This window comes from Pezoporus flaviventris, unplaced genomic scaffold (assembly GCF_033815535.1).
Source record: "Pezoporus flaviventris isolate CSIRO_AGI_PZ_B2104156 unplaced genomic scaffold, CSIRO_AGI_Pfla_v1 ptg000043l, whole genome shotgun sequence".
NCBI classification, from domain to species: Eukaryota; Metazoa; Chordata; class Aves; order Psittaciformes; family Psittacidae; genus Pezoporus; species Pezoporus flaviventris.
The window spans coordinates 1,125,252-1,654,200 of NW_026892591.1; the positions used below are offsets into that span (position 1 = coordinate 1,125,252).

The 528,949-nt window shown below is 51.6% G+C and overlaps 13 protein-coding genes and 2 long non-coding RNA genes across 33 annotated transcripts; 9 read left to right on the forward strand and 6 right to left on the reverse strand.

Annotated features, from left to right (window-relative positions):
- The first annotated feature begins 419 nt into the window (after positions 1-419).
- Positions 420-58,331, forward strand: MUC16 (mucin 16, cell surface associated). The gene is made up of 100 exons (XM_061466633.1): positions 420-778; positions 949-1,140; positions 1,837-1,979; positions 3,787-4,026; positions 7,336-7,432; positions 8,044-8,241; positions 10,619-10,721; positions 11,558-11,781; positions 12,472-12,614; positions 13,537-13,639; positions 15,574-15,791; positions 16,087-16,275; positions 16,981-17,179; positions 20,011-20,208; positions 20,755-21,047; positions 21,352-21,494; positions 23,933-23,988; positions 24,088-24,278; positions 26,832-26,971; positions 27,080-27,147; positions 27,569-27,741; positions 27,834-27,860; positions 28,102-28,244; positions 28,353-28,420; positions 28,846-29,018; positions 29,114-29,140; positions 29,385-29,527; positions 29,636-29,703; positions 30,130-30,302; positions 30,398-30,424; positions 30,669-30,811; positions 30,919-30,986; positions 31,400-31,608; positions 31,667-31,693; positions 31,938-32,080; positions 32,188-32,255; positions 32,680-32,974; positions 33,088-33,363; positions 33,472-33,539; positions 33,963-34,135; positions 34,231-34,257; positions 34,501-34,643; positions 34,745-34,812; positions 35,231-35,403; positions 35,499-35,525; positions 35,771-35,913; positions 36,022-36,089; positions 36,516-36,688; positions 36,784-36,810; positions 37,055-37,197; positions 37,306-37,373; positions 37,795-37,967; positions 38,063-38,131; positions 38,337-38,479; positions 38,588-38,655; positions 39,075-39,247; positions 39,343-39,369; positions 39,614-39,756; positions 39,865-39,932; positions 40,361-40,533; positions 40,629-40,655; positions 40,902-41,044; positions 41,153-41,220; positions 41,637-41,809; positions 41,904-41,930; positions 42,177-42,319; positions 42,428-42,495; positions 42,922-43,094; positions 43,189-43,215; positions 43,463-43,605; positions 43,715-43,782; positions 44,202-44,374; positions 45,066-45,196; positions 45,285-45,352; positions 45,693-45,865; positions 46,365-46,391; positions 47,117-47,256; positions 47,348-47,415; positions 48,104-48,276; positions 48,870-48,896; positions 49,166-49,311; positions 49,415-49,482; positions 49,662-49,834; positions 50,088-50,118; positions 50,293-50,482; positions 50,565-50,632; positions 50,976-51,148; positions 51,651-51,677; positions 51,836-51,999; positions 52,120-52,187; positions 52,281-52,453; positions 52,733-52,896; positions 53,642-53,709; positions 54,331-54,485; positions 54,973-55,136; positions 55,228-55,292; positions 55,893-56,068; positions 56,169-56,210; positions 57,258-57,337; positions 58,187-58,331. The coding sequence occupies exons 1-100, from the start codon at positions 420-422 to the stop codon at positions 58,283-58,285; spliced, it is 12,420 nt and encodes a 4,139-aa protein (XP_061322617.1). The 3' UTR covers positions 58,286-58,331.
- A 7,667-nt stretch (positions 58,332-65,998) lies between these two features.
- On the reverse strand, positions 65,999-67,354 carry NFILZ (NFIL3 like basic leucine zipper). Its single transcript, XM_061466650.1, has one exon. The coding sequence runs from the start codon at positions 67,167-67,169 to the stop codon at positions 66,273-66,275; it is 897 nt and encodes a 298-aa protein (XP_061322634.1). The 5' UTR covers positions 67,170-67,354; the 3' UTR covers positions 65,999-66,272.
- A 24,585-nt stretch (positions 67,355-91,939) lies between these two features.
- On the reverse strand, positions 91,940-116,732 carry LOC133276193 (tyrosine-protein kinase ZAP-70). The gene is made up of 13 exons (XM_061466793.1): positions 116,181-116,732; positions 101,243-101,699; positions 99,804-99,964; positions 99,071-99,209; positions 97,239-97,317; positions 96,543-96,583; positions 95,538-95,586; positions 94,783-94,963; positions 93,954-94,160; positions 93,489-93,681; positions 93,139-93,279; positions 92,511-92,623; positions 91,940-92,148 (listed from the first exon to the last, which is right to left on the reverse strand). The coding sequence occupies exons 2-13, from the start codon at positions 101,642-101,644 to the stop codon at positions 92,025-92,027; spliced, it is 1,830 nt and encodes a 609-aa protein (XP_061322777.1). The 5' UTR covers positions 101,645-101,699; positions 116,181-116,732; the 3' UTR covers positions 91,940-92,024.
- On the forward strand, positions 106,458-170,979 carry ADAMTS10 (ADAM metallopeptidase with thrombospondin type 1 motif 10). Of its 5 annotated transcripts, none has more exons than XM_061466790.1 (26): positions 106,458-106,497; positions 120,946-121,220; positions 133,277-133,599; positions 138,972-139,336; positions 142,849-143,008; positions 145,027-145,244; positions 146,408-146,491; positions 146,949-147,094; positions 150,229-150,272; positions 151,512-151,617; positions 151,772-151,918; positions 153,499-153,640; positions 156,311-156,418; positions 157,557-157,702; positions 158,022-158,085; positions 158,928-159,030; positions 163,366-163,499; positions 164,357-164,480; positions 164,981-165,061; positions 166,428-166,591; positions 166,967-167,093; positions 167,250-167,379; positions 168,023-168,227; positions 168,940-169,116; positions 169,735-169,891; positions 170,252-170,979. In XM_061466790.1, the coding sequence occupies exons 3-26, from the start codon at positions 133,512-133,514 to the stop codon at positions 170,359-170,361; spliced, it is 3,330 nt and encodes a 1,109-aa protein (XP_061322774.1). In that variant the 5' UTR covers positions 106,458-106,497; positions 120,946-121,220; positions 133,277-133,511; the 3' UTR covers positions 170,362-170,979. The 5 variants fall into 5 exon arrangements, with proteins under 5 accessions (XP_061322774.1, XP_061322773.1, XP_061322776.1 ...); XM_061466789.1 differs by lacking the exon at positions 106,458-106,497 and adding an exon at positions 116,852-116,942; XM_061466792.1 differs by lacking the exon at positions 106,458-106,497 and adding an exon at positions 132,729-132,851 and having other exon boundaries at positions 120,894-121,220.
- Positions 170,980-173,488: 2,509 nt separating this feature from the next.
- On the forward strand, positions 173,489-187,924 carry MYO1F (myosin IF). The gene is made up of 28 exons (XM_061466794.1): positions 173,489-173,597; positions 176,948-177,085; positions 178,728-178,817; positions 178,999-179,093; positions 179,628-179,715; positions 179,824-179,913; positions 180,041-180,172; positions 180,248-180,382; positions 180,458-180,590; positions 180,954-181,150; positions 181,251-181,331; positions 181,542-181,628; positions 181,751-181,837; positions 182,112-182,279; positions 182,356-182,441; positions 182,879-182,960; positions 183,065-183,171; positions 183,503-183,601; positions 183,683-183,827; positions 183,967-184,081; positions 184,518-184,687; positions 184,820-184,965; positions 185,428-185,574; positions 185,654-185,802; positions 186,038-186,121; positions 186,250-186,451; positions 186,758-186,924; positions 187,544-187,924. Exons 1-28 carry the CDS (start codon positions 173,595-173,597, stop codon positions 187,618-187,620), a joined length of 3,300 nt encoding a protein of 1,099 aa, XP_061322778.1. The 5' UTR covers positions 173,489-173,594; the 3' UTR covers positions 187,621-187,924.
- Positions 187,925-193,898: 5,974 nt separating this feature from the next.
- Positions 193,899-198,962, forward strand: ZNF414 (zinc finger protein 414). Of its 2 annotated transcripts, XM_061466814.1 has the most exons (8): positions 193,909-194,115; positions 194,972-195,046; positions 195,127-195,234; positions 195,437-195,542; positions 196,402-196,922; positions 197,283-197,333; positions 198,002-198,160; positions 198,544-198,962. In XM_061466814.1, exons 1-8 carry the CDS (start codon positions 194,046-194,048, stop codon positions 198,618-198,620), a joined length of 1,167 nt encoding a protein of 388 aa, XP_061322798.1. In that variant the 5' UTR covers positions 193,909-194,045; the 3' UTR covers positions 198,621-198,962. The 2 variants fall into 2 exon arrangements, with proteins under 2 accessions (XP_061322799.1, XP_061322798.1); XM_061466815.1 differs by lacking the exon at positions 197,283-197,333 and having other exon boundaries at positions 193,899-194,115.
- Positions 198,963-200,237: 1,275 nt separating this feature from the next.
- Positions 200,238-301,921, reverse strand: LOC133276202 (acidic leucine-rich nuclear phosphoprotein 32 family member B). 4 transcript variants are annotated; one of them, XM_061466809.1, is made up of 8 exons: positions 301,917-301,921; positions 207,884-207,966; positions 205,744-205,893; positions 204,945-205,067; positions 203,859-204,057; positions 203,437-203,564; positions 202,981-203,035; positions 202,177-202,553 (listed from the first exon to the last, which is right to left on the reverse strand). In XM_061466809.1, exons 2-8 carry the CDS (start codon positions 207,935-207,937, stop codon positions 202,408-202,410), a joined length of 855 nt encoding a protein of 284 aa, XP_061322793.1. In that variant the 5' UTR covers positions 207,938-207,966; positions 301,917-301,921; the 3' UTR covers positions 202,177-202,407. The 4 variants fall into 4 exon arrangements, with proteins under 4 accessions (XP_061322796.1, XP_061322795.1, XP_061322794.1 ...); XM_061466812.1 differs by lacking the exons at positions 202,177-202,553; positions 301,917-301,921 and adding an exon at positions 200,238-202,146 and having other exon boundaries at positions 203,437-203,561; positions 207,884-208,029; XM_061466811.1 differs by lacking the exons at positions 202,177-202,553; positions 301,917-301,921 and adding an exon at positions 200,238-202,146 and having other exon boundaries at positions 207,884-208,029.
- On the forward strand, positions 219,346-233,071 carry ACER1 (alkaline ceramidase 1). The gene is made up of 7 exons (XM_061466795.1): positions 219,346-221,749; positions 223,639-223,742; positions 229,351-229,465; positions 229,825-229,963; positions 231,014-231,151; positions 231,733-231,870; positions 232,644-233,071. Exons 2-7 carry the CDS (start codon positions 223,650-223,652, stop codon positions 232,810-232,812), a joined length of 792 nt encoding a protein of 263 aa, XP_061322779.1. The 5' UTR covers positions 219,346-221,749; positions 223,639-223,649; the 3' UTR covers positions 232,813-233,071.
- LOC133276197 (uncharacterized) lies at positions 228,807-242,781 on the reverse strand. 3 transcript variants are annotated; one of them, XR_009745800.1, is made up of 5 exons: positions 241,880-242,781; positions 239,757-239,918; positions 236,301-236,399; positions 233,476-233,628; positions 228,809-228,874 (listed from the first exon to the last, which is right to left on the reverse strand). It is a non-coding gene; the product is annotated as an uncharacterized LOC133276197 (long non-coding RNA). The 3 variants fall into 3 exon arrangements; XR_009745801.1 differs by lacking the exon at positions 233,476-233,628 and having other exon boundaries at positions 228,807-228,874; positions 236,305-236,399; XR_009745799.1 differs by lacking the exon at positions 228,809-228,874 and having other exon boundaries at positions 233,195-233,628.
- LOC133276198 (uncharacterized) lies at positions 241,371-242,068 on the forward strand. The gene is made up of 2 exons (XR_009745802.1): positions 241,371-241,544; positions 241,825-242,068. It is a non-coding gene; the product is annotated as an uncharacterized LOC133276198 (long non-coding RNA).
- MLLT1 (MLLT1 super elongation complex subunit) lies at positions 244,422-273,504 on the forward strand. Of its 2 annotated transcripts, XM_061466797.1 has the most exons (12): positions 244,423-244,581; positions 247,614-247,794; positions 251,281-251,363; positions 259,662-259,805; positions 261,610-261,735; positions 263,459-264,004; positions 267,508-267,595; positions 268,386-268,497; positions 269,580-269,679; positions 269,883-269,954; positions 271,933-272,004; positions 272,488-273,504. In XM_061466797.1, exons 1-12 carry the CDS (start codon positions 244,570-244,572, stop codon positions 272,614-272,616), a joined length of 1,665 nt encoding a protein of 554 aa, XP_061322781.1. In that variant the 5' UTR covers positions 244,423-244,569; the 3' UTR covers positions 272,617-273,504. The 2 variants fall into 2 exon arrangements, with proteins under 2 accessions (XP_061322782.1, XP_061322781.1); XM_061466798.1 differs by lacking the exon at positions 271,933-272,004 and having other exon boundaries at positions 244,422-244,581.
- Positions 277,836-293,500, reverse strand: ACSBG2 (acyl-CoA synthetase bubblegum family member 2). 3 transcript variants are annotated; one of them, XM_061466800.1, is made up of 15 exons: positions 293,447-293,500; positions 289,277-289,406; positions 286,892-286,962; positions 286,115-286,353; positions 285,053-285,141; positions 284,368-284,488; positions 283,855-283,935; positions 283,221-283,370; positions 282,863-283,039; positions 282,075-282,256; positions 281,506-281,739; positions 280,655-280,872; positions 279,570-279,709; positions 279,037-279,283; positions 277,836-278,258 (listed from the first exon to the last, which is right to left on the reverse strand). In XM_061466800.1, the coding sequence occupies exons 2-15, from the start codon at positions 289,399-289,401 to the stop codon at positions 278,143-278,145; spliced, it is 2,190 nt and encodes a 729-aa protein (XP_061322784.1). In that variant the 5' UTR covers positions 289,402-289,406; positions 293,447-293,500; the 3' UTR covers positions 277,836-278,142. The 3 variants fall into 3 exon arrangements, with proteins under 3 accessions (XP_061322784.1, XP_061322783.1, XP_061322785.1); XM_061466799.1 differs by lacking the exon at positions 293,447-293,500 and adding an exon at positions 289,746-289,894; XM_061466801.1 differs by lacking the exons at positions 282,863-283,039; positions 293,447-293,500 and adding an exon at positions 289,746-289,894.
- A 63-nt stretch (positions 301,922-301,984) lies between the features above and the next one.
- Positions 301,985-354,323, forward strand: RFX2 (regulatory factor X2). Of its 6 annotated transcripts, none has more exons than XM_061466803.1 (18): positions 301,985-302,276; positions 328,322-328,434; positions 330,705-330,794; positions 331,742-331,821; positions 332,439-332,706; positions 336,574-336,648; positions 342,534-342,715; positions 345,340-345,459; positions 346,271-346,386; positions 347,008-347,126; positions 347,446-347,558; positions 349,661-349,809; positions 350,567-350,664; positions 351,395-351,544; positions 351,928-352,136; positions 352,462-352,615; positions 353,930-353,972; positions 354,126-354,323. In XM_061466803.1, the coding sequence occupies exons 2-18, from the start codon at positions 328,330-328,332 to the stop codon at positions 354,233-354,235; spliced, it is 2,181 nt and encodes a 726-aa protein (XP_061322787.1). In that variant the 5' UTR covers positions 301,985-302,276; positions 328,322-328,329; the 3' UTR covers positions 354,236-354,323. The 6 variants fall into 6 exon arrangements, with proteins under 6 accessions (XP_061322787.1, XP_061322788.1, XP_061322789.1 ...); XM_061466804.1 differs by having other exon boundaries at positions 328,325-328,434; XM_061466806.1 differs by having other exon boundaries at positions 301,987-302,276; positions 332,439-332,529.
- Positions 354,324-356,798: 2,475 nt separating this feature from the next.
- Positions 356,799-359,764, forward strand: LOC133276128 (la-related protein 6-like). The gene is made up of 4 exons (XM_061466651.1): positions 356,799-357,592; positions 357,692-357,868; positions 358,119-358,329; positions 358,763-359,764. The coding sequence occupies exons 2-4, from the start codon at positions 357,699-357,701 to the stop codon at positions 359,720-359,722; spliced, it is 1,341 nt and encodes a 446-aa protein (XP_061322635.1). The 5' UTR covers positions 356,799-357,592; positions 357,692-357,698; the 3' UTR covers positions 359,723-359,764.
- A 48,509-nt stretch (positions 359,765-408,273) lies between these two features.
- LOC133276204 (fibrillin-2-like) lies at positions 408,274-503,808 on the reverse strand. The gene is made up of 66 exons (XM_061466816.1): positions 503,647-503,808; positions 502,202-502,378; positions 498,215-498,517; positions 484,756-484,838; positions 482,690-482,788; positions 478,213-478,308; positions 476,140-476,235; positions 462,179-462,376; positions 460,705-460,830; positions 451,428-451,553; positions 444,720-444,872; positions 443,882-444,079; positions 443,126-443,269; positions 441,808-441,927; positions 441,054-441,179; positions 440,460-440,582; positions 439,514-439,789; positions 439,098-439,151; positions 437,389-437,514; positions 436,876-437,001; positions 436,214-436,333; positions 435,352-435,489; positions 435,221-435,271; positions 433,991-434,116; positions 433,199-433,426; positions 432,954-433,079; positions 432,489-432,617; positions 428,511-428,636; positions 428,104-428,229; positions 427,635-427,757; positions 427,262-427,387; positions 427,016-427,141; positions 426,442-426,564; positions 425,990-426,112; positions 425,516-425,641; positions 425,203-425,325; positions 424,672-424,794; positions 424,004-424,165; positions 423,431-423,499; positions 423,018-423,143; positions 422,617-422,742; positions 422,310-422,459; positions 421,488-421,559; positions 421,175-421,300; positions 420,610-420,735; positions 419,748-419,873; positions 419,406-419,522; positions 419,063-419,191; positions 418,290-418,409; positions 417,360-417,485; positions 417,139-417,291; positions 416,653-416,718; positions 416,283-416,408; positions 415,991-416,110; positions 415,484-415,606; positions 415,089-415,220; positions 414,385-414,510; positions 413,955-414,161; positions 413,196-413,321; positions 412,160-412,282; positions 411,516-411,632; positions 411,184-411,312; positions 410,447-410,566; positions 409,885-410,116; positions 409,443-409,611; positions 408,274-408,828 (listed from the first exon to the last, which is right to left on the reverse strand). The coding sequence occupies exons 3-66, from the start codon at positions 498,382-498,384 to the stop codon at positions 408,454-408,456; spliced, it is 8,622 nt and encodes a 2,873-aa protein (XP_061322800.1). The 5' UTR covers positions 498,385-498,517; positions 502,202-502,378; positions 503,647-503,808; the 3' UTR covers positions 408,274-408,453.
- Between the last annotated feature and the right edge of the window lie 25,141 nt (positions 503,809-528,949).

Here is a 528,949-nt window from a genome sequence, read left to right on the forward strand (position 1 = left end):
CAACCACTGCAGCCACTCCTAGTACAGGTGGAATATCTTCTACTTCCAATGTAGCCTCCACAACTACCCAGATAAAAGAATCCCCCACAACCGCAGTCCTTGTAACATCATCCTCCATTGCTCCAGGCACAAGCCCAACTACAGCCAGCACATCCCCTCTGCTGAACACATCCGAGGAGATCATTTCCACAACTTTGGCAACTTCTACACCCATTTCCTCTTTTCCAGAGACAACCAGTGCTACCAACACTGGTGCATCCACTCTGGAGGAAAGCACTGTGATCGCCCCAACCACCATGCTGGAAACCTCCACCAGTGTTTCCCAGAAAACGTCTCCGCCTGACACTACAGCTTTACTCTCTTCGACTCAAGCACAAACCTCTGCTTTAGAAACAACCTCCTCCCTGCTCTCCAGCAGCATGGGAACAACGAGCCCAGTACCACAAACAACCACTGCAGCCACTCCTAGTACAGGTGGAACATCTTCTACTTCCAATGTAGCCTCCACAACTACCCAGATAACAGAATCCCCCACAACCTCAGTCCTTGTAACATCATCCTCCACTGCTCCAGGCACAAGCCCAACTACAGCCAGCACATCCCCTCTTCTGAGCACATCTGAGGAGATCATTTCCACAACTTTGGCAACTTCTACACCCATTTCCTCTTTTCCAGAGACAAGCAGTGCTACCAACACTGGTGCATCCACTCTGGGGGAAAGCACTGTGATCGCCACAACCACCATGCTGGAAACCTCCACCAGTGTTTCACAGGAAACGTCTCCGCCTGACACTACAGCTTTACTATCTTCGACTCAAGCACAAACCTCTGCTTTAGAAACAGCCTCCTCCCTGCTCTCCAGCAGCATGGCAACAACGAGCCCAGTACCACAAACAACCACTGCAGTCTCTCCTAGTACAGGTGGAACATATTCTACTTCCAATGTAGCCTCCACAACGACCCAGATAAAAGAATCCCCCACAACCGCAGTCCTTGTAACCTCATCCTCCACTGCTCCAGGCACAAGCCCAACTACAGCCACCACATCCCCTCTTCTGAGCACATCCGAGGAGATCATTTCCACAACTTTGGCAACTTCTACACCCATTTCCTCTTTTCCAGCAACCTCCAGTGCTACTGGTGCATCCACTCTGGAGGAAAGCACTGTGATCGCCACAACCACCATGCTGGAAACCTCCACCAGCGTTTCCCAGGAAACGTCTCCGCCTGACGCTACAGCTTTTCTCTCTTCGACTCAAGCACAAACCTCTGCTTTAGAGACAACCTCCTCCCTGCTCTCCAGCAGCATGGGAACAACAAGCCCAGCAGCTCAACCAACCACTGCAGTCACTCCTAGCACAGGTAGAACATCTTCTGCTCCCGCTGTCACCTCGACAGCTACACAGGTAACAGAATCTCCCACAACCGGAGTCCTTGTAACGTCATCCTCCACTGCTCCAGGCACAAGCCCAACTACAACCACCAAATCCCCTTTTCTGAGCACATCCGAGGAGATCATTTCCACAACTTTGGCAACTTCTACACCCATTTCCTCTTTTCCAGAGACAACCAGTGCTACCAACACTGGTGCATCCACTCTGGAGGAAAGCACTGTGATCGCCACAACCACCATGCTGGAAAACTCCACCAGTGTTTCCCAGGAAACGTCTCCACCTGACACTGCAGCTTTACTCTCTTCGACACAAGGACAAATCTCTGCTATAGAGAAAACGACCACCATGCTCTCAAGCAGCATGGGAACAACGAGCCCTGTACCAAAAACAACCACTGCAGCCTCTCCTAGTACAGGTGGAACATCTTCTACTTCCAATGTAGCCTCCACAACTACCCAGATAAAAGAATCCCCCACAACCGCAGTCCTTGTAACATCATCCTCCACTGCTCCAGGCACAAGCCCAACTACAGCCACCGCATCTCCTCTTCTGAGCACATCCGAGGAGATCATTTCCACAACTTTGGCAACTTCTACACCCATTTCCTCTTTTCCAGCAACCTCCAGTGCTACTGGTGCATCCACTCTACAGGAAAGCACTGTGATCGCCACAACCACCATGCTGGAAACATCCACCAGCGTTTCCCAGGAAACGTCTCCGCCTGACGCTACAGCTTTTCTCTCTTCGACTCAAGCACAAACCTCTGCTTTAGAGACAACCTCCTCCCTGCTCTCCAGCAGCATGGGAGCAACGAGCCCAGTACCACAAACAACCACTGCAGCCGCTCCTAGTACAGGTGGAACATCTTCTACTTCCAATGTAGCGTCCACAACTACCCAGATAAAAGAATCCCCCACAACCGCAGTCCTTGTAACATCATCCTCCACTGCTCCAGGCACAAGCCCAACTACAGCCACCACATCCCCTCTTCTGAGCACATCCGAGGAGATCATTTTCACAACTTTGGCAAATTCTACACCCATTTCCTCTTTTCCAGAGACAACCAGTGCTACCAACACTGGTGCATCCACTCTGGAGGAAAGCGCTGTGATCGCCACAACCACCATGCTGGAAACATCCACCAGCGTTTCCCAGGAAACGTCTCCGCCTGACGCTACAGCTTTTCTCTCTTCGACTCAAGCACAAACCTCTGCTTTAGAGACAACCTCCTCCCTGCTCTCCAGCAGCATGGGAACAACAAGCCCAGCAGCTCAACCAACCACTGCAGTCACTCCTAGCACAGGTAGAACATCTTCTGCTCCCGCTGTCACCTCGACAGCTACACAGGTAACAGAATCTCCCACAACTGGAGTCCTTGTAACGTCATCCTCCACTGCTCCAGGCACAAGCCCAACTACAACCACCAAATCCCCTTTTCTGAGCACATCCGAGGAGATCATTTCCACAACTTTGGCAACTTCTACACCCATTTCCTCTTTTCCAGAGACAAGCAGTGCTACCAACACTGGTGCATCCACTCTGGAGGAAAGCACTGTGATCGCCACAACCACCATGCTGGAAACCTCCACCAGCGTTTCCCAGGAAACGTCTCCGCCTGACACTACAGCTTTACTCTCTTCGACTCAAGCACAAACCTCTGCTTTAGAAACAACTTCCTCCCTGCTCTCCAGCAGCATGGGAACAACGAGCCCAGTACCACAAACAACCACTGCAGTCTCTCCTAGTACAGGTGGAACATATTCTACTTCCAATGTAGCCTCCAAAACTACCCAGATAAAAGAATCCCCCACAACCGCAGTCCTTGTAACATCATCCTCCACTGCTCCAGGCACAAGCCCAACTACAGCCACCACATCCCCTCTTCTGAGCACATCCAGGGAGATCATTTCCACAACTTTGGCAACTTCTACACCCATTTCCTCTTTTCCAGCAACCTCCAGTGCTACTGGTGCATCCACTCTGGAGGAAAGCACTGTGATCGCCACAACCACCATGCTGGAAACCTCCACCAGCGTTTCCCAGGAAACGTCTCCGCCTGACGCTACAGCTTTTCTCTCTTCGACTCAAGCACAAACCTCTGCTTTAGAGACAACCTCCTCCCTGCTCTCCAGCAGCATGGGAACAACGAGCGCAGCACCTGAAACAACCACTGCAGTCACTCCTAGTACAGGTGGAATATCTTCTACTTCCAATGTAGCCTCCACAACTACCCAGATAACAGAATCCCCCACAACCGCAGTCCTTGTAACATCATCCTCCACTGCTCCAGCAACAAGCCCAACTACAGCCAGCACATCCCCTCTTCTGAACACATCCGAGGAGATCATTTCCACAACTTTGGCAACTTCTACACCCATTTCCTCTTTTCCAGAGACAACCACTGCTACCAACACTGGTGCATCCACTCTGGAGGAAAGCACTGTGATCGCCACAACCACCATGCTGGAAATCTCCACCAGTGTTTCCCAGGAAACGTCTAAGCCTGACACTGCAGCTTTACTCTCTTCGACACAAGCACAAACCACTGCTATAGAGAAAACGTCCACCCTGCTCTCCAGCAGCATGGGAACAACGAGCCCTGTACCAAAAACAACCACTGCAGCCACTCCTAGTACAGGTGGAACATATTCTACTTCCAATGTAGCCTCCACAACGACCCAGATAAAAGAATCCCCCACAACCGCAGTACTTGTAACATCATCCTCCACTGCTCCAGGCACAACCCCAACTACAGCCACCACATCCCCCCTTCTGAGCACATCCGAGGAGATCATTTCCACAGCTTTGGCAACTTCTACACCCATTTCCTCTTTTCCAGCAACCTCCAGTGCTACTGGTGCATCCACTCTAGAGGAAAGCACTGTGATCGCCACAACCACCATGCTGGAAACCTCCACAAGCGTTTCCCAGGAAACGTCTCCGCCTGACGCTACAGCTTTTCTCTCTTCGACTCAAGCACAAACCTCTGCTTTAGAGACAACCTCCTCCCTGCTCTCCAGCAGCATGGGAACAACAAGCCCAGCAGCTCAACCAACCACTGCAGTCACTCCTAGCACAGGTAGAACATCTTCTGCTCCCGCTGTCACCTCGACAGCTACACAGATAACAGAATCTCCCACAACTGAAGTCCTTGTAACGTCATCCTCCACTGCTCCAGGCACAAGCCCAACTACAACCACCAAATCCCCTCTTCTGAGCACATCCGAGGAGATCATTTCCACAACTTTGGCAACTTCTACACCCATTTCCTCTTTTCCAGCAACCTCCAGTGCTACTGGTGCATCCACTCTGGAGGAAAGCACTGTGATCGCCACAACCACCATGCTGGAAACCTCCACCAGCGTTTCCCAGGAAACGTCTCCGCCTGACGCTACAGCTTTTCTCTCTTCGACTCAAGCACAAACCTCTGCTTTAGAGACAACCTCCTCCCTGCTCTCCAGCAGCATGGGAGCAACGAGCCCAGTACCACAAACAACCACTGCAGCCACTCCTAGTACAGGTGGAATATCTTCTACTTCCAATGTAGCCTCCACAACTACCCAGAGAAAAGAATCCCCCACAACCGCAGTCCTTGTAACATCATCCTCCACTGCTCCAGGCACAAGCCCAGCTACAGCCAGCACATCCCCTCTGCTGAACACATCCGAGGAGATCATTTCCACAACTTTGGCAACTTCTACACCCATTTCCTCTTTTCCAGAGACAACCAGTGCTACCAACACTGGTGCATCCACTCTGGAGGAAAGCACTGTGATCGCCCCAACCACCATGCTGGAAACCTCCACCAGTGTTTCCCAGAAAACGTCTCCGCCTGACACTACAGCTTTACTCTCTTCGACTCAAGCACAAACCTCTGCTTTAGAAACAACCTCCTCCCTGCTCTCAAGCAGCATGGGAGCAACGAGCCCAGTACCACAAACAACCACTGCAGCCACTCCTAGTACAGGTGGAACATCTTCTACTTCCAATGTAGCCTCCACAACTACCCAGATAACAGAATCCCCCACAACCTCAGTCCTTGTAACATCATCCTCCACTGCTCCAGGCACAAGCCCAACTACAGCCAGCACATCCCCTCTTCTGAGCACATCTGAGGAGATCATTTCCACAACTTTGGCAACTTCTACACCCATTTCCTCTTTTCCAGAGACAAGCAGTGCTACCAACACTGGTGCATCCACTCTGGGGGAAAGCACTGTGATCGCCACAACCACCATGCTGGAAACCTCCACCAGTGTTTCCCAGGAAACGTCTCCTCCTGACACTACAGCTTTACTCTCTTCGACTCAAGCACAAACCTCTGCTTTAGAAACAGCCTCCTCCCTGCTCTCCAGCAGCATGGGAACAACGAGCCCAGTACCACAAACAACCACTGCAGTCTCTCCTAGTACAGGTGGAACATATTCTACTTCCAATGTAGCCTCCACAACGACCCAGATAAAAGAATCCCCCACAACCGCAGTCCTTGTAACCTCATCCTCCACTGCTCCAGGCACAAGCCCAACTACAGCCACCACATCCCCTCTTCTGAGCACATCCGAGGAGATCATTTCCACAACTTTGGCAACTTCTACACCCATTTCCTCTTTTCCAGCAACCTCCAGTGCTACTGGTGCATCCACTCTGGAGGAAAGCACTGTGATCGCCACAACCACCATGCTGGAAAACTCCACCAGCGTTTCTCAGGAAACGTCTCCGCCTGACGCTACAGCTTTTCTCTCTTCGACTCAAGCACAAACCTCTGCTTTAGAGACAACCTCCTCCCTGCTCTCCAGCAGCATGGGAACAACAAGCCCAGCAGCTCAACCAACCACTGCAGTCACTCCTAGCACAGGTAGAACATCTTCTGCTCCCGCTGTCACCTCGACAGCTACACAGGTAACAGAATCTCCCACAACTGGAGTCCTTGTAACGTCATCCTCCACTGCTCCAGGCACAAGCCCAACTACAACCACCAAATCCCCTTTTCTGAGCACATCCGAGGAGATCATTTCCACAACTTTGGCAACTTCTACACCCATTTCCTCTTTTCCAGAGACAAGCAGTGCTACCAACACTGGTGCATCCACTCTGGAGGAAAGCACTGTGATCGCCACAACCACCATGCTGGAAACCTCCACCAGTGTTTCCCAGGAAACGTCTCCTTCTGACACTACAGCTTTACTCTTTTCGACTCAAGCACAATCCTCTGCTTTAGAAACAACCTCCTCCCTGCTCTCCAGCAGCATGGGAACAACGAGCCCAGTACCACAAACAACCACTGCAGCCACTCCTAGTACAGGTGGAACATCTACTTCCAATGAAGCCTCCACAACTACCCAGATAACAGAATCCCCCACAACCGCAGTCCTTGTAACATCATCCTCCACTGCTCCAGGCACAAGCCAAACTACAGCCACCACATCCCCTTTTCTGAACACATCCGAGGAGATCATTTCCACAACTTTGGCAACTTCTACACCCATTTCCTCTTTTCCAGAGACAACCAGTGCTACTGGTGCATCCACTCTGGAGGAAAGCACTGTGATCGCCACAACCACCATGCTGGAAACCTCCACCAGTGTTTCCCAGGAAACGTCTCCGCCTGACACTACAGCTTTTCTCTCTTCGACTCAAGCACAAACCTCTGCTTTAGAAACAACCTCCTCCCTGCTCTCAAGCAGCATGGGTACAACGAGCCCAGTACCACAAACAACCACTGCAGTCTCTCCTAGTACAGGTGGAACATATTCTACTTCCAATGTAGCCTCCACAACTACCCAGATAAAAGAATCCCCCACAACCGCAGTCCTTGTAACATCATCCTCCACTGCTCCAGGCACAAGCCCAACTACAGCCACCACATCCCCTCTTCTGAGCACATCCGAGGAGATCATTTCCACAACTTTGGCAACTTCTACACCCATTTCCTCTTTTCCAGCAACCTCCAGTGCTACTGGTGCATCCACTCTGGAGGAAAGCACTGTGATCGCCACAACCACCATGCTGGAAACCTCCACCAGCGTTTCCCAGGAAACGTCTCCGCCTGACGCTACAGCTTTTCTCTCTTCGACTCAAGCACAAACCTCTGCTTTAGAGACAACCTCCTCCCTGCTCTCCAGCAGCATGGGAACAACGAGCGCAGCACCTGAAACAACCACTGCAGCCACTCCTAGCACAGGTAGAACATCTTCTGCTCCCGCTGTCACCTCGACAGCTACACAGATAACAGAATCTCCCACAACTGAAGTCCTTGTAACGTCATCCTCCACTGCTCCAGGCACAAGCCCAACTACAACCACCAAATCCCCTCTTCTGAGCACATCCGAGGAGATCATTTCCACAACTTTGGCAACTTCTACACCCATTTCCTCTTTTCCAGCAACCTCCAGTGCTACTGGTGCATCCACTCTGGAGGAAAGCACTGTGATCGCCACAACCACCATGCTGGAAACCTCCACCAGTGTTTCCCAGAAAACGTCTCCGCCTGACGCTACAGCTTTTCTCTCTTCGACTCAAGCACAAACCTCTGCTTTAGAGACAACCTCCTCCCTGCTCTCCAGCAGCATGGGAGCAACGAGCCCAGTACCACAAACAACCACTGCAGCCACTCCTAGTACAGGTGGAATATCTTCTACTTCCAATGTAGCCTCCACAACTACCCAGATAAAAGAATCCCCCACAACCGCAGTCCTTGTAACATCATCCTTTACCGCTCCAGGCACAAGCCCAACTACAGCCAGCACATCCCCTCTGCTGAACACATCCGAGGAGATCATTTCCACAACTTTGGCAACTTCTACACCCATTTCCTCTTTTCCAGAGACAACCAGTGCTACCAACACTGGTGCATCCACTCTGGAGGAAAGCACTGTGATCGCCCCAACCACCATGCTGGAAACCTCCACCAGTGTTTCCCAGAAAACGTCTCCGCCTGACACTACAGCTTTACTCTCTTCGACTCAAGCACAAACCTCTGCTTTAGAAACAACCTCCTCCCTGCTCTCAAGCAGCATGGGAGCAACGAGCCCAGTACCACAAACAACCACTGCAGCCACTCCTAGTACAGGTGGAACATCTTCTACTTCCAATGTAGCCTCCACAACTACCCAGATAACAGAATCCCCCACAACCTCAGTCCTTGTAACATCATCCTCCACTGCTCCAGGCACAAGCCCAACTACAGCCAGCACATCCCCTCTTCTGAGCACATCTGAGGAGATCATTTCCACAACTTTGGCAACTTCTACACCCATTTCCTCTTTTCCAGAGACAAGCAGTGCTACCAACACTGGTGCATCCACTCTGGGGGAAAGCACTGTGATCGCCACAACCACCATGCTGGAAACCTCCACCAGTGTTTCCCAGGAAACGTCTCCTCCTGACACTACAGCTTTACTCTCTTCGACTCAAGCACAAACCTCTGCTTTAGAAACAGCCTCCTCCCTGCTCTCCAGCAGCATGGGAACAACGAGCCCAGTACCACAAACAACCACTGCAGCCACTCCTAGTACAGGTGGAACATCTACTTCCAATGAAGCCTCCACAACTACCCAGATAACAGAATCCCCCACAACCGCAGTCCTTGTAACATCATCCTCCACTGCTCCAGGCACAAGCCAAACTACAGCCACCACATCCCCTTTTCTGAACACATCCGAGGAGATCATTTCCACAACTTTGGCAACTTCTACACCCATTTCCTCTTTTCCAGAGACAACCAGTGCTACTGGTGCATCCACTCTGGAGGAAAGCACTGTGATCGCCACAACCACCATGCTGGAAACCTCCACCAGTGTTTCCCAGGAAACGTCTCCGCCTGACACTACAGCTTTTCTCTCTTCGACTCAAGCACAAACCTCTGCTTTAGAAACAACCTCCTCCCTGCTCTCAAGCAGCATGGGTACAACGAGCCCAGTACCACAAACAACCACTGCAGTCTCTCCTAGTACAGGTGGAACATCTTCTACTTCCAATGTAGCCTCCACAACTACCCAGATAAAAGAATCCCCCACAACCGCAGTCCTTGTAACATCATCCTCCACTGCTCCAGGCACAAGCCCAACTACAGCCACCACATCCCCTCTTCTGAGCACATCCGAGGAGATCATTTCCAAAACTTTGGCAACTTCTACACCCATTTCCTCTTTTCCAGCAACCTCCAGTGCTACTGGTGCATCCACTCTGGAGGAAAGCACTGTGATCGCCACAACCACCATGCTGGAAACCTCCACCAGCGTTTCCCAGGAAACGTCTCCGCCTGACGCTACAGCTTTTCTCTCTTCGACTCAAGCACAAACCTCTGCTTTAGAGACAACCTCCTCCCTGCTCTCCAGCAGCATGGGAACAACGAGCGCAGCACCTGAAACAACCACTGCAGCCACTCCTAGTACACGTGGAACATCTTCTGCTCCCGCTGTCACCTCGACAGCTACACAGATAACAGAATCCCCCACAACCGCAGTCCTTGTAACATCATCCTCCATTGCTCCAGCAACAAGCCCAACTACAGCCAGCACATCCCCTCTTCTGGACACATCCGAGGAGATCATTTCCACAACTTTGGCAACTTCTACACCCATTTCCTCTTTTCCAGAGACAACCAGTGCTACCAACACTGGTGCATCAACTCTGGAGGAAAGCACTGTGATCGCCACAACCACCATGCTGGAAACCTCCACCAGTGTTTCCCAGGAAACGTCTCCGCCTGACACTACAGCATTTCTCTCTTCGACTCAAGCACAAACCTCTGCTTTAGAAACAACCTCCTCCCTGCTCTCAAGCAGCATGGGAACAACGAGCCCAGTACCACAAACAACCACTGCAGTCTCTCCTAGTACAGGTGGAACATATTCTACTTCCAATGTAGCCTCCACAACGACCCAGATAAAAGAATCCCCCACAACCGCAGTCCTTGTAACCTCATCCTCCACTGCTCCAGGCACAAGCCCAGCCACAGCCACCACATCCCCCCTTCTGAGCACATCCGAGGAGATCATTTCCACAACTTTGGCAACTTCTACACCCATTTCCTCTTTTCCAGCAACCTCCAGTGCTACTGGTGCATCCACTCTAGAGGAAAGCACTGTGATCGCCACAACCACCATGCTGGAAACCTCCACAAGCGTTTCCCAGGAAACGTCTCCGCCTGACGCTACAGCTTTTCTCTCTTCGACTCAAGCACAAACCTCTGCTTTAGAGACAACCTCCTCCCTGCTCTCCAGCAGCATGGGAACAACAAGCCCAGCAGCTCAACCAACCACTGCAGTCACTCCTAGCACAAGTAGAACATCTTCTGCTCCCGCTGTCACCTCGACAGCTACACAGGTAACAGAATCTCCCACAACTGAAGTCCTTGTAACGTCATCCTCCACTGCTCCAGGCACAAGCCCAACTACAACCACCAAATCCCCTTTTCTGAGCACATCCGAGGAGATCATTTCCACAACTTTGGCAACTTCTACACCCATTTCCTCTTTTCCAGAGACAAGCAGTGCTACCAACACTGGTGCATCCACTCTGGAGGAAAGCACTGTGATCGCCACAACCACCATGCTGGAAACCTCCACCAGTGTTTCCCAGGAAACGTCTCCTTCTGACACTACAGCTTTACTCTTTTCGACTCAAGCACAATCCTCTGCTTTAGAAACAACCTCCTCCCTGCTCTCCAGCAGCATGGGAACAACGAGCCCAGTACCACAAACAACCACTGCAGCCACTCCTAGTACAGGTGGAACATCTACTTCCAATGTAGCCTCCACAACTACCCAGATAACAGAATCCCCCACAACCGCAGTCCTTGTAACATCATCCTCCACTGCTCCAGGCACAAGCCAAACTACAGCCACCACATCCCCTTTTCTGAACACATCCGAGGAGATCATTTCCACAACTTTGGCAACTTCTACACCCATTTCCTCTTTTCCAGAGACAACCAGTGCTACTGGTGCATCCACTCTGGAGGAAAGCACTGTGATCGCCACAACCACCATGCTGGAAACCTCCACCAGTGTTTCCCAGGAAACGTCTCCGCCTGACACTACAGCTTTTCTCTCTTCGACTCAAGCACAAACCTCTGCTTTAGAAACAACCTCCTCCCTGCTCTCAAGCAGCATGGGTACAACGAGCCCAGTACCACAAACAACCACTGCAGTCTCTCCTAGTACAGGTGGAACATCTTCTACTTCCAATGTAGCCTCCACAACTACCCAGATAAAAGAATCCCCCACAACCGCAGTCCTTGTAACATCATCCTCCACTGCTCCAGGCACAAGCCCAACTACAGCCACCACATCCCCTCTTCTGAGCACATCCGAGGAGATCATTTCCACAACTTTGGCAACTTCTACACCCATTTCCTCTTTTCCAGCAACCTCCAGTGCTACTGGTGCATCCACTCTGGAGGAAAGCACTGTGATCGCCACAACCACCATGCTGGAAACCTCCACCAGCGTTTCCCAGGAAACGTCTCCGCCTGACGCTACAGCTTTTCTCTCTTCGACTCAAGCACAAACCTCTGCTTTAGAGACAACCTCCTCCCTGCTCTCCAGCAGCATGGGAACAACGAGCGCAGCACCTGAAACAACCACTGCAGCCACTCCTAGCACAGGTAGAACATCTTCTGCTCCCGCTGTCACCTCGACAGCTACACAGATAACAGAATCTCCCACAACTGAAGTCCTTGTAACGTCATCCTCCACTGCTCCAGGCACAAGCCCAACTACAACCACCAAATCCCCTCTTCTGAGCACATCCGAGGAGATCATTTCCACAACTTTGGCAACTTCTACACCCATTTCCTCTTTTCCAGCAACCTCCAGTGCTACTGGTGCATCCACTCTGGAGGAAAGCACTGTGATCGCCACAACCACCATGCTGGAAACCTCCACCAGTGTTTCCCAGGAAACGTCTCCGCCTGACGCTACAGCTTTTCTCTCTTCGACTCAAGCACAAACCTCTGCTTTAGAGACAACCTCCTCCCTGCTCTCCAGCAGCATGGGAGCAACGAGCCCAGTACCACAAACAACCACTGCAGCCACTCCTAGTACAGGTGGAATATCTTCTACTTCCAATGTAGCCTCCACAACTACCCAGATAAAAGAATCCCCCACAACCGCAGTCCTTGTAACATCATCCTTTACCGCTCCAGGCACAAGCCCAGCTACAGCCAGCACATCCCCTCTGCTGAACACATCCGAGGAGATCATTTCCACAACTTTGGCAACTTCTACACCCATTTCCTCTTTTCCAGAGACAACCAGTGCTACCAACACTGGTGCATCCACTCTGGAGGAAAGCACTGTGATCGCCCCAACCACCATGCTGGAAACCTCCACCAGTGTTTCCCAGAAAACGTCTCCGCCTGACACTACAGCTTTACTCTCTTCGACTCAAGCACAAACCTCTGCTTTAGAAACAACCTCCTCCCTGCTCTCAAGCAGCATGGGAGCAACGAGCCCAGTACCACAAACAACCACTGCAGCCACTCCTAGTACAGGTGGAACATCTTCTACTTCCAATGTAGCCTCCACAACTACCCAGATAACAGAATCCCCCACAACCTCAGTCCTTGTAACATCATCCTCCACTGCTCCAGGCACAAGCCCAACTACAGCCAGCACATCCCCTCTTCTGAGCACATCTGAGGAGATCATTTCCACAACTTTGGCAACTTCTACACCCATTTCCTCTTTTCCAGAGACAAGCAGTGCTACCAACACTGGTGCATCCACTCTGGGGGAAAGCACTGTGATCGCCACAACCACCATGCTGGAAACCTCCACCAGTGTTTCCCAGGAAACGTCTCCTCCTGACACTACAGCTTTACTCTCTTCGACTCAAGCACAAACCTCTGCTTTAGAAACAGCCTCCTCCGTGCTCTCCAGCAGCATGGGAACAACGAGCCCAGTACCACAAACAACCACTGCAGCCACTCCTAGTACAGGTGGAACATCTACTTCCAATGAAGCCTCCACAACTACCCAGATAACAGAATCCCCCACAACCGCAGTCCTTGTAACATCATCCTCCACTGCTCCAGGCACAAGCCAAACTACAGCCACCACATCCCCTTTTCTGAACACATCCGAGGAGATCATTTCCACAACTTTGGCAACTTCTACACCCATTTCCTCTTTTCCAGAGACAACCAGTGCTACTGGTGCATCCACTCTGGAGGAAAGCACTGTGATCGCCACAACCACCATGCTGGAAACCTCCACCAGTGTTTCCCAGGAAACGTCTCCGCCTGACACTACAGCTTTTCTCTCTTCGACTCAAGCACAAACCTCTGCTTTAGAAACAACCTCCTCCCTGCTCTCAAGCAGCATGGGTACAACGAGCCCAGTACCACAAACAACCACTGCAGTCTCTCCTAGTACAGGTGGAACATATTCTACTTCCAATGTAGCCTCCACAACTACCCAGATAAAAGAATCCCCCACAACCGCAGTCCTTGTAACATCATCCTCCACTGCTCCAGGCACAAGCCCAACTACAGCCACCACATCCCCTCTTCTGAGCACATCCGAGGAGATCATTTCCAAAACTTTGGCAACTTCTACACCCATTTCCTCTTTTCCAGCAACCTCCAGTGCTACTGGTGCATCCACTCTGGAGGAAAGCACTGTGATCGCCACAACCACCATGCTGGAAACCTCCACCAGCGTTTCCCAGGAAACGTCTCCGCCTGACGCTACAGCTTTTCTCTCTTCGACTCAAGCACAAACCTCTGCTTTAGAGACAACCTCCTCCCTGCTCTCCAGCAGCATGGGAACAACGAGCGCAGCACCTGAAACAACCACTGCAGCCACTCCTAGTACACGTGGAACATCTTCTGCTCCCGCTGTCACCTCGACAGCTACACAGATAACAGAATCCCCCACAACCGCAGTCCTTGTAACATCATCCTCCATTGCTCCAGCAACAAGCCCAACTACAGCCAGCACATCCCCTCTTCTGGACACATCCGAGGAGATCATTTCCACAACTTTGGCAACTTCTACACCCATTTCCTCTTTTCCAGAGACAACCAGTGCTACCAACACTGGTGCATCAACTCTGGAGGAAAGCACTGTGATCGCCACAACCACCATGCTGGAAACCTCCACCAGTGTTTCCCAGGAAACGTCTCCGCCTGACACTACAGCATTTCTCTCTTCGACTCAAGCACAAACCTCTGCTTTAGAAACAACCTCCTCCCTGCTCTCAAGCAGCATGGGAACAACGAGCCCAGTACCACAAACAACCACTGCAGTCTCTCCTAGTACAGGTGGAACATATTCTACTTCCAATGTAGCCTCCACAACGACCCAGATAAAAGAATCCCCCACAACCGCAGTCCTTGTAACCTCATCCTCCACTGCTCCAGGCACAAGCCCAGCTACAGCCACCACATCCCCCCTTCTGAGCACATCCGAGGAGATCATTTCCACAACTTTGGCAACTTCTACACCCATTTCCTCTTTTCCAGCAACCTCCAGTGCTACTGGTGCATCCACTCTAGAGGAAAGCACTGTGATCGCCACAACCACCATGCTGGAAACCTCCACCAGCGTTTCCCAGGAAACGTCTCCGCCTGACGCTACAGCTTTTCTCTCTTCGACTCAAGCACAAACCTCTGCTTTAGAGACAACCTCCTCCCTGCTCTCCAGCAGCATGGGAACAACAAGCCCAGCAGCTCAACCAACCACTGCAGTCACTCCTAGCACAAGTAGAACATCTTCTGCTCCCGCTGTCACCTCGACAGCTACACAGATAACAGAATCTCCCACAACTGAAGTCCTTGTAACGTCATCCTCCACTGCTCCAGGCACAAGCCCAACTACAACCACCAAATCCCCTCTTCTGAGCACATCTGAGGAGATCATTTCCACAACTTTGGCAACTTCTACACCCATTTCCTCTTTTCCAGCAACCTCCAGTGCTACTGGTGCATCCACTCTGGAGGAAAGCACTGTGATCGCCACAACCACCATGCTGGAAACCTCCACCAGTGTTTCCCAGGAAACGTCTCCGCCTGACACTACAGCTTTACTCTCTTCGACTCAAGCACAAACCTCTGCTTTAGAAACAACCTCCTCCCTGCTCTCCAGCAGCATGGGAACAACGAGCCCAGTACCACAAACAACCACTGCAGCCACTCCTAGTACAGGTGGAACATCTTCTACTTCCAATGTAGCCTCCACAACTACCCAGATAAAAGAATCCCCCTCAACCGCAGTCCTTGTAACATCATCCTCCACTGCTCCAGGCACAAGCCCAACTACAGCCACCACATCCCCTCTTCTGAGCACATCCGAGGAGATCATTTCCAAAACTTTGGCAACTTCTACACCCATTTCCTCTTTTCCAGCAACCTCCAGTGCTACTGGTGCATCCACTCTGGAGGAAAGCACTGTGATCGCCACAACCACCATGCTGGAAACCTCCACCAGCGTTTCCCAGGAAACGTCTCCGCCTGACGCTACAGCTTTTCTCTCTTCGACTCAAGCACAAACCTCTGCTTTAGAGACAACCTCCTCCCTGCTCTCCAGCAGCATGGGAGCAAAGAGCCCAGTACCACAAACAACCACTGCAGCCACTCCTAGTACAGGTGGAATATCTTCTACTTCCAATGTAGCCTCCACAACTACCCAGATAAAAGAATCCCCCACAACCGCAGTCCTTGTAACATCATCCTTTACCGCTCCAGGCACAAGCCCAGCTACAGCCAGCACATCCCCTCTGCTGAACACATCCGAGGAGATCATTTCCACAACTTTGGCAACTTCTACACCCATTTCCTCTTTTCCAGAGACAACCAGTGCTACCAACACTGGTGCATCCACTCTGGAGGAAAGCACTGTGATCGCCCCAACCACCATGCTGGAAACCTCCACCAGTGTTTCCCAGAAAACGTCTCCGCCTGACACTACAGCTTTACTCTCTTCGACTCAAGCACAAACCTCTGCTTTAGAAACAACCTCCTCCCTGCTCTCAAGCAGCATGGGAGCAACGAGCCCAGTACCACAAACAACCACTGCAGCCACTCCTAGTACAGGTGGAACATCTTCTACTTCCAATGTAGCCTCCACAACTACCCAGATAACAGAATCCCCCACAACCTCAGTCCTTGTAACATCATCCTCCACTGCTCCAGGCACAAGCCCAACTACAGCCAGCACATCCCCTCTTCTGAGCACATCTGAGGAGATCATTTCCACAACTTTGGCAACTTCTACACCCATTTCCTCTTTTCCAGAGACAAGCAGTGCTACCAACACTGGTGCATCCACTCTGGGGGAAAGCACTGTGATCGCCACAACCACCATGCTGGAAACCTCCACCAGTGTTTCCCAGGAAACGTCTCCTCCTGACACTACAGCTTTACTCTCTTCGACTCAAGCACAAACCTCTGCTTTAGAAACAGCCTCCTCCCTGCTCTCCAGCAGCATGGGAACAACGAGCCCAGTACCACAAACAACCACTGCAGTCTCTCCTAGTACAGGTGGAACATATTCTACTTCCAATGTAGCCTCCACAACGACCCAGATAAAAGAATCCCCCACAACCGCAGTCCTTGTAACATCATCCTCCACTGCTCCAGGCACAAGCCCAACTACAGCCACCACATCCCCTCTTCTGAGCACATCCGAGGAGATCATTTCCACAACTTTGGCAACTTCTACACCCATTTCCTCTTTTCCAGCAACCTCCAGTGCTACTGGTGCATCCACTCTGGAGGAAAGCACTGTGATCGCCACAACCACCATGCTGGAAAACTCCACCAGCGTTTCTCAGGAAACGTCTCCGCCTGACGCTACAGCTTTTCTCTCTTCGACTCAAGCACAAACCTCTGCTTTAGAGACAACCTCCTCCCTGCTCTCCAGCAGCATGGGAACAACAAGCCCAGCAGCTCAACCAACCACTGCAGTCACTCCTAGCACAGGTAGAACATCTTCTGCTCCCGCTGTCACCTCGACAGCTACACAGGTAACAGAATCTCCCACAACTGGAGTCCTTGTAACATCATCCTCCACTGCTCCAGGCACAAGCCCAACTACAACCACCAAATCCCCTTTTCTGAGCACATCCGAGGAGATCATTTCCACAACTTTGGCAACTTCTACACCCATTTCCTCTTTTCCAGAGACAAGCAGTGCTACCAACACTGGTGCATCCACTCTGGAGGAAAGCACTGTGATCGCCACAACCACCATGCTGGAAACCTCCACCAGTGTTTCCCAGGAAACGTCTCCTTCTGACACTACAGCTTTACTCTTTTCGACTCAAGCACAATCCTCTGCTTTAGAAACAACCTCCTCCCTGCTCTCCAGCAGCATGGGAACAACGAGCCCAGTACCACAAACAACCACTGCAGCCACTCCTAGTACAGGTGGAACATCTACTTCCAATGAAGCCTCCACAACTACCCAGATAACAGAATCCCCCACAACCGCAGTCCTTGTAACATCATCCTCCACTGCTCCAGGCACAAGCCAAACTACAGCCACCACATCCCCTTTTCTGAACACATCCGAGGAGATCATTTCCACAACTTTGGCAACTTCTACACCCATTTCCTCTTTTCCAGAGACAACCAGTGCTACTGGTGCATCCACTCTGGAGGAAAGCACTGTGATCGCCACAACCACCATGCTGGAAACCTCCACCAGTGTTTCCCAGGAAACGTCTCCGCCTGACACTACAGCTTTTCTCTCTTCGACTCAAGCACAAACCTCTGCTTTAGAAACAACCTCCTCCCTGCTCTCAAGCAGCATGGGTACAACGAGCCCAGTACCACAAACAACCACTGCAGTCTCTCCTAGTACAGGTGGAATATATTCTACTTCCAATGTAGCCTCCACAACTACCCAGATAAAAGAATCCCCCACAACCGCAGTCCTTGTAACCTCATCCTCCACTGCTCCAGGCACAAGCCCAACTACAGCCACCACATCCCCTCTTCTGAGCACATCCGAGGAGATCATTTCCACAACTTTGGCAACTTCTACACCCATTTCCTCTTTTCCAGAGACAACCAGTGCTACCAACACTGGTGCATCCACTCTAGAGGAAAGCACTGTGATCGCCACAACCACCATGCTGGAAATCTCCACCAGTGTTTCCCAGGAAACGTCTCCGCCTGACACTGCAGCTTTACTCTCTTCGACACAAGCACAAACCTCTGCTATAGAGAAAACCTCCTCCATGCTCTCCAGCAGCATGGGAACAACGAGCCCTGTACCAAAAACAACCACTGCAGCCACTCCTAGTACAGGTGGAACATATTCTACTTCCAATGTAGCCTCCACAACTACCCAGATAAAAGAATCCCCCACAACCGCAGTACTTGTAACATCATCCTCCACTGCTCCAGGCACAAGCCCAGCTACAGCCACCACATCCCCCCTTCTGAGCACATCCGAGGAGATCATTTCCACAACTTTGGCAACTTCTACACCCATTTCCTCTTTTCCAGCAACCTCCAGTGCTACTGGTGCATCCACTCTAGAGGAAAGCACTGTGATCGCCACAACCACCATGCTGGAAACCTCCACAAGCGTTTCCCAGGAAACGTCTCCGCCTGACGCTACAGCTTTTCTCTCTTCGACTCAAGCACAAACCTCTGCTTTAGAGACAACCTCCTCCCTGCTCTCCAGCAGCATGGGAACAACAAGCCCAGCAGCTCAACCAACCACTGCAGTCACTCCTAGCACAAGTAGAACATCTTCTGCTCCCGCTGTCACCTCGACAGCTACACAGATAACAGAATCTCCCACAACTGAAGTCCTTGTAACGTCATCCTCCACTGCTCCAGGCACAAGCCCAACTACAACCACCAAATCCCCTCTTCTGAACACATCCGAGGAGATCATTTCCACAACTTTGGCAACTTCTACACCCATTTCCTCTTTTCCAGCAACCTCCAGTGCTACTGGTACATCCACTCTGGAGGAAAGCACTGTGATCGCCACCACCACCATGCTGGAAAACTCCACCAGTGTTTCCCAGGAACCGTCTCCTCCTGACACTACAGCTTTACTCTTTTCGACTCAAGCACAATCCTCTGCTTTAGAAACAACCTCCTCCCTGCTCTCCAGCAGCATGGGAACAACGAGCCCAGTACCACAAACAACAACTGCAGCCATTCCTAGTACAGGTGGAACATCTTCTACTTCCAATGAAGCCTCCACAACTACCCAGATAAAAGAATCCCCCACAACCGCAGTCCTTGTAACATCATCCTCCACTGCTCCAGGCACAAGCCCAACTACAGCCACCACATCCCCCCTTCTGAACACATCCGAGGAGATCATTTCCACAACTTTGGCAACTTCTACACCCATTTCCTCTTTTCCAGAGACAACCAGTGCTACCAACACTGGTGCATCCACTCTGGAGGAAAACACTGTGATCGCCACAACCACCATGCTGGAAACCTCCACCAGTGTTTCCCAGGAAACGTCTCCGCCTGACACTACAGCTTTACTCTCTTCGACTCAAGCACAAACCTCTGCTTTAGAAACAACCTCCTCCCTGCTCTCCAGCAGCATGGGAACAACGAGCCCAGTACCACAAACAACCACTGCAGCCACTCCTAGTACAGGTGGAACATCTTCTACTTCCAATGTAGCCTCCACAACTACCCAGATAAAAGAATCCCCCTCAACCGCAGTCCTTGTAACATCATCCTCCATTGCTCCAGGCACAAGCCCAACTACAACCACCACATCCCCTCTTCTGAACACATCCGAGGAGATCATTTCCACAACTTTGGCAACTTCTACACCCATTTCCTCTTTTCCAGCAACCTCCAGTGCTACCAACACTGGTGCATCCACTCTGGAGGAAAGCGCTGTGATCGCCACAACCACCATGCTGGAAACCTCCACCAGCGTTTCCCAGGAAACCTCTCTGCCTGACGCTACAGCTTTTCTCTCTTCGACTCAAGCACAAACCTCTGCTTTAGAGACAACCTCCTCCCTGCTCTCCAGCAGCATTGGAACAACGAGCGCAGCAGCTGAAACAACCACTGCAGCCACTCCTAGTACAGGTGGAACATCTTCTGCTCCCGCTGTCACCTCGACAGCTACACAGATAACAGAATCCCCCACAGCTGCAGTCCTTGTAACATCATCCTCCATTGCTCCAGCAACAAGCCGAACTACAGCCAGCACATCCCCTCTTCTGAACACATCCGAGGAGATCATTTCCACAACTTTGGCAACTTCTACACCCATTTCCTCTTTTCCAGAGACAACCAGTGCTACCAACACTGGTGCATCCACTCTGGAGGAAAGCACTGTGATCGCCCCAACCACCATGCTGGAAACCTCCACCAGTGTTTCACAGGAAACGTCTCCTGCTGACACTACAGCTTTACTCTCTTCGACACAAGGACAAACCTCTGCTTTAGAAACAACCTCCTCCCTGCTCTCAAGCAGCATGGGAACAACGAGCCCTGTACCAAGAACAACCACTGCATCCACTCCAAGTACAAGTGGAACATCTTCTACTTCCAATGTAGCCTCCACAACTACCCAGATAACAGAATCCCCCACATCCGCAGTCCTTGTAACATCATCCTCCACCGCTCCAGGCGCAAGCCCAACTACAACCACCAAATCCCCTTTTCTGAGCACATCCGAGGAGATCATTTCCACAACTTTGGCAACTTCTACACCCATTTCCTCTTTTCCTGATACAAGCAGTGCTACCAACACTGGTGCATCCACTCTGGAGGAAAGCACTGTGATCGCCACAACCACCATGCTGGAAACCTCCACCAGTGTTTCCCAGGAAACGTCTCCTTCTGACACTACAGCTTTGCTCTCTTCGACTCAAGCACAAACCTCTGCTTTAGAGACAACCTCCTCCCTGCTCTCAAGCAGCATGGGAACAACGAGCCCAGTACCACAAACAACCACTGCAGTCTCTCCTAGTACAGGTGGAACATCTTCTACTTCCAATGTAGCCTCCACAACTACCCAGATAAAAGAATCCCCCACAACCGCAGTCCTTGTAACATCATCCTCCACTGCTCCAGGCACAAGCCCAACTACAGCCACCACATCCCCTCTTCTGAGCACATCCGAGGAGATCATTTCCACAACTTTGGCAACTTCTACACCCATTTCCTCTTTTCCAGCAACCTCCAGTGCTACTGGTGCATCCACTCTGGGGGAAAGCACTGTGATCGCCACAGCCACCATGCTGGAAACCTCCACCAGTGTTTCCCAGGAAACGTCTCCGCCTGACGCTACAGCTTTTCTCTCTTCGACTCAAGCACAAACCTCTGCTTTAGAGACAACCTCCTCCCTGCTCTCCAGCAGCATGGGAACAACAAGCCCAGCAGCTCAACCAACCACTGCAGTCACTCCTAGCACAGGTAGAACATCTTCTTCTCCCGCTGTCACCTCGACAGCTACACAGATAACAGAATCCCCCACAACCGCAGTCCTTGTAACATCATCCTCCACCGCTCCAGGCACAAGCCCAACTACAACTACCACATCCCCTTTTCTGAGCACATCCGAGGAGATCATTTCCACAACTTTGGCAACTTCTACACCCATTTCCTCTTTTCCAGAGACAACCAGTGCTACCAACACTGGTGCATCCACTCTGGAGGAAAGCACTGTGATCGCCACAACCACCATGCTGGAAACCTCCACCAGTGTTTCCCAGGAAACGTCTCCTCCTGACACTACAGCTTTTCTCTCTTCGACTCAAGCACAAACCTCTGCTTTAGAGAGAACATCATCCCTGCTCTCTGGCATCATGGGAACAACGAGCGCAGCACCTGAAACAACCACTGCAGCCACTCCTAGTTCAGGTGGAACATCTTCTGCTCCCGCTGTAACCTCGACAGCTACACAGATAACAGAATCTCCCACAACCGAAGTCCTTGTAACATCATCCTTTATTGCTCCAGGCACAAGCCCAACTACAGCCAGGACATCCCCTCTTCTGAACACATCCAAGGAGACCATTTCCACAACTTTGGCAACTTCTACACCCATTTCCTCCTTTCCAGAGACAAGCAGTGCTACCAACACTGGTGCATCCACTCTGGAGGAAAGCACTGTGATTGCCAAAACCACCATGCTGGAAACCTCCACCAGTGTTTCCCAGGAAACGTCTCCACCTGACACTACAGCTTTACTCTCTTCGACACAAGCACAAGCCTCTGCTATAGAGAAAACCTCCTCCATGCTCTCAAGCAGCATGGGTACAACGAGCCCTGTACCAAAAACAACCACTGCAGCCACTCGTAGTACAGGTGGAACATCTTCTACTTCCAATGTAGCCTCCACAACTACCCAGATAACTGAATCCCCCACAACTGCAGTCCTTGTAACGTCTTCCTCCACTGCTCCAGGCACAAGCCCAACTACAGCCACCACATCCCCTCTTCTGAACACATCCGAGGAGATCATTTCCACAACTTTGGCAACTTCTACACCCATTTCCTCTTTTCCAGCAACCTCCAGTGCTACTGGTGCATCCACTCTGGGGGAAAGCGCTGTGATCGCCACAACCACCATGCTGGAAACCTCCACCAGCGTTTCCCAGGAAACATCTCCGCCTGACGCTACAGCTTTTCTCTCTTCGACTCAAGCACAAACCTCTGCTTTAGAGACAACCTCCTCCCTGCTCTCCAGCAGCATGGGAACAACAAGCCCAGCAGCTCAACCAACCACTGCAATCACTCCTAGCACAGGTAGAACATCTTCTGCTCCCGCTGTCACCTCGAGAGCTACACAGATAACAGAATCCCCCACAACCGCAGTCCTTGTAACGTCATCCTCCACTGCTCCAGGCACAAGCCCAACTACAGCCACCACATCCCCTCTTCTGAGCACATCCGAGGAGATCATTTCCACAACCTTGGCAACTTCTACACCCATTTCCTCTCTGTCAAAAACCACCAGTGCTACCAACACTGGTGCATCCACTCTGGAGGAAAGCACTGTGATCGCCACAACCACCATGCTGGAAACCTCCACCAGTGTTTCCCTGGAAACGTCTCCTCCTGACACTAGAGCTTTACTCTCTTCGACTCAAGCACAAACCTCTGCTTTAGAAACAACCTCCTCCCTGCTCTCCAGCAGCATGGGAACAACAAGCCCAGTACCACAAACAACCACTGCAGCCACTCCTAGTACAGGTGGAATATCTTCTACTTCCAATGTAGCCTCCACAACTACCCAGATAAAAGAATCCCCCACAACCGCAGTTCTTGTAACATCATCCTCCACCGCTCCAGGCACAAGCCCAACTACAGCCACCACATCCCCTCTTCTGAGCACATCTGAGGAGATCATTTCCACAACTTTGGCAACTTCTACACCCATTTCCTCTTTTCCAGAGGCAACCAGTGCTACTGGTGCATCCACTCTGGAGGAAAGCACTGTGATCGCCACAACCACCATGCTGGAAACCTCCACCAGTGTTTCACAGGAAAATTCTCCTTCTGACACTACAGCTTTTCTCTCTTCGACTCAAGCACAAACCTCTGCTTTAGAGACAACCTCCTCCCTGCTCTCCAGCAGCATGGGAACAACGAGCCCAGCAGCTCAAACAACCACTGGAGTCAGTCCTACCACAGGTAGGACATCTTCCACTCCCGCTGTCACCTCGACAGCTGCACCGATAAGAGAATCCCTGACCACCACAGTCCTTGTAACATCATCCTCCACTGCTCCAGGCACAAGCCCAACTACAGCCACCACATCCCCTCTTCTGAGCACATCCGAGGAGATCATTTCCACAACTTTGGCAACTTCTACACCCAGTTCCTCTCTGTCAGCAACCACCACTGCTACCAACACTGGTGCATCCACTCTGGAGGAAAGCACTGTAATCGCCACTACCACGATGCTGGAAACCTCTACCAGTGTTTCCCAGGAAACGTCTCCTCCTGACACTACAGCTTTACTCTCTTCGACTCAAGCACAAACCTCTGCTTTAGAGACAACCTCCTCCCTGCTCTCCAGCAGCATGGGAACAACGAGCGCAGCACCTGAAACAACCACTGCAGTCTCTCCTATTACAGGTAGAACATCTTCTGCTGCTGCTGTCACCTCGACAGCTACACAGATAACAGAATCCCCCACAACCGCAGTCCTTGTAACATCATCCTCCACTGCTCCAGGCACAAGCCCAACTACAGCCACCACATCCCCTCTTCTGAGCACATCCGAGGAGATCATTTCCACAACTTTGGCAACTTCTACACCCCGTTCCACCCTGTCAACAACCTCCACTGCTGCCAACACTGGTGCATCTATCCTGGGGCAAAGCACTGTGATCTCCACAACCTCCATGCAGGAACCCTCCACCAGTGTTTCGCAGGAAACGTCTCCTCCTGATACTACAGCTTTACTCTACTTGACTCAAGCACAAACCTCTGCTTTAGAGACAACCTCCTCCCTGCTCTCCAGCAGCTTGGGAACAATGAGCCCAGCACCTCAGAAAACCAATTCAGTCACTCCTAGCGCAGGTGGAGCATCTGCTTTCGCTGTCAGCTCCAGAACTACCCAGATAACAGAATCCCCCACAACCGCAGTCTTTGTAACATCATCCTCCACTGCTCCAGGCCCAAGTGCAACTACAGGCACCATATCCCCTCTTCTGAGCACATCCGAGGAGATCATTTCCACAACTTTGGCGACTTCTACACCCATTTCCTCCTTTCCAACAACCTCCAGTACTACCAGCACTGGTGCATCCACCCTGGAGGAAATCACTGCGATCCTCACGGCCACCATGCTGGAAACCTCCACCATCGTTTCCCAGGAAACGTCTCCTCCTGACACTAGAGCTTTACTCTCTTCAACTCAAGCACAAACCTCTGCTTTAGAGACAACCTCCTCCCTGCTCTCCAGCAGCATGGGAACAACGAGCCCAGTACCACAATCGACCACTGCAGCCACTCCTAGTACAGGTGGAACATCTTCTACTTCCAATGTAGCCTCCACAACTACACAGATAACAGAATCCCCCACAACTGCAGTCCTTGTAACATCATCCTCCACTGCTCCAGGCACAAGTCCAACTACAGCCACCACATCCCCTCTTCTGAGTACATCCAAGGAGATCATTTCTACCTCTTTGGCATTGTCTGCATCTATTTCTTCTTTTCCAACTATCTCCACGCATACCAGCACCGGCACATCCACCCTGGAGGAAAGCACTTTGATTGCCACAACCACCATGCAGGAAACCTCCACTACGGTTTCCCAGGAAACGTCTCCTCCTGACACTACAGCTTTACTCTCTTCCACTCAAGCACAAACCTCTGCTTTAGAGACAACCTCCTCCCTGCCCTCCAGCAGCATGGGAAGAACAGCTGTTAACCTGAGTACGTCTGTGGATAACTTTTCATCATCTTTGTCCACAGCTACACTCACCTCCACCATGGCTACAACCTCCAATTCTATAAGCACGGGGAAGTCAACCCTTCAGAGCTCCAGTGTGGGCACCACTGCGGGCACCACTGCTATGAAGGAAATCTCCACCTTTGCTATCACATCTACATCTCGTTCTGAAATGGTGGTTTCACACTCTTCCACTCAACCATATACATCTGTTCCTGATTCCACCTCCGCACTGCTCTCCTCCACACAAACAGTCATCACAGCTGCTGAAACGTCTGCTGCTCTCACTTCCATCCTCTCTGGACCATCCACTGCTGCGCTTGTGACCGACACAGGTACAACACAGAAGTCTTTCATTACTTTTTCTGATCTTACAAGTACTGTGTTTTCTGAAACACTGGCCAGAGTCACTGTTAGTAGTACTCCAAGAACAAGTAAGTCAAGTCACAGTAATAACTTCTTATAATTGTAAACATATCACACTGAAGCATTCTTAAGTTTCACCATTATCAATCTACCACTAATCCTATATTTCCAACATGTCAGTATGTAATATATTTATAGTTATTTTTCTTTTAGAAGTACTCTGCTCCCTTAAGAAAGGATGTTAATTACAGACCCTTATTGTATTTGTATTATTTGGAAAGTACCTCTCATTTCATAGCATGATTTTGACTTCCTGCATTCTATTGGGAAATACTTAATGAATACTGAACATCAAACCAAATTTCTAAGTTGAAAGGAAAGGAAAGACTAAGCAGATAATGTGTCCTCATCGTGAATCTCAAAATTAACCATACACATTCATATAATGGAGACATTTAAAAAAACACACAGAGCAATGCTGTATAAAGACAAAACCACAATATAAAATATATAATTAAAATAGAAAATATCATATCAAACTCTGAACAAAGACCAAATGAAAAGAAATTATTTGGACAGTTTCTATAAAAACAGAAAGAACAGGGTTAAACTTTAGGTGTAATTATGAGAAACCTCTGTGTTTGCCATGAAGGCCTTGACATCCTTGCTCTTGCACCATGTTACTCCCCATCTGTGCTTCTTTCAGCTCTCGGCCAAGCATGGACACCTGCACCCCTCAAGCATTTCACCATCAACTTCACCATCACCAATCTCCCCTACAATTCTGACCTAGCCACTCTGGGATCAGCAAAGTTCAACACTACACGGAGAGTCATGACCACCTTGGTAAGCAGTGCATGCACAGCAATGGCCGTGCCCCTGGTGGCCCAATAAACTTCAATGTACTGTAAAGAAATTGCATTGTCTCAACTGTGAAACCTCTCTCTTTGGCAGCTCGACCGGCTCCTGCAGGGAAGCAGCATTGGCCCCGCTTTCCTGGGATGTGAAACGACAACTTTCAGGTTTGGAGTGTGGCCGAGTGTGCCTTTGCATGTCCCTAAATCTCATGATGGGGCCCATCAATATCTTTCCTCTTCCTGCCTCTATTTAGGAACCCAGATCTGCTCCCTGATACTCTCCTGCTTTAGAGCAAATTCCCTGATGCTCTTCTGGTTTAGGTCGTATCCTGGCATTTGGTCCTCCCACTTCGGGGAGCGACAGTATTGTCCCAAGAAGTGTAAAGCCCTTCTTTGCTGTTTCCATCCTTAACAGCCCCAAAGAGTTAGCACAGACAGAGTGCAGTGCCTGGCTGCCATGCACACACACAGGTTATGAAGGCAGAGATCTGATTCCCTAGCAAGGATGGATGCGGAAGCCCCAAGGCCTGACCTTGCAGTGAGACAGTGGAGAGGACGGTGCTCACGTCAGTGCTCTGTTTTCCAGGCCCATGACGCAAGGGGATGGCACAAGAGTGGACGCCATCTGCAGCTATAGGAAAGAGCCCTTGGACCCAACCTTGGACAGGGTGGGCCTCTACCACCAAGTGAGCAACAAGACCAGAGGCATCACTCAGCTGGGTCCCTACAGCCTGGACAAGGACAGCCTCTACGTCAATGGTGACCTATGCTCCTCTCTGCAGCCATCCCCAGCCTGTCCCATAACAAGGATTCAGTCACTGACCCCCTCTCATTCTCTCTCTTTTCCTCAGGTTACAATGAACAGCCCGTCCTGCCTGGTGAGTAACTTGCAGGAGGGTGCTGGCCTCAGAATCCAGGAAGTCCTTCAAAAGTCTCTTCTCCTATGCAGACGCCAACGTAGGGCAGGTCTTGTGATGACTGGGAGAAGCAGGGAGCCAGAAAGATCACCATCAAGACCAGGAAGGAGGGGTGGTGCGCCGGTGACCTCTGCATTTCCCATGCAGAGCTTTGACATCCTTGCTCTTGCATGTTGTCACTTCCTGTCTGTGCTTCTTGCAGCTCCCAGCCAAGCACCAACGACGCCTGCAGCCCTCGAGCATTTCACCATCAACTTCACCATCACCAATCTCCCCTACAATTCTGACCTAGCCACTCTGGGATCAGCAAAGTTCAACACTACACGGAGAGTCATGACCACCTTGGTGAGTGATGCATGCACAGCAATGGCCATGTCCCTGGAAGCCCCATAAACTTGAAGGGATTGTAAGGAGATGGCGTTGTCTTAACTGTGAAACCTCTCTTTTTGGCAGCTCAACCGGCTCCTGCAGGGAACCAGCATTGGCCCCACTTTCCTTGGATGTGAAACAAAAGCTTTCAGGTTTGGAACACGACTTGGTGTCCTTTTGCCTGTCCCACAATCAGTGGATGGGTCCCATCAAGGTCCTGCTCTGTTTCTGCCTGGAACAACTGGGGAGATTCTTCTCCCAGACACCCTCATGCTTTAGGTCCCACTCTCTGATTCTATCATTTTTTATGTTATACCTGTGCATCTTCCCTTCTTGCCTCAAGGCACTGACAGTAAAGGAACAAGATGAACTAAAGCCCTACCTGTCATTGTGATTCCTCAACAGCTTCAGGACTTTAGCACAGGCAGGGAGCAGTGAATGGCCTCCATGCACACATAGGTTATGAAGGCAGAGATAGAATTTCTAAGCAAAGGCGGCTATGCAAGTCCCAAGTTCTGGCAGATATTGGGTGAGAAGGTGTAGAGGAGGGTATTCACATCAGTGCTGTGTTTTCCAGGCCCGTGACACAAGCTGATGACACAGGAGTAGACGCCGTCTGCATGTACAGGAAGGAGCCCTCAGACTTGACCCTGGACAGGGAGGGCCTCTACCACCAAGTGAGCAACAAGACCAAAGGCATCACTCAGCTGGGTCCCTACAGCCTGGACAAGGACAGCCTCTACATCAATGGTGACCTATGTTCCTCTCTGCAGCCAACCCCAGCCAGTACCATAACCAGGCTGTAGCCACTGACCCTCTCCCAATCTTTCTCTCTTTTTTCCCAGGTTACAATGAACAGCCAGTCCTGCCTGGTGAGTGCCTTGCAGGAGAGGGGTGGAATCAGAAGGCAGCAAGTGCTTCAAAGGGCTCTTATAGGGAAAGGCCAATATAGGGCAGGGGTTGTGATGACTGGGAGAAGCAGGGAGCCAGACAGATCCCCATCGAGACCATTGCTGGGCAGGAGGGGTGGTGCGCAGGTGACATCTGTGTTTCCCTTGCAGAGCTTCGACATGCTTGCTCTTGCACCTTGTCACTCCCTGCCTGTGCTTCTTTCAGCTCCTAGCCGACCACCAACGACACCTGCAGCCCTCGAGCATTTCACCATCAACTTCACCATCACTAATCTCCCCTACAATTCTGACCTAGCCACTCCGGGATCAGCAAAGTTCAACACTACACGGAGAGTCATGACCACCTTGGTAAGCAGTGCATGCACAGCAATGGCCATGCCCCTGGTGGCCCAATAAACTTCAATGTACTGTAAAGAAATTGCATTGTCTCAACTGTGAAACCTCTCTCTTTGGCAGCTCGACAGGCTCCTGCAGGGAAGCAGCATTGGCCCCGATTTCCTGGGGTGTGAAAAGACAGCTTTCAGGTTTGGAGTGTGGCTGAGTGTGCCTTTGAATGTCCCAAGATCTGATGATGGGGCCCATCAATATCTTTCCTCTTCCTGCCTCTATTTAGGAACCCAGGTCTGCTCCCTGATGCTCTCCTGCTTTAGAGTGCATTCATTCCCTGATGCTCTTCTGATTTAGGTCATATCCTGGCATTAGGTCCTCCCACTTCGGGGAGCTACAGTGTTGTCCCAAGAAGTGTAAAGCCCTTCTTTGCTGTCTCCATCCTTAACAGCCCCAAGGAGTTAGCACAGACAGAGAGCAGTACCTGGTCACCATGCACACATAGGTTATGAAGGCAGAAAAGTGTTTCCCGAGCAAGTATGGCTGTGGAAGCTCCAAGACCTGGCATCAATTGCGTGACTTGGTGCAAAGGAGCTTGCTCACGTTGGTGCTGTGTTTTCCAGGCCCGTGGCACAAGCTGATGGTACAAGTGTGGACGCCGTCTGCAGCTATAGGAAAGAGCCCTCGGACCCGATCTTGGACAGGGTGGGCCTCTACCACCAAGTGAGCAACAAGACCAGAGGCATCACTCAGCTGGGTCCCTACAGCCTGGACAAGGACAGCCTCTACGTCAATGGTGACCTATATTTCTCTCTGCAGCCATCCTCTTCGCGTCCCATAACTAGGCTCCAGGCACTGACCCCCTCTCAATCTCTCTCTCTCTTTTCCCAGGTTACAATGAACAGCCAGTCCTGCCTGGTGAGTGCCTTGAAGTAGAGGGGTGGGATCAGAAGGCAGCAAGTGCTTCAAAGGGCTCTTATAGGGAAAGGCCAATATAGGGCAGGGGTTGTGATGACTGGGAGAAGCAGGGAGCCAGACAGATCCCCATCGAGACCATGACTGGGATGAATGTGTGGTGGGCAGGAGACCTCTGTGTTTGCCATGCAGAGCTTTGACATGCTTGCTCTTGCACCTTGTCACTCCTTGCCTGTGCTTCTTGCAGCTCCCAGCCATGCACCAACGACACCTGCAGCCCTCGAGCATTTCACCATCAACTTCACCATCACCAATCTCCCCTACAATTCTGACCTAGCCACTCCGGGATCAGCAAATTTCAACAGTACGCAAAGAGTTATGACCACCTTGGTGAGTGGTGAACGCACAGCAATGGCTGTGCCCCTGAAAGCCCCCTAAACTTGAAGGGACTGTAAGGAGATGGCATTGTCTTAACTGTGAAACCTCTCTTTTTGCAGCTCAACCGGCTCCTGCAGGGAAGCACCATTGGCCCCTCTTTCCTTGGATGTGAAAAGTCAACTTTCAGGTTTGGAGTGTGGCTGAGTGTGCCTTTGCATGTCCCAAGATCTGATGATGGGGCCCATCAATATCTTTACCTCTTCCTGCCTCTATTTAGGAACCCAGGTCTGCTCCCTGATGCTCTCCAGCTTTAGAGTGCATTTACCGATGCTCTTCTGGTTTAGGTCATCTCCTGGCATTTGGTCCTCTCACCTAAGAGATGTGACGGTCTTATCCCAAGAAGTGTAAAGCCCTTCTGGGGTGTCTCCATTCTTAACAGCCACAAGGAGATAGCACAGACAGAGAGCAGTGCCATGCACACACAGGTTATGAAGGCAGAGATCTGATTCCCTAGCAAGGATGGATGCGGAAGCCCCAAGGCCTGGCCTTGCAGTGAGACAGTAGAGAGGATGGGGCTCACGTCAGTGCTGTGTTTTCCAGGACCATGACGCAAGGGGATGGCACAAGAGTGGATGCTGTCTGCAGCTATAGGAAAGAGCCCTCGGACCTGATCTTGGACAGGGTGGGCCTCTACCACCAAGTGAGCAACAAGACCAGAGGCATCACTCAGCTGGGTCCCTACAGCCTGGACAAGGACAGCCTCTACGTCAATGGTGACCTATGCTCCTCTCTGCAGCCACCCCAAGCCCGTACCATAACGAGGCTCCAGCCACTGACCCCCTCTCAATCTCTCTCTCTTTTCCTCAGGTTACAATGAACAGCCAGTCCTGCCTGGTGAGTAACTTGCAGGAGGGTGCTGGGTTCAGAAGGCACCTAGTGCACCACGAGGTCCTTCAAGAGGCAGAGGCCAATATAGGACATGGCTTGTGATGACTGGGAGAAGCAGGGAGCCCAACAGATCCCCAACGAGACCATGACTGGGATGAAGGGGTGGTGGGCAGGAGAGTTCTGCATTTACCATGCCGAGCTTTGACATGCTGGCTCGTGCAACGTGTCAAAACATCTGTGCTTCTTGCAGCTCCCAGCCGTGCACCAACGACACCTGCAGCCCTCGAGCATTTCACAATCAACTTCACCATCACCAATCTCCCCTACAATTCTGACCTAGCCACTCTGGGATCAGCAAAGTTCAACACTACACGGAGAGTCATGACCACCTTGGTGAGTGATGCATGCACAGCAATGGCCGTGCCCCTCGTAGTCCCATAAATTTGAAGGGGTGCAAGGCGATGACATTCTCTTAACTGTGAAACCTTACTTTTGCACAGCTCAACCGGCTCCTGCAGGGAAGCAGCATTGGCCCCGCTTTCCTGGAATGTGAAAAGACAGCTTTCAGGTTTGAAGTGTGGCTGAGTGTGCCTTTGCATGTCCCAAGATCTGATGATGGGGCCCATCAATATCTTTCCCTCTTCCTGCCTATATTTCGAATTTCAGGTCTGCTCCCTGATGCTCTCCTTCTTTAGAGCACATTCATTCGATGATGTTCTTTTGGTTTAGGTCATATCCTGGCATTTTGACCTCCCACCTCTGTGAGTGACAGTGTTGTCCCATGATATTTAACGCCCTTCTGAGGTGTCTCCATTTTTAACAGCCCCAAGGAGTTAGCACAGACAGAGAGCATTGCCTGGCTGCCATGCACACATAGGTTATGAAGGCAGAGATCTGATTCCCTAGCAAGGATCGTTGCGGAAGCCCCAAGTCCTGGCCTTGCAGCGAGACAGTAGAGAGGACGGTGCTCACGTCAGTGCTGTGTTTTCCAGGCCCATGACGCAAGGGGATGGCACAAGAGTGGACGCTGTCTGCAGCTATAGGAAAGAGCCCTCGGACCCAATTTTGGATAGGGTGGGCCTCTACCACCAAGTGAGCAACAAGACCAGAGGCATCACTCAGCTGGGTCCCTACAGCCTCGACAAGGACAGCCTCTACGTCAATGGTGACCTATGCTCCTCTCTGCAGCCATCCCCAGCCTGTACCATAACCAGGCTCCAGCCACTGACCCCCTCTCATTCTCTCTCTCTTTTTTCCCAGGTTACAATGAACAGCCAGTCCTGCCTGGTGAGTAACTTGCAGGAGGGTGCTGGGCTCAGAATCCAGGAAGTCCTTCAAAGGTCTCTTCTCCTATGCAGAGGCCAATGTAGGGCAGGTCTTGTGATGATTGGGAGAATCAGGGAGCCCGACAGATTGCCATCAAGACCAGGGCCGTGATGAATGGGTGGTGCCAGGAGACCTCTGTGTTTGCCATGCAGAGCTTTGACATGATGGCTCTGGCACCTTGTCACTCCATGTATGGGCTTCTTGCAGATCCCAGCCAAGCACCAACGACACCTGCAGCCCTCGAGCATTTCACCATCAACTTCACCATCACCAATCTCCCCTACAATTCTGACCTAGCCACTCTGGGATCAGCAAAGTTCAACACTACGCGGAGAGTCATGACCACCTTGGTGAGTGGTTCATGCACAGGAATGGTTATGCCCCTGCTAGCCTCATAAACTTGAAGGGATTTTAAGGAGATGACGTTGTCTTAATTGTGAAACCTCTCTTCTCGGCAGCTTGACCAGCTTCTGCAGGGAACCAGCATTGGCCCCACTTTCCTTGGATGTGAAACAAAAGCTTTCAGGTTTGGAACGTGACTTGGTATCCTTTTGCCTGTCCCACAATCAGTTGATGGGGCCCATCAAGCTCCTGCTCTGTTTCTGCCTGGACTGCCTGGGAAGATTCTTCTCTCAACCACCCTCCTGCTTTAGGCAGCATTCAGTTTCCGCCCTGTCCTAACACTTTCCTATGGACCTTGCCTTCTTGCCTCAGGGCACTGAAAGTAAAGCAGCAAAACCAGCTAAAGCCCTGCCTGACCTTGTAGTACTTCAACAGCTTCAGGTCATTAGTACATGCAGGGAGCAATGAATGGCCTCCATGCACATATAGGTTATGAAGGCAGAGATAGAATTCCCAAGCAAAGAGGGCTGTGCAAGTCCCAAGTTCTGGCAGATATTGGGTGAGAAGGTGTAGAGGAGGGTATTCACGTCAGTGCTGTGTTTTCCAGGCCCGTGACACAGGGGAATGACACAGTAGTGGACGCCGTCTGCACGTACAGGAAGGAGCCCTCAGACTCGACCCTGGACAGGGAGGGCCTCTACCACCAAGTGAGCAACAAGACCAGAGGCATCACTCAGCTGGGTCCCTACAGCCTCGACAAGGACAGCCTCTATGTCAATGGTGAACTATATTTCCCTCTGCAGCCATCCTCTCCCCGTCCCATAACCAGGATCCAGCCACTGACCCCCTCCTAATCTCTCTCTCTTTTTTCCCAGGTTACAATGAACAGCCAGTCCTGCCTGGTGAGTAACTTGCAGGAGGGTGCTGGACTCAGAAGGCACCAAGTGCACCATGAGGACTTCTAAGGCTAGAGGCCAATGTAGGGCAGAGGTTGTGATGACTGGGAGAAGCAGGAGCCAGACAGACCCCCATTGAGGCCGTTGCTGGGCAGGAGGGGTGGTGGGCTGGTGACCTCTGCATTTCCATGCAGAGCTTTGACATGCTTGCTCTCGCACCTTGTCACTCCCTGCTTGTGCTTCTTGCAGCTCCCAGCCATGCACCAACGACACCTGCAGCCCTCGAGCATTTCACCATCAACTTCACCATCACCAATCTCCCCTACAATTCTGACCTAGCCACTCCGGGATCAGCAAAGTTCAACACTACACGGAGAGTCATGACCACCTTGGTAAGCCCTGCATGCACAGCAATGGCCGTGCTCCTGGTAGCCCCTTTAAAGTTGAATGTTGTGTAACATTGTCTTAACTGTGAAACCTCTCTTTTGCACAGCTCAACCGGCTCCTGCAGGGAAGCAGCATTGGCCCCCATTTCCTGGGATGCGAAACGACAGCTTTCAGGTTTGGAGTGTGGCTGTTTGCCTTTGCATGTCCCTAGGTCTGATGATGGGCCCATCAATATCTTTCCCTCTTCCTGCCTATATTTAGGAACCCAGGTCTGCTCCCTGATGCTCTCCTGCTTTAGAGTGCATTCCCTGATACTCTTCTGGTTTAGTTCATATCCTGGCATTTGGTCCTCTCACCTCAGAGGTGTGACAGTCTTGTCCCAAGAAGTGTAAAGCCCTTCTTTGCTGTTTCCATCCTTAACAGCCCCGAGCAGTTAGCCCAGACAGAGAGCATTGCCTGGCTGCCGTGCACACATAGGTTATGAAGGCAGAGATCTGATTCCCAAGCAGTGATGGTTGGAGAAGCCCCAAGGCCTGGACTTGCAGGGAGACAGTAGAGAGGACAGTACTCACGTCAGTGCTCTGTTTTCCAGGCCCATGAAACAAGCTGATGGAACAAGAGTGGACGCTGTCTGCAGCTATAGGAAAGAGCCCTCGGACCCGATCTTGGACAGGGTGGGCCTCTACCACCAAGTGAGCAATAAGACCAGAGGCATCACTCAGCTGGGTCCCTACAGCCTTGACAAGGACAGCCTCTATATCAATGGTGACCTATGTTCCTCTCTGCAGCCACCCCAAGCCCATACCATAACGAGGCTCCAGCCACTGACCCCCTCCCAATCTCTCTCTCTTTTTTCCCAGGTTACAATGAACAGCCAGTCCTGCCTGGTGAGTAACTTGCAGGATGGTGCTGGGCTCAGAATCTAGGAAGTCCTTCAAAGGTCTCTTCTCCTATGCAGAGACCAATGTAGGGCAGGGTTGTCATGACTGGGAGAAGCAGGAGCCCAACAGATCCCCATCGAGACCATTGCTGGGCAGGAGGGGTGGTGGGCAGGAGAGTTCGGCTTTCACCATGCAGAGCATTGATATGCTTGCTCTTGCACCTTGTCACTCCCTGCCTGTGCTTCTTGCAGCTCCTAGCCGACCACCAACGACACCTGCAGCCCTCGAGCATTTCACCATCAACTTCACCATCACCAATCTCCCCTACAATTCTGACCTAGCCACTCTGGGATCAGCAAAGTTCAACACTACACGGAGAGTAATGACCACCTTGGTAAGCCCTGCATGCACAGCAATGGCCGTGGCCCTGGAAGCCCCATAAACTTGAATGTACTGTAAGGAGATTACATTGTCTCAACTGTGAAACCTCTCTCTTTGGCAGCTCGACAGGCTCCTGCAGGGAAGCAGCATTGGCCCCGACTTCCTGGGGTGTGAAAAGACAGCTTTCAGGTTTGGAGTGTGGCTGAGTGTGCCTTTGAATGTCCCAAGATCTGATGATGGGGCCCATCAATATCTTTCCTCTTCCTGCCTCTATTTAGGAACCCAGGTCTGCTCCCTGATGCTCTCCTGCTTTAGTGTGCATTCATTCCCTGATGCTCTTCCGGTGTAGGTCATACCCTGGCATTAGGTCCTCCCACTTCGGGGAGCGACAGTGTTGTCCCAAGAAGTGTAAAGCCCTTCTTTGCTGTCTCCATCCTTAACAGCCCCAAAGAGTTAGCACAGACAGAGAGCAGTGCCTGGGCACCATGCACACATAGGTTATGAAGGCAGAAAAGTGTTTCCCGAGCAAGGACGGCTGTGGAAGCTCCAAGACCTGGCATCAATTGCGTGACTTGGTGCAAAGGAGCTTGCTCATGTTGGTGCTGTGTTTTCCAGGCCCGTGGCACAAGCTGATGGTACAAGTGTGGACGCCGTCTGCAGCTATAGGAAAGAGCCCTTGGGCTCGACCTTGGATAGGGTGGGCCTCTACCACCAAGTGAGCAACAAGACCAGAGGCATCACTCAGCTGGGTCCCTACAGCCTGGACAAGGACAGCCTCTACGTCAATGGTGAACTATGCTCCTCTCTGCAGCCATCCCCAGCCCATATTATAACCAGGATCCAGCCATTGACTCCCTCCCAATCTCTCTCTCTTTTTTCCCAGGTTACAATGAACAGCCAGTCCTGCCTGGTGAGTGCCTTGAAGTAGAGGGGTGGGATCAGAAGGCAGCAAGTTCTTCAAAGGGCTCTTATAGGGAAAGGCCAATATAGTGCAGGGGTTGTGATGACTGGGAGAAGCAGGGAGCCAGACAGATACCCATTGAGACCAGGGCTGGGATGAATGCGTGGTGGGCAGGAGACCTCTGTGTTTGCCATGCAGAGCTTTGACATGCTTGCTCTTGCACCTTGTCACTCCTTGCCTGTGCTTCTTGCAGCTCCCAGCCATGCACCAACGACACCTGCAGCCCTCGAGCATTTCACCATCAACTTCACCATCACCAATCTCCCCTACAATTCTGACCTAGCCACTCTGGGATCAGCAAAGTTCAACACTACGCGGAGAGTCATGACCACCTTGGTGAGTGGTGAACGCACAGCAATGACCGTGCTTCCTGTAGGGCCCTAAATTTGAAGCGATTGTTAGGAGATGGCATTGTCTTAACTGTGAAACCTTACTTTTGCACAGCTCAACCGGCTCCTGCAGGGAAGCAGCATTGGCCCCGATTTCCTTAGATGTGAAAAGACAACTTTCAGGTTTGGAGTGTGGCTGAGTGTGCCTTTGCTTGTCCCAAGATCTGATGATGGGGCCCATCAATATCTTTCCTCTTCCTGCCTCTATTTAGGAACCCAGGTCTGCTCCCTGATGCTCTCCTGCGTTAGAGCAAATTCCCTGTTGCTCTTCTGGTTAGGTCATATCCGGGCATTTGGTCCTCCCACTTCGGGGAGTGACAGTGTTGTCCCAAGAAGTGTAAAGCCCTTCTTTGCTGTCTCCATCCTTAACAGCCCCAGAGAGTTAGCACAGACAGAGAGCAGTACCTGGTCACCATGCACACATAGGTTATGAAGGCAGAAATGTGTTTCCCGAGCAAGTATGGCTGTGGAAGCTCCAAGACCTGGCATCAATTGGGTGACTTGGTGCAAAGGAGCTTGTTCATGTCCGTACTGTGATTTCCAGGCCCGTGGCACAAGCTGATGGCACAAGAGTGGACGCTGTCTGCAGCTATAGGAAAGAGCCCTCAGACCCGACCTTGGACAGGGTGGGCCTCTACCACCAAGTGAGCAACAAGACCAGAGGCATCACTCAGCTGGGTCCCTACAGCCTGGACAAGGACAGCCTCTTTGTCAATGGTGACCTATGTTTCTCTCTGAAGCCATCCCCAGCCCGTACCATAAGCAGGCTCCAGTCACTGACCCTCTCCCAATCTCTCTCTCATTTTTCTCAGGTTACAATGAGCAGCCAGTCCTGCCTGGTGAGTGCCTTCCACGAGGGTTCTGGGCTCAGAAGGCGCCAAGTACTTTAAAGGGTTGTTTTCATAGGCAGAGGCCAATATAGTGTATGCCTTGTGATGTTTGCGATAAACAACGAGCCCAACAGATCCCCATCAAGACTAGGGCTGGGAAGGAGATATGGTGGCCAGGAGACCTCTGTGTTTGCCATGCAGAGCTTTAACATCTTTGCTCTTGCATGTTCTCACTCCCTGTCTGTGCTTCTTGCAGCTCCCAGCCATGCACCAACGACACCTGCAGCCCTCGAGCATTTCACCATCAACTTCACCATCACCAATCTCCCCTACAATTCTGACCTAGCCACTCCGGGATCAGCAAAGTTCAACACTACACGGAGAGTCATGACCACCTTGGTGAGTGGTGAACGCACAGCAATGACCGTGCTTCCTGTCGGGCCGTAAACTTGAAGGGCTTGTAAGGAGATGGCATTGTCTTAACTGTGAAACCTCTCTTTTTGGCAGCTCAACCGGCTCCTGCAGGGAAGCAGCATTGGCCCCGCTTTCCTTGGATGTACAAAGACAGCTTTCAGGTTTGGAGTGTGTCTGAGTTTGCCTTTGCTTGTCCCAAGATCTGATGATGGGGCCCATCAATATCTTTCCCTCTTCCTGCCTCTATTTAGGAACCCAGGTCTGCTCCCTGATGCTGTCCTACTTTAGAGCACATTGCCTGATGCTCTTCTGGTTTAGTACATAGCCAGGAATTTGGTCCTTCCACCTCAGAGGTGTGACAGTCTTGTCCCAGGAAGTGTAAAGGCCTTCTTTGCTGTCTCCATACTTCACAGCCCCAAGGAGTTAGCACAGACAGAGAGCAGTGCCTGGCTGCCATGTACACAGGTTATGAAGGCAGAGATGTGATTCCCTAGCAAGGATGGATTTGGAAGCCACAAAGCCTGGACTGGATTCAAGAGGATAAACTGGAGGGTGCTCACATCAGTGCTGTGTTTTCCAGGCCCATGACGCAAGTTGATGGCACAGGTGTGGACGCTGTCTGCACGTACAAGAAGGATCCCTCAGACCGGACCTTGGATAGGGTGGGCCTCTACCACCAAGTGAGCAACAAGACCAGAGGCATCACACAGCTGGGTCCCTACAGCCTTGACAAAGACAGCCTCTACGTCAACGGTGACCTTTGTTTCTCTCTGCAGCCATCCTCTGCCCGTCCCCTAACCAGGATCCAGCCACTGACCCCCTCTCAATCTCTCTCTCTTTTTTCCCAGGTTACAATGAACAGCCAGTCCTGCCTGGTGAGTAATTTGCAGGAGGGTGCTGAGCTCAAAAGGCACCAAGTGCACCACGAGGAGCTTCAAAGGGTAGAGGCCAATGCAGGGCAGGGGTTGTGGTGACTGGGAGAAGCAGGGAGCCAGACAGATCCCCATCGAGACCATGACTGGGATGAATGGGTGGTGGGCGGGAGAGTTCTGCGTTTGCCATGCAGAGCTTTGACATGCTAGCTCGTGCAACATGTCAAACCATCTGTGCTTCTTTCAGCTCCCAGCCATGCACCAACGACACCTGCTGCACTCGAGCATTTCACCATCAACTTCACCATCACCAATCTCCCCTACAATTCTGACCTAGCCACTCCGGGATCAGCAAAGTTCAACACTACACGGAGAGTCATGACCACCTTGGTAAGCAGTGCATGCACAGCAATGGCCGTGCCCCTGGTGGCCCAATAAACTTCAATGTACTGTAAGGAAATTGCATTGTCTCAACTGTGAAACCTCTCTTTTTGGCAGCTCGACCGGCTCCTGCAGGGAAGCAGCATTGGCCCCGCTTACCTGGGATGTGAAAAGACAGCTTTCAGGTTTGGAGTGTGGCTGAGTGTGCCTTTGCATGTCCCAAGATCTGATGATGGGGCCCATCAATATCTTTCCTCTTCCTGCCTCTATTTAGGAACCCAGGTCTGCTCCCTGATGCTCTCCTACTTTAGAGTGTATTCATTCCCTGATGCTCTTCTGGTGTAGGTCATATCCTGGCATTTGGTCCTCCTACTCTGGGGACTGACAGTGTTTTCCCAAGAAGTGTAAAGCCCTTCTTTGCTGTCTCCATCCTTAACAGCCCCAAAGAGTTAGCACAGACAGAGAGTAATACCTCGTCACCATGCACACATAAGTTATGAAGGCAGAAATGTGTTTCCCGAGCAAGTATGGCTGTGGAAGCTCCAAGGCCTGGCATCGATTGGGTGAGTCAGTGTGCAAAGGAGCTTGCTCACGTTGGTGCTGTGTTTTCCAGGCCCATGGCACAAGCTGATGGTACAAGTGTGGACGCCGTCTGCAGCTATAGGAGAGAGGCCTCGGACCCGATCTTGGACAGGGTGGGCCTCTACCACCAAGTGAGCAACAAGACCAGAGGCATCACTCAGCTGGGTCCCTACAGCCTGGACAAGGACAGCCTCTACGTCAATGGTGACCTATGTTCCTCTCTGCAGCCATCCCCAGCCCATATTATAACCAGGCTCCAGCCACTGACCCCCTCCTAATCTCTCTCTCTTTTTTCCCAGGTTACAATGAACAGCCAGTCCTGCCTGGTGAGTACCTGCAGGAGCGGGCTGGGATCAAAAGGCACCAAGTGCTTTAAAGCATTTTTTTCTAAAGCAGAGGCCAATATGGGGCAGGGGTTGTAATGACTGGGAGAAGCAGGGAGCCCGACATATCCCCATCAAGACTAGAAACAGGAAGGAGAAGTGGTGGGCAGGAGAGCTCTGTGTTTGCTATGCAGAACTTTGACATCCTTGCTCTTGCACCTTGTCACTCCCAGCTTGTGCTTCTTGCAGCTCCCAGCCGTCTGCCAACGACACCTGCAGCCCTCGAGCATTTCACCATCAACTTCACCATCACCAATCTCCCCTACAATTCTGACCTAGCCACTCTGGGATCAGCAAAATTCAACACTACGCGGAGAGTCATGACCACCTTGGTGAGTGATGCATGCACAGCAATGGCCGTACTCGTTTCAGCCCCATAAATTTGAACGGGTTTCAAGGCGATGACGTTCTCTAAACACTGAAACCTCTCTTTTGCACAGCTCAACCGGCTCCTGCAGGGAAGCAGCATTGGCCCCGCTTTCCTTGGATGTGAAAAGACAACTTTCAGGTTTGGAGTGTGGCTGTTTGCCTTTGCTTGTCCCTAGATCTGATGATGGGGCCCATCAATACCTTTCCCTCTTCCTGCCTCTATTTAGGAGCCCAGGTCTGCTCTCTGATGCGCTCTAGAGCGCATTCATTCCCTGATGCTCTTCTGGTTTAGGTGGTATCCTGGAATTTGGTCCTCTCAGCTGAGAGGTGTGACAGTGTTGCCCCAAGAAGTGTAAAGCCCTTCTTTGCTGTCTCCATACTTAACAGCCCCAAGGAGTTAGCACAGACAGAGAGTAGTACCTTGCCACCATCCACACACAGGTTATGAAGGCAGAAATGTGATTCCCAAGCAAGCACGGCTATGGAAGCTCCAAGACCTGTCATCAATTAGGTGATTCGGTGCAAAGGAGCTAACGTCGGTGCTGTGTTTTCCAGGCCCATGGCACAAGCTGATGGTACAAGTGTGGACTCCATCTGCAGCTATAGGAAAGAGCCCTCGGACCCGACCTTGGACACAGTGAACCTCTACCACCAAGTCAGCAACAAGACCAGAGGCATCACTCAGCTGGGTCCCTACAGCCTCGACAAGGACAGCCTCTACGTCAATGGTGAACTATGCTCCTCTCTGCAGCTATCCCCGACCCATATTATAACCAGGATCCAGCCATTGACTCCCTCCCAATCTCTCTCTCTTTTTCCCAGGTTACAATGAACAACCAGACCTGCCTGGTGAGTGCCTTGCAGGAGAGGGGTGGAATCAGAAGGCACCAAGTGCTTCAAAGGGTTCTTTTCGTAGGTAGAGAACAATATAGGGTAGGGCTTGTGACCTCTGGGACAAGTAGAGAGCCCAACAGAACCTCATCAAGATAAGGTCTGGGAGGGAGAAGTGGTGGGCAGGAGACCTCTGTGTTTGCCATGCAGAGCTTTGATATCCTTGCTCTTGCACCTTTCACTCCCTGTCTGTGCTTCTCGCAGCTCCTAGCCATGCACCAACGACACCTGCAGCCCTCGAGCATTTCACCATCAACTTCACCATCACCAATCTCCCCTACAATTCTGACCTAGCCACTCTGGGCTCAGCAAAGTTCAACACTACGCGGAGAGTCATGACCACCTTGGTGAGTGGTGAATGCACAGCAATGACCGTGCTTCCTGTCGGGCCCTATACTTGAAGGGCTTGTAAGGAGATGGCATTGTCTTAACTGTGAAACCTCTCTTTTGCACAGCTCAACCGGCTCCTGCAGGGAAGCAGCATTGGCCCCCATTTCCTGGGATGTGCAAAGACAGCTTTCAGGTTTGGAGTGTGTCTGAGTTTGCCTTTGCTTGTCCCAAGATCTGATGATGGGGCCCATCAATATCTTTCCTCTTCCTGCCTCTATTTAGGAACCCAGGTCTGCTCCCTGATGCTCTCCTGCTTTAGAGTGCATTCATTCCCTGGTGCTCTTCTGGTTTAGGTCATATCCGGGCATTTTGCCCTCCCACTTCGGGGAGTGACAGTGTTGTCCCAAGAAGTGCAAAGCCCTTCTTTGCTGTCTCCATCCTTAACAGCCCCAAGGAGTTAGCACAGACAGAGAGCAGTACCTGGTCACCATGCACACATAGGTTATGAAGGCAGAAATGTGATTCCCAAGCAAGCACGGCTGTGGAAGCTCCAAGGCCTGGCATCAATTGGGTGACTTGGTGCAAAGGAGCTTGTTCATGTCCGTGCTGTTTTTTCCAGGCCCGTGGCACAAGCTGATGGTACAATTGTGGACGCCGTCTGCAGCTATAGGAAAGAGCCCTCGGACTCGGCACTGGACAGGGTGGGCCTCTACCACCAAGTGAGGAACAAGACCAGAGGCATCACTCAACTGGGTCCCTACAGCCTGGACAAGGACAGCCTCTTTGTCAATGGTGAACTATGTTTCTCTCTGCAGCCTTCCTCTGCCCGTCCCATAACCAGGATCCAGGCACTGACCCCCTCTCAATCTCTCTCTCTTTTTCCCAGGTTACAATGAACAGCCAGTCCTGCCTGGTGAGTGCCTTGCAGGAGGGGGGTGGAATCAGAAGGCACCAAGTGCTTCAAAGGTCTATTTTCGTAGGCAGAGGCCAATATAGGGCAGGGCTAGTGATCTCTGGGACATGCAGGGAGCCCAACAGATCCTCATCAAGACTAGGGCCGGGAACGAGAGGTGGTAGGCAAGAGAGTTCTGCATTTCCCTTGCAGAGCTTTGACATCTTTGCTCTTGCACCTTGTCACTCCTTGCCTGTGCTTCTTGCAGCTCCCAGCCATGCACCAACGACACCTGCAGCCCTCGAGCATTTCACCATCAACTTCACCATCACCAATCTCCCCTACAATTCTGACCTAGCCACTCCGGGATCAACAAAGTTCAACACTACACGGAGAGTCATGACCACCTTGGTGAGTGATGCATGCACAGCAGTGACCGTGGTCCTGGTAGCCCCCTAAACTTGAAGATATTGTAAGGAAATTGCATTGTCTCAACTGTGAAACCTCTCTTTTTTTGCAGCTCAACCGGCTCCTGCAGGGAAGCAGCATTGGCCCCGCTTTCCTTGGATGTGAAAAGACAGCTTTCAGGTTTGAAGTGTGGCTGAGTGTGCCTTTGCATGTCCCTAGGTCTGATGATGGGGCCCATCAATATCTTTCCCTCTTCCTGCCTCTATTTAGGAACCCAGGTCTGCTCCCTGATGCTCTCCTGCTTTAGAGCAAATTCCCTGATGCTCTTCTGGTTTAGTTCATACCCTGGAATTTGGTCCTCCCACCTCAGAGGTGTGACAGTCTTGTCCCAAGAAGTGTAAAGCCCTTCTTTGCTGTCTCCATCCTTCACAGCCCCAAGGAGTTAGCACAGACAGAGAGCAGTGCCTGGCTGCCATGTACACATGTTATGAAGGCAGAGATGTGATTCCCAAGCAGGAATGCCTGTGAAATCCCCAAGGCCTGGTCTTGCAGCGAGGAGTTACAGAGGAGGGTGCTCAGTTCGGTGCTGTGTTTTCCAGGCCCATGACACAAGCAGATGGCACAGCGGTGGATGCCGTCTGCACCTACAGAAAGGAGCCCTCAGACCCGACCTTGGACAGGGTGGGCCTCTACCACCAAGTGAGCAACAAGACCAGAGGCATCACTCAGCTGGGTCCCTACAGCCTCGACAAGGACAGCCTCTATATCAATGGTGAACCTAGTTTGTCTTTTCTGTATTTTTCTTTTATGGTTTTGTTGGGTTTGTTTTTGGTTTTTTTTTTGCTTGGGTCAGGGGGTTTGTTTGTTTGCTTAATGTTGGTTTTTTTTGCATTTTCAGGTAATTTCTTGATATATTCAGGTATTAAGGAACTTTCCTTTTTTAAGATTTTGTGCTTTGTGTCCACAGGTCTTGAATTCTTTTTCTCACAGCTTTTTTTAGGTTATGCCTCATACTGGCACATTATTCCTTATTCTTTTTTATGGTTTTGTATTAAAATAAGAATATTAATGTTGTTGGATTATACTTTATTTTTTTACACTTATTTTAAATTTTAACTTTTTCTCCATTTTTTTGTTGTGATTTTTGGGGGTTTATTTTTTCCTCTCTTATTTTTTGTATCTTTGATCTTTGCTTTTCAGAATACAATGAAGGACTTGTTTTGCCAGGTAAATCTATTAAATTCTTTATAATGTTTATAGAAACTAGTAGTATCACATGTAATTATCAGTGTCTGCCATACCTTGTCTAATGGTAATAGTGGGTTGTTTGTTCTTTTTTCCCCAAAAGTAATATATTACATCTATGTTAAGTCTCCGGATTGTTTTACCCCTTGACTGTAGAATAAAGATAACATGAAGAAATTCCATTCTGTTATGCACTTTTCCCTGGATTTTGCTTCCAGCCACAGCTGCATCTCCAAGAACTGGGAAGTTCACAGTGAATTTCACCATAACTAATCTCCAGTACTCCAGTGGTCTCAGCAATCCATATTCTGCCAAGTTTAATGCTACAGCAAGAGTCTTGATTGCTCTGGTTAGTGTGATACATTTCTATGTATTTTTTTCTTTGTGATGTTGTGCTCAACTAAATATGATTAACTTCTGACCTCATTCTTTTTCAGTTCAATCAGCTGTTCCAGAAGTGTAGTATTCATTCTGTGTATACAGGCTGCAAAATGATGGCTTTCAGGTAAGCATAATTCAGATTAAGAAAATAGATTTTTCCTTTTCATGGTCTAGTATAATACACAAATGGATCCTAATCCCTTATTTCACTTCTACACCTTTTATCACTTGATTCAAGGAATCCAAGAAATCATTACACTTTTTTTCAACTATGTCTTCATAAATTTACTTGAATGCATATCTTCAGCATCTGAAAGATCAAGTATGCTTTCACAAGGAAAAAAACAATACATTTTCTCTTCTTCTTGGCAATATGGTTGAATTAAATAATAATTAAGAAAACCCAGTATGTATCATGACTATTGAATTCTGGAACAGAACACTATCCATCCTTATTTCCCTAGACCTGCACCAAAAACTGAAGGCACCGGAGTAGATGCTATGTGTACCTACAAAACAGATTCTGCTGCTTCCCAGTTTGATCGAGTGACTGTTTACCGTGAAGTGAGCAACAAGACAAATGGCATCACCAACTTAGGAATCTACAGCCTTGACCAGGAAAGCCTGTATATTAATGGTAAAGAGCTGATTTCCATCTGAATGTGGGGATATTCTTTGCCTAATAGTCCATAACTGTCTTGTAGTTAAAGCACAGTAATGACTAGTGTGCAAATGGAATAGCATTTGCAACACGTATTCTTGGACTCAACCTATGTGCTATGTAGTTCACAATGTGCCATCATTTGCACCTTCTCACACTAAGCACATTTACCTTCAGGGGTGTTGCTTTGTCAGTTGCAGGTTTGTTTTGGTTTTTTTTAGTATCTGATAAATTACCAAAACATGCAAAGCAGCATATAAACCTTAAAAGAAGTAAAGGCAACTAATTTCAATATAAATTTGGAGGCTTCCTCCACCATTTACGACAGAGGTTTCTTCAAAATGACACCTCGCTGCACTACCATAAATAGTTGTAGTGACTGCTCAGAAACAGCAAATCTGTTGTCCTTCTGTGGCATCATTCCCTTATACAGATATCCAATTCAATTCACTACTTTTGTCCTTTCTCCTTTCAGATTACCATGAAGCCCATCTCTTGCCTTGTAAGTACTTTGAGTAATTAAAAAGCCACAATGCCCTATGTGTCAATATATAAAATAGAGATGAAAACATGGTACTTAGTTGCCAGCTGGGGTTAAATCATGATATCCAGATATTTTCTCTTTTTGACCTTTGAATGGAACTAGAAGTAAAAATAAGGCACAAACATCTAACAAGAGAGGAATTAACTACTAAGCACCATTGCTATTCATGTCTCATGAAGCATTTGAATTAGACCACAATTAATAGGGGGAAACTGTGTGAGGGCACCTGTTTGCAGAAACACAGAATTGCACTCTTGGAAGGCTGGAGCGTAATTGATGGTGACACGCAGTTCAGTCTTTTCCAATAGCACCACTGCAAGTGAAAAGAATCTGAGGTTGAAAAAGCTAGACGTTTTCCAGTGTGATTAAAGGACATCAGGGTTTGCACACACCAGGATAAAAGGGGAGAAGGAGATTACCTCAGCTCCTCATCTGTAGCAGTCAGGTACCTGTTTACAGCCTGCTCATCTAAGACTGGTCTTCTGTAGGAATGTGGGTGAGCTGCATAGCCCTCATCTGCTCTTCAGCTATATGTTCTATGCTTTTGCTGGCATCATTCCATAGTGAGCTCTTCAGTATGGTACCCATTCATGCCACCTGATAGGAGCTTCTTTATCCCTGGCTTTAGCAGGTTCATGAGTATTTCTTTACTTGTTGCAAAAAATTTTGTACTTTTCTTGCAGCAGCATCTCCAGCTCCTCCTCCTGCAAGAGAAGGACATTTCACAGTGAACTTCACTGCGACCAATCTCCTCTACACATCAGCATTAGGAAATCCAAATTCCAAAAAATTCATTGCTGCCAAAAAGACTCTGACATACTTGGTGAGTGTCAGCCAGGTTCTTCTTGTGGCTACGTTCTTGCTTTTATTATTTATTCCCTGTGACTTATCAACTGGCTTTTCTTTTTTGGCAGCTTGATCGTGTGCTCAAGAACAGCAGCCTTAGCCCTGTCTATACTGGTTGTACAGTGGTGGTACTAAGGTAGGCACATCCTGGAACTCTTATAGAAGACAAGGGCAAATCAAATTTTAGCTGACAATAGGTTTATGCACAAATCTTTCCTTTACTTATAATTTCTTCCTGATTTTGTTTCCTTCTAGACCAGTAGAGACTGTTAAGTTCTAATGAGTGCCAAGTAGAATTACACTTCATTTGTGATCCCTTGTATTGGGTAGTTATTACATAATTTCCTCTAATTATGCTTGCATTGATTTCACATCAATTTCGTACTATATGAAGAGGGTAATCTGACTAATTCTAAATACATTTCAGTTAGAATTACAATTATGTAAAACAGCAAAATACTAAATTTCCAGAATTTCATAGAATCATAGAATGGTTTGGGTTGGAAAGGACCTTAAGATCATCAAGTTCCAACCCCCCTGCCATGGGCAGGGACAACACACACTAAACTGTGTCACCCAAGATTCCGTTCAGCCTGGCCTTGAACATTGCCAGGGATGGAGCATTTACCACTTCTTTGGGCAACCTATTCCAGTGCCTCACCAGCCTCACAGTAAAGAACTCCTTCCTTATATTTGAGATCATTCATTTAACAACACTGTTTTACAGTATTTTAAAGTGTATTCCAAAACCACAGTAGTGTGCAAGCAAACTCAAGCAAACGCACAGAAGTATCCTTCAGGCCCATAAACGTGTCATTTTTCAGGTCTGTGAATAACACAGAGGGCACTGCCATGGATGCAGTCTGCACATACAGAGCCAACGCTACCACTACTGAATTTGACCGAATCAAGGTTTATCATGAGCTCAGCAAGATGACAGCCAGCTGCACTGAGCTAGGACCATATAGGCTGGATGCAGCAAGCTTTTATGTTAGTGGTAAGTGTGCGAGCTGATGTCAGGAGGGAATCATCTTCTGACTGCTGATTTAATATTAAGAGGAATAGAGATGCTACATAACTACAGAAGCAATAAAACCTGGAGAAAGAGCAAGTAGAAGGGTTAACCAAAGCAGAGGACCCACTGTCCCTCAAAGCCTTTGCACTTTGTTATTCCTTTCAACTTAGCCAAATACAATATACCATAGTACACCACAGGTCACTCTCAAGAAAATTTAAGGATTGACCTCCCAGGGTACACTATGAAATGTGCTCCTCTGCACAACAGCACTAGAACTGGACACAAGTACACCAAAGTCATACTTACATTGTCGATGTAAAAGTTAAATTGGATTTGGGGAGCAGGTAAATTCCTTCTCAACATCTCTAGGGAAGGGAAAATTCTTTGCGCTGCTAAGAAAAGCAACAGCATGAATGTCCATTTACACCGAGAAAGTCATCAATTTTCCCCAGTAAATGTTTGCACACCATCCTTCAGACAAAAACAATTGAAGTTCTCTATTCTGCTGTGTGCCAGACCTTGCAAGCTGTAAGCCAGTTTCTCAAACTCTGCGTCTTTTCTTTCCCCCACAGGTTATAATGAACTTCAGCCTGGACTGTGTAAGTACCTTTAAATAGCAATTGAAAGGGGAAGAAGATTTTGCTAGTTAGCAATAGCTGGAAAAGAAGGTTGGACTAATGAAGAGCACTACTTATAAAAGCATTAAGAGAATTTTAGAGCCTGTTAGGGAGCTGCAGCTGCTATGACCTAGTCAACTAGACTATATCTAGTCAACTAGAATATCTGAGAGTTTTATTTACAGTGTTTCCTCTAGCAATGATGATGATAAATTGTGTTCTCAAGCAATAATTTGCCTTGCTTGTTACAGCTGTTGATTCAAGTACACCACCTCTGTCACCAGCAATAAGGAATTTCACATTGAATTTCACTATAACCAACCTCCAGTTCACTGCAGATCTGGCAATGCCAAACTCTAAAAAATTCAAGTCAACAGAAAAAGTCATGTATTATTATGTAAGTCTGGCAAAATGATGGCCTGTTTGGGCACAGTTCTCTTAATAACTCTAATCTCTTACTTCTTCATGACATTTTACTTAAATATTATTCATTTTTCTAGGTTGACCCTTTACTCCAAAAAAGCAGCATTGGCCCTGCTTATATTGGCTGCAAAATAATGGCATTCAGGTAAGAGCCACGTCTGGGAAAAGTCTGCATTTCCTGCTTCTTAAAAAGGTGCTTTCAATTTTTCAGCATTCAATACATCTGAGGGGTTTTTTAATAGACGTGTTTGATCATATACTAAAAGTTAAGATGGACTTCTGAATAATAGCTAAAATATCCTAAACCAGTGCCTCATTTCCTAGGCCAAAGAAGAGCAAGTATGACACAGGAGTAGATGCCACCTGCAGCTACAGAGATGAGCCTTCAGATCCCGAGTTCAACAGAGTGATGGTTTACCATGAGCTGAGCAATATGACAAATGGCATCACCAAGATGGGACACTACAGCCTTAACAGCCGGAGCCTCTACATTGATGGTAATGAGATCACCTCAAGGCATTATTCCATATGTTGACACAGAGTATTTTGAAATGAGAATGAAGGTTAAATGCACCCCTCAAAACCGATAAAGTAGAGGGGAAAAAAAAAAGACCCTGCCCGAATCACTAAGTTAAAACAGTCATGAATTTAGCAACAATTCCTGATCTTCTGTGATAAAACCCCATTTGTTTAGTCCTTCTGAGATATTCTTTGAACATATACCTAATAATTGTCCGTTTGTTTTTTCAGATTACAATGAGCTGCATAGTTTGCCATGTAAGTATATTTAAAAACAGATACATGCTAAAGCTACTCAGAGGCATAAGGTGATTTTGTTTCCCTCAGTTTGGCAATGCTTATAAGATTGCAGAGTGTCTGAAGTTTGCTATCATGTTCATATGTTTTTCTGCTCTAAATTTGATGAAAGATAATGAGTATACTATGTCTTACAAAGATCCTGCTCTTATTTTATCTGTGTAATTTTTGTTCTTACAGTGGCAAAGTCAACAACCACACAAAGCCCAGGACCAATAATAGAGCAATTCACACTGAACTTCACAATAACCAACCTCAGGTTCACAACAGACCTAAGGACACCAAGTTCTGCTAAATTCAGATCTACTGAGAAAATAATGCAACATTATGTAAGCCCAAGTCACATTGTTTTTCCCTGAAATCACCCAGTATTTTGGGTTTCCCACTCTCACAAAGACCTTTCCTTGTCAGATTGATCCCCTGCTTCAGAAGAGCAGCATTGGTCCCTATTTCACTGGCTGCAAAGTAACAGGATTCAGGTAAGCAATATATCTGAAAGATTAACTTGCGACTTGAGAAAATTGATTTCCTTATGTTTGGCTAACACTTTAATAACAGTTCTTTTCCTTTGTCAAGAGCTTGGTATTCTTTGTAATACTGTATCTCAGTGATTTCTGCAGCTCGTCTGAGAATCATGGACAGATTAAGAGTTTTGGGATGTTTTGTTTGGTTTTGGTTTGGTTTTGTTCTTCTGATGAAAATCAAACCATCAACAAAAAAAAAGACAAAAAACCTAAAACAAAAAAAAAAGAACCAAACCAAAACACAAATCCCAGATTTTTTAAATGACTAACACAAGCCTCATGATATTCAATTCCTCAGGTCAATGAGGAATAGGGATAACACAGGAGTAGACACCATCTGCAGCTATGGAAATGGTTCCCAAGTGCCCAAGTTCAACCAAACTAAGGTTTACCAAGAACTAAAGAACATGACAAATGGCATCACCAAATTAGGAATCTATAACCTGGACAACAAGAGCCTCTATATCAATGGTAAGTGCTTGATTTTCTCATTCCTCCAGGCAACAGAGGAGTTTGAGACCACCTCAGGTCTTAGGGATCACTTCAAGGTAAAAAAAGTGACCTTAAGGAATAGGTAGTCTCACTGCATTCTACTGCGTAGCTTAGTTATGTACATAAGGTGAAGTGTATACTTCCAAGAGCATTTTCACATAGGTATTTTTAAAAAATTCAATATTTATATGACATTGAAGAGTTACTTTATTTTAGTCTTGACCTCAGTCATTCACCTGCATATCAACTTATCACCCAGTTTCTCTCCCTCCAGTATTTAAACAGTGGCACATACATTTTCTCTTTGTAGCCATCACTTTTATAAAAGCACCTTGTTCTGCTTAAGCAGTGGGTTGTTTAATAGATTCACACCCTCAGGGACTGGTTCTGATGATTCATTCCCAAGTCATCCCCTCTTCTCTTGCATCCCCTTAAGTGTATAGTTCTCTTACATAGTGCTTCTTGTTCGTTTCCTTTCCAGGTTACACTGAGCCACTTGAGAGATCATGTAAGTGTTTTGCCAAACTTATTCCAGGGAAAAGCGTCTAAGGAGTGGTACACTCAGAAAATAGGAGGGGAAGGGATTCTTCAGAGTGTCTTGAACTGGGCTAGGATTTGGAATGTCTTTGAAAGTGAAGCTAACTTTTTTTATACCATGATCATAATCCTTCTCCCCTTTGATTATAGCTCTGAGCATAACCACTGCACTGAGACCAACATCCAGGCTATTCACACTGAATTTCACCTTGACCAACCTGCAGTACACGGCAGATCTGGATGCACCAAGCTCCCCCAAATTCACTTCCACAGCAAAAGTTATCAACTATTATGTGAGTCTGGCTCTGGTTTTGCCATTTTGTGTTATGGTGATGAACTTAATCCGAATGCATTAAACTTGGGACATGCTTTCAAATTCTTAGTTGCACCTTTTGCGTTTGTTTTATTTACAGATTGACCGTCTTTTCAAAAGCAGCAGCATAAGCTCTGTCTACACAGGATGTAAAGTGATGAGATTTAGGTAAGATTCTAGTTGTTTCTAGTCATACAAATTGCACAGGGTGTTCTGTAAACATCAGCAGTGTCCTAAAGAGCATGTCTGACTTTTACTTAGGTCTGGGAGACACAGGGATGACACAGGCATAGACGCTGTCTGCAGCTACAACAACAATGCCAGTCTTGCCACGTTTGACAGAGAAAAGGTTTATCATGAGCTCAGCACCATGACAAATGGCATCACCAGGCTGGGGCACTACAGCCTGGAGAAGAACAGCCTGTACATCAACGGTGAGAATCCATGAACAGTATCAAGCTACGGTTTTGGGATTACATGGAGGTCACTCTTCCACTCCACTGGGGCTTGATGTACTTCCCCTATAGTTTGCTGCTGTTCTGTAGGTTTTGACACTGACAAAACCAATACAGCATTATACTGCCATTCTAGAAGCATTTCTGTGCCTTAAATCATACAATTCCTGGAGAATTTAATTGTCATATACCTATATTACTTTTGTGATATGGATGGATCTGATGTAAAAATAAATGCACTCTACCTTTTCTATTTAGATTTCTCCCTCACAGACACAGCTATGGCCAGAAAGCCCATCTTGATTGAAGCTCCAGCCCAATCAGGCTACAGTTTGACCTTTAAAATAGTCAATGAAAACCTAACTAACCCAGACTCTCAGTCTCCAGAATACAAAGCAGCAATGGAAAGCATCAGTAACAAGGTAAGGAGCTGCAGCTCAAATACTATGATGTCTGTACTGGTCAATTTTTACAGAAGCTGTCATAGGTTTATGCCTTAATTAGAAAAATGCATCAATCAACACTTGGGAACAAAAGTTTCTAGACTCTAAAACATGAGATTGGCCTTAGAATTACTTTTGATTTGTTAGGTTACATGTGGTCTTAAAATATTTCTCCAGCCAAATATATGCGCTGCAAAATGCAAGAGGTTTAGGAGATCTGTTACATGCACTCAGCATTTCAATCCCATCTCCTGAAGTGTATACAAATCCCTGCAAGCTCAGAGGACAGCACATATATATAATTTATTGCTCAGAATCCAGCACGCTCTCTTCAGCACCGATTGGCCACCATATGAACCTGACAAAGCCCTAATGGAGTAGGTTTTGCTTTTTTAGATGAAGCTGTAACATCCCATACTTCGAGTTCTGAGTCTGTGCTGTCTGTGAAATGTCGATCAAAATGACAGCTGTCAGTCAGCAGATTGTGCTGTTTAACACTGGCAGCTTGCTTAGATAAGGCAAAAAGGCTTGCCAAGCTGGAAGTCAGACTCCATCACCAGAAGGCATAAACTGAAGTGAAAACCAACTCTCATGAAATCCAACTAGCAAAAAAATTGTGCAAAAATCTGGTGTTTCTCCAAAGTTAGAGGCCCTCCTGCTGTCCTAAAGCATTTACCATAAGGCCCAGAACTCTTTAATCTTTAACATGACATTCTTATTTTAGGTGAATCAGCTGTACCGTCAGAGCAACCTGCAAGACCAGTTCCTGAACTGCAGTATCACAAGGCTGAGGTCTGCAATACAATCTGATCTTGTTTGAAAGGTTGCCACACCCTGGCACCATTCCCCAGTAGTCAAGTGTCATTATCCCCTGCAGAATTCCTCCCTTCCATTCTCATGTTGGAAATGGTTTAGTTTATGCCTTAAGAAGTCATTTCCAGGCTTCCCAGAATGTGTCAGTTTGACTTTTTCCTGACTTGGTATGGGCTGTCATTTTTCTCAGTCTCAGTCAGGATTGCTGTAACTACTGATTGGCATCCTCTTCATGAGGACCCTGCAGCCCCTGTATTCTTCCTTTCAACTTGGATTCTGCTAGCTTTTAAATGTGAGCTTCAGGTACAGCTGTATTGTCCTACTCTACCTACTCAGGTAAAGGCTTTAAAAAGTGCCGATCTTACTGTATGCTTGCAGTATAACCCAAGTTTGCAGAGGGAAGAGGTAGTGGTATTTCATTTGCTGTTCCTGTCAAAGGGAAAAACCTCCAAATAATATGTTTCACATCTCCCAGTAGCACCACATTAGCTTAAAACACTTACAATAGCAGGAACCCTCCAGGAAACCCTTTCCCACATGAAGAAGTTTCATAATCACCAGGATATTTACCTCAGAAACTGTTTTTTTTTCTGTCTACAGGGCTGGATCCATAGTGGTCGACTGCAAGTGCTTCTTCCAGTCAGCACCCAACATCAACAGAGCTGTTGTTGAAAGGGTTTTTCAGGACAGCACTTCGAATGCAACCGGACTATGGCTGGGAAGCAGTTACCAGCTGCAAGGGTTCTCAGTAGACAGTACGTACATCTCAAATCACAGCTGCCCAATTTCCACCTAGATCACCCCCTTTTGGCATAGCATATTCACAATTCCTCAACTTCTGGTCAATCAGAAGCATGTGTGTGGGAATAAATCTGTTACCAAGTTGAGTCACTGGACTCAGGTCAGAGCCCTTTGCCTTAGGCAAGTCCTTCAGTCTGATTCAGTGTAGCCCTTTGGTCCTCAGTGGCTTAAGGTGTTACTCAAATAAGAAAAGGAAGTGGTAACTACTCACCATAACTCAGGCATTTACAGATAAAGACTTTCAGCTCTTTTCAAATGTACAACAGAAATAAATGGCCTACTACATTGATGAAGAACTGATTCAAAGGGTAGACTGGGAATTAGCTGAGATTCCTGTGCAAGTTTTCCTAGCTAGAAGCCCACAGGTCAAATGCTGCATGATACAAAAGCCTCTGTTTCTTTCTGCTAGATTTTACACTAACTTCTCCTCTTAATTTCCAGGCTTGGAACTAGCAATTGAGCCAGCAACTTATGAAACACCCCTCAAGACCAAGGAAGAAAAGTTCAGATTAAGTTTCAGAATCTCCAACCTTCCCTACTCCCCGGAACTGCAGGACTCCAGGTCACAGATGTACCAAGTGAACAAAGAGAAAATTGAGAAAGAGGTAAAACTAACAGCAATTCCTTGGTTTCCATGTCCAAATTGAGTATTAAATTTACTCAATTTTCCCCCATTGTTTTGTTTCTTCCCATCAGCTTGATGTACTCAGAACTAGCAGCCTGCAGGACTACTTTGCTGGCTGTACCCTTGAGAGCTTTGGGTAAGTCCTATTTGAGTCCCGAAAGAGCAGTTAGCGGAAGAGCCATTAGGAGCCACAGCATGGTCTTTATGCCTGGTTACTAACCTGTGTGCTCTGGATGACACAGGGGAAGCATCTTTAGTCCCTCTGTCAGTTCTTTCTTTACCACAAAAGGTTCCTGTCAAAAGAGAGGTGGTTTAGTTTCCATGTTAGCAGATCCATTGTCATGCATAAATGATTCCAAAGTAAAACAAATACATTCATTCTCGTTTAATTTATTTGAATAAACACATTAGCAAAACAATCAGCAGAACTGACCAGCCTGAAAACGAGCTCTACTTCTGTGTGTCTTCTCCAACACCTCTTTAGAGGAAGAAAAAAAAGCAGAGCTGATTCACCCTCTTCAAAATGCCTTACCTGGGATTAAATCAGTGGTTGATTTCACAAGGCTGCAGGAGTCCCTGTCTCATCCAGCATAAACTGCAGAAACTAATCCCATGCTAATAAAGCACTGCTTAGACATCTGCAAACCTGAGCCTGATTCTGAATCCTTCTCCCTGCCTCTACCCTGCTCTATTTTTCTCTTCTCTCACATTGATGACTCTGGCTGTCATCCCCCAGGCCTGTCAGTGGGAAGACTTACACAAGTGTTGCCTCCATCTGCACGCTCACACCCGACCCTTTCTCGAGAGGTTTGCAAAAGCAAGAGGTGTATGAGGAGCTGAAACACCTGACACATGGATTCACCAAGCTGGGCCCCAGCTATGAGCTTGAAGAGCAGAGTTTGGTTGTTGAGGGTGAGAGCTCCTGCAGTTACTCTGTGGGAATGCTTATTAGTTTTGTTTCAAACACCTCTAGAGTGTTCTGTTTCTCACCTGTCCTACCCTTAATTTCCAGGTTACTCTCCAGTCAAGACAGATGAACAGCCTGAAAGATCTGGTAAGTGGTTTTTGGGAATAGGGAATACTTAAACTACAGGAAATCAGCATCACATACCTTGAAATGGAGACTAGACCCATGCAAGAGCCCAGAAGCTTACTCCTGGTTAGGCTGGCAGCAAACAGCAAGCTACCATCAGAGCCAGCCAGCCTGAGGACAGGCAAAAGCAATACAATTTGGGAAGCTGTTTTGAAGGTCTGGCACAAAAGTTTGTTTAGAATTGCAGTATTTACAAGAGATCCAGGTGCAGTGTCACAAGCATAGCCACAGCCCCAGAGCTAACAGTAAACAGGAGAAGGAAACACAAGCTCTCAGTTGGTTTCCCATGCACCACAAACACGCTGACTAAAGTAATTTCAGCTTTTGCTGACAACCTTAGCCCTGTCCCCTTCCCAAAAAGGGTCTATCCAGCAGCTAAGAGAGAATTTTGTCTCTCTGAAACCATCTGAGGGCTCTGACACACACCGAGGTGACATTTAAAGTTGTAGATCCTTTAGGGGGCCTTATAAGGATGCTGGGGAGAGACACTTCATTAGGGACTGTAGCGGTAGGACAAGGGGTAATGGGTTAAAACTTAAACAGGGGAAGTTTAGATTGGATATAAGAAGGAAGTTCTTTAATGTGAGTGTGGTGAGTCACTAGAATGGGTTGCCCAAGAAAGCTGTGAATGCTCCATCCCTGGTGGTGTTCAAGGCCAGGTTGGACAAAGCCTTGCTGGCATGGTTTAGTGTGAGGTGTCCCTGACATGGCAGGGGGGTTGGAACTGGATGATCTTAAGGTCCCTTCCAACCATAACTATTGTATGATTCTATGATTCTATCCTTAGACCCTCACTCCATTTAATCAAAGTTTCTTTATGTCCCACCCAACCTGTCATTGCTGGGGCACATTTCCCTGCAGCCAGGGGAGACCAAACACTCTTTCAGCACTATTGCCTCACCTGTGCACTGTAGAGTACTTCTGAACTTGGCTGGGGCAAGATCTCCCTCTGTGTCCTATGTACAGTTGTGCAAAAAAACCTGATGTGCTCTTATTTTGCCTTTGCAGGGCTACAGTTCTGGGCAATTATCCTCATCTGCATTTCCATCCTGTTTGGCTTCGTTCTCCTCCTCTTGTTATGCTTCCTGGTAAGTGGTTCCTCTGCTGCCCTACCTCTAACGGCTCTGGCAGTGCCCAGCCACCTGGGGAGTTGCAGGAGGGACGTTCAGACACATCCACAGGAAGCCCAATTGGAAGCAGTACCTGACGTGCTCAGCAAATGGCATGCCAAATCCTCCTTCCGTTCCTGCCAGCTCTTTCAAGGACTTGTGCACAGGAGGATGGGGAAGGGTATTTATAGTCAGCTAAGTAGATTTCTAGAAGGGAAGTGGATCCCTATGACGAGAGAAAAATATATACTCAAAGTTAAGGCCAACAGCAAGATGACAAGCAGGTTGAATTAGGGGATCTCCTGCATTTCTTAAACCTCTTCCCTATTCAACTGTCTGAAGAATGATCTGGTTAGAGGTGAGGGAGCGTAGACAATGGTTTTAGTAACCTGCAGGGATCACAGCCTGAATTTTGTATTCAGTGCTCTTAACATACAGACTGTAGCAGCCTCGTGGGGCCGTGCTCCAGCTGCAGGGCAGATCCTCTTCTGATCTCTAGTGTTGATTTGGTGGGGAGCAGCATCTTAATAGCACCATTTCAACAGTAGCTTTGTTTGCTTTGCAACAGCTAGGAGAGAACAGCTAACCCTACACAGGACATGGATTACTGCCCTTAGAGGTTCAGGATTAAAAATGACAGCAAGATTTAGGAGAGGAAAAAACTCGGATTCAAAACTGAGGGTTGTGCTAGTGTTTGCCTAGGCAGCTTCAGACAAGTGTCTTAGTCATAGAGTCCCTCCATCACCACCTGGCAACGTGGTCTGGGGGCATCTCATGAAGGGCAAGCTTCAGACTCGCGTTTTACCATTAACGTTCTTTTCCCACCAGATTGTCTTTTGCCTAAGAAGAAAGTCACATCTCTACCAGGTTCAACAAGGCATGTACGGCGTGTACTTCCCACATCTGAGCACAAGAAAAGTGCATTGACATGACAGTCGGTCTGTCCTCACAGACCTGCTTGTCCATTGATGAAGGAAAAATATTTATAAGTACTAGAAAAATGTTTCTTTAATAAATTATGTTTAGCATTTTCTCTTGAGGCAATTCTTGCACTATAACCACAACTATTTTCTTACTATGGGAAACTGCCAACAATGCAGAAGTTGAGGAAAACATTTCTTTAAAGCATTGCAGTACTTCATACAAATATTACACAACCAACAGAAAATAAATACTACCAGGAACTGCAGTTTGCAGGGCCCTTCACTGATGTCAGCCTTCTAAAAAAGGCTTAAAAATCAGACTACTTCATAGATTTGGGGGGGGGATTTATTTTGTAAACTTAAAGGCTTCACCTAGATTTCAGCTTTTCTCCAATTTATCTTTTTAAATGTAAATGTTGTAAACCAAGGCCAGGTTGGATGGGGCTTGGAGCAACCTCCTCTAGTGGAAGGTGTCTCTACCCATGGCAGGGAGTTGGAACTGGATGAGTTTTAAGGTCCCTTCCAACCCAAACCATTCCATGATTCTATGATTTCATACATTTAAAATTATGTCAAGAGATTACGTAAAGACATGTTGTTAAATCTGAGTGATACAGTCACCTCTGTCTTTTGAGACTGATACTGATTCCAAGTGAATAAATGCCACTCATTGCCGTGAAGCTGTAGCTGCTTGTATTTCCCCTGTGGCAACGCTTTTCATCCCAAATCAAAAACTATGTTTACTGAAATCTATGAACTTCTGGTCCTCGGTTGTTAACCCATAGTGCAGTGTCTGATGTTAGTGATGAGGACCTTCTACTGCCCCTCCAGACTACCTGAGCCAGACAGACTTGCCTGAGAATGCCTGTTGCATCCCTCAGTCTCAGAGCACTGGAGATGGTGCTGATCTCTAGGTAATTGTTTCATACTATCATTAGATGAAACTTCTGCTGAAAGTGAAAGCACTAGAGTTAGAATTAATGAAAAAAACATGATTAGTCATTAATCCTTCCACTGCAGGCAATGTTTCCACTCAATCAAACCGGCATTTTGCTTTCAAAGTAAAGCTCCTCAGTGACAGGTTGGACCAGATTGTCCCCCAGGTCAGGTTCCTTAGTGCAGAGTGGAGTTACCTACACAGAGGATTAGAAATCTGGTTGCTCAATCAAACAAGGTTTTTTTCAAGCACCTATTATTATGTCAGCAGCACCAGATGAAAAGCTTTCAGACCTACTTGTGAAAGCCAAGTTTCCATGCCACCCAGTGTGCCGTGGCTGCAACAGCCATTGTATGACCAAAAGAACAGTATGGGGATGGCTGGTGCTCATGAGCCTCCTTGTGGGGCTGTTTTCCAAGAGGAAGGAGCTCTGACATGCCACAGTGCCTCTCAGCATCCTGTATGCGATGTCGCAATGCGTTGTGTGTTATGGTTGGACACCTGCCCACGTTTGCTATGGAGCTGCTGCTTCCAAAGGGGCCCTGGCAAAGCTGCTGGGACCCAGCCAGCTCAGCAGTGACGCAGGCAGCTCAGACTCTGGCCCGAGGCAGAGACTGGGGCTGGGCAACAGCAGAGCAAGAAGACAAAGAGGCTCAGCTTGACCTCAGGGATCTGCCCAGGGCCCAGTTTCATCAACGCCTGCCTTCAGCATCCCAATCTGCGGTTGCTTCCTCCCAGCACCACCTTTGGCTTCCCATTGCCCCTCCTCTCCCCTTGCACTGCAGATGCACGCGGGCTGCTCCTCAGCATTTCTGTCCTTGTACTCGTCTTCATGCTGGAACTTGATGATCTTAAAGTCCTTTCCAACCCTAACTGCTCTATGTAGCTCAGCCCAGAGTCCCCACTGCTACCAGTGAGGGATCCTGACATCTGGCAGCTCCCAACCATCTCTCTTCCCAGCATGTGACTAGGTGGACTTACCCAGAACTGCCTTGGCAATTGCTGCTTAGTAAGAGACGGTTTTTCAGTCTCCTTTTCAGCTCTTTAAACATTTTGTGCTGGAAACAAGCCTGAGCTGCAGTGAGAAAAGGTTCAGCTGCTTCTCATCATTCACCTCATCAATTCCTGATCTATTTGGCTTTTAATAGAGAGAAAAGTGCTCCATCTGCTTTGGAAACAGTCATCAAAAAACCCTCTGTGCAGCATGGGCACCATTCAACAAGGGCACACATTCAGATAGCTCTTTAACCTCCTGTTCTCAGCATCAGCAGCAGAACTCAACCATTTCCACACCCCCAGCAGAGCACTACCTCCACAGTGGAGTCACAGCCCCACCACCAACCTGGGGCACGGGCTCGGAGGTGATGCTGAAACCCTGCAATAAACCACCTGGTCCTCAGTGCTATCTGTGCTCTGCTGCCTCCCTGCCACCCTCATGGCCCCAGGTGCATGTGGTCACTTCTCCATCCCCACAACCTCTTGAAGTTCCCACAGGATGAGGTGGAAGGAATGTGGGAAGAATATGGGATGCTGCAGGGATGCGGGAGGGATGCCACAGGAATGCTGCAGGCAATCTGCAGGGATGGTGCAGAAACATGGGAGGGCTGCAGGAGGGATGCCACAGGGGTGCTGCAGGGATGCAGGAGGCATCTTGCAGGGCACTTTCCCACAGGTCTCTGACAAGCAAAGGGTGTTTGGCTCTCAAATTGACTCAAAGTGGCCACTTCATTTCCCCTGAAACTTTCCAGAGAAAAGTTCATATCTCACCAGAAACCCAGGCTACGGATGCTGGGCTGCCTGGGAGGAGCAAGCCAACAGCAGCATCGCTGGCCTGGGTCAGCTGCTGGCTGCTGCTTCCCCAAGGATGCACTCAAGTATGGGGCTGTGCCATGTGCCCAGTGCAGCTGCAACCATGGTCCAGTGTCCTGCAGAGCAAAGAGCTGCACCTTTGTTTCCTGTGACCTGAAAGGGGAAACACAAGGGGGTGAGGCACAACCCAGGGCTGCTATTCTGCATCCCTCGTATCAGCTGAAAAATCAAACACCTTGCTTTCAGCCTTTACCTTTTACTCTTAAAGGCTTAACAGAGGGGCAGGACTCTGGTTAACTTTGTGGTGAGCACAGCCCTCTTGAGCAGGTATCGTTGCAGCCCACAAAACAGCTGTCACATCTGCAGTGGTTTTAGCCCAGCAAATCCCCCCATCTCCCCTTTGTGCTCAGCAAAAGGCCAGAGGAGCAGCATCTTTCTCTCCCTGCTCACCACCAGCGCAGATCAGGGTGATGGAGCTTTTCTGCCTGCTCCATGGTATCTCCTGCAGATAGCTGGGCTCGGCCATCACTGCCACCACCTTGGTCCTGCCAGCACAGAGCGCAGCCACCGAGCAGGGAGGAAGTTGCTTGGTGGTTAATAAGACACCTTCTGGTCACCCTTTTACCTTCCCAGAGGTACTTCCTGACACCCATCAACTTTTCCCATGGAGGAGGATGGGTCCTTTCATCGCCTTGTGTGTTGGGAAAGAGACTCCATGGCAGCAGTGATTGCACAGGGACTTTTGGTGAGGATGTGAGTTAAACAACTGTCAGAGCCATCCCGGACCATGGCCACTTTTCACCCCTGCTCCTGTGTTAAAATCTGCCTTCTGCCTCCCAGTGCTGTGTGGTGGCACAGCCTGTGCGTGTCAATGGCTGATGTTTTGCAGATGTGTAAAGTTACCTGTGACTTTGGGGGGTGCCTGGGAGATTGGCACAGTCCACTAGATGTGAAGGACTGGTGCTGAGCTCCAGGGTATCCGCTGGTTGCGACTGGGGGACAACCTCATCAGGCAGTGATGGACATGGCTTCTTTGTGCCCAAGGGATGGGTGCAGCTCAGGCTGAGCCCTTTTTGGTGATATAAAGCAAATATGACATGAACAAGTCAGCCTCTGGCACATCATGGGCTCAGGGCCTGAAAGGGACAGGTCAACCCTACCTGCTCGGTGCTGGAGCCCTGCGCTCCTCAGTCGCAGCAATGTGCCAGGACTCCGTGTGTGTGATTTAGTAGGACAAGAAATCCCCTCATCTGTCTTTTCAGGAAAGTAAGGGACCAGGAAGAACGGGACAGTTTGATTCTGAGGTTAGGCAAAACACTGTGGTTATTTAGTGGAAAGTCTTTTTCTGCTGCAATCTCATTCTCATGTCATGCTGGTTTTTCTTGCTGTATTAAAGAAATGAAGTGAGCGTAGGAGGTGAGAACTAATGCTACCGCACCAGGAAGGTGATGATGGTCTGACATCTCATAATGATGTTCATCAGACTCTCTGCTCAACAGGGGTGTGAACAAGTACAGTGGAAAAAAAGGGACATAATTGGTCTTTTAAGAAAAAAAACAAACCAAATAGCTGTGAGACAACCTCATCAGCAAATGCTATTTAAGAGCACAGACATTTGCCTCTTCACTCCTGGGGCAAGTGTTAACCTTTAAATGTAACCTTTCCACTCCCTTCCCTTTCACTCATATTTTCTCCTCCATCTGTTCCCCACTTGCCAAAATCACTTGCATCTCCCCACCAAGAGCCCAGAGCTGTCGTGTGCTGCTGCACCGAGAGCTGCCCTGTCCTCACTCACCACCACCCTATACCTGCGCTGCCAGGGGCTTTGAGGCAGGAGTGGTGTCATTTGGCAAACAGCAAAACTTCCCTGTGATTTGTACACACACTTGGCTTGGATGTAAGTCTCACGTCTTGTCATTCCTGGGCCAGGGAGATGGCTAGAGCTGAACCTCCTCATGCAAGCAGAGAGCTGGCCACGAGCATCGACCTGGGTTACACGCAGATGGCTGTCCCGTTGTTATGGGCTCCTGCACACACAGAAGCTGCTTCCCTGCTTGGAAAGGTTTTTCTCAGCTGCAGCAGAGACCCATTGGCAAGGCAGTGCTGGTGCTGAGCCCGGTGGGAGGTTTCTTGAGGGAGAGCAACTCCTGTCCACACCATCACTTTCCATCCTGGCTGCAAAAGCAAGAACAAGAAGAGCAGGAGGAGGGATGTAGGGCCTTGAACAAGAGACACTGGGGGAATGCAGCTTGCTGCTTTCCAGAGAGCATCTCATGAGTGGACTTCGCACCTTTTCATGCACCCTTCCGCTCCCTCTGCAGGGTCAGGCAGCTTACACCGGCTCCAGGTTTGGCCTTTGGTCTGTGCCACAGCAGATGAACAACAAACAGGAAGCGTTGCTCATTTCCTATTCATCTTCAGACGAACTATGCCCACAGAAAGTCACCTGCAGATTTAAACCCATCAGGGTCATCTCACAGTAGGTCCTGGGGGCTACGCCCCTCACTCTGAGCACCAAACCCATCACTGAACCCATCCTACATAGCGTGGTGAGCTGATCTACCCCCAGCTCTGCTGCCACAGCCAGGCTGCTGCCTGCACCCCGCATCTCTTGCTGCATCCAGAAATGGCTGCAGGCACATGCACAGTGGTGAGAAAAGCTGGTCCAGCAGTGACAGGGAAGGGCAGGAGCAGGGGGGAGGCAATTTCTTCTAGAGAAATAATTTGTAAGCAGCCTTCTTCTATGGGCTGTCCCTTCCAGTTCTGAGGGGAAGAGAGGACAGAGGGAACAGGACAGGAAATCGAACCACTTGTGGTTTCTTTTCATCTGAAAGCATCACTGCATTAAGTTTCACACCTGAAGAGTGGTTGCAGCACTCTGGTTTCCCTTCATGCCAGTGAGTACAGTAGAGCTGCCCACCTCATGCTGCAGCCCAGGGAGTCTGGCCTCAGCAGCTGCCAACATGAAGATCTGCACACTTCTCTTCACTGATCGCAGTAGCAAAGTACAAGAGATGGACAGTCAGGAGGGTTTATCCCTAAGGGTTATCAGTATAAAAGGTGCTGAGCTGGAGAAAAGCACATTTATGGACAGAGGAATTGGAAAGATCCATTCCCCACAGCCTGCTGAACCTGTGCCCTTCATCGCAGCTCACTGTGCTCCTGCTGAACAGCACTTGTCTCCACGGGATGCGTTTATCACTCTGGCTGTCCCTGAGGAGGAAAGTTAGGTGCAGAATCAGTCCCAACAGACAGACAACACATTTTGCAGCTTCTAGAAACAGTTTTATTAGGCACAACATGTGGATACATCTCCACAGTTTAGATGACCCATTGTACAACTCACATTCAGGGCCCTCTTTTCCAAACCAGTTTGACAGATTATTACATCCCATGTCAGGTACTATGGTTTGTCATTTTACACAGTTTTATTACTGATGCAGTTCTTTATTAGCCATAAAATAGTTTCTAGAAAACAACTCTTGACAATTCTCTTACTGTCCAGGACATGAAATTCTAGTGGGAATAGTGCAACACAAAAAGGATCGGGGTAGTTCTGTGAGCAGCAGAACAGCAAAGAGGAGACTCCGAGGGATCTGAGCTTGAGCTCCCAGTGTTATCTCTGGTTTCCAGCAGGGCTGAGCAGGCAAATGCAGCTTTCTACAAGTCTATGCATGAAAATGTATTGGGGTAGAGGAGAGCAATTTGTAGCTGCTTATTTTCTTTGAGATTAGGCTGGTTTTGTCCAACATGCCAAAAAAAATGTTTAGAGCTACCAGACAGAAACATCAGAACCACATTAGCCTCCTTTCTTTAGGAAAAAGGACAAAACACGAAAGGATCACTGAGGACAAGAAGTTACAGCTATACCTGGAATACCTCTCTGAAAACTCTCTTTGGCTTGTAAAATGAGGTGACTGAGGAACAGCATGAAATAGGCTTTACTGGGGCTACTGCTCACTGAGGCTCGACTGGCTTTCAGCTCAATGAATGAAGCTACAGCTCAAGATGCCTCCTGCCTTACATAGCCCTGAGCTATGTGGTTGGCTGGGTTGATGTTCTCCAGCTGTATCACACCTCCTACACACTTACCATGGCTGCAGTGCAGGCTTTGTCAAAGGCTAAGCAGTCAAAAGGCAGGATGGACAGGGCAAGTATCCCAGCAGATACTTTGTGGTAGGGGCTTGGAACTAAATCATCCTCAAAGTCCCTTCCAACCCAAACCATTCTATGATTCTATGAGTACATACACTATGTGCAGCATGTGCTTAGGTAAAAGGGTGTAAAATGCTTTAAAAGGAGGAAGGAGATGAACCCAAATACATTAGATAAAATCAAAGTCTGGAGATCTGGAAAAGAGCAGCCTCCTTAGACAGATGGAAACCCTTGTCACCACAAATAGCTAAAACCAATGTGAAGATTATGCTAGAAATGTCTTAGCATGGACATTTCTTGAATGCTTGGGGATGGAGCAGAAGCACCATGGGTGAACCAAGTAAGAGCTTGCCCAGCCTGAAAGCAAGTTCCCACTTTGCTGAAGCTTCCCAACACATCTCAGTGTGCAAATTTGGTAGGAGGGATCATTTCCCACAGCCCAGCTGACATGAGTAAAGCCTCGGGAGGGAACCCAGCTGGTAGATTTATAACCATAAAAACATATACATATACCCCTTATATCTGTAAAGGGACACACCTGTAGAACATGTTAGACATCTCCCTTCCTGTCCTGGTCATTGCACACTCCTGTATCTCCTCCTTCTTTCACAGAAGTGAAACCATGCCCCCATGTCCCTCATGGACAGATGGAGATTAATGGTTTCCATCAATAGTTTCTCCTATCAAGCAATTAAGACTTCAAGCACATTTGTGAAGATGAAGGCGACAATGAAGCATACGTAATTAAAATGGCTGCTACCCCAAGCGGTTGTTGTGTTACATGGGTACCACTTCTGCTGTCTTAGCCTCTTTAGTTTGGCTTGTAAGCAGAGCAGCTGTGTGAAAGTCATACTTACACAACAACTGCAGGGTCTGGCAGGTCTCACCCAGCAAGATGGACATCTTGGCCAGCTCCAGCTGTGCTGTAGTGATGCAGCCCAGACCTATAAACTCCCCTACCATTTATGCAAAGCAAAGAAAATTACTTCCCTCTTTTGAAGCATAAGGTATTTTCCTCCCACACCCTCCTTCCAAACCCTTCATGTCTTTGGAAGGTCTTGGCCCCACAGTGGGCCATTCCTCTGCTACCTCAGTGGGAGTCCAGGCCACTCTCCTCCAAGCTGCTGAGGGCTTTGCTCTTAATACGGAGCTTGTGAGGTAGGGCAGTGTAGCTTCGGCCCTTCAGGTGATCTTCTGAAGGGCATGGCTGTAGAGGAAAGGTTTTGGGCACTTGTTGCTCATCATCTTCATCTGAGACAGCGGTGCTGCTTCCTTTGCTCACCTCGGCTAGACTGGGGGACGGGCACAAGAAGCAGGCGCTGCCTGAAAGAGGCAACTGGAAGGCATATTTGTCTGGGCAGTGGTAACTGGGGAATGGAGAGCAGACTGTGGATGTGAAGGATGCATCAAGCCTCATAGGCTCCTGAAGGCCAGGTGTGTCCATGGGAGCTGGCTTGGAGTCACAACCAAGGATGTTACCGGATGGGCCAAAGGTTTTGCAGGAAAGGTCTGCTGGCTCCAGCACCTTTGGCACAAAGCTCTTCGTTGTGAAGAAGCAGGGCTCGCCAGCAAAGGGCTCTGCCTCGAGGTGCGGGGAGGCTGCTCTGTGCCCTCTGAAATAAACTCCCAGGAAATCCTGGAGGGAGTGACTCTGGTAGGTGCTGGTGTCTGGGCTGATGAGCCCAAAACGCAGCTTCAGGGACAGCAGCTCTGTCCTGAGGATGGAGTTCTCCTCGCTGAGAGCAACGAGCTGGCTCTCCATGGCAAAGTCATTGAGGCGCCTCTTCTGCCGGGAGCGCTTGGCAGCCTCGTTGTTCTTGCGCCTCTTCTCCCAGTACATGGTGTCCTTCTTGTCATCCGGCATGAACTCCCGCTTGCGCCGGGAGGGACCGCTCACGCAGCCATGGAGGAGCTTGGCCTTGCTCCGCTGAAGCGCAAGCTCGCCGATGGTGCTCAGCGGGGCCAGGTTTTCCATGGTTGTGAACATAGCCGGGTTCTGCCAGAATCAGAACACAAAACCGTGACCTCTAAAGGTGCTATTAATTAATACCAATGAAAAGTTAATATAGCCATGCGATTGTTTTCTCTCTGTTGCAGTCATACCAGGAACACGGAGCACAGCACCATGCACGCACATAGCCCGAGGACAGGTTCCCTCGACTATTGCTGTCTTTTTGGAGGCACGCTTTCAAAATGCTGTCAGCACATTGATGCATTCACACCTCACCAGCGTCTGCAAAGTCCATCACAGGGTACCCAAAAGATGTGTATGACCAAGTTAAAAGGACGTATTTTGTTGTTGAATGATCACAAGCACTTTGGCTAACTAACTTCAATCAGGGTAATGAAAATTGCTCTGACATAGAACTTGCCACCCACTAATCTCATTGCCCCTGTTATACAGATAGGGAAGAGGCAGGGAGAGCAACTGATTTACCTCAGTCATATATCTTATTAGCAACTGAAGCACAATTACGAAAAGCTGGGCCAGAGGGACCAGCCAGCACTGGGTCTGATAAACCACCACCTCTACAGGATTACCCTAAAATAGTAAAGGTGGTGTCCTGGTTTTGGCTGGGATTGGGTTAATTTTCCTCCTAGTAGCTGGTACAGTGCTGTGTTTTGGCTTTAGTCTGAGAGCAATACTGGTAACACACCGATGGTTTCGCTGGTGCTCAGTAGCACTTACCCTGATCAAGGACTTCTCAATCTCATGCTCTGCCAGTGAGGAGAGGCACGAGAAGCCAGGAAGAAGCAGAGACAGGACACCTGAACTAGCCAAAGGGGTATTCCATACCACAGCACATCATGACCAGTATAGAAACTGGGGGAGTTACCTGAAAGGGGCAGATCACTGCTCGGGTTGGGGTGGGTATCAGTCGGTGGGTGGTGAGCAACTGAGCTGTGCTTCAAATTTTTCTTGGGTTTTATTCTCTCTTTTTTTATTCCTTATTATTATTAGTGATATATTGTTGTTGTTATTAATATTATAATTATATTTTACTTTATTTCAATTACTAAACTGTTCTTATGTCAACCAATAGGATTTTACCCTTTCTTTTTCAGATTCTCATCCTTATCCCACTGTGCAGCAGTGAGGAGGGATGAATGAACAAGTGGCTGCGTGTTACTTATTTGCTTGCTGAGCTTAAACAATGATAGAAGGGCTAATTATTTCACTTTGATTAGCAGCTCATGCACTGAAGCTTCAGTATTTGCCATGTCTCAAGCCCCACAGACCTTGCTTCATGACCATGTGACTGTGGGACCCACAAAGACCAGCACACAAGTAATGGTCAAGATGCCACTTTACCAGGACTGCAATGAAATCATGCCTCACCATGTAGCTAGAATAATAATAGTACCTGTTTATATAACTGGAAAATGCTTTTCTGAGTCACGGGGACATCACCAAGGTTCCTGGCAGGGCTGGTCAGAGGGCTGGGGGAGCAGGTCTGGCTGACATTTTCAGCTGAAAATGTTGTTGTCCTCCCTCACCCAAATGAAAAATTGCCCAAACTCAGAGGCGATAAAATCAACATAACGTCCCAAACCCAAGCATTATTCAGTTTTTAGCCAGAAACGTGAACACTGAGCCTAAAAATGCTAATCTTCTGTAGAAATTAATGGATTAAATAATCTGCTGCTTGCAGATAAAACATCAACTATTTATCTTTATAGATTTAGCATTGGCAGGTTGTCATCATCTGTGATCTCTGCACAATGCAGATCTGCAAAACAGACAAATTTACATCTATTCACTATCCAGGTTTGCTCAGCATGACCAGAGTTTTGTTCTGCTTTAAATCACAAGATCCATGCAAGTATTCCCTGTCCAAATGAGTGTGATTTTTTTTAATTGGAATTTGGAATGCATTTATTTTAATTTAGCCAGAAGCCTTTGAGCTCTCAAACAGAAAGTAAAGATTTTGAGGGCAACTAATGACCAAAACAAAGAACGCCCTTTAGCATAAGTTTGGGGTAATTCCTCTAGCTTTTGATCAAAATTACTTCTGACCTCAAAGCATCAAAGGGAGAATTTGAATGAGCGTACTTGTGGTTTCTGACAGTGTCAAGAGGCAGAAATACGCTATTGTCTCAGGGTTTAATCACTTACCAGGAATTTGTCAGGTTAGAATTTGACATGACTTTGTCGTTGAATGAGTCAAAGACCAACAGGTGGCTTTTCCAGTGCACAAACTCATCACCCGCACTGGGCAAAGTAGTTTTTCCTCCCTGTCCTCCTCTTGCTCCAGGTGCCTGATCCTATAAGAAGTTTTGAGATTACTGTAACTAGCATTCACTGCCCAATACAGCTGGGAAGCATGGGAAATAAAAGGAACCCAAAATAACCATTTGTGAGACAGAACAAAAAAGTAACGAAGAGCCTGAGCTCTTCCTTCCAGAAAATTCATTTCAGGACATTTGTTTAACCTTTCTCACACTTGCTGGATCGCTCACACTCTAATCCATTGTGCCAAGGTGGGAATTTCCTTCAGATCCCAGCTTAAGGCTGCGTGAACTGAAGCAGATGAAGGTAAAATAGAAATGAGGGTTGGGTCCAGGACAAAAGGCAGGAGCCAAACTAGAGGGAGGGTACAGTTACACTTACTTGGAGGTGGGAAGATTAGGAAGGAGGTTGGGTGTGAAGTGGAAGGTAGGATCTAGCCTTTTAAGGGCAAGGAATGAAGATTTAGCTGGGCCAGTGTGTGAAAGCATCAAGGTTTAGGCCACAGAGTCTAACCTTTATCTGTTATTTGTATCTGCAGCCCACAAGGTCACACGTATACCCACATGACGTTTGTCTTGGGACACTTCATGAGGGCAGACTCTGGCACAAGATGACACACAACTTATCCCCAGAAGGGCGAGTGGAACCATTAATATTAGTAACAATAGTAGAACTGTTTTGGGCAAGCGCGTTATGCAACTAATATTTCTGAAGGTGCATTGGTGTCTCTTATTGCTGTGGTTATAAATGTAGATGACAATTACTAATGTCTTGCCAGAACATCAGCCACTTTCTGTGTTATCTGCAACCTGAACAGAAAAGAAAGCCCCAAACATGTTGTAAAATGGTGTTCCTTCATTTTTCGCCTCAGATTTGCACTGTATCTTCTAGTTCTGTTCAGACAGAGCATCTTTAGGAAGTCCTGCTTCCCTAGAGAGAGCAGTCTTAGAACTTTTCCAACTTCTTACATTTCTGAGTATGCAGAAAAACAGTTAAATACATGAAGATATGCAATAAAACTACCCTTATCACTTCTACAATGCATCCGATTAACTGTGAAGGGATACATGTCCTTGTTCAACGCTGATACTTAACCATTTGCACCTCTGTGAAAATGAGGGCACATCTTGAGGTTTTTGAACATGCACTCTATCTAACTGGTTGAAAGATCCTTATTTCTGGTAAAACTGCTTTCCTTCCCCTAACAGAAAACCATATTAGGGCTCAGGTTTCAGAGACAGGGTTCAGACCTATCTCCCCTTCTTTGTCTTATCTCCACTCTGAGCAGCAGATCGGAGCAGACTTTTGTACTTTCCAGCAGTTCATACAAAGCCCTCCAGGAAAAATGTATATCTAACAGGAACTGATTCATTGCAGATCTGTTAGATGATACACACTTTTCTTTAATCAGAACACATTGCATCATCAAACAGCTGATGAATCTCACTTTTCTGTGATCGTAAGTCAAGCCCTCAACTTTCACATTACTCTTTTTGCCAAGGATATAGTAAAATTAGGGTTGATGGTGCAAAGGGCAACCAGAACAGCCACAGATTTAGAACTGTTTCTGTAAACAGAAATGCTAACTCATTATTTCTCAAGAATAAAGAACATACACTGGAATTATCAGGCCATGGATTTCAAAGAAACAAAAGGAAACACATCTTTATACAACATAAAATTGAAAGTTAGTTTGTTGTCTCAGGCTAATGTAGTCATTCAAAATATAAGGCCAAAGATCAGGCCAGGAGGACCTTTAAGCCAATTCAGTCTGATAATTCTTATGTCCTAAAATATTGTGTGAATTTGACTGCTGAATACATTTCCAACCAAAACATATTTGGTTTGCATGGCATGGTTTTAGTAGTGGGGCCTCCAAGGCTGAGGAGGAGAATTCTTAACCAAAACACAAGAATGAAAAGCTGAGCATACATCTACGGATGTTTTAATTAAATAAGAGATATCAATGTAATTAGATGTGCATAGAGGGACTTGGCTTATCTTCCCTGTGTTAGAGATTTCTTTTCTTTACTCTGAAGTGAAAATGGTTGATTTGCTGCGGTATTCCCATAACACAGAATATCTCAGGGGGGAAGTGACTTCTGAGGATCATTAAGTCAAACTCCCTTCTCATTGCACGACTACCTAAAACTAAACCATATGACATGCACAGATTTCAGCACATACTACATACTCGATTTTCAATGTAATTTTAAACAAACAAAGGGAGGAAAGCTTCCAATTATTCTTCTTAAAGCACATAATTCCATTATGAAATTAACTCCCCTACAAATGATTTTCAGATCGAACTTTTACTGCCAGCTGCCTCATCACACACAATTCATCACCCATACAGGTCAGAGCCAATCCATGGAAATATCACTGCAGTTTACCTGCCTTAATTACAGAATTTAGGATTTAAATAGTTTAAATCAGCACAAATTTGAGCAAAGCTACCCTTGCTTTATGCTAATGATAGTGGAGCTTGATAACTACCCATTTTTTCACTATTACGCTGTATCATCCTAAAGTAATACCAGAGCTCAGCTGTTAATCTCAAGTCGTTCTAGTACATCAGTATCTAACCCACAGGAGTTATTCAGAATGTACACTGATAAAATGAGATAATAAAGAGGCCCCATGGCATGTTTTTACAACAGAAACCTCTGAAAACTTTTACCAGGAACACTGCACTGCAAGAATCTTAGTAAGTAAGTTCTGATCCTTGCTGCTGCTTCTTGACCTTAGTAATAAGAAAGAAGTTCTATCTGTGTTTTGGTAGTATCTTACTATTTAAGATGACAGGATATTGTTGTAATTACTCATAGTCCTGAGTATTTTACATTCATGCTAAAGCAGTGGTTAAAAGGTCCTACTGAGGGATACGCATTACTCACTTTTTGTACCTCAATGGGAAATCCTAAGGTCTATTGATTAAAGCATGCAAAAAAAGGACTAAGCACAGCAAATGCCCTGGAGTTCAGGCATACAGGTCAAGTACTTCTGTGGCTGCTGCTGAAGGAAAAATCACTCTTGCTGGCGAAGCTTTAAACTCAAATTCAAAGGAAGGCTGACTCAGAAACAACAGTGATGTGCCAAAGGCACAATTTTGCCTGGTGTCTATTTTGAAAACACACAAATCATCGTTGGCTCAGAGTGCCAAACATTCCTGCAAGTCTGTCAATGTCTTGCAGTGCCTTTACAGACAGATTTTCAAACTCAAGCATTTCCACCATCAGGCCGGGTTTTCTAAAGTCTGGTTTCCACTGAAGCTTTGCGCTCATTTGGGCACTTGTTCAAAAATCAGGTTCCAAGACCCACTCTAGGGATCCTCTGGAATGGATCACTATCGAAACCTGGCCACAACCACAGATGCTGAATTCCTGAAAATCAAGTTTTTCTCTCAATTTCAGAGTCTAAGGAATATATTGAACTTTCTGGTGTACTAAAATTCTAGGCTCAAAGATACTAAATCACTGTCTCTGCAGCCTAATTACAACAGGTTATTTGTTAAGAGGTTAGCAGAACTAGTTCTGTCTTTCAGTCTTGAGGTATGAGACTTCAAACTGTGTAAACCTACCCAAAATTACCAAACCACCTGCAGTAGAACTGCTGGGTCTTACACCTTGTAAGCTGTATAAGCTTTCCTTGATTCCTTAGTCCCCATGGTCGAAGCCCACATGGCTAAGGCTGCACTGTTCATGGTAACTACCCTCAAAACCAGCTCAGCTATTTCTATCTGGAACAAACTGACCTCTAAATTTAACTGTGGGTCTACAACAGACCATAAGACTGGAAATGGACTACAAAACCCTTAAAACCCCAAAGCTGTTAATGGTTATTTGCAAGTAACAAAGTTTCTGGTCTGCAAATGCCTCAGTGAACGCCGCTGCTGAACAATGAAGTCTTCACCGTGTTGGCTCATTTGGCTTGCCTCTGCACCCACAAAATACTGTGGCTCAGTCTAAGATACTTCATAAAAGTTGGGTTTTTTTCCTCTGGTAAAGAACTTTAAAGAAATCCTTTTTCATCCTCTGCTTTATTTCATAGTTACTGACATTTCAGCAGATTGCACTCAGCAGCGATAGTTTAGTTGAATTCTGAAATACTGTAATTGGAAATTTAAGTGTTTCAGCTGAAAATACAAATCCATGAAGATCTCAGTCTTTTCAGATAATTTTTGTTGATTTTTCATTCTGGGTGCTACAAGATTTTTAGTAGTCTTGTTCCTTCAGTTTCAGCACTTACTTGGTGGACGCTGCTCTAGAAACATATAAAGCATGAGCAACTGAACTGTTCTTTTTCCCCTTGTTGTTGCTTCTCAATGCAGGGTGGCACAGAGATAACTGAGCTATTTCATTCAGATGCAACGATGCTGAGACACATGGGAATTCTCCCAAGCTAACTAACACCAACGAGCTCAACTTGGCAATGCTAACCATGACCAGACTACATTTACTACTGAAGCTGGCTTACTGAGAGCACAGTCATAGTGCACAGATTTGCAGGACCAGACCATATTATACCAAACCTGTGACACATGTTTTAGAGAAAGGCAATAAATTAGCAGTAAAATAGAAGCCCACATAAAACCATTGTGATACACAGCAGCCTAGATGGCAGGTATGAACCCATTATTTCTTGCACACAGATGTTTTAAGTGTCCGCTCTGGGTCTGCTGTGTGAACAGGAACCAGCAAGATGTGGCTGCATTTACCTTGATGTAACTCAGCAGTAAGTCTTTTCCAGTCACTAGATCTTCACTCACACAACTGATGGCAGAAGAGGAGAACTAGCCCAGGTACTCACACGTCTGGCTCCAGTTGAATGAGCAGATGGATGCTCCTGCACAACGTGCCACTGGCAGTACGTGCAGCCCTGCATCCGCTCTCCACCTCCTTCTGCCCACCCAGAAGGATGGAAAATTCCACTTGGTTCATACTGAATGTGACAAAACCTGCTGTCACAACAGGGTTTTTTTAAGTGAAGATTGATTCAAAAAGATAAGGCTCAGAATTACCTGAAGGTTGCCCCAGATTGTTATAGTGATGCCTCACAGAATCATAGACTGGTTTGGGTTGGACCTTAACATCATCCAGTTCCAACCCCTGCCATGGGCAGGGACACCTCCCACTAGACCATGTTGCCCATCATGAGGAAGAAGCAATGTGGTCTAGACCCAAAGGTAAGTCCCTTCCTCTTTGTACCACAAGAATATCATTGGAGTCTATGAAATCAATGATACCAAAGTATGTGTTTAAAATTAAGCAGAGACTGTTTTTTCTGAGGCAAGGCCAGAAATACCCTTAAGCAGTGCTGCCATTGATGTTAGCAAGTCAGTGGCTTTCTGTCTTGGAAATTAGAAGTCAAGAACCACCAGGAAAGAACTGAACACATTTCTAACCTTTCCTAGATGCAATCAGGAGCAGTTAGTAAGTCTTGAGGGCACACAAAATCCCTGTTTTAAAACCAGAGTGGAATCATTTACAAGTTACAAAATCCGTTGCTCTGTAGAAGCTGCAACCACTGTCACGAAGCAGTACAAATCCTGATAAAAACGAGGCCAGCTCCTCGTTTTTCAAAATCCACTCGCCAGCAAACACCAGGCATCAGGAAACACAGCCTTCTGCTGTATCTGATATTCCCAATTCCTTTCTTCATCTTTCCCCACATGTGTTTCAAAATGCCCAACCCAATATATTTTGTTCTGACAGTAAAACTTACAGGACCTGCTTCATTCTTACTCTCCTGCTCATCGTGCAGTCACTTATATCAGGAGCTGCAAATTATTTCTTATTTAGAAAGCTGAGCTAAGCCCTTGCTTGTTGCTAAGCCATCCACACATCTGCAATAGACAAACCAAAGCCAAGCTCTCTCACTTTCTCCCAGTGTTTGCCTGCTCCTAGCTCCAGCACAAGCCCTTCCAGAATGCAGGACTGATCGTAGCATCCCATTTACAAGCATTTTTGCAGAACCTAAATAAAATTCATCGCTTACCCTCTCATTTCTGAATGAGAAACTAATGATCACAAAATAGACATCATTCACACTAAGGGGTGTTAAAATATATAGCAGATCAGGAGTGGAGCATATCAAGGACCACAGATTTCTGTGCATGACACCTTTCTCATCATTTTCTGGCAGGAAGACTCCCATCCTTGTGTTCTTTTGCATAAGTCCTGTCAAAGGATCCGATGCTCTCTAAGAGCTTTCCTTTTTCTTTTTAAAGGAAGTAAGCCATTGCTACTGCCTTGTTTAGGAGACTGTCAGGCCTCCTCCACTCATACGTGTGTGCAAAGGGTAGTCACTACAGAGCATGACCACATCTCTCACTTATTAATTAATATCAGGATCTTTTATCAGAGGTTTCCCTTTCACTCTACTATCACAGGAAATCAATGAAGCTTTTGAAGATTTTTGCAAGGCAGAATCATGCATTGATTGCTTCTGAGTTTCTATAACACACAGAACTGGTGACAACCCACTTGTACTAAAGATGAAACTCCCAATTTCAGTTCCAGATCATAGAGTTCCTCTGTGCTCAAAGCAACAGGGTGCTTATAAGTGCTTTATCAGATTCAAAATACTTCTGGGTAACTAAAGTGAAATGTTAATATAAATTCACATGGTCCAGTCCTAGATTTCTCCAGATTCAAATTGATTACTGCAGTTTCCTTTTTGAATCATCAGAAAAGAAGATAAGGCTTGAAATTAGGATTTGGGTTTTGCCTGAAACTACATTAGAGTCAAATATGGACTGCCTCCACTAATGCCATACAACTCATTCCAGGTTTCTGCTAAAGCAGCAGAAATCACCAGCTTGATTGCAGCTCTTTAGAGCAGTGAAGACAATGAACTATTCCTTCCATCCCTTAGGTTATTTCTTGCAATATGAGCACTCACAGTATACTTTTACTAGACGGAGGCAGTGGGAATTGCTGCCTAAACTGCTTGACATCCCCCCCCCCAAAATGGACACTCTTCTGAAAACACAAATTCTGCTCTTAACTGCATCTCAGCTGACGTACTTCATAGGCTTGGAAAAGGAGGGAACTGTGACCTCTGCACAGATTTCAGTTAGACACATGTCAGATTGCTCATCAAACGGTTTTCACCTGGCAGAACTCTTAGGTCAGATAGATCTCCAGGAGCACGAGACCAGTCCTGGACTCCCTGAAGACCAAAGCTGCTTCATGGTAGCATAGTAAGGGAACACATCAAACCAACACTACACAATAACCTAGCCAGGAAGCAGAGAACAACACTGCAGCCGGGGGAAACTGTGAGACCAGTTACCAGGAATGAGACTGGCTGAACAGCAAAAACTCCCTTGTGCTCTAGAGGTTTGTGTTTCAGTGATAAAGTCAGGGCAGGACTCACAGGGATGAGGTCCTTGGGTCACCTCTTGCAAGTGGACAGATGTTTCAGGGTCACCAAGGCATAAAGGCCTGAAGCTTAATAAGCTCTGCTAGATGAAGTTACCTCATTAGGCAGGTGCCTCAGCTTTTGCTTAGAGAAAAGTGCGTTCTGCTCTTGTGGCTGCAAAGGATTATCAAAACCAAGACAAACAGAAAGCTTCCTTTCAACAACAACAGCAAACCAGCGCCGCAAACCAGACAAAACACGCTTCACATTTTGATTTTACCACTCAGCATCACTTGAATGTAACTTGTAAAAACTTGCTGCAAAGAAGACATCTTTTAAAGGCGGAACTGGAAAAAGGAATGATTTTGAGTCTTATTAAAGGACATCTTAAAGGATCCCTGAATTTTAAAAGTGGTCTTTTTAAATGAAGCCCGTTACAGTTGGCAATCAGAAATATCAGACCCTGGAGCCATTAGTCTTTTCTGAAATACTGCCTGATGTCTGCAGATCATTGCACTGATGCTGGCATGGAAGTCAGCCTATAGTTATTGCAATAATTATTTCTGATAAGCAGAGATGCTACATATGAGATAATTGGCATGTAGTACAATGATGAACTGCATTTTCCTCCTCCCAACTTATCTTTGAATGCTCCCAAGAAATTTAATGTGTCATAAGCCCCAGCACAGCAAAGTTCAAATTTAGAGCAGTAAAAAGTATGCCATACCTAGAGACTTGAAAAATATAAAGTCTTGTATTCTGTAAGATGCAGTAAGTGCATTTGTTGCTTGTAGAAACAGGAGGTTCCAACCTTTTGTGTGGTCTCTAAGTGCTTGCTTCTTGGTCTGGGATGCCCCAAGAAACATCCTCACAAGTTTTTTTAATCAAAATAGTTACTTACTGTAACACTGTCTTTAAATCAAAAGCAAACTGGCTACTAATTGTTTTCAATATTATACATGGAAGGGATTTGAAAACAATGATCTTGTTTAAGATGTCCATACCTCATATATAAGTAGTTCTGAGGAGCAGCTACTTGAGTGTTTCAGCTACACCGATATGACAAGACCAGCATCCTTTGTTCAACGCTTCATCCTCTCACACCCAACTAGAAGGAATGCAACAAACTGGAATTTCACATTTCACACTGCTCAGGCCTCTCTACTCGTTATGTACTAGATTTTGCATGTGAGGTGCAAAATCTGCTCTCAGGCATCATTAATTTTCAATTGGAGAAGCAAATCTACTGCCTATGTCCAAATTCTGTTACATGGGAATTAGTTATACAGAGCAAAGAAACAGTCTTTTTTTCTGGAAATGTAAAAAATGCACAAAATTTTGTTGCTCTCTTTTGGGCTCATTATACTGTCTGCATGACTCCTGTTCCAATATGTGTACCTGAATTCCCTCTTCAGGTGCAAAGTGCAGCTTGTGCTGGCATGCCCTACTCTTACTATGTGTCTGCTAGTAATAAGATTCTGCAGCTGGAAATGCTTTTTAATGTTGCTTATATAAATAACCAAGTGATGCTGAAGAGCAGATTGAGGTTTGGCAGATTTGCACCATCGAGATAGATACACATCTCTGTCATATGAGGCTCACTAGCTTTTTCAACAAATGTACACTCTTTCATTAATGCAATTTATATCTACAATCTTGACACTTACGCAGAAGGGGAAATTTGGTTCATTCCACAGAATTCAGGGTTGCAGTTTCATTTTCTTTCATGTATCAGCTTTACTCTCTCTACTTTCCTGCATATTACTTGCAATGACTATAAAGAATATGGTGTTTAACATTAGACAAAGCACACAGAAAGGGTCATTGCTCCTCCAGAGATCTGAAAGAGTTAGAATGTACCACGATTTTTGTGTGGTAAGGGGTGCACAGTGTGCCCAGGGGAAATTCAATCACTGAAAGGCAGCAGGACCTCTTTTCAGTAGTTCTCTAGGCCTACTGACAGCACATTCCCAACTTTCCTGCATCTTAATTAAAGGCTAATGAGAAACTCTGAGGATACCACGTCTGGCCAGAGGGGAGGAAATGCTTTGTTTTGGAGGTCACTGACAGCAAGTAGGAAAAGTGGCTTCAAGGTACAGCCTCTGGTTTTATCCTTCCAGACCACGCAGTAGTGTTCAGCCCTGGCTGCAGTTTTCCCTACCATTTTAAAGTGCTTCTAACACCAAAGACTGCCTTGGAAGTGGAAGTTAATGAATGCTCTAAGTTCATGACTGTGACGTTCAGCACCCTCTTCAATTTATATAATTAAGCTATTTAACATGTTATTTTCTTCACTTTAAATTTAATTGTTTTGCTGAAACAAAATAAGGATGGCAGAAAAAGGGGGGTTAAATACACCTTTTCCTCATACAAAAATTTCATGGCAGCTGTCAGCACTACAGCTTGAACTACAGTTCAAAACAAGACCTATTTCACCCCCACAAATAACACACAACAAACTGACACCTTCATCTAAGGACAATAATGTCTCACCTGCCTTTTTATACAAATCCTGCATACCTTTAGAATAGTTTTGTCTGTCCTTATCAAACTTGCTACAGAAGAGAAAGTCAGAGAGGGGGAGTGGGAGATGACAACGAGCCCTCTCCATCTTTGAAATGAGATGCAGAGAACTTTGTGAACTGAAGAAACCACGTTACAAGCCCAGCAATGCTAGAAACAATCAGTCCCATGGTGTTAATAACTTCTTGCTCTTGGCCTAGGCAGCCATTCACTCCATAATAACAACCGGTATCACTAAGGCCGATTGCCTTTCCTGTTCTCTGCACAAAGCTTTGCTTGGGGAGGTGATGAGACATGCAAAGGGCTGCATCCTTGAGAGTTGGGTCCTTCTGCAAGTGTGGTAGCTGCTGGGGGAAAGTCCTCCCCCAAGGGTGCCACCTTTCTACTGTGGCTTCTCCACAGAGATGGTGCTGATCCCTCCCTTCAGGGCTGCGAACCCAGCACCTGACGTTCACTGTGTTATTATCAAGCTCTAGTGCTGTGCTGGCTGCCATAGAGACACTAGGTGATGCTCTACAAAGAACAGAAGTTGGCTCAATAGAGGAAAGAAATTCTTCCTTGGTCTCACAGCTAGGCATGTACAAGTGAACAAATGCTGGTGTTTCTGATATGAAGAGGAGATTGAACCAAAATAAGCTCATAGGAAAGAACAGGAGACAAAATTGTCCAACTTTGACAACTAGGCCAATACAATAGGAACATACAATAGAAACTACAAACATAACCACCTCCACCGCTCCCTCTGAGGATGGGAAGAGAAACTAGAGGGGAAGATACCAGGCACTGCAATATGGTTAGCGTGTGTGCATCCCTGTGTGTGTGTGTGTGCGTGCACACAGGGGTTGGTGTGTTGGCAGGTGTGGCAGGGAGGAGTGCTGAATGTCAGAAGTTTAGAGAAAGATGAATTCAGTGACAGATGGGAAAGCATAGAGATAACATAGGAAAGAGAGAGAAGGAGGAGGAAAAAGAAAAAAGGAAAAGAGAAAAGAGGAGAACAAAGTAAAAATATGAAACAAAGGGGAAATTATCAAAAAAGGAGAAAGATTAAAAAAGAAGAAAATAGATTTTCAAAGATTAAAAACTAAAAAAATAAAAAATAGAAAAAAGATAAGAAAGAAGAAAGAGAGAGAGAAGAGAGAGAAAAGAGAAGAGAAAATATTTTTTAAAGTATTAAAAAAACATAGAAAAAACCAACAACAACAAAAAGGAAAAAAAAGATAAAAAAATATGAACAAGAGACAAAAGCAAGTAATTTCCATACCTCAAGCCATCCACTTTTCAGGAACAGTAGCAGCGGTCTAGGGACAAGCACAGAAGTGTTTTTCTGGTAGGGTATTGCTGCCTTCTTTGCCCCACAACCCCCAATACTTAAACTCCCTCCCACCACCCTGGCCAGGACTTACCTTCTGGTTGGGACGCAACACCCAGAGTCATCCAGCACCAGCTCCTCACCCAAGAGCCACCCAGTCAGTGCGGGAAGGCAATGATGAGCTCTTCTTCTACTAACTGCTGCCTTACCTCACTGGCTTGCGGCAGCCCTGCACTGGGATGTGTCAGAGGGGGCCAGCCAGGACTCTTTTTTTTTTTTGTCCTTTTTGGTGGTTTTTTTTGTTGCTTTTTTGCATACCCGTGTCCCAGGGTCATGCAGTGATCACACAAGAAGCGGTGACACACGGTGGCAGAGCAGGCAGCATCACCGGGGTTCAGGTGGCTCCTGCCACCAACACGGCTGCTTCTGACCTTACCGTTAGCATTTACATCAATGAAAGAGCCTCAGCCACAGCAGTGGCAGCGAGGGGGATGATCTCCCTCCCCAACTGGAAGCTTAAAAAGCTGTTGTAGGTGTGGAGTCACTCAGGAAGCCAGGCGAGGAGTGAGGGTGGCACAGGGGGGCCCCAGGGGGCAATAGGGGCAGGGAGAGGAGGAGGATGGCTCTATGGGTGCAGCCAGATAAATCTCACTTTAATAAGCAGCAGGGCAAGTCGCTAAGGTACAGATAAATAGCGAGATGAGAGAATAGCTTGGGTTGGAAAGGATGTTAAGATCATCTAATGCAGGGCTGCACCCCCACTGCCTCAAAGCAGAGCCCTTCTCCCTGCCAGGTCCCCAAACCCAGGAGCTACCCACTCCCACCATCTCCCCGATTCCTCCATCCTCTCCCATCTCCAAGGTCTGCCCACCCAGCTCACGGTGACATCGAGCTCTGAAGAAGGCACCCTCCTCAGCTCCAGCCCTACCTTACTTTGCCTTGCCTGCCACCTTAAGCCTCTACAGAGACCTCAGCAAGGTGCCTTCCCTCAGAGCATGGTGGAGCAACAACCATGAACAAGGCAGCCCCAACACCTGGCCCCTTCTTACTGCTTCCTGGCAGGAGGCAAGGGCGGGATTTGCCCTTAAATCCCCATGGGCTGATAAAATTAGCTGTGCTGGGACCTACCCCCCTGTGGTCTGCACTCATCTGCTGCCAGTTCTGTTAGGTGGCCCAGGGGAAGAGAGGCTCCCTTGCTGAGGTGGCTGCATCTCAAGGTATGTGAAAGGTTTCAATACGCCTTGTATAGAACATGTTGGAGCATGAGAACATTGGGGCTGTTCAGCCTGGAGAAGAGAAGCTGCGTGGAGACCTCGGAGCAGCTTCCAGTGTCTGAAGGGGGCTGCAAGGATGCTGGAGAGGGGCTCTGCATCAGGGACTGCAGCGATAGGACAAGGGGTGATGGGTTCAGACTGGAACAGGGGAAGTTCAGGTTGGAGATAAGGAAGAAGCTCTTCCCTGTGAAGGTGGTGAGGTTCTGTCACAGAGAAGCTGTGGCTGCCCCATCCCTGGCAGTGTTCAAGGCCAGGCTGGAGGAGGATGATCATCGCTTAGAAGACTTCATGGTGTGCATAAGGTACACGCAGCACCTGCCTCGGCAGCCCCAGAATCTCATTTGTGCTCTTGCGTTTCCTTGTAAAACGCACCCATGAAACTGCTTGTACAGGTGTAAAACCTCCCGTGCTCACCCTGAGGGCAGCCGGGGCAAGGAACGTGTTGGGGCAGCTCCGCAATGACCCCCCCTCGCCGCCTGCTGCCCTGCGTGCGCCTGGCAGGAGCGTGCGCCACCTGGTGGACAGCAAGGGGAAAACACCGAGCTGCGCCGGGGGGAAACAGGCGTGCGCTGAAAGCGCTCATGCTGCTCGGGGTCCCAGTCCCACCCAGCCTGCTCTGATCCCTTGAGAATGAGCATAGGAGGAGTGAGTACGTGACAATGAGTATAGGGGCTGACATTCAATGAGTATAGGAGCATTCAGTGATTCAATAAGAGCTGATATTCCCAGCTTGGAGGGGCACGAATGGGTTGGAGACATGATGGTATGAGCTTTTGAAAGTAGCAGCATGGAGGAGGTGGCCCTGTATGCTGTCAGGGGGAGCTGTTTGTAGCAGCAATTTAATGTGTCTCTTCCCAGGCAAACGTGCCTGGCTGTACACACAGGTCCGTGATGCTCACTCGGACATGTTTGTGTGTGCAGTGCCTTAGCTACAGAAGTCCTCCAAGTCCAGGAGGGGACAGGAATCTTACCAGAACTCCTGTATTTTATGATTGGGTTGGAACCATCATTTCCTTGAGCTTTCAGCAGTCAAATTCCAGCCTCAGTGAGGCAGGCAGTTTATGTCCAGATATCCAAAACGACTGCAACAAGTTTGGTTGGTTTTTTTCACTGTTTCTGGCAGGATTAATGTGAGCAAGGGAGAAAGCAAATCCTTCGCAGGACAGCGGGCCTGGGAAGAGGTTGAGCTGTAGGGGTCACTCTTTTCCTTATTGCTCCTGAAAGTGGGAGTCTGATTAGTAGTGGTTGCATTTAACTGGAGGTATCTGCAAAAGCAGGGTTTCTACATGTGGCCCTGTCCTCTAAGGTTCCCCTTACAGTAAATGGAGAGGAACAGATGTTTTTAGTGTGTGAGTGATCTGATCTGGTTTAGATTATTATCTTGAGAAGAAAAACAATTACACCGTAGCATCTTCCTCTGCATTGGGCGTAAAGGCAGTGTACAGTGAGCAGTCTGGAGGAGAGTTACAGTGCTGCCAGTCACAGTGTCCCTGCTGTGCCAGTCACAGACCACATCAAGCCTTTAGCGAGCAGGCTGTTGGGGAGATGAAGCCCCTCAGCCTGCCCCAGAACAGGAAAAGAAACCCAGGACTCTCAGTGATTGTGAAGAAGTAAATTGTAGGGGCTGAAGATGCAGAAGATGCGTTATTGTTCTCAAAACTCCTTTAGCTCAGACCCTCTAAATCCTGGGGAACCTTCAACACCAGAATAGCGTGCTTTGAGAGTATGCGTTCTTGTGAGGAGACCATGAATCTGATCAAAGATCAGTGATCACCTCCAGTTATCTTTATGTGCTGATGCAATACCATACCAGCATTGCCTCACCTCATTGGTTGTATGCATCAGCCACAAGCGTTCTACTCGAGTGTGAACCAGTTCGGGTGCTGAATGCTCCACTGGGCACTGCTGAGTATGTAAGATGCATCGTGTCACCTCTTTTGAACGCAGAATCCCAGATTATGGAAGGGACCTTAAAGCTCATCCAGCTCCAACCGCTGCCACAGGCAGAGACCCCTTCCACTGGAGCAGCTTGCTCCAAGCCCCTGTGTCCAACCTGGCCTTGAGCACTGCCAGGGATGGGGCAGCCACAGCTTCTCTGGGCACCCTGTGCCAGCGCCTCAGCACCCTCATAGAGAAGAACTTATTCTCAATATAAATCAGAACTAAAACAACTATTGCATATTAATCTTACTGTGCTGTTCCCAAAGCTAGATCCCATTCACAAGTGGGTTTTCCTGAAAAAGCCTCTGGCATGGGAAACTTGTGCCCTCGCATCCCTGCTCCCCTCTGTGGGCTGGGATCCCCAGCAGGCTTTGCTCTGTGCTGTGCAATGTGATGTGGTGTGGTGGTTCAGCCAGAACACACCACAGGGACAGGAATGCCAGCCCCTGGGGGCTGTGCCAAAAGGGGGACAAGGGCACAAGGCATCAGCATCCGGACTTAATAATGGTCACTGCATGTGGATGCAGTTCAAGGCAGACGAGAACTGCAAATTAATACTTGAGTTGGGCTTGACAGGCCAAACAATAGTAAGTTTAAGCATGCTGAGAATAATGTGTTTTGCTAAATTTATTTTTTTTTCCACTAGGAAATAATGCTGTAAAGTTTGGAGGTTTTTTGTCTGGCAAGATGGACATTTTCCCTCAAAATATTTAATTTTTACAAGAGCTGGGTTTTTTTCTGTAAAGAAATAAGATTCTGATATCAAGTTCCCTACTGCCTCTTGAATTTAGAGTCAAAACACTGCATGTCAAAATGGACTGTTAGTTATGGAAAGAGAGGAATCAAAAGCCTTTATAAGGACGAGCGTAGTGAACAGGGATTAGCCCATTACACCAGGCTGTAAAAGCAAGCAGCGTTTCTCTAGCTGGTTGCCTGCATTTCAGACTTTCAGAGCTTGGGTGATCGCATCCCCTGTTGGGCACTGAGAGCTTTTCCACAGAAATGTGTGTTTCCATCAAGAAGTTTTCCCACAGCAGATATCAATTTTCCAATTAAAATCGAATTTTCAGAGTAGAAATTTTAAAGCATCTCTCATTGCTTCTCCCTCTCCCCAGTGCTTTTCAGCTTGGACGAGCAAAAGCTCGCAGCCAGATTACTTTTCAGCCATGGAGTTTTAAGAACCCCTTCCAAAGGCTGCAAAGCCAAACTTCTCCAAAAGCCAAACCCTTTTTCTGTTTTCTGTTGTCAAAATCATTGCCAGGAGCAGGAAAACTTAGAAACGGCTCTAACTGCATAGCCATGGGACCGCTTGCTTTTTGCTGCAAGGACAACATCTGCCCAGCTTCCCCCGGGGGCTCTTTTGTGCCTCCCAGGCATGTGGTCCCTCTCTGTTTCTCTTTCTAACTCAAGGTAGAGCTGAGCACACTTAGTGCTGTTACCAGAAGAGCAGGAAACCTGCAAACGTCACGTTAAGTCTCACCTTTCCTGGTGAGATGCTGTATCTGAACCTCATCTTCAAAACCTCACCTCACCCATGTACCCACACAAGCAACCACAGGGTGTTTCTCCTTTGCATTCAAAGGCTTACATCCCTTTTGGCTTCTTCGCGCTGTTCTCCTGAGCCCCAGTGAACAAATCACTGCTCACTTTCATTCCAGCTGAGCTGGGCTTTACCTGCAAGGACATTTTACTTGACTTCAAGAGGAATTGCTTGCACACTGGTAGCAGAGAGGGAGAGGGAATAGAAAGCGCCACAACAGCATCTTTAGGGGATAGCTGCCTTCAGTGGTCATTTACCCCAGCTACCAAGAAGAATAGACCCTGTCTACAGCTCCTCATGCCATTCTGCCAATCGCTGCAGGGAATTAATAACAAGACACTGCACATTTTAGCCTAATTGAAGTAAAAACCTTCACAGAACAGTAAGCTCTGCAACTTGCTGCCACCGAGAATCCCAGACTGGTTCGGGTTGGAAGGGACCATAAGGCTCATCCAGTTCCACCCCTCTGCCACAGGCAGGGACACCTTCCACTAAACCAGGTTGCCCAAAGTCCCATCCAGCCTGGCTGGAGATAAGAAAACTCAGACAGAACTAGAGAAGGATGGATGGTGATTCAGGTTTGGACTGCAAGGATGGTTAACACTTAACTGGATTCTCACTGCTCTGGTCTTGGAGGCTTTCGGAATTGGGTTGACTTTTGTTTCTATCACTGCAGTCCTGCGCATTCAGGCAAACATTTTGGCAGGATTTATCCCAGGGAAGCAGTTGGCCTGAGGGGCTGGAAAGCTCCTTGGTCCCTTCTGTCACGCCTGAGCATTGTTTAAGAGTTGGCAGCAGCTCCTGGTATTAGAACACTGACATCCCTAGTGTCAGCACTGCCACTCTGGGGCCAGGGTGTGCCAGCACTTCACCGTTCCATTGCTAGGCTAAAGGATGCTATTCAAGCAACTTGAGATGAAATGGGGTCAGCACAAGAGGCCTGTAGTTTTCTGACTCCTCAGGCAGCAGCTGAGGCAGGGCAGAGGGAGGGTTTTTCACTGGATCCTTCATTCCTCCACGAGTCCCCTTTGCTGCTTCCCAGCAGAGAGGTTTTTGTGGACTCGGTGAGACAAGGATGAAGGTGCTGCAGGAAGCTTGGGAATTACAGGGAGAGGGACTGAAGCTGCTTCACATGGGGGCTGTGTGTCAAACCCAGGCATAGTCAGAACGATTGTGCTCTTCTTCCTCTCTTGGGGCGCTCTTCTTCCATCCCCTCTGTACCTGTCCTCCCCTTCTTGGTTTTTACAGATGCAGACCACACTTCCTGATGAGCAGAAATGTACTTGTTGTAATCTATACTCCAGTAATGACCTGAGGCTGAATGGAGAATCTACTCCTTTCATGTGCAGGTCTTTACTAAATGGGAATGACATTCTCAGAAACCTACTTACGAGATGTTTAAAGGAACAGATCCTTTAAGAACCTCTTAATGTGGAAGCTGAGGCCTGAAGTTTCATTTACGATTCTACAATTCCCCCCTTGAAGTCAAAGCACAAAATTCTAGCATCCCATCTAAATAAGTTAGCATTTCTGGGCCATTACTGAAGTTTGTATGTGTACATAGGCACACACACTAAACCTCGCCTACGCATGCCAGGGCATAAACATGCCTGACAATTTCTGCACAGAGATGTTGTTCTGCAGTATAAATGGGGCAAAAACAGGATGCAGAAAGGAAAAGTGAAGGTTACTTTTTCTGACTGTAAGTCATATTGTCCTCTGGAAAGTGTTCAAAAGGAACATTTACATCCTCCTTCCATTGACTAGGTGGGAAGAATGACCTCCACAAATCCCCATCACTTAATTCCCTCTTCATCTGAACTCTTCTGATTAGATCTATTTTCCTTTGCGTTGGTCCTCTACAGTCTGTGACTTGCAAAGGTATTGTGATCCCAGAGACAGATAAAGAACTATGGAAGCTGTGTCCTTTTCTCCATCAGTTTGAGCTCCTGTTTCCAGCTTGTCAAGCTGGCTTTATCTATCCTCTTCTGGGCTCTGACCCCTGCACAAAGGAGAGCAAAACCGGTTGGGTATGGGAAGCAAATGAGGCTCCTTTCAGGAGTGTGCCCTTTGCCTTGCTCTACTGCCAGTATACAGAGAAGCAAGGTTGAAAGCATAGTGAAAAGAGCAGGAGTTCTTGGTTAGGGGAAGCTACAATCAAGCAGGGTCATTGATTTAGAAAAGCTACTTAGAAATGAACAAAAATCTCTCCTCTAGGTTTTCTTACAGTCACATTAATGGAGACAAACCAGACGATTTCACACGAAATAGAGGACTAAACATGACAAAGTGGATTTAATATTACCTTTAAAATAAGTTTTCTTTAGTTGACACTTGCCTCAGAATATAATCTGAAGTCTTCACTGTGCCAATGTCTTCACTGCCATCTGCTAAATTCCAGGCCCTCTCTGAGAGTAGATTGTTCTGAGTGGTTTATATCCCAAAAATACTTCTTTATCTTCCCCCTTTCTGTGTCTAAGCCCACATGGCTATTTCTGCTCCTACTTAGTAACTTCTCTGGCCCTCCTCCACCTTTGCTTTATCTTTGCAGCTCCTCCCAGTGTAAGTTTATCTGTGATTTTTCTGAATACGCCAAAGCAGCACCAGGGGTGTTGAACAGGCTGCCCTAAATAGCAAGTCTTAGGCTTCCACACAGCTTCTTTCCCATTGCTGCTTTACATTTGGGAAAATGAATGCTGTGCTAGGTGAACTTCTAGCATGATTCAGGATCTGTCATCCTGTGTGTGGTTTTTAACCCATTTATGGTCCATAAAACTTTTCCCATCCTTGTTTCTCTTCATAGCAGTTAAAGCACAAGCGCACAATACATACTGCATTCCCTTTTCCCACTGATTATATGGTATTAGGGACTGTAGTGGTAGGACGAGGGGCAATGGGTTAAAACTTAAACAGGGGAAGTTTAGATTGGATCTAAGGAGGAAGTTCTTTACAGTGAGGGTGCTGAGGCACTGGAATGGGTTGCCCAGGGAGGTTGTGAATGCTCCATCCCTGGCAGTGTTCAAGGCCAGGTTGGACAAGGCCTTGGGTGAGATGGTTTAGTGTGGGGTGTCCCTGCCCATGGCAGGGGGTTAGAACTGGATGATCTGAAGGTCCTTTCCAACCCTAACTATTCTATGATTCTATGATATGTTTTATCTTTTATTAATCACAGGTGTATTTTTTTTCTGTATCAGTACTTTTATTCTGCTTTATTAAAGTCTTCTACTAGTTATTCTACTAGAATTTTGTATTAAAATAGTTGGAGCAAGAAAGTATGTTTTGTGATTCTCTTCTTTTTATTGCCACAAAGGTCTTGAATTCTTTTTTGAAGTTACGGCTTGTTTAGCTGTAAAAAATGATGATGGGAAAGAGCTAGAATCTCCCACATAGGTTCCTGCTGTGCTTCTTAACTGCAATTAAAACCATTAAAATCTTAGAGAAACGTAAGATTTGCTACAGTAGAACATATTGTGTTACACCTGCAAACGAGTGGGACATTGCCATGGAACAACAAAGAGAACTTACAAAGGTGAACAGTGTATGTCTGGAGACAAAAATGGCAGGGAGATAGCTCAGAGCAAAGATGGAAATCCACATCTCCATGCCTCAACAGGATTTCCTATTCACTTGAAGTCCAGGGCTCTTTGTCATTTCAACCCATTTCCCAAAATTCACTCATGGGTGGGCAAAACCCGTTTCTTAAGTTTGGCCAGGAAGACATGGTACCCTGATGCTGTAGGTCTGGGGAGGAAGCTGGTTCTCCATCGCCTGTTACACCACATCCCTGGTTACATCACGCCAAAGGATGTGGCAACTGCTACATCTGACATGACTGTGACACCCACGTTATACTCATTTCCCCCGGGAGTTAATGACTTGAGTTGGATGGAAATTTTCCTACAGAAGAGTTTTCCACCTGAAAATGCTGATCAGACTGAATTGAAGTGCTCTGTGGAAAGGTTTCGATTCCGTCAAAGCTTTCGGTGGAAACAAAGCAAGCCTCGGCCAGGATGTCCCATGGGCAGCCTGCCTTGAACCTGCCAGCTCAGCCTTCTGCCTACACTGCCTTGGACTTTCTGGCCTTGTGGCTACAAGATTTCCCAGCTGACTGGCTCATGGAGGCCGAGACACCAGTTAGGTACCAGCTTTCCCAGCTTTCTCCCTGCGTGACCGTCATTCTCTGACTCCCACAGTTGGATGTTCGGTTTTTACAACCTCTTTTGATTCCTTTGTCATGAGTTTTCATCCCACTGAAATTGTCCACGTTTTATTTTTGCTGTTTACAATGCAGAGTTGCTGTTGTTGTAGTGCATGGTTTATGCAGCAGAAGGTGGTATCTGCAGTTGCTGTGTTGGTAACACGATTTCCAGCTCCAGGAGCAAGCTCTGAAAGCAAAGCAGGAGGAGGTGGGTTTTCCCCCCCATTAGTCATGTAGCTGCTGTGCTGCTGAACAAAACTTAAGTGCCTGAATAGCTGAAGAAGTAAAGAGGCCACTATGTCCTGTGATATGTGCAGGTGATAAATAGGCGAGTACTGGTGATAAGATAGGTTGGAGTGAGATAAATCAGCGTTGGCAATAGGATGGAGTCTTACATAGTGTTGATCAGATATGACTACCAATACTTTATCACATCTGGCATTATTCCTGTTGTGCTTAGTTAGCAGATGATGTTCCAGCCCTCGCAATGGGGAGAGGGCAAGAATCAGAAGAGCTTTAACGATTCAGGTAAACCAGTGTCTCACCCCCTGTTTGTGTCACCCCCTTTTCCCCTCCACAGCAGCTCCTGACATCTTGTGATAGCTTTGGAACAGCCAGAGCAACATCCACAGCCCAGATGGCTTTCCAAGGGGAGACACCTTACCCTTACTCTTCTGGCATAATCCCAAGGGATTTTGTCCTGCCTATTGGGCTGTGGGTTGAAATTGTCTCCAACTAAACCAGAAGCTCCTCTGGGAATATGACTTCTCTGGTGCTTTACTTCCCCATTTGAAAAAAATACCAGCAGCCAGGTAACTGGGAATTGAATGGGATAAATCCATTCAAACAAAAAAAAAAAGGGGATTTGTTTGGAAAAGTCCAAACAAAATATTTTGGCAGTGGTTTCAAGTAGAAAGCACACTGAGCCTTCTCTTTTCCAGCAAAACAGATGGTTTCTCTTGGAGGAAAACATGACATAGGGGACCATTTTTTTCCTGTCTGCCTCTGAGTGACTGAATAAACAGGAAGAAGCCACTTTCTCCTCTGATGCCTCTGTTTTCCCCTCTACTGGAAGGGATAATATGCCCATAGTTCTCAAGCATCCAGGACAAGCTAATGGGATTGAGAGAGAAAATGTTTTGGCACATAAATACTCGGAGGCTGTAGCCTAAGCAAGGAGGGGGAACACCCGTGGGTTTAATCAGACCTAAGCTCTCTGGCTGCTTAAACAGGCTATACCCAGAGGTTAACTTAGGCCTCATACCTGAATGCTCCTCTGCTGTCTTCAGATCAAATCCACCTCCCGTTAAGGTTTTAGATAAGGGCTGTGCCCTGGCCTGGACTGTAGCTGTTAATTTTACCTCTGGGACAAGATACTCAGTGTGGCTTTCAGGTACCAGAAGATGGTGGGAGATAAGCCTTTCTAGCCACTGCCTCTCAGGGCTCTAATCTTCAGTTTCCCCTGCTTCCCCAGCCTTCACAACCACTCTGCTCTCTGCAGCAGAGCAGACCACAGTGCCCTCAACATGGGTAATCCACTGCATCCGGAGCGGAGGTAGACCTCTACAAGCCTTCATAGGTGGGTTTCCATGAAGAAGCTGAATATCTACTGTTGGCTGCAAGAAAGCTCCAGCTCTGCACTTTAGCCAGCCCAAGGGTGACCATGTAGTGACTCTGCAGGGTTATGGAGAGCATCAAGAAGGGAAACCCTGGCTTAGTGGAGGGAAATTAGAAGTTGTTTTTTTTTTTTATCAGCTTGAAGCCATTGCAAACATTTATGACAGTTCAATAGTCTGAGCTGTAGGTATGTTAAAAATATAGAGTTTATTTACAAAATGACTAATTTTCAGGCTTGAAAAGCAAGATGCTTATTTCATCAGCACAGAGGGGCCAGATGGGATCCAGGAGGTGAGTAATGGGCCTAGGGAGGACAAAGCAGTAGCACCATGCAGCTCTGTTCCCCTGCTCCTCCCCATCATTCCTGGGAGCGAACCTACTTCTTGCCCTAAGCCAAGGGGAAAGGGACTTGATGGCTCCCTTGTGTCATACCCCAGGCAAACCTCACCAGAAATTTAGGTGGTTTCCCTGCAAAGAATTGTTTAAGGGATTTGGAAAAATCCAGGTCTGCTGGAGCCAACACAGTTCATCCTTAGTGAGCCTGGTAGGCATTAAGCTCTGAGGTCCTGGGATAGTTTTGGAAGTGAGTGAGAAGGAGCTATAATACTGTCTGTTCTGTCCTGTGCTGGGTCAGGCTGAATGTGTACATCACAGCTGGCTCTTTGGAGACACAAGGCACAACTGAGTGCCCCTGTCTGCTGTGACTGCATCATCTCCCAGGTTCCTAGTTCAGCAACTACTGGAGAAACAAAACCAGCATTTGAGAGATTAAAGCAAAAATTCACAAAGAGCCTTTCCAGGTCCCATGCGGGAAGGGAGCGTGTTGAGGAGCAGGGAAGGAAACTCAAGGAAGAGTTTCTTTTGACTTGTCCTCTGTCTCTGAGCCATTTTCTGTCTTGTTCGCAATACTGTAGTAGTAGGAGCGGATTATGTTTTCCACAGTAATAAATCCTGGACGTTCTTCCCATCTGCAAAGGCAGAAAGGAACAAACAGAGTCAACAGAAAGGACTAAAGTGGACTGAAGCAATGAGAAGATGCCAAGCATAAAAGAACCTGGGGGAGAACAGCAGCCCAGTTGTACAATGGCTTAGGAGGATGAATGGGACTTTTCTGGGTTAGAGAGGGTCAAAGGCACAGGCATTCTGACATCTTCCAGGATTGGTACAGGCAAATGGAGGGGTATGAGAATAAAGAAATAGGTGCATCATTCATCATGGACCAGGGAATGAGATCAAGGCAGGAGACATCATTTGCTTTGTGGTGTTGCCATCTAGACATTGTGTGCTGTCATTATGCCCAGCAAACAGCTGCACTAAGTGAAAGCCTTACCTGTAGGTCCAGCATTGCTGCATGAGGGTGTACATCTCTGCTGGGCAGTCCGTGGGGCATTCCATGCGCTTCCCTTGCTCTATGAAGCTGATAACCTCTGGACCTTTCATTTTCTAGGATAAGATCGAGTAGGAAATGCTTAATGATTTTGGAGCTGGCAACAGGATTAGAGGGGACAGATTAGAGCAGGGTCCAGGGCAATGCTTTGGGCCCATGCACCACACACCCATACAGTCACTGTTTTCAGCCCAGCACCCAGCAGCAGCGTCTGGTGTTGTGCCCAGCCTGCAGGACCCATCCCAAGCATGGGAAGAGCAGTGGCTGAGCAACTGATTTTTCATCTCTGCAAGTGAGCAGAAGGATCAAAGGGAAGCTCTGCTTTGTTTCAAACCCAAATCATTTTGTTTTCTGTTTCTTCTCCCTTAAATGAACACAAAGTTGCAAGATCCAAACAATCTAATTTGTGCTTTCTGTAAAGTGGAAGTAAGCCTGCCTCCTTTCCATTCTGACAGTGGGAAGAGAACCCACACAAGGAAACAGAAATGATAGTTTTAATGCATGTCAGCTTGATATAGAGCGGGAGACTAAACTGTGGCATTCCTCTGCGATGGACCTGGCTCTGACTCACCTTGTATGGTTTCTGCCCATAGGTGAAGGCCTCCCACATGGTAACACCATAGCTCCACACATCACTCTTGCTGGAGAACTTGTGGTAGAGGACACACTCTGGGGCATACCATTTCAAAGGCCACTTTCCTGCTGTCCTGGCCTGTAGCAAAGCAAAGGGGAATATTTCCACCCTGAGACACAGACTGCTATGAACTGAACCTGAACTCTGCTTTGCTAAATGTTTGTCTCAACCCTGATGAAAATATCCCCTTGCCCTAGGCTGGGAGCTCAAGATCCCAAGCCCTGAATCCCAAACGGAACCCAAGCCCTGCTGTCTTGCTGGCCCTGCTCACCTTTGCTGTTACTTACCTTGTAGTAGCTGTCATCGGCACCAAGAGCCTTGGAGAGTCCAAAGTCACTGATCTTGGCATAGTGCTGGTTAACCAGCAGGACATTTCTGGCTGCCAGGTCCCTGTGGACAAAGTTTTTTTCCTCCAAGTACTTCATCCCCATGGATACTTGGTGCATCAGCTCCACAATATTGCTGACTGTAATCTCGTCTCTGGGGAAGATGAAAGGATGACACAGTAATAAGGGACCTGCCATTGCTCTGTACACCATGGTCCCCTCCAAGATTTCTAGCTTTCTTCTTGCCTATCAGGGCAGGATGAACATGGACATCTCTGCTCCGGAAGCATCAGTCCCAGTTACCTCACATGAAAAGACATCTCTTTGTTCTGTTATCAGCTTCCTACAAAGCTAGGCTCCCCTGGCAGCAAAGAGTTTGATGAGAAGTGCAGACAATCAGCCAGCCACATCTTATCCAGTACTCACTTCTTGGAAGCCAAGAACTTGTTGAGCGGCCCTCCAGAAGCCATCTCCATCACGAGCATCAGGGACTCTGCCTCGCAGACCCCAATCATGCGGACAATGTAGGGGTTGTCCAGCTGATGCATGATCTGGGCTTCCTTCATCATTTCATCTTTCACTGTTTTCTCATTGTTGCTCTTCAGCACCTTTACGGCCACATCGATCTGCTTCCTTCATAGAGCGCAAGAGGAACACACATGGGATGAACTAAACAGCAGCTGGACTCAGGTATCACAGCCAGGAATGTAACCTGCTTCTCACATGATACTGTTTGATCTCTCAACAGCAATCACAGTGGCTTTTTTTGACAGATCCCTACACAATACTGGAAGGCTAAAGAGAAAAGGACCACCTCGCCCTTGTAATAGTAGCCCAGTATTTGCCATCTGGAGGTGCATCATCTCACACACAGAGATCTGCACTGCCACTGTCATTTTTCAAGGGGGAAACTCAGGCACACAGTGGGCAAAGGCCATCTTTGTGGACTCATAGACAACACAGATGGCATATCTCCTCAGTCTCACCTCTTTGCCCTGACGTGGACCAAGATGACCTCAGAAGCATGGACTTGCTCCTCTGAGCCCAGAAAATGCCTTCAGAAGTGGTAGTCTTATGCCTGGGAGTGTGCAATCACACTCTTGGGCAATGAGGCTGCCACTGAAAGTCAGTGGAAAGTCATCACTGACATTCCAGGGTATCTCATACCTCCACCCCATTATCACCTAGGTCCATCTACCCAGAAACAGGCTAACCCTCCTCCAGCTTCCTCAGCATCCTTCAGGGCAGCACTCACTTTCTCATTTTGTAAACTCCTTTCTTGACGCAGCCAAAGTTTCCTGCCCCCAGTTCCACTTCATCGATCATCAGATGGTCCCTCTTCAGGAAGAGTTTCTTATCCTTCAGTTCCTCGGGGTCACTGTACGGGCTCTCGTAGACACTGGTGTCCATGGGTAGCAGGCGCGACTTTCCTGCACCTTTCCAAGGGATACAGTTGTTTGTAACAGCAAATGATGCACCCTTCCCATGCCTCCTTCCCTCACTGACTGGGACGGTTTTCTCTAGTCTCTTGACCAATTCTTCCCCAAGCTCCAGCACTCAAACCTCCCTCCTGGGCACATCCCTTCCTTTCACACCCCATGGCCTCTCACAGTTACAGCCGCTGAAGGAGCTAGGATGGGGAGAGGTCTCTGACCCACATATCAGACCCTGCAAGACCTGGGTATGTGCATGACTTCACCCCATTGAAACAGAACTGAATACACTTGAGTATTTAGCAGGCAGGATGGAAGATGGGGAATAAGACTGGAATTGTTTCCCTGGGTATGATGGGGAATGGGATAGGGCTTGGTTCACTGGTGCAGTTTGGCAATATTCTTCTCTCAGGACCCTGAAATGACTGGGTACTCCTGGGTGCCTTTATAAGAAAGGCGCTTTGTAACAGCTCTTTGCCCAGAAAGTGGTGTAGATGTGTCAGGTAACCCTGTGGCTCCTGTGACATCCCCAGGTCCTCTCTCCTGTTAAGACAAGAGGGCTTTCAAAGATGCTCACCTACAGGCTCTGGCGTGTATCCGTCTGCATTTAGAGGCCCCAGGTGTCTCTGGAAAATAAATGGGGATAAAGTGCATAAAGAAGCCAGAAACTGCTTCAGTTTGTAATGGGAGAGGAGAGGGACGGGGGCTCTGCGACCCAGCAGTGCCCAGCTGGTGGTTCCATCTAAAAACCCTGGGGTGGGTACAAGAGATTGCAGCGGTATCCGGCTGACTTTTCTCTTCCAATCCTGGCTGGAAGTACCCCAAAGGGACAAGTCTCCTGCAGTAGGATGGCTCATCCAAGTCTCTGCTGCTTGCTTTGTGACAGGAAGCCTGAAGGCAGCCCAGCACACCTACCTGCCCAGAGAGCGGTCCCTGTGAGCAGGGACACCACGTGCCACCATCCCAAAAGCAGACAGTGACAAAGCAGCATGGGACACCTTTGTCCAGCACAGCTTTGAATGCCAGCGCTGCTTGCAGCAGGGTCGCCGTGACATGGGATCCCACCGCAGACTGCGAAAGCTCTCTGGGAATGATGGGTGAATGCTCAGGCCTTTATTTAGCCTCTGCTGGGCCCTGGGATGGGCTCAGGGAGCCCGAAGTGGCTGGTTTCAACATTGAGAGCGGTGGCTGAGTTCAGCCATACCCCGAGGCCAGGACACAGAGGGAGCAGCGGCCAGCAGCAAGGCTGAGTGTTCCCAGCATCCCACCACGTCTTCCTTGCTCCTGCCTGGCAAGGAGGGCAGTGGGGAGAGGGCTCCCCAGGGACAGCCCCACATGTTGCAAGGAGCCCAGTATGAATGGAAACCATTTTCAGCTCTAACGGTAGCTGCGTCCAGCTATTCCTCATCCCCATCCAAGCTGGAAAGGGGACAACGTTGTGGCTGGGCTTAATATATTCCATTTGAGTTACTGAGTTTTAGAGCAGAGTTTGAAGAGCAAGCAGAGGTTGAGCAGCAAGCTTGAAGTGCAATAACGTTAAACCACTGAGGGACCAATAGAACAGACCCTCCCCAAAACTTACGCTCACAGAGGGATGGGTTGGTGGAACTGGTGCTGCAGATGCTGCGAATCAGGAAAGAGAAGTCGTTATTAAGAGTCTGCCTATGTCCTAAGCAGGATCACAGCATCAGTCCTTGAAGGACTGTGTGGCTGCCTCTGTCTCATCCCCCTTTTCCCCTTTTAGCCAACAAAGGTCTAGAAATATGCCTGGATGTGGGTGTTATTCCTAGACCAGCCCTCAGGGGTTGCAGGCCCACTGGAGAACCCTACAGTCTCCAAAGCAGGCTGAGCTGTTCCCCAGAGCCCCCCATCCAAGAGACTGAAGGTCCCACGGTGACATTTGTGACACTTGGAGCAGGACAGTGACCCATGGTTTTGAGTCTTCAGCTGAAGAGACTCACGAGGAGCCAGACTGGCAGGACATGTTTCCTGCTGCCTAAAGAGCACGTCATTCTTTAGAAGCTGCCTTTGTGGCTCCAGAAGTCTCTAACCTATTTGGAGCACTGATTTCCTGACTTTGGGCCACCCTAGGCCGGGCCACTCTTAGCAAACACGACATGAGACTTGCCCAGTTTGCCAGAGGACCTCATCATTCCCTCACTAGCAGAGTGTGAGCAAGGTTGGACATGGTAAAGGACACTTGGGTTGGTGCTGCTCAAACTGGTTCCTCTTGGTGGTAAGCCAAGGCGAGGGATGGCACTGGGAGATGTCAGCTCACCTGGCATGTTGGGGTTGGGGCAGGTTTCCCTCAGGTAGAAAATCAGCCCGTCCGGTTTGAGTTTCAGGTACTCCACCAACTGGGAAAGGAATTGGAGGGAGAAGAGATGGTTGTGAGGAGAAAATCAACTCTTTCTCTGCAGCAACTCATGTGGGAATGATTTCTCTCTGATTTATGGCAGAAGGAATACTTTATTCCTTTCTCTCCTCTACCTATGCACTCCGGTATCTCCTAGTGTTGCATACCTGAATACCTGCCAGAGCTGGGAAGAACTTGGGAAGTTAGATAAGGGCTGAAGAAAGACAAGAGGAAAATCTCCAGGAGGAGAGCTGGGTAGGGCATTCTCACTGTAATGCTGTTGTTGTCCCAGCCAGAAAGGTTTTTCAGTTGTCTTGTGCTTGATAAAGCCTGAAAGAAATCCTCTGCTTTCCACAGGACCCCCAGGGTGAGCTCTCTGCATCCTGGCTAGGTTTTCACTGCAGATTTTTAACCTCCTGTTTAAAACTGGGTAGTTTCTTTACCATCAGTTCAAGCACAGTGAGGACTTGACTGGCTGGAGACAGCCAGCCCAGCCCCTGGCCACCGGACCACAGAGGAGACGAATCTGTCTCTTCCCCTCCTGCCCGGTTCAGATTTCATCTGCAACTGGGAGCTTGGCATGGTTCCGTTGCCATAAAAATGCCCCAAAGCCTTTGTTTTCCATCAAATTCAGAGTGAAAACAGTCCTGGGAATTTGGAAAACCCAGCGAAACAAAGTCACTGTCCCACAGACAGCCCTGCCCAGGAGGAAACATTGGATATCCCTTCCCCGGAGCAGGGGCTGGGCTCCAGGGGTGCGTGTGACTCCCCAGCAGTGCCAAGAGGTGCTGGACCATGTGTTACATTCCCTAAACCCCTGCTCCATCCTCATGAGGACTGCTGGGGCACTACAGCCATCACCACTTCCCAAAGCCCCCGACTCTCAGGGGTGATAGGATGTTAGGATATTAGGATGATTGGATATTAGGAAAACATCCTTCCTCAGAGGGTGCTCAGGCATTGGAACAGGCTGCCCAGGACAGGGCTGCAGTCACCGTCCCTGCAAGTGTTCACACCCCGTGGAGATGAAGACCTTAGTGACATGGGTCAGTGGCCTTGGCACTGCTGGGAACGGTTGGACTGGATGATCTTAAAGGTCTTTTCCAAGCACGTTGGTTCTATGATTCCATGTGTCCCTGGCACTTGGATCTTCAGTCCTGTAAAGACTGTGGCAGCTGGCTCAGGGCTTCTGCCCCCCCCCCTGCTTTTTGCCCTTGGAACATAAAGTGCCAATCAGCACACATCAGTTTTGCTGGTCCAGGAGCAGTGAGGGACGAGTGGGAGGGACAGCCTGGGATGAGCAATCTCATCAGGGCTTGCTGCACGCAGAGATCCAGGGTGCACACTGTGGCTGAATGTGTGATGGTTGCTGATGGGGTGCAAGTATAATGAATACAGCCATCCCAGGTACCCTGGCTTGATGCTAGACATGAAAAGCACTGATCCTCTTGTTTGTTTGGAGAGGCACTGGGCTGGCATAAGGTGTGAAGGCAGTGGTAAAGCCAGCACTGTTTCAGAGCTGCTGTGAGATCCTAGACTTGGATCCACTCGGCTAGGAGTGCATAGAAATGAGGTGATCTGATAGACACCCAGCCCCAGGGAATGTGAGTGTTTTCTGGAAGGGACTACAACCACCCATCTGTGGTCTTAAAGCCTTTAGAGCTCCACATGGCCTGGCCTGGCCCTCGAGACTAACAGGGGAAAAGTGCCTTCCCTTTATTAGGACCAATGGTCAGCATCCCACAGTGCAGTACCTGCCAGAGCGTGTCGAACTTGGTCCCCTCGGGGATGGAGTACTTGCCGGACTTGTCGTGGTCTATCCGATAGTGATACACGGTTTTGCCATAGACAAGGGAGAGGGCATAGGTGCCGTTTTCCTTCCTTTCTCTCAGCCTGGTAGGGAAGAGAACTGTTAAAAACAACCCTAGGTTTTGCCCTACAAATTATCATGGCTGCAGCGGTGGTGGGCACATGATAAGGTGTTCCTGCATCCTGCTGTTGGAATTGCCACATTCCTGACACCCTCTGCAGAGGCTGAGAAGGGACCCTTCACCTTCTGTCTCTTGCCCTTCTCCTCCACCCTGTCCAGTTAATTCTTTCTTTCCCTAACTCATTCAGGAGATAATTTAACTAAGGTCTGTCTCACCTTGGCAGAGATACAGAGCCAATGCTTTCTCCTGTATTTTATTGGCCATGCATTGTCAGTGTTAAACGTCTTCATCCCTGAACTCCGCATCTCGTATCATCTGGTGCATTAACACACATAATTCATAGAGCTACCTAAACACGAGAGACAAATGATGCTCCAGATTGGCTCTTCATGGAGATCAAGCACTGTCTTGAGAGATCTGTAACCACAGTCTGACAGTATTCAGCTAAATCTCTTCTCAGGAACCATCATGTGAAACAAGTAACTTGAGGGTAGTGGAGAGGGGGAAATGGTAAAGAGGACAGTTCACAACATCTGCCAGGGTTTTCCATACTCACAAGAACTTCCCATCAGGTTGTGCCCCTGAGTAGAGCCTCCGTTCAGCTTCGTCCCGGGTGATGCTGCCATGGTACCAGGGCATCCTCTCATGGGCTGTGGTGGCAATGAGCTTCTCTACCTGTGGAGCCTGACTTATGATGGCCTGTTCGAGTGCATCCCCCTGGAAAAGAGTGAGAAATGAGGCTTTCTGCCACTCTGCTGCCTTCTTGCGTGGCTTCAGCACAGTTTATTTTGCACCCTTTTGGGTACATGACCCAGGAAACGAGACCTTCCATCTCGTAATGGCCTTAATCATGACTATCATAATAGTGGGTTGAATTCTGTTCTGCTGCAGAGCAGAATTCCTTGCTTATCTAAATTGGTCCCATCCCTTGAATCCACCAAGTCCATTGACTTGCTGCTGAGGGAACAGAGAAGTTATCGCATTTGTACAGAGCATCTTGAGGTCAGGATCTTGGGTGTCTTTCAACCTCACATTCCTGGAAGACCAGGACCTCTTTCTGGTGCTTCAGCCTGGCTGCTCACTGCCCCCAGCCACAACTTGTTAAAGGAGTGGAAATCGTGGGGGACCCTAAATTGAGTTTATTGGCCCCCCATGCTTTACGAACAACTGTAGTTTTTCGTTTGCCAGTAGGTGGCAATGTCCTTTGAGTTATCTGCCAGCATCCACCCTGCAGGCTCCTGGAGAAGCCCTATAGAACACCTCCTTCTGCCAAACACCTTTGGTCTAAACCAGACCAGATTTCGAGATCTATCCAAGAAACGCTCCATAGGGAGAATGCACAAGCTGTCTTTCTGGGAGAACAGTCTGAGTAGCCACTGTCAAGGTGACAGCAAGGAGAAGGAGATAATTTTGTGGCTGCCAGTATGACCATTCACAGTTTTGCCTTATACATGCATTGTGTATTCCAGTCTATAATAAAATCCATGAACTTGCCTGTATTTACATCACAGAGAGACATGATGCAGTGCCCAGTACCTCAGTCTCACAGGCAAAACTTCCCCTGACTTTAAAGAGCAAGGAAAGCCTGAGCAAGGATTTAAACCTGGTTTTCTTACATCTTCAGCACAATGTTACGGAGGCACAGACAGCTCATGCGGAGAACATTGGCCTGACTGAAGTGAGCATCCCGTGTGCCCCAGAGGAGCAAATGGCACGTGGGGAAATGCTTGCAAGGTGGGCAGTGAGCTCCAATGTGGCACCACACAGAGGAAGAGTGAAGGTGTGGGAAGATGTCGAGACCTGTCTCTGAGGAAGAAACTGGAAGAGAGAGATTTAAGCCTGCTTTTAGTGCCAGCAGCCTCTGAGGAGAAGAGCCTGGTTTTACCATGCTGTAAGAGGAGGGATGACAGCGGCAAGAGGAGGTCAGAGTGACAAGCGGCAGTAAGCCCCAGGGAGCATCCCCAGTCCCACCCCACCTTTGGCAGCAGCCGGTACCTCGAGTTTCCACGTCTGCCGGACGTATTCCCGCACCATATTATCCCTCATGCTGTCGAAAACACCGGGCTGGGGCTCCACACCACTGGGGCGGTTGCAGGGCTTGCGCAGGGTGCAGCAGAGCCCGTCAGCATCCTTGGAGTAAAACTCACAGAGCTCCTCCGGCCCGCAGTGCGCTTTGCCCCCCACGATGGCGTAGGTACCGTTCATCTGGCGCTCGATGGCGTAGTGGTAAAACTGGAGGTTGCAGACCATGGAGAGGACGTAGCCCCCCAGGCTGCGCAGGCACTGCCGCAGCAGGAACAGCCCATCCGACATCCCCGCCAGCTTGAGGTACTCCTCGGCTTCTGCCCTGGCAATGCTGCCGTAGTAAAAGGGCAGGTGAGCTGCAGCATCTGGCATCTCCGTGTGCTCACCGGGACGGCCTGGGCTGGCTCACGTGCTGCTGGTGCTCGGGCTGGAAGAGAGAAGCAGAACTCTTCACCAACACGTCAGTTTGCAGACAGGTTTAGGTGGAATCCAGCCTGGTCTGCCTGCAGGTTCCTCAGCCCGCAGCTGACTCCCTCTAGGGTCGTTTCATCGCATGGTGTAGCAATGGGTGCGTTCATACCCCACAGTGAATCCTGCCCTGACGAAAGTGTAAGTAAAAATCCATCTAACCTCGATTTAAAAATCTTGAGCAACAGAGAATGCACCAAATCCTACAGCGAATGGTTCCAGCAGTTAAATATCTTCACTATTAAATATGTGCTTCTTAATCCATCCCGAAGTTTTTAGCTTTGACTTCCTACCATTTTCTCCCCAGCTCTGTTCACAATAAAAGGAAATTCTTTTGCCTCTCTGAATAAATCAGCTTTGCCATGAGGGTCTAAAATGCCAAAATCTTAAATGTAATTTGATTCCAACACAAGATGGGCATTAAGTGTCTAAACCCATTTAGGTACACAATTACACCAAACATAGCAAAAGGACATAAACCTAAACCTGAGTGCTTCTGGGCAGATATTGACCATCAGATGACAGCAACAAGCTGAAACCTTCCTCTAATTGTCTCTTGAATACTTTATGGATGTTTTCCCACAATACCTGACACTGGCTGCTTTCTGTATTTGGCTGGAGCTCACACGCGGCCACTGTCACTGCAACGGGAGCTTAATCCCACTGTCTCTGCCAAGCTGCAATGTGCAAGTGTTACCAGAGCCCCCTGTTCAGAAGAGCATAAACCCCCAAATGAATGTGCTGCTGTAGCATCAGCTCCAGTGGGAACCAGCAAGAAAGAGCACTTTGTGACTGAGTCACTGCAGACCCCCTTTGCCAAAGAGCTATAGGTTTGGTATCAAATCATCTAAAATCCCACCCACAAACACAAGCCAATTTCCAGCAATTAATAGAAACATTATCATATTCATTCGTTCCCTGGAGCCTGATCTTTGATTTTGTCACTGTGTGAATGCTGACACCTAAAAGATCAGAGTGTTTTTCTCCCTCCACATGTCCCATAAATGCATCACCCGCTTTCAGAGTAGAAAAAAACCACTGTTTCTTTGGCCAGCACACCGGCTATGTGCCTTGTATGCTTCCCAAGGTAACTCTCATTTCTGGACATGATGGGAGAAGTCACTGCCCAATGTGCTGGCCCCACTGCACTACGCCTGAAGTGTCCTCTGCTCCCAGGCAGTGGCTGGAGCTGTGCCTGGGCTGGTGCTCAGCCCTGCTCCATCTACTCTGCCTGCTCCAGCCCACTCAGCAGCATAGTGACAGGGCCGCATCCTGCCAGTCTCTGGGATGGCTGGAGCTGGGAAGGGGTTTGTGTCAGCAGGAACGGGGTAGGGATCAGGAGGAAACCATTCTGCTGTGTGCAGCCACCCTGCTCTGCTCAAGCTACAACAGCAAAGACCCACGGGGGGGCTGGATTTGTGGCAACCAGCCTCTTCTCTACCTATTTGTTGTCTTCATTAAGACCAGAAATGGCCCGGATGAGAACAGGAAGGGAGAGCAGGCTCTGCGGAGGAGGAGGCAGGAAACCACAACAGGAAGCCGTCAGTGGCGTTTGCAGTTGGGTGCGGGACTAGCGTAAACCGTACCAAGTGCAGCACAAATAAGCGTGAGCTGTGAAGCCCCTTTCATCAAACGAAGCAAAGTGGGGTCTTGGCAGACCTGCCAGTCTGGGGCACGGAAAGCAAAGGGAAACACCCCGCAGGCAAACCTTAACTGGAGTCAGTGCTTAGAACCAAGGCAACGTCCTGATTCCTTGAGGTCTCCAGGCATCAAAGCAGCCCAGGCACTGGACAGGTATAATCCCTGGGTTCAGCTCCTGAGACAAGACAACTGCCAGGTCTTCCTAGCCTTAGCCTGGTCCCAGGGGAAGGCAGGTCCCAGGAAGGAAGGATGTGAGAAGTGAGGATTGCAGCTCTTGGTTTTAACTGTAGTCAGGCTCATGAGTCATGTTCACAAGTCCGGGAAGAAGAAGTGCTGAGTGGGCAGTGGAAGGTTGATGTTCTTCATGTGCTACTAATTTCCACTAATTACCTGGGATAAGCAATGACTAGGTACCCAAATGTGCCCCTTCCCTCTTCTGGCAAGTCCAGGAGCAGAGCATCACAGCAAATGGAACATGTCTGGCAATTGTTCAGAGAGGTGAAAATGAGAGGGCAGAAGCCCTTGATGACCACCGAGCTCCCACAGAGTTTCCAGCTGCCTACACAAGGGGTTTTGCTATAAACAGGCTGCTTTTCCTCTCCAAGCACAGGGCTGTGAGTCAAGAGAGACTCATAGAGATATGAGAGTGAACCCAGGGATCAGAGGTTGGTTCAGGTGATGCCACCCATTTCGTACAAGCCTTGTGCCACAAGTGAAACCTGTTAGAAAATTACCCTAATTAGAAAAAACTCCCAAGTCCCCAGGCTTGAAGGAAGGTCACATCCTGCAAGTCTGAGGGCAGATTTGGACAGGATGATTCCTAGCCCCTCGGAAGCTCTTGCTTTAAAAAGGTTTATTCTACCATCCTGGCTCTTCCTATTGCTCATCCACCTGCACAGGGTCTTCTGGGCATAGATAAGCTCCTCTTCCCAACTACAGCACTGCTCCTAACACTACCTCTGCAACCTGAGCAACCCTGATACAAGCTCAACAGACCCGCACAAACCTCACGCAGATTTTGTTTTCTGACACTGTGAAATGCAGATGAAAATGAGAACTGATTTCATGGATTGCTTTTATGAACGTAACAAACCCATGCCTGGAAGAAGCTGTGCAAGGGACTCTCCACCACTCTTAATTTCAAGTAAAAGGACCTGATTGTTCCAGCACCTGCTGAATCTCCTGTCCTTTGGGATGCAGTGACCCAGATCCCGAGTGTTGCTGTTGGCTTCAGGAGCACCACCACCCCCAGGCTGGAAATAGCATTTAGAGAGAATGGCCTTAAGACCAGGGCTCCCGTGGTAATGGCCACAAGTTGGTGTTGACATGAAGATGCGCTTTAAAAAGCAACAGCGTATAAAAAGTATTCGGATCTGTGCACCACAACACACAGGAAAGGCAAGCAGGAAGCTTTCGAGATGTCGATCAGATCTATATATATCACTGGCCACTTGGTTTTACTTAGATCAGACAAGAGCCATCAGGAGCTGGTTGGATTTTGTCATTTCTCAGAACAGCAGAACCACTTTGTGTAAACCCAGAGCCAGTCCCTGTGAGCAGCAGGGTGCCCTGGTGAAACCGGAGGAGGCACTGGCGTGCTTCAGCATCCTGTTAGGGCCATATTTTCTGTATCATTGTCCTACCAGCAATAATTTCTTGTCTAACACAGCCCTGGCTGGCTGTGCTGTCTCTTTAAAGTGGTGGGGTCAGCCTGGGGTAGAGGAGGGACCTGCCCAGGGGAGACCTGGGAGGATGGGAGCCATGCAATGGGGAATCAGCCTTGGAGAAGCTTTAAGGGGCTCGGGAAGTGGTGGTAGAGCTGCTGCTAAGGTTTGTGTTGGCAATGTGGGGAGGGGGCTCTTTAGCAGCTTATCAAAGGTGTTTAATTGAGGAGGGAGGGGGCTCTTTAACACCTTATCAAGGGTGTTTAACTGGGGAGGGAGGGGAGATAGCGGAGGGTCCGATGTGCGCAAGGAGCTGCGCCTGTGGCATGGGCGAGAGGTGAGGTCAGCCTGAAGGATGGGGCGGGGGTCGCTGTTGCGCATCAGCTCCGTCCTGAGCTCCCAAACGGCCTGCGCTGCCTCTTTGTCTTCCTGCTGGTGTGAACTGGCCTCTTTGAACACCTCCTGGGTAAGGAAGATGCTTCTCGCGGCGCCTTGCCTACACCCGCCTGCAGTTAATGCGCGAGTAAATGCGCTTTCTTAAGGCGCTCTTTACAGCCCCTTCTTTCCAGCCCTTTAGCGGAGCGGGGCTGAGCAGAGGCTGCAGGCAGGATTTAGGGGTGGGAGCAGGGTGAGAGGTGCACAGAGGGGTGGCAGAAAGCACAGTGGGACTCGAGCAGCAGGTACAGAGGGAAGAGCTGCTGTACCTGCAGGGGTGCTGGCCATGTACAGGGGCCTGGCTTCCCCCAGGCTGCACAGGAGCTGCTGCCCCCCCATCCCTTCCCCTGGATTCCTTTTGCTTATCTGAGCACTAGGTTTACAGTGAAGAGCCTGGTTGAAGGTGTGAAGGGCTGAGAAATGTCTGTCTGCAGTGTACAAATTCCCTTTCCAGGCCATCCTCCCCAGGAGGAGCTGGCACCGTGCGAGAGGATGAGCTGAAGAGCTCGTTCCTGGAGCTCAGGCACATGGGGTGGTTTTGAGTTATGTAACAAAAGGCTTGAAATCGCTTTGATTCAACTTGAAATGCTTCTTAGTTCAAAGAAAAACCTGAAAAACTGAACTTTGGATTGGCCTGGCTGCATCCTAATTGTTCCTGATGAACGTTTTATTTTATTTATGTGCTCCATGGCAGCTCTTCCCAAGATTTCCTCATGAGCACTCACATTCCTGGCTGTAACTGCTTTCCTACCCTCCCTGCTGACTCTTCATTAAAACCTCAGCTCCTCAAGCATTTATTCACACTTGAACTCCGTGTGAGTGGGAGTTCATGAAAGTGTGAGCCCATTTGTGTCTGTGCTCAGGAACAGTGAGCCTTCTGCCTGCATGGCAAGATAAGCATCTGGGCGAGTATCACTGACTCAGTCCTGCCTGACAGGGTTGTGTTTACTCCACAGAAAAACCTGCTTCATGTCCACTGAGGACCTTGCCTGCTCTTGCTGCCCTTGAAGCAAGCAGGTAAGTCCACTGCCTGTGCATCCCACACCAGGTACAGAGATGCTTCCTATTCCTCCTCCCTCTTTGAAGTGGAACATGGGAACCCCTTGGCCCCAGCGACAGTCCACAGGCCTTTTTGGGTGGAAAAATGTTAACATTGCACAGCAACACTTGCAAGGGCCACAGAGGGACCTGGTGCTCCTGGGATGCGCTTGGTGTGAAGGCTCCCAACAGTGACAGGACTGCACCAGACACAGGCTTTGAGAAATGCTGGTGGTGGGAAGATCAGTACCCATCTTCCCCTTTCTAAATCCTTGGCCAGAGACCTCATGCCACCCTGTCCCAGTATTACTGGTGATCAAATATAAATAGAGGGCATGGTTCCGCTCAAATGCTTCTGACCTTAACTGTAGTGCATCTATGCTAGAAGCAGCCAGTGGTGGAGGTAATGGGTGACTGGTTTTCTGTGCCTCCTTTCAGCCAGGATGTGACCTAGGCAGGCTGCTTTGGGTCCCCTCAGCTCTGTTAAAACACTTCTAGTTTGAAGGGTTGATACACGAACCCTTCCTGCAGAGCCTCCTGACACTCATACCTGTGCCCAGAGGCTCAGAAGATGCCATGTGCCACCTCTGCTCCCATCTCATGGCTCTCAGATCACACCTCCGTGCTGCTCTGTTTCAACTTGGCCACTCTGAACCCTGCCTGAGCAGACAAGGGTGCTCATCCTTCCCCAGAAAGGGAGAAATGGTGCAATAGAGCATGGAAAATTGATGACATGCTTGTTTGGTGCAGTCAGATGGCAATAAAGGCCTGAGCTCATTCGTATCCTGCTGGGGACTTGTTTTCCTTCTGTGGTTATTTGTCAAATGCTAATGAGCGGAAGCAATTTGCTCCTCCAAGCTTCGAGAGCAGGAGACAAGGAGGGGGCTGGGGAGGGGGAAGGCCACCTGCATGGGGGCTGGTGGGTAGAACGGGCTCCCTTTTTTGTTCAAGCTGTTGTTCTAACGGCCGGGATTGCCTGGTTCCCAGAAAGCAGTGTTCTGGGGTTACCCTGCTTCCTCTGGGCTCCTCACTGATGCTCATGAGCGTGCACTGCTGCTGCCCAGGAGACTGGGGCAGGTATTGCTGCAGTGCCATAGCGAGGAAGTCAAAGAGGCAAAGCGCAGTGAGAGTATTGCAGTAGGGTGGTCCAGTGGGTCTCTGGGTCATGCAGATGGTGTGTTACTACCTCAGCATTAACACAGGTAAATTGCTGTATGCACAGACTTGTTTGCTGTTTACATGTGGTCATGCCTGTGGTGTATCTGTCTCTTACTAAAACCTTGCTGTCTGGTTGTCCTGTCCTTGGGGAGTATGGATGGAAAGACAGAATCAAGCACTTGGATCTCTGTGTGCTCCTCAGCACCCAAGGATCGCAGCAAAGAGCAGTGCAAGTGGCTGCTCTTAGTTTGCTTTGCACTGGGTGGTCACTGGCCACAGAGCTGACTCAAGTTCTGCCACCAGCTGGAGGAGTTTGGGCTAAATACTTGGCCCTTCCCTTAAAGAAAAGGGTATTGGTTCTTTATCTAGTGCTTATCTTCCATTGAAAGATCCCTGAGCAAGTGTTTATCCTGGAAGTGTTCACAAACCATGTAGGTGAGGCCCTTGGTGAGATGCTTTAGTGGTAGCCTTGGTAGTGCTGAGGGAATGGTTGGACTTGATGATCTTAAAGGTCTTTCCAACCTGGCTGATTCTATGATTCTGGGTAGGAGCCTCGCAGATCCTGGTAAATCAGAGTGCAAAGAACCATATTTTCCCTAAAATGCTGTAATGAGAAGCACAGAAAATTTAACTGAAGGTGGTTCTTTGTTTGAACTCAAGCTGACGTTAACGTTTCATGAACATCCAGTGATGTAGCCTGGCACAAGTACCCAGACCCCTGCATCCTCCACAGAGCAGAGCTTTGCTTTAGGCTTCAGTGACTGGGTTAGTACAGGAATAGAAACCTGGGTTTTGGTGACTTTGGAGCAAGCCAAGCATCCCAGGTGAGCACTTTCCCTCTAAGGGCAGCTCTGGAATAGGTGGGAGCTGGGGTCCATGAGCACACTGCTGTGTGACAGGGTAAAGCAGTCATTGTGTGGTCCTAAGGCAGCTTGTGCTGATCTGTTGCATGTGGATTTACTTTGGAAGGCTGTGAAAACACCCTGCTGATCCTTTGTAGAGCCACTGAAAACGCTCCTGGCTCCAGACCCATTGATCCTGAACAGCTTTTAATTAGGGTCTAAGGTACGTAGTTAAACACAGTACATGCAGTTTCCTGCCTCCTATCCAAGTGCTCCTGGGGTCTGATAACTCAGCTGTGGGTCATGGCATCTAAAGAAATGATGTCAAGATGTTTGTCTTGGGGATGAGTGAGCACAGAGCTTGCCCTTGCCACCAAGGTGGAGCTGGTGTTGACAACTAACCAGAGAAGAGTCAGTGTTCCAGCAGGATGCTGTGGGGTTTGGGGCTAGTAAATGGTTCCATGGAGCACTGACAGAAATCTGCAGTAGCTCATGAATAAGTCAGAGGAGAAGGGCTCTGCTCTTCTGCTTGTTTCTACCTGGCCTCCCTGTAGGACCTTGTGAAGGGCTTTGGCTGAGCTAAACAACTTAGCACACACCATTCGTGGGCCTAGCCATTGACTCCTGCCAGTACAGAGCATGTGGGCAGTGGCCAGCAGCACAAGGATTAACTGAGATATTCACATGAGGAATTGATGCTGAGCCTGGCGCAGTAAAGCTGACATAGAAAGCTTTGAGCCAAAGTAAGCACTGGCTGTGATGCATCTTACTGGACATAAACTCAGTGTCCTGCACTGGTTTGAGTCCTTCTGTTGGTGATAAGTGCGTCCTTTCCATGGAAGGGCTGAAACCTGCTAAGCAGGCTGGATGCTGAGCAATGTGCCTTTCTCACCTCTCCCCCTGCCTGCACCAGGTGGTGAAGTGGCTGACAACTCTATTTCCAGCCACCAAGTGACAGTGGTTTTGTTACATAAACATCTGCATTTATGCTTATCACTATAAGTAATAGCTGAGCTTACATTTTAGCAGTATTTATGTTTTGCGATGCCTGTGATCTGTGGAAGATCACAACCACCATAGGAGCGCACAGGCTGTGCCCTGGAAAGCCCAGGGGGAAGGAAAGACAGGGAGGAGGAAGAGATAGAAGCAAATTGAAGAGATGAGGACTGTTGTGTGTGCAGTTGCAATCAGGTCAGGTGCAGAGCTCCAAAACCTTCTTTGCTTCTGGTGCTCAGGGCTCTCTGGCCACTGGGCTGTGATGCCTTCCTGATGGGATGCTGAGTTTTTGTACTACACTTGGTAGGATGCTGAGTTATCAGTTCTACGGGGGCACGGCAGCTTTTGTGCTGCCCATAACAGGGAGACAGCCTTCTCCAGCACTGCTAGAGGGGATTTGGGCAGGCAGAGCGTAAAGATCCAACTCAGAAGTTGGTTGAGACACAAAGCAAAGCTCTGTGCTTGCAGTAAGCACCATGGGCTCTAATGGTTGCGAGTCACAGGGTTTCTCAGTCTCACTTGGGAAGCCCAGGAGAAGGGAGTTCAGCAGTGGATCCAAACATGACCAAATGGATGTGTTGGGCACTGCTCGCCGCCGGTGCTGCAGCCATAGCACTGGCTTTTAGGAGCAGACTTTTACTGTAAGTAGAGCAGGGGGAAGCTGCTGCCAGGTGTGCAAGAGGCTGGCAGAGCACTGGGTGCACTCTCAGACATGCAGAGATGAGTTTTGTTGGCATGGAGCAGACCAGAATAGTTCCTTCAGTTTAAGAAATAAACACCACCAGTGTGGTTCAGTACCAGTGGCCAACATAATCCCAGCACCTTGGTGCTATTGAGATTACTTATTCCAGTAGGTGAATTGATAGTAGAAGTGTTGGAAACGTCACAGGTTCAGGAGAGAGCAATGAAGGGCCTGACTGGACTGATTAATGAGTACAGCTCTTAGGGATGGAGCACATGCATTAGTTGTTGACCAAGAGTGATGGGAAATTTGAGAGCAAGGTATCTAAGGAGCATGATCCTCTTTCAGAGAGGAAAAGCTGGTTTGAATGTGCCAATAAGATGATACGGGGTAAAGGAGAACGTATTCATCAGTGGAAAGTAAGTCTGGTTATCAAGAAACATTTCCTAATAAGATTTATCAGGATATGGAACAGGAGAAATAGTGGAAGTCCCATTGCTGGTCACTTAACATGAGATCAGAAAATGTACTGTAGGGAACAATCCTCCCTAGCAGGAAGAAACTGGGATGAGCTAACAGGACTTTCCCATATCTAATTTCTGCAATTCCATTAGGGAAAATAATACTTTCAATTTCTTTCTCTGGCCAATGTAATCTCCAGTTTGGCCAATGTTCCGTGGAAAACCGAAAACCACTGAATGCAGAAGCATTTTGCATCCACTGTTGACATTTTTGGTGGTCTTTTGGTGAGCACCAGTGTCTGAAATCAGACTGGAGTCCTCTCCTTGCTTGTGGACCAGGGTTGCATGCAGAAAATACTCTCCAGAGCATTTCTATAATGTGAATCAGTGACCAGCTTACATGGTGACTGAGGTGAAAAACCAGCTCATTCTCCACAGCCTGGTACATTATTGGCTTCTGTCCTTCCTATGCTGTCAATGGGATGTTGTATTAATCCAAGTCTACCTGTCCTCAATCTGTTCTTACACGGGCAAAATGCACCATCTGCCTTAAGTTTTCCACCAAGGAAAACCAACTTTGAACTAACCTTGTACCCAACCACCCCATTGCAAGCACCCATCCTCTTGTCCCTCTTGGACGCAAGACACTAGAACAAGCAGCAGAGGGTTCACAGGAAACTTTCTGGTCACTCATCTTCTGCTTCACCCTCCTGCAGCCTCCTCCCCTTGCCAGCTGGCCATGTGGGATGCCAATAACCCAGATTCTCCAAGGAGAACATTGTGGTCCATGAGCTTTGTCCTGCAGAGCGCTCTAGGCTGTGGGACTGCATCCAGCCATGGAGGGACAGGCTGGATGTTCCTGGCAGTTGTTGGGGCACTGCTCACACAATTGTAGTTGCTTTCACAGCTCATTGCATAGTGGGTGTGCCTCAGCAGCAACAGTCAGTTGTAAATAGGCTTTTCTTTAGCACTCTTAGCAGAGAGTCCTCTTAGCAGGGCAAGTCCTGCCTTGTGTGGGCCCAGCTGAATTCCCAGGAGTGCCCGGTGCTGTTTAACCCTGCCCTTGGAGCAGGGTTTTGGAGGGATGCAGGCACCACTGGAAACCCTACCCGTGCTTCTGGCAGCTATTGCCACACTTTGCTGTGGCTGTAGGGCTCTTCTCTGTTGTTGGCTCCTGTATCAGAATCATGTTCCCTAGGGCAGTGTTTGCTGGCTTCTTTCCCAGCTCAGCCACAGCACTGGAGTCTGTGCCGAGTACCCGTCTGCACAGTTTGAGTCTGGCAGGACCCTCACTGATATTCCTCTGTCCTGGGTTCAAACTTAAACAGGGGAGAGTTAGGTTAAATACAAGGCAGAAGCTCTTCCCTGTGAGGGTGCTGAGGCGCTGGCACAGGGTGCCCAGAGAAGCTGTGGCTGCCCCATCCCTGGCAGTGTTCAAGGCCAGGTTGGACACAGGGGCTTGGAGCAAGCTGCTCCAGTGGAAGGGGTCCCTGCCCATGGCAGGGGTTGGGACTGGATGGGCTTTAAGGTCCCTTCCTGCCCAAACCAGTCTGGGATTGCATGACAATGGCTACAGGTCCTTGAATTTCAGATGCAGGATGTAGGGAGGATGCTTCTTCCACTGGTTTGTAGAAATGTGCGTAGTCTCACACTCCTCCCTAGAGCTGTATTAACTTAATAAAATAAGGCTCTAGTCGTCATATCATATCTATGCTGGGTACTGCTACCTCTGCTTTCTTAGCTCTGGGCATGAAAGATTATAATCTCGAATAGGTAAGGAGGGGCAAACCGTACGTGTACAATATCACAAGTAATCTCTGGGATCTGCACAAGCATCTGATGGAAAGAGAGTCATGATTTTCACTTTAAAAAAAACAAATAATAAGATTAAATGAAACCTTGTGAACTTTCCACCTGCAGATCCCAGCAACTTTATAGATCCCAGTGTGATGTGGTCCAGAGCTGCATGCTGGGAGTTTTCTAATGCGATGGAGAAGAGGCAGGTAGGAGCAGGATAGCAGATGGGCAAGGGAAAAAGTGAATAATCTGTTCTTCACTGGACCAACCCATCGCCTGTCCCTGCTAAAGTAATTCTGCATCATCTGAGAGAAGAGCACAAACCCTCCTGCCATCCCTTTCAGTCCAGATTAGCCATGCAGTTGCTAATGACTTCAGTCCTATGAGGGTTTTTTGCATGCTCAGGAGTAGTGTCCAAGTACAAGTACAGGGTTGCTGCGTAGGATCCTTATGTTGTGATGCACCTGCAGAAGGTCCTGTGTGAACTGGCTGCTCAGCTCATGCAGGGTCTGCCCAATGGTATGCAGAAGCGTTTAGCAGCTGTGGCTGCCTTTAACCCCTCTTGCCCACAAAGATCCTGCGCTAGCATTGCATGGGGTGACCACAGCCAGATGTTCCCAGTCCCAAAGCCAGCTCAGGTAGCTGTGAACATAGCACAGAGGCAGGCACTGAGTAGCAGCAAATCAGGCACCCCAATCCTGCTGGAAGCCAAAGGCTGTTACTGGCTTAAGAGGCTTCTGTGACTTAGGAAACGATGTCTTTGGCTAATCTGCCCTGGTATGAACTGAGAGACGATGGCAATCAGCAGGCAGAAGCAGTTTGAGGTCATGCTTCACAAGGGGCTTCTGAAAATGGTCCACTGGGTGATGAATTTAAGATCTCCGTGCTTCTCTTTGGCACGTGCTACTCACCAAAGTAGCCACGGAGAAGTGGGAGATGGTTCTTGTATGCCAAGGGCATGTTTAACATCCCAGGGAATATTTTCCCAGGTTTGTAGGAAGGGCCAGAGCAGTGATGGAGCTACACTGGGATTGACTGGAGCCTGGGCACTGCACTGGCAGATCTGGAGCTTTAAGATTATAAACTAGGCAAATAAAGTAGAAACTCAGCCCAGAGCCTAGCATCTGCAGCTCGACAGCAAAGGTTATTGAGCATCAGTTGTTCTGCTTGGAGTTTTAGAAGACAAAAGATGAATCTGAGCTTGAAATCTAATCTGTAAGAAGGGGGGGAATTCTGCAGCATCCAGCTGAACTTCCAAAACTGCATGTGTAAAACACTGTCCTGATGGTTAGTGACAGTCTTGGGGTAGGTCTTCATCAACATGGAAGCGCAAACTTTGCCTCATTGCTGTTGTTCAGGATTTCTTTGAGCACTATTTCAAAGCAGAATGAGGCTATATTTGCTGGTGTGTGTTATGAGGATTAAACTTCAGACTGTGCAGGATTACAGGGCGGTCATAGGGAGTTCCTGAAGAGGAAAATGAATACAACTGGAGGCAGGGCAAGCTATAGGCTTGGACTTGACCAGCTCTGCTCTTCTTGCAAAGGCTTATTAGCTCTGAAGGGTAAGGATGTGTTTGTGTGTGACCAGCATGTTTTTGGGCAAAGCGTGTGACTTGCAAGTGGGAGTGGAAGTTTGTGTTCACCATCAGTCATTTCCTATATGAAAAGGTGTGTTCTGAGTGTTGAAATGTTCCACTTACAGGCAGTTTGCTATCTCTATTTCCAAGTATATAATAGAGGCATGGAGAAATAATGGGCTAGATCTGCACAGGGTTTTTGGTTTATTCTAAATAATAATGGCAAAGGCTTTTTGTTATAGTTATTTGAATAGAATTTAGGGAAGCAGAGTTATCTAAGACCTTAGTTCATGCTTTAGCCATTCTGCCTCCCTTACAGTGGCTATAACTTTGCTGGCTCTGCATGGAGTTTGTAGAAAGCTGCCCCGTGTCCTCCATGGCCTCTGGAATCTGTTCAGGGCTCTCTCCAGCCTGGCTCTGATCTCTGCTCTGCCCATGCAATTCCATGGGGGGCCTTTCCTGGCACCTCTGGGGTTATTACAAGACTAAGGAAGCACATTGAGTGATGAAAACTGTGTTTAAAGCGCATATTCCTGCACCAGTGAGGAAAGGACTATGCAAGTATTATACTTCAGTTCCTAACCTAGTCTGTTTGATGTTGCTCACCTGATGCTACCATATGAGTTAGCAGAGATCCCTGGGAAAGCAAGTGATAAATAAAATATGGGGGGCTTTAAGTTATTTGGTAACAGCTCTCTGTACTTGTGTGTGTTTCTAACACTCTAGATTAATTTTCTCATTGCCCCGTGGTAACAACTGCTCCCTGCATCTTCCTGTTCCCAGTCACATCACTCAACTCAGACCAACACAGCAGTTAGAAATGAAAGAACCATCATCTCAGTGGCATCCTTTGCCATTGGCATCTCAGCTTTTGTGCTGCTTGGGGTTTGAGTGAGTCAAAGCTTGGCTTAACTGACACATCTGTTGTCCTTTCTGACCACACTGGACCTTTCAGACTTGGGCTGCTCAAGCCAAGTTTTACGTAGCCGGTTGAGTGAGCTTGGATCATGTACAGAGCCTGGTGCCTCTGAGGTTTTCTGCTTTCTGTGAAGCCAGTTGCTTCACAGGGCTCTACAGAGATTGTGGCATAATCCTTCCTGTCTGAGAGTTCTGAGGAAACCCTCTTTCTGGTTAAGGTCTTCATGGGAATTAACTTTTAAAGTCATTGAACACGCTCATGTGTATACGTGTGGATTCTAACCACTGCTGTGGCATCATCCATGTTTCTTTAGGAGATCCCATTCCCAGGAACTTCAGCAAGCTTTTCAGAGACTTGGACCCTTTCTCTTCCCCAGAGGAAAAAGGATGATGAAAGGTTGAAAATACAGATATCATAAATACCTCAGAAAGCATAACCATGTAGATCAGTTCGTTCATCCCTTCTCTGGTCCCCTCTCCAGTTCTGCTCATGTGATGGGTTTCCCTTGCGTCCCTGTGGTGTTTATTCCACAGTCTAATAGATCTGCCCATTAGGAAATGTTTTCTGAGGTTTAATCTCAACTTTCCTTCGTTCTGGTTTATTCCATAACCTTGAACTGATGGGACTTGGAACTGTTTTTCACATCAAGTGCAGAGCAAAACAGACGAGATGACAAAGAAATAGAAGGAAGTAAATGTGAGTTTGACAGAGGCCTTTGGTTTGGGGTATATTCGCTGGTGCATTTGTCAGTAGGAAATCCCTGAAGTCCTTCTCAAGTATTTGGAGCATCATTCAGCAGGTGCCAGGTATCCTAAATGTTCCCACATTGCCACTAAAGCCGGTAGGCAGTTTAAAGAGGAACTTCCAGAGGAGACAAGTTTTGATGTTATGTCCGGGGGTTAAAAAGAGAACATCTGGCCTGAATATTGGGCTACAGGCTGTTGTTTCAGCATCTTCTGACCTAAATCCACCCCTGACTTCAAAGAGAAGACAATGGTCCCTAAACTTACACCAGTTTTCTGAACCAATGCAGTAATCAGTAGACAAGGCAGAGCAGCCGCACGGTGAATAAATCTGGGCCTGTTGACACCAACGTTGCACAGGATCTCCCCTCCTGCCACCAAACCCCCAGTGCTCCAGGGTGCACAGAAAGGTACGAGACAAAGAAGCAGCAGCCGTGGCGTGTTAAGAGCTATTAAAGGTACCAACAGCAAAAAGTGCCTCTTACCTGGCTTGCAGATGGGTGGGATGTCTTGTCAGGGCTTGGCCACAGCGATTTTGAAGACAGAAAGGAAAAAAGAGGGAAAGTTTTCTTTGGCGAGTGAGAAATACGTTGCTTTTGGGAAGATGGGAGGGGACCGGGCCACAGCATCCAGTGCGCTGCCTAGCATTCGCTAACCTCTGTTTGCTGGTTTCTTTGAAATGTGACCTATTTCCTTGCTGCACAGGAAAGGAAAGAAGAGAAAATAAAAGCTGTGTAGCACGGAAGGGTGAAAGAGCTCAGAGAGCTTCTCAGTGCCAGGGCATGGGTCTTCTATGGAAGAAAACAGATCTGAGGAAGGAGGTGAAGAGCTGTCTCTGAGTAGGGCTCCTTTGGAGTTGTGGTTTGTGATGGTCAAGACCTAGGCTCAGCAACTCAAGAAGCCTCTCCCAGCCTATGTTTCCTGCCCTGCTTTCTGTTTAGTTCTTGTTGTGCTAAAATGGCCATATAACACAACCAGCTGGGCTAGGAACCATCCAAAATCAGTCCCACCAAATGGTGCTTGGTTTTGGCAGGGTTTTCAGCTGCTCCTCAGGGACATGTCTCCCTCTCCAGAAGGGAAAAGCTTCTGTGTTTCAACATTAGCCGTGGTAAACAGCTCACCATCACCTCATTTCCTGAAAGAGATGGGTAGAGGGTCAGTGTTCAGGGCCAGCTCCTGGTGAATGGGAAGAAAGGCTCCAGCACTGTGACTTCTGTCTGCTGAATGCAAAGAGGTGCCCCAATGAGGTGGATGGAGAATCCCAAAGAGACTCATTGCAAGCAGAAGACTCTACTGTAAAAGAAGCTGGGACAAGGATCCTGGTCTTGTCAGTTGAGCTTACTCATGTTCAGGACTGATTGGAATACCACCATGTGGTAATAAGGTTAGATATGCAAAATGCAAGTTATCTTTCAGCATTACTCAACTGAATGGCATTTCATTGCCAAATCCCCCTTGAGGACCCCTTTGTTTACACTTGGAGGAGGGGCTGTACACAGACATCCATAGTAAAGATTTTTCCAAGGACAAGGTGAGATCCTGAGATAGAAGGGATGAGTCACTTGGGCAGTTTACAACGATGAAAACGCAGCATCCCAACACAGCCCCTTTGCAGTGATAGCAGAGAGCTCTGTCCTGACCCCTCAGCAAGGCGTCCTTCCCCTAAATCCCCGCAAGGTGATGTACAATGATCTTGATAAAGGCTTTTCGATGGCTGTGCTTCCAAAGCTTCAAGCTGGATTTACAGGTTTGGGAGATGCCAACCCCATTTTATGGAACACCTGGGACTGTTGAGGCTGAGTTTTACTGGTGAGCAGTTAGTTTGCACGTGTCTGAACTAGTGGCAAACCGAACCCACTTGGTTACAGCTGGTTTCACTTGCAGGTTCTCAACCTGCAGTGTTTGGGCTAGACAGAGCAGAGTGATTTGTTTATTACAGCAGTAGCTAAAAGGCTGAATGGACTGTTGTGTTAGGTGCTGTACAACCATAAAAAGGGTTAGGCTGTGGCCAAGTAGCGAGTCCCAACACGGACTTGGGGCCAGGCTGTGATGTAGAGCCAGAGCTGGGAACTTTGCCCAGGCCGTGCAGTTTAGACATAGCAAAAGAGAGAATATTTTATTTCACGTACAAAATGGTTTTACAAAATTACCCCATCAGGCCTCAGCATCATTCCTTATGTGTCTTAATGGCACCCAGGATAGAGTTTGCTGCCTTTCGAGCCCTAAAATGAGCACTGGCCTTAGTGTTGTGCAAGCTGGTGCTGCAGCTGGGCACACTGGGTGTTTGTGAGCATTGCCCAGCAGCACTGAGAAGCTACAGCACAAAGCCTGCCTGGAATCGTTGCTCTTCGTGCTTCCCCAGGGCTCAGTGCATCATCCCTGCAGGGTTTGTACCAGCCTGGACCTCGCAGGACCCGAGCACGCGGTTTCTGCCACGTGTAGCCACAGGAGGGTGCAGTGTCACCAGGCTGCTGAGCATCGGGGACAGGGTGCTGGTGCTGTGCTCATCCCAGGGGTGAGTGAGGATGCAGGGTTGCCACAGGGAGAGGATTTCAAGTGTCTTCTCATCTCTTCATCCTAGAAAGAGGAAGCAACTCCTTGGCACTGTTTGATGTTGGAGATGAATTGCAGTGACTGTCAGTTGCCTGTGAAACCCTTTTTTCAGGTAGAGTCCAATACCCTCTGCTTCTTTTTTTTGTGAGTATCCTGTCCCTTTACCTCTCCCTATTTTCGAGGTTTTTGTGCAGGTTTGGGAAGGTGTGCACAGCTCTGCGGTGGCTCCATCACCCCTTCAGAGACAGGTTGAGACTGGAGTAAGACCCAGGCCTGGTACAAGTTTAAGAGGGTCCTCAGAGCAGGACTGGTCTTGGGTACCAGGCTGCAGGGTTGGCCCAAGGCACACGGATTGTGTACCCTTGTATGCCAGGAGTCTCTAACACTGTATTTAGCATCCAGGAGGGACTGGAGACCCTGCACATCGGGGAAAAGCAAGTTTCTTTGGGAAGGGAAAGGGACAGGTAGCAATGAACTGCTCCCTGCTGAGCAGGGAAGATGGACACCTGCACCTCAGTCCCGCTTCATTATGCCCTGAGTGTGTTTGGAGACAAGCATCAGCAGATGCTTGTATGCATGTATCATCAGCTGCCCCTGGTACGGCTCTGGGCCATGCTTTGAGCAATTAGCTTTTCCCTGGCCAGAAGCAGCAGCATTCAGTTAACCCCCAAATACTTTGTTTAGTTGCTCTTGTATGTGTGTGCTTTGGGGGCTCAGACAATGGCCAGCAGGGCTGGGGGAGGAAGGAAACCGCTCTTTCCACCCAGCCAGGGAATCAGCCAAAACTCCAGCCCAGCAATTCCAGCCCCTTTGAACTCGGTTTTCAAATGGAGAGCCAGGCCTTTCCAGTCTGAACGCCTGTAAGGGAGAGTGGCTCTTGTGTGCGTGTTGGGATGCTCCAAGGGACGGGGGCTGTGAACTCCCACCATTGGCATCTCCTTCTGGGAGCAAAGGATGTTTTCCCTTGTTTTTTCAGGGCTATTAGGATGAGCACATCTACCAGGCAATACCAGATACTTTGAGATCGTCAAAGGCACAGGAGGTCCCTCCTGGGCATCTCCTGCTCAGGTCACTCTGCTGCTCCATCCAGGGAGCAGAGTTCAAAGGGCTTCAATAAGGGTTTACACAGATTTATGGAAGCAAATGAATTATGGCTGTTAAATGCAAAGACAGAGCTTCTGGCTTGGGTTCAGCCCTGCACTTAGTCTCTTGATAGCAGTGGATGTAAGAGGATATACCACAAAAAGCACCACAGCTTCATGCTTTGTTCTTAATCACTTTTCTGAGGCATGCCATGGCCAGCATTGGGGTAGGATGTTGGGCTGGAACAAAAAGCCTTTGTGGCTTTTTCTTTCTCCATTCCCATCTAATGGTCAGATGGTTACAGACCAGTGCTGGGTCAGCCTGGGCGGCACCCAGGACCATTACCAAGAGCCCCGGCTGTCCGGCCTGCCCAAGGGCTGAATGTTGTGGATTTGGCAACGTGCTGACCTGGAAGGGCCAGGGCAGGACACGGAGTCTGGAGGAGCTGCTTGTCCTGCAGACGTGGCACCCGCACCACAGGGCTACAAGCCCCCTGCCCGCCTCACAGAGCCCCTTCTTGCCGTCTGCTCCCGGGCAGAGGGGTCTCATGGTCAAGGAGTTTGGTCTCAGACTCAGCTTACCTCTCACCCAGGAGCTTTTCACTTCTTTACTCTTCATTCAGATCTTTTCAAAGGCTCCTTGAACGCGGTTTTGGGGTCCTTCTGTCCCCAGAGATGGGCTCAAGCTGGAGGACCACTGCCCGGTCCTGCCATCCTTTCCCTGTGTCCTGCCCCAGGGCCCCTCTCTGTATCCAGGGAAAAGTTGGGCAGTGCTTGGCACTGTGGAAAGGCCTGTTTTTATAACATTTGCTGAATTTCCAGGTAATTCTCTCTTTAGCAAGGCTTCAGCTTTCTAATCTCAAAAGATGACTTCAGAAGGGAGAAGGAAATGAGCTCTTGCCCTTTACGGTTGCTTATTGTTTTATGTGTCCTGAGAGGGCTTTGTGTTGAAACAAGGAGCATTTTAATGTATTTGCAATGTTTATTCTTTACTTTGTATTGTCCTCTGTGGGACACTCCATGGTGGCAGCAGAACAAGAGAAATTATGGCAGGGCCGGAGCCAGCAGGGCACAAATGATGTAACTGGGGAGGGAAGGGAGTTCTTAAAACATGAGCAAGTTAATGAGGGCTTTTTTAACCTTAAAGCCAATACCTAACCCCACTGGAGGGCACAGAGGCTTTTGGTAAGGCCATTTCATCAGACAGGCACTGGTGTCTTACAAGCAGTTTGAAAGCTACTGTTAAAAGGAAGGATGGGAGCTGTTGGAGGAGGGGGAACACCCAAACCCTGGCTTGTTTTATGTGCTTTGTGTGCTGTGTGCCACCATCAGTGACCTCTTTGCCTTATCGCTTTCATGTTGGGGTGTCGGATCGGCCTGTGAGCCGGGAACGATCCCTGCCTGCTCCTATGGAGTAAGGCTAAGCCGATTAGTTTTATAGTGCTGCAGGCAAGACCTGCCTTCTGCACTGATGTCAGCAGCCAGGGCGGGACTTTTACAGCCCTCTGGCTTTGGGGATTTTTTTTTTCCCCTTTTTTTTTTTTTTTTGGGATAATCCTGGCAAAATTCCTGAGCAAAGTTTTTTTCCCCCTTTTTTTTTTCTTTATTTGAGCAGCCCCTCTCCATGCTGCCTGTGAGCTGCTCTCTTATTACTGCTCACTTCCTGAAAGGAGACTTCTTAGCAAAGGCTCTTGCTCCAGCGCTGCCTGGGTCTGACAGAAGAAGGTTATTGAGGAAGGCGACATAAACCCTCAGCCTGGAAACTTTCTGACACGCGCAGGACCGAGGGGGAGAGAGGAGCTTTTGGCTGCTGCTGCGAAAAAGAAGAAGAAAAAAGCTCAAAGAATTCAAAAGGGGGGAAAGAAGAAAGAAGGGAAAACACTCAAAAAGGTAAAACACTCTTAAAAATGATTCTTTCCAGAGAAGCCTCTTTGAGGTTGGAGTGGGGTGGTCTGGGGCGGAGGGAGCGCGAATGGTCTTTGAAATCAGAACCGTCTCCCTGGAGAAGGAATGAGCCCGAAGAGCATTGCACGCTGGAAAAACATTTATGAGAATGAAAACCATGTTCACCCTTCTCCAACATTCAGAGTTTCCATAAAAACGCAGGGTTGTGTTTCAAAGCGTCTGCAGGCAGCAGGAGTCAGGCATCCGCGCTCGCGGCTCCCTCGCCTCCCCCTGTCCCCACGCCACTCCGCTCGCTTGATTGCGTTAAGCCATCCGATCGTGTTTGCTGCTCTCAAATGCGATCCTCTGCTCCAGAGCTGCCGCGGGCAAAGCTCTCAATTACAGACAGCAACAGCTCTAATCCCTGCGGCAGAATGAGACGTTCCTCGCTGTCTTCATTCCCGGGAATACACACATCCTGCGCTCCCTCTTTTGCTGTCTCTCTCCATCTTCAGGAGCTGCCAATGCCTCTTCCCCTCCTGTACAATGTGGTCAGAGGATTAGAAACTGTCTGCCCTGAAATAGTTGCAATGTCATTAACTTCGGGGGCATCACCAGGCATTTGGCCCCGTTGCACCAGTCGGGTATTTCTTTGCTTTGATTATGTTTTAAAGGGTTTTTTTCTTTTTTTCAAAAGATCAATCCCTCAGAACATGTTATTTTAAACATCAAAGTAAATATTAGTGATGGGGAGATGCCAGAAGATTATCTCATTAGAGCTGAAGGAGCTGTGCTATAAATAGAAAGGAGTTTATAAAATAACCTTGGCAAATAGCTTCCAGAGGGGAAGAATCAACCAAGGAGGAAGCGTTGGGCCGTGCTGGTCGGAGCTGCGCTCCAGGGCAGGTACCTGGGGCTGTTTCTGGTCAAGCATATGCAGGGATGTAACCTCGGGGGGGGGGGGGGTTGTTTTCCTGTTTCAGTGCATGCCAAGACCCATGTTGGCTGGAGAGAGCCACACCAGAGATCTGTTTCTTATTGTGGCCGTTAATGTTGCTGTTAGCAGAGCTCACGTGGTGACAGTGTGCGATCTAGTGCATGATGGGTGACAGCAAGAAGTATTTGAAGTCTTTGTTCGTTTCTGGTCCTCCCTGCCCCGTGCTGTAGATGGTAGAAGGGGAAATGCTCTGCTGGGGGCCCAGGCAATTCCCCAGCCAATGCAGGGGTGATCCCTCTGCTTTGCTTGCCAGAGCCTTGCCTGGGCTAGCCTGGAATGTCTCCATCAGCGAGGCTTCCTCCAGTTCTTGGGAGGTTGTTCCAGTGTCACAGGGTTTCTCCACATATGGAGCACACCGAGTGCTCCAGTTGCTCCATCCTCAGCTTCCCGTTGTTCCTGCTTCGCCCCGCAGCCACTCCCTCTCCTTCCCTTCTCCTCCTTAGATCCCTAAACCCCTCCAGCGCTCATTGGTGCGTCTCCATTTGCATTCCCCAAGCAGCTGCTTGTTGGGTGGAATGGGAAAGGTCCTGTCATCTCCCGTAAATCATGCTTTTCCCAGATAAGGCTCAGGGGCTGAACTGTTTCCTTTGGCAGAGGAAGACCCCAATAAGCTGGGACTGGGTGAGCAGTCGATGGGGTATGAAGTGCAGCCCTAAGGGAAGGTATTGCCTGCTCAACATAGTGCCTGCTCCTTAGGGGAGAGGCCTTTTGAACACCAACATGCAAACCTGTAACATAAGAGTCTGTTATCACTGATGGCTCAAGGCCACCCAGAGGCTGTTACAGGGAGGAGTAAGTGTGCTTATCATCACATGAAGCCCTGGTCCAGAGACAGCATGGGCTCAGCTGCCCAGAGGAGCAGCTCCATGGAGGGCTTTTCAGCACAGGTTGCATCAGGCCCACCCAGGGGATGGTTCTGTTCAAGCACTTATCTAAAGCTTATCTGAAACCCCCAACTCCAAAACCCACTTTTCTTGCCAAGTTTCCAGCAATTAGTTCATTCGAAGCCAGAAACACCGCAGGATGTGTTTGTCACGTCCTGTCCTGCCTAGATCTCAAGTTAACACAAATGAACTTAAAACAAACAGAATTCGGACCAAATTTGCCAAAGGTTCAGGAACAATCCACTAGTGATTTGGATGAGGTCAGCTCAGATGTGCTGAAGACAAGCAAGTCAAAAAGGTCTTCGCTTGACCCCACCACCATAGGAAATGTTTGCAGGGCGAGTGGTTACAAACATTTCCTGGGAATCAGCAAGCAGGTCGGATCTCATGCCGTGATTGGAGAATGTGAAACATGGAAAACCAGGGGCTGGGATACAGCCTCCTTTTTCAACACAGAAGGAGGTTTTAAAGGGACACCAACAAAGCACATTTTCCAGTCTTGGTTACTGCGAGTGCCTTCAACTGAATCTGCAACCGATTCAAGACCTGGGAGATTCACCACTGAGAAACACTGCCAAAACGTTTGAGCTCCATCTGACTTCAGTGGAGTAATGTCAGAGGCACGTGTTGAGCGCAGGGTCTCCACCTGGCTGCTCCATTGCTGCTACCATCTACCTTCTGCTTTCTTCCAGGCTGGGAAAGAAATGCTCGGGGTATGCCGTGTCTGACCGTTCAGCATCTTCATGTATCTGTTTTTCATCCCAACCCACTGGCATTGCTGTTGTTTCCTACTCTTCCATCATAGCTTAATTTTCAGAAGGAAAATGAGTTCAATTATATCTATTCCTGTGCAATTCTGCAAATCTTTCTGGATTCCAACATTCGTAAATGTTGGTTCCAGCTGAGCTGAACTTCTGGGTGAAATACTGGCTTCCCACTGTGGATTTGTCCCGCTGACCTTAACAGGACTAAGACCTCACCCCAAAGTGGCTCTGGTCAAAGCCACAGTGCAAAAGATGAGCTAAGTCCTGTCGGGGTTAGCAGCTCCTCATTCCCTGGCCATGGATGAAGGCAGCTCCTCCATAGCCAGGCACAAAGAAATGTACTCGGCATCCTTTGGGCTGCAGCTTCCTCGCTGGGAAGCCACACGTGCTGTTTCACCCTGCCGTACGCCATCAAATCCAAACCAGCAGGGCCATATGTTTCCCTGAACAGAGAACCTGCAGGGAGGGCAAAAGGGCCCATAAACTCTCTGCACAGCAGATTTCTCAGAGCTCGCTGAAGGGAGCCAGAGCCTGGATGATCTGCAGATCTGTGAGAGCAGGATGGGATCTGCATCATGCAGCCCGATGGGATCTGCATCATGCAGCCCGATGGGATCTGCATCATGCAGCCCGATGGGATCTGCATCATGCAGCCCGATGGGATCTGCATCATGCAGCCCGATGGGATCTGCATCATGCAGCCCGATGGGATCTGCATCATGCAGCCCGATGGGATCTGCATCATGCAGCCCGATGGGATCTGCATCATGCAGCCCGATGGGATCTGCATCATGCAGCCCGATGGGATCTGCATCATGCAGCCCGATGGGATCTGCATCATGCAGCCCGATGGGATCTGCATCATGCAGCCCGATGGGATCTGCATCATGCAGCCCGATGGGATCTGCAAGACTTCACCCCACTGCAGAGCTCCCTTGGCAAGTTCCTCTGGGGTAAAATGTGTTGGGGTCTTTGGTGCTCACGCTGCCTTGCACGAAGGGTGCCCCAGGGTGGTTGCATGGTGGGGTCCCCATGCTCTTGCACACGCTTCCTGCTCTGCTGTCACCAAATCACTTCTCTGCTTGCCTTAGTTTTGCCTTGCTGTGAAATGGAGCCGGGAGCACTTGCCCGCTGGCAGGGAGATGCTGGAGGGAGGTGAGGCTGTGGGGATGGTGGCAGGATTTGTGTTACTGTGCTTTCGGTGCCCTGGGAGGCTGGGTGCTTCCTGCACCTCTGCAGCAGGGAGTCCTGGTCCCGATGTGCTGGAAGCACGCAGCCAAGCAGGCAGAGCAGATCAGGATGAGCCACCCCTTTGGCCAGCCAGGGTTCCTCTCCCTTTCTCTGTGTCCCCATGATGCAGCCACTTCCCTGAAAGGACGTGTTTCTGATTTACTGGGAGGACAGCGTGGTCCAAACTGACTTTGCTGCTGTAGGGTCCTGCTCACAGCTCACTGTGCTTCCTCCAAGGCACTTCTGTGTGTAAACCCCTGAGATAATCTGGGGTTTGTGATCCAGATCTCACCTCATGTCAAGGTTAGTGCTGTTCTGAGAGTGGGGTGGGACCAGAGGTCCCCTTGAGTCCCTTTTATCCTCAATTATACTTTGACTCAGCCTGGCAGGACCAAATCAGCAATGGGTGTGGAGCCAGTCAATGCTGTGGATCCCATCCCCTGTGCAGCTCTGTGCTGTTGCTGGATGCAGCATTAAACACTGCTATGCCTGGGGATGCTGTGCTGTGGTGGTGCTAGAAGGAGCTGCTGATCTCTGTGCTCACTGCAGGCCCCATGGTGCTTCTCACAGCCCTTGTGGGTAACAGGAGTCCCCCGAGATGCTCTTCCTGTAAGGCTCAGTGGGGTTCTCTTACAACTCCAGCTTCAGCATAAGACCCTGTGTTGTACCATGGATGCAGGTGATGTGGCAGGCGATGAGAGGGCTTTAGTGGGGCTCTGCTCTGCATCATAGCGCTTCCAGTGTAATGATCAGACACGTCTTTGTTGGACGGTCCCAGCATGGATACAGCACTACAGATGAATGGGGTATGGCCCTGCTTGGAGGCCAGGTTGAGGAAGGAGTCAAATTTAGGGTGCCACAGTTGGTGTGGGAGCTGTGGCAGGTCCCTGTAAGCCGTTAACTGTGTAAAACGGGGCACTGCCTGAGCTGGAACAAAAAGCACATCCCTTTGGCAGCCCGGATCCCTGCCGGAGAACACCGGTGGCTGCTCTGCAGGTGAGCGGAGCTCAGTGCTGGCGCAGGACGGTGTTTGTCTTTAGGCAGCCCCGGGGCTGGGCGCCTTGTGTTGCTGTGTTGTGTAAGCACAAAGACTGCTGGAGGGCTGGCGCTGGAGCCAGCTCCCCCGGGATGCAGATGGCAGCGCCTGCTTCCCGCCTGCACCGAGGTGTGAGATGTGAGTGCTCCGGGCCTTTCCCAGCGCCTGGGGCAGTTTCCTGGCATCCAGAGCACTGCAGAGCAATGGGGCTTGCTCTGTGCTGGTGCAGAGACCCAGGAGATGGGGATTCTCTGCTGGCTGCACTGAACCCGGCAGAGAGAAGGGGTAGTCTTATGAAGGCAGAAGGCAGCTAGGCAGACATGGAATACACATTCCAGATACAAACCCAGCCTTTGTGCATGCCATATCCACAGCTATCAGTGGTGTGTGGTGGCACGCAGTGGGCAGCGAACGCAGGCGTGCTGTAGGTAGTATGCACCCTCATACAGATAACCTCTATCCTCATACAGGTAGCGTGTATCCACGTGCACAGCCGTGATCTGCATGCGTGTGGTTGACATGTGCATAGTTCCATGCACTGTGCATGCGTGTGGTTGGCGGGGACGCTGCATGGTAGGAGATGCCCTTTCTGTCAATGACTTCTCGGTTGTCTTTTTGACTCTGCTGGTTTGTGCATGGCTGGAGCCAGCAAGGAGCGTGGTGGCTGGGGGCCAGCAAGTCTGGGTCACGTGGAGCGGCTCCAAACTATTGCATAAGTCCTGTCTGAAAGTGGACCTGCTTGGTGGAGTCATCTCCTTAAAGCAAAAGAAGTCCAAGGCTGGGAGCTGTTGGGTTCTCAGTAGCCACTTTCCATCTGGCTGATGCTGGCTGGTCCAGCAGCTGGATTTGGGCTCAGCCCTGGGGCTCGCAGTGCCCCGTGCAGAACACCCCTCCCTGATGATGAGATGAGCTGGCACTTCTCTCTGGCTTTCCTGTTGAGGACCTCCGAGCATTTTACCACACGTGGGGAAATGCAGTGACCCCCAGATAGGGCCAGATCCTTATGTAACGGACAGATAGGATTTCCAGAAAGCAAAGCAGTCAGGGAGAGGTCAGTGCTCCCAGCTCTCCATTCGCATGCCATGGGTTGCTTTTGCCCCTTTTGCTGGTGAAATGAAAGCTCCTGCTGGAGTCTGGGGAGGAGCAAGGGGGTAATTCGGTCCTTTCCTCACCGTGATTGCACTGAATAGACTTGACTGTAAAACAGTTCTCGTGTTTTAAAAAGAAAAGCTACTCCCACACAGTACTGGAGCGAGCCCAAACCCCTGGGAAGCTTTGCTTGTACAAAGGGATGGAGGGTGTGCCCGGCTGCAGCACAGCAGGGCCCATGTGGAGTGCGGCAGCAAGCAGGGAACACAGAGCCGGGGGTCCGAAGGCAACGAGGGTGTTCTCTGCTCACCCCGGGGCACCAGGCAGGGGGATGGAGACCCAGGACCAGACCCTTCACCTCTGGGGTTCAGACCGGCAGCATCAGTCTGGATTTCCCACGTTGCCTTTGGCTAGGGTTGGATCTTGTTTTAACAGTGCAAAAGCCTCATCTGTCCTCCAGGCAAACACTGAGTTTGACCCTGGAGTCGCTGGAATGGGTGTCTGTAAAGAGCTGCTCTTGGGATGAGATGAAACAGCCCTTACAAGAGAGGGGCTGCAGCGAGTATTGAAGGCCCCCTCGCAGCCAGTGAGTAAGGAAAAGGCAAAAGCCCTTGTCTGTGCTCCAACGTGGGCTTGATAACGGGAGCAGCCAGAGGGATGGCGAGAGGATCCTAAAGGGTTGCTGTAGAGCAGTGTAGGCAGGAACCATCCCATGGCTGGAGGCTGCTGTTTTCTGGTGAACAGTGATAACTACGTGTTTCTAATTCCTTGCTTGCTGTGCCCCCAGAGAGGCCAGGCTTGGAGCAGCAAAGCAGACTCAGTTCAAGCTCTTGTTTTCAGTTCTGCAGACCTGTGGCTTTAACCCGTTTTTTGCGCGCTGCAGCCAATGCTCCTCGCAGTGAGCTGCTGCTGAGTTAAGGCTGATTTGTCTGGGTTTAACCCTTAATGCTACCCCAGAGCTGAGAAATGACTTCCCAGTGGAAGTCCTGGCAGGATGGCTGCAAAGAGGCTTCTGCCATCTGCACCTCAGCGTGTTTTCAGCTTAGCAGTCCAGCGGAATACTTTGTCGGGAATATCAGGATTCAGGTCTCAGGAAGCAGGAGGTGCGGCGTGGCGGGGGAGCAGCGCTGTTTGCTCTGTCCTCAGGAAGGTGCAGGAACCTGCCATGGTGGTGACTGTGCAGGCATGGAGCACCCATCACCCAAGGGGAGCGCATCAGGCCAGCACCCCCCTCTGCACTGGGAATGCAGTGCTCACAGGGAGAGACCTGCCTATTGCCCTACCCTGGTGTGCACAGTCCAGGTGGTGAGAAGGAGGGATGTAAAAGTGGTGAGAAGTGATTTGGGGGAAGTGTCAAGGAGGTCAGAGTGTCAGAATCACAGAGTGGTTTGGGTGGGAAGGGACCTTAAAGCCCATCCGGTGCCAGCCCCCTGCCATGGAGCTCCCAGGGCCTTTGCTTTTAAGATCTTCCGGCCCCTGATAAAGCAATTTCCCCCATGCTTTTGTGAGCTCTCGCAGGGAGGTGGAGATGGAGCTGGTGGTCCAAAGGTGTCTCCTTGCTCTGCAGTCCAGGTACATGATGGTTTTCTGAGTGTTGCCTGAGTGCAGCACCAGGAGCTGAAACCAGGGCAGTCCCTGGAGGCCATGCAGAGGAGTTATGCTTACAGCAGGATTTGGGACATAAATTTCAGCCAAGGGTTTACAGTCAAAACTTGTGGTCCTCCATGAAGCAGCAGCAGCAAGAAGGAGGCTGTTCTCCCAGGAAACATGGTGACTTTAGGCTGAGCATCCATGAGCTACAGGCACTGTGAGGTCTGCAGTGTGGATGTGGTGGGCAGCTGTGAGAACAGGAGGTAGGTAAGAGCCAGCTGTGCAGAGCAGGGGTTCCATGAGGGTGGTGGTGATGCTGCTGCCAAGTGCCTCTCTGTAACACTGGCATGAGCCATAGATCCCAGCACCCTGCAGTGCTCCCCCTATTTAGCAAAGATCGTGATGCTCATGGGGCAAGCTGTGTGCTTGCAGCTCTTCCCCCAGTGATAACTTCAGAACTGGTGGGACACTTTCGTACTGCAGTGGATGAAGAGCAAAACTCCCTTTGTTGTTGTGTGTACAATGGCCACGTAGCTGCGGGGTCTGAAGTGCTGCTCAGCCCATTGGCAGGGTGATGAGGGAGCCAGCACCAATGCTGGCTAAGCTGTGGGCCGTGGCATGGTGATAACCCCAATGTGGTTATGAAGAGCTATGGCCCCTTTTACAGAGGAACAAGAAGTAACCATGGGGGCTGCTGGCTTTCATCCATTCATTAATGCCGTAGCCAACAGCACAGCCCAGAAATGCTGTTGAGGGTGAAGCAGTGAGGCCATGGGATGCTCTGCTCTGCTCCCTCTGCTTTGCTCTCGCTGCTCACAGGCACTGCATGTCAGTGGAAGGGCCGGGGGCTGCAGGGGGGGATGCTGCAAGTATTTCCTCCCACTGGGGCAAGCTGGAAGCAGAAATCTGTGTTTGTGTTTATTTCTCCCTCTCAAAGAAGGGAAAAGGACACCTGAGCTCGTAATTTGCAAAAGTTGGATGAGAAACCTGGAAGCTGCCGGGCCCTGCATCTTTAAAAGCAGTTAAATTCCTTTTCTCTGCACTAGGAGGCACCTTGAACCTTCCTCTTGGCCCCGAGCAGAGCCCATCTGCTTCCTATTACCTTCCCATAAAGCTGCCTCCCCGGCCAAAAAGCCGGGCTTTCAGGGAATTCTGTCTGCAGCCCCGATGTTGAAATTAGTAACAGTTGTCATCTGTTTTTCTTTTTTTCTCTTCTCTTTTTGCTTTATTCCAGCTTGAATCCTAGCCCCCAGCCCCATCTTTTCCCCGTGTTTTTTCTTGGTGCGGGAAGAGGTGACCTCGAAGCCGCCATCGGCTCCGGTGCCACCGGCCCCATTCCCCTCATCCCGCCGCCTCTTCCCGGCCCACGGGTTCACGCGGCGAAAGCCACCTTGGCGCGGGGAGCGGGAGCGTCAGCGGGGCGCCTGCCAAGGACAACGAATTCCTCGGGAAGGAGCAAATCGGAAGCAGCCCAAAGCGAGGGAGGCACGAGACCGGAGAGGTCACCCCACGGCCCGGACCTCCCCGCAGCCCCTCTTCCGTCCCCACCGGCGGCATCCCGGTGTCCCGCTGGCTCCGACGCGGGACGGGGCTCCTTAGGCTTGTCCGGTTGCTGCTGCTCCGAGAGCAAAGTCTGACAAATGAGGTGGTGGAAAAGTTTCTCTGTGTTGAAGCCGCAGAGCCCGTGCTCCTCCGTGGCAGAGAGGAGGGAGCCGGCTCCTTCTCCTGCGGGACATGAGCTCGTTGGGGTCTCGGAAGTGAAGTGCTGCTGGAAGGGGCCGTGTTTTCCTGGAGGCCCTTCCCCCAGCCTGGCTTATGGGAATTCCGCAGCTGTAATTCCTGCTCCTGCCCCCAGGCTGGGGGCTCCGGGGTCCTGGCGCCTGCAGCTCCCCCCCTGGCCCCTGTTCCGGGGGATGCTGAGGAGCCAGGACCGAAGGGGAAGGGCAGAGGGGACACGGGGGCACCGCTCACGGCTGCTGCAGCTCAGGGGCGCGGAGAGGCAGAGGAAGGACAGGGAATAACGACAGCCTTGAGGAAGCAGGTTCGACAGCTGGAAAACAAGAGAAATCAGTCGTGTGAAGCCCAGGAGGGAATACACTTCAGCTGAGCAGCTTTCTGTCCACAGACCTTGGAGCCGTGACAGGATTTAAAAGCTGGAATCTCAAGCTTTAATAGATGCTGAAAAATGCTGACTTAGGGCCGCAGCATTCCCGGCTTTTGCTTTGCCTTCTCCCTTTTCCAGTTCACTTCCCACAACCCAGCAGGGAGCAGGCACAGAGCAGCCTGCAGCATCCCCAGCACTTGGCCGTGCGTTGCCATAGCCCTGCCTTTGCCCTCTCGATGCTGCATCTGGTGGGTGATGCTCCAAAGGATGCTGCCACCAGGTGAACATGGTCTCATGGACCAACCCTCGGCATCCTTCTGTTGTGGTGGAAGAAGGCAGAATTCCTGCCCATCCCTCTTGTCTCCACTGCCTGCTTCCCTTTACCTGTTGTGGGTGACTGGAGCAGCCCAAGATGAGCTATAGACAGCTTTTCACCCATCAGGCAGTTTATCCTCACAGTCTTTGAGGCCACTATCATGGGTGCTGTGTCTGTGCTTTGCGCAAAAATTACCTGGCAAGTGGCACCAGAAGTGACTGGGGAGACCAGCCCCAGGCCTCAATGGGTCTTTGGCCGTTTTTAGTTGTAAATAAGCAGTTAAAAATCTTAACATTTAAAATGCAGAGCTCCAGATTGTGATTTAAGGGTGCGTGGTTGGTCCTCTCAGCATCTTTACATTTTACAAAAGGACTTTGGACAAGGGCCTGTAGGGACAGGCCAAGGGGAATGGCTTGAACCTGCCACAGGGGAGACTGAGATGAGCTCTTAGGCAGAAGCTCTTCCCTGTGAGGGTGCTGAGGCGCTGGCACAGGGTGCCCAGAGAAGCTGTGGCTGCCCCATCCCTGGCAGTGTTCAAGGCCAGGTTGGACACAGGGGCTTGGAGCAGGCTGCTCCGGTGGAAGGGGTCCCTGCCCGTGGCAGGGGTTGGAGCTGCATGGGCTTTAAGGTCCCTTCCAACCCAAAGCATTCCATGGTTCAGTGATTCTTCTTTTACCTCACCTATGTAGTCTCATGCTGGAATGGGTGTTATTCCAAACCCCCGCAGCACAAATAACATTAACTGCATAATATAGATGGGAAAACAGAAGTTGAAGTAAACTGCAGACTCCCAATAGGACACGAGGCGACCAGAGAAGGAACCATGCTCTCCTGCCCTGTGTTCTAGCCAGTAGTCTTTGCTATTTAAAACACAGAAGAGCAGAGAGAAGCAAGGGTTAACAGCGTTATTCCAAGTGCTTCCTTACTGGGACGAGGACCACACACATGCCATAGCTATTGACACCTTTGCAAAGAGCATTGTCCTCCTGTCTCCGGCTGAGCAGCTCAGGAGCTTCTGTCCCGCTGTTCCTCACCCTGTTCTGGACCATCTGTGAGTTGTAGCTGTGTCTCTGGCCTGATGTCAGGCTTTGGTATCTGTGGCCTTTGCAAGAACACTTGCATTTTGCTGCCGAGCTGCTCTGGAGCAGAGCATCACTGCTCAGATATTTGGGATTCTCTGGGTGGTGGTTAGGTATGCGCCGTATTCGTTGCAGACGTCATCGAGTCGCTGGATGGAAACAAAACCCACGGGCTTTATGCAGCTCTCCAGCGCTATGTGAATTTTGTGTAATTGCCTCAGACTGGGTGGAAGTTATCTGGGAGCCAAAAATCTTTCACTGAAGCAATTAGCGAATCATTTTAAATCACAAATACAATTGGGATCTCACGATCCATTTGTGGATAGGGCTGAGGGTAAGGGTGAGTTCACTGAATGGGTCCTTTGTTTTCAACCACTTTCTTAGGTTTAGCCAACGCATTCTGAGAGCAAGTGCTCTTCTTTCAGGGCAGTGACAGTCATTAAAGTGTATTTTGAAGCCAGGGGAACTGGAGGAGAGAGGATCTCTAGATTGCTGCTCGCTACCACCCTGCTAATGCTTTTCTTTCATGCTCTCCTTTAAGAGATCAGGTAACTGAGACCACCTCACTCTTTGGTTTGCACTTCCTCGGGGGTGTTGACAAAGGATGCCCATCTATTCGATGCTGTTTTCCTCAGGAATAAGGTGTATACCAGCCCTTTAGTGCCGCTGCCAGAGCAGTGCAGGGGCTGTGCTGGGAGCAGGGTTCTCCCCGGGGAAGCACCCGGGTGTGCAGTGTCCCTGTAGCAGGATACCGTGACGTTCCAGTGCTGCGAACTGTTAATAGCAGTTGCGTTCACTTCCCTCTTTCTCTCCCCTTTCTTTCTTTCTTTCCATCTCACTCTTCCCTTCTCCAAGACCTAAGGCTTTCCTCATTCCCTCTGCTCACCATTTTCTTCTTTGTGTCTTTCTCCTCCATCCTTTGTTGCTCCTCTGCCCGTTTCCTGCTCACTCATCCCCACTCTCTGCTTCACAGGGGCAATGCCACCGAGAACCTGGGGCTCACACTAGCCCATGCTGACCCCGCACAGCACACGGCAAAGACACCGTTGGCTTCGCTGCTTTGGGAGAGCACGGAGCGGCCGAGGATGCCTGCGGAGGGACCGAGGACTCCTGTCTCTACATAAGCAGTGGCCGAGGGAGAGACATGTTGGGACAGCGCCCTTTCAGCTGGCACAATACTCCCTGCACTGAGACAAGCATCGCTAACCATGGCAATAGCTTGGAGGCTTCTCACGTGGACTGTCATCTTCACTGCGGCTCTGCGCAACTTTCCCGGTGACACGTTCCAGTCACAAGGTAGGAATTGCATGGGAATGGGAGCTGGAGCCACTCACCTCTGCTGGAAGGAGCCCTAAAGCCGGCCCCGGGGAGGTACTGGGGTAATGTTGTGCTGAGGACGAGGTGGAGACACCTCGAGCTCTGCTCTGCTCCCTGCACTGCAGCAGAGCTCCTGCTGCTGAATGTGCAGGTGTTTTCCCTTGTCCTGGAGGAAGGGATGTGTTTTGCTCTCGGATGTTGTGCTGAGTTCCGAGCAATAAGGTCTGTGCAAGATGAGAGCCACGTACAGGCTTAGCAATAGAGGAAGCTCCTCTTCCACTCGGGTGGAGCGGCGCATCCTCGGATGAATAGAGGCTTTGTTCCGAGGAGGGCCTGAGTCCTCTGCACGTGCAGGGATGGAGGTGGCTGATGGAGCATTACAGATACTCCAGCTGAGTCTGGTCAGACGTGTGCTGCTGGAGGAGGTTTAGTTTGCACACACCTTCCTGGAGGCGCTACCATTAGTAAATGCTCAAACCTGCTCAGGTGTAAGCACTTTGTACCTGTCCTGTATGACTCTGCTTCTGATGGCCTTGTGTTTAAATACAGAGCCCTATATGCAAGTGATTGCAAGGAAAGCAGAATGTGGGTCTCTTATACATAGATTTGTGCCTTTGTAGATGATTTTATTCCAGGTTAGGAAGGGACTGGAAGGTGAGAACTGCCTTGTGCCCAGCCTGGAGTACAAATACAGCACGGGCAGGTAACACAGTGTAGTTAAATTGCTTAATACTAGTTTGCTTTCGTGACCTTTTCTTCAGAGGCAGTATGAGCACTGCCATCAGGCACCAGGGGTTAGAAGAAAGAGCTCTGAAGTTAGACATTTATCTGTGCAAGGTGTTAAAGCCTCAGCAGTGTGCTTACACAGCCGTAGTTGTGACAGAGTACATGTGCCCAGACTAATTGCAGCGGGGCCAAGGTCAGCAGCGTAGCAGGCTCCTGCTTAGTGCAACGCCATCAGGCTGTAGTTACTATGGCTGTGGGTTGTCTTGTGAAGCAGAACTGGAAAGAGGAACAAAGGCAACCAAAAGCCATGCAGTGTCCTGGGTCTGAGCTGCGTCTCCTTGCTAAAGGTGGGATGCTGCCCAGCTCATGCTGGCTGAAACAAGAGGCATTCCGACCCAGAGCTGCATGCTGTGCCGGCGCTGTGCAGCATGCAAGGTTATACAGGCAGATTTCCTTGAATCTGAAACAAGCCCTGGTTTTGGTCCTTTTTGCCAAAGCCTCTGGCAGTGCCTAGGGTGGCTGTTCTGGGCCTCCCATGCCCGTCAGATCACACCTCCCTCCATGTGCCCTGCGTTCGCCATGCAGCGATGCTCTGATGAGGACACCGCTGCCAGATCACCTCCACCCTGCAGCTCGGATCCTCCCTCATGAGTCCCCGTGCTGTTTGTGAATGCACCTTGCTCTAAACCCCAGGGCTCATCACATTTACAGGTCATGTCTTTGTGCTCTCCCAGAGGCAGTCTGGGGGATGAATCTCAGCCCACGGCGTTGCTGGGAGCATGGTGCTTTGGCAGCATCAAGCTGGGGATTGCAGCCTGTCCCCTCCCCAGTCCCTGTCCAGTCCCAAGGGTCACGCTGCCCCATGGGCCCCTCTTGCTGTCAGAGCACTTTTTTAGGCTCCCTGCATGCGGAACGGCTGGCGTCAGGCTGTTGATGTTACTCAACACTTCACCACGCTGCTGAGATAGCAAGTGCCTAATCCTCACAACACCCTTTCAAGAGGGTCAGACACTTATCTCCTCTTAGCAGTTGGAGGCACGGAGGGTAAAGGCTGGTGTTTTCAACAAGGCACTGATTTGGACCAAGTGCCTTGCTCCAGTTAGCAATGGAGCAGGTTTCACATGCCCCATGTGCACAACTCCAGATCAGTGTATTTGTTTTATGCAGGAAAAAGATTAAGGTATCACAGTCATAAGCTGTAATTATCTTGGTGGGAAATAGCATCCCAGTGTTGAAGGCCTCTTCAGGCCAGCGGAGATGTAATGAGATTCAGATGTAACGTGTACACTCAGGCTGCAGGCTTTAACAGTGCAGGGAACAGCAGCTGAACGTGCTGCTGAATGGGCTTTGAGCAAAAAGAAGTTTTGTGCTTGCACCTTAGTTTAATTCTAGTGACTGACAGATGAGACGTTCCCCATTTTATAGGACATCAGGATGAGGCTGATCCCCCTGTTCCCGATTCACATGTAAGCCAATGGACCCTCGGAGGATGTAGTGATGTTGCCATAATGCCAGGGCAGCCTGAAGCCATGCAATCCCATAGTGCTTTCCACAGCCGTCCCTTAGGAACTGTGTCTGGACTGCAGCTGAGGCTCCTCTTTGCTCTGGTGAGAAGACCGGAGCAAACATCTGCTTCCTTTTCATCTTTAAATGAGTAATGAGTAAATGAGTAAATGTAAATGAGAGGCAGTGGTGAGGATACAAGGAGAGAACAAAATCCCTCCCCCTCCAACTTTCACCTTCCCTCTCTTCTTTTTGTTCAGCTTGCTCCTCTGTGTCCCCTGTGCCCTTTCTGTTCCTTTACCAGCCCTGTCCCTATAGACGCGTGCTCCCTTTCCACCAGAACCAGGCAGCTCGGTACTTCTCCCCGCACCCCATTCCCTCCCGCTTCCCAGCTTTCTCCCTTGCCCTCTCCAGGGACATTTGTGGTCCAAGCGTGCTCAGTCCCACACAGCCACGGGCAGGTTTTCCTGGAGAAAGGCTTTTTATAGCATCTCTTCCACAGCAGTGTGACAGCGCTCTGGGAACACCAGGCTGCTTATCACCAGTGCAGACCCTCCTGATACGGTGGGTGCAGTACTGCGCATTTCAGGCCAAGAGCTATTAATACAGCATGAAGTGGCTGAGGGGTCACAGGGCACATGGTGGCTTTTCTGAACCGAAGGAAGGCAGGCAGGCCAAAGAGTGCTGCTCTTGCTGTTGGGAGCTCCTATAATACAGGGAGCATGACCAAGGGAGGGATGAGCAAATGAGGGAATTAGGGAACATCTGTGATGTTGGGTGGGGTGCAGGGGGTTAGGGAGTAAAAGATCCTAATATCCTAGCACCTAATCTAATCTTTCACATGTTTAGAGGAGGGGAAGGAGCTGGCTGTAACACTGGATGAGGACACTGGCTTCTTCCTTGTGTTGAAAGTCTCTCTTCATTATTGTGTCTGTTTGTGGCATCCCCACTTTAAAGAATCACTTCTTAAAACATTCATGTAATGCAAGGAACTGCTTTTTGATCTTTCTTCCTCTGCCTCAGTTTCCATCCCTGAGAGGATGCACAGTGATGCTACAACAAAAGCAGGGTCTCACACCCAACCCCATCCCTCAGGCTTTAATCTCCTGGATGTACCCCATGGGTCAGGAGCCGGGGCTGCAGCCCTGCCCCAAGCCCTTTGTAACCACTGCATGCACAAACCTCCTTCCCATTCACTGTTTTGCAAGACTGCAGAGAGGGAAGAAGACAAACAAGACGCTTCCGATAGCAAATATTTCCAAGCCTGAGGTCATTGCTTAGATGCAGTCACTCTTGTTTGCCCGGCTGCATCACACGCGAGGCGCTGAGATGCAGGAGAAGCTGGAGCACAGGAAGTTAAAAGGCTAATAATTATTTCTGGCTTGTGGAGACAAGGGATGGGTGCCAGAAGTGCTTATGGTTTGGAAGGATGGGAGCTAACCCCTAAACCCAGCTGGTGGGAAGGACTGTCCCATTACCGGTGGCCAAGGAAACCGCTCTGTCAGGCTCCCACGTTGGAAAACGCACTAGGGGAAAAGGAAACTTTCCAGTGCTGCCATGTGGTAAGAGTGTAATTTGGAGTCCAAGTTTGTGATGGCTGGGAAGGCTTTGAAGATGGGTGCTGTGTGGAGCCAGGCGAAATGCAGCCACCCTGGAGCAGCCTGGCCTCTCCTGTTTGCTTAGGAAACAACTACAAATAGGATGCGGAAAGCACAGTAAGAATCTTCCAGAGTCAAAAGAGGACAAATCCTCTCCTGCTCCATGAGCAAACCTCCAGTGACAAGGGGCTCAGGAGAACACACTGAGATCAGAGGAGCTAGCCTGCCCAGTGCATGATTTTATGCATCTTCTGCTGAAGCCCATGGTACTGAGGGCTGTCAGAGACATCTAGACCTCCGCTCAGCTCCAGTCTGGCAGTCCCTGTGACATTTTGCTTGGAAAATGAGACATTTCTGTCGAGTGCCAATTTCTTTGACAGCCAAAAGTGTTGCTTTAGCTTGTGAGGGCAGGCAGACATTTTCAACAGGGACCTTGTCAGAGCACATTTCCTAAGTGGGACGAGACAGGCTCAAATACTCAAGTGCCCCAAGAGAAGGTGCTAAGCCAGGCTGATACAATAAAGAACACCATCCTGGTGAGCTGGGCAGGGATGATGGTGTCATAGATAGAGACCTGGCTGGGGAGTCAGGATGTCTGAGTTCTTTTCTCACTGCCTTTTCAGCTGGGGAATTCTGGTTACCCTCTTTCTTACTTTGGTTGCAAGGCTGGCATTGCAAGGACATTGCCTTTGTGCCTCTTGGGAGGATGCTCAGTACCTAATGCCCTAATGCAGCTGTGATTGGGAAGGCTGTGCTGTTATGCAGGTTATCAAAGCAGAGATAGCAGGTCCATGTGGCAGCTGTAGATGTGCTGAAGAACACCACCATTCCTTAGCAAGACTGTCTTCTCCTGAGCTATTTTTGCCCCAAGGCTCATTCTAGCTTGTTTTGAAGAGACCTTATTGCTAGCTTTGTTACTGAAAGGATCCAGGTTAAAATAACCCTCCTACTGTGACTGCACAACCTCGAGTCCCTCTGCCCAGTGGAGATGGAGAGATGAGGGATAGTTCAGGATCGGAGCCAGGATTTGGACTGAGTGGCCCCTTGGACCAGTCCATTCCTCTCCATCACCTGCAGAGGAGAAAATAATGCTCCATAGGCTCAAGGCGTATTGGTAGGACAGGGAAAGGCTTAAGGCCTTTGGGAATACCCCAAGGATCCAGCAGTCTGGACAGAGCATAAGGAAGAAGTTGTTCCCTGTGAGGGTGCTGAGGCGCTGGCACAGGGTGCCCAGAGAAGCTGTGGCTGCCCCATCCCTGGCAGTGTTCAAGGGCAGGTTGGACACAGGGGCTTGGAGCAAGCTGCTCCAGTGGAAGGGGTCCCTGCCTGTGGCAGGGGTTGGAGCTGGATGGGCTTTAAAGTCCCTTCCAACCCAAACCAGTCTGGGATTCTATGACCCTCTGTGTCAGGACTCCATCCCACTGCTTTGTGGTGCTTGCGGCTCAGTTGTGCTGCAGTCACTGTGTTTTACTCTGCCTCCCTCTGCAGATTGCCATTCCTGCTCTGTTTGCTTTCCCTCCCCAGAGGAGTTCCTCTCCAGCCTGGATCACTATGAAATTGCCTTCCCCATCCAAGTGGACCAAAACGGGGACTTCCTCACCTTTGACGTGAGAAGCCAGTTGAAGCAACGCCCTCGGCGCAGCCTGGGCTCCTTGCCCTACGAGCCATCTGAGCAGCAGGTCTTCTACAAAGTCTCTGCCCACCGAACCCAGTTCCTCCTCAACCTGACCCTGCACTCCAACCTGCTGGCTGAGCATTTCACTGTGGAATACTGGAAGCGAGATGGTGTGGACTGGCAGCATGATTTCCATGAAGACTGCCACTACGCAGGACACTTGCAGGATCAGTACCTGAACTCAAAGGTCGCCATCAGCAACTGCAATGGACTGGTGAGTCTGGATTTTGCCCAGTCAAGGGCACTGGTAACAACTAGAGATGCCCATAAAGCAGAGCTGATGGTAGCCTCTTTGGTCATCGCTATTGAAGTGCAAGCCTGGTTTGGGTTCCATGGTGGTGGGAAAGGCACGGGGCTGGTGTCAAGCTAGAATGTGGCATCAAAAGTCAGCTGAGAGTGAAGAAGGCCACAACCCTGTAGGAGCTTCTGATCTGCATTTCGTTTGTAGTCCAGTTTCTGCCAAAGTCAGTGGCATTTTTCCATTTATTTTAATTGGAATGTCTTAACATCTTTTAATTTGCGTGTCTGAGCAGACTGGACATCATGGTTTTAAATATCAAGAAAACTTAATGGTAGACATTAGTGGTAGGGATAGCTGAGCTGTAGGTTGCTTAGAGAGTATGTGACTCCTACATCATGGGAGATCTTTAAGAATAGGTCAGATGAATGCCTCTCAGAAATACTCCAGGTATGAGCAATTCCAGCACTGGGAATACACTAAGGATTTCCATCCTTATTTTTCTGTGATTTTTCTGGCTCCCAAGGCTCATTTCATGACCTGCCAGATGGAGGGATGGAGCAAACATACCCTTTTAGTGAATCCCAGGGATGATGGCTCCCTTGGAGGGGTAACGGGTACAAAAAGACTCTGTAGGCCAGATTCATATTTATGCTACAGCCCCACCTCACAGCAGTATTCTGGCAGTGTGGAAGAGCTTCCAAATGGGAATGAATTCACATTTGATTTATTGCTAAATCGCAGTGCCAGAACAGTGCTGTGGGTTATTAACAGAAATGAGAATCTGACTCATTATATCGTGGAGTCTAATGTTTCTATCTCACAGCCAAAAGTCAGAGCTGCATAAACTCTTGGTTCCCTGGTTAGCTCTTTGTTCAGATATGGAAACTCTGAAGTCCCACACTTGTTGGTGTTCACAACAGCACTGAAGGGGGAGCTGGATGCTGCTGGCTCGGAAGGGATCTGGCGTTAGCCTGCCTTCCCACTTCAGAAAGCAGCAAGTCCAGGGCAAGCAATGGCCCAGCAGCACTTGTGCTGGGATAATTCAGTCCACAGGCTGTGCTTAGCTCTGGACGGGGCTTGGAGCAAGCTGCTCTAGTGGAAGGTGACCCTGCCCGTGGTGGGGGTTGGAACTGGATGAGCTTTAAGGTCCCTTCCAACCCAAACCAGGCTGGGATTCTACCTCCCATGGAGGGTGCACCATGCTGTGCTTCAGGCTGAGCAGGGGGAAAGTCACCCAGGTTTAAGGTGTTGGAAGCAAAGGGCAAAGTGGTCCGTTTTCCAAAACACCCGTTACTGTGAGCAGCCAGCGGGGCCACTTTAGGACAGAAATGCCACTTTCTTACCTCTTATGTCAGAGCTCATCAAAGGACAGTTCAAAGGGTTTTCAACCCTTTGTGTCCATGCGTTCACCTGAAAAGCCCTCCTGAAGGTCAGCATGAGCAGTAAAGCTTGGAGCAAGCCACATGGCCCTGCCGCTGAGGCTGATGCTGAGCTGCTCGTGTGTATATATGAGGACATAGAAGAGCTGAATTGCAGTATGCGGCCACGCTTTTGACTGTGGTCATAAGCTAATAGCACAAACCATCCTTGCTCTGCAGATGACGTGGGTGAATCACAGACAGGATATCCAGTTTAGCTCCCCCACAAACCACAGGGATCCCTCCAAGGGCTTCTCACCGCCCCCTTTCAACAGGCTTGTGTCACGTCCAGCGCCTGGACCTCGGAGCTCGCTCTTTGGGGTCAGTGATGGGGCAGTTTTCAGGCTGCTGTGATGGCTGAGCTCCACTGCTGAAGGATGCGAGGCCGGCACTGGAGCCTCCTGCCTCTTGCGCTCTGCAGATGCTCTGGGTTTAAGCGCAAGCGGCCCTTTTCTAGCAGGACATGGGTTTGGGGCAGGACGCGCTCTCCCCTCCCGCTGCTCTGCCCCAAGGCGGTGGTGACCTCCTTCTCCCCATCCCACAAAGCCGGCAGCCAGCTGGCTTCTCCGGCCGACACTCGGCTTTCCGCCACAGCCCTCGCCAGGCTAACCTCACAGTACCTCGCTTGTGCTGGAGGAGGTGGAGCCCAGCCAAGAGCAACAGAGCCCGGTGCAGGAGGAAATCCCCCGGCACTCTGGAGATGGGGACTTCGCTGTGCGCACACTGCCCCGATTCAGCTCCCATGGCAGGGAGGGACAGGACGAGAGACCTATGGCGGTGGCAGCATCCACCCCGGAGGGGCTCTCCCGCATGAGCACCCAGCAATGATGCTGTCACGCAGGTGGTGTCTTCCGTGCGAGGATGTCAAGATGTTTTAGAGACCTGCTTCCCCACTCCCTGTCCTGGCAGACAGGCCTCCTGTCCCCCTTGCATAGAGGAGAGATGGAAAAGTGCTGTGACATCTAAAGGACGGCACTACTGCAGAGCTGATGGCAGGACGTGGGTGTTGCTGCACCTAGAGCTATGCCTGTGCACAGGTAATGTGGGTCTCAGGCTTTTGGGATACTGCTTGAGAGATGTCAGGCGTGTTTCTGTGCCTCGGTTGCTGGTTGGTGAAGTTCAGCTGGTAGCACACCCATATTTCTTGGAGTTAGGTGAGATTCAGTGCCAGGAGTTCTTACAGCAATGGAGCTTCTACTTGTACCCTGTTGGGCTGCCAAAAACTCTTCAGGTTGCTCAGACTTTTTAGGCAGAAGGAAAACTTGCCACGAGGATGGCACCAGCTGCAGAGGAGAGATTCTGCAGGTACCTGGTGGGTTTGGCTGCTCATCCCACTGGGATGCCCAGTCATCACTGTGGGTCCATTCGCAGGGAGCAAAGTCTGGGCTTGCAGCTGAGATTCATTCAGTTGAATAATACAATCAGGAGAACAAGAAACAAATGGGGCAAACCCAAGATCATCTGCCTGACGTGGTGTGAAAAGGGCAGTGCCTATAGGGCAACAAACCAGGTTTAGGCTGTAGAGAAAGACTGTGACCTCTGTGGGTTGCTCACTGCTAAACAGACTTCAGGTTTTCCAGATTCAGTGTTTCTCAACAGCCTCTGCAGTGCTGTGCCTGAGTTTCCCAGCTGGTGGTAATGATCCTGAGCTGCTTCCAAGGCTCTTTGGTGAGGTTGAACAGTACAGAAGGGAGATCCCACTGCTGAGTTGTGCTGTTATGCGAAGGGATTTAGGATCACACAGACAGCTCTTGATTGGACTGAGGGGGTGGAATAGGAAACGACTCATTCATAATTTTGCAAGGAAGGGCTCTGATTTCCAGAAGACCTCAGTGAACAAAGATGTCCCAGGGCATTCACGAGCATCTGGCTCCGTTTCCTCTGGTCTGTAGCTTCACGTAGTTCAGTGTTCGTGCGTAAATGAAGGATTCCATCACATTCTCCAAAGTAATCGTCAGTCCCCAGAAGCTCAGTGGTTAATCAACAGAAAGCTCCTTCCAAGAAGCAATATCTCACCCAGTTCTCTCTCTACCTCTTTCAGTGCCTTTTGTCTCTTTCCTTCTGCAGCATGGGGTGATCGTCGCAGATGAGGAGGAGTATTTCATTGAGCCATTGAGCCCGGGAGCCAACGTCAGCACAGGGAGTGAGGGCAAGGGCAGCCCCCACGTCGTGTACAAGCGGTCGTCTCTGCAGTACCCACACATGGATGCGGCCTGCGGCGTGCTAGGTACCCATCAACCCATCCTCGATCCATCCCAGTGCAGTCCTGGTAGAGCAGGCTTTGAAGGTCCACACTATGGCAAAGAACCAAATTTATCTCCTGCATTCAAGACAGTTTTCTCTATTTGCTTTTACTTGTGTTAAGCATTTCTGGTGGCCTGGTCTTTGGTAAGCTCTTGTGCTCTCTTCACAGCAGGGCTTTTAAATTTGTAAGTAGAGCATGGAATAGAAGAGAAAAAACTGCCTCTTATTGTTCTTAAGAAAAATCTTTCCAGATTTGGCCAATTGACAAGGTATTGAGAAATCCTAGCTTCCACATGCTCAGCAGAGACTTCTCTTTGGGTTTCAGTCTCTGAAGATTGTGTCCATGTTGAGATAACATCTGCTGCTGTTAGAGACCAGGTGGAAAGATGCCTTGTAGGGTGGGATGTGGGAGCTGGTTAGTCACAGTGGGCTCTGGGGGACGTTTATAGAGGGTGGCAATTGCACATTTACCCCCTTTCTATGCTTTTACAGGCCCATGAATTCCTAAAGGACTCACCCAGGGCTGCTCTGGCCTCTCCCTATTGCTTGTGTCCTCATCCTTGCTAGCAGGGTCCCAGAGCTTGGCTGAAATTGCCAGCCCTTATGAATGTGCAGGGTTTCTCCATCTACCCAAAATGTTGCACGCACGCAGGACGCTGCTCCCTCAGTTTACAGAGGCTCCCCTGGCTCTGTAAGGATGAGAGGAGATGCCATCCCTGCAGAGGGGCCAGCTCGCATGTTATGGATTAGAGTTTGTGGATGCAGGAGCAAGGCTGTTCCCCGTTGCTCCTGGAGGTTTTGTGTCACTTCAGGCTGTTCATCCAGCGACACTCACCTAGATGGGGAGTCCCTGCTGGAAGGGATGGAACGTGTGGAGACACCAGGGCACTGCCAGACTGCTCTGAGCAGGCTCTGAGTGTCCCCAGACCTGGGGGACAACCTGTGCTTCCCTGCCCCCTCTCCTCCTCTCCCAGCTCCCAAAGTCACAACGGACAAAGTGCCAACAGGCTCCCCTTCTGCTGACCCTTTCCCACGTTCCACGGCTTCCAGACAAAAGTTAGCCTGTTCCTAATTGCTTCTTGGAAAGCAAAGGCCGTGCAGTGAGAGCCATGGGCCAAATGCAGTTCAGAACAACCACAATGCAACTGGTCCCATCAAAGCTGCCCAGTTCCATTGCCCCGAAGGCCGGACCTGTGCTGACCTGCCCAGCATAGCTGGCCCCTGAGCACCCTGTGAGCTCCCTCTGAGCAGCCGTAGGGGCTGGAGCTGGTAGGTTGTGGGGCTGCCTGTGATCTGCCCATCTTCCCGGGATTGCTGGATGATTGATGTTCCAGCATCAGGGCAGAGGAGGGGGATTCAGCCGGCTCTCCTGATGGAGCAGGAGAGTGGTTGTAATCAGCTGTAATCAGCTCTCCTGCCCTGTGCCAGTCTCCAGGCCATGGGTTTGGGGCTGATGGCCCTGCTGTGGGCATCCCTAGGGTCAGGTCAGTAGCACTTGAAGCCTGGAGCAAAGTCCTACAAACCTGCTGCTGCTGCTTTGGAGGCTGCAGCCATTGCTGTGGAGGAAGAGCCAAGTCCTAAATTCAAGCCCTGGCAGGAAAAGGAAAGAGGAAATGATCTGCAATGGCTTTATTTTCAGATTATGTCTGTGTAGTTTCTAAACCTACACTGCTCTTGCCTGCGACAGAGGGGAGGGCAGGGCCTTGTAGCATGCACTGAAGTGCATGGGGCTGCTGCAGAAGGATGGGTGCACACCTCTGCATGCAGTGCCTGGGCAGGAGGGCAGGCAGGAGGCAGGTAGGATGCAGGGAAGACACTGGCAGGATGCAGGCAGGGCAGGAGCACAGCCCTGGGCTGCAGCAGGAAGAGATCAGCAGATCCAGCCCACGGCAGTGGGGGCATTTGCTGGGTTCACACATGTATAAAGAGCCTTGCAACGACCTTTCCTTCCCTGAAACCAAGCTGCCAGAGGGCAACAGAAACACCTCCTTCCCTTTGCAGATGAGAAGCCCTGGAAAGGGAGGCACTGGTGGCTGCGGACGCTGAAGCCCTCCCCGCTGAAGCCCTCGGGCAACCACAGCCAGCGCGGCCAACTGCCCCTGAAGAGATCCGTGAGCACGGAGCGCTACGTGGAGACCCTGGTGGTGGCTGACAAGATGATGGTGGGGTACCACGGGCGGCGGGACATCGAGCAGTACATCCTGGCCATCATGAATATTGTAAGTGTTATAACCACATCATGAGCCTTGGGGACACACACACACACACCCAGCAGCAGAGAGCAAGCAGGAACAGCTCCTGTTCATCGCCCTGGATGTCTGAGTTTGGCAAAGGGTGCAAGGAGCCAAGTGGGATGGGAATGCATTGGGTGACTCAGATCTGTCTGAGTATGGCAATGGCTTCTCCCCACTTCCAGAGCAAGATGTTTGGGTCAAAAAGTGATTCTCTGGAGCCTGCAGGGACTCTCCGGTGTATAGGGGAGCACTGTAGGAGAGGTAAACTGGCCTGTCTGACCATGCTACAGATCTGGACCGGGAGAACAAAGCCCTTTCTTTGAACTGCATCTCTCATCTCCAATTAGCATTGCAAATAGGGCCAGGCAAGCAGGGAAACACATGGGAAAGCATAAGGATAGTGAGCTCTCACGCTTGGGGGCTGAGCAGTGTGAGGGGTAGGGAGAAATACCCTCGTTCTTCCACAGCACACTGCCCGTGTCTCTGGGTTACTGCAGAGGAGCTTCCTCTGCAGCATCAGATCTGGGTCATTGCTGGCGGCAGGATACCAGGCTGGATGCATAGAGAGCCTGAATTGGCCATGCTGAATCCTCCTGTGAGGTGAGATAGGTTTGGAAGTTATCCATCACGCTGCTGAAAGCCCCTCTGTGCTGGTTCTTTGTCCTGTCCTCTGCAGGCTCTCTTTTCATGGTTGGCTCTGTTTGCATTTCTGAAGCAGATGCCAGGTTTTCAGACAATGTTGTGTGTAACTGTTTCATCTGCTGTGAAACACCCATCGTGTGGCAGCAGATTTCTGAGGGATGCTGTGTCATTCGCTGCCCGTGGGCGGTCACCAAAGCTTCATCCTGTGGCTGGGTAATGCCAGGACCATGGAGCTTCCCCACCTGAGCTCCAGGCCAGGAGAAGCTGCTGTGGGATGTTGGCTTCACTGCTTGAATCAGACAGAAGGAGACACCGAGGTCTGAACGTGGGTTGGGAGGCTTTGCAGTCCAAGTGGTAACGTGGAGTCCCATACCTGTATCTGCTCTCTAAACCACTGTGTTCAGACCCTGCAGCCCGTGCTGATGAAGCCACCCTGGTTCTCTCCATGCCAGCTCACCGGGGAGCTCATTTTTAAGACTCGTCTTTTCTTGTTTCTTGGAGGTCAGGTTGCCAAACTTTTCCAGGACTCGAGTCTGGGCAATATTGTCAATATCCTGGTGACCCGGCTGATTCTCCTCACCGAGGATCAGGTAAGGTGGGCTCTGCTGAGCCACTTCTGTCGCACATCTGCACTTCCTCTGTGGGTCTGCTGGGTGCACCGCAGAGAATCCCAGCCTGGTTTGGGTTGGAAGGGACCTTAAAGCTCATCCAGTTCCAATCCCCCGCCATGGGCCAACACCTTCCACTAGAGCAGCTTGCTCAAGGCCCTGTCCAAGCTGGCCTCTCAACCCTCTCAATAGCAGCTGGGGACTGCGTCCAGGCCATGGGCTAAGAGCACCTTTAGAACTCTGAACACTGTTTCTATGCCAAGGTGGTTTTAAGGAGGTTTAAGTAGCTTTAATCCTCCCAAAGTCTTGCTTTCCTGTGGCCTCCATGAAAACATGGGGGCATCTGAATGGGTGTCAGTGCTCTGCTGGCATGGGAATAGGCAGTGCTTTTGCATCAGAGCTTTCCTGGGAACACACTCTCATATTGCTTCCATTTCAGCCCACACTAGAGATTAACCACCACGCTGGGAAATCCTTAGACAGCTTCTGCAAGTGGCAGAAATCCATTGTGAACAGGAATGGCAATGGGAATGCTATCCCCGAGAATGGCATAGCCAACCATGACACCGCAGTGCTGATCACCAGGTAAGGCTGAGCCCGGCCCTGGCAGTGCTGTCAATGGGGGGGTGTTCTCTGTACAGCTGTCCTTTATCCCTGTCCAAGTGGTTCATCCAAAGCTTCCTTCCCATGCAATCCCCCACAAGCTGCTTGGCCGCTGCTGTCCCTCAGCCCTGTTGTCCCTTATTGCAGCTCAGATCATTCTCATCCTCCAGTGTCTTCTCTCAGTCTTTGGTGTGCTCTCAAGGAGCTTAGTTTGCAGCCATGGGGATCTGTGTGCCCAAGTGAATGGCATCATGTGTACAACGCTGTTGGGCATGTGTGGGAACCGCCCCGGAGTCATGGAGCATCAGGCATCCTACTGAAATGGAAAGCCCCATCTGCTCTGCTGTGAAAGATGGAAAAGAGGATACAAATGGGATCTGAGCATCATGACGGTGACAGAGGGCCTCCAGCCAGTAGGGGGTTTGGTTCACCTCGTTTTAGGTGCCTGCGTATAGGGCTGAACTCTCTTCTTGGTAGCTGATAGACATCCTTGAAGCAGTGATTTCATCTTGACTCCCTGAGGTCCTGCCCTGCCTGTCTCTGTGCTTCTGTAACAACAGTCTGGATCAGCAGCTGAATTAGACCTTCAGAGCTGGGTGAAGGGGGCTGAACATGCAGGACACATAATCCCTGTCAGAATAGGTGGGTGCTTGAGCCTGGAGCAGCAGAGGGTACAGGAGGGATGTCTGGAAGGACATACGGATGGTTGGAAGGAAGGAATAGAACAGAATGCTTTGGGTTGGAAGATCATCCAGTTCCTACCCCTTCCTATAGGCAGCCACAGCTTCTCTGGGCACCCTGTGCCAGCGCCTCAGCACCCTCACAGGGAAGAGCTTCTGCCTAAGAGCTCATCTCAGTCTCCCCTCGGGCAGGTTCAAGCCATTCCCCTTGGCCTGTCCCTACAGGCCCTTGTCCCAAGCCCCTCTCCAGCTTTCCTGCAGCCCCTTCAGGCACTGGAGCTGCTCTCAGGTCTCCCCTTCAGGAGCCTTCTCTTCTCCAGGCTGCCCCAGCCCAGCTCTCTCAGCCTGGCTCCAGAGCAGAGCTGCTCCAGCATCTCCATGGCCTCCTCTGAACTCGCTCCAGCAGCTTCAAGTCCCTTTGTGCTGAGGTCTCATGAAAGCAGAAGATGCAGAGAAGACAACAGGGACAGTGGAAGGAACAGAGGCGTGCGAGGACAGAGGATGACAAAGGGAGAGCTGGAAGGACAGAGGGGATGAGGGCAGCTCTCTGGTGCTGCCAGCTGCATCCCGGACGCCAGCTCCCCGCTGCCTGCCCAGACCCCGCTCAAGCAGAGGGGCAGGAGCCTGGGGAGAAGCCAAAGGCAAACCCAGGATTTGTTTGTGCATTTTTTTCCTCCCTCCCTCTTGTGGAGTGGACGAAAGTCATCAAATGGAAGTGGTGGAGATGGGGGCCTCCAAGCGGGAGCCGGTTTTCCTGGCTCTGTTTTCCTGCTCCAGTTCCCGGTGGTGGCCAGAGCCATGGGCATCGTGGTGCATCCCCCATGAGCGAGCGAAAGGCCCCTCAGCCCCAGGTTTTCACCCTCCCGGGGTTGCAGCATCTGCTTTTCCTTCCCTCCCACCACACGTGTGGGACACAAACGCCAGCTCCTCTTCTGCCTCTCAGATGTCTGAGCTAACCCGAAGTGACTCACTGGCCACACCAGGCTTGGACAGCACCAACGCATCCGGCCCATCTCTATAAATTCCCTGTGTCCCAATAAGATCTTGCTGAGCTGCGGGGTTTTTCTCTTGCAGGGACATGTCAAACCAGCGCCTCCAAAGGCTTTCACAGCATTCATCACAACAAAGCAACAAATGGTTTTCACTGGTTTCCTGCTGGGGGTGAGAGGTTTGGACACTTCCAGAGAGCGGCAGGGGACAAAGGGACAGGAGCCATCACCAGGAGCACGTTATGCTTAACTCATCGTGTGCCATCAGGATGCTTCCTCCCTGTTCTCATCCCCATGGGGCCGCTGGGATGAGGGGTGCTCGATGGTCCTGCTCACCACGCGGGTGTCCCCCAAACCCACTCCCTGCTCAGCATCCTTCATGCTCTGAGCCCAGCTCACACACACTGGTTTAGATGCATGTCAGGAGTAAGGAGCAACCCCAAGCAGCTCTGGGGCATCCACTGGTCCCCTTCTACCTACCCACCCTATGTGGATTTCAGTGTTAGCCTTTCAGCCTGGGTTTTGCAAAGACCCAAGTGTCTGGGGAGTCTCACCTTCTGGAGAAGGTATTTGAACAGAGGAAGGTTCACCTCTGCAGTTAAATGATGATATTCACCCTAAGGCTCAAGCTGCTCTCTTCTGGAGCTGCTGCTGCATCCCATTGTGAGGGATATGGAGGAATTTTTACTTTTGCTGTCCATGGTTTAGCTTTTCCTTGTGAGTGGCTAATGATGTACAAACAGATGATTCCTTGATGCAATGGCTGGGAGCCGAGGCCAGGAATCAAGGCAAGGATCACCTTGAATTAACCCATATTGAATTTTTTGGAAAATTCTTGGTAAAGAACTAAACTGAAAAGAAAACAATATCAAAAAGACTTTGAATGAAGCCACGGTGAGTTTGGAATTGGGGCACCTTTTCCAGCTGAAATGTCTTATATTTTAAACGAAGAATCAGAAGGATATATATGATGGACACAATTTGCTGCAAGGGACCTCAGGTCCTTTTCCTCCCTGTTCTGCTGAGGCAGAGCCCTGGGGCAGAGAATTGGCAGCTCGCAGGGGTGCAGTGGGTGCTGGTGAGCAGAGCTGGACCAGCCTTCCCAACCCAAAGAGCTTCAAGGCTGGGATGGCATCGTCCCTGCTCATTTACCACATCTCATCGAAATCCAGTCTCTGCCCCTGCTCAGCACTGCCCCAGAGGGAAGGGACTGGAGTCGGCGTTAAACATCCACAGCGAGTCTCAGCCTGGGAAAAGTGAGTGTTGGCCGATACGGATCAGAGGCATCTTACCCCTTGCAGTCAGTACTTTCTATTCCAGAAGTGTTGCATGAGCCATGGGCTGGTTTGAAGTGTTTTGGAGGTGAACACACCACTAAAACGGAGATAGCTATCCCGGAGCCACTGGAATCCTTAGTGTTCTTATTGCTGCTTTCTCTCCTTTGCAGGTATGACATTTGCATCTACAAGAACAAGCCATGCGGCACGCTGGGTAGGTAGGATTTTGCTGCCCCTTTGGAAGCACTTCCCACCAGTGCACACGTCTTTGGGAGCATGATGAGGCCAGGCTGGGCTGTCCCCCTTTCCTACTGAGCAAGCTGAGGGAAGCATTTGCCCAACGCTACTGCAAGCACTGGAAGCAGAGCCAGGAACAGGCCAGTGGTTTCCAGCCCTCTCCACTGCAGCCTCCTTGCTTCTGTAAACACTAAAAGCAGCAACCCAGAGGATGGATGGGCTCCGGAATGCTTCTCCATTATATCCCTGGGTCAGGTCCAGCCTGATGATTAAAAACCTCTTGCATCTAGGGCTGGTCGATAGCCTAGTGGAGGATTCCTGGCTTAGCAGAGAGAAATCAGACTTTTTTGTGATGACTATAAAGGGAGTTCTTTATTTAAACTGTGAGACGCAGACAGAGCCTGCAGCTCTCTCTGGCTGTACCTCCTAATTTGTCTTGCTCTGGTCTAGACGAAGCAGGCAGGGAGGGATTACTGCTCTGAATCACTGCAATGACAGAGGAGAAGTTGGTAGATCTCTGCCCCGATGTGGCTGCAGACAGGGTGCCTGGGAGGGAGGTTGAGGCTGGAGGTGCTGTGATGGCTCAAGTCTTTCCTTTAACAGATGTTGCTCCTTCCCTAGCCCGGTGCAGCAGGCACAGCCAGCAGTGGTGGGGCAATGTATGGGCAGAGGGTTGGGAGAATCTGCTGCCACGATTCAAGGGGGCTTTCTGCATGATCCAGCCATCCAGGTGGAGTCAGGCTGGATTCCTGGTCATGGGAATGACACCTGGTGGGGGTCAGCCAGAGCCAAGCACACATGGTCAGGCTGGATCCTGATTTAGTTGTCCAGGCTGCCCTGGCTGAGTTTGGATGCCCAAGTACTGGTGCAGCTGATCTCGGGTTCCCCCACCAGTATGCCGGTGTTGTGACAAGGACTGCTCCCTGCACACGGCCTGGGGGTTGGCTATGAAATTCACAGGATTTTGACCCATTATTTCATTTCCAAACCTGCCATTGCTAACTCCGTTGACAGTGCTGACGTGTGCCCACAGCCTATAGGAGCCATGGGTCCATCCCGAAGCCCAGTGCAACCAGTGGGAAGAAACTTGTTGTTGAGAGTAGGCTATGCTCAGTGTTAGTGAGCACGAAGCACATTATTTAGTTCCCAGATAGCACCCATGTCCCCTCCAGATGATTTGTGCTGACCCTATGTGACAGCTCTCTCTGTTCCCCAGGCTTGGCCCCCGTTGGTGGGATGTGTGAACGAGAACGAAGCTGCAGCATCAATGAGGACATTGGCCTGGCCACAGCTTTCACCATTGCCCATGAGATTGGCCACACGTGAGTGCTGTGCTACAGGAATCCCTGGGAGTCACAGGGAAGGGTCCCTGTTGGTTTGTTCCTGCCAACAGGAGCTGGAAAAATCTTTCCTATGGATAATCCAGCTGTGTTAACGCAGCTGATCATCTCTCTGCTGCCTTGATGGTGCTTTCAGGTTTGGCATGAATCACGATGGGGTCGGCAACAGCTGTGGCTCCCGTGGGCAAGAAACAGCCAAGCTCATGGCTGCTCACATCACCATGAAGACCAACCCGTTTGTATGGTCCACGTGCAGCAGGGATTACATCACCAGCTTCCTGGAGTAAGGAATCCACCCCACCTTGCCCTTCCTTCTTCCCTGTAGCCAGTACACACCTCCAGCCTCTCACTAGTGAGGAGTGGGTAAAGCCCCCAAAGCACAGCCCATGCACCGTCTGTCTTGTCTGCCAGCACCTCATCCTATCCCAAGCAGCATGGGATTTCCTTCTTTCCTTTAGAGACTTCTCCATGCTTTGCTTGCCTGCGGGAGACACCAACCCCATTTACCTTGCCGCTGTGAGACCTTTATTTAGGTTCCCCATTTCCAGACATTTCACAGGTAAATCAATAGCTTCTGGAGGCATTGGGATGTTTTGGAAGTGCAGGCAGGAATTGCAGAGGAGAGTTGGTGTGATGGGGAAGGAGGATCTGGAGACAGGACTGGGTCTGCACAGTGTAGGCAGCCACTGAGGAGGAGTTTTCAGGTGTGATTGAGCTCCACAGGAGAAAGGTTTTGGTTGTGTTATCCAAACCACCTTTAGGGTTCAGAAGGGATTTAGGCTCCTATGTCCCAAAGTTCTGCTGTTACCACCTTGCCTGAGTCATGTTCTCTGCAACCTGAAAGCGCTTCTCATCCAGGGTTCAGGCAGTTCAGGTTTCTCTCACCAAACGAGCAGTCGGGATTTATTCTGCTGAGGTTTTGGGTAGGACGCAGGCACTACCTGATAGGATTGGGTGATGATTAAAAGAAGCAAGTATGTGGGGTCACTGTGGAGGAGAGTCCCCAGGGAACAAATACCAGCCCTCTACCAGCAATGCTGCTGTTGTAACAGCCCCCGAGGAGCTGCCACCTACCCCGTGGTCCCACAGAGCTTGTCCCAAACCGCGTGGCTCGTCCCCAAACATCTGCAGCTCACGTCTGGCAGCAGCAGAACCTGCCCCCCTTAGCTCCTGACCCCTGGACGTGCACCGCAGCGAGGCACGTTGCATGGACAGCACTGGGAAAGCTGCCTCGTCCTCAGGTGACCCTGAAGCCTTGGCAGGGCTGGTGGAGTTTCATGCTCGGGTCAGCCCTCTCCACAGTTTGTGCTGGCCACCCCTGCCTGAGCACGGCCCCGGGAGCCTCTGCTGGGATGAGGAGTGCAAGACCCCGGGACTGGGGGAGTGGTGACAGGGGCCTTGATTTAGGGAGAGCTCAGAGAGCAGCGGGGAAGGAGGAGGGAAACGCGTGCGCCTGCAGAGCTTGGATGCTCCTACAAAGCTCTGGCGTGCGGAAGGACAGGCTTGGAGAGCAGGGGCTGCCTGAGCTCCGTACCTCTGGCTGCTCTCTGCTGGGGCTCTGCAGCCATGGGGTGGGAGGGCAGACCCTGTGCATCCCTGCTGCCGCGTGAGCACGCGTTGGGACAGCCAGGGCCTGGCGAGAGCCTGCAAAAGCCTCAGATTAAAGCATCCAGAGTTACCTTGGAACCGGCCTGTGCTTCCCAGCCTGAGGGAACAACAGAAAGACTCCAGAGCACTTTCCCAGCCGTGGTTTTACCCGGTTAAGCAGCCCCGTGCGGAGCAGGGAGCGCCTGCTGCTGGTCCTCCACCGCGATGCTCTCCTACAAGACTTCCTGAGCTCTGATTCTCCTCTCTTGTTTCCAGCTCCGGGATGGGATTATGCCTGAACAACGCTCCTCCCAAGCAAGACTTTATCTACCCAACGGTGGCTCCAGGACAAGCCTATGATGCAGACGAGCAGTGCCGTTTCCAGTACGGAGTTAAATCTCGCCAGTGTAAATACGGGGTAGAGAGCCTTCCTGCTTTACTATCGGTTCCCAGGGGGTGGAGGACGGGGGTACAAGGGCAAAGGGCCCCGTGGGCCGTTCCTCTGCTGCCCACATCGCTTTGCTGTCCTGCTTCAAAGGAAGGGCACTGGCATGTTCCCTGTGAGCTTTTTGCCTTGCTTCCCTTGGGAGAGGCTGGAGGAGGTTGTTTCCCCCCAACAAGGGTTGACCCCAGCTCTGTTTCAGTCAGATTAGTCCCACCTTGGCTGCTGCTGGTCCCCAGGGGTTGCAGCTGGATGGCAGGCTGCAGTCCCTTCATCCAGACTCCCCTCTCAGCAGGGCTTTGCACACAGATGTGTTTTTCCTCCTCCTCACTAGAAGTCATTCTGCTGCTCACACAAACTTAGGAGGAGAAATGTCTTTCTTCCAGGTGAGGTGGGTCGATGGGCAGCTCAGACATGTCTACAACACACCTAAGCCACTCCTGCCATCATGCTGCCATTCCCATATCTTTGAATCCAAGAAACTACTGAAAGGGAAGGTTGTTTTGGGAGAAGTCTTCTTGGATCTTAGCCTGGCGTTTTGCTGTTCTTAATGTACTGGGCATTGCCAACCAGCTGGGCATAGTGATATGGGGAGATGCATGAGGAGCTCTGTTGTCTGATGGACATGCATGTATGTGTACCCACGTCAGTCAGGCCCTGTGAAGGAGGAAACATCTCATACCAGGGTTTAGTTTCTCTTGCAACCATGTAAATGCCAGCCCAGTGCTGCCATTGCATTGACCAGATGTGAACACTCTGAACGTTCATCTCTTTAGTGCAGTTAATCCCTGAACCACCTCCTGGTGGTCTCCCCAGCTCATCTTGGTTGACAAAGGGCACAGTTTGGCTCTCCCTGGTCCAGTGCTGTCTTTTAGCATGGCCGAAGGGCCCAGAGCCCGCTGGGCATGGGGATGTCCAGAGCAGCAGCAAACTGGGTCTGAATAACATGGTCGTGGTAGCTGACGTCAGGTGCTCCTGCCTGCAGCCCCTGCTCCTCCTCAGCTGAGCCAGAGGCTGTGGAACGGAAACTTGCCACGTTTACATGCCTGCTTCCCAGCTAATTTTTAACTCGGGCAGGCTCTTCCTGTATATACACAAGGATGACAAAAGCACAAGGTGTCCTTGTGATGACCCTTCGTGCTTGTCTGCGGGAAGCCCAAAGGGTGGAAGGGCTCAAGGGCACGCAGATAGATCTGGGTGAATGTGCAAGTCCACCCATCCTGTGCCCGTATAAACAAACTCCAGGGGCATGGCACAAACAGGGCAGCATTCCAGAGTAGATGATTAATAGACACAGCGAGGACAGAGCAAACAGATGTCACTGATTGAAGCTGGGAAGTCCTTTCCCTTGGTGACACAAAGCGACTACACAGGAACTCCTGCATCCCAATTGACTGGTTTGGGTTGGAAAGGGCCTTAAAGCTCACCCATTTCCAAAACCCTGCCACAGGCAGGGACATCTTCCACTAGAGCAGCTTGCTCCAAGCCCCGGTGTCCAACCTGGCCTTGAGCACTGCCAGGGATGGGGCACAGCTCAGGAGACCAAGTGCAGGAGGGTGTTGAAGTGTTTGCATGTGTTGAAGTCCAGCCTGGTTGATTCAGTGGCAGAGAAGGTTCACAGCACCTGGACTTTCTGCTTTAGCAGCTGTGACTATGGCAGAGTCTCTGCCATGGACCTAACTTCTGGGTAGCTTCTGGAAACAGAGGAAATGGTCAAGGGAAGCTTTTTGTTTGCTGGTGCTCTGAGGCTGAAGCTCAGGATCTGGGACTCAAGAAGCCTCCTGGAAAGAAGCGTAGAGTCCTCAGCCCAGCATCACTCAGTGGACCTGGCTGCACCAAGCAGAAACAGAGAGAAGTGCCCACTTCTGGAGCTCCTTGAGGGCTAGCTCAGGATCTGACATTATTGTGATTGTCCTGAAGACAGCTCTGAATCTTCCAGAGGCCTCTTCCCTTTAGCACTGTTCTGCTGCCTGGAGATTGCCAGTACTAAGGTAGTCACACTGTGACCTGCCGTGCATTCCTGTAGCAGGAGATGGCAGATGTGCCATGCTGATGCTCCCAGGGAGCCCCAGCTTCCCACAGAGGCAGATCCAGATCCGTGTGGCAGATCTGGAGCCACGTGGCGAAGGGATGCTCGTGGCAGGTGGTAGGAATGGGTCCTTGAGCTCAGCATCCACCGCGCAGTGCCACAAAAGAGAACATCCCTCAGCCCTGGGGAGAGGGCTCAGGTGGAGCACAGCAGGATTAGCTGGGGCCTCGCTGGGATGTCCAAGGAGATGTGTCCTCTGTGGCACAAAGCCCAGGTTGGTGGGGGCTGTCTGGGGTGCCAGCTCTGGCATCTGAATGCTGCGGAACCCCCAAATCCCAAGAGGTTGGAGGTCTCCCAGCCCAGGCTTAGTCCAGAGAAGGGGAATGAGCTGTCAGTGGCCTTGGGGTGACTGCAGCTGACAACACCTCACAAGACTTGATCTCATTTACCCCCCACCATGCTGGAACTGCTCCTGTCCCTGTGTCCCAGCCCAGCACCAGTGTGCTGCTGCCCCGGCCTCACAGCCCCCAGCACCAGTGAATCCTGATCTCAGCTTTGTTTCTTTGTCTCTTTCTTCCTCCCTCCCACTCTTTCCCCCAATTTCTCTCTCTTTCCAGGAAGTCTGCAGTGAGTTATGGTGTCTGAGCAAAAGCAACCGCTGCATAACCAACAGCATCCCTGCTGCTGAGGGGACCATATGCCAAACCAACACCATTGAAAAGGGGGTAAGGAAGCCTGGGGCACCTTAGTGAGATGACAGTGAGTGGCTGAATCGCTCTTCCAGTGATAACAGGGATTATTGTTTGCATTGGTGAGCACAGAGTTGATTTAAGAGCACCCACCAGCCTGTCCTTCCCTGCATCCCAGAGCCTGGAGCCACCCCACCATCCCCATTGGCACGGAGAGAGGCAGGGATGTGCCTGCAGAGCATGGGATCCTGCCTTTGGAAAGGCACTGGTGTGCTGGGAGGTGGCTCTAGGAGTGTCCTGGGAGGCCATGGATCATTTTCCCTGCTGGTTGTGCTCAGAAGGAGCCAGGAGAGGCCGTGCCAGCAGCTCCAGGCTGGGTTATCAGCTCCTGGAAGGAGCACACAGCGGTTCCTTCCTTCCTGGGATTATCTCAGTCCCCGAGGCGTGGTGTCCGGCACAGTGCCCGGAGAACGGCAGCCAGGCTGGCACTGTCCCACTCCTTGCATCACTGGTGGCTCCACGGGGTGCAGGATGCTTTCCAGCTCCAAGGGAAATAGTTCATAGGCAAGTTTCTCTGAGCATCTTTAAGGCAGAACAGTGACACAACCATGATTTTATTGCAATCAAAACTTGATGTTAACCTGGGCCCTTTGCAGAGCAGCATGTTTTAATTCACTACCCACAACTTCAGCTCCCAGTACACGTACAAAACTCACTCCATGCTGGGAGGGAGGAGATGTCCGTACTCCCGAGGGATCCTGGCCCTGCTGCCCAGGTCCAAGTCCCATGGGACTTGCTGCCACGTACTATTGCAGGCAGCAAATTGTGTGCTCTTACTTGTCTGTTAACAACCTGTGGCACCCCGGTGCCTGGGACCCCTTCAGAGCAGAAGTGGGGATGTGACCCCCTTTGCCATGGCTCCCTGCCGCACAGGATGGTGCCCAGGAGCGTTGGAGAGGGGGCGCTGGTCCCAGCATCCCTGTGAACCCCAAGTCTGCGGCACGTGCAAATGGTGACAGTGTGCCTCGGAGGAGAGGGTGCCTGCAGAGAGACAAATGCGCCCTGCAATGGGGTTCAGCCCTGATCCCAGCCCTGAACTGGCTGCTGCATCTGGTGGAGGCTGTGGGAGGAGATGACTGCGCTCAGGGGGAGTTAAGGCTCTATCTTCCTCCAGTGGTGCTACAAGAGGGAGTGCGTGCCTTTCGGCACCCGGCCGGAGGGCGTGGATGGTGCCTGGGGAGCCTGGTCCTCCTGGGGGGAGTGCAGCAGGACATGCGGTGGAGGTGTCTCGTCATCCGTTCGCCACTGTGACAGCCCCCGGTAGGTGTGCGTGCGTGTGGCCATGGCTGCCGGGTCAGTGGCAGAGGCAGCAGGCAGGTTCCTGCTTCCCCAGCAGCTCGTTGCTCTTGCTTTGCTGTTGGTCTGCAGCCGCAGGGTTGTACAACTCCAGTGTGCGCTTGCAGCTGAGCCCGTGAGGTCTGCTCAGGACCTGCACTTCGGCAACAGCCCCTCCGTGCAGGATGCGTCCTTGCAGAGGGGCAGGGCTGGGCAAAGGCAGGGTGCTCCAGCAAACTCAAAGAGCTGCTGCCACAAAACCAGCTCCGTTCCCTAAGCTTCCGTCTCATTCCCGGTTTGCCAGGCCCACGATCGGGGGAAAGTACTGCCTGGGGGAGAGGAAGCGGTACCGGTCCTGCAACACCGATGTGAGTACTGCCAGGTTCGAGTTGAGAGGGAGCAGGGCTTTGCTGGTGGGGCAGGATGAGCCCTTTCCACATGGATGCGGGGCATTATGGAACCCGTGGGAGGAGGCAGCCGATGGGGTGAGCCGCGCGGTGCCGGCAGCAACCCCGCAGTGGGGAAATCCAAGCAGGACCATGCACGCCTTCGCCAGGCTCAGAGGGAGGCTGGGTCAGGATGTACCTGCAGGGCTGCGGCATTGAGAAGGGGCCCAAAGAGATACCAAGGGAAAGGAGAGATCAGAGGCTTCCAGCACTGACATGACAGCGATTGCTCTCGCAGTGCAGGCGTGGTCAGGTGAGAGCAGCTCACAAAACCCAGTGTAGTGCCCTGCTCCCAGGGCTGAGGGTGAAACCGTAATGGGAGCAAGGAAATAACTGCTGCAGGGAAGCTCAATGCAGCTTTGAGCCTGGGAAACAACAGCTTTAACATCCACAGACCGGTGGTGAAGAAAAGAGATGGTTTCCCACTGCTTATCCTGGGTTTTGCACCCGGCTTTCAAAGGAGCCTTGGGTGACGTGGTCTAATGTGAGGTGTCCTTGCCCATGGCAAGGGGGTTGGAACTAAATGATCTTAAGGTCCTTTCCAAGCCTAACTATTCTGATTCTGACCGCTCACAAGAGTGCGGAAAGTGCTCGTGCCGTTAGTCTTTATACAGTGTCTTTGCATGAGGGATGCTCCTGCCGTACTGTATCAGCGTCCAGCTGTCAGGGTTGGTGTCCACCTCCTCGAAGGGCTGGTGCTACCCGCAGCCCCTGCCCTCTCAGGGGCTCACGCAGGGCACTGATGGCCGGTTGTGTGGCTGCAGGACTGCCCGCCGGGCTCCCAGGACTTCCGAGAGCTCCAGTGTGCCGAGTTCGACAACGTCCCCTTCCGAGGGAAGTACTACACCTGGAAGACGTACCGCGGAGGTGAGTGCCGCGCCGTGCTCTCCTCCACCCTCTGCAGGGACAGGTCTCGTGCTCCGGGTGGGCTGGTGGGCAGTCACCCCCTCTGCCAGCCCAGTCACCCCCTCTGTGTGCCTGGGTGTGCTGCTTCCCCCTCACACAACTATGGCTCGATGAGCATCCCTCCGCATGGCTGGCCCTGCTGCTTGCCCGTAACCATCTTGCTGTGCCCCATGGCCTGGGTCACTTAGCTCTTGTACAGTTCCCTGCCAGAAACAATTCCAGCAGCACCAGAGCTGTTCAGCTGCTTGGATAGAATCATAGAATCAGCAAGGTGGCAGTGGGGGTTGGAACTGAAGGATCTTTAAGGTCCCTTCCAGCCCAAACCATTCTATGATTCTAAGGTTGGAAAAGACCTTCAAGAGCATCCAGTCCAACCATTCCCAGCACTGCCAAAGCTACCACTAACCCCTGGCACTGAGGCCTCGTCTCCACGGTGTGTGAGCACTTGGACGGTGACTGCAGCCCTGCCCTGGGCAGCCTGTTCCAGTGCCTGAGCACCCTCTGGGGAAGGAATTGTTCCTAATATCCTCAGGTCTGTTTCCTTAAATGCAGAGGGAGCAGAGGGAGACAGACAAGAGAAGGGAGCTGTTAGTGTCTGGTACCCAATGGGGAGAAGAAGGCAGAAGGGATGGGAAGTGATGGATGCTCCAAAGAGCAGCGCTCCCTTCTTCCTGAGGTCAGCCCTCCTGTGTCCTGCAGAAGTGTCTAGCGAGGAGAAGGGGCAGGAGGAGGCCTCTGTGACAGAACTCTCTTCATAATGAGAAAGAGCAGTGCATCTCCTTCGTGTAGTTAATGAACTTGACTGGGGAAATCCTTCTCAGCTGTGTAAATAAGCTCGGCTCCCAGCGGGGCTCCTGCAGCTGGAGCAGATGTGCTGAGGCTGCAGGGGATGGATCAATAGAAATGTAATAAAAGTGCAAAGCAGTCACACACAGAGAGCCCAATGGATGCCAAGGTGGAATACAACCCCCAGGCTGGAGCTGCCCTTGCTTAGACCTCTCTCTTCCCCAAGCGTGTCTCAGTGCTTTGAGGCCAGGGAACAGTTGCCCGGTTGAGCATTGACGTGGCTCTGACATGGATTTTTGCATTGCCTTTCGAAAAGCACCTTCCTCCCTCTGCTTCAGCTTTCTCTTCCATGAAATAAGATGATGAAACCTGTCTGCTTCCCAGGGGGCTGTGAGCATTGACACAGCTGTGTCTCGAAGGGATTTGGGAGCTCTCTGGCTCAGCTTTGCAGCTTGGCGGTGGGTATTGGTCAGGAGGAGCTGTGTTGCTCAGCAGTTCTGGTTTGGTTATTCAGCATCAAAGGGTATCACTGTCCTGTGCAGTGATCCAGGCAGGGAAACTGAGGCACACTCACACAAGTAGAGAGGTGCTGGAGGCTGCAGCTCCTCGGCCTGGCCAAGGGAATGCTCTGGAGAAATCCCAGCACCACCAGCCAGGATTAGCAGGGTCAGCTCTTCATGGCATGGGCTCTCTACACTGGACCCAGTTGGGAATGTGGAGGTGGGAAGGTGTCAGCACTGCTCCCCTCCACTTATGAGCTTCTTTGTCCAAGCCTGGGCACTCAGTCAGGGTTAGGGACACCCGGTTGCAGCCGTTCAATACATAAAGGGGGCTTATGGGAAAGATGGAGAGACTTTTTACCAAGGCCTTTAGCAGCAGGGCAAGGGTTGACAATGCTGAGAGCAAAGAGGGTGGGTTTAGAGTGGACATAAGGAAGAAACAGTGAGGGTACTTGAGGCCCTGGTACAGGGTGCCCACAGAAGCTGTGGCTGCCCCATCCCTGGCACAAGCAGCTCCCCAGAATCCATCCCTGTTGTGTTCTAACCCTCCAGCTGGTGGCACACCTGCTCTTCAGGTTCCTTTGGGGCACATGTCTGTGCTTTGGGAGTCATTCACCATCCTGGCTCTCTGCTGAGCCTCTTACCCTGCTCAGCTCAGCCGCTGCCTTCAGCACAGCACCTTTGAGCCCCCCTTGCAGGAAGGTGCTCATGTATGTCATTTGCCCATCAGATGCTGGCCCCACACCACACCACACCAGGGAACTGGCCTGGGCATGGAGCACCCCCAGCCTGAAGGCAAGGAGTACCCCACTAGCCTGGATGGGGGGGGACACTGATCCTGCAAGGAGTTTGGGAAGGGAAGGAGCCACCCACTGAAAGTCTGACACCAGCTGCCAGGTCACCGGCAAGTCTACAGCTACCTGAGAGGAGGATGGAGCCAGGAGGGGCTGGGCTCTGCTCCCAAGGAACAAGGGATGGGACAAGAGGAAACGGCCTCAAGCTGCCCCAGGGCAGGTTTAGATGGAGCTGAGGAACAATTCCTGCCCCAGAGGGTGCTCAGGCATTGGAACAGGCTGCCCAGGGCTGCAGGCACCGTCCATGCAAGTGCTCACACCCCATGGAGAAAAGGCCTCAGTGCCATGGGGCAGGGGTGGCCTTGGCAGTGCTGGGAATGGTTGGACTTGATGCTCTTGAAGGTCTTTCCCAACCCGGTTCACTCTGTGATCCTAAGTCGAGGTGGGTTTTGCATGGGGCTCGTAGGTCGTGTTTTGCTGGTGGTGATTTATAATGGACACGGCCCCAGCCCGAAGCGCTGAGCTCAGCAGGCAGCAGATACCTCGTGGAATGCAGCTTGAGCTGTTTGTTTAGTTTGCTCTATTCAATTAGTTATTCATTTTGCTCTTGGCAGGTGCCAGAGCCAAGGGAGAGCGGAGCAGCTCGTGGGGCTGGGAGAGGGCTGGGAAGGAGCAGGGGCTTGCAGCAAACAGGAGATTGCTCCTCATAAATCATTGTGTGCTTTATGTCCTCTATGGGACAGGGCAGGCAGGAGAAACAAACCAGCCTCTGAGGCCCTGTGCAGCCAGCTGAAAATCAGTCTGTGCTGCTCTGCTCCTGGCCATTTCCCTTTCCTTCTTTCCCCTTCCCTTCCCTAATGGAAGCAGGGCTGGGAGAGAGCAGAAGCGGGCTGTTAGCTGCCCACCAGCAAGGCATTTGAGGTGCGCCTGGCTTTGCCTTGTAGTGGAGACAAGGAAGAGAACAGGGAGCGCACTTGGATAGCTCAGCAAGCCCATCTCAGAGCCCTGCAATGAAAGCCCAGAGGGTGGCTGGCTGGAGCTGGGGCCGGGGCTGTTCTCAGGGTCATGCCTGCACTGTCCCCCTTGGTGGCCCTGAAGAGCCCAGGGTGCTGCACTTGGTGCTGGCTCTCCAGAAGGAGGGTTGATATCCAACTCCTTCTTTGGGGGCTTGCCCAGGCATCCAGCTCCACAGCATGCCTCCAGGCTGCCGAATTCCCCTCTCCCGTCTCCTCCTGTTCTTCCTGCTTTGCTCTTTCTTCTTTTGGTGCTCGCAGGCACATCGGGGCCGTCCCTCCCTCCATCTGCCCCTTCCACGCGCTCTGTTGAGTCACAAGCCTTGCAGACGTCTGTTGCTCCCAATTTAGGTGCTGCCCAGCTCTGGCACACTGCTCACAACTGCTGCTGGTGCCTGCAGGAGTGAGCTGCCGCGGCTGAGGTGTGAGACCCTCTGCCAGGGTCATGCAGACCCTTGGGTCTCCAAGGGATGCTCAGGAAAGGCAGCAAATGCCATGATCTGCACCAGCATTTGATGAAATCCAATGACAGGAGGCAGGAGACTGCTCTGCTCAGGTGTCTCCTTCCATAACCAGTCCCACGTCCTGCTCCCAGGCACCATAAGCCAGTATCCAGATCAACAACCTCTGTTCCTTGTACGGTACTTTGGCAAGGGCTGTTGGGAAGCAGGTATTTTAGCTATAACTTGAGCATCCTTCTTCTTTGTCCTCATGCTGCTGTCATCACCTTTGCTGTGAGTGACTCAGTGAAGCACCAGCCTGGAACAGAAGGAAGTGGTTGCTCTGGTCTAGTAGCTCAAAAACCTTGGAGAAGTTGCCTAAGAGCTGCTGCCTCTGTTTCCCTGTCTGTAAAATGGGCACAAGGGTGTCAACAGCCCTTGTAAAGTGCCAGGGGGGTCAGGAGTGGCCAGCACCACATAAAACCAAGTCAGTTTGTTTCCTTCCCGTGTTCCCCAGGCTGTGCAGAAGGATCAGGTTCAAGGATCTTGGTGCTGATCAATAAGGAGGGTTCCTACATCCCTCTGTGGGTCCCTCCACTCAGCAGGGCCTCCCTCCTGGGCACCTGGAGCTGTGCAGTGCACCAGGCGCAGGATGGAGACCTGGAGAAGCCCAAGGATAAGGCAGCCCTCATCCAGCTCTGCCTCCCCTCATCTTTCCTCTCTGCCCTTGGGGGCACCCTTTGAACCTCTGCTTCTTTCCCAGGGGGTGTTAAAGCCTGTTCCCTCAACTGCCTGGCCGAGGGCTTCAACTTCTACACGGAGCGAGCGGCGGCCGTGGTGGACGGGACCCCGTGCCGGCAGGACTCCAACGACATCTGTGTCAATGGGGAGTGCAAGGTGCTGGGCCACGCTCGGCATGGGGATGCAAAGGCAGACCCTGGGGCAGGGGAGTGCTGCCCTCCCCCTGCCTGCACAGCCCTGGGCACCCCTCTGCCCCAGCACCCGGTTCACCCATGGGAGCAGGAGCACGTCCACCTCTGCGCTTGCGCCCATCCCTTCTCCATGCACCGGGTGTCACGCTGCCCTGTATTAATGATGGGTCCCTGCATTTACAGCCCGTGTAGACCCAGGCACTTGATATTTCCCTTGAAATGGGATCTGGAAGGCTATAAAAGTTTAATTATAAGGAAGCACTGTGGGAGTGGTGAATGTTGCCCAGCAGGCAAGCAGACAGGCTCCCTCCCTGGCTCTGTCTGTCTCCCTTCCTGTGTCTCTGGGATCTTTCGGCCTCTATGGGGCTGAATCTACTGTGGAAATAAAGGGGGATTGCGCCAGAGGCAGCCACAGCCGTGCTGGTGACGCATCCTAACCCATGTGCTGTGGCAATGGGGCAGAGCTGGAGGCTTCCCATGGGCTCACTACCACAATGCTGGTGCTGCGTGGACATGGCTCTCCTTGGGCAGCTCCATCAGCTCAACGCAGGCACCCTCACCTGTGCCTTATCCCACAGCCATGGGTCTCCTGCTTGTTCCCCCACCCTTGGAGAGAGACCCCCTGGGCTGTCCCTGGAGAGTGGGAACAGAAAGATGGGCTTGGGCAGAGGGGATGCTCCTGTACCTGGTGTACGGTGCACTGGAGGGGATTGAGATGGAGCCCAGGGATGGGCTCCCTGGGATGCTGCAGGCCAGCTCTGGGGAGGACAAGCCCCCCCCCCACCACCATAATGGCTAATTCCTTGCTGCTCCTCCCTCCAGCACGTGGGCTGCGACCGTGTCCTGGGCTCTGACTCAAAGGAGGACAAGTGTCGGGTGTGTGGTGGAGACGGCAGCTCCTGTGAGACCATCGAGGGTGTCTTCAACCAGTCCCTGCCGGAGGGAGGTAGGGAGCAAGCAGTCGGTGTCACTCACCCTTGAGTCCCTCCTCAGCTTCCCCCGCTCCTGGGGACGTGCGGGACAGGGCACAGGGGCAACACCCCAAAGGATAGGACCAGGCTGCAAGCAGGGAGCAAATCACCAACCGAGCCATGGCACCCAGGTTCCTAACACAGAGCACCAGGTTCCTTCCCTCCTCCCCAGCTCGCGCTGTCCTCAAGCCAGGCTGTGGAGATGCCCACGGAGATCCCAGCCCCACAGCACCTCCCCAGCAAGGCCGGTCCCATCACAACAGCTTGCACTGCAAAGCGAGAAAGCCACTGTCCTGGTGGGCCATGGTGCTTTTTGTTTTCAGCTGCAGTAGGTGGCTGAACAAACCCCTTTGCACTGCCAGCACCTCGGTTTAACCCATGGGTCACAGGGGGGCTTCACCCTCTCATCCATCCAGGGCAGGGTTGGCTCCGGGCTCGGAGGCTGAGCATCACTGCTCACTGGGCTGTCTCACAGGTTACGAGGAGGTGATCCAGATTCCCAAAGGCTCTGTCCACATCGACATCCGGGAGCTGAACCTCTCCATCAACTACCTAGGTGAGCTGGGGCTGGGGGATGCTGAAATCCCAGCCGGACATCCCTTGGTCCTGCCATTTCCCTGTGCTTAATAAGGGGTGGGAAAGGCCCAGCAAGGGAAAATTCCCACTGCAGCAGGGGATGGGGCTGCGGGTCCCAGCTTGGGGTTTGGGACAGAGGAAGGCAGCAGGACCTGCTTGCAGGGCACCATGTCCCAGCATGTCCCAGGCCCTCGCAGTCTTGCTGTGGCCGTGGCTCCATCCTGCACTTGATGTCCAGCAGCGTAACCCTGAGCAAACCCCACACCCTGTGTTCCTGGTGCTGGCTGTGGCTCCCTGGCACCCCCCCTCCGCCAGCATGTTGGGCTGGGGATTGAAAATAGACCTGCTCACATTTTCCTTGGGCTTAACTTTCCAGCCGGACTCTGGCTCGTTTTCACAACGGGCTCTTTTCTTTCCCCACGTCTTCCCTTTGCATCCTCCAGGTGATGGGCAGTGCTCGCGGAGGGGTGGGCAGGGTGCTCACTGCTGGCTTGATGCCGGGTGCCTCCGCAGCAGCTCTTCAGGAGCAGGAGCCTGCCTGGATGTGGGAGGTCACAGCGGGGCTCTCCTGGCAGCATCCCTCCAGGCCAGCTCCCTTTGCTGTGTTTGGAGATGCCCACATCCCTCCCTGCCCAGTCCATGCCTACTGGGGACTCCTTATGTCCATCCACACTGGATCTGGGTGCACTGGAGGCACAGCCCGAGCTCGTAGCACTGCCACCTCTGGGATCTATCCCTGCGCACCAGTGGGAGCAGAGGGAGCATCCTCCATCCTCACCGCTGCGAAGCCTCCTCCCCGCCCCACAGCATCACGGCAGCGGGGTCGTTGCCAGCAGGCAGGGCAGGAGTGACACAGAGCCGGTGTGGACAGCAGCGGGTGTGGGTGGCAGGGAGCAAAACCGGGAGAGCGTCCGAATGCGAGCGGGAAGCCGGAACGCGCCGATCCCCCTCTAGCGACTCGCTTGGGCAAGCGCAGGCGGGCTCCTGGGGACCGGGCTCCTGGGGACCGGGCTCTGCGGCAGCCCCGGCTGCACACGGGCATTGGGTTCATGATGGGCGGCCGTGTGTCCCCATCACCACCCCGGGCAGCTGACTGAGCCCCCCATAACATCACCCTTCCACAAGGATGGACAAGCTGAGACAAGGTGATGGGGACACGAGTCCCACTCCTGCAAGTGACTTCCTGGGTGACCCTGATCCGGGCACATCCTTTATTTGCCTCACCTATTCCCTCCGTGTAAAATGGGGCTGATGATATTCACCCTCTGCTGCAGAAGTGCCCTGGGCCTGATTAAGCTGGGTGGGTTCAGTCCTTCTGCCAACCCTTGCTCCCCTTGTCCTCGCAGCACTGAGAGGGGAGAACGGCGACTATTACATCAATGGGAAGCTCTCCATCGACCCACCACGGCGCTTTGACATCGCAGGCACAACATTCCACTACAGGAGATCCCCAGATGAGCCTGAGTCCCTGGAGGCCTTGGGACCCACCAACGTCACCCTCTTTGTCATGGTTGGTAACGTGGTTCCCTCGTACCCCCACCTGGTATGGACCTTGCTATGACTACATGGGATTGGAGCTAATCAATGTGCTTCCTATTTGGAGTAAAGGGACACAGAAATCAGAGGTAAATAGGGCTAACTTCTCAGGTCTCCCTGAGAAAGCCAGGCTTTGGAATGATACAGTCTTCAAGTGCATGGGAAGTTGTTCTCTGGTCAGGTCACCATCACTGGTGGCTGCTGTGTCAATGCTGGAAAGGGAAGGAGGGGAAATTTCAGCTGCACTGGATTTTAGAGAGGGTGCTGAGGTTGTGGGACACTATCAGGATGCTCATAATCATGCTGGGCTTCGGTGGCACTGATGCCTTGGTGATGACTTTCTCTACAGGTCCTCGTACGGACAGAGCTGCAGGGGATCCGGTACAAGTTCAACGCGCCCATCGGCAGGGATGCCTCCAACCAGTATTCCTGGCACTACACCCCATGGACAAAATGCTCAGTGCTGTGTGCTGGGGGTGAGGTTTGACCCCGTGTCAGCTTGGGGGGGCTTGGGTGCAGTGACGAGTGGCTGCTCTGTCACACTGCCCCTATGGGAGCAGAGCGCTGCAGCCTGCCTCATCTCTGGCCTCAGGACCCTCCTCTCTTTTCCCCTTACCTCTTTGTCTTGACAGGCAGCCAGATCCAGTCTGTGGTGTGCAGGAAGCTTTCCGATGGCTCAACTGTCTCCAACCACTTCTGTAGCCCTGAAGCCAAAATGCCCGAGCGGCAGCGGCTGTGCAATGTGGAACCGTGCCCTCCGGCGTGAGTACCACGGCTTGGAGGGATGCTGGGGGGAAAAGCCAGTGTTGGAGGAGAGTGAAATTCCCCCCTTGCTGCTATCCTCAAGTCAGAGTCCCCAGCAGTGATACTGGCTGGCTGGAGCAGCTCTGTTGGGAAGGGGGAGGGCAGTTTTCTCCTCTGTGCCCCATCACGGGCACAATACCTGCACATCCCAACTGCGTCACTGCAGGGAAGGGGCAGTGGACATACAAGGAGCAGAAACCTGTGTCCGTCTCGGTGCTCTGTGCACGAGGGTACCCCCTGCACGAGGCTACACCGTGCCTTGCTGGGTGAAAGATGCCCTGAGCGCATGGTGTGATGGCTGTGGATGGTCTCTGTGGGTGAGCTCCTCCCTGTGCTGCTGGGCTACTTGCAGGAAGGAGCCCTCCCCATCTGGTCCTTTGGTGCAAAGCAGATGCTCTGTGCGCTCCTTCCGAAGCTGTCCCAGCCCCAGCTTGGCCAGTTCTTGCCCCTCTCTTTGAAGGGGAAAGGGAGATGTGAGAACCGTGGTTCACCCAGAGCTGCCCGGGAGGCTGGAGGAGGAGCAGGGCTGTGTACAGGAGTACGGGGACAAGCATGTCCCCAGTGTGCCCCTCACAAGGTTCTCTGTTGTACCCGTCCCCAGCTGGGTGATTGGGAACTGGTCTGAATGCAGCCGAAGCTGCAACGAGGGCGTCCGCACACGCAGCGTCTTCTGCAAGCGTAAGATCTCTGCCGCTGAGGAGAAGACCTTGGATGATGCTTCCTGCACCCATCCACGGCCAAAGATGCTGGAGCCTTGCAATAACCAGACGTGCCCTCCAGAGTGGGTTGCCCTGGACTGGTCTGAGGTGAGTGCAGAGTGTCAGCCCTCACCTCCCTGGTGCCGCTGGTCCTTCAGAAGACAGCATCAGTCACTAGGTCAGAGCATTGGTGACAGCTGCAGCAGGGAGAGTGCAGTGTGGGAAACCATCTTGTAGGTCAGGAGAGAGGCAAGGTGGGAGCACTGGGAGGGAAGGCCAGTGCAGTGCTGCCTCTCTTGGCTCTTTGCTGCATGTGCTGTTGAAGCAAGTCCAGAGGAGACCATGGAGATGCTGCGAGGGCTGGAGCAGCTCTGCTCTGGAGCCAGGCTGAGAGAGCTGGGCTGGGGCAGCCTGGAGAAGAGAAGGCTCCTGAAGGGGAGACCTGAGAGCAGCTCCAGTGCCTGAAGGGGCTGCAGGAAACCTGGAGAGGGGCTTGGGACAAGGGATGTAGGGACAGGCCAAGGGGAATGGCTCGAACCTGCCCGAGGGGAGACTGAGATGAGCTCTTAGGCAGAAGCTCTTCCCTGTGAGGGTGCTGAGGCGCTGGCACAGGGTGCCCAGAGAAGCTGTGGCTGCTCCATCCCTGGCAGTGTTCAAGGGCAGGTTGGACACAGGGGCTTGGAGCAAGCTGCTCCAGTGGAAGGGGTCCCTGCCCGTGGCAGGGGTTGGAGCTGGAGGAGCTTTAAGGTCCCTTCCAACCCAACCCAGGCTGGGACCCGATGGTTCTGCGATCCTGACCCCGTGTGTCCTCTCCTTGCAGTGCACCCCAAGCTGCGGGCCCGGTTTCCGCCACCGCATCGTCCTCTGCAAGAGCGGTGACCACAGCACAACTCTGCCCCCGTCCCAGTGCCACGAAGGCTCCAAGCCCCCGAGCAGCATGAGGTGCAACCTGCGGCGCTGCCCGCCTCCGCGCTGGGTCACCGGCGAGTGGGGAGAGGTAGGGACAAGCCTTCCATGGGGCTCTGCCTCCCCAGCCATTCCCATCCTAGTGCTCATGAGGCTTTTATCCCATCAGAACCCAGTGCGGCCACCACAGCTGTCCGGGGGCCAGCAGGACTCCACGGTGGTGTTCTTTGCTCCTCCTTAGCTCAGGAAGGCCACTGTGATGGTGACCCAAGTGCCACCCATCAAGAGTCTCCCTGGGAGACTCCCAGGCCTGGCAGGGGACCCACAGAAATCATTGGGGGGACCCCACAGGTATCTGGGGGGCAGCAGGGCAATGAGGATGGGAGCGATGGGCTGCAGAGGTGAGGCTGCTGCTGCTCCAGCCCAGCCCGGTGGCACTGACAGTGCCCCCTTCCCCTAACACCCCTCAAACCTGGGGGTGACATCAGGGTGCAGGTGGTTTAGGGCTGGAGGGATTGATCCTTGCTGAGTCCTGGAGGATAGAGCCAAGCTTTTCGGGACGCGGGGCCACTGCTCCGCTGTGCTGGTGTGGGAAGGGATGGCTGCATCCAGCACCCTTTGCACCTCTAAGACCTGGCAGTGCTCTCTCCCCCCGGGCTAGCAGAGCCGTGGTGGCTGCTGCAGCTCCGTGCTGTGCTGTTTCCCGCAGTGCTCTGCACAGTGTGGCCTTGGCCAGCAAAGAAGATCCGTCCAGTGCCTGGCTCATACTGGGCAGCCGTCCAGCGACTGCGTGGAGACCCTGCAGCCTCCCGGCATGCAGCAGTGTGAGACCAAGTGTGAATCGGGACCTACAGACAACCCTGAAGGTGAGGGACATGGGGCTGGCCTCGGGGGTGACGTGGTCAAGGACATGGGAGTCAACACAGCCCACGATGGGCTCTTGGTGCTGGGGGCTGTGGGTACGGCTCTCCATGGGGAGACCTGACGCTATCCCTTCTGGTCCCTGGCCAAACTGGCATGCTGTGACCCTGCTTAATGGAGTGGCTGCACCTTGGCAAGGGGAGGTGTTCAGTAGTGGGGTCCTTCAGCTTGTGCCTTCCTGGCAAAAAGCCCCCAGGAACCAGGCTTTGGGGTGCAAAACCTTGCTTAGCACTGGGTATGTCTCCCCCGGCGGCTCCTCACCCCCAAGGCAGTTGTAACCCTTCTTCCCTCTGTCACCCATCCAGAATGCAAGGATGTGAACAAGGTGGCCTACTGCCCGCTCGTCCTGAAGTTCAAGTTCTGCAGCCGGACCTACTTCCGACAGATGTGCTGTAAAACGTGCCAGGGGCACTAGGGAGCCAGCGTGACCCCCGTGGGATAACTGGAAGGCAAAAGCTCTGCCAAAGGGCCACCAAGCCGTGCCCTTCCTTCTCCGTCCCGGCAACCTCCCCTGGGCCCAACACAGACGCTGCTCGTGCTTCCAGCGGGAGCCGGCGTCACCCAAACCCGTCCCCCAAAGACACGCACCCTTGGCCCCTGAGCTTCCCAAGGGCAGGCTCCCAGTTAAATCACACCAGTGCGACAGGAGCCGGCCGATGGGCGCTGGGAGAAGCTGGGCGCAGCGCAGCAGCGAGGACGTTACTTGAACTTCTGACTTGTTATTTATTAGTAGCAGACCCAGGTCCTGCAGCCAGCCAAGAGGCACCGCTCACCCCGCTCCTGCCTCGTCCTGCTCCGTGCCCGTGTCCCCACGGCGTCTGGTCTGCAGCGGAGCATCCCCGGGGAGGGCGCTGCCTGTCCCTTGGGCATCCCAGGGCAGACAAGGAGGAGGTTTGAGGTGCCGCAGGTGACGAGCGTGGCTTGTGGCTGCTGGGTGATGGATGAAGATGAGCTGCGGTGGGGAATGGGGTTGGAGCGCTTTGGTTGCCTTGGTTTGCCTCCTGTCACCTTGGGGCATGCAGGAGGAGACAGAGAGCAGTGAGCAGAGTGGTGACAGGAGGGGCAGGGTTATTCAGATGTCCCCCTTTAAAGCCCTTGTCTCTATTATGACCATTTTGTATTGCAGAAATGCCTCTGAGCATGAGCTGAGGTGAGGGCCAAGGCGTGCTTGGGGTTGCAGTCACTTAATGGCATTGAGGACACTCTGGCCTGCGGGAAGCGAAGCAAAGGAGGATGCAGGACAAGAACTGTCTTGGTCACAGTGTCCCCATTGCTGAGCCGTGACTCAGGACCAGTCTGCCTGGTCCTGGCAGGTCTCTGCCCTGTGAACGCCGCAGCCTCCGTGGCTGCTTTGCCTCCAGAGGTGCTTTACTTCCAAAGGTGCTTTGCCTCCAAAAGGTGCTTTGCCTCTAAAGGCAGCCTCGCCACACGCTGCTGTGGCCTTGGGGTGCTGGTCCCACTGCCACCAGCTCCTCTGCCCTCAGGAGACCTCCAGTGATGGGAAAAGAGCAGGCTTGCAATTCCTTCAGGTCATCTCCTGGCCTGTGTCTTCTCCATGGGCCACCACAGCCTGTGGAGGACCCCTGAGTTTCAAACTGACAAAACATACTTTTTGTTATCATTATTATTATTCTCAGGCCTTTCTGCATCACAAAGAGGGGGAAGGCTCATCCAAAGCCATGTTCTGTTCCCCTGGGGCGTCATCCATCCGCTGTGGGGAGGTGGACAACCCTTCTTCCCCAGGGCAAACCTCTCCAGCCGCCCAGTCCCCATGTGTTATCTACCATCTGTATCTTCACCCGCTCGTCAGCCTCTCTGGTGCTCAGCAAAACCCTGTTTGGCTGCCGAGCGGGCCTTCATTTGTCTTCCTTCCTGGTGCCATGCTCCGTTCTGACGTCTGGGGAGGGGAGGGGGTGTTTTCACCTTTTTATATAGATATATATATAATGAAAAATGTTTAACATACTAACTCTGAGGAGGAGCGACGTAACGGCATGATTTATAATAAAGGAGTAGCTACGATCCCGGGCGCAGCTTCTGGTCCCAGTCTTGTTTCTCGAGTGCTGAGCCTGGGCACTGGGCAGCCCCACATCACGATGCTCCTTATGCTGATGGAGGGGTTCGGGCATCAGAGGAGGGTTTTCCCTGCATCTCAAGTGACCGGAGCAGGTAGGAGAGGTGGAGATTGGCCCAGAGCTGCTGTGTGGCACATAGGAACAGGCTTCTGCTTGGCAGAGCTCTCATGGGTTGCCTGTGTGCTCCTGGAGTGCATAATACCCCTATTGGTAATGCTGGTTTGGGACTTTAGGGCTGGGTTGTTTGAAGAACTGCATGTCTGAAACACCACTGATGCTTCCCTGCATCCCTTGGGAATCCCAAAGGTTTGTGCCATGTCTCGTGGCTCTGGAGAACCAGAGAACAGAATTTAACAGGGTCTGTAGCAATAGGACAAAGGGGAATGGCTTGAACCTGCCAGAGGGGAGACTGAGATGAGCTCTTGGGCAGAAGCTCTTCCCTGTGAGGGTGCTGAGGCGCTGGCACAGGGTGCCCAGAGAAGCTGTGGCTGCCCCATCCCTGGCAGTGTTCAAGGCCAGGTTGGACACAGGGGCTTGGAGCAAGCTGCTCCAGTGGAAGGGGTCCCTGCCTGTGGCAGGGATTGGAGCTGGAGGAGCTTTAAGGTCCCTTCCAACCCAGTCTGGGATTCTAGAATTCATTTTGGCAGCTGGTTTCCTTTGAAAATCTGCCCTTTGCTGTTAGACAGGGAAGGAAACCAAAGACTCGTTTACTCCCCCTTTTTCGTGGTACTGACACTTGAATAACTGCTTCCTCTGTGAGGTTCAAGCCTCACAGCCTCCAAGCTGAGCGTCCACCAGCGCTGCCTGGCTGCCCCTGGAGGGGGGGCACACCAAAGTGCCACCTCGGAAGGGGGTGGAGGTTGTCATAGAATCACGGACTCATGGAATGGTTTGGGCTGGGAGGGACCTTCAAGGCTCATGCAGTCCCAAACCCTGCAATGAGCAGGGACACCTTCCACTGGATCAGGTTGCCCAGAGCCACATCCAGCCTGGCCTGGAATGTCTCCAGGGATGGTGACCTCTCTGTGCAGCCTGTGCCAGTGTTTTACCACCCTCACCATAAACAATTTCTTCCTCACATCCTGAATCCCCTTTTAGTTTAAAACCATCACCCCTCATCCTGTCCCTACATCCCTTGTCCCAAGCCCCTCTCCAGCTTTCCTGCAGCCCCTTCAGGCACTGGAGCTGCTCTCAGGTCTCCCCTTCAGGAGCCTTCTCTTCTCCAGGCTGCCCCAGCCCAGCTCTCTCAGCCTGGCTCCAGAGCAGAGCTGCTCCAGCCCTTGCAGCATCTCTATGGCCCTAATGGGGGGGGGGGGGGGGGCAGAGGTTTTAAACCTCTGAGCATCCCTGCTGGACACAATACAGCACTCCCCCCCCCGCAGCACAGAGCCACCCTCATCCTCCCCACCCCCTGCATCAAATGAGGAAGTGGGAGGAGGAAAGAGAAAATCAAATGAGTTGCAGTTTGTAGCTGCAGCAGAAACACAGAAGCAAAGTGTGTCGGGGTGGCCATGGGACCCCGGTGACAGCAGCCCCCAGCACCCCGGCCCTGGGGGCACGGCTCACGGGCACCATGGTGAGTGCAAGCCCTCGCTGGGCATCCCCCACGCTGTCTCCCTCGGGCACCCTTGGGGACGTCACCCTCCCTTCCTGCCACCTCTGTGCTGCCCATCCCTCCTGCTCCCATTGTGGTCCTTCGAGCTGGGGAGGGGATGGTGCTGCCCGGGCTTGGGGACATGGAGCTGGGGCTGGGTGAGGCTCTGGCACAGGGCACGGTGCTGGGCAGCAGCTGGGGATGGTGCTGGGTGCTGATGGCAGGGCCGGTGCCCGCAGGATGGAGGACACCGGGCAGCGAGGCTGGGCTGACACAAAGTGGGTTTGATTTTGCTGTCCCAGTGTGGTACCCACAGGAGAACCTTTGTGTTCCTCTTGGCCCAACTTCCCCCCGGTGCTTCTGGTTTCAGCGCTCACGGTGCAGGCAGAGTGCAGGGGGGCGATGGGGGCAGCCAGCTCACGCCAGGAAGGACCCTCTGGGTACCACTGGCCTTGCACATGCAGGGACCAGGGGCTGTGAGTAGGACATGGGGCTCCTGAAAGAGCAGCGGGCAGAGCTGGAAGGTGACCTGGAGGCAGAAGGGGAAGATGAAAGGACACGGTGCTGGGACATCTTGTCTAGGTCATGCCTTGGTTGGACCAGATGATCCCTGCCATCCCTTCCACTGGGATTCTGTGAAAGCTTTCAAAATCAGAGTGATGCTCAGGTGTGGAGTAAGGGTCTGCACAGTGTGTCCATGGCCGTGTCCTTCAGCCCTGCTCCCTTTGTGACCCCAGAGGTTTCTGCCCAGCCAGGATGGGGACGTGGCCATGCTCAGAGAGAGCTTTCTTTCACCCACAGCTGTGGTTGCCACCGCTGAGAGGCTGCTCAGATGCTGTCCCGCACAAGGTGCAAACACTGCCCACCCCCTACAACCACCCAAGACCTGAAGGTGCTTTGTGGCTTGGTGAAGGGCTGCACAATCACAGCCCCATCCCCTGACAGGGCCCAGCTCGGGGGCCAGCCCCATCCCCAGACCCTGGTGTCTCTGTGTACTGAGGGTTGTGACACCGATGCAGCATCCTGAGCTGCTCTTCTCAAGGCTTCCGGTGGTTTTTAAGGTGTTGGCTGTATCTGGGCTTGGGCTATCATCAAGAGACCAAAGATGCCACCTTGGGATGCATCCGCTCCCCACGTGGGGCTCATGGGGTGTTTCTGATGGCTCAGACCTAAGCTTTGAAGGAAAAAACAGATGATGTTTTGCAATTGCTGCTGCAGGGCTGCTCCCCTTCCTGTCCTGAGCCACTGGCAGTGGCTGTGATGGTGACAGTCCCCATCCTCAGCTGGGGATCCTGATGGGGATCATGTACCCATCATGCATGGGACCAGTGGCAAAGCAAAGTCCCTTGTGTAATGTGGCTGCAAACTGTACCTGAAAGCACAGATGAAGGGTTGAGCAAAGCTGCTCCCTGCGTGGATTGAGGCTGAAATGGCTTCATGGAGGTGTCTGGGGACACCCCCAGAGCGGTGGCTGTTGAGCTGCTGCTCCCTGGCTCATCCCTCGCTTTAGCCTAGGACAGAGAAGGGGAAGTGAGGAACTGCCCCAAACTTCTGAAGGCAAATCCAGTCAGTTCCCCTGCTCCCCACAGGGATGCTGCCCCCATCCTGCGAGGGCTCACTGGGTGCTGGGCTTGGAGGGATGAGCAGGGTTTTGAGGGAGCATCATTCCTCTGCATCCCTGCCCCCCCAAGAGGAGCAGGATGAGCCCTGACCCCACAAAACCCCCTGTGCAACCTCTCCAGGCCTGCCAAGGAAAGCCAGGGTGATGCTGGGCCGAAACAGCCCTGGCCCTGCAGACATCAGCCTTCATTTAAAGTGATCTGCAGTGGGGCTGCATCAGGTGCCCCAGCAGAGCCAGGAAAGCACCTACCCTGTGCTGGGAGGAAGAGGAGGTGTCACGAAGGGCAGTGGCAGCTCCGAGCAGCCATTTGACTGCAGGAGGAGAAGCTCCAGGCGTCAGCTCAAAAGCCCCAGGCTGCAATACAGGAGATGCTCAAATTTGCCTGAATTTGGTGCCGTAACCAGCGGTGGGATCCCCATGGGGTGCCTGTGCCAGACATCTCGGGGTCATGGCAACAGGGGATGGGGAACTGAGGTGTGGGGCTCCCTGTGGGCTCTTCCTGAGCCGCTCCTCTCCTCCTGAAGCACAAGGTTTGGGCCAGGTGGGGTTGAAGCTGGGCAGCTCCTGGGGTCACCAACAGCTCCTGCGGGACAGCGCGGTGATGTGGGGCGGGTGCTGAGCCCCCCTGCGCTTTCCTGGGTGGTTTTTCTAAGGGTTTATTAGGATGGAGGGTGGAAGAGGAGGGGAAGGCAAAAAACAGGCCTATAAGCACCAAACAGGAGGAAGAGAAGAAGCTCCCCACATGGTTTCAGGCTCCCTGAGTTGACCCAGGTCCATGCATCCCAAGGGAAGGTGGTGGGACAATGAAGCCAAAAGCCCCTCTGCAGGCTACGAGGCTTGAGCTGCGCTTGGGGTTTTGGGGGGCATGGATGGCATTTTGGGTTGCAAAACCCAGCAGGGAGGGAGGTACCGAGGGGAGCAGAACGATGCTGCCGAGCTCTGCAGTGCTCCATGGTGGTCCCATCGCGATGGTGCACTGAGGGTGCAAAAGCATCATGGTTGGAGGCCAGAAATCTTGAAGCAAAAGGGGAAGAGAAGAAAAGGGAAATGGAAAGAGCAAGAGGTCTGGGGCGACGGCGGGGAGGAGAAGTGAAATCGGTGCCAGGAGCGCTGGGGTGAAAGCGGAACCATGGGGGGCACGGGCAGGTCCAGATGGGGCATCCCCTCCTGGGCACTGCAGCCGTGTTCAGCAGGCTCCTCTGCAGCGTGCAGGACAAGGGGCCCTTCAGTCATTTTCCCTTTGCATGGCAAAATCTTCCCCTCCCCTCCCAGCCCAGGGCTGTGCTCAGCCCCACAAGGGCTCAAATCACAGCGCAGTTTTCCTGCTGTCCCATGGCCCCCAAGGGCAGAGCTGGGGGGCAGCTGGGCAGGGAGCAGAGCGTGATGGGGACACAGTCTCTCCTCTGCCCTGGTGCAAAGGGTGCAGAGGATGTGAGGACGCATTCACCACGCTATTTTTGCCCTTCCTCTGGGTTATTTCTGCTGTCCCGTTGACCCATCAGCAGTTGCTTGTTAGCCCTTTGTCACCCCCATTACAGCAGGGTGACGTTGCAAACACCCCCTCAGTGCCCCAGTCTGCTCCTGAGGGATTTACAGGTTCCCTTTTGCACCACCCGGAGGTGCCTGGGGGAGCTGGGGCTGGACCCGGCTCTGGAGCCCCATTCCCAGCAGCGGTGGCCCCGGTGCAGCCGCTGTGACCCCCTTCCCGCAGGGCAGCAAGGAGCGCTTCCACTGGCAGAGCCACAACGTGAAGCAGAGCGGCGTGGACGACATGGTGCTGCTCTCCAAGATCTCCGAGGAGGCCATCATGGAGAACCTCAAGAAGCGTTTTATGGACGATTACATCTTCGTATCCTTCCCAGGCCAGCGGGACAGGGAGCAGCAGGGATACGCTCCAAGGCTTTGCCAGGGCAGGGGTTTACCCCGGTGTATCCTATCCCACACTGTGCTGGGGCAAGATTGGGATCAGCTGGGGGAACGCCACCATTCCCAAGCTGAGCTGCACTCGGCAGAGACACTGCAACCGTGATCCCCACCCTGCTTTGCCCTGGGACCCTCTTTGGTCCTTCCTTTGTGGCCACAGGGCCTTAAGCAAGAGCATGGAGCAAAAACCCTCTGGAGACCTTCCTGCCTCTGCCAAGGGCACTTGTGGCCATCACCTCTGTTGCTGTCACCCAGCCCTGCTGATGCCCACAGCACATCCCAGCTGCTCTGCACCCACCACAAACCCCAGCACACCCTGGATGGGTTGGGAGCATCCTTGTAGACACAGGGTGAAGGTGCCAACCCTCACTCTCCACCAGTGTCAGGCCATAGGGGACACCATCAAGCTCCCACCTTGCCCAGTGTTGCCCCACTGAGCCATTCCCCAGCCCAGAGGCTTTGGCAGTCGCTGGGTCCCATCCTGGAGCTGACAATGCTGAGCCCCACGCACGATGCTCTTTGGTCCATGGCGCAGATGGGGAGGTGTCAGAACCACAGACTCATGTTTGGGTTGGAAGAGGTCGCAACCCCACGTTGTGATCCGAGGCACTGAGCCTTTGCCTTGCTCATCCCGTGCTGCTTGGGGCTGCAGCCCCTGCTCCGATAGGGAAGAGGACGAGATCCTGCTGCAGGGAGCAGGGCACAGCGGGGCTGAGCTACACCGCTGCGAGCAGCTGTGGTTTCCCTAAAGATGTGGCCAAGTCCTTACAAGGTGATGCTGTCCCATCCTGTGCTGACGCAGCCCCTTGAGCTGCACTGGGGCTTTCACTGTGCCTCAGGGCTGGCTTTGGGGTCAGTGCAGCCTCTTTCTTCCTTTTTCTCTGTGCTGCTGCGTGCAGGGAGCCCTGACTCAACGCCGGTGCTTCTGCATCCCCCATCTCTTCCTGCCTTTTGGCTGCTCTTCCCTGCCCCGCTGTCAGCTGGGATGAAAACAGGACATGGAGGGCTCGGGGCAACCCCACTGGCACCCTCTGTCCCCAGCCTCAGCCTCCCCCTCCTGCTGCTGCGTCATTTCCAGGAGGGATTCCCAGCTTTTCCATTCCCCTGCCCACACCCCAGCGACTGGGGGAAGCTGCAGGCCAGGGGAAGGCAGGAGCCATCAGCTTCTTTCTTCTCCGTGCCTCAGTTTCCCTGGGTGGAAAATGGAGGCAGCCTCCAGCTGCAAAAGCCACAGGTGGAGCACGAGCAGAGGGGGAACTGCGGGATGTTGCAGGATGCTGGAACTGCCGCTTATGGGGCTGATCCTCAGCCAGACACCATGGAGCTGAGGGGATGCTCCTGCTGCATCCTGTGCCCATCATACTGCAGGGGACACCCAGGGCCCTGTGGCCAGGAGAACCCCGAGTCATGGCAGCCTGCACCCCAGCTGAAAGCCCTCGTGTGGTATTCCTGGGGCATCTTCCAGGATGAGGAACCCCATCAGCACCTTCCTGCTTTCGGTGCCGCTGCCTCCAGGGCAGGAAGGGGGGACATGGGAAAGGATGTAGAGACCTTAACCTGCCTCCCAGACCTACATCGGGCCGGTGCTCATCTCCGTCAACCCCTTCAAGCAGATGCCGTACTTCACAGAGCGGGAGGTGGAGCTGTACCAGGGCGCGGTGAGGCGGCTCCGTGCCATGGGGGGGGTTCATTGGGTTTAATTTGGTGCCCCATAAGCGTCCCTGTGGGTGGCAAGGGAGTAATTCCCCATCCCTGCTGTGTGCCACTGCCTTGTGCAGTGCATGGGCAGAGCTGAGGAGCTGATGGTTCTGTGCCGCTGTCCTTGTGTCCCCCTTTTAGGCTCAGTATGAAAATCCCCCCCACATCTATGCCCTGACGGACAACATGTACCGCAACATGCTCATCGATGGCGAGAACCAGTGCGTCATCATCAGGTAGGGGATGTGTGGGGCACAACCAGGGACGCTGTGGGTGTCCGTGCCTGTGGCAGGGGGTTGGGACTGGATGAGCTTTAACATCCCTTCAAGACAAACCAGTCTGGGATTCCATGGCCATGAACACCAGCCAGGGCTGTGACCGGGTTGTCCCAGGCAGGGACCAAGCCTTGTGCAATGCTCCTTTCCGGCTGAGTGTTGCAAGGGAAATATCAGGATGTGGGGCAAGGCAAGAGACTTCCCCTTGAGGCTTCCAAGTCCCGCTTCTCCCCTCCAAAATCCAGCAACAAGAAATCCCACATCTCCCCCAGGAGCAGCTCCTCACCCAGCCTTGCTCCGGCCCTGCTTGTATCCCAGAGCACCCGGGCAGCCCCATCCCCAGCACTGGCACTGCCACACGCTCAGAGTATGGGGCAGGAGGAAGGACACAGCCCCTGTCACCACCATCACCCGCCCAGCCCTGCTCCAGCACCCCTGCCCCAGGCACCCCAGGATGGGCTCATTCACGTCTCCTCTGCTTTGCCATTGACACAGTGGAGAAAGCGGGGCTGGCAAGACAGTGGCAGCGAAATACATCATGGGCTACATCTCCAAAGTGTCCGGGGGTGGTGAGAAAGTGCAGGTAACTCTGCCCAACCCACAGTGTCCTGCATCCCCTCACCTCCCGACTGCTCCCCACCATCCGATGGTGGCACATGGAGCAGCCCCGGCTCAGTCCTCTGCCCCTCAGCACGTGAAGGACATCATCCTGCAGTCCAACCCGCTGCTGGAAGCCTTTGGAAACGCCAAAACCGTCCGGAACAACAACTCCAGCCGCTTTGTAAGTCACCAGGGCAGGGGCAGTGCCACGGCCAGCATCCATCCCAGCAATGCTCTGGGAGAAGGAGGAATGAAGCTGGAGCTGGGGGGGATTGGCCATGGCTCTGAGCAGGAGCTGTGCTGGGCAGGGGAAGTACTTTGAGATCCAGTTCAGCCGGGGCGGAGAGCCCGACGGGGGGAAGATCTCCAACTTCCTGCTGGAGAAGTCCCGGGTGGTGAGCCAGAACGAGTGCGAGAGGAATTTCCACATCTACTACCAGGTACGGGGCTCACGGAGCAGCCGGGATGCAGCAGAGCCAGGGGCTGGGTAACTGCAACTCCCATTTCCCACTCAGCTCATTGAAGGGGCATCCCAAGAGCAGCGGCAGAACCTGGGTATCATGAGCCCGGATTATTACTACTACCTGAGCCAGTCGGACACGTACCAGGTGGAGGGCACGGACGACCGCAGCGACTTCCATGAGACCATGGTGAGGGGCCGGGATGGGGAGACCCCAAAGCTGCCCGCGACTGGGCAGGGGCTGATGGGGTCCCCATGTCCCCAGAACGCCATGCAGGTCATCGGCATCCGTGGTGAGGACCAGCAGCTGGTGCTGCAGATCGTGGCCGGGATCCTCCACCTGGGAAACATCAGCTTTCGGGAGGAAGGCAACTATGCTAGGGTGGAAAACGCTGACTGTGAGTAGCCAACTGCTCCTGGGGGCAATGGGGATGCTCACAGAGACCCTTGGCAAAGAATTGCAAACTCTTCATAGCATAAAGCCCCTGGCAGAGGAGAGAGGCACCATCAGCATCTTCCCCACGTTAGACATGGGGAAACTGAGGCAGTGAGCAAATAGCACACCAGAGCTTAATTAATAAGGGGAAGGAGTAGATTGCTGTGATTTAGCACAGGGACGACCACGACCCACATCCCTGGTAGCCGCATCACTGGTGTCCTTTGCACTCGGATGGGGCCGAGGGGTCCAGCAGTGGCTGCGGCAGCGTGCCAGGGTTATATGGGGAACAGGCAGCCCTGAGTCCCCTCCCCACCCTGCCCAGCCCTGGCCTTCCCTGCCTACCTGCTGGGGATCGACCAGAACCGCCTCAACGAGAAGGTCACCAGCAGGAAAATGGACAGCAAGTGGGGCGGCCGCTCCGAGTCCATCACCGTCACCCTCAACGTGGAGCAGGCGGCTTACACCCGGGATGCCCTGGCCAAGGGGCTCTACGCACGTGTCTTTGACTTCCTCGTGGAGGTGCGTGGTGCCAGCAGGATGGGCACGGAGGGATGCTCAGCACCCGCTTCTGTGTGCGACCGGCCCCAGTGAAGGTGGCTCGTTCTGTCTCTCCCTGCAGTCCATCAACCGCGCTATGCAGAAGCCGTATGAGGAGTACAGCATCGGGGTGCTGGACATCTATGGCTTTGAAATATTCCAGGTATGCGCTGCTTTGCTGCAGGAGCCCAGCTGGGGAATGGCCTTCCCTGGTTCCGCAGCAAGGAGAGCGGCTGGAGCAGGGGGCTGGTAGCAGTCGATGGCCACAGGAAGCAGCATCCAAAAGGCTCTGCTGTCTGAGGTCCCCCAAGCGTGGTGATAGGAGCAGAAGCCAACTCAGCCCCATCTTATTTCATCTTTAATCCCTTCGCAGAAAAATGGCTTTGAGCAATTCTGCATTAACTTTGTGAACGAGAAGCTGCAGCAGATCTTCATAGAGCTGACCCTGAAGGCAGAGCAGGTACCGGGGGCTGCATTAGCACCCCAATTTCTGCACCCCACCACTGTCATGGTCCTAGCACCATGGGCGGAGCAGGGAACTGCAGCTTATCCCATGGGTCGGGGGCCACCCGGCTCTCCCAGGAGGAGTACGTGCAGGAGGGGATCAAGTGGACCCAGATCCAGTACTTCAACAACAAGGTGGTGTGTGACCTGATAGAGAACAAGCTGGTGAGTGCGGTCCCCTCCTCCCACAGAGGTTTTCTCATGGATCTGAGGCACCAGGGAATGTGGTGCTGGATGGGCTGGGTCCTGAGGATGAGTGGCAGAAGCTGGTCCTGCCAGGAGCATCCTTGGGAGACCAGCAGCTCTGCATCCTTAACCTAAGCTGCTGTTCAGTGTGAAGCAGCATTAAACACTGCGGGGCACTTGAGCACAGCTCGATGCAGGACTGGGCCCTGCCTGCAGCCTCTGGACACCCATGGCTTCATTCTCCCTCTCCCAGAACCCCCCTGGGATCATGAGTGTCCTGGATGACGTCTGTGCCACCATGCACGCCACCGGCGAGGGCGCGGACCAGACCCTGCTGCAGAAGCTGCAGGCAGCCGTAGGCACCCATGAGCACTTCAACAGCTGGAGCTCAGGCTTCATCATCCACCACTATGCTGGCAAGGTACAGGCCCCACACCTCACACCCCATTCACATCCCACAGTCCCGGCGTGGGGCTGAGCTCCCCTCCTGCTCCCAGGTCTCCTACGACGTGAACAGCTTCTGTGAGCGCAACCGGGATGTGCTCTTCACCGACTTGATCGAGCTCATGCAGAGCAGTGAATTGTGAGTCCTGGCAGTGCTGTGCTCCTGGGGACCACCCCAAAAGGGCTGGGGCAGAGGGCAGCATCCTCAACATCCAGACCATAAAGCTTTGCTGGAACCAAAGCTTGGGGTGCTCAGCATCCTGCATGGCTCTGTGGGTACCAGTGGCATTCATAGAATCATAGAATCACGGACTGGTTCGGGTCGGAAAGGACCTTAAGATCATCTAGTTCCAACCCTCTATCTAGTTCCAGCTCCCCATGGAGCACAGAAGCACCAGTGGCTCATGCACTGGTACCCATCCCACCCAGCCAACGAGCACGCAGTGGGAATGGGCTCAGCCAGGTGCAGGATTACCCAGAGGTGGAGCTGGTTCCAGCTCAGCTCATGCTGGACCCATGCTGAGCTTGAGGAGCCTGGCGGCTCTCACCTGGGGCCTGTCACCTCCTGCCTTGCAGTGGTTTCATTCGGATGCTATTCCCAGAAAAGCTTGACTCTGATAAAAAGGGACGACCGACCACAGCGGGCTCCAAAATCAAGGTATGCCCCAGAGGCTGCAGGGCAGTAGCTGCTTCTGGGACAGCACCAGGGTGACGGGCTCCCACCAATGCCTTTAATGGTCCAGAGGTCAATCCTTGCAACAGAAACAGGCTAATGACCTGGTGAACACGCTCATGAAGTGCACACCACACTACATCCGCTGCATCAAGCCCAACGAGACCAAGAAACCCCGGGACTGGGAGGAAAGCAGGTAACAGAGCCCCTCATGGTGTATCAGGGAGCTCAGGGAAAGGGACCCAGCCACGGAGATGTGGCCAAGAACGGGTTTCCCCCAAAACCTGCACCCCCGAGATGGTCGCTCTGTGCTGCCCACAGACCCAGGGGAGCACAAGGTGGGTGCTGAGGAGCATGTGGGGACACACAGACCCCTCCACATGCAACACCCAGAGGCTCCATCCAAGCCCCACGATGCTCTCGCACGTGCACAGCCACGGGTATCCCTGTGCAAAGCAGTGGCCCAAGCAGGTTCCCGTTGCCACCCCTGCCACCCCATTCCAAGCCCATTCCCCCCGGCTCCACAGGGTGAAGCACCAAGTCGAGTACCTGGGGCTGAAGGAGAACATCCGGGTGCGCCGGGCAGGATTCGCCTACCGCCGCCTCTTCCACAAGTTCCTGCAGCGGTGAGCGCCCAGCGGGATGCGGGTGGCACGTCCTGCCCGTCCCTGCAACCCAGCCGGGACCCACATCCCTTCTCCCCACAGCTACGCCATCCTGACCCCCGAGACGTGGCCGTCCTGGCGCGGGGACGAGCGGCAAGGGGTGCAGCACTTGCTGCGCTCCGTCAACATGGACCCGGACCAGTACCAGATGGGTCGGAGCAAGGTGTTTGTCAAGAACCCCGAGTCGGTAGGTGACCCTGCATCCCTTGGGAACGCTGCACAGAGCTAAGCATCGCTTTGAGCAACGCTGGGGAGGGTTTGGGTGCTGATGTGCAGGGGAAGTGATGCTGCTGGGGCTGTGCTCAGCACCCCGTGGTCCCTCCCAGCTCTTCCTCCTCGAAGAGATGCGGGAGAGGAAATTCGATGGCTTCGCCAGGGTGATCCAGAAGGCCTGGCGCCGGCACGTTGCCATCCGGAAGTACGAGCAGATGCGAGAGGAGGGTAAGGCCGGGCAAAGACGGGGACCAGACCCTGCCTTCACTCTGCATTTCGTTGCCTGCAAAGGGATGGAGAGGAGTAGCTGGGAGTCAGTGTTTGCAGAGTAAACGCCAGTGGTCACCACCCAATCCCACTGTGGGAGCGTTCCCACCCTCCCAAGCGTGCAGTGAAAAATCAAGGGGAAAACCCAGAAAGCAGTGGGGTCCCTCCCTGCCTCACACAGCACGAGGGCTTTTGAAGGCACTGAATGGGTTTCAAGCTCAAGCGCTTGCATTCCTCCTATGGCACAAAATGAGCCCCATTTCTTGCTGCCACGATCCATGTGGCAGCTCCCACAGCGCCTACAGGCAGTTTGGGAGGGCAGGCACTGGCCGAGCAGGCAGACAGGGGCTGAGGGCTGAGCCCTGTCTGACCAGCATCACCTCGGGGCTCCCCACAGCCTCCAACATCCTCTACAACTTCAAAGAGCGGAGGAGGAACAGCATCAACAGGAACTTCGTGGGTGATTACCTGGGCATGGAGGAGCGGCCGGAGCTGCGCCAGTTCCTGGCCAAGCGGGAGCGGGTGGACTTTGCCGACTCCATCACTAAGTACGACCGGAGGTTCAAGGTACACGGAACCACCAGGGGCATGGGACAGGACAGGCTGTGGCTTGTGGTGCCTGGCCAAGGTGGGATGTGTGTGTGGGACTTGTGCCCCCGTGCAGACACCTTCTCACCCCCTGCTTCTGCCCTTTCCCAGCCCATCAAGAGGGACTTCATCCTCACCCCAAAGTACTTCTACCTGATCGGGAGGGAGAAGGTGAAGAAAGGTCCCGAGAAGGGGCAGATCAAGGAGGTGCTCAAGAAGAAGGTGGAGCTGCAGGCAGTGAGTGGTGTCTCGCTGAGGTGCGTCCCTTAGCATGGGGTCTGTGTGGGAGGTCCACAGAATCATAGAAACACGGAATGGTTTGGGTTGGAAAGGACCTTAAGGTCTTTCAGTTCCGACCCGGTTGCCCAAGGCTGGGTCCAGCCTGGCCTTGAACACTGCCAGGGATGGAACACTCACCACTTCTTTGGGCACCCTGTGCCAGCGCCTCACCACCCTCATAGGGAAGAACTTCTTCCTTACATCTCACCTATAACTTCCTTGTATCTAACCATGTGCTCAGGCTTCACCCATCAGCTCCACCATCCTCCCCATGCCCCGGTGCCCACAGCCAGGCCCCAACCCCTTGCCCATGGAGCCATAGGGATGATGCTCCCACAGAGTGCTTTGCATTCGGGGCTTTGGAGCCTAGGAAGGTTTCCAGCACAAATCACCAGCCTTGCCCCCCCCGCTGACACCCCACACCGGGGTTGCTCCCCCAGCACCAGGCAGGATGATTTCTTCATCCTGCACGAGAACGATGCCGACAATTTCTTGGAGTCCATCTTCAAGACGGAGCTGATCAGCCTGCTGTGCAAGCGCTACGAGGAGCTCACCCGCAGCAAGCTGCGCCTCTCCTTCAAGGACACGTAAGGATGGAGGCCGGGAGAGGTGGCAAAGCAGGACAGGGTCCTGTCACCGTGCTCTCACGGCCTCTCTGTCCCCCAGACTACAGTTTCGGGTGAAGAAGGAGGGCTGGGGAGGTGGCGGCACCCGCAACATCACCTTCGTCAGAGGACAGGGCGATGTGGCCACCCTCAAAGCTGGAGGCAAAACCCTGACGGTCAGCATCGGGGATGGGCTCCCCAGGAATGCCAGTGAGTGCCAGGGTGTCTGGGTGATGGTGGGAGAAAGGGAGGGTACCAGAGCACTGCTGGAGGCCTGGGAACACCGGGATGAGCCATCACGTGCCCCAGCCCTGGGGGTTTGTGGCTCACCCAGGAGGGACCCGCTTCTGCTCGGGCGGATGGGGCAGCATGGGGAGAAAGGCAGCTGGGTACAAAGGGTGGGGGCAGCCCGGTGTCACCTAACGGGGGGCTCGCATCCCCCCAGAGCCCACGAGGAAGGCAGCGAAACAGAGCAGAGGTGGCAGCAGGTGCCCAGCACCCTCCCGAAGCGCCCCCCCAGCACCCAGAGGTGAGCAGGGCAGTGCCGGGGGTACCGGAGCGGGGCCATCCCTGGGTCCAGCCAGCGCTGCGCTCCCGGGGGTGCAGGCTGAGCATGGGCCCCTGTGATGCACCATCCCGGGGGGGGGGTTCTCCCAGGTGCCTGCAGGAATGGGGCACCCCAATTCCCACGCGGAGGTGGCCGGGCTCAGCAGGACACATGCAAGGCAGCCCAGAAGCAGGCGCGGGGGCCACCGGCTGCAGTGTTACCCCCTCGGAATGCTGGCCACCAGCCGAAGACACGGCCCCCATCTGAGTACAACATGGATTTCCTCAATGTGCCTGACCAGGGGGTGGCCGGGTAGGTCCTGTACCAGCACGTGCATCCTCCTTCCTGCTCCATCCCACTGCTGCCAGCCCCAGGAGATGTTCGTTCCCCTCTGGCTTCCCACCCAACAGCCCACCCAGGTCCCGGCAAGCTGGTTTTGCTGCACCAACCATGCTCATGCACACCCCAGTTCTCCCAGTCACTGCACTGGGAGGACCAAGCTGAGCCACAGGCAGGCACCGAGCAGCGGGTTGGGTTGGTGGGGGGGAGCAGGGTGGGAAGGAAGGATGGGGCCTGCCTGCCCTCGTGATGTGAACGTGGTTCCTCCTGGCCCCACAGCATGCAGCGCCGGCGCAGCCTGAGCCAGCGGCCACCTCCAGCCAGGCGTCCCAAGCCGCAGCCCAAGGCGGCCGTGCCACGCTGCCGGGCGCTCTACCAGTACATTGGGCAGGACATGGATGAGCTCAGCTTCAACGTGGGGGACATCATCGACATCCTCCTGGAAGGTGCCACCAAACCCCTGCCCTGCCCAGCTTATAAATCATGGGATGGTTTGGGTTCAATGGACCTTAAAGCTCATCCAGTCCCAACCCCCTGCCATGGGCAGGGACCCCTTCCACCAGAGCAGCTTGCTCCAAGCCCCTGTGTCCAACCTGCCCTTGAACACTGCCAGGGATGGGGCAGCCACAGCTTCTCTGGGCACCCTGTGCCAGCGCCTCAGCACCCTCACAGGGAAGAGCTTCTGCCTTATCTCCAACCTGAACTTCCCCTGTTTCAGTCTGAACCCATCACCTCTTGTCCTATCACCACAGTCCCTGATGCAGAGCCCCTCTCCAGCATCCTTGTAGCCCCCTTCAGACCCTGGAAGCTGCTCTGAGGTCTCCACGCAGCTTCTCTTCTCCAGGCTGAACAGCCCCAGTGTTCTCAGCCTGGCTCCATCGGGAAGGTGCCCCAGCCCCTGAGCATCCTCAAGGCCTCCTCTGCACTTGCTCCAACGGTTCCATGTCCTTGTGCTGAGGACACCAGCACTGCACACAGCGCTGCAAGCAGGGTCTCAAGAGTTTTCCTCTCCGTGCCCCATGGCAGCACCTTGCCTGACCCAGCTCTTCTTTTCCCCATTCCCAGATATCTCCGGCTGGTGGAAGGGCCGGCTGGACGGCAAGGAAGGGCTTTTCCCTGGGAACTACGTGCAGAAGATCTGAGCCGAGCGCAGTGGCCACATGGAGGCAGGGAGGGGGTCACCGTCCTCACACCCCACCTCTGCCAGGGCTTTGCCAAAGGGGCCAGTGGTGGCTCTGTGGTGGTCCTCCATGGACACAGGCCTTGAGCTGTGGTGGCTGCCGGGATGTGCCGATGCCAGCCATGGAATGCTGTAGATGGCAGCCTCCCTGCAGCAAGGACTGGCTCTTTGCTGCTTGTTCCTACCCTAGGACTGGAGCTGCTCCAGTGATTCCAGGGTCTAAATAGGATTGTCGTTAATAATTATGGTAAATACTCAGAAACTGAGCCCCTGCAGTTTGTATTTCACCCTGGTGCCAGCCCGTGGCTCCCTCTGGCCCCCTGACAAGAGCTCTGCACCCACGTGTCCCAAAGTGGAACATGTGTTGAACCCTCCAGAAGATGCTGAATACAGAACCCAGTCCCACCAGGATCCCGGCTCCACATCCCAGCATGACTCTGGACCATCCGGCACGGCTGGGAACTGCCAGGGCAAAGCAGCACAACAGGGAGCAGCAGGACTGGGACACCATCACCATTCCGATTTCTCATAGGAAAAGCTGTGAGAACCAGGTAGCTAAAGCCCATGGAGCTGTAGCAGCTTTGTCTGATGATGGTCACAAGGCTGAGCATCATGAGGAGGGGTGTTTCATCCGTCGGGGGCCAGGGTCAATACGTGGGGTGGAAACTGGGCTGCTCCAAAGGGCTCCGGGTGCTCAGAGGGGCTCCGAGGGGGGTCCTGGCGGGCTCCAAGGCGTTCTTAGGGGCCACAATAGGCTTGGGGATCCCAGGAGTCCAGGATGCTCCAAGGATCTTGGGTGCTCAGAGAGCCCTGGGATGCTTTAACGGGTCCAGGGTGCCAAGGAGAGCTCCAAAAGGCTTTAAGGGGCTTCCCAAGGGGTGCTCAGAGAACCCCTTGGCTGCACAGGCTCTGTGGTTCAGGAGACCCCCAAGACAGGGGCACAGACGGGGCTTAAGGGGGGTCTTGGATGGGGGCTGAGTCTGAGCCAGGGTTGTTCCAGGCAGTCTGCAGCAGGGAGAGGGATGAACGGGGCCCAAACGTCGGGGCTCATCCTGCCTGTGCCCCGCACCCCGGCCGAGCCCTGCGCTGGAGGAAGTGACGACAGCCTCAGCCCCACATCCTGCCCTCCTCTTCCTCCCTCCCGCAGCCCCCAGCGTAGGGACTACCCCTGCCCCAGACAGGGACTGCAGAGGGGTGCAGGGGACCCTGCTTCCTCCAGGGTGGGGATGGCACAAGGCAGGAGGCTGCGGGGATGTGGAGTCCCCCATGGCCCCACACTGCAACCCACGGCTTGGCCTCCCCACCATGGGGTTTACAGCGCCTGTGCTCTTTGGGGGCACTTTTCCTGCAAATCCCAGGTTTTCGGGAGTCCTTGCACTGTAGAGCTTGCATGGGGCAGTGGGAAGCAGAGACTGAATTGATTTTAATTAAAAAGGGGGGAAAAAAGGCTTTGGAAAACCCATTGATTTCAATAGCTCCTCCCTGCACCCTTCAGCCTTTCCCTGGGGCTGGGGGGCAGCACCCGGCTGTGGGTGCTGTCTGTGTGGGGTGCTCCCACTCAGCTCAGGCACCCACTGGGCTGCTCCAAAGGGCTCCGGGTGCTCCGAGGGGGGTCTCTGGGAGACTCCAAGGGGCTACAATAGGCTTGGTGGTCCCCGGAGTTCAGGGTGCTTCAAAGAACTTGGGTGCTCAAAGGGCGCTGGGGTGCTCTTAAGGGGTCCAAGGTGGTCTGAGAGCGTTTCAAAAGGCTTGGAGGGATGCTCTAAGGGGTCTGGGGCTTCCCAAGGGATTCAGGGTGCTCTGAGGATGCTCCAGGGACCTGGGATGCTCCGAGCCCGCAGGGATGCTCCGGCCGCCCGCAGGCACCGGGGTGCGGAGGGGGGGGGGTGCAAACGCACCCCGTTAAGGCAGGCGGGGGTCCAGGGGCGGGGCCAAGCCCCCCCGCTGCCCCCGCCCCCCCTTCCGCACCGCTCCTTCCTCCCCCCCCTCCTCCTCCTCCTCCCCCCGCTCTCGCGACAGCTCCGCTCAGAAAATGGCCCCGCGGCCGCGCCGCCGCTGATGCGCGCTCCCGGCCCCGGTACGTGCGGGCGGGAGGCACCGGGAAGGGGCGGGACCGGCCCCGGGAAGGGAGCAATGGAACGGGGGGGACCGGCCCCGGGAGGGGGGTACGGAAATGGGGGCGGGGGGGGGAACCGGTACCGGCGGCTGTACGGGAGAACGGGGCGGGGGGGGGGGGGTACGGGAACGGGAACGGGGTTGTCCGGCACCGGGGTGTAACGGGCCCGTTACCGGGCTCTGCAGGGAGCTGGACGTGCACCAGGGGCTGCCGGGGGCTGGCTCCGGGTAAAGCCGTTTTGCCCGGGGGAGATGTGGGGGGGACATCGGCATAGGGCTGCTGTGCACGGTTGGGGGGGGTCTGTGTTACAGGGGTGCCTTGCCATGGGGGTGCGAGCCATGGCCGTGTTGCTGCCCGCAGGAGTAGCCATGGGTGTATAACCATAGGGACCCGCTAGGTGCAGAAACCACTTGCCATGGGGGTGCCACCCATGGGGGGCTGCTAGCTAAGGGGGGGGGTCTCTCCTATGGGGCTGATAGCACAGGGACAGCTAGCCACGGGAGGTGTTGGCCCCCGGGTCTTTGCAGGCATGTGTGGTCTGTGGGAGCACCGAGACCCGCTTCACCACCTCGAGCATCCTCGGGCTGCTCCCACCGGGGTCTCCCCACGGTCTCTCCGTCTCCTTGCACACGTGGGAGCTGCTTTGTTGCTGTCAGGGGCTTGGGGATGCGGCTGCTCATCTGCTGCGGGGCCGAAGGGGCTCCTGAGCCTTGGCCGTGGCGTGAACTTGACGGTGGTCAGGGCTGCTGCTCCAGGAGCAGCGTTGGCCGGGCTCAGGCGGAAGGTCTGTCCTCCGCAGATGGCTCCTGAAGGGGAGCAGGGGTTTTTCTGTCTGAAGAGCCCAGTGGATCAGCTGGCTGTGGGCAGGCTGGTGAAGGCGGGCATCAGGATGGTGCAGGGATGGGGGGAAATGGCTCTCCCGTGTTCACACGCTGCCCGGGTCACTGACGGCTTGGAGCAAGCTCAGGGGATGGCAGGGGGGCTCTGCAGGAAAGGCTGAAAGATGCTTTCAAAGGAACCACTGATGGGCCTTGGATGAGCTCCCTCCATGTCCGCTGTGGGGACATGGCACAGGGAAGCCCTTGGATGCCCACGCTGCCTCCAGCAGCAGGTGTGGTGAGGTTCCAGGCTGGGCTCCGTGGGCCTCTCTGGGCAGATTTTCTGAGTTGGAGAGCAGGGAGCGTGCCCTCGGGGTGAGGTGCAAGGCAGAACATCAAGGCAGCGGCTTTGCTCCAGCCCAGGTTGGGATTAGGGTACCTTGCTTGTGGTGGGCATCAGGGGCAGAGATGCCCGGAGCATCATCCCCCCCAACACCAGCTCCGGTGTTAAACCCAGACGTGGGTTTAATTTAGGGCCCGTTTGCACCCTGTGTGCGGCGGCCGGAGCACAGCACCGGCAGCATCCGTGCTGCTGTCAGCCTCCGCGTCCTCCCTCCGCGCTCCCCGGCTGAGCGATCACATGAGCCCCTTGTTCAGAGCCTTTGTCTCTCATCTCCTGCGCCGAGGAGCTGCCTTTTGGGAAGCTTCTGCAACCCCAGGCCAGAAACCACGCCGAGATGCTCCAGTAGGATTATTTGTCCCGTTTATCCATCCCGGGGTGTGTGTGTGTGTGTGTGTAAAAGGCTCCTGTGCTTGGTGATCTGTATAACCCCCTGGTTCGTTTGTGGGAGATGAGCTGTATTCATTATTAACTGAGTCAGCAGCAGAGGCTGCTCTGGGTGAACAGTAGCTGCAAACCCTCCTCGTTGCCGTCAGCTTCCCAGAAGGATTTTTCCAGGGTTCCTGTTCACCGCAGGGGCTGCAATGAGGGAGTTTGGTGCCGGCAGGTTTTCAGGGAGACTGAACCTGCAGCAGGAAAACCCTGGGAATACCGACGCCGACTTCAGGTTTGGGTTTGCAGGGCAGGGTTTGCATTGGCATTGGGGGATTCACATCTCACCGGTGACAGTTCAGCAGCAGAATGGTGTCAGGGTGGCAGAACGGACGGTCCTGGGGAACTAAAGGTGTTACAGTGCCCTGCAGGAGGTGATCAGTGACAGCAAAGTGACACAGACACCACCAGCTCCCCAAAACCAGGGCCTGGGCTGAGTATAACGGGATGCTGTGGGGCTGCCACCCTGTCCACTGCCAAAGGCACACCCTTATTGAGCAGCTTTGTTCCAGCTGGATGTTGATGGGGCCACAAGGCATGTGTCAGGCATGTACAGGCGTGTGCTGGCTGCAGCAAGGGGTGCCTGTATCCGTCCCACCTGCCCTCACTGACCTATCCAGTTGTATCTCCCTCCCCAAGAGGCCTTCTCCCAGCTTTTCCGTAGGGAAAAATCAGCTCAAAACGCATCTCTTGGGTACCCCTGGGAAACTGCAAGTGGCAGCAGGCAGCCAGGAGGGAGAGGAGGGAAGGTTTGACCCAGGAGCGCTGGGAGGTCCCTGCAGAGGAAGCAGAAAGGTGCCCGTGATCCAGCTGAGCTCTTGGTGGGGTGGGTACCAGCATCCTGCTGCCTTCAGCCTCATCTGGAAGCCATTGGAGACCATCGCTCCCGGGGTCCGTCCGCAAGTCCTGGGACAAGCACTGAGGACTGAGCCGGAATGAGCGTTTCCAGCAGGGAAGAGGGAACCTGGGAGAGGTTCACTATAGCCTCAAGGACTCATGAAATGCTTCAGCAGCACCCAAGGCTGGAAGCTACGGTGATGGTCACCAAAACGTGATGGCGCTGCATGGACGCTGCACAAGGGGCTGAGCAGACAGATGTAGCCCTGCCTCGATCCTTTGAATGCTTTCTCCATCAAAGGAAGATTCCCAAGATGGTTTTGCCCCCCCAAACCTGCTTTATCTCTGATAAAACAAAGCTCCCTCAAAGCCTCTGTGAACTTTATGTGCCCAAACCACTTTGTGCAGATGGAGCAACCCAACCCCTCCAGCCAGGGCTGAATTTCCCCTCCTGGGACGCAACCAGCCTGGCCATGGCCCAAATCCCCCCGCTCTGTGGCTGATCCCCCTTCCAGCCTCAGTCCCAGGTTGCATCCCGCAGCGGCAGCAGAAGCTGAGACAAAAAAAAAACCCAGTGCAACCCCTGAACAAAGCCACAAGCCTGGGGGCAGCCTGAGGTATAATCCCACATGGATTCCATGCTCCATGCTCTGATTTATTGCTGGTGGGTTGCAGTTCTGAACTCTGTGTGCCAGGGTAAAACCCATCTCCTGCAACCCACCGGGATCCTGGCTGGAGCGGAAAAATGCCTCTGGAATAGATGCAAACAGGCAGGTCAGCAAGGCCAGGAGGGATGGGGTGGATGCAGATGCACCTCCTTGTACCCACAAGGCTGATCCCCAAGGAGATTCCCCAGGGACATTTGGTTTGGGAGTCATTGAGCTCTTGGGGAAATATTAACCCTCTACCCAAGTGCAGATGTGGGAGTTGCAGCCCCTCTGCAGCCCCAGCACTGCTGTGATGGGCGTGTAGGGACAGAGCAAGGGGAATGGCTTGAACCTGCCAGAGGGGAGACTGAGATGAGCTCTTAGGCAGAAGCTCTTCCCTGGGAGGGTGCTGAGGCGCTGGCACAGGGTGCCCAGAGAAGCTGTGGCTGCCCCATCCCTGGCAGTGTTCAAGGCCAGGTTGGACACAGGGGCTTGGAGCAAGCTGCTCCAGTGGAAGTGGTCCCTGCCCGTGGCAGGGGGTTGGAGCTGGAGGAGCTTTAAGGTCCCTTCCAACCCAAACCATTCTATTATTCAAATTATTATTGCTATTATTAACTTTGACATTAAGACACTATTGAGGACGCTCCTGAAGTGAGGGACTTTTCAGATGCTTTATACTAGGACTTAAGTGTTTGCCTTCTGCATGTCAGAGCCTGGCGCCTGGTGAAGCCAGTTTAATCTGGGGGACCGCCTGATGTAGGCTGTGTGAAGGAGCCATCCCCACGTGCCCATCAGCATCCGGCTTCACTGCCAGTGCTCCCAGTCGTGCAATGGGACCTGCTGCTCCTCTTGGCTGGAAAACCCTTTGAAACCATGGGTAGGGTGGATGGGGGGATTACCCTGGAAGTGTTGCCTTTGGTGGTGGGTCCTCCCTAGCAGAGAGCACAGCAAAGCCCCTCAGAAGCCAGGATCTCCTGCCCTGGGGGTCCCCCGGTGGGAGGCTCCCGTGGGACATAAAGGAGGAGGCAGTCAACATCATGCCAGGCTTTAACCTCTCGCCCTTGCACTCGGTGCAGCATCGCCAGGAGAAGACTCCATCCGCACGTGCATCACCCTGTGCCCACCCCTGGCCAGGCCATGAAGACGGAGAAGGAAGAGGCTGTGCCCACCTTCTCCCTGCGGGGTAAATACACTGGAGAGGGGGCAGGTGAGTCCCTTGTGCCTGCTGAGAGGGGCTGGGGCAGGAGGAAGGGGAGGAACTTTTGCTCCTGTTGCTGTGAGGTCCCTTTGGCCAAGTCCCACCCCAGAGGTGGACTGGGGAGCACCCTGAGGCTGGGCATGGCAGTACACATGGCACCACCCAGTGTGTTGGAGACACCAGCAGCCTTTGCCTTCATACCAGCAGCTTTTTCTAGGGCAAAGAGCATCCTGTCTCCAACCACCCTGGAGGGCTCCAGCCCCTTCCAAGCCAGATCCCCCGCAACTGCATGCACCCCTCTTTGTAAGGGGTAGGAATCACAGAATCATTAGAGTTGGAAGGGACCTTAAAGCTCATCCAACTCCAACCCCTGCCACGGGCAGGGACCCCTTCCACTGGAGCAGCTTGCTTCAAGCCCTGTGTCCAACCTTGAACACCGCCAGGGATGGGGCAGCCACAGCTTCTCTGGGCACCCTGTGCCAGCGCCTCAGCACCCTCACACGGAAGAACTTCTGCCTTATCTCCAACCTGAACTTCCCCTGTGTCAGTCTGAACCCATCACCCCTTGTCCTGTCCCTGATGCAGAGCCCCTCTCCAGCATCCTTGCAGCCCCCTTCAGACACTGGAAGCTGCTCTGAGGTCTCCACGCAGCTTCTCCTCTCCAGGCTGAACATCCCCAATGTTCTCAGCCTGGCTCCATGCAGCCCCCAGCCTGTGCTGGTTCCTGAGGCTCTTCCTCCCCAGGGGCACTTCCTCCCCTCGCCCTTGTTGAGCCTCAGGAGGTTTCTCCCCAGCCCGTGGAGGTCCCCGTGCCCAGCGGCACCGGCCCAGGCTGCGCGCGGTCCCTGACAGCCTCTCCCCGCAGGCAGCAGCGAGGCGCCGGGGAGCGTGGGGACCCCAGCGCAGGAGCTGCGGCCGCTGAAGCGCAGACCTGTCCCAGGTGAGCCCCATGCCTGCCCCATGGGGATGGCAGCAGCGGGGTCAGGGGTGAATGAGGCCAACGCATCTGTGTCCTTGCAGGGAAGCACTACCAGTGCTCGAGCTACGGCTGCAGACTGGCCTTCCCCAGCATGCAGGAGCTGATGGACCACCACAAGGTCCACTACAGACCCACGCAGTCGCTTGAGGGTAAGGCTGGGACACCCGGCATCGCTCCAGGGTGAGCTTTCTTTTGGCTGGGAGGTGGCAAAGTGGGGCTTGAAGCTGAGGTGGAGCCTGGACCTCCAGGAGATGCTGCGCAGCGTCAGATAGGAGGTGCCGGAGACCCACTGTGGGGCTGGGGCAGCACAGCTGCATTGTTGCTGAGTCTCTGCCCTATTTCTTTGCCCAGGTAAAACGTTCCAGTGCCCCACGCTGGGCTGCACAGAGACCTTCCCCAGCATGCAGGACCTCATGGCCCACATGAAGGTGCACTACAAGCCAAACCGTTACTTCAAGTGAGTCCCGCTGGTCCCCATCCCATCAGAGAATCATGGAATGGTTTGGGTTGGAAAGGACCTTAAGATCATCCAGTTCCACCCCCCTGTCATGGGCAGGGACACCTCGCACTACACCATACTGCCCAAGGCTCTGTCCAGACTGGCCTTGAACAGTGCCAGAGGTGGAGCATTTGCCACTTCCCTGGGCACCCTGTGCCAGTGCCTCACCACCCTCATAGTAAAGAACTTCTTCCTTATCTCCAACCTTAACTTCCCCTGTTTTAAATTAAACCCATTTCCCCTTGTCCTATTGCTACAGGCCCTGATAAGCAGACCTGCCATCTCCCTGCAGACCCCTCCCATAGCATGTCCTATGTGTGGGCACCCAGCAGCTCCCAAACAGCCCCAGGCACACAAGATCCTACATTTGCAGACCCTGGGGCTAGGGCTGGGGGGTGATGTGGAGGGGAACACTGTCACTGATGCTCTCAGGGTGACGTGGAGGGGACGCTGTCAGTGATGCTCTCGGGGTGATGTGGAGGGGAACACTGTCACTGATGCTCTCAGGGTGACGTGGAGGGGACGCTGTCAGTGATGCTCTCAGGGTGATGTGGAGGGGAACACTGTCACTGATGCTCTCAGGGTGACGTGGAGGGGACGCTGTCAGTGATGCTCTCGGGGTGATGTGGAGGGGAACACTGTCACTGATGCTCTCAGGGTGACGTGGAGGGGACGCTGTCAGTGATGCTCTCGGGGTGATGTGGAGGGGACGCTGTCAGTGATGCTCTCGGGGTGATGTGGAGGGGACGCTGTCAGTGATGCTCTCGGGGTGATGTGGAGGGGTCCCCATCCCTGACACTGACCGCTGGCCCTGCAGGTGTGAGAACTGCCTGCTGCGCTTCCGGACACACCGCTCGCTCTTCAAGCACCTTCACGTCTGCTCTGACAGCGCCAGCAGCCCCACGCCACCCCCCAAAGCCGACAAGCCCATCCCGCCCGCTACCTCTGCCCTGGAGAAGGACCCCCCGGCCAAGCCACCCGAGGGGCTTCCCAAGCTCCCGAGCGTTATCCGGCCGCTGGAGAAAGAAGCCATCGTGCCCGGTGCGGACACTGCCCCGGTGCCCAGCAGCCTCCCCGAGCTGCCGGGCTCGCTGGAGGCGCTGCCGCTGGTGTCGCCGGCCCCGCACCCCTTCCCGCTGCTGGAGCCCGGCCTTTTCGGGCCATCGTCCTTGACTCGGTTCTCGGGGCCACCCCCGTCCTCGGTGCCGGGGCCGTTCCTGTCCTACGTGCCCCCTTCGCCCTACAGCTTGCCCCAGCCCGCGGCGCAGCATCGCCTCCGGCCCTACGTGCCGGGCCACGGCCCCCCCGTCTCCAACGCCGTCTGGAAGAAAAGCCAAGGTGAGCGCGTGGCGCCGTCCGGGCAAAGCTTCTTCTGCTCCCACCTTCACCAGCAGCTCCCGGAGGAGAACCCAGCATCGGCCAGCCCAGGATCCCCCTCCCAGCCCCGCGTGGGGCCGCTTTGCGCCCCCCCAGCCCCATCCCACCTCCGGTGCCCTCCGCATCCCGTCCACAGGGATGCTCTATTGGACAAAGCGCCAGCAAACACCAAAATCGAGCCTCCAAATTATGCCAGCCCCGCTGCTCCCCGGCGTGCTGGGGGTGCGAGGCAGGGGGCCGGGCCAGGCCTGCCCCCCCACGTGTCCCCCCTGAGGGAGGGGAAGCCCTAATGCTTGTCTTGCCCCTCGATTCCCTCCGCAGGTGTGAGTGTCAGCCCACTCCTCCCATGCTTTGGCTCAGGAGTGACTCCAGGTTAGTTTGGCACCTACTGGTTGGGGGCTGCTTTCTGTCACTCGGGGGGGCGGCGGGCGGTGGTGGGGGCTGCAGGGGATGGGAGAGGCCCCATGGGGCACCGTGATGCTCCCCAGAGAGTAGAGGGGAGCACAGGGGGAGGGCAGGCTCCTTCCATTGTGGGAGCCACATGGAGAGGGGATGCTGCCCAGGTAGGCTCGGAGTCAGGGGGGGTCACTGGCTGTGTGCCCCCAGGAAGCACCCAGCCTGGTTCTGAGGGCAGAAGCAGCGGGAGAAGGAGCTGCTGGAGCTGCTTGGGCTCAAGTCCTCCCCAGTCCCCCCAGCTCCAAGGCAGGGTTGGAAACTGCTGTCCTTAGCTCCATGCGGAGAGGCGACGGGCAAAGGGATGTCAGGGCCGGGGGGGGCACAGCCTCGCTCCCTGCTCCCAGATTTTGGCGTTCTTCCACTGGGAAGGGAACCTCCAGTGGATGTGGGGCTCGGAGTGTGGGGTCTCCTGCCCCCATTGCACCGGCTGATGCGAGCCCCGTGACACCCATCACGAGCCATGGCACCGAGCACCCTGCACCCAGCGCTGCGCTTGGCACGGCTCCCATGGCACCCGGGGCTTGGGGCTGGGGAGGCGGGAGGGGGGGCGAGCGCTGTGCTTCCCTCCTCGCCCGTCCTTGCAGGGCACTCCTCCAACAGCCGCATCGTGTGGGAGCACACGCGGGGCCGCTACACCTGCATGCAGTGCCCCTACTCCAGCGCCTCGCGTGAGGAGATGACCCTGCACATCGAGGACCACCGCAAGAACCCCCCGGCGCCCGGCCGCATGGACACCGAGATGGGTACGGCACCATGGCGGGGGAGCGGCAGTGGGGAGGGATCCTGGCTGCTGGGATTCCGGTGCGGAGGAAGGGGATGCTGATGGGGAGCGGGCTCAGCCTGCCCTGCACGGTGTGCACCCCGTGCCTCCGGTGGGGAAGGGACAGAGCTGCTGGGGTGAGCATCGGGCTCCAGCCCCTGGTTCCTCGCCCTGTGGTGATGCCCCGGGGGGTGTCCGTGTGTCCTCCCCGTGCCCCTACATCAGGGTGGGAGGGGTTTGGCCGCGGTGCTGACTGCTCTTAAGTGCCATGGGTTAGTGGTGGCCTTAGTGCTGGGGAACGGTTGGGCTTGATGCTCTTAGAGGTCTTTTCCAACCACGCGGATTCTGTGATTTGCTTCGTTCCAGATTTCGGGGTGGGTCTCTCCTCCTTCCACACCAAGCTGACGCCGGAGATGGAGAACTCCCTGTACTCGCAGCTCTGATGCCCCTGGCTCCCGTGGGACTGCTCCTGCACCTCTCCATCCCTCCCTGCAGCCAGGCAGGGGGGCACCGCACAGCCCCCTGCCACCAACTGGGACAGGGACCCCTTCCTGGGTACCGGGAGCATCCCCAGCTCGGGGCGGCGGAGGGGACGATGGACGATTCATTTCTACCCTCCCTTTGCTCTTTGGAAACTCTCAAGCACTTGGAACCCCACGTCTCCCTCCCCTCAAGGCTCCGTTGTTCAGCCCCAGGGGCTCGGGGGGAGCCTGGTTGGGTTGCTCAGGAGTTCGTGGACTTCTCTGGAATGAGGTCTTGGAATAATAAATGGGAATTGTACAGGAGCAGTGGCCGGGAGCGCCTCTGTCAGTGCCAGCGGTGGCAATGGGGGCAATGGGGAAGCGGTGCCACCCTTAAGGTTGTCCCCACCTGAAGAAGGGATAGATGGGGGGTGCGTATGTGAGAAGCAGAGATGGAGCCTTTGCTTCCAACCCCTCGGAGGTGTGAGGAGCCCACGGGGAACACGGTGGCTGCTGCACCCCAACAGCTCATCCATGGCCTGGTCCCCATCCCTGGGAGCTGTGCAACCTCCTGCACCCCACGAGGGAGCCGGGCAGTGAGTCCTGGCCCCACTTTGCTGTGCTGGTGCTGAGCCCGGCCCTGCAAGGGGAGAGGGTTGAGCCAGGCAGGGTGCTGCGGAACGGGGCCCAGTGCTGCCTATGGCAAACACGGGATGGGAGCACCAGCACCACTGCTCAACACCCATTGCTCAGCATCTGCTGTTCTGTGCCCACTGCTCTGCACCCAGTGTTCATCCCTGGCTGCTGCCCATGGGGCTGCCCCTTTCCCAGCCACACTCCCCTCAGCACACAGATCCCATGGGATCGGAGGCTTCCCCTTCCCACCTGCACCCACCCTGGGGTGCACCTCGCAGGGGGCACAGGGTGAGCCCCGGTCCCTGCAGCGCTGCCCTGGGACGGGGGCTGAGGAGGGGTCTGGGTGCAGCCTTCATCCTGCTGTGACCCCTGCACAGGGGCGAGCAGCACCCCCCGGCTCACTCCTGCCTGCACCCCAGTGCTGGGCCTCCTTCCCCAGCCCCAGGGGACACAAGAGCAAGGATGGAGAGAAACCAGGGGACACAGAGCCCAGGCTGGACGGACAGAGCGGGGCAGACACATGGGGCTGCAGCAGGGCAGCCCCCCAGTCCCCACTGCCCCACATCTGGGTGCGGAGGGGACAAAGAGGCTGTGTTTGAAATAGGGGGGGACTGCAGGAGAACCCTGAGCCTCCCAGCTCTGGTCCACACACGGCCTGGATCTGCCCCCTGCCCCGGTGCAGAACAGACCCCCCCCTCACAGGGGACACATGCACTGAATGAGATGCTGGTGCTGAAGCCCCCAGCTGCTGAGACCTCATGCAGTGAGCTCCATACAGAGCAGGGCACAGAGCCCCAGGGCATCCTGCACCATCCTTGGGCAACCTGGTCTAGTGTGAGGTGTTCCAGGCTTGGAACTGGATGAGCTTAAGCTCCTTCCCAACCCGTTCTATGAGTCTATTTGGAGTCTCGGCTCCCAGAAGAAACTCAAAAGCAGAGGAGGCCAAGACAAGGCTCGTTGCGATGGGTTTGTAAAAACTGAAGTCTTTATTAAAAGTTTTATCCAAATTTTGGTAACAAAAGATACAAAAGGGGCTGGAGATCCTTATTCCTGGGACTAATCTGACCAATCGCAACCTGACAGTCACTAGGCTAATATAAAATCCATACAATCTGCTAAAAATGCAGGGAAAAAAAAATTAATTAGAAGTAACTGCTGCTCTGAAATTTCCTTTTTTTTTCTTTTTTCCTTAAAAAAATTCCTTTAACATTTATAAGTTACTCAGTTTGCATTTTACAGGACTAATTCTGCTCCGAATGGTTACAGCTACTGTACAACACGAGACGACAGCAAGACCAGACCAAAGCAACAGGAACTGGGATGTGCTGCAACGCACTCCACTCCTCTGCAGGAACCGCTGCCGAGCCTCCCCTCTGGGTGCCTGCAGGTTGCCCACCGGGAATGCCACAAAGTGCCAGTGCATCCATGAGGAGCAGCTCAGCGGCACCCAGTTACCATCCCTTGGGTGCCACGGGGCCGGGGAAGCTCATGGATGGGGACACCTCCAGGCAGAGGAAGGGTGGGCAAAGGGTGAGGAACCCTCCGTAGTGGAGCTACACGTGGCTCATCCCTGCTTCCTCCTTGCAGCCATCACGGGGTGCGGGGACACGTTGCTCTGCGGCACTGTCAGAGCACCAACACGAGTGGGAGAGAGCTGGGTTCTGATCAATGCACTTCTCTTCATGCTAAGAAAGAAAAGAGGAGGAGGAAGAGGAGGATGCGTAGACCAGGCTAGCGCTGAGGCAAGTGTCCAGAGCTGGTACTGGCTAGCAGAAGGACCCTGAGAATATCGAGGCTAACACGGTCTCCCGGGGAACGCCGAGTTAGGTGCATCACAGTGATACTGGTTGAACGTGTTCTGTACAGTGCGAAATGGAGGTTGACACAAGTGCAGTATCCCTTCACCAGCTATTTCCTATCTCTTCCTAAAGGCAGAGGCTGCTAAGGGGTGACAAGAGGCCTCATCACACAGCAATGACACGGAAATGAGGCTTATTTGGACATCCAAGTGGAAGTTATTGGGTGGCCACTGGGAAAAAGATTCCAGTTTATAAGAAACCAATAGGAAAGCAAGTGCAGGGCTACTGCAAGGTGCATCGTCAGAGGTACCAGGTCTTGCAAGCAGCCACCCCCCCTCTCCCAAGACCCCAAGCACCCCCCGTCCCCAGCACTAAAGCATCTTCAAGCATCTCCAGAGATCACATCATCACCACTATTTCTGACCAGAGAGACCTCAGGGAACGTTGGAGTCCATTGAACCAGATCTGCACCCACTGCTCGAGGTGGCTCAAGCGTCTTCAGAAAGCTGCTCTGAGGGCATGTGGATAAGCAAATGCCTTGTTGCTGTCGGGCAGGGTGGGAGCTGGAGCTCTGGGTCCAGTGTGGCAAAGCTGATTTCAGACACAAAAGATACCCGAGGAGGAGGAAATACATTTTTCTGGGGTTTTTTTTTTGTATGTGTTTTCTTTCTTTTTTTGTGTGTGTGTTTTTTTTTGGTGGGGTTTTGGGGGTTTTTTGGGGTTTTTTTTTGTTTCTGCAAACTGCTGCACAAACCACAGAACGGAGAAAGCCTTTGGTCATGGGTACCTGTGAGAAGTGAGCCTTGGGTGGAAGATTCCCCTGAATGCCTACAGGATTCTACATCTTAAAAAAATATATTGTGGACGCTGCAGCCATACAAAGGGGGAGGAGCGGGAGATGGGGATTTACAGTCTCACATAGACACAACGGGGAGGTTAAGACAAGCACAGTCAGAGTCTGTAAAACTGATTGGGTTGCTGGGATCAGTCATCCTCGTCGTCCTCTTCATCTTCTGGATCTTCCTCTCCTTCATCCTCTAGATTTCGTTTTCTCTTTTCCCCTCGTGGCAGGTCTGCAAAGAGAGGCCAAGCGTGAAGCTCAGTTCAGTCTTGTGTAAACAGCATTTGAACTGGGGCTTCGAGCTGCTGGTGAACAAGCACAGGCTAGGACTGGCACCATTCCGGAGCAGAGATCCACCCTGACCAGCTCCTCGTGGCACCCAGGAAAGCCAAGACTGGCACGAGGCATTAACTGTGTCCTATTGCCCTCCAAACACCCCATGTTTCAATGGGCTTTGCTTTGGTGAGCACCTCCAGAAATGTCTTTGCAGAATTCACTCCCTTCGGACCAGGCTCATACAAGGTGATGTGAAGTCACACCAGGCACTGTATCCTGTCAAACATTCATTCAGGTCTCCACAGATCATTATAGCCAGAGGAGTCTGCACTCGAGTCAAGAAGGGTCTACCCTGCCCTGCAGCTGAAGGGAGAGGAACGTGTGTCTCCAAGAGCATCTCCTCACACACAGTGCCACCATGAGCTTCTGTGACAGAAGTACTCCTCCAGCACAAGACTACCAGGTCAAGCAACTGAAAACTGGGTTTCTAGTTGATTTGCCTCTTTAGTATTTACCACTTACCCAGCGTGGCTGGTATTAGGAGGCACTGAAACCTGCGCCCCCATCACCACTGTATGACCCTTTGGTTATAACCACTATCCAACAGGCAGCTTAGGCAGAAGCAGTGGCTTTAGTGGTGCCCATAGCCAAAAAGCTGCACTTTTTATCAGGGAAGATCTGCAGGCAACAACAGCACGGCACTGCAGCCTGGGAAGCTCTACAGAACCAGCGGATGTGAGAATGCTGAGGCAGCTTTGCAAGCACTTAAGTTTGTTAGGATTCAACTCACCATCATCGGCTTCATCTTCTTCATCATCCTCACCATCTTCCTCCTCATCTTCCTCCTGGAGTCAAAACAAGAAGCTTTGTTGCAAGAATCACAGTCCCACCAGCAAGGTGTAATTCCACAGCACCATCTTCCTTCTGCTCTGCTCCAGCCCTGCTCGAGCCTCAGGGGGTCAGGTACAAGCCAAGCAGTGAGGAGCTATCGGTGCCTGACCAGCTTCCAGCACCCCTACAAAGGGGCTGTACAGCTCTGTCCCTGGAGGCCATGGAAGTACCAGGCTGAGCAACAAATGGGTCTGACCTGACACACTCTGTACACGACGAGCCAAAAGGGCTATGGGAAAAGGGAGCACGCAGCAGCACTCCCAGATCCACCCACAGGCACCCAAAGTGCCTGGTCAGATGGGTCAGGTTAAGGGACAAACACAGTCAAACACAAACCAAAGACAGAAAGCCTCACCTCATCATCTACTCCATCCTCCTCCTCTTCACCTTCCAGATCATCATCTTCATCTTCTTCATCATCGATGACTTCTTCATCCAAATCATCTTCCTCATCAGCATCCTCCTCTTCCTCACCCTCACCTTCTAACAAAAGGAGAGGAAGTAAGTGTTATGGCTCCCAAACACTCCCACCCCCAACCCGAGTGCTACGTGAGCAGCGGGCAGGAAATCACAGCAAGAATGCACGAGGAGTGCCAGCAACAAGCCCTGTCAGCCTGCAGCAAGTCTCACATCTTCCCCAGCCTGCCCAAGGAGGGAGGGGGGTTACCCAGACAGCCCCCACTTTCGTGGCAAGTTAGAATCACCATTTATTTAGCAACGTAACCATGGCTAAATGGGGTTGTTACCCCAGCAAGGAAACCAAGAGAAAACCCTCACCTTCCCCATTCTCATACTCATCTTCCAGTGCATCCCCATCTGCTTCGGGGTCTGAGTCAGGGGCTTCCTGGTCATCAGCATCATACCCATCTAGGTAGGTGAGCTGGGGCAGGAGGGTGAACACGCTCTCCCGGTAGTTGATGAGCATCGTCACCTCACAGTTGAAGAGGTCCAGACTATGGAGGTTTGGCAACTTTTTCTGCAAAGACCAATTCATTCCATTATTGATGGGTTGACACCGTTTGAAGATCAGGCAGCCACCATGGGACAGCTGGTTTGCTACCCACATCTAGTACAGAAGTGCCTCTGCACGCTTAATTTGCACCATGTGCTGCTCAGATGGAGAGGAGTTACTGCTCTTGCTAACTGTGGGCAAAGAAGACTTCTTCTCAGCTCCTCTGTCCTAGTTTCCCCACCTTGGAGACAGCTCCCTGTGAAACCACATCCAAATCATACTCTCTTCTGAACAGGGTGGGCAACAAGCCCAGCTCCCCAGCAGGAGGAATCACTGAGCTGAACTCATCCTGCCCAAAACATGAGGCAAACCCAAAAGGACCATGCAGAAAGTGTCTATGAGCCTTGCAGCACAGCCACAGCAGCTCCCCTGCTCCGGTCCTCACACTGTGCAGCAGGTCAAGCAAAGGAGGACTAAAATGGCTTCAAGCTTCTTCTGGAGGGACCAAAGGCAACAATGAGACCTTTCAGCTGCAGAGTCAGGATCACAAGGCAAGAGCCTTCTCTGGGGCAGCGCAGAGGCAATGGGAACCCAAGCAGCTCATCTCCATGACACCTCAGGTGCCACCTACCTCCAACTGCACCCAACCCATTAAAGGTCCTTTCTCACATGGACACTGAGCACCGCAGCCACAGTTTTACTCATCAAGCCCAATTTCATGCTTCTTTTAGCAACTGGCTGCTGGTTTTGCAGACAGAGGAACCATTAACTATTAGGCCAGCCTCAAATGGGACCCACTCATCTGTTCCCATGAGAACCACAAAGTGCTGCCAAGATGCTGGACTTCTGCACAGATACTCCCCAAAGGAAACAACATCTTCCCTCAGATCCCAGCACAGCCTTTCACTCACCAAGGGCTCCAGGGTATTGATGTCTTTGATCTTGTTGCCACTTAGATTCAAGTGTGTCAGGTTAGGAGTTCTCTCTGCTAGAACTTCAAGGCCACCAGAAATCCTGTTATCACTCAGCTCCAGCTGCCAGGAGGGAATATCACATAGTCACAAAGGGCTTCAGTTTGCAGCAAGGGGAACGCAACTGCCCTGAGAACCGGACTACAATGAGCACTCAAGCTCCAGACCCTCTCCCTTGAACTGCAGCTCTATGGTGTGGTCTGAGTGTTCACCTGAAGCCCCTTGGCCACAGCACCCCCAGCCACCTCCGTGCTGCACAACACAGGGGCACATGCTCTGAAATCCCAAATATTTATGGTCTTTTGAACATAATCATTTGCTATTTGGGGAACAGGGTGCCCAGAGAAGCTGTGGCTGCCCCATCCCTGGCAGTGTTCAAGGCCGGGTTGGACACAGGGGCTTTGGTGGAAGGTGTCCCTGCCCGTGGCAGCGGGTTGGAACTGAATGAGCTTTAAGGTCCCTTCCAACCCAAACCATTCCATGATTCTATATTACTGAAGCTCCTGACAGTAGCACAACAGCAAAAGCAACAGAGAAAGGATGCCAAACATAAAATGAGCTCAAAAGCATTTTGTTGCTAAAAAACCACCTCTGTCGCTCGCTCCAAGCGTAAGCTACAGAGGAAAGAGCAAAATCAAATGGCTTTTTTTCTGGGAAATACAGGAAAAACACCCAGGGACAGGAGAGCTGAAGCATCAGAGCAAGGACTGCTGGGGATGGGAGCACGGGGCTGGCTCACCTTCCGGAGCTTGTTGAGTTTGGGGAGGTTGGAGACGGACAGCAGGTTGATGTTGATCATGCTGAGGAACTCCAGGTTCTCAAAGTCTGAGGAGAGCCCCACGATCTTCCCATCGTCCGAACGGCAGTTATCAAGGACCAGCTCCTTCACCTGCCAACGCAGACACCAGCAGCGGTGAGCACACGCGGCCAAGCCTCGCCTCCAGCCTGTCCCACACCTCCAAGCAGCAGCTCCTCCTTACCCACATCAAGGGACACACGAGGTCTTAAAGCTAAAGGACTTGTGTGAGGGCACAAGGGGTGAATCCCTCGTGGTGGTCAGGACTTCACCCTTTAAGCGTGAGCCACACAACGTGCATCCACTGCCCCAACCAAGAACCTTCTCCATCAAGAAGCATGAGGGGGTCCAACCATGAGCTTGCAGCAAAACGTTTCACACACAAAGCATCAAAAAGCTCTCAGGGTCAACATTTAAAGCTTCACCAATAGGAGACCAAACGGGGTCATCTGATTTTGGTCCTTTAACTTCTCCCCATGCCTTGGGGTGCTGGAAAGGCTGCCTCCAGAGGCTTTGTTTCCCTGTGAGGGTCCATGCAGAGGTGACACAGCTGCCCAGGCAGCTCTCTGAAGCAGATGATGATGCTCAGGCTCACGATGCAGCACCACCGATGGCATCAGTTTGCCCAGCGTAGGCTACGCACACAGAAGCCATCACTAGCTGGGAACCCAGCACAGAAACCACCCCTCCTGTAGCATCAGGACCAGCACAATCTGCTCCCCGCCAAGCACCAGCAGGGTAAACCCACCCAGCACCCCCTTCTCCCCCACCTAAGCTCAAGCCCCAGCTCTCAAAGGCCCCTTCCAAAACTCACTTTCACCCCACATGTTCTCCACAGCAAGATGCAAACTCAGCCTCGGCCAGAAGGCTCGTGATGCTCTCCAAATCCCTCCTTCGCAGCACTCCCATTTTACCTCTCTTGCTCACACCAGCCAACTATCAGGGAGTCATTTTAACATCCCTTTGCATTTAACACCCCTTCTCGGGGCTCCGGGGCCGTCCCTGCAGCACCAGCTCCCACTGAATCAACGCTTGAAGACTCTGGAAGCGGCAGCACCGGTCCGGAGCTCCGCAGCGGAGCCCGTTTTGCCCCCAGCACCCAGGCAAGCCTCCAACCAACCCGGTGGGTGCGAAGGAGGCCGAGGCCAAGGCTCCGCTGCTGTCGGACTGCTGGGGGGAGCCTGCACGCTACCAGGTTATGGGGTTCCCCCGGCCAGGAGCAGCTTTAACCCAGCGCAGGCCGTGTCCGGGGGCGCTGCACCAGGGCAGCATCACCCAACAGCAACGCTCCGGCCCCAGCGCACGCTCGCACCCCGCTCACCCCCAAACCGGAGCCCTCACAGGGACCCTCCGCCGCCTCGGTTCATTTCGGGCCCGAAAACCCCTTTTTCCACCCATAAACCGGCTTCAACCTTTACCGAAGCCTCCACTCCCAGGCGCCCCACGCCACGGCGCGCAGGGTGACAGCCACCGGCTATCGCGGCTGCCCGGCGCCGGCCCGGCACCGATAAGGCCCGAGGGCGAACCGGAACGCCCGGGGAGGGAGCGGTGGCCTGGGCCTGGCGCGGAGCGGGCGGGACCCCAAGGCGAGGTCCCCCCCTCAGCGCCCCGGGGAGGCCGCGCTCAGCCCCGCGCTGACAGCCGGGGAGGGCCCGAGCAGGCCCCGCGGAGCCCCGACGGGGCAGGCCCGGGCGGCCGCTAAACATGGCCGAGCCGCCATGGCTGCGCGGGCCCGCACCGGCCTTGCTCGGCTGCTCCGGGGCGGCGGAACCCGGCCTGGCCCGGCACCAACCGCTCACCGGGAGGGACGGGACCGGACGGGACCCGACGGGACGGGACCGGCCGCCGGCGCCCGGGCCCCGCCGCGCACGTGCACGCCGCCATGCCGGGGGACGGGGGGGGGTGAGGAGGAGGAGGAGGAAGAGGAGGAGGAAGGGGACTCTCAGCCCCCCGAAGCGGCACCCCCAGCACCGCGCTCCCGGTGCGGGACCCCCGCGGGGCGCTCCCCGTTACCGTTACCCCCCCCCCCCCCCAACACCAACACGTGCAGACCGGTGCTTCCCCCCCCCCGCCCCACCGGTACCTCGCCCGGTTTCTTGTTGCGCAGCTCCAGCGTCAGCCGCTTCTTCATCTCCATCCTCGAGCCGAGCCGAGCCGAGCCGAGCCGAGCCGAGCCGAGCCGAGCCCCCCGCGCGCCGCTCCCGCCGCCCCGCCCCGCTCCGCTCCCGCGCGCGCCGCCGCCGCCGCCGCCGCCTTGGCCGAGGGAAGGCGCCAACGGCAACAAAGGCGGCGGCCGCCGCGCCCCCTGCCGGCCGCGCCCAGCGCTGCGCAGCGCCCCCTGCCGGCCCCGCCCCGCAGCGCCCCCTGCCGGCCCCGCCCCGCAGCGCTCGGCAGCGGGGGGCCAAGGTGAGGGGGGGGAACGGCCCGAGCCGCGTGTTCCCTTCTCCAGCACCGTATTCCTGTCCCCAGGAACCGTGTGCCCACTCCCAGCGCCGTGTTCCCATTCCCAGCACCATTTGCCCATTCCCAGCACCGTGTTCCCATTCCCAGCGCCATGTTCCCATTCCCAGCACCATTTGCCCATTCCCAGCACCATGTTCCCATTCCCAGCACCATGTTCCCATTCCCAGCACCATTTGCCCATTCCCAGCACCGTGTTCCCATTCCCAGCACCATGTTCCCATTCCCAGCACCATTTGCCCTTTCCCAGCGCCGTGTTCCCTTTCCCAGCACCATGTGCCCATTCCCAGCACCATTTGCCCACTCCCAGCGCCATGTTCCCATTCCCAGCACCATGTTCCCATTCCCAGCGCCGTGTGCCCATTCCCAGCGCCGTGTGCCCACTCCCAGCGCCATGTTCCCATTCCCAGCGCCATGTTCCCATTCCCAGCGCCATGTGCCCATTCCCAGCACCATGTTCCCATTCCCATCACCATGTTCCCATTCCCAACACCATGTTCCCATTCCCATCACCATGTTCCCATTCCCAGCGCCGTGTTCCCATTCCCAGCATGATGTGCCCACTCCCAGCGCCATGTTCCCATTCCCAGCACCATGTTCCCACTCCCAGCGCCGTGTTCCCACTCCCAGCGCCGTGTTCCCACTCCCAGCGCCGTGTTCCCATTCCCAGCACCATTTGCCCATTCCCAGCGCCATGTTCCCATTCCCAGCACCATTTGCCCTTTCCCAGCGCCGTGTTCCCTTTCCCAGCACCATTTGCCCATTCCCAGTGCCATGTGCCCATTCCCAGCACCATTTGCCCACTCCCAGCGCCATGTTCCCATTCCCAGCACCATGTTCCCATTCCCAGCGCCGTGTGCCCATTCCCAGCGCCGTGTGCCCACTCCCAGCGCCATGTTCCCATTCCCAGCGCCATGTGCCCATTCCCAGCACCATGTTCCCATTCCCATCACCATGTTCCCATTCCCAGCGCCATGTTCCCATTCCCAGCACCATTTGCCCTTTCCCAGCGCCGTGTTCCCTTTCCCAGCACCATTTGCCCACTCCCAGCGCCATGTTCCCATTCCCAACACCATGTTCCCATTCCCATCACCATGTTCCCATTCCCAGCGCCGTGTTCCCATTCCCAGCATGATGTGCCCACTCCCAGCGCCATGTTCCCATTCCCAGCACCATGTTCCCACTCCCAGCGCCGTGTTCCCACTCCCAGCGCTGTGTTCCCATTCTCAGCACCATGTTCCCATTCCCAGCGCCGTGTTCCCATTCCCAGCGCCGTGTGCCCACTCCCAGCGCCGTGTTCCCATTCCCAGCGCCATGTTCCCATTCCCAGCGCCATGTTCCCATTCCCAGCGCCGTGTTCCCATTCCCAGCGCCATGTTCCCACTCCCAGCGCCATGTTCCCATTCCCAGCACCATGTTCCCACTCCCAGCGCCGTGTTCCCACTCCCAGCGCCGTGTTCCCATTCCCAGCGCCGTGTGCCCACTCCCAGCGCCGTGTTCCCATTCCCAGCGCCGTGTTCCCATTCCCATCGCCATGTTCCCATTCCCAGCGCCGTGTTCCCATTCCCAGCATGATGTGCCCACTCCCAGCGCCATGTTCCCATTCCCAGCACCATGTTCCCACTCCCAGCGCCGTGTTCCCACTCCCAGCGCTGTGTTCCCATTCTCAGCACCATGTTCCCATTCCCAGCGCCGTGTTCCCATTCCCAGCGCCGTGTGCCCACTCCCAGCGCCGTGTTCCCATTCCCAGCGCCATGTTCCCATTCCCAGCGCCATGTTCCCATTCCCAGCGCCGTGTTCCCATTCCCAGCGCCATGTTCCCACTCCCAGCGCCATGTTCCCATTCCCAGCACCATGTTCCCACTCCCAGCGCCGTGTTCCCACTCCCAGCGCCGTGTTCCCATTCCCAGCGCCGTGTGCCCACTCCCAGCGCCGTGTTCCCATTCCCAGCGCCGTGTTCCCATTCCCATCGCCATGTTCCCATTCCCAGCGCCGTGTTCCCATTCCCAGCGCCGTGTTCCCACTCCCAGCGCCGTGTTCCCATTCCCAGCGCCATGTTCCCATCCCAGCGCCATGTTCCCACTCCCAGCGCCGTGTTCCCATTCCCAGCGCCGTGTTCCCATTTCCAGCGCCATGTTCCCACTCCCAGCGCCATGTTCCCATTCCCAGCGCCGTGTTCCCATTCCCAGCGCCGTGTTCCCACTCCCAGCGCCGTGTTCCCATTCCCAGCGCCGTGTTCCCATTTCCAGCGCCATTTGCCCATTCCCAGCGCCCTGTTCCCATTCCCAGCACCGTGTGCCCATTCCCAGCGCCGTGTGCCCATTCCCAGTGCTGTGTGCCCATTCCCAGCGCCATGTTCCCATTCCCAGCACCATGTTCCCATTCCCAGCGCCATGTTCCCATTCCCAGCACCATGTTCCCATTCCCAGCGCCATGTGCCCACTCCCAGTGCTACCGTCCCATCGCCAGGCACCACATTCTTATCCTCATGTGCGATGTTCCCATCCCCAGCGCCAAATTCCCATCCTCAGGCACCACATTCCCATTCCCAGGTGCCACGTTCCCATTCCCAAGCTCCATCCTCAGGAGCCATGTTCCCTACTCCGGTGCCATGTTCCCACCCCAGCACCACGTTCTCATCCTCAGCATCACATCCCCATCTCGGTTCCTATCCCCAGCTCCATGTTCCTGTCCCCAGCTCCATGTTCCTGTCCCGAGCACCACGTTCCCATCCCCAGCCTCCTGTTTTGGCCACTGCTGAGGCTGTGCCTGCCAGCGGTGCCGGGACCGGGGCAGCTGATAAAGCCAGGGTGGGTGTTGGTCAGGCTTTCTGCTGCAGGAAGGATGAGATAACAGCCACCGTGGGGGTTACCGTGGTGTTTTTCCCTTCTCTCATCTGATGGGCAGCCCACGGCTGTGCTCGGGGTACAAACATGGCGAGCCGGGAATCCTGCAGCCCATGGGATCCATGGCTGTGGGACCGCCAGGCCCAGGCAGTGCCATCGCACCCAGCCACGCTTCGGCAGAGCCATGGAGCTGGTGGGACTCTCTGCACACAGCTCGGGGAGGTCCAAGCACTGCCACCATTCCCAGGACCCCACGCAGGAGCAGGATTCCTGCAGGATGTGGGCACTGCTGCCAATGGCTCCGTTAAAATCAGCTTCAAAAACACCCAGAGAAATCTCTCTGATCAAGGACCAAGCCTCCAAGTAAACAGGAACACGAGGGCTCGCAGGACCAGCCTCAGAGTCCCCCATTGTCCCCTTTGGCAGGAGGCCACTGGCTTGCCTTGTATGGGAGGAAATGGCTTTCTGGTACGTTGCAGATGATTTTTGCCAGTTGGCTCTAACAGGAGCCTGATTTTATTAGGAGCAGCAAAATGAAATGGGGACATTCAGCAGAGGGGTTTAAGCTCCAAAGGGGCCAAACCCAGTCAGTTCATTTTGAAGAGCAAATAAGGGACATCTCCATAAGGAAATCCCTTCAGTGCTGGTGCATTCCTGCATCTTTGTGATCTCCCTTCTTCTGATGGCGGCTCTATTTGAGCTCCCGCTGCTCTGCCATGGGGTGAGCAGTCCATGGGGCACCACACCAGTCACCCCTCTCCTCCGCGTGCCCCTAAGCACCGAGGCTGGGTGGAAGGGGGTAGATGCTGTGGAGGATGAGATGTGTGGTGGTGGCACCGAAGGAGCAGCCCATGGTTGGGATGGGTCCAGCTGCAAGCCTTAGAGCATCCTCTTATTGGCCTGGCTGGGTTAATCCCATCCTCACGGGTGAAGTAGTAAGGGAGGTATGGGATCATCACATTATTTAGGTTGGAAAAGACCTTTAAGATCACTTAAGTCCAACCATAACATCGTTGTGTCCAACCGTATTATCACTGAGCCCAGTACAAGATCACTGAGCTCAACCATAACCGGGTCCCTTCTCCGCACGGTGAACCCAGGTCTTTTTGGCTTCACCGAGACCTACTCGGGAGGGACAATCGGGTCCTGGCACCCCAAGGGTCCCTCATCTTCCCCGCAGGCCAGAGCAGCAGCTTGAGGGGCTGCCCTGAGCAGGCAGCTGGGAGCTGGGCTTGCAGGTCCCCCCTTTGCTGATCTGCATTTGTTTTAAGGTCTCTTTCATGTACTCTTTGAGGCTCGTTTCCTGTTCTTTGTAGAAAACAATGCTTCCCCCCCCTCTCCGCCCATCCTAGGGCGGCTTTATCTCCCGTCCGTCCCGTGGGCTGCAAAGCTCCCTCGGGAGCTGAGCTCTCTGTTTGTCCTCAAACACAAAACCCTGCTCTGCTTTTAAGCGAATCGCTTTTAAAGCTGCGCCTGGGTACTCGGTGTCTGGTGGATGCATTCAAACGGCTCCCAGAGTTTCGATGTTCAGGCAGATTAACACGAAGCCGGTCATTTGCTGCGTTAAGTGACAGCAACGGGAAGACTGGGCTGTAAATGCTGACACGGGTTGAAATTCAGGTCTGGAGCTTTTCGCCCAGGCTGGAGCACAGATGCTGGGGATAACGTGTTATCTGTCTGTTATACAACACAACACGAGCTGCTTGTGCGCTGCGTGGCTTTAACTACTTCGTTCCTAGCGCAGAGCATCCCGAGAGTGAATCCTGTGCAATAAACGGGCCATTACTGCTCTCTGCACCGCAAGGACCTTCTCATCACTTCGCACTTCCCTGTCCTCAAAACACGGAGTTCCCCCCCCCTGCAGTTCTGCATCCAGCTCTGGGGCAACAGCACAAGAGGGACCTGGAGCTGTTGGAATGAGGACAGAGGATGCGATGGAGATGCTGCGAGGGCTGGAGCAGCTCTGCTCTGGAGCCAGGCTGAGAGAGCTGGGCTGGGGCAGCCTGGAGAAGAGAAGGCTCCTGAAGGGGAGACCTGAGAGCAGCTCCAGTGCCTGAAGGGGCTGCAGGAGCCCTGGAGAGGGGCTTGGGACAAGGGCCTGTAGGGACAGACCAAGGCTTTAAACTGCCAGAGGGGAGACTGAGATGAGCTCTTAGGCAGAAGCTCTTCCCTGTGCGGAAGGCACCAGCAAGCCAGTCTGGGATTCTAGGATTCTGTGGCTGAACTGTTTCAATAAGACAACTTGCTCCAGAGACCTTCAGTGAAGTGTGGAGATGTCCAGTGATGGATATGATCAGGCGAATTCACTGAAGATTTACAAGTCCATAAGGCATCTACTGGGAGACCAAAAAATCCAGTGTCCACATGCACCCCAGTAACCGCCCCAAAGGAGCAGGCAAATCAGGTTAATGGAGTCATGGAATCCCAGACTGGTTTGAGCTGGAAGCCACCTTAAAGCTCCTCCAGCTCCAACCCCTGCCACGGGCAGGGACCCCTTCCACCAGAGCAGCTTGCTCCAAGCCCCTGTGTCCAACCTGGCCTTGAACACTGCCAGGGATGGGGCAGCCACAGCTTCTCTGGGCACCCTGTGCCAGCGCCTCAGCACCCTCCCAGGGAAGAGCTTCTGCCTAAGAGCTCATCTCAACCAAACCCTCAGGTCCCATGAGCCGGCCCCGGCACCCCCCGACCACCACCTCCCTGCAGCGCTGCGCTGGTGCCGCCAGAGGGCAGCATCGTCCCGCCGGGCCCGGGGGTACCGGGGTGGAGGAGCGGGGCTGGAGCCCCCGAGGCTGCTGCAAGGTGATGGGGTGATGCTGCTGCTCCCGGGCGGCTCTGCGGCCCTTGTCTTCCTCCAGGCAGCTTCTTCTATTTAGAGACAAGACGGAGGTGCCCAGACGGACTGGATACCACCAGCCTCCGTCCAGGTACCTGGGAGAATGGCCTGGAACAGCAGCTCCAGTTGTTTGGGGGCTCCCAGCAAGCAGCAGGGAGATGGAGGCACTTCCAGAGCCATCCCTGTGTTTTCTGCTCTCCTGAGCACTGTATATACGGATTAGTACCTAAGCAGAACAAGGCACGAGGCTGGCACTCCAGTTCACACACAGTATTCCCTCAGTGTAAGATGAACTCACAATCCTCTCGTATTTCCACTGCTTCTCCTTTATCCATGATTCTCTTAAAGCTGCAGAGGGGACACTGGCCTCTCCCTCCAGCTTTCTGCACTACAACAGCCTTGCAAGCTGTTGCTTTGCACCTTAACAGCTCATCAGCCAGTCAGGGACTGAGAAGGAAATTTCAACCAACCTCCCTGGAATTTCCCTGTCGCATCCCATCCCTCACAACAGCCTGTGCCCGGTCTGAAACCCCCAGGCAGGAGGCAGGCTCCTTTGCACCCTGAAAATGGAGTTCATAATCCCAGTGTGGGAGCTCCTCAGGATGGCTCCTCTCTGCCCTGCCGTAATTAGCTGTGGGTAGTGGCATCTTTATGCAGCATAACCAGATAACAACACCCAGCTCCTATCTCAAAGCAGATCTAGAGGCATCTTCCAGATCCCTGTTCGACCTTGCCGATAGGGAAGCTGAGCCGTGTAGTGGGAAAGGTGTTTATCCACCACCACCCTGGTGAAAGCCAGTGCCCTTCAGCCCAGCTTCTCCCAGCAAACACCCTCAGCATCATTTCCATTGCAATCAGTGCCTTGGGAACAAAGGGTTGAATGGGTCCGGCTATAGGGAGAGCAGAAGGAGGCAGCAGGGTTGTACCTGGGGTGTGTTTGTGCTCATATTCTGGTTACTTGCAGGAGTAACATCACAACAAGAGCATCCCGGGATAAACTGGGGCTCCTCCTCATCCCCCCCCCCACCATGCCAGAGCACGAGGGGGCCGCTGTGCTCCTCTCAGTGCCTGCAGGGAGATTTCAGGCCAGGAAAGCAGGATTGGGGAAACTCCATTCTTTGGAAAACGGTCCCACAGGTGTCACAGGGAGAGGCGCGCTGCAGGTGGGATGGCTCCATCTCCCAGTTCCCATCCCAGTTTCCAGTCTCAACAAGGGAGCTGCGCTGGGGAGATAAGCAAGGACTTACCCTGGAGGCTGTGTTCCCAGAGCAGCCTCCTCCATCACCAGCCCTTGTGCAACCCTCTCGCCCTCCTGCAAGGGTGTGGGCAGGAATCCTCGCAGGGGTGGGCTTGGGAAAGAGCTTGGCACTGGGAAAGCTCCCTCCTGCATCACGCACCATCCCTGCCACTGCATCGTGCACCATCCCTACCGCTGCATCGTGCATCATCCCTGCCACTGCATCGTGCACCATCCCTACCGCTGCATCGTGCACCATCCCTACCGCTGCATCGTGCACCATCCCTACCGCTGCATCGAGCACCATCCCTGCCACTGCATCGTGCATCATCCCTGCCACTGCATCGTGCACCATCCCTACCGCTGCATCGAGCACCATCCCTACCGCTGCATCGTGCACCATCCCTACCGCTGCATCGTGCACCATCCCTGCCACTGCATCGTGCACCATCCCTACCGCTGCATCGAGCACCATCCCTACCGCTGCATCGTGCACCATCCCTGCCACTACATCGTGCACCATCCCTGCCACTGCATCATGCACCATCCCTAGCACTGCATCGTGCACCATCCCTACCGCTGCATCGTGCACCATCCCTACCGCTGCATCGTGCACCATCCCTACCGCTGCATCGTGCACCATCCCTACCACTGCATCCTCCCCTTGCACGTGCCTTTGGATCTGGGATGGAGCCCCAGGACAGGTCAGAGGCAGGCAGGGTTGATCCCACACCTCGGAGCTATTTCACAGCCAAACTCAGTCCTGATGCAAGCAGGAAGCCAAGTGAATTGCACCAGCCTAGGGCTATTTTGGGCCCTTGGGATTTCTCTCCCTGTTGCCCGCAGACTCCTGAGCCCTCAGGACCAGTTGGGTTTCTTATTTAGAGATGGGGTTTAGTCCCTCTAGGAAAAGGAAAGCTGGATATGTAAGAAGTGAACAATACAGTGAAGAAACAGGGAGTTATTCAGTGAATAAAGGAAAAGGTCTATGCTGGAAAGGGCCAGTGGGGGAAGGAATGGATCTTCCATGGAAGGCATGTTCCCAACCAGCTTCTTCCTAGATTTTGGCCTACTGGTTGCCCATCAAGTTGCACCAGGGGAGGTTTAGATTGGATGTTAGCAATGATTTCTTCTCCAGAAGGAAGGGCTGTCAAGCACTGGAACAGGCTGCCCAGGGAAGTGGTGGAGACACCAGCCCTGGAGGTACTTACAAGACATGGAGGTGTGGTGCTCAGGGACACGGGTTAATGGTGGACTTGGCAGCACCAGACTAATGTCTGGACTTGATGATCTTAAAGATCTTTAAGCAAAGGGCATCAGGAGCTTCCTATGGAGTGTGCAGAGAGGACAAGACGTCTTCAGGGATGCATCCAGCTCTGTTAAGGCCACCAAGATCAGGATCTGCAGGAGAGTGGCATGCTCTTGACATGAACGTGTTTCACTGTGCAGGCATGGGCACACAGGCAGGGGCTGGTACATGGCTCACAGGAGGACACAAGCATTGCTTGTATCTGTCGGGGCTGAGTTTGAATCACAAAGGATGCTCTCTGCTAGGAAGGGATCTCCATTTCTTCTTGTAGGCAGACAGAGGTTTCAAAGCATCTGGGATGGGATGTGCTCCTCTGAATAGAGACAGGAAACTAAGCAAGGCACAGGGATGTGCGCTGGGAATGACCCATATGGGATGAGGAGGTTGCAGGGAAACGCAGTGAAGGGTCTGGCGGATGGGAGCAGGGAATATGATTTCTCACTCCAGAACTGACCCACATGGAGGGCACGAATGCAGCCAGCATGCAGCAGATAGGCAAAAGGAGGTACTTTTTCATCCAGCACCTATTTAAGCTGAATGTCACTTCCACAGGATATGACCTCAAAAAAATCACCTTTAAAAGCTTGAGATAAACATAGACAGGATTGCTGTGTTCTGACTGGTTAAACATGATGGTCCAGGACCTCTGGCTAAGGAAGTATTAAGTCACTGACCACTAGAAGATAGGGCAGAGTTATTTCCTGCTTGCCTTCTTTCTTATACCCCTTCCAACAGACCAACTCTGCCACTGGTGAAGAAACCTCTGGTTCCCAAGGCCTGTTGCAGGCTCTGCTCTTAAGTCTCTCACAGAACATGCCCAAACCATTGCTGTCTCCTGCCAGAGCTTTGCACCACTCTGTGAAAGGATTGCCACCTTAGATAAAGCCATCTCCCTGCGTGCAGAGCACTGCCAAGCTCCTGACAGCCGGATGCAAAGCTGCAGGCTCAGCCCAAGCGAGAAGGGACTTTATCTCCTTCCATTTACACGTCTCTTCAGAGTCCACAGTCCTGCAAGCAAGGAAGGCTGAGAAGCTGCTGGATGCAGGGCTTTGGTTTGGCAAGAGCTGCCTCCCTGCTCTGGGTCTGCTCAGCCGGCAACCTGATGGGACTCCAGGCAGCCCTCGCTGTGTTTGAGAGCCCTGGCTGGGCTGGTTCAGCACTGCCAAGAACAAGGGGAGTTTTCTCTCTCCTGACTTAGGTACTTCCTATTTTCATCTACAAGAAGGGTGCCCAGAGAAGCTGTGGCTGCCCCATCCCTGGCAGTGTTCAAGGGCAGGTTGGACACAGGGGCTTGGAGCAAGCTGCTCCAGTGGAAGGGGTCCCTGCCCATGGCAGGGGTTGGAGCTGGAGGAGCTTTAAGGTCCCTTCCAACCCAAACCAGGCTGGGATTCTATGTCTCTGCTTAGCCCTGTGTATCCAGCAGGCAACTCCTGCTGAGTTATCAAATCCCTGTGGCACAACACAACCGCACTGCGAAGCGCATGTGACAGATGACAGCGCTGTGAGAACTTCCTCTAATTATTGCTCTTATTGCTGTTACTATTAGCAATTAAAGCATTCGATTTAAACCTGTCTGCATTTCCAAACAAGCCCAGGGTGGTCAGACTGACAGAGACTGCTGGGTTAGCTGGTATGGCATCCTGCCTGGAGTAAAGATAATAGAGCGGTTGCTCAATGGTGATGGATTAATGGGGAATTCCTCCTGGACCTTGAGACCTCAGACCCTGGAGCCTGACAAGGCTTGAGCTCTGCTCCTGATCTGCACAAGCACCAGGGCTGTGATGTTGTAAAGAGGGGGTATTTCAGGCATTTGAGACTTCAAAGCCACACCTGGCGTGGGGAGCAGTCCGCCTTTGCTGTTGCTCGCGATGCGTTTTGGTTGCCTGGAGCTCCTGCCCTACCTGGTGAAGAAACAGAGATATTTACAGCTCTGCAGAGGTGAAGGAGAGTGGGTACATTGCTCCCGGTAGGCTTTACAGCAGCAATGGAGACAAATGCTTTCATTTGGCTGTGTAAAGCACATCCAGTTTTAGCACGTCTCCTGCTGCTGTTATTATTTCTTCCAGACCGCAATTTGCTAAACAGCCTCCAAACCAAGCAGAGGACACGATTCCTGCCCTGTGGAGTCATGAGTGACAGGGATTATCAAAGCGTTCAGCATTAGCAAGGCTCCCAGGTCACCTGCCTGTGTTTTTATGTGTGGAAGAATGAAATTGCAGCCCTGGAGCTAAAGGCATGTACCAAAAGCAAAAGAGCTGGCAGCAGAATGGAGCCTGTCCAGGCTGCTCCAGGGCCTTCCTGTGCCCAGGCAGAGCAATGGGGAGGCAGAATTCCCTGGGTACCCTTCCCGACTCACCCTCGCTGTGAGAATGGGGCGAAGTCATCCCATTTCCTTCCACCGCAGGGCTCTGACTCACACGTGCTGAGCCAACAGCAGCAGGGATGCAGGATGCCAGCACTCCCACCTCACCCTCCCTGCCCCAGCTCTTGGTTTCTGCCCCTCTGCCAACAGTCACAGCCCCACACCAGCCAAGGCAATAAACAGACACGTGCCTCTGAGCCACAGCTTCTCCACCTGGGCTTCTCAGAAACATACCCCGTGTCATCAGCATCCATCCGAGGTGCCACAGGACAAGGCAGGGAGGACCAGCCTCAAGTTCAGCAACTGGATCCTCTCAAACACGCCCTGCAGATTCCCCATGTCCCTGTTTTGGTGGCACCAGCAGCAGAACTGCTTCCTCACCACAGCTTATAAAGGTTATAACACACTTGCAGTTGGGCCCCAAGGATGCAGGCTCAGTTTCTGTGACAGCCCCTGCCCCTCTCACTGCCTCTCTCAGCAATCTCAGTGCAATACCCCCAGACCCCACTGCCTGCCCAAGGGAGGGCAGACAGGCAGAGGAGCTGGGAAGAGGCTCTCCAGATTGAAGCATGTCCCATATCACAAAGCCTGGGTCATTGCCCGGGATGTGGGATCTTGCAAGATGGTATCAGTTCCAGGGAGCGAGGAGGGAGCAGCTAAGGGGACGGGATGAGGTTTGGGTTGGAAGGGACCTTAAAACTCATCCAGCTCCACCCCCTGCCATGGGCAGGGACCCCTTCCACTGGAGCAGCTTGCTCCAAGCCCCTGTGTCCAACCTGGCCTTGAACACTGCCAGGGATGGGGCAGCCACAGCTTCTCTGGGCACCCTGTGCCAGCGCCTCAGCACCCTCCCAGGGAAGAACTTCTGCCTAAGAGCTCATCTCAGTCTCCACCAGCCCCTGAGGGACACCACTCATCACTGATCTCCACAAAGAGAAGAGGAGACACATTTGCCTGAGCTGAGATGTCACATATTAGGAGAAAGGTGGAGAGGAAGCAGCAAGTCTTTGCAAGAAGTTGAGAACTTGGGTGGAGCTTTAGGAGAAAGAAGACACACACACAGATCTCTCTGTATAAGTCCCACACGAGGCCCAGAAAGCTTCACCCCTGTGCTTCCTGGGCTCCCCATCTCCCAGCCCACTTCCATGTCAGCATCCTGAGCATCCCAGGCCTTCTGACCACAGGCAGGAGATTGTAGCCATTAGGATGAGCTGGGAAGGAGGACTCACCAGGAAATCAGCCTCTCTTTGTGGCCTCCTTATTGATGAATCAGGGAAGATGTGGATCTGTGACATCCTTCCCAGTTTTATTCATTGTGTGGTACAGGATGTCCCAGTGCTGCTTGGGTGCTTTGCTCATGCCAAGGATGCCATAGGTTTTGGCGTGGGAAAACTTGTTCTTTTCAAGGATGTTCATAGGGGCCAGCATCTGTCTTAGTTTCAAATCCAACTCTGCCACCTTCCCTGCCTGACACTGTGCCTCACCTGCCTGCCTTCGCATTGGGATGGGCAAGTCACCACTTGCTTCCCACTGAGATTCCCTGGGGAACTGAACAGCTTCTTTCACCATGTGAGCTCCATCTCCTACTCACACAGTCCATCCAGGACTTCTAAGTGAGTAAGAAGCAGATTCCCCCCAGACTCCCACAACTGTTGCTAGCAGGGGGTAAGAGCATCTTGCTGGGGATTGCCTTTGGTCTTCTGCTTCAAGCTGCACTGTCTGTCCTAGCAAGACACCCAGCCTTGACTTAGTTGCATGCAACAGAGGCTCCACCGTGCTGTAACAGAAGCTGCTTCAGTGGTTCATTACCCTCTCATGCCACATCGCCCATGGATCTGGGAGGCTTTTGTAAGCCCTGGCACCTTTGGGAGGTGTTGCACAGCTCGGGGCTCCCAGGCACGCTCCTCTTCATGGAAGTAACACAATAAATGGTTCAAATTCCCAAAGAGCCAGTCCCTGGAGCAGATCCGGTATCACAGCAATGTGATCCCTACTCTTCAGGGACATCTTGGATCTTGGTCTGACCCTGCCTTGCGATGATGCTCAATGTGTTGTCTCCCTTGTTTCAACAGGAAGAATTGATGAAATAATAAGCTGTTACGTTTCAGAAAGCACCATATTTCGTCTTTTCCCAACTCTAAATTTAGGGGAAAAGGGTTGATTTGGGGGAAATGTTTTACTGCTGCCAATTTTCTTGACATCCTGAATGGGATTCAGGAGGAAAATGCTTGTAAAGCAGTCACCCAAAAGTGTCCTATTCATGCAACGCTTGAACTCAGTAGCAAACTAAACTCACTAGAAGAGGTGTGACTTGAGAATAAAATCCTTTTGGATAATAAGCGGGGAACTGGGGCGAAGCTGAAGAGCGGCTTCAATCGAAACCCCGAGAAACGGAGGCAGCAGCATCTTGCCCCGTGCTTTTTGGTAAAAATAGGGGTTTAGCCAGCTCTGCGAGGGCTGTACGGATCAGTCCCTCCCCTGGGAAAAACAGGGTTGGGATTGGGGTGTGTGCGCGTGCGCCGGGAACCTGCCTAGGGGCACACGGATGATTTCAGGCTGCATTGCTACCCGCTCTTCCAGCTCACGCTTCCCTGCCCTCCCTCTCTGCCCCTGCCCATTTGGGTGCACAGATATAAACCCTCCAGCCAATATGTTTCCTTTGGGGGACCGGCAGGTTTGCCTGGAGGGTGCGCATGGCTCTTGTCTCATCCCAAGGCTTTCCTTAGGGACGGAGCGAGGGTATATTCCGGTGGCTGCTCCGGGTGAGCTCACACCGTGGGCACTCCTTCAGTGCTAGAGCGGCAGGGCAGGTTGCTGCTCCAGCTTTGCTAGAGACCTTGGAGCTCCCGACGCTTTGCCTCACCGTGTGGAAGCAGTGCTGGTCCATCCCAAGGGAACACAGGTAAGCCAGGCTGGGAAGAGAGGTGAGCAGCAAGCCAGCAGCCGCTGGGCACTCTGGTTGCTGCTTTGGTTTGTCTGTTCCTTTTTACTTCTTCTGTCTCAAACTCCTCTATCCTTCACCATCTCTTGGCTGACACCTGCTCAGCCAGGAGATGGGATCTACCAGCTTCACTCGGATTCTTCTTTTCCCCTATGCAACCGCTTCCATCGCTGTAAAATCTTAACGCAGAGCACCAGGGATCAGGAGAGTCACTGTGGTGTGGATGAGCACGTGGAAACCCAAGATCATGAAGAGTCAAACCTCAAACCAATCTGCCTGCCATCTATTTTATTGTCTTCTTTCCGTATCTGTGATCTCCCCTGCTCTGGGGAACCAGCCAGCCTGGATTAAAGAGAGGGCACCATTAACTTGCAATTGTAAAAGAACAGGGGAGGTTTATCCACAAGTCAGTTTATCTGGTTGGGGCAGGAGGTTACAGAAGAGCTTGTTTGTATTAGCGTTACACTCCCGTGTGTTCTCCCTTTGAACTTCTTCTTCTTGGGAAGAGAAGCAGAGGAAGCTGTGGTAGCTTCACATCATTGCACAGCTATGGCAACCGCTGAACTTGGTGGTGTGACTCAGCTGACACCAGTGCAAACAGGGACTTGACTGCTGCTCCTCAAGAACGTCTCAACTGATGAGTGGTTTTAAGATTAACCTCCCTTCCCTGCATTAGACTCAAAGCCAAAATGATTTTCAAGGAGCAGAAAGTTCTGTTTCCCACCAGAGCCTTGGGAGCTCAGAGATGCTATTGGAGTGGCTCGTGTCACCCTGCTACCCGCTCATTCTGCATGGGTGGGCTCAGCACAGTCCAGGCAGGGACTTAACCGCTCAGCTCCAGGGAGTTTCTGTGGCTCTTGTGTACCAAATACGCAGCTGCTAGGGTTTGGATGGTGCTTCCGAAGGTGCAACCCATCTATCAGCTTTTAAAACAGCTCCGAAGTCTCAAGGATCTGAAACAAAATATGCCAAACAGGAAACTTGACCAGAACTTCTACTTCTTCAAGTTACTAGAAGAGAGCTTAGAAATGATGCTTACACTGAGGGTAGGAAAGTCTTTAGCATGGGGAAGAAAACCAGGCAAAAGTTTAGATTATTATAGAATCCCACTTGGAGCTGCAGCTTCTGCCACTATCAGGGGCCAGGCAGGGGGACCTGGCACTGGACACCCCATTTGAGGTGTGAAGCTCTGATGCTTTCACTGGAAAACCAGGGTGGATCTTGCATGGGAGTGCATTCAGCAGGAAATCACTGCCACTGAAGAGACACCTTCCAACGCCCTGTGCCCCCAGGACTCCGGTAATACCCAGGGTCTGTGCTGGTGCTCCAGGGCTTGAGCTTTCCTGCCCTCAGGAAGATGCTGAGAAACGACTAAGGAGAACAGAGCCAATGAGAAATGAACCCTATAGAGTTGTCCACTCCCAAAAGGTAGTTCACAGCCTACGAAGTACAGGGAAGTCCTCTTGGAAGGAAGACCTGAGTCATACAGAAAGTGAAGAGAAGGGAGAAGACAGGGTGACAAGGACAGGGCTGAAACGGGGAAGCATCTCATGGCCACAAAAGCTCCTGATAAGTGCTGTTAGTGCCGTGGATGGGGCTGTGGTGACCACTCACCGGCTCAGAGCTCAAGAACATTTCCTAGAGTGGTTTGCATTGTGGGGCCAGAGCAGGACATTGTCTGCAGTGCGATGGGTGTTGGGAAGAAGATGAGTCTTCCGTAGCAGGGTAAGATGCTGTGCTTGAGCAAGTCTGGCTTGAAGCGAGCGTGTGTGCAAGAGGCAGCGCGTGCCTCCACGTTCCCTTTGGGTTCAAACTAGCAAAACTAACCTGCTCCTCTCTCTTCTGCAAAGGTGGCCCAACGATGCCGAGCATATTCTCCTACCAGAGTGCTGAAGTCGACTGGTGTGAAGGCAACTTTGAGCGCTCGCAGATCATTGCCGAGTACTACAACACCGTGAGTGTGGGCGCATGCCAAAGGCAGGCTGGGGCGCGGGCACTCACGAGCTGCTTCTGGGAGATGAGATGGGATGGGAGAACCTTGTTTTCTTCCCTCTGCTCGCTGCTTTGGACTTCCTGGTGTTGGAGGCTGCCAGTATGGGGAAGGTTTTCTGAGCTTCAGGTCAATCATGGGACTTTTCTTGCTCACAACAGCCAGTTGCTCCCAAAATGAGCTGGGGTCAGGGATGCTTGTGGCATGTGTAGGGCTGAAAATCCCAGTGAGAACACTCTGGCAGTGCTCCTTAGCCCAGATTTGTGAGATCCTGTTATACCAGTCCTGCAGCTCTCCTGCCAACTGGGGTAAATCCCACACAGGGCTCAGATATTCCAGCTAAATGTACAGGAGTGGCAAAATGAGAGACAGCTCTTGCATGAACCGTGTCAGGCAGGTTGGGAATCCGGAACTCAAGACCAAGGAAAGCTGATGCATGAGCTGATTTCACCTCCTATAATCCTTTATAATTCAGGCTCCATCCAGTGCCAGTGCCTTGAATAAAGCTTTCTGGCTTAAGCATGGCTGGAAGCATCTGCATCTGTCTGCAGAGGACTCGGTGGATAACCAGTCTCTGCAAGCATGTCCTCCTACCTCAGTGCAATTACAGGCTAGCAGGGGTGTGAGGCATGTGGATTTACAACCTTCCAAAGGCCTTGTTTACAACTTTTAGCAATTACTGTCTAACACTAGAAGGTCTTGTTCTCATGGAAATGTCTCTTCCTCTTTTCTTTAAAGCATTTCCTGCTTTTAATAAATTGCCTATAATAACAATAATTCCTTTACCCGCATCCCGCAGCTCCCCAGCTCTAATTGCGCAGTCAGGCTCTCACAGGAGGGATGCTCGGGCTGTATATAGTCACTTCTCTTTGAGACAGCTAACAACTAAAGATCTGCCAGTGCAGCCCAAATCCTGCATCCCCCCAGCATCCCGCTGAACGTGTTGTGCTGCTGCCCGGTCCAACTGCATCCCTGCTGGATGGGCTCAGAGGTGCAAAGCAAGGAGGTACAGAAAGCCTTTATGCTCGCATCAGCATTTCCTGTGTAGCTGGAGGTGCAAAGGCCGCTGTGTTTTGGGGTGCCACTGGCAGCATTGGAGGGGGGCTGATTCCCACACAGAGCAGGAAGTCTGGAAGTTTTGGTTTGAATCAGAGTTCATTGTGGGAGATGAACGTGCCTCATTTCCTGCCTTAGTACATAGGCAGCATACTTCAAATGTGTCTTTGGAGCTGAGACACCAGTTTCATAAGGATCCTGATTTACACAGAGTGGTCAGGATCCTGAGCACACCAAGAAGCATCTCAGGAGCTCTCCATAATGCACGTAACTTGTAGGCATCAGTTGGTGTGGCCAGATGCATAACTACCTTTCTTAGGGCCTGCAGCCCTCTCATTCCCATAAAGCATTAACTCATAGCTGCCTAGGTCGTTTTGTGGCCCAGGTTTCTATATTATACAGCTGAAAATCCTACCCAGGTGCCTACTGTGGACTGAGGTCCCTGCTAGCCACAGCCATCTCCCATGTTTCCATACCACACCATCTTCGAGGCAGTGGGCTTGTCAGGGGAGCTTTTGAGTTGGTAGGACTCAGTCACAGCTTTCCTTCAGGAGAGGAAAACTTCCCCAGTGCATGTTACCATACAAACTAGTGCAATATCCAGGAACACAGAGACACTGGGACAGAGCAAACCCTGCAGGATGTTTTACAGGAATTAAACTAGCTCTTGTTCCTCTCTATATATGAGCACAGGACACCTCTTTCCCAGCAGAGAAAGAGCTTGTTTTGGTCTCTGCACTTACCTCCTTCTTGCCGAGCTGCTTTAACCAGTCCATGCTGCTCAGCAGAGCGCTCTTCTGCAGCTTCTGTCTTAACATGCAATTTCTGTGTAGAGAAAGCAGCAGCAGGGGAACTGTCTTCATGCTCTGGGCTCTCTCACAGGATCAGGCTCCTTGTGATGTGCCCTAAAGAGGGGAAGCACAGAAACTGGACCAAACTGAGATCCCCAGCTACCCTTGCTGCCAGCAGCATGTTGCAGATCCAGGGCTCTATCTCAGATATGATCCTCCCAGCATAGATTTCCTCTTCTCTCTTCATTTGTTTCCTATATTCAGATTGCTTCCTCCCTGTGGCAAGCTTTATGGGCCTTATCTCACTGGCCTGCCCTGAGATAATTATATCAATATTGACTTCAGCATCAGTTAACCAGAGCTTTAGACTGGCTGGGAATCCAGCCAGCTCCTACCCAAGACTCCTGCACCACTAAATCAGCAGGGTTTCCTAACGGAGCATCCTCTGCAACATCTTCTTCTTCCCAGGGCTCAAGCAGGGCAGCTTTGTGCTGCTGAGATTTGCTCTGTGCCAGCCGCAGTCTCTCTTAGGTCTGCTTGGGTTGGATGATTTTTATTAGACATAAGCACTGAGGGTATGAGCAAAGAATGTAAACAGTGTCTTTAAGTACCTAATAATACACAGTGGCTCATGACTGGGTGCAGTTCAGCAACAAAGCACTAACTATTTATAGTGACTCAGTGACCCAGAAATGTATTGTCTTCTGGCTGCCTGTAGGAGAACCGTATTGTGCTCCACGAGGGTCATCAGTCTGGGAACTGTCTTTCTACCCTCATTTCTTTCTGAAATGACTGATCCAGGGTGCTGGTAATGACACCCGAATCCTCAGCATCGCTCTCAGTCTGCCTAGGAAGCCACGTGCAGGAGTATGGTAGCTCCTTGCCTGGCACTCTGCAGACACTACACAACTGCTGCTTCCTGCCCAAAGCACCAGCATGACACGCAGCTTCATCTTCTGCTACGCAGGTCTGGCTATTAGGAACTTGCTATACAGGTCTGGAGAGCCTCTGAGGTATTCACTTTGGCCCTGTGGGCTCTTCTGCCAGCTGAAGCTGGTTGGCTGGCCTGTAAGTGAATGAATGCACTGCAGTGAGTCTTGCAGAAATCTCCTTTCACTGCAGAAAATGCCTGTCTTGTGGCAGGACCAGCACATGCCTTGGCTGCTGTTGCACTGCTGCCATGCTCACAGCGCCAGGCAGAGCCCTGCAAACCAGCAGCTCCTCTCCCAGTCCTTACTGGAGGCTTGTTCTCACCCTGGCATGGGTAGAGATGCAAACAGGTTATCTGCAGGTCTCTCCCTCCAGCTTAGGCTGCAAAGTGCTGAGTTGCAGAAACCCCGGGGCCTTTCCAATGATTCTACTAAATGCAGCAGGATAGGAGGCATGTCACTGATCCCAGTCTCCCTTTTCTCCCAGTGAAAGAAGCAAATGCCAGTAGAGGCAGGCTCGGCTTAGGGATCTGGAGCAATAAATCACGCTTGTTAGGAAGTGGGACATCACTGTGAGCTCACACTGTGGAAAACCACAGAGCTGGGTGACTCTCACAGGTCAGATCGCACCTCGGCTCCATCACCACTCTCTTATCCCCCTGGCATCCCAGGCAGAGGGAGCCAGTGCCTCCTGGCTGGTATGATCAGGTATAAGAAGAAGCTGTGCTGGGGGACTCAGAGTGAGCAGAGACCCTGCAAAAACTTCCTAAAGGGAGAACAAGGAGCAACCCCCTCCCAACCACATTTGACTGGGAAGGTATACGACAGCACTTAAATCAAGGCTTGGATTCGATGAGGGATGAAGGCTTTGTGTCCTCCACAGATGTGGTTTTGCAGTGGCTCTCGCCTATGCTCTGAGTTTGGCTGCTCTCCAAGGAACCACTTCATCTTTTTGACCCTATTGGTGCAATTCCCCTGATCATCCCTCCCCTCTGATATCTGATCTTGCACATCTCGTACTGAATTAATGAAGTGATAACATTGCTGTCATGTAATTAATGTCCCTGTTGCAATGCCTGCTGCAGCAGGGATCCAGAGCTCTCAATACGCAACCTCAGACTGCCGCATTTCCTCACGCTGATGTGCATGCTGGCACTTGCACACTGCTGCCTCTTCTGCAGGCCTTTGTTCTCTTCCTGCTATCCCTGCTTGTTCTCCAAAGGCCTCTTTAACCATTTCCCAGGAAAAGAAGTGTTTGCAGCACAGTTGTTACTTTAGCACATCGTTTGGTTTCTCCATCATTTCTGAATGGGTTGAACTCAAGTGTGCAAGGGGGAGCAGCACTTCCCTTTTCATAGCTGGAATGGGAATAGGCCTGGATTTGCCTCTAAGAACTTATGGAAAACCAATGGATTTAGCTTGAGAATTGCTGTTAATGGGAGCATCAGCTTGTTTCAAGAAAGCCTTAGTGAAATTCAAGATTAATCACCAGGTGTTAAAGGGAATAGAGACCTTACATTAAGCATTTTTCCCTCTGGAATATGAGAGGGAGTGTTTCATATACACAACAACACCCCAGTGACTTGCAGCCCTGTTACCAGGAACTTGGATCCCACGGGACATCATAACCCAAGCGTCAGTTTTGCAGTGTACCTGGTGCATGCAAGGGCTGCTGAGGGGTGAGACTCCAGCTGGGAATGTCAGGCTCGGGGTCTGGGTCAGCATCTAGCTGGAAGATGAAAGGAAAAGGCTTGTCAGGGTGACATAAAAGCCACCTTGATGGCTTGCCACCAAGCAGATGGCTCTGCCCTGCTGTCTGGCAGGCAAATAGTAGCACCACAGCCCCAGCCCTTCATAAGCAAGACCAGTTTCCCTTGAGGAGGCTGTGCTTCCCTGTGATATCCCTCCACTGAGTTTGCAAAACCAGGTGAAAAAGTCAGGGTCAGACCCCATCAAGGGTGAGGATGTTTCAAACCTCATTCCCTCCTCAGCTGCAGAGCCTGATCTGATCCAGCAGACAGCTCCTGGCTTCGGGCACTCTCTGCTCCTCCCCAGCTCCCACATTCTGCCCATCAGCATCTGCTGCTCCCCAGAGCAGCAGTGCCCAGTGCCATCCCCTCCTCCCCAGGCATACCCACGTCTGTCAGCAAAACCCTTTTGCAGAGCTGGAAGTCAGGGCACAATAACTTCACTGCAGGGATGTTTCAAGGAGGTTTATGACTTCATGTAATGACTAGTGTTCAGCATACCTCCCCCCTCCAGGCCAGATGGCTTTGCACATCACACTACAGGCCATCACCTCAGTCCTGCCACTTCCCACCTATGATGTGCTGCTTGTCCTGCTGCTCTCCATCGGCAGGGAATGGTGGGCTTCCTGACTGGAAACTCATCCTCACACCCACCCAGCCCCTCGCAGGCTGAGAGGGTCAGGAGCAATCCAGGGGACTTCTGGCAGGTGTGGGTTGAGAGGAGAGGGAGATGGCTGCAAACAGAAGAGCTTTGGGAGCTTGCTTGAGGACACTGGGCAGCTAAAGCTAAACCATCAGCCAAAAGAGGTGCCTGCACGGGGAGCACAGATGTCTGCAGCCATTCCTGTCACAGCAAGAGCTGTCCTTCCAGTTCCAGCCTGGCTTCTTGAGAAACGCCTCTGCTCTCTCCCTGTGCCAAGAGTGATACCTGCTTCCATGCAATGCTTTCCACTAGTATCCTATTCACACATGGAGATCCCGAGGCACGGGGTGGGATGGAACTTGCCCAAGAGCATGCAATAAGCTGAATGTGCCTCTTGTTTTTCAGATCAGCAATGTAAGCTTCTTCATCCTTTCTCCTGTCCTGCTCTACCTGAACCGGCAGTACCGTCAGCAGCGTGCCTTGCCCTTGTATTTCGTCTCTGGCCTGCTCTTGTGTGTAGGTGGGTGCCAAGGTTGTGAGAAGACCAGACAGGTTGCCAGAGTACCTGACTGTTCATTCATGACACCTCTGGAGGCTGGTTCTTAGTGGCCAAAGGACAGGGGCGAGATGGAGTAGGGAACCGAACTGCTTGAAGCCCTGCAGCTCGTGGGTCCTGCTGTGGGTGCACAGCTTCCAGCACAGTAAACCCCCGTGGCGCTGTGTGCACTGACTCACTCAGGCCTCCATTAACACCAAGGTCCATGCCCTGCTCTTCAGGAAAGGTGTGTCTTTAGGAATGGCCCCCAAGAGCTTCCCAGGCCAGACAGGCTCACGCGAGGATGGAGCTTTGCTGACACAAGCTGTCCTTTGCTCTTGCAGGAGTCTTCTCCACGTACTTTCACATGACCCTGAGCTACGTGGGACAACTCTTGGATGAGCTCTCCATCCTCTGGACGCTGGCTGTGTCATATGCCATTTGGTACCCGAGGGTTTACTTCCCCAGGTGCATCAAGAGCAGGTATGACTCTGAGGGATGAAGGCTTGCAGGCTCTGAGGGATAGAGCATTGACATTGATGCCTGTGACCCACAGCCAGCTCCCCTGCAAGGGGTCAGCACTGAGGCTACCGCAGTTGCTTTGGGATCAGACCCTCCATCACGCAGCGGTGGATGTGCTGACAGGGGGAGAGTAAGAAACCCTCCCCTGGGGAAGGGCTGTGCTGAGCTCCTGTTGACTGGAGCTGTTCGTCTTTGCGAAGCTGCAGAGGAAGCTTTGCATGGAGAATTTCAACATTCATTAGGAATTTCTGAGCACTTCCAGTCAGTGCTGTCCAACTGTTACAGCACCCCTGCCATCCACAGAGAGCTTTCCCTGAGGGCTGAAGGGGTTTCCCATAGGACAAGCTGGTGCAAGTTAACACCCCACGTGTCACAGGTTGTTTGCAGGAGGGCTGGCTAGGCAAGGGGAGCCCAGCAGGAAGGATGGGGACACTGGGTGAGCACAGATCAGCAGGACACAACCCAGCCTTGCAAAGACGTGCTCCAGCCTGCTCTTCCCATGCCAAAGAGGAGGTCACCAGGAGTTCACTGTGGAGACATGGTTGGGGGAGAAGGGAAGGAACTTGGGAAGGGATTTGCATGTGAAAGGCCCCTCTGAGTCCTATTGTTGCTCAGCCAGCCCAGTTCTGCATGTTTCCAGCTCAGGCCCCTGCCCAGCACTGCTGGGGCTCCTACCTCACTGCCCGTCCCTGGGCGAAGCTCCCGGTGCCTTGGCCTCTCAATGGTTATCTCTGGCATCACCATGGAAGTGCACAAGTTACCTTCAGGGCCATGTTGCCCACTCTGTCATGGACTAACTGGGGCGGTTTGGGCAAAGCACAGCTACAGACAACTCAGCCTTCCTGCCAGGACTACCGCAGAGGCTGGGGTCAGCCATGTGCAAACAGATTGGAGGTGATGGAGAAGGTTTCCTCTCTCAGGCTATAAGCAGGACCTCTCGTGTCCTTATCCTTCCACACTGGGAAGCCTGGGGACACTGACACTCCATCCCAACTCCCCCACTCTCTTTAGGAAGCATTTCTTCTGGTTGAGTGGCATCACCACCGTGATCAGTACCTTCATGTCCTTCATCAAACCAGCCTTCAATGCCTATGCACTCAACTGCATCGCCTTCCACCTGCTGTACCTGACACGGCGTGAGCTGAAAAAGTAAGGAGTGGGCTGGGGTAGGTTATCTGCAGGCCCATCACATCTCCTGCCAGGCTCACATGAGGCAGTGACTCTGTGCACAGTGCTGAATCCAGCCCAAGATTTCATCACATGTTCAAGCATCAAGCACATGTGCTATCAGCAAAGAACTGGGGCAGCCTGGGTGGGACCAGGACGAGGCACAAGTGGGGCTGTGGGCAGTGGGATACCAGAAAGCCATCTGGTCTGGGTACTACACAGAATGGGGACAGTCTATGGGATGAGTGCATCTTCTCCCCAGCTGCCATCTCTGCAGCTTTTTCCCCTTTGTGGAGCATTTGGGAAGCAGTGGGGTTGCTAGAACCTGCCAGGATGAGGAGGAAGATAGGAGTGGCATCTCCCAGCATCATCCTCACCCACAGAAAGTCAGAATCCCTCTCAACAGAGCCACGCTTCTTGTGGTCTGATGAATATTCTCCCAGACAAACTCCCTGGGGTTTGCCCTGACACATCAGCATGTGCAGGCAGGAACCAGTCCTCTTTAAGACTCTCTTTCCTTCCACCATGATACTCTGCATCCCCTCCCTCCCTGTGTCTTCCAGGTGCAATGACAAAAGGGTTCACCAGATGGCCAAGGTCATGGTCATGTGGTGGGTACTGGCCATCGGCAGCTGGATCAGCGACCGGTGGCTCTGTGGGCTCTGGCAGGCCATCAACTTCCCCTACTTCCACAGCTTCTGGTAAGGGCTCCAGTGCAGAGGCAAGAACCCCAGGCCAAACATTTCATGGGCTGAAGGGCCATTGCTAAGGGGAAAGAGCAGCAGGGATGAGATACTTGATCAGAGAGCAGCCTCTGCCCAACCTTCTCCCCCTTTCCTTTGTCACTACTGATGCTGCTCCTCACCCTGGCCCCGGCCCAAGGATTTGGTCCTAATTACTGCTTGCCATCCCTTTCCTCCTCCACACCAGCCAAACGGGGTTTTGCAAGTGTAATTGTTCTGCAAGTCCCTCCAGGTAAACAGCTTGCATCTGCTCCCTGGAAGCTGCATGAGGTGCAGTGTTCTTGGAGTTATTTTAATAGCCAAACTGAAAGACACTGATTTGTTTGGGCAAGACACTTCAGCGCCTGGCCAAGTGTGGCTCTAAGTGCTGCACACAGTGTATGTTCTCAGATTCATCCTCACAGAGCATTGGGATGACAGGGGCAGATACCTAGCGCTGGTGGTACCCACAGGCAAGGTGGGATGGGCGCTTTGGGTTGGGGCTTAAGTCCCCTGTATCACCCATTCACTCTGCACAAGGACCCGCCCCCACCAAAGCTCAAAGAGCTCTTCTAGGACCCACTTTCCCTGCAGCCTACATGCATCACAGGGCTGGGGCCTTTACCTGCCATTGCCATACCCCTTGGCTCTAGCCTCATGGTGCCAATGCCAGCCACACCCTGGTGCAAGGTACAGGAGGAGCAGATGAAGTTGCCACCACCCAACAAATATCTTTCTTGTTTCCTTTCCAGGCATGTGCTGATAGCCATGTCCCTCCTATACTGCTGCCCGCTGGTCATCTATTTTGACGTCAACTACGAGATGCCAAAGTTCAAGCCAAAGATAGGATATTGGCCCAGCGACTCTTCGCCTGTCGTGGTGCCTTACATTATCCTGGAGGAAGCCCACAAGCAGTGCTAGAGCTTGTGGCATCCCTCAGGCATTCCTCGGGCATGGGGTGAGTGATGCACACATGTGCATCTGCATGGGGAACACCTCGGCTCTGTGCCTGCTCCTCGGCCAAGGGCAATGTGGCTAACGATGGGGCAGGGAGCTGCTGAGACCTCGTGGTGCCAGGCGTGGAGCAGGAGGGGAGCCCATGGATGCCTTGGAAGACTCTGCCCAGGCTGGCTCCAGGGAACCAGAGATCTCCTCCTCCAACAGATCCCCACTGAGAAGGGGAGGGAGATGGTGCTTCTGTGTCTTCTGCATTAGTCAAGCGGTGGCACCCTTTGCTGACAAGGGCAGAGTGGAGAACACAGAAGCCAAACTGGTGACAGCTGGGTTTGTTGGGGCTGCTCTCATTATTATTATTAATTCTATTTATTGATGTATGTGGTCTTGCTCAGGAGAGCTGTGCATTAAAGCTATGGACACGGACTTGCACGGAGCCCCTTTCTTCCCCCTGACTGCACCACATCCCCTGTTAGCAGCCAGTCCTCCCCAAAACAGGGTGGACAAAGCTCTCTCTGACCCACGCAGAGACATTCATAGAGAAATCCTCCTGTGTGACAGCCCAAAAGAAGCTCTGCTGGCCCAGGTCCTGCGGTGTTCTACCCCGTCTTCCACCTGCAGTGTTCCTACCCAGCTCTGCTCCAATGGCCATGTGCAACCTGGAGCCTCCTCTGCTTGCTGAAAGGCTGGTGGCAGAGACACACTCTTGCTCTCCAGGCCTTGCTGCATGACATGTCATGAGGCTGGGTCCTCTGAAGAGGCTGGCAGAGTGGCTGTGGTTTCCTCCCTGCGATGCAGCCAGAACAAGGTAACATCACTCCAGGGCCCACAGGCTTTTTGGGTCCCCGTGTGTAAAGTTACTGTGTTCAGTTTTGGTCCTCACTATACAGAAAAGGACGTGGATAGCCTGGAAAGGGTCCACAGAAGGGCCATAAAGATGATCCAAGGGCTGGGAAGCCATGAAAGGCTGAAAGAGCTGGGACTGTTCAGCCTGGAGAAAAAAAAGGCTGAAACCTTCTCACCATGTTTGGTATTTAAAGGGTGGTTACAAAAAAGATGGAGGCTCCCTTTTTACAAGGAGTCCCACGTTAAAGATGAGGGGTGACGGGCACAAGTTACTCCTGGGGAGATTGCCCACAAGAGAAAAGCTTTCCACCATGAGAATAATGAGCCACTGGAATAATCTCCCCAGGGAAGTGGTGGATTCCCCAACACCGGACACTGTTAAGATTCAGCTGGACAGGGTGCTGGGACATCCAGGTTTAGTCATGGAAAGCTTGGACCAGATGATCCTCGAGGTCTCTTCCAACCTGGTATTCTATGATTCTATGAGTAAAGTAAAACCAGAAGCACTCTGGGCTTAACCTCTGAGGCACAAGATGCTGTGCAGGTGCCACACAGCACCCATGCAGTGGCCCTGCTGCCTCGTGGGTCCCTCTGCAATGGTCCCCAGAGCCACTAGATGGCAAATTTGGCTCATGAACCCCATCTTGGGGAAAGGGATGCCTTGTGCAAGGACTGAACCCCCAGGTCCCTCTGCTTTCTCCAGCCTCCAGCACCGGGGTCCGACACCTTTACTCCAGCATGGCCACTGATGAGACACCTCAGAAGGTGCAGGAAAAGGGGGAACTCGGACCTCCAGCCTTTTTCTGCCACTGCCACCCATGCTGGTGCCCATCTCTCCACCTCTTTGTCTGCCCTGCGCGCTGTCACTCTTGCCTCTCCCCTCATCACCCCGTCTCCCTTTCGCTGTTTCACTCCCTCTCGCTCTCCCCCCTCCTCACCCCTTCCCCAGCCCATCACATTCTTCTACAGCCTATTAATAACTTCTGGGCAATTGCACCGGGTCCCCGCTGGGCTCAGCCCCTCGCTCGGCTCCGTCCCGCACAGCCACTGAGCGCGCCGGCAGCAAGTTCAAAAGTGCAGCGGGGCTTTCACAGCCCCTCTCCCCGTCAGGGGGTGGAGGAGGCCGCTCGCAAAGAAAGGCTGCGTTGCCAGGGAGCCTGGCACAGGAAAAGGGGGTCACCTTCACCTCCGACAGCACCGCTGGCGATGGACAGGAGCCAGCAGCCCCGCGGGATGGGGATGCTGAGAGAGTCACGCAGGGATGGCGGATGAGGCATGGGCGAGGAGGGCTAATTGGCTGCCTCTGGCCATGGAACTGGTGGGATGCTCGGTACAGAAAGCCCAGCAGCACAATCCCCTGTGCACTATGGTAATAAGGGAGGTGTCCCCGGCGCCGCCGCCTTGAGAACAATGTTGCTGCAGTTGAGTGACTGTAACAGGCCCCGATGACAGCCGGGGCCGTGTTAAAAATGCCTATTCAAGCAGATCAAGACATTGAGAGGCCTCGTGGGGATTTGAAACCCTCAGGGATTTCTGGATGAAGCCAGAAGCTGAATCCCAGCCCTGGGAACCTGGGGTGGGGGGGTGGGGGGGAGTGGGAAAGAAAGAAAAAAAGAAAGAAAAGAAAGAAAAGAAAAAAGAAAGAGAAAAGAAACCCACAAAGCAGCTTTAAAAGGACTGCAGTGCCCGAGGCAGGGCCTCCTGCTCCAAGCAGGGCTCTAGCCTGAAAACGCGAAGCAGCCCTCACACCAGCATGTGGCTGCGGTGTGGGTGCCCCCAGCACTGCAAAGATGTTATCCAAGGCTGGAGTTGAACCTCCAAAAGGTCCCTGAGCTTCTGGGGATGCTCTGTCCTTCCTGCCAGGGAGCCACAGCTCCAGCACTGCAGAGCTGACAAACACCCCCCAAAACCCAGTGGTGCTGTCATAGAGTCACAGAATGATTTGGGTTGGAAGGGCCCTTAAAGCTTACCCAGTTCCATGGGCAGGGACACCTTCCACTAGACCAGGTTGCTCCAAGCCCCATCCAACCTGTCCTGGATGTCCTGCCAAAGGGACGAGTCGAGGCATTTTGCCTTGAGCTGAGAGGGCTCCTGCAGGGATGACCAGCGCATTGGATGGGTAAAGCTGGGAGCCCTCAGGGGATGAAAGGCAACACTGGCCCCTTCTCGACCCCTCCAGACCATGAGGAGCTCTGACAGTACCTTCTGCACCGGGCCCCTTGGCCTATGGGTGCCTCTCCTCTGCGGGGGTAACTGCTGGCTGGCTCGCTCAGCAGAGCGACACAGGAGAACAGGCAGGGCAGGATAAAGCAGCAAACCCGTGTGCTCTGGGATCTGAGCTAGGACTGGTCAGCGTGAAACCTTTCCTTATTTTTGCCAGATGAACCCGGATTGTTTCCCTGATTTGGTTCCCCCTGTGGCTGCCTAAACCACAAAAAAAAAAGAGGCAAGAGAACGAGGAAGAGGATAGAGGCTGCTCCTTTCAACTGATGCCAGATTAAAGAGGTTGTGAAACAACGGCATCAGTTGAGTCTATTTGGTGCCATTGCAACACAAATGAAATAACACTGTTGATAACACACCAGTCCTGCAGCATCAAGGATTAACACTTACCTGTTCTGCTGTGCCGAGTTGCCTCCTGCTGTTACAGATTTACATTGCAGGGCTTGGCTCGCAGGCTGGAAACTTTTCAAGGCGGAGTGATTTATCTGGAAAAGACATTGCATATTCATGGACCTGCATAAATAATGCAAAAGTAATTAATAATAACCCAGTCCCTGCTCTTAACAATGCCAGGAGAAGAAATTGCTTCACTGGAGTGTCTCTTATGCCTTTTGCAAAAGACCTTTAGTCGTTAACTGTCTCAAAGAGAAAGAAGATAATAGTTTTGAAACATGGAATGGATGTTGCTAGGTCCTGGGATCTTATTGCCAGCCTGGCAATCTTTATGATTGATTGAAAGAACCCTCTGCTGGAGTCATGTTAAACCAATGCTGATTCAGCTTTTGATTTTAGTTCTAATCTCCCAAGCCTGCAGTCAAAAGTCTGAATGCAAATGGTTCAGAAACCCAGGAAGGAAACAGATAAGCTCCAAGAATTACTATCTCTAAATGCCTTGTCCTTTCAACTCGAAGTGTTGGTTTTGAGGCTTGATGCAGGATTTCCAGCTCAGGGGCTGGTATTTTTGTTACACCAACCTCACAACTGCTAGGAAAGAGGTCTCTTGTTCGTTTTCCCTGCATTACCTACATCCTTGCTATCCACTCTTCATATCAGGCCAAATTAAGACATTAGGACATAAACAGATGCCAGGATTTTCCAGATACTGGTGCTTGCTCTGGACAGATGAAACGTATCAGGTCCTGATCAGCTGCGAGTTGTACTTCAGTGGATACACTGTCACTGTGATTGCAGCAGTCAGGCTCTTGAGGTCCCCTGCCTGTGTCGTTCTGTATTAGCTCACACGGTGGCTGCACACACAGTCAGGGCCGGTTTTGAGCCATGGGCATAGAGGAGATGGGGGTAAAAGTTGCTTCTCGGCAAGGAGAAGCACAGCCATTAAATGGCCAAATAAACAAGGTGACAAAAAAAAGAGCTTTTAATCAAAAGCTCAAATGATCTCTATTTCTCTAAACCCCCCCACGATTCGGTTCCACTGAGTAGGACATTCTCATTGCTGTTCTCAGAGGAAAACCAAGCAGCTCCTATTTGTCTGACAAAGAGGTTGAAATAACTTCAATTCTCTAGTAATGGCTGCTATCAAAATACCTAAAATGGAAGGATTAATTTTTCTGTGCCTTCCCATTACAGCTCAAAATGTGGTTCCAATTAGGACTGCTCTCTACTTTTTATTATTCATTTTCTATGAACATTCAGTCACTCGGGTCCCAGGTCACGAGCTCGCTTAAGCACATGGGATTTTATAACCACGTTTAAACTTAAAACTGAATCGGGTTGGTCTGCAATGGCACACTTGGTTTCAGCCTTGCAAATATCTCACAAAAGGCAAAGATTTAGCTCAACTGCTCAAGTATTCACCAAAAGCAACACTCAGTTGTGCATTGGGTTAGAAAACTCACAGTCTGCAATCGATGCTGCTTTTATTTTGATAGGCCTTCCATAGGAGCCCAGCTGTCTCAGTTCACTACAATGTTTAAGCATATGTTTAATTTTAAGAATAGGAATAATTCCATTGATATCAATGGCATTTGCTTACACTTAGGAATATATTTTGCTGGGCTGGAGCCACGAGTAGTGCCATGTAATGCCAATAAAGTGCAAACTGCAATATTTTCCTAAGTGCTTTATGAAACCCATTTAAAAAGTAATCAATGAAGAATTGTTGCGTGGAAATGGACAGATTAATATACGTGAGATTTTGCTGCTTTCTATCCTAATACTGCCAGGAATTAACATCCACTGGAGTAATGCCAAGTGAAATCAAAAGCAAATCTGTGAAATGGAGCAAAGATGGCAACAAGTTGAATTTATTGAGCAGGAATCATCCTACTTCAAGACTGAATTGTGTACTATCGAATAACATCTACCGTCCTTACCGAAAGACACACATATGGATTAAAAGCCACTAGAACTCAAGTTCAAGTTGGGTTCAAACTTAAACAGAGGAGATTTAGGTTGGATATAAGGAAGAAATTCTTTACTGTGAGAATGGTGAGGCACTGGATCAGGCTGCCTAAGAAAGCAGTGAGTGCTGCATCCCTGGCAGTGTTCAAGGCCAGGTTGGACAGAGCCTTTATGCCACAAAACCAAGCTCCAAAGCGTGTGAGAAGTTCCACACTGCTAAGATGTGACTCTGCTGCAATCAGGTGCACTATTGTCTCACAGGGAGTGATAGCAGCGATAATGATTTAGGTTTCAGTGGGATAAGTTTCAGCATGGATAGGGCCAGCCAAAGTCCCTGAGTCACAGGCAAATCTGCATAGCCCATACATGGGGGATTATCTGTACTGCTATCGTACCTGGGTTACCAAGATCAGGGGTGGTTTGCATACATTTACATATGTGGCAACCCCACCTCCAGTTGCTGTGTAGACAGGTGAAAGCTCATTTTGCAACATTCCAACAGAACAGTTTAGTTTTGATGGAATATGTCAAGAGAGCAGCTGACCCCAAATGCACAAAAATCAGCAAAGGCCTGTAGGGACAGGCCAAGGGGAATGGCTTGAACCTGCCAGAGGGGAGACTGAGATGAGCTCTTAGGCAGAAGCTCTTCCCTGTGAGGGTGCTGAGGCGCTGGCACAGGGTGCCCAGAGAAGCTGTGGCTGCCCCATCCCTGGCAGTGTTCAAGGGCAGGTTGGACACAGGGGCTTGGAGCAAGCTGCTCTAGTGGAAGGGGTCCCTGCCCATGGCAGGGGTTGGAGCTGGATGAGCTTTAAGGTCCCTTCCAACCCAAACCACTCTGGGATTCTATGATATCTGACAGTATATTTATCCTCTATTTCTACTTGCTTTTGGACTCTTCAGTCCAGAAAACAATTCCAAACAGGATTTTTTTGGTGCTGGTCAGACTCGCCTCCTGATCTCCTGTCGTGTCCTATATGTCAGGCTATTTTTATCCTCATCTGATATTTTTCAGTGGCCTAAAGTTGTCCTGTCTAGGGCGGCATTCACCAGACAGAAGGTGGCCTCTGTCTGAGCATGCAGATGAACACCTTTCAGTGACTCTGACACCAACCTAAAGGAGCCCCATGTGAAGCAGACACAAATTTCAGCAGTGAATCGCCCTCCCTCCTATTGTACAGTGATTGTTTGCTCCAGCGAGCACATAAGATGCCTGGGCCCATCTTCTCCAGCCTGCACTTGTGCCAGCAGCTCGTATTCAGTGTGGGACAAATCCAGCTTGTGCAATGCTCTTCGTGGCAGGTCCAGCCTGCCTTGGCACGACACAGACCGTTACATCACTTGGCCAACCCTGACCTCTGTCTATAGAGTACAAGAGAAAGGTACCGTCACCAGACAGCTGCTCAATAGCCAGGCGAAATGAATTGATAGGTGCCGATTCAGCCTGCAGTGGACCAGTAGCTACATTATAATGGCAACCTCACCTTTGGTGTTAATGAGGCCCCTTCATTAAGAGCCTTGAGCAGAGGGGTCGGGGGCTGAATAGAGACAGCCTTCGTTCTCACCCGGAAAGCTGGTCCTCCTCATTCAGAATTGAAGCACGTTGGCAGGGCAGTTTGAGGACGCTTGTGCTGCCCATGTTGCATCTGCAAGGGACATGACGTATTTGTGACTATTCATCTGGCTCTTTTCACCAGCACTAAATACACAGAAAGAATAAAATAAATTTGCATTGTGTTCCCACATACGAAGAGAATTTTCCCTCTTCCTTCTGGTTTGGAGGGCTATTGCACATTAAAAGCCTTTTGCATTTTTCAGTAGCTATAATACGCTATAATTTCAATTTTCCTCAGGCACAAAAGAACTTAGTTAAGCTAAACTGTATTAGTGTGGGGCTTTTTTTTCTACCAAGTCCTTCATTAATAAGGGAACTAAAGAATTTCTGAGCTGTCTGTAATTTTTCCCAGATGCAGCTAGTAGTTGCTAGGAGTATCTTTTTGGCAATCGGAGTCTTTGGCTATTAACAATCTGGACTTTCGCTATACTGCCCTGGTGTTAAATATGTGCTGTGAATACCGTAGTGTGGAGGGTGGGCTGGAGAAGGAGGGGAAGGCAGAAAATGGGCAAAATGACATAATTTTTAGAAGAATGAATATTTTTAGGATGAAGAGCTGATTCGAAGGAACACGCTTCCCTGCAAGGATCCCAATTAGCAAACCAGGAGCTTTGCTGCACCAGAGCATTGCTGCAGAACACACTCACTCCTCAGTCACAGCTTCTCTCTCCATCACAATCTCGGTTCTCTCCCAAGCCCAGCATTGAGTCTCTGCCATGAACTGAAGACAACGAAGGCTCCTGCTGTCATACACATGCTTCATGGGAGTCGGTGAAGACCACAGTAATCATTGTGTAGGTAGCAAGAGAAAGTGGTGATGTACATCCAGGAGAGATCTTGGGGTCCTTCTATTCTGTCATATTGCACATTGACGAAGAGTGGAGGCACTTGTTTTATCAGATAAATTGCCTCAAAACAAGGTTTGTGTGTTAATCTTTAAGTCTGCAGGACTATTATCTTGGGGTTCCCAACACAAGAAGGACATGGAGATGTTGGAGCGAGCCCAGAGGAGGCCACAGAGATGCTGCGAGGGCTGGAGCAGCTCTGCTCTGGAGCCAGGCTGAGAGAGCTGGGCTGGGGCAGCCTGGAGAAGAGAAGGCTCCTGAAGGGGAGACCTGAGAGCAGCTCCAGTGCCTGAAGGGGCTGCAGGAAAGCTGGAGAGGGGCACACTGAGTCAGTCGTTGGCACATTCCCCTACTGTGGGCCAAGCCAGATTAAACACATGCCTTTGAGTCCAAGACAAGGATCTTTGACGCAAGACTCTGGAAAGAGAAATAAAAACCCTCACAACAAAAATTAGGGAGAGCTGTCATGTTTCATTTGCATATTTGAATATGCAAATAAGAGCTGGTTCTTATCCATTGGCACTGGCCCTACTGTAGATGGCAGCAACACGGCGGATCTCTGCCAGCATAGAGTGCCACAAAGACAGGCACTAATTGGATTTGCAGACGCTCTTTGCAAACCCCCGAAGTTGCTGGAATAGGTATAAAGAAGCCGGAGCTCAGCCCCCGCTGCCTGGGGTGCGAAGGACTCAGCTGACAGCTCCTCAGCTTGAGGTGGCCCTGCAAAATCAGACCTTTGGAGGAGCCTGGGTGGCTGCTGGCTCCCCCAGCACTACCTGAACCCCCCAAGACACTCCTCAGCGCTGGGCAAGGTTCTGCTCTTCGCTGTGATTTGTCTTGGGGCAGGGGGGGGAGGTTGATCAGTTACTGGGCTGGAAACCATTCAGAACTGGGAGTTGCTTGTGGAGCAAAGGCTGTTCAAAGGAATTTCAGTCCTCCAGTGTTTTCTAGGTTGAATGTAAAGAGCTACCTGTGCACATCTTCAATTACCCCAACTGGCACTACTTGTCCCAGCACAGAGCACTGGGGCGCTGGGCCGGAGCAGGCATCAGTATAACAATGCCCTTATGTCAAATGTCTTCTTTGGCACAGTTTTAGTGCCCACATATTGGACTGTGCACCTGAGGTGCCACAGAAGCCGAGGCACCTGCCTCTGGGTTTCCAATTCCTGACTTGGAAGTGTCCAAGTTCTTGCTTGCATCCCACCTCAGCTGGAGGAGCAACTTGTGTCGGAACCAGCAGAGGTAACTATGGATGCTGGAGTGGAAGGGCAGTCTGGGTGAGCACCAAAACAACCGTCGGCACCAGGCTGGGCAAAACTAAAGGCATAGAAAAAGTGCTGCTGATAGGAATTAAATTAAACCCCCAAATCTAATGATGTTTCAGCCCATGTTTAGGAAAGGGAGAAATTCAGGGTCTTGTGTGTTTGAGCAACATCTCCTGCACAAGGAGAAGATTCAATGGAGCAAGAGCGGAGTCAAATCTGGGAAAGACAGAGACCTTCCCAGGCCTGGGAGCATTTAACCACCAAGGGCTGTGATAAGAGTGAATGGGTAGGACTGGGAGGTAGAAAATAGAAGATTTAGACCTAAGAGTGGCTTGTGTGGGAATAACGTCCACAATTAAAGATCTCAATGAGAAAGAGGCCCTGGCTCAAGGGAGAAGAAAAGAAACTGTCTGAGGAGATGGCTCTTGGGACCGCATCAGACAGAAACACGGAAAATTAAACCTGGAGCACTTAAAAGAACCCCAAAACAGGCTCTTATTTTTTTTGCTGCTGTTGTTGTTGTTAACTGAAGCGGTGAAGCGTTTTGCTTTCCTAGCATCCTCTCTCAGGTTGATGAGGTAAACCGGCTCTTTAGAACGACTGGGCAACCGGTTAATCCTCGCCTGTGGCGATCAGCCCGCGGCACACAGGGCGCTAGCGGCTCACCCGCGGCTTTCTGACAGGGATCAACAAACTATTCCAAACAGGAACAGTCCACGAAGGGAAGAATTCCTCCTCGCGTCGCTTTCAAAGGAAAACCCCCTCAGGAACAGCGGCCAAACGGCCCTCGGAAGGACGGTGCCACCGTCGTTTAAGGCTCCCAAACTTGTCCTGCAGAGCTCTAAGCGAGGATAAAACAAACCCCACTTTTCAGATGCAAATTCCCCCGCTCGGAGCCGCCGGCGGGGCCGAGAACCGCGGCACAGAGCGGGCGGGTGTTAACGAGGCCTCCGCCGGCAGCTACTCTCTGGCCGGGCCGGTGGCCTCCGGGCCTGGCCAGCGGCTGACGGCTACCGCGGCACTGAAGGAATGCCCGGGGCCATTTGCATTGCAAATAGCCCCGCTCCAGCCCAGCCACCGCGATATGGGTCCATGGCGGAGAACGCCGAGCTCCGCCGCGGCGGGGATGGCGGCGGCTGGAGGGCAGCGGGGGACGGGCCCAAGAGCGGCCTGGGGGGATGAGAGGGAACGTGAGAGAAACGGAGGGAAAGGGAGGGACAAAGAGGAGAAATGGGAGAAACTAGGGGAAAGGATGGAGACTGGGGGGGAGAAGGATAGAGACCGGGGGGGGGGAAAGGATACAGACTGATGGGGAAAAGGATAGAGACTGGGGGGAAAAGGATAGAGACTGGGGGGGGAAAGGATAGAGACCAGGGGGGGGAAAAGGATGGAGACTGGGGGGGAAAGGATACAGACTGATGGGGAAAAGGATAGAGACTGGGGGGGAAAGGGATAGAGACCAAGGGAAAATTGAAAGAGACGGGGAAACCAAAGGGAAAATAGAAACTGAGGGAAAAGGAGAGAAACGGAAATAGAATGAGGGAGACCGAGGGCAGTTAAGAGGAAGGGAAAAATGAGGAAGAACATGGGAGAATGAACGGGGAGTGAGGGAGAACAGGGTAAGATTAAAGAGAAATGGAGCGTTGGGGGGAAATGGACAGGAAGGGAAAAGACGGGGGGAAACGGAGCTAAAATGGAAGGAGAGAGGCTGCGGGAGGCCAAGGCAAACCGCGGGCAGGCAGCGCCACCGGCTCCCTGCCCAGCCCAGCTGTTCGGGACTGCCCTGCCCGCTGTGCCGGGAGCTGCGGTTTCCCTTGTTCCCAGCTCATTTGTGTAGGGAATTAACACACGGGTGAGCTCCGCAGCCGCCAGCGGCGGGGAAGCGTGGGCCCAGGGAGGGAAAAGGGGCGGGTTGGCGCAGCCGCCAAGTACAACAAGGCCTGAACACTCGGTCCCGGTGCCGGCCGTGCGGCGCGGGGCCGGGGACAAACCACGGAGGGCATCGGGGAAGGGGCCACGGGCCCGGCCACGCCGCAGCGTAACGGGCGGGGGGGGGGCCATGGGAGGTGGGGAGGGCCCGCTCCCTCCCACTCCCCGCTTGACCCAGCGCAGGCCCCGCCTCTAACCCCGCCCCTTCGGCAGCCCGCCCGCGGCCGATTGGGTGTCGCTTCTGCCCGTCAGGCGGAGGCGGGGCGTGACGGCTGCGCCCGGGCGGAAGCCCCGCCTCCAGGCGTGTGGCGGCGCGGCCATTGGCGGCGGGCGGGTGCCTCTCTGCTGGCGTCGGTTTCCGGTTCCGCGGGGCGGGCGCCGGGGGGGTGGCGGGGCTGCTGCCTGTGAGTGACACACAATGAGGCGAGCGGCGGCGGCGGGGCCGTGAGGGGCCGCGACCGAGGAGGCGGCGGCGGCCGAGGCGGCGGGGAGGGGGGTGGGGGGGGACGGACGGAGGAGCGGCCTCGCTCGGAGACGAGGTTGGAGACGGGGGAAAGAGACCCCCCCCCGCCGACCGGCCAGCGTAGATCGCCGCGGCGGGAGCGAGCGAGCGAGCGGGGCCCGCGGTGCTGCGCCCAGCCATGGACAATCAGGTGAGGGAGCGGCCCCGCCGTGCCGCTGCCGGCGGGAGGCCCCTCGGCGCCGCCCCTACCCCCGGGTGGGGGGGGAGTCGGGGGGGGGGGCACGAATGGGGAGGGGCCGGGCTCACCATGCACCGGGGAGGGAACCCCAGTCGTCAGGGGGGAATGGAGGGGTGATTCCCCCGGTGGTGCTGGGGGGCATCGCCCCGCTTTGGGGAGGCACCCCCGTCCTCACACCCCATCCTCACACCCCCTTATAGAGGGGGGGGGTTGTTCAGCCCTCGCCCCTTCCTGGGCGGCCGCGCTGCAGCCTCGCCCGCGGCGGGGGGTGGCAGCAGCATTTCCCGCAAATTCCTGCCCGGGCTTCTTTAACGGGAGGGGTGGTGCCGGCCTCGGGTCGTCTTCCCCCCCCCCCCCGCACACACACACCGCGGTGCAAAGTGTTAATGCCACCGGCGGAGTCCTCGCCGCCCTGCGGGGAGCCGCCCGGTAGCTGGCGGGTGGCCGCGGTGCCGCAGCGGGCGGGGATGGAGGCTGGAAGTTTACCTGAGGTGATGCCGAGCGGGCGGGCTCCGGTCCTTTTGTGTGCGGGAGCAGGTTACCTGCGAGCGGGGCGCGGGAGGGGAGCCCCGGCGGCCGCGGCATCAGCCCCTCGGCAGGGCGATGGGGGGAGCTGGTTACGGCTTTCAGGCAATTAGCACATCAAACAAAAAACCGGCGCAGCCTTCCGAGTGTTTGTTGCGAAGTTGAGGAGCAGACGCCTTTGTATTATTACAAATTGTTTGAATAGGAGCCTGATTTCCCTTTGTTGAGAGACACGCTTGGAAAAGAAAACCTCCATTTTCAGCGGAGCAGCTTTGGGTGTTTGTTATGTTGAGAGATCTTCTTTTCAAATGTGTTTCAACTTCTGGCTTAATTCATTGCGATTGTTAATGGGACCGATATGTGAGGAGTGTGGCGAGTACAACTTTCACTCTCAGTTAAACACTTCTCTTTTATCTTTAATTTTGTTCCCTTCCACACAGCCCCATCTGTTTCTCAGCTAAAATTTCTCAGCCGTTTCAGCTAGAAAGGCAGATTTTGTAGCCTGACAGTCATTTGCACCTCTCTGGAGAGGGGTAGTAACTGGCAACGGTAGCAGGATTTAAAGGGTAATTATGGAATCGATAACATGAAGCTGCAGAACAGCCTGGCTCCGTTATGTGAACGCTTGCGTGAACGCTGTGGGAAGTATCCCAGATAAAACAGGCCTGCAAGCCCCCTCCTCCGTGAGCTTAGGATTTAGGCAGGCTGTCTTCACATAATGCTCTTCCACCAGAGGAGAGGTTGCTGTGCTTGGAGGGAAACACACCTTGCCTCTTTTCTCATTCCTTAATACACCATGAGAGACCAGACGGCCTCATACCTTCATTTTTAGGCGAGATGGGGAGCCAGCGTAGATAAGCCCTAAAGCAGAGAATGAGGAAAAATGGCCTTCCAAGAGAACTTGCAGAGGAAGGTAACCTAAAGAAATGTGGTGGTAACACCAGTGAAGCAATTAGATGAGCTTGTCCCTGAGACTTAGAATTGATGTGTTGGATGGCAGCTGAAGGTATTTTGCTATAAATATAACTGCCTGAAAGAGCGCGTTAAGGCTTATGGTTGAAATTAGAACTGGACTGCAATTTGGGAGGTCGAGCTTTGATGCCTGGTAGTCTGTAGACCTCCTGTGTGATCTTTTTACAAAGGAAAGAATACGGCGATTGAGGCGCTTTTTCAGAAGGTATTAACCATGCTCTGAAAAATCACATTTCCAGCCAGTGTCAGGTGGGAGATGCAAAAGAATTTCTGAGCGTTAATTGTAGCCATACTCCTTGTTGCAGTTCCTCAATGGGAAAATGAGGGTAATACTTATCCTAAATGGCTGTGTAGAGCTCGAGAAGCTTTCTCTTTCCCTCTGCATTGTCTAACATCATGCCCTTGGCTTGGCTCAGTGTCCACCTGTAATGTAGGTAATGACAAATAACATTGTCTCTCCCACTGGTAATTTGAACTGCTGGAAAGAACAAAACACTTATTTTCAAGTCTTAGGTGAAGAAGGAGGGGAAGGACTAAAAACTACCAGCTTTTTTTTATAAGCTTCCAGTTGCTGAAGCTGGATTTTGCTGAGTTTAGTTTGCAATCACTGAGCTCCTGGTTTACTTTGTACAACATGTTCCTAAGTGTTCGGATACCTTTGGTGTTATGCCCTGTCTCTGCAAATCTTGCCCTAAGATTTGCTTGCTTTAACTTGTGTCTGAATCACGTTTGCCTTTCCTCTGTTACATATGTTTAATCCGTTTGCTTTCTTCTGACTGTGCAGTCTGCAGTAATACAGGGATCTTCACAATTAATTTAATCTGGGTTTTAAGACATTTAATGTGATTCTTGTGCTTTGAATGAGACACTGAATACACCTTCTCTGTTATTCAGTGATTAGAGGAGGATTTGTGAGCCCAAATCAGAATTAGGTTATTTTAGTGCTGGGTAGTGTGCAGACATGCTACATGGTAGCTTCGTCTTTGAGAGTGTGTTAATAAAATACATTTAAAAGACTAGAAGGAGCATCATAGTTTTATTCTAATGGATTACATATTCTAGAGAATATTATAAACCACCAATTCAGGATCCAATTTTTCATGTTTTAACATTAATTTTCTGTCAGTGCTGTGAATTTTATAAGCTGTGAACATCAAGTTCTGTCTCTGACACTTTCCAGAAATAAAGATTCTGCAATTAGGACTTAGCTGACAATTTCAGTAAGTGAGGCAGATAAACCTATCCCTCTCCTAAAGCTGTTTTCCCTGCAATGCTAATATTAGGAAGAAAATAGGTATGAAATGGTGGTAGGAGCTATTTTTATGATACTGTTTCTGTTGACAGCCCTGTAGTTTTGAGTATGAGATTAATCTCTCCATGCAGGCTGTTGTATTCCTCCCCTGCAGTGATATTGTTGGGGCTCAGCATTATGCAGAACATGTAAAGTATTTCATTTTGCTGATGGTTTTACCTCTGTTCTAAACCAGTGCACGGTTCAAGTAAAACTGGAGCTGGGGCACCGAGCCCAACTGCGGAAGAAGCCCACCACCGAGGGCTTCACTCATGACTGGATGGTGTTTGTCCGTGGCCCAGAGCAGTGCGACATCCAGCACTTTGTGGAACGCGTGGTCTTTCGGCTCCATGAGAGCTTCCCCAAACCCAAACGAGGTGAGTGTGTTTCTGAAAGTGAGTTATTTGGGCTCCTCTGTCTGAAAGAGCATTGTGCAAGTCAAGGTTGTCTCATACTGACACCTCTCTGTAAAATATCCTCTGCGAGAGGAGCAAAATGTGCATTGTGTACTCTTCAGCTGTAACCTTTACTGTCTTTGTTTGAGGAAGGTCAGGGCAAATGGGACCTTTCTTCAGATGAAAGGGCTGCGGGTGAGGTGCTTTCTCTTATTTAAGCATTAGAACATGCAGATTCTCAAGGCACTTAGTGACAGCAGAAGATAATTCATGTTACAGAATGGGAAAGATGTGTTTCATTTATTAATATTAGCTAACAAAAGCTGGAAGTGTGCGACAGGCGAGAGATTCTTAAATATTGGGCTTGTATACATAGAAACTTAGAATTACAGAGTGGTTTGGATTGGAAGGGACCTTAAAGCTCACCCAGTTCCAACCTCCTGCCATGGGCAGGGACACCTTCCACTAGAGCAGCTTGCTTCAAGCCCCATCCAACCTGGCCTTGAACACTGCCAGGGATGGGGCAGCCCCAGCTTCTCTGGGCACCCTGTGCCAGCGCCTCAGCACTTTCCCAGGGAAGAGCTTCTGCCTAAGAGCTCATCTCAGTCTCCCCTCAGGCAGGTTCAAGCCATTCCCCTTGGCCTGTCCTTACAGACCCTTGTCCAAAGTCCCTCTCCAGGTTTCCTGCAGCCCCTTTAGGCACCGGAAGCTGCTCTAAGGTCTCCCCTTAAGGGGCCTTCTCTTCTGCAGGCTGAACCAGCCCGTGTCTCTCAGCCTGGCTCCAGAGCAGAGCTGCTCCAGCCTTCACAGCATCTCCGTGGTCTCCTCTGGCCTTGCTCCAGCAGCAACACATCCCTCTTGTGCTGTTGCCCCAGAGCTGGATCAGGACTGCTGGGGGGTTCTCCCCAGAGCACAGCAGAGGAGGAAAGTCCCCTGCCTGAGCTGCTGCTTGTGCTCTGGTGGTGTAGCCCAAGATACATGCTGGAGCGTGTTGACTTCTGTGTTGCTCTTTAAGTAGCTTTCAGGATTCTTGCAGTTTCTAATTGTAGAAACTGAACAGGCAATCTTCTGCCTGTTCAGGTAGCATTAAACCCAGCAGAAATCAGTGATGCCAAAGGGGTGATGTTCTCTTTTCCAGTGGTATGGATGTGTGCAGGCACCATGCAGTTAGTGTGGTTGGGAAGAGCATACAAACTATAGTGTTAACTTTCTGCTGATCCATTCTTTGCTCTTTCTGACTGTGCAGCAGTGTGAACCTTATTCTTGGCACGGGGCAGCAGAAGCACATGGTTGAGGTGGAAGAGCAGGAATTGCCCTTTTCAGCAACAGCACAGAGTTAGATCTGCTTAAGATTGTCTAACTCCGTCTGCAGTGTTCTGTAGTGTTAGGAGGAGTGCTGGCTGCCCCAGAGAGTTGCTGTACACATCACTTACAGCGTGCAGTCTTTGAAATATTTCACTGGAAGACTGTTTACACAGGATGTCTTAGGGCTTCATACTGTGTTGGTACCTGTGAGAGCCCACAGTGGAAAGGAGCTCAGACGTTTTCAGCTCGTAAGGATGTGAATCTAGGCTGTGTGTTGTTAGTGTATTCTTCAAATGGAGGTAGTAAAACTGATGTATGATCAGCAAATGCAATGCAGAGTTGAAAGCTAATTTATAGAACAAAAGTTAGAAGCTGCTGTGCTGCAATTTTTGTCATCTGCTATAATTACTTTATTACAAACGACTGTCTTGAGATAGTACCTGGTCTTTGCTCAGTCAGTTGCCATATCATTTACCTTTAAAGACAAGTTTTTTCCCCATCTCTCTGCTGTGATTTCTTAAGCTTGCTCCTAGTGCCAGCTTGCTTTTGACCAAAGCGTGTCTGGATTGTACAGAAATGCTATGGCAGATGCACACTATTTCTAGATCTATTTGAATGGTTTCTTCAGATGGTTTGCTCTTACTTGGAGCAGAATCTACTGGGGAAGGTAGGCTTGTGCTGCGAGCAGATTGCCTATGTAGTAGTTTTAACTCCTTTGAATAGAGCAGCAAAGGAACAAAGGCTGCTTGGCTGACAGTCTGAAGTTTCCTGCTGCCATATTGGCACTGTTCTTTGGGGCTTTCCCCCCTAAATGATAGGCTTCTTATATGAAATTCAAGTTAAAGCAAGTCTAGAGATACTAATTATTTTTAGATGCACTCTTTTTTTCACACTAGAATTTTGAGTGCTGCTTCCTAGCACCTTAGTGATGGTAGAAGTGCTTCGAGCTGGGATAATGTAGCTACATCAAAGGGTGATAATTTGTGTGCTTTTCAGGTTTGAGGTAGTGTTTCCTAATCATATTAATTACTTGGGATTCTTTAGAGAAAGTAAAAAGATTTGCACTGAATTCCTCTAATTACTTAATTGACTTTATTTACATATATTGTAGTGCATAAATTACGTGCAAGTGCATCTGGTTCTTGAGGGGGAGAATCTCTCTCTTGGTCTCCTGTTTCTTCTGGCAGATAAATGCTAATAAGTGGTCCCAGAGTCCTTCATGTGGGCTGTCGCTGTGCTGAAATGCGGTGGTAGGTGATGGGAAGGGATCAGTAGCACGAGGAGACAACAGGTAGCAGCAGGACAGGGGGAACTGAGGCAGGAAGCAGCTTAATTTCTTAGAAGAGATTAACTTTTGTAATGGATGTTTCTGCCGTAAGCGGCACCGTGACCTTAGCAGCAAAGCGTTTAACCTCTCCCTGCTTCCTTGTGTGTGGAATAAATAGCAGTTCCAACCTGCCCTTCAGGTTTGGTGCAGAGGTTGTGAATGCTCCATCCCTGGCAGTGTTCAAGACCAGGTTGGACGAGGCCTTGGGTGATATGATTTAGTGTGAGGTGTCCCTGCCTATGGCAGGGGGGTTGGAACTAGATGATCTTAAGGTCCTTTCCAACCCTAATTATTCTGTGATTCTATGATTCTATGAGGCAGCTTGTGCTGTGGCCGTTAGGTAATTATGGAGATTGAGCATTGCAGGAGAGCATTTCAAGGGAAAAAAAAATTCCGCTTGCGTGGTGTCGTGTTTTTATTAAGAAATATGGCCATAAAGTACATTTTACCTTTCTGTGGTGTTCCAATTCCCACCTTTTGGGTCTTTGCCTTATTTTTTTTTTTATGCAAGATGGCTTTAAGTGGCAGTTTGCATTGTTGTGAACCAGCACAGCAGTGTAATTGTATCTCCCTGCAAAAGGGGGGGAAGACTCTCACCCAGGCTCTGGCATGGAGTGTTTTATGTTTCCTTTCCATGGGAGGAGCTAAGAACAGATTTTCATGTTCCTAACTAAGCCTGTGCCCACCATCTTATTTTGTTGGGATTTTTTTCACAAAAGTCACTGTTTTAATGTATCCTGAGTTGTCAGAGCCACATTTCTCATCTTGCAACTTCTTTTTGGCTCATAGTAAGTTGCATTATATTCAAAGCTAACAGTTGTTTGTTCTCTTTTCAGTGTGCAAGGAGCCCCCTTACAAAGTGGAGGAGTCTGGCTACGCAGGCTTCATTATGCCTATTGAAGTGTACTTCAAAAATAAGGTAGAATCTGATTTCTGGTCTTCTAATTGTTTTGAGCTGTGCCAGAGCCTGAAACTGCCTGACAGAAAGACTCTAAATTATGTGACTGTTTTATGTGTGTGTTTTTTATTAGTCTAATAAATAGAATTTAACTGGGAGTTGGAAGCTCCTGCCAAGCTTCAAAAGAAAGCTTTTGGCAGAAATGGAATTGTATAGAAAGGTAATATCAGGACATTGTGGTGGTCCTAGAGATCCTGAACACACTGGACCACGTGCAAGAAGCTTCTCTAGCGTGGATAATGCTAAAGCAGTTGAAAATATTTTATGCAAATAAACATAAACCATAGATTTTACAAACATTTGTAAATGCTGTTGGCAGTCAATATATTAAAAAATCAGGGGTTTTATTTGCAGTCTTATGAAATTAACTGTACAGGTATAAAATTTGTATAGGCCCAAGACAAACATTTGCATGTACAGGACAAGTATTTACAGCTATGTTAAAAATATTGTTGTTCTGATTCAGTTCTCTTCCAAAAAGAAAACACTGAATAGTTTAAATCTTAAGATGCATTGCCAACAAGTATATGCAAGTTAAAATTTGGGGTTTATTGCTTGCTTTGAGTCTTGCCACAGAGGTCACACGCTACACGCCTTGGAAAAGGTTATAAAAATATAGATTTGGGTGCTTGTGTTCATATTAACTCGGTTTGGGTTTATTTGTTGTGTTGAACATGAATACTAAATCTCTCTGGTTTTGATTAAATATTCTGCTGCTTATCCCAGAGAGGCAACTGAGATAAAGAATTTGCCCATTAAGCCACATCACCACACTGTGTGACCTCACCCCCTGCCCCTCAACCCTCCAAGCACAAGCCATTCCCCTGCTTTTGTTGACAGCAGACCACATAGAACAGCATAATTCTATTTAACTTCCTGGAATCTTTTCCCTTGCAGCTCCCACAAACACATCTATCGTTTCCTTCTCGCCTCACTCCTAGTATAGAATATTCTCCTGGCCATGGTGTTTTGTGAATTATTCACGTTTTAGTTTGGGTTTTGGCAAACCACATTCCTTTACCCCCGGTTTATGAGTCTGAGTAATAAACCAAGTAACACGACTGAACCACAAGAAGACTTGTAAACCTGGGAACGCTTTGCCCTCAGCTTTCTTTTGGGGGGTGTGTGTGAGATAAGCCAAAAGGAGGTGAAGGCAGTTAGGGGGTAGGGATTGGAAGTTGATAGAAGCAGCTTTTTGGCAAACACTGAAAACTATGACTTGAGTGAAAAAAAAAAAACCTTAAAAAGCTTAAAAGTAGTTTGACTTCTGGTGGCTTTTCTGAGGTTTCATATGGAAATCGGGAAACTCTTCATCTGCACTGTGTGTTGGCTTAATTCAGGTTCAAAATCTGCCTTTTCATTCCTGATCAGAAACTGTGAACTTCTCCATGGTGATGTCTTGTAAGGGGAATCTCTGATGGCTGTGGTGGCTGAACTATGTTTTATTTCTACTCTTACCTTTTATTTGCCCTTCCTTTCTTCACTCAGTCTTCTCTCACACTTGCCCTTTCTCTGCAGGAATCCAATGCCTTTGTCTTTCACAGGTCCTCAAATCTTCCTTTCTCATTTCTGCCTCTCCTGTATTTTGTTGTAGGTGCACTTGTTCACATTGACAGTTACCTGATTTGTGTTTCCTTTCTCTGAGCCCCTTGTATTCCTGTGCTCCTCACAGAACATGGAGCCAGCAGCTTTTCTGAATCTCACTCGATTTCGCACCCACCAGGGTCATCACTTCTCATTGTTCCCATACACATGTGACTGTGCAGTTGCTCTTTCTAGTCTTAGGGGTAGGATGGCTTGTATAAATAAGGGAAATAGGTGGTCTCTCTTCTTGGTGGAAACAATGGGAGTAGCTGTTCATTTAGGAGAGGGTGGTTTGGTTTTGGCATTTTGGTCTTCAGAAACATGGAAAATGAATAGAATGCAGCAGGTTTAGCTGCAGACTTGTTTTCAAAGCTGCAGATCTTCAAAACACCCTCTTTACCCTCTTTTTGACATGCCTGCATTATGGAGTTCTCTCCCGTTTCTAAGCTGATGGGCAAATTGATTAATTCAGGAGTTTGAGTGCACCTCCCATTATTAACTTGAGGCAAGAGGGGGCTGAGGAAAAACATGATAGAGTCTGTCTTCCAGCATGTCGTTTGAACAGACACATTTCCAGGTTCAACCATGAACTTTAAATACATAATCTGTGCTGAAGTTGCTTGAAATTTCTTTTGCTGCTTAAAAAAAGTATTTTTTCCGTCCTGATGTCAGCAAATGTTGTGTTCTCTGCACATTTGGAAGCCAAGTGTGGTACTTAGGATTGCTGGAAGCTTAGACGCTGCCTGAGGATGTGAAGAATTTGGCTCCTCTGACCACGACTGCCTGGTGCTAATGCCATCTTGAAATATTAAGAGCTATTAATTCTTTTCAGTAAGTGCAGTCGCAGGAAATGTAAATACTTCTGCAAAGATAGGAGCACAAAGACAAAAGATAAGCAAAGGCTGAGATATTGCGGATATGAAAAAGAATCAGGAGGAAGAGGAATGGCAAAGGCTTTGAATACAGCCTGTGTTTTCCCTTGCATTAAAGAAAGTGACATTAAAGCACCAGATAAATAAAACTCTTTACTACTTTGAGACCATATGTTCGCTCTGATCTCTGTAAACCTGTTGACACTGGTGAGGATCAGCTGTTGTGCATGGAGTATATATTGTTCTGAATTGATTACAGCATTTGGGACTCATCCCTGAGTAACTCTTTTCAAGTAGCTGTTATGTACGGGCTGGTTCTGGGGTCGAGAAGAACATGCTGTGTGGTGGGTGGCTGGGCAGGAGGAGCCGGGGGGTCTTTCTGGCCATATGCTCCCCACATTCTAGCACGTTTTTGTTGATGTGTGTCCTCTCACTTGAAATGAGAGTCCTAAAGGCTTTGGGCTTTGTTTATCAAAGCATTTTAGCTTTGTAAAGGTGAGAAGAGAAAGGATTTAAAGAGGCAGTGAGCTAATCTGTGGAGGCTGATCTTTGCCATGGTTGGCTGGAAGTGTTTTTCCACAGTTTAATCCTTCTTTCTTAGCTGTTTCCTTTCCCTGTTCTGTTACTAGGATGATAAATAGTGGTTGTCAGAGCCCGTGTACGCTTTGCTTTGCCTAAAGAAACATGGGCCTGTTCACTGCAAAGGAACATTTTTACTAAGAGTGGCTTAAGAATGGTTTTAATGAACTTCATCAGGCAACTTTGCATAATACTGCCCATTAACTCTTTGTGTTGGAGTAGTCTCTTGGTGTTGCCGGTTGGGAATAGGAGTCTCCTGGCCCCACTGAAGCTTTCGGTGCCTTTCTGTTCAACAGGGAAGTGTCAGCAGAGTATTAGAGGAGGTGCAAGAGCCTGTTTTTATCCTTTACAGACATAGCTGTGCCTTGTGGGCATGTGTTTGTCCTTCCTGTGCTGTAATTCAGCTCCTCAATAAGTAGGTGTTTTCTCAGTCTTGTCATTTGAATTACAGAACATGTATTTTGAATACTGCTGTGAACCCGGGCAGTTTGCGTGTCTGAGCTCTCTGGAGAGGCACAGTGGCCTGCTAGAACCTAGCCTGCTAGAAGAAATGGCCGAGTCTCAGCAGGTTGGATGTTAAAGCACGGCTGACTAATGGCAGCAGATCATTTGGGATTGTGGGAATGAAAATGTTCCTGTGCTGTTTCGGTGTTTAAATCCTTTGTGTTCCTATAATGAGGGCTGCTGTTAGTGGCTTCTGGTGCTTGAATCAATACAAACTGGGTACAATAAATGCATTGCTGTTCCTCTACTGCTCTTCCTCTTCCCTCTCCCCCACTCAATTGCAGCAGTCTGGAGGCCTTTTTTCATGGCCTCATTGTTGTCTCCAAACACATCTCTTGTTGTGGCATGTGTTGTAATCTGGAGGCTGCAATACAGGTATGACTTTGGTATTCATCCCGTTATGTTTCCTTGCATCCTAATCAGATTAGACCAGTCCCCCCTCCCAACAGAAGCTAAAAGGTCCAGTGTATTTTAATGCTGTTCTGATACAAGGCAGATGATACTGATTGTGCTAAAACCTCTCTAAAGATGCTACCTCCCAGTTCCAGTGCTGGAGGTAAAAGGCTTCCAGTATTTACATAATGAATACCTGGAACGTGGGCTTTTCCTATTAGTGAAAAGGGAGGTAGGTAAAGAAAGCAGAGAAATCTGTTTGCTTCTTCCAGATAGGTTCAAAATAAAAGCATGAATGTTTCACCCCTTCTGCAGCACTTATAGCTGTGATACAGAAAATACATAGAAAAGTAGGGGAGAAGGCAAAATTATTTGTGTTTTGAAGTAGGAACTTGGTGGAGATGTTGTAGGTGGGTTGTACAGGGGGTCAGTCAGAACCAACCTGTGCCCTTGGGAAGGTGTTGGCTATGAAGTACTCTAAGGAAGGTGGTTGAAGAGCATCTTTTTGCAAGAGACATTTGATTTTCCCTAACCAGTTGCGGTGTTATCAGGGGAGGGGTCTGCACAGGTTGGAGGAAGGGGGGAATAACTTTAGGCTGTTAGGATTTATTGATAAATATAGGAAGTAGTAAACCGTGTTGTTTTGTCAGTGGAAGCATGATTTGCTCACATTTTTTTGGTCTGTATTGGTTTACCAAACCTGCAGCACTTCCTTTGTGCTGCTTAGGAGCGGGGAATCTCTTTTTTACCTTTTTGTGTCCTAAGCTAGTGCACATTTATCAGTTTATCCATTTTTCTGTCGGAGCAGACTCTTCTCAGCATGGCACATCCATAGGCATCTGCAGATGCTGAATAGATCCCAGTGCCTGGTGAGGAAGTGTTGTCAAACATAGCAGCTTCACAGCTGGCCATGCCAGCATCATATCATCTATTTGTGAGAGCTAGTGGTTTCCTAAATGCTTGCCTTTGAACCGTGAGTATATTTGCCTAATTTTCAACCAAAGTCATGAGCTTCAGAGGGGGGGAATGTTCCAAAATGCTTGTACGCAACCCTGTAGGATCTCAAAAAGAGATACAGGTGTTTCATAAGTGCAACATAAGGCTGTTTGCTTCAGAAAATGGCTATTGGGCTCTTCACTTTTAACTGTCCTGTCTGAAAGCAGGTGGTGGACCAGTCAAACAGGTTGTACGAGCCTGCAAAGGGGGTTTCATTTCTACAGGCGGATAAATGGCTCTGTCAGGCTGGATCTATGGCAAAAGGGAAGTAGTGCTGGATGTTGTAGTTATTGAATAACCATGAGCCTGCTTCCTTGGTGTGCTAGGTTTTTGTAGATAATTTTGTTTTATGGCTTTCTAAAAGTGATTTACGAGCTTTATGCGCACGCTACCAGTGAAATGCTTTTGATTTGTGTCAAGTGGCAAAGGGCACACCCTGCCTTCAAAACAGGACAAGGAAATTTTAACAAAAGGCTTCTCAAAATTCCTCCTCTTATGAAAAGTGCCAAAAGAACTTTAACCCATTACTTCAGAACAAAAAGAAAACAGCTTCAGCGTTCCTACCAGTGCAGTGGCCTCGCTGCAGACAGGAAGCTGGAGAACAGTAAAAATAAAGCTTAATGTGCTCAGCTTTGGGGCTAGGAGTTAGAGGGGGGGTGTCACTGGATGGAAGGAAGTTTACAGCGGCTGCAAATCAAAGCATAGCCACAGCTTTGTGGTCCACACTAGCAGTTTACTTCTCTGGCACCAGGAGATTTAAGGGGCAGATTCAGACTGAGCCTCTGAGGTGACTTGCTGAGAGGTCCTGGACCAGGTTAACCATTTCATGCCCAGAGTCACTACTGAATTTTAATCTGTGTAACTACAGTATCTACCAGTTAGAATGGATGTGATCCATCCTTTCTACAGCCTTTATTGGAAGCGAGGCCCTTTAGAGAAGCTTATGGTCTCAGAGAGCAACAAAATATTCACAGACCTTTTCAGTTTTGGTGTTGACATCAAGGGTTTAGTATCAGAAGATGGAATCAGCTAAGAGTAAATCTTGGCTTGTGCATATAATTGCTGCTCAAGCAGGAGGATGTAAAGTGCTGTTGCAGTATGAAAACACACTGCCTGGACCTATTGCACCTCCAAGCAGCAGGATGTGCAGATCCCAACATGTTATTTGGAAAGGCTTTGAAGTGCAGTGCTGTGGATTCAGTGTGGCTTTCCACTGAAAGTTAGAGGATGTGTAGGTTCAGGTCAATGGAGAGAGATTTTCCTTGGGTTTCTTTTTTTCTTTTCCTCCTTTCTCCCCCCTTCTTTCCCCCTCCTTGATGGTTGTTTGTAGGGAAGAACCTTTTAGTGAGGACCGGATGGATTAAGCTTTGGAGTGTCTTGAGCTGTAATCATTAGCTGAGCAGTGAAGGCAGTAAAGGAAAGAATGTTTATTTGCAGCTTTTTGCTTTGAGACTTTTGTACTGGTTCTTTTAGGAGTGCTGTAATCTTAACTGTTCTCTTGGGGGGGGCTTCTGATGGCCTGAGGCGATACAAAGGGTATTTTAATGATCATGGTACTTGGCCAGGGCTCAGTTCCCAGGGTGGTTGTGATCTCTGACTTGGAGAAAAATCACATTGAAAAATTGTCTTAATTTCACAAAAAGTGGGAACTTTTCAACAGAGGTGCAATAAATATTTGGGAGGGTTTCTGCTTTTAAATCTTTATTAAAAAAAAAAGGCATCTCTAAGATAAAAGGGAAAGGAATCTGCTGCCCTTCTCCTGCTCTGCAAGCAAACAGGGAAATGCCGAAGCAGAGCTCTGATAATGGGATGCTATAACAGCTTCTGACTAAAGCCTGCTTCTGCTAATATATCCAAGATCAATTTACTCTGTTGCAAATTAGGAAAACCATTTTAGAAACCATTCTTAGGCCACATTTGGATTTCTGTTCATCCTTCATTTAAGTTTATTAGACTTCGAGGGACCCTCTGCAGCTGCTGTTTGAACTTCAGTGTAAGTGCGCACATGCAGAGCTCACTAATGATTCAGTTAATGAGAACGGTCATAGAGAAGGGAAAACGACCAGGCAATGGATTTGGCAAGTATTTTTCTTTATCTTCCCATCATCTCAGTAGACACTGAACCCTTTGAAATATGTGGGAATTCTGCAGGATTTCTCCAAGGGGGTTTGAAGACCCTCATGTTGGTAGCATGTTCTTGCTGGTTAATGTGAGTTGGTGTGTATGTGCCTGTGTTTGGCAGCGAGGAGCCAAGACCTTGGCTCCCAGGTGAGCTCAGGGTACTGATTTTGATGTGAAGCAGGTGTGCTTACCACAGTTATTATTAGAGGTATAGTTTGTACAAGAAATGGCTTCTTTAGGGCCTTTAGTATCCACCAAGCAGCCAGCAGGAATCAGTGTGGTCTGAAGCTGTTTGACGCTTCAACCTATTTTCAGCTAATCTAATGGCCTGGGCTGGGAGCCTGCAGGGCCTGTTCCCACACAACAATGCAACTACACCAGGAAATCAAGCTGCTGGATATGAATTCTGGAAAAGACTGCTGAGCAGCTGCTTGATGTTGCGCATTGAATGAGGCATGTGGGATGCATTCATGTAAATACTGAGCGTACTGTAAGGCTCTGCGTGGTTCGCAGGAGAGTCTCGTTTGCCACATACTGAGTTTTCATCTTGAAATGCAGAATACAAGCTAATCCCAGGAAATAGCATCTCGGTGTTTGTAATACACCAGTAATACTCAATATTTGCAATGTTGGGAGGGGGGGGAAAAAGGGAAAAGCTTTCTTCCATTCTGCACTGCGAATGCAGAGTGTTGCTGTGGCAGGTGGAGCAAAACCAGTGAGGCGCAGATGATCGCCAACATGCATACAAACTCCAGTGAAAGTGCCCTTGGAAAGTTCAAAAGCCCAGGATATCTTCCTATTCAGCCCCTGCAATATGCATATTGAAAGGGTTTTACAAAACAAGTCATCCTTTTACTGTTGCTTTTAATCTTTCCTCGGTACCCACAGAGTTCCTGTGAGTTCAGAAGTTGTTCCTTCTCTAAATAAGGGATTATGCTTTTCTTAATATTTATTCTTATAGTTCAGTTGCTTCCCAAAGGAGACAGGACCTGGATTTCAGTGGAAACAGAGCAGTGGATATGGCTCGTGAACTTTCTTTCTTAGGAAGACTGGGATGGTTTTAAACAGACAGCTGTCAGTATCCTTGTCCATGTGTTGCTCTTGCAGTGAAAAGCCATGTCTGAGTTTCTGATGAACAATATGTTAACTTCAGGGACTTAGGGTGCTTGCCAAACTTCTTCCCTTTTCCCAAAGTCTGTCTTGTTTTTAGGAGGAGCCGAAAAAGGTGTGTTTCACATACGACCTGTTCTTAAATTTGGAGGGAAATCCACCTGTGAACCACCTTCGCTGTGAGAAGCTGACTTTCAACAACCCCACCAAGGAGTTCAGACGCAAACTCATTAGGGCTGGAGGGGTAAGTGCCAAAGGGACTGGAGGTCTGAGAGGTTCTGCTAAACTGAAAAGAGGGAGACTGAGATGAGCTCTTGGGCAGAAGCTCTTCCCTGTGAGGGTGCTGAGGCGCTCTCACAGGGTGCCCAGAGAAGCTGTGGCTGCCCCATCCCTGGCAGTGTTCAAGGCCAGGTTGGACACAGGGGCTTGGAGCAAGCTGCTCCAGTGGAAGGGGTCCCTGCCCGTGGCAGGGGTTGGAGCTGGATGAGCTTTAAGGTCCCTTCTAACCCAAACCATTCCATGATGCCATGGAATCATGTAGTGATCTTGTTCTGCTCTGGGGTTTCTCTGTAGCTGCAGCCCATCAAGTGACAGTGTTACTCCTGGTTATATGACTACGGCCCTTGAAGGAGAACTAAACCATTGCTGGTGTGATTGGTGGCACTTCATGCTTCAATTGAAATGTGACCATTAATATCAAAGCACTAAAACCTCTCCTGGAAATGGAGATCTGTGGATGTTGCACACTGTCCATCAATTACACAGTTATCTGTGACCTTCCTGAGCTGTATCAGTATAGAAAAGCTCAAGTAAAGGTAGAGGCTTCCTGTCTATTCCTCACTTGATTTTTTTACCACAGGAAAGCTTAATACTAAGTGCTTGCTGATCAGTAAATGCCCTCTAAAGCTGAGGTTGGCTGCCTGTGGCTAACAAAATAAAAATATAAAGAAAAATGTTTGAATATAGATTAGAAATAGGTGTGGAAGGAAAAAAAATAGCTATGCTCTTGAATGCACAATAAGATACAGATTGCTACAGTGGATGAGCTCTGCTTCCAGGAAAGTAATATTCTAAAGAGATGGTACCTAAATAACTACAAGACCTATGCAAATTAGTACAAGCCACAAAGTGCATGAAGGTTTTAAGCAGGCAGAGGATGACATGACTGTGTTCTGGGACTCCCCCATTTATCACAGAGTCATAGAATGGGTTAAGTTTTGTTCAAGGACTTTATTAAAGTTGCAATTCTGGCAGAATTCTCTTCTGGGGAAAACAAAACCAACATGTTTTGGGCTTGGAAAAGTTTGTTGATAGTAATCAGGAATGGCAAGTATTCCAAGCTTATCTGCCTAGCTCTTTCTCAGTGTGCCAGTGCTTTTCTGTCCTGAGCACAAAGAGGAGGGTGGTTATTTTAGCTGTAGCATGGCTAAAACATCACTTGCTTTCTATGGTTTTCATAGTACTAGGGTTTTCATACTTATTATATTCCTTACACATTGAGGTGTTCCATGTGTGATTCACTTTGGATGCCATTCATCTAGTGGGAATTTTGGACAGGATTATTCTGATAGAGTGTAGGGGAGGTAAGAAGGGAAGTTTCATGAGCTGGGTGCTTGGTGCTGAGATCTTGTCAAGGGGGGAGACCCCAAGGCCTGCTTTTTATTTCTGAATGAGTGAAGTCTTGCTCATTCCTTCAGATTTTTCTTGCTACCCTTTTGCAGGATAAGAGCATTTACAGCAGAACACACAGTTCTTGCCCAGAGCTTTATTGCCTGCTTGTGCTCAGAATATTGGCATTCCCTTTGGGAAAGATACTTGATATTACATGTTGCTTTTCTTTTTTCTGTGATTTTAGTGTTCTGTATTTGAGGAGTTGCCTTGAAACCGAACATTACCTAGACAATATCTTTTTATGGCCTTTAAGTAGGGAAAAAAACATTCAAAAGATGAATAATAGTGTGTTAATTGAGCAAGTGACTTAACATCATCCCGTGTTAATAGTCCATGTGACTTCACTCATACATCATTTTTCTTCTCTTTATTACTAGGTAATGGTGATGCCAGAAGGAGCAGAAACTGTTTCAAGGCCAAGTCCTGATTATCCGATGTTACCCACGATACCACTCTCTGCCTTCTCTGATCCCAAGAAGACCAAACCATCCCATGGGTCAAAAGTGAGTGAAGTGTGCTTTTTGTCCTCCTGAGGTGAAGAAGTCTTTCAGGACTGGCTGCTAAGAGCTTGTTTAGCAGCTGTTTCTGGCTACTTCTAATTCTGAAACCTTCCTTGTACTCCATAGGCCACTAGCTAATGGTCTGGAACTTAGCCTCAGTTAGGAGGCCTTTGTATGATTTGCTAGAGTTCTCGCCAGGGAAAACTCAAAAAGAAAATGAAATGTCCAAGGATGGGAATTTTTGAACCATATCTTCCTTCTGATCTGCTCTAGCAGATAAAGTTGAGTAAAGTCCTCTCCGATCATTCTGACTTGCAGCCCTGATGCTGAGGGTGGATTACGGGATCTTTCACTGTCTTGTCAGGAAAAGCTGTACTCCTAAGTCCTTGCATCTCTTAGTACGAAGGCTGAGTAGAGATTTGACACATTGTCTGTCATTAGAACTGCTTAGGGTAGTGGTGCAAAGAACATAAAACAGGCTGCACTTGGTTGCACTAGTGATTTGAAGACTTGATGTTTGCATCCAGCAGTATCTAGTTCTTGAGACTTCAGAAGAACCTTAAGTTTTCTTTTTTCCACTTATGATGAAGCTATTTTTATATAATTCTACAGGGAAGAAGCAATCCATCAGCAGTGTTTTGATGTGGATTATATACACTTTATCTGCCTGAACAGTCAGATATTAGTTGCAGTTCATTTTGTAGCGTAATTCAGTTATGATAGCCATTTTGTTCAGGGCTCTAAACACTTCTGGCTCTTCAGTCGTGCTTTCTGATGTTGATGTTATGCAAAGGAATAGAGATGACTCACCTGTTAGTGGCCAACTTAATTTTGGTTGGGAATTAAGCGTTAGAAAACACAAAAGACAGAAGAGAAATCGGAGGCTGTGACACAAGCTCTGGTGAAAATTGCCAGTAGCTGAAGAGACAAGAGGCTCCTGGTTCTCTTCCTCCAGGTTGCCCCCAGAGGTGCAGTTGTGTTTGCATCTCAGCACATCCAGTTCATACACCAGTATCTCCCCACAAGACCCACTTCTACAAGTGTGCATGTCGAGTTCACATGCAATTCACAACGGGAAGTACTCCTGTCCCTTCGTGGGTACCTGTGTCTTAGAATGGGTAGGGGCCTGCCTATTGTCTTAAAGCACTTATTAAAGGTGATAAAATGCTGATATCAGAGACTTTGCGCCTCTGATGGTTGTGAGGACATTAAGTATTTTTGCCAGTTGCAGGGAGATTGATGCAGTGAGCTGGGGGCTGTCAACCTAACTTGTATTTGCTGTGAATGGGATTTAACCTTAAAGTATCTCTTTAGTTGCTGGTTTTTTTTCTCTAAAATATGATGTGAAATACAACTTTGGGTAGCACAGCTAGAGTGAGCTTCCTCTTATCTGGGTTCAGATGTTAACCCTGCAGATTAAATCTGAACTAAACATCTGTAGATGTTTATAGACCTCCTTTTACAGGCCATGGGAAGGAACAGGCTTTTGTGAAGCATGTTTCGTCCTGTCCTAGTGTAGATGTTCAAGTGCCTGCTGTCAGTCTCGCCTTTAGGGAAATCTAGATGTTTAGCTCCGGGGTAGATAAGTACGTTGGGCATCTGCTGAGTGGATGTCTTATGTGAAACAAATGCTTCCATGTGATTTATGAGAATGTGTTTGATGCTGTGCTTTATGATGAGCTTCAGTTTCATACCTGGCTTGCATGTTTCTGTTGCTGAATTTTAGGATGCAAACAAGGAAAGTAGCAAGGCATCCAAGCCACACAAAGTAACCAAGGAGCACAGAGAGAGGCCAAGAAAAGACTCTGAAAGCAAAAACTCCTCCAAAGACCTTGAAAGAGAGCAAAACAAGCCTTTGAAGGACTCCTCGAGAAAACCAACTGAGAACAAACTGCCTAAGGAGGAGAAGGTGCCTCCAAAAGCTGCTTTCAAGGAACCAAAACTGGCCGTGAAGGAGACCAAACTGGAGAACACTTCTCCAAAGGGTGGGCCACAGCCGGAATTAAAGTCTTCCAGCAAGAGGCCCTCTAATGTGGAGTCACCAAAGCCTAGTGCCAAAAAACAGAAAAAGAGTAGCTCCAAAGGGGTAAAGAATATCCTAGGGACGTCTCCCAGAACCTCGTCTTCCTCGTATCCAGAGAAGAAACAAACCAAGGAGAAGATAAATGCCAAAGTGGAAAAGGTAAAACCTGAAAGCGAGGCCAAGGAGATCAAAAAGCCTGTGGAAATGGAGGAGTCGAATTCGGAGGATGAAACTTCATTTAAGTCAGAGGTGAGTAGGGATTTGTCCTCTACCAGAGTTTTTAAGCACACTGCTTCAGTCCCTGCATGAGAAAGCGATTCAAAACTACTCCTTCACATGAGGTAGAGAACCTGACTGGCAAATGCGGAGACTGGGTTGTACCTCAGAGCTCCTCTTTGAAAACCTCCTCAGTGTTAATCATTACTACTACCTGCTTTGCCTCCTGTTTCGGATGTGCAGCTCTGTTTAGCTTTATCTGCAGGCAGAGTTATCTAAAAGTCAGAGTTTAAGGTTATGGCCTCTCGTTCATCCCGTGCGGTGACATTTATAGAGGTCGAGTAAGCACAGATACACTTCTACCTGCTCATGGTGGTTTTGAACGTGATCTTAATTCAGAAGAGGAGGAAATAATTTCAGTTTTGTTTCTGAGAAACAAACCAATATGAAAATATAAATAAACCCCCTACCCCTGACATGGCCCATGAGAAATGTGCGACTGGCTGAAGCTCCGAGTCCAGCCACATGCCATGAAACTGAAGTTGTGTTGTAAAACCTAAACCAATTTATGTTATTGTGCTGCTATTTTTAAAAGCTGTCTAAATATTTTTTCCTTTTTCCAGCTAAGGACATTCCTCATCCTCTGTCTTCTAAAAATCATTTCCCAAAAGAAGGCAAAAAGGAAAAAAGTAGGAGGGGAAAGACACAGCTTAAATCCAAACTGTCACTACTTTTTGCTCGCGTGTTTTGTATTTGTGACACAGCCATCTATCTTCTAATAGGATTCACAGGATAATGGCACAGGAATTTTTGAACTGCTTCCTCCTGACTGCTTTTAGAAAGATTCCTTTAACTTGGATAAATCTTTTAGGGACACTTTGTGCTAGGATTTACTCAGCACCATGATACAGTAAGAATTGATGTCTTTATTTCAGAAAGGAGTTTTTGGCAGAAGAGCTTATTGGGGAAGTGTTAATTGAAGTTACTCTGCAAAGAGGTTTTTTCCAGCTTGATTAAACGTGTGGCTTTTGCCTTAAAGACAGTCAGCAGCTCCTCTCCGCTTTCACCCTTGTACCTGGAATGTGTCAGTGTGTAGCAAGCCCGTTGTTTCTGTACCAGATCCATGACCCTCACTGTGAGCTTGTGCTCTGCTGAGCTATGTCAAGCCCCAAGTGTCTTGTACTTCATTATTTCTTAGGTGTTACCCATCCCCTTGGGAGCTGCCAGGCAGCTGTAAGCTGATAGCAGCATTTAGACTGTTCTGTGAAACCACAAACTGGAGGAGTGGGTCCACAGCGGCTGCTGCAGCCCTGTCCTACCCCCACCAAGCTTTTATGCTTCTGTGTCCTCTCCTGCACCAGCTCTTACTGGATGCTTGACAAGAGGTATTTGAGTGCTGGCCCAGAGGAGGGTAGGAATATTCAGTGTGATGGAGAGGGAACGTGGCAGCTGCCAGTCAGATCGGCTTAGGTTTCTGTGGAACTTGAAGCTTAAGGGTATAACTGCATAATGCATTGGCGTCAGCAGGGAAGACTGAGTTCCTTTTCCACCCTGGGGGGTTCTTTTTGCTCCCAGTGCTGCAGTTTGCTGCTCCAGTGACTGCACTGTACAGCTGGTGGAGGATCTGTGTGGTAAAGCCACATCACTAAAGCGAAGGAGCAGCTGGAGGTGGACCGGGGCCCGGAAACTCTTAAATCAGCTTTGCTGCTGCAGCCAGCGTATTGTGCAACATGCTCTGAGGCTGCAGCTCCACGTTCAAAGTTGACATCTTTGCAGGCTGCTGTTGAAAGGAACAGTCTTGCTCTCATTTGTGCTGCTGGCACGAGAGCTTGTGTGACTTTGCAGTGGGCTGGAGGAGTTTCTCCTTCCATTTCAGCTCCTGCTGGAAGTTAGTTGTCCTTTTTTTTCCCCCTCCTTCCCCCCATCAAGTCCAGTTCCCTGAGCTGGCCTCATGCTTGGCTGCCTAAATGCTGGTGCTGACAAAAGGGAGAGGCTGAGATGTGAGGATGGGGCTGCTTTTTTCCATTGTCGGCTTGTGCTTTTGTCATAGCCCGGTGACAGTAACTGCAGCCTGAGCAGCAGAGTGTGTCCAGCTGGAATAGCTGGTAGGGTTAATGGCAAAAGGAGAGATGAGGGTCTGTACAGTCATTTTAAGGGAATACCTGCGAGATGATCAGGAGTGGAGGATGTTTGGGTTAAATCTGGGGGTAAGACACAAGAGCTGTTCTCCCTTACCTTGAAAATACAGCTCTACTTTTCATGTTGTAACTTCTCTAAACAGACAGGGCTGCTGCAACGTGTCGATGGATCAGATTTTGGAACTGCTGAATTATTCTCCTTGGCTACTGAGTAATTCCCCTTTGTAATACCCCTTTTTGACATGTTTCCCCAGCTGCTTACAGTGGAATAAATGAAACTCTCCGCAATCTTTACAGTTAGGAAAGGGTAGTATTGGCATGAAAGTCCTGCTGCCACTTCCACTTAATGCCCAAAGCTGCTGATGTGCCTCTGTCTCTCAGTTTATGTTTTTATAGTATTAACACTTTCTGTAGTAAAGTTCACTGCTCAACAGGAATGTGTGATTTTTGTAGCATCAGGATTTGGTAGTGGAAATAATAGGTGGATACCCAGGAATGGTGCAATGAAATCGAAATGCCACATTTTGAGGGAATTACTTGGAAAAAAGGCAGGGTAATTTTACAGTACTTTGAGAAGCTTCAAACCAGATCCTACTGAGTAACAACAAAACCTTCTTAAGGTTATTGTAATAGGCACTGCTGTTGAGGATGAAATAGTTGCCTGAGCCTTCGCTGCCACCTCGTGGCCCATCAGGCTGAAGCAGTGATTGCTGGATGGTATGTGGGCTTATGTTAAAACCTTATAAAGTGCTAAAGCTTTGTTTTGGATGCTGCTGTTAACTGTAGCTGATGATGTCTTTTCACCCATTCCGACTGCACAGTGTGCTCCTGGCATTGCTGGTGAGCACTGAGCATCCACAGAGTTGGTTCCACTGGAGGTCAGCAGGTTTCTGTTATGTTTGCACACTAAACTGGGACTACCACAGTGGATCCCTCAGATTGGTGTAGAAACAGCTGTTTTGAGGGTATAGTAATGCATTAGAACTCATTTTGGAGCCAAGTGAGCTAGTTAGGATAGGTGTCCTTTGTGTTTTCATGATCAGTACAGGGTGTTCAGAGGGAATGTTGGTGGGTTGTAGCAAACACACTTTTTAAGAGGGCTGTAGTAATTGTTCTAGGCTCTATGCTGGGCACCTTTACATTGGAAAGTGAGCTGTGTTTCCCCATTTGGTGGGACCTGTTGATGCTGCTGAGCTACACTGTGCTGAAGTTTCCATAACTGCTGTTTTTATTCATCTTGTGTTTTGTGTGTTTTCTGTAATTCCAAGGGCTGCATTCAGTGATGTACGATGTAGACCACGTGCTTCAGTCTCACTGTGTTTTGTGTCATGCACTGCTTTTCTGGATTAGAAAGGTTAAGATTCTTTCTCTTTTGTTTCCCTTCTATGGGGGGTTAAGTCTGTCCAGTCCAGCCCTTCCAACTCCAGCTCCAGCTCCGACTCCAGCTCTGACTCTGATTTCGAGCCATCTCAGAACCACAGTCAAGGTGTGTTGCAAGAAATCAAGTTTGTTAAACTCTTCCTTGCGTAACCTTAAAAGGCTCATGAGAATTTAAACCATTTTCTTAGCACTTTATGTGTAAGACTAATATGGTTTCTTGTGTGGAACCATGTGTTGAAGCTGTGATGTTTCACCCGGAACAGGCGATAACGTCCTGGCGTAATCATGAACAAGGATTTTTCTTCTTTTGGCAGTTAGTTTATGAGGAGGGTGTCTCTCTGGATTTGGTTCTTTCCCTGTTGACTTTGGCTTCTGCCTCAGTTTATAAATGTGTTGGCTGCTGCTTGATCTATAGTGCCACCAGAATAGTTCTCCTCCAGTCTCTCATATGGTTTATTAAAAATTAGAAATGTGACATGCATCACTTTGCCAATACATTACAAAACCCTCCACTGAGAGTCCCAAGAGATACGCTGTGGTACCAGTAAATGTTCTAACCTTAGCAAATGCTGTGTTGCTGCAAATGCTGTCTCCTGAGTGACTTTTACAATAGCCCCCAAGCACATGAAAAATGCGTCCTTTTGTTCTCATTTCAGAGAGAGGATTTGGGGGAGGTTGGGGTGGCTTCACAGCAGTAGTAAAGTTTGTCAACTTTGTTTTAGTTTTGAGACTGGAATATAGTCTCTTAGCAGTGTTTTTGTGCAAAATGGGAATACCAGTGACACCTTACTGGGAAATCTTGATGTATCTTCATAACAACTAATGCAGTTGAGATCAGCTCAGATGAAGTTCGCTCTGTGTGTCCTCATGAATTGCTTTCTCCCCTCTGATCCCAGGCCCATTGCGCTCCATGGTGGAAGATCTGCAGTCAGAGGAGTCAGATGATGATGACAGCTCCTCCGGAGAAGAGGCAGCAGTCAAAGCAAATCCAGTCAGCCGGGATTCCAGGTGGTAACAACTCAGGAAGAAAAAGATGCTTGTTTGTCTTCTTTCCCCTCCATGTTTGGTATTTTTGTGTGCCCTCCATTTGGAGGGAGGAATCAAAGTGATGTGTTAAAGTGGGAGAGGAGGAGAGAAGGGGCAGATGTGTGGAGGACTTGGCACGGGGTGGGGACAGAGAGCGGATGAAAACAGCAGGGTGAGAACAGAATTGGATGAGGAGGGATCACTGGGACTCAAAGAGAGGAAGGCCCTGGGAAGGGATCTGTGAGCTGGCAGGTGTTAGCAACTGAGCCCCTTAAAACAGTCACCTAATTGTCATCTTCAGATCTCTGCAGAGCGGGATGGTGTGTGCCACCTTTGATCTGCAGAGCTGAGAGGAGTGGTGTGGAGGCTGTCAGCATGTGAGCTCTGCTCACTGCACAGGGCTGGTACGAAACGGAGACATTCTGGTCTTTGCTGATGGTTGGTTCCTTGACTCCTACAGGACTTGGTTTACAGCCATTTCCTGCTTTAGGCAATGGAAATAGTTGAATTTCATCTTTTTCCCCCCAGGAAACACTGTTGTAGACAAAACCCAGAGTGTCAAGCTGGATATTTGAAACCAAATGCTTGTCCCAGGCAGCAACTGCAAATTTCAAGTGATGCTTTCGTTCACCAGCTCCCCCCTCCAAAATCCATTGTTGCACTCTTGTTATCAACTGAACAGGAGAGACTTTGGAGGATGTTTTTAGGTACCAAGCAGCTTGTCAGGCTCATTAGAAGTTAGGATACATGCTATAATCCAGCTGTAAGGCCACGAGAAGAATGAGAATAAATAGGGGATCTCAAAGGTCACACCAGAAACAGTAAGTGTGTTGTTTGCCCGTGGTTTCAGTGGAGGTGTTGGCAGGGTCTGCCCAGGGAATGGAAGATGGCAAAGGTGGTATCAGCTGGGGGAAAAAGGGGTTCTTGGAAATCAGACTGACCATTTATCCTAGAGAATTTGCTATTCTAATAAAGAGAATTTCACTAAACTCTGTGGTTTAGCTGACAGCTGAGTTAGATCCCCACTCCCTGGTGATGCTGATTCTCTGCTGCTTGTCTTTCAGACTGAGCCTTAGTGACAGCGACAGTGATAACAGTGCAGATTCCTGCCTGCCGAGTCGAGAGCCACCTCCTGGTCAGAAACTGCCCCCTGCAAATAATAAGGTACAGCAGCATCCTGGGTGCCATACAGGGCTGCTTCCCACCACTTTGGGTTCCTGCATTGTGTTCAGTCCGTGGTGGCACCAAATCTATTTCACTCTTTATCAGACCCATAGTTCCTGTCTCTGTAGTGCTGTGTGCCCGAACCATTAACCCACTTGTCAGCACTAATTTTCGTCCCTAATGTTGATTTCTTTTGCCTTTAGGCATCTGGAAGAAAAAGCCCAGAGTCTTGTAACAAGCCAGAGAAGATCCTGAAGAAGGGCACATACGATAAGGTATGTTTGAGGATTTGTGTCTTGTGGAGCTGTTGGATGCTTGCTCACATTTGTGTGTAGAGAACAGTTTGTGTCAGCTGAGCCTGTTCACGTGGTTCTGTCTGGGCAGGTTGAAAGTTTGAGTATAATGAAAAGCAGTTGTTGAAAAGCCAGGCTTTGGAGAGTGATGCTGCTGAGGTTGTGTATGTTAAATAGATGTACCCCCAGGGTGTTTCCATATGCAAATGTTTGAATTGCTTTAGTGGTTTGCCCGTTGTCTGAACCAGTGGTCTGGCCACTGTTGCAGTGGTGAGGCCTCTTCATTCAAAGTCCGTTTTCATCTGTCTTTGATCTGACAAATGAAAGGTTGTTTGATGCTCTGCTTTGCTGGTTGAGTTGAAACCTTGTTTGTTCAGTGCAATGCCCTTCTTTGTAGCCTCTGAGGGAAGCAGAGCAGTGTGTGTGCTCCCAAAGCATGGCTGAGTGGCAGGCAAATCACCAACCCACAAGCTGTCCAGAGGCTTCTCCCACTGTGTTCTTTCTCATAAAGAAATCAATCAAATGGGAGCTTAATACTTTTCCTTAGTCTGAACATTGAGATCCTTGCAGTAACCAGGGGATCAGACTGTAGCTCTTGTGTGTGTTAACACTTTGAACAGGGGAACACGGCACAAGTTCATCGCTTAATTTAAGGTGTAAGTTGGGATCCTAAAGATACTTGCACCCGAGTCTCCTGCCAGCCACAAAACCTGATGTTACCCACAGCGTGGGTGGCTTATCTAGGGCAAGGTCTGTAGGTGATAGTGTCTTTTATTAGATTGCTTAATGCACATGGTAGGGGACACCCTTGAGACACACTGAAGAAAGTGCCTGAAACACCATCCGCTTGTCCAGAGGTTTCACAGAAGGCAGTAGCTGTCCCAGCAGCATGGCATTCAGTGAGGGTGTTTGGTGCTTTTTTCTGTGTCAGTGTGCTGGGGAGGGGGATGGTTCACACATTTTTGGGGGGAGGGAAGCGAGTTTGGGATTACTGTACTTTTTTCCCGTGGTACAATTACTTAAATGAGTTCAGTTTTGCTGATACAGACATGAACAACTCTGAGGCAGCTTTACAGATTAAGGCTCCATCCCCTGTGAGCAATAGTGCACTGGCAGAAACGTGCCTGGTTGGCTGCCTAAATTAAAATAAATAAGAACACCCCAATACCCTTATATGAGAGCAGTTACTGTGCTGAGCTTGTAACCAGCCCTGCAGTTCCCCCTGTGCAAGGAAAACTACCCGTGAGTACAGCACACTCGGAGTCTTTCCTTCCCTAAACACAACTCATTGCTCAGCAGGTTGCTGGGAACTGATGCAGGTATTTTCAGGTAATGAGTAATTTATTAGTGCAACCTGCTGAGGAGGAACTTGCACTGAAGTTCACCAGGGTGAACTTCACCTCGCTGAGGTTCTCTGAGCTCAAAGGTTCTAACCACTTCTTAAAGCTGGTTATAAGCATTTGGTTAATGGTGACATTGAATACTCTTTCTGGTGGTCTTCAGACCATCTGTATTTCATAGAATCCCAGCCTGGTTTGGGTTGGAAGAGGCCTTAAAGCTCATCCAGCTCCAACCCCTGCCACAGGCAGGGACCCCTTCCACTGGAGCAGCTTGCTCCAAGCCCCTGTGTCCAAGCTGGCCTTGAACACTGCCAGGGATGGGGCAGCCACAGCTTCTCTGGGCACCCTGTGCGAATGTCCCACCACCCTCAGTGAAGAACTTCTTCCTAATGTCTAATCTGAATCTGCCCTCAGCTTGTGAAGTCTTTATGGGAGTTTATGTGAAACCCTCCAGTACTTGATAAGGATGGAGGAGGCAGTAAAAAATGTGGGAAAAAATTGGGAATAGGAGCATGTATGAAAGGGCCTCGAGTTTTTCTGCTCCTCACTAGAAGAGTCACTTTGGCAGTCACTCAAACATACCACATATGTCACTGTTTCTGTTCCTGCCTCCTTTACAGGCCTACACTGATGAATTAGTGGAGCTTCACAGGCGACTAATGGCACTACGAGAGCGCAATGTGCTACAGCAGGTAGAGATCATTTGTCAGCTCTGGCAGGCTGTTGTACTCTAACCTTTGTGTCCAAGGGTCTCAGCTGGACCCCTGTGATGCTTGACCTTTCACTTGCCTCTCCTTCAGGAGAGGGTCTGCTTCTTATTGAAAGCAAAGATACGTAGAAAAAAACCCACTACATCAGATGTGCATGCCATGGTTTTGTTGGAGAAGATGCGCAAGTGTGGTTTGTGCATCTCTGCCATCCCAGGAGCAGTCCCAAAGCTGGGCTCTCTCTGCCTAATTTAAAAGGGAAGAAGCGTGCCCATGTCCCTTCCTGGACTGAGCTAGTGCAGGAGGCTTGCTTTGCTGGGAGAGGATTCCCTTCATGTTGTGAGACTTTCTCCTCTCTGAGGCTGTTCTAGAGGGGTGAGGGAAAGATGGGGCGGATTGCTCCGTGTCTGCTCTAAGTAATCTTCATAGCTCCCTGTCTACATCCTTGCTTGTCTCCTTTGTGCACAGATTGTAAATCTCATTGAAGAAACCGGGCATTTTAACGTTACCAACACAACCTTTGACTTTGACCTCTTCTCCTTGGATGAGACGACCGTCCGCAAGCTGCAGAGCTACTTGGAAGCGGTAGCGACATGACGCTTGGCCTTGGCAGCAGCTGCTTTTGAAACCAGAGATCCCCTTGATTGGTACCAGGAAACGAACCCATGGAACTAGGCCTTCTTATTCTCCTGATTCACCCGAAGCACTGCCTTAGAGAACAGCCATGCTCTATGAATGCACAGCCAGCTGCACTTTCTTGTAGGCTTCAAACAAGCACCCGTATTGCTGAGTCTGTCCTCCCTGGCTTCCTACGTACGCTTGGGCGCAGATCCTGAGTAGAGCAGAAGATGTGCTGCACTTAACCTCCCGGCGCGACGTTTCTCGTTCTGCTTCAAGCACCTGTGTTTGAAGAGCACGTTTTCAGGCGTCTCTGAGGTCTGAAGAAGTGCGGATGATGTTTTCTCCACCAAATCTAGGGACCATCTGCCTGCGGAGAGCTCCAGCGAGTCCCGTTGCCCGCAGCTCTGCGAGGAAGCGTTGATGCTGTGTAAGTAAGATTGGCTTTTACAAAGCTTAACCCGAGAGCCTGACGCCAGAGGTGGGTCTCGCTGCTCTGCTGCAGAGGAGATGGACACATCCCAGTTGTGATCACTTGCAAGCTCGTTCTGGCGCGGCTCGGTGCAGAGCACTGCTGTAACGTGGCTCCTGATCTCTCCAGGGCATCGTGCCACGGGCAGGACCTTCAGCTTCCTGCAGAGACAGTTCGTGCTCTTTGAAGAGGCCTCTAGAATCTGCTGTCTCCCGCTGGGGTTTGGAGGTGTCTTGTTTTGTTGATCTGAGCTCCTAAAACAAAGTCTCACTCCTTTCAGTCTGCTTTAACTGTAATAGGACTACAAAACTGTAAGCTGTATATTTTATATATATATTATATATATGTATGTACTGTATGTATAAGAAGGGCCTAGTTGGGTCTTATGATCTTAAGGGTGTGTTTTTCTGTTCTCTTTTCTAAAGGCTCTGGCAGGGGAAGGGCGCTTAAGAACCTTTGACTTGTTTGTTAAAATGCCTCTTGTGGACAATTTCTAGTGTGTGGAAGCCCAGCAGCGATCTTGGAAGCGTTCAGTGCTTCGGAAGGGGCTCACCTCTCGTCTCCTCACTTGTCAGTGTTGATGCTAACTTTGCCAAAAGACGTGATTGGTTTTGTTCTTATGTTCTCAAAGAGGAATCTCCTACAGTGGCCCCTATAGTAGTGGCTGTACTTTGGGAAAACCAAAACAAGGGAGAGTTTTATCTTTGGACACAGCTGGAAAACGCTGACGTAGGAAATGGGTGAAGTTGGGTTTGTTTCCTCCTCCCTCTCCCGCCCTGCTGCCTGTTCAAGAACCAGTAAACACTAATCCCAGCCCTCTCCTATGTTTCTAGTTAAACTAGTGTTGGCTTCCAAGTGTTGTCTAGGTGGGTGTGTGGAAAGTCCTGGAGCTCTCATTGAACCTCTGCTGCATTCCTGCTCCCAAAACTCAGTATTTTCTTGAAGAATTGCTCAGTTTTCCCCATCAGTGTCAAAGCTGTTGCCAAATGTGAGCTGGGCTGCGGGTGTGAGGAGGAGCGCGGCGTTCCCAAGCATCCCTCTGCTCTGAGGGGTCCCCCCAGCTCTGTGACAGCCCCACTTGGGAGCTGGGGGGGGGGGGGGGGGGGGGGGGGGGGCTGGCTGCATCATGCCGGGGTCTGCTGTGTCCCTTCTCCACTCTAAAATCCAGTCCCTTGTTTTGGGTTCCCCCTTTCTTTATCATGGAAATGTTGCAACTAATCAACTGAAGTGGCAATATGATGATAAGCTTGTTTGAGTTGGGTCATGTTGACCCGATTCCCATTAATTTTGTCCTTGTACCATCTTTCATGTGTTGTGTGTGTGTGTGTGTGTATATATATATATGCATATATATATATATATATATATATATATATATAAAAGAATCAAGCTCATGCCAGGCGCAAACCCTGTCACGACAGTGATCTCAGCTGTTTCCTTTCCTGATGGACAATGCCAAGCCTGGAGCGAGCCCCTGCGTGCCAGCTGGGAAGGCAGGAGGAGGAGCTGCGGTCCCGGCTCGGTGGCACCGGGACGCGCCGCGGTGCAGGACGGCAGAGGGTCCCCGCTCACCAGGGGCTGTGTTCGGTGCCGTGGGGATGTGTGAACCGCTCCCATAGGGTCTGTGGTGTGGAGGAGGCGAGCCCTCGGCGGTCGCTATGGACCCAGCAGGGCCTCCTGCCCGCTGCCCCTGGGGAAGGGGACAACGGCATCACCCCTGTCCCCGAGGTGCAGCGGTGGTGGCCGGCCTGAGCCTGAGCTCCCCTGAGGTCTTTCCCTTGCTCTCTGTGCCCAGGGACCGTGCCCTGTGGCTCCTGGCAGCACTTCTGGGCCTCTCGGTGGCCTCTGGGGTTACCCGTGCGGGTGTGGAGGTGCTCCCAGCCTGTCCATGAACACGCATGGGAGGGTGTTCCTGAACGGGGCTGGAAGCGCCCGGGGCTCCTGCTCTGGCATCGTCCTGCCCTGGAAGCGACTTTAGTCGTGAAGTCCGATGAGCGGCGATAGGAATCCTGTTTGGTTTTTATAAGAAGTATTTTACACATGGATTTTTTTAGACTGTTTATAATCTCCTTGAAAACCTGAAATAGGATTGTTCCCCCCCCCCCCCCCCCAGCAATAGTTCTTTTCCATTGTGTGCACATGCTGATTTGTTACTAAAAAGGTTTCTTGCAAGTACTTAGTTGTTCTACAGAGTTGTTGTTTTTTGGGGTATGTGGTAGCGTCGGGGACCACAGGAGGAAATGACTCTGCAGCCAAGGATCGGTCACATTCGGGCCTCATCTTGTGTCCCCTTCTAGTTGGGTCTGAGCGAGTTCCCTGTGTAGGTTCTCTGTAGGCTGGCTGGCCGCTGTTCTGAACATGCCGTGTACAGGTATTTGTGGATAAAGTGTTTGTTCTTGTGTCACTCTTGAGAGCATGGATGGAGTATTGTACTATAGGAAGGAGGTGGCGGTGCTGCCCTCAGCATTGCTTCAGGTCTTCGAGGATGTTGTAGTAGCGTTGTTAAAATGGGGAAAAAAAAAAAAAAAAAAAGACAAAAAAAAAGAAAAAAGAGGAAAAAAAAAAAAAAAAAGGACAAAAATAGCCAAAATTGACTTGTAGCCATAATGGTTTTCCAAGGAAAATGAACTCTGTTACTTCCCGGTGCCCTTCGTCTCGGTACTGACGGCACGAGCTGGTGCCAGTTGGCTAAAGGCTTTCAGAGGAGTGTGAGTGGTGGTGGAGCTGAGGTCAGGATGCGGCTCTTCAGCTCTCCCTTGGTGTTGAAGGGGCAGAAGAGGGGGTCAGGGCATGTTCCTGGTGTCTTGCTGTGTCTTGAGCCGCGAAGCTTTGCTTACTGACGTGATGGATTGCAGCGGTGCCCATGGATCCATGGAAGTGCAATCAGTGCTTTGGCCACCAGTTCTTCCGTTGCTGCTCACGGTGGTAGCATCAGGACCAGCCCAAGCGATGGATGCAACGATCCCGAAGCGGTTTTCGGCCCATCTTGAACGGATTTGATGGCAGGAGAGGTTTAAACTTCCCTTTTGGAGCTTGCCACCAGCAGAGAGCCAGGTCGCTGGTTCCGTGTTACTTCTAAAGCCTGGGATCAGTGGGGTCCTGGTGTGCTGGGGCATGGAATAGCCATCAAAACCTGCCGAGACGAGTTTGCACTCCTAAAGCAAATGTAAGTACTTCACCTTCTAGATGACTTTTAATTGTATTTCTGCCTAGAGCCGAGGTATTAAATACCTTGTCACTTGAGGACGGTCAAGGTTGCATTGGGAACGGGAATTCTTCACTCGGCTGTAAGAAATGCAGCTGGCCCAAGACTAACTTCAAGATTAAAAAGAAAATCATGTTTGTAATAACGGTCCAGGATTGTTCGTCCTGAATTTTAAACTTTTTGTTAAATTTGTGGAACTATGGAGGAATTTTCTAGAAAAAGTGAAATAAAGTAAGATGGAAAAGTAAAACTTGGGGTGGTTTTGGTTTGTTGGGTTGCTTCTCCATGGGCAGCAATGATGGAGTTACATAGGAATCCCAGCCTGGTTTGGGTTGGAAATGACCTTGAAGCTCATCCAGTTCCAACCCCTGCCATGGGCAGGGACCCCTTCCACTGGAGCAGCTTGCTCCAAGCCCCTGTGTCCAACCTGGCCTTGAACACTGCCAGGGATGGGGCAGCCACAGCTTCTAGGGCAGCCCCTGGTGATGAACAGCACAGGAAGGGAAACTCCTTTAAGCCCTGATGCTTGTTAACCTCAGTTTTAAATCCTGCAGCTTTGGGTTGGGGCTCCCTGTACTTCCAAGGCTCTGCAGCAGCAGAGGGGCTTTGCTGCTCCCCATTCCCCTTGGCCCCTGACCCACGCCAGGGCTGAGCATCACTTCAGTGCAGGGTTAAGGACACAAACAGCAGCGTTTATTGCGTGTTGCTCTGGACAACAGAGCCCGGTTGGGTTCAGACAGGGGAACGAACACCCAGTTACAGTCATGGCACCTGCCTGTCGCAGAGCCCAGACCACACACGGTTCCAGGCACTGCCCCACAGCATCTCTGGGGTAGCAGCAGTGCTGCAGCTCCAGAGCTGTTCCCGGTGCTCCTCCGCCTGCTCCTGCTGCTCCTCCTTTGCCAACAGGAAACACAACTTGGAATCGGTGTTTGTGTTCAGGAATGGTTTCTAATCTGAAGTAAGGCGTTTTCCAAGGGATCCTTCATTCCTGGTGGGAGCAGCAGTCCTGCCAGGCGCTGGGCAGGCTCCAGTCAGCCTTGTAGAACCAGTTAGAAGAGAGCTCCTGGTCCTGGGTGCTTCCCCCAGCTCTGAAGCTGCTCTCATGTGTCCTAACCTCTGGATTCAGTGCAAATGCCTCTGCCAGGACCTTGGGAAGAGCAAAACCTCTGGAGCTGTGCCCACTCCAGGCACCATTTCTACAACTGTAAGACCACAGCCTTCACACGTAGTAGTCCCCAGCCTTATGAGCAGTCCCTGGTGTAAAGCACTCCCCAGGCTGCTCATTTAACACCACAACTTACAGCTTCAGGGTAACTCGGGAAGATAAAAGTATTGCACAGACAAAGCCAGGAAGCACGAGGTTCCACGTGGTCCTTCACCAGCAGCCACCCAGCATCCATCCTCTGTGCTGGAGGATGTGCTATGGGTAAAGGGATTGGGAACAACTCGGGTGCCACCAGCATGCACAGGGAGGGAGGGGGGACAAGGAAATAGGAAGGAAAACGGCGGCTCCCGATTGGTTTACATTCGGCTCAGGAAGAGAAAACTTTGGTTAAAACACAACATGGGTGGAAGGTAAAGGTTGGATCTGCCCTTGTAAAAATGGAAGGGCAAGGACTGGGGAAGAGAGTCAGGGATGTCTGAGCACGACGCCAGCCACAGGGAAGCACAGGGCATGAACGCGCTCACCGCGCTGTGCTGCAGGGGCAGGACCTGTAGAGGGATGTGAATGGGAAGGGGCTGCGTGTGCCTGAGCCTCCTTTATATCAGGGGACCCCAGGGAATCCTTCCCAGCCCCTTCCAGTCCACAGCCGCAGCCGTTCCCCTACTGCCGGAGGCTGCTCCGCACCGGGCCCGGCCCGTCCAAGTCCGCATAGAACTGAGCGATTTGGTCCTTGTACTTCTCCAGCACCACCGCTCGCTTCAGCTTCATCGTTGGGCCTGGGGGAAACAGCACGGGGTGAGGGAGACACAGACCTTGAGGAACCCCAGCCTGGGTTGGGTTGGAAAGGACCTTAAACCCCCTCCAGCTCCAACCCCTGCCACCCGCAGGGACCCCTTCCATAGAGCAGCTTGCTCCAAGCCCCTGTGTCCAACCTGGCCTTGAACACTGCCAGGGATGGGGCAGCCACAGCTTCTCTGGGCACCCTGTGCCAGCGTCTCAGCACCCTCACAGGGAAGAGCTTCTGCCTTATCTCCAACCTGAACTTCCCCTGTTGCAGTCTGAACCCATCACCCCGTGTCCTATCGCTGCAGTCCCTGATGCAGAGCCCCCTCCCCAGCATCCTTGTAGCCCCCTTCAGACACTGGAAGCTGCTCTGAGGTCTCCATCCAGCTTCTCTTCTCCAGGCTGAAGAGCCCCAATGTTCTCAGCCTGGCTCCATAGGGGAGCTGCTCCAGCCCCTGAGCATCCTCGTGGCCCCCTCTGGACTTGCTCCAACAAAGGAACACTCGAAACACGTGTGCAGACACTGACTTCAACTGCCTCTGTGCTTAATGCAATCTCTCTCCCGTCCCCAGGGAACAGGAGCAGCAGAACCAGCCTCAAGGGGCAGCCCAGAACCCCGGTTAAATGCTGCCGTGCTTCCTCCTGCTGGTGGAAGCAGGGATTCATCCCACCCTCCCCAAACCACGCCACGGGCAACTCCATGGACCCAGAAGGGGTTTCAGGACCCAAGAAGGGGTGATGCGGTGACCCCAGTGCCCACCCACCACGCACCAAGCTCTCCACTGAAGACAGAGAAGTCCTTCTCCAGCAGGGTCCATTTCTGGATCCTCTGGGCGTTGGAGATTGCGTTCTCGTTGACTGCTGCAATCCCCTTCTGGATGGCAGCGTAGACGTCCTTGTCCTTGCTGCGGATGATCTCGGAGGCCTTGGTGGCCTTGCTGCCCAGCCTCTGACAGTATTCAAGGGCTTCTGGAGTGAGATCATCTCTTGGCTCACCGGTGTCTGCGTTTACATTGCACTGCAGGACAACACACAGGTAACGTGACCGCTGCTGCAGGCCCAGGAGGTGGGGCAGAGGGGTAAGGAAAGCAGCAGGGTTTGGTTTCTCAGCCTCACTTTTAGGTCTTTTACTTCTGTTACAGAAGCACCGATCCCAGACAGGACCAGGCGCCTGTCTGCAGCTCGGCTGTAACAAGTCATCCCCCACAAGGCCTCCCGTCGCTACAGGAGGCTGTAAAACGTGGCACAATTCTCTTCCTCACTGGAACGAAACCCATTCAGCGACACAGGTGGATTCCCATTACCTTTAGTGTCAGAAGCATAGCGACGAACTTGGCTTTGTCTCCAACCAACATTGCATTGCTGATGATGGGCACGGCCGCTTTCACAGCATCCTCGATTGGAACGGGAGGGATGTTCTCACCTCCTGCAGTGATGATGAGCTCTGGAAAAGAGGCAAATCTTCATCAGTGCTCAGAGCTTTTCCCCCTTCCTCCACAACCTGAAGTGATTTCATTGCTCCTTTGTGCCTCTCAGACCAAAGAGTGAGCCCGTGTCCCACCATCTGGAGAAGGGAGCAAGCCAGGAGCGCTCCAGTCAGGCCGAGGGCTGAGGCCGGGGTGTGCACATAGCATTGCAAGAGCTGCTTTAATGCTGCAGAGATGGTTGTGGTTTGGGCATAGTGGTGCAGTGTAAGAGCACCTCAGCACCCTGCCAACATCACCTTAAACCCTGAGGCGTGGATGTTGGTACCAAAGCTGTTCAGAAACTGAAGTGAAACATTCACTGAGGCAATGCAGGGGGAGGGAGGGCAGAGCCTGCCCTTCTCAGCTGCCTTTATTGCCTAAAGCACCCCTTTGCACAACCATTATCTCTTTCTGCCGACTGAAGTCTTGCATGAAATTGAATTTCATGCTGGGTGCGGGTCAAAGTGGTGGCCCAAGAGCCACGCTGCTGCTCACCACTTTCACAACCCCACTAAGCTCTTGTTTTCTCTTGGAGTTAACCAGCAAAACCAGCTGGAACAGGAGGGAGCTGATGGCACAGTGAGGTCCAGGCAGGTCCAGCACCATGAAACAAGACAACAAGCATTAACTGCTGCTTCTGATCTGAAATCAGCGCCTCAGCACCCTCACAGGGCAGAACTCCTTCCTTATCTCCAAGCTGAACTTCCCCTGTTCCAGTCTGAACCCATCACCCCTTGTCCTGTCACTCCAGTCCCTGATGCAGAGCCCCTCTCCAGCATCCTTGTAGCCCCCTTCAGACACTGGAAGCTGCTCTGAGGTCTCCATGCAGCCACCTTCTGCCCACGCCACACCACTAGCAGGGGCTGAGCACAGCTTATCATGGTACTGCGTAACCTCGAGACGGCCACACCAGGGGACGTCACCTTTAATTCTACCAGTGATGTAGAGGAAGCCATGTGCATCCAGCTTGCCAAGGTCGCCTGAATGCAGCCAGCCTTCTTCATCAATTGCCTCTTTGGTTTTGTCCTCCATGTTCAGGTAGCCCATGAAGACGTGTCTGCCTGAGAAGCACACCTCCCCGACGCCGTGTTGATCTGCGTTATGGATCCGTGTCTCGCAGCCCAAGATGCTCTTTCCACAGCTAAAAGAGAACACAAACACAGACCCAGGGCTTGGCTTGGGTTTAGCCCAGTAGCTGAGCAGCAGGGGGAGATCAGAGCAGGCCCCTCTCAAGCTGAAGGGTTTGAACAAAGCCAGGCATTCTTCAGCAAGAGGCATTGAACTTAAAAGGCATCTGCTTGTGTAAGGGGAACTGCAGAGAAAGCTGCTATTGCAGAGATGGGTGCTCACACACCTGGTGGCTTCCACTCATTGCTTTGAGCTAGAAGGTCCGTGGCCTTGGCAGCAAAGTTATACCAAGGTGGTGTTCACTTGGCAACGTGGGGAGGAGCCATTCAGAGCAGCAGCACAGTCCCACTGCCTTTATGCATTGGACACTGTGGGCTCGAGTTCCTAATTCCTTCTCCCCATCAATCCCTTGCTTCCTAGAGGGTGCAGGCCAAGTTAAACTCAAGTAACACCACTGCTGCCCTCGGCAGATCCCCTCATCTGCAAGATGCAGCCAAAGGAACCGGCTCCCTGGTGACTTTTTCCCAGCAGCAAGTCTCTGGGGATGAGCTGCATCAGGCGAGATGCACACGGCAAGATGCAGGAGAAACCTTAAAGCAGCTCCTCCTCACAGGCAGCAGTGCTCTGCCCACAGAAAGGTCTTTACCTGGAAAGCCTGAACATGTGAGGTGCAGAGACTGTGTGAGGCCCAGTGCTCTCACTCATGCCATACAGCTCAAGCACAGGGATGTCCAGGCTTAAGAAGAATTCCAGTGTCTCTCTGGAGATGGGAGCAGCCCCTGTGAAGCACTTTGTGCACCGGTCCAGCCCGATGGCCTTCTGCACTTTCTTGTACACCAAGTGCTTGGCTATGTGGAAGTTCATTGGGATATTGTAATACCTGCAGGAAAAGAATGGTTACAAGATCTCAGTCACAAGTAGAACTTAGAATCACACAACAGTTAGGGTTGGAAGGGACCTTAAGATGATCCCGTTCCAACCCCTCTGCCACAGGCAGGGACACCTCATCCTCCTTTCATCTTCATCCTATTTTAGTTTACTCAGTAGAAAAGTTGCTTCCCCCCCCTCCAACCCTTCCTGCTCACCCTCTGCTCCAAGCACAACCAGTAGAAGCCAAATGGAGTTAGTCTGGCCTGTTCCATGGCACAGAATCCCTGACCTGATGGTGACGCTTTCCCAGTGTCCCCGACACCCCTTCCTGTAGCTCAGCATTACCCATTCATCCGGTCCAGGTTTGTCTGCAGCCCGATTTCCTTGGCCCACGCGGCCACTTTTCTTTGGAATGCTGAGGATTTTGCCCCGATGGATTTCATTCTTTCCTCCATTTTTTCCCAGACACGAGGAACTCCCAGGAAAGACGTTGGCCTCACTTCCCGCAGCGTCTCCACCAAAGTGCCCTGGGCAAAGCAGAATCCAAAGCAGCTTTCAGAAGTGCTTCAGCACAGGGAGCCGGGCAGCTCTTCACAAAGCTCCCGACTCTACCCTCAGTATTGAGGGATTTCTCCTTTTCAACTGCAGTGCCACCATGGAAAAGGAGCCCCAGCACCATTCAGATGCCACAGTGGCCTTGAGAAGACAGCAAGGGTCAATGCTTTCAGGTGCCAGCGCTGACACAGCCCCAAGACTCATTCTCTTCTCAGGACAGATTTAACTCGGGGGGCATTTTGCAATGTGGACACAGCAAATACAAAGCCATTGCTCAACCAAAGAAGTGCAGTCAGGTGAGACGCCAAGAAGCTCCCAGTTGTGAAGAGCTGGCTCAGCTTATCCCAGTTTGGAAGAGTCAAAAGGCAAAGGTCAGTGGCTGCATGTGTCAACACAACAGACCCTTAAAGAGGAGCACTTGGTCACTATGCAAACAAATAGAGTTAGCACAGCATCCAGAATCATGAGATAAGTCAAGCTATGTTGGTTTTAAGTCAAGCTATGTTGGTGTTAAAGCACACCCACCCCCCCAGCTACAAGCAGGTGGATGGAGATAGGCTTTTAACTATGGTTTTTACCTTTAATGCATCTGGTTGAGCAAAGAAGATCTGTGCTCCGTGTCTCATTGGCAACCAAATATCTGTCATCTGCGCAGCAATGTGACTGAGGGGCAGGTAGCTGACCAGCAGCTCCTGCTTTGTGTCAGCATCTGTCAGCAGCAGGCTGCATCCCGCTGCCCTTGCTGTCCAGGTCAGCTGCAACAAGAAGCCATATGAGTGAGGAGCGGCAGCTCTTAAAAGCAGGCTCAGCTCCCAGAACAAGTCTACAACGTCCCCCAGTTCTAACAGCAGGGCTGGTTTTCAGCCCATCTCTACCCTCCCTCAGCACACACCCGAGGTCACAGCTCTTCAAGTGGGCAGATACACAGAGACTTACGTTGTCATGGCTGAGCATCACCCCCTTTGGCTGTCCGGTGGTCCCCGAGGTGTAGATCAGTGTACAGCACTGGTTTGGCTTCTGGGACTTGATGATTTCATGGAGCTGAGTGTCTGGAACATCTCTGCCAAGCTCCATGAACTCACTCCACTGCATGCAGAAGAGCAGAGCTCCATCACTTTGCAGGCTATCGTTCACATGCAAAATGAAACCCCTTGCTACACATGAAGAGAAGGACACTATTTTCTAAGTCCAAACCTCTGGCACAAACTGGAAGAGGTTGTAAATAGGCACTGTCAGGCCCACAGTGTTTTCTGGCTGCCACAGCAAGAAGCAGAGAGGGGAAACTGCTGCACCCACCGCTAGTGCTGTAGCAACCCTGGTATTAACTGGGAGTGCCAAGTGCCACCGAGGGCCCTGAGGCTGCCTTGCACACTGACAACCTCCCACATAAGGTGGATTATGGAGGTTTGAACTACAGCAGACACCCACTGCTCCAGCGAGGCAAGCCATCGCCCACTAGAGCCAGCACAAGCTCATCTGATGCCAGTCCTATGGAAGGCAATGGCTACTCATCACAAGCCATCAGCTCAAGAGCCAGTGTTTGCAAGCCACCAAAATGACCAGTACTTACAAAGTACAGATTCGGTCTCTTCTCTTTTAGTGCTTCCCCATACTGGACAATAGCTTTCAGATCAGGCAGTTTATGCTGAATCTGTGTTAAGAAGTGAGATTCATGAGGAGGAAATCCTGTTTGTCCATTTCAAGCCTGAGTAACCCTTCACTTAACACACTACTGCTACTTGCTATTTTACATTAAGCTAAGAGAACCTCATCTGCTTTACAGAAAGAGAATGGGCAAGCCTCACTAAAGACAGCCATTTTGACTGGGATGTTGCCAGACAACCAGGGGATGCTCAATTGTTCTTTCAGGCTTCTCATATTTTAAGCTCAAGGCTTCGTTGTGAAACCACCATTTAAGCTCTCCTAAGAGTGACTATTCACGTGGCTTGAACAGGGAGCACAGCAAGCAGGCTCCATCAGTCCACCTCTGCTTTCAGACCCAGCATTTCCCTTGGGTACCACTCTCCTCCCATGTCTGTCAATAGGCAGCTGGAGCCCCCAGCCATTTAGGAAGTATATTTACTTCTAAGATCTTCTGCAGCTGTTTATGGTTTTCCACAACCACCACGTTAGCATTACAGTTCTCTGCTACATAACAACAGGCCTCAGGAGAGTTTGTAGCGTAGATACCAACAGCAAATCCACTAGAAAAGAAAAGGAAAGAACAGGAAACAGGAAAGCAGAACGTGATTAGAGGATTACCAGAGTTGATGGCAAACTTCACATCATTTCCAACTTTGAAGAGAGGAAAAACCTTAGGAAGAATATCCCATAAAACAACAATAAAAAGCAGAGGGCTTAACTCCAAGAGCAAAGGCTCTGTTCTGGGGTATGGGGCATGTCAGAGTGGTATAAGGGACCAAAGTGTCCCAGGTGGAAGGCAGCTACCAAAGTCCAGTGCTGTGATTCTCTGGCATTTCCCATCATATTTTTAATCACAGTGCAAATAAGCCTGCTTCTGGATTAACCTTTTGTTCAGGTCTTCTTTTGAGAGAAGTACCTGGCTAAAAAACATCATTAATTTTTGTCTCATTAACTCATAATGAAGCAAAGAGAGAGTCAGGTTCTAAGCTATCTTCAGGACGTTCAAATAGAAGCAGTTGGGTTTGTTGTGGGACTATTCACTGCTCAGTATCCTCACAGGAATACCGAGGTTCCTAGCTGAATGCTAAAGGGAAGATGCACGTCAAGAGAACGCTCACTCTTACCCGGCAAGGATAGCTGCAATGTCAGCAATAATCCACTCAGCAGCATTAAATCCCAAGATGCACACTCCATGGAAACGCTCTAGTCCCAGCTGCAAACAAGAGAGGAGATTACAGCAATCCTGGTTTTCCTTCTAAGAGTGCTAGGAGTTAATTCATGGATCTCTGCTGCGAGCACACCCAGGGAAAAGGTCAGTGATTCACACAGAAGAACTACCCAAGACCTAGTGTGGCACCAGTTATGTTTCACATCAGACACTGTCCCAACTTTATCAGTAGGCAGGAGAAAACAAAAGGATTATCCTTAGGGTGCACTCGGTGTGAGGAGCTCACTGATGCTAATGGTGTTGTAACAGCTGCAAAGCAGGCAGTTAATCAGCCCTTTGGGCTGGGAAGAAGGTAAGAGGTGAAGTTAGACAACATCTTTTGAGACATTCAGTCCTTTAGTAAGGTTAGCTATGCCAGAGGTCAACAATGACAAGAGCAACAAGCTCCAGTGACAGTCGCAGATGCTTCGCTATGAAATCCCAGCTGTTGAAGTCCTTTTAAAGCTCCTTCAGCCCTTCTCTGGTTTTATACCCAACGATCCAACCACAGGAGTGAGAACAGAGTGGCCTTAACTTCAAGTAATAAGACCTCATAATGATAGCAGTTAGTAGATGTAATGTTGTTTCTCTCTCCAAGTGTCTTAACTCCCAACAGTACAGGCAAAAGGCTCAGCCAGTTTGGACATTTAAGTCTGATTCATAATTACCCCTTCAAGTTTTCTTCTGTGGAAGATTAAAATGTACGCATCTCGTGAGGGGCAATGGCCAGGTTTGCCATGCACCTCAAACACTTCACTTGCAATGCTTCCTTACCTACATTTGTAAGTTGGATGTGGAAGCAACCTGCAAGAAATCCAAGCAAAACCACTGTGGTAATTCCCAAGCTGTTCCTGGCATGTTCAGGTCTTTCCCTGACACTTTAAGGCTCTCCTACACTCCAGAATCAATAAGCTGACTACAGCCATTTCAGCAGTTAAACCAACTGACCATTAAGCAGGAGAATTCAACACAAGCTTACCTTCAGGAAGCTTTTTGCTGCTTTCCAGCACTCATTATAGTACATCTGATACGTTAGTTTTACCCATTTGCCATTCTTTTTGGATGCAAGGGCATAGTAATTGGAGTATTTCTTCACTGTTTCCTGGAATAGCTCGTGCACAGTCTCTGGTGCCTTGCTGCCTAGGCCCTTCTCAGTTATCCTCAGCTTGACTTCTCCATCTCGCTGTGTTGTCCACAAACCAGAGGTAGGTGAAGAGGCTGGTTTGAAAGAGAAGTGGTCAGCATCTTATATTTAGCAATTGCTTGCTGCCATAAGAGAAATACAAGTATCAAACATAAGAAAGGAAATGCTGTTATACCCCCTCCCACACCCCTTGGACTTCTTATCCTTGGCACGTTTGCCATAAAACTCCCAGTACTTTAGATCAGGACTAACAGAGGAAGCCTCTAAAGCACTTTGGAACCTGCCTTAAACAGTTCCCATTTACATCCCCCTCTGAGCTGCCTTGCTGCCCTAAAGCTCTTGCACCAGTAAAGTGGCAGCTTCCCACAACAGTCATATACACTCTACTTTTGCTTTCCTTTTAAGGAGGACTGGAAGCAGCACATTACTACGTGGCAGATGAGCATTAGGCATTGACACTACCTCTTTTACTCCTTGAAGTCCAAGTTCAAGACGCTTCTGGACAGAGCATCTGGCAATTTCAGTTTCTTCTTCCATTGCAGACAAATTCCTCTTCCCATTTCAGTAATAAGTTTATGGACATCACAGTAACTGAAAACTCTTTCCACTTACCTTTGTAACTAACCTGAGATCTCTCCATCTTAGGATCTTCAACTGTCTTGCTGCTTTGGACCTCAACAGCTCTGCAAGGCAAAAGCAATGAGCCCTGGAGAGGCTTTAGCACCCTGGCTGAAGAAGGCTCGCTCCATCACAGCACTGTATTAGTCCTTGGGTATGTGTCAGAGTGGCTCCTGATGTTCTGCAGGGGACTTTACTGATTTTACTAGCCTGCATGGCTCTGGCAACACCCCAGTTCCCTCTCGGAGGGCACGCATGCTCTGCCTGCACTGCTTTTAAACACGTGTATGTTATCTGAACCCCGGCTGTCGTTCCAGATAAGCTGCAGAGGAACCCATAAACACATGAGCCAGAAACCAGCGCTCATTTCATACCAGGGCTCTGCTCTGGGTGCCTGAAACTGAGAGGCTGCAGCAGTGAGGAAGCAGGGGGCAGGAAGGGGCCACGATCTCCTGTCTGCAACACATGCAGCACACGAAGGGGAGGCCCCAGCAGCCTCTCTCCCGAGCCCTGCACGAGCCTCCAGCCTGCAGGGAAACCCACAGGGATTTCCTGCAGAAGCCAGGCCAGCTGAGGAGCAGGAAACTGATCTCACAGGAAAGCTCGGCCTTACGTATTCCTAACGAACCCGGGGCATCAGGCTCCTGCCAGATGTGCCTGTTCCTACCCCAGTCACGCTCCTCCCCAGGAGCTTGTCCTCAGGTGCCAGCTGGAAGCTGCCCCTTTTACTTTCAACCTTGCAAGATCTGGTGAAGTGCCCCCCGCCTGCGGCTGTAGAACTGTGTTTGTCCCCTTCCAAGACAGACTCTCACAGCTGTGAATGATGAGGGTAAAGAATAATCAAGCCCACGTCCCACTTCAGACCACACACTGAAAGCCAGACCCTGTGGGATTTGGTGTTCGAGGCCCTAGAAGGGCATCCCACCCTCCAACTTATAGGCAGACGTTCCACTACCCTGGCCAATACCCCTCAAGGACCACGGCACTGCAGTAACATCCAAGCTTTAGATATTCCAGAGAACCAAAGGTTCCATCTTGCCTTCCCAAACAGCCCTCCTGGGGCCCTTTGCTCCTGGCAATCACAAAGGTCTTTCTTTCTTCACGCCAGTGCTAGGTGTTCACTGTGCCCCATGGCAACGTTTGGTGCAAGGCTGCTCTCTAGCACCCCGGTGTTCTAGAAAGGCTCCTGAGATCACAACAGTGCCAGCCCTTTGCAGGGGCAGCTTTGGGGCAGGAGAAGCCCTGACGTCTCTGCCTGTCATGCTCCTCAGTCCCATGCACACTCCTCAGCCTACCCCAGTCAGGGTCCCCACTGAGCCCCACATCTTCCCTTTCTGCTAGGCCAAAGAGAGGACAAGTCAGCACAAGGCTCTGTGTGAATTTTAGTGTAAATCCCTTCCCTTTGGTTAAAGTTTGCTCTGAATGTCTAGGGGATAATCAACCATTATTGCTTTGCACCTTATGAGAGGGTTTGACGAAGCTACTTCCGTGCAGTGTCCAAAGTGGAATTCCTTCTCCTAATGGATCTGCAAGCCAGAAACCCAAGGGAAGTAAATGTTTTTGTCTTGATTTCCCCAAAGGGATGATGAGATGTTCCCTACCACACATTTCCTCCTTGACACAGAGAATGTTTTTCAGTGCACATCGACCCTCAGCTGCAATAGTTCTGCACCATTTCTCCATCAGCTTTTATGATCAAAACATGCAAATGACCCAGTAATACAGGGCAAGAAACCCCCCTCAATTATTTCCCTTACAGTGACTCAAGTCACCTTTTTCTCCCCCTTAACATGTAATGCAAATGCAGCCTGAAAATAAATAGGTAAAGAGGTTTTTTGTGAGCTACTTCCCATTACCCTGTGTTGAGATACAGACCCTTACACACTGACCTGCTCTTTAGTAAGAGGCTGCTTAGATTTATAGAGAGACTAATAGGAGTCTGATGAAAATCAGCTCAGGTACTGAACACGGGCTATCCCCTACCACTGAGACAGCAACACTTCACAACGTACTCACTGGGTATTTGATTTGATCAGTGCCCTCCCAACTACATAGAACTAAAACTTCCACAAGGTTCCTTTAGAAGACGTGGTCTTTCTGACCGTGCAGGATATTCTACCATTGCTGTGCTTTAAGCTGATACTGAATGCATGCTGCTCTAAGCTCCAGGCTCTGTATGGTAGCTGTGTACAGCAAACTTGATTCTGTTCCTCTTCTTTTGAGAGGGTGATGCTGTAGATTCAGCTTTTGGAATTGGGAAGAAACGTTTGAAACACCTTCCAAAATCTAATGGGAATTAAATGGATGCAAACGTGATCAAATACAAACTGTTTCTTACGCATACAGGTCACCACAGAGAAAACCTGAGCTAAGACAAACCTAGCTGATGAGTTGAGCAGTACATCATCCAGTGACACCTCAGCGCTCCCTTGAGGATCCGAATGAGAGCAAGCCACAGGGACTGGTTCTGCAACTGCCACGGGCGCATTTGCCTCACACAGCATCGTCCCTGCAAAAACAGGTTTGAAGATTAAAATACAATCAAAGGCGGCAGTAAAATCAGCTGCCATGGATGGAGCTGTGTGAGCAGGGCGATCCCAGCGCAGGCGTGACTCCAGGGCTGGATTGGCATGGAATACAGTGGGTTCTAACAGCAGACGCAGCACACTCCGCACCCAGCGCATTCAAAACCCCATCAGTGGTAGGGGATACACCCGCCCCACATCCCAACACGAGTGTGACAACCACACCTTTGACCATAAGAGCACCACGAGCCTGACAGCTCAAGTTTTACACCCCCTTGCCCCCAACCATTCCCACCCGGCTCTCAGAGCCCCCCCAAACCCACCTCCCAGGGCACCGGCTCCAGCCTCACAACGCATGGTCTTTGTGCAGCCTCAGCCTCTTCCTCCCTCGAGCTCCAGCCCAGCGCTGAGGAGCAGGATGTGCAATAGCCTTGAGTTTTAAACTAGCGCCCAGGAGGCAGGTCTGGAGCATCTTATGTCATGTGCTGCCTGCCTCGCAATTGGAGGCGGCTCCTCACCCCACACCGCTGCCTCTTAAGGAAGCTCTGGCTCCGTGCCTGCCTGCCAGCCGCTGCACAGGGGGGCTCTGGGAGGGGGCACAGCCCCAGAACAGCGCAGAGATTGAACCTGTTCTCATACCAATCCTCCTCTTTGCAGCCTGTGCCTTCAGTACTTTGTCATGAGGGGTTTTAGTCACCCAAACAACGGGGTTTAGGACGTTGGTTTTACTTCAGGTTTACATTCATCACAAGCTTCTGAAGCTTGCGCTTGACAGGCTGAGCTTTAATTGTTTCAAGGGATTTCTAATTGACTGGAGAGGAATCTTGTTATCCTTGATCTTTGCACAAAGTGGATGTTAGCGGGCTATTTTGTACTTGCAGCAGACGCAGTTTCAAGCGGGCAATGTGAAGAGCATCTTTGTCTCGAGAATAAGAGGCAGGAGCAAAACGAGAAAGCTATTTTATCTTCTGTATCTGGCACAGCCAGGCTGCAGCCTTCAGCCCCTGGTGGGTGAGGAAAGCCATCCCCATGGGCAGGCACAATTCCCAGCAGGCAGAACTGCCTTCCCCCCTGGAAAGCGGATCCCACCCCTTCCCCTTGCTCATCTACACAAGGACACGTTGCTGCTCACACCACATTCTGTCATGGGCTGCAACTGACAACACAAAAAGTAGTTTCATTCAGCAGCAGCTGAGAAAGAGATGTCTCCAAACCTCCCATCTCTGAAGCTCTGATAAAGGGCAGACATCACCCAGCACCCATTCCAGGCTGGAACACCACAGCAGTTTATTCTCTTGGGGTTTCATGTAGTAAGACAGCTATGAGAAAAGGGGCTCTGTCTCTACAGAGGAAACCCTGAGACCCAGGTTTAGCCCCCTCCCCACCCTGGAAGAGCTCACTCCCACATCAACAGGAGCATCCTGGTTACCAGCCAGCTCTGGGCCTGCTGGAGGTGTCACCATCACCTCTCTTGCTCAAAGAGAGCCCAAGGCACAAGGCGAGGAGGAACATACTGCAGAAGCTGGCATCAGCCTCTTTCCCAGCGCTGCACCCACATTCCTTCCCAGCACCCCACAGCAAGGGGTTTAAGCTCCCCTGCATCCCTGCAGGAAGATTTTCTCCCTCCGCTAATTGCAGCATCTCTCTTGCCATCTGCTCTTCAGTACAGCAAGAAAGTCTGCAGGGAAAGCGTGGCTGTGTCCTCACACCAGCAACGTTGCAGCACAGCCCGGTGGAGGTTGGTTAGAAACCTGTTGGGCAAAGAAAGGGAGAAGCCTCTCCTCCCACAGAGGTGTTTCTGCATCACCCACAGTCACTTGAGAGGGAAAAGTGCTCCACAGTGGAGACTGCTGCTGTGCTCTGCCCTTGCTGCACATGTGCCCTTCACTGAGACACCCTATACAGGGCATAGCCCTCACAGGAGGGTCTTATTCTGATGGGGGCTCACGAGGTACAGCACAACTTGAAAGTCTGGGGAGATACAGCAGGACATCGCTGTCTTATCACATCCGGTGGGATGGGATCTTCAGGGAGAACCTAGACGTTAAAGCCCCATGGTCCCCAGCACCTGGAGAGCAGCAGCATTCGCCCTGCGCAAACAGCAGCAGAACTTCTGGAGCACCCAGCTCCATTCACACTGCAAAACAAAGCTGAAAGGCTTCCTGGTTGCGCAAGGTGCCTTGTGAACGCAGGCCACTGGAATGCCAAGGCAGCCATGCACTCTGTATAACAGATTTGGGTTAGAAACAAGTATTTGCCAATATAAATGCTCTGAGTGGCTCTGCTAAGCACTGCCACCAGCCCCTTCCTTCTCTGAGGCTTAGTTATGCCACTGGAAAACAGCTCACTGGGGTGAATGTGATCACAAATGGGATCTGGAATGACCCCATCCTGCCCCACGCTGTTTGCACAGGAGCTAACACACAGATGGTGAGGAACACGAAGAACACACCCGAACAAAAGCCTGCTGAAAGAAACCTCCCTTTTAATTACCCTGCATGGCAACTGAAGCCATTTCAATACAAAGCATCCTCTGCTTTGAGGGAATGCCGTGTCCAAGAAGACCTGGAAGTTGGTGAAAGAGCTCATTGGAGCTTCACCAAAAAAACAGAACGAAGGTGCAAACCCATGACAGTCAATGGGACAGGAGTGCCAGTTTCCTTTATAAGTGGTCAGAGGTTATTAAGGCACACACAGAGCTTCCAGAAGGTCAGCTCAGACTCAGACTGCTGCAGATGTGCATTGGTCATGTTGACATTTTCCAGCACAGCCCACTTGGCTTCCTGTTAATGACCGAGTTTCTTTCTTCTGGTAAATACACGTCCAGATCAGCTTTAGGAGCTGCTGTTATCTCGCTGCCTTTCCACACTTCCACCAAAACCGAAACTTGGCCTTTTTGCTTGTTTCCCTCACAGATTTTATTGAGGAGAGAGCAGCTGAACAACCTCCTCTTCCTCTTTTAGATAAATCCCAGTTTTTAAGAGGGCAGCGCTAAAAACTTAAGCACTGAAGGTTTTCTCCTCGGCAGTAGCGCTGACCACAGGCTGGCATACGGCTGTGCTGGGAAATGATCTGATGCTGGAGCTAAGAGAGCACAAAGAAAAGCAGCTCCAACCTCCATAAGGATGATACCAGACCAAAGACCCTGCGTGAAGGACTGCAGACAGACACTTGACTCCATCACAACGCTGAACGTTCACTGAACACAGATGCTGCACAGCATCACTTTGTCACCTAAAACCAGGTGGGGTGACAGCGAGGGGTGGAGGCATCAGCCCCGTGTGGCTCCCCAGCCACTGCAGAGCTCATTTCACGCTGTGTGCTGATTGCTTCCCCAGGACACCGGGAGATTTTAGGTGAATTCCCCAGCGCCGTGACTCACCAAGAGGCTTTTTTAAGTTCCCGTTTCCTAAACTGCTCTTTGCTTTACTCCACCATCTGCGCTTGCCTGCGGGTGGGAAACCCCCTTGCGCAGAGTGAGAAAGCACTGGGGCATGTGCTCAGAGACACGGTACCCGTGTTTCTGCCAGCAGCCACGCACCCAAGGCTTCATCTTAGCTCAGAGCCGGCAGTGTCAGAGCAGCCACGCACCCAAGGCTTCATCTTAGCTCAGAGCCGGCAGTGTCAGAGCATCCCCAGACAACCAAGTCCCTTCATGCTGCTTTACGGACAGGAACGGCAGCGGCCTCCCCGGGAGGGCATGGGCCTCGTGGAGAAACTGAGGCAGCACCGCAGAAACGTTCCCTTCACACTGACAGAGACAGGCACGACCCGGCCCCAACACCCACACCGGCCCCACAGCCTCCCACCCGGGACACGGCGGGGACCCCCGCAGCGCCTCCTCACAGCGGTCAGGGCGGGACGAGCCCCGTCACGGCTGTGCCAAGAGAACGGGGACGGAACGGGGACGGGACGGGGACGGGACGGGGACGGGCCCCGTTACCTCGGGAACGGGGACGGGAACGGGGACGGGAACGGGGACGGGAACGGGGACGGGAACGGGGACGGGAACGGGCCCCGTTACCTCAGGAGCCGCCACGCGACGCCCACCACGGGGCGCGGCAGCCACGCGGGGGCCTTTAGAGCGCGCCGGGCAGGGCCGGAGGGGGGGGGGCGTGGCCATGGCCCAGGGTGGGCGGGGAAATCCCGATCAACCCCGCCCCATTGGAGCTCGAAAGCCCCGCGCGGCCGCGCCATTGGACGAGGCGGGTGTCGGAAGGGGCGAGGCTCCGCCCCCTGCTCGGCTCCCTGAGGCGGAGGTCACCCGCGGTCGTTGCCCTGAGCCGCTGCCGAGCCCAGGCCGCCGGGGCCGGGCGGGCTCCGCGGCCCTGGCAGCGCCTCCCGGGGCCTGGCCTTGCCGGGGGGGGTGCGTTGGATCCGAGGCCGCTGTACTGGGTGGGGGGAGCGGTGTGGGGGCTGCTGGAGCGCGGCCCCGAACAAACCGGGCCCGTGGTGGTGTTTTGTGAGCGCAACGTAAGGACACGGAGCTGTTGGAGCGAGTGGAGCAGCTCCCGGATGGAGCCAGGCTGAGAACATCGGGGCTGTTCAGCCTGGAGAGGAGAAGCTGCGTGGAGACCTCAGAGCAGCTTCCAGTGTCTGAAGGGGGCTGCAAGGATGCTGGAGAGGGGCTCTGCATTAGGGACTGGAGGGGTAGGACATGGGGTGAGGGGATCAAACTGAAACAGGGGAAGTTCAGGTTGGAGATAAGGAAGAAGCTCTTCCCTGTGAGGGTGCTGAGGCGCTGGCACAGGGTGCCCAGGGTAGCTGTGGCTGCCCCATCCCTGGCAGTGTTCAGGGTGATTCAGTGGTTTGTGTTGGGAGAGACCTCAAAGCTCCTCCAGTTCCAACCCCTGCCACAGGCAGGGACCCCTTCCACTGGAGCAGCTTGCTCCAAGCCCCTGTGTCCAACCTGGCCTTGAACACTGCCAAGGATGGGGCATGCCATGAGAGAAGCTCCTGCCGGAGGACACAGCAGCACTGAGGATACTGCAGCTGCAATGACTCGATGAACTTAAAGGTCTTTTCAAGCCTAAATGATTCTGATGCCTTCATGTTTCTATTCTGCCATGACAACGGCAGCTATTCAACCTGCTGCAGCATAAGACTAAGGTGGAGGAAGATGCCATCAAGGACAGGGATGCCCCTCAGAGGGTAAGAGTGGAAAGGTAAATGCCCTGACAAGGGTTGGGATAAATGCAGATTGGGGCCATGCATCATGCATGTTAAATCACCCAAGTGTGGTTAGAAACGCTGGTGTGCAGACACTTCTTCCGGTCAGGGGTTATTTTATTGGTGAGGCAGAGGCCGGCTGCTGCCATGAGCTGCATTCTTTTTGGCCACAGGTTTCCTGTGACCTCCGGAACATCACCCCACTTTCTGGTGACACAAAAAGAATTCCATTGGCAAGTTCTTTCTTACCTCGAGCAAAGAATCATCCACAGCTGTGGCACAGAAAGAGTGGAAATAAGCTCCTTCTTCAGCTTAATCGTTCCCCATATGGAACAAGTCATATCTGCCCACAGAAATGACACAGGACAGTTACACAACTTTTATCAGCCTTCCCATCAAGCCTGGGCACTGGGTCTGTGAGCTATTCTGGGCTAGCTTTTGTCTGATAACACTCACAAGCTTCCAATTCCAGAGTCACTGGTAGCAAGTGTAACTGCACCTCAGGACATTGACTTGAAAGATAATGGAGAGTGGAGGCAATACACTATATCAGTAATTTCCATGTGAAGCTCAACAAGAGGAGGGTAAATGCACTGAGAAAATACGGTGCTAAGCGCATGGTCCCAGGGAAGGAAGGGAGGCAGAAGAGTCTTGTTTGTTGCCTAATAATGTCTAAACTCCAACAAGTCATGTTATCTTTTGCACCAAGGACTTGCAACACCCTTCTGGTCACGTGAAAGGGTTTACAGCAAATAGGTGTAGGTCTCTCTGGAAAAAAAAAGCCAACAAAGCAAACCCCAAACTGTGCTCACACCATTACCACCACCACCGAGAAAGAGACAGACTAAAATCCCCCATTAAATGAAGTCCTGGGTTCACATCCAACTCTCAGCTGTCACAGATCACAGAATTAGAATCTCTAGTCTATATCATAATTTAGTTTGATATTAGATATCACCTCTTTTTGGAGGTCTTGCTTAGATCCTCTGAACATTGAAGCTAAAACCAAATTGCAAGGCTATTTAGGCTCACAGGTAACTTCACTTTCAACAAAGAATTGGATGGAAAGCCATTTGCTCCAAAATAAGATGTATGCAGAAGTTACATAGAATCATAGAATGGTTTGGGTTGGAAAGGACCTTAAGATCATCCAGTTCCAACCCTGCCATGGGCAGGAACACCTTCCACTGGAGCAGCTTGCTCCAAGCCCCTGTGTCCAACCTGGCCTTGAACACTGCCAGGGATGGGGCAGCCACAGCTTCTCTGGGCACCCTGTGCCAGCGCCTCAGCACCCTCACAGGGAAGAGCTTCTGCCTTATCTCTAACCTGAACTTCCCCTGTTTCAGTCTGAACCCATCACCCCTTGTCCTGTCACTACAGTCCCTGATGCAGAGCCCCTCTCCAGCATCCTTGTAGCCCCCTTCAGACACTGGAAGCTGCTCTGAGGTCTCCACGCAGCTTCTCCTCTCCAGGCTGAACAGCCCCAACTTTCTTAGCCTGTCTTCATATGAAAGAGTTCCTTCCGGCAGGTCAGAAAAAAACCAGTTGCATTTCTGGCACTTCAATAGCAAAAGAATTGTGGTTTTCCTTTTGCTGCTGTAGGATGAGAGCAGTGGGTTTGCTTCCCCATTCCCAAGCCGAGGGACTTTGGTCACAGTGTTTACCAGGCAGGTTTACCAAAGCAGAATAAGGCTGTTGCCTGTTTGTCCTCCCTGTTTAAGTTGTGTTATAACCAGGAAAGGGATGGATTTGCAAACAGAATAGCAGATAATAACACAGAAACATGCGCTATTGCTTGGTTGCACAGAGTCCAGATACTATTGTGTGCTGGTGACAACACAAGCAGAGGAGTTGCTGCTGGTTGACTGTGGTTGGGGTATGGAGCATGACCTATGCACCTGTAATTCAGACAGAAATGTTAATAATCCACAGGGCTACTTAATATTTTCCTGTGTTTTTTAAACATAAACTCGTTCTAGTAAAAAAGTGCTGGAATTGACAATCCTCACAGTCAGGAGCGTGTTGAACTTCCATAGGAACAAGCTGAACCTTTCTGTTTAATAGCCAGGTTCCAAATTTCTGTAAGACTTCATATTTTGTCCCTGATCAGGGTGCAAGTGACCTGAACCACTGCAAACACTCACAAAGAGGGGTTGTGTCCTCCCACAGGCTGGTTTTCAAAGGAATTCTGCCCCAGCTTACCTGGTCAGCACATGAGTTTCCCTGTATTCCTTTCAACGGGATGAGGAACGCTCAGTTAAAGTCACTGCACCAGGGAAGACATTCTGCAGTGGACAGCAGTTCCACTAAACCCTTATGTTTTAGTCAGTGATTGGGAGCTGAATTACACAGAAGTTGCCTCCATACAGAAGTTGTGTGGACAAAAGCTGCATTGATTTAGTTATATCGATATGTCTATCTTTGACTATATCCGAGTTGGGGATACATCCTCCTCTAGCTTCTGTGAGCCGAGGAGGCTGCAGCTCCCTGCAGGGAGTGGCACACAGAAACCCACAAACTCCAGTTTTTCCATGACTGTGCCCAATGGTTTTTACAGGATTTCCAGGCAGCTACAGCCAAAGCAAACACATAATGCGTCAGATCAATGCTTAGTCCTTTAATTCTACTGAAAGGAAAGAGAGCATTTGGGTTTCTAGCTGTGCTAAAAAGATGTTGGGGGAAGACACAAGGTTGGGAAGAGTCGTAACCTCTTTGAAAGTCCACGTCATCGAAACATCGAGCCAGGCAGCCTGTGCCAGAGACTGTTGTCATACCTCCTGCCACCCAAGGGAGATGGAAGAAAGAGCAAGGGAAGGGAAGGGCTGAACTCCCCTTCTTCTTTATCCTGTCTTCAGCACTTCAGCCCTGGGTGCTTTCAGGCTGGGTAAGGCTGGAAGGACAGCACAGAGCATCCTGTAACTGAGCAGTGGCAGCTTGGATTTCAGTTTCCTGCTGAAGACATGTGTGCAAAGGATGATGTGCTCTGATGCCACTGGGAAATTACAGCATGGCCTTGGCACAACCACACAGCAGATTTATCCTCTAAAGCCCAGGCTAAAGAACTGAGGGGGATTGTTGTCTGACCAGCAGCAGTTTATGATGCAGAAGACAGCACTCCTGGGGCTGTGGTTGGAGCAGGTTCTCACCCAGTGTTGTCAATACACTGTGGTGCTCGAAGGATGTGCAGCTCCATGCAGGAAAAGCCATTGCTTCAGTTTGCTTCAGTCCCTCTGAAGATGTTGGTACAAAACCAGAACCTATCCCACCTCCCATCTAAAATGATTGTGAAGTTAAATTTTATCACTGATAATATGGAAAGAAAATCCTTTATGGTAGTTTAGACAATCTTCTTGGCTTGCTTGGGATGATGCTGTTTATACTGTGGTAGAGCAGACTCCAAGAGCCACAGGTCCAGGCTCCTGATGTTTTTTTTGCACCCAATGCACTGAGGTCACTCAAAGACAGCACGGATGGGGGAACCCGACACAGAAAGCATTCAGGTAGAACAATACCTGTGCCAAAAAGGGGATTCTCCCCAGTAAAACTGGCTGAACACAAGCACACTTTTACTTAAGCAAGAAAACCCCCAAAGGCAATGTTTTGGTCTGTTTTGGTTTTAATTATTGGGAACTTTTTCATTTCTTCAGTAAAACAATTCAAGGGAACAGCTTCATTGAAGGTTTCATCACCAGCAACTGAAACAACAGCATTTTTCACAGATAAACATGAGATTTTAAAGGACCCTACCATCTGTACAGAGCATTTTCTTCCATCAAAAGATGAGATTTTGTCAAAACCTCCCTTTAGTGAAATCAAGTTGCACAGAGCCTTTGAGCGGGGATGGATTTGAGCTGAATTCCAGTTTGCTTTGAGGAATGTGCCCTCCTGTGGGTATGTGTTACAGCTGCAGCAAACGTGCCTTCCAACAGGCTCAGTTCCTTCTCTTTCCATACCACCAGATTCTTTCAGGAAGGTTCCTTCCCCAAGAAGGGGATTCTTTCAGGATTCTTTTAGGAAGGTTCCTTCCCCAAGACCCAGCCCGATATTGCACTGAGAGGGATGAGGTCTGGCTTATGCAGACGAGGAAACAAGGGAAAAATAATTCCAGTGATCAGCCTGACAGAAGAGGTGACAGACAGGTCCCTGTGATCACTCCCCAAGTTCCCAGGACTGAACTGGTGAACTTTCAAGGTTTGTAGGGCTTAATCAAAACTTGTGTGCTGGGTATTTCAGGGTATTGCAGGGTATCATCCAACTGATAGAGTCATGGAATGGTTTGGGTTGGAAGGGAACTTAAGGCTCACCCAGTTCCAACCCCCTACCACAGGCAGGGACCCCTTCCACTGGAGCAGCTTGCTCCAAGCCCCTGTGTCCAACCTGGCCTTGGACACTGCCAGGGATGGGGCAGCCACAGCTTCTCTGGGCACCCTGTGCCAGCGCCTCAGCACCCTCACAGGGAAGAGCTTCTGCCTAAGAGCTCATCTCAGTCTACCCTCTGGCAGGTTCAAGCCATTCCCCTTGGCCTGTCCCTACAGGCCCTTGTCCCAAGCCCCTCTCCAGCTTTCCTGCAGCCCCTTCAGGCACTGGAGCTGCTCTCAGGTCTCCCCTTCAGGAGCCTTCTCTTCTCCAGGCTGCCCCATCCCAGCTCTCTCAGCCTGGCTCCAGAGTAGAGCTGCTCCAGCCCTCGCAGCATCTCCATGGCCTTCTCTGGCCTCACTCCAACAGCTCCACGTCCCTCTTGTGCTGTTGTCCCAGAGCTGGACATGGGTTTTTTTTTGCAGAGGTACAGATGCTGTGCAGTGGAGAATGTGCTCTAAAACCTGAAGTGATAACAGACCTGCAGCAACACATTGCAGGCAATCAGCTAAACTGGGCAGGACTGCAGGCACTTCTGGAGGATTTCTTTAAGCTCTCAGTAAATTTGAGTAATGACTCAAAATGAACGTGTTGCAATTCAGTATGGGCAAATGCAATAATGGTGCTGAAGCAGGCATAGGTGACCACAGTATTGCAGGATCGAAAATAACTGTTTACATAGCACTTGTGTGGGAAAGGCCTGGATTTTCCTTACAGTAAAAACAGAGGGTTGTTCAATTTAAAAGGGAAGAAATAAGAACTGCCTTCAAACACATTAGAAGGTGCTGTTAAGAGAAAGATTAATCTGGTCTCTATTTCCCATGGTAAAGGTGGATGTTTATGTGCATTAGATGACTTCTTAAAAACCATTCCATCTCTGCTTTCTATATTACTGCTTGGTGAGCATTGACACCCTCACCTAAAAGCTGATCTCTCTAAATATCCTTGGCTTAAGGGCCTACAGCCCATTGAGAGACTTTGCAACTTCTTAAAACCTCACCTGACACGTCCTGGGTGCTCAGACACACACTCTGTGGATGCTTCCAGCGTAAGTCTCCTAGTGAACTTCCAAAAGCAGATATACCAACCCCAAATCTGCAGACAGATCAAGTGCTACCTAACCAGCAAGACCAGTCTCTCTAATTTGCATCTCTTCACTCCTCACTCAGGGATTTTCTCTCTGTCCCTCTCTTTTCCACTTACTCCTTTCCTGGTATGTTAGGTAAGAAAACTAATGATCCTGCGGCGATTGGAGCTGGCTGTGTTATTGGAGTCTCCATGGGTACAAATTCCACACACTTCCTTGGCTTAGGCAGGGACATACTTTTCAGAAAACGTTAGAGAAAAATACATCCTCAAGGCTTTTTATTGCATGTCAGTAAGGTGATCCTTGACATCCTGGAGTGGCTGATGGGGAGTTTTGAAAGCATCTGAAAAGCATGTGGTGATGGGGAGAAGGGGGGTGTCCTGGGTTCAGCTGTAACGGTCATGTTTTACCTCCTTAGTAGCTGGTGCAGTGCTGTGTTTTCGACTTTAGCCTGAGAACAACGTTGATAACACACTGATGTTTTTAGTTATTGTTCAGTAGCACTTACCCTGATCAAGGACTTTTCGGTCCCATGCTCTGCCAGTGAGGAGGGGCACAAGAAGCTGGGAGGAAGCAGAGCCAGGGGAAACAACAAAACCACCACAAACAGAAGTATTCCATAAAGCTTGATAAAAAACACTGCTTTCCTTGGCAGCACCTGCCTTCAAAAACCATGGGGAAGAGCTGAGGCCAACCCAGAGCGCAGATTGGTTTCATTACGCAGTAACGGCTGAATTAAATGAAACTGGAGTGGATGTGGGAGCAAAGCACCTCTCTCCCCAGTAGTTAAAGCAAGTGTCTTGGCCACTGCACACCTATCAGTCACTTCAACTTCAGGGAAATGCCCTGGACGTAGGACTGGTTTTAATCTGCATGGCTCAGGCCAGCTCCGAAGCAGCAAGGTTGATTGATGTGTGTTGGTGAGAGTGGAAGAAGGACAAATCCCCCCTGCTTTCTAAAGCTCTCCTCCATTCATAATTAATTCTTTAGGAGCAAAACTTAACCACGAAGCCATGGCCAGGCTCATCATCACCATAATACTATTAAGACCTGTTGATTGCAAAAAGAATTTGACCGACAGAAACATCTTAATTTTCAAGTATGTTTAAAGTTGCAAATGAAAGGTGAAAAAGAGAAAAATCACATTAATAGCATCAGTGTTTCCTTCACGGGCTCTTTCTTAGGGGCAGATGTAAAACTCAGCCTGTGTTACTGCCAGAAAACAAGAGGATTTGGCTGTTCTTTGCAAAAAGACCAGGACAAGTTCCTCATCACACTTGTGCTCCAGACACTGCACCAGCTTCGCTGCCCTTCTCTGGCCCCACTCCAGCACCTCAATGTCTCTCTTGCAGTGAGGGCCCCAGAACCAAACACAGGATTCAAGGTGCAGCCTCACCAGTGCCCACTGCAGGGGCACAATCCCTGCCCTGGCCCTGCTGCCGCACTGGTGCTGATCCAGGCCAGGATGCTGGTGGCTTCCTGGGCACAAGCTGCTCATGTTCAGCTCCATCAACCAGCACCCCCAGCTCCTTTCCCATGAACAGTTTCCAGCCGCTCTCCCCCAAGCCTGGAGCCTTGTGTGGGGTTGCTGTGGCCCAAGTGCAGGACGCAGCCCTTTGCCTTCCTGAACCTCATCCCATTGGCCACACAAGCCCTAACCCAGGATCCTGCTCCCTGCTTCTCCATCAGCTCCATCCGCCCCCCCCCCCCCCGGTTTTGATGGCTGTGACGTCACAGCCGGTCGCTATGGAAACGGTTTGATGTCACGGGGAGCTTGGAGCTCCGATCACCCCCCCCGCGTTCCGGCCGTTTCTCGGGATCCAACGGGAGCGTCCGAACACCGAACGCGGGGGAGAAACGAACTTTTCCCGTCGGCGCGGGACGCCGCGCGCCCGCCCCGCCCCGCGCCGGAGCGCCAAAGCGCGCGCCAACTCTCCGCCACGCCCCTCCTCCCCATCCCCATTGGCCCAACCCGCTCCTAATCCCTCCCCTCTCGTGACAGACAGCCACAGAGCCAATGGGCTGCGGCGCCTCTCCGGACACGCCCACCCTCCCCAGGCCGCGGATTGGGCGGGGCCGGGCGGTGACGTGCGAGGGAGAGGGTAGCAACAGTTGCCTCGAGACCCGGCGGCAGGCGCCATAGTGACCGTAGCCCTGGAGACTGTTACTTGCCAACGGGAGCAACGCGCGGCCCCGGCGGCCGGAGCCCAGCGCAGCCCGCGGCGCCCGGCGGGGAGGGCAGGTGAGCGGGGGCGATGCGCGCCCCGCCGGGCTCGGATGGGGTGGCGGGGTTGGGGGGGGGGGGGAAGCGGATCCCACCCGCGGCGGTGAGTGTTGGGGGGGGGCCGGGTCGCTTCATGGCCGCCCCCGGGGTCGGTGAGGCGGGGGGGGGACCCTCTCCCCTGCTCCATCTCCCTACTCCGCCCCCCCCCCCCCCCCGGCCCTCGGTGTCCCCGGGAAAGTTGGGAGCGGCGGAGCGCCCCCCCCCCCCCTTCCCTCCCGCGGTGCTGTGAGCGCTGCCCGGGACCGGAGGGCGCGCACGCACCCCGCACACACCCCGCCTCCGGCTTCATCGCGCCTCGTCCCTTCCCGTAACTCCGGGTGTCCGGTTGAGCGGTCGGAGGGAGCCGGGGCAAGCTGCGAGGGGACGCGGCCGGCAGCCGCGCTGCCTGCGCTCGCTTTCCCTCCGCTGCCCCCGCGCACTCCTCCCATCCCCGCTGGGGGCTCATTCCGACTCCAGCACATCCCTGTAGTTCGCCAGAGCTCTCGGATCCCAGCGCTTGCTTCGTCGTTAGTCTTAGAAACGAGCGAAAATTGCACTAAGTCCTATTTTTAAGCCTCTGCCGTCTATTCCTGACTTGGTTTCTCCTGTTTGTTTTGAATAAAGTGCGTTGTGAAACGAGACTCACCTCCTGTTAAAGCAGGATTTTGTGTATGTGCCTATTTCAAGAGTGAGTTCCTGCAGTCTGATTAAATCTTTCCATTCTTTTCGCTTAGATAACTGCTCTAAAGTCTTTATTTTGGGGTTTGCTATTGAAAGAAGCAAAACTTACTAATGAAAGAGCAAGGTGGAGTAAACAGTAGTTTTATTAAATCTCCTTCATGGGGTTTTTTGCACTTGGAATACCCTTAAACCGATCATCCTCAGCTTGAAATCCATTTGCGAGTCAGGGATTTATTCATCTGCTTCTGGCCAAACTTTTCAACTCAATCTCGGTACAAATCATTGGAGAGCAGAGAGTAATTGCTGGCTAAGAAAAAAGATCAGTCTCAAAGCATAAACTTGAAGCTCCCAAAGCCTGGGGATCCTTCTCTGCCTCTGCTGTTTGCAGGCTGAGTTTGCCTCAGTCCCTTTAAGATGCATTCAGTCGTATCTTAGGCTTTATTTTCAAGTTACATGTCCGGTGGAAGGCGTTTTGGGAGGCTCTCTCATGGTTACGACGTGGTTCAGGATGGGTTAGATCAGCGGCTGAGGTTTCTGTTTCACTTCTGGATGTCTGAATTCAGGTGAGGGAAAACCACACTTGCAGGACCATTGGTGCACACCCATGTGCTGGGTTTTGGAGGTGCCTATGTTCTCAAAGCTGTTGCCGTAATGGTGAGGTTTGGAAATGCCTTTTTAAGCAGAATCTGGGTTCTCAGGTAGCTGCAGGATCTCAGCCTTAGGGGTGAAGGTGTGCACAAAAGCAGGTGAGGGGTTGATAAGTGGAATTTCTTTGTCCCTGCTGGCTTTCTGCAGAACAGGAATGATCCCAGTGCGTTCGTGGTTGTGAGAGCATCCTTTGGTACAGAGGAATGTGAGGACCAGGTCCCTCAGACTTCACAGGGGACTCCCCCAGACAGTGCCTGCTTTGCATTTCCCTGCTGTGTCATTTGCATCTCATGAATTCCTCTCATAGCACCGTGTCCCTGTCCTGGGGCCCAGCTGCCAGCTCCGCTTGCTCCGGAAGGCTCTGCGCAAGCGTGAAATCCCAGCGCTGTGCTACGGCAACCAGAGAGGGGGCAAGACACTGGGGGCCATAGCCCAGTGCAGCAAATCCTCCCTTAACATCAGATCTGCCCTTTCAGAGAGCAGTTTGGAGGCTTTGTATGTAAGTTTAGAGGTTTGATGTACAGACGGAGGCCTGTCTTCATCGAGGGACTTGGCATCATGCGTCCTGTTGAGTCCCGCGCAGCAGGGAGGGAGGGACAGGGTCACCTATCTCAAGGCTTGAGGCTGTGCATGATCTAGTGAGAGTCACTGTTAAATCACGTGTGAAGGACCTGAAGGTACCTTAAAAAACCACTTCCTCCAGACTTTTGCACGTGGAAATCTGTTCTGGTAATTTGAGGCCATAATCACTGAAGCTGTGAGCAGCCTCCGATGACATTGACTGGCCTCGTGTGTCCTGGCTCTCTGTTTGGGTAAATTCTCCACTTGGGAGTTCTCATTGCCACTAAAAGTCACCTCTGTACTTGCTACCCTCTCCGTCACAAAGCCTCTTCAGGGCTGCTGTGCGCGGAAAGCCTCAGTCAGTGGTTGATAACTGTGCCTTTTCCTTGCTCGAGCGCAGTGGAATAGATGGCGCCAGTCATTGTCTTTAAATAGTCTCACGCTTGTAACACCTCGGCGCACTGACAGCTGTTCTGTTTAATCACAACGTGTTTTCACTTTAATAGCGGCCGGTAAACAGAGCTGCTCTCACGCGTTCATTCCAGCAGATTTTCCTTGCTCGCTTTTAGCACTCCCGAGCTAAAAGCATCTTGCGGAGTCACAGCGCGGGGAGGGCTCTGCTGATTCAACAGGCGGATCTCACCCGCTCCGCTTCGCAGCCAAAGTTGCTGCTGGAGGCTGCCGAGTTATATTTAAACCGAGTTTTCCCTCTTTCCCTCCCTCGGAACAAATGCCAGAGCCGTTCCCGCCGGGCACCCGCCAGCTGGAGCACAGGGCTTGCCGTGGGTGCCAGGGCTTGCCGTGGGTGCTGTGAGAGGAGCACCCAACGCCCGTGCCTGCAGCTCCCTGATCCCGGGGTATGTTTCTGCTGTTGGAAGCATATGCAAAGCTTCTGTCTGCAGTCTGCACTTTGAGATGTGGGGTTTTTGTCTTATTTGGCCTGGCAGTTCCTTATTGCTTTGTTCAAACACAAATCCACCTTATTGTCTAAGAATGTGCTGGCTTTCTCACGTCAGGCTATCTCTGTCTAAGCAGTGTATGAACTAATTATGCCATAAATACATAGGCAACAAAAGGTTTCTTTGACACAAGCTACAGACCCCTTAATACACTGAACAAAAAGAAATCCTTCCGTATGGGGCCCTACCTCCAGACAGTCACCTTTCTTAAGACAGAAAGCACAGAGGAAATTATTTCAATGCACAAACCGTTTGCACTTAGGGGAGGGAGTTAAAAAACCAAACCCACCTTCGGCTTTGGGTGGTGTTTCTCTGATGTCTCTGTTTCCCCCAGCTAAACCAGAAGGACTAGAAAAGTTTAAATGTCCTTAATTCAGGGGACTTGTTCTGGCAATATGTAGTTATGTGTAGACGTGTGATTTCATGTCAATGAATGCAAAGATCTTCCTCTTCCAGGGATGCTCCTCTCGCTTACAACACTCTGGGGTTAGGCAGTACCGTCAAGCATTCGATTGACAAGGAGTATGTGAAATTACAACAGAAACCAGAGAACCAGAGTCTTCCCAACCAGAACTTTCTAAACAGCTTTGGTGTGTTGATCTGGTGTTATGTAGGAGTTAAGGAGCCTAGCGAAGGGGTTTGAAAAGTCACATAAAGATGTTTGAGAAGTTGCTTTTTTCCTACAGGAGATTTCTGTTAGGAATTTATTTTCCTGAGCTTATTAAAGTCTCACCTTAGAGACACAGACAAATATATTGTAGTGATGAAGCTTTGACAAGAGATTAGCAACTGAACATTGCAGCTGCTTTCAAGGAAACAGAGGTCACCTCGTGCCATGCCAGTGATGACTTTGATAATGGAAATGGAATAAACCCAGCCACAGATTCTTTCTTTTCTTTTCACAAATCAATATTGCACTGAAGGAAATCCTCAGTGCCTGTAAGCAAGAAGCTGACAGAGGTAATAATCGCATTGGGTGCAGCGATGCTCCTCACTGATGGGTCATTTAGTTCCTTGGTGCATATTGCGACCGTCCGGTTCCAGTAATGGCTTTGTTCTGTTTGAGGTGGTTCCTCTCTGGCTTTATGGGGAGAATGTTTGAATGTGCCCGAGGACAAACCACAGCAGGTACCTGCTGTGATGAAGGAATGGCTCCGGTGAAGACCAGCAGCTTGAGACACGTCCCTGTCTTCTGTGGCAGAGAGACTTCATCAGAGTACCTGCTCTCCAGGAGCTGGCCTGTGCCTTGGGGCAGCCCGTGCTGGGCTTTAGGGTCCCTTCCAACCCAAATCAGTCTGGGATTGTGTGATTATGTGGCTGCTGGTTCTTCGAGGTTAATGCAGAGCGAAGAGCCCCACTGAACTGAGCCTGTAGTTAAGAATGCTCCTTCTTTTAGAGATGTCACCAGTTAAGACTGACAAGAAACATCAGGGGAAGAAGAAAGAAAGGAAAGGGCCCGAGTGGAATGATGATAAGCAAACAACCTCAGCATAATAAAGCAATTTCCTTAGCTGCCACCAGTCAGTCATTGTGAGACTATTCTTTAGTATCAGCCTAAGATCCCACTGCCACCATGACAACCCTGGAACTACCCTGGATAATTTCTGGCTTAACACACAGCTGATCAAACATTCACCTTGGCTGGGGAATTAGCTCAGTTATTCTGTTCCTCCTCATCTCTGGTGGGGGGTATTCAGCAGGTTTTAGGTAAAGGAACCTCATGCTGCAAGGTAAAACCCCCAGACTGGCTCTGTGTAACTGAGCAGGGAGACGCTGGGCCACAAGGACTTGTGGTTTTTTGTGCCTAGAACTATAATGATGAGAGAAATCAGGGCACTGAGCATGTAATTTTTATTATGATCATGTATAGGCATCCAGCAGCCCTCCACTGGGATGCAGCAGCGATGGCCTCACTGCAACGCTGGTTGAAGTTATTCACCAGGTAGGAGGCACTTATCCAGGAAGCACTTAGATGAGAGAACTGCTGCTTGCCTTGTGAATAAATGGACTGGCTTAGATTTCAGAGTATTACCTTGTATGCAACCATTAGAGACAGCTGTGGAAGGTGAGGGGTTGTGAGCCACGTAATTCACGTGTCAAATTATACTGGAGCACAAAAGTGCTTTTTGGTCCTTACCACTGCTGTTTTCCACATTTTCATTCTTCCCAATTGAGATGCTGCTCAGGAGTTAAAAAACAGTTAAAGCCAACCAAAAAGCCCATCAAAACCCCTCAACGTGTTTGTGGGTTAAGAAGTGCAGTCAGCAGTTCTGTGCCACTAAACTCTGTGTTCCCAGGGGTTTACCTGGCTACGGCAGTTCTGAGTCAGTTCATTACTTAATCTTTCTTGAGTTAAACCCTGTGAATGCTGGAGCTGCTCCAGTGCTGGGATGCCCCAATGTACCCTGGCACCCCGTTGTCCTGGTGAAGTACAGCAGAACACTGGGGCTGGTCTCTGTCCCAGAGTGCTCACAGGGCAGGGGCAGAGCAAAGGTTGTCTTACAGCAAAGACGGGGATTAATGACTTTGTGCTGGCAGAGGGGTTTTATCCGTCACAGAAACCTCCTCTGCACTCTCCATCCAAGACATTCCAGTGCGATGCCTCATCGGCTGCTGCTGCGTCATCCCTGTACTGTTGGGAAGCGCCGTCGCCACAGCCTTTGGTTACTAGGGAAGAGCCAAGGGAAGAGCCAGCTCCAGGTAGAGGATCATTAGGCAGTTTAAGATAGAGAACTCCCTTAGAGATCACCTCCGCTGAGAGCAAACACCCCCGATGCTGTCATGGAGGGAATGTGTGACGCACAAGCTGCTGTGCTGGTGCTCAACCTACAAACACCTGGGTTTTAGAGGTGCCTTTGGGAGTCAGCGTTTTGATTCCTAACAGGCAGGGTGTGATGACAGAGGGACACAAGTATAGGCCAGGCAGTGCCTTTCTGTTTATCCCATGGTATCCATTGTCACGGTGGATTACATGAGCTGGGGTAGTGGATTGCAGTGTAAGTCTCTCCTAAATACAAACTGTGGACTGGCTACTTTTCTGCATCTTTTTCATGGATGCAATCACTCAAAACCATGATTCACCGTATTATAATGCTCAGGAATTAAGTCCCCTACTGCTGTCCTGGGGGAAAATGTGCTTTGTCTGTAGCTCCACAGGTACCCTGCAAGCTCTGGTTTCGTATCTCATCTGTAAGAAGCACTAATCCTCGCTTCCTTGATGGGGACTGAAAAGAGAAAGTTTGGTATCAAAACATCTGAGGGTGTGTTTGTCACAATAAGATCTGTATGCTTATGCAGGCCCTGGGGCTATATCTGTGTATACACAGATGTGTGTGCGCACACACACACACACACATATATATATATATATACGCATCATGATCGAGTGTAGTATATATATATATATATACACATCATGATCGAGTGTAGTTCCAAGAGCACACCACACTGAAGGATGTTTATTCCACACTTCCAGTGCACCTCCTTGCCTTCAGGCCCAGTCCTCACTGGGATTTCTGTGCCACCTTAGACTCTCCGATGGGATTGTGCTCTCACTGACTAAGTCCCATCTTCTTCTGACCCAGAATCCACATCTATTGATACTTCCGGATCCGTTTGGGAAATGTGGCTTTATTTGCTCAGTGCTTTCTCATCCATTTCCCATTAAGGAAAAATCCAATTTCCAGGAGCCAGAAAGTTGAGCTGGGGAGACCTGTAAAGATTCGTACTTATAAAGTGCTTTGAAATCCTCAAGCGATGGCTGCTTTACTGATCAAAACCATTGCATTGTTGTGGCTGGTGTCATTCTTGCTTGCCTTCGTGCCCTGTCACAACCCGTTGTGCAGATGCCCTTGCCTTTTTCCCCTCCTGGACACTGAGATTTTAGCCTCCCTTCTTCAAAGGGCTACAGGGGAAGATGTGGAGATGGGCTCAGAGCTATGTTTTGGTCCTGAGGACTTCAAAGATAACAACCAAGCAAGCAACCAACCCCTGGACTTTGTTAGAGCAATTCCTTGGGGGAAGTAAAGGGATTGGGGGTTTTCTTGCTGAAGTGGGGTCATTCTTCAGGCTGTTTTACAGTCCCAATGAACACACATGTAGAGTGCACTCAGGAAGTGAAATCTACTGGGGAAGATGAACTGTAGCTGAGCTAAACTCCACTGTTCTTCTTGCTCTGTTTGCAGTACCTGATGAGAAACACAGGCTCGTTTCAGTGACACTCCTTCTCTTTGCACATATCCAGAGACAGTTTATGGCTTGGATTGAATTTTTGCAGCTGTATGCTAACCTCATGGCCTTAAAACTCCAGCTTTTTTCATAAATGCCACCAAATAACTGAAGTAATAGCTCATACATTGCAATGCGTATTCATGTTCCCCAAAGAATTTCCAATACTTTGGTGATGTGTCTCTTATTAGTCTATCATTAAGGAATTTTTGTGATAGCTTTCATTTTGGCTGCTCTTTGGATGCATTTACATTATGATGTTGGACAACAAAATGTTCCACAGTGAACATTTTGAATGCGTCTCCTGATTTCTAACTGCTCTCTTCATATATCAGGATTGAATTACAGGACATTAAGCAGTTATTTCTGCTGGAGAAAAGCAAATTGGCTCTGGATGAGTTCTGCACTGCTGGCTTATGGCCATCCTAGGCTAGTAGGGAATTGGAAGTTGGACCTGTAACCTCTTTAAACCTCAGCTGGGTACAGCAGGTTGGCTGTGTTATTCCTTGGAGATAAGAGTGCGTTGAAGAGCTGTTTGGAAGGTGAAATCCCTGTCCTGATGCCTTGTGCTGGGTTTATAACATCAGTGGGTGTTTTCCCACTGCAGGAGCATAAGCACCGTTCCCCTGTGGACACACGGGAGCACTCACACGTGGAACTGGAGGGCAAGGCTGTAAAGACAGTTTTCCTAAATTTCATTCTGTTTCTCTTTGCCAGTGGCTTCTGGCGCCATTGCTGGACCTGCCTCTTTCCTAGAGAAGCCGGTGTCTCTTGTGAACTCCATAGAAACTCCTTGTGGTGCTCCTTTGAGTCCATGTCTTGAAGGTCCCCCCATAGCTTCATGTCCGTGTTGAGGATGAGCTGACTTTTGGAGGTCCCCCCATAGCTTCATGTCCGTGTTGAGGATGAGCTGACTTTTGGAGGTCCCCCCATAGCTTCATGTCCATGTTGAGGATGAGCTGACTTTTGGAGGTCCCCCCATAGCTTCATGTCCATGTTGAGGATGAGCTGACTTTCGGCATATAGTGGTGATGGGAGGAAAACCACGCTGATGTGGATGCTCAGCTGAACAATGTGCATTATTGCTGCCGGAGTGCTTTTTCTGTCTGAGCAGCTGAAGTGCAGATGCAGAGGAGATGGTGTTTTCTTTTCCCTTTCCATCTGCAGAAAATGAATGTCATACTTGCTTTTTAAAAGCTGCTGTTAATGGCTCGATTGCATGGACTCCCCTGACCTATACCACTGAACTAAACCCATTTGCTTTTGATTTACAACATGCTAAATAAGAACAGAGACTGACCCTTCTGTTTTGGAAGACTCAACTGGAAATTCAGGAGTAACAAAATCCCCCTTTTTTTTTGCCTGTGAAACAGGCAGATGGGACCATTCAACATCTCATTTGCTATAGGTTATTTTTACTGACGTCTGATGTCAACTAGCATCACAAGCAAATATTTAAGAATAAAATACCATATCGCTGACTTACAACTCTGTTGCTGTTGGTTTACACTTACTATGGTTATAAAATCACTGGTATTGGCAAAGGTTCTGTTGGCAGCACTGGAATTGTTTGTCTATAGCATTTTAAAGCGGTTGTGTTTGCTGCTATTGCGTTAATGGAAAGCGTGTTTTGACATCTTCCCCTTAGCTCCCTGACTAAACTTGGGATTTGGAATTCCATCTGGCTGCACTGAAGAAACTCGTTCCTCGGTTCCTCCCCCAAACCTCTCCTCGGTAACTAAAGGAGCCACTGAGAAGGTTCAAGTGGTTTTTAAGAGAACAAATCATTCTGCTTTGAAAACTGGCAGAGCAATGGTCTCTGCTGGCTACCTGCTGAAGGAGGCTCTTCAGAGGTACTGGAAGCCTTTTCTAAGATGCTTCAAGTTGTTTGAAGCACGTTTGGCTCATAAATGCCTTCAAATCATAGCCCAGGAGAGGGTGTAAGGAGGGAAGTAGAAAAGGGTCAAGTGTGGATGTGGTAGAAACCTCAGTCCCACTACTTTAAGTTACAGAATAAACGGATGTTTCATTTGACAGTGCCAGAACCCATCTGTAATTAATGCTCCTTGACCTGTCCTTTCCCTTATTATGTCTCCTTATTTTCCTTCTCTGTCTATGTGGGGAAAGATGCTGCAAGCAGGGGGATGGCCCTGTGGAATGTCGGGTTTAGCAGCAGCTTGCATCTTCTGGCTTGGTTTTTTAAAGGCAGGTTTATGCAATTCAGTCAATGAAAGGAAAATGAAGAGAGAGCAGTCGTGGGTCGAGAGCTAAACAGCTCCTCATTTAAAAAGAGCAACAGTGAAGTGAATACCCAGCAGCAGTGGAAGATGGGGATGCTGGCTGGTTCCTCTGCTGCTTTTGAAGCTGCACAGCTCCGGGGAATCAGGCTGAGGTGGTTTAATCGACCACTCGTGCAATGTCTGTCATGGGAACAATCCATTGAAAGCTCACACAGAGGAGCAGGGTCTTGGCTCTTAAATGTCTCACCCTGATCTCCCTCTGCTTCACATCATGACAAATCTTCATTGCTCTTTGCACGAGAACGAGGAGGAGAAGCTGCTGCTGATGGCTCAGAGCCATTCAGACCAGGTCGATGCTTCAGGTGGCTCTGGGGGATGTTTAAGGCCGTGGTGTTCAGTGGTGCTCCTGGATGCAGTCATGGAGCTACAGCTCCAACAGCATCCTCACACCTCCGTAGCTGTTCCAGAGAGCAAATATCTGCTCCTGGGTCTTGCAGCTTTGCTGCAGGAGTCCTTTAAGGCAGCTGTGGTGTCCCTGCAAGGGAGGCTGACCTTGCTTAGAACCATAACAGCTTTAGTGCGTAGAACAGTCGCAGCTCGTTTTTGCTCTGTTTAGGCTCTCTGTGTGAATTTGCAAACATCTGGATGGCCCAGAGATCTCCACCTCCTTCCTGGGGCCTGGCAGAAGAGCCCTGATTTCTCCCCCATCACCACCATTGCATTCATATGCTTTAAGAATTACAATGTGCAGCTGATGGTGAGGAGGAGCTGGAACACGCAGAGATGAACACAGGGGCACAGCGGGGCCAGTTTGGTGATGGAGTGGCACAGGAGGCACCCTCCACCCTGTCCAGGGTGCTCTCACCATTTAAACTCAGCCTGACCAAATAGGCCTGACAGGCTGTTGCCCTATGAAATATCCATGGGAAAAAGCAGATGTCCCAAGCACTGATCCTTGTGGTGTCTGGCTTTGTCAGGTTGATCCATTCTCCTGTGCAGTAAGGAATCATGGAATGGTTTGGGTTGGAAGGGACTTCAGAGCTCCTCCAGCTCCAACCCCTGCCACGGGCAGGGACCCCTTCCACTGGAGCAGCTTGCTCCAAGCCCCTGTGTCCAACCTGGCCTTGAACACTGCCAGGGATGGGGCAGCCACAGCTTCTCTGGGCACCCTGTGCCAGCGCCTCAGCACCCTCACAGGGAAGAGCTTCTGCCTGAGAGCTCATCTCAGTCTCCCCTCGAGCAGGTTAAAGCCATTCCCCTTGGCCTGCCTTCACCCTTGAGAACATGGTGATGCTCAGGGTATTGCTTCTCACTCTGCCTGTTTAAATGCTGTATCATTTAAAGTGGGCTTCATTACAACACACTTTTGGACTGGAATATTCCTAGAAAACTTTTCTTTTCGCTAATGGTGCTGCATCTTTCTACTAGTATTTGCTTTGCTGATTGTTTGGCCTTAGGAGAATAGCTGTGTTGTTCTTAGCACTGATGGTTTTCTTTCTAGAGGAGATGCATTTGTTTTTTTTCCATCCTTGAATAATTTAGCTGCTGTTGATAGCTTAAAATGCTATTTTTCAGAGTAACTGGGTACTTGAGTTAGGCTGCAAATGAATGCTCTTCTGGATTTCCACCTGCAAATTACAAAGCTGCTACATGAAGTTGGCTATTACAGAGCTTTAGGGAATCTAATTTAGTTTGCATTTAATCAATTTGTTTTGTGGGGGAAAATTGATATCAAATCTGGCAGTGATTTTAGCAGTTATGTTTCAGAAATGAAATGATGCCTGATTCTGGTTCCACATGTGCTGGGACATTAGTGTTAGGAAAAAACCAACAAAAAACCCAACCCAAACCCCACAATTATTGCTTCTCTTACTTGTGAAATGGGCAGAGGCACTGTGTGTAAAGAGATTTGTTTCCAGTTGAAAACGTTTGTCATCCTCAGCTGTAGCGCACTGTTGTTGCTCACCAGTGCAGCCCTAACCCAGGAAACGTCTCATAACTTGAAAAACAAACATTTTCTGGCTGGCCTCTGTTAGAGACAGCATTTAGCCTGAACACTTGAATTAGATGGTGACATGAATTATAGCAGCCTGGAATGGTTCGGGTTGGAAGGGACCTTAAAGCTCCTCCAGCTCCAATCCCTGCCACGGGCAGGGACCCCTTCCACTGGAGCAGCTTGCTCCAAGCCCCTGCGTCCAACCTGGCCTTGAACACTGCCAGGGATGGGGCAGCCACAGCTTCTCAGGGCAGGAATCCAGAGGATGCTCTCACTTGAGGCAAACACTGATTTCTTTGCTGGAACACGGCAGTGAGATGTGATACTGGGGGGTACCCTTCTCGTCCCTGACCTGAGGCATGCAGAAAGGAGGAGTGTGTGAAGATGTAAAGCAAAGCCCAACCTTCTCACTGCTTGCTAGTGGCACCTGAGCTGAGCTGGCATTGCTTGGCAGCTCGTGTTTGGGATGCAATGGGGCATCTGAAGAGGGGGATCTGACACCAGGACCTGCTCCATTTCCCAGGCTCCAGAGGTGTGTGGATGCTCTTCTGTGCTCCAAGTCCTGCTCTTCCCACTGTTGCTCAGCTTGCAAGTGGAGGGATTCTTAGCATTCCTTCCAGTCTGCATCTTAGCTACACAACGTCTAATTACACTGCTCCACAACAGCTAGCCAGCAAATTAACATTAGAATGGATCTCAAGGTTTGTAATTACTCACAAATGTCACTAAGCTGGAGGAACCTGGTCTCTGCCTATCACCAGCCTCTCCTCCCAGGGCAGGGCTGTGCAGCCACCTTCTTCTCCTGCTTCTGGAGTCTTCCTATAGGTGCAAAATTCCTTGTCCTGAGGCCTTATTGTCCTTAGCAGCACCTTCCTCCTCTGTTGTTGTGGTAATTACTTTGGATACAGAAGTGTCACCAGAGTTAGGTGAGACCAGGCTCATAAGGGGAGCTGAATATGTGTCTTGGTTAAACCACGACTGAATTTCTTCACTGGGCTGAAGTTTCCCAGCCATTTCTACACCCTGGCAGCTGCTGCTTTCTCCTCTCTTCTCCCAGATCTGATTTTTGTTCCTTCAGGCAAAATATCTGCTGTAACTGTTGGAAGAGTTGCCTGTGGCAGTGATGGGGATGCTGCTTAGAAACCTGGCTCTCCTGATGGAGGGGAGTAGGAAACCTCACACATTGTGTAGTCTACCTTAGTGCTTGTCCTTGGGCAGGGCAGTGGCCTCAGCATCCTTTCTGCTGCTCATCTGCCCTGCTTTACAGCAAAAACAGGGGTTATCGTCACAGGAGCCCCCACCTCCAAAGGGATAGCTCTCACTGTTCAGGGGCTGGAAGCAGCAGGAGCAGTGGGGATGTTTGCATTGTTTCCTTCTGGGCTCCAAACTTAAAGCAGGATCTTGGGCTCCCTGCATAGACAGCACAGAGGCAATTACCTCCAGAATTTGCCTCAGGGTAGCTGCATCTCCTGGTACACCAAAACCGAGCTTTTCAGCCTCTAACAAGAGTATTTGGGGGTAGGTGGCTGGTGCTGGGTGCTGGAAACCCTCTACATCTCATAGCGCCTGCATCAAGAGCATCCTCTAACTAAACAGGGTCTGTCCAACCCTTACCTGGTTTTCACTCTGTTTTCCAGCTTAGTTTAACCAACATTTGCTTTTGGGAAAAGAACTGTGTGCTGTGAATTGAGGTTTGCTGCCTTTTTGTGGAGAAGGGGGGAAGGAATGAAATAATAGTTAATACTTAATGCATATGAGCAGCAATGCTGCTGGGGTTGCCTAGCAGCCACTTAGACAAGCAAGGGAATAAAAAGGGCTGTCTGAATGTGGCTGGAGCTGCTTTCTGGGTTTGTGGGTGGAATCTGACCCATGCAGTCCAGGTTGGGTTGGTTTTGGGAGGGGGAGGAGATGGTGGAATTTACAACTAATGGATATTTTAGCTCTGCCGGATCATCTCCATCCGCTCCCTCACCCCCATCTGGTTTTCCTTTTCACTTTTTCAAGTGCAACTTGGAAAGCTTGAGCCGAAGGGAGGTGTTAGAAGTTTTGTATGATTTCTGGAGCTGGAATGGGCAGAAAAACCTCCTTCAGAGAGACTTCTTCCTTCTCTTTAGGACTGCATCTCGCAGTCTGGAGAGCATTAGCATTTCACGGCCTCTTCAATGTGCCGCTCAGCACAGGCAGTAGATGCTGTGTAGCCTGGAAATAGCTCCTGCAGTCACACTTGACGCTTCTACCATTGCTCTCACGCTTGCAAGGAGTGGATGTACGTTTAATTTTCTGCAAAGCAAAAGCTGAAAGGGCTAAAAAGGAAAAAGGGAGGAGGGAGTTGCTGTATGCTGGTGACTAAATGCTCCCCCTCATGGGACCAGAAAATCCCCAAAGGATAAGGTTGGATTAAACCCCATTAGGAGATAAAACGAAGGAAGGCTGTTTAAAAAGTGACTTTTTGAAACTGGGTTCTTCTTTTTACTTGCTCACTAAAGGTTGGAAAGCTGGAAACCCTTTCTCTTGTCAGGCATAGCTCAGTGGGAGCAACAGGACTCCAGCAGCTGAAATGCTAAACCCCTGCCAGCATCCACACTCCAGAGGAGAGGTGTCAGCTCTCCATTTCAATGTGTTTGCCTTATCTCAGCGGTAACTTTTTAGCATATTAAAGCAGGAATGATGGCCCTTAGCACAAAGAAATGGGATCTTGGACTAAATGTGCCCATCTTAATAAGATATGAGCATCAGGGCAGCCAAACTCCTTTACACCTTGAAATGAGTTGATTGGACTTGGGTCAATGCCAGCAAAGAGATCACTTTAGTAATTTTGGTGGAAGGAGCAAGGTCGAGTTGTGGCTGCTCTCGTAGAATCCCAGCCTGGTTTGGGTTGGAGGGGACCTTAAAGCTCATCCAGTTCCAACCCCTGCCATGGGCAGGGACCCCTTCCACTGGAGCAGCTTGCTCCAAGCCCCTGTGTCCAACCTGGCCTTGAGCACTGCCAGGGATGGGGCACCCACAGCTTCTCTGTGCAACCACATTTCACACAGCATCAAGACTTCAGTGCTGGAGTTTGCCATAAGGCAATAGGCAGGGTGGGAAAAGGTATCATTAATCAAAGGAGCTTGTTTTGAGTTTCATTTTCTCTGCAGTGAATGCAAATGCTCCTGCATCACCTCAACCAGCTGCTCATGGTGTGGGTTTTTCCCTTTGCAGGGGAGATTCTTCAAGTTATGCCATTTCTTAATTCTCAGTTGTCACTTTTACATTGCCAAGCTCTGCCCCTCTCCTGTCTTGCACGAGTATCAGCTCTCTGCTGAATGTGCCCAGTGCTATGAGTCCTTCACCCAGTGGGTGAGTGATGTCTGCTTTCCATGGCGTGTGCCTCAGAGAAGCAAATACCTTGCTGCAATTTGTGCTGTGCCCTGGGCATCTGTGCCATTGGTTAGAGAAACACCCGAAAGCCATGGCAAAGGCAGTGCTAAAAGCACATCCACATCTGGAAACCAGCAACCCCTGTCGGTAATCACTGTGTGGGTGAACTGATGGGGTGCCGATTCCTAAGCTTGGATTTAAAAGTTGGAGGGATAAAATTCTGCCCAAATTCGGCTCCTATTGAATTGGGGAACCTGTGACAGCAGCATGTGGCCTTAATGGTGATTAGCAAACACAGCAGAACTTTTCTGTTTCAGATCATAGCACTGAGCCCAGGACAATGATGTGTTTCCACCAGCCCAGCAAAAGCCTGTCTCTAAGCTTGATTTCCACCTTAACATGCTCTACGTGTTTGTAAGTTTTTGCTTATGATTAATTGCCTCAAATTTTAATGTAAAAAAAAGCAAGGTAGAGAATTTAAATGAGTTTCCTACGTTCATAGAATTAGAAGAAAACATCTTTTTGGTGAGGTCCTCCTCTTTATCAAATCAGAAGGCGCTCACAAACCACACACGCCCTCTCCCAACAGCTCATTTCCCAGCCTACCTTCCTCAGGCTCACACATACCACTAAGGAAAGCAAACCTGGTTTATGTAAGCCAAATCCTGCTTTAAAGGGATCTAAATTGGGTCATGGAATGGTTTGGGTTGGAAGGGACCTTAAAGCTCATCCAGCTCCAAGCCCTGCCATGGGCAGGGACCCCTTCCACTGGAGCAGCTTGCTCCAAGCCCCTGTGTCCAACCTGGCCTTGGACACTGCCAGGGATGGGGCAGCCACAGCTTCTCTGGGCACCCTGTGCCAGCGCCTCAGCACCCTCCCAGGGCAGAGCTTCTGCCTAAGAGCTCATCTCAATCTGCTGGGAAACCTCTAGGAATCTACACATAGGTGGTGGTGGTGGGAAATAAAGTTGCAAGAGGACTTGCTCAGGGACTCGCGTTTGCAGGGAGCTGCTGCTGGTGCCTTCCTGGGGCAGCAAACTGCAGACCCAGCCTGGGGGGGGGGGGAAGCGTGTGCGTGCGTTTGCCTGATGACCAGTTACAGCCAGAAGAGGTGAACTCCTTCAGAATGTTTGTAAAACCAACCCAACCCAAGACGGTTCCTTTCCTGGGCATCTGCTTTGGAGCACAGCGAACTGCCCAGCCTGCTAACCCGTTTATTCTGAAATAACAATTAAATAAAGCCCAAACAAAGCCCCGGATCCCTCGGTCCCGTTCCGCCCCCCCCCCCCCCTCCCCGCGCAGTTACTATAGCAAAGAAATTATTTGTCAGTCCTCCCGGGCTGCTCAAAATACCCGCTGACATATTTAGTGAGCGCTCGCGGCGGGGAGGGCGGGCGGGGATGGGGATGGGGATGTTTGGTTTGGGAAGCGCTCCCCGCGTTGCCGAGCAACGCGCCCTGGACACGGGAGGGGACCGCGTCGCCCTTGGCAACCGCTGTTGCTCCCCAAACAGCGCTGCCTGCGCATCCTCCCCATGGATCGGCGGCTTCCTCCGCCCGCGCCGCGCGTCCGAGGGGCTGGGAAGGGTCCCTGGGTCCCCCCAAGGTAATGTCAGGGTCGGGGTTCAAGTCAGCTTCCCCCTCCGTGAGTTTATGGCTCAAAAGGGCTTAAATCTTCCCTCTCGGTGTCACGGCCTCCGAGCACAATGAGCGCAGCACTGGAGGATGTTAAACCGCAGCTTTGCCTTGCCCGCTCAGTGGATGGAGACGACCAAGCGGTTTGTGGGTGTCGTCTGAACCCCTCCCTAGCCAGGCTGAGGACAGAAGGGGCAGTGGCCTGAGAGGCTGCTCAGAAGGAGCCACCCCCCCTCTTTATGTCTCCAGGCCAAACCCACTGCCCTCAGGAATTTATTGCCTGGATAAAAGGCATAATTCACTTCATTCTAGTTCAGGAACAGTCAATTCTCTTTCTTTGGGCTATCAGAGCAGTTGTTGCAAGCTCTTCTCCCATTCGTCTAGAATACGCTCTGTCCTATTGCTGTCCTCACCTAAAATACAGCAGGGCTTTTCTCCAAGAGCAGAATATTCAAATGCCTATTCCCCAAACTGCGTTTCTAGGGCATCTGAAGCAGCCTTCTCGTTTCTTGCCTTTCCAGGAAGAATTGTGTTTTTCTAGATAGTTGTGTCTTCTGTCTGGGGTGGTGTTAATGCTGGAGTCTGCAGTACCCATCACTAAGTGCTGTATGAACCCTCAGTTTCTGCAGGGAAATACCCAGCACCTTGGCCCTCTTCTCTGTGCACTCTTACCAGTGCACTGGAAAGCAATTGCTCCTGTTCCATTGCTCATGCCGATGTTTGAAAGAGACAACGAAGTGTCAGGAGAAGGAAACCATCTTCCTCCTCCTCCTTGTGCCTGCCCAGGCACTACCTCCCTCTCAGAGGGGAACAGTGACCACTTCTTGTTTCTCTCCTTGCTCCTTTCAGGCTTCTCAAGCTCCCAAATACAAACCCACAGCATCACCAATGCTCGTGACCACTTGCTCATCCCCTTGAGCCATCTTTCAGCCCATGAGCAGCCTCCGGAGCCCTCAAGCTCAGGCTGTAAAATCCAAGACGAAGTTGTCTCTCCTCTGAATGGCCACAGTTGATGTTTGTGGCTTGTTCTGCTTAACCTTGTTAAGCCCCACACTGCTTTTGAATGGTGCTGTATAAATAAATAACAACATACAAGGCTGTGCTGGCAGCGGTTGCTTCTGTATTTGTTGGTCACTGGAGAGGCATGATGGAAACAGCCACATCTAAATGAAATCCTGCAGCAAATCTCCTACTTCACACTTACAGTGGCATATTCCACACTTTTCTGCCACAGGACAAGCTAGAAAAGCTGGTATTGCAAAACCACAGTCGAATACCAAGGTTTGCAGTTCCTGGTCCCAAAATAAGCCCAGTTCCCTGTGTGTGGGGGGTGGGAATTAGCTGTACCCAGGTACCTGGGATCATCCTGAGAGCACACAGAAGCAGGGCTACAGACCTCAGGGCTCAAATAACCAGATGTTCTGATTTGGGTGACTAAGCTTTGGCGTAGACAGGAACTTTTGGAATGCTTTTGTGCCAGATTTTCACTTGATGTGCTGTATTTCCCCTGGTGAATCAGAGCCTGGGAAACCCCTGCAGTGCACCTATTAAACATGTGAGAAAATGATTAATTTGAACCCAGAAGTTGGGCTTGGTTTTGCCAGGTAGCACCAAGGCTTATGTTGGAGCCGGTATCTGAAGGGCCTTGGTATGGAGTACAGTGTGGTGTGTGACTTGTAATTCCTCCTTCCGGAAGCTTCCTTACTGCTCACCAGACATCAGGGTGTTGTTTCGTGGGTACCATTATTTGCCACCATTATAGCAAACCCTTCCTGAAGTCAAAACTGGGCTAGTGAAGAGGAAGGCAACAACTCTTCCATCCCTGGCAGTGTTCAAGGCCAGGTTGGACACGGGGGCTTGGAGCAAGCTGCTCCAGGGGAAGGGGTCCCTGCCCGTGGCAGGGGTTGGAGCTGAAGGGGGTTTAAGGTCCCTTCCAACCCAACCCAGGCTGGGATTCTGAGTTTCAAGCACTCATTGGACTTTGAGAACAAACAGGGGCTCCCAGGTGATTCTGTTGGGAGTCTGAGGGTGAAATGCAGAGGCAGTGAATAGGCTGCAGGCTGGCCCCTGCGGTTCTGAGCACCCAAAGGGATGCGTTCAGATCTGAAGGAATCCAGTCCTGGCTTTGACACTTGGAGAGTATTCCTCTTATTAACCCAGAAAGCAAACAGGACGGGGTTTTGGGGGGGGAGGTTCACAGCGTTACATTGCCCGTGGTCAGGTCTGAGATCCATGCACATGGGATTTGTGCACACATTAAACCATCACAGCATCTGCTCTTCAGTCTCCGCTGGCTCTTAAGGAAACTCCACATTACACAGCCAGCACGGACACATTCCTCCCTCTCTTCTGCCTCTCTGAAAGTTACTTTTAAAGCCACAGCAAAGATGAGTGAGCTGCTGTTACACAACAGTTCCGTGTGTGTGTGTGTATCTGTATGACTTGACTTGAGTCCATGAAATCTAATTAAAGACCGAGTGTCTATTTGTATTTTGGTGTATTATTAACTTGCTAATAAAAGCTGTTTCCAAACTTGTATTTTTCCATGAGGACCAGGTTGCTGAAAACAGAAAACCAACCAACTAACAGAGCCCCTAAGCAGCTCTACACTGCCTGCTGCCCTTGAGATGTGTGCTTTGGGTTTATCTGTGTTTCCAGGGAACTGGAGCTCTTGGACAAGCAGCCTTTGCTTCTGGTTTAAATTCATTTAACCTCATCAGTGGAAGGGTCTGGTGCCTTCTCTGTTTATAACATTTCACAGCAATATAACAAGCAGCCTCTCCAAAATCAGGTTCTTATCAGGTTCCTTGTCGTGTTTGTCTCCCCCTTCCATCCCCTTCACTTCCTGCCGCTTACTAAAAGGCTAAAGGTTGTGACATGAGGGTCAGGATGCCCTTCTGATGATCACCCTTCAAGTGCCAGCCCCTGCTCATCTGACAGGGCTTGCTTTCAGCTGCAATGGCCATAAGGGCACCTTCCCCCTGCCCAGAGCCCAGAGCTGGCCCAAACCTCTCCCCTCTCCTCTGCAGGAAGGGGATGCTGGTTTAGGAGGGGCTGGTTGTGAAAGGTGAAAGCTGCTGCAGCCCTTGGGATGCAGATGGTACCCGAGTGCTTGTGTCTGCTGCTGGGGATGCCCAGCACCATCCTTGGTGTTGCTGCAGGCATTCTGGGCTGTCCTTGGTGTGTGATGAGGGGTTTGGATGGAAGTCAAGGCTTTGATGAGCTGAGATTTGTCCTGTCTTAACCTGCTCCAGCATTTCCTGGCTCCCTCTGAAAGCCAGAACAGCAGGTTCTTCTTCCAGGGCTTTTAGAGCCACTTTAAACCCAGGAAATACTGCAGCTCTCCTAAGTCCAGCTGGGATTGTGACTGTGCCAATCATAGAACATGCTGGACAAGGATTAAGTTCGGGTGCTAACCAGCCAGACTTCCAGATGCACCCATCCCTAACAGGGCATCCCCTCTATCTTCTGAAGGAAGAGGGAACTCCTAAACATGGGTGCTGATAGGGCAGGTTCTCTTTGGTTCAGCCACCCAAAAGTGAAGAGTTTCATGGATGGGTGAGCTGGAATCATGTTCCAGGGGAACACCTGGTATTTCTTCTAGATGGCAGGCTTTGGAGACACACGCAGCAGGGAATAAAGGATGTGTGTGGACACAGAGGCAAGCTGGGGCTGATGCAAGTGTTTGCCTCAGTTCTGCTCTGAGGTGGTGTGATTCACTTGGTCTCATTTGCATTCACATCCAATAGATCTCATAGAATGATAGACTCATGGAATGGTTTGGGTTGAAGAGACCTTAAAGCTCATCCGGTTCCAACCCCATGTCACAGGCAGGGACACCTTCCACTAGGCCAGGTTGCATTTCCTTTTCCAAGGTATTAAACACTTCCTTTCTATGCCCTGGTTAAAACAGAGCCGATGCCTTTTCAGGGCAAATTCCTAAATAGAGACTAAGCCAAAAATGTTGAACCAACTGGAAAATAGCGAAGTTTTTCTTTAGTAAAAAAATGGGGCATAGAGGGTGGTGGATAAACTGATGGATAGTGTGCATCTGCTGGAAAAGAAGGTCAAAATCTGCTCTTCCCGGCACTCCTCTTATTTTCAGTCACTTTTGAGAGCACTGAGGATTCTCAGGAGTGAATCTATGCAATGTCAAACCCCTCATTCCTCTTTTAGAGCCCATATAAGAACGTGATGCTCAAATAGCATTTTTATTCCTTCTGAATTCCCTTACTCCTGTTCTGGTTTTCCTATTTATGCAAGCTCCAGGCCAACTAAGCCTGAATAAAAGTGCCAGAAACCAAAGAACCCTTTTAAAATGTAAAAAACCCTTCTTTTGAAGCATGCAAAAAACGCACAAAACCAAGCAAAAAGAAAGCAAGCAAACCCCTGGCTTTGGATTTTGATCCCAGCAGTGTTCTGGATGAGAAGTAACCATTAGGGGGGTTGAAATTCAACTGCAGCATCCCCAGTATTTGCAGTAAAATGCCAGCTATCAGGAGGTTTCTATAAAGGGATGGCTGTATGCTGAACTTGCAGATGGAAACGGGACCATATGTGATTCCCTGGTTATTTCACCCCCTGCTCAGCCCAAGAGCCATTTGACAGGAAGAATCCATGGAGCCCAAACTGTGCACAGCTGAGCGCCCGGTGCTGGGTCTCCTACATGGCATTAGCTCCTGCTAATATTAAAGATGTCCAAAGGTTACCTCCTGCATTGATTCAGGGTAAAGCTTCCTATAAAATGCCATTAGCAATAACATCCAGCTCTTGAGGTTTCCTGCAACCCTGGTGCATCCACCCTTTTTAGTCCTGTGTCTGCATGGAATGAAGCTTCTGTCTGTCCCCGTGACAGATTTATCTTGGATTCCTTCTATGGGATGCGGCTGACAACATGTGCAGGTGATGATTAAAAGTTCAGGATAGCTCCTTTTAGCAGGAGAGCTAGTGCACTAGGCGTGGGCTTCCTGTGTGAACAAACCCATCAGAAATAAAACAAGCAAGTGTAATTAGAGCAAGTTCACCTGGAAAAAGACACTTTCCCCACCTTTTTATAGAAAAATAATGTAGTAGAATAATTGATAGTTCTTGAACAAGAAACTCATCAAAGATATTTTCCTTTCCCTCACTTCTGTTCCAGTATTACATAGCAGCCTCCCAGTATCTGAAGAGAAGGCTCCAGGGAGACCTCAGAGCAGCCTGAGGTCTTGTAGCCCTAAAGGGGCTACAGGAAACATGGAGAGGGGCTTTGGACAAGGGTGACCAAGTAAGCTTTGAAAAGCAAATTAAATATAATCCTTTATGATACTTGTCTTCAAATAGGTCTTCAAATACTCGTCTTCAACTAAGCAAGTGATTCACTGGAACAGTGACAGTGTTGGTGCTTCGAAAGCAGCACTAGTATGGATGTAGGATCAGTCTGGATGCTGGTGTAGGCTAGCTCATGCATTTTACATTTCTGCCTTCAGAAAAGAAAGAGATATAAATACGAGACCTAAATACCCCATGAGAGCCAAGACTGTGCCAGTCCCACCCCTGCTTTCTGTGAGGCTGCTCCTCAAATAGAAACGTGAGGCAGGGGAGGATTGTATTCACTTCAGCTGGTGACATCTTCCAGTATGAAACCACCGAGGAGCTGGGCTGCAGTTCCAACAGAAGCAACCCTGGGCCTGAGGAAGTCAAGGACTTAAACCCTCTTTTATTTGAAGGCTCAGGGCTGCCTGGGGTGCTGCTGGTCCTTATATGTCCCATGGAGCATGGACCAGAGCACCAAAGGAAAGCAGCCCAAATACCTCCCTGTGGCAGGCTCCTGCTCTGGCTCTGCTCAGCAGCAGGTACTGGATGCTTGCGTGTTGGCATTTAGCTCTGAAATGGTTTTGTTTGAGTGCTCAGGAGCTCGTAGTTTATATGAAACCATTCCTTGGAAAAACACTTGCAGTTCCTCATCTCTTGGCAGCACAGCCCCAGCACCCTTCCAGCTCCTTCCTCTCCTGAGCTCTTTTGGGGACCTTGGGAACCGCTGCAGAGGATGCTGCTGCTTTCCCTTCTCGGCACTTGGAAGCTGTGGGCTGTTCTCCTGCTGTCCCCTCTTTCCCTCCCCGTTCTGGCTGCGAATTGCTCCTCTTATCTCTGCTTTCCCAGCCTTTGGCAGCTGGTTTAGGCAGGGGAGATTAACAAAGGCAAGGCCATTTACATGAAGGCAATGTGGTTTATGAATGGAACGGTGAGAAGTGGAGTTTTTATCAGCCCCCAAGGCTAGTGATAGTACTACTTGTCTTTCTCAAATGCATTCAGACTTTGAGGCCAGTGCTCAACAAATCCCTTACCTGGGGGAGTATTGTGGCTTTTTTAGGAGTGTGAAACTTGAAGCCTGGGGAAGGGGAAGCATCTGTTCAAGGTCATGGAGCAAATCGGTGGCAGAACCAGAAACAGCACCCAGAAATTCTTAGTTGTTTTCTGTCTTTTCTTTCCTGTTTGCTTGGATACCGAGATAGCTGTGAGTAAACAGGAGCTTTGTTATCTGCCTGATTCATTCAGGGATGATGCAAGCTGGAATCCAGATTTCTGCAGCGCCTTCCACAGTCCTGATGCTGCCCCTGGCATCACCAGCCCCATTGAGCAACCAGAGTTTTGAACTTGTCTCTACCTGAATCGCTGATGTCTTGAGCGATTTCATTCCTGATGCACGGTCAGGTCCCATCTGCTCTTTTCCCTGGCATAACAACTGACTTGTCTCTTTGCTCTTCTTAGCCCAGCAAGGAGCCCTGGATGGGGATGCTGCTCCTCTCTGTGACCCACCAGCAGCTCTCTTGACTACTAATAAGCTTCTCAGTTCGTGCCAGCCCCCCAGTGCAGGGGCTGCCAAGCTGCCAGGCTTTCACCCGCTGCCAAACGCCACGAGACACCTTCTAATAGCTTCTGTTGGTCACTCCTGCTGTGAGAGAGCTACAGCATCCTTCCCCAGGCGGCAGAGGAAGCAAGCATGGCTGGGGTGAGCCTCTCTCTCTTAGACCAGATCTAAGAGGAAGGCAGCAAATCTGAGATCTTTGGGAAACAGGAGGGCTCGCTTTTGAGCTAAGTAAGGAATCATGGAATGGTTTGGGTTGAAGGAACCTTAAAGCTCATCCAGCTCCAACCCCAACACCTTCCACTGGAGCAGCTTGCTCCAAGCCCCTGTGTCCAACCTGGCCTTGGACACTGCCAGGGATGGGGCAGCCACAGCTTCTCTGGGCACCCTGTGCCAGCGCCTCAGCACCCTCACAGGGAAGAGCTTCTGCCTAAGAGCTCATCTCAGTCTCCCCTCTGGCAGGTTCAAGCCGTTCCCCTTGGCCTGTCCCTACAGGCCCTTGTCCCAAGCCCCTCTCCAGGTTCCCTGCAGCCCCTTCAGGCACTGGAGCTGCTCTCAGGTCTCCCCTTCAGGAGCCTTCTCTTCTCCAGGCTGCCCCAGCCCAGCTCTCTCAGCCTGGCTCCAGAGCAGAGCTGCTCCAGCCCTTGCAGCATCTTCTCTGATTCATCTGCATCTCTGTTAGGAGAGGCTGATCAGAAACACTGTAAAACTTCCTTCCCTGTGGGAGGCGATAAATGAGATGGAAGCAGAGAAGCGGGGCCTTTCATGGGCATTTGCTTTAGGGATGTGGCAGAACTGCCAAAGAGCTGCTCAAGCAGATGGCCGAGCTCCAGCAGCCGATGTCCATACAGGAGCCACAAGGGTGTTCCTTACACCGCACACATAGCACCCAAGAAGAGGGAAGAGCAAGACTTCGGATGCCACATTCCCTCTCCTGGAAAGCTGCTGTTTTATCCATCTTCTGGAGCCCTGTGCCTGCTCACTCAGGAGCTGTGCTCCGGGGACATCAGCAAAGCTCTGGAGCACCTTGCAGTGGTTTCTCAGAGCATAGGAATTCTGTTTCTGTTGTCAGCTTCTCATCACTGTGGATTAACGTTAGCAGTGTGTGTCTCTCCAGTCCTCAGGAAGCACAGGATGGCTTTAATGGGAAATGAATTATTCTTTATCCAGGATGTTGCACTGATAAACAAGATCATAAGAAGTCTTGTACATGTGCCTTGGTGGCCCCAGTGCTTCTGTGTCTGTCTACCTTGTCTGGAAGGACCAGATTTCATCGGTCCCTGTGTCTGGCTTGGTTGTCATCGGTAGCAGAGCCTGTGTTTTGTAACAAAACTGAGTAGTACATTGGTGATTTATTTTGGCAGCTGACAGTTCAGCTTCCACCCTGCCCCTCCTTGGGTCACCGAGGGAAACCAGAAGGTGAAATTCATCAGCAGGGAGGAACAGGCGGTAATTTGGAGACAGCATCTCTTCTGAGCATCCTTTTCGCATTAGAAGTACGCTTGAAAAGAGAGCTTTCTGTGGACTTGAAATGCCAAGATCTGACCCCACCAGACCCATTCTCAAACAGATCATTAAAATATATTGGGCAATTCACCTTTCTTCTCTAACCTCTCCTTGTTAGAGTCTTCCACTTGCAAAACCCTCAAAAGCTGTGAACCAGAGCCCTTTACCTCCCCATTGCATTGCCTTTTACCACAAAGAGCTATCAGATGATAGGCCAGCATCCCTCCCTTTCTCATTTTCCCTTTTGCCTCTTAACATGCACAAAGTCGAGGAAGAAGTTTAAATATTGGATGCAGAAAGGAAACAAAATGGAAAAGGTTTCCTGCTGTTATTTGGAGGCTCTATTATGCTCAGCAGTGAGGCTGAGAGAGGAGAGATGCTGCTGCTCCAAATCGGGATGTTTCTGAAGGGTTTGGTTTTGAAGTGGCAGCAAGAAAGCTCTTAAAATAGTTTTTTAAACAGGAACTTTCACAAGCAACTGAGAAATAAAAGGTCCCCCCCTCCATATTACATCAAAACCCCCCATATGACACTGTTTGTACTCGGGAAGCAGCAGGTTTGGTGTCCCTTGGGTGGCGATGGACACAGCGAGCCAGGGCAGTGCCGTGTGGGAGCAAGGAGTCCCAAGGGATAAAGAACCCTGCCCTCCTGCCATCTCTCCATCCCCAGGATGTTCCCATGTGGCCCTTGGGATGCTTCCCAAGGTGGCTGAGCAGTGCTGGCCGGGATGGGGGGAGCTGGGTAACTTGAAGATGCTGAGGGCATCACCTCCATAGGGTTGCAGTATGGGAGCAGGCCTGGAGGATGATGTGGGGACCTGAGTGAGGCTCAGGTGGGGTTCTGGAGCAATGGGTGGGAGCGGGGAGGTGTTTCTTTGTGGGGGTGATTTGGGGGTGTTAAAAAGATGCTCTTCATGTTTGATTCTTGGTTATTGTAACCCAAACTGGCCACCCTGCTTTTCTGACAGCATCAGCTAAGCTCCAGGCACATATTTATTCAGGGTTAGTTAAAGATGAGAAGGAATAAAACTGATTTTAGAAGCGTGCTTTTACTCTTCCAGATCTGGAGCTGTCCTCACTGTGACACACTAATTTTCCAGCGCTACTTTTTGGTTATATTTAGAAATGCATTTTCTGTTCCTTCCCTCTCCTTTCGGTGGAACAATTGTGCAACTTTCTTTTTTTCTCAATAGAATCCTCTATTCAAATTAGCTCCAAGACTAAAAAGAGGCCTCTGTGTAGGAAGGTAGCACCTTCCTTCCTAGCACTTCCCTTGCATCTTCCAGTGGGATTTTGTGCCGTTGGGCCGCGGGTTCCTGGGGTGTAGCTGTGCTTTCCCTGCCTGACCTCCCCTCTGCTCTCCCCAGCAGTGAGCATGCAGAGTTCCGAGGGTGGATCAGACTCAGCAGCTTCCGTGGCACTTCACACCTCAGCGTCAGCCCAAGCTCCGGTGGTGCAGCTGGTGCCATCGTCGCAGCAGGTAAGGGATGCACAGCAGGGATTAGGGTTTCCATGCGGAAGAGCCTGGGTTTGCTCACAGATGTATTTTAATCCAGGGGGTTTATATAGGTTGGATGGGGCTTGGAGCAACCTGGTCTAGTGGAAGGTGTCCTTGCCTGTAGCAGGGATGCCAGTCTGGGGTTTTAGGTTTGTTAATCAGCAACTTGAAGTAGTGGAGAGAACCTGTTGCTGGACTTTTAAAGGCCCCAGAGATTTCCTGTGTTAGCCCTACAAACGTGCAAGCTGTAAACCATGGGATTGAGATCTTGACTACCTGAGGAGGCCACTTCATGCAGTCTGGTGTTTGCTTTAGTGTAAGATCCTGTTGTTATCTGGTGTGTCAATAAAAGCAGGAGAAAACGAAACAGTCCTTAAAGGCATCTCTGCAAATGAGGTACTGAGCTCAACAAAGAGGTGAAGGAAGTGCTAAGGCAGGGAGAGGGTGGAGAAGCCACATGCTGGTCTCTTCGTTTGGTAGGTGGGGAGGAGGTGTCCATGATTCTGATATATTAATATGATGCTCCTGGGAGGTCTGATGGGAGAGAAATGATAGCTTCAGCTGATGAATGAATCTGCCTCGTTGGAAATGGGAAGGGTTAAGTAAAACTGGTTCCTTTTTGTGCCTTTTGGGGAACTATCACAAGAAGTTTTTGTCGCAGGAAACCGGAGGGATAAGAGGATGGGTGGGTGTAACTTAGCTACACCCTTCCCAGCTCCCAAGTGAACAGAAGCAGCTGCCATTGGATGCTGATGGAAAGGAATAATTAGAAGTTAGGAACTGGTAGGAGCATCTCCCCAGCAGACCTGAACATTCACCTCACTGCCCAGCTCGCTGTCACCTCTCAAACCTCCCACCCTGGATTGCTCTGGGCAGCGTTTCTTGTTCCCGTTGGAATGATGCGGATACCACTGAGCAATAGTGTATTTGAGGCATTGTCAGTCATTTGACTGTGACAACTTGTTAAAGAAGTTTAGAAAGCCCCTTGGCTTTGGATTATGAAATTACCCATCCAGCCTGTGCCGGTGCTGTCGTCGTGACACGGAGTATGGAGTGGAACTGCATGGATTAAGGAAGACCCAGAGGATCATGGAAGATTGCTGAAGAGGAGAAGCATCCAGCGCCTTCCCTTCTCACCAGCAGGACAAAGAAAACACCAGGGATGAGCTGCTGGCAGCGAGACTGGTGTGAGGCTGAAGCCTTTGGTGGTGTTGATCACTGGGCTACCTTTCAGTGCGAACAAAGGCTGTACGAACAGGACGGCCTCATCTTACAGGTTGGGGGTGAATAATTACAGCTAGAGGGCTAAAAATCAGAAGCATATGTGTGTAAGGTAGCCAGTAACGGTCAAGGTCTCTTTAGGATTCATGTGGCAGCTTTTTGTTCTGTTGGCCCAATCTGCTGGGTATTGTTAAAGCCTCAGCCCACAGAAGATGACTATCTCCTTGGGGAAGGTCCTCACTGGTTTAAAAGACCATACTGATACTTGGCTTTGGGCCCCACTGAATCGTTTCCATCCCCCACATCCCCATGCTTGTTTTGTTGGCTCTGCAAGGTGCTGAGCACTCTCTGAAGTGTGTGTCCAACCTCAAACTGAATGCCAGCACAGAGAGCAGGAGGACGATGGAAATGACAGTGCAGAGGTAGAGGACAGTGACCACCGCAAGGCAAGGCAAAGCAGTTTTGTGCTCTTGGTGGCACTGAAGATGGAGATGCTTCATGGGAGCTTTGGTGCTGGTAGAACGTGGAAGGGCTGTGCTTGGAGAATGGGATTTCTTGTTGCAGGAGGCAGAGGGTGGTTTGGAATAGAATCAGAATAGTTAGGGTTGGAAAGGACCTTAAGATCATCCAGCTCCAACGAGATACAGTTGATATATACTAGTTATGTACTAGAACAGCAGCCCTAAGAGAAGAAACTTTGCAATAGGAGGAGGATGTGAGTGTGTGAGGGGTGGTTCTTGTTTAGCTGTGGCTGAACCTCATGTTGGGGTGGTGTTATTTCTTCATGTGGAGACAAGATGATCCATGTCAGAAAATGTGGATCCAGCTTTTCCCAAGTTTGGGGTGTGGGGTTCAGGGGGGTGTCTGGTGCAGATTGCATCGGAAGGATGGGAACCGCAGGGATGCCAAGTAAGGGACTAGTGCTACTGAAGTAGGAGGCAAGCTTTCCTTGAGAGATTGAAAGGGAATACCTAACTTACCTGTGTAACACACCCAGAGTAAGTGTCTGTTGCTCTATCTTCTCCTTTCAGAGGGTTTTGGTCCAAGCCACGGGCTCTGCTCCCAAAGGAGCGCAGATGCAGCAAATCTCTGTTCCCAGAGTCCATCAGGCTGCACAACAGGTAATAATACCTCTGGGGTGAGGCACCACCCCTGTGTCACCCACAGGATGTCTAAACATCGCCAGATAGTTGCTTAGGAAAGTCCATGCTCTTGATGAGAGAGCCCTGGAGATCACTATGAGAGTAGCTTTCACCATCTCTCTTCCTTTCTTAGACTGATGGCAAAAGAGCCTCTCAAGATACCTAAAGTTTAGAAAGAGCCTTCAGCATCCCAGGTGTCTTCTGTATATCTGAAGATTTGATGGATGCTTTTCATTGCTGTTTAAAAGCAGTCCTCCTCTGGAAAGACTTTTTTAGAGGCAGAGTGTTTGGGATTCTTTTTTAATGCCACAGATAAATGCACTGACTGCGTGTGGCTTCGTAGCAAGGTGAGGTGACAGAGAGCCATGCAAGTGTTCTTATTTATCTGAACTCTGCCTTTTGCAGCCCTTGTTTCCTAAGAAACCAGGCACGTATGATGCTGCTTCATGTGGGCAGTGCGTCGGACTCTCTTGACTTTAGCCTTTAGCAAGTCTTTGGTTGCTCAGTTTCAGCTAAGGAAACCCCAGCTTGACTGAGGACAACTGTGTCCCTCCCAGATGGACACGGCAAGCTCTTCTCTGAAGGAAAGGCTGCAGCATGATCTCACCCTTATTAGTCAGCAAAGAACCAGCCCTGAGACGTGTGTGCAGAGGAAACCCTGCTCCATTGTTTCCACTGCTCATGGAGCAAGGACTTATTTATTCATTTTAATTTGACCTTTAAAAATAAATGTGTCCTTTGGGATTCTTAAGGGGGGTTGTGTGTGTGTGGTTTTGTTTGGTTTTCCTTCTCTTTTAAAAGGAAAACCTAAATGTCAAGGTAAAGTTGATAACTTTCAAGGTAGAGGGTTGTTTAAGGCTGTGATATGCAATTTCTCCCGCTGTTCCCAGGCAATCCCTAACTCAAGTCTCTGATGCTCGTTTCAGGTGCAAGCCGTGCAGCATGTATATCCATCCCAGGTCCAGTATGTGGAAGGAGGAGAAGTTGTTTATACCAATGGAACCATGTAAGAGTCCCTTGTTGGCAGTAGCAGAGCCCTGTTCCCCTCAAAGCTGGGTTGAGCCCTTTGGTCCCCTCAGGCTCTTTCCACTGCTGGCACGGTAAAAGGAGGAAGAGGAGGGACAGTTGTTTCTCGTGCCATGTTACATGCATAGGGGTAGTTTCAGGCAGACTCTGGCCTTGGAAGAGGTGTTCTCATCGGATTCCAGGGAATCCTGCCACATTGAAGTGTCAGGTATTTTCCTCTGCCCAGCCCATTGTGTGATGATATAGGGTGGCTTTAGGAACCAGAGCAGAACTGCTATGGAAAGAAGGGGGGTTTGTAAGGTTTCCTCTTCCTCCTACTGTCCTTGGGGATGCTCTCAGCCTTCCTCACTGACGTTACCTACACTGGCTGCAGAGCTACTCCTGGGCTCTGCTCTCACTGTTGCCACGGGCCTTTGCTCCAGGGCAGCCAGAGGACTGATCACCATTGCCAGGACCGACTCCTCCAGCCCAGGTTTCACATTCAACGGAGCAAATCCATCCTTCCTCCAAAGGTGTTCCCGATTTCAGAAGCTGCTGTCCATGAGGTTAGATGGAGGAGCTCCTCGCCACCTCCTGACCCTATTGTTCCTTTGACAGACGAGCTGCCTACTCCTACAACACGGAAGCTCAGATTTACGCCCCCAGCAGCGCAGCATCCTACTTCGAACCGCAGGGAGGTGGAGCTCAGGTGACTACAGCGGCATCCTCCTCTCCTACAGCCATTCCCTCTCACAACATGGTGGGCATCACCATGGACATTGGGGGAAGTCAGATCCTCTCCGGCTCGGGAGCCTATCTCATTCATGGGGGGATGGAAAACACTAGACATTCTCTGTCACATACTTCACGCTCCTCTCCAGCAACGGTATGTAGCCCTGCAGATATTGCAGCTCAGGGGCCAGGAATTAGTCCAAGGGAAGTGAAAAGCCTTCAGAGAGTAAAACTTCCACTTGGTAGTTAGCACTGTGTATATGTCTGTGTAACATGCCATGCAAATGCAAGGGGGCGAATAGACACTGGTGTACCACAAGCAAGGGGAGCTTGCAATGTCTCTTGTGGTGGTGGGCAGAGGCTTGGCAAATTCCCCGTGGATCACTGAAATGATGCAGCATGGAGGTAAGGATAAATTCCTGGGGATTCTGTGTTTCCCCCTTTCTACATCCAAGCAAAATGTTTTGGCTTTCCAATTCCAAGGAATTGTCTGTATTAGCATTTTCTAATAACAACCAAACGTGGGGCTTGGCTGACCCAAAACAAAGAAATAGATGGTTTTAATTAAGAAAAGACCTGAATAATCCATTATTATCACAGTGGATAACTAGCATGAAAGGGGTGTCGAGCTGATCATGCCAAAAGCACAGTGATCAAAAAGTCTTTGTATGTATCTCCTACACCATTGTGTATTCTGCCCATGCCACGTTGCAGAAAATGTATTTTAGGGATAATCCTGATCAAACAGAAATGTTTTAAAGCTCTCATTTGCTTTAATGGTGTCAGTCGAGGTGCCAGGATGCTGGAAGCACATCTGCGCAGCTGCGTGGGACTCAGGGGGATGCAATTAGTAACCCAAACCAGCCTTTCTGCACCTAGAACCTACCAGGGCTTTTACCTGGGATCTGCCAGGAAGGGCTGGAGCTCATTCCTGGACCAGTGCTCACCCTCCCTTCCTGAGCTCTGTGTGTTTCTACACGTGAATGCAAACAGAATCACAAACGGGGGTGTAATTCAGGCTTTAAAACGTGAACAGCACCACCCAGGGAGAGAAGCAGGAGCTGGTTGCTACTGAGCTCTCCTGAAAATCTGGTTGTGCTTCCTCCTCCTACTGAGTTTTCATAGAGACCACATGGGGTTTGAGTCTTTGTGCTTTGAAAGGTTGTCTTTGATGCTGGAGAACTGTGCTCTGCCTTAGGGAGGAGTAGGGGTAACGTCCGTAGCTTTGGGTGGAAGAGAAAATGCCAGCTCGGGGTTAGCTGGGGCTTATTTCTTGTGTGAGTGTTGTGTCTGTGTGTATTTTAACTGGTCAGAGTTAAAAACTAGCCCTGGATTTACTGCTCAAGGGAGCTGGGAGGTGCTGATCTCAGAGCTGCACAGCACCACGCGTGGCTTTGGGGCTTTTGGGTTTGGGGGTTTTGTCTTTTGTCATCATCTTTCATTCCCATGGTGATGGGCACAATGGAAAGAGCCCCAGCGGAATGAACCAGTAGAAGTGCCCCATCAACAGCTGTAGGTTGGAGCTATCGCACCAGGTAAAGCTGTTCCTCAAAACAAAAGCATTCAGGAAGTGACCTTTATGAATAAATCCACTCGGCTGCAGGTGGGAATGGGCTTTCTGAAGGAATTGTAACACGGAATGGCTTTGGGTCTTGTGGAGGGGCTCAAATAGGGCATGGAAGCCAACCGGGGATGTGTCTGTGGGAGGCTTTCAGTTCCTCCAGCACAGACCTGAGTCGGAGGGGAACAGAGCAGAGCCGTGATAACTGCTTTGAATTTCACATCCTAATGGCAGGAGAGACAGTGGGAGGCTTAAGGAGAGCAATGACTGCACCAAATCAGTGGGGAGGAGCAGTAGTTTTCATTGCAGTGTCTTGCTTAACCAGAGGGTAGGAAAGGCTGGTGTTAAAGAGGATGGGGAGGCTGCAGTCCTGGAAACATGTACTTTGGGCAGGATTAAGAGCTTTGTGGAGAGAAAGCAAATGTGCTTGGCTCCTGCAGCTGTAGCATGTACTGTTTGCATGTGGCCTGGGGTGTAGTGCAAAGGGGATGGATATCAAAGTGGGCAGCAATGTGAGGGCTTAGCTATTTGAGAGGCAGCTGCAAGGAATGGGGAAGCGAGAGGGCTTCCATATCTGCTGGAATAATGATGTCCTGCTCCATTCAATGGGCTGAAACAGCACATGAAACAGTTCCATTCAGGCTTTGCCAACAGGGCACTGTTAATCTTCATTTAAATTAGGCTTTAGCATCTTCCAGACCTCCCATAAGTGGGTCCTCGAAGCTCCTCACCTTCGTGCAGGGCTGTTTAAGAGCTTTTTAGTCTTTCCCCTGTAATATTGCTTCTTGCAGATGCAAAGTGCCCATTCTTATGGGGCACTTACTGAAGTGCCAAGAGGACGGGCAGCATCGCTGTGCTTGCGTAAGAGGTGTTGCTCAACTGGCAGCATGCTGTGAACAGAGGAAGGAAATGGTGTTTCCCTCTAACACTGACTCATTTCCTGAAGGCTGCATCAGCAATCAGGCCTTGGTTCCTCACGGTACACCAGGGTGTGATGGGCAACCCACTGAAACATAGTCTTAGACTAAACTCAATGATAACTGCTTGAGAAGTGCTACAATGGTGGCTCTTTTGGATGGAAACCAAGGAAGCTGTGCTGGAAGTGTTTGAGCAGAGGATCACGTTCAGAGGTGGATATGGCCCAGACTGTGTCTTTGGGTGTCGAATGGGGTTTTGTTGGAATGCTTGGGTGTTCTTCAGAAGTGAGATGTGGTTTGTTGTGTCCTCCCACCTTTCTGACAGAGCTTGGGTTTGTAAATGGCTGGTTTTAGCTCAACCTTTATCTTCACCCTGCTATGAATTAGTGCAAAGGGGGTGCAGGACCTGGCTACTACGTGAGGCAGGCCATTGTGGAGATGCTTTGTGCCTACAGAAGAATGCATGTTAAATGAGGACTAGAGATAGCTGCTGACTGCAAGCTGTACTGGTGGATGGGTTGCATTGTCCTGCCTGCACTAACAGATCACAGATAACAGGGGGTTGAGAACATTTCCTGGCAGGAGCAGGCAGTCCCTTCTGTGGGTTTTTTTTTATTGGTTTGGGTTTTTTTCTTTCCTTCCTTACCTGCAAAAAGCTTGTGCTCAGCAGCACTGGAGCTCTGGGACCTCAATCTCGTTGGCTAGAGATTGATAGAGATTGGGACCAGAGTCCCACCAGCAGAAAGGAGAAGACAAGAAGGGTCCAGGAGAGGCTTTGGGCCCAAAGGCAGCAGCCAAGGCCAGGCTGAGCATAGAAGAGAAGCCAGGCAAAGGCAACAAGGAGACTCAGGGACTCTTCAGGAGCCAGAGTGCCCCACCAGGGCTCTGCTTGGTGAAGCTCTGAGGTAATGGACACGAGCACAAGTAGCACCAAGATGCGCCAGCCGGTCTTCATTGGAAGAGGAAATCTGTCTTCTTCCTCCAGAGTCCCTTTGCAGTTCTCTTCAGCAGCAAAAAGAGCTTTAATGCATCCCATTCTGTGGTCAACACCCCTTGTGCCCCTACCTCAGTTAGGTGCCATTAGTTTTTTGTCAGAATATTAAGAAGTAATAACTGAAGTCATTGCTTCCAGTTCTCCTTGGAAGGGCCGGCTAAAATGCACCTTCTCCATAGCACATCCCCACTGACCTGCTGCAGCATTATCTGCCTGGTGAGGTTTTGGTCTAGGCATGAAGGGGAAAGGAGAAGGAAAACGCCTGCTCTTTTATAAGTGGGCAGTAGTGGGAGATCAGCCCCCCTGGTCTGCTCCTTCACCCTCATAGGGGTCCTTGCTGGTTGCATGCCGTACAGGAATGTCTCTGCAGCTTCATCCCATAAAGACTGTGCCTCATCTGCCTCTTTTTCACAAGCCTGTTGATATAAAGCATTAATCATTCAAGTATTAATAAAGAGATAATAATCTGGCTGTTGCTAACTATCTGATTTCCTTTCTTTTTCTTTTTTTTCCCTATGTTTTTTTTTTCCCTGTGCACATTTTCTTTAGCTTGAAATGGCGATTGAAAACCTACAAAAAAATGAAGGGATTACATCACACAAAAGCAGTTTGCTCAACAGCCATGTAAGTTACAATCAGAATTTACAACCTTTTCCCTGCTTTGGTAGGAGCATTATTTGTAGCTCTTTGGTATATTCAGGGGCAACGAGCCACTCAGAGCAAGCAGCCTGTGATGCAGCTGCGCTGCCCATACCCAAGAACTGAGAACCTGCCCCAAGTGCTGTGATGTTCATGTTTGTTGGTGAGATGCTCTGGGTTCTGGTAACTGCCTCTACCCTGTGGTTGTTGATTTCATCTGCCTGGCAATGGAAATTGCTGGCCATTAAATAAGCACATTTGAGGAAGTTCTTTCTTTTCACTGGAATTGAAAGATGGCTGGAAAATCACTTGTAATTCTACAGCAATAACTCAGTGGGGATCAGCACAGATATCCCTTAGATAGCTCCTACCAAAAGCCTACTCCTGTGAATGCCTTTATTGCCTCTTACTGTGCCTCAGAAAGACCGTTACTGTTACAATGCTCTGCTAAATCCATTTGCTAGACCTCTCTCTTCTCACTACGCCAACGATTCCTCTGCTTTGTGTGAAGTTCCCACTATTCTGCTGGTCCTCTGCATCGTGGTTTATGGCTCCCCTGCAGTAATGCTTACCAGTGAGCACATGCTTGTGTGAGATTCGAAGGGTCTAATTCAAGTCCCGTTGAAGTCACTGGGTTTGCCTTGACTTCATTGTGCTTTGGTTAGGCTCAAGCATGTTCTGCACTGAGAAATCACAGCGTACAAGGTGATGCTCCTTTATTCTATCAGATTTCTCTTTGCTTTGCATTTGGGGGCGTAGCTGTTGTCATTCGTAGGGCCTGCAAAAACCCCTGCCCTTTTCACCCCGAGGAAATAAAAGGAACATTAAACTCAATGGGCTGATTCTCTTAAGCTGACATTGAGCTCCAAGCCAGGCCTCCTGTCAGCAGATTTGGCCAAGGATAATGCTGCTCTGCAGAGTTCTTGTTCATCCCAGTGCAGAGCAGGATGCAGTGGGTCATGGTGTGCTGTTGAAGGAGGTTTGAAAAGGAGCAGGAAAAGGATAGAGGAAAGAAAGTGAAGATAGAAAAGAGATTTCATCTGACCACAGGCTGTACAGGATGGTGTTGGGGCCTGATCCAGCCTCTGATCAGATCTTCCCCACCTTTGTCTCGAAGATTAAAGAACCTAATATGTCTCTTCCCAGGTCATGGTTCATAGTTTGGCACAAGGCAAATCCCAAGGCAAATAAACTGCTTCCTGAGCATCCAACTCCCAGCCACAGTGTGTGGAATGGCCCCAGTGAGCCTGCAGCTCTTTTCACGTGTTCCTTTGCATGTGCTGTGCCTGAAGGTTTTCTGCTCTCTGGGGTGGTTCGATTTCCATCTCTTTATGTTAAGGAACCAAGACAAAACCCAGGCAGAGCATTACCTGTTCCAAACACTTGTGTGGCCAACACAAGATATTGTCAGGATCACACATAAAAACCCAATTTGTCAAAGCTGAAAGCAAAATGTGAGCTTGACAAAAGCTACCAGCTGAGGAAGTTGTGAGATGATGCTAATGTGCTGTTGGTGTGACTGGATTGCTCTTAGTCTTCAGGTTGCAGAGTTTTTCATTCAGTGTTCATAGAATCATAGCATCATAGAATGGTCTGGGTTGGAAAGGACCTTAAGATCATCCAGTTCCAACCCCCTGCCATGGGCAGGGATGCATCACACTAGACCCCGATGAAGAGTCCCTCCCCAGCATCCTTGTAGGCCCCATCCTTGCAGTGTTCTCTCCCTCGTTTGAAATGTCACAGTTTGCACACGTGAACATTGGTGAGATCCTGGTTTATTTTGTGCCTGTCAGCAGATGGCTCGTGCCAGGAATCTTTGTTTCAAGCGCAACAAGGAAAACGAAAGGTATCTCAGTCAAGAGGGGTGTGCTTTTTACATAATGCTGTTTAACCACAGCGATTGTGAAGTGGAGCCACACTTGATGGCTTAATTTAGCTTCAAAAACTCTCCGAGAAGGTTATTTAAGTGCACTTGAAATACCGAATTTGGAAGCTTAAGCTAATGTTAATACCCCAGTGACACATGATGGTTCTAATGAAATCGTGTCGATCTATTAGTCTTGCTGAAAGGGCTCTGCTCACAAGTGGGCTCTGGAGTCGCTGGGTCAGAGGATTATTTCTTTGCCAATTATGAGCTTGGAGATGATGCAAAGAAATGTGAGAGAAATGACAGCAATTTTTGTGCTCGAGTGCCTCAAGCTCGGCACAGAGGGAAGCTGTTGGATGCTGTCACCGGCCTGAGGCCCTGCAGCTCCTCCATAGCCATGGCACTCATAGGAGGAAAGGGAAAAAGGTGTTTTTTCCTCACTTCCTATAAAAGAAAAGACCCCAAAACACCAAAATAAACCCCCATCAAACTATTGGTCTTCTGAATGGTTCTTAAGTAGTGCTGAGGACAAGAGCTTACCCCCAAATAGCATTTAAGTGGAAAAGGAGAATCATAGAATAGTTAGGGTTGGAAAGGACCTTAAGATCATCCAGTTCCAACTAGGAAAACTGTTAAAGAGGATAATTGTCCCTTGGCTGGAGGAGGAATGTAATGGGCTCATGAAAGGTGAATCTCCTTGCTTGGGGAATGGCAGGTGATGCTAGAGCTTGTGCTCATGTACGTGGGTGGCTCGGGAGCAGAGCTGACAGGCATTTGGTCTAGGAAAGAGACTCCTCTAGAAAATACATAGGTTTTGATGGAACTTTAATTGCAGAAGACTGGGGGGAAAACACTTCTCCCCATCGCTGAGCTCAGGATGCTCGGCAGCCACAGCGGGTGGCCCAGGGTCAGAGAATCATAGAATCCCAGCCTGGTTTGGATTGAAGGGACCTTAAAACTCATCCAACTCCAACCCCTGCCACGGGCAGGGACACCTTCCACTAGAACAGCTTGCTCCAAGCGCCTGTGTCCAACCTGGCCTTGAGCACTGCCAGGCTCCCTCTTAAGGAGCCAGACTGAGCCAGGACTTCAGAACCTGGTCCTTTTAGTCTCAGATAAAACCACCTCAAATACGAACCACAAATGTGTGTCTTCATTGGCTTCTTTTTTCATAGAAGTGCCCATAAGAAAACCTCTCCAAAACTGGACCTGCAGAAAACAAAGGGGTTTTGTTTTCTCAGATAGGCCCGTGTACCACTTTTTCCATCCTTAGGAGCCATCCTTGAATCAAAGACAAATTGTTTGCTAAAGATATTTATTTTATTTCTAAATCAAACCAAACGATAGAAATAAAGTTAGAGCAGACATGAACTGGGGATGTGCCCCTGCAGTGCCAGTAACAAACACAGCAGCACACGGCTGCACAGTGATTTGCTTGGAGCCTGCTCATAGTATGCACAGCAATGAAAGCGTAGAATATCTTCGGCGTTGTCACAACTGAGCAAGAAGAAGGGATACAAATGGCAAAGAATCTTTAATGCTCTCATTTTAAGTGCTTGCTCTGTTCTTACTAATGCAGGAAGAACAAAAATCATGGTTTTGTGCATTGTTTGTATTCTGACAGATTTCTTTTTTAAGCTTTTCTGTGCGTTTCATAAGAGATTTCTAATTCCATCGTGGGAGTTCATATAGTGAAACCCTGAGATGTTTAAAGGACTATAAAGCAAAAGAAGGTTGCAAGATGAAGGGAATATTCTAGAAATATCTGGGATTAGACTAAAAATGGCCAGGATCAAATTGAAATGAGAAGGTTTTACCTGTGTCTGAATTCCCCATCGTAACCTGCAACTTTTCTATCTTTTTTAAAGCTTGGAATTAGAACAGGGTTAGAAAAGAAACGTGTGATGCACATTTAGTGTGTTCCATGGGATAAAGCAGAGAATCACAGAATGCTTTGGGTTGGAAGGGACCTTAAAGCTCCTCCAGCTCCAACCCCTGCCACGGGCAGGGACCCCTTCCACTGGAGCAGCTTGCTCCAAGCCCCTGTGTCCAACCTGGCCTTGAACACTGCCAGGGATGGGGCAGCCACAGCTTCTCTGGGCACCCTGTGCCAGCGCCTCAGCACCCTCACAGGGAAGAGCTTCTGCCTTATCTCCAACCTGAACTTCCCCTGTTTCAGTTTGATCCCATCACCCCTTGTCCTATCACTACAGTCCCTGATGCAGAGCCCCTCTCCAGCATCCTTGTAGCCCCCTTCAGACCCTGGAAGCTGCTCTGAGGTCTCCACGCAGCTTCTCTTCTTCAGGCTGAACAGCCCCAATGTTCTCAGCCTGGCTCCACAGGGGAGCTGCTCCAGCCCCTGAGCATCCTCATGGCCCCCTCTGGACTTGCTCCAACAGCTCCATAAATGGTTAAAACAAAAAGGAGAAAAGAACCTTCTTCATCATGAATCTTTTGCGTACAGGGGATGGGCTGAAGTTAGCTCAGATGTGGACCACCTAAAACTGAGCTCCTGCTGATCTTCCATGTCACAAACACCAGGGTCCACTTTTGTTAGTGCTGGCTGAAAGGATGGGGGAAGCTCAAGGCTAAAGAACAGCTTTTGGGAGCCTCACAGTGATGGCTCTTAGCACATGGTCATTAGGAAACACAACCCCTTAGGACCGTAGGGTTTGGAGGTCAGAAAGCTCTTTGCCTGTGGAATAACACACCAAAGAGTGACTTAGGTGATGAGTAAGTGAAGGAAGGTGGGAAGGTGACAAGTAGCTCTCTGAAAAGCAGGCCAGAGGGAAATGGCCAAGAGGCTTTTCTTACAGCTCTGGCAGCCCCTGCTCTGCTCTATGGCCACCAACACTGATGGAGCCAGTCTTTTGAACTTGTGGTTGCTTTGGATCAAACCCAACCAATGAATGGAATCGTTTGAACTGTACAGTTTGGGCTTCAGCTCGTTTTCTGTAGCAGAGGTTTAGATTTGGGGACGTGAATGAGAACCACAGAACATACATTCCTAAGTGCTGAAAAGGCTTTTTGGGAGAGCAGTGTTGGATATGAGATACCTAAACTGAAAATAACTCAATGGAGTGAGGTGTCTGAGATGCCCCTCACATTTCAGGTGGTATTTTCAGAGCTGTGGATGTAAAACACAAGTGGAGTGATGGATTGGTTTCACCAGGAGAAAATGATAGAAAAGATCCAGATGCTGGAGTAGGAGTAGAGACAACTTAAGTACAAAGCAACTTACACATCCCTGTGCATGGTTAAATCCTGCTGCTTTCTCGATTTGGGTTGTTCTTAATTACACCACGTGTTAAACTGCTTGTTGCAAGGAAGTGATGTGACCGATGTTCTGGCATCCACAACCCAAGTCTGTTTTGCCACTGATGGGGGAACGCAGCTGTGTCTGGTGAGCCGTGCCTCCTGTGCAGGCAGGGCTGGAGGTTTGCATTCAGCTTCATTGCACTCTTTCATCAGCACAACTGTCAGGAGAAGTTCAGACAGTGAATTCTGAAAACTGGATGGACCCCCTCAGGTGTTGGAGCTTGCTTTGGTAACTGTTGATGTTATTGGTAAGGGAACACTTGCAGAGGCATGCCAGTCTTCACACTGATAAAGACTTTGCAGCATATTTGGTTCCTTTATTCCTCCGAGGCAGTGTCTTAACATCATTATTCATGTAAAACAGGAGGTTTTACAGCTTGATTTTGGCTCTGCAGGAATCCATCTGAAGCCAAGGTGGACACTTTGCTGGCAGGTGGACTGGGTTGTGATGCTCTTGCAAAGCCTGTTTGGGTGATGAGCTTTGGGCTGGGGGTCCTTTGTCAAAATGCAACTGGCATATCAGTTATACAAATGAACTTAGAGAAACGAGGTGCCCAGCATGAAGCTCTCTCGAAAGGGCAGATGGGCTGTCCTGACATTTAGGCATCGCCACTGTTTGACGAGGCCCGTTCCAGCTCTCTTTAGACTTTCATGTGTTCTTTCTTTATGTTTCCCACACATAAAGCTCCAGTGGTTGTTGGACAACTACGAGACAGCGGAAGGCGTCAGCCTTCCCAGGAGCTCCCTCTACAACCATTACCTGAGGCACTGCCAGGAGCACAAACTGGATCCGGTGAACGCTGCTTCCTTTGGGAAGCTCATCCGCTCAGTGTTCATGGGGCTGAGGACCCGTCGCCTGGGAACCAGGTTGGTACGAATCCACATTAAATACAAACCTCAACCCTCCCACACCACCTCTCATGCAGATTGAGGACCTGCCAAGCATCACTGAGCAGGCATAGGTCTTCTGAGATCTACAGAAACAACCAACCATTGTCTTGTAGGGAAAAAAGCTGCTATTGTGAGGCATGGCAGTGATTTCCTGTGAGGCAAAGCTGCTTCCTCACCAGGAATCAGCAGTGTGAGAGGCTTGGCAATACAGTGAATGGCAGACACACTCCAGGTCTCCGGTGACAGTGCCTTGTCCAGCCACCCAGTGGAATTTGGTCTAAGTCCCTATCCTAAGGAGTTGAAAGAATGTGTTATTTGAACCTAGGCTGCCTTCTCATTCCCTTACTGTCTCAACAAGATGAAGTAGCTCAGCTGGGATAGGGTTAATTTTCTTCCTAGCAGCTGGTGCAGTGCTGTGTTTTGGCTTTAGCCTGAGAACAACGTTGATAACACAGGGATGGTTTCGCTGGTGCTCAGCAGCACTTAACCCTGATCAAGGACTTTTCAGTCTCATGCTCTGCCAGTGAGGAGGGGCATGGGAAACTGGGAGGAAGCAGGGACAGGACAGCTGAACTAGCCAAAGGGCTATTCCAGCTGTACTGGGCATCACTTACATTTCTTGTTTAGTTTTCCTTTCCCCTTTTAGTTTTATATTCTCTCCCCCATTATTTCCCTTACCATTAGTAGCAGTAACAGTATATTTTGCTTTAGTTATTAAACTTTTTATCCCAACCCATGGGGTTTACATTCTCTCCATTCTCCTCCCCATCCCACCTGGGGAAGGGAAGGGGGGGGTGAGTGAGGGGCTGCATGGTGCTGAGTAGCTGGCTGGGTTTAACCCATGACAATCAGCTGCAGAGCCCCAAGTTCTGGTGCTGTGCAATGGTTTCTCCCTTTGGGTCCACCTCTGGATGCAGACAAGCTGTACAGATGGAAATGGATTGTTTCTTGCATACCCAAAGCTGAACTTGTGACTGAGGTTTTTCTTTTAAAGCATCAAAGATCCATAGGATGTTACAACAAAAGCATAGGATAAGAAACTATACTTGCTCTGAGTTACATGTGTCCTACCAAGGCGCATCCAAAGAACCTGCATGGCTTGCAGAACTGAGTGTGCATTTATCCCAGCTTTGAATTTATACAAGTAGCTCATACATTGGAGAAATACAGATTGCTCTGATTGTGCAAGATTTTATAACCAAACTCAAGCTTAGATATTTGGGCTTCTAAAGAAGAACAAAACCAGATGTGTCCGGGGCATTCCACAGCTGGAATGTGGAGGCAGCAGTCAGAAGAAGAGTCTGGATTTCTTTAGATTGGTTCAAGTGCAAGAGATCTGAAATCATTTCTGTAGAGGAGAGAAAATCTTTAATGTCATCAAGGATTAAAGGAAAATAACAAGCAAAACCCCACTTAAAACTGCAGGCTGGGATGGATACCTTAGCAAATATGGAAATAGCTGCCCGCCATGATTTGCTTATTCATTAATTGAAATGATGAATGCAGCAGTCATTTAATTTGCAGGCACTTAAAATCACTTAAGATGTGGCCAAGGTGTACTTCATGCCTGAGCACTCAGTGTGTGCAACCCCCTTTGGTACGGTGCCAAAGAGCAGACAAGTCAGCAAGGAAGAAAGGGTTAATTCTGTGTCAGATTTCTCTATCTGATTTTCCAATGGGAAGCATCATTGGATTTAAGGTGCCTCCAGACCATGTCATGGTGACGCAGCAAATGAATTTGAAGCATCCCCAATAGGGGCTCTGGAGACCTTCCTGCTGCTCCCCTGCTCCTACTCAGCTCAGCTGTTATTAGGGACAGATTGGCTAACGCCAAGTTGGACACGCTGCCGTCATGTATCCATGGCTGCATAATTGCCCTTCTCCCTCCCAAAAGCAGATGCTTGGGGAGTGCAAAATTCCAGTTGGATGGAAAAACTGGAGCTGACACATCTGTCTGATGTGATGGAAAGATGCTCTCCCGAGATGCACGGCAGCAGCTTCCCTGGCCAGCCCGGGGAGAAGAATTACAGCCTCTTTCGCTTGCAAAAAGCTTTTAGTTTCCACAAAACCTCCCCAAATGAGCAACTCCAAGAACAAAGCCACATCAAAGCCTCTTGCTGTCGCTGTCAAAGGGCTGGCAGCAGAAAGACGTTTTTCCTATCGTAGTTGGCTGTTCAGTCAGGCTCGTTTTCTCCAAGCCTTGATAAAGATGGAAGGTTATTTTGATGGGACAAAAAAAATCCTTAAATCCTAATGAAATAGCAGCGTCCCCTGAGGTCTTTCTGTCATTCCATTAAATAACACTTTGTATTGTAACACGTGGCTCTTCTTCTCCGGTTACCACGGGTTCCTTGCAAGAAGCCTGCCTGGGTTTTGCGTGTGGCTGTCACTGAACTTTGTGACTCGTGGTTTGAGATTTTGTAGGGGATGATGGCATCCCTTAGTTCCTCGGTTCAGGAGTTCTCGTAGTGCTCGGCAGCAAAGCAAGGCGTGCTACAAGAAGCAGGGTGTATTGTCAAAGCAAGCTGAAGAGTAAACAGCAGGGCTGTGATGTCCCTTCCATTAACTTGCTTTACACTGAGCAATTTCAACACTTCCAGGGGAAACTCCAAATATCACTATTATGGGATCCGCCTAAAGCCGGAGTCTCCGCTGAACCGTTTGCAGGAGGATACGCAGTACATGGCAATGAGGCAGCAGCCCATCCACCAGAAGCAAAGGTAGGTGCTGCAGCAGCTTGGAGCTCACAAGCTGTGGCCCCAACACTGCTAAAGGCAAGGGTCCTTTCCCAAAGGATGCAGCAGGCCACATCCTGGGACTTGGCTTTGCCTGGGAGCAGAGGGAGCCTGTTGGGACAGGTCAAACCCAAGTGTTGCTGAAGTGGGGGCTGCAAGTCCCGGGCTGCACTGAGGAATGGAAGGGTCCAACAATGATTCTGGGAGATGCTCCATCCCTGCAAGCGTTCAAGGCCAGGTTGGATGGGGCTGTGAGCAACCTGATGTAGGGGAAGATGTCCCTGCCCATTGCAGGGGGTCTGCACTAGGTGGCCTTTAAAGGTCCCTTCTCACCCAAACCATTCCATGATTCTATTATCTCCCTGTGCTGTTTGTAGCAGCCCCCTGCTACAGAGAATGCCACCATATGTGCCCCTTTTCATGGTGTCCCTGTGACCAAACTGTTTTAGGACCTCAGCTTTGGAGTTACTTGTCCCAAATCAGTGTAAGGGACTTGGAGGCTTCTGTTGTGTTTGGGTAGATTTTGGGTTTTGTTTGGTTGTTGGGGTTTTTTTGGTGCAAAAGTGCAAGTTAAATGGTGCTGTGGTTAGTTTTGGTGTCACCTTGGGCTAACTTCTTAGCCCCTTTAATTCCACCTTTGGAGGGCTTTTCAAAAGGAGGTTCTCATTTCCCTTCCTCTGCTTGAATGTAAGCTCAGGTATTACATGATGAAGGCAGAAGTCTTCGTGCCTGTGTTGCAAATAACGTGTGTGCTTGCTCCTGCCTGTGTGAATCCCAAACCATGCTCTACATTCAGGTATAGACCAGCTCAGAAGATGGATGGAATGTCAGAGAGTGGCTCCAACAGTAACTCACACACTACGCCAGAGCAATCGGTTGCCGCTCAAAGTCAGCATCACCAGCAGTTCATAGGTGAGGAGACTTCTTAATGTCTGCTTGTACCCAAATTGAATGGAAGGAGTGGAGGTCCTGAAGAGCCTGGCTAAGACAGGCAGCTGCAGGGAGTGACTCTTCATTCCAATGGCTGCAATAACCTACCTGAGGGCAGATGATCCATGTGGACCGCCTCCTTGTGAGACGCGCTCTCTGGCTTTGCTGGGTCTGGATCTGTGTGTCTCCATCACCTCCAGCAGACAGCAAATCCCAGCCAGCTCTGAAACACAATTGCTCCTGATCCATCTTTTGTGTTCCATTGTACTCTCAAAATACCAAAGAGGCATTTTGCAGGCTTGTGAGAAAATCTAATGGGAAGCATGGTAGAGAGGACAGTGTATTCTTTCTTATACTACAAAGAGAAAGAAAACATTTCCCTTTCTACACTGAAAGAAGGGGCTGTGCTTGTTCTCTTTTTGCCCCCTGTACCAACATGAATCAGGGAGAATACTGAATCATCAGTCTTATTTCTCCTATTTCATCCCAACTGAAACATGAAAGATTATCACCCACAACAGCAGCACCCAGTGCTCATCTGAGTGCTGAGTAACTGAGTGCTCCTAACTCTCACCATCTTTCCCAATCTTTTCTTTTCCCTAGATGTAACCCATGTCTTTCCTGAGTTCCCAGCCCCTGATGTAGGCAGCATCCTCTTACAAGAAGGGGTGACCATGAATGATGTGAAAACTCTGCAGCTTCTTTACAGGCAACACTGCGAGGTGATGACTTGGAATGTTTTAAATGGATTTATTAATCAATGTGGGAAATAATTTGTGTGCTCATCTCATGTCCTGCTCTTAGGAAAAGCCAGAATATGATAGGGAATGCTTGGTTTGCTAGGTAATACAACTTAAATATTGTGCTTTCTGTTCCTTTTTCATTCTGTGACAAGTTTTATGCTGTGTTGATTGCTAAACCCATGCATTTCCTGTTCTTTTCCTTGTAAATTATTTAACCTCAATGGCAGCACATGAGATTTATGCTCGTGACAAGATGCAGGCAGAGCGGCTAATGACTTCTGTTCTTTGTTGTTGTTAGGTGACTTTGGATGTTGTCATGAATCTTCAGTTTCATTACATTGAGAAACTGTGGCAATCCTTCTGGAGTCCTAAAACACCATCTAGTGATGGCTCTACTGCTCTGCCGTCCAGGTACACGCTTCCATTCATTCAGAGCGCTCCGTTTCTTGGGGTGGTATTTATCCATTTAAAAATGCCTGCAGTATTTTCAGCTTCGTGAGGCATTTGGAGTGCTTGGTAGGACTCGAAAGTATTTGGTTCCCAGCAGAATCATTGCAAAGGCCGTCAGGAGTATTTCTTACAACAAGCACACGAAGTTCAGACCCCTGAGGAAGGCATCTGCTCTGATCATGTACATCTCTGTGCCTTAAACCTCCTGTAACACGTGCTCATCCAAAATGCAGGATGGATGAGAATGTGAATGGTCACTAAGAGCAGACAGTAAGGATTCTGTGCCATTAGGTATCCATCTGGAGTGATGTCTCAGGCTCTGAGGTTTCAGTGCCACTGAGACTGACTCGCTTCATTGGCTGGCTATCCAGATCTCGATGGGCCTTAAAGTTTAAGTAATGAGCAAATACCCCATGCTAATCTGTACAATTGTCCTCAGTAGATGTTACCCAGTGGATCTGCTCCTGCAAAGAATCCCTGTAGCTGTGTTTGATGGTTTCCAAATCTCCTTTACTTCAGGCTGTATCTCCCAGGCACAGTGCAGCACCCAGAGAGCTGTGCTAGGTACAGACAGGCTCACTCGGATGCTGGAGGCAGCATTTCCACAGGGCTCTGTCTAAACCAGCCTGTCTTGCTAAGGCTGTGTGCTCTAGTACCTCTCCATACCACTGCTATAGGTAAATCACTCCCTCCCCCTGCTTCACAGATACACAAATATAAATCCAAAATATTATCAAAGTGGCAAATTGGAAGCACAATAAAATGCAGATCATGGTTCCACTTAACAGAAAGTTCGGGTACCTGATGGCCAGTTCCTGCATGGGGCTGTTCTAGCCTGTGGAGTTCATTTAAAACTGCTCAGGCAGAGGCTCCAAGTGCCTTTATAGTATGTCCAAGGCTTGGCTTTCATGCTTTTAATGTAACATGTGGGGAAAGTCCCTTCCAAATTCCCAGCTCCCAACATAACATCTGAGCATCTCTTCTTTGATGTGCTGGCAGTGCATTAAGGCTTTGGTTTTCTCTGCTTGCTGTTTAACCAAGTATCTTATGCATTAATCATGCGAAAAAAGTGTCCCTACATCTATAAAGTGAAAATAATGCAACTTGGTTGACCTCATTCAGCAAGAGACAATACACTCTGTTCTCATCAAACATCAGTTCTTTTTCCCTCTGAAAACATTCAGCTTTCAAAGGTGTTAAACACTGAAACCATTTGTAGTAGCTGTCAGTACTGGCTGAGCTGCTCAAACAACATTTGCTGCCACTGCTACAGCTGAGGAGGTTTAGAGCAGAGAGGAGAGGTGTAAAGGTTTTAGAAATGGAGAAGAGAAACTGCATGGAGACCTCAGAGCAGCTTCCAGTGTCTGAAGGGGGCTACAAGGATGCTGGAGAGGGAACCTTCATCAGGGACTGGAGCGATAGGACAAGGGGTGATGGGTTCAGACTGAAACAGGGGAAGCTCAGGTTGGAGATAAGGCAGAAGCTCTTCCCTGTGAGGGTGCTGAGGCGCTGGCACAGGGTGCCCAGAGAAGCTGTGGCTGCCCCATCCCTGGCAGTGCTCAAGGCCAGGTTGGACACAGGGCTTGGAGCAAGCTGCTCCGGTGGAAGGGGTCCCTGCCCGTGGCAGGGGTTGGAACTGGATGAGCTTTAAGGTCCCTTCCAACCCAACCCATTCTGTGGCTCTATGATTCTATGATTGAAATAGCTGGGTCTGTAGGGAGGAGTCAGCTAAGCCTTTGCTTGCTGAAATGTCTGTACTGAAGTGCAATTCCCATGGACACAAGACATACGCATGTGAAAGGCAATGGAGACAGCAGCAAAGGCAGGCAGGGCAAGCACCAGGAGATGTGGCTTTGAGGGAAAACTGTGCTCAGAGCCCATGGACAGAGAGGTGCTTGCAGAGTCAGACAAGACTTGTACAAGCAATCAGAGGTTTCCTTTTGAACAAAACATGAACGGCTTCTGCCTTTTCTTCTGCTGAAAATGGGTTAGAACTCAAGCAGAGTGAACACACTGAGCGCAAACCTGCTGCTAACACTGCCTCCCTCCTCCTCCTCCCGCAGTGAGGAGCATGAAGCAACCCTCTCGAAAGAGAAGCTGATCAGTCTGTGCAAATACGAGCCCATCCTCAAGTGGATGAGAAGCTGTGATCACATCTTGTACCAGGCCCTGGTGGAGATTCTCATCCCAGACGTGCTCAGACCAGTGCCCAGTGAGTATCCTGCAGCGGGATCATGGGATGTTGGGTCTGACAAACAGCCATCAGCCTGGCTACCGCTTGTCACAAAGATTTCCATTATAAAAGCAGATTTAGAGAGGTTTGTTTTGAATGCAAGCTGAAATATTATGGCGACAGCAATACTCATCCTGCAGCATCGCTCTGTGTCGATGGTACTTTGCGGCCCCTGGAAATTCCCGTGCCTTTTAAAACTTGGTTTATGGCATATCCCATCTCCTGAGTTTGGCTTGGAGTCAGGGTAAAAGCATAGCCTCAATGCACAAGAGCTAATCCTTGTGAGATGCTTCCTTTGAGATAGTATCTTTGGGTAGGACAGTCCTGTCCCCTGCTGCACCTCCTGGGAATTTGAGGTCAACTTCCATATGGGAGATCAGTGATGGGCTGGGCAGTACTGGAAAGCCACATCCCTCTGAGCTGCTGTTGCCAGTCTGTGTGCTGGGGCACATGGGTGTCTGTAAAGAGCAGATTTCAACATCTGCAGAATGCTCAGAAGGACTATCAATGAGAAAAGAATGAGATAGAATAAGAGAAAAGAAGTAAAGCTGGAGCAACAACATTAGAGAATAAGAAAACTTTGGGTGCATCCAGGACTCATCTGATTTCCTTGGTGCTAATGGAGATCACAGCTAACCAGATTAGAGGCTGTGCTTTCCCCGGCAGTCCTAAGGTAGAAAGTGGTGTCCAGAGATGCTGTGGAGCATCCTTTCTAACTGTGCAGTTTCCTTTGCAGGCACACTCACCCAGGCGATCCGTAATTTTGCCAAGAGTTTGGAAGGGTGGCTGATGAATGCCATGAGTGATTTCCCCCCCGAGATTGTGCAGACCAAGGTAAGCAGAAGGAGCATGATACAGGTCAGAGATAGGAGCTGAGTGTCTGTGTGTTGCAGTTTTCCAGTGACTGGAAATCACTGCTTGGGTTTGGCCATGTGTGCTCCAGGTTAACACGGTGTAATGGATGGTTATGAACCAAAATAATTATGCCTCATCCCTGGCAGTGTTCAAGGCCAGGTTGGACACAGGGGCTTGGAGCAAGCTGCTCCAGTGGAAGGTGTCCCTGCCCATGGCAGGGGTTGGAACTGGGTGAGCTTTAAGGTCCCTTCCCACCCAAACCATTCTATGACATGTAGGGAAATTCCTTTGTACCAGCAGGTGATGATGCTCTGTCCATTGAACCATTCCTTTATCCTAAGATAAAGGCTCTGTGGAAGAAAATCCCTGCTCTGGAATGAGGTTTGTCCTGCTAAAAACCACAGGACACCTCATGGACTGAATGGCATTGCAGAGACTTGAACCCAAGGCTCCTACTTCCCCTCTCCTTAAAGCCATGTATTCCTGTAGCCTCTTCTCACCTTGCTGGTCTCTGCTGGAGGCAGAGTGTGAAAACCCGTTAGCTTAAAGAAGCACAGAGGCCGGTTTGCGGGATGCTGCCAAAGAGCTCGGGCATGCTTGGGACAGCAGCACAAGTGGGGCTATGCAGGGTACCCCAGCTGCTGTGCGCTGCGTGCCTGAGCTGAGCACAGAGCCCTCCTCCTCACGGAGCCCTGTGGCTGTGCTGCAGGTCGGGGTGGTGAGTGCCTTCGCGCAGACCTTACGGAGATACACGTCCCTGAACCACCTGGCCCAGGCTGCCCGGGCTGTGCTGCAGAACACCTCGCAGATAAACCAGATGCTCAGTGACCTCAACCGGGTCGACTTTGCCAACGTGCAGGTAAGGTGTGGTGCCTTTGCCTGTGTCATACTGTCTAGGACTGGGACTCTAAGGAGGTTCCCTGCTGGTAGCCAGCATCTTTCCAATACTAAAAAGCAATTAAATGACCGATTTCATGGTTTAATGTTACTTTTCCAGGTAAGTTTGCCACTGCGCTGTGAAGAGGGGAGCAGGCATTAAGGGATTTCTGTAAGAAGTGGTGGTACCAACCATTATGTAGTTCTAACAGTAATATTGTGCTGTAGTCTGGATGAATCGGAGGAGACAGGGTTCCGAACTCGTGCACAGTTCTTGTCTGCTAAGAAATGAAGTTGAATTCCTGGGATGGGGTGCAGCAACCATTCAGGCTTGGCATGAGTGGCTCAACTCTTCTTTCTGAGCAGGAGCAAGCGTCATGGGTGTGCCAGTGCAAGGAAGGCATGGTACAGAAGCTGGAGCAGGATTTCAAGCTCACCCTGCAGCAGCAGAGCTCTCTGGACCAGTGGGCAAGTTGGCTGGATAACGTTGTTACTCAAGTCCTGAAGCACCATGAGGGCAGTCCCAGCTTCCCCAAGGCAGCCAGGCAGTTCCTGTTGAAATGGTCTTTCTATAGGTACGTTTCCTTTCTCATTTTGGAGACATTCCTGCATGGGGCTTAGGGCATGTCAGCAGCTCCTTGAAAAGCCAAGGCCAATTTCTTTACTTCCATGCAACTCTGGTTAACTGTTGCTCTGCCCTGGTACAGAAGGGTACAGTTCTACCTCCTGTATCCTTTCAGGATGGGGCTAGGATGCTCCATCAACTCAGTTCTTATAAAGTGCTTTGCTACTCTTGGGCTAGAGGTAGAAACAGAGCATTGTCAGGGTCAAGAACTCACATCAGCTGTGATGCAAGAGTAAACCACAACCCAAATATTTTGTTTCGTGGCCCTTTTCCAGCTCCATGGTGATCCGGGACCTCACCCTGCGCAGTGCTGCCAGCTTTGGCTCCTTCCACCTCATTCGCCTGCTCTATGATGAGTACATGTTTTATCTGGTAGAGCATCGTGTTGCCCAGGCAACGGGGGAGATGCCAATTGCCGTCATGGGAGAGGTGAGAATTGTTTATTCCCTAGAAACAGACCCAAATTTACCAGCGCTCAAAGAGAAGCGGTTGCTTCACAAACCACACTGTGTCCTCACCACGTTCTTAGAACCAGCTTTGCTGAATGATTTACCGACTTGTTTGGAGTGCCTGGCACAAGGCTTCAGCTCCTTGAGCATCCTTCATCCTGGCTGGCTAATACCTGAGCTGTGAGGGGGTTTGGGGCAGTTGAGCATCAGCTGGGTTTTGGAGGAAAAGGATCTCCCCACCTCTCTCCATAACCTGGGGGTACCAACCCCGACTTTGGGGTTGCTGCCAGAGCAAACACAAGAGCTAAACCAAGCAAAGAAAGGTCCAGAAGTAACCTTCCCTGCAACTTTCAGCCCATTTCAGCTGTTTTCTTCCTTCCATGGAGCTCCTGTGAGCCACACAGATGAGCTGTGTGTGCCTTTTGCTTCCCCTTCCCCTCCTATTAGAGCCACGCTGTTGCACCAGGTCAGCAGTGCTGCGAGGTCCCACTCTTCCCAACAAAAGCCCTCTCTTTACTGATACTAAAGGAACGTGAAAGGCAGAGAGTGGCTCCCAGGAAAAGCTGCCTGTGGGAATCTTTCATCCTGCACTCTTTGCCTTGCCTTTGTTAAACTCTTGCACTATTCCTATTCTCCAGGAGGGGGCTGAGTCTTCCCACCGAAAGAGAATGGATCTCATCCTTCCGTTTCCATTGCTCCCTTTAGAGCCCCTGCGCTCCTCAGTTCCTTCTGCTGCCCTACTTTGCAGGACCTTTCAGCGTTATTGTCAGAGCAATTTAGTGTTTCAGAGGGAGACAGCGCATCTTCAGAGCCAATATATCCCCAGCTCTCGTTGGACAATGGCCTGGCAAGCCAGAGCACTCTCCTGACATGAATGGAAAGGCTTCACAGAGAGTTGTAGAGAGGTGAAGTGATGGTAGAGCCCCAGGAGTGGTGACGAGCTGGGATGGTTTGGGTGAGCAGTTGGCCAACAGATGGAGAGGGCTGGAGAAAAGGCACCATCACTCGCATGTGACTCGGGAGATGGAACAATTCCTTCCTTCATTCCAGAGCTCAGCCCTGCCCTGGGTTGTTGGGGGGGGGGTGTTTGCCCCGAGGTTTAAATGGTAGCTACAGGCTTTTCCCCAGCACACGTGGTTGGTTTTGCTGTTCTTCACCACTGCTGCTGGTTGTGGCTTCTCCTGAGCGCTCCAGCTGCTCGTTGGAATTGCTTGGGCATAGGGGCCAGCCTGCAGGTCTGGTGCCTTGGGTCTCCAGCGAGCCTCACTTACCTTGCACCTCCTTTTCCTTTCAGTTTGGTGACCTCACATCCCTGTCCCCAACGCTGCTGGACAAAGGTACCTCCTGTCCCTCAGGGGAAGTCCTGCTACCCGGGGCTGAGTTGCTGTGGGAGGGGGAGGCTGGTGCAGGCTCTTCCACCCTGCTCTCTCGGGAAGAAGAACCTCTTCCCCTCGGAGTGCCAACCTCATGCTGAGCCCTGTCCTTTGCAGATGACGTTGGTGACCTGGGCAGCGAGGTGGACACCGACTCCCGGAGCATGGGGGAGCCGCTGGTGAAGCGGGAGCGCAGCGACCCTGGCTACTCCCTGCAGGAGATCTGAAACGGGGACTCGGCTTTTCTCCAGCTGGGGGAAGACGTCCGGAGCCAGGTTTGGTGCTCGCAAGCCTGAGTCTCCTGTGTCTGCGTTATTAGTGCCTCTTAGTTTCTCTTTATGTTTACTTGTGTTTGAGGAGGGCTGCGGGGTGAGCCCAGGACGGAGCTGGTTTGGCCGCCTGCTTTCCTCCGGCATCACTGTTGGCTGGAGGGTGATGGTCCAAAGTCTGCTACCGAGCGATGGAAGCCCCGTGGTCAGCAGTGGATCCCATGTGCCTGGCTGGGTGAGCCTCTCCTCTCCAGCCTGAGCCAGGCAGGCAAATGAGGCTTCCTCTTTCAGGGAAGGTGGTTTGGGTTTCTTCCCCACTTGTCAGACTTCACTGTGATACAGACTTGAACCACTCAGTGCCCAAGAAGAAAGGAAAATGCCTGACCCTTCTCCTCCAGCCTTTCAAGACAAGTCCTGGCTCTGACTTTGCCAAATCGTTTGCACCAGGGAGTGCAGGACAGTACATCCCTCTTGTACCCACCTGGGCAGAGGGCTCCAGGCTGCACATCCATCTGGTCCCGGCGGAGTGGTGCACATGTGTGCTCTGGGATTGACACACACATGCTCTGGGATTGACGCACACATGCTCTGGGACAGGATTCCCAGCTGCTCCCATGTCTTCCCAGCTCAGCGTTTCATTGCTGATCTGCAAATGCTCCTGGGCCACTGTCAGGCCAACTCAAGATACCAAAGGACTGAGGAAGCAGCAGCTGGTTGCAAAGCATGTCCATTGCCCCCTGGGCTCTGATGCCTGTGGGCAATCCCCATCCTCCCCAGGGTCCCCAGGCAGAAGGGAACTGCTCCCACGTCCTGGGCTTTGTCAGACTCATTGATGTCCTGCTAAGGTGTTGAAGGTGGGTGCAGCTGCCTGTAGGGCTGCGTGTGGATGGGGTGAGGGTGTGTGACTGCAGTGCCTTAGGCTGGGCTGGCAGGCCCGTTTCCCCCTGTGCTGGCTGAGCCCATCCCACGGAGCAGCGAGGGGCTGGCACAGCCCCGACTGTGCTCATCACTCCACCAGCATTCCCCTGGGCTGTATGGCTGCTGCAGCATTGTGGTGGTGGCTCCAATGGGGCTGAGCTGGGGGAGCTTCTGCCCCAGCAGGGTTTTATTCTCCCTTTCCATGCCCTGTGAGGTCTGGGCTGATGTGGATTACACAGGGCAGAGGAAGGGGGTGGAATCTGCCATCCAGTCAAACAGCAAAAACAACCACCCCCCCCCCTCCCCGGGGCAGATCTGTCTGTGAATAAAGGCTGTGTCATAAATAGCTTTTATTATTATTATTATTTCTAATGATGCAGTATTTGATGTGAGCTTTTCCAGGGGTCTCGTGTACATCTGCATATCAGAGTATATTCTATCCAAACATATTACTTACTCACTCCCAATGGTACTAAGGTAGCTGTGACACTTGGAAAACTAGTGCTAATGGAAAGTAAAAAGAGCGTGTGTTTAGTGGCACATCTTTCCCTCCCACTGTCCCGTGCTGTTGTCTGTCAGGGTGATGTTTGTCTGTAAATGTCTCGTATCAAAGGAGCGGGAGACAAGTGAGAAAGCTGGATTTGGCTGTAAATAACTCCCTGGGTCAGAGGCTGCACTTCAGATCCTGCTGATACAAGGGTCTAAAACACCAACTGAGCAACCAGGTCTCAAACTCCCCTGCTCCCACCCAGTGTGGCCTGAACCAGTGCTGGTGCATTGGCTCTTTGCAGCCGCTACCGACCGACCTCAGCCACTGTCTGCTTCCCATGGACGGGCAAAGGGGATGCTCTGGAGCTCTGCAGCACTGTGCAAGGAGTCTGGATAACACCTAAACCCCATCTGCACCAAATTCCCAGCTAAACCTGAATAGCAATAAACATATATCAAATGCTCAGGCCTGTACAATAAATGTTGTGGTGCCATTTCTTCTTTAGTCGTTGAAAGGAGGTGTCAGGGAGGTGATGCAGCCTTGCAGCGTTGAGGGGAGATGCAGGATCTGCCCAGTGTGGTCTGAACAAAGCAATTCTGGCCAGGGACCTGGTGGCTGCAGGGAGGAGGACACCCTCTGCTTCCCACCACCTATTCCTTGTCACCCACCACCCAGTGCCACCACCTTCCAGTGGCTGTTGCCAGTTCCTGTGCCACCTCCTGCATCCCAGGACTGTCTCTTGCACTCAGCATCACCACCACACAGAAAGCCAGGTCATGACAGGGAAGTTTGAAGTGGTGCTGATGGGGGACACACACCAATTGTGCCAACCCCAGGGAAACCAGGGGCTTGCAACATCCCAGAGGCCGTTTGGCATTGCCAGTCCTTGGAAGGATGAGCTTCAAGCAGGGCAGTGTGGCACAGCTAGGGGGTGCAGCAGCAGGAGCCCCACATGGCTGGGGCAAGGCATTGGGGCAGGGGACCAGGCTGCCCCTGGGAGGGAGGGAGGGAGGGAGGGAGGGATGCTGCCAGGGATGCTGCCAGGGATGCACCCGACAGTGCTCAGGGTGGATGTGTGATGGGCCCCCCACTGTGGTGCCCTCCCGCTGGTCCCAGCGAGGACTCAAGCAAAGGGATGAGTTTCATCCCAACCCTTCCCCACCTCGTACTGAGTCATGGGATCATACAGCAGTTTGGGTTGGGAGGGAGCTTCAGAGCTCATCCCTGCATTGAGCAGGGAGGTTTTCAACTAGAAGGATCTTCAACTGAAGCTATGGGCTGTCCTGCCCGACAGCATCACCCCCTCCCAGGGCACCCTGGGCTTCACCCCTGGGGCTCTCCTGCTCCCTCCCCTGGGACTGGGGGGATTTCTGCAGGAAGAAGGACTTTGCCATCACCCCGGCAGCACCAAGAACCCAAGCGATGCCCTGGGCTGAATGAGCCCTCCCTGCACCTCCCTGTGCCTGCAGCTGTCCCTGCAGAAGAAAGAGAAACCGAGGCACAGAAAGAGCTGCCTCACGGCAGCAGTTCACTGCCCCGCTGGGTACCACGGGGTGCCGGTACTGGTACCAGTGCTGCTACTGGTGCCTCCGTGCTGCTCTGCTGCCTGGCCTGGCTCAGCAGTGGATGCAGGGGCTGCCCCCAGGGCTCAGCTGGGGCTGTTTAACCTGCAGAGAGGTTTCACCTGGGGCCTGGTGGGTCCATAACCCATCACTGGGGCTCCCTCAGGGTGGCTGCTCTTATAAACCAGCAGCCTGGGGGCTCTAAGGGCTTTTTCTTCCTTTCTTTTCCTTTCTTTCCTCTTTCAGGAGCCTTTGTTCGGAGGTGGGGAGGGTTTGGGGTCTCTGCCTGCAGGTCTCTAGGATGTAGTGCCCGGACTTTCTACCCTTCCCAGTACTGCCAAGCAGGTAAGGGCACAGCCACAAGCTCCCTCTGCTCCCCCATCCCTGGGCTGGTTGTGGTTGGGAAGCAGCCTGGTGTTCCTCTTCTCCTGTGTAAGGTTCCAGACGAAGGATGATCTCATCGTACAGCTCTGGGGTGGCCTTAGGGCCCTGTTCCCAGCCCAGCTGCAGCACCCCAATGCCAGGACTGAGGAATCCCGTCCCAACACAGCATCTTCGTCCACAACAGAGCTGCTCACTCGAGCTCCTCAGGCAGGAGGACTTCTTTGAGAGCTTCAGTGGGTATGTGGCTGCTGGGATGGGGGGGGGGGGGGGGGCTGAGCATTATGTTTATCCCCAAGGGAATATGTCTGGAATGGGCTTGGGCTCACTGTCGAGCACTGGTGCTCACAGAGTGCGGGCTGGCATCACTCCCCCATAGGTGGGGCAAAGCTCTGGGTCTCTGCTGTCTGCACCATTGTGGCTGTGACTGGGTACTGTTGCACATCCCAAAGGCCACCAGCTCATCCCTGTGCCCCTGCTGCCCTGCCAGGACCTTCTGCAATGTGAGTGATGCTTCAGGGGCCAATCTGCTGGACTGCACCCACTCCATCCCCGACCAGCAGCTGATCCAGAGGATCGTGTCCCAGGTGGAGTTCTACTTCTCTGATGAGAACCTGGCCAAGGACGCTTTCCTCCTGAAACACGTCCAGAAGAACAAGATGGGCTTTGTCAGCATCAAGCTCCTGACGTCCTTCAAGAAGGTGGGCAGCCCCGGTGGGATGGTGTCTGGGTGTGCTCTGGGGGTCTCTGCTGGGGTGTATGGGGAGGTTCAGGCTCTGCGTCCTGGGGAAGTGCTGGTGGTGCAGGGCCAGGCTCTGCTCTTTGCCTTTGATGTGCTGCAGCAGTCCTCCAACCACCCCGGGGGCTCATTCACCTCCTCTGCCCGTGGTTCCTCTGGGCTGCTTTGGGAAAGGCCATCCCAGAGCCAAAACCCTGCAGGGAAGTGCTGGTGCTGTGATGTGTGGGGAGCCAAGGGGGCACTGGAGACCTTCCCCTGCAGGCCTGAAGGTGCTCCTGTGAGAGGGGGATATTGTCTTGCTGTGACTTCAAGTTGGTGGGGTTGAAGCCTGCCTGGAGGGTGGGGTTAGGGGGATTTAGACTCATGGGGATGCCGTGTCCCCCTCTGTCCCATAGGTGAGATACCTGACGCGTGACTGGCGGCTCACGCTCTATGCCCTGCAGTTCTCCAGGCTGCTGGAGGTGAACAAGGAGGGGACCAAAGTGAGGAGGAAGATCCCCATCCCCGAGTCCCTCCTGACCGTGCCTCCCAGCAAACTGCTGCTGGCCTGGGAGCTGCAGCCCCAGGAGCAGGACGTGCCTCTGCTGCGCCAGAACTGCTTCCTGGACACCATCACAAGGTTGTTCAGCCCCTTTGGAGCCATCGCCGCCATCCGCATCCTGCGTCCAGGCTGCAAACTGCCCTCGGATGTGCAGAAATACGCATCCCGCTTCCCGGAGCTGCTGAGCAAGTGCTGCGCCACGGTGGAGTACGAGAGCCTGGAGAGCGCCTGCAGGGCCTTTGAGGACCTCAGCAGCAGGAGCTGCCGGGGCAGGGAGCGCATCAAAGTGGTCCGGCTCTGGATGAGGGACTCCAAGAAGAAACCTGGTGCTGAGAGGAAGGCGGAGGAGCTGGACCAGATGGGATGGAGGCTGCAGGCGGCAGCTTCCGTGTTCCCCCGTAGCCTCGGGGACTCCGGGCTCTGCAGCTCTCTAGGGTCAGATGGTGCCAGGGTCTCGCCACCCCTCCTCCAGAGCAGGGACCCCTCCGCACCCACCTCATTTGATGGCAACTTGAAGCTCAGCAACTTCAGCAACAGCATCACTGGCTCTCTCCTCGGCAGCAAAGTCTTCCCCCCGCTCAGCTGGGACCCCAAGAGCTGCTCCGGCCCCTGCTGCAGCCCCGAGCGCCGCTGCGGATGGAGCCCCTGGCACAGCAGCCCCGCTCCCGATGCCAAACCCTGTCCTGGCTCTGCCCCACCAGCCCAGGGGATGCTGAGCGACCGCCTCGGCCTGCGGGATGTGCTGCTGCGCCTGCGCCACGGCTCCGATGGCACCAAGGGCTTCGGGAGCGGAGAGCTCGTCCTCCGGCGCTGAGGCTCCTTCACGGTTGGGTTTCGGGCTCCGTCTGTTCTCTTGGGTTCCTCCTCCTCTCGAGCAGACTGGAGAGGCGAGGCCGCTTCCCGCAGGGGCTGTTCCTGGCCCAGGTTGTGGAGCTCCCATGGGAAATGGGCAATAAAGAGGGAGGAATTCTCCAGGCACTTCCTGGCTGCTGCAGTGATTTATTTTGGTCCTTCTCTCTTTGCTCCTTCTTGGTCTTGGGGCTGCCCAAGGTGCAGATGGAGAAGGGTGGGGAGAGTCCGTGCCTGGGCTGCAGCTCCCCCCCTGGCATTCTCGGGGTGCTGTGGGGTTCTGTTGCTGTGCAGGGAGCTGGAGCTGTTCAGGATGAGGCCTTGCAGCCTGTCCTGTTGCGAGCGTCCATCCCCACCCTGGCCTCAAGGTCCTTATCCCAGGGTCCTGGTGCTGCCTTCAGCGTGGGGCTGTGCCCATGAGTCCTCTAGGAACTCATCTGTGCTGGCTCCAAGGAGGCTGTGGGGTAGGGCCAGAACATGGGGAGCCCCAGCATTATGCTGGGGAGACACCAAACAGCCAACCTGTGCCAGGAGCTGCCCTTCCCCACGGCCCCAGCCCCACCAGCAACTCTGGCACAGGGCACCTTCCGGACCCCCAGCATCCCTGACCCCATGGGTCTGCTGCAGGGACCTCTGGGTATGGACCTGCAAGTGAAAGAGCAGCCTTGGCCCAAGTGTGGCAGCAGCGGTTGTTGGGGATGCTCGGATGGAGCAGTGTGCCCCAGCCCTGCATCCCAGGAAGAGCATCCCCATCCTGCTGCAGCTGACCTCGAGTATCCAGTGAGTTCGTGGTTCCTCCTGTGGGTATCTACAGCTGAGCTCTTGGGTGACCTGCTCTAGTAGAAGGTGTCCCTGCCTGTGGCAGGCACTGGAACTGGATGGGCTTTAAGGTCCCTTCCAACCCACTCTGTGGTTCTGTTGTAGATGTTTGGGCGCTGGTTAGAAAAGGAGAGACCAAAGCCACTGTGGAGGATGCTGGCTTTGAAGCTGGTACATCCTGGGGAGCTCTACGGGGTGGGTGCTCCTGAGCAGGCTGCTGCTGGCTATGGTATCAGTGCCTTGCCCTCACCTCCTTCCTGTCTTCAGGACGGTTTGAAGCTGCATTGGTGGCATCACCCCTTTCACCCCTGGCAACAGCTCGGTGTCTACCACAGCCAGGCACCACGGAGCATTGGCCAGGACATGGTGTGTCCTGCTGCGTGCTCATGTGAACAGGGTGTGCTCTGCCTTGTAGCAGCAGGAGATGGATGGGGACCAGCCCCAAGCAATGACACGGATCCGTTAATGGGCAGAGGGAGCACCAGCGCTGTGGTGACAAATGCAGTGTGTGCAGAGAAGTCTGAGGCAGCATCACCTGGGGCCAGAACGGGGCTGCCCGGTGACAGATCAGGTCTCGTGTCACTTGAAGGGGAAGTCTTGGCCTTGAGGGCAATTCCCTCCTGCACCAAACTCCAGTTAGCAGAGCCACTCATCCTCCTGCCAGGCTCCCGGGCTGGAAGAGCAAATCACAGTCCCCATGATTATAGACACAGTCGATTGCTAATTGTGGGCAATTTGCAGCAGGGAATGTGCCTGGCTCTGGGATGTGTGTGTGTATTTACAGTGCTGGGTACAGCAATACAGTCATTATGTGGTATTAATAACATGGCCTGCTTTATAAATAAAAGGGAATCTCTCTCTGGCTCTGCTGCTTTGCAGTGTGGCTCAAGGCACGGAGCTCTCGGCCTGCTGATAGCAGGGATGTCGGGGGCTTTCCTGGTTCCCTCTGACTCCCTCAGTGGGGTAAATGGAGCCAAGCACCACGTGCAGGGTGGGTAAACGGCATCGGGGGCTGATGTGGGATGCGCTGGCTGTGGAAGCGTCCAACCTCCCAGCTCCTCACCTGAGCCCTTCCTTGGGTTGCTGCCTCCTCAGCTCACCTGCAAGTGATGCTGATCCCTGGGGAAAGCCATCCAGGGCAGCTCCTCCTGCCAAAGCCCTCCCCTGCATCCCAGCCCTCTCCAGAAGGTGCTGGGCCTGGGGGCTGGATGTGGCAGGCCTCCAGGGCCAGCCCCACGCACATCGCTCTCAGCTCCATACATCCCAAGGAAACCACCCCCAGCCTTTTTATGACACTGGTGTTTCCTTCCTCCCCGGGGCAGGATCTCCAGCTGGAGCTGTTTCCCTTTACCGGGATGGGTAAAGCTGACGATGCTCCTTGGGCACACAGAGTGCTGAAGGCGTTGGGGGCTTCCAGCATCCTGGAGTTCCAAGCAAAGGAGGGTTGTGACCTGCTGCAGGGGGAAGCCCCGGCTGTGCTCGGGAGCAGCTCGTTTCCATGCTAATGAGCAGGAAAGACGTGGCAGTGATGGATGATGCTCTGCTCCCAACCTCCCCCCACAACTGCTGCAGGGCAGCCTTGCCTCCCGCATCCCAGTCACAGAGGGAACCCGGGTCCCTCTGAGGATGCAGCCACCGGGGATCCCTTCCCACCATCAGAAGACAATTTGGGTTTTTTTTTTCCCATAGGGAATTCTTTGCCAGCCCCCTGGCAGGGATCAGCCCATGAGCACTATTGCTTCTGCACTTTGTCATGCTTTGCCTTTTCCTGTATTGCCTCTTTCAAGTAGACCAGCCTCGGAACAGCTTTTACTTTCCCAAGGCTTTATTTCATCTTCCCATCTAATTCATCTATGCACAGGATCCCAGGATATTAGTTAAGGCTTAGTTGGAAGAGCTCCATGTGGCTGTATTTTCTCCCCAGCTTTCATATCCTAACATCAGACAGGCCATTAACTCGAGCAGCGAACCTAATGAGAGGAATTGGTCTGATTTTGTGAGAATGATTTCGTTTTGATTCAGTGTGATTGCCCCCGAGCACAGACAGCTCTCCACCAACTCCAGCTACTAAATCTTGCGAGGTCCTGCTGCTGCCGTGCCTCTCTGCGTGTTTTACAGGTGTATTAAACCCTCTCTGATTGATTTCTTTGTATGTACCATCTGTTCTCAGGACCAGCAGGGTATGGATGCTCTATAGATGCTCACTGGAAATCTACCCGGGCTGGTGAAGAGGCAGGGCACTTCTTACATCCAAGTTGCTTCCCCACTTCATGCGCTCTTTGATTCCTGCAGTGTTATTCCGTTTGCCTTCATAGTCTCATTTGGGTTTCTCCTCCCAACCCTGCTTTTGCAGTCCTGGTTCAGTGCCTTGTACTGACCGCCCAGACTTGTGTGGCTCAGCTTCACATGACTCCTTCTCTGCTTAACTCTGTAATTCCCCTCGTTATTCCCCACGGAGGGAGGGCTCTTGCTCTGCGTTATGGTGTTGCCTTGCGGGTGAGGCTCCACGAGCCGTCTGGAATCAGGTCTTTAATCTCATGTCCGTTATGAGCACTTTCTTTCTAGGAGCATGGTGTTCTCCCTTCCGAAGGCAGGTAACCAGGGCTTGTGTTCGTCACCTCATCTCCTGCTCAGCCCATCTCATGGCCCCGTTCAGGGAGCTGATGCGCTTTCACATCCGTTCATTAGCAGACCTTGAGAGAAAACCCATCTCGTGCCCCTCGCTGGTGCTCGTGTCGCTGAACTCGCTTTCCCCCAGCGGCAAACCCTTCCTTTGACTCTTCCCTGCTCAGCAGCTGCGCTCTTGGAGACCTCTCCTTGCAGCACGGGTCCCGGTGGCATCTCCGTGTGCTTGTGCTGCTTCAGACACTGCCCGTTTCTGAACGCGAGCCGTGGTCTCTTTGAGCCTGTGGATAGCGTCAAGACTCTGCTGTGCTCAGAGGTAAGGTGAATGCATGGCAGGAAGCTGGGTGGAGGCATGGAGAAGGGAGCAGAAACAGGGATGGATGAAGCTCCTGGGGCAAGCACAGGCCAGCCTGGACGCCTGCCTGGAAGCAGGAGCGGGGCAGGGCAATGCAGGGAGGCAGCAGCTGGGGAGGGAGAGATTTTCTCTGTGTTCCCTTTGCCTTTCCCAGTGTTATAAATTCAGGTCCTGTCTGGACCCGGAGACTGTCTGGAGGCCAGAGGGCACTGCGGCTGCCAGCAGACGTGAGGTGAAGCGGGGCGAGATGGATCCGCCGTGGTGAGCCAGGCACAGAAGGCTCTGGAAGGTCAAATGAGCCCCAGGCTGGGGTCCCACCATGTGCTCACCCTTAACACAGGCAGGGGCAGCTTTGGAAGGGCAGAACCCCCTGGGAAGGGTGGATGGGCAAGCAGAGGGCTCAAGGCTGCACAGAGAAGCGTCTGCCTCGCTAATGGAATGAGCCTCCAGCTTAATGCATGGCAAATCCCCACATAACTGAAATAAACCATGGCCAAGTGGAACTTCTTCCCAATTACAATTCATTAGCGAGCCCTGAGCTGCGGGCCTGACCGCAGTCAATACTCAGCTGGGGGAGAAGCAATCTGCATCCCTCCCTGGGGACCGCAGGAGGAGGCAGGTCCATCCCATCCCAGCATGGCTGGAGCAGAGCCTGCCTCCAGAGTGGGGTCCCCTATGGGTCCCATCTGGCTTGGACCCCTGTGTATGGCACAGGGGTGAGGACAGGGTCCTCCTTCCCTCACCTTGCCCCTCCCTGCTGCAAGAACACAGCGGCTGTTGGGGTCTCGGTGTGATTTGAGGTGGGTTGGCCATAGAGGACACGAGCCCCTGAGAGCTCCCCACGTACCCTCTTTTTGGAGGAGCTGTTGTAGAACCGCAGAACGGGTTGGAAGGGACTTTCAAGGCTCATCCAGTCCAACCCCAACATCTTCAACTGGGTCAGGTTGCCTGAGGAGCTGGTGCCAGGCGCTGCCCACCCAGGTTTTTGTCATCCCTTATCCACTGCCTTCCTGGAAAGCTTTGGGAAGGCTTCGGGCCATTCTTCATTGCCATGGCCACTGGATGAGGAGGAGGCAGTGGGGCCGTTGTCTACAGTGGCTGGGACATGGACTTCTCCTCTACCCAGGTTATTTGGGGGCTTTGGAGGTCAGCGATGGGGCCAGAGGGCTCAGTGCAGCTCTGGCCAGGAGCTACTTTTTGCCAGTGAGCGGGGAAGTGTCTTCTTCTTGGAAAGCCAAGGTCACTCTGTGGAGCACAGCAGGCCAAGGCGGGGCTTGTGGACATGTAACTGCTGCCTGCTCCTCCACAAGCACTGTCCCCGCAGACCAAGAGCCACTGCAACCTGGGTAATGCTGGATCCAGCTGAGGGCATTGGGCCAGTTGGGTCTCCAAATGCTCCCATTGAGTTCATGGCCAAAGTCCTTCAGAAGTGGTGGTATCTCTATTAAGGAGGGCTTCAGGCTGGGGTTAGATGGCTTTTGGCAGCAGACATCTTGGCCGGTCATGAGATAAGTCTTGGGCAACATGGTCTAGTGTGAGGCATACGTGTCCATGGCAGGGGGTTGGAACTGGATGAGCTTTAGGGTCCTCTTCAACCCAGACCATTCTATGGTCCTATAGGTAGGTACCTGGCCTGCGTCATATAGGAGGTCTGACTAAATGATCTGCTTGTCCCTTCTAGCATCTCCACCATCAACATGTAAGAGTGGTTTTGACACCCTGAGGAGCAATGGGATAGATTGCTGTCTCAGACCTTCTCCTGCTGTTCTCTCCAGGCACTGAGGGCTTTGCCCTGCTGTTCCCGTTGCGTTTGAGCTCACAGTGTGTGTTTGCAGACCAAACACTTCTCATGGAAGATTTTGTTCAGCCATTTCCAAGTTTTATGCTTGATTTTGATCAAATGGGGCACCAGGGATAGTTCTTGAACGTGTCCCGTGTGACTCCGCTGGTTCACTTGGTTGTCTGTTCCTCCACCAAATGGCACAGATTAGGGATGCAGCCCGTGCTGCCAGATGCAATTGTCCTCTTTGGACTCTCTGGCACAGGCTTGTTCCTTTTCAGACCTCAGCATACAGAATGTTCGCTGCCAAATTACAGCTCCGAGGTAAGTGCTGTGCCAAGAACAATGCCTCAACCTCATTTAAGAGCAGCTCATTCGAGGTGGAAGTTTTGGGCATGGGGTGTATTTCATCTCAGGAACGTACCTGCCTGGCCCAGGTACAGGTCTATGGAACAGAAGAGTTCTGTGCTGCCTCTCGAGATGCTCATCTGCCAAAGCCTCTGAGATGGGTTCATTTTGGTGGCGAATGGCTCCAGAATGATTCTGGAGAATCATGGAATGGTTTGGGTTGGAAAGGACCTGAAGATCATCCAGTTCCGACCCCCTGCCACGGGCAGGGATGCCTCACACTAGACCACATCACCCAAGCCCCATCCAACCTGGCCTCGAACACTGCCAGGGATGGAGCATTCACCACTCTTTGGGCAGCCTGTTCCAGCCTCCCAGCATCCATTTACACATGGATAAGCTCTGTGAGCACGGGGAGGTGGCTCCTAGCGCTCGAGATGGGTTTGAAGGTGCACGTGTGAAATGTGCCTGCTCTCGAAGTGCGGAGTCACCACGGAGACGTGGAACATGACCAAAGGAACGGCCACCCTCCACTTGTCAGCTCCGCATTCCGATCTGGGCAGCAGCTGCAGATGCCATCAGCAATTTGCTTTCCAGAGGGAAAGCGCTCAGCGCTTCCAAACGTCACATCCACGTTGAAGTGCCGAGAGGCAGATGCCCAGACTGAAAAGCATCCTCGCAGGATGGAGCATGTGGCCAAACACGCCGCAGCCAGGAGCTGTCAGCAACGAGACACAAAAAGCTTGCAGACACCTATGGGAAAACTCCCAAGGATGTTCTGGGAGCAGAGAAAAGGGCTGGAAGGGCCTTGGAAATCCCACGGAGATGCAGCGCATCTTGTGTTCCCCTTTAAAAGCCATCCCACTTCCATGTAATATTTGTACTGCTTGTTTGCAGAACAGCTCTTAATAGACAAATGACTGCAGATTAAAAGATGAATACATTAGTTTTCTTTTGTCCTTGATCTAAATCGTGTATTTCCCTGGTATGCTTTCAAGTGAGCTGTTTTATACAACAGCTTTCCTTCATCTTCACTCTGCTGCTGCAGTACTACTAATTGGTAACTGGAGCTATTTGATGGCATTTACGTGTTATTTTGAAGGAGAAAAACATCCCCAAAATACCACATTTTAAAAATACAAATGCAGCAGACACTGAAGGAAACCATTTCCTTACAAGACACCGAAAACACGCCATGGGTTCGGAGCGTTAGCTCTTGGGTAGGATGCGAGGCTGAATCCGAGCCTCCTGACAAGCTCTCATTGCAGCGAGGTCTGTAACCACGCTCTGACTGCCCAGGCCCTCAGCACACACTGGAAGCTGCCTGGGAACATGTGCCAAGCGGGTGGAACGCGTTTCCCTGCCAGGCCCACCTCATCCCTGTGTGTGTGGGATGGTTGCTTCTCCCGATCCGCTTGGCATTTGGGTTTCATCCCCGGCGGTTGCTGTGTGGGTCTGCGCGGAGCACCTGCCCTGATGGAGACGAGCTCCCGCAGTCTCTATTGACACCATCAAGTCTGATTTCCCCGGTAACGTCTTTGCATCCTCTGACACGCTCTGCTGTAACCATAGAGACACAGCAACACTTTGCCACGGTTGGGTTGGGGTTTTTTCCCCCCCTCTCAGATGCTGTCGGCCTCCTCGGGTATGTGATGACTCGGGCTGTTCCCTGCGCTCAGCCTTTGAAGCTAATACACACGAAAGCTTGTCTTTGGCCTGAGCACCCCACTGCTGGGAGCCAAAGGTCTCTGCCTCACCAAGGCCACCTCTTCCCATTTAATGAGAAGCCAGCAATGAACTTCTGTCCCGGGAGTTGCATTGACGCAGCCCAGCAGCTTCTCTGCTCCTGGGAAGCCAGGAGACAGCCTCAGGGCAGGATGGAAAAGGGGAAAAGCTGGAGAGGGGCTTGGGACAAGGGATGTAGGGACAGGCCAAGGGGAATGGCTTGAACCTGCCAGAGGGGAGACTGAGATGAGCTCTTAGGCAGAAGCTCTTCCCTGGGAGGGTGCTGAGGCGCTGGCACAGGGTGCCCAGAGAAGCTGTGGCTGCCCCATCCCTGGCAGTGTTCAAGGCCAGGTTGGACACAGGGCTTGGAGCAAGCTGCTCCAGTGGAAGGGGTCCCTGCCCGTGGCAGGGGTTGGAGCTGGAGGAGCTTTAAGGTCCCTCCTAACTCAAACCAGGCTGGGATTCTCTGATTTTCTGATCCCTGCACCTTCTCCTGAAGGCTGTGCAGCCCCTGCAATGCCTGGGAGATGCAAGAGGAACCACTGGAGGGGAGCAGGATGTGATTTGCTCTGAACACTCAGTGGTCACTCCTGCCTTGGCTTCAGTGCCAGCCCCAGCCTCCAGACCAGCCATGGGAGCTCCTTTGCAGCATCACAGCATGTTCTTACCCTCTGCGGCACAGATGCAGCTGCATTACTCTTTGATCACCTCTTTTCAAAGCACATCCAGGAGCTGCATCCACGTCCTCTGCACCGGGGCAGGGGGAGGCACAGCCTGTCTGTCCTCCCAAAACCAGGTGTGCCCCCTTTGCTGAGTGCCCAGAGCATCCTCGGAGGGACAGTCCCCTGCCAATGCGGCTCTGGCTTCTTCCAGGCGCTGGTCTGGGAGGGTTTCACATCCCTCCTTGTCCCAGTTCATCTGGGCATACCCTCCAGCTCCCATTGGCCAGAGCAGGGGTAACACTGGGCCCCATGGGCAGTGCTGGAGCTGCTCTGCAGGAGCAAAGAGCTCAGGCAGAGAAAAAGGACTTAGCAGAAGGTGTCTGTGCTCCCGTGACACAAAGAGCAGGGCACAGGCCACTGCAGTGACCTTGCCTGGGCACAGCTCAGGCTGCCAGCACCCAGTGTCACAGCATAACCCCCAGTGGTCCTCCAGAGCCAGCATCCCCCAGGAGAGGAGCTGGAGGGAAGGAGGAGCATCCATTGCTGTCAGCGGTGGGTCCAGCACTGCTGAGCACTGGGCTGGGTCCCACTGTAGGAACATTCGAGTATCTGTGTGTGGGACACGGGCCCACAAACACAGACTGGGCATCAGCAGGAGCTATGCTGACCCGTCCTCCCCACCAGCAGTAGCCATGGCTTTGAATGCTCCTCTAACACCTTCATTGCTCTGTGCATGCATTCTGTACCATTGCAGGGGACAGGAGTCCAGGTGACACAATGCTGCCTGAGAAGATGCTGGGACAGGACACAGGAACACGGGAGGCTGGGGAGCTTGAAGCCTCTTTAGGCTGAAACAGAGGAAAGGGGTCATGGCCATTCTCACCGTGTGCAGGAAGCCAGCTCTGGTGCATTGCTCAGGAGAGCAGGAGGGATGGATTCAGGCAGGGGATGGCTGCGGTGCAGCAGCAGCAACTGTGCTTGGCTGCAGGGATGGTCTGAGGGTGCGGTGGTAGCACCTCGCTAGGGAGGACCTGCAGCTCCATCACTGCTCCTGTCCCTGCTGTCACCCCATGCTGGCTCTGCAGGTCCCCTGGAGATGCCCCAGCAGGACACGGGAGCTCTGCTAATCTTTGATAGCAAAGTGTGCTCCCAGCTGTGAGCTGGTGCTGAGCACAAACAGCGGCAATGCTGTAACAGGAATGCATTAGGCAGGGATCTTTTCCTGACTGGAGAATCCTGGATCCCTCCTGCAAATTGTCTGCTTCAAGGCTGTGGTCCCCTCCCCAGCATCCCTTGGCTGCAGCTCCTCCCTTGCCCCTCTGCTGCCCACAACCTCCTCTGGCTGACCTCTGGCAGCATCATCACCCCTTTGGTCCCACAAGCACTGGGGCACTCCTCATGCACTGTCCACTTTACACAGCCACCCCTCTTCATGGCACCCTCCCTCAGGGCCACCATCCTCCCCACAGCACCACTCCTTGTGCCCCCCCAGCACCCTCAAAGCAGACCCACAAACCCCCTCACTTCTCCCTGCTCCACAAGCCCCGAACCTCCCGTGTCCCCACAGCAACCCACCAGCCCTGCATCCCTGCTCCTGCGCATCCCTGGTGCTGCACCCCTGTCACCCCAAGGCCATACCCGTCCCCTGCATCCCCACATGGGACTGCCATCCCCCTGATCACCCTCCACGCCCCTGCAGCTACTTCACCCCCCCTTAACCTCCCTGCGATTGCTCAGCAGCCCCATGGCACTACTCCTCCCTGCAGTGGCCCCCCACTGCGTCCCCAAGGTTCTCCCACCAGCACACACCCACTGCAGCCCCCAGCCACCAGGGTGGCCTCCCCAGGGACCCCATAGCATCACATTCCCCTGCATCCACATGCCACCCCCCCCCCCCCCCCCGCATGATAGCACATCCCTTGTGTGCCCCACACTCCCTGCAACCCCAGGGTACCACACCCCCCTGCAGCCCCCCACATCCCCCTGCATCACCCCAACATCCCCAGGGTACCACACCCCCCTGCATCACCCCAAAATCCCCAGGGTACCACATGCCCCTGCATCCCCCCACATCCCCCTGCATCACCCCAACATCCCCAGGGTACCACATCCCCCTGCAGCCCCCCACATCCCCCTGCATCACCCCAACATGCGCAGGGTACCACATCCCCCTGCAGCCCCCCACATCCCCCTGTATCACCCCAACATGCGCAGGGTACCACACCTCCCTGCATCCCCCCACATCCCCCTGCATCACCCCAACATGCCCAGGGTACCACATGCCGCCGCATCCTCAACATCCCCAACTCCCCCCCACTCCTCCCCTGCATCCCCAGTGTCCCCCCCCCGCCCCCGATCACTCCATCCTCCCCTCCTTCCTGCATCCCCACGTTATCCCACCCCCCTGCCAACCCCAACCCCCCCCATCCCCATCCCCACCTCCCCCTCCCCTCCTCCCAGCCGCTGCATCCCCACGTTCCCACCCCCCCGCATCCCTCCACCCCCCCCCCTCCCAATCCCGGGCCCCACCCCGGTGCCCCCCCCTCTCCTCCCGCAGCCCAATCACGGCGGGTCGGATGAATTCAAACCCCGGCCCCGCAAGCGCCGGCGGCGGTTCCGTTCCGGGAAGCGGCCGGGGACGGGGCTGGGGCTGGTCCGGATGGGCTCGGGGAGCCGCGGGGCGGGCGCGGAGCGCAGGTGAGCGGGGAGGAACCGGGGATGGAGGGGGGATGCTCCCGGTACCGGTTTGTGTGTGTGTGTGTATGTATGTGTATGTGTATGTGTGTGTGCCCCCCCACCCCACCCCATTCCCGGTGTGTGTGGGGTTCCCATGGGCCCTGGGGTGTGCCGGGGATGTGTTTGTGCTCCCGAGGGTCCGTTTGAGGCTGGGAAGCGGGGTTTGGGCAGGAATAACCGCTCCTAGATGGGGAAATCGGGTGGGGCATTGTGGGGAAGAAGTCGGAAACAGGGAATTTCTGCAGCTGCTGCAAACGCGCTGGTTTCGGAGTTCTTACAGCAGGAAGCGATGGGGGGGTCTGTGGAGGACCTCTTGCGCTGAGGGGCCTGGAGGATGCTCGGGTGTGGGGAGCCAGCAGGGATCTGTGAAACTTTGGACTTAAATCGGGCTGATTTCTCCCTTGTGGGGCTGTGCGGGAGCAGGGCAGAGCTGCACCGAGACTGGGGCAAAGGAACCAGCGCAGGCAGCCCCACGGAGGAGCTGGGGTCATCAAAACCTCAGCCCCCTTGAGAAGAGTTGGAGCTGCCTGAGGAGCCCGTGTGGTGCTGGGAGCGCCGCTGAGCCCTGCCCGTGGCAGAGGGAATTGGGCTCCCCTGAGCCTTGGGAAGGCTGGGCACGCTGGAGGCAGGTTTTGGTGCAGAGCCTCATGTTAACCATGAGGATACAAGCTGTTCGTAGTGCCAAGTGGGGCTGTGACAATGGCTGGGGGCTCCGCAGCGCTTTACTCCCATCCTCACCTTCCTGCCATTCCCAGGGATGTGCTGCTTAATCCCAGCTGCTGTGATTTTTTTCCCCCAAAACCAGAGGAAGAAAACCCTTAGGCTGGCAGGGCAGACCTGTTTGCAGTGAGCCGGGATGCACTGTCTGCTAGACAAGGCTCCCCTGTCTGAAGGCACAGCAAGTGCCTCATCACCCCAGGCTTCTCTGTGATGTGTTAACACAATGCTCAAGGCCTCCAGCCACTTTAATACCTTGCCTGGGGCTTGGTTCTTGAGCTGGATGGAACCACCCCACCCAGCAGGAGCCTGTTGTCCCAGTAAAGCACAGTTTGGGGCCAGGTGGGCAAGGTCCGTGCAAGGTAAAACCCAAGGGATGTGGTGGTGTTCCTTGCTGTCAGTGTCACTGGGAGCGTGCTGGTCCTTGGGTCTGCAGCTGGGAGGTGGCAGAGTTGGAAGCATCCTTTGGTTTTGCTGCGAGTGTTTTTTGGTAGGGCTGGTCCATGGGATGGGAGGTGGGGAAGGGTGTCCTGGGTTCTGTTTCATGGCTCCCCTGCTCTTGCCTTCAGCAGCACAGCCCCAGCCTGCTCTTAGCAAAGCTTTGGGTGAGGCTATGCTCTTCCCTAAGCTCCAGGGAGCCCCTGAGGATGCACTGTGGGATGAGTGCTCAGGATGCTCCCCATGGCACTGGGAAGGGAGAGATCCAGCATCACCCTTGCAGGCTGCATGCACGTTGCACGGGTGAAATGCCCAACCTGCAGATCCCCCTGGAGACCCTTCGGATCGGGGATGCACCCCCTTGCTGCGTGCTGCCAGCCTGCTCCATAGCCTGGTTCTGTCCTCCCCGTGCTGCTCACTTGTTGCAGGTGGCACAGGCTGGGCCATGGAGACAAGTCCTGCTGCTTCCCCCCGTGCTTCTGCCAGAGAACCTGCTCTTTTGTCCCTAGCAGTTGGCGGCTCCGCTGCTCTGTCTGCAGCGTGGCCAGGGCAGCATTCCCAGTCCTCAGTGGGGATGAGGTGGGCTGCACATCGGTGACCGGTGCTCCCTCGGTGAGGCCAATGGCTCGCAATGGGAGGATGCTGGCTTATAGCAGCAGACCTGTTCTACTGCCTCGGGTGGCATCCTCTGCCTGGTGGCTCCGAGCTACCTCCTATTGCCAAGTAAACCCTGAGCTGATGGGGTTTCTGAAGCTGCTCCCAGGAAGAAACCCCTGTTGGGCTGTCGGGAGCTTGCTCGGATTTTACTGCAAATCTTCTCTACAGAGTAAAATTGATGGATCTAAATGTAATATTCTGGAGGGGAACTTAATGGCCATTAGGCTGTTTCTTTCCAGCTTTGAGTGCAGAGCTGCGCCATTTAACTGAAGGATTAAAGGCATAAAGATAAATGAAGAGGCTGCCAGATGGGTGGAGGGTGGCAGGGGGTGGCTGCGCCGGAGCATGAGGCCAGGTGATGGGGAACAAGGACCTAGAGGCTGCTGCAGGGTCTGTGGTAGCAGCACTTGTGTAAGGAGGAGCTGGTGCCTGCCAGGGCAGAGCTGTAGGGACCCATACCTGACCGGTAATGTGCGCAGGCAGTGGGTGCCAGGGCAGCCAAGGAGCAACAGCATCCTGGTCTGTATCGGCACCAGTGCAGCAGCAGGGCCAGGGCAGGGATTGTGCCCCTGCACTGGTGAGGATGAACCTTGAATCTTGTGTTCAGCTCTGGGCCCCTCACTGCAAGAGAGACATTGAGGTGCTGGAGGGGGCCAGAGAAGGGCACTGGAGCTGGTGCGGGGCCTGGAGCCCAAGTGTGATGGGGAAGGGCTGAGGGACCTGGGGGGTTCAGATGGAGAAGGCTCAGGGGGGACCTGATGGCTCCCTGAGAGGAGGATGGAGCCAGGAGGGGCTGGGCTCTGCTCCCAAGGACCAAGGGATGGGACAAGAGGAAACGGCCTCAAGCTGCCCCAGGGCAGGTTTAGATGGAGCTGAGGAACAATTCCTGCCCCAGAGGGTGCTCAGGCATTGGAACAGGCTGCCCAGGGCAGGGCTGCAGGCACCGTCCCTGCAAGTGTTCACAGTGTGGAGACGAGGCCTCAGTGCCATGGGTCAGTGGTGGCCTTGGCAGAGCTGGGAATGGTTGGACTGGATGGGCTTAAAGGGCTTTTCCAACCTGGCTGATTCTGTGTGGGTCTGAAGTGGCCAAGCCTCCATGGGTTGGCATCCTCAAAGCCCCCAGTGCTGGCTCTGCTCTCAGCAGTGTTCTGCTTGTGGCTCTCAAGCCTGTGGTCCCTTCTGGGGACAGGATTCAGCCCCTGACCTGCTGCCCAGCATTGTCCTGGTGTCCTTTTGGTTGCACCGAGACAAGCAGGGCAATCCCTTGGGCTCTGCATGTGGCAGCAGAACCAGTGTAACCTTCGTCCTGGCCTGTCCTTGGCCCCCTCCAGGCTCTGCTGTGGCTCCCGGAGCTGCTGAATGGTGTCTTCCCTCCTTAGCTGGTTGCCATTTCACTGGCTTTGAAGCAGAGCTTAGCCCAGGTTCAGGCACGGTTTGATCATTCCCTGCTTGCTGCTGTCAGGCCAGTTCTTGTTTGTGCTTCCCCAGTAAAACTGGAAGATGCTGCCCCGTGGATGTGCTGGCATCCATACGAGTGTAAACCAGGGCTCCCGCCTCCCCTTCTCTCTACAGCATCCTGCAGCCAGGCGCAGACCAGCAGCACCCCACGTACCCCTGGGGGTCACGGCCAGCCCTTCCCTGCACATCTCCATCCCTCTGGGCTCGCTGCAGCAAGCGTCCTTCCTGCAGGGCTGCAGAGCTGAGCTTGTGCCATTCCCCTTCTATTGAACGGGGAAGGGGCAGTGGCCCCTTTGCTGCCCAGCGAGGTGCTCACAGCATCCCTGTGGTCCATCAAGGGTGTGCTTGTCTGGGGCTGAAGCTGGCGGGGAAGCTCTGGGGGTCCCTGGCTGGTTGCTGCTGCTGTTGGCTCTCATTAGGCAAGAGCAACCCCAACCCAAAGCCCCTCTGTGGGCTGGGGCTGGCCTTGATGGAAGGGCATTTCCCCAGCGCTCCCGGTTGGGAAGCTCAGGTCCGTGCTGATTCACAGAGGTGCTGCAGGGTGGTCTTGGAGACCTGGACTGGGCCACTCGCACCCTGCACTGATGTCTCGGTGCAGTTGCTCAGCACCCAGCAGCGATCGGTCCCTTCCGGGTGACTCCCCCAGTTTCTATCCTGGACACGATGTGCTATGGGATGGAATAGCCCTCGGGCTGGTTTGGATCAGGTGTCCTGTCTCTGTTTCCTCCCACCTTCCTCATTCACAGAGCATGAGACTCCATCACATCCAGGACCACTCCGCATCTGTCCTCCAGCATAGGCAGGTTTCTGTTGTGTGGGGAAGCAGGATGCTGCGTTGAAGCTGGGACGTAGCTGAGGTGTGGATCTGGAGCCTGGGCCAGGATCCAGTAATACAGACATAGCTGTGGATATTAATGGCCTCTCAAGCCCTTAGTTGCCATTCTCTTCCTATGCTGGCAGGGCTTAGTGCCTACCGGATCTCTACATCCCAGACACTGAGGAAGAACCTCCTTTGGGGAGGGTTTAGTACTCTAAAGCACTGTATTTGGAAGCACACTTAGCTGCTGCTTGAATTACCCAGTTAATGGAAGCATTTAGGAGCAGAAGGGGTTTGAGCAGGGATCATTGTGCCCACAAGAGAGCGATCACTTGAGTCCATGGAAAGGAACAAACAGCTCCTGGGAGCTCCAAATTAGGCAGAACATCGTTCACTGAGCTCTGCTTCCAGCCCTGGCTGGGCTCTGGAGCACTGAATGCCTCTGAGCTGTGTTCGTAGGCTGTAGACCAAAAGCAAGCTCGCTTCTCCTCCCACGTTCCAGGGGTGTCACAAGTCACATGCAGGGTCTCTGGGAGAAGGGAGGATGCTGTTGGATCTGGCTCGGCAGTGTGCTGGTGCTGGGCTTGGTGTGCCTGCCCAGCCTTGCTGCTCAACGGGAGGTGCAGTGACGTGAGGGCAATGAGTTTGCTGCCTCGCTGGGTGGGATCTGAGGGTTAAACTGCATCAGGCCTGGGGCTGAGGAGTCACCTTTGGGTGTGATGGGCTTTGCAAGGAACTTGGCCATGTCCAGCCTTGCATTAACCCTCCTGTTCCCTGCTGCAGGGGCTCTGCAAGGTGACTACATCCATCGACCCAGCAACGGGTGTAGTGCCAGCAGGATGGGGACCCCTTCAGCTCAGGGAGCCATGGGGCAGTGCTGCTCACCACTGACAGGGCTCAAGGCTGTGGGGAAGGGATTCATCCCACAGCTCTGTGAGCTGATGGTCGCCTTCAGACTCCTTAATAAATGCCATGGGCTGGAGCAGCCTCATAGAAACCTACAATGGGTTGGGTTGGAAGGGACCATAGTGGGGTGGTGCTGCAGTGGAGGTATGGAGGATGCTTTGGAACAGAAGGTGTTTAAGTGCTGGTGCACCGCAGATTTGGGGCAGCACATGTTCTCCTGCCCTTCCTTAAGCAGTGTGGGCTTTGAGAGCAAGGACTTGGGGTTGCTCAGCCCCATTCCTAATGTGGACTCCTTAGTGGTGTCCCACTCTTTGAGGTCCAGGTCATGACTTGCCTCTTCTCTGCCTGCTCATCCCCATCTGCTAACGGTGTTGTCCCGGAGCATCACTGGTCAGTTAGCACTGGGGCAGTGGTTGAGGGGTAAGGGGATGATGCTGGCCATGGGAATGGATTCCTAGCTGTTGTTTCTCTCAGGGTTGGAGCTGTGTCTTGATGGCTTTGGGGACCAGGGCAGCCCTGTGGGACCAGGAGCTGGTGGTGGGAGGAGTCTGTCCTGCCTGCAGGAGACTTGGAGATGTTGCCCACAGGAGTAGGGGCTGGTGCAGCACACCTCAGTGCCAGTTTTGCAAGGGAGGAGGGCATGAACAACCAGATCTCCCCATCTGGCCTCCAGCACGGAGATGCTGGAGATGCCAACGCTCCTGTCACACTCATCCTAGGTGTGGGCTGTGCTGATCTCATCTTCAGGCTCTTTGGTGAGATCCAGGAGCAGCCTCCAGTCCATGCAGTGCTTGGGGAGGAGCAAACTGGTTTCAGGCTGGTGTGGAGCTCCCAGGGAGGATTGCAGGGGATGGTGGTCAGCAGCCCCTTCCAGAGCCTGATTCTGAACTCCTGAGCTATAGAGCGGGCTCTAGCCCTATCCCTTGCTCTGTGCTAGGGCTAGACCATTGGGATAGTGTGAGCATAGCACCCGGATCTCACCATGGGCCTCACTTCATGTGTCTTGGCTGAACCCTGTCAGCAGCATCTCTTGGCCAGGCGGACCAGGTACCGCAGACACGGGCTTGTGAGCGGTGCTCACCGCTGGCAGCATCACATGGATGTCATGGATTCCATGTCCTTTCTCCCTGTCATGACGTGGTTTCCAATGTGTGGCTCCACGCAGTCTAAAAAGAGCTCTTGCTTCTGGTCTGTGGGGAATGCACTAAGATAGATGGGGTCTGGACACATGGAGGGGCAGAGCTGTCACCCCTGGGTTGTCCATGCCAGCTTCAGGGGAGCTGGGTGGGTTAAGGGAGGGAAGATGCTGCTGGATCTGCTAGGATGGGCAGAGAAATGTTATGGGATCACAGGGGATGTGGGTACTGAAGAGAGATGGGGGTTAAGATGCCAGTGCCGGGGTTCAAACGTCATGAGTTCAGGTCCCAAAATCTTGGCATGGGCTTACATAGCCCTTTTTCCTGCAGAAACGACCCAAACAGGGTCTGTTGCCTTTTGTAATGATAGCTGTAATGATATCCTGAGTACCAGGAGCCCATGTGGATAATAAAGCATCAGCTCAAGTCCTGGGAGCTGTTGGAAGCGGCAGGCTCGTTGCTTGTGTGGAGATGCATGGGCTGAGGCAGCCCTCTCCTCCTGCCTTACAGTCCTGCAGTTGCCCTGAAGGGATGAGTGCTGCCCCATGCCTCGGATTCCCACATTAGTCTGGGCTCAGCAGCGTGCTCGGAGCATCCTGTGGGAGCTGCCCCACTGCACAGCGTGGGGAGGCATCCCTTGGCATGACTTTGCATGGCCAGGCTTCCCTCCAGGCAACTCCTTTTTGCTGTGCTGTGCTTTCCATGCCCCACGAGGAGCTGTATTTCTTCCTCAGGCCTGTCCTTTCCCTTCAGCACGGGCTGCTGCTTCCCTGGGAAGGCAGGAGGGATGGGAGGGGATGCAGGGAGTGAAGCCGCAGAAGCAAGGACCTCTCTGGGGACGCATGAAGACACGGGGCTTAATGCCATAAGGCGTCTTGAGCAGCCTTATTTCCTTCTTCTGTAGATCCTGTGGGGCCCGTTTCCTTGATTCATTTATTTATTTACCTATTTATCCCTCCCAAGATGTGCAGCGATAGCAGCTTTGGTTTGTTAGCTCAGGCTAAGTGTTTCTGCTTCACCTCCAAGCTTCTCACAGGCTGTTTCTCCAAGCAAGGACACTGGAGGTGTTTCTCCCCATAAGTTCTATCCCTCACAGTCCTCGTATCTGTGCTGTTTGCCTCCAAACCAGGCATCTTCCCTGCTTGTGTTATGGGTGGGCAGTGCTGCTTCTGATGGCAGTGGCCATCTGTCCCCACCACACAGCTCTGCTACCCCAGCAGCAACAGCAACCTGGCCCTGTGCTGCAGCCTGCACAAGCCTCTGGCAAGGTGGCTGTGGAGGCAGCTCGAGGCACTGATGCTCCCAGCATATCAATTCTTCCATGTATTAAACAAAAGAGAGAAATAAATCTAAGGCAATAATAGCCCAGGAAGTGATAGGCCAAGATCAGCAACAAGGAACGGATAAAAACCCAGCCTCTGGGGAGAAGCAGAGCTGTTTGATGCTCTTCAGTGCACACCTGAGCAGGGGCACACGGGCAGATGTGTGTACCCGTACAGATGTGTGTGCCCACACGTCCATGTGTCTTTGTGCCATACAAACCATATACATGCGTGGTCACAAGCTTCCTCTGCAGAAGTGGCTTTGCTTTCTCTCATTGTCCTAAATTTCCCTGTGGCATTGAGCTCCTGGATGGCCCAGGTTTGGGGGATGTGGGGTGAAGGCTCTGCTTGTGGTGTGTGAGAGGTTGGTGTGGTGCCAGCTCCAGCTGGGCTTGTGGAGTTAAGGTTAAAAATCACTGGGAGCCCACAGTGCTCTCCCTTGGTGGCCAGCAAGGAGGGATGGGGAGGTTGCATGGGTCAGCCAGGGCTAAAGGCTGTTGGTGTTTTCTATGGAGTGTGGAGGTGATGGAGATGTTGGAGTTGCTTAAGGTACCGTGAGATGTGCCTGCTGAACGTGTGATGCTTGGGTAACGGGGACCACGGACCCATCTCCCCCCTTCTGGTAGGGCCTGTAGGAAGATACTGAGGCAGGATGTGAGGGCTTCAGGTGGAGATAAACCTGCCAGCAAGTTGTTCTGGATCTTGTAGGGTTGCAGGTTCTTGAGGCCACATGGAGCTTGTCTGGATCTAGAACGGGGAGACCTACAGGGAGAGGTGCAGAGCCCCAGTGACAAGAAAACCTGGTCACACCTTCCCCATTCATTGCCTTTGCCATTGCTCCCGCTGGTTGTGTGTCACCAGCTCCAGCCCCACTTGCCCCAGAGATCTCCTCTGGCTGGACCAGTCTGTCCCCATCCCTCCTCAATACCTGGGGCTCCTCCACAGCTGGACTTGGGGGCCAACCCCACAGAACTGGATGATATGGGAAATGCTCCTTGGCTTGGGAGATACCAGTTAATGCAGAGATGAGTTCAGAGGCCCCTTTGCTGGTGCAGATGGTCTGCATTGCACATTTGGGCCTTTGTCTTTAATTGCATTGGGCATGTGTGCTAATGAAGGGATTAAGGCCTGGAAGGGTGAACAGTGCAGGCCAGATTTCCCTTGCCTATTTCAAGGTCTTGCTTTTATAATACCCTCCCTCCCTCCTCCCTGTTCTTTGCCTGGAGCAGCCTCCTGCTTTGTCCTGCCTTGGGATCTGGTGATGCAGATCCACACGCTGGGTATGGACCACTCGCCCCACACCTCCTTCTCCCACCAGCTGGCCAAGCCTTGCCCATTGACAGGGGGCCACAGGGACCCTTTGCATGCATCTGGGCACGGAGATGATGGAGGAGGAGCAGGGCTCAACCTCCGTGTGCAGCACATGGGCTGCAAACAAGGCTTGGGGGAAGCGTCAGCTCCAGTGAACCCAGTGGGGAGGTGGATGGGGACTGAGACCTGTGCCATGGGTCCCATCACACCAGTAGACCTGGTCTTTGTTTGGTGGGGTTGACATGAATGACAATGGAGAGTGGAGCTGGGGCAAGAACAGAGCAAAGCTCAGCGGATGGAAAGGGAGAGAGCATCATCTCCATCAGCCAAAGGAGTTCTTGTTCTGGAGGTGCCAGGGTTTGGGTAGAGACCGCGTGTCTTTGGGTTGTGATTCTCTTTTCCAGTAAGAGCAGCCTTGGAGGAGTCAGCAGGACTGGGACCAGGCACGCATCCCGGTGTGCCAACATGCTTCCAGGAATGAGCATGGGGCTGCATTTCTCGGTTGTTATGTGGCAGGGAAGCAAATCAAGAAGCGATGACAAGTGCTTGGCATCGTCATGGCACACAGTGTCCTGGCACAAGGGGCCTTGTGCACTTAGCAAGGGGAGTACAGACAAGACCAGCACTGCCCTCTGAGTTTAGATACCTGGCGCCTTGCCGGAGCTTAGCTCAGTGGTGGCTGCCCTCGCTGCAGCCCAAAGGATGGGACGCAGGTCTCCATGGAGCGCGGTCCCACCTCCTGGTGTTCCATAGCTGCAGGCAGGCAGTCCTGTCGCTCCTGCTTGTCCCTGCTCCGCACACACAGCATGAGGCTGGCACAGCGGATGTGGGGAGGGGGAAGTGTTTCAGCAGTGGGCTGAAGGAAGAGGCTGTCTTTGTTGCCGGTGGCTCTAGTTCTGGAGATGCTCTTGCCTCCCACTGCACCTCGTGCTCTGCTTCCCAGGCTCACAGATACAGGTCTGACTCTTCCAGAATATGGGGCTGATCCTGAATTTCACCTCCCCAGTGGGGAACGGCAGCAGTCACAGGACTTGGGGTAAAAAGCATCACGACCCTCAGCAAAGCTCTAACAGCGAGTGCTGGGCTTCAGGTGATAAACCCCCCACAGAAGGAACCATCCCACAGCAGCCAAGTGCCTTTGGTTGCTCTGAACACACTGGCTCCATGGCAGGGTGCCCCACGGCTCTGGGCTCCTGATGTGGGCAGCCTTGCATGGGGGTCCATGGTTGTGCCCCACGGAAGAGAGAGCTTCAGCCACCCCTGTGCTGAGCTGCAGGGGTGATGCTGCTGCTCTGGTCCCCCAGTTCAGGGTCCCTACCCCTGAGAGGAGAGCAGGGTCGCTTTGTTTCCCCCTGGTTTTATATGGTGGAATCCAGAGCTGCAGAGTCCAGCTGTGAGAGCTGCAGTGGCATGCAGAGCTAGCAACCCTTTCCAGGTCTGAAGGTGATCTTCTGATGCATCCAAAAGATCCCCAGGGTTCATTAGCACCAAAATATCTGCAGATGAATATAGCAGGCAGCATCAAACACCAGGGCTATCTTTTGTACTGCTGAATGAGCTCACAGTAGGGATTAGAGAGCCTTGCCCTGTGCTCCTGAATGTCTGAGCTGTTTATAGGGGCTGGTTTACAGAAGCAAAGCCCTGGGCCTCCATTAACACTAAAAAGCCATCAGGGCAGCCCTGTTTGTGTCACTCATCCCCCCCATTCCCTCATGGAGGCATCCTTGGCCATGGTGTCACACTGGGGAAGCTGGGGGCAGTTCTGGCTGTAGCTGGGGTAAGGAGATGAGAACGGGTCAGAGGGGTCTGCTTGAGCCCTTGCTGTGATCCAGGGCAGTGCTGTGGCAGTGGTGGGTTCAGGGTTGCTCAAGTACAGGTCGGGCTAAGGGAGAGCTTCAGATGCTGGGAACTGTGGCCAAAGTGAGAGTTGATGAGCACCTTCCCTAAGGGAAGCAGAAATGGGATACCCTGGCTCCCTGCAGCCTTGCGTCTCTTGCTGCTGATGGTAGATAACATCACTTGAGTTAGTAGCAATCTGCTCCAGTCACGAGAACAGCATCGATTTACACAGGCTGGAGACCTGGAATCGATCTGCATCTTTATCAGCTCATCTCAGCTGACAGGAGCTGCAGAGAAGCTCTGTCCTGGGGATGCTGTTGTTGGTTGCTTCAGCCCCTCGGGTCTTTGCTTGGTCCTGCAATGTCATGCTCCTGCCTGCAGACTGGAGGGATGTTCTCCAAGTGAAAGCTCTTGCAGGGATTGCAGTTTCCCCACACTAACCCTGCAGGCTGCTAACAGTCAGGGTGCTGTGTGGAAGATGCAGGCCAATTCCAGCAAGGCTTTGCCTTCACTTTTCTCCCTCCCTCTCCTGCTTCCATTTGCCTCTGAGCTGGAGGGGTGGAAAGGATGAATCCCAGAGCGTTCAGACGCCAGGAGCAGGGTGATGGCTCTTTTTGCCTTTGACATTCCTTAATGAGAACAATTGGCCCATGCTGGCTTCTGAAAACTTCCTTCTCCCTTTGGGTTTATCATTGCGTGGGGATGCTCTGTTGGAAAACGCTTGCCGGGCCCTTCGCAGGGGAAGCTCTTTAAGGCTCTTTCATCAACTCAGCTCTTCGTGGGGCTCTGGCTGTGCAGTTTGCTGTGCCCTTCCTGGCTGCTGCTTTCTGAGCTTGGCAGGAGCCACTTGGAGCTGGGTCAAAGCCTTTGCTGTCTGTTGGAACGGCTGGGATAGCCCTCTCCAGTGAAGCAGCCCGAGCAGGGCTGGACTTCTCATTTGGAAAGCAGGAGCTCCTGAACTGAACACCAGGAATCCTTTCCAGTTTGAAGGGACCCTCCCTCTCCCTGCTTTCATGAGTGCTCCCCTCTGCTCAGCAGTTGCCTCCCTTTAACTCCGGGCTATGCCCTTTCTAATGCAGCCCAGGAGCTGGAGCCAGGTTATGGGTGAGTTCCCCAGCCCTATGGCTTGGCCATCTGAAGATGCCAGCAGCGTGGAGCAGGCTGCAGCCACCTGTACCCGAGCTGTGCATGTTCACATCCCCACCACAGCCAAGATTACTCTGGAAGGATTTGACTGCACCAGACCAGGCTGGCTCCTGGGTCCCTTCCAGTCCTTGGGTTCCTTGTCACTGAGCAGAAGAGTGACAAAAGCTCCCCAGGAGCTTGTTCTTGGTTTCGCTGTTAACCTCAGGCTGAGCTATGGGGCGAGAAGGCGCAGTCCTTGCTAGGAAAAGCATCCTGTGCAATTCCTCCTACTTCCTTCTCCTCCATGCTCTCGCCTGCCAGCAGACAGGAAGCTCAGAGCAGCAAAGGGGGTTGGTTTCACAGGTTGCCATTGCTGGAATGGAGAAATAGAGCAGCTTTGGGCGAAGCTGGAGTTCTCTTGCCAAAAGTGGCATGAATAATTCAAGTCCTCAAGGAGGTGTTTGCTGATTTGGAAGCATTTTTGATGCAAAAGGCTGAAGGGTACCACCTGAGCAGGGCGATGCATTCGTTTAATGCTCTCTCTCTTAATGTTATACCTCTTTCTATGATCCTGTGATTCTCTTTGCCACTGAAGCTGCAGCTGAACATGCTGCCTGGCAAGTGCTGGGCTTTGGTGGTGATACCACTGTCTGAGCAGGAGGCTCATCCAGAAATGACCCCGTTTCAGCCCAAGAGCAGAGAGCGCCAGGCTCCAGCTCATCCCCTCTGACCCTAGAAGGACTCATCCCTTAGGCACAATGTGGTGCAATCCAGCCCTGCCTTTGTCCCAGGCGAAGCACAGTCAGCAACCCATAGCAAGCAGGCTCGGGATGGGATGGGATGGGATGGGATGCTCCTCTTGCAATTGTTATCTTCTTCTTGGGTTTTCCCATATTCCACCAGACATTAGAAAGATGCTCAGAAACTGGGAAGTGATGTAGAAGTGTGGGAGCAGGGAACCTTGGCAGTGTTTTTCCTGGGTGGCCTGGTTCCCTGCCGGAGCTGCATCCTTCCGCAGAGCCCTGCGTGTTCCAAACATCACTCCCACACAGCTGGAGGAAGCAGCAGGACTTGAGAGAGTTAAGAAGGACCAGGGGGGCTGGCAGAACGAGCTGGATTTGATTAGCAAAGAAAGGCAGCGAACTCTTCCCAACGCATCAAGCCCTTATAAAGTGATCAATTGTTTTTTGTGTCTGCTGGGACAAGATGAGAAGTGATCAGCTTAATCTGGAGCTAATGAGATTTAGGTTAGAGATGAGTGAGATGCAGATGGGCGATGGAGTTCTGGGACAATCCACTCCAGCTGAATTTTAACAAAGCTCCGTGCTCTTCTCAGCATCCTTGGACTCCTTTCAGTGCTGGGGGCAGGTGGGTTTTGGAGATGCTCATGCTTTCATCAGTTCCTTGTTTAAAACCCTCCTCTAGGGTAGCTTGTTGGTGCCAGCTCTACATGTGCAGACTTGCTGGGCAGCCTGGGGTGGGCAATCCAGCTCCTGCATGCTTGCAGCCATCATGATGGAATTGAGCTCCATCATCTACAGGAACCACAGAACAGTTTGGCTTGGAAGGGATCTTAAAGCTTATCCAGTTCCAACCCCCTGCCACGGGCAGGGACACCATACCCAGGCACCAGGCTGCATGTTGCTGCACATGAATGGTGGCAAGCAGGACAGCAAGCCAAAGAAACAACTTGAAATCACTTAATTGCAGCAATGGATTTCTTTGCAGTAGCTTATTTGCCCACTTGCTAAATAATTAATGTGAGAGCCTGGTAATTAAATGCTGAAGCCCCGATTCGCTTTGCATTGTTTAAAGTTCTATTACTATTTAAATCCAAGAAATTACCGAGTGATTTAATTGCTAATTAGCAGTAATACAGTTACTTCCCATCTCACAAGCATTAGTCAGCATTTATGTGCGTTGTTTGCACAGGGCATAAACACTCGTGCTCTTTTTTTCGGCAGCTATCTTGTAAGCTTATCAAGCATTTGTGCTGATGGAAGGCCTGTGGCACATCTGCTTTTAATGGCTATTCAAAACATGAGTTAAAATGCAGATCCAAGTGGAACGTGCCCAGCTTTGCTCCCCATCTTCCTCCTTCCTTTCCCTGCTGAAGGTCCCATGGATACCAGCCCCTGCTGCATGTAACCCACACTTACAAGCTCTTTTGCTGTATATAGCCTTGGGTGCACTGGTATTGAAGGTCCTAGAGCTAGAGAACAGGTCTGAGCATCCAAGATGTTGTTTTTAGGTTAAGAGTGACAAATAGGCTAAAAAGGCATTTTCTAATCCCCGAGAGCTGAGCTTGTTGGGAAAGGCCCTGCAGGAGGCAATGGGATGTGCTGGGATGCTCTGAATTGTGCAGAGGCGTCAGGAGGAGGGTGGATAAGATCTGAGATGCAGGGACTGAGGAGGCCACGGGGATGCTGCGAGGGCTGGAGCAGCTCTGCTCTGGAGCCAGGCTGAGAGAGCTGGGATGGGGCAGCCTGGAGAAGAGAAAGCTCCTGAAGGGGAGACCTGAGAGCAGCTCCAGTGCCTGAAGGGGCTGCAGGAAAGCTGGAGAGGGGCTTGGGACAAGGGATGTAGGGACAGGCCAAGGGGAATGGCTTGAACCTGCCAGAGGGGAGACTGAGATGAGCTCTTAGGCAGAAGCTCTTCCCTGGGAGGGTGCTGAGGCGCTGGCACAGGGTGCCCAGAGAAGCTGTGGCTGCCCCATCCCTGGCAGTGTTCAAGGCCAGGTTGGACACAGGGGCTTGGAGCAAGCTGCTCCAGTGGAAGGGGTCCCTGCCCGTGGCAGGGGTTGGAGCTGGATGAGCTTTAAGGCCCTTTCCAGCCCAAATCAATCTGGGATTTAATAAGTGGAGCCCCCAGTCTTATGGAAGGCTCTCAGGAAGTAAAACCCAAGCAGGTCTGCTGGATCAGATGAGGGATTTGGGTGCAGATCAGTGGTGCATCGCTCTGGGCTGTGTAGGCATGCTGAAGACTGCGCTCACTGCAGGTGGGTGGGAAGGAGGGGATGTATGTGGCTGTATGCAGAGATGGGGGATGCATGCATACGTGTTGCATGCCTGCATGCGTATGCAGGCTGTGTGCATGTGTGGTGTATACAGCGTGTGCTGGGAGAGTGTGTTGGGGGGGTACCAGGGGTGTTTGGGTAAGGGGCTGTGTCTGCGTTTGTACACGATCCCCAAGAAATAGTGACTGCTTCTCAGCTCTTCTGAAGGGAGCTTGAGGGATGTGCTGAGGTCTTGCTCCCATGAACTCATCATTAAACATTTGTAGTGAGTCACACGCTCCCAATCAGGAATACTTACTCAATGTCAGCTCATCACCCAGCTTCTTCCAAGGCTTTACTCCTAGCTTTTGCTACGGGAGCAGGACAGGCCACATTCACAATGCCAAAGCAAGGCTGGGTCCCTGTAAGGCAAAGTCTCTGTGGGCCCTTTCTAAGGGCTTCCATGCTAGGGTGGCCTCTGCTAACTTCATCTCTTCCTAACCTGGGCTGCTGTGTCTGACCCACTTATGGGTGCCTGCCTCCAGGGCGTCTTCCCCACATCTGGTGGACCCGAGCCTGACCTAAGTTGGGTCCTCCAGCCTATGAGTGGTAGTGCTGGGTGAGGGCTTGCATTCCCTTGGTTCCCTATGGGGGAAAATTTCCTGGCAATCTTTCATCAGCATCTTAATGTTTTGGTCAATATTTTCCATAGGGAAAACGTTAACTTTGAGAGAAAACCAAAATGCTGTTCTGAAGGAAAAGCTTCAGGTCCAAATGCTAACTCAGGTGAGAGGATCCTGCTTTGTACGTTTTATCACAGTGCCCAGTGCTGGAGTGGGGACCAGTTTTGTTCCTGTTAACGATGGGAATGCTTCATTCTGGGAATCTCCATGTGGAGATGTTTACCTCCCATTGGGATGATTTCACTGGGATCAATGAGGACCTCAGCCCTGTCCCTGGATGTATTCTTGTCCCGTCCTTACACTTCTATTGCATTCAGAGCTGTCTAGAGCAGAGAATGGGAGTATGCGTAGCCTAAAGAGGAGTCTGGATGTGGCTCTGAGCTATCCAAGGCTCCAGTTTACTGAAGGAATCAAGTGATCACTAATAATAGTCTGCCAGTTTCCATTAGCCTGGGTCATTTCCTTCTCTGAAGCGATAATCAGAAATGGGAGATGATTCCTTTTAGCTGCTGAGTGCAAGCAGCTCTGGCAAAAGCCACTTTGCTTTCCATCCTCCTGGAACCTGAGCAGCAATGAAGTGACTGGGGCTTCTGGGGGAGACAGGAGAATTGCTCCTGACCAATTGCTGCAGGGTGGTGGCATTGCTGAAGGCTTTAACTGGTTCTCCAAGCGCTTGGAGATGAGTCCCTTGGCTCTGGCACCTCTGTCCTTTCTGCTGCTCCCTCATTTCCCTCTCCAGTGGAGCTCTGCTCTCACCTGTGTTTTGGTTGATGGGTTCAGCTAACTCCTTCCCTACATGATGCAACAGTTAGCTGTACACCCTGGAGGACATGAAGGCTCGCTCGTGGCCAATGTGTCCACCAGGATCTCCATGTCCTCTGTTGCAGATCTGCTCTCCAGCCGTTTGGTCCTGGTGTAGAGCATTATTTTGCCTCCATGAACCACAAAATCAGCCAGGTTAGAGAAGACCTTTAAGATCAAGTCCAAACCTTTACCCCAGGACTGCAAGTCCACCACCAGACCAGCTCACTTTGTATCTGCTGAGGTTTCTGTTAGTTCTTTCCTCCAGCTTTCTGAGGTTTTGAGATTGCATCTGGACCAGTGTTGCCCTGTGAGAAGCATCACTGGTCATCAAGTCCCTGTTCCACTTAACCACCAACCTTTGGGTCCGCAGCCCATGGAGGTTTTCACCTTCCTGCCATCCAACATTCAGCCTCGGTTTGTTTTCCAGGACACAGTGGGAGGCCGGAACCCTTCCTGTTTGTGTTTTAGCTAAGTGTGAGATGTAGCCCAGTTGGTGATGGCATCCTACCACGGGTATCCCATGTGGTGCTGCCTGGCTGCCATAAGAACCTGTGTCGGATGCAGTGAGGGTTGGTCAGGCTCTTTCACAGCTGGAGGACTTTGGGGACCATGAGCTGACTGCAAAGAGAGCTGATGGACTCCGTGGCGCTGGGGTGATGCTCTCCTGGAAGGGCAGTAAAGCAGGGGGTGGATGGGTTGTTACTTCGGGCTGCACACTTGTGCAGTGTATTAATACAGGCTCTGAGAGGTACCCACCACGGATGGAAGCTGGGCTCTGCAGGGCTGCTTCTCCTCGGTGACCAACGGCTGGGAGAAAACCAAACTGTGCTCTCTGAAGATCTATGTGGGGGCTGTAAAGACCCAAGGGGAGGTGTCTATATGCAACTGAGGAGGCAGCTGATGGTAGAGGTGGGTCGCTCCTTCAGCAGGCTCACCCAGCCAACAGTGTGTGTGCTGTTGAAATGCAAGAGGCTTGGGGAAGCCGGGTGAATGGTGAATGGGATCTGGGCTTCCAGCGTGGGGCTGTGACTAACACGCCAGTGAGATCCTTGGCTGGGGAGTTGCAGCCTGGAGCAAGAGTGCCATTACTCACCAGGGCTCATCAGAAGGATATGAATAAGTTGGAGAAAAGTCAGTGAAGAAAGGGACTCATGAGTGAAGATGAGAGACGAAGGCTTTACATCAGCAGCTTGGCTGATCAGAGGGATCTTCATCACAGGGTACTAATGCCTGGCTGGGGAACCACCCCGTTCTACCAGCAGAGATGTACCTAAGCCCAGCAGCTGAAAGGAAAAGCTGAGTAAGCTCAGGCTAAGTACAGGTGCAGGGTTTAAGGATATTATTCAGTTACCAACAGCACAGGCAGCTGTCAAAGCATAAAGCAGTTCTTGGGTATCTGCTGTGAAGAGGAATCACCTCAGGGCAGGTGAAGTGCTTCAGCTTCCTGACATGCACTTGGAAATAAGCATCTAAGGAAAACTATCTATTGAGTGCTTATCTGTGGTCTAGTTAAGATTTGATTCCTATTTTTAGCTGGAATATGACAGCTGGTGCTGGTTAAAAACAACCCCCAAAAACCTAAACCCAATGCATCCTCCTCCGACACCAGAGGCCTGGCAGAGGACTTCTGGCATCACAAGAGGTAGGAGGAAATGGCAAGGACTGGTGATTCTGAGCTTTTGGAGAGCCCTGGGTTTGTGTTTGCTTCCTCTTTCAGTGGGATTCCTTCTGTCTTGCCAAGCTCTAGACACTGGTTCTGTTCCTGCCTTTGGATCCATTGCCCCTAAGCTCTCTGGGTCTGGCTCCATCAGCTCAGAGAGGGAGACCTGCAGAACATATTCTTAGTGGTGTTGTGATGTCCTCATACTGCCCTGACCACCTATTCCCGTTATGGTCAGGGTGCTCCCTTGACATGGAGCCATTTCTCCCTCTCTTAAAGCTGTCACTGCTGTCGGACATTTGGGGTTGTAGCCTCAAAGACCGACTCCTGTACTTCAACCCTGTGTTTTGGGGGTGGAAGGGAAGACCTGAGCTAGGCATCCCTCTAGAGAGCTCCTGGGGGCTTGGGAAGCGCAGTTTGGCTCTCCTTATGGCAAGCCTGGGTCCTGAGGAGCGGACACTGCACCGGTTCCTGAGTGCAGTGGCAGAGACGCTTGTAAGGGTGTTTTAATTATTGAGCCACTCATTCTAATTGTGTCCCCTGGTTCCTGTTCTGCTGAGATTACATCTGCTCCTCATTCTCTCTATGCTGGCTCTTCTCCAAGCCTCTCTGCTGCGCATATGGAGCGTGCACAGGGGAAACTCGCCCAACAGACCAGAGAGTGGGATGCTCGCTGCCCTCTTCCACCTACTGCTAAGGTAGGGAGGAGACCTGGAACACTGAGGATGGTCCCAGTGCAGCCTCAGGGCTTGGTGATAACTCCCATGTCCCCATGATGGCCGTGCAGACCAACCCCATGGTGTGGTCGCAGTAGAGATGCAGGCATCCTTCAGTGCAATGCTGCTGTGGTACTAGCAGACCCTCAGGGAGATGCAGCTTCTTCTGGCCAAGGAGACTTTGCAGGTGCTTTGTATACCCAGCCCTAGAACAAAACTGAGGTTGTTGCTTTTCCCTCTGTGACCATCTCTATCTCCATTTCCACTGCTGCAGTACTGTCAGCCAAGTTGGTAGCATCTGTTTTATGCTCCCGAGTGCCTTAGCTTTGCTGGAAAGGGTTTGGAGTGCAGACTGCTCTCAGACACTGAAAGTGGTTAATGGGGAAACATCTCAATGGAGGAACATCCAAACCTGCTCTGGTTTTAGTGGGTTGGTTCAGGATGTTCTGGGTAGCAGCCATCATCTGCATCTCCGAGGCATCCAAAGCCTTGGGAGGTGCCCAGAGGGACAAGCAGCTGTATGCAGCCATCACTGCCACACCAGCGAGTCTTCTGGTGAGCAGATGGGGGTTCCTGTGCCCAGGTCAGGATGTTCTCAGGGTGAGGATGAGTAGTGCCTGAATCCAGCCAAACCGTTTTCCTGCTGGCCTTGGACACTGTGCGTGAGCCACTCTTGGCCTTTATATTTAACAGCACTTCACCCTCTCTGCTCTTTATTCACTTGTGGATTTTATTGGACAGCAGCCATTGCCTCTCTGCAGGTTTTTCACTAGGCTGAGCTCTTCTGGTCTCTTACCATAGAACTTCCCATGCCACTGATGAGCTGCACAGCTTTCACTGCATCCAGCCCTGTTTGAGACCATGTTTGGGAGCTGCACACACTTCCAGATGAGGGCTTGTAAAGCCTTACCCTTATTACGTGCCTTGTTTCCTTCCTATCCCCTCTTCTTTATGGCTTAGGCTCCTTGTGAGTGCTCCATTCCTGGCGGTGTTTAAGGCCAGGTTGGATGGAGTCTTGGCTGACATCATTTAGTGTGAGGTGTCCCTGCCCATGGCAGGGGGTAGGAATTGGATGACCTTAAAGTCCTTTCCAACCCAAACTATCCTATGATTGTATGACCCTATGGTCTTTCCAGTGATGTCCAAGTCTTCCATGAGCTCAGTGATGCCTCTCCGACTCCCATATTCCATTTTTCCCCTTACTCTGTTGTGTCTGGCCAGTTAACAGCACCTAAATGCAGTCGATCTTCAGGAGCAGGCTGCGAGAACTCCATCAGGAGCAGCTCTGCGCACTCCCTTCTCAGCAACCCCCCTCGCATCTTCCTCTGTGGCTGACAGCTCATCCTATTTCCTCCACCATCACCCCCAGCCTAACTACAGATTTCTCAGCGCACCAAGTACTTTGCTGAAATCGGGGGAGATGACAGTAATTGGGATTTATTTCTATAAACAGGGATCTTGTGAAGAAGAGCCATCAGCTTGCCTGGCGTGGTCACGCTGTTAAGGCTGCGGCGTTTTATCTCGCGTATATGTCTGCTTTGTTCCCAGTTTACTTTGAACCACGAGTGCTGTTGTAGCTGGACTCTATGGAGTCTGTCGTTGCTTGTGTATCTATTTATATCATTGTGTATTGTTCTTTCTTCAGCTCAGGAACTATATTTGTTGCTCTCCAGAAAGAAGAGAGTATCAATAGCCTATAATCCCATATCCTGTCTTAACATAGTTATTAGCGTTCCCAACTAAATATTCCTGACTTTGAGCACTGTTTTTCCATGGGAGACACGACATAGGTTATCTGGTCCTGCTGATTAAAACGTGGTACATCTCAGACTGATGCTCAGCTTAACCAAGCTGTTCCCACTGGCCCAATGCCTGTCTTTCTCTCTGAATTGGCACCCTGTTCCTGTGCCCTGGCAGCAGCTCAGCTTCCCAGAGCAGTTAAGGTGAGCACAAGAGCCCTTTGCTCTGACACCCAGCAAAGCCAGGACATCTGTGCCTGCCGTGCCCCAGCCGGTCCCCTTGCGCTGAGGTGATTTCTAGGTAATCTGAAGCAAAACAAGGCCCCAGGTTCCCTTCCCTTCGTCAAACAGCTTGTCACTGGGAGCCAAACTCCCCCATGGGTATTGCTGGTTTTCTGGGAGAAGGAATAGAGCCTGTAGAGTGGTTCCTGGAATGCACAGGGCATCGTAAACAGAGGGTGAGTGGGTCTGTTGGAACCTGAGTTTTGCCATGGGTGATGCAGAGGAACCCCACAGGAGCAGAACCATCACTGCTGGGACACCTGGAGAACACTGGGGTTCTTTCTTAGCTCCTTGAGCATGTTGCTTTACAGATCAAGGCCCTTTTGCACTGTGATGCTTTGATAGGCAACCGGCCCTCACTGTAACGATGGCTGCACCTCTGGGTGCAGGGGCAGTCCCTCCAATATCTTTATATTGGGCACCCTCCTGCTCTGGGAATAGATTTCCAGACAAAACTGGGTTATGATGCAATTAAGACTGAGAAGATGAATCAGTGATTTTTAAGGGGTAGGGGGGTGAGGAAAAACACCTAGCAAGGGAGGTGGCAGTGATCCCACATCGAGCTCTGCTCACTGTGAAGGCAGAGCAAACCAGATAGAGACAGTGGTTGGATGCGAGCACCTTAACTGCCTGGGAGCTGTGCCAGGCACTGAGGGCCCCCGAGCTAGAGCAGCGTGATTAGATGGTTAATGTCAATGCAGTTAAAGAACATTGTGGGTACCATGGCAACTGCACTGGCCACCGGGTTGCTCTTGGAGTCGGGATGCTGCGGGAGCCTTAGAGGTAAATGAGCTGGGAGAGAAACCGCACTGGTGAAGCATCAGGAGGGTGCAACAGGCAGCGTGAATGGTTTGATCCCCACTGGGGATGGTTTTGTGTCCTCACTGATGTGGCTGCGCTTCTCATCCGTGCGTGGATGTTGAGTGTTTGAGGTTAAATAGCTCAGAGCCCTGGATTGGATGAGCCCTAAATCAATAGACAAGATGACGGGAGACTGGCAATAAATACCCTGGCAATTTTCCCCATGACATTAGGAGAGGTTGTGAGGTCTTCGGGGTGGTGGCAATGTCTCTGGTATGCCTGAAGGAAGATGCTGAGGTCTCTGGCTGTATCGGGGTACAGACAGAAGGAGCACAAGTGCTGAAGATGAGCAATGAGCTTGTGGTGCTCACACTCTTCCAGACTGTCAGCACAGCCCCAAGGAGCCAGCTCAGCACTCAGAGTCCAGACCTGCAGAAGCAGTGACTGTGCATCTTGGGTTCACCACTGAGTTTAATGAGGCTGAATGCACGCATCCAGGGCTGGAGCTCCTGTCCCCTGGGGCTGAGCCATCCTCTGGTCCCCCTTGGCCTAAGATCTCTTGTTCCTGGTCAGGGCACAGCAAACAACATCTTAGCATCTGCAAAGGCTGCTCCTGCTCCTGGGGAGCTTGCTAATGAGATGGTGAAGGGCTGTTGCTCTTCAGAGCAGATGTTCACTGGGAGCTTTTTTCAGCCGAGGAATTGCTGAAGTTGTTTTACACAGCTCTGCTCAGGGATGTGGAAGTTAAACACGGGAAGGTCCCTGTAGGCAATTCACCTGCTGTTGTCAGCCAGCACATGGTGGAGATGAGCTGGTTTTGTACAGAACGATGCCAGATCTGTTCCTTCTCACTTATGGGGTATTTCCATGCTTATCCAAGGCTCATTAAACTGTGCACAGACTGATCAGGTGCCTGGCAAACTATCCCGAAGGGCTGGAGACGGCTGTTGTCCTATGTTGTTTGTTTCAGTGAAGCCTCACAGTTGTTGCCCTGGCCTTGGAGCAGGGACTTTAAATCAGAGAGCTGAGGAGAGTGAACCACGTTTCTGTAGTGTTGGCTGAAAGGCCCCTGGGGAACTCTGGAGATGGGTTATCTCGATGGGGTCAGAGCCATAGGCATGGAAAGGAACACAAGTGATGTGCAAGACGCCGATAACATTTGCTTATTCCTAGCTTGAAGTTACACTGAGCTGGTTTTTTTTTGCTGCCTGAGCCCTTCCATCTGCCCTTTCTTCCTTTCATTCCCAAATAACAGACTCTAGAGGCATCTCGGTTCCTTCACGTCAGAGCCAGAATCTGAATTAATAATGTGCTAAGAAAATAAAGGCAGTTCCACAGACTTTAAATCAAGGAGAGAGCAGCATGTTAAAGAGTTTGAGCAAATCAAATTACTTTGGGTGCAGTTTTAAGGCTGGCAGAAATAAATCTCCCAGCACATTATTGATGGTGACACGTTCTTTCAGAAAGAGCCCGCTCAAGGGATGCTCCTCTTTATCATTAGGCTCTCAGTGTGAAGGACCAGATTAATGTGTCCCAGTGAAGGTGTCAACGCGATTTGTGTCCCAGAGCCTCCATGTCACCTGGGCTGCCACATCTGGTGAAATCCATCTTGCTTTTGTGGATGCTTCTCCCTTTGCCATTGTGTTTGGCAGAACCATTCCCAAAGCCGGGCAGAAGATGGGTCTTCCCAAGGGGAGGAGGATGGGTCAAGAGCCTGGCTCTGGGGGTCTCAAGCACTGTGAGCCTGCCCAAACACCTCTCTTTACTCAGCAGCTACATTCCAGCTTAACAAGGAGGAAGGCAGAGAAGTTAATTTATTGCTGCAAATGACTTTGAAGTAATTAATTGATCTTGTCAAAGGCAAGGGATAATTTCATGGCTGTGTAATCCCAGCAGAAAGATACTTCTTGTCCCCTGACAAGGCAGCTTTGATAGAGCTATTTCACTAGCACATGCTGGAGTCAGGAAGGAGACGTCTTATTTAATGCTTCACACTAATTAGAGTGAAGCAATCGTGTTCCCTCTCTGCCCCAGGGAGGGCTCAGCATGTGCCACACAGGCAGGGGAGGTCCCTGGTGACCAGCAGGTCTCAGCATCCATGTATGGCCCTGGCTGGGACAAAACGGAGCTGGAAGTGAGAAGATTCCTGACAGCTGGATGAGGGAAAGGGGGATGAAAGCAACCTCCCATCTCCGGTGGAGCAGAGCTCCTGTTTCGAGGACTTCCAGCAGATCCATTCTGCAAGGTGGCAGCTCCTGCAGCGCTGTCTTCCTCAGTGGTCCTGTGCGCTGGGTTTGGGGTGGAAAGTGCAGGTTTCCCCTCATTTTCTTGTCTCTTTGTAGCACCAGGGCTGCCCAGTGGCTTCTGTTGTAAAATCCCATATTGATTGCTTGTCACCGTGCCCAGCCCTGCCTGCTTACAAGAGCTTGCTGCGCATCCACCGCCGGGCACGGTGGGTTGTTGAAGGAAAACCTTGGCTCAAATGAAAGCAGAAGGAACTCGAGTTTCCTTCTTGTTGCAAATAAAAACCCGGGTCGTTTAGGACCAAACCACAGCAGCGAATTCCTCTTCGTTGGCCCATCTTTGTCCATGGGAAGAAAACATCCATTCACTCATCTGTGAGAGGAGACTGAAACCAGCAACGAATTCCTTCCCAACCCTTTGTGCTTAGGGATGTGAATCTTCAGCGCTCCTGGAGCTTGGCTCCACCATAGCAGTAGTGAAGGGGTTTTGCATTCCAGGCAGGGATGGATGCAGCACATGGACCAGCAAGGCCAAACAGTGAAAAAGGAGAATAAACAGAGACGTTGAACAGCTGCCCAGGCATAGGAAGGAAGAGTGAGTGATTCTGTCATTGATTGCTGTATCATAATGCTGTTACAGAAGGGGCTTAATTGGAGTGGCTGAGGAAACCTTCTGTCTGGCAAATCCCGGCTTTCAAGTGGCTTGAGTTTGTAACATCAACAGCATTCCTTAGCTGTGGATTTGGGGACTTAATCCAGCAGCTGCCAATGACCTGGCCAGCTCCTTGGCATTTTGGGGCTGTTCATCCTGGAGAAGAGAAGCTGCGTGGAGACCTCAGAGCAGCTTCCAGTGTCTGAAGGGTCGACAAGGATGCTGGAGAGGGGCTCTGCATCAGGGACCGTAGCGATCTGCTGCAAAAGACAGCACACATTTGCGTGAAGCCTGGTCTTTGGTGATGGCTCCAAATTTACATCCCAGCCTTGGGTCAGCCCCATGAACCTCTTCCCCTTGGTCACTGGCAGTGGAGCAGTTTATCTTCAGGAGAATTATATGGACTGAGCTGGACAAAGTTAGTTGGTTAAGTAGGAGATCTCAATAGTCCATTATCAACGGTCTGCTGACCAATGCCAGCCATCAAAGCCAGAGCAACTGGTGCCGCATCCATCCTGGATTTCCTGGAGAGTGTCTCTTAGGTGGAAGATGTGATGGCAGCTGCTGGGAGCAAGGAGGAATGACCTCTGAGGTGCTCCTGCCTTACCTGATGCAAGCAGACATGGAACGTGCAGGTTTGGGGGCCACGGCAGCTGATGTTACCCCCTCTGCGCTTGTTCACCCACCAGACATGGCCTAGGAGCTGTACCCCAGTGCCCTTTCATAGAACCATAGAATCAGAGACTGGCTTGGCTTGGAAGGGACCTTAAAGGGCATCCAGCTCCAACCCAAGGCAGGGACACCTTCCACTGAACTTCCCTGGTCCTCTCCAGGGCTGATGGTGCCTGTGGCAGTCCCAAGCTGCAGAGGACTTGGAGATGATGCTGTCATGAACTCTACAGGTGCTGGAGTATCTAAAGGACCATAATGGTTAAGGGAAGCACTTGGTAGCTACTGAGCCAGGAGGCTACACAGGGAGAGGGGTTCAATACTGAGAGATATCAAAGAACAGGTCAACCCTAAAGCATCATTCATGTTATCCATAATAGCTTTGAGAACTGGACTTGGCTCGCAGGCAGAGCAATGAGGTGCAATTCTCTGCTTGATCAGCTGCCATTGCAGAGGAGCCAGCGGCTCCCAAGTGCTCCGGGTGAGCCTGGGGAAGGACACTCTTCCCTCATGGTCATCCAAGTGACAACGTGGCACTGGGGTGTCCTCAGCCCTTGGAAGGAAGGCTCAGGTCAGGACTTGCAAGGAAAGGGGATGGGAATGTGCCACCAGCCCTGCATCTCCATGGCGATGATGAAAGGGAATCAGAGCATCCTGGCCCCATCCTCACTCCTTGGCCATGTGCAGCAGCTCAGGACATACATTGCCTTCAGGCCAAGAAGCTTTCCGGGGCTGTCCAGCCGTCCGGAGGCAGCACTTGCTGCAGTCCAGCCTCACCATAAGTCAGAAGAGATCTTTTTGTGAATCGCTATTGGCAGCTACATTAGAACCTTTACTAGGTGAAACCGGCCTGAAGAAAGAATGGCTTTCACTGAGCCGTGGGCAACTCGTTTGGCTTTGAACTGGAACATCCAAGTGTGCGCTTGCAGTCGCTGTCCTCAAAGACAAAACCGGTCATGGCATGCCACGGGCTTCTACCCAGTGTAAGCAGTGCAGTATTTCACAATATCACTTTGTCAGCACTAAAAATAAGAAGTGCTTAGGTCCCTTTCTCAAAGGTATTGCATTTCATAGGTGAATGGATTTTTGATTAGAGAAACACTCTGCTTTTTCCTCTCAAAAGTGCTTGGCTGAGATAATGCAAAGGCTGAACCTCATTTAATTACCAAGCCCTGGAAGTCCAGGCAGAGCAAACTCTCTTGTTGTCTTCATGGTGCAATTAGTTAATCCAAAGCCTGGACCGGCCCTCCTGATGCTTTGCTGGGATGGCGACTGTGGCGCAGTGTTAAATCCATGCTCTGAAGTGCACTCAGAGTTGATAGTTCTGATTGCCAGTCTTCCACGTGCCTTGGGGAACTTGTGTCCTGCGTTTCCCTAAGGCTCATCCAGCTTTTCTTGTCCTAAGAGGTGAAATCCATTCCCTGGCTCTGCTGCTGCTGCCCCGTACTCTATTCCCTGTGCTGTTGGGATGGTGCAGGCTGCCCGCCTGCGTGCTCAGCGCTCTTCCTGCTCCTCTTGGCTCTCCCTCAGTGCGAAGCGCCCAGTCGGTGTCACCGATGCAGCCTGCTCTGCTGGAGACAATCCCAGCAAGGGAAATCCTGTCCGCCCCACACCATGGCTCAGCTCCTGGAGAGCTCTCAGCTGGAGTAATTGTGTTTGCACAAACAGCCCTCCTCAGTCTAAAGAGGATGAAATCAGCAGGAGCTCATTGAAATGCAGCCCCGCTCTCCGCTGTGAGCAGAGATGCTGCCAGTCTGACACGGGAGCAGCTGGACCAGAGGATGCCCTGGGGGCATGGTCCTTCCTGGGCTGGGGCAGGGTGCTGGCTGCAGCCTGGGTGTCCAGAGCATCTGTGTGCATTGCACCCAGCTGCCTTCTGAGAGAGGAGAAAGGCTGGAGGAGGCATTGAGGACCCCTCTGAATAGACTGGGCTTAGAAATGGTAGCAAAGGCTGGAGCAGACTTCTTCATAGGAAGCAAAGGGACATGGAGAAGGGTTGGTTTGCACTCTCTTGTCCTCACAGCCCAACAGCCTGGGGAAAAGAGTGATGGGGAAAGACCCGATCACTCTGAGAGATGTGATGGGCAAATGAAGCACCATGAGGAAGCCCACAGCAACATCTGGAAGTGGTGGCCGCTGATGCCATCATCTCAGGGACCGGCTGCTATCCTGAGACTGGGCACCGTGTCACACTCATCCTCTCGTGCAGGGATCTTGTGCAGGGCTGCTGGGCAGCAAGGGCTGTGCTGGGTTCCTGCTCCAGGGCCAGGCTTGTAGTCAGGCTCCTGCAGAACCTGGCCACGTTTCCCTGTGAGCTGGGTGTGACTCCCTGCAAGCTCTGTGCATCCCAGGATGCTGATTGCTGCTTCAGCCTGGGGTGGGAAGGAGCTCGTGGGGCTGCAGTGGGGTTCTGCAGTACCTTGAACATAGAATCACAGAATCAACCGGGTTGGAAAAGCCCTTTAAGCCCATCCAGTCCAACCATTCCCAGCAGTGCCAAGGCCACCCCTAACCCATGGCACTGAGGCCTCGTCTCCACGCTGTGTGAACACTTGCAGGGACGGTGCCTGCAGCCCTGCCCTGGGCAGCCTGTTCCAATGCCTGAGCACCCTCTGGGGCAGGAATTGTTCCTCAGCTCCATCTAAACCTGCCCTGGGGCAGCTTGAGGCCGGTTCCTCTTGTCCCATCCCTTGTTCCTTGGGAGAGGAGACATCTCCATGGTCAGCTGTGTCCCCAGCATCTCTTTGATGCACAGCCCCTTGTCCTGGGTGCAGCAGGCACCGGAGATGCTGTGCTTGCTCCAGCGCATCCCAGGCTTCAAGGACTTGGGCTGTTGGTCTGGGGTAGGCACACTGGGGACAGACAGAGGTTTTGGATGCAGTGCCCTGGGGATTAAAGGGTCTTTCACAGGGGTAACAGAGGGATTCAGGAGCTTAAGGCCAGGCTCAGCCCCCCGCCCTGTGCTCTCCCATGGTCTGGCATTCCCAGGCAGGCAGCTCAGGAAACTTCTCTCTGTCTCCAATTGCTGTGCTCCACCTTTTATTCTAATTGATTCTGCATCGCCATAGGAACCCGCTCCAGCGTGAGTGAGGAGCAGCTGCCTTCCCTTCCCTTCCCTTCCTTCCTTCCCTTCCCTTCCCTGGGCGCTCCGGGAGAGAGGCGGCTGCTCCTTCCCTCGAGATGGCAAGTGATGGAGCCGGGATCCCGCCCCAGCCAGGTACCACCCGTGCCCCATCCATCCCCTCTGGAGCGCTCATGGGGAGTGGGGGGGGGTTGTTCCCTCTGTGCTTGGCTGCCAGGGACCCCCCGTACCCCTCACGGTGGTGGGCGCAGGAGATGGGGCTGGTGCTGTTTGCTGGTGCTGGGGTCCAGTGGAGCTTCTGATGGATGGAGAGGGCAGGAGGCTGGGTTTTGGGGTGGGATGGGTGGGAGGAAGCTTTTGGGGGGGGGGGGGGTATCTTCTTCCTGAGTGGCTTGGCTTGGCAGCAGTTGGTTTTCCATGTGTGCTGGGATAAGCACGGAGAGGAGGCATGTGAGGGTGTGCTGCAGTGCCCTGCACTTGGCTGGGCTTCCCATGCCCTCCAGGGAGAGCAGGGACCACGGAGCCTGGCATTTGGAGGCAAGGCTGAAGGGTCACCCCTTTCCCTTGCAAAGGAGTGGATGGGATACCCCTCACACTCAGTGTCTCATGCTCCTGCCCTGGCCTGATCCACTTGGTTCTCTCCTCCATGCCTGTGGTCCTGTGGCAGGGTATCTCCTGGACCCCTCACCCATCCGCATGCTGAGCCCTCGCAGGGCCAGGTGATGGAGAGGGGCTCATGAAGGATCCCCCTGGATCCTTCTGTAGGTAACAAGCATGAGCAGACAAGGAGCTCTGTTGCCTTGGCAGAGACTGACACTGCCTGCCCTGGGCATCTGCCCTGTGGTTGCCTGTGCAACCCACCCATAGGTGGGTCAGACACAGGCAGGCTGATGGAGGGGGATCTCAGCATCCCTCCTGGACCACAGGGTTGTCTGTATGCATACATAACCCACCCTGATGGCAACAGGGGGGTGTCTCCCTGCCAGGGATGGTCAGTGAAGGGTGCTGGGGTTAAGGCTCGGGTGCAATAAGAGGGAAGCTGGGAAGGAGAGGTTGCACACACTGGGTTCCTGAAATGGGAAACAACTTTGCTCCTGCTGGGCCTGGCTGTGTGCTGAGGAAGGGCAGAAAACACAGCCCCCGTGTGAGTCCTGCATCAACAGCTGGTGGCAAAGACGGGAGCAGATTCCCAGGGATAACGCAGCACCTTGGCTTTGGGATGCACAGGACGGGAGGACAGAAAAACATGTGGATAACCGCAGCCCTGTTTGCTCACAGGGCCAGGGTGCATCCCATCGAGATGGGAGGTTCACAACGTGCTTTGCTATGGGGCAGAAACACTTCTGAGGGCACAGTGCAGCTCTTTGCTCCAGAGGTCTGCATCCCATTGGAAGCGCATCTTCCCTGGCTGTGCTCACGCCGGCAGCCGTGCGGTGAGCGCACCCATTCCGGTGGGACGCATTCTCTTGACCCAGCAGCAGCATTTACTGGAAAAGGCAAGGAATTCATGCGCAGCATGGGACAGTGCCAAGCACAAGGGTGCACTTCCCACAAAGGCATCCAGCTGCCTCCATCCCAGCGGCGAGCGGATCCGCCTTGGGCTTTGGGATACGGCAGTGGCAGGAGATGGGGAGCACCGCAGCCCTGCTGCACCCGCAGTCGCAGCCTTTCCCCATCCCTAAGGAGCTTCGGCCCTAGAAATCCTCCTGCTTGGCAGATCCTGTTTGCCTGCAGCCCTGGCGAGGGCGTTTGCTGTTGGATCTCCCTGGTGATCACATTTGCTGTCTGGTGGCAACAGGCGGTTGAGCACCATGTGCAGCGCTGCAAGGGATATTTACCAAGGGGAGCACACGGGGCCTGTGAGCTCGCTGGCTCCCAGGGAGCAGCAGATGCGCTCAGAGCCCTTTGCCAGAGCCCTGTGTTAGTGCTTGTGCCACGTTGCCCCCCCCCTGCCCTGCTCGTTTTGGCCGCAGAACCAGCTCCGTTTCGCATCCCGAGGGTGCTGGATGCAGCGTTTTGACTTTTACTCCTCCACATCTCAGATGTGGGGAGCGAGAACAGGGTTGTCCTTTCCAAAGCAGGGTTATTTTAGCACTGGCCTGATGGATTCGCTCCAGTTCTTCTTCTGTGTGCAGTCATTTTAGTCTGGTCTCCATAAAACCTTCATTTGAATTGGAGCATTTTAGCCCCTTCTGGCTCTCCTCCATGAAAACTGGCTCCACTTTCTCCTTTGAAGCCTGAAGTCGCATTTCTCATTGTTATATAATTGTCAATGTCTATTTTGGGGTATAAAAGCATTAAGTTGAGTTTATTTCCAAGCGTGCAAATTGGATAATTCCCTAGTTGCCGGACTGCATTCCTGACACCTCGTAATGAAACCCTGCCCATCATCTTCCAGTGTCATTCTTTGAGCAGATCAAGCCTTTCTGAGGCAGCTCTGCTTCACTGTGCACATCACGGGGGTCTTTTTGAATCCCTGCTTAGAAAACACACATCTTGCTCCCAGAGCTGGGCTCCCTGCTCACCATCCCCTCTACAGCATGCATGGAGCATGGGCTGTGCACTAATGCAGAGCAAAGCGCGGCTGCGCCAAGAGTCCAGGCTTCGCCTTTTATTTGGTGGTGGGTGTAAAGTGTTTGGAGGAGGAACAGATTTGTTTGAGCGAGGTTACTCTGCTGTACATTGGAAGTAAGCAATACCCAAAATGTTAGCATCCAGAAATTGCTTTCTGGCTGACACAGGAGACTTTCTGCAGCTGCTTTTCCTAATCAGGCTCTGGTTCTGCTGTGGACACTTCCATTCCCAGCCTGGGACCATCCAGCTCCAATCCCTGCCACGGGCAGAGACCCCTTCCACTGGAGCAGCTTGCTCCAAGCCCCTGTGTCCAACCTGCCCTTGAACGCTGCCAGCGATGGGGCAGCCACAGCTTCTCTGGGCACCCTGTGCCAGCGCCTCAGCACCCTTACGGGGAAGAGCTTCTGCCTCAGAGCTCATCTCAGTCTCCCCTGGGGCAGGTTCAAGCCATTCCCCTTGGCCTCGCCCATCGCCTCCCTTCTGTGCCCACTCAGCTTCTCAGCCTGGAGGTGCGTGCAGTGGGAAGGGTGAGCCCCGCATCCCAGATGGCATCCTGCACCCTGCATCGCATTCCGTGCTCGCCATTCCCAAATTAACATTTGCGACGTGTTCCATACCCAGGAGGATCTCGCCCGGCGCTGCTGGATTGTTGACAGTGATCCTCTTCCTTTGTGAGTTCTGTCCCTATTAAGCAATTTCCTTGCTCATAGATTCTTTTTAGTTACTAAGGGAACATGAATCTTAATAAAACTCAATCAGATGTTCCTTAAATAACAGCTGCCTTCGTTTAACTGCCTCATCAGCGGGTTTTTTCCTCCAGGAAATGAAGATCTGGCTTCTTTACACAGTAATGAAAAAGCAACAGATCCCAAATGTGAGGGAAATCCTGGATACTACACGGTATAATACTAGGAACAGCATTTAACAGCAAATCCTCTATTTTGTCCTGAAAGTGCCGTTTCCTCCCTGTACTTTTGATGTGAATTAGTTGGGCACCTCCAGGTACATGACTTGTGCTCGGGTAGCTCCTCTTGCAGCAGTGCCCGTCCTGCCTCATCTCTGGCACTGAGAACCACAGAGAACCATGGAGAGGGGATTTCTCAACCCAGATGTGCCCATGGGAAGCATGAATCCCTGAGCACAGGGAACTGCAGCCAAGCGGAATGCGATGCTTCCAAAGCCCAAGGGGTACCTGAGGAGATGGAGGCTGTAGAGAGCTGTGATTGTCCCCAAAGACCTCAGTGGAGAGGAGCAGGACGTGCACTTCCGAGGTGCCTTGTGCTGTTTTGCTGTGTCTCTGTGTGTCTGTCGGTCCTTTTTAACCTCTTTTGCTCTCTTTGTCCTCTGCTTTGCTTCCCTAGCCCAAGAAAGCTGGACCCCGGAGATCTTCCCTCAGTGACGTGGCTGTTCGGACACAGCCTTCTCCTCCTCCTGCTGCAGTAGCGATGCTAGTGTCCCCACGCAGCTGCAGTGAGGTACGTGCCCTCCTCCTCCATCGGGACTCAGCTTCTTCTATACCTGCTTCAAAACCCCCCTCAATAGGAGCGAGCAAACTCTAAGCTCGTGTCCACCTTAGAGAACATCAAGTCCAGAGCAGCTGAAGCCCTCAACTCCACTGTGAGGTCCTTTGCATTGTGAATGTTCCTTGGTCCAAATGGGGTCCTGCAGCATTGGCTTTGGTGGGCCCCCCTCTCCAGAGCACTGCTGGGGATCTGTGACCAGAGAGTCAAGCTCTGCACCACTGCCCATCCATCCCATGCCCTCATCCCCTTGTGAGTGGCTCCTTGAGGAAAACCTGGGATCCACTTGGGAACTTCCCTGCTCCTGGTTACTTGGCAGCGTTGCTGTAGCCCGTGCCCGGTTCCTCCTCCCTCACCATCTCTGCTTTCTCCTCCAGGAGCTCTTGGCTTGGTCAGGAGTGAATCCCGAGCTTGGCATAGCAGCGCCGGTGGCTATGGAGTGACCTGCGCTCCGGGTGCGTGCCTGAAGCCACTGCCCGGGCACCGAATGCGCCCGGCCCACGTGCTCCTCGCCTCTGCCATGAATGATGCATCGACGATGGATTATGAACTGCTGTCCCCCTCCTTGGTTGAGCACCCAGCCGGCGCTGCGGGTATGGATGCTGAGCAGAAAACCGTCTTTGCCTTTGTCATCTTCCTTCTGGTCTTCTTAGTGATGCTGATGGTGCGCTGCTTCCGCATCCTGCTGGACCCCTACAGCCGCATGCCCGCCTCCTCCTGGACTGACCACAAGGAGGGGTTGGAGAGGGGCCAGTTTGACTACGCCTTGGTGTAGAGGGCGGGGATGGGGCGAGCCTGGGTGCTCCGTGTGCCTCCCACCCCGGCTGGCCCCGGCCCCGGCCCCCCCTTCCTCTGTGGTGTTGCCCTGGGCCAGCAAGGATGCTCTGGGCAGGGAGGGGAGGTCCGGCTCTCGCCCGGGGTGGGTTTTGTAGGGGTTTCTCTCTTTTCTAAGCACTTTTCAGTTCTCTTTGCAGTCTGCAGGACTCTTGGAGAGATGTGTTGGAGGGGGGGATGTGGCTCTGCATGGTCCCTGCTGCCCACCGTGGGACAGGGGCAGGAGGTGATGGGGCAGGGCATGGCGGGACCTGCCCTTGGCCACAGCCCACGGGGCTCCTGCTCTGGGTGGCTCTGCCTGGTGCCAGGACAGAGCTTTGACCCCCACCTCCTCCTGCCCCCCCCCCAGATGTCACCCTTGTCTGTGTCCTCCGGGGAGTGCTGACCGTGGTCCAGTGCGTGTGTGTGTGTGTGTCCCTGTAGCTGAGCTGTGTCAGGGGGTTTATAGGCACCAGACCCAAGTGCTGGCTTTGTTCTTCTCTGTGTGGCAGCCCCAAGTGCCCCCAACCCCTGGTCCGCAAGTGATGGGGAGATGCAGACCCCCCATGTGCAGCCCCCTTTGGGCATCCAGCCCTGCAGCCTGCTCTGCTTTACACCGCAGTGACCTGTCCCTGCCCAGCTGATGGAGATGGGCTGAGCAGGGTGCAGGCAAGCAGCTTCCTGCATTCCTGCTGGGGGGACCCTGCTGGGACCCCAGAAGGGATCCGTGGTCCCACACAACACTTGGGAGATGCTTCTCAGCCAGCCCAAGCCTGGCAGCCTCCCACCATTATCCCACTATGGCCAATCCCTGCTCCATCAGGATTGGGGTGGCCTCCCCATGGCTGAGGGCTGCTGGAAGGGGCAGGGGTTGGCCCTTCCCTGGCCATCCTGCATCTGGGTATCAATGTGTGTGTAAGTGGCTGAGGGGAAAGCCAGGCTGTCCTCCTGCTGCTCTGCTGGACCGTGCCTGGTGAGTAGGGATGCTGCAGCTAGCCCAGGGCTAGCAAAAGCCGTGGTGGGTTATGGCTGTGGGCTGGTGAGAAGGTTTGTACTAAGGGATGTGAGCACATGGGGGAGAACCTCTTCCTCCACCATGGAAATAAAGCTGCACTGTGCTAACCCCACACAGCTCTTCCTCTGCTCTTTGATGCATCCCATCAGGTCTCAATGGAGAACCGACTGCTCCCCGGGCACTGCTGGCCTGCCCCATGTCTCTGTCTGAGCCAAGGCCCCACATCTCCCAGCACAAGCTCCATGGGGATGGGTGATGCGGGACAGGAGCACCAGCGCTGGGTGCTCCATACCTGAGCACGTGTTCTCTCAGGGATGTGCTCCTTGGCCACAGCGTGTCCCCTCAGCCAGTGCTGCCGGGAAGGGATAGTCCCAGCCTGGCCATGCCTGCAGCAGGACCCATGGGCCATGCTTGGATGTGTCTTCTACATCAGTCCAGGTCTCAAGTGCCCCCAGGGTTGCATGAGCAGGGGCATGGAGGGAGAGGCAAGGAGTCACCGCAGAGAAGTGACTGTGGCCCATGTGCCACAAGCCTACCACCACTCACCTACTGCCGAGCGCGGGCAGCTCTTTGAGGGACGGTTTCCAGCTGTGAGCTCCATGGGATCGTGCTTTCCTCTGCTCTGGTTCCATGGCTCCACTGTCCCCTGGCCCGGGAAAGCAGCAGCTCCCTCACTGTCGCAGGGATGCTGCAGCTCTGCAGCCCTCTTGTGGCACTCGGCTGCGTCCGGAAGGGGAGGTCAAGAGGGGATGCTCAAAATGAGACCAGCAGCCGGACCCTGACCCCCTTGATTGCGCGGCACAAGCTGTGGGCAAGTGCCCGTACCCCTGCACACACCATTCACTGCACAGGCTACACAAACCCTGCCCTCTGCATTGCAAGCAGTGAGTGGTGCTGCTCCCCAAAGGGGGACGAGCCAGGAGCCAAGGGTGAGCACAGCGCAGGCAGGGGGAGCAGGGCAGGAGCTGGAGGAGCAGCAGCTCTGTCCCCACTCTCCTGCATCTCCCCTGTCTCCTCTTTGCCAGCCTGGAGCTGCTCCTCAGCCCAGCAGCACTGAGGGATGGGGTTAAGGCACCCATCCGGATCTGCTGTCAATCACTTTCCTTCAACTCGCTTTGCTGGGAGAGAACAACAGAGCAGAAGAGACTTTGCTGATGGGTCCATCCCTCCTCTGCCTATTGATTGCTTTGGGAGGGACCCCAAAGCCCCTCCGGGTGCTGAGGCACGGAGGGGTGGGCGAGCTGGGTGATGCTGTAAGACCCATTTCCGTATCCACAAGGAGAGCAGAGCAGAACCCAGCTTGGGCTCCAGCTCGGATGGATCCTGCCACATCCCCAGGCTGCCCGGGAACGAGGAGGAAGAAACAGCCCCGCTTAACCCAAAATAATTTTATTGTTGCTGTTGCTTCTGATACAAAAAAAAGGGATTCCACAAGGAGCCGCCTCCGTGTGCGGGACAAGGGGGAGCAGGGGCTGGGATCCAACACTTCCCCCCCCCCCCCCAAAATCAAACCAACCAGCAAGAAATGTCAATACAATAAAAAACACCACAACAACCAAAAACCAACCCGGCACCAGAGAGGAAGGAAGGGCCCTTGAGCTTTGTCACGCACACACAAACCAGCTCTGCTCATTATTATTATTATTAATAATAGGTTTTGATTCTTAAAAATAAAAATTCAAAAAAAAAAAAAAAAAAAGCACCTGTTGGAAAAAAAAAATAAAAATCAAATAAAATAAAAAAAAAAAACAAAATAATACTAAACCCAACCCCCAGCCACGAAACCCCCCCCCCCCCCCCCCCCCCAGGCACAGCCCTGGGGCTCTTGCAGAACCCAGAGCCCAGAGCTGCGCTATGGAAAAGCTTCTTCAAGTTTGCCATTAGCCCCAATCCAGCACCCACTGACTGCCCCCAGCCCATGGGGTGGCAGCGCACGGGGGACAAACCAACCCCCCCTCCCCACGTACCAACCCAAGACTGCAGGAATCTGCCCTCCCCAGAGCCCCCGGCACCCCCCGTGTGGTGATTATCCATCCCTATGGAAGGGGCGATGGCGACAGTGCACTGATGCTGACCATTTGATCCCAGCTTCGCAGAGCTGGAAGCACCTTAGGGTTGGTGATAAGGTAGTTCTGTGTGTCACCGGAGTGAATTAGCACCTTTCTGTCCTGTGATGAGGCACAGGGTTGATGCAGGACTGAAAAGAGGGTCATGCAAAACTAGAGGGATGGCATTGCAGAGACGAGCTGGGTGAGGAACACTCATGAAGGAGGAAGAAAAGCCAGGACAGAACAGTCTGGACAGGCTGCTTGAGGCAGCAGGGGGACCCCAGTTCACTTCATTCCTATTCCCCAGGCTCTTTTTAGTGCATTTCACTTGTCTGCATTAACCAGAGACCGCCCACCCCGGCTGTCACCTTGGCCTGACCAAGATGTAGGTGACAACCAGAGGGGAAGCACCTGCAGCACCAGAAGTGCTCCTGACCGGAGCTGGAGGGGGGAATCTGGCCCATAAGCACCACTCACACAGATGGGGTGGCTCAGAGCTGAGGGCTGTTTGCAGAGTGAAGCTCTGGCTGTCCCTGCCTCTTCCTTCCTGCCAGGCTGCAGAGGCGCCTCCCCTCCCACTCCATCCCCAACTTGTTCCTGCTGGTGGGAAGCTTTTCCCAGGCTTTTCAAGCTCTCCATCAGTGCCGGCCAGGAAATGTGCCCTGCAGCATCCACACATGTCCGGCCAAGCCCCCCATCCCTGCCGGCATGGGAAGCAGCCAGATGCTCTTTACCAGACTCATGGCTTTTTTCCTGCCCGTTTAGTTTGTCCAAAACACATTCAGCAATGCAATGATGTCACATTAAGGACACCTTAACCCCTGGACTTGCTGGAAAAGCCCTTCCAGCTCCAATCTTTGGTGTCCGTGCGTGCGTGTTCAGCATCCTGCATGTGAAAACCCTGGCTTCCCTTCAGGAGCTTATGGTCCTGTAGCCTGGCTGCTTCGTGATGTGAGGTTCACAACGTGAGCTGCCCCTTCACTCAGAGGGGACCATTTCTGCTTGACAGAGGAGCCCGAAAGGACCAGAGAAAGGCACGGAGAGGACAGAGAAAGCCAGAGCACGGGCAGCGTGGGGATGGGATGGTTTCTGCACAAGCGAAGGAGGAACAAGAGCTGTTGGGAAATGCACTAATACCACACCGTGCCATAGCTCCTTCCAAAGCTGCCCCCAGGCCCCCCTCACATTTCCTGGCCTGTGCCCATGTAGGACAGGCAGCTTCCCCGTGGTACCACCCTTGCCAGCTCAGACTAACACAGTGCCTTGGTTAAAGGAGACAGGCAAGAGCTGAGCAGAGGACTGGGGGCCCCGCTGCCAAGGTCTGAGCCTTTGGCGCAGGTTGCCCGAGCTCGTGTGTGGCATGGCTTGGTTTGGACTCAAGTCACTTGGTTTGGACTCAAGTCACTTGGTTTGGACTCAAGTCACTTGGTTTGGACTCAAGCGGAGTTATCCCTGCATGGCCAAGGTGAGTGCTGAGCCCAGAGGGACGTTTCCCATCAGTTGCACAGTGCAGTGGGGGGAGACGGTGGCAGGGGGTGCAGTGAGAGAGGAGGCAGTTGTTTCCAGAGGTGGATGGCAAGGCGAAGGACTGGACTGTCGGTTGGGCGGGTGGATCTCATGGATGTTAGTAGAGCTGGAGCTGAAGCTTCATCCTCAGTGCCTGGCCCAGCTCCCCTGCTAAGTAGTTGAGGTGGTTCTTGGCCTCTAGTTTCTGCAGTTCCCTCTTGCGGTACAGGGGCACGCTCACGATCTCCAGCAGGTAGGTGCCCGGCAGGATCTTCTTGCGGCCGAGGTGCAGGAAGCTGAGCCCCTCCTTTTGGTGGATGCGGAAGTAGCCATCCTCATTCCCGTGGGAGATGAGATACCGCACGCGGTTCTCCAGCGGCTCCACAGCCGGCAGGAGCTCCAGGATGTGCTCCTTGTGAGCCAGGTCAGAGAGGTTCAGCATCATGGACAGAGGAGCATCCACGTCCATGCTGGCCAAGTTCACAGTGTGATCCTTCGGGAGGAACCAGGCATGTTACTTACAGATACCAAGAAAGGCTCCTGGCCAGGTGAAGGAGGACTTGATTTAGAGGAGTTCTGCCTCATAGAATCAGACTGGATTGGGCTGAAGGGCCCATAATGACCTCCCGATCCAATCCATCCTGCCCAGGCCTGTGAATTCCTTAGGGGAGCCTTAGGCAGAACTTCCCTCTAAGGACTAACCTGTTATTTATAGTGATGGGTCCAGTCTGGAGTGAGTAAGTGCTCGACACTCCTCTACAGCCCTATGGGAACTTCTCCCCTGTTCCCTTGCAAGAAAGCACGTGTGTTTTGTTCCTTGGTTGCATTCATCTCCAGACATTTGTGGTCAAACCACACAAGTGCATCTCACTTAAGAGCGCCCTGACCTTCGCTAATGCGTTGTGAAGGACCTTGTGTTTCTGCAGGGCTTCTGGACTCAGTGGCACTCACAACCACCCAAGCACCCAGCACAGGCAGATGTAGAGCTCCATAGGAGCTCCATAGGAACGGGTACAAATGCACGGGACCTACCCCAGGCAGTTATCCCCCTGAGTGCCCCAGCTCTTCCCTTGCTCCACCCCATGCAGGATGCCATGAATTTCTCACCTGGTGCTTCTCAGTGCCATTGATACTGCGTCGCTGCCGACCCCTCTTGGGGTAGCCATTTATCTTGCACTCATAGCAGGTTTCAGGGGAGAGCAGGTTGTCCTCATCCTCTTCTTGGGGGGCAGGAAGGTAGGAACCCTTCCCAAAACCCAAGCCAGAAATGCAGTGTCTGGTGGCAGAAGAGCAGAGAGCCCCATCTCAGATTTATGATTTAAGAAGGAAATCTTACCATTGCTCCCACAGGTTCTCCATGTGGCACCCAGAAACCCTTGAAGGATAGGATATAGGGTATAAGACACGGCTTGGACAGAATGACTTGAAATTGGATTGGTGGCAGAGAACAGAATTGTGGTGACTGAGCGTGTCTGGGGGTACCATGCACTTGGCAGCCTGCAGTATCCCCCAGGACCATACGGGGACTACATCCTGACTGCCCTCTTACCCTTGTCCTGCTCGGAAGTAGCCTCCAGGACATCCACAGAGGTAACCTCCATCAGTGTTGGAGCAGCCGTAACTGCAGGGGCTGCCGCCTGCTGAGCATTCATCCACGTCCTGGCACCCGCCAAAGGCTTGGTCAAAATCAAAGCCCGATGGACAGACGCACTTGAAGCTTCCCAGAGTGTTGTAGCAGGAGGCAGAGCCGCAGGCAGTGGGGCTGGAGCACTCGTTTTCATCTGTACCCAAAGACAGAATGAGTCAGAAACTCACTGCGCTGCTGGTGCTTCCCCACCCCATATGGCCAAGGACGTGTGCCCATGGCCATTGCTGAGCTGACAGTGAGCTCCCTTATGAAGAGAACAGCATCATAGAATGGCTTGGGTTGGAAAGGACCTTCAAAGCTCATCCAGTCCAACCCCTCTGCAATGAGCAGGGGCATCTTCAACTGGACCACGTTGCCCAGAACCACATTGTCCAAGGGTGGCTGGAGAGGGACTTGGGGTTTCAGTGCCCTCTATCCCCCATCCCACAGCTACGGGCCACAAGAGCCCCCATCCCGCACTCACCTACACACTGGTTCCACTGGTAGTGCTGCACGTAGCCCTGTGGGCAGCCGCAGCGGTACCCCCCGAGCACGTTCTGGCACCCATGCTGGCACCGGTGGTTTCCATCACACTCGTCCACATCTGCAGCAACGGAACCCAGACGGGGGTGAGACAAACTCTGCCTGACTCATGGGCAGCACTGGGGGCACAGGGACCATGTGCACATGGTATGGGCCTGGCAGCCAGTGCCCCTGAGGGTGCGCAGGTGGGTTCTTCTGCCTAATTCTGCCTCTGCAGCTTGCAATCGAATGATACCCACAGCCCCCAGGCCCACATCCATCCCCTTGCAGCCCCTGCTTAGATGTTCTGGCCTTAAGATTCTGTTAACTTTGATTCTGTTACCAGATCTACTCTGCATCATCCTGCCTGTGCTGGTTTGTGCAGGCTTTTCTTTAGCATAGCACATAGTGGGGTTTGGCCAGCATGAGATCTCCCCTGACGAGCTACAGGACCATTCCTTTCCCAGCTTTGGCTGCTATGGCTGCAGCACTGAGACCTTCCTCTACTTGTCCTCCAAGCAGGTCAGACACTGACCTCTTATTTGCACCAAGAAGCATTCCTTTTGCAAATCCCATGTGGATTTCTGGTGCCCCACAGTAAGGAGCAGTCCCTCCTGGCTGGACTGCGCTGCCTTAGAGAGTGTGAATGAACAAGGGGTTCTTCCACATGGACCATGCCTGTCAGAGACACAGACCCACCTTCGCAGTTGACTCCAGAGCTGTCCAGGGAGAATCCTTTCTGGCACTCGCAGTTGTAGCTGCCTGGCGTGTTCAGGCACTGGCCCTTGGCTCCACACAGAGAGGGCTGAGCCGTGCACTCGTTATTGTCTGCAAAACACAGGGGACCACTTGTAAGCCCGTCCCCAGGGCTGGGGCTGTGCACAGCTCTGCAGGCAGCCACCTCCCATCATGGAGCTTAGCAAGGGCTGAGCAGCAGCAGATGCACATCCCCAAGGCCAGCTGGAGAGAGGCAGTGCTCTGGAGCTGCGGGGCTGGAAAGGCTCCCCTGTGTTTAAAGCTACCCAACTCACCGATGCAGGATGAGTGGTGCTGAGTGAAGCCTGGGGGGCATTTGCAGTTGAATCCTCCGATAACGTTCACACAGAGGAACTGGCAGTTGTGCTGCTTGGTGGAACATTCATCCAAGTCTGAAGCAACAAGGGCAAGAGCACGCGTCTCAATTTATCTTAGTGAGAAAGCTTCGTGCTCTGAGTCTGTGACGCCTGCATGGACATGGTGATGCCCTGTGGGCCTGGGCAGACCATGACCTGACCTGGACCAGCCTCAGCAACAACACCCACAAGGTTCTTACATGCAAACCACAGCGTGCCTCTCCCCACCTCATACACAGACACGTTTAGAAGATGCAGAGATTCATCTCTGCTTATCCTGTAATCCCCAGATCCCAGGGCCTCCTGCATTCTTAGGGCACCCTCCTCCTCACAGCCTGGCTGCCAGCACCAGGAGGAGCCCTGACAGCGACAGGCACAGCCCACGGTGATGACACAGGTCTGTGGAAGGATGAAACCCTAATGCATCCATCCACAAGGTCCAGCAAGGCAGCTTTTCCCATATCCAGCCTTGTCCTGTGGCTGAACAGCAGGACCTGACTGGTCTGTTAACCAGCTCTTGCCACCCCCCTCAGCTGCCATCTTGCCTTCTCCTGGATGAATACCTTTGCAGATCTTCCCATCTTCTTGCAGAATGTACCCTCGAGGGCAGGAGCACTGGTAGCTGCCTTCTGTGTTCTTGCAAATGAAATTACACGGCTTAGGGGACTGGTTGCACTCATCCAAATCTAGACTCGGGAGACAAGATACATCAGCATCCACGGGTTGTGTTGCTGGACTCTGCCCCCACCACCCCTTGGACCATTCAGTCTACCAACAGGCTCCTGGACACATGGCAATCCCAGGTTTCATGGCCCCACATAACCAAGTGGTCAGATGTCCCTATGATTCTGGCATTTCCTGCCCCAGATAAATGCAGAGTGATTGCATAGGTATGCAGGTGATATGCATGGATAAAGCAGGTGAGCAGAGACAAGGGCTTGGAGGGAAGACTTCAGTTTGAGCCAGCACAACAAATCTAGGAGATTTCCTGCAGGAAAAGAGCTGGATCAGCTCCCTGCTCAGACATGGGGTGCTGTGTGACCTGGTGGATCTGAGTGACACCTTTCCCAGGCTGAAGAGATGGGGAGATGCTCCTTTTGAGTACTGGGAACATCAGGGATAGGGCCAGCCCTCTAAGTCTGCAGCTTTGTCACCTCTGCTCATCAGAGTTAAGGAGTTAAACAGCACACAAAGTCAGGCTGAGAACACTGGGGCTGTTCAGCCTGGAGAGGAGAAGCTGCGTGGAGTCCTCAGAGCAGCTTCCAGGGTCTGAAGGGGGCTACAAGGATGCTGGAGAGGGGCTCTGCATCAGGGACTGTAGGCATAGAACAAGGGGTGATGGGTTCAGACTGAAACAGGGGAAGTTCAGGTTGGAGATAAGGAAGGAGTTCTGCCCTGTGAGGGTGCTGAGGTCCTGGAATAGGTTGCCAAAGGAGTGGTGGATGCTCCATCCCCAGCAGTGAGAGCCGGTCCTGGGCAGGGGATGTGTGTGTGTGTGTGTCTGCTTCAGGACCCTCTGTCTGCATGCTGAAAGTAGGGGTGGAAGCCGCCTAAGGCCAAGGGCTGTCCGGAGACTTGGGTTTCCCTCTCCCAGCTCACCCACACAGGCGGTGCCGGTGATGTCGGCGGTGTAGCCCAGCCTGCAGTGGCAGCGGAAGGAGCCGATGCTGTTGATGCACTGTCCATTCCTGCAGAGGTTGGGCAGCACCTTGCACTCATCGATGTCTGCAGAAGGGAGGAAAGGACCTCTTAGTGATGGTGCTGCCTCTGCCACCGTGCTCCTGTGCCAGGGGAGATCAGACTCTCCCAGGGAGCCAGAGAATATGGTCAGGGGGATGAAGGGCCTGGAGCCCAAGTGTGATGGGGCACAGCTGAGGGACCTGGGGGGGTCCAATGGAGAAGAGAAGGCTCAGGGGGAACCTGATGGCTCCCTACAAGTGCCTGACAGGAGGATGGAGCCAGGAGGGGCTGGGCTCTGCTCCCAAGGAACAAGGGATGGGACAAGAGGAACCGGCCTCAAGCTGCACCAGGGCAGGTTTAGATGGAGCTGAGGAACAATTCCTGCCCCAGAGGGTGCTCAGGCATTGGAACAGGCTGCCCAGGGCAGGGCTGCAGGCACCGGCCCTGCAAGTGTTCACAGTGTGGAGACGAGGCCTCAGTGCCATGGGGCAGGGGTGGCCTTGGCAGGGCTGGGAATGGTTGGACTGGATGGGCTTTAAGGTCTGTTCCAACCTGGCTGATTCTATGATTCCATGTAGGATAATGTCACAGAGGTTTCTTATCTGCTGCGGGCACTGTGTAGGTCTATCCCAGGGGAAGGCTGCCTGTACCCACATCTTTGCTTTTGCCCCAGCTCACCTCTGCCATCAGTGGAGTACCCTGGCCCATGAGGACACATTTTCTTGTACTGGGCAGTTCCGGGAAGGGGGCAGAGCTCGCACTGGGGGCCCCAGCTGCGCCCACTGTTGCAGCAGCACTCAGATTTGGTGACCAGGTTGCGGTTGGTGGAAGACATCTGGCACATGGTTTGCAGTACTTCAGTGAAGCAGAATCCTTGGCGGGTGTCTGGGTAGAAAGAGTGAGGATACAAGGTCAGGATGTGAGTCAGGGTCACCTCCAGGGATAACCGAGCAGCTGGTCCACCCTGTGCCAGCCCCAGCACAGAGGGTAGCGTGGTTTGGGTACTGCTAAAGGCAAACCTCAACAACTTTCTGCTCAGAAACACATGAAAAGCATCATTTGCTACTACAGAGAGGCTGCTCAAGCCCCACCAGGACCTGGTAATTACCAATACACTCTGTGCCAGAGGGGCTGACTTCAAAACCTTCATTGCAGTCACAGCGGTAGCTTCCCACCGTGTTGATGCAGCGGCCGTTGGGGCAGATCCCAGGCTTGGTGCGACACTCGTTCTCATCTGGGAAGGAAGGAGCCACAAAGAGGTGAGGCACAGGGCAAATTCCAGCTTCCCAGGAGCCCCGTGCTTGGAACACCCTCCCATAGACCTGGAGGCCAAGTTCTACATCCTTGGGGAGCTGAGGAACACGTCCACCTGCTCTGGACCTCTCCCAGAGCAGTGTGGCTTTGGGTGAGAACCCAGCATCCCTGCTTTACATGTTCTCCACCTGCAAGTGGCCAAGCTGCTGGGCTAGGAGTGGAGCTGGGCTCGCTTTGCATTCCTGCTCTGCCTAACACTGTGCAGGTCTGGGCTGTCCAGTGCTGGCCCCTCCAAAACCTTGACACAGACCTGGAGAGACTCAATAGAAAGGCCACGTGGCACAATGTGCTGGAAGTGTATAGACCATAGGTCCAGGGGTGAACAGAGGCTTTGTGTGTGTAGGCATCTAATAGGACACCCAGGAAGTTCTGACACATGGGCAGCCCTGGGGAGGGGCTGTTTGACAGAAGGACATAAGATAAAGCTGCATGGGCAATGCCTAGAAGAAGACGGTCTCCAGCCTCACTGGGAATCCCTCCCATCCTGGTCCTCGGTACCTGTGCATCCCTCTCCATCGGGCCTGCGCTGCATCCCTGGCGGGCAGATGCACATGAAGGTGCCGATGAGGTTCTTGCACAGCATCCCTCGGGACTCGCAGTCGTGCAGTCCCTCTGCGCACTCATCCAGATCTGCAAGCGAGAACCTCGTGAGCCCGCGTTCAACCCGCCAGCGCAGGCAACTGGGAACTGAGTCCTTGCATCTGCACCGCTCCAGCAATCCCTTCTGCCTTGGTCCAGGCTGGCTGGCGCACAGCATGGGCAGCAAGGGAGGTGGGAGCACAAGCCCAGAGATGCCAGCTCAGAAATCGTCTGCACAGCACCAGAGCCCAACGAAGTGCAGGAGCTGGGGAGGGTGTGGGAGCCCCCCCGATGGGTGCAGAAGGGGATTTTACCTCTGCACATTCTTCTGTCTTCTCGCAGGGCGTATCCGGACGGGCACGTGCACTCATAGGAGCCAAAGGTGTTGATGCAGCGGAAGGCGCAGAGCAGAGGGTTCAGTGAGCACTCATTGATATCTGGGAGGCAGGAGAGAGGAGAGAGCTCCACTCTGTGCTCTCAGCAGTCAGCTGGGCAGGAACAGTGCAGGGGCTCCCCCCTCCCTGTGCATTCATCTCATGAGGACTCTGTGCCACCAAGGCTTCCTGCCATGGCCTTCAGCACTGACGGACACCTGGGGTCAGCAGCTTTGACAGGGTCCTTGCTGAGGCAGCTCCTGCATTTCAGCAGGTCCCCAGACCCCCTCTTGGGCTCCAGCCTCAGAGGAAGCTGAAGGGGACCAGTGCTGATGTGCACGCTGACGTGGAGATGAGCCCCAGCCATTGGAGGCTGACCTGCTGCTCGCCCAGGCAAGTGACCCAGTGTGCAATGGGGGCGAAGGGATTGCCCCACAGCAGCATTACCTTCACATGTCATCATAGGACCTGGCTCAAAGCCCTCGTCACAGGCGCACTCGAAGCCTCCCACCACGTTGGTGCAGGTGCCATTCCCACAGGGATTGCCAATGGAGCACTCATCAGTATCTGGAGGAAGGCAGGACCACATTAGGTAGATGAGTTAGGAAAGATGCAGGCTGATCTCGTAACCAGAGCACTCAAACAAGCCCAGCAAGCTTTAAGGCTTAAGGTCCTTTCCAACCCATTCCATGACTCTATGATAGAAGCAAGAGGAAGCAGGTGCTCCCCATGCACTTACCCACACAGTTGACTCCTGTGTAGTCCAGGTTGTACCCAAAGGGGCACTCGCAGCGGAAGGACCCATCAGTGTTGATGCAGGCCCCATTTATGCAGACACCCAGGTTCTCTGAGCACTCATTGACATCTAGAAGGAAAAGCAAGGCAATGAAGCCTCATGTGAGCACGTAGCAAGAAACATCCCTGTCCTCTCAGCACTGACCCTGCAATCCCAGATGCTTCCTCTCCAGAGCTTCAGTGAGCAGCCAGAGACCATGAGCCTGGGAGAGCACCCGGTCCTGTGTCCCTCCAACCACTGACATTCACCCTTGCTCTCCAGACAGCCTCTGGTTGCTTCCAGGCAGCCTCCCCATCCCTAGATCAGACCTTACCTTCTCGGGTGTCACCTGGGCCTGGGATAGCTCCATGGCCATATGGACACAGCTCCTGAAAGGCAACTGGAAGAAAGCAAGCAGAAAAGAGAGGTATCTTTGCAATTGAAATGTCATGTTGCTGGGCACCACTGAGAAGAGTCTGGCACCATCCTGCCGGCACCACCTTTGAGCTATTGATCTGCATCGATGAGATCCCCTCTCAGTCTGCTCTTCTTCAACCAACCAGGCCCATCTCCCACAACCTCTCCTCATCAGAGATGCTCCAGACCCCTGAGCATCCCTGTAGCCTCCACTGGACCCACTCCACTATGTCCAGAACTGGACATAGTCCCGTAAGGGCTCCTAGGTTGGAAGACAGTGTTCTCCAGATGGAGGAGCCCACTGTGCTCGTTGGCTTGCCCTTGCACACCTTCCCCACGCTCTGCACGTGTCAGAGCCACGCAGAGCCACGTCTGCCATGGAGCTGGCTCCCAGCACACCTACCATTCCCTTCCTGCGGGCACAGCTCACAAGGGTCTCCCCAGCCTTCTCCTGGCATCTTGCTGCAGCAACAGCGAGCCTTGGTGGTGTTGAAGGCCTTGGGGACAGAGCACTTCCCGTTGTCAAAGCGAGTGAAGCAGAAGCTCTGGCGGGTATCTGTGAGAGGATGGGTTATGCACAGCCCGTTGCAGACATCCGTTGCCCTCCCTTCCCACTGCACTCACCAAAGCACCGCCGGCCGTTGTCAGACAGCACGAAGCCTGGAGGACACACGCACTGGAAGCTGCCAGGGGTATTGGTGCACGTGCCAAAAAGGCAGATGTTGGGCTCCTCTTCACACTCGTTGATATCTGGGAGTATCAGGGACACACAGAGCAGCCAAAGGTGACTCCTTTCATCACTGCATTAAAGCCAGCTGTGAATCTGTGATGCGAAGCTTTGATGCCTGCAGGACATCATCCCAGCCCTGACCCCTAACCCTCCCTCAGGGCATATGGGGCAATGAAGAGGCCAGGGCACAGCAAAACCCCCAAGCCTCCTCTGTCATGGGAGCAGGCCTTGCCTTGCTCTGGGTCCAATTGTTTTCAGGAAGATAGCAGCCTTCCAGTATCGGAAGGGGGCCTAAAGGGATGCTGGGGAGGGACTCTTCATTAGGGACTGCAGTGATAGGACAAGGGGTAACGGGTTAAAACTGAAACAGGGGAAGTTTAGATTGGATATAAGGAGGAAATTCTTTCTTGTTAGGGAATGGGTTGCCCAGGGAGGTTGTGAATGCTCCATCCCTGGCAGTGTACAAGACCAGGTTGGACGAGGCCTTGGGTGAGATGGTTTAGTGTGAGGAGTCCTGCCCATGGCAGGGGGTTGGAACTGGATGATCTTAAGGTCCTTTCCAACCCTAACTATTCTATGATTCTATGATTAAGATATTTGGGGGTGGTGATGCCCCAGCCCGCTCAGGAAGAACAAGGTTGTTGTGGGAATAGTCCAAGGTCACTCCTCAGTGCCATGGGTTAGTGGTGGACTTGGCAGTCCTGGGGTCGAGGTTGGACTTGATGACCTTAAAGGGCTTTTCCAGCCTGGTGGTTTCCATGGCTCTATGAAGCAGAGGAGCACAAGCTGTGCTGCAAAGGGAGGAGGCACAGAGCCAACATTACCGATGCAGTTGTCGTTCTGCACCTCGTAGCCGGGGGGGCAGATACAGCGGAAGGAGCCCTCCAGGTTCTGGCAGGTACCTGGGGAGCAGGTCCCAGGCAGGCTCACACACTCGTTGATATCTGGAAAGGAGAGGAAACCACCAGGGATAGCATCTGACTAGCCCTGACTTCCCTCCAACCATCACCCCAACAGAGAATGATTGCTACTGCTGAGCCCAGGACACTCAGCATGGAGGGCTTGGGCTTGCCCTACATGCAGCTGCACCCTTCTCTTCCCAAAACATGGAGAGGAAGCAGATAAGACATTTTCCAGGGTGCTCCACCTCGTGTACCCTGGGAACATGGACTGAGCCCTGCAGGACCTGGTGCTGCAGGAGGCAGAGTGGTGGGCACAGAGTGCAACGTGCCTGTCTGTCCCCACAGCCCCTGGCTGCAGGGTAGCTCCCAAGGCATCCCTTGGTGCAGGGGCATGGATAGGACAACATTTCTCCTCACTGCCCACAAGTCTCAGGACATGGAAAGGGACTGCCTTGACTGTTCCCTGCATTGCTGGAAGGGAGATGCAAGCACAGTGAGGCTCAGTCCAGCTTTCCATGGGCAGTCAAATGACCAGGCTTTGGTTCTGGAGGACTTGAAGCCTTGCGAGTGGAGTTCTCAGCTGCCTCTAATGGGACCATCTTGGGGACCACATCTCACAGCACTGCTCAGTGCTAGCCACACCAGCATGCAGCAAAACCCCCAGAGGAGGGCCAGCCTGCTGCCTGGACACTCACCTACACAGTTCTTCCCATCAGGGGTCCGGTCATACCCCTCTTGGCAGAGGCACTGGAAGGAGCCGATGCTGTTGATGCACTGGCCGTTCCGACACACCTGCCCCACCAGGGATGAACACTCATCAATGTCTGTGGGAGGGAAATGAGAAGCACAATGGGAAGAGGGATGCGCATCGTGTGTCAGTCCTACACCTCTGACACATCCAACTACCCCTACAGCCACAGCCAGCTGACACCCAGAGCCGTTCCCTGTATGCCACTGTGCGACACCTCAGCTCCCCCCAGCCGCTGCCACGTTGACCCCAGTCAGCAATCCATGCAGCCAAGGTTTCATGCAGCTCACCCATGCAGTCGTTGTTGTGTGTTAGCTCGAAGCCAGGGAAGCAGAGGCAGTTGTAGGAGCCAACCGTGTTCTTGCAGGTCCCATTTCCACAGGGCTGCCGGTCACACTCATCAATATCTGCAGAGAGAAGGTCACAGCTCATTCAGGGGCTGGGTGAGCTGGGAGCCACTGCTCTGGGTGTGCAGATGGGGTCCAGGCAGCTACACAACACCCCTGTGCTTTCAGGGGCAGGCTGGGAGCCATGGGACAGCGTGGTCCTTGGCACTACCCAGCGGGTGCTGGATGGAGCTCACATCCACCCTGATCGGTGATTGCCAGCAGGGCTCTGGCAGCCCCACTGACCCATGCACATGGTCTGCTCCCCCGTGGCCTTGAAGCCGTTGTGGCAGATGCAGACGTAGCTGCCCTCGGTGTCCACGCAGTCCCCGTGGCTGCAGACGTTGGGGATCTCCTGGCATTCGTTGCGACCTAAAACAAAGCCAAACGGGCACCAGTGAGCAGAAGGGATGGAGCAGATGGGAAGAGCTGACACGCTGGTGGGCAGTGTGTCTGTGAGGAGCAGCGCAGCATAGCGGGGTCTCTGTGTCCTGAGAGGTGGCTTCACAGGAAACAAGATTTATGCACCGTGATCTCTAACAGAACAAGTATACATTGAGCTGGAGCAAATGGCCTCAACAGCCAGTTCCCAGAGACCTTTCCTCACCCCTCAGCAGCCCACAATCCCTGGGGGGGTTCCAGAAATAAAGGTATGCCATAATCTTTACTGCTCTTTACTGGGAGGGTGGTGAGACACTGGGACGGGCTGTCCAAAGAAGTGGTGAAAGCTCCATCCATGGCAGTGTTCAAGGCCAGGTTGGACAGAGCCTTGGGCGACATGGGCTAGGGTGACGTGTCCCTGCCTATGGCAGGGGGGTTGGAACTGAATGATCTTAAGGTCCTCTCCAACCCAAACCATTCTATGAGTCTATGATAATCACAGCACAGTCAGGCCATAGCCCAGAGGATTGACAAAAGACAAGGAACCCACACATGGCACTGGCACATCCTTCATCCTGTCCATAGGACATGGCACATCCTTCATCCTGTCCTTCCTCTGGTCCCCACATGGGGCTCTGTAAAGCCACCCGAAGAGCCTAGGCAGGGGTGTCAGCACCTCACACACGTGTCTCTGGATGGAATAGGTACCAAAGAGCTCCCATCTTACCCACGCAGGCTCCGCTAGGCGACAGCTTGTATCCGGTTGAGCATTCGCACCTGTAACTGCCCGGGATGTTGATGCAGTCGGCGTTGCGCTGGCAGAGGTTCTCCCCACTGCTGCACTCATCGATGTCTGCGGAGGAGAGCAGTGCAAACCCGGGCTGTGCACAGGGCCAAGCGCCAGCCACCGGCAGCCTGGCAGGGCTGGAGTGGCCCGGAGGAGTCAAGTGAGGGTTAAGCCTTGGTTTGGGCAAAGCAGGGGCAAGTTTCGAGCTTTCACTATTGCTCTGCAGGAAAATAATGGGAATTGCAGTTCTCTCTCAAAAGTTGGGAACACGTTTGCAAAGAACCCCCAGAAATGGAGAAAGGGAAATGCAGGCAGGAAAATGAATGGAAATCAGCACGTTTTGCCCAACCATTGATGTGGAAAACGACGACTTCAAGAAGGCTGAGAGCATGGAGACTCCTGTCCATGTCTGCCCACAGCCCTCACCCTGGTGCCCCATGGGCTGGGGAGATGCTAGTGCCCCACTGAGACCCCCCCTCTTGGGCATCCTTGGCTGCCCCGTTACCTTCACAGATGAGCAGGATGTTGTTGTAGCTGAATCCAATGGGACACTCGCACCTGAAGCTGCCAATCTGGTTGATGCAGACACCGTTGGTGCAGATAGCAGGGATCTCACTGCACTCATCAATATCTGCACACAGACAACACCTCTCAGCATCCCAGGGAGGAAAGCAGCCCCCAGAGCTGCTCTGTTTCCTTGTCTTGCCTCTGCTAAGGACTTCATTTACCAGGGGATGGGAAGGGAACAGACTCACAACCACTGTAGGAAGGAAGCAGAGGGGCAAAGGGCAGACCTGGCTCCCAGGGGCTCTACTCACCAATGGGCTTTCCTGTGTGGATGTCGATGATAAACCCAGGAGCCTGGTTCCCACACAGGATCTGGTACTCAGCTGGAAGAGGAACATCAAGGTCATGGCCATGCCTGGTGGGCAGAGCAGGGTGAGGCAAGGGACGAGACAGATAAGGGCCAACTAAGGCTGGAGTGATCAGAGAGGGGTCTGACAGGCAGGCGGCACACATCCTGTGCTCAGCTCTGGGCCCCTCACTACAAGAGAGACATTGAGGTGCTGGATGGGGGCAGAGAAGGGCACTGGAGCTGGTGCAGGGTCTGGAGCCCAAGTGTGATGGGGAAGGGCTGAGGGACCTGGGGGGGTCCAATGGAGAAGAGAAGGCTCAGGGGGGACCTGATGGCTCCCTACAAGTGCCTGACAGGAGGATGGAGCCAGGAGGGGCTGGGCTCTGCTCCCAAGGACCAAGGGATGGGACAAGAGGAACCGGCCTCAAGCTGCACCAGGGCAGGTTTAGATGGAGCTGAGGAACAATTCCTGCCCCAGAGGGTGCTCAGGCATTGGAACAGGCTGCCCAGGGCAGGGCTGCAGGCACCGTCCCTGCAAGTGTTCACACAGTGTGGAGATGAGGCCTCAGTGCCATGGGTCAGGGGTGGCCTTGGCTCCACAGATACTGGCCCAGTCCCCCATGTCTTCTAATGCAATGCTTCTCCCCACAGCACTCACCCACAGGCACCCCCCCTGCCAGACAGGATGCTCTCCCTTCTCCTCCTGTTTGGTCAGTGCCTGTGCCTCACAGTGCAGGGGATGGCTGGAAAAGCAAGGGGCAGCCACGGTGCCAGGGTGACTTACGGCTGGCCGGCGTGGGGCAGGGCTCGCATGGCTTGTTCCAGGCTTTGCCAATGTTGTAGGAGCAGCAGCACATCTTCTTGGTCATGTTGAAGGAGAGCTCGTTCTCACACGTGTCGTTGTAGTTGCGGTAGCACACGCTCTTCCTCATGTCTGCAAAGGCAGCCCAGTGTCTTGTGCCAGCCACACCACTGCTGCTCCGTGTGCTCAGGCAAGGTGCCCACACTGCGCTGCCCACAGCACAACCCAGGGGTTGCACGCAGTCAGGGCACTGCCAGACCCCTGCCCACAGGCTCAGACCATGCCATACCCATGCAGTTATTTCCTCCGTTGACTTGCATGTACTCAGGGGGGCACACGCAGGTGTAGTTGCCAAGGGTGTTGTAGCAGGTCCCGGGGCCACAGATCCCAATGTGAGCAGAGCACTCATCAATATCTGCCAAGGAAAGGAGATTGGAGGTCAAAGCACTGGGAGAAAACCTGACATGGGAGTGGGGGTAGGCTTGGCACAAGGTTTGGATGCGCCTGATACAGGGACAGGCTTTGTGATGAGGATGGGAAGTCTGGAAGAGGAAGGGGAAGTGATTCTGCCAACCACTCCTCGGGCAGCCCAGATACACACACAAGCCTGATGCACACACACGCAAGCACACACGTGAGTGCTGTACACGCCAGGCCCGCAGCCAAGCCCAGGCACCACGCTGCAGCTACCTTCACAGATGCGCGTGTCCTCATTGAGGTAGTAGCCAAGGGGGCACTCGCACTGGAAGCTGCCAAAGGTGTTCACACAGTTGCCACCCTGGCAGAGGCCCGGCAGCTCCTGGCACTCGTCGATATCTGAGGAGGGAGAGCAGGCAGGAGGTGGTCATCGCCTGCCCGCGCAGGGCAGGCAGTGCCTTCACGCTGGCATCCATCGCGGGTCCGTCCCACCACCTCCAGCTCCTGCTGGTGCCCAGGAGCACGTCCGAGGAGGGCACACACTTGCTGTTTGTCATTTGGTGGTCAAGGGCTCAGCGTGCACCCAGCCAGCCCAGTGCCACAGCAGAGAGTGCCCACACAAGGCTGGGTGGGCTCACCCAGCATCCAAGCCCCTGGTAAGGCGCATGGGGTCCGTGTCAGCTTACCTTCCAGGATGACAGTGATGGGGTTGGGCCGGAAACCTTCCCCTCCAGGGCACAAGGTCTTGTATTCAGCTGCAGAAAAAGTCAGTCAAGGGGGTCCTGGGCTTAGTGGGCTCTCATGAAACAGGAGGGGTAGGGAGAACCAAGAGAAACCCAGGAGACATAGGCCATGAGGATGGTGGCTGTGGTCCAGATGGAGCATCCTGACTCCCACTGCATGCCAAGCCAACTTAGCCACCCTGTCTCTGCCTGCCTGCCCTTGAGTGGTGTTATTCCACATACACATGCCCTCCCCTAGCCCACTGGACTGGAAAGAGGGATCCCAACCTGTATTCCCCAGGCACAACCAGCCTGGTATCCCGCACCCCATCTCACCACTCCCACTGCACTCACACAACAGGGTTACTGCCTTCTCCCTCAGCTCCCCTTGCTCCATCATGATGATGGCATATCCTGGACCCAGGACCCGCAGCCTCAGTTGAAAAGCCACAGGGCAGTGGCCCCATTTCTCTTCTCAGCTCTATGCTGCCCATCCAGCCCATGCCCAAGTTCACCCCAGGTATGTTCCCAACTCACTTGTGTTGGCTGGAGGACAAAGCTCACAAGGGTTGCCCCATGCACGCCCCAGCGAGCAGCAGCAGGATGCCCGGGTGACCCCGACTCCAATCTCTGCGCTGCAGGAGATACCCCCATCTCCTCGATCCTGGGTGTCGAGGAAGCAGTTCCCAACACGGGTATCTGCACAAAGACAGCAGTGGGTGAGCAAAGCCCCTCCAGTAAAGACTTGTGTGCATAGGGGGAAATAACACTAGCACTATTGCCTCAAGAAGCAGGGAGCAGGATAAGACCCCAGTCCTGTCCCAGATGCCCACACTGTCAGCTACCTGTGTTGTCTGCGCTGTACTGCCCTTGCAGCTCATGACATTGAGAACCCTTCAAGAATAAAGCGTGTCCAGCTTTGTCTGCCATCAGTATGGCTGGAGAGCATGAGCCAAATAATGCCCCCAGTAAGCCAGGGCCTTTCAAGAAACAAACACTGAAGAATAACTCCAGAGCTGCCCAGGAATAACATTACTTCAACCAGGAGAGCACCCACACTGGTGACACAAGGTGGGCCAGGCTTAACAGGAGGTAGGTGCTCTTGTGCTGCTACAGCGCTAAGCCCAGCATGGACAGCCAGGCCTGGGATGTGGGACCAGCAAGGACGGGCAAGGTCGTGGATGGAAGGTGTCCTCTCCACTCACCCACACAGCCCACACCAGTGGGGTTCAGCTCAAAGTCCTGTGGGCAGTTGCAGAGGTAGCTGCCAGGGGTGTTGACACACAGGCCGTTGATGCAGTTCACAGGGTCTGCACATTCGTTGATGTCTGCAAGGATGGAAAGATGAAGACTGAAAAATGAACAGATGAAGAAAGCACAGAAACCACAGCTCTAAGCTCTGCACCGTATGTTCAGGGTGTATCCTCACGACCACAGTGTTTCTAAGGCTCTTCATGTGATGGCAGGCAAAGCCCTTCTAGGAACAGATCTTGCTTTGTCCTGTTTCACACCACTATGCCCAGGGTCAGAAGCAAGGAGCAGAGCCACCGCTTTCCCTCCCATCCACTGAAGGCCCACCTCCCACCAAGAGCGAAGACACATCACCACATCACACAGGGATGCTTAAACGGCTTTAAGCTGCTAGTGCCACTCCCAGTGCCATGGCTGGGGCAAGGTCCCACCAGGAGATCACAGAGCAGTGATCCTCATCCGAGAGCCCTGTGCAAGTCCTATACCTGTGCAGTTGCCTCCACTCCTGTCCAGTTCGTAGCCTTCATCACAGGCGCAGCGGAACATCCCAGGCAGGTTCTGGCAGGTCCCAAAGACACAGATGTTCTGGAAGGTGCATTCATCAATGTCTGCAAAACAGGGAGAGCTGGGCGTTCAGGATCTGGCATCCCACCTGAAAGCAAAGCCTTGCACCACCAGGGGATGGTTGGGCTTGCTTAGGAATAGATCAGGTGGTGACAGTGCAGTGGAGAGACCAAGACCAGCAAGGAGGTGGACACTGGACCTCCTAGAGCAGCAGCGAGAGCCCTGGGCACTCACCCTGGCAGGCCTTGCTGTCCTCTGTGGGGTTGAAGCCCATCTCGCACTCGCAGCGGTAACCCCCGGGTGCATTGAGGCACTGGCCGTTCTCACACAGGTTCACGTTGTCCGCACACTCGTCCACGTCTGGAGGGAGTCAGGCAGGAGACTGAGCTGGTGTCCACCCCATGAGCTTCCCTCAGCTTGCCCAGGAGACTCCCACGAGCTGCTTCCCACCCCGCTGCTGGGAGGCTGAGGAGGGGGCTGCAATGCTCCGCATCGCCTTGACCCTCCCCAAGCACATGCTGAGAAGTGGGGGATCTCTGCTGCAGGCATCTGAGCAGGCTGTGGCTCAGGGCAGGCTGCAGCGGCTTTTGGGGGACACCTGCATTGGGGAACCCCAGACACAAGCATCTGGGCGCTGAAGCAGGCTGGTGGTTCCGAGGGGATGGCTCCATGTCCCAGCAGGATGCCCATTGAGTCCTTGGGCCTCACCAGAGCAGGAGAAGCCGTCCCCATTGAAGCCCTCTCGGCAGGCGCAGCGGTAGGAGCCTGGCGTGTTGACACAGTTGGCGTTCAGGTTGCACTTGTGCTCTTCGGTGGCACACTCATCCAGGTCTGGGAAGGGAGAACACCCCGGTCAGTGCTTTGCCTCTGGCCTTCCCTCTAAGCCCAGGCAGGTAGCGCAGGGCGCAGAGGACAAGCCAATGGCCCAGGAGAACGCAGCCTCCAGGTACCTGGAGCGCTCATGAGGCTCCAACGCATCTCTGTGAGCCCCTATGGCCATGAGGCACTCCCATGGCAGTGCTGGCACACATAGTATGGCAGTGAGACACTTCCACACACATACCCACGCTCCCAGTACCTCCCCAGTGCAGACACACATACCCTTGCCTCCATAGAGCACCTGGAGATGCAAAGACCCTCTCCTGGGATGAGGAACTCACCGTTGCACTTCAGCCCATCTCCAAGCCAGCCTGTACGACACTTGCATTTGAAGCTCCCGGGCACGTTGATGCAGGAGGCGTGCATGTCGCAGTTGTGAGCCCCAATCTCACACTCATCAATGTCTGCAGGAAGGAAGGACATCAGAGCTGACACAGCTCAGCTCCCCTCAGAGAGGAGGGGGTAAAATCCTGCTAATGGGTCTGGGTACCAACAGCTCCTGGGATTCTGAACCCCAAGGGATGGGAGCAAGGTGCTTTGGGGAAGAGGCTGCCCTGGATTGTACTCATGAGCTGAAGTGCTCAAAGGTACAACTCTCACCCTGCTCAGCCCTGGAAGATGAAGACAAAAGGAAAGGCAGGCGCCTGGCTTGGCTGTCAGCTAGGAGAGTGCCAGTTCCTGCCTGCAGCCTGCCTCCTTGGCAATCTGCCTGCCCAGGAGGGGCTCCCAGCACACAGCCACATCCCTAGGTGTGCCCAGCATCCTGCAGTGCACGGCTGGTTTCTCTCCTTGGCAGCTGCAGAAGGTGTTTGTGAGGGCTCCCACCAGCACCCTCCCAGCCTGGTGTGTTCCTACCTGTGCAGCCTGTGGTTCCCTTCTTGACAAAGTAACCCAGCTGGCAGTGACAGATGAAGGAGCCCTTCGTGTTCTCACACTCGCCATGCAGGCAGATGTTAGGGTTGAGATCACACTCATTCACGTCTGCAGGAGAGAAAGGACTTGTTTGGAACAGCACAAGAACCATGACACGACTCTGGGGTAACCCTTCCTCCATCCAAGAGCAGCCTTGTGATGCAGTGCTGGCCACAGCCTTGTCCTCACCGATACAGGTCTTCATATCCAGGGATGCCATGAAGCCATCGAAGCAGAGGCAGCGGTACTCCCCGGGGATGTTAGTGCACTGCCCCCCATCACAGATGTCTGGATTATCCTCACATTCATCAATATCTAGAGAGGAGACCGGAATAAAGTTGTTAGAGCCAGTGAAAGGGTATTGTGGGAGCAGGAGGGGGTCACAGGGGGACTTTGCTCCAAATCATGTAGTGACAGGACTCTGGAGCCTTTAATGAGGGGCTGCACATTGCAGTGCAAAGCAAAAACATCTGTCCAGGGAAATCACCAACCCTAAGGCTGACTGGCCACGGACGCAGAGGTCCCTGGGGCAGCACCTGTGAGAGCCAAGCTGACTGCTCACCTGCACATGATCTCTTGTCTGGCATCAGAGCATAGCCTTCGCTGCAGCTGCATTCGTAGCTGCCCTCCGAGTTGGAGCAGTGGGTGTCACAGCCGCCGTTGGTTATGGTGCACTCATCAATGTCTGGAGGAGAAGGGAGAGGTCAGGAAGCTGCTTGGGTCACGGGCCCATATGTGCCTTGCAACAGAGCTGCTCACAGTGCCCGTAACAGAGACAAGGTGGGAAAGGTGTTGAAGAGGAAACAAACCCCCCTCAGCCACAAGAAAGCATCTCCTGCTTTCCATGGTGACCACTTGCAGCTCACACTAGTTTCACAGCTGATGACCAGCCTGGCTGTAGCTCAACCAGGAGGTCCCCCCCTTGCCTTACCCTCGGACACCACCCCCCATTTTAAGAGGCATGAGGCCAGGAGGGTTCTGGATATACACTGCGGTCTTGGCACAACTATTGGGCAAAGAGAAGCACTCACCAACACAGCCCTGCCTGTCCAGGGTGGCCTGGAAACCCGAATCACAGGCGCACTGGTAGGTACCAATGACGTTGACGCAGCGTCCATTGCGACAGAGGTTGTCACTGAGGGAGCATTCGTTGATGTCTGCAGCAGGAAGAACAGTTTGAGCAGCCAGCCATGCTGACATCATGACGAGCATCATCTGGCCCCCTCCCTGGGTACCCCCCACCTACTTCTCTCCCCAGGCTGAATGTCATTGCCCCACTGGTCAGTCTTCAGTGAAGAGCAGGCAGAAAACAGACACCATAAGTGCAATGAAACCCTGGGAGCGACCTCAGTCCCTCCAGGATGAGTGCGTTTTACCCCCATCCAAGTCTCCCTGGACCATCACCCTTGAACACACTCTGGTCCTAACATCATCTCACCTATGCAAGTGTTCCCTTCAGACGTCAGCTCATGTCCAGGGGGGCAGATGCATTCGAAGCTGCCATCTGTGTTCATGCAGATCCCCCCTCTGCACAGGAGTGGGTCCCGCTCGCACTCATTGATATCTACAGAGAAGGACATGAAATCATAGAATCATAGATGTGGTGGACTGTCCCCTTCAGCTTGGCTTTCCAGATGATGGGGTGGAGCTGGTGCCATGCCCCACAGTCCCATCACCACAGGGGGACATCGCAAAAGCAACAGGGCAGCGAATGCAGGGCTTGGGTGGATTGATGGCTGAAGTATGCACTTAGGAAATCACAGCTCTTGTCTTGAGCTCAGTGTATGGAAAGTGTAACACGAGGAGGAAAGAAGTCATTAGCCTTGCACAGATTAGCCAGGAAGGACTAGGAAGATAGTTCCTAGCTCCCATTCACCTACCCCAGGACATCGTCCTAGGATAACAATGTGAACATCCTTGTTACCAGCCTCCAAGTAGTGCCAGCATAACACACAGCGCTAGGAAATAGGCTGTGCACGGCTGAAAAAGAATCACATATGGACAAAGAGATGAAATTTACTGGGAACTGGAGGAATTCCTGAAATAGATGTAACTGCTGGGAGAGGGAGGTGATCCAGGCTGCTGAAAGGAGTGATAGAGAAGTTTAGAAATGCCAGAATCAAAAAATAAACCCAAGCAAGGGGAACTACTGGAACGGTGAACTGGAATGGTGATGGTTGGAACCAGAAACCCACGGGAGGAGGAGATGAAGAACTGCAAGCACGGAAACCGGGAAGTCTTGTTATTGATTCCTGATCTGTGGCCCCTGGAGAAAGCTCTTTATGATCTCCTGTGATATTGTACAGGTCTTTGTGCTACTTGTGGTGCTTCCCATAGCAAGTGCTGGGTGAAACTCATCCTCTAACTCTGGAAACAGGAACCTGAGAATGAGCTTCTCGATTTTGGTCCCAGAATAGATTCCAAAGATTTTACATTCTTGCTCGCCCCTAGCATTGGCTTGAGACGGTTTGCACTGACAGTAGGAGAGGGGGACTAAAGGGAAGCCTTCCTGGAACTGCTCAGAGGATCCATCTGCCCACAGCTGCACTCTGAGACGCGGGCATTCAGAATACAAAGCCATGGGGTGCAAGGTGAATGAGCTGAGTGAGCTAAAACAAATGCCCTTTAGTGCCAGGAGGTTGTCTCCTGCCAGAGGCTGGCAAGAATTCCTCCCTCATGAGGCTGAAGCCAAGTTCTTTTGGCGGACACAGGCAGGAAGAAGTTAATCCTTGACCATGGGAAAAACCACAGTTGTCACAACACACTTTGGGGTGAAATGAGTCAGGCTCCTGTCACCTGGAAGAAAGGATAAGGTGGAATGGGCATCAAAGAACCCCAAACAACCCAATCCACCGATGAAATACATCCTTGTATAAAGATATCAGAAACCTCATTACTGAAAGAACTCAGCAGGGCATCAGGGGGGCTGTGAATCTCAGTATCCCAGAAATGGAGACGGAAAGGGAGGAGAAGCATCAGTGTGAGCTGTGGGAACCCACGCTACAAATCGTGTGGAAAGACACAAACCCACGCCAGTGGCAGGGATGTATTACAAAGAACTCCGAGAATCAAATATGAAAAAGGAATCCATGGTATTGAATCAAGCCACAGACTGAAGTGGTTTGAAAGTCCAAGCCAGAGCAGAAAGAGCAGAATATGAAGCCTGTCACTCAGACAAGTTATCCTGGCTAGACAGACGAGGAGAGGAACGTGGTATGCCAGGAATTAGAGGACAGCAACAGTCTGGTTGACTTGTTGGAGACAAACTGAGGTACTGAGGTCATTGAGGGTTTTTTTTTAAGCTACAAACAAGAATTAGTCAATTGAAAGCAGATGAGACGCTGACAGAATAAACCCAAGCATTGGCCAGATGGGAGGAGCTGTAAAGAATGATCTGGGGAGAAAGGCTGATTAAATGGGCAGGTGAAAGGGAGCCCTTACAACCCTGACTGGAAATAGAGTGGGGTGGAAGAATGCAGATGGTCTACCAGAACTCCTCGTGAAGGACTTGATCTGTGCCATGGGTCTGGGGAACTGGACAGGGGCTTGATTAATGGTCGAGGCTATTGATTCATGGCTGAGGTACGAAAATGCTGCGCATCCCAAGGAACAGGGCAGAAACAGCAGCACTTGATGAGCTCTCACCCAGAAGTGAGGCCAGGTTGAGAGTCATTTTAGCAAAGATTGGGTGGAAAGCAGGCCAAGGAAAACTGGTTGAATCAGCAAGCTTCAAGCTGGCAGAGACGCAAGCTATCAAATGGTGAACCTCTTGCTGAGCAAGGGATTTCTCCATGTGCAGGCATTTGATTTAATGGCACGTGGCTGTGGGATGTGCAATGACAGCAGTGCTATAAAGACCAAAGCTTAATGTGTCTTCTAATAGAGGAGTAGAAATAATAGGTCTACTAATCTCAGTAGTGATCTAATCATGATATAACTGACAGCTCCTTGCAAGGAACACACATTACCTAAGAAGGGGACCAAGCTACATGTAACTGGATTTAAATGACCGATGTAGCCTGTGAGACATCATTTAGGGCAGGTAGATGAACCAAGTTAGGAAGACACCTGTGGTGGCATGGAGACATCTACAGAAACATCTACAAGTTGAGAAACATTCTGCAATGCTGTTGGAAAAGCCATGGTTCAATGTAAGGGTTGAACATACGGTACGAATCACGTCTGGAGATGGGTGTACATTTAGAGTGTGGATATGTAAAGAATCAGTGGCAGAATAAAGAGTAGATGGGTAACACAAGGCTGAAAATAAGTAGAAGGAGATGAGACATCACCCAAAGGACGGAGCCAAGCGTGCATGAGAACTGGAGCTCACAGCCAATGAGTTCAAGCTGCTGGCCTGGCAGAGCTCCACTGGGCAGTAGCCAACCTCCAGCATAGAGGTTGCCGTCTCCCTACGGAGCAGGAATGAAAATACCAGGCATGGTTCCTGTCCCAGCTCAGTGGCAATGCCAAGCTCAAGCTCCAGTTGCTGGTGGCTGAAACAAGAGGAAAGGTTAGTGGCCAAGGTTTGGTGCAAGGGGAATGAGCATTGTGCACGAACAAGTACGAGATGGGAAAGGAAACACGGGGCCTTAGTCTAATGTAAAATAAGGGAGGCAACATCACACTGGGATTGCAGGGAAATGCCCTTTGGGTACAGCAAGCAGGAAAGGGATGGGAAAGAACTGGAGGAAAGCTGGTTGGTGGCACCTGGGCTCCCCTGTGGCCTCCCACAGCTGAGGTAAGGGTGGCCAGGAGGTGGCAGGGCAGGACCAATGATATCCCATGAATGCTGCACAGGAAGAGCCCAAGATGCACTATACTACATATATATATATGTATATATATATATACATATAGAGTCCTCCCTGATGCTGGTCTGGGCTGCCAGTCTCCTTCTCTGGCTCATGGGGCACCACCAGCCCTGGTGCCAGGCACAGGCTCTGGCCTCTGGACCAGGAGGTCAATGTAAATAGAGGTCTCTGAGGGAAGAATCCCAGTTTTGGGCTCCAAGTCTCACAACCTTTTCACTGCCTCTGCATGGGGCAGAGCCTTGGGGCACTGCTAGCAGAGATAGCGTGGAGCCCTTCACTGCTGGGCCCAGGTAGAGCACAGCAGTCCCAGGATTACATCTGCGGTGCCCTCAGCTCCAGGCACAGCATCCCTCTCTCTACACGTGCTGCCCTTCAGCCCAGCTCCACCTCTGCAATGAAAGCAAGGCAAAAGACTCACTACCCTGGACTCCCACTGCTCCCCCAGAGGGCAATGAAGAGATCTGGCTTAATACCAAGGAGCAGACAGACAGGATGCTAGAGAGCCAGACACACAGGGAGCAGCTTGGCACAGTGGCGCCAGCTCCTTTCTTCCCTGTTGCAAACGAGTAAGGTGCAGCCCTGCCCTGGAGACACGTCCTTACCCATGCAGTTCTTCATCATCATGAAGCCACTCTCGTAGCCTTCGAAGCACTCGCACTCAAAGCTGCCCGGCGTGTTGACACAGGTGCCATGGCCACACAGGTCTGGTGAGATGCGGCACTCGTCGATGTCTGTGGGGATGAAGAGCAGCTAGTGGAGGCAGAACAGACTACGGGCACCGCTACAGCTGCCTGTACTGCACAGCAAATTCAATGAACAGGGACTGGCAAGGACTTCTCTTCCTGAAGGGAGAGACAGCAGTTAAACTTGCTCTCTGGTGCAGGATTCATCTTTCATCCCGTGAGCAGAAGGAGCCTTCAGCTCATGGACCTGCCTTTGGCTTCTCAGTATGTCCCTAAGATAAAAGCTGTGGCTCCGCTGGGTTCCACCATCATGCTAAGAATTCCACGAGGTGGACAAGGCTGCAAGATGGGCAAGTGTTCCCAAGGAAGCTGCTCTTCCCTTACCTGTGCAGTTCCTTTCTTCAGCATCCAAAGCAAAGCCGTTGCCGCAGATACACCTGAAGCTGCCAATGGTGTTTCGACAGGTCCCATGAGTGCACAGGCCGGAGAAGACCTTGCATTCATTCACATCTGTGGGTGAAGACAGAACAGCAACGTTTCAGGGAGGAGATGTCTGCAGTGAAGCTTAGAGTCCCCAGGCAAGCAGCAGCGTCCTTGGGCTGAGCACAGCAGCTCCTTTTTCTTCTCACCTTTGTAGAAAGGCCTTCCTGAAAGCACGTCTCCTCGGTTGGCGAAGCCGGGTCCCCTTGGGCAGATGGCCTTGTACTCACTGGAGCCAACCTTGGGACACTCTTCACAGTCGATGCCCCACGCTGAGCCCACGGAGCAGCAGCACATGTCGATGCGGTACTTGCCTGGCAGGGGCTCCGTGCACTCATCCTCATCCCATTTCATGTAGCACTGTTCCACACGCACATCTGGGGAGAGAGCAGAGCTGAGCCCTTGACTGCAGCACCCAACCTCTGGGGAAACCAGAGGTATCAGTGCCTTTGACACAGTTGGCAAGGTTTCTGGAACAGCTTTGGCTGGAGCATCCCCCAAGCAATGCCCAGGTAGGGGCCATGTGGATGAGGCCACCTTCTTTGCGATGCTACAAGAGATTGAATAGCATGGCCATGGCCAGCCTGTGACTGCAACAGGACCAGAGAAAGGAACCTCCACAGTGTAGTAGTGCAGATGGCCCGTATGAAGGGCAGAGTTTTTCATGGTGTGCCCAGAAAGCAGCCAGGAGTTGTTTTAGGACTGCTGGGCCATGTCATTAACCAGTTAGGTTAATTGCATGTCTACCCCTGAAGTCCACCCAAGGAGAATGATTGCTTTACTAGCTGAACCTGCAGACACAAAGCTATGGCAGCCTTGCAGGTATGATGTGCCATCACTCGGTTCTCAAGACTGTTGCACGTGGTGGGTAGGGGATGGTTGGAGCACTGTAGATAGGGCTGAACAGTGACCAGGATGTGGCTGAGAGGAGGTGTCCTTACCCACACATGTCCTAGCAGTGCCATCAAGGGTCAGTCCTTCTGGACACTCGCACCGAAAGGAGCCAGCAGTGTTCACACAGCGCCCGTTTGGGCAGACACCAGGGAAGACCTCGCACTCATTCACATCTGTTGGCACAAAAGCAAGAGGCAGGCATGAGAGCAGCACATGGACAAGCCCAGTGTGGCCTTGAGGAGCTCTTGGAGGAGATGGAAGGAGTCCAAAAGACTAAAACCGGCATCCTGTCACAGAGCCACAGCCATGCCCAGGCACTTCTGCAAGGGCATTCCAAAGCCTGTCAGAGGTAGCGTGGTCCTGTTGGCTGGCATAGCACTGATAGAGTGACAGCAGGACTCACAAACAGGAGTACTGCTGATGGAGCAGCTACACTTGGAACCCCATCTCCAGGTACATGAATGACAAGAAAATCATCATCAGGAGTCAGCATGGATGGAGCAGGGGGAGTCATGACTGATGAGCTGGATCTAATTCTATGATAAAGTGGCTGGCCCAGTAGGCAAGGGAGTAGCGGTGGACATTGGCCACCTAACCCTGAGCGCTGCTTCCCGTAAGGGCCTCCTACAGAAGCTGCTGATGTATGGGCTGGTTGAGCAGATAGTGAGATAGATTGAAAACTGTCTGAATGGCTGGGCCCAGAGCGTGCTGTTCAGTGGCCTCAGCACCGGGTCTGATCCTGTTTCACATGGTCATTAGTTATCAGGATGATGGGGTAAAGCGTATCCTCAGCAAAGCTGCTGCTGGCACAGAACTGGGAGGAGCGGCTGACACACCAGAAGGTCACGCTGCCATCCAGAGGGACCTTGGCAAGCTGGAGAAATGGGCTGCCAGGAACACTCATAAATGCTGGAGGTCACCCAGCTGGAAGGCAGCTTGGCAGGAAAGGGCCTGGGGTCTTGGTAGACACCAAGTTGAACATGAGGCAGCAACGTGCCCTTGCTGCAAAGGCCAGTGGTATCCTGGGCTGCATTAGGAGTGTTGCCAGCAGGTTGAGGGAAGTGATGCTTCCTCTCTACTCAGCATGCATGAGGGCACAACTGGAGTTCAGTTCTGGCCATCACAGTATGAGACAGAGATGGACACAGTGGAGACAGTCCGACAAAGGGCCACGAAGCGTAGATCCCCCACCAAAGACCCAGAGTCGCAGGACAGCAATAAGGAGTGACCATGCTCCCAGTCAAAACCCTCGTCTTCTGGGTCCTGCAGCAGTTTACCTTCACATGTGACCCCCTTCATCCTAGCATATCCCCGGGGACAGGCAGTATCTGCAAGGAAACAGGGGAAATGTCAGCCAAGAAATGGGCTTCCCCCTGCCTTCCCGAGGGTGGTGCCGGCAGAGCCTTACCAATCTCACAGCGCTCACAGGGGCTGCCCCACGCTGCCCCCAGCGTGGCACAGCACTCGGATTTCAGGGTGGCCCCGTTGATGTTCACCTCACAGCGTCCGTCCTGGATGTTCAACCAGCACGTCCCTTTCATGCTGTCTGGAGAGGCAAAGACAAGACACGAGTGAAGAGCTGCTCCTTGGTGGACGTTCCCAGCTCCATGGAAGCCAGGCTGCCAAGAGAAGCAGCTAGGAAGAAACTATCGTGGAGCTGCAGTGGGACTATTGCTCCCTGGTGTCACTTTATCCTTCATGCTGTGGAGTCAAGTGCATGGACACAAACTCTGTTGGTCTCCTGAGCACTGCTGTGCTGTGGAGCAGCATTTCTGTGCTCTCTGATACACCTATTGCATCACTTCTGTGTCCTGCCCTTCCCCTAGTTCCAGCCTGCTCCTCTTCTGGGTAGAAACAGTCCTTTCCTCCAGCTGCCCCTCACCACCTAGGAGTGGGAAGTGGGTACCTTACCGTCTTGATGAGAAGGGATCTACTTCATCCTGATGTGCCTTAATGTCAGCACACTACAAACCCATCTGCTGAGTGAGAACCCACCATCCTGGTGCCCTGAGGATCCCCTGGGACCCCATGGCTGTGGCACACTGCTCAAAGCACTGCCTGAGGTTGCAGCTTCTCAGGCTCTCTGGATGCATGAGTAAGATGGTAATTGTTATCAACAGCCAAAGAAACACTGGATGAGAAAGAGAGGGGTCAAAAGATCCCCGTCCCCAAGCCATGAATACAAGGCTTGCTTCAGATGAACAGCAAGGGGTGATGATGGGCACTGCTGATACCAGCCACCGTCCCAGAGCTGCCTGTCACATCCTTACCCACGCAGATGGTGCCGCTGGGGTCCAGCTTGCTGCCAGGGGAGCACTCGCAGGCAAAGGAGCCAGCATTGTTCCTGCAGACACCGTTCACACAGGGGTTAGAGGTGCACTCATTGATATCTGTGGGAAGAAAGGGACTGTCACTGCAGTGAGTGCCATGGGACCCGGTTTTCTGGGCCAGAGACGGGAGGGAGATGATAAAGAACATGAAGAAAAGAGGTTTTCAACTGTCCAGAGGACCCTCAGTCCAGGCCATTTTTCACCTTCTTTACAGAAAATCTCTTTTTTTTCCCCCTCTAAGCAGACATTTATGCACAAAGGGCCAATTCTCAAACATTTGAGGACTTTGTGGTCAGCAAATCGTTTCCCCCACTCCAAAGTGTAAGCTTGCAGTCAACTCGCCAAAACTTGCAATTTTGGTCAGGTTTTAGCTAAAATTTGGGAGCCCTAGAGGAAATTGTTGTGGTTTTCTGTCACTGAACAGCCCAGATGTTCTGGGTTTGGATGTCTGCTCTTTGAGATGAAGTGTGAAACTTGCCCCTTGCAGGAAAAGAAACCACAAACCCAAAGGCTGGATCTGCTCCAGTTCAAACCACTGTGGTTAGACCCTGAGCTCCCTTTCAGGCATGAAGATGCTCTCAGGTCCCTTCAAGTCACGTTACCTTCACAGGTATCTGTCTCTGTCCTGAAGACAAAGCCCTTGGGGCAGGTGCAGGTGTAGCTGCCGGGTGTGTTGCGGCACAGTCCATTGTCACACAGCAGGCGATTGACAGTGCATTCATCAACATCTGTGGGCAGAGAGATGGGGTTGATGAGCTACAGCATCCTCAGAGCTCTGGCAGCCTGACAGGCACAGAAATGCATCACCACCCTCAGAGCAATGCCATGTGGAAGGTATGTTACCTTGCTACACGTATATGCGATGTACATACATGTAGCTTGCCTGGTACAAGGTGCCACGCAAAACACAAAGCACCTTGTGCTCTTCTATGTGGACAACGCATCCCTGAACGGGAACAGAGCTTGAGGGCATCAGCTCTATCCCCGCAGGCTCCTGGGCAGTCAGAGGCCTGCCCCTGGCTCCCAGCCCCACACCGAGTGCGTGCCACCCTCTCCCCAGCACCCCTGAGCTCCTGGGTGCCCGCCACAGGGAGCTGGGGCTGCCCTGAACTCACCCACACAGTTCTTGCCCGTGGGATCCGACTCGTAGCCCAGGTTGCAGATGCAGCGGTAGCTCCCGCGCAGGTTCTCACACATGCCGTTGGGGCAGATGTCAGGGTTGAGGGCACATTCATTGATGTCTGCACAGGGAAAGAAGGCAAATCAGATGGGTCCTGGTAAACACAAATACAGAAATCTTCCCCCCAAGAATTCTGCATTGTTCCTTACAGTGAGCACCCCACTGCAGAAATCCTTCCTTCCTGTCCCACTGGTTTGACCCAGTAGGTCCTGGAGACCCCTTTTCCTCCCTTCCTGGGGCTATGGCACTGGGCATCTTGTCCTGGGGATACACAGGTGTGATCTAGCATAGGGCTCTGGGCTCAGAAGGGGAGAACTGGATAAGGGGTTGAGATAAACCCCGACTCAGTTCCATATCAAGGGCTCTCAGGTCTTTCTGTTACGTTCCTGGCTCTCCTTACAGTATCTTTATCTCAAGTACTCAGGGCACACCATTTAATTATCCCTCCTACTGGTAAAGCTGGGAGGAAGAACTGTTCATAAGATGCTATGAGCAGAATGCTGGGTCCAGCTGGGGCAAGGGCAGAGCATGATGGACAACCTGCTGTGGTACCCGGGCAAAGAGATTTTACCCTGGCAAGAGCCAGGCTCCCCACAGCACAGGGCAGGTTTGTGTTTGTACAGCAGCGTCCTCACAGTGCCATAGAGCCAGATGGCAAGAAGCCCAGGCCAGGGCTTCCCAGACACTGCTGGCCTTTGTCTCCACGCCGTTGGATTTTGGTTACATCCCCTGGGAAATGCAACCCTGGAGAGCACTGAGTGCATCCAGCCCTGGCTGCAGGCAGCAATGGGCTGACCAGAGCACGTCTGACGTTAGCTTCTTGCTAGAAAGCATCTTATCGTTAGGCTGAAACTGGCTTTGGCCAAGCGACGGTGCCCTGGAGGGAAGCCCAAGAAGTCACCAGGGCTTTGCCGCTGGCTCATTCCCATTTGGAAAGTTCTGAAAGGCCGGAGCTCGCTGGCTGCTTTGTGCTCTTCCTGCTGATCCAAGCACTGCCCGGGGCTGGCAGCGCAGCCGCCTGCCTGACCTCTTGCTGTCTAATTCAAAGCAGCCCATTGGCAACACATCCCAACACACGCTTATCACCTCCCTCTCCCTGAGCCCTCTTCCCCCCCCTGTGACCATGGAGCTGGAGGGCAGGGGATGGAAACAGGCAAGAGGATGCAATTGGTCATGCTCTTCATTCCCACCAGAGCAGGGAGTAAAGCCGGACTCTGTGTGTGCATCCCCAGCAATGGAGTTCCCACAGGGTGCCAGGAATCAACTCCTTGGTTCAACACACAGTCCCTGGGGATGCTTGCTCAACATTAACTCATGGAGGGAGCAGACAAGACACACAGCACTCCTCTCTCCCTGTGCCCAAGCTCGCATCCCACCCACTGACACTCACTAACACAGAGATAGGTTCTTGCATGCACTTACACCCACCCAGGCTATGCAAACTACCCTGTGCTTACTCACAAACAGCTCTTACATACACGGGTGTCATGGACTAGCTCTCCAGCACACCCTCCGCAGTGCCAAGCCTCCCATGGCACACACACCTACAGATGCATGCACGCTGCATTAAAAGCAGCTGAAAGAAAGAGCTGAGAGTGATGTTGGAGGTGCTTGTCTAGACTCTGGCCCATGGGATGCACGTACCTCTGCCATCAGCTGTTATCCCAATGCCACTGCTGCAGAGCGCCTGGAATTCAGCTGTGTGGAAAGCGCAACAGAGCTGTTAGCTTTTCTAGACAGTTCACACCCAGCCACATCAACTCTTGGTAATGCTGGATTTATTGAATGTCACCTATGGGCTTCCAAGCAGTGTCAGTTTACACTCATACACTGTGTATTTTAGAGCTGACACTCAATAGTCCAACACTGCGAGAAGCCCTGCAGAGAGATCAGCATCAGATTTGTGGATCCAGCCTCAATCTGTAACCGCATGGCATTCCCTTCCCACTGCCTATGGCTTTCCCATGTCCCTGCCAAGCTGTCAAGGCCATCTCCAGGACCTGGGGTGTCTCTAAGCACCTCGCAGGCTCTCTGCAAACTGAGATGGAAGAGGAGCTCACCAGAGTTCTTGGCTGGACAGGGCTGGCAGGGCTCTCCAAAGCCGTGGTCTGGGTTAGCGCAGCAGCACTCAGACTTGGTGACTGCCCCTGGGAAGGGACGAGCACATGTGCCCTTTTTAATGCCTCCGTAACACGTGCTGCGCATGTGGGTGTCCACGCAGACCCGGCCATCCACGCCGATGGCCAGGCCCCCCAGGCACTCGCAGCGGAAGGAGCCCTCTGTGTTGATGCACCAGCCGTTCATACAGATCCCTGGTGTCTCACACTCGTCGATGTCTGAAAGAGGAAGGAGAAAGTGGCTGTTACTCAAACACAGGCAGAAGGAGGCACCGACAGGAGCTTTGCGCTCTTTTCTGGGGTGACTTGGATGCTAAGAGGGTGCAGTTCGAGCATCACATCCCTTGTGTGCTCTGCTGACTCTTCCTGATGGTTCAAAGGAAGCAACAGGGATCTTTGGTGTCCTCAGACCCAGCCCATTCTCCGTTTACAGCTCAGTGACCCAGAGAATTCACCCCATGTCACAGCAGCATATCAAAGAAGTGCTGTGCTCTCCTCCTCCTCCTTTCTCCACTCTGCCTTCCCATTCTAACCTGCCTGGCTTTGGGAGGTGGCCCACAAAGCGCGCTGGAATGTGCTGCAGGGGCTGAGGAAGCTGTGGAGATGAGTGCTGCCAGCTCACACCGGTAACACGAAGCTTCAGAGCCCTGCTTTACCTCCCCCAGAAAGAGGATTGAAGCTCCAATTTGTGCTGTAGTGGAGGTGCAAGAACATTTCCCCCTGTGCCCGTTTTGCTGTGAGGGGGCCATTTCTGAAGGCAGAACAGGAGAGGTCTGGCAACAGCCTTGGTTTTCCTCAGCTCCTCTTGTCTCAGACACATCACAAGTCCCCAGGAATGTGGGCAGCAGGCTGGGAAGAGGACAAGGGCCAAGGCTGGGGACCTACGCACCGACACAGTACCGCCCATTGGGAGCCAGCACAAAACCAGGCTTGCAGATGCACTTGAAGCTGCCATCCTCATTGATACACATCCCATTGAGGCACATGTTGGTCGTGGCACATTCATCATGATCTGGGGAGGACAAACAGAAACCATGAGTTGAGCCTGAGAGCTTCAGCAAGACTCTCCTGTGCTCAAAAACATTCTGACTCCCATCTCCTGGTCAGATTGGTTCTTATGGCAGTGGGTGCTAATCCTCAAGGCAGAGATCCCACTGCTGCTCCTGGGTGAGAGCTGTCCTGCTGCATCCCTGCTGCTCTCAGTACCATGGTCACCAGTGCAGCTCACAGCAGGACTCAGACACTGGCTGCTGGAGAATGTCCTCCTTCCAGACCCAGCCCTGCTCATGCTCCTGGACCCCAAAACCTACAGGCAGCACTCCGGCAGCACTAGCACCCTTAGAAAACACCTTCCCATTTCAGTCCTCTCATTTTAAGATGCACTCAGCCCTGGAGATGAAGGGAATACAGCAGAGATTAAAGTAATCACCAAACGCTATGAAGGACATAGTCTCAGTCCCAAGTGCATGGGGAGGTAGCTTACCAACACAGTTCTTGCCATCAGGGGTGATTTCAAAGCCCGCATTGCAGATACACTGGAAGCTTCCATCAGTATTAACACAGCGGCCGTTCCTACACATCACCCCATTCATGATGCACTCATCGATATCTGCCAGGGAAACAAGCACAAGAAAGTAGCAGCAGGTGGAGTGAGAAGCAATCCAGTTTAGGATCAGATCCAGTTTAGGATTATAGAATCATGGAATGGTTTGGGTTGGAAGGGACCATAAGGTCATCCAGTTCCAATCCCCTGTCATGGGCAGGGATGCTTCACACAAAGACCATGTCACCCAAGGCTCTGTCAATCACCCTCACAGGGAAGAGCTTCTTCCTTATCTCTAACCTGAACTTCCCCTGTTCCAGTCTGAACCCATCACCCCTTGTCCTATCACTCCAGCCCCTCTCCAGCATCCTTATAGCCCCCTTCAGACACTGGAAGCTGCTCTGAGGTCTCCATGCAGCTTCCCTTTTTCAGGCTGAACAGCCCCAAAATGCCACATGTAACAGGTGTTGTGAAGAAGTGAGGACCTGATTTCCACCACCAGAAAGAGAACCACAAGAAGGATTCAGCTTAAACGTTTTGGTGTCTCTTCCAACCCAAACCATTCCATGATTCTATGACTCTTCACTCCCCTTCCCCTTTACAATCATTTTCCTTTGGTACCTTGGTCTCATAACCCACTGACACTCTTACAGCACACTGTGTCCTCCCCAAAAGAGAAACAGAGCACGCTTACCAATGCAAGCCTGCTTTGTGGGGGTGCTCTGGAAGCCCTCGTGGCACTTGCAGTGGTAGGAGCCCGGTGTGTTCACGCAGTCACCATGCACGCAGGGGCTGCTGGAGCACTCATCCACATCTGCAAGAAGAAAAGCCCGAACCCATGAGTCACCATGATACACAGCTGCTGTGTACAGCAGCAAAGGCTGCCTTGATCCTGTCCTTTCAACCCCAGCACTCAGCATCCTGACATCACAGCCAGCAGTGGATGCATCCCTTCCCTCAAGCGAACCAACTGCAACACTCAGCTTGGTGTCATCTGCAGGCTTGCTGAGGATGCCCTCAGTACCACTATGGCATTGATGAAGACATTAAAGAGCATTGGCTCCAGAATGGACCCTTGAGGGACACCACTCGTTACTGGTGTTCACTTGGACTTTGAGCCATTGTCTGTTAGCCTTTGAACACAGCCCTCCAGCCAATTCCTTATCCATCCAGCAGTCTCTCTGCCAAACCCACATCACTCCAACGCAGAGGTAAGAATGCTGTGGGGAACTCTATCAAAGACCTTACAGAAGTCCACACAGATGACAGGCACAGCTCTTTCCTGTCCACGGATGCAGTCACATCAAAGGCCACTAGATTGGTCAGGCACAGCTTGCCCCTGGTGAACCCCAACAGACCCAGCTTCTCAAAGGCAGACCCATGATCATAGAAGCCAAAACCCTGAGTATGCTGTGCAGCCAGGCATTCACCCTGTTTGATTCTGCTCCTCCCTCCTGAGCCCTTTCCTCTGATGGGAGGATAGAATAACACCATCTGCTCTCAGTGACATAGAGCCTCTGGGTGGTTCTAAGTTGCCTTGTTGCAGTATCATCAGACCCTCCATGGATCTAGGCTGCATGATTGGCTCTTCCTGGATCTCCTCTACTCACATACCCTTCATTCTCCAAACCTAGTGTTGTATCTCTTCTGTAGAGGCACTTCAGAGGAAGGTTCTTCCTTCTGCCCTGAGCAGAAACAAGGGTCCAATCTCTCCATCTTGAGACTCACTTATATCAGTCAGCTCGAGGCTGAATTCAGGCTTACCTCCCCCTTGCACAGCCTTAACGCAGGGCTGTCACTCAGCCTGGGCCAGCACACAACGCCATGCAGTCACGTTCCTGGCTACTGCACTGCTTATGGCAATGCTGTGGCTACCACAGGAGTGGTCACCCTCGCAGGGCACACACCCCCTTTCTGCCACGCTGCTTTCTAACCTGACATGAGCCCTCTATCTCCAGCGTCTTGTGTGGGTCTCTGAGTGCAATGGGAGCTATGGGGCAGCAGCTACTCACCGATGCACTCCCCGCGCACGTCCTGCTTGTACCCCATGTTGCACTCGCAGCGGTAGCTGGATGGGGTGGGGATGCAGCGTCCGTTCAGGCAGAGGTTAGTGAAATGCTTGCAGATGTCAATGGTCTGATTCAAAGTGGCAGTTCCTGGAAAGCACAAGAGACAGCATCAGGCAGACGATTACAGCTCTCTTGACTGTGCCCAGGAAGCATAAGGGTCCTGAAGTCCAAACCCTGTGACAATGATGCTCCTGACCAACCATGGGGCTGCAGACACAAACTCAGCTGCCTCTGCAGGGTGCTGCAGTACCTGGCTGACATGCACAAGATGCCTCAGCCTCTTGGAAGAAAGGTGGGAATCGATATTTATCAACATCCAGGGCATCTTCACAGGCTTCAGCCCTTAGCACGGGGCTATACAGGGATGCCCATGAGAGAGGCATCCAAAGTGGTAGGAAAACCAGTTTTGTAGGGGGGAGGCAGAGAGGGAGGTGCTAAAGTGAAAGCTTCATTCCTATTTGGTCATTAGGAAGGTATGCTGCACTGGAGCCAGCAGATGCTGTTTGATCTGCTTCTGGGCTCAGCACCCTGCACAGAATTAGCGTCACATCCCATCGCTCGCCTTGTGTCAAAATAAACCCCGCTGCTGTCCGAGAGCACGGCCGTGTGCAGGGACCAGCCCGCAGGAGGAGGCGCTGCCTGTGTCCTGCGACGAGCAGCCCCAGTGGGTCAGCGCAGTAAGAAAGTCAGTTTAATTACCAATGCTTGAGCTTCCTGCGCCCATTCCGGGCAGACCCGGGATCCCGCCTTGTCCGTTTGCCCCGTTTGGTCCAATGCCTCCAGGCCCATTGAGTCCTGGCCCAACACCGTTGGGCCCGAAGCCAGGAATTGCTGGAAAGTTCCCAGGGAAGCCTGGCACGACTGGGAGTCCTTCGATGCAAAGCCTGCGGTACTCATCTGAAACAAAGCAGCTGCCTCAGTGCTTTTCCAAGAGGGCCAGAACCCTCCTCCTGCCTCTGCCGGAGTGCAGGGAACAGAGGGATGGAGAGGGACTGGCAGGGAGCAAAGAGGATGGGTGCTGATGGGAACAGGGCAGATGGGTGAGGAGAGCTTTAGCACTCCGGAGCAGACGGTGAGACACAGCTTGCCAGGGTGTTTGGCAACAGCTTCTCGGGGTGGATGGCACCATGGGCGCCCTTCATGCAGGAAAGGACAGGACATGGGAAGGTTCCAGACACTGTAAAGCTCTACCCTGCTCAGAGGTGGTGTTGGAAGAAGAGAGGCAGAGAGCTACATCTACAGTGCTGTGCCTCCCCAAGGCCTCCTGCTGTCTGGGCTCACCCTCATTTAGCCCCACGGTTCAATTATGGTGGGAGCCAAAGGGAGCTGAAGGGGCAGGAGGAAAGGGATAACTTCTTGCCTTGGCTGAACTCATCTGGCTCAGCATCAGATGAGACCCAGGCAGGAGAGCCAGCATCCCCGTGTGACCCTTCCCTGCATTGTACGGTGATGAATCTCCCCGTCAAACCCTGGGTACCACTATGGCCATCAGAGCCAGGACGTGGCCAAGGATGGAGGCTCTTTGTGCTGCACTTACCAGAGCCCCGGACAGGGCACATCTCTGGGGTCTGAGCGATGGCCCAGCAGCGCCCGGAGTCGCAGCAGCACTGCATCTTGGTGTACTGGCCCGGAAGGTCCCCGGCACAGCGGCCCCCGATCAGCGCAGAGAAACACGCCCCGATCCGCTGGTCTGCAGAGGGAGAGGACAAGGAGCCACGTTCACAACCTCTCATCACCACGCTCCTGGTGAGTGCCCGTTCCCAGTGGTGCCTTTTCCGGCTGCCCGATGTCCCAACCTGACCTCCTGCTCTGCCTCATCCTCCCCAGATGATGAGGTTCTCCAGCCCCTCCATCTGGAGCACATCAAGGCTGTAGGGCCAGGCCTCATTTCCCAGTATTACATCTCATGTCCCCATTTAGGCTTCTAAATACTATAAGCAGGTTGAACAAGAACCAGAAACAGGCAGTAGGTGGGCAGTCCCTCTCCACTGGGAGCTGGACAAGATGACCCAGCAGATTCTGGCTGAGTTCACAGATGAGATCCCCCACCTCATCCCATGCTTCCTCACCTTCCCAGGGAAATGGGGTTATTTACAGGTGTCTGTCCTCTCAGCAGAGCTTCTGCACTTACAAAACATCTCAGGGATGGGTTCCCCCATTGACCTAATGCTCCAGCTAGGACAGGGAACAGGCTGAGATGAGGTGGTCTGCAGGAGACCACTGCAAACACTGACACAATGGACACCTGGACCTATCCCCTCGCTGGGGACAGATAAACTGCTATGGACTAAATCCTATTATTCAACAAAATAGCATCCTGGGGCTGAGATGTCCGTTCTTCAGGTTCCTCCTCTGACGTTAGCATCTGTCTTGCTTAGTTGTACTTGTGAGCAAGGGTTGGCCATCAATGCCAGTACTGAAGTCCAACAGGCCCTGAACTTGGCTACATGGAGTCTTCTCCTCTCTTGGGCCACTGGACCCAGTGTGATAGATTTCCCTCTAAACTTCTGCCACTGAAAACACTTCCCTGTGATAGAAACAACCCAGTGCTGCCTGCTGCTGTTTTGAGGGCTCCCAGGCTGAGCGGGCACTCCCCAGCACTCCTGCTCCAGGCAGCGGTCCTGGGGCACGGCAGGGCTGGCAGACCACGGTGGGCAGAGTTTCCTGCACCACTTTGGCCAGGCTGGGGATCCAGGCGCTTCCTGCATCAGTGATCCCTGTGCCGAGCTAAGGAAGGAGCTTCCCACAGCCACCGCTGCCCAGTGTGGTCCTGCACAGCTCAGGCCTGGCAAGGACTGGAATCTCATTCCCACAATTGATTTAATGGCAAATGTCCCAGGCTTCCCACAAGGACGCATTCCCTGCCAGGTCCCAGTGGCCCCGGCATCTCTCACTGAACAAATGGACCTGTTCCTAATTCCACATCCCTCCAGCCTACCCACTCCCATTCCCAGCGGATGCCCGCTTCAGGTCATGGGTCAGTTCCCACAGCCTGGACTGAGCTGGGAGGAGAACAAGTCCTGGATGGTGGTCACAGTGCATGAGCCTGGCCAAAGCCACAGGCACTGAGGCTGGCACCAGTGTTTGGTGTGTGTGGAATCTGGACCAGGCCCAGGAGACTGAGGGTCCTTCACACGTCTAGCAGGCTCCGTCTGGCACCAAGTCCTCCAGGAAAACCTGGAATCTTCCATTCATTCATCTCCTGTCCTTATTTCTCAAGTGAATTAATGAGGGGGAAAGTCTGGTGTGATTTCTCAGCTGTGCCTCTAGCCAGCGGGCTGACACTTCCCTGAAGCACCATTGGCATCGATTGCATGGAGCTGTTTGATCGCTGGGCTGTGGTTACATTTCTTCTCTCATCACAGCTCAACGACTTCCAGAGGACAGTGACCCCATTTAAAGCCAGGGGCACTAAACCCACAGGTCTTTTCCTCAGATATAGCCTTTCCTGGGATTCATGGGTTCAGCCCCTTCTGGGAAACTTCATACACCAAGGAAACTCGAGCGAGGGGATTGAATGCAACGCTGGATTAGCTCCTACTTGTAGTGAAGGGCAGTACAAGGACAGGGGTGTTTGGGTCATCCCAAGCCCTTGATCTCTGGCAGGTGGCAAGAGTGCAAGAGCAATTCTCATGTCTTGGAGGTTTCGGCAGGTGCTGGAGGCAGGAGATGGCACCTTGACAGGTTGATGCTCCTCAGCATCCTCTCAATGCAGAAAGAAGCTGCTTTCTGAACAAGCCAGGGCAGGATAGTGGGGCCATCTGGGAAAGCTGCACCTCCAACCCTTAACGGGGGTTTAACTCAATCAGGACTTAGGGCTGAGCTAAAATGAACCTCGAGATCTGAGGGTGGTAGTTTGGAATAAGCCCTTTGGCCATTAGAGAGGATAGATCCCACCCGGCTCCTGCTGCTCTGCTGTGGGATGCTTGCTGTCCTGAAGCTGTGATACATGGTGACAGCCAGGCAGTTAATGGGTAAGGAGGGATTTGGAGAAGGCAGCCTCCTTCCCCCCAGACAGACATGTGCTGACAAGTTTGACAAGGCAGGGAGGTCACAGCAGTTTGTGCAACGGAGGGAATGGTCCAGCCCTTACTCATCTGGACGCCGTTATTAACTTCAGCTGCCTTTGCTGCAGTTTGCAATCGTCTCTCTCAGAAATAAAGGTCAGAGCTAATTGAAAACTCATCTGGAGCTGCCTTTGGGCAGAGAGAGGGGTGGATGGAAAGAACAGCGGGTCTCTGCAGTCCCCCCGTGACCTCCTGCAGGACCACCCACACCAGCGCAAAGCCATGGTGGGTTTGTTCTGCCTTCCCCTGCAGCTGTAAAGGGAACAGGTTTGCACAATAACCTCTGTAAATCAGATAATGCTGCAGGCAAGAAAGGAGGTAAAATTCCACATGAGATTAGACAGTGCACAGAGGAGGGGGATAGAGCCACAGGTCTGCCAGAGGTCTCTGATTCCCCTGTTTCAGTCTGAACCCATCACCCCTTGTCCTGTCGCTCCAGTCCCTGATGCACAGCCCCTCTCCAGCATCCTTGTAGCCCCCTTCAGACACTGGAAGCTGCTCTGAGGTCTCCACGCAGCTTCTCCTCTCCAGGCTGAACAGCCCCGATGTTCTCAGCCTGACTCCACACGGAAGCTCCTCCAGCTCCTGAGCATACTCATGGCCTCCTCTGGACTTGCTCCAGCAGCTCCATGTCCTTACGCTGGGGACACCAGAACTGCAGGTCGTCTGTGCACAAGGTGTCTAAGACCAGTTGTGCACCTGCAAAGGACTTTGCAGTGTTCATCCCTGTTTCTTTGCTTGGTGGTGGGGTAGGGACAGGGGGAGATGGAGGAATGGAAAGTCCTGGTACTGCTTCCCAGGAGAGCCCTTCAAAGGGTGGGTATTTCTCTCACTCTGTGTCTTGTCATGTACAGAAACTGAGAAGCCCAAGTGACCAAGCCCAAACCAGTGGTTGCAAAAGGCAGTTGGCTTTGTCTACAAAGGACTTGAGGGCTATTAGCTCAGAATGGAGCTGCAACACAGCAGCGTGTAGCCAAAGGTCTCCCACCCAAGATGTCCAATGGTGCTTGGTTTTCAAGGAGGAAGGGTGCAAAAAGGAGCCTCATACTGCGGTGAGGACAGTCAGTCTAGACCGATGATGCCGACGATGGAAAACTCACCAATTCCCTTCTTGTCTGGGTAAGGTTAGATGGTGGTGTCTGTCTCAGTGAAGAGTCACACCAGAACCAAGGCACAAAGCACAAAGCATCCCTCTGTGCACAGCTCCTGCATCCCTCAATGCCTTGGTTGCTGCTGAGGAGCTCTGCTCAGGGCCCCAGCTCCTTTTCAACCTGTTTTGAGCCTGTGACCCTCATCCCATTTCCCTTTGTCATTTCTTGCCCTCACATTTCCTTATTCCTCTTGCTCTTTCCTTCCCTGGATAATGACCAAGGTGGGTAAAAAGGTGTCCCCAGGCAGGTGAACTCCTCAGTGACACCCTCCCAACCTTCTCTGAGCCCAGGACGTTGCAACTATAAGCAAGATCTGGCCCTACCCAGAACTTCAGGCAATAAATCTGCTGCTGCTGCCCAAGCAAAGCAAGACCCAAATCCTTCAGAGCATTTGCTGCACTAGCAGGGGAGAAGAGCAAAGAAAGCGATGCGCAGAAGTGCTGACTTGCCACAGACAGGGGAACACCACGCGCGTGTCTGGAAATGCATCTGCAAGGCCGTTTTCTTAAGCTGCTCTTGGAAAGCAACACATTGTCCTGGAAAGGGAAAACCCAGCTCCCAGCCTGCTGGAGCTTCTGCAGGACCTTGAGCCTGCCTTTGACAAGCCTGACTGAAGGAAGCTGCTCTGAACATGCGTTGAACTGGATTCCCTGTGTCAAGCACAAGTGGTTGAATCATTCAATAAATCACAGCGTAGCACAGAATCATAGCATCAAGTAGGTTGGAAAAGACCATTAAGATCATCAAGTCCAACTGTTATCCCAGGACTGCCAAGCTCCCACTAAACCCTATCACTGAGGGCCTCGTCTACACGGTTTGTGAACACTTCCATGCTCATTTCAAGCTCTGACAGCCTTTCTCCAGCTTTGCTGCTGTTCCCATTTCACACTGAAAGCACCTAATGAGGGTTGGGCTCAACCCAAGCTCGGGGCCTTGCTGTTTCAGCTGCAGAAACTACAGGAGATTGTGCAAATGCAATAAAAAGGTGTTTACTTTACTCAAAAGGGAGGGGAAAGGGATGGGAATATATGAAGGCTGCCACCATAAAGTCACCACTTAGCCAGTGCTGGTGCCCCATGATATATGAGGCACCGTGGTCACGTCCAGTCTAAACATCTGGAGGTGGCAGTGTGACAATCTCTTCAGCTCTCTCCTGACGCCCTTTATCCACATTATTTATTCATTTCCAGTTTTACAAACTATTCCTGTGATTTATATCAATCAGGGACTATCATAAACCCCCCAAACAAAGCACTAACACACCCCCCCCCCCAAATGCTAGAAACAAATCAGGGTTTGCAAAATATGGATCCCAGGGCAACGACACCCCAAAAGTAATTGTGTCTTGTGCCAGAATAAATACTGTCTGTCCCAAAATGTGGCAGCACAGCAGCAGCATGTATGAGCTGAGGGAAATGGCTGGAGCATGATGTATTGAGTTCAGCTGCAGTCATAGTCCACTGCAGCGAAACAAGCTTCGGTCCTTTCCAAACCCCCAACTACTCCCTGATTCTTCTCTGGCTATTTTTAAATCTGGGCTTTCTAATTTTACTTCGTTTTCATTTCTCAAAGCTCTTGGTTTCAAGGGAAGTGGGAAATGTCCATATGACTCATCCAGCCCTCCAGGCGGATGGCAGGGTCTGGGAACCAAGGGAGGAAAAGCAGTTCATTCTCATTAAACTCTATCAGAGGTGATTCTTGTGTTAGACTCAACACCAGTTTTCTTTCCACCCCTAGAACATGATCATTTTGTACTCCAGTTGCTGTGGATAGAACAGAATCTGGAAGGGATTTTTTCCCCTGTTATTCATTTCCAAGACTCAACAGAAAGCGGTACCTGACGTTTGCCATTGCACTAACATTGCTCTTGTACCAGTTTCTCACCACAAATCCCTGCATCCTTGCCTTTCAAAAGGCAAATGAACCTCCTGAACAGCGAGACAAACACTGGGATTCATTTTGACTAAAGTGCCCCCGCTGAGAGCAAGTAAACAGAGAGCTGGTCTACTTATCACAGAAGCTGCTGTCTGTTACAGAGAGAAATGGACCATCAAATAGTGACAAGGCTTGGAAGGGCGTTTTGATGTGTTAAACAAGCAAGATTCACTGCAGGCTCGGCAGGCTGGAGGCAGGACGGCTTGTCACTGCGCGGAAGGCTTGGGCTGGGAAGCTTGGAAAGCCAGACCCCTTGAGCCAAATGGGAGCAGCACACACCAGCCCCAGCGAGGCCATCCAGCACCTGAGTGCTGTCGTGTGCAAGAGCTGAATGGTGGCCCTGTAAACAGGTTGAACACGGGTGCAGGACTAGGTGTCAGCAGTGCCCTGAGCTGTCCTTGGGAAGCATCTCTTTCTCTCCACTGGGTACAGAGGGGATCCAGACCAGCAGCTCAGTGCAAAGCAGCTCACTCCCCAAAGACTGAGTTCAATGAGATGAACCCAATTGAGTCCACAGCCCTGCTGATTATTAGCTTGGGGCAATTGGGATTTATGAGCCATTACCTGTGGTCTAAGCAGGAAAGAGGACGAGATGCTAGAAGTCACTGTTTGTTTGCACTGGTTATGCAAACACTTGGAGTAAACCTTTCCCCACTTCACCTCTGCAAGGCAAGGGGGTGAATGTGCAGTTGTGGGATGACACCTGGTGAAAAGGGGTAGCATCTGGGATTCTCCCACTAGCTGATGCAGTTCTGTGAGTAGGAGCACAAGGAGCCTTCTTCAACCAGACACCTTCCCCCCAGCCCTCCTCCTCAGTGTCTTCAGCAACCCCTTTTCAAACACCTCAAACATTGAGGCTCCTGCAGTCCAAATTATGGAGAGGGAGAAAGCCCTGGTCTGTAAAAGCACCAAAACCTGTGACCAGAACAGGCACATGCAGGGACAGCACAAGGAAAAGAGCATTTTCCAGCTATTGCAGGAGCAATGTGCCCTCTGATCTGCAAAGACAGTGATTTGCAAATCCTCCCCTCTGGGGCTCAGAGCGTGACATCTCCCCATACCTGCGGTCCTCAGATGTATTTAGCATCTTACCAATGCAGCGCGATCCATCAGGGCTGGTCATGAAGCCACGTGGACACGTGCACACGTAGCTGCCTGCGGTGTTGGTGCACTCCCCACCATCGCACACGCCAGAGATTGCACCACACTCGTCCACATCTAGAACAGAACAAGCCAACAGTGATTAGGATTCCCTGCAAATCACCTCCTTGCCTGGAGTGCAGAGCCAGGACCAGCGCTGGGATCGCAGAGGAAAGCAGCTGCTGTTAATGGGTTGTCATGGGATGCTTGAGACCGGCTCATGCATTATCTGCTGAGTTTCTCCATACAGGAGGGGTTTGGATCAATTTTAAGTGCATTCAGGCATCTAAATCCAGGTGGAAAGGCCTCTGTACTACCAGTTAGGCAAGGAGGGCCCAGACATGTCACGCTGTGGGTTCAGCTCCTCCATCAGCAGTCCTATTTTAATGTGATTTGCATAACAGTGCTATGAACACGCCAGAGTTGGAACTGTTTTATCTCCTCACAGGGAAAACCAGAGAGATAGAGAGTCCTTGGAGAGATCCCACCCATAGCAACCCAAGAAACACCATTCCTGTTAGCAAGTCCTGCCCCACACTGCTTCTGCTCAGCCTGCTCCTCCAGCAGCCCACTGCTGTGTGTGTGACTGTAACACACCAGGGATGTGCACCTCTCTGGATTTAGAGCATGGAAAAGAAGGACATTGCCACGAGGTTTTGGGAGGTGGAACAGCCAGACCCAGGCAACAGAAGGGCCAGGCAGCCCTGGTGCCCAGGCAGGTGGTAACAGTCATGGGAAGGCTACAGGAGCACCAAACCTCAGAGGAAGTCACCCCAGTCATGTAGCTTCTGAATGTACAAAGTGCTCTACAAGCATCTCTCTAGTGTGAGAGCTGAAAGTGAGCAAGGCTCCACCACCACAAGCTCACCATGGAGATGTGCCCATTGCCAAGATCCTGGATGCCTGGCTCTGCAACCTAAGAGAGTTTCTGGGGATGAAATCTTGCTCAGAGTTAGATTTTAATCCACGTTGCAAGAACTGAGGTGCAAAGATGAGACCCTACAGGGTTTGCTTGAGAACTGCAGGATGCTCCAGCCTTTTCAGGCCATTTCTATTACAACCTTGACAAAATTCTTGAGCAGAAAGTTCAACAAGTACCAGTACAGATGATACCCAGAGAGCCAGACTATAACTTATAGAATAGAACAGTTAGGGCTGGGAAGGATCATCTAGTTTCAACCCACCTGCCACGGGCAGGCACACCTCCCACTAAAACTTGTGTGCAGTTATCACCTGGGACCTAAAGCTTTGAAAAATCAATGGGAACAAAGGGGTAAATCAGTTCTTTTAAAAAGGGCAATCTATTTTCCACTAATTAATATAATTAGTAGATATTAATATTAATATCTAATGGTAATAGCATTAAATGCAGAGGTTCCAGACGTGCTTGTGGGGCACTTGACTCAAGGACTTCTCTGGGAGCAGGGTTATCGATATTTCTATTGCCAACTGAAATCTGATTCAGAAACTGAGATGGAATTAGAGCCAACCTCTACTTAATCCACCCAAAGCCATTGCCTGGGGGTTATGGCCCAGCTGGTGGTAAAAGACAGAAGCAATATTTGCCCAATAGTTTTTACAGGGGCAAAATAAAAGAAACACAAGAAAACCTGCCTTGGCAATTGGCAAAATGAATCATTTCTGCCGAGCAACTTGATTTATTGGAGTTTAAATCTACAGTGCTGCTGTGAATGGCTAAGGGGGGGGGGGGGGGGGTTATATGCAATTCAGATGCTGCCTGGGGCTGGCAGGAAAGTAATGAAAAGGAACTGGTCAAAGCCTGCTCCTTTGAGGGGGGTTTTGCTGCCGTGAACAGCCCAGCCACCTTGCAGAGCCTGATGGCATTAGCATGTGTGAGGTTAGAGCTGCTGCAGGGCAAAGGCAGAACAGTAAAGACCTTTCACATGGGAATGGGGATGGAGAATGTCTTTGGAAGAGCTCATCCAGCAGACTTCAGTGATGAAGGGATAATGGGAAGGTTACCTGAACCCAACCCATCAGGGCAAGGGAGGGACCAGAGAAAACTGTGCTAGGAGCTGGAAGAGCTGGCTCTGGTGATGGGTGGATGAGCCTCAGTGTCAGAGCTGAGAAAGAGGCTTGAAATCTGTGTAAGAAATAGGTGTGAGTTACCCAGAGGGGTGCTGAGCTGTGCCCTGTCCAGTGGCAAACCAGGAAAACGACTTCGGGAGGAAACATCCGACTCCAATCTCACAGTGCCATGCAGTGGCTAGCGATGCTAGTGCAGCCCTGAGCAGGAGCAGGTAGGTGATGGTACCTCCGAACAAGGTTAATTCCTGGATACCAGAGCTCTGTGTGGTGCCAGCTCTCACAAGAGGGTGATCACAGAAAGGAGGGGTCAGACAAAGTGAGACACAATGAAATGCATCCCGCCCAGCTCAGCAAGAGACGGTGGCAATGCGTGTGTTCAAGATGATCTGAGCTGCCCTTTGAAGTGAGACCTACGGTACAGAGACCCCCCCGTGGGTGCTTCATGTGGTCAGAGCAATCCCCTTCAATCCCTCCTCCTTGCTCACACAACCTCTTACAACCACAATTGGCTTCTTTTTCCCTCTGGCTGCAGCCCTGAATCCTGCAGGACTGAGTGAAACCCCGATTTCAACACACACAACGTGAAGCCCAAGTGCATAGGGCACGTTGTACACCCACACATCAAGGTGCATTCCTGTTTGGCTTCTTAGGAACCCTGGAACTCAACCAGTCAAAGGTTCCAACCAGGTTGTGCAAGCAGCAGAGGCATGGCCTCTGTCCTTGCAGTGCTCCTTTAGCTCTTTGATGCTCAGAGCCCTCCCAACCCACAGACACAACTCGAAACCTCCAAAGGCAGCAATGCAAATCCTCAGAAAACACTTCCCCCACCTGGGCCCCTGCAGTGAAAGAGATTTTATCACCACAGCCTGCCCTGTCATTTAATTACAGGCCTGTGTTTGGTTACAGTCTGCAGAGCACTGGAAGGGAAAGAGCTTTATGAAGCAAAAGCTGGTTGTGCTATTCGAAACAGCAGCTTAAAAACCCCTGCAGAGCCCGCCTGAAGCTTGTTGTATCAGAGATCTGGAGGCCAGCTGACGGGCAGGCATCTTACTGCATCGGGACTCATGACATAGCATCAGTCATCCAAAGAGAAGTGTGGTGGGGGGAAGCAACGGCATTCCATTCGTAAGGAAAACCAGAGGCAATTCAAAAGGTTAAATCAAACTGCAGCGTTCTTTTCCCCCTTGACAATCCCAGCTCACGAGGGCAGTGCCAGCAAGACGGAGGGAGGAAGCCCGGTTCTCAAGGCTCCTCGCACATCCTGTACTTTGAGAAACTGAGCTCTGGGCTTCGTTACTGTTTTAGCTCTTCCCCACTACATTTTGCCTTCTTTATTTGCTCTTCGTAAAGCATCTCCTAGTTTTTGATTCATTCAGAGCTGAAGCCTGTGGGGAGCTTGACACAGTGGGAGCGGGTACGTAGAGCTCTCATTAACACCCAGCTCCAGGCAGGGAACCCTTCCAGCTCCAACCTGGCTACTCCAGGACTTTTCCAACCCTCTGTTAAAACTAAAGGCAATATCCCACGTGCTCTGCTCGTCAGACAACGGCAGCATTCAGTGCAAACGTTGACTTTGGATCTGCTCTCCAAGGCGCTGGCTTGGAGTTGGCCTCATCATGAAGGCTGAAAGTGCTGGAAGCCAAAGGCTACAGAGCTTCAGAAGGAGAGCTGCAGCCTGCGAAGCCCATCCACCACGGGTGCCCATAGACATGGTGAAACCCCAACCCTTCCATCCGCTGGGAAAACAGGGCTTGATGGGGAAAACATCCCTGTGTCACGTATAGCAGAGGTCATGCCTCATCAGCCCTCTCTCGTGCAGCACATGGGACTCTCAGACCCTTCCCTTCCAGAAAGCACAAAGAAACCACAGAGGAGGGTAATGGAAGGCTCCAAACCACACCAAACCCATGGAAAGGAGCTTTGAATGGATCCAAACAATGAGCTCTTCTGTGGACGCTTTGTAAGCAAATTGAAAACTCGCTAATAAAATGGCTATCATGTTCCAGTTGTGAGGAGAGGGGGCCAGCCTCCCCTCTGCTCGTGGAAAAGCAGGAAGGCTCCCTCCAATTCAGAGCCGTGACTGCGATTCAACAGGCTGAAAAACACAGAGCCTTGTTTTCACTAGGGAGCTGGGGATTTGGGGTGGTGGTGACGAAAGGGAAGCCTGTGGGGACATTAAGTAGCATCTATTTTGTCACCCTATTGATGCTAAATGGAAAGGGGTGAGCAGAGGAGAGATTTGTGATTGAAGGATTTGGCCTTCCTCAACAGAATCTGGCTTCTGGAGATGCCAAAGATGGTCCAGAAGGCTCAAGCCTGGCTGGATTTGGACAGCTTGCACTGAGCATGCAGTGCCTCCCACTCCCTGGCCTGGTGTTTCCCCATGTACTTATTTGTACCTTGTATTTTATCATCCTGGAACAATTTTGGATGCGAGACACTCATTCCTTTTGGGGTATTGGGAAGCGTGCTGGGTGAGGTGCTGGCATTCCACACTTGCCTGATAACAGAGCTGGCTTAGCATTTTGTATACAGTAGAGGAAGGGCTATTGAGAAAAGAAGCTAAATTCTCAGCAGAGAGCCATTAGAATGATGGAAGGAAAAAGCTTTATTCAGTGATTCCACCCCTAACTCCATGCCATGGAAATGTTCCCTTCAGTGTCATTTTGACAGCTACTGCCAGGTTAACTTCAAACCGTCGCCCTGTGTAACAGCCCCTCACTTCCCTATGGCTGCTTGATAAAGGTCTTTGTATCAGAGGATGTGTCTGATTTCAGCTTTGATGATTCCTCTCCCCATTTTGCAGTTAGTGCCAGAAGGGCTTTGTGTCCTTAACAATTCCATTCTTCCAGCAGCGTTATCCATTGGATATAAGCATGCCCTTCTCTCAGTGCTCACACACTTCCCATTCCCCTGCAAGCCTCAAGATCCTGCTCTTTTCCAGTTTCCCCATAAACCAGGCACAGGATCTGTCAATTCAACCCTGAGCTCGCAACATCCTCCCTCCTTGCTCATCTTTCCATACCAACACAGCACAAAATGCAGCCCTTTGGCACTTGCAAAGCTGGCTTTGTGTCCAGGGGTGGCGAAGAGAGATCCTTCCCCTTCCACCCCACTGCTCTCCCTGCCAGCAATGTCTCATTATACATTGCACAGCCCCAAACTCAGGAGCTCTGGATCCCTCGAGCTGCCTCGGAATACAATGAACAAAGGCACAAAATGAGCCACTATTTGGAAGTGTCCCATTCATCAGGGATGCGCTACAGAACTAACCCTGGAACTGAGCGGCCCTGAACGTGGAGGATATTTAGGGTCAAATCCAAACTTGATGCTGTGCACACGTTCTCATGTGCTGCAGACAGCAAAAGGACATCATCTGCCTGCTGGGGTTGACCAAAATTCATCCAGGACCTCCAGCTGCAGCCCCCTTACGTGCCTGGGAGATGGGGCCTGAGCTGGCCTCTTATCAGCGTAGAAGATCCTGCATAAGAAAAGCATCTTTATACTTGAGGGATTCAAACGGAGCCTTAATTCCAGGTGCCGTTTGTGTGAAGAGATAAGTATCACCATGGGAAAGCAACAACATTATCTCTACTCCTGCCTTTTCCCACCAATAAACAGCCCCAAAGAAGATTAGTGGCACATGCTGCTGCCTGAATAAGGGAGCCATCATTCATCAGCAGAGCCAGTGACATGGGCTCTGACCTTTGGCTCAAATGCAATCCCATCTGCTGACCTCACTCCCCAGCAGGAATCTTCTAAGCAGAAAAGACAAGCTCCTGGGAACTAGGGAAGAATTTGCCATAGACATTTCATCTAGTTTTAATACTTCCTGGATGCTAGGCTCGGATAAGGAGTCTCAAAACAAGAGGAAACCATCTCCTCTTCCTGAAGCAGGATGGTCTCAGCGCAAGCTGAGACATCCCTCCTTTCACCAGCTATAAATTCAGTGCAAACAGGCTCAACAAGGGAACTCCTGCAGCTTTGAGGGTTTAGGCTTGGAGCATACCTGGATAAAGAAAATATCCTCTTATGCTATTCTGATGCACACCCTTGGCTCAGTGAGGAGGTTACTTGGATGGATGCAGCTACTTTGGCAGTAAAATCTCAGTAGGGCAGGAATTCAGTGCTCTATCCACTGTACCAAACAGTGCTCCCGATGCATCAAAAGCACACAGCAAACACCAAGACAGGGTCCAGATTTTCCTGTCTTTATAAAGTGTTAGCATCAGAGGAAGCCCTTACAAGATGCTGGCTCTCTATTCTGCTCTTCAGTGACTTACAGGGGGTGTATGTCCTACAGGGAAACAGGGATAACCCAAATAACCTCTTCCCCTTCTGGCTGCCTGGTGGGGACGTGCTGGTGATTTGTGTCTCTAAAACAACCTCAACCCTGTCAGTTTAGAGCAGCCTTTATGCTTATCCCATTTGCAGAGAGGGACCTCTGGGTCAGTAAAAAGCATCCTCTTTTGGTGGTCTCCTTAGCAATTGAGCTAAGATAAGTGATGGAACAGACACCATAGACGCTGAAGATGTCTCTTTTTATGGCTATCCAGGAAGGAGAGTGAAAGGAAGCTGTTTATGGCCACATCATGCTGCTTTTGCAGGCGTTCTGGGAAGTGGGGACCCACGCAGAGGCCCCTCGCATCTGGATGACAGATTCAGACAATGGATTGGTTTTAATCTTGCCATATAGGAGATTCCAGCTAAACTGATCTCATATGTGCTTTGCCTGGTCCCCAGCCAGCACGGGTGAGGCAGAGCAAGGCAAGAGTGATTTTCTGTGTCCTGAGGTTCTAGTGCAGTCCAGCCTTCTCCCATCAAGCAGCCAAATTGCATGGGACATCCCTGAATTTGGGGAGCAGGCTCTTCACCTGAGACGCACGTAAAATGCTTTGGATTCCACGAGTTCCAAGTCCTTGGATGCTGGAGCATTGAAACTCTTCTGTTAACTTGAGAAAGTCTCGTGGCATCCTGCCAAGGAAGATCCACAGACACAGATGTCTGCTCGACATGAAAGAGCATCCGTCCCCCACCGAAGGATTAACCTTGTAGGTTGGGTCTCACTATGGAAAAGCTTTTCGGAAGGACTGAATCCAGGTCACACGGAATGCACTGACACAGAGACTACTACAGTTATCCTAGCCAGGAAAGGTCTGGAGCACAGGAAAGTGAGGCTATGGGAACAGTCACCTGGAAGCAGTGATGCTCCTTTCCCTGAGAACTGACTGTTGGGAAAAGAAAACATAGAATCCCAGATTGGTTTGGATTGGAAGGGACCTTAAACACACACACACACACACACACACACACACACACAACCTGGTCTGAAGCACTTCCAGGGATGGAGCATTCACAGCTTCCTTGGGCAACCATGAGACAATGGATGCTGTCAAACCCACAGTGCCACAGGGGTGGGGTGCTGTGATGCTGACTGCTTCAAATGTTCTCTAGTGCATTTGTCACCCCATGTCTTGGTTACAACAGAGCCTGGGAGGGGAATGCTAGGGAAGTGGAGCTCCTGAAGCCCAGCTAGGTGGGATGCAGTCACACCAGTGCAATGAACACGTTTTATCCCTAAAACGCCAAACACAGGCAGCAGGGTTTCATTAGGGTATGTGGGAAAGAGCTTTAACAACCAAGGCAGGAAAAGTTTAATGCTGGTTTCCTTTTCATTTGCCAGATGTTTGGAAAACACAACAAATGTTTACTCCCCTGTTTCTGAGAGGTGCAGCCTGCATGGCAAGGTCCTGCTGTGGAAGGCTTGGGGAGAGCGTGTCCTTCCCATCACACACCTCTGAGACACGCCAAGCAGTGACAAAGGAGATGTTGAGACTGGACCTTAGGGAACTAGAGGCAGACCCTCATGAAGAGGGCTCAGATTGGTGGCACTATGAATGTTCAGCATTCCGACTGCGCCTCATCCTGCCTGTGCTCCACACTTTACCGCAGCAGCATGTGCCTTATGGCATGGACCAAGACAGTGGTCTCACCGTGTGAGTCCTGAATTTAACTGAGTAACACAGTGGACCAACTTATCCTGAGTCCAAGAGCAGTTCCAGGACTTCCAGAACCAGAGATCCCCCTTAACTGCCACGACTAGTCTTAACATCGTTAAATCTTCACCCCCCAAAGCACTTTGAAGCACTGTATCATTTCCAAGAGACGCTGAGGCTGGAAAGGTCACCCCTATTTACACCACCATTGGAGATGGGCAAGGTGCATCCTACAGAGTAACCAGAAAGCCAGGCAAGCCAGGCAGGCTGTCTGCGGATAACCTTGACCTAGCAAGGAGGAGTGCTTCCCCAATGGGACCGGGACAGTACCAGGCCACTGGCTCACAGGATCAATGCTCAGAGGATGCTGACTGGCATTTCGTTTGCCCTTGCTTTGTACTGAAGGACAAGGCTCAGGTTCTGTCCAACTTGTCAGTTTGGAAGGATGTCACCAGTTCAGTGAAGCATCTCTGCACTGACTTGCTCCATACCCTCATCTCATGGAATCAGACCTTCTGCAGCACACTGAGGGCCACGATTTCATTTCTGCTTGCCTTATACCATCACCATCCCAGTTAGTCAGACTCCACCTGCTTTGCCTTCCTTCCAGTCCCTCTATTGAATCAGAGGCAACAAGCTGCAAGCTGCAAAAGGATGAATATCCAGTGGATAAGGAAAATATTCCTTACCAGGAGAGTGGTGCAACCCTGGGACAAGAGCCTCAAAAGGAAAGGCTCAGGCTGAGCTTTGATAGAGCTTTGAAGCCAGTCCTGATCTAAGTCAAGATCTAAAGCCCTCCAGAGGTCCCGTCTCTTCAATGAGCCTGCGCTGCCATTAAAAGATCTTTCAGAAAATACCTACATGAATAAAGCCCTCTTCCTAGTCCAAGAGATCAGGCAAGCTCCATTCCTCACTGCCTTGGGCTCTGGGAAGCAGGCAAAGAGATCAGAAATGCATTTTGCAGGACGTTTTCTATCATGCCTTCATGCCTGCCGTACTCCCTCCTAATTGGAAGCTAACACCAAGGCTGGCATGGGAGCTCTTTCACTTCTCTACTTTGCCAGGCCAGGAGATGCCCTGGGAGCAGAGAGGCTCAGTTTTGAATGGCCCTCGTGCTCCCAGCGTGTATCCTGAGCCCTGTGCTGAGCAGGCTGCTGAAGCTGTGCAGGGGGTTGCGGTCCTACCTTCACATCTGTGGTTGGTCTCGCTCTGCTTGTGACCCGCTGGGCATTTGCACTCGTAAGAGCCCACTGTGTTGATGCAGTTTCCACCTTGGCAGAGGCCAGGAATGGCTTGGCATTCGTCCACATCTACAGGAAGAAGAGCAAAGGTCTTAGGAAGTGAAGCCATTGCAACACATGAATTTTCAATCCCATCGTGGTGAGAACCCTATGAGGAAGAAGCAGCTTTGCTCAAAGTACATGGATTTACGTTTCATAACACAATTGCCCATCAGATCACATTAGAAATAAGGTGAAGGGCAGAAAATGGGCATAAATATATTGCTGCCTTATCTACTTAAGCAAGAGGGGAACAAGAGTATAGTAAAGTTTCCCAAAGCAAACATCCATGTGTCTACCCCCTCGTGGTTCAGTTCCAGGCTGGTAGCTGGGTTGAGAAGTGGCTTCATGGGATGTCCTCCTGCAGCCTTCAGAGAGCAACATCTGCCACAGGGCAGAGGGGGGAACCTATGCACTCGGGTTTTGCTCTTCAGCTCTGTCCCAGGCTCATCCTGCAGCCATGGTGTCCACGTCAGTGAGGGGACACCATGCTTTCCAAAGCATCTCAGGAAGACCTCAGTACTTGCTGCTCAGAACCACGCTGCCTGTGTGATCTGATCTAGACTCCAGTTCTGCTTGCACTAACAGTGAGTGACAAATCTACTAAATAGGCCAAGCCTTCCTGAAGATACTGGGGCCATAAAACACAGATTACAATAGACAGCGAGAAAGTTCTCCTCTTCAGCCTTCCCAGTTTTGTCCTGTGGGATTTGGATGGTAATTTTGGCTTTTGACCATAGCAGGTAAAGGCTGAAGTTAGTTGCAGATGCAGAAAGGAATTCATGCAACTCTGAACGGAGACCCCTGCAACCCCTTAGAGAGGCTGCCAATGGTATCTATTGATGGGAGCTCCATGGACCATTCTGCTACTTGTGCCTGGTTGCCCTGGACCCTGGATGCAACCTCTAAGCGTGTGATTTATATATATTGTAGTTGCCTGTGTGATCTTGAAGGAGTCACAGCTTCCATTTTGAACCAATACAATTTACAGAGCACTAGCCACCCAATACGAGTGCTGATCATGCTCCAGTGTTGGGACAGAAGCAGCACCACAAAAAGAGGCCATATGGAAGGCTGCAACTTAGGTTTAAACTGGGAGAAACACTAGCCTGATTATCTACATCTTGTGGGATGGAGGATGTCACCTGAGAACCACAGCATGGTGAGACTCTTTAACTGGGCTGTGATAATCTTAGATGATCCCATGAGACACCCAAGGTCCATGGGGATGCTCTGTGACATCTCATGATGGATTTAGAGAAGCTTACAGAGAGAACTGTTCTCTGAACTGGGGCTCCTGGCAGGCATTCATCACTCACCCTGTCAGTGCCCACCAGGAAGGGTAAGGGAACATCCTCTACACGTTCATGGCATTTACCTTGGCAGGCTCCAGTCCGAATGTTGGGAATGAAACCTCGGCGGCAGGGGTGCGGTTGAGCAGGGCACATCTCACACGGGTGACCCCAGGCCCTTCCAATGGTGGCACAACACATGGTCTTGGTGCAGACGATCCCACTGAGCTGGCCCTGGCACATCTGGTTATTCACTTGGCTAAAGCAGGGACCAGTGCGATAGTCTGAGGGAGAGCAACAACATCCACAGGTTAGATGGAGACACAAAAAGGCTTGTATCCAACACAGGGTGTCTCTTCCCCTGCCTAGCAGCACAGCCTCACAGGTGCTAGGGCGCAGTACTGGAGGTGGTGACCTTCTTTCTGCTGTACGTTTCATGTCATCACCAAGAGGTTCTCCAAGCCAGCTCTTCCTGATCTCCCTCAGCCTTTTCCCATGAGCTATACTTATTCAATGCCTTGAGACACTCCTTTTAAGTACTGGCCTTCGAATGAACCCAAGATATGAAGTCAGACAAAGAAGCAACTGCTGGGGATAGCAAAGCAATGACTCTTCATTACAGTTAGGGGCCAAGATGCCTATGGAGATGACATGGTACAAGCATCTCTCATGGACAGCCTTAGGGCCTGACAGCCTGTATACCATAAACATGAGGATGATGGAGGCGTCTTGCTGTCAGACCACTTCTGCTTGGCTTGCAGAGTAAGACTCCCAGTTCTCACCCATTAAACATTCTGGGAAAGGATTCCCAAACCTTTCCCCATGATGTCTACTGTAAATGCCACAAAAGGATTTCTACACTCTCTGACAGCCTGTGTAAAGTCAGCCTCCTGCTGTTATACATGTCACTGTGATTAATCTCTTTGGTTTAACTCTTAAAGGTCCCCTGGCAATTTTCATTACATCTTTGAAACCCAGATGCTGCCTGTTTCCCATTCCCAACAAGGATCCTCCTACCCCTTAAAGCCAAGAATATTTTGAAGGGCTTGTTTGCACTAAGGAATGTGGCTTTGCCACTCTCTGGGCTCTCATGACCCTTGATTAGGGATATTAGCACAGCAGGCATTCATCAGGAAAGAAGATTCTGAAACAAGAGGGATTTTCCTTCGCCTGGGAATAGACGATTGCATGCAAGTGTTTGATCTGCGGCTGGAAAAAGGACCTTTAACCACGTTATTGTCAGACCAGAAAATTCCCCATTAACTGCCTAAGGATGTTCGGTGTTGGTCAAAGAGCTGCTATTTCACATAGTCTGGCTGAGCTTTGCAAAGTTGCTTAGGGAATCTTGATGCTGAAGTGCCCAGTAACTGGCTGTGAACCCAAATCAGTCCCCAAATTAACCCACGGCTCTCTTTGCAGTGGAACATTTGGGTTTGACATGTGAAGCAACAGAAGACTTGTGTGGAGGGTGGTTATACCTCAGCCACGAGCCCTGGGCAGCATGAGCATCACATGTAAAGATGAATAGTTCTGCTTCCAGAAATGTCCTGGTGTAATATAGACACTGCCCAAAAGCAAGCTCCATTTCTTGGCCTGCAAATTCTCAGCTATAAGTCTTTCCACGCATGATCTTTGCAATCAGCTCCTTCTAGTTAAACCCTTACACACACGTGCAAAGAATAAAAAGCAAGAAAAAACATAATCTTGATGGTTTGAAACAGAAAGCTTTCTCCCATAGGGTATGTTTGCATGACAGCCACACTGGAGAACCTACATTTGCATGAAACCAGGAGAGAGTGGCTTAATGCTGGGCTTTAAAAGATCACCTGGAAATCACTGCAGGCTTTAGACTGCCAGTGCCAGTGCTGATGTGCCTTCCTCAGTCCTGTGGCAGCGCTGAGTAAAAACTGTGTGAGGTTCATCTGGGTTATCATTATCCCACCTGGCATCAGGCTAAGCATAAGCTATACGAGAAATCCTCCTCTGTCTCTGGGCAAGAATCAATGAGTGCAATAATTGCTTATTCCCAGCTTAATGCTCCTCTGAACTGTATTCCTTGAGCAGTGGGAAGCACAGCCATACTTTGAAACTAAAATGAGAGTGTCAAAAGAAGTCTGGTTGTGGATGGCACCGAGGTGTAAAGAGCAAGTAGGATCTGAGAAGAAAAAGGGTAATGATTGCGCCATTACGTGGGTATAAAAGGGATTTGAAAGTCAGACCAGAAATGCGGGCTGTGTCTGCACTAAGGAGTTACCAAATAATCCTCTTCTTTGTCCGACCCAAATTTTCACAAGGTACCAAAGCACATGGTCCTCATTAGGGTCTCCTTGCCACACCAAGTTTAACGCTTTAATTTGTTCTACTTTATTCCTAGGAAAGAAAGCAACAACATTTGAGTTGTTTTGTCTCTTCTTTTATGTATAAAACTGAAAGGCTCTTGCTCAAAACGTCAACCTTGAGGCTGGTTCTGAAAGCAGCAGAATTGGGAAGGCTCAGGAGGGCAACAAGGGCAACAACATCCCCAGCCTGCAAAGGAACTGCTGGAGGAAGTGGAAATCATGAGGAGGAACAGGCAGGTTGCAGATGGACTCACTTGCAGAGCCAGAAGCAGGAGGTGTCACAGGCAGAGAAGTGATGCTGGCTCAAAAGAAATAGAGGAAAGTGGTTCTCCATGAGAGGAACTCTCCTAACAGAGGATGTGATTGCCATAGATCGTGAGCTGCAGGTGCCTGGTGCCCAGGAAAGCCGTACAGAGGAGGCTCATAAAGGGCTGCTCTGCTCCTATGCTGTCCCCAGCTATCAGCATAGGGGAACTGACAGCTTTGAGGCACAAACTCAGCTCAGCTCTGCTTGAACGTGGCAGTACCCATGTGCTTACTTGTGAACGTCATCTGAGCTGCTTTGAAGCCTTGTTAACCCCTTCCTTTCCCCCTTTCCAAGTCAAAGGCAGCATGGAGAACACGTGGCTGATGTCGTTGTGGTGTCTACCTACAGAGGGCTCCTAGAAACTCACATCCCATAACTGTATAACCCAAAACTCAGTCGTACAGAGAGGAAAAGGGTAAACTCGCACCTCCCACGTCACCCCGCCGAGGCTGGACGCGCTGCAGCAAGCATTCCTCCAGATTGATAACGAAAGCACAGGGAGAACACCCCCTTTTTAAACAAATAATTGACAAAAATAGAGTTTCATATGTAGATTACTTCTTCGGAGGGAAGGAAGCCAAGGAAATTGCAGTCTGGAATGCAGAAAGCCTGGCTGCATTCCACCGCCCATCTGTTGCTAATTTTAATGGTGAAATGATTAAATTTTTAATGGGGCACCAATCAGATTTTATTAAGGAAATATGCACGCTTGGGTGTCTAAAGCCCATTTACAGTCAATGCTTGGGATCCCCCTTTCCAGGAACCCTGTCACAGGTAGTTCTCCTTTAGAAACTTGGTCTTTGCTGGTACACTTCTTAGAGGAGCAGAGACAAGGTGGCTTCCTCGCTGAAAGCTGAGAGTTCTTCCTGTTTCCTCAGCCTTCCAATAACAGTGCCCAGTGTTAGGGTATGGATGAGTTCCACCTTTCCATCTGCAGGTAAAGTTCTCACTAAAGAGCTTGTAAGAAATACCGGACCAGGCTTTATTTTGGGCATCAGAATCTTTTCACCTCTATGGAGGAGACTTTTAACACGTACCTGGGCCTTTAGAATCACTTGTAGCTGCAAAAATCAATCACTGCCTGACTTAACCTCTCCAAGTACAGTTAGAATCATAGATTTCTTGTCACCATCAGGTTAGATTAGGTTACTCTTCATGCCTACTCATCCTGAGCAGCCAGCAAGAAGAGAAAGCCCTCACATGGCAAAAGGCACCACAGAATCAGAGCTGAAGCATTAACGTGTTTGCATTAACCATGAGAAATCTGACTCTTTGCTATGCTCTTTGTGGTCAAACCCCAGCCTCCCTCCACATATGGCTTTGAAGCATCACCTCCCCTATCCTAGCGACTTCTGCAGAGCAATGGTGGGGCCATTGTGAGCCTTATCTACCCAACCCTGCAGCCAACGCAGGCCCCAGATGTGCTCAGAAGAGGAAGCTTAACGGGAATAGACCTCATTCCCAGTTCCCATGTTTGGCGGGTTGTCATGGAGATCGTTAGGAACCCCTATAGCTAATGAATCCCTGACAGTTCCAAGCCGCAAAGCCTTGGGGAGTTAATGGGTGGGATCCTTGCCATTACACATGCTCTTACACTGAGCCACGCTATTCCACTTGCGAGCAGCTTCCTGAAAATATCCCTGTAGACATTTTGAACTCTCCTAATGAGCGTCTAGGATGTAAGTGGAGGAACACTGTATGGTTGCTGAGGACATCTGCCTTCACCCACGTGCTGCATGGAGTCCTGCTGGAAGGGCTGGGACATTAAAGTGCATTACGGATCAGCCAAACCAGTATCCAGAACCTCACAGCTTCCCCATGTCCACCACTTGAGGACCATGGATGCTGCCCTGGCTTTGCCTACCCTACTTAACCCAAGTTCACCTTGCCAGAGCCTGCCCAAGCTCCTCCAAGAGGTGATAAAGAATGATGCACTGCTCTTTATAGCCAGCTATGGCTATAATTCAGAGAAGAAATGCAGCTTGGAGTCATTAGAAAAGAATAATCAGTTGCAGACACTTTAAAATCACCACTCTGAGGCTATCAAACATTTATGGACAACACTTGGAAGGCACCTCCTCTATTGCTCAGTTTGCCCAGTGCTAAATGAAAACAAGGGCTGTCTTTGGTAGGGAATGGCTCCCTAGGATATTCAGTGCCATTAGTTTGCATGGAAATGTTAAATCCAGGCTGATTCCTTTGAAGGAGGCCCCAAGCTGAAGACTTCCCTAAACAAGGGTGTTGTGTACCACCTGAATTGAAACAGCGCCTGAACCCGAACCATTTACAACTTTATTTCATATCCAATTCAAATTACTGCTTTGCTGGAGGGGGGAGGCATTGAAAATTAACATTCCTCCCCCTGTTAACTGGTTCTTCTTTTTCCCTTTGTGGAAATCAGTAGGTTTTGACCAAGAACACGTGAAAAGAAGCGTTTTGTTGGACACCTTTCACAAGAGAAAGGATTCCTCCACTTCTCTAACATCCAGCGGGGTGTCACCAGCTAAACGAGCGCTTGCAGTGGGAATTCAGATCCCAGGGTAAAGATGGAAAAGCAGGAACAACCCCTTGCTGTTTAAAACACAGTCCTAGAGGCACGAATATGCCTGACCCAGCCGCGCAAGCAGAGTCCAGAGGTGAAGGGACTGAAGAGCTCTCCTCTGCACCCCCAACCCCATCCTGCAGCCTCCCGTTTCTCCAGCACCGTTTGGCTGGAATCCCCTCCCGAGCGCGGCCGTGGGCTGGGTGAATTCCTTCTGCACAACACAAATAAATAGAGCGGCGAGGAAGGGGAGATTTTTCTTTGCTAAAAATCCAATTCCTTCCCATAATAAACAACGCCGCTGCTGAAGGCTTTCTCTCCAAGCACTCAGGACAAACGCTGCCTGTAAGCAATCCCCAGGGAGCCACAGACCTCGCTGGGATGAGGTCACTCCAACATATGCCCCAGGCTTTGGCAGGCTTCCACGTTGCTTTCTAAAAGCTCCAGCAGAGGAGAGCAAGGGCAGGGGATATCCAGGCTGATATCTAGTTTGGCTGGGTTAATGAATTATTTCCATCAGCACAAGGCTGGTCCCCCCAGGCCATGGCAGCACAGCCTGGCACCTCCTCCTGTCTGCATCCTTCCAGACTTCTGGAGCAAGGCAAACGGCTCTGGGAAAGGGCAAGACGCAACCAAGGCAAGGCACTGACCTGGCACATCCCTCTGCAAGCTTCTACCCAAAGAGATTCCCACACAAACTGGCTGCTTGTGGCGGGGCCATTCCCTAGGGAGCCCATGGAGAACCTGCTGGGAGAGCCGATAGCTTCCAAATTAAAAGCTTAACGGAGCAATCGATGTCCTGCCCATAGAGACACCACGAATGTATGGGGAAAGACAGCATCCAAAAGCCACCAACCAACTGAGGAGCCAACAGAAAGTCCTGTGCCTGTTCCTGTTGCCCTAACTGTGACTGCAGGGCTTTTACATGGCTATAACAACGAGCGAATGCTGATCCTAAGTCACACAGCACAGCTCCAAGTGTCTGCTCAGGCTCTCAGCCTGCCTCCTACGTGACAGCTTTGCTGGGAGGGGGAGCGGTGGACGCAGGGAGAACAGCACGAGGGTCTCCGTCAAGGGCTCCTTTCTCATGGAATACTTTCTCCACCTAGTCATTTCCTTACCTCATGCAAACACAGCCACATTCCTCACGTTTAACTGTTTGGGCTTTTGCAGAGAAGGAAAAGCTGGCCGGGGCGGTTTCTGAGGCCAGACATTCCGAGTGCTGAAATAACATCTTCGAAGGAAATAGTAAAGGGAGAACTTTTTTAAGTTTTCCTGTCCTATTTTTACAGTTTCCTGTCAAAGTCTTAGCCTGATGAAACCTGAGATAGAGCTCCCTGCACAGCCCTCCTCTGAGGGCTCTCCACTGCGAGCAGCATCTGAGGCACAAAGCACACACTGCAACATGGGGCTGGTAGCCCCAGCACTTAGAGAAGCACAGAATCAACCGGGTTGGAAAAGCCCTTTAAGCCCATCCAGTCCAACCATTCCCAGCACCGCCAAGGCCACCACTGACCCATGGCACTGAGGCCTCGTCTCCACGCTGTGTGAACACTTGCAGGGATGGTGACTGCAGCCCTGCCCTGGGCAGCCTGTTCCAATGCCTGAGCACCCTCTGGGGCAGGAATTGTTCCTCAGCTCCATCTAAATTTAAGCTGTGAAAATGGCTGGGAGTGTTGGAGCACGCTGTGTGCTCCAGCCTGGAAGAGACCATGGGCTCGGAACACTGTTGAATCACTGCCTGGTCAGCTAGGGCAGAGATGGATGTGCAGGAGTGGAGGTGCTCGGCGTGGCAAAGGGGTTTGAGAGCTCCAGACTCTTCCTCATGGGGCACACGGACCCTGCTTAGTTGGCCAGGCCTGGAGCTGCTGTGCCACCATGAGCTGAATGCCTTCAGTAGATGTGGACCAAGCAATGCTTCTCCTGCCAGTCTGCATTCCTCCTCATCCATCTTCACGGGCTTGCAGAAAACAGAGTTGATGCAGAGCCTTGGGTTGGTGTCAGTGCACAGGAACTGCAGCCGTTCACGGGTCTACCTCCAAATGTGCTCAACTGAGCCTCTGCGACGTGATGCTCCACTGCACCCCTCACAGTCACCTGCAGAGCGCTGCTTCCAGACCTTGCAGAGCCTTCAGATTCATGTGAAATGTGAAAAGAAGCATTTCTCTTCGTGCCACTTTCCTTCCACAGGGATCGGCAGGTTCCACAGCAGCAGGATACGCTTGCTCATGGACACTCCTCCAGGCAGTGGGAATGTCACTGCATCCAAGAGTGATGGAGAGTCAGAAGATGAGGCAGTCTCCTTCCTGCCCAACCCAGAGCAGGCAATGAGGTGTCAGCTGCAGACAAGGAGGTCCAACCCATGATGGTCCAGCCTCCTCAGCTCATTCAGCTACAGCTGATTCAAACACTCCCATGTTTCTCAGTGCAATGCAAGTAGCTTGGTTTTGGACAAGGTTGACTCGAGCATCTCATTGCAAAGACCCTCTTTGCTATTAATTGTACCTTTGCTAAATTTTACCTGTTTCACCTTGAAACAGGTTTGTACCCAGGATAAGCAGTTTTGGGAAACTCCCATTAAAACATTCCTGTCATCTTTAAAGGTAAATCTTGGGAATGCTGTTTCCATGCAGGGCTCTGGAGGCAATTCATTCTGATTCCAGAGGCTGCTTCCCATTGTCCACAGCAAACTGGCCCCTGAGCCACATGCTGAGCACCAAGCCACAAACCAAGGTATCAAGAAGCTGTGCATTGGGAGTGCTGCCCACATGGGCTGGGAAAAGTAGTGATTGTCTCATTAAGGATTGGACCATAAAGCCCATGGGCACGCAGGAAAACTACATGTGCAGGATGTGGCTCCATCCACCAGCATTCCCAGCAGCCTCTGACTGGTTTTCTGCAGAGGTCAGAGGGAAATGTGGTTTTACAGAACTACAATTACTGCATCAAGGAAACCTGTCTGCAGGAGGAAAACGGCAACTTACAGCTGAGAAAAGACTTGAAACCCACTCCTTGGGCAGTTTATGCCAGACCTTTCCACATAGGTGCAGGTGATGTAGAGCAGGAGATGCCAGAGCTCTTTGGACCACAGTTCTCAAAATGCTTTTTCTACCACAGTGTAGAGAAATGGGAGGTTTTCCCCCATCTTTGCAGGCAGGCTGAGGAGAAGGAGCTCCACCACATATCTACATCATATATTCTATATCCCAGCTACGTGCTCTGCTTTATGTCTTAACATCTGTATTAGCAGAGGACTAGGAAAGATCAGCTGAACACCCGGTTTCTAACAGGGATGAGAAATGTCTTTGTAAGCACAAGCCTTTTATTACAAAGCTCATCTGGGGGGTGGGAGATGCCAAGAGCATTCCTGCAGGAGAGGTTTGACTGAAGGAATATCAAGGTTAATCTGGAATTCATAGGATGAAGGGCTTGCTGAGTGTCCAGCAAGTGGCCCGATGGCTTTGAGTGGGTATGGCAGAAGGACCCAGCACAGCCAGTGCTGTCCCTACCTTTTCCCTATCCCAGAGAACTGAAATCCAAGGAATGAGTAAGAATTCACGGCTCCCTGGGGCAGCCTTGCAGCTCAGGGGATGCATGGGGAGAGTCAGGCAAAGGGCACTCAAGGAGCCGCATCTCAATCCATGGGTTTGGGATCTCTCCATTCCTCTGGGACTGTGTGTTGCTCTTCCTTCAGAAGAAGAGCTGGGTTTGGGCTGTTTCACAACGGACGTGGACCTCAGGCACCGCCTGTTGTATGGAAGAGAGATTGTTGACGTATCTTCATTTGCAATGCAAAGGCTGAGATTAAAATCCTCTCTGGGTTATCCCAGAGAGCACTGAATTCCCATGAACTATTTGTGGTCCCTTTCTCGCCAGCATGATGTATGCCTGTGTGTGCCTGGGCTCTGGGGGAGCTTCCAGCTGAAGGTATGAAATCCATAAAGCCCTCCCGATTACTTCACTAGGAGCAGCATTTTGGAGTTCAAGTCTGTGACCTGAGTTAAGAGAGGAGTGAGCAAAGGGACCACATTACTGCTGCCTGCTTCCTGCTATGGCTTTTGCATGCACCCAGGGGGCTCAGACACATCCTGTGGGGCTGTTTCCTTTCTCCTAAGCCTCCAAATTAGACTGAATATTTTAAGGGGGGGGGGGAGAAGAAATCATTATGAAGAGGAAACAGAAAAGCTGAGACAAAGCCACTCTTCAGTCTCCTCAGGAGGGGGGTTGGAGATGCTTCACAAGCAAGAATAATGGGGTATTCTGCAATATTCCCACCATCTGGAAATCCGAGCGGATTAAAATGCAGTTTATGCTCAGCCACTCATGAGCATCCATCTGTATGTTACAAGACGGGGTTTTGGATCGTGCATTCTGTTTATACATGGCAGGGGATGTCTGTCAGTGGACAAGCTACGGCTGGAGGGAGCAGTAGAGATCACTGTGGATCTGTCTTGCCTTTAGACATGGCTGCCAGAGTTAGACCTAACCATGATTCATGTAAGTTTTCACTTCAAACCAACCCAGTCCTGGCCATGGGTTTGGAAAGAGAGCAGCCCTGCAGTGAGGACTGGAAGAACAGGAGAAGCTCACTGCCTTTTCCATGGATGTTGCACATCTAGGGTCTTCTGCGGCTCCCATCCTTGCTTTTGTCCATGTGTTTGGAGCTCTGTGTTCAGTGATGGGGCTTTGTTTTCTTGCGCCGGCCGATGAAGAGCCAGAACTCAGGCACTGGATGCCAGGTGAAAGTTTGCTGTTATCTCTACATGGACACAACCCCTTCCAAGGCTCTCATGGGATATGGGACTTGGGAACAACCATGCAAGGCTTCAGGAGCACAGCTGGCTTTCAGCTCAGTGTTTGTATTGAAGAGCATCGCCCCAGGAGTCTGTTGGTTAACCTTGCACCTTTAAGAGGAGGAGAACATGCAGACGTAGCCAGAGCCCTTTGAACCAGACAAACCGGAGGAACTACAGGCAATCTCCACAAAGATCAAGGATGTTACTCTAAAAACCTCTTTTTCCAAAGGAAAAGATTTCCTTCCATGAGAGGTAGCAACTGGCATCCACAGTGAAGACCTCGGCACTTGGACAGGAAGAAAGCCCAGTTCAACCTCATCCTTGGAACACAGGAGGAGCCTCCCCACCTTCACCTGAGACAAACATTGTCCCTTTTCACAACCCTTTTCTTCCTGCTTGAAGGAGGGTGAGATCAGAGACATGACATCCAAATGTCTCCTTTTTCTGTAAAACCATTGAAAACAGAATGGGGCCTCTTTCCCCACAGATTCATGTTTTCTGTACTGCAGCTTTTTCCTCCCACACTGATGTAATGGGAGTTCGTGTTACCAAAGGCTGCTGGGGTTATACAATATATTCTCCACTTCTTCATCCCTGAAGATGTCAAGTAGAGAGAGGAAATGATGCTAAGATTCTCTGAGTACCCAGCTATTAAGGTATTTACCTCTGAAGTGGAGTATTTCCTGAATGAAGTGTGAAGTTGGTCAGATTGCTTCTATTACAAAGCAGCCTCTTACTGGAGCCCTGAACTGTTGAACATGAGGCTTGTTGAGTGCAGGGCAGCAGAAGCTGTTGCTTAGCCTTCAGGAATGTAGTTTATTACTGTTTCAAAGGAAAATTATCTCCTTTTAGGGTTATAGCAAAATAAAGGGCAATTAAAACCCTGAATTAATCTGCAATCGGATTATTTGGGGGGTTTGAATCCCTTCTTTTCATCAACACAGATGACTGGCACGTTCTCCAGTGCTTGCCACTGCAGATAGCTCCATAGTCCACATGTCTGAGGCAGAACAGATCACTCCTCTGTACACACTCATCCTAAAGTCAATGCCTGCACATTACCCATCAGTGATGCAAAGCAATTGCCCCATTTCAGTAGGAGAGGTGGATTCTACAATACATCCTCTCCTCCACAGGCTAAGTGTGGTCTGATCTCCCACCCCAGCTGGTTCCTACCAGTAGACATCTCACAGCAAAGTACTAAGGGAAATGACTGTACATACCACGTTATCCCTGCTTTCTTTCCAGCTTAAACTACCTGTAGAGAGGGCCTTAGGTGAAATGGTCTAGGGTGAGGAGTCTCTGCCAGTGGCAAGGGAGGTGGAACTGGATGAGCTTTAAGGCCCCTTCCAACCCAAAACCATTCCATGATTCACAAAAGCTCTCTGCTCACTGAGATGCAGGCAGGAATCCAAGGAATTTCCAGAGTACTCAGCCACGTTCCCAGCCATGCATGGATGATGTGGTGGTGCTCCCATAGCATAACTGTTCTTCCTCCATATGAAGCCAGTGGCTTTCAAACTCTGCTTCGAATTAATCTTTCTTGGGGAAAAATCTTCAGGTGCGAGACTCAGAGCTATAGATGGAGCTATAGATGATCCATGTCCCTTCCAAGCCTGCCGCTTGAGCCTCCTGTTACTGGAGACTCCCAAGGATGCTTGTAACCATGTCCAATACCACGGCTGCTTGAAATGGAGAAACTGAACAGAAAGCCAACAGTGGTCCTGTCTCCAGTGAGCCTGGGACTTCATCGTGACAGGCCTGGAGATGAGTGTGCTCCTTGGAAGGGTTAAGTCCTTCGCTGTCCCACATGGGGCAGTCACAACCGCCTCACCTGGCTGCCAACTCCCCAGCTGCCCAGCCAGGAGCCTCTTAGAGAAGTGTAACTTTTAACATCTCTTAGCAAAGCAAGCGCGCTGTTTGTCTTGGCAGGGAAGAGCCGTGTATACACAGCTGGAGAGCTTGTTTTGTCTCTTTGTACAAGTCTGGACTAACCCAAATCTCTAAAGGCTTTGTAAAAATGCTCTCTTTATGTAAAGCTTTTTATACATTACAAGATGTCTCCAAAGTCTGGCCCTGCTCAGCCCCTTCCACTCTCGCTGCTAACCCCTCCACTACCACGCATGCAAAGTCGGGACAGTTGGGATCTTTCAGTCCCTCCTGGCATGGCTGTATCCAGAGGTTTCCTTCAGAAATTCCCAGCTTTCTTCTCAAACCCAGCCAACGTCTGTGTGGATTTACAAACCTCAATGCTTCAGACCCCCGGGAGCAAGGCAAAAAGAAAGCAGCTCTGCAGACACAGGGCTGGAGCCTGGGTTCAGGGGATGGAATGGAACCCTGCAAGGCAAAGCCTTGGAAAGAGAAAGGCTGTTATCATAATACCCTTCCATAACTAAAGCAGCGCATATCTGCACGTGCACGTGTGTGTGTGTGCTAGGAAAAGGCAAGGAGAGGGCTTAACGAATATGGACCTGCAGTGCTCAACCGATATCTGTGTTTGCAGGAGAGCACAAAGAAGGAGGCTGGAACAATGAAAGGTTGCTTCAGTAAATGCGTGTGGAGGCTTTTAAAGAGCTTTCCCTTCTCTGCAGCCAATAAATGTGAGGCTCAAACCACAGCAGAGGCCTTTTATGGGGCACCTGCACCGTTAGGTTCAGTCGATAACTTCTGCAACCCAAGGAACATTGCACAGCTCCGTTGAGCTCTGCCTGTTTCTGCTGGCTGCGATTCAAGCAGGGCTGACTGATGCTTGGGCTACCAGAAACCAACTGTTATTCCTATCTCACCCTCTAAATCATGTTGCCAAGAATCCCCAGCTTGGAAAAAGAAACATTAAAGGCAGGAAGAGCCCAATCCTTGGAGGCAAAGTTAAACAGAATTCACCCAACCTCGGGAAAGCGAGAGGCTAGAGCAAACAGAGCATTTCCAGGGTGCTTTGATCTTAATTCTGGGAGTCTGCACGTTGGCTTCGTGTTTCAGTTTCATTTCTGCTCTGTGCCACTCTGCCCCTTGCCAACAATCATATCGGCGCGGCGTCGTGAGATGTCCATCTGAGCCAACAGGAAAGGGAGAAATCGCATGTCTCAGCCAAACCCTCAGTCATACCCGCACCGCCCAAGTGTAAACCCGATCGACTCAAGCACACACGGGCTGGATGAGCTACAGCAAAGCCACATGTCACTAAGAGCCGTCCTCTTAGCTGGTGAAAACTGCGTTTCTCAGTGGAGCTGTTTCATAGTGGAGGAGCAGCTGGCATCGAACCGCATGAGGTTTATAATAAACCAGAGCTGGCTTAGGGTTCCCTTCAAAACAGTTTTACTAAAATAAGGTTCTGTCATGGAAAAAACTTCACTTCTGGCCATAATTCTCAATGTTTTTCAAGTAAATATAGCACTAAACCATAAAACCCATTTTGCAAAGGGTAGAACGGAACGCAGCCCTGAGGAGAAGGACTTGGGGGTGTTGGTCAATGGGAAGATCCCCATAACCCAGCTTCAGTGTGCCCTTGAGCCCAGGCCCCCTCCGTGTGCTGGGCTGCACCCCCAGAGCGTGAGCAGCAGCTCAGGGAGGGGATCCTGCCCCTCTGCTGCGCTCTGGGGAGACCCCCCCTGCAGCCCTGATCCAGCTCTGGGGCAGCAGCACAAGAGGGACGTGGAGCTGTTTCTTTCCCCTTCTCTCTTAGTTTTTAGGAAGTTAGTGATGGTGCCACCTTCCCTCCATGAGGATGCTGCGGTAAGAGGCTTCCTGGCATTTCTAAGCCATTCCCAGGTTATCAAGATAGGAAAGAGGGAAATGCCCAAGAGAAAAATAGCCTTTTTGTAGCCAGCATGGGGGTTTATTGACGTTTAGAAGTAGCTACAAGGGCCACATATGGAGAGGAGGATCCAGAGACACATAACCAGGGATCTCAGGGAGCGCTTCGGGCATGAGGGTGTCATTAGAGGCTGTGCAATCAGGCAAACGAATAGAGCAGAAATTCACATTGAATTGAGGATCTTTAACACTTAAATCTCCAACCCCCCATCCTTTGCCCATGACAGTATCCTGAAAACGTGCTCCTTACCTCTCTCGCACTGGGGACCGGTGAATCCATAGACACAAGCACAGCGGTTCGGCCCAATGCATCGACCTCCATTCTGACAGCCGTTTTCACAGACAGCTGTTTTGAAAGGGAAAGAGAAATCAGGGATTCGTGGGCTTAGTGAGACCCCAGTGTGAGACGTGTGGTGCTGGCAGCACTTGGAACGTCGCCTGCTTTGTGTTGCTCACCCATCGAGAGGCTCCTCCATGCAGGGAACATACAGAGAGAAGCCTGATCTTTTTCTTCCCTGGAAAATTACTTCCTGTTTCTGAATGAACCCATTTATAAAAAGGCTATAAAGTCTCATTTCACTTGAGAGGATTTCCTGCGCACTGGAATCTCAGTTCATTCGGGTCAGCACTGGGATTTGAGTGTCAAGGTCAAGATGAACTGATACAAATGAGAAACTGCACAAAGGCAAATGTTTCACGTGTGACAGCAGTGAATTGTGAGGAGAGGCGGCTTGTCAATCCCACAGACCCAGAGCAAGGAGGAGCGAGTCTGATCTGCACACAAAGTATTCACTGACTTCAAATCAGACCTGCTTCCCTTAGCTGGGAAACCGCAGTTAACTGAAGGCAAAGGAGGAGGTTGCTGATTAGGTCCTGGGCTGGGGCTAAGCCCATTGAGCAGGATGTAGGAACACTCCTGCACATGCCACGAGCAACTGATGGCTGTGACAGATGCCGTTGACCTATTGAAACCTCAGAAGCTGTAATGACTAATGAGAGGAGGAGCATCATGACACCTCCTAAAGTTCCTACGGAGAGCTTCACTACTCAGTTGCCCGACACCACCATTAGCACATTGTAGAGGAGCAGAATAGACCCTCAAGAAAGTTGAGGTCCACAGCACCTCAGTGTGGCCCTCCCTGGTTTAGGGCCAAGCTCTGAGCTGCAGAGGCCAGGTACTGCTGCATTTCCAAGCCTTCCAAGACTCCACTCATCTTAGAGCCGAGGAAGACAAAATCTGCTCTCTGGGATGCTGCCAGTGGGACTCTCCATTGTTCCCCACCCTGTCAGTGATGTCTTGCCAATATCTGAACCATTATGAAAACTCTACTGAGGATATTATAGGTGGAGCTGGTAGCAGCACATAATTAAGGTTGCCTAGCACGTTCCATTCTAAGCCCAGGGTTGCTGTTACTTATAATTTTCCCAAGCTTGAGCTGCTCGGAATGAGATTTTCCATATGGTGTGTCTGCTTGGAGTGGAACCGTTTGGAAAGCTGCAGCAGAAAAGGAATCAGTCATAGCTGAGGAGTTTAGGGGGAAACATGGTGTTTTGCCCAGCTTTTACTTGCAGACCTTACTGGGAATCTCAGCGATTGATTCTCACAGGGAGGCAGGGATTTGAAATTGCCCTGGAAAACTCCATTTGCTCAGAGGTTCTTCCAGAACTATTGTGCACACTTGCTTACTAGACACTTACTAAAGATGGCACCCACGTTGTTTGGTTGCTACTTCCACAATGTACATGAGCAGTGATTTAAAATTGCCAAATATGGGACACTGGGGGGGGGGGGAGGTGAATTCGATTTCTCCCTATGAAAGGCAGAAGTGATTTGACAAAGCAGAGAACCAAGTCATAGAACACTGCAAAATGGCTTTCAGTTACAGTATGGAGGTTCCTCTGTAGGAAATCAGTGTTGTCAAATGACAACTAAGAAATCAACCTCCCAAACGTAGCCAGGAGCAATTTATAATCAAAAAGTACTGGGTTTTTTGTGGTTTTGTTGTTCTTCTAATTGAAAGCATTGAGGATATGCTGTTTATCTAAAACAATTTGCAGAGAAATTATATCTAATGTACATATATATTTGTTACATTTATTTATTTACATATATGTTTCTATATATTTACAATTAAGTTACATCCAGTATGTCTATATCTGTATCTGTACCCCCTAAGGAGAGTGGGCTGAGATTCCAATGGAGAGGAGGATATAGTGATGCCATCAAAGAGCCCATCAGCGTGTGCAAGGTGACCTCCCTGGTCAGGAGGCTGCATGGATCCAGCCTTGCCCTCCCTCCCCAGCAGGACCTGCAGGTACTTACGTTGGCCACAGTAGGTTCCAGTGTAGCCCTTCTGGCAGAGGCAGGACTCCTCATTGCAGCTCCCACCATTCATGCACCTCACGTTGCAGGTTTGGACTATGGGGAAGAGCAGGGAAATATCACACAACGATGCAACAGCTTGTGATGGGAGGTGAGCACCTCACACGTAGGGATGGTCAAAGCTTTCTGGTCTCGGTGCAGAGCCTAAGGGTGATGGTAAGTGGCCAGCTCCTTCAAGTGAAGCAGAGATTTTTGACCTCCCATGGTAGGATATGAGCCCATAGTGTGGTTAAAGGCTTACGCTTTTACTGAGGTACAATTACAAAAGTAAATAGAGAGCTGCTTCTTCATTCCCTAGATGTAAGATGTTTGATTCTTCCTGTACCTGATACTGTTCAGACAGGAAAAACCCATGAGCACTATGGGCAGTGGGGAACTAGGAGCAATTCAGGGGTGTACTTCAAGTTCATCCCATACGGTATAAGGTATATATAAGGATATATAAGGTATACGTAAGGATAAGGTATCACTGTCCTCTTACAGCAAACAGCTTTCAGAGTCATACAAACAGAGCTCATTCCACAGACACCCATCATTTTGCTCTGCTAAGGAATCTACCCCAGTTAAACATCTGCAGCTTTGTCCTTTCTACAGGACACTGGAGCTCGTGTAACTGTGAGTAAGGGCATAGCTCCTGGTACCTGCCCTTCTTTCTTAACTCTGCCATTCTAAACAAGCCTTTCTTTCAGGATGCTACTCTTTTCAAGTATTTTCATACCCTTTTTATTATCCTTTTGGATCATTGCCCCATTTTAGAAACACACTTTTCACATTCTGGGCTGTCTAATCTTTAAAATGTCATTGTATTAAAAGACCTATGAGATGCTTGGGGGAATAGGATTCCTTTGGTGGAGAAAAAGCATCAACTTTTAAGATATTCTCTTCTTTTCATGTGGCCTATTACTATGGTGCAATTCATTTAATACAAGGGGTTTTCAAGAAATCTGAAAAGAAAAGCACATATCATCTATTGATTTTGCTGTGTTAGAGTTCAGCTTCCACACTGGATTATGCCACACTCATATATGACTAATGCACTGTAGGAAAACAATAGCAGTAAATAAATTGGGAAGTTTTATACTGATGTAAACACAAAGCCAGTATTGGCTTAACCATTTCACCACTATTCAACGTTTAAGTAATGTGGTATTTAAGCAGAAGAGCCCCAGAATGGGGCTTAACTGCTAAACATTGAGTTACAAATACAGGTCAAAGAGCTTTCCATCTTCCCTGAATGGCCTGGAACAATGCATTCATCCTTTGTAAGATGTGACAAACTGCAAGCACCTGAGGTTATAGCAAGTTATGTGAGAAGTGGTTTTCAGCATGAACCACCTCATGTCTGCAGGGATAGAAGGGGCCCTGATTTGGCAGCTCGAAGGAGAGTGGATGCTCAGCTATGGCTTGTGTCTTCTCTGTTCCAAGCAGGGAAGAGCTGGGGCCAGTGCAAGTGAAACGTCTGTCCAAAAGGGAGTAGGACAAGTGTCCAACAGGGATAATATATGGTTGATGCCTTGTTCATAGGAAGCCTGAAAGGAAGGAGGAGTGGAATGGGAAGTCTCGGAGCTCGGCGTTTGGGATGCTCAGCACATGTGCTGTACATTTAATCCATGCACTGCTGGTGTGGTTTGAATTAGTCATGATGTCTACTGCTCTTCCTATTGCTCTATGGCCAGAGATCAGGCCAAATTTAGATGAAAGCTTAACGATTAAGGAAACTAAGCTGGAGGCTTCAAAGCATTGCCCGGATCGTCAGACATGAGCCCAGTCTCCCTGGGAAAAGGCAGTTTCCAGCACATGCTTCCCCTGCACTGCTCCCTACAATTCATCAACCCTGGGAAAACAATTGCATAGAGCAAAGCTGGGAGGGTGCCCAGAGATGGAGGCAGCTCAGACCTGTCTGTCAGAGCTGTCCATCCATCAGGAACCAGCATCCTGAGCCTCACATTCAGCGCATGCAGCAAGGGGAAAGACTCAGCGACGTTGAGACCTTTTGGGACTTCAGGGTCCGACACAAGAAGAACCCTGATGCTCATCCAGAAACCTCCCCACGAAGTGGCAAAGACTCCTCCTGGAGCTGCACAAAGCAGGTCCCTTTCTTGTGCCACGATCCCCAAAGCCCTGAGGTCCCGTCACCGTCTCGCCTATCCCCCAGGCTGGCACTGTTAGAACCCCTTGCAGAAGAGCATCTTCCAACTGGGAATTTAAAGGCCTGTTCTGCTTTGTCAGGGCTTGCCAGGGTAGCCCTAGGAATAAAGGGAATGATGGCTCGCCCAGGTTAACTTTTCCCAGGCCTGGATTGGATCAGTTCTACAATTGATCATAAAGGACCGGTGGCTGCCACCACCAGCACCACTTTCCAGGCTGACCGACTCCTGCCATCTGCACAGTCACTTGCAAACGACTCCTGAAACATCCTTACTCCCCAGAGCAGGAAACCAAGCCTTTTGTTATGACAGAGAGAGGCAGAGTGGCTTTTATTGCCTCTGGAATGCACAATCTGTCTGCTTTACCTCCCTGAAGCATTCATGGTAAAGACAGCTCCAAGCATCCCCACAATGAATGCCAGATTTGATGAAGCCCCTGCAGAGGAGCCTACCCCCACGTCGAGCGCATGCTGCAATCCAGCCCAGGCTCAGGGGAATGCCAGGGCTGTGCCCAAATGTATATACAGCTTACAGCATTCCTTGCATTCCTCCGTGATTGCTAACATATGGACCCTCACTCCAGAAACTCGGGTGTCTTCAGCACCTTCCTCTCAGCTAAGACCTGGCGAAGGAAGGTCTGCAGGAGCAGCACACGCCTGTGGGTGCTGGTGCTGAGCGCTTGCTGGGGGCATCTGCAGGGCTGGAGCACAACGTGGCACTTTGGAAGCAGCTCCTGGGAATTCCCTTCGTTGAGTTGCATGCTGAATGTGGGCTTGGGGGGGGGGGTCTGATCTTCAATCAGACGCCTGCGGGTCACTTTGGTAACAATAGCTTGCCCACATGGGGCAATAATGGGAACTAAATCTGGGGGTGTCTCTAGGAACAGCCATCTGAGACCTCAGAAGGCTCTAAAATCCTCTGGATTCCTACCTTTCACACAGGGCACAGGCAAAACCCGTTCTTAAACCCATTCTGTGCCACAGCTCTGTTTCTTTGCTTGCTCTTTGGCTGGAGGTGTGTGAGTAGAGGCATCACGTATGGGTGAAGTGCTTCTATAGTCAAGCGCACAAGGTCACACAGGATTTGGTCACCCCCATTTGGGGATCTGGAGGGCCAGCCTCCATCCACACATTGCTGGCACTTTAGGAACAACTGAAGCCCTTTTGAGCTGCCTGTAGCCTGCATTGACCCAGGTGGGTCTCTGTGCTGGCTCATAGGAGCTTGGGTGGAAGGGCTTGCACGTCGGGCTGGCTATGGCTTTGTCTCTCTAAGCCTAAGGAGGGTGATCCCCACCCCAGCTCTGGTTACTCTTCCCAGCACTGCACCACCCTCCAAGAAAGTCATCTTCGTGCCTGAAGATCCCAAGCTTGAACATCTCAAGCAGCAGCTTGTGGCCATCACCCTCCGTTACGTGACCATTGACTCATATCCAGCCTGGGCTCTACATAATTCCCAGGTCCCTTCAGCAATACAATGGAAAAAGGGGCCCAAAGGAGCAATAATTCCCTTCCACAAAGTACACAAGATCATTAGCCATCAGGATTTAGCCTCGAGCAGGAGTGTTTTCCGTGCAGAATCATGCGCTGCAGCGTAACAGAGTGGTTGCAAGCAGGGTCTGGTATTGAATGGGCAGGGATTACCAGAGGGATATGGGAATTGCTGTCTGGATATATGCCTGTCGCTCTGAGTTGCCCACAGACCTAAGCCAGTCCTCTTCCCAGGTCCAAGCTGGGGGAAGAAAGCAGAAAAAGGGGCAATGCAGTTCCTGCATTCCCAACTCTGCCAGTAGGGAAGCTCTTCGAGTCACAGCAGTTGGTTAAAACCCCGAGCAGTTCTCCCTGACATCCAAATCCCAGCCCAGGAAAAGCTGCATCATTCTTCCATTGGGAAAAACAGATTATTTATTCGGGTCCCCAAAGCAGTGACAGATTGCATCCCACTGCAAAGAGCAGCCAGGGATGGATGCATGGACTCTACGGCAGCAGCATCGCTCTTTGCTGCCGAGATGCGGTTTCGGAGCTGCATCCTGCAGGATCCCTCATACAGGAACTGCAAGCGGTTTGCTCCAGGTATCAGGGGCAGTGAGGACCCTTAGGTAAAACAGCCACGAGAAATGAGACTTTTGGACCGCTCCCCAGTTCACATTAGAACCTGGCTGCCAAAACAGGAACCGTTTCAGGGATACACACACATTTCCTTTCATTGTGATGGGGCGATAAGAGAGCACAGAAGGGCTCCAGAGGGAGGAGCAGCACCAGCGATGTTCTTACCTCCAGCTGAGCCGCAGTTGGGAGAAAGCTGTCCATTGGAGCACGTACACATGTTTGGCCGTGAGCAAAAGCCATCACCACAAGAATTCCTGCAAATTGCTGGAGGAAGAGAAGGACACAGCGATGAGCAGAGGGCTGGCGTGCGAAGCTGCTCACAGGCATGGCTTCGGCTGCTAAAGGGCTGTGAATTCACCTCTTGTAAGAATAAGAACCTGGGGCACCTCTCGAGGACCCAGGGCAGACCAGCAATGGGAAGGACCCACTTGTTCACAGGGAGTTCTTGGAGACATCTTCCTTTTACCATAGCCAGTGGTTGGTCCTGCTGCCGCACTGCTTTTAGAGCCAGCAGAGGACAGGGAAGACATATTTCACTTTTATATTTGTTCCATTATAACATATGTTATATTTGTTATTATATGTTATAATACAACAAATAAATTTGTTTTGCCTGTTAACAAAGCTTCTCAGCAGAGACAAGGGACATTCATGCTAATCCAGGTGGTTCTTTTCCTTACACTGTGTGTGTCTCCACAAAGCATTTTGCACTCTGGGGTCTGGCACTGAGGGAACTGTGCATCTCCTGTGGAATGAGGGGCTGAGCCTGAGTCAGCCAGAGATGCATCAGCAGGATGCCTTCATATCAATCCCCATCCTTTCTTGCCTGGGACCCCTGCTAATCTCTTCCCTTTCCTGTGCCATGGGAGCCAAGAGCATAGCTGGCAGTATTGTTCCACCTGTGTAAGCACAACTTTTATGAGAGGCCCATGAAAGTATCTCATCTCTGTGTGTTTTATAAATACAATTAGAAGCCAGAGTCCCCTGAGGACCTGCAGCCCAGATGGCATGGTTTAGTTATGAGAAAAGTCAGCAGCCAGCCCTGAGTGTCGCTAACCCCACATGCCACAGAGCAGCTCTTTGCCTGGGAGTTCCTTAACCCTTCGCTGCAGCCAGCATCCAACTCAAGCCCTGTATCCCTGTCAGGGCATCCCGTATCCCAAGGATGCTGAGGAGGATTATGTGAGTTTCTCTTAGGAGAAAGGAAAACTTCGACTCTTACCATCACCTGGGGTGAAGTTGGATGCATTTAATGCATCCCATATCCTGAGATATGAGGCCTCTTCATTGCCTTTCTGTTTTGAGTTCATAAAATGCCATTCTCTGGGACTGGCTAATGACTGTGTGCAAGGATACATCAACAGTCCCTATGCCAGGCCATGCTGGATGGAGCTTTGAGCAACTTGGTCTAGTGGAAGATATCCCTGCCTGTGGGACATCGAGGTTGGAACTGGTTGAGCTTTAAGGTCCCTTCCAAACCAAACCATTCTATGATCACTCCTAACACAACAGACATCATTTCCATTGAGAGGAGAGCATTTGCAGCTCTGGGCTCAGTTTTGTACATCTTGCTCCAGACTGCTCTCTATTAGGAAGCACAAGGTGTTTCTCTCCCAAAGTAACTGAGTTTTTGACTCTGAAGATGGAATTGCTTCTGAAATATGGGACCTGTATGAGGTGGGAGATCCCACTAGAGGAGCATCTTGTTTTCCTCCCACTGTCAACTCCTTTTAGGAAGTTTTGGATAAGGGCATTCAATACAATTCCAGGTGTGCTCCAGTGCAGAAGGTTTCTTCAGGAAGCTAAAATACTGGGAGATACCAACATCCCATAGTGCTATCAGCTATTTTGTATGCCCAGGTTATTGTTCGTACCTCCAGGACGTCATGTATTTACTGTGTTTCAGTAGGAAGCACGACCAACTGCAGGTAAAACCACCCCTATGGTCTCCACTGAGAATCCCATTTATTGACTCCTGAGCTGACCTGCACTTCCCATCCAAAGGGCAGGCTCCTTCATCTCCCTATCGAGCAACAAGGAGCACCGTGGCAATGGGGCAGCGGATAAAAGGCCGGGCACTAAATGGCACCAGTTGCAACCACCCCAATATAATCAAGCCTCCTGTCCCAGTGGGTTATGAAATGTGTTATCTGCTCAGCTGTGAGACATGCAGCCCTTCCCACATGGAATTTAGCTCCCCTGGGGCCCTTAACAGGAAGGCGGATACTCACGGACGATGCACTGGTTCCCTCCAGGCAGCGTTTTCCAGCCGGGGCAGCAGTAGGAATGGAACCTCGAGCCACAGACATTGGGTCTGAAAATGAAAAACAATCCTTGTTCTCCTCTGTTTCTGTGCAGTGCATTGGATGAATCCAGCATGGATCATCAGGGATCATCGCTGCGGGAGAGCGGCGGAACAGCTTCTGGTGGGACATTTCTCTGCCAAAGCCCATTCCCTCGCTGTGAGCTTGAGCAAGGCATGTTTCATCCCCACCAAAGGAGCCACCATACATTATGTCAGGAACTGACTTCTGAGCTCCCTGTGCAGAATGCTCTGGGGTTGTGAGCTCACAGTGACTCTCTCAGGGCTATATGGAGGGTGAGGAACTCAAGGAAAGGCAGGTCTACCCTGACATGAGGCGGCAGCATGGGACCATAGCCACAACGTTAAACATCATCAGTCTAAAACCAGCCCATATTCAGTCTGTCAATGACCTGAGCAACCTGGTCTAGTGGAAAGTGTCCCTGCCTGTGGCAGGGGGTTGGAACTGGATGATCTTTAAGGTCCCCTCCAACCCAAACCATTCCATGAGTCTATAATCAGCTGGAGACCTGCATTTCCCTGTTGTGGGAACTGTACCTTTGGTCGGTTTTCCTGCCCTTGCTTTTGTTTCTGCCTGGAAATCTGAGTGGTGGGGAGGCTTTCCAGGTTTTCTTGCATTGAATGCCATTCTCAAGCTCCTGCAGGAAGCCAGGAGTGGGAAGGCAGAGGGTGCTGGGGTGGCTGTGCACCCTGCACACAACAACCAGTCTCGGCAGCATCCTGTGGGGCTCAACTACCAGATTGGCTGGGAGAGGGTAGTGGATCCCAGAACACCCTCAATCCATTACCCAGCCACAGACAAGTCTTCCACCTTCAGCATGACTGCAGTAGATGCATAGGAGACACACAGAAGACATGCAGCCAGGATGAAGCATCCATACAATACATATGCAGAAAGCATGGCAACCAAAGCAGAGATGCAGCAGATCCACGAGGGATGCACAGCACATGTAGCATGAACACAGTCACACGGACAGGGCACAGCAGAATCATAGAACCATAGAACGGTTTGGGTTGGAAAGGACCTTAAGATCATCCAGTTCCAACCCCCCTGCCTTGGGCAGGGACACCTCACACTAAATCATATCACCCAAGGCCTCGTCCAACCTGGTCTTGAACACTGCCAGGGATGGAGCATTCACAACCTCCCTGGGTAACCCATTCAAGTGACTCAGCACCCTCACAGGAAAGAATTTCCTCCTTAGATCCAATCTAAACTTCCCCTGTTTAAGTTTGAACCCATTACCCCTTGTCCTGTCACTACAGTCCCTAATGAAGAGTCCCTCCCCAGCATCCCTATAGGCCCCCTTCAGATACTGGAAGCTGCTCTGAGGGCTCCACGCAGCTTCTCTTCTCCAGGCTGAACAGCCCCAACTTCCTCAGCCTGTCAAAGAAGTGCAGCACGTGTGCAGATGTGCAGCAGACACAGCAGCTGTGCAGCAGATACCCTGCAGGAACGTGGAAGAAGCACAATGCTTTCCAATGGAAGCAGGAACAGGGCAGTGCTTGCATTAATGACAAAAACACTGAGCTGGACTGAGAGCAAACCCTGAGGAGCCCTCTCCTGAGCAATGAGTGATGCTCCCGTGTAAAAGCCATCCCTACTCTGCATGGCTGATGGAGATCCCCGAGCAGCACGGACCAGGTGGGATGACTTGCTGTGCTGCTCTGCTTCCCAGTCCTGATGTTCCCAGAGCACCCAGTGCCCTGTATAGAAACTGGGGCAACTCTTTTCCCATCTGACCTGCTTTTGCCCAGTGCCACGTGGCTTCCTTCACCAGTCTCACTAACACAGAACCAAGGGCTGTGTTACAATAACTCAGTGCTGTGGTTGGAGGTGGAGGGTGACTCTAGATTTTGGTCCTAAAACCACCTGTATTTTCTAAGAGCCTGGGCATCTGCTGCTTTCCTGTGCTTAGAAATCAAAAGGAGACCTTGAATGCAGAGCTGCTTCTGCTGGTATGGATTAAGGTTCCCTTCAGATAGGGGTTGCAGCTCCTGGTTTCATTAGGTTGGATACAGCACAGCTAATGCTGCCACTGGTATTCAGGTGTAAATCTTCGGGTAGAAGCAGACACATGTCTGTGGTTGACATGAACTGGGAAGAGAAGCTGGCTGAGCAGAGAGGTGCAGAGATCCTGTTAAGCCCAAGTTTCATCCCTCAAGTTCCCAGGATGCGGGATGGATGGATGGATGGATGGATGGATGGATGGATGGATGGATGGATGGATGGATGGATGAGCTTCTTTTGGTACAGGACTCCCCATGCAATGTATAGGCAGCCCAGAGACCTCAGCCAGGCACCAAAGAATGCAGTTTAACTTCCACCTGAAGCTGTTTGCTCATCCCCCCTTCCAACACATGGAGGTGAACAGCCACACAAGGAAGGTACCGTTAACCTTCGTACACTGTTATATACCCATTTTATCAGGCTTTTTTGTCAAAGTCCTTGAAGGAAGATGTATCTTCATCAATCCCATAGACTACAACAGATGAAAGTGGAAGCTGAATGAAACTGATACTGAAGTGGGTATTTTGAACTGCGGTGGCCAGTACCACCTTTTCCTATGAGACAGGCAGCCAAGGATTTCATCAGGCTCTGTGCAGGGATGCTGGGAGAGGCCCTGGGCACCCTGTTACACAGCAAGCTAAAGCACCAGCTCACCATTGTTCCTCCAGAACTGAACCTTTACAAGCATATGCTAAAAATTAGCCGAGTTGCAAAACAAAACATGGGGAGAACCCATTTTGAATGGGTTGAAATTAATGGTGTCACAGAAATGACCTAGAGGGAGAATGAAATCAGGTTTCAAAGCAATAACTCAGTGAGGAGAACACTGCTTTGTGAGAAAAAAAAAACATAACATTTAACCAAATTGTGTCAAAATTGCTTTTGGAAATTAAGAGCAGTCGTCTCGATCCTGGGAACAACAAGCTGGAAGGCCACATTGCCATCAGCAAGAAGGTGTGGATAAAAGGCACGGCATTCAGCTGTTAAACAGCAAACTGCAAGCAGTGTGTGGTGAAGCGCTCCTCGGATATGGGGATGCCAGGGTTAGAGGAAAAATAATCCCAATTCCATAAACTTGCCCTTCACTTGGGTTATTGCTGGTAATCAAGATCCACAGACGTTCCAGAAGCAGCAAGAAACTTCATACCAGGCCTAAACCGAAAACCAAGAGGGTTTTTCTACTCCACTGCTTCGCAGCTTTGCCTCCTCGCTAGCCAGACTAGCAAGGGGGTCTCATCCAGACACAATGCAGTCCTGGAGAGACACAGTTGTACTGCTGAGATGCTGCTAGCGCCCGGGTGGCTTCTATTTTGGGTGTTAGAGCCAGGGAGATGAGAGCAGCACTGCTGGTGCAGCCCCACGGTTTGGCTGGTGCAAAAATAGAGCTGCAAGACGAGGCAGATCTTCCCTTATCACCTTCTGTGCCACGAAGGAAAAGGCTGGAAGAGCTCAGCTGCTCAAGAGAACTATTTTCATGGGTGTGAATATGGCTCCAAGGGTGATGCTAAGAAAGGACGGAGGGAAGAGCAATGTTGGCCATAGCATCTTCTTTGTCCTCTTTAAATAAGTAGGATTCTAGAGATAAGCAGGGACAAAGTAAGCATGAATTTCAATTGATGGCACCAAATGCTGCCTGTGGCTCCATCCAAGAACGGGGAGATGCCAAGAAAAAAACCCACTGGAGCAGAGCAAAGTTGTGGCCATGTGATGTGAAAAGGCATGGCTGTTAGCAAGAGAAGCCTTTCTCCCACATCCACAATGGGGTTGGAGGCATGAGCAAGGACTGGGAGGCAATCCATACCACAGGGCTGCTTCAGGCTCAGGGAGCCAGCCCGCCTGTGGGGCCAGAACACAAGCAGCATCTGGCTGTTGCTGTTCGCAGCCTGGGAAAGGCAGCCTGGAGCACTGAGCTGTTGCTCTCTGGCTGAGCAAGCAGCCAAAAAGGACTCGGTCCTGCCAGTTATTGTCAGATGCCCACTGTGACCCCAGAAGAATTCATTGTTAAAGGTAGGAAAGGGCAGACAGCGCAGAGTCAGGAGTCCAGGCTGAGAACACTTTGCAGACACAGATGGAAGCCAAAAACTAAGTTGTAGGATCACAGAATCAACCAGGTTGGAAAAGCCCTTTAAGCCCATCCAGTCCAACCCTTACCCCAGCCCTGCCAAGGCCACCCCTGACCCATGGCACTGAGGCCTCGTCTCCACGCTGTGTGAACACTTGCAGGGACGGTGCCTGCAGCCCTGCCCTGGGCAGCCTGTTCCAATGCCTGAGCACCCTCTGGGGCAGGAATTGTTCCTCAGCTCCATCTAAACCTGCCCTGGTGCAGCTTGAGGCCGTTTCCTCTTGTCCCATCCCTTGGTCCTTGGGAGCAGAGCCCAGCCCCTCCTGGCTCCAGCCTCCTGTCAGGCACTTGTAGGGAGCCATCAGGTCCCCCCTGAGCCTTCTCTTCTCCATCTGAACCCCCCAGGTCCCTCAGCCGTTCCCCATCACACTTGGGCTCCAGGCCCTGCACCAGCTCCAGTGCCCTTCTCTGGCCCCATCCAGCACCTCAATGTCTCTCTTGGACTGAGAAGCCCAGATTCAAGGTGCAGCCTCACCAGCACCAAGTCACCCTGAGCTTCCCATTCACCCACAGCTACACCCTCAACATCAGTGCACACACACAGGCTTTTGCCCGCTCCTCCAGCCATGGGTAAAAGGATACCCAGCCAGGCTGAACTCTCCAACCCTTCAGAAAGCTCTGTTTTGAGTAGTAACTGCAATGTCCACCCAGCAAGACACAAAGCTAATGAACCCTTGGCTGCACGCAGTGTGTGCTTTCCAGACAGCAGGCTCAGCAGCCCAGGGTTTGCCTCCCCTGTCGTGAGCAATCAGTGCACCTCAGTTGTCACCGGCCATCAAAAGTGGTATTTTCATTCCTTAAATTAGAGGAAGAGAGATGGGGATGGAAATTGGTGGCTTGCCAGGGCTGGGGTAATTCTCAGAGATGCTCTGATTGGCACAGGGATTGCTCCCATAGCTGGTCATGTTCTCCTTATTGGCTTCATTGGGGGCAATGGAACACATTAATTCAGGGGGCAAAAAAAAACCACTATAATTCATCACTTTGGGACAATTTCCTGTTCTCACACTCAGCCAGTGACTGAGGGTACCCTGGCCCGTGAGCCTGCTCTGCCTTGGTGCATGCTCAGTGGTCCAGCAAATGTCCTCCCAGCTCATTGCTTTCTTTGTGCCCACCTAGGTCTGGGTACCCGCTGCCAGTGCACAGGGACCCTTTCCCTTGGTTATCACAGATACTCAGGATTTCCCTCCTTGGTACAGCCTGAAACATCTTCCTGCTGGGTGAAAACAGGTCCTGAGCGCTGTGACTCTCCCTCCTGAGCACTGCTTTCCAAGATAGCCTCTGTTCAATGGGAAAAAGACTCTGAGCTAAGGGGGTCCATAGGCCCTAAGCCACGGCTCCCTGGACCAGTCTGAGTTACTTGGTAAGGGCAGAGATGCCAACACTCGACATCTCTTCTCTGCTGCCTTGATGAGGACAAGTCAAAGTTACAGAATAGGTATTTGTTGTATTCAAACTGCTGCTTTTCTGTAAGCGAAGACTCTAAGGAAAGCACTTGCACCAGGTCCCAGATGTACATCGGGCAAGTGGCCAAGCACAAATTCCTTTCTCTTTAAGTGTTTCAAGCAAAACACTCACTTAAAAACTACCCTCCTGCCCTGCCAAAGTACAACTGTGCAGGGCTGGAGCCCCGTGTTGTATGGAAGAGCGTGCAGCAACTTCCCCACCAGCACATGGGATCAGTGCCTGGTGGTTTCAGGATGAGAAGCGCCTCAGATCAACCATCCCACCACAGACCTAACGGGCAAGAGACTTCACCCATGATGCTGGGCCTCAAAATAGGTGGGACAGATTCATCAGAGGAGAAATCCCAACAGCAGCAGACCACATCCTAGACTAGATTAGGAGGATCATGGCCACCGGGTCCAGGGGAGTTATCCCCCCCCTTTCACAACCTCCTAATGTTAGGAACCCATGAAGCTTACTCAGCCTTCTCAATCTTTCTTCTGTCCTCTCTTTGTGTCCTCTGGGTATCCTGAGAAACAGGGAAATCCCTCTTCTACTCTGCAAGCACATCCAGTTTGGGTGCAGCAGTTCGGAGAACTCGCATGGGGTGAACGGCAACCCCTTGGCACGTTTACAGTCACCACCTCCCCTGTCCCTTACCTCATTTGCAGGGTTTTTTCTGCCCTCAGGCTTCAGCTTTGAAATATTTATGGGGAAATCAAACCATCCAGGCACAGATTTAGCCGGTTCTCGATGCACTTCTACTTGTTCAGCTTTAGGAGCAACCATCAGCCCAAACACTGCTTCAGATTGCCCCGAGTCCTTCAGATTTTGCTATAAATTCACCAGCTGAGTGACAATGGAGCTAACACCAGGCTAGAGAGGATCCCTGGTTTGACACTGCAAAAAGGAGCACTGGCTGCTACCCACAGGGCTGCTATTTTAGGGAAGAGACATAGGAGTTTCTTTTTAGGTTACTTGTCACCTCTCCCCAGCCCTCCTCTTACCATGAAATCCAGTTACCATGAAATCACAGAGTGTGATAAGTTATTTGCTAATGGGAAAGCAGAGTAATTCCACTAGAGAAGCCAGCTGTTCCTATCCTGTTCCCTGTTTAATGTAAGGATATTAACTCAGCCCTGCAAAGGAGGTGCTTAATTCCTCCCACTTGAAACATCACCCTCTTGTTGTGCAGAGCAGCCCAGCATCTGTTTAGCTTTCAGGAATGAGTTCAGATCCCAGTGATTCCAATTAGTTTTGGTCCTAAGAGCTTGATTTTCAAGGTGCAGAGATGCCAACTTCCTGTTACCACCAGTAAAAGCCACAGCCCTTAAGGCTGCCAACAGCTATTTTGCTGGGTAACATCGCAAACCCAAAGGTATTCAGAGCTGAGCACATCCCAAAGCCATTTGCTGAGCTATGGATCACTTCCCTAGGACTCTCTGCAGTACCTGCAATACTCAGCTCAACCTGTGGCAACACAAACCTCTCACCAAAGCCCCACATTAATGGTGGCTCTCACATTCCCTTTACATTCCCTGGCCTCTGGAGCACCAGGGATGGAGGTGATGGGAACTGGTGCACAGCTCCCTGCTGGTTGCATCACTGAGCACTTCTCACCTCTGCTGCCCTGGTCTCTGCTTCACCCTCGACAAAGGAACTGGGACTCAGAAGACCTTGATATAGGGTGCTCAAAGAAAGCTGAGCCCTTCAAGCATCTGAATTCAGCTGTTGATCCTCCACTGTGGCTCTCCTTAAGGAAACTAGGAAGAGGTGGAAGAGCACAGCACTGCCTGCTCCTCCTGCCAGAGCCCAGAAGGGGCTCTACACAAGAGAGATTGGTTTAAGTGAACAGAGGTTATTTTTCCTTGGCTATTTAACAGGAAAGGAAGCCTTGATTTAAGCAGTTATTCTCATCTCAGGTTTTATGTTTTAGCAATTTTATCCCAGAAAATGGAGGATCTGAAGCTAAAGAGAGTCACCCCATAGACACCTACTTCACCCCTTTCTTTAGTTAACCAGGACAGTGCATGGTACCAAAATAGATGCCTTTTAACTGAGCAATTATAGTTTCAAATGAAGTCGCTCAGGTGCTTACTGGCTTCAGTTCTGTATTATTAGAAAATGGGGAGAAATTCAATTATGCTTTCCAGATGGTTATTACATTTCTACTTCTAATACATATTAAATTCTCTTTGTCTTGAATTGAAACAGCATCATCCGGGCCTTTTTAATGTTTGATGGTGCTTCTCCCATCTCTGTGGCCAGGGTTGAATTTCCTGCCATAAATCAGAGCAGAAAGCAGATTTCCAGGAACAGGTTAACTCTTCCCTTTGGGAAGCAGCATTACCAACTCTCCCATCTTTTCCCCTCCCCCTTAAATTCGGAAATCAATCAAAACTCCAAGTACAATCCTTAAAGCTTCCAACAAAACCCGTTCACTTCTCCACCAGATAACCCCTGGCCATGCCAAAGTCGCCTTCATGCTCCCTGCCAAGAGCAAGAGAAACCAGCCTAGGCCAGAGGTCCAAGATCAACCCTTTCACAACCTAAATCAAAGCACAAGGAAAACTTAGGAACAAGAGTCTTCAGTCAGAAGTTCCCATCTGCTGCCTTCATTTTGTTGCTTCTATTTCAGCTCTAGCTTCATGAATAAAGGTTTACCCACCTGGAGTGGGTGGACCTGGAAGCAACCAGAGAGATAACTCAAGAGATGCTCAAGAGACAACTGGATCACAGCGCTGGAAGCTCCAGGTGCACCTTTAGTGAATGATGCCCACTCGCTCTAAACTTGGCTTTAGCAAGCCTCAGAGCACAGAGCTCCACATCCTGCCCAGGGCAGGAATGTGATGGGGCAAGGCAAGAAGGATCTGCCACAGTTGAACCATGCTTTTCCTCAGAGCTTCTAAGTGGAGATGCCCAAAGCTTTTCCCTTGCAGATGGAGTCTGCAACATGCGTTTCACTGGCTTGTAAGAAAACCCAGGATTTAGAATGAAATAGAAGAGGATATTTCAGTTGGAAAGGCCCTACAGTCATCACCTAATCCAACTGCAATGACATGTGGGCAACCACAAGCAGCACGGTCCATTTCAGATCGTTCTCCTAAGTACTGGAGGGATGCTGTTACTCTTTGGCTACACATGGTTGCTGTTTCAGTTGTAGTTAGTGACGTACCCCATAGATTTGCTTTTTTAAGCATTTAAATCACCATAGTTACTGGCTCTTTTTCACAAGCAACCCACACAGTCAGTCTGAGAGTGTCTGGTAGCCTAAACCATAGCATTACGTTAAGCAATGGGACATTTTAGCTCCTACTGCCTCTTAGTAGCACCTTGGTTCTTATTCTAAACTGGATTTCACATTCAAGCAAGTTCCCTACAAGTTTGAGGTCAAGAAATCAACTTTTTCCTAAGGATTAAAGGACTTTACTTCGAGACGTTGAAGAAATCAGTACCTCTCCCTAGACTCACAGCAGCAGCAGAGATGGAACACTGCAGGGAAGATTCACTGACTCCCTCTTAGGGCTTTTTCCTTTCAACAAAGTCAACTAAAACACTGATCTTAAACTTGGCAGAGGCAAAATCGGGGCCTGAATCACGAAACATCTGACACCGCAGGTTGTGCTTTGGGCATCAGTTCTTTTTAAAGGCACATGTTTCCAATAAACCTAAAGCAAGTGTGAAGAAAATTACAGCTGCTGCTGGACGCCCGTTTGTAATCCCTGCACCGAGATCCCTGTGGAACTGCAGTGTCAGGGATGGAGTCGGGTTAAACCACTGCTGGGAGTCATCTGCTCCTTGTGCACATCTTGGAGTAAACTATTAAAGGGATGAAGCTCATCTCTATGTGCAGCCTCCCCTTGACATTGAATAGCATGCCCCATCCCTGGCAGTGCTCAAGGCCAGGTTGGACACAGGGGCTTGGAGCAAGCTGCTCCAGTGGAAGGGGTCCCTGCCCGTGGCAGGGGTTGGAGCTGGAGGAGCTTTAAGGTCCTTTCCAATACAAACCATTCTATGAGCACCCCAGCATAAGCTCCAGTTTAGCTTGGTGCCATGTGGCCCAGAATCACAGCCTATGGCTCTCCATCTCTACTGATCTACGCTCCCAAGCCTAGGGTGGTGGATGAAGAGCTCATTTACCTCCCAGCAACTCCTCTTCTCTTGCTGTTGCACGGTTGCAACGTGCTTTTGCTCTCCAGTGCCCAGTGTCAAGCTGCAAACTAAGGAGGTGTCAAAAATCTACAGGAGGGCAGCTTAGAAACTGCTTTTATTCCCCATTCCCCACACTTCATTTAGACATCTCTGTCTTTTTGTGCAAGTCAGAGCAACGCAAGAGGTAGAGCCAATGCCCCCCCCAGCAGCCTCTCTTCATCCATCTTCTCAATTGCAGTGGCCATTCCATAATTAATGGGCCTGACATAATTAGTTGTGTTTAAAGTCAGGCTGTAGCTGAGCCTTTCTTCTGACTTGAAAGAACAGGCAGCCATGAACTTACAGGAAATCATTCTGCCAGCAAACAGCTCAGCTGGCTGCAGACTAATCATCTTTTCTTTCCCCTTTGTTAAACACATTCTTGCTCTTGGAAACTGTTCAATAGTTCATTAAACTAATAATCCCATTCAAATCTTGCCTCAGAAATGGATTTGTCAGTGCTGGGCCTTTCAGGAGACGGTCATTTTCAATTGCCTTTACTTTAATGGGTTTAAGGATAGATTAAATCACGGCTTTGGCTGTGATTTATTGCTCCACGGTACTGTTATTTGTAAAAGCATTGTTTGAATAACAGCCTTGTTTATTTTGCATTTATTTCATATTTTTCCCTTTAGAAAAGGAGACTGGGATGGGAACAGAGCCCCAAATAAATGGTTCCAGCAGGAATCCATACAATCTTTCCTCTGCACTGCTGAAGCCTCATTTACCAGTAAGGCATCCACAGGTTCCTAGTGCACAGCCAGTTCCCTCTAGCAAGGAGACCCTGTGCTGGTCACAGGTACCAGACAGCAGTTTCTCACTACAAGCTTTATGACATGAAAAGGCCCATGTGATGCAGCTAAGCTTTGCTGTAGTTTAATTCCAGTTCTACTTCAATTCCTTCCATGCAACCCTCGGAACTAAAGAAAGCCTCAGAACTGAAGCCATTTCAGATGAACCTTTGGATTGAAATTAATCTCTCTATAACAAGAGAAACTTGCACAGAGCAAATGCCAAAGCAAATACATGACACGATGTCGAACTACTCAAACAAAACCACAGATAAACACTTTTAAGAGGTTCAGGTGGGTGTTTGGAGGTGTGGTATCAGAATAGATGGGTCCACAAATCACATAAGCCACCTGCATGCCTCCACTGTAAAAGAACACCAGATATCTATAAGCAACCCTACCTTCCTTCACACTCAAAGCTGCACTAAGAAAACTCACTGTCCGTTCATTTCTCTTGCTGCCTCACTGCTAGTCTGTGAATGAAGCAAACCTTCAATGCTGGCTCCTCTCATTTCCCCCAAAGTGTATCAAACTCTCTTAAATTCCACAGCAGCAAAGAACCCTGATGCCTTAAGGCAGCAAAACCCAGGTCAGGGGAGGTGCTGATCCAAAGCTGCAACTCTCCAGCATTGTTTCAAGCCAGAGCATCAGGACAAGGGACTGGTGCTGTTTGGGGAATCTGGGTCTGTGGCTCTGCAGGAGATGGCTTGCACTGGCTGCCAGACCCATCTACAGCATTGTGGCTGGTGACATCTGTAGCTGCTTTCTACGCCAAGCAGAACATTACTTAGACCATCACTCTTCAATAGGTTTCTCATCTCAAGCGGTGTCGTCTGCCCGTAAAATAGAGATTTTGGAGAGAGATTGCTGAAGGGCTGGAAATCCTGATGCAGAGACTGGAACACAAAGCCTAGCAGACTGTCAGGGCCGCTTGACACAGAGCATGGGAAGCCCCTGGGGCAGAAGCTGCAGCCACGCTGCCTTCTGCCAGCTTCCACTGCGATTCCCTCCCTCGAATCCCTGCTCTCCTAAGGGCCAAGAAACAATGGCTCTTCAGTTGCCTCACATTCGAGCTGCACACATCTCCTCAAGCAGACCCTGTGCTTACCCCAGTGGGGTTTTTGTTTCTTTTCCTACAGCAATTGCTTCAGAGGGCATGAGGGAAGTAGAAGAGAACATGAAGGAGGCAGCAGTGTGGTCCTCAGCTCTCTGCAGGGCACCGGGAGCCAGACACTTCGGGTCCTGCCTCGAACTTACTGTGTGGCCACTAAAGAACTTACACAACCAATAACTGGGTATTGCTTTCCTTCAATGCTGCTTCATGTCTGAGGCTTTAAAGTACAGAAGGGATTTCAGGAGTCATTTCTAACTTGGGAAACTGGGCTTCAGTTTTAAAATGCACTCGGGAATTGGACCTTTAGAGTCACCAAGAGTCAAAGGGATTGAAGCAGTAAATCAGTGCTTGAAAACAGGATTTGGTCAGCTAAGACACCGAGTGCTGGAAGACCACTGGACACCAGTGACCTCCTTCCTGGTCCCATAGGGAATGGAAAAAGTCATTTCCTTGCTCTGCCCTTCTTTTCTTTCCACGGGGCTGTCTGAGACACCGTTACCCATGCACACAACTCCTTCCAATGCTTTCTAACCCCACTACGAGCACAGTAACCACTCACACACAGCCCCAGGCGGCCAGGCTGAGCAAGAATCTCTGGATCTGGTACACTGCCATCCCATCCTTCTCAAGGAAAAGCCTCATCCCACTTAGCCATAAAGGTCTGGGAGGTTTCAGCTGATGGACTCCAAGAGAAGAGCACGGCGCAAGCACTCACAGGTCATACTGGGGGAGACACAGGCTGTCCCTACCCTGCGGGGGAGCTTTGGGTAGCCACATTTGAGAGGAGCAAACCCTCAGGACCCCCCTTGCTCCCGAAGGCAGCGCGGCAGGAGGCAATGGACACGCGCGTTGGGATTGCAGGAGCAGATGCCGCCAGCCCTGCCCCGGCAGCTCAACGGCCGGGCTCCGGGTTGCGGCTCCAGCCCAAGCCCAGCGCTTTGGGCTGTCCGGGCTCCAGCCCATTCAAGAAGCATTCCCCAGCAAGCGCCGGAGCAGTCTGGCGCGGGCCAGGCTTCGCGCGTGTATCACGTTCTGCTCCCATCCTGCCCACTGACACAGGAACACTTTCCAAGAACCGCAGCCAGGAGGACTTAAAATAACCCAGAATCGGCGCCGGGGCCAGGAACCATCTTGAGAGCCTGCACACGCTGCTCGGCTCCAGCACGAGCCTTTCCACTTGAGCCCTGTCTCCCTCCTCAGGTGGGAAACGCTGCTCCTGGGTCCAGCTCCGGTGAGACCACAAGCCACAGCCATGCCGGGCATCAAGGCACCGAGTGTGAGACCTTCCCATTTCAACAGCCATGAGAAAGCAGTTATCGGAGGTGACAACCTCTCGCTACAGCCCAGAGCATTGACTGGAAGCAGAGAGCCGAGGGCAACTCCAGGGTCAAAACCTGGGTTGACAGAATCCCCCCCCAGCCCCAGCCATCACCGCCCCAGACAGGCAGGTTGTGGACGGCTCTTCATAGCCAGAACCTCACTTGAGCCCTGAGGCGCTGCGATCCCCAAAACAAAGCAGCAGAGCTCAGCACCCAGCTCTGCTCATATGGGAGTCAGCCTGGTTGTCCCCTGTGGCATGAGCTCTCCTCCTACCACAGGCCTGCAGAGCAGACTCCTTCCTGAGCTCAAGGAAAGCCAATTCTGTACACGTCTCCAGATGCTGCTTTGTAAAATAGAGAACATGAAACTTACCCTCGTAAAGTGTCTTGGCCTCTTCTTCGCACTCTGTTTGCTGGCTGCCTTTCCTCGTAGCCTGCGAATCTGTCTGTCTGCAAGTCCCCTTCATATTGACCCTGGGCTTGTTCCACATAGAGAACTGCTGTACATCCCAGCATGAACCTGGCCAGCCATAATACCCCCATGATGGCACAGACTCCTCGATTCCCCCGGCCGCCCCGAATGCTTGTTCCAGCTGGAGGGTCCCTGCTGCCTTGGTAGAGGATGGGTTTTGGCAGCAGCCCCCGAGTGCCAAGGTGCCGTCCTGCTGCTCCCTTTCTAGAAGCAAAAACAGAGGAAAGAGAAAGACACGAGAGCTCTTAAGGGCCTTCATAGCCTCAAAATGAACAATCACCCCCAGCAGCCCCTCCCCAGAGTTAATACAGTGGGACCATGCAGTCCCCATCAAGTCTGGCTCCTTGTACCTGCAGCCAACCCGTTCACATCATTCCCTATCACAGCATCACTAAACCTTTCTTTCCCAAAGAGGAAACCAAGAGAAGATCTCCAAGACCCATGGTTCTGCCCTTGCAGAACCTCTATTCTCCTGCCTTTCTGATGGAGAAGTGAAGAGTGACAAAAGCACATCCGCCCTCTGCCTGCCCATGGTGGTGGGTTATGGCACTGAGCTCAGCATAGTGCCTTGGTTCAGAGGAGCAACAGGAGATGCTATGAAGAAGCAAGAGAACTTTGAGAAAGAGCAGATCCTATCTATGGACCACCTTCCCTGGTCCCAGAGCAAGGTTTTACTGCATTGTACTCCAGACAGGCCGTGGCATGGAGATTGGTTGCTGGAATACCTGGTTATTGTGGCTGGCTGAGGGGAGGGATCTGCTTGCAGACCCATGAGAGGGACATGTACACCAAGGAGGTGAAAGGATCATCATGGGCTGCAGTGGGATGGAAGAGCATGACCTGGGGCCAACACATGACTACACAGTGCATTGAGCTAAGCTTGGTTTCCATGGAGGATGAAGGGCCAGAGGAGGGTTGGGCACGCTGGAGGGATGCAGAGCTGCTGAGCTGCGACGGGCACTAGAAGCCATGAGGAGGAGGAGGATGCAGGCTTCAAAGCCTCTGTGGAGGGGATGGAGTAGAGCAATAGGGGCAGGAAGGAGACTCCCAACACCTCTTGCTGCGCACACACCTTGGGGAAAGCACAGCACGGTTGAGATGGCCATAACTGGGCAGGGCCCAGACCCAGAGCTTGGCCCTGAATCACTCCAGGGCACGTCCTGAGCCCCCAGAGCCCCTCTGCCCTGAGCAGAACAAGGCCCCTTCCTGGGGGGAAAGGCTTGAGCCCTGCTCCCCTGAGGGCAATTGCATGGCTTCGGGGGGGGGGGGGTCCATGGGGACAAGGAGCCCACAGTGGTCCCTTTAGTTCAGTCCTTACAGCAGCCATGAGAGGCTCTGGGGGGCAAAGGGAAACAGCCCTGGGAAGGGGCACAGACCCTGGCACAACACAGACACCCCCCCCAAATTGTCACACTCCTTGTGACAAGGCAGTGGCTGCTTCGTGCTGCAGGGCTGTATGGGCAGGCTCAGGGTGGGAGCCCGGGGGGGCTGTAAGGAAGCTGGTTAAAAAGGCTCCGTAAAAAGGATTACAGAGGAATGCACCCCACAAACCGGCCCCCTTCCTCCCCAAACCTCCCAGCTCTGCCTGTGCAAATGGGGCTGGGGAGCCCTTCCTTCCATCCTTCCTCCTCAGCAGCAGGAAGCATCTCTCACCTCGAGACCCCCAAGAGTTTGTTCCTTCAGGGAGGAATCCTCACGGGTCGTCCCCCCCCCCAAAAGAGTGGAAAAGCATCTGGTGCTCCTGTGGAGCTCCGAGCCCGCTCCGGCGGGGAGGGACAGGGCCCCCGAGCCTCCCCTAACTGTCCCCCTTGCTTTCCCACTGCAGCGCTTTCCCGTTCCAGCCCGGCCCCACAGCAGGCAACAGGAAAAAAAAACAGCCTAGAAAAGGCAGAAAAAGTGCCCGAAAGAGACAAAATAAATAAAGCAATTGTAAGAATATTAAAGATTTCAGAACTAAACCCTCATTGCTCCCGGGGAACCGCGCTGCTCTCGAGGGCAGGCGTTTTTCAAGGTCTAGTGTTTCAATGAGAAAGAGTGGGAAGGGAAAAGGCAGGGCTGGGAGCAAAGGCAGAGACAAAGAAACTGCCCTTCCTGCAGCCCTAAGAGCTCTGCTTGCTTCCCTACACGCGCCTGTCTGCTGAAGGCTGGGATAGGAATATCCCCAGTGAGACAAAAGGGAGAGCTTCCCTCTGCTCCCGAGGTGGGGAACAGATGGAAAAAGGAGGTCATAAAAAGCAGCACGAAGTTGTGCTCTTCAGGACATTCCCAGCCTTTGTGCTGAGGTTTAAACTGCAGAGAGTCCAAGCGCATCCATTTCCTCCCGGAGCAACGAGAAGCGTGACAAATGATCGATACACAGGCACGTACCCCGAGAGCGTTCACACAAGGCTTGCTAAGAGAGTATGGAAAAGCCATTCACACCCCCAAAAGACAGCTTAAAAAAGAAGGCTCGAAAAGGATTTTCAGCTCAAACACCCCCCTGTAAGAAATAGCAAAGAGAATCAATCACTGAATCGGAGCTGAAACTGAGTTTGGAGGGAACCAGGAGAGAAGTTTCCAACCCATGCTTTTGAGTGTGCAAATGAAACCAATCCATTAAAATAACAATGTGCAAATCACAGTTAACACGCAATTAGGCAGGCAAACAATCAGGCAGATAAAGAGAAAGAAATCAGCTCTTAGCTATGCAGCTCCGGATTTAAGTCTGTTTAAATACCTTTACGTCCTGGAACTGGTGATGTGCCCAGAGCTCCTTTGTTTAGTGGAGATCTGGGCAGAAAAGAAGGGACTAAAACCCTCACTCTTGAAGGAGAGAAGAAAAGGTACAGCCTCATCCAAATTGGACAGGGGGAGGGCCTTGCGCCGGGGAAAGGGGTGCAGGAGGAGTGGGAGTAGCAGAGGACAACCCTACCGCATTCTTCAGCCAAAAGTCTTTCACTTCAAGGAGGGGCTGGGGGAGAGGTTGGGTTTAGCAGGAGCCGTCTGAATGCAGACGTGATTATCACCTAAGCATTCCTCCTTTGGGCCGCTTCATTAGGGAGCGCTGGCAGCTCCAGCTTGTCCCAAATTTCGGCTGGAGCTGCAGGAGGCAGGAGGGCATTAGTAACAGTGACTTCACATCAAAAGGGTTGGGGGAAAATAATTCATTTCCAATTTGGGACTTACATTCTTCTTTTTTTCCCTCCCTTTTTTTTTTTTAGTGGTATGTTAAAAGTAGCAAAAAAAACCCAACTGATTTCAAGTAAAAGGCACTTTTCTTGCTGATTATTTTCCTATCATTAGTACAACCATAATGAAACAACGAAGGACTTGAAGGATAAGCGACCCAGCTCAAAACCTTCACACTCAAAAGATACCTCAGCTCCAAAGGACAAAATCTCTGCAGTTAAAAACACTTCCTCCCAATACCTATATTTAAAGGAAAAAGAAAAAGTATTTGGTGATAAAAAGTCTAAACTCTATATCTTTATAAAAATACTTTATAAGTATTTGGTGATATAAAGAAAGAACTTTGCCTGAATGGCAGCTCCCAGTCTCATTCCGCTCTTTTCCTCCATGCAAAAATATCCTCCCTCTGCCTCTTGCTTTCGGAATCGTTACCGATGGCTCTGCTTTAAATACTATATAATAAAACACACATGGCCTCCTCCTCCTCCTCCCTGAGCTCCCTCTGCTCTGGGCCACTGCACGCCCACAGCCTTGCCAGGAGGTGGAAGTCCCCCAGCTCGCCAGAAGGCTCCTAAAAGCCCAAACCCAGCTGCTTTTCAGGTCAAAGAGGTTCAGAGAGGTCTCTGCACCAAACGGAACCCAAAAGGGCTGTGCACACCCCAGCCGGGGAGCCCAGGATGCCTCCTCGTTAGCCCACCATCTGGCTCGGAGCTCCGTTACCTCTTTACACCCAGCAGATGAGGGTTCAAATGCAGCTATCGGCTCAATTCCCAGAGGTGCAGAAATTCCAGGGCAAGCCCCAAGCTGACGGGGATCCTGTCATCTCTTCTGCTCCTTTGAAATGTCCTCGCTGCCTTTCTTTGTTCTTTGGGCTCTTCCTCATCAACCCCCTACAAGCTTTATGGAAGTCAGAATGATGCTCAGCCTAATTAGCAGCAAACTTGTGGGGACTGACAGGGAAAAGGCAGAGCTCGTTTGCATGGGCAGCCAATAATGGAGCATTGCAAGGAATGCAGCGCTGTCAACACATCTGCAGAGCTCCACAAGATACAGAAACCAGCTCCCTGGCCTGATCCTGCAATACCCGTTTCAGCTGGAGTAAGTGTGGGCTTTACCTGGTTGAGAATGGCAGGACTGGGAGCAGAGGAGCAATGAGAGCACAACCACAAACTACCTTTTCCTCCCTCTCAAGGGCACAGCAAGCTGGTGACAACTGCTGGGCCAAACAGTTGGCATTGCAGTCCAGTCTAGCTTCATCCTCGCTAACACCTACGTTGTGTTTATCGCATTTATGTGGGCACCACATAGGCAAAAGCATTCGGACACCTGAAAATGTCCACAGGATCTCTTGGATTTGCCCAGAAATCTGTGACTTTTGGCCACCAAATATTGTAAAACCCAGCCCAAAGCAGGTGATATTACACAAAGGGACATTACACAAAGGGACAAGTTGTATTGCTTCTTCTACAGGTACTAAATCAATAACAGAGCTTCACTTTTGGAAAGCATTTGCAATGCCAGTTAGATTTCATTTGGGTCTAGGTTATCTGGGCTTAGAATAGATGCTATCCCGTGTCTCACCTCTGGCATGATCCTGCTCAGCCCACTTCCTCTGTTAATTCACACATAAATGATCTCAGAGAACACATTTAAGGAACATTTCCTGGGTACATTTGCTCTCCTCTCTCTCTGAGGGCTGCAGTGGGGCACAGCCCTACAAGTGACTGGCACATAAGTGAAATATGCCTCCCCCCTTGCCCTGCCTTCCACCACAGAGGGTTAAGAAGGGGTTTAAACCTCTGTGAACACGATGCTGTTCGCTCCATCCCTGATTTTCTAGAGCAGGGCTTTGCAGCGCAGCTGCATGTGATTAGGGCATAGCAAGCCCCAGGATTCAGGCAGCCCAGCAAGATCTCATTCAAAGTCTCATTCAAGCCTCCAACCGGTTCTTTATTTCCCTGCCATCGAATGCTTGTTGCCGGCCACAGGGAGTTACAAACACTTGTATGTGTTTGTCTAGCTCCCCCATCTGTTTTCCCCCTGGGTGGCTGGGTGGTTTGGCATTGCTTTTGTGCATGATAACATCCATCCCAATCATTCCTGCCTCTACCTGGTCCCAAGCAGCATGGAGAAGGCAAAGTGAATACCTAAAGCATCTTACCTACCTCTGCTATGGGCATCCAATATAGCTCCTTAGCTCAAGCTAGGGATGGAAGAGGAAGTTGGAAGGAAATTCTTCTTTCTTTCAGGGAACGGCGGGGTGCACATCAGCCCCCTGAGAAACAAGAAGCAGTGGGACAGACACTGCTTCACAGCTCCACAAAACCCCACAAACTAAGAGCCCTGAAGCGTAAGGAGCAGTAGGATGGTTAAATAGCCTACATGCAATTACCCTCAATAAAAAGCAACTGTCCTGCTGCAGGCTTTAGGAGTCAAATGGAGAATCCCTGTCTTAGTATTCCCTGAAAGAAAGAAGTATTTCCTTCCAACTCCCTCTCAATCACACAACAGATCTCTCTGTAGCAGCAATTGCTCCAGGAGAGCAACACCAACCGCTCTTCTAGCTACGGCTGCCTCACTGATAAATGTAAGTGAGAGAAATTCTCTTACTTTGGCCCCTGCAGCTTCCAAATCGTACCCAAAGAAAACTCCAAGAGCCCAAACGGTTTGGAACGCACGTGAGGTGCAGTACATCGAGTATCCCACTAAAAACCCCTGCTTGCCAGCCTCTGCAAATGAGCACATGTGGTTTCATGCCAACCGCAGTGTTTGAGATCGCCGCCTGCAAAGCAGAACGCCTTGCCTTAGTTCACAGGGCTGCCACGAAGATAAACTGCTTGTGAAGTGGTTCAGTTTTAATATGGGATTCACAGTGGGGGAAATGCTCCTAGTTAATTATTGTTATTAATGATGTGCTTACAATAGAGCTGTACAAGGAACTGATATTTTTTGCTGCGCTGGACGCGCTGAAAAATGAAGAGCAAGGAAGACTCGTTCTGGGGTGATGTGATGAGCATTTTAGCTTGACATGAACATATAATTTGACTTTAAACAACGAGCTTTTGGGTTTGGAGGGGGCTTTAATTCATCTTAAATGCTGATCTTTGTTCAAGCTCCTGAAATGTTGTTTTGAGAGGAAAAAGGACAGCACGTCGTTTTACCTTTAGTGAAAGGAAAGATTCGCCCGTCATGGATTTCCTGTCAAAAGCATTTGACAAACTGGGTAGAGATTTACAAGTTTTTCACAGGATGAGGCCAGGAATTCCTGCCCTGTCTCCTGTGTGCCTGGACTGAACAGTGGGAATAAATAATGGATCTGATCATGATCCAGGTAGGGAAAAAGATGCCATCACTTCACTTTGATGCACTTGCATGTGGCAACCCTATAGGAGAATAGTCTGCAATATTCATTAACTAACATCATTATAATGATGCAAATGCATGGGGAGAGGGTTTGAAGCTGCTTAGGAAGCTAACTTCAACGTTTGCTTCTCAATGCTTGGCTCTTCCAGGCTGTGCATGGCATCAGGACCTTATGAATACACCGTGATGGGAATCTGGCACATCAGCTCTGTTACACGTTATTACACCTCTCTCTTGTGTTCCTGTACTGAAGTGCAGCAGGCGATGTCTTCAGTCCTATCAGTGACTGACAAACCCCTAGAGCAAAGCTGAGTGAAAGTAGCTTCAGCTTTTCCATGTCTGACTTCATTGAGTGTAATGTAAAAAATGCACTTGCTAAAATTAGCCCCTGTTGCTTCTTGCAAGATGACACAATTGGGCTCAGGACAGCAACAGCTCTCAATCGTGATGTCATCTGAAGAAAAGAAATCAAGATCAGGCTCTTGTGCTGAGAACTGAGGTCAGGGAATGTGGGATTTTGCTGCTGCTCCAAGCTCCCCGCAAGGCTGTGTCCTGGCAAGCCCAGGGCTGCTCGCTTTAGCTTTGAAACAGAGAAATGAAGAGATCTGATTTAAAGGGAATGGTGTGGATGGTCTGAGGAGGATGCACAGCGTGGCTGACCTGAGAGCCTTACGGTGCTGGGGTGAGGGATGCTGCCAGAGGGCAGAGAGGTGGTCACTGGGACCAGCTACATGGATGACGGTGATGGAGAAGGATCCTAGGAAGCCAGACAGCTGTGGGTACGGGCTCCTCCTCGGTAGGGAGCTCCTGGATGGAGCTGTGACCCCGTGGGTTGCCCCCATAGGCCCAGCACAACCTGCAGATCATCCCTTCCTCCTGCAGCCACTCCAGCGTGTGGCCAGAGTCCTGTCCCCAGGGTGCTTTAGAACACTGCTCCCTGGTGTTCTACAGCATCCCCTGGGTTTTGTGAGATGAAAACAGAGCCCAAGAGACAAGTCCCATCTTCCTTCAGGGACGATCACCCCATCTCTCTGTACTTCAGCTTCTACCCCCCTGCAATGGGGGCCTGATGCCGTCTTCCTTTGAAAGGTTTCTGCAGTGAATAGGAGTCAAAAACAGACGCTGGGAATTTCCAGAAACTTCTCATCAGATTTCATAACATATCTGAGATCAAAAGTGGAACCTGTCAGCGCCACAGGAAGCATTTAAAGGCAGTCACGAACAAACTCAGACAAAGGTTTCCTCAGGGAAATGCTTCCACATTAACTGTTTCACTTGCTTTCCAGTTTCGCACACAGCCTAGCATGATCAACAGGGTTTTAACATCAAACCAGACTGGTTTAGCATCTTATCTGACACCCTAAATAAAGCAGCCCCGATCAGTCTTGCTGCCTCACCTTTTGCCAGTCTGATCACTTTTGTTTCATGGAATCACAGAGTGGTTTGGGTTGGAAGGGACCTTAAAGCTCCTCCAGCTCCAACCCCTGCCACGGGCAGGGACCCCTTCCACTGGAGCAGCTTGCTCCAAGCCCCTGTGTCCAACCTGGCCTTGAGCACTGCCAGGGATGGGGCAGCCACATCTTCACCTGAGTTCAGTGTGGATTAACCTGGCTGAGAGTCCCAGGTTACCCACCCTGAGACCTCAGGCTTCAGGCAGGGCCGTTTAGACAGGACCGGCTCAGATCCAGATCCCGATGGTTTTCCCTCTGGAAGATCTGCATTGACCTCAGGGTGGAGGGCAAGGAGCCAATGGAGATGATCAGGTCTTTCCAGAAACATCCCCTCACTCCACACACACATCTGAGGCACTGGGATGCGGACGGAACCACACAGACCCATCCGCTTCGCCACACAGCAAGGATGGACCCCGAGGTACCACTCCTGATAAGCTGCTCTCAGTGTCCCGCTCAGGCCGAGGCTCCCTCCTGTGTGTGAGCTTTGCAGTCTTAGAGCCTGTGACCGCGGTTGCAACATTCCTTTTGTTTTCTAGGAATTCGACTCCACCAAGGAGGGAAACCACAGGGAAATTGTTTCAGTGTGCGCTCGGGATGGGGAGCGCAGGGATGGGGCCGAGGCGTGATGTCTAACCCCCAGCTCCACGGCCAAGATGCTTAAAACAACACAGGTTTATTTCAACCTAAGGAAAGGAACGTTTTTCCTTCTCTTTAGCTTGGCAGGCAGCGGCGGGCGGGCTGAGCCCAGGCAAGTGCAGATCAAAGCCAGGCCAGGCTGCTGCGAGAACTCAAGCCCTGGACATTTATTAAGCTTTGATTCATAAAAAGCCGCGCAGTGAGTGCAGTGGGATTGCACTGTGGAACTTCTGACAGGGGAGCTGCCTTCCTTAGCAGGAAAATTGCCTCTTTCTCCCGCCAGCAGTAAGGTGATCCCTCCTTTTCCTGTGACATTCCAACCAGGGATACAAACACCTCTTCTTGTTGCCCTCAGGTGGGCTGGATGGAGCCTGCATCCAGCCCTTGCTTGAGGTGGTGGGAGTCTCGCAGCCGTGGCGTGGTCATCACCAGGCAGATGTGAAGTCTCCCCTCCACAGCCCCAAAGAGGCCCTCGGTACCCTCATTTCCCTTGGCTGAATGCAAAGTCCCCCATTTTCAAACCTTCTTTTTCATCTGTAGCTCTTTTCTCCCCTTTGTGCAATCTGCAGCACAGAAGTTTAACTTGGCAACGGTGTTGGAACAGATGGAGAACACTGGACCAACTCCCCAGATCCCAGGAACTTCTGCTCAATGCTGCATGCAGGATTTCCAGCCACTTACTGCTTGCATCTGCCAAGGCAAAGCCTAGAAACAGTTTTCAGATAGAGAAGTTGGAATTTGCTTTAGGACATCAGAAACGCACAAGTCACCACATGAGCGTATTCCCCAGTGGAAGATCCAAAGTCCTCAGATTCCATGGGAACTAATTTCTAAGTGAAAACAAGAGGAGAACTTTAGGGTTAAGCCTAGAACCATAGAATCCAGCCTGGTTTGGGTTGAAGGGACCTTAAAGCTCCTCCAGCTCCAACCCCTGCCACTGGAGCAGCTTGCTCCAAGCCCCTGTGTCCAACCTGGCCTTGAACACTGCCAGGGATGGGGCAGCCACAGCTTCTCTGGGCACCCTGTGCCAGCGCCTCAGCACCCTCCCAGGGAAGAGCTTCTGCCTAAGAGCTCGTCTCAGTCTCCCCTCTGGCAGGTTCAAGCCATTCCCCTTGGCCTGTCCCTACAGGCCCTTGTCCAAAGCCCCTCTCCAGCTTTCTTATTGGCCCCTTTAGGTACTGGAAGACTGCTATGATATAATATCCCTTCCTACAAGTCACTTGGTACAAGTATCAGTGTGGTTAAACCCAGAGCCAGCTTATCTCAAAGACAAAGATCAGGCAGAGCCTTAAGAGCACATCCACCCGCTCCCAAGCCCAGCTGTGAGCAGAGCCCAGGTTGGGTCATTCCTCAGGGGAGAGAACATCCCTCTTTTTCCTCTCAGTGCAAACGGATGAGTGAAAAACATGTTGGTGCTCATGAAGGCTGTGCACAATCCAAGGCCAGAGCAGTCAGTTGACATAAGGAGACAGGGCAAAGGAATGATCCCACAGGGACTGGAGAGGTTCAGGAGGGGAGCAGAGGGCAAAAGCTCCCTCTTTTCCATCGTAAGGTGGTTACTGGTCTCTTTACAACGTGCAGTAAAGGACAGGCTGGTTAAAATTACAACAAGCTCAACTCCATAAGGTTTACAGAGAGCTCTGGAATGGTGATGGGTAGAAGTCTCCCGTGTAAAGCAGATTTTTCTAACAGGAATGTTGTTTGAAGGTCTGGAATCATCTCCAGATTCTTCCAGTCAAAACAAAGCAGCACGTATAATAAGTGGCAAGTGAGAAGTTCAAGATTTGGTATTTCTTAGCCTTCTTTTTACTTTCACACCAAAAAATTTGCAGGGGACCAGATGGGATACATCGGAAGGTGCTGATGGCGCCGGCCAAAGTCATCGTGAGGCTGCTCTCCATCATCTTTGAAAGACCAACCACATCCTGGGCTGCATCAGGCAGAGTGCAGCCAGCAGGTCACAGGCAGTGATTGTTCCTCACTGTTCGGCACTTGGGAGACCACATCTGGACACTGTCTCCAGTTCCTGCCTCCCCAGTACAAGGAAGACACTGGCGAACTGGAGGATGTCCAGCAGGCGCCACTGAGATGGACAGGGCTTGGAGTGCGTGGTGTGTGAGGAGAGGCTGTGGAAAATGAGTTTGTTTAGTGAGAAGGCAAAGGGAGGAGGATCTTGGTACTGTCTGCACCCACCTAACAAGAGGGTACAGAGAAGACGGACACAGGTTTGCCTAGAGGTGTGCAATGAAAGGCCAAGATGCAATGGACACCAGCTGGAGAGAGGGAAATTCCACTTAGATTTAAAACCTTTCTTGCACAAAACTGGTCAAACCCTGTGAAGAGGCACAGAGGGATGATGGAATCTCCATTCCTGTGGTAACTCCCACTCGACATGGGCTGGAGGTGTGCTCAAACCGGACTCGCTTTGGGCAGGGGAACATCTCTGGAGGTCCCTTCCAACCTGCACAAGGCCATGGTTTTAAGATTAAAATGACAGCTCCGTCACAAATTTTGCCTTGTTTAGGGTTGATAAAATACGATGTGAGGCCAAATGCACAATTTCATTTTAGGTCAAAGGACAGATTTCAGGTGGACCGAACTTACCTCCTTATGGATTGCAGAGAGGCAAATGAAAGCGTCCCATTCCCTGAAGGTGAAAGCAGCTGGGGCAGTTACCTATTTATTTGGAGAATAAAAGCTGTCCTGCGTATAATTTTCCCCTTTTTACATGTGGAAAAGACCTGTGAGGTCACCTCTTGTGTTCTCTGCCAATGCATGATGTTCTATTTCATTTTGTTTTCCTTGCTCAGTAGACAAAACAACTCAGGTTAGTTGGGAGCACTGAGCTTTGGTTTAGTTCTTCGGAACATGCCTACGTTTGGCACTGCCCCGTTCAAATGATTGAGTGGTTCCTCAGGACTCCCGAACACAGGAGCAGAGCACGAACCATGTGATGTGAACGATGAAGAGGAGGCTCAGGGGGGACCTTCTTGCTCTCTACAACTACCAAGGCCAGGTTGGATGGGGCTCGGAGCAAGCTGCTCTAGTGGAAGATGTCCAGTTGGAACTGGATGAGATTCAAGGTCTCTTCCAACCCAAACCAGGCTGGGACTCTATGATACACCAGGCAGCTCGACTGAGGCAGCATGCAGTGCTTCACATGGCTGCATTGCCCTGGATGGAACCTCTTTAATTCTTCTCCAGTGATATGTCATCTGTAATATGGCCCTTGGCTTGTGCTGTTCAAAGGAGGCCCACAGATTTTGATTTGCCTGTGCAGAATCAGTTGGTAAATGCAAACTTACCTCAGGTTTCATTCTGCCCAGGCATTCTTCACTTCTTGTCCTAGGTTTTGCCTCCACAGAAGGTGCTGCGCAGAACTGCATCTGTATTGTGAACATTGCCAGACCACACAGGCAACTCTGGAGCTGGAACAGTACAGCGTGTGCTGGAACACTCTAACCATCCCACAACTGCAGCCCAGTGCCACGGACAACAAACCAGCCCAAGCAGCAAACCCAGCCCTGTGTCCCTGCAGGAACCTGCAATACTTGGAATGCTTGAGGAAAGCCCAGTTCTGCCACCGTGAAGTCAGGTTATACCAAAAGCAGGGGAAAGAAGCTCCACTCCAATTAGTATAAGGAGGACAGTTCTCCTGCCCTGAAAACCAGCATCACATCATGGGCCATGTCCAGATCTTTAAACTCTCTTCCTGCTCCAGGACAAGGCAGTGACATCTAAACTGGATCTTGACCTCACTCATCCCCTGAACTGGCTGGAAGACTCTTCATTGCCTTGCTCCAAATCTGGGTACTAGCACTTTATCAGCTTGGACTATCCCAGAGCGATGCCAGCCCCATGCAAGGGTCTGTTTGGTTCCTGCTCCGACCCTGTTGTCTAACAACGCCAAATAGGTTTGGAATTCATTCCTGAAAACCACCGAAAGGCCAAAAGTGATGAGAAGACACCTGTGTCCACCAGGCACTCAGTTACAGCGGCCATGTGCAACAGCTAAGAGCACAAGGATGCAAGATCCCTGTCCTCAGTCATGCGCAGCCTTCAGCATCCTCACAAGGAACGCGCACAGCAGAGGTCTTTGTGTCTCGGGCTGTCTGGCAGAAGACCTTTCTGTGTGTCTTGGGACTTGCATCATTATTCTGTCGTCCTGCAAACATTATTAATATTTCAAGGTCTGGGGAAACAGATTTTCCCTTTTATTCTTTTGGCTCATGAACAGATTCTGCTTGTCAGGGTCGTGTGCGAGTCACCAGCACCCTCTGGTATGAGTTAGTCTATCAGCTGATGTCATTGTTTGGCCATAGTAACCTGAATGTCTTTAGTCCATCGCCTGCAGGGTCTCTTTTCCAGTTCAGTGTAATGACAGAATAAACCAAGAGCCAGCAGCAAATCTGTTTCCTTTTAACATACATAGATCCGAGCTAATAGTTTAGCTCTTACTTCTTTGCCTTCCCTGGGAGGTGCAAAACACCCTCTTTCGTCTCGGCTCTCTCCGCATGGCTCCAGCTGTGAACTAAGAGCAGAAGCAAAGTTTCCTCAGTGCCAGCACCTCCATGACTCAGTCACTTGAAAAGGCAGCTCAGGGCTGACGGCTGACACGGCGCAGGCGGTGGACGTTGGCCCCAGAGGGCTGAGGTGGAGGCACCGGGAGCTCTGCCAGGAAAGGTGCTGCCGTGGGCTCACACCACTTCCGTGGCTCTTTCTGTTTGGTGCGTGGTCAAGGCTTCCACTGAGCTGGGGAATGAAAAGCCTGAAGGAACAGACTGACAATCAAACTTGACTGCCTGAAGAACACGTGTGTATGGCCTGTGATGCTCCCTATGCTCTCCATGATAAAAAAGCTAGGAGAGAAACTTAATGACACGTTAAAGAGTGGTGGTTCAGCTCCTATCGGTGAATACAATTGAAGCTTGCTGGACTAGGAAGGCTTCATTCAGAGTTTGGTTCAAGGATAGTGTGGAGGTACCAGGGGAAACAGCAATGGGGCGAACACCACATGAATGGCATCGGTCGGGTGTGTGTGCAACAGGTTAGGAGTTGTTTAAGACAGTTATCAATAGGGATCATGAGTGTGCAGTAACAGTTCTGGCTCTGTGATCTGTCAGGCTTCCATCAGAGGCACAGGGAGAAAACGTAAAAGTACTGGCAGGGACATCTGCAGGCCCCAAACTGGACAAGCTTTCAACAAGGATAAGGACAGGGCCATCAAAGGGAGCGAGCTGAGCCACAGCGGCTGTAAAACACAGCTCCAAAGCTGATCAAAGGCCTGGAGAAGGTCCCTGGCCACAGGGCTGGCACGGCTGATCCTGGCTTATCAAACAGGAGGAAGTCTGAGGGATGAACTGATTGCCAGGCATGGATATCACTGGGGGAAGGCGGAATGTGGGATAGGAAAGAGCTCTTTCCCACTGGGGAAAACACAGAATCAGCTGGATGCCAAAGCCAGAGGATGAAAATTAGAACTAAGGAAAGCACTTCTAACACCAGGGATTTGGCAGTGCAACTGGCTGCCAAGGAATGATGGGCTCCCCTGCTCCCCAGTGCCTCCGATCAAGTCTGGATGCCTTGCAGGAGGAAATGCTCTGGTCAAACTGAGTGAATTAGCTCAGTACCAGGATAAATGGGTGAAATTCAGTAATCTCTGATATGTATGAGGTCACTCGAGATGGTCCCATGTCCCTTCTGGCCTCTGGCTCTGTGAAACTGTATCACCATGCAGATGTCATTACACCAGCTCACTCAGTGTGTGACGAATTCCTGGTCCTTCCCCAGGCTGCTCATCCCTATAAAAATGACAACTGGGGTATTCACAGTTTCAACTAAAAAGATCTGAAAACCCTTTTTCCCAGGGTTTCCTCCTCTGAACCTATTTCTCTGGGAGTTCCTGACTTTCTTGGTGTGCCTGTATTTTTAATATAAGACTAGGACCAGACTCCCCAAAGCTTCTCTTCTATCTACAACACCCCAGCTCGGGCCAGTGAGTGTCCTGCAGGTGCAGTGGAGCCCATCAGTGCTTGGGAGCAAGAAGCTAAGGGCAGATTACCAGCAAGTTACCCACAAACACTGGTGGCCACATCTTGTGCTGATGCCCCAATAGCTTCAGACAGACTGGAGGTCTCTGTCGAAGGCTGCTCTTCTTTGCTTGCCCTGCTGAAGAGTCCGCAGTGAGCACCACTGTCTATCCAAGGGTCAGCCTCCCCGTTTAAGAAACAATATCCCATGTGTGTGCAGTTCAGCACAGAGCTCGGAGATGTTTCCAAAGCTGCCACCTACGTGGTCCATCACCCGTGACCTCAACAGAAGGCTGAAGTCTGAACCTCCCTGATGCAGCTTCGAGCCATTCCCAGGCGTCCCGTCCCTGGATCCCAGGGAGAAGAGCTCAGCATTTCACATCTCCTCCTCAGGATCAACAAGATCTCGGCTCTCTTTTCTCCACAGAATACATATCCAGAATTCTCCTTCTCAGAGGACATCCCTTCCAGCCCTGTCACCAGTTGTGTTGCCCTCCTCTGGATGGCTAAGGGGTGGTGGAGACCCCAGAGACCTGCTGACTTCCCAGTGCTTGCAGCAGAAGGTGAGGGTGATGTGTTTAAGCCATAAATGTGGCCCAAGCCATCCCCCTGCCTCCCTGGACAGGTTCGCTCCAGATTCACACGAGCCTTCAGGGACATCTCAGAGCCTGAATTCACACTTTCTGCAATGAGTCAGAGGATAATTTCCTCCTCTTTTTTCACCCTGGAATCTCGTCTTTCCCCATGTCCTTTCAGCCCCATCTCTCCCGTTTCCTTGGCTCTTTCTGCAGGGACACAAGCAAGGCCATCCTGCAGGAAGTTTGTGTCTTTCCTGCAGCTGCATATCACCCAGGGTGTGCAGGGTTTCCTGGTCCCACTCACTGGAGACATGAGTTCATTCAGGCTCCCTCCAGCTAATCACTAACAGGCATGGAAAAAACCCCTCACACACCAGAGGAGAACATAAACATCACTGTGATGTGCACAGGCTTATGAAGACAGGGCTATGTGAAACACATGGTTCCATTTTAAAAAATACTCTTACATTTCCAGAGCCTCTTTTTTTTTTTTTTTCCTATTTTTTTGGCTTTTTTTTCCCCCTATTTTTTGGCCTTTTTTCTGGCTGCTTTCTGGGCTGTGAATAGCAGGGCTTGTTTTGTTGTGATTGTTGTGTTTTACGAGGACAATACCACGGCCATAGCTGCAGACATCAGATATGTCGGTGGGGAAGATAAGCTTCCTGCAAGAGCTCTTGGCTCCTGCCCAGCTCTCCATTAACTCCTTCTGGGATTGCTCCAGGTCTGAGAGCCAGGGCTGAGCAACAATGGAGTGGTCAAGAAGCCCCATATGCTCCGAAATATTTTATCTAATCTTCCTTCTTAAACACTTTCAGCCCCTACAGTTGGATTCTTCAAAGTCCTTCTTTGTGCTCACAAGCCATTTCCTGACAGCCTTGGGTGTGCAGGGAAGAAAGAGGCTTCTCTGCCTGGCTGAGACAGAAGGCAGTGGATGTGGGGAGCGTAACAGGCAGTGCAGCTCCGAGAGCTCTGTGAGCACCTAGAATCAACTAGGCTGGAAAAGGCCGCTCAGGTCATCAAGTCCAATGAGCCTGAGCCATCAAGTCTGCCTCCTTCAATGATCAATTGTGTGGATGGGTGAAAGCGATGGGGAGAAGAGAAGCTTTTCTCCTTACACACATACCTGCAGCTCCATTAACACCCTCTGCAGCTACAGGGGTGAAGTTTGGAAGGGCAAACTGACACTAGGCAGGGCCAGATGTGTCGGATGGATGCAACCTGCCCAAGCTTCCTCACGGGGGACGTGGTGTCTCCAGGTGTGACAGTGGTTCTGCTCTCTTGTCCAACACATCCCTCCTCCCACTGCAGGCATGGGCTAGGAGGAGGTTCCTCTGAGTCCACTCCTGGTTCCCTCGAGGCAATGATGGAAAGGGAAGATGACCAGAGGCCAGTTCGGTGAGCTCGGATGAGAACTGAGCCCCCAGCAGGGCAGCGAGAGCCAGCCCGGCTTGGTCTGTCCCAGTAAAACCTGATCACAAGGTCCACGGCGCTCAGCCCCTTCTCCAGAGAGGTGACACGGCTCATAGCTGCCTCTGTCACAGAGCCCCGGCACTCCATCTTCGGGTCATTGTCAGGATGGGAACTCCAGAGGACACAGATCCTGGGGGGGGGGGTGGGATGGAACTCAGCACACTGATGTCCAGGATGGCTGTTTGGGTACAGAGTCCCGGGACTGGCCCGTTCCTCCTCCTCCCATGGGTCTGACCATTCTGGTTGCCAACCTTCTCATCACGGCAGCGTTGTTTCCACTTCAAAAGCACCCCCAGACACAACCCAGCCTGCATGGGCCCTGCTCTACAGCAGAGTGTAAACAGGCAGACCCCCTTCCAGGCAGGGCCAGGAGGCCACTTTGGGAAGACATCCCAGGAATCCGGCCCGAGGGCTAAAGCAGCCCTGGCTTGGAGGGGTGGAACCCCAGGAAAGTCACGTTCTCTGAAATGCTTTATTCATTCTTGTTGCTTTTAACACTGGGGCAGGAAAAATTGTCTTGTTGCATTGAGATGAAATGAGGGTTTGCACATAAAGACCCAAAGGAGAGCACGGTTATACTTAGTGGGACAGCAGCTTCACAGAGGTAAAAAAGCAATCAGATAGAAGAGGGCATGTGCAGGGTGCAGAGAGCCTCTCATAAGCCTGATTGCAGATTCCTCCATCTCCCTCCTTGCCATTGCTGCCTTAACCTCCTACTTGGAGGCTGCTTGGGATTCCAGCTGCTTGGTGAAGTGAATGAGCATGGGCATTCAGCAGAAAGGAAGGAGTAAAATGCAAGCTAACTAATCCAATTCAAGTTAACCAGATCTAATCCCATTGCATCGGGACCGTCTGAATCGGCTCAGCCAGGGGGCTGTGGAGGGTCCTGGGTTACTTCTTCATAGGAATCAAATTGGGCAAAAAGTAACTGCAACAGCAGGATTTTAATCTTTCCCAGTGGGTGGATGAAACCTGGAATAAGACAGAGAGAATATCCAGGTGCCTTCCTGGAGACTTCTACACTCTGCCATTCCACTGCAAGCATCTCTGCAAGACCTTTCACCCCCTCTCCTGCATCCTGTTTCAGTCCTGTTACACTGTCTTGTTTGTAAGTAGGGAAATGAATCTGCTGTAATTGCTTATGTTTTGCCCATCCTTACAAAGAAGTGCCCTGGAACAAGCTCCAAATGCTCAGCACTGATCTTAGAGCATCTGTGCCCAAGTAAAAGGCAAAGAAATCCCTCAATAATACTCCTAAGCTGTAGGAGCTAGAAAAGGACTCGGGTCCCATCCCAGCTCTGCTGACTCCTTTGCTATTGTACTGTGCTGCATCACCCCTAGGCTGGGATATACAACTCCTCTCCTACTACACTCCTTCTACAACTGAGGCCCATGCTCTCCCCCTTCTCCCTCCCCTCCCATGTTGGACAGTGCCGTGTTTATTTTGGTGTTAACTAAGAAAGCCTCTTTTCTGCTGGCTGCTTGCTTGAATGAGACAGAAAGAGATGAAGAGAGGAGAGCACCCGGGTTAAAGAGGGGGCAGTGGGGCTCCTAGCCCTAAACATCACCCAGACATCACGGGCTGCTGTGCCCCCCCGGCGTCTTGGGAGATCTGGGGCGATCTCAAGGGGAAATCAGGCTTCTCCAGCTTTCACCCAAAGCAGTAGGATTCTGCCCACTTCCTAGAACATTCCTGGAACTGAGCATTGCAGAGGTGCAGCTCTCCAAAGCCGTCACGTTCCATGTGGAAAGCTGCCACGGCGCTGAGCTCAGGCTGCGCTCCACTCAGAGCCCAGGGCTGCTGCTTCCAAGCTCTTGGCACCTTCCCCGCTCCACTCGTTTGAATCTGCTGGAGTCAGCCGAAGCTCCTCTCCCTCAGTGCCGGGGAGGAAACACCGAACTCCTGCTCTCTTTATTCCACTGGGCCACTGCAACACGGAAAACCAGCTGCAAGGGGTGCGCAGCGCTGTGAAGCTCAGGGGGAGAGGAGCCGGTTGTGGGCTCAAGCCACAAGTAGTGCCACCGCTGCACAAGCTCTGCAGAGGTGCACACCGTGCCCGGGTGCTCCTGATCCCTCCCGACTTCAGGTTCAGACAGCCCCGTCTGTCATCGGGCGCAAGAGGAGAACGCGCACACTGGGAATTGTGACAGATGTAAATCTCAGCCTGACCCGAGGAGATGGGCTCTGCTCTTCAGCTGCTCCATCAAACGGGCTTGTGGATACGCAAGTGGTAGGGAACGGGCAGATAGGAAATGGGTTCTGCGCCAGGCTGGGCTGCAGAAGGGCTCGTTGCATGTATCCAGTGTTACAAGCCACTGAAGAAATACTCCAGGGTCAACCTGTCACTTCCTTTGCCACTTCCGCATCCCTTGTATCACTGCACTGGATTCCAGCTTCCCTGGCAAGCGGTTCACGCTCAGCCACAGCACGGTCTCCTTGCCTTTCCTCAAGCAGCTGATGGGAAAGTTCCAGCTCTGGCCCTAGGTACTGCTGCCAGCCCTGCCTCTAAGGCAGCAAGAAGATGTACTTCTGCCTCTTATTACTGCCTCTAAGCCAGTGATAACAGAAGCACAGCCCTGGGCAGGAGCAGAGCATGCAACATAACCTGACAAGCGCAGCTACCCTTCGAGCAAAGGAGGCTTTAGAAGAACGTGGAGGAATAGGGGCCCATGAAAACCACCCTGAGGAAGCAGTTTAATTGCCTTCATTCACAGAATAAAAGCTTAGAAGAGACAAAACACACTGGGGTTCATATCTCTACACTTTATTAGAGTGTTTGATATGGTCCATAGCCTCAGAGGGAAACCAGAGACCTATCGAGCTACTGTAAGATGGATGCTGAAGAAATGAAGAGTGAACACAGAGCAGTTGTGAACGGGTCAGTGTGGTGCCAGGAGAGGGAGTGGGGACAATCAGCCTGCTGGAGGGATCAGAGGCTCTCCAGAGTTTCAGGTTTATGTGTGATAGAACAAGCAAAATCCAGGTGGGTTTAGTGCCTGCCTTGGAAGTGCCCCAGGAATCTCTGGTTTCCTGCAGGCTGCAGACCAAACAAACCACTCGCAGGGTATTTAGCCTCTGCCTTCAGGCAGAACCAAGCAGCAAGGGAGCTTGAATTGGCAGAGGGTTTCCACAGCCCAAGAAGCTGCATTTCAGCTCAAAGCTTAGCCCACCTTTGGGGCTATTCATTCCGATGGGGATTCTCTATTCCTGCTGACAGACTCAGTGAGTCCCTAGAAGGAAGGGCTGGAATCAGACTCAGACTGACCCGTGGAGGCGGCACTAAGAGCACAAGAAAAACACAACCTCCCCCTGCATCCAGTTCATGCCAGAGAAATGGATGATGCTGGAGTCCAGGAAAACCGGGTAAGTCATGCCCCCTGACCAGGAATACCCCTAGGAAAATGAAATGTGGAATCTTCCTCCTATAGAAGGAGCAGCCGTGAGCACTGCTTGGCTCTTCATTTACCCTGGCATCTCTAAAACACCGAATGTGTTAGAGTTTGCACTTCTAATCTCTGAACAGGACTGGTATTTGAAGTGGTATGATTTGGGGAACGGGGACAAGATTGTCTCTGTCAGGCTGGATTTCACTTGGTTATTCTGTGACTGTGGCCCTTCTAACATCCCAGGTTCTGAGGTCAGCTGGCTCACAACACAGTGAGCAGGCGCTGGCTTTGCTCTCAAGCTGATGGTCCCTGCAGCTCCCCATGTTACGTTTTCCTTAAGAGAAGCCACTCTTCCAAACCTCTCCTGCCTGTGATCCGAGCTATGCACATCTGCACATCCCAAAGGTATTTGAGCCCCGTCACATTGCACATCTGCAAATGCACTCTGTCTGGCACTGTCAGCCACAGCACGACCCATCTGCTATTGGCTTTGAGGTTTGGTGTCGCACCCCATGAGACTGGTGTTACCCATCATGTAAACCAGAGTGCTGTCCACCCTTCTGAATTCTTGATGTCCACTGGAGAGTTTCCTTTGCATCACTTCTAATGGCTTCATTAAACACAGAGTCATAGAGGGGTTAGGGTTGGAAAGGACCTTAAGATCACCCTCCAGCAGTCACCGTGTCTAAGGTTCAAGCCATCACTTCCATTTCCTGCCATCATCCGTTAGAGTCTCCAGGCTGCAGCTCTGGCCACTCTTCCATCCATTGCCTCTCCTGACCTCGAGCACTGCTCTATGCTGTTTCTAATTGAGCGGAGTTGTGTTTAATTCAGCGGTCTCTCAGTTCCTGCCAGGGCTGCTGCAGTCAGTACCCAGGCTACAGCTCATCTTCATCACGTTACACGGGTCGCTTCACCCCCTAACGACCTGTTTCCAGCCAGAAAGCATCCACCCAGCTCCAAGCCAGCTGCAGGGGGGGGAGAGGCTGCAGGGTACCTTGTCCAGCCAGGCCTACGTGATGAGGAAACGGTGCTCCCAAGAGGCTCGCCTGAGACACACCTTCAGGAATGTATGAGCAAGGCTCAGTCATGGTGCATTATCCACCTTAGCAAAGGGCTCACGAAGGACATTCTTGGCTCACACTTAAGGCACTTTTCCAAAGCCTTTGTCACTGGCACTCCCATCAGCACATATTCAGAGTGGAAAATCTGCCCAACGCATAAACCACCGCTGCATCCCCTCTCTGTGCTGCTTGTTCTGTTGTTCTGCTTTGGTCTAACCCTTAAATAACCTCCTGCAGTGAGAGAAGCTTTTATTCAGCTTCTCCTACACATGGAGACCCCCCCTGGGATGCAGCTCTTTCAGGAGGGATAACTCACACTGGACAAACTTGTCTGGGAAAGAAAGGAAAAGCTCGACCAGGAAACTCGGAGAGGCAATTGCAACCCACACACAGGTGGGGACGCACTCTGAACCTGGCTGGGGCGAGATGAAGCCATTCGGGGAGCAGCACCGGCCCTTCCCTTGGTGTCTTCAGTGAAAGCACAATTTTGTTGGAACCTAGTAAAAAGAAGGAGGGGGGGGGGGAACCCAAAACCAACCCAAAAAGAGCTGAAAACCCAAGAGTTACAGGGACACAAAAATGAGCACACTGAAATCCAAGATCCTCCTATTGAGAGTGACTAGATGCCCAGAGAAGGTGCAATGAGGGGCATGGAATGGGATGTCTCCTCAGTGCCTCACCCACTATAGCTCTAGAAAGAGTTAACTCCTCGCCCACTATAGCTCTAGAAAGAATTAAAACCATTCCTGACGCTTGGAATCTGTAGGTTACACTATTTCCTTAGCGAAATGAGAAACAGCCACATCCCATGCCCCAGTCATGTTTTCAGAGCAGTCACCTCGGAATTCACTAACAGATGCCATCAAAAACTGCTCAGAAACTCTTCTCCAAGGTCTCTGCTAAGGGATGGTTACTAACGGTGAAGAGGAACTCAACACAAATTCATCACGGGCACCACTCCGAATCCAACCAGATCCCCACTCACATATAGAAGGGTGCAGCAGCTTGTAACCACAAAGAACCACCCCATCTCCAGACACTCTAAACTAAGGAGATTGAACGATGCCTCGTGCAGGTCCCCACTGCAAGAAACACGTCTGGTTCCTATGCAGTGGGAGATATCCTCCAGTCTGATGGGCTTTGGAAGATGAGAAGGGTAATAGAAGACATTTGCAGTTTGGGATTTTCCTGAAACTTCACAGTTTAGTTCCACAAAGCCCAAAAGGAAGGGGTTGGATGGAAGTATGAATGTGTGCTGCATGCAAGACAATTGGGCTGAGTAAAGAGCACGAAGGAAGCACAGAAAAGCAGGAATAACTGCCGTATCCCTTATCAGCCGGGCAACACTGCGTAGTCTGGACCTTTCTGGCACAGCCATCAGCTTTGTCCAAGGTTTCTGCACAACGAGAGCTGAGCTCAACTGTCCCCCATGTCTTGGAAATGGGAAGAGTTCATGAAACATGAAGTGAAGCATCAAAGGCTGGAGGCTTGCCACCCATCTGTGCAAGCTGTCCGTCCCTAACCCCAGCCTCCTGCAGGAAACACGCAGCCTCTGTTTGGAGAGGTCCTGGCAACCTCCACCCCGCTCATTCCCCAGCTGACTCCTGAGCACCCACATCCCACATCTCCTGTCCTCCCAGATGTGATCACAGCAATCAGACCTAAGGAAACACGGCTCCCTTTCTGAGAACTCTAGAAAGGGCTCCTTGGGGAACCACTGTCTCACTAACTACAAGGCATGGTCACCCCAGATCCCAGCCCAAACCACAGGCTGGAGGGGGACACAGCTCACTGGATCCCTGGATTGCAGTGATCCCACAGACCTGCAGTGCTTGTGGACAGCCAAAACTTGCCTATAAGGGTTTCCAGCTCTCTTTGGAAGAGGGGTGATGGCATGCAGAGAGAAGACCCTTAGATCCTTAGGGTTCTTTGGACTCTTTGTGCATCTCACAACCATCTTAAGGGTCTTTTCCAACCTACATGATTCTGTGACTCCCCTCATCTTAGAAGAGAAAGAAGCAGGACTAGAGGAGATACCAGTGAAGTGGTAGGTGGTGAAGAGAGAGCAGATCATGGACAGGAACACTAGAGCAGACAAAGGCCGGTTCTGAGGCCAGGCCACCCATATCTGGACCTGGCTGGACTGAGCTGACACACGGAGCCACATGAGAGGAGCAGAGCCAGTCCTGCAGCCATGCCCAGGTGGGGATGCACTAGAGAAGGGATCATACTTCAGCTCAAAGTATGTCCAGACTGAAGCCAACTGTTCCTCTCTGAACCGCTTTCCAGTGACATCCGTGCAGGTGAAGTGGGTCCTAAAAAGCCTTGGTTATTCTCTGCTGGAACATTCCGTGTCCTTCCCATCCATTTTCCCTATTTTTCTGCCTTTTAATGAGCAGATGAGCTAATTTCTGCACAGGAAGGAAAAGCCTGGGTGGAAACCCTGCACCAGAGGCTGCTGAACAGAGCAGTGGCGTCATTCTGCTGGTGCCGGACACCAGTCTGACTTCATGGAGCTGTCCATGTGTTGGAGAAGACGCTGGCAGTGCGCTCGTAATTCCTCTTTAAGTATCAAAACCAGATTAAACAAGCCAAGTCTCATGGCATCCATAAACTTAACCTTGGGAAGGCTGCAGCGTTCTCCCAGTGCCCCCGGCCAGGGGCTCTGGGTCTGAGGAGCCCAGTCTACAACCCCAAATGACCACAGAAGGAGCTGAGCCCCAGGACATCCATCCCCCCTCGAGGCTGGGGCAATGGGGCCTTCTGTTTCCATGTGCTGGGTTCAATTCCGAGAGGAAAGTATGCTCCTGAAGCCACACAGCCCTTCTGCTCCTTTTGGGCCCGAACCAAAAACGCACCTCCCTTCCCCCTGCATTTCCCCCCGACACACCTTTCCTTCCAGTGGAACATAACCCCAAATAAGATGTTGGCCTGACATGAAAGGCAGATGTATAAATATTTCTAAAAAGAGCCGAATTCCTGCCTCTCTCCCCGTTTGCTCCAGCTAATAGGTTTCAGATGTCTCACATACTTCATTCATTCAGCCCCATTCAGTCTCCTAGGAGCCCCCGCTCTATTTATTAAACACAGCAATTGTGGAATGTTCAGCACTTACAGAATAAAACACACCATTCCCCCCCCCCAACACCATCACCCCCCCCCCAAATAGTGTAATTACAAAGCCTTGTGAGTGACCTAAAACTGTCATTCTGGTTCCAATCCCAGTGCCCACTCCAGCGTCCTGCCCGTCCCAAACGCTGTGCCACAGTTTAACCCTTCCCACACTGTTCCAGCCCCCCAAGAACACCCTCTTTTGTGGTTTTCCCCCTCGGCAGGACCGCTTTCTGCCTCCCCAGAGCACCTCCGTTTCACTGTGTTATTATTAAGTGTGTCCTTTCAGACGCTTGGCTCCCCACCACATCTTGTCTCTGCAGCCTCGGTAACTCTTCCCACTGCTCGATGTGAGGATGCCAGTGCTAATTTCAGCAGCAAAGAGCTGGAGAACACGAGATCTTTCCTAGAGGGATTCGAATGGAAGCAGACATAATACAAGAGCCATTTTTCATTACAATGCTGGCAGTCAGAGCAGAGGAGGATGTCTGGACTAGGAGCATTGTAGAGGCAATAGGTGGGGTTTGTTCCAGCAAAAGCAACCTGCCAGCACTGGGTGACTGGTCAGAACAATTTGCTGGAGTCTGGCGTGGTCCCAGCCCTTCTTTGGGGAGAGACACATGAAAAGCAGATCTTAAAGGGTATATGAGGCCCGGAGTCTGGGCTGGGAAGATCTGGCAGGAGCCAGCAGCGCAGAAACGGCCTTTGCTTAAGGCCACATCCAGCTTGTGTGATGGATGCATTTCTATTGAGGTCTTGAGCGCACTAATAGGACTTAAGAGCCCCCAACCAGCCCCACCTGGGGCCTCTGGGCCAGAAGCTTCATTTCAGCTCAGTCCTGCCTGAGTTATGTCCAAGATGAGCCTGTCCCCAGCTCTGTCGCTGCTGCTCTGGACTCTGGCTGCCATCTCCATCTGGGCCCTGGTGGGTGCAGACCCTGCCCGCAGAGCTGCGTCGTCCTCCTCACCTCCCAGCTCCTGGTCCCATAGGGAGCAGCCAACCCTCTCCCAGGCAATTTGGAAGTGCAGAGGAGGGAGCCTCCACGGGTAATGCAGGAACCAGGGCATGGCAAAGCTGGTGCCTAGGGATGAGCGTGCCTGGGAAGGAGCAAAGCACTGGGATGAGACTCACCAGACCTGGGAAGGCGTGAGCAGAGACAAGGGGCTGCAGGCACAGCACTAGGAAAGACTCATGGCTACACAGCTTCTGGCTCTGGGTGGTGTCTCCATACCCAAAGAGGACTTTGCCACACCGTCAGCGGGACCTGGGGAAGGCAACACGTACAACAGGGTTTAGGAGAGTTGTGATGCCCCAGTCTGCAGAACCGTCCCTCTCTGTGGGGCCAGAGGAGACTTCTTCACCCCCTCCACCTCCCTTTTTAGGAGCTCAGATCCCCCCATGCTGTGCCACCGCTCCGGGCTTTTCCTTCCTCCGTGGCAGCAGCATCGCAGCGACAGCCAAGCCCCAGACAAACACATCATGGGAAAAGTGACCTCTCCCAAAGGTGCCAGGATTCATTTTTCACCCTGGTTTGGCTGGGGAGCCCCACAGCCGCGGAGAGACCCCCTGGTTCATGGGAACTGCGCTGCTGTCACTGTTTCCACATTACGGGTCTCTGCCCGCTTCAAAGACCCCAGAGTAAGTCCTGTCCCAGACACGTTCCCAAGGGAGTGGTTGGGTTAGAGTCAGGAGCTTTGGTTACGAGTCCCACTGCAGGAGGTTACGCAGGAATAGATGAATAGTGGTGTGCTGGAAAATGCACCCAGTGTGCTGCGAGTCACTTCAGAGCAATCTTAATGCTCCACTACAGCCCTGTGTGGAAAGCACATCTGCCACAGCTCTCTGCTCGGGTAGGGTAGCTCCTTTCTCTGGCCACTTCCAGGCCATTCCCACCTCTGCCATTTGTACAGGAGGCAAAACAGCCCTGGGAGCCCTGGTGCCTGCAGTACTGCTGATGTTCTGGCCTGCTTCCTGTCCATCTATTCTGCCTGGTAGCATCAGAGCAGCAAACCCCCGCTTCACCTCAGCCAGCCGCCTTCACATCATCTTGGAGCGCTCCTTTTCCGTAACAATAGGTCAGATCTCATGTAGTCACCATCAAGGAAGGCTTGAAGAGGTTAAGGAAGCCATGGGATGCAGCATCGCCCTGAGATCCCTGAGTGACAAGGATGGGAACAGGCAGCTTGCTGCAGGGAAGCAGCAGGAGGAGTCAGGGAGACATTCCTGGGGCAAAGAGATGGCCTGGAGATGCACCAAGGCAGCAGCATGGGGCTCAGAAGTGTTTTCCTCTGGAGAGTGGGTGAGGCAGGAGAGCAGAGGCTGGCTCTGTGCAGCTCAAGCCAGAGCAGGGAAGATGCTGCAGACAGGGTCCTTTCTGAAGTCAGCTCTTCCATGGACCCCCTTATTTCAGCAGTCTCTCCTCTGACACTGAGACAACAACTGCATGCAGGGAATAGGGTTCCAAGAGGTTCTGAGCTTCCCAAAGCTTTAGGGATTGGAGCTGAGATCCAAGGATCCGGAAGAGGAATCCATGGTCCATCTTGAACTGTTCTCTAGTACTTCAGTGTCACTCATCTGTGTGCTCATGGCATACATACAGATTTTCTGGAGAGATGCCCAGCTCATGAGCTCAAACCAATGCCCCAGTCCAAGCATCTGAGCATGTACTGGAAAAAACCCTACGGAAGATTCCTGCCCATTCCTGAAACTTGGTGCCTTTGGGACAACAATACTCCCCATCCCACTGCGGGTTTCCAGCCTTCTCTGAGGCTGGGTAAGCATCTGCTGCTGATTAAGGGTTTGTCATTTGGAAAGAGCTGACAATTACCTCTAATTATTCCAAGTAGGTCAGGTTCCTCAGCACAAGTTTATGTGATGACTGTTGGCTGGAGCTTGGGCTTTCAAACCCCAGTGGTCACTGGAGAGCTGAATCCACCTCTGCTCTCTCACATTCGGGGAACAAATTCCTCCCGTTAATAACAGGTCCCACAGGCCTTGACCCGCACGTCCCTGACCTCCTGAGCTGAGTTACCAACCTGCTTTGGTACTAACCCCATGGGTGTTTTGGGGTTTAGCTGCAGTGAGACCCGATGCCAGGCGGTGGGACCTGACAGAGGAACAAGGAGCACACCCTTCCCATCCATGGCTAAATACCTGCAGAGAGTTCCAACCCCCTGCCATGGCCAGGGACACCTCACACTAAACCATCTCACCCAAGGCTCTGTCCAGCCTGGCCTTGAACACTGCCAGGGATGGAGCATTCACAACCTCCCTGGGCAACCCATTCCAGTGCCTCAGCACCCTCACAGGAAAGAATTTCCTCCTTATATCCAACCTAAACTTCCCCTGTTTCAGTTTGAACCCATTACCCCTTGTGCTATCACTACAGTCCCTAATGAAGAGTCCCTCCCCAGCATCCCATCATTCCACCTGATTTACTGAATGGCTCTGTGTGTTGGGCCTGGCTGGGATGGAGCTCCCACTCTGTTTGTAGCGGGTCCCCCCGGTGGTCTCAGTCCTGCTGGATTTTCCTGGCAGGCTGTGCTTTGCTGACCGCTCAGCTTCCCCTTGCTTTCGAGGCAGTTCATCCGAGGCATTCCTGCTGTGCTTGATGGGTTACGAGAGAGGGGATGCCAAGGGGGGGGCTTCAGAAGCTCTGCACGCTGCCCTGCTAACGGCAGACCCGGTCTGGGTCTCCAGAGCCAGACAAGGGAGAGGAGGGAATTTCCAGGATGCTGGAGGAATTTCAAAGGCAGTTTTCTCGTCAAACTTTCCATGTCAGAATTCCCAACTTGCTTGGAAACGGCCTTTGGGGGGCAAGGTGAGGGGGTGACGGCTGCAGCTTTAACCCCATGTGGGCAAAGGATACCTCGTTCCTTTACCTCCGGGACTCCTGGGATCCATTGTCCTGGATGGGCTCTCATTCCCCCTGAGCAGTACATGAGCAGCCACCATCAACGGGGGTTGGAGCAGGCGGCCACGGAAGGTCCCTTCCAATCCAAACTACTCGATGATCCTATGAACAGCTCTGCTTCACCAGCCCTACAGGGGCCTTGCCAAGCCATGTGGCTGCCCCCCTTGTAACTGCACAGCAGGATGAGGGAAGGCTTGCGGAGCGTGGTGAGTGTGATGCTGATCACCCTGCCTGACTGGAAAGCTTTTGCTCCATCTTCCTTCCAGACATGAGCAAAGCTCTTCCCAGAACGGGTATGGCCATTAACCGACAACAGCAGCACTATGACTATTCCCTTCGAGAGCTGTGGCAGCCCCAGGGAAGCGAATAAGGAGCTCCTCACCTACTTAACTCCCTCAAAAGTCCAGCCAGTGATGCCATCAGGCACAACCACAGCACAGGTATCTCCTATCCGCATCCCAGGCGGTTTTTACCCAGGTTTATGGCAGTGCTGTGTACAGAGAGGGCTCCTTCGAAGGCAGGAGCAAGTCACACAGAGCACCCAGTTAATGAGACAGTTAAAATGGGACAAACACAACTGGAAAATCTGCTGCCCTGAAAGGCCAATATATTCAAATTCCTTCTCCCTAATTACATGCGATTGCTTTTTGGCAAGCGCTCAACCTGCCAGAGCAGTGAGGTTTTACAAACATTCACATAGGCATTAGATCATTGTTTGAATGAGTTATTGGCAGCCCAAATCTGAAGTAAAAACATAGTTTAAAGAAGACCATATTGAACAGGGTGAAGCTGTCTGCTTTCATGTCTCCTGATTGTCTCTGGACACCCAAGAGCCCCTCTAGCTTCATGTCACTCGCATCACAACAGCGTCCATGGGTAGGGATGTCATGCTTTTGGGGTGCTCTGACACATGCTTGTCCCTCGTGCGAAAAACAGCCCACAGATGGGTTCCTTTGCCTTATTGCAGAGCGGAAATCACAGACTCACAGCACGGTTGAGGCTGGAAGAGACCACCCTGGCCATCCAGTGCATCCAGCGGAGCGCGCTGCTCGGGGCTCTGCTGCGTTCGGCTCTGTAGCACTGCACCGCAGGTCCACCCCAGCCAGTTCTGGTGCCTGCACTTGCCTTTGTTGCATCTCAAACGGTTCCTCCCTGCCCATCTCTCCAGCCAGCACAGCACCCGGGGGGATCAGCCTCTCCTCCCAGGTCTGGATTGCCAGAAGGCAGGTTTGAAGTGGCCGCGGTGTTCAGGGAGGATGCTGCGCACACCGGTACTTGCCATGGCTCGAGGCAGAAGTGGCTGTGGGCAGTGGCTGTAGGCGCATGCTGATCTTCAGCAATCTGCTCATAAAAGCTCACATTACACCAGTGAACAACCACAGGAACACTGCAGTCTTCTCCCTGTTCCTAAATACACCAACGCACGTGTCCTCCCGCATCACCCACCACTTAGAGGAGGGAGATGGCGCCTTATGGGAACCACCATTGAGCATTTTGCCCCTGCACAATGGCAAAAGCCTGGTCTGGGGGTGAATCTGTGCTCCACACACCCCAGTGGTGCAGAGCTTGGCTGCTGGATAAAAACACTCTGAGCTCTGGCAGCCGAGCAGCCTGGAGCACTGCACGGTGCGGCTTCCACCCCAGAGCCCGTGCAGGACACCCTTGCCTTACACGTGCTTCCTAAATTAGATCTCCTGAGACCCACGCTGGCTTTTTAAGAGCGGGGCGAGGTTGTTAGTGACCAACGTTATCCACTAAGCAGGAATCAGCAGCTTTTATTAGACTTGGAAGTGCTGTGAAAGGAAAAGAGGGGGATAGAACGCCGCGACCCCACTCGCCTCCCCAGCAGAGCCCCTCTGCCTGGCACAGAGGGGTTTTCACTCGGGCACTCTGGCGGGTCACTGTACTTGTTCACTTACCTGCTGCTGCTAAGTTACAGCGAGCCCCAGGCTAAACACAGGAGCCTTGTGAAGGTGCAAGAAGACAAAGTTTGGAAGGGGCAGCTCCCCAATAGGCCCCTTCTCCTGAGGCCAAAGGGAAAGAAGAACCCCAGCTGGAAAGGCTCTGTCTGAGGCCTGCCAAGCTCTCCACCCAGGAAAGTGAGGGTGTGCAAGGCTCCTTTCTTACCAAAGCAGAGCTTGAGCTCCCCGCTCCCTGGCTGCCACCAGCTGGGCTGCTCGCAGGCAAAACCCCAGCTACATCCCACCACAACACAGCAGCAAAAGAGCCACAGTGACCCCAGTGAGTGCCACCACGCAGGTCCCCTCCACGACACGCTCAGACATAACCTATACCTGTTGGAAAAGGATCTCACAAGCTTTGGTCCATGGGTTCATTGCCCAAGAGGGCTGCTCTTGCAGCTGTGGGAGTACTCATGTTGCCAGAGAGCTACTGCTCCAGCCACAGAGGTGCCATAACCAAGCACACCCCAACTGCCCCAGGTCACTGCCTTGTATTCCAGAA

What these genes read in the sequence shown, in the direction of transcription:
- LOC133276204 (XM_061466816.1), bottom strand. Translation starts at nt 498,384, where the DNA reads ATGGGGGTATTATGGCTGGCCAGGTTCATGCTGGGATGTACAGCAGTT. An exon ending in CTGTCCAGCCAAGAACTCTG is followed by an intron (nt 439,152 to 439,513) that starts GTGAGCTCCTCT and finishes CTTTCCACACAG; the next exon opens with CTGAATTCCAGGCGCTCTGC. An exon ending in GATAACAGCTGATGGCAGAG is followed by an intron (nt 437,515 to 439,097) that starts GTACGTGCATCC and finishes TTCCCTGTGCAG; the next exon opens with ACATCAATGAATGTGCCCTC.
- LOC133276128 (XM_061466651.1), top strand. Translation starts at nt 357,699, where the DNA reads ATGATCTCATCGTACAGCTCTGGGGTGGCCTTAGGGCCCTGTTCCCAG. An exon ending in TTCTTTGAGAGCTTCAGTGG is followed by an intron (nt 357,869 to 358,118) that starts GTATGTGGCTGC and finishes CTGCCCTGCCAG; the next exon opens with GACCTTCTGCAATGTGAGTG. An exon ending in TCCTGACGTCCTTCAAGAAG is followed by an intron (nt 358,330 to 358,762) that starts GTGGGCAGCCCC and finishes TCTGTCCCATAG; the next exon opens with GTGAGATACCTGACGCGTGA.
- MUC16 (XM_061466633.1), top strand. Translation starts at nt 420, where the DNA reads ATGGGAACAACGAGCCCAGTACCACAAACAACCACTGCAGCCACTCCT. An exon ending in TGCGAAACGACAGCTTTCAG is followed by an intron (nt 34,813 to 35,230) that starts GTTTGGAGTGTG and finishes TCTGTTTTCCAG; the next exon opens with GCCCATGAAACAAGCTGATG. An exon ending in AAAAGACTCTGACATACTTG is followed by an intron (nt 47,257 to 47,347) that starts GTGAGTGTCAGC and finishes CTTTTTTGGCAG; the next exon opens with CTTGATCGTGTGCTCAAGAA.
- ZNF414 (XM_061466814.1), top strand. Translation starts at nt 194,046, where the DNA reads ATGAAGACGGAGAAGGAAGAGGCTGTGCCCACCTTCTCCCTGCGGGGT. An exon ending in AAGCCAAACCGTTACTTCAA is followed by an intron (nt 195,543 to 196,401) that starts GTGAGTCCCGCT and finishes CTGGCCCTGCAG; the next exon opens with GTGTGAGAACTGCCTGCTGC. An exon ending in TGGCTCAGGAGTGACTCCAG is followed by an intron (nt 197,334 to 198,001) that starts GTTAGTTTGGCA and finishes CCGTCCTTGCAG; the next exon opens with GGCACTCCTCCAACAGCCGC.
- MYO1F (XM_061466794.1), top strand. An exon ending in GCGACTTCCATGAGACCATG is followed by an intron (nt 180,383 to 180,457) that starts GTGAGGGGCCGG and finishes CCATGTCCCCAG; the next exon opens with AACGCCATGCAGGTCATCGG. An exon ending in CGAGCAGATGCGAGAGGAGG is followed by an intron (nt 184,082 to 184,517) that starts GTAAGGCCGGGC and finishes GGCTCCCCACAG; the next exon opens with CCTCCAACATCCTCTACAAC.
- RFX2 (XM_061466808.1), top strand. Translation starts at nt 329,615, where the DNA reads ATGAGCTGCTGGCAGCGAGACTGGTGTGAGGCTGAAGCCTTTGGTGGT. An exon ending in GCAGTTTGCTCAACAGCCAT is followed by an intron (nt 336,649 to 342,533) that starts GTAAGTTACAAT and finishes CCACACATAAAG; the next exon opens with CTCCAGTGGTTGTTGGACAA. An exon ending in GCATCACCAGCAGTTCATAG is followed by an intron (nt 346,387 to 347,007) that starts GTGAGGAGACTT and finishes TCTTTTCCCTAG; the next exon opens with ATGTAACCCATGTCTTTCCT.
- ACSBG2 (XM_061466799.1), bottom strand. Translation starts at nt 289,779, where the DNA reads ATGCGTTGTGAGGCTGGAGCCGGTGCCCTGGGAG. An exon ending in CAGCAAAAAGCTTCCTGAAG is followed by an intron (nt 285,142 to 286,114) that starts GTAAGCTTGTGT and finishes TCTTGTTTGCAG; the next exon opens with CTGGGACTAGAGCGTTTCCA. An exon ending in AGCTGCAGAAGATCTTAGAA is followed by an intron (nt 283,936 to 284,367) that starts GTAAATATACTT and finishes TTCTTAACACAG; the next exon opens with ATTCAGCATAAACTGCCTGA.
- ACER1 (XM_061466795.1), top strand. Translation starts at nt 223,650, where the DNA reads ATGCCGAGCATATTCTCCTACCAGAGTGCTGAAGTCGACTGGTGTGAA. An exon ending in TTGCCGAGTACTACAACACC is followed by an intron (nt 223,743 to 229,350) that starts GTGAGTGTGGGC and finishes CTTGTTTTTCAG; the next exon opens with ATCAGCAATGTAAGCTTCTT. An exon ending in TGGCCTGCTCTTGTGTGTAG is followed by an intron (nt 229,466 to 229,824) that starts GTGGGTGCCAAG and finishes TTGCTCTTGCAG; the next exon opens with GAGTCTTCTCCACGTACTTT.
- LOC133276202 (XM_061466809.1), bottom strand. Translation starts at nt 207,937, where the DNA reads ATGGAGATGAAGAAGCGGCTGACGCTGGAGCTGCGCAACAAGAAACCG. An exon ending in GCAACAAGAAACCGGGCGAG is followed by an intron (nt 205,894 to 207,883) that starts GTACCGGTGGGG and finishes CTGCGTTGGCAG; the next exon opens with GTGAAGGAGCTGGTCCTTGA. An exon ending in AGGATGGAGTAGATGATGAG is followed by an intron (nt 203,036 to 203,436) that starts GTGAGGCTTTCT and finishes TTTTGACTCCAG; the next exon opens with GAGGAAGATGAGGAGGAAGA.
- NFILZ (XM_061466650.1), bottom strand. Translation starts at nt 67,169, where the DNA reads ATGTTCACAACCATGGAAAACCTGGCCCCGCTGAGCACCATCGGCGAG.
- ADAMTS10 (XM_061466790.1), top strand. Translation starts at nt 133,512, where the DNA reads ATGGCAATAGCTTGGAGGCTTCTCACGTGGACTGTCATCTTCACTGCG. An exon ending in TGACACGTTCCAGTCACAAG is followed by an intron (nt 133,600 to 138,971) that starts GTAGGAATTGCA and finishes TTCCCTCCCCAG; the next exon opens with AGGAGTTCCTCTCCAGCCTG. An exon ending in CTGGAAGACGTACCGCGGAG is followed by an intron (nt 159,031 to 163,365) that starts GTGAGTGCCGCG and finishes CTTCTTTCCCAG; the next exon opens with GGGGTGTTAAAGCCTGTTCC.
- MLLT1 (XM_061466797.1), top strand. An exon ending in AAGTGTACTTCAAAAATAAG is followed by an intron (nt 251,364 to 259,661) that starts GTAGAATCTGAT and finishes TCTTGTTTTTAG; the next exon opens with GAGGAGCCGAAAAAGGTGTG. An exon ending in AACCATCCCATGGGTCAAAA is followed by an intron (nt 261,736 to 263,458) that starts GTGAGTGAAGTG and finishes GCTGAATTTTAG; the next exon opens with GATGCAAACAAGGAAAGTAG.
- LOC133276193 (XM_061466793.1), bottom strand. Translation starts at nt 101,644, where the DNA reads ATGCCAGATGCTGCAGCTCACCTGCCCTTTTACTACGGCAGCATTGCC. An exon ending in CCGATGACAGCTACTACAAG is followed by an intron (nt 93,280 to 93,488) that starts GTAAGTAACAGC and finishes GCTTTGCTACAG; the next exon opens with GCCAGGACAGCAGGAAAGTG. An exon ending in CAGCAATGCTGGACCTACAG is followed by an intron (nt 92,149 to 92,510) that starts GTAAGGCTTTCA and finishes CTGCCTTTGCAG; the next exon opens with ATGGGAAGAACGTCCAGGAT.